The sequence below is a fragment of the Trachurus japonicus genome, chromosome 6, assembly GCF_045865225.1.
Source record: "Trachurus japonicus isolate A0001 chromosome 6, Traja_1.0".
In the NCBI taxonomy this organism is placed as follows: Eukaryota; Metazoa; Chordata; class Actinopteri; order Carangiformes; family Carangidae; genus Trachurus; species Trachurus japonicus.
The window spans coordinates 1,414,725-1,839,001 of NC_140912.1; the positions used below are offsets into that span (position 1 = coordinate 1,414,725).

Sequence of the window (424,277 nt, forward strand, 5' to 3'; positions counted from 1 at the left end):
ATAAAATGCGAAGGGTAAGACAAAAACATTCATAAAACTTGACAAAGAACAAAAAAGAGGTACGAGAAACATAGGCAGGAATGCTGCTTCTTGTGACGGTCTTAGCCTTAGCCCGGTGTTGTTGACTGTAGATCCATGTCTCTTGCCCAGCGCTCCCTGTCTTATATAGAGGGTTTGTGGTTCCTTACTATATATTCAGATGAAGTATATGGTAATTAGTAACTCTACACATATTAATACTGTAGAGGGAAAGGACATCTTGACACCTCACCACACACACACATGCTCTCTCTCTGTCATACACACACACACATAGTGCACAGTGATTACACAGTCAACACATCTACCTTCATGTGAGCAGTAATTACAGAGAACCTGAGACAAAGGTGGCTCCTGTCCTGCGCTCGTCTCTTCTGTCCTGTCCGCTCATTATCAACAATGTGACATCATTATGACATCATCTGACAGACAGCAGATAGAACAACCCTTTCATTGCACACATGTACAGGCAGACACAACGTGACACAATGTGACATATATTCAGGGTGAAGCCCACACTGGACCACCAGTATACAGTAATTATAGGCAGGAAGCAGTTCTATCTATATCAGAACATTAATTACATACTGACCGAGTCCACACACATACAGAACATTAATTATATACAGTTAATGCAGAAATGGGACAAGGTGACATCTTAACTTCTGTGGTTGTGTGTGTGTGTGTTCTTGTGTAAATGTGTGTTAGTGTGTGTAGCCTCAAATCCTAAGAGCTGAAATATAAGATCCCTATACATGTACATGCAATATCAATCTATGTACATAAGAAATAAAAGCACACATGTTTTGTACATCCAGCCCTGATATGTACTGTATGTCCAGCCATATTTGCACTGTAGTCATGTGTTTTATGCACACTGTTGCCCATCAAGTTGGAATAATTTTTCTTCACCTTTTCTCATGAAATGATTGTGACAATGTTTCAAAGGAGGTTAAATCGAAAGCAACTGGACTTAGTTATTTGTCTAGGAAGACGTTTCACCTCTCATCCAAGAGGTTTCATCAGTTCATGTACGCAACTGACCAGGCTGGGACTGGTCCAACTATCTGGTGTGGAGACTCACTATTTAACCTCTTGTGTGGGCGTTCACAAGGGTTGAAATACTGTGACCTGGGCAAATGAGAATATTCACTGGCTTATTGTGACAATGATTTATTCTTGATAGATAAAGTGTATATCTTCTCAAGCCTTTATTGGTCAACGAATCTCTCCCAAACATACATGTATCACTGTGAAAATGAAACCACAATCACAATTTATAGGAATAAAAAGAGGAATCTGCCTGAAAACAATATTATTCCAACATCATGGGCCGTGTACATAATGTGTGTGTGTGTGTGTGTGTGTGTGTGTGTGTGTGTGTGTGTGTGTGTGTGTGTGTGTGTGTGTGTGTGCTGTTTCAGAGAACACACATGAATCAAATGTATATCTAATTCAAGATGGTCAAAACATTTCAACCAATATGATAAATCATTGTATAGAAATGTTAATATATATGTGCACATTTTTGTATTTGTTATAAACGGGAATGTTGTTATAAGAATTTGGCAACAATAAAAAAATATATAACATACTATTTACAGTCGTGTGCCATCAGTACAAACAGGCAAACAGTGTTCAAAGATCAATTACAACAACACCAATGTGCAAGCCACATCTTCTGGGTCTCAGAGAAGTGATCTGATCCATGTTTGTATTTACTGTTATTTTACTGCCCCCTTGTGGCACCAACCTGCTACTGACTGACTGACCTCTCTTTCAGGGCTCTTCCTGTCTGTCTGAAGCCAAAGATAAAATATGAGAGTCCTCAATTACCTACGTACACACGTATTTAACTGAGTACTGTGCACATATCAACAACTTGACTTCAGTGGGATAAGAGGTTGATCCATGTGCACACATGGGAAGTTGATTGTAATTTATTTTAGCAGTCAGTTTTTTCTTTTTTTCACCCTTTGTGTGCACATATACTTTGAGTATGGGACCAATGCACCATTTTATAAATGAGGCTTCAGATTTGATTTGTATGCACCATAAATACCACAATTTATTATTCAAAATCCTCATTAATAGGGAGGACCACTTCTCATGTAACGTTGATTAATGTGGTTTCCAGTACATAAACCCAATCATGTAGTACAAGGTAAGACTTGACCTAGTCTAAGTCGTGCCATAGCTGGAGACCATGTAGCTGATGTTGCCAGTGGTAACCTTGTTGATGGGGTGGGTTTCTCTGAGCATCATCTGCTGCCAGGGATGACAGGCTCTGCTGATGGTTCTCAGCAGTGTTCAGCTTTGGTGAAGTCTGCCAGTGGACTTTCTGTCTTGATTTTTTTTCTCAACTTATCTGCAGGCAGTCATGGGCAGGCTGTGTGATCTGCTCAACTCTCCTGGAGGTTGATGTGAAATAAAACTAAAGTTTTGCTATAACTTCAAGAAGTCTGGCATTGACCAGAGGACTCCAAAGCTGTCAAGCATAATCAAAAAGGAAAGAGTGGTAATAATTTAACTTCTGCATTTTTTTTTGTTCAGTTTGGTTCAGTTTTCTTGAAATAAATATCAAAATAAAGATTGCATGTAGACAGGGAATGTTACTCAAAGAAAGGCTGAAAAACACGGACAAAACAATAGAAAGAGAATTTGAGTGTGAAATAAGTAATGGCCATACACACTGGCTATAACTGATGACTGAGGGCAATGTGTGAAAACAATAACAGTTTCATTTGCTGGGGCCTGGTGCATGTTTCACTCATCTTCTCCTTTGTTTCTTTGTCTCCTTAGCGAGGAAAGTCATTTTCCATGGAACTTTTGAGTTGTTTTGAGTTTTACCCGTGTGAACTCTGTCAAACAACATAATGAATCAAGAGTATAGCCTGCATAAATGTGGATTACACATCATTAAATTATGGAAGACAAATTTACTATCATACATTCAGTCATTCATTCATTACAGACATAATAAAAAAAAAAAATCCAAACTAAAAATTAAGATGAAAGGTGCAAATAGTACAGTCTTGTGCATGAAAGTCTCAGTACAGGATACATGTCTTGTGCTGGTGGATAGAGCTCAGTGCACAGGATGAGTGCATTGTGGTCCTTGGCTGCCATCTTCTGGCAGGTCAAGATAAGTATACTGTCGACTGTGTTGATCATGTAGTAACTCAAAGGAAAGAACTGGTCCAAATTACAGTAAATCACATCAGGAGACTAAATTATTACCTCATATGCAAAGGTTTATGGAAGAATTCAAACAATTTTCAAACCATAAATCAGATCATTTTAATTCAAAGGTGGAGGGTGTATCAAGTCAAGCTGTGACTTGAGAAACACTCACTTCAGTTAGTTAACATGACACTTTTTATTTGGGTGTTGTTTAATGTATGTTGTTATGTTGTTGGAATTTTGCAGCTCTGTATGAAAAATATTAATCAATGTAGTTCACCTTCGTAAATTAATTTTTCTGTCAGCTCATTTGCAGAATAAGTAAAAAGCCTGATGGCTGTAGGATCTTCTACCATGGCTGTTTTTTGATCCATCAAGGTTATGAAGTGGATGACCTGAGTTGTTCACAATGGCCCATAACATCTTCAGTGGGCATCTCTCCACCACCTCCCCCAGTGTGTCCAACCTGGCTCCAATCATAGAGCAAACTTCCCTAACTTTGTAAAATACAACTCTATCCTCATTACTACTTCATGTAACATATAGCTATAGAAAAATGTGCATCTTTACACTGAGAGTTATATTTAAAATTGTGTAGCACAGTTGCAGTAATGTGCAAATTCATTCATTCATTCATTTTCTATACCGCTTATCCTGCAGGTCAGCTAACTTTGGGCGAGAGGCGGGGTACGCGCTGGACAGGTCGCCAGTGTCAGGATTCAAGTCGCAGGGCAAATTCAAGTCAATTCAATTCAATTCAATTCAATTCAACTCAATTCAATTCAATGTTTATTGTCATTAAAAGTACAATGTAGCTACAGCTTGCAATGAAATGCAACATCTTCCCCCAGCCCTCATCCCACTTTACAGCCAACCTGCTACTAGCTACACCTGCTCATTTTGTCTTAAATCACAGTTAATTAATAACTCAAGACTGCCCCTCGGCTACAATAAATGATAATAAATAAATATGAGAATAATTCCCTTGTACAATTATCCTATGTGTAATAAATAAATAAATAAATCAAGTAAGTGAAATAAATAACTGTTGTAGTGCAAACATCTTCATACAAATACAACTCTCACATACAGCCACTAAGTGCTGCTGTTCAAAATAGGCCCCACAGTAAAAACTATTTGCTGGGTTCAGAGTTCTTGCACATTCTGTGTTTTGTAGTTCTATGGTGCTGTAAAGCTTAAAAACGTGCAATGTGAAAGATTTGCCAGAATTTAAAGTTTAAAATTTTGAAAAAAACGAATAAACACTATTTATAGCATGTGAAAGAGTTACAATGATTATGTCATGACCAAGACCTCCATCGTTCTAATGAAAGGAGCATGCTAACCAGCTAGCCCAACCTGTTCTGTGTTGTAGTACCACTCTGTGACACTGGATTCTTTGGGAGTCAATGTAGTCTGCCCCCAGGCTGGCAGTACCACAGTCTATGGGCAGTACATATAGCTACCTCCCTCCTATAAGCCCTAAGCCCTGAACCCTCACAGATTTAAGTGAATCCAGCTGGTAAGTGATTGAGTGTGAGAAGCTCCAAGGGCTTGAAATGGCACAAATAGGGTTAGGACAGCACTTTACTTGGTTACTTTGACGTCACAAAATACTGAGAATGATTGTAGGTTTGGGACTTTTCATTTCATATATCATATTGAATGAGTATTTTTTGAAATGGTTTATGATGAAAGTTGGTTTCTCTGATTTCATTATGCCAGGCTGAACATCTGGTCATTAGGGTGCTCTCAATGGTCTTTTGAATATTCCACACTAGGACAGGGATCATGGCTGAGGACATCACTTGGAGGCCCTTATATTATTTCTCTTTACTGTGTTAAGGCTCATAAGGTGTTATGCATCATTGCCTGTTTTTAGGGCTGTTCACAGGATTACTGGGGAGGTTTGCAAGATGCAAGTCCAAGGTCATCCGAGTCCCATCACTTCGGAGGAAGTTGGCCAAGTATGTGCACAGCTGGCATGAGGCCTTTAATAAAGCTGTGAGAGTGGTAGATGGATGTCACATGAGAATCAAACTCTCAATACAAGTTGGACAATTAACAGTATCACTCCACTTAACTGCAAGGTAAGGTAAACTGAGGTAAAACATTAAGGTATCTGTGTCTCTGTGAGATTTCTAGTCATTTTGGAGGTTCAGTAGGCCTACACAACACTTTCTTGGACTCAATGAACTAACTAGGCCCTATATTTTATTAGTCAAAGGTCAAGAGGATCAGCCATTATTATTAAGTCTTCATTAAATAATTTTGATTTCACTTAAAGGGAAACTAGGCAGGAATTTTCCCTATGCTACATTTTTACGTTAATTAAAAACCTCCCGAGTAGGTTGTGATAGTTAACTACATGACTTGTGACTTGTTACTAGTGAGAATGGAGGCTCTCTGCCTTCAGACATGACTGAAAACCAACCTTGCAACATGTAGCCTATTGTTGTAGTAGGGGAGAGTGGGGTCAAGTGTAACACTTTTGACTATTTTCTAAATTTCTCTGGGAATGATTCAACTAGATAAATCATTTTTTGCTATGTTGTAGTTACACAAGTCTACTACTGTCTCATAAATTTTTTCAGCCCCATATATTACACAAAGAGTACAATGTTGATTTATTTCAAGTCAAATGTTACTGTTGAGCCGCAGGGTGGGGTCAAGTGTAACACCATGGAGGGTCATGTGTAACACACTACAAAACAACCACAAATAAGAAAATAACTAAAGTTTTATTACATAAAGTATTAATTTAAAACATTTTCTTATCTTAAGTAATCATATTAGCTCATGTAAATTTGATAATATAACGGTGTAATGAATTCTAGCTAGTGAGTTCGAAAGCTAGCCATGAATTCTAGCTGACGTTAGCAGTGAAGCCCACTGTTGTTGTCCCTCAGGTAGCCTAAACCTCTGCTAGCTATTCCATAGAGTAGTATGTAGGCTACTAAAACACTGAGTAGGTTTGCTTCATTAAAAACAAGTAAAAACTGCATTGTGACGCAAATTGTCATTGCTGAAAACAGGGTTGTCAAGGTGTTACACTTGACCCCACCCTTGTCAGCTAGCATAAACCCCAATGTGCTAGCCAGTAGAAGGCAATGAATCAGATGGCACTCATTTAGGCTGTTAGCGAAGACATCATCAAAATGATATAACTTGAGGTTCATTGCCTGAAGAACTCAGGACACCAGTTAAAAATTACAGCGATTTTGAAAAATTACTTTCATACCCCAAAAACAGTGTTTTCCTGATAAAACCTGATGGGGATCAGAGAATGGGCTGATTTCTTCCAGGTAGGCAGAGGACCATAGTGAGCATGTGCAGAGTGAATATCATGACTCTAGCTTGTTTATGACTGGGTGAAAGTGAGGTGTTACCCTCCGTTACACTTGACCCCACTCTCCCCTACCTGGCCACCGCCCCGGTGTCCCAGCTGTTGTCTCTGCGGCACCACGACACAAACACGCTCTGTAACCAGCAATCTTTTGTTTATGACAGTTAAGACTACACAACATAGGCTAAATGTTGTAACATCATGTTATCCACCTCTTCATGTATTGATTTTTCGCTGGCTTCATTGTAAACAAATGCACATGGCCAGATGGAGGGTTAGCGGAAAAGCGACCGGACTTGCATAGTTCCTCTTTAAATGGTTCATACATAGGGTATTTTATATTTGGGGTGTAGCCTAACCTGAACAGCTAGGCTGCTTTGCACATGTGACCAGCTAATAGTTGGAAATTAAATTAACAGCTTTAAATCACATAAGAAAATAGACCCACCTCATCATAGCACTGGATTTTGGACTTAACAAATCACATTAAACCACTTGCCGAATGGTAAAGTGTGGTGTTTGCCGGATGTGAGCAGACTACCACAGTAAAACACCTCCGCCTGCTGTGTGCACGAGCGGTGTTTGACTTTGAAAGAGCCGACCGGAAGTGTTGACATAGCGGCGGCGCCATTGACGACGCTGGTGGTGGTGAAGTGAGCGATGCACTGCTGCTGGCTGCATGGAGGAGAGCTGCTCTCTGAACCAGCACACTGGACCTTATTTTATATTTTTTGTCAGCGGACAGGAGCCTGTTAACTGGGGCTTAATGGACTGAGAGAAGAGCCGGAGCGGGAGTCGTCTGCCCGTTTGTTCCTCTCCGGGTTTCTCATTTTGGATAAAGGAAGATTTGAGTGAGCTGTCTCGGGGAGACGAGCCAGGACACCGCAGCAAACATGTATGTTGAATGTTCCCTCCAATTGGTGTTTGTCTGTTTGTTTGTTTGCTTTATGCTTGTCGAAGTAGCGGGAGCTCTTGTCTCCGTTTGAGGGTCTGGCTGAGACATTAGTCTGGTGTGTCCGCCGTCCTCTGTGTCTCTGAACTAACTGCTGCAGTCTCAGACTCGTCCAGCTCTCACCTGCACGGTGAGACCGACCCGTGCCAAACGCTCTTTGCAAATCTCTTAATTCTGCAGAACTTCCCGGCTGAGCTCCAGCCTCAGCCAAGCGGCTTCAGTGGCACAGCACCCCCGATGCTGTTGTTGTTTTGCTCGTTGGCTGACGGAGGAGCAGAGCAGAGCAGAAACCCCCGCATAGTCTAGTCTCTATCTACACCGTTATCACGCTGTAATGGACCTTAAGTTTTCGACGGGTTTCACTTGAATGTGTCACTTCATGAATGTGTCGGTGCCTGTATGAGGGAGGTGAGGTAGAGGACATGATGAATTCAGCTGGGCCCAGTTTCCCCCTTTCAGTTTTATTCTGAGGGTGATGAAGTAGTGTCCTAAGAAGAGCAGCATTTAATTAGAGACTCTGACTCAACAAATCCCCACTGGTGAATAACATGAGGTGACTAATTTAATCTCTAATTGAAATGTGAAATGGTCAAATCTCCTCGTTCCAGCTGCTCAGACATAAACATTGGTCTGTAGCTACATCTCTTAGGCTTTCGTATCCCATGATAGATTTGTTTTATTTCTACTTTTTCAGACTTAATCTCAAATCTCTATGCAGCAAGGTGCTATATAACCAGCACCTGCTGTTTTGTGATGAAGGTAAAATGTGTCTCAACATTGTTGTGCATGACAAGAATTGTGGTGCTACAGAGACCCCCCCCCAAAAATACAAATCTTGTAAAGGAACATGCCCAATATCCAACAAAAATAGTGAAAAGGAACTGCAAATGACCATTCACAAGTGAAACTGTATTTGCGCACCGTCCAGCCCTAGAAGTGAATCATTTATTAATTATCTGGGAATGAAACAGACTCATTTGCAGCCCTTTTGCATCCCCCATCCCCAGTGGTATGACAACTGACAGGCTGTCTGTCTCCAGATGGAGTGACAACATTCCTGGCATAACTTTGAAACACACATACTGTAGTAGCTCTCTGCCTGCACACACACACACAGTCCCAAAGGAGGAAGGTCATGCAACCCAAATGTTGGTGTAATAGGTGACAGAATCAAACTCGGTCAGGCTGACTATGGGAATGCAGCTTGGAAACGACAAGCTCCCTCTGTGTGCCACTCTCCCAGAGCCAAGTGAACAGTGCAGCCATTGTGCCATGCCAGGTCTCACTGTTAGAAGACCTAATTCAGCTAATGATCAGGCCTGAGCTAACAAGTGGGTGAAACAGATACAGAGCAGAGGGCAGACACTGTGCTCACTCATTTGATTCTCATGTCATTCAACATTTATTGTGTTCAATGTACAAAGCAAGATGCGCCGTTGTCCTTGAACACATTTTACTTCCGGCTGATGTTGGTTGCGGTGCAATAAAAACTGGTTAAATCTGGAAACTGCTCTTCAAGGAAGACGAGCTGACAGGCATGTTTGCCATGCCTTTCCTCCGCTTACAGTGAAGGCACATTTCAGTCATAGCCGTGTTTCCACTGCAGGAGTTCCTGGTAAAGGGAGGGGGTAGGAACTTCTACAGGAACCGTCCTCTCACTCGGCCCTCTCAGTGGCCGTGTCTCCACTGTAGGACCCCGCGGCGACGTCATGAGTTTCGAGCCGCGTTTCTGGTTTGTGTGTTTGTGCACATTTTTTTTTACTTTTCAGGCATTGTTTTGCGGCGTGATGGATCCCCAGTGTGTCGAGATGCGCTGATATTTTCATTTCGAGTACCTACCTTGGAGTAGGTACTCCGTTGGCCCCCGTAAAAGTTCCTGTAAATGGCCCTGTGGGGGAGGTTCCTGCAGTGGAAACACGCACCAATGGGGCCGGCCCCGTAAAATTACCCCGAAGTTCCTGCAATGGAAACGCGCCTATACTGGCTCATGCCCACAGTTCCTGAAGCTCAGACAAGTCACTGCAAATTACAGCTTCATGTTGTTTTGGCCCAACGACTGAGTGAAAATGAAAAATAAGGATGGCAGGCATGCAGTCTCATGACTCATTTTCTAAAAACTCCTTCGGTTTCTACTGTAATGCATTAGGACTGCATGCAAACAAACAAAAACATTTTTCACAGATCTTGGAATTTCTGTAAATGATTTTTTTGAATTTAATTCTCTTCAAATCATCTTCAACCAAACAGATGTTCCTTTCACATCTGGAAAATATGATTTGTAGTCCAGGGTGTCTCTGAAGCACAAACAAAAACAGGGCCATTGGCATTTTTTCAGAAGATTCCTCTTCTGAAACAGTCTGGATGAGAGAAGACTGCAGAGCAAAAGAGATCAGTCACAAGCTGCAGGTTGCTTTGGGAAATAGTAAAACTGTCAGTGTTTCCCCCGCGGCCACACTGATGAGTTTGTCTGGTTTGTTTGGTTCATTGATGCTTGTGTCGAAGCTGCCGGTCTAGTGGACAACTGATTGCAACACACAGGATGATGCCAGTGTGCTTTTCCTTAATGTGGCGTTTCTATGTTGATGTTCTGTGTTTGTGTTGTTAGTTGTCTTTGATTATTTTTCTGCACGTACATGTGTTGGTGGGCAGTGAACTTGCTCTGAGGCAGTTTTTTTTTCCAGTGTCCTGGGTGTCTCAACCAAAGTCCTTTGTAGTTAATGACTTCCTGTGCTGGAGCAGACTTCCTCCAAAAACTGGACAAACAGCCAATTAACACACACGGACTCAAAAACATGGACATGCACACACACACTACATGCTCGCGCACACGCCTGCCAGCACTGACCATTAAATTCAGAAGGAGAGTGAATGTTTTCGACTCCTCAGACAGACGGTGGTGTGAAGCAGCAAGACTCTGCTGTATTTTGTTGAGGTTCAGTTCTTCAAAAATAAAAGTTGTATTTTCTGGCCTGGGACATGTTTGGACTCTTGGTGGTGGGTCTTGGAGCAGTCATGGTTCATTTAGGTTTCGGAAAAGATCCTGATATAATTAAAGCTCAAGGCCTTCGTTGTCGGAACAGTCTGTGGTCAAGGTTGATGAACGGATGCTAAACAATTAAAAAAATAAATGTGAGCAGTTGATCCACACAGAAATGAAGGACAATCTGACTCTCCTTTCTAACAGTTGTGTTCGGCTCATCCGCCCCACCTTGCTCTTAGCACTGATGTAACTAGCTGATCTGAATGGCAACATCAGTGAAAGTCTCTGCTGTAGCAGAACTAGTGTATGTAACAGCAGGTAGTGAGTCATTGTTTAGATTAAAGGAGCAACATTAAAGGAGACATATGATGCCCCCTTTCCACAAATCAAAATAGTTCCCGGGTGTGTAAAAGACATGTCTGTGACATGCTTTGGTCAAAATCCCCCAAGGATCAAACATCACAGCTCTTTTCATCCTCTCAAAACAGCCCTGTTCAGAACGGCTGGTTCCAGTGCCTGTCCCTTTAAATGCAAATGAACCACAGCTTGCCCTGCCCTACCCTTTCTACTGGTACCAGGTAGAGGTGGTATTATGCAATATCGAAACCTAGTTACGTCAATGGAAGACAACTAAGGGAGCAGCTCGTAAAACCACGTGGATTTCAACCTAGGGAACCTGTGTACATTAGATATTTTTTTGTCAATTCTCACATTTTGGGGGCCGGAAGGCAAGACAAACACCCAACTATATGTATCAAAAAGTGATATTTCCATAATATGTCCCCTTTAACTGTGGCAGGACAGAGCAGAAATATACTGTACCTCCAGAGTCTGGAGATGAGACACTATCACTGATCAGCATATTGACCAGTGTCAGTTTTAGACAGTTGTTGACTCAACTGATCATTGTGGATAATGTCGTTTTAGAGCTGTTGAACTTTATTACATTATATGTTTTGTTTTAGCCTGTGTTCATTTCTATCGGTGATGTGGACAAATCACCTGGACAGCAACAGTCCTCATAGTAGTTTTGTATTGGCGCACCAGTTTCAATTATTGACATTATTTTCTAGCAGCACAGAGGCCGAATGAGGTGAGATTAAGTCTGATTCATAAGCATTTCAGAAGGAGCTCTAAAGATTTTCCCAGGAAACTGTCAAACTGAAATGACGGAGAGAAGAATTTAGATCGATATTAGAGCTTTTAGTCAGTGGTCAACAACACTGGGTTTAGATGATTATAGTTTTGGGAGCAGTCATCAGTCATGAACACATGGGTGGAGCCCTAAAACAGCCAGACTGAAGCTGGATCACTGTTATTATCAAACCTCACAGCTCTACCTGGCATGACCTCTGACTCAGCCGAGTGTGTGTCCACGCAGCGTGGAGTCCTGCACACTCTGACTCCTGACTCACTCTAATAACAGAGCTGCTGCAGTAATCGTATATTGCACTGACTAGAACAGCTATTTAGCCCCTTGCTGACCTCCAGTCTGTGCCCTTATGGAGGGAGCTTTAATCGCTGGTCAGTCGGTCGCTGTTATTTTCAGCACTGGTCCTGGCCAAATGGCTTTTTGCATTAACTACAGGTTTACATCACACGATCTCTGCTTTTATGTCTTTCCCTGCTCAATCTCACGAAGCTCAAGCTCAAAATGCCCCAAACTGCAAAAGATGGAGGAGATGTAGCAAAGTGTGAGTGAAGACACACACTCTTAAAGGGATAGTTCAACATTTTGGCAAATTGGCCCATTGCCATAATCCCTATAGTCAAAGCAGTAGGTTTGTTACCTTTAATTGTGTCGGTGCAAGCTTTTTTTTAGAACGGCGGAGCAGAGCCACAAGCTGTTCAGAGCTACGCTACAGAGGCTAATGTGATTTCTTGGTTTCCCTCATCAAACTCATCAAATACACATTCCAACAACTCCAAACGCTCTGGTGGACAAGAGTGGTGGTGAGACAGAGTTGTTTTCGAGGTAAATTCATGCAAAACCACTGATGTGCGTTCCCGTCGGGGGCAGTTTTTCAGCAAGCAGTCTCTGAATTTGCCTCTAAAACAACTCCATCTTATAACATTCCATTATTATTTCATAGCGCAGGGCTTGACGCTAAGCTTTTTTCCAAGTAGCACTGTGCTACCATGCTGAAAAATTTACTAGCACACAACATTTTTTAGTAGCACAATAAAAATTTTGCAGTTTTGGTGAAAATATCATTTTCAAACAAATAAAGTAGATTTAGCCTATAATCCCAACCCTGTAGACTAATTTTTAATGTTTTAACTGGCTCTTTGCCTTAACAAAAATCAGGAAAGACAAACAATGCAAATATGTGTGAGAAAATAGAATATTTATTACAACCAATATTAGTTTTTAGTTTTGCGCTGTATGTGTGTGCATGTGGCCCGGGGGTGGGGGTATTGATGAGCAGTGAACCTATATTTCCCTCAGTATAAAAAGCTGAACATTACATACAGGGCTCTACACTAAGATTTTTTAGGAGCACAATGAAAAATGTTGTAGCAGGCTGTTTAAGCCTTAAATAATGCTGAGGGTCCAACATGACCCATTTTTACATTTGAGAACAGTAAAAACACCAAACATTTTTCCTCAACAACCTGTCACACAAGCAGCTCCATGTTGCCCCTGTGTGATGTTCACGGACAGGTCAGACAGGGAGCTTTGAGGTTGAAATTTATATGAATGTTGCACTGTGAGACTGTGACCACATGTCAGCTGTTCTCACCGCGACAAGCGTTTTTTTTTTTTTTTGATAGCTCCGCAGTAGCCTCGGAGGCCACGTACCACCTAAGGGCTTCCTTCACCTTTCAAACGGAAACGGTAGGAGAGACACAGCCTGAGACCGTGTACCGGAGGAAGAAGCAGGTCGAACGTGCACGGAAAAAAAGCGCGTCGCACCTGCTACGGTGTCGCCTTGGCGTGCATGACGCGCGTCTACCTTGAAAGTAATGTGCGGAAAAGACGTTACATCTGAACAGCCCCGTACACAAACTTTAATCAATGCGGCGGCCAAAATCACCAAACAGGCAGGGGGGGGGGGGGGGGGGGGGTACTGCTCACGTTAAACAGCATGCAAAGCGGTGCATGCAGTTTCTGTCCGAGTCGCACTGATGCGACTGAATGCAATATTTTATTCGCACAGGATATTATCAACTCGCAAATGCGAGCAAAACTGTCGCACTGTCGAGCCCTGTAGCGTGGTGAATGTGCAGGTCACAACTTGTCCACCAGAGTGTTTTGGAGTTGTTGGATTGTGTATTTAATGAGTTTGATGAGGGAAACCAAGAAATCCCATTAGCCTCCGTGTAGCTCTGAGCAGCTCGCGGCTCTGCTCCACCGTTCTAAAAATAGCTTGCACCGACAATTAAAGATAACAAACCTACTTCTAAAACTATAGGGATTATGGCAATGGGCTGATTTGCCAAAATGTTGAACTATCCCTTTAAGTTTGCTTACATTACATTCTAAACATTCCGAGTGAGTGATCACTGTGTAAACGAGGGAAAAGTTGCATCGTAAAAATAGTTGTAATCATTTTTCTAAAATAAGATTTGTGCAGACCTCTAAATCTGACCCTGTCGCCCCCAGTAGACCAGTAAATCTAGGTGAAATACTGATCCCCTTCATAAAAAGGGATTTATTACTGCACTGTTGTGTTACACTGTATTAATCTTAGCTGGGGTTCTTAATGGCTAACTGAGTGTATCATGATGATTGTCCCCCTCTCTCTTTGTCTCTGTCCTCCTCTCCACCTCTGGTGGTGTCTGCAGATGGTCCAGGTAAAAGAGATTATAAGAGGATTACCCATTAGGCCTTTTGCTTGTAAGACCAAAGCCATGGCAACAGATAGCGAGAGGAAAGATATTGAGCATATACGTACGTGCATCCGTGTGTGTGAGCACTGAAACAAGGAGATTAGTGGGGCACATGAATATGTTATGATTAGGTGAACTATATAACTGCAGTGATAATACAGCTGCAGTCATGTTGCCTTTTTGTCAGTGATTGTGATGTAATCAGTAAATATAAATATGTATGTGTTCTGGCTGATGTTCGTTGACCTAGATCATGCAGTAGTGTAGGCCTACTACTGTACTATCCACGACCATGTTTTGAGTCAGGGTCCACAATGGGTTTGCAGTGGTTTAGGCCCATACAGTAGAGGAGCCTGTCTGTCTTAAAGGTTCATAAATACTAAACAGAGATGTTTAGTAGTAGTTATCTCTGGAAAGCTCTGAAGTTGCTCATGTATGTGGATGTTTTCACAATAAGGCCAAAAACACTGAGGAGCGACGTTGCTCTGGCTCACATTATAAACACGGTGAAGGAACTTGACATTTCACACTGAGGTTTTCATGTGAGCCATTACTTTCTCTTCTGACTCTAATCCATAACAACTGACTGAATGTATCCAACTTATTAATAATAAATTTGTTGAAATATTCCTCTAAATCACTGACAATGAGATGTGGTAACATAATGACATTTGGGTTTATATTGCCCGTGAGTTTGATAAGAGCTGTTCGACTTCACTATAACAGACCATTTAGAGACACAGCTCACAGTTTTGTAGTTCTATCCATAAGAGGATTATTATAGCCTGTATAGTGTTCTCGTTATAACCCACAATGCATCATGAAAAGTGCACAATCAATAGTAACTAACCATATAACATCATGCTTTGCACACTGAAAGAAAGTAAGGCGGAAGGAGTGAAAGAGTGAGTGATTTCAGACACAACCTTAGTCTTATGAATCCTCAGTGGTGGTCTAAGATGTACTAATATTATGTGAACATAATATGGCACACAAAACAATGATCAATAAGTCTATAGAATTGCTCTTCTGAAAGTTGGATAGGAGGAAACTGTCACATCTGGGGCATTAGCAGCCTCAGTGAAAGAGATGACTTCAATCCTCCAGTCTATTTTAGCTAGAGTATTAATGTACGGGTTATTTTCAGGATGGTTATGTGTCACTCTGAACCATATTAGACTAGCTACAAACTAGTAATTAGCCTGCTGCACTCCAGTGACAGTTAAGCTGCTTATTGGCCAGCTGGAGATTAACCAGAAAGTCCCCACTTCACAGGGGTCCACACATACACACATGCACACACACGCGCGCACACACACGCGCACGCACACACACACAGCCAGTCATGCGGTGCTTAGTGAAGTAGGAACAGTCTGTCAGCTCATTACCAACCTCATTCTACTTCACCAGAATGAAACATGATTAAAATGATTTAGTTCAGGATCGTGCAGGTCTCGGTCCTACTGGACTAAATCCAAGCGGGGCCACTGAGACCACAGAGACTGGCAGAAAAACACATGAGGATGGAGTTACTGGAAAACACAACTAAGGAGGAGCTAACCTTTGACAATTTTAAGTATGCTCGTTAAAATAAAACCAACGCTTCCTGCTGCTACTTCACAATAAAAGCCTTTAAGGAAAGAAAACTTTGCTGACAGGTTTGGAGATATGAAATGATTTGTTATAGCTGGACAGAAGAACATGTTTGTGCTGAGCTGTGACTGTGGCACCATCTATAAAGGAATAACATGCCTGTGTGGCTGCTTACAGGAAAATTACACCTGCACAGTCATCACAGAGCAGTCAGGTTTTTTGGAAGAAAAGAAAGAAATACATTGAGAATGATAGCTTGGCATGTTTATTGGTTAACTATCTCAGGTGACTCTCCAAATCCAGTCAAGTAACAGGACAGAACCTCTAAAGAAGCCTTAGGTTATGTTGTAACTGTGGGTGATGAGCCTGACATGGTGACATCTTCTTTTAAATAAGGTAAATACACATCCCAGAGCCAAACAGTGGATTTGGTGAACTGTTCCTGTTACAAAGTGAGAGTGATTCTCTGGACGAGAGGTGACACACCTCCTGGTTGTGGTTGCTGTGCTCTAATCCTGTAGGAGGAAGGGTTTAGAAACTGGTCAGGTGACAGTGAATGAAATGCACGAGATACATGTGAGTAGGGATGTCACGATTGGTATGATTATTGTCAGAGAAATAATCGCGGTATTACGATTATTATGCATCAATACATTTCACAACACTATGAATGTGTAAAATCAAATGTAGTCGAAATATAATTACATTAGTAATCTCTCAATATATTAATCCCCCGGGGGAAGTGTTTGAAATATTTAAGTCATTAATTAATTGTCATCTATACCAAATGTTTAACCAAAAGTTAATTTTAATCATTTTTCTAAATTACAAATGACACACTAACATTTTAATTCCTACCAATTCAGCGCTATGTTAGATAAATGGACCAGTATAGTGCATTTTCCTTTACTTTGGTGCACATCTGTTGATACGGTTCCAACATAATCTTTTTCGTCACTGTGTTTAGGAATCTTTACAATCAATTAATTGTGGTGTTTAATACCGCGATTGATTGTGAAAACAAGTAATCGTACATGTGATGACTCCTGGTCAGACTTTCTGAATTTGTATTCTGATGTGTAGATTTGCACAGCTGCAAACTGGAATCAGCTGTGGAGAAAGGAGCAGGTGCAGGCTGGTGATCTGAACACAATTTCAAGTTATTTTACTTTACCCCTTGATTTTTCCTCACTCAACATGACAAGCTGTTACAGAGGAACATGCCCTCTGTAAATTGTAACTGCGTAGTAGGCCGGAGTCTCAAGCAGCGTCGTCCTAACCTCCAGGCAGACACTAGTTTGAGTTTATTTCTGTACAATATAAAAATCTTGCAGAGGCTTGAATGTCCCAGCAGATAGTAAATCCATTATGGTGAAATACTGCTGTAGCTACAGTACATTCTTGTCCAAGCGGAGAGCTTCATCCTGTGGTATCACACTGGTGAGTACAGACAGTTTTGAGGCCTCCCTCTGCTGGTGCATTCAAGGTCAATCCACTTCCTGAAACTCCAGCTGTTTTGAGGAAAACAACCAAAGGCACATTATAATGAGACTAATTAAGTGGCATCATTTTTAGTGCCTTGGACTTTTTAACCTTGGTAACATCATGTTTTTATAATACATGATGTTATGAATATATGATGAATGAAAATGAGTGTTTCAACAACAGTGAACCAATGACACAGCCTCACCCACCTGCTCCACCTGAAGGTGGGCGGGGCTCAGGGCCTTATCCAGATGATTCAGGAAGTAAAGGTAGATGAGCTTCAGACTCAGACCTCTAGTAGATCATTTTTACTTTCGCGCGACTTTGTATTACAACTCAGTCTACAGACATGTCTACTTTCTTGAAGTAAACAAACCCCTCGGTGTATGTTTGAATAGCCTGATGTTGTCTTTGGGAAAGAAATTGCGGTTTTGTGGGGTGTAAACAGCCTAAACAGCCTAGGATCTGTCAGCTCCCATTATACCCTGCTGTGGAGATGCGGGCACAGACAGAACTACTGCATAACAGGAGACATTAAAAGGAAAATCTTCAGATTCATCAGACCTAAAATATTAGGAGACTACAGCCCCAGGTTGAATTTGCCTGGAATTGTCCTTCAAGTTATTTCTACTAAAAAAAAGCTACATAGTAACCTAAGAATGCCAACATCTGTCACTGACTGACTGACGACTGAAGTTACACTAGCCGAAGCTGGATGATGCCTCCAGGGCATCCCCTGAGGGAGGTGTTCCTGGCACTTCCAGCTGGGAGGAGGCCACAGGGCAGACCAAGGACTAGGTGGAGAGATTATATCTCCAGCCGGGGCTGGAAACGCCTCAGGATCCCACAGCCAGAGCTGGCCAATGTAGCCAGGGAGAGGGAAGTCTGGGATCACTGGTGGATCTACTGCCCCTGTGACGGATAAACGGTAGAAGGTGAATGGATGGTATTAATGTGGTAACAGACAGTGCTCTCGACTTAGTGTCTTTCCTCTTAAAGGGACATTGTGTAACTTCTCCTGTTATCTATTCACGAAAATCGAAAAAGTATGTTTTTCATTAACCAGTAATCCCCCCCATCAACAAACTGAAGTGTTCCTTTCAGCTCTGAATTAGCCGTTCATATCGTTCATATCTCCATGGAGCGGGTAAGCTCGGTGCTGGTGCCATGTGGTGTCTCCATGTTTTTACGTTTGTGGCAGCGTGACGGTAGGAAACCACGGAAACTCAGCGGAGACACCGGAGCTGTCGGCTCAGGTCGAGGTGGCGTCTGTGAAAAGTCACCGCGGTAACGCAGTGAGGAGGAATGGAGCGTTACACTGATGCTGCATTCACCTGCAGTCGGGCAGACGGCCGTCGGTAACAAACCAGATGTCATTTTAGTCACAGAAGTCCAGAGAAAGACGGTAAAACGCGGGTCAGGTAAACAATACCACATCGCCATGACAACATATTGTCACGTGTATGGTTTTGCCTCGTGCTGACGGACCACTTGTTTACATAGAGGATATTGTTTATGCTGTTACGTGCAGCGGCTGTCGTCCGTCTGCCCAATTTCACGTGAATGCAGCATGAAAAATACAATTTAGTTGCTTGCGATATACAACCGCAACGCTAGATGGGAGTAATTCCTACACAATGTACCTTTAACATCAGCTGACTTTACTCATTTAGCTCAAATACACACCCTGTGACAGTTCTGGTTATTTTGCGCACAAACTGCAGATCCTCTTTATGGAAGAAAGTCTTCAGTACTGCCCAATCAATGGCCTGGATCTGACGGTTAACATGGAGTCTTACTAGGCTGTGTTTCACCATTTCATTTTGTGACAGTCAGACCATCCAAAGCTCGACCTCTGAACATATTCCATTAGTTTTTGTGCTGATGTTGCACTTAATTTCTAGGGGTGGGGGGTTATCTTTAAAACACTGACATAAGAAGAAAGCAGCAGTTTTTCATTGTGCTTTTGACAGTTCACAGATGTATGAAAACAGACCTGCAAAAACAATACAGTAAACATTTTCTTGACTTTACAATTTGAAACTAAAGGATTTTGATACCAGCATCAACATTATATACTGTGGCTGGTAAGAGAAAAAAAAAACTGAGAGAGTGAGAGAGAGGAAGATGCAGAGGGGAGGATTTCATAAAGAAAAAAAATCCCGAAAATGTCCAAGTGAGGAGTCATGGAGGCTGGCACAGCATGAGACTGAGATGAAACACAGACACACTGTCCATACCACAGCAGAGCCTTCCTGGCCTCACGTGTGGCCCACATTCTTTCAGCTGTGTGAACAGGGAGCAGTGAAGGGCGGCCTACTCTACTGACGTCTGACGACACAATGAGATTAGTCCAAACACAATTTATTGTTGTATTATTTCAAATGAGTTTAATCTTATTAGCTGGGTATTTATTCACTCAACCCCCCTCCCTCCTTGCATCTCTCTCTTTCTCTTTCTCTTTTTCTCACTTATTGGCTAAATACAACAACATAGGCTACTTGTTTGTGGAGACATGTTTTACAGCAGGTGTGGACAGGGGGTCTTGGAGCTGAACATGTTATTTGATCACTGTAGATGCATGATACTACCTGTCTGACCAGAGTCTGAGAACCCGAATCCTGCAAAGAGGGGGAAAGAGCGAGTCTGCCTCTGTTTGACGGTTTCAATCCACCTAGCAGAACCTCTAAAGCTCACTTCTGTGCAAAACCACACTGTAAAAGGGACAATTCACCTTTTTTCAGGAGCTACTGTGAAAAGCCATTTGTTTGCAAGGACCACCAGAGATTCCAGGAAGTCACTCATCTAATTTTAGTCAAAAAGGTCAAGTGACTTGAGAATAGTGGCAAAGCCAGTCTATCTGGAGTCCGTATGACCTGTTTTTCATTGTAGGGTTAAAAATACCCACTCTCTAGAGAATGTTAACAGAGCTTCACTATGACCTGCTTCATATAAATCAGAAGATCTTACTACCTACCTGTACAAGCACTGATGACTCTATTATTACCGTTATTATCATTATTATAACGTGCAATTTCTTGCTGGTAAAAAGCTACAAATTAGGATGTGACATCTGATTGTGAATCATCATCAGTGACTGTCTTCCATCCTATTTATATACTTTACTTTTTACTTGTTAACTTTTACTGCTTTAATCATTTAAACAATTGTTGGCTCATGAAGAAGAGTATGGTATTGGATATGATGACTTGTGTGTACTGATGTTATAATGTGTCTGGAGTGTGATAGTGTGATATAGTCTTGTCTATAGTTTATAGCAGTTCCAACAGTGATGCATCAAGGTCTGAACTAAGCAAGTTAACATGGATGTAAATACAAAGTTGTGAGTGTTTCTTTGAATTCTGAAACATTGAGGCATAAAGATCAACTGAGCAGGAAAAGAACAAGAAAAGGAGGCAGAGGAAAATGAGATGGTTGACAAGCATACCTGGTCAGCCAGGATATTAGAAATATGATGGGAATAAAAAGAATGTGGCTTCATTTCAGCACCGTGTGTGTGTGTGTGTGTGAGTGTGTGCGCGGATGATGATGCAGAAAATGTTTTTTGAGGGAGTGTAGACGCGTAACTGTAAATCTTTTAGAGCTGTTGGTGTGAGTTGACACGCTCAATGTGTTGGTGTGTGTGGTGGCTGTTGGTGCACACTGCACATGTCAACAGGTTATAGCTGACACACTGCCTTACTGAGGCGTGTGTTTCACGTTGCAGTTGAGAGATATAAGGATTTGACCTTTGACCTATTTTTTGCATGTGAGAAAAATAGACAGAGGAAACACCTGTTGATGTCATAATGACATCATAGCAGCAACATCGCATCAATGTGTATATATATGCAATAAATACACATATTTTAACCATTTTATCAGCTGCATTTGTAGATGGTGGTTCTTTGAGTAAAGCTGTAGTGAAGCTGGACTAAAATACAATACAAATACTGTACGATTTTAAACTGTGAACAAATAGCAAAACATGTCAGTTGTGCGACCATATAAGAGGAACTGAACTGCAGCGGTCTGTGTTGGTGTGGACGTCCTGTTTCCTGGAGGTCAAGTTTGAGTGATAGAATCATCGCACAGTGGGTTATAGCGGTTTAGGACAGGATTTCAGTGTGGCAGTGGTTTTAATGGTCTGCTTTGTTTTAGCAACCACAATGCCATGACTGGACATGGACTAGTGAGAACCAGTGTTGATGCACACTAGCATAGCTTTCATTAGAGGGCAAGCACTACAGTTACCCTGTTTGTTACATGCAAGTACCGGTAAGTAAACAGTGGTTAATAGGGCTCACTCACTATAAATGGAAACTTTAAGAGGAGGAAGGCACATTTTAAACTTTCATGTTTTGCTTACACATAAAAAATGGCAAAAAAAAAAATCAATCTTCTGTTTGGATGGTTTAATTAACAATGGTCAATGGTTTAGGTGTGGAGGTGGATGGCTTTTTATGAAATAATCTATTCACGTCCGTTGGTCTCAAATGGTTATTAGAATGAAACCATGTGAGAGGACATCTGAAGTGTGGAAAAGGCCCAAAGCAAACACTGTTTTGATTGATTGGTCTTAAACAATGTTGGATTTAAAATTTTTAAATCTGTGTGCCATCTGTGAAATATAACTATGTGGTAGATATTAAGGATGAAGTGAAGATGAAATACAAGCAGAAACACATTTCTCAAAAGTACTTGATGGCAGTAGTTAGTTACAGCAGCCAGCACAATAAAAGCCTGTAGTTTTTTGTTGCCTGAGCTTGTCACAGGCCATGGTTTCTGTGACTGACTGACTGACTGACTGCCTGAATTATAGTTATGTGAGGTGCTGCCAAGTGTTGGACTTTCCTATTGGAAGCTGCTTTTTCAGAATGAAAGCGGTGGGGGTAACGAGTCATTGTGTCTAATTCCTTCTGTGCGATATGTATCTCGTTTGGATCTGTTCCCGTTTGCCCTAGTTAAAGTTACTGTATTATGTACTAATACAAACTCAGCACTTCCTGTGATTGTTCAAATTAAAGGCTCTTTACTGTTTACCTGATTGAGTTTCCTTAAATCCCGTGAAACTGCCACTTGACCAAAACAGAGATTTATCTTGTTGTCAGGGGCAGGTGGTGTTTTCATAACTCTTTTTACAAATCCAGTATGTTATTATATTATCCATTTAGACGACTGTTTGGAAGCATGTGCATATTCATTTCATCATGTTTGGCATTTAAGTCTTGGGAAAAAAAAATCCCTGCAGTGATTCCTTACAATGAGTTATGTTTGAAAAAAAATACACATTGATTCAGCGATGGGAGGATGTTGGGTTAAGAATTATGTAGTGAGTGTGTGTGTGGTCAAAAACAATATGTTCAACAGGAAGAAGGAGGAGCAGGAAAACTGGTGATGTCAGCAGAAGAGATGGGAGCACTGCCTTTTCCTCCCCCCCGCCCTCTTCTTATCACCGTGGTAGAGCGAGAGCAAAAGAGGGGATCAGTAGCATTAACAACTGTGTCAGTGGAGATGGGGGGAGAGAGAAAGGGAAACAGGTCAGGAAAGAGAAAATAGAAGTAAAAGAAAAGAAGGACCCTGAGTTATCGGTACTGTCAGAGGAACAAATGCCACAAAGAGAAAGGAAAGCAAGAGATCAGAGAGTACAGCAACTCAGCACCAGTCCTCTTGGAGTGAGGACAGAGAACCTATTTCTGGAATCGATTGGACCCATCACAAGGAAGAGTCGACATCCACCACCACAGCTACCATGTACAGTGGATATGGAGGTATGAAGCAGAGCAGCTCAGTGAGGCGAACTCATCTCTAATCATTAACTCTGTGTTTATCTGGATGTTGCTGGTTAACGGGTTTGTAACTTATTATGTCCAGAGAGGAACCAACCAAACCTGAAACCTGTTTGGAGCTTTGTTGGTGGATGTTTATCTCTCTTTAAAGTGTCTAAAATGTTTTGCACAGAATGAGGAGAACAGGTGTCTGTTTGGATATCTAAACAAGGGCATTAGTGGGGTTGCTCCACCTTAAATGACCATGTGCCACTGCCACTTAGCCTACTGTATCAGCTACAGTATAGCCAGAGTTGTGTTTTAAAACTTCCATTTACCATTTGGTTTATTAATATTCCGATTTGATAAACTGAGGATGGGTTTTTAGTTTACTTTTCATTTCCCTTTCGCAAGAAAACCTATTTATACACTGACAGGATTTGATCACTGTAATAAATGGCTACCAATCGCCATTAAACTCCATTGTGACGATCCACTTATCTTTTGTTATGGAGGGGAAAAAAAAGTTTCCACTCTATTGTGACAAAGTGTTCACAGTTAGTTTCCGTTAACTAAATGAACACTGTTCAGAGTCCAGAAGATGGTGCCAGTATTTACATTGCTGACTGACAGATGAAGACATCACTTTACTACATAATACATGGCCATATGAAAAAGGTGGTCTGTGTATGAGAGGTTACCATGACAACAAGTACTAGGTGAGACCAGGGCATCTTGTCACAGGTTGTCAGTCACAAAGGAGGGAGTTATGTAGAAAATCCAGCAGTTCGATGTCACTCATTGTTTCAAGGTATTTAGCTCTTTACAAGTGGCATGAGTCACTGTTGTCTCAGGTGAAAACAATTTTCCAATCTCGAGCCTGAAAGTAACAAATTGCTCACATTGCTGTTTATGTAGGCTAACAAAACTTGTAACAATGTAAAGGTGTTATTTTGCACAGAATACAGGAGATTACAGGGGTATTTTTGATACGTAAACCCAAAGTCTTGTACTTAAACTAGCAATACCAAAAACGTCACACAATTATTTATTTGTTTATCATTATATTTATCCAACAGAAGGAAGGAAATAAAGAGGGAAAGAAAGTCAAAGTGAAGATTAAGTTTAAATGATTTGATGACTATAACAGAAGGACAGAAAAGGGCCTCACGCCATCTGACATATGAACGCACAGGTAAAACTTCACAATAAATCCACAAGGTGCACTGCAAAAGATACTTTTCATTTAATAATTAATTTTCATTGTGGTTGAAGTTTGATATTTCCAGGATGGCTGGCTCCTAAATAATGTGACAACTTACCCTGCATATTGTGACAGCTATTAAAGTAAGGAGCGAAAATAAATAAGTAATTCTACAATATAATATGGAAATTGAGTGACTGGAACCTGAAACCAAGAAGTTGAAGTGAAAGCAAGAAGTGTGACAAGATGCCCCAGTTTCCCCCCTACGCAGTAAATGAGCCCCAGAGATCTGGATTATGCAGCACCACCTGTTTTTACCCGTTCATTCAGTCAGTCAGTCCTGGCCGTCTCTCTGCTCACTGAATTAGTCCACGTCTGAATTTCTGTCCCATTCTGACCGTCTCCACAGCTAGCTCCTAATTTACCTTTACCTGCTCCTCATCCAACTCTATTGATATGAGTATGTTGTGGAATATTTTCTGCCACTGGAATGAATGACTTCCATGTCACTTCCCCTCCCCTCAGCCATGCTGTCAGGCAGCGACAGAAGGCCAGGCTGCTCATTCCTCCTGCTAATCCTCAAACTAACACTCTCTGTTAGCCTGTTAGCAAATACCATCACCACCTCCCCTCTTTTCTATTTCTTTGATGATTGGCTTGAATGAGCCACATTTTACATTTTACATTTACAGAACCAGGGTTGTGCAGGAACATAGTATTTTTTGCTGATAACGAGGAACTACGAACTGAATTTCATAGAATGTGAATTCAATTGCTCACTCGACCTTTAGGATTAGTATGATGGTTCATACAGTCAAGGTAGATGTCCATGTCCAGGTTTTATGTTGTGAAAGTATCACAGCTTCAGTCCTGTGTAGCCTGAGATTAGAGATGTAAAACTACACACAGATGGTTTCTTGTTCTCAAAACCACAGATATGGATCTCAAAACTTCAAAATATAGAAACAAAATACAGAAGTGACATAGCACCTTCTAATGGTATCATTACTCAGTGTGAGTTGTTAGCGGCTATAGTAAGAAAATCTGTGAATCAAGTTTCAAATCAGCTTCCCGTATTGGTTCCTTATGTTTGTGTGTGATCTCTATGTCACACATGGAACCACAGTGGACAAAATGTTCTGTCCTATTTTCACTAAGTGTTCAGTTTCATAGCAAACAAATATGTATTTTGAGTGAAGAGCTACAAACATTTTCACATGCACTCTCTCATTACCACTGGTCAGTGAGTTGGTTTGAGTTGGCGTGGCACTAGTTTTAACATATTAACCTTAAAGCTATCATAGCAGTGAATCAGAATATCATTGGCTGTAGATAGTAAAATACAGCAAAACCCCATTTACTTGGTTGTTGTTTGGTCATTTTCATAGCAGGATTTGATGATGGTGTTTTAGCTGTTCCTCAATTCCAATTCCTCAATTCTCCATCTAAATACTCACTATTCTGTTTTTGTGCAGATGAAATACACAGAATACAAAATGTTTGTTATTAAAGGGATAGTAGCATTTTTTTAAGTGGGGTTGTATGATCTACAAATAGCCCCTAAGTACTTTAATTGCAGTAGAAGACTCTCTGCACTCCTCCTGTGAGCAACGCCAGCCCATATCCCTTACAACATACAGTGTTGTGAACAGACCCAAAGAAACGGCCTATTTTCGTGGTCTAAAAGAGGTTTTATCTGAAAAAAAAACCACAGTTCCATTGTTCGCTATGATATAATTTTTTCCAGCCCCTCAAAGTGCAGGAAAAACGCGGTTTTTATTTGGACCTAACCAACTGCTGATCGGCGGGCGCTAAGCCTGGGCCGAGGGATACGTGAGTTGATTAGGTCCAAATAAAAACTGCGTTTTAGCGAACAATGGAACCGTGTATTTTTTTTTCAGGTAAAACCTCTTTTAGGCCACGAAAATAGGCTGTTTCTTTGGGTCCATTCACAACAATGTATGTTGTAAATCTCTGGGCAGGGCTATGGGCTGGTGTTGCTAACGGGAGGAGTGCAGAGAGTCTTCTACTGCAATTAAAGTACTTAGGGGCTATTTGTAGATCATACAACCCCACTTTAAAAAAATGCTACTATCCCTTGAAGATCAAGAGGCGTTTTTATATGTTGTATTTAACATTGGATAGAGCCAGGCCTGTTTCCTCCATCTTCTTTATGCTAAGCTAGGCTAACCACATCCTTACTCCAGGTCTGTGCAACAACAGAAATCACCTCATTTTTCTTTTTCCTTTGTGAAAACCTGACATCTACCCACAGACGGCCAGCTGTGTTTTGCTAAAAGAATGTGGTGTAGCCTTGAACTGCTAGTCTCGAGCAGAGTTGAGGAGCAGGCCTCAGACGCCTGGGAAGTCTTTCAGACATACAGTAATGTAGTAGTATTTCATTGATGTGTGAAATCACCACAGCACCTTTCATTCACAGAAATGAGACTTTCATCTCAGTCTTGTGAAGAAAACAATGACTCTTTTGGACAACAATGAAGATTTGTGGATATTTTCAAACAGTCCAGACTGACATTACTGCTTTGACCGATGTCAAAGTCGCATCATTTTTGCTTTGTAATGCAGCTGTGAGTTATCAGACTGTGCTTCTGCACAACAATAGCAACGTGTCTGCGACTAAAGATAGGCATTATGCTCTTTTAGCCTTTATAATAATTTTTCAGACACTTGTATCCTTTTCCTGGAAATGAGCAAGCATGGCTCTACAGTAAAGCTGGTGGGATATTCCTGTGACTCAGTATGGCCATAAACTGTGCGAGTCTCTTCCTGACCCTGCCCTCCGTGCAGGATGTTACTCCCTCCAGGGATTTTCTTTTCTTAAAGACAGTAGTATGAGGGAGGCAAGGCCCTGGAGTCATGAAATGAAACGCTATGTATGTGAGACAACAAGCAGTGTATGAAATAATGATGTTGTGAGGGGAGGAAGCTATTAACATCAAATGAAGCGTTAATGATCCCAAGAGGAATACTAAGGACTGACCCACTTTCTTACCTTGCTCTGTATATGATATCAGGGTATCCGCGAGGTCTTGACAAGTATTAAAAGGTGATAAATCAATTTTGGGAAAATTAAGACCCTTACAAAGTCTTTTCATGACTTTATAAAGTCTTAAATTTTGAAGGTATTTTTTCTGAATTAGCTATCCAAGAGTTTGAGTCCTAAAACACTGAAAACATTGTAAAAGTGTGTGAATTTATTAATTTATTAATTTTACTAAAAAACAAAGATGAACCGGTACATAAAAAAGAAAAGAAGATTGTTGTTTTTGTTTTTTGAGAGTGGAGCAATGTTTTGTTTTTGTTTTTTTGATAAGATTTGTCTTTGATTTATTATCCCAGCCTATTTTGAATTCTGTTGTATCATAGTGGTCTATAGTCTTTATCACAAATTAAAACTGTTAAGTTAAAAGTGTCACTGATGTAAATGGTTACAGCTCGAAGTGGCGGTGAGGTATTGAAAAATATTGAGAAGGTCTTGAAAAAGTCTTAAAAAGGTATTAAAATTAACTTCAAGATTCCTGTATATACCCTGGATATCATCAGTTCAGCATTTACTCACTTATTATGTCACTGACTGTAGTCGTCAAAAGAGACGGATCCTTCAGGTTCTTATCTTAAATATATAAACCCTTTCTGCTTTAAAAGGTCTAAAAACAACTTGACCTTCGCGATGGCGACAGTCGGGGCTGGAGGGCTGTACGCTCTGACTTTCTTTTGAACGCCTGTGGATAATAATATCTCAATAACACACTTCCACTTGAACTAATTAGATTTTTAACACAGCCCTAATTTTGTCATATTTTTATTTACTGCACTGCTGTAGGCAATAATAGGCGGTAATGGACAGAGTTGGAGGTAGTTGACTTTAAAACTTTTCCAACTACAGAACTGAAAGTACAGACACAAACTCCCCTGCTGTGATACTCACCTGACAAACTTGACCTGCTATAGGATTTATTTACTGAGCAGTTGACTCACAGTTAAATAGTTGAGGGTCAGTAAATGGTAAATGGTCTGTATTTATATAGCGCTTTACTATACCTGTAACGATACCCAAAGCGCTTTACAGTACATCGCATTCACCCATTCACACACACACAGTAGTATTATGGCCTGTTGTTTGTAATTATGCTATATTTTTTGGCAGTATCACAAAACATTATAAATAGCTCAGTATTTTATCCTCCATAGAACTTCATAAACGCAACATTTCACCCTCTGATGCATCGGTGCTTTGTGCGATATAAAGAGCTGTACTCAGCAAAAATAGACATGGAAATGTTTGTTGATATTTAACAACATAATGCTGTATACTGTATACCTCGAACAGAGAAACAGACTCTGTTGGCAGAGTGAATGAGTCAATCAATCACCCTCTTAGCAGACTTATGCAATTAAAAAAACACTTTGGCGTAAACAAGTTTTTAAAGGCTGTATCTCTTGAGCATCACTGTCACTGACCTCCGCCATGTTTTGACTGACACACAACAATCCCATGTTGAGAGGGGGCTGTAGCCAGATCAGTAACCACAGTCCCACTGGTTCCTACCACTAGGGGCGCTGAAGATGCTGGTCCTGACCAGTTTATGAGTGGTCTGTGGAATTCACCATTTCTCTTTTCTGGACATGTCGGCACCGTTAGCTAAATAAATATCAGAGATCATAATGCTATACTGATGAACTTTATAATTGATTAGGCTCAGCAGGAATTGTTATCTGGTTAGGGTCGTATTGCAGTTTTTATAATGTGTTTATAATGTGGTCCTGGCCAGTTGCCCATTGGTCCATTGTTGCCCCTATGTTACATTGAGAGTATGAGTGTTAACAAAGTGGCACTTTCAATACAGGCAACTTTAAACTTGTTCCCAAGTGAACACAATTTAAGCTTAAACTCCTACAATGTAAAAGCACAGAGCCAACCTCCTCTCCGATATTTAGTTGTATTTCCTGTCTTTGTTGGCCCACTTTTCTAAAGGTTCTTGAAGCAGCTTGTTCATCCACTGTGTCCAAAATCAGCTGTGAGTCTTTCTCACACCCAGCTCAGTGTACACATATTGGATTACAAGTAAACATATGAGTAGTCCTAGGAACCACGATTATACACATGATCTCTATCATAACTGGTTAGTAATTGTTGAGACAGCTCAGACATCTGGACGTAGAAATATCTCTGACATCACCATTCTAGATATCACCAGATTATAGTGAGAACATAGTATAATTATACATTCAGGTTTCTATTTGTTTTGTATTACAGCTTTTATACAACAGTAATTGGTGAACAGTAGCAACTAAAAGGAGATCATGAATTGTTTGTTTAAAATTACAACAGATACTGTAATGGACTGTTGCCAGTCTTTTCTTCATCCTCTCGTGACAACCATTGAATCAAATGTTAACTTTGCAGCATTTAAAGTAACATTGCAGAGTTTTTCGGCCTTAAAATAATGTTTCCAGACTCATTGCAGTGATAGAAAAATGGTTAATAGGATGAATGGTGCTGCCGCCGCAGCCTGAGCAGGGTTGCGTCGGCTGAAACTGCACTATGTAACTTCCCTGCATGGGTACGAAACACAGCCCCCCCTCCTCCCCCCCTCCCCTCTGCGTCGGAGAGAGACGTGGTGGGTAAAAGCGAAACTTACGGTTCTCCTCCGGTCGTCGCCGCCGCCGCCGCCCCCCCGCCACCCCACACACCCCCTCCCCCCCTCCCCCGACCACCCGCCACACAGTCTCCTTGCAAACATGTGGGAAATACTGTCGTTTATTAATGGGAATAGACGCTGGATGCGCTGGCTGATAAGTTTCGTTTTCGTTTTTCCCCCCAGACTATAGCGCTTCTCAACCAGATGGTGGGAGCACTGAGCTGAAACTCCGCAATGTTGCTTTAAGAGATAGGTAACCATTTTTAATGTAATACTAATTAATGGTTAATAAAGCCCCTGTAAAGCAGACTGGTACATGTAAAGTCAAAGTCTCAGTGCTGTTGTTCTCAGCTCTCATTGAATGACTCCTGTCCAATCAGATTACTTGGTCGGGATCAACTGTTGTGGGCTGTATAGTATAATCGGTAACACTTTACTTGAAGGTCTGATCATAAGAGTGACATGACACTGTCATAACAACATGTCATAAACATTATGTCAGTGTCATAACATTGTTATTAAGTGTCATTCAGTTAACCCTAACCCTACAAACCTGGGTGTTATGACATTGACAGAATGTTTATGACATGTTCATGACTGTGACTTATGACAGTGTCATGTCACTCTTATGATCAGACCTTCACGTAAAGTGTTACCATATAATCTTATCATTTTACTTCATGTTTATGATATTTTATATACAGTAAATGTTTCTGGTATAAGTGATGTTGCCACTTAACAGCAGTTCTATTTGGCAGATGCTAAGTTATAATATATAAGTAAAGCAGTGGAATGAGTATTTACCCAGCAGCCTGTAAAAAAAAAAACATTTTAATTATTTATTTTTATACAAAATTATTTTGTGTATAGCAGGAAATATTGTGACATTTTTTTTACTGATATATTTGCCCCTCACTCATCACACACAGCACAGTCCTGTTGTGTGTGTGTGTGTGTGTCTGGGTGCAGGCTGCATTTTTCCAGAACGGTCTGGTAGAGCAAGGCCAGAGAGCATCAGACAATAGGTGCGGTGTCACACGCTCTCTTTCCACTTCCACTGGAAGGCTGAGTGTGTGGCACAGAGCCACGGCCCCCAGTGTTTATACCAGAACATCAATAGCAGAGGAGATGGTGTGACTGGACTGTTATTATCACTGGGCAGGACTGCACCACTGTTTGGATCAGGTAGGGAACACACTGATCCACCTCTGGATGAACCAGCTCCAGTTTGAGCGGAGCTGATGGAGGTCTAATAATAATAATAATAAGGCCGGAGATTACAGAGGAGACAGGACAGTGGGGTGTGACAGGGAGAAATGTGCCGACTATCACTGCCCTGTCTGAACGGGAACTCTGACAGAGACACGGAGCCCGGTCAAGGTTGGTGTTTGGTTTTATTAGCTTGAAGTGGTTGTTAACAGTACTTCAGCTCCACTCCTTCCTTTTTTTGGTTTTATGGCTCAGTAAATTTGGCACAGGAAAACAGGAGAGGTACAGATGATGATGTCATTTGTTTTGAAACTGTAAGTCAAGTCATTTTTTTTAAATTTATATTGTGCCAATTCACAACAGAAGTTATCTGAGGGCAGTTTTACACTAGAGCAGGTCTAGACCTCTTTATAATATTACTGAGACTAATGCTGCGTTCAAGACAACTCGGAAGTCGGAAAAAAACGAGCTCCAAGTTGTAAAAAATGAATTGAACGGCGTCAAATTCGAAAATTACAGGTCGGAAACTCGGGTATCATATCAGAGCTCCGACTTTCCGACTTGAAAACTTCAAAACATGGCGGCCCTCGTCTTAAACGGTTAGAATTTAGACATTTTAATTTATTTGTTGAGGTTTGAATGCATATTTTTGTGTATAATTGCAGTAGCCTATATGAAATACGTTTATATTAAGCTGTGATTGTTGTATGGTGTGAAATTGCGGTCCTCGTATGTGACAGAAATAACGTTTAACTGTTATCAAGGCTATAACATTATATGTGCACTCATCTGCGGCGTCTCCTCTCCTCCAAAATAAACATCAGTTACTGCTGCATTTATTTTTCGTATTCAGCTATGAGCCACAACATGCCAAACATCCTTCAGGTATCCATGTTTTTTTTCTCCCGAGTTCCTGCAGCGTGAACGCAATGATGTCGGAAGTCGGAAATTTTCGAGTTGGGAATTCCGACCTCCAAGTTGTCTTGAACGCAGCATAACACAATAATTCCCACTTGGTGACAGTGGTGATGGGAAACTTCACAGCCTCAGTTGGTTAGTAGTAAACATTGAATGGAGGCTTACAACTCTTGGAAAGTTGAGTATCATGTTTCTCATACATTGGCTTATTGTAGATAATCAAATACTGAGGATGACACTCCATCCACCATCTGCTCTGTGGGTGTACATGTGAAGTGTGAACTGTCCATAACAATTAAAATCCACTGTATCAGCCCTGAGGATAGTCTCTGACAGCTGCACACACTATAACTAATGTGACAACCTGCTTTTTTGGTCATTGTTAGTTCGCTGCTTGTCTGATCATTGATAAGAGACCACAGAACAACAGGCCAATCATTAAAGGGATAGTTCACCCAAAATTGAAATTTCACCCATTATCTACTCACCCTCATGTGGACTAAGGGCTGGGAGAAGTTTCAGAGTCCTCCGTGGCTTCTCTGAGTTACAGGGGGTCTCGGTGTAGCAGTGCATGTCCATATATCGGTTGCAAATGGATACCAACTGTCTTCGTAACAAAAAGACACACCAAAAAACATCCAAATACCTCCATGCTGCTCGTATGTAATGTCCGTCTTGTATTGAAGCCCCGAAATGCGAAATTGTTCCGAAAAAAAATTAAATAAGTCTATATTTCAAGCTTGTTTTGTAGCGGAAGCTCCTCTTCCCGGTTTGTCAAATTTGGATGAACCATTGTCCGTCCTCTTCCCAGTTCGTCCAAATTGGACGAACCGGGAAGAGGAGCTTCGAGAAGCTTCCGCTACAAAACAAGCTTGAAATATAGACTTATTTAATTTTTTTCGGGACAATTTCGCATTTCAGGGCTTCAATACAAGACGGACATTATACGAGCAGCATGGAGGTATTTGGATGTTTTTAGGTTTTAGGTTATATGGACATGCACTGCTACGCCGAGACCCCCTGTAACTCAGAGAAGCCACGGAGGACTCTGAAACTTCTCCCAGCTCTTAGTCGACATGAGGGTGAGTATAATGAGTGAAATTTCAATTTTGGGTGAACTATCCCTTTAAAGAGCTGTGTGCAGATGATAACCGATAATTGTGGAGGTTTGTGGAGCTCAGAACGAAAACAATGCAGCAGGCCTCAGTCAGAGATGGATATTTCCACTTTGTCAGTGCATTATGAAATTGAAAACCACATTCAGTTTGCTGCTGACTGGACATGAAACAGTTACCAGATCTATGTTGTATCATGGTAGAAATAGCAGAAAGTTAATTGACATTTAAATTTTAATCATCCCCATAATGATGGTTGATTACAGTGGTTAATTACTGTGATTGAACTCATGTTAGGTTTTGCGCAGCAGCACCAACCAGCAACAGTTTCTCTGATGCATGCTCAGCCAACAGCGTGGGTTTGTTGTGTGTCAGTCAAAACACGGTGGAAGACAGTGAGTGATGCTCCAGAGATTTGTCAGCCTTCCCGTTTGTCACATGACCACAGAGCTCACTCACACACACACACACAGCAGGCAGTGTGAGCTGTAGTCACTGAGCCTCCATGTGAAACGTTCAGTTGCTGATTATGTGTTTTTGAACAGAGCTGCAGCTCAGTGTTTCATCATAAAGCAGTGTAGAGACTGTGTTTCTGGTTTAAAGAGGAACTATGCAAGATTTGCACCTTAATCAAACAGCTTCAGAGTAATTGTGATGATTAAATGACTTGTTACAGGAAGAATGGAGGCTCTCTTGGTGAGATCAGCACCTCCGACCTGGTGTCCCAGATCTAATCCGTTATCTCATTACCCACGGTTTGCCTTCTCGTCGGCTTTGTTGAAAACAAATGCACATGGCCAGGGTGGGAGGGAGGAGGGTTGGCAGTGAGTTTTTTTCATCACAGTGAAAATATGCACTCCGAAACTGCAGGGGGAGCTCTGTCGAGAAAAAAAGTGTGAAAAAGTGTAACCCATAACACTGGGCAGGTGAGAGGTGTGTCTACTGTCTGACATGAGAAACTGTGAATCTGCCATTCTCTTGTTTACAGAGTGATTATTCAAACCCAGTACTGCTACTGGTTCCCTACCAGAGATGTTTTGGACATGTTATAAATTACATTTTTAAAGGGATAGTTCACCCAAAATTGAAATTTCACTCATTATCTATTCACCCTCATATCGACTAAGGGCTGGGAGCGGAAGCTTCTCGAAGCTCCTCTTCCCGGTTCGTCAAATTTGGACGAACTGGGAAGAGGACGGACCCTGGTTCGTCCAAATTTGACGATCCGGGAAGAGGAGCTTCCACTACAAAACAAGCTTGAAATATAGACTTATTTAATATTTTTTCGGGACAATTTCGCATTTCGGGGCTTCAATACAAGACAGACATTACATACGAGCAGCATGGAGGTATTTGGATGTTTTTTGGAAAGTTGGTATCCATTTGCAACCATTATATTGACATGCACTGCTACGCCGAGACCCCCTGTAACCCAGAGAAGCCACGGATAACTCTGAAACTTCTCCCAGCCCTTAGTCGACATGAGGGTGAGTAGATGAGTGCAATTTGAATTTTGGGTGAACTATCCCTTTAAATGCAGACATTCACTTGGTTAAATGATTTCAGCTTGTATTTTATCACTTAATTGATAATTGTCTTCATTTTGGATCACTTGCTGCTGCTGATGTGATGGAGGTTTATCTGCTGTTATCAGCTGACGACGTCAGTGTAGATGCAGCTGCACCTCGCTCTGATTCTGTATGTGAGGGGGAGAGAATCTGATCCAAAATGAACTCATCATGTTCAAAGGGTTAATCACTGTTTCACTTTTCATCCATGTAAATGAAAGCAGCCTCACACCTGCTGTGGTTTGAGGAGTTAGTGTTTCTGTTTGTGACTCAGATGGCCGACAAGAGCACTGACCCTGAATACTTCAATTAGGAGAAAAGAGCTGTAAATTTACAATGTAACAGCAAAAACAAATGCAACAGAAAAAAACACTGCATAGAGAAAACACAACAGAAGTGCTCTAGGCCTCTAGGGGTTGGTTTTATCTCTGTATTCGCTGAGTGTTGGTTGTTTTTTGTTTTTATTTGCAGTATGTTTCCATGCTTCATTATCTGTTGGTGAATCTGTAGCATCTCTGAACTTGCAGCTGCCATTGTTGGCCACGATACTGATACATCAGAGGAGCTGACATCACTGGATTGAAAGTGTCTGATTGGCTCCAACTACATAGCTCATTTATGAACAATCAAAATGTTTCACAGAGGCCTGCGTGAAACTCTGTATAGATTCTTGATTAAAACTATGTGTTTGCATAGTATGCCATTTTTTCAGTAGAATCATTGTTGACATGGTTCAACTATATTTTCAACTTAGATAGTCAGAAATTAGTCAGAAAATGATGTAGACTCCCTTTCAATCAGGTCAATAAATAGCACAGTTTCCACAACTAATGATCAGACACAGTCAGAGGAGAAAGATGAGACATAAGAAGAATTTCACTGATGGTGAAACCAAGGTAAAACAAACTGTAGTCCAGTCACTGCAAATGTAAAGTCTTGTTTTACTATGAACTTCATTTATCAGGACTAGAAAGATATTAATTAGACTCAGATACTGTGGTGAGTAAATATTAAGATAGTGTGGAACACAGAATGATCAATAAGGACATTAATGATGATTAAGGAAACACTGAACATAAACACAGTTCATAAACAGAGATGGTTGTAAGATAGTCATGGTTTTTGACTGAGAGACTGAGTTATCACTTGTTAGCTCTCGTTCCAGAGCCGTAGAGACGGCGGACTGTTGTGACAACAACCTCCGATGATTTAACTGGAAATCAAAGAGGAAGGTGTCTGCGTGAGACAAAACCCAGCGTGACCTGACTTTTCCACTGGGCTCTGTTTGGCCACTCAGCACCTCCATGTCTGCCCCAAAACTGTTTTCTTCCTTTATCACTCACTCCCCTTCAGCTCCTCTGTCTGTGTGAATACTTTAACTCTGTAAAGTCAACAAATGGTTGAGCACAGAGCCCGCCCACCGCCACCACTACACACACACACCCACACACACCACTCGTAATGATTTTTGAGGGTAGGGAAGGGAAGTTAGAACTAATTGGATTAGCTCTGCTGTTTTTGCATTGTCAGCACTTGTTTTAGATCAAAAGTAAAATGAATCTTAAGAAGAAGATGTGAAGGTTGTACTATCACATTATCTCTACACTGTCTCTAAACTCCAGCAGAACTGACCTTTTCTGTGCTGCCCTCAGGACTATCTCCCTTTGTTCAATTTCCTGTCAGGAGAGGCAGTTGCATCTGACTTCCTGTAGGATTGTGACATTTCCTGTCCTGTGGGAGGGAGGGTGTGTGTGTGTGTGTGTGTTTGGCAGTCGTCTTGTAAAGGCTTTTCAGCTGTTTGAAGAAACAGGATACAGGACACTGAAAGGCCACAGTAGGAAAACACTGCTTTAGCTGAAATCCACGACCGACTTTCAGCCACAATAACAAAATGCCGCTGCAGGTCACAGACACAGATGTTAGGGAGAGGACAGACTATGAAAAAAAGATTAACTCTCAGAGACAGTTTACTTCAAAGTGCTGCAGGGATTTAAGATGAAGCAAAAATGAGTTTAAACTTCAGAACTGATTCACATTAAGAGTTTTAGAGTCAGAGGGCAGACTGTCAGACAGCATCACCACACACACAGCTGGCAGTGTCAGTGTGTGAGCCGTAGCTACGGAGTTAGGGGAATTAAAGGGATACGCCAACATTTTTTTTTCGTGTCTTGCCTCACTCCTGAGTCCATGACAAGCAGATAGACACCATCCTTTCGACTGTGCGTGCACTGCAGTAACAAGGGAGATAGAGCCGTATCGCCCGTAATTAGCTTAGCTCAAACGCTGGAAGTGTATAGGTAGTGTTAGCCTGCCTCCTACCCGAGCCGAAATCAACAGTCAGGAGCTGATTTCATTTTAGCTCTAAACTCTGTAAATATATGACTTTATCCACATTTCAAACATTTTTAGGCGAGAAAGTAGCCGTTTAGATCAGCAGTGTGTCGTTAATTTGTCTAAATACCAGCTGTTTACAATTTTGTTCGGACGAATTTGGCGCTACTCAAGCTAGCTGTTGTGACCAACTCACTTCCAGTTACTTTCACAAAATAAAACACCTGTTGCCCTTTACATACAGAAAACCATGACGATAGAAATTGTGCTTTTACTTTGAAATAGGAAGCTAACCTAGCCTCGATGTAGCTAGCTTGAACCAAAATAAACCGTCTTTACTTGAACCCCCCGTTTTGACCGATCTCGTCCTGTTACCGGCATTTGACCGCTCAAGATGCCTTACCGGAGAGTTTTGTCAGCTCTGAGACGAAGATTGGCCCGCCGGTTTCTGTTTAGAGTTGCTGAAGAGTTTCTCTGATGACTTTAGGTGGAGGCAGGCTAACACTACCTATACACTTCCAGTGTTTGAGCTAAGCTAATTACGGGCGATACGGCTCTATCTCCCTTGTTACTGCACGCACAGTCGAAATGATGGTGTCTATCTGCTGGTCATGGACTCAGGAGTGAGGCAAGACACGGAAAAAAAATGTTGTATCCCTTTAAAGACAAAAAACAACAACACAAACTCAGAACAGCAAGTCTCTGACTCTTAACTAACTTACTGGTATTCAGATGATGTTGGTGGTGAGATCATTTGCTTTATCATCATTCTTATTCTTATCATCATTTATCATCATCTAGTTTCTGCTCATTCTTGTAAACAGCCCTCACACTTCAAACATGGTCTAACTCTGTGTCATTTTATCTAAAAAACAAAAAAAGGCACAGAGTGAGTAAAAACAGGTGGGAATGGGTTGGAGTGAAAAGGATGACAGGCCACCATGGCTGCTCATGCTGTAGTATGAGCAGATGTTGATGTTTCTGTTCTTCTGCCCTCCACAGGGAGACCGTCCCGAACTCTCTCCACCATGTCGCTGTCCGTTCGCCCAGTCAGACGCCTCACCTCCAAATCCATCACTAGGAGCCAGAGTTTCACTGGAGTCAACACTTACGACAAGTCCTACAGGTATACACACACACACACACACACACACACACACACACACACACACACACACACACACACACACACAGACAGTAAAAACTTGACAGGACATCCTGACAGACAATTTGACTGTTCATACATTGTGGACATGGACTGATTGGTTTGTAATTTAAAATTCAGATAATCAGTACAGTTACTGCAATATATTTATTTTTTTATTATTTTGTATGAGACAATCAACACAGACAAGATGATTACTCTACATACCCTACACCAGTGGTTCCTAAACTTTTTTGTCTTGCGTACCCCCTGAGCCGTTTTGCCATACCACAAGTACCCCCTCCCTCATACGTGTTGATGATTCTCCAAAAGTGGTCATAACTTAACACAACTGATTAAGAAACGAAAATCATTTCAATTTCTCTCTTCAATTTGTACAAAGACATTTTACACTATTCTCCTGCATTTTAGTTGTTTCTGGCTGTTGTGGTGTTTGCTGCCTGCTCTCCTCTCCTCTCCTCTCCTCTCCTCTCCTCTGCTCTGCTCTGCCTGTCGAGTGCGCACGTCGGGCGCTGTGGGGGCGCGCTGTTAATATCGATACTTTTAGAAATCAGTCATGTATCCAGATGGGCCGTTTTGCATCGATACTTTTGACAACTATACAAAGCTGTGCTACAGGTTGTTGTCTTCTGGGGGGAACTAGTTGTGGCGCACGTACCATTTCAGTAATGGGTTTATGAAGTGACTTGGAATATCTTGGTAATAAATTAATTAATGTTTCTACGTACTCCCTGCAATGCGCTCACGTACCCCTAGGGGTACGCGTACCACACTTTGGGAACCACTGCCCTACACTATGATCACAGGAAACTACAAATTGGCTAAAATATTTACAATAGTTGCAAAATACATTAAATAGTAGAGCTTTTCAATCTCTAAGAGGAATGTAAGACTGTGTGGCTGGATCTGTATCTTTCTACTCTTGTAGATGAACTGTTCACTTCTGTGATGATGTTATGTTTGGATTATGAGACTCCAGGCTGGACGGGATCATGGGCTCAGCTCAGATGATCACAGCTGAGGGGAATGGTGGTTCAGCTCTTCAGCTCTTCTTTGTTAACTTGCCAGATAAGGCTGTGAAACCACTGACGCTCAGGCCTGTGTATTGTCTTGACGTCAGTGTTGTTTCAGTCTCGACCATGACCTCACTGACATTCCTGACTGACTGTGAAAAGCTGAGGCCTTTTGATTGACAGATGTGACCTTCTCTACCATTTAATTACAAAGGTACCGTGTTAGTTGATTTGCATGAGATAAGGTCACTCAGGTAAATGTTTGAGGAGATGTGCGTAGACTTGTAGGATAAAGCAAGGCTGCTTCCTGAACAGGCACGACACACACAATGTGTTATTAATTACACAACAAAGAGACATTATTACAAATGCACTACCATGCAACTACTTGATTTTTCACTGCTCTGTCCAGTGTGTGTGAGAACAGATTCGAGTCCAAGAGTCTGGACAATAAAAGTGGTTCTAAAAGCTGAATAGACAGATTTAATCAACAGTTTGTACTGGTGCCACATGTTTTTACCTTGACAATACAAAGGCTGAATAATGCCTTATCAAAACACTTATAACTTATAACACTTATAATTTAATGATAATGGTCAAACATTCAGTCCTGACCTAAAGTTTTTTTTTTCTTGTTGTTATGGATATCACTTGTTGATTTACCATCTGTCTCTCGACCCTATTTCCTTTGAACGCTTCCTGTTTCTAATCGGCTATTCCAGATTCTCTAGTTTTTACAATATTTGTGGTCTTTTAGTGCACAATCCCACTGAGATAGGAAACAAGATATGGTCTAATGACATAAAACTACATATCACAGTCATTAATAAGGCTTTAAAACAAATTAATTCAAAATTCAACAAAACAGGAATGCTTTGCAAATGATTTGCTAGCCAACTTGCAAAAGCATCATGGCCCTCAGGTTGCGAACCACTGGACATTACAGTATGTTTATTGAACAGTTTCTGCCCCTAAACTTCAGAATTGATGCCACTATTTTGCTTAGACTCTTTTTATGTAAACATGACGTCCTTCTGCTATAATGACATTATATTATGTTTTTGTTGTTGTACTCGTTCATCAAACTGTCTCCTCACTACACAACATTACTCTTAAATACGATATGATTAGTAATATAATCAAATTTTTGATGAATTGCCCTGTTGATTCCACTGACTCTGAACTGACGCAGCTGGATGTTGAGTGTGTTTTACACATTTTGTTCACTTACTTCATTGAAATTCTATTTGGGGTGCTACCGAGCAATTTTCCCTCATGCAGTCCTGAGACCCATGTCCCCTTCTCAACTACAACTTATAGTTTAATGACAAACCATCATCTGTCTCCAGGGCAACGCTGTTCATTGAAAAACTTCAAAATAAAGCCTAAGCGAAAAAAAGAGAAAAGCTATCCCTGTTGCCAGTAGGTAGCGCTATGACAGGATCAGACTTGTAAAGTATCGGGCAGGTATCATAAGGTATAACTGAATTACAACAGACTCCTGTTTTTAATTGCAAAACATGTATTAATCAGTCATATGATGGCTGAACCAAAAACGATGAATCAAGTGAGAGAACTGAGTCTGAGAATGAAACATTTTAAAAGCTGTAAAAACACTACCAAACATTAAAAAGTGAACGATAAAAGAAAATAATGAAATTAACATCCCCAGCACTATCTAAAACCACATTTAGTTGAAAGCCAGGCTGAAAAGGTTTTGAGTTTACATTTTATCATTTTAAAACGTCAGATTCCATCATATCACCAGTGAAACGCTGTTTAATGAATTCCCTGATAAACAAAGCCGTCTCATTAGGGTTCTCATTCAAGCTGGTGCTCAGTGGTATGCATGATGGAGGAGAGACAGACTGGGTCAAGGTCAGTGTGTCAGTCTGATGTGACTGGTTCAAGCTGCTCTGTTGGAGGATGACGTTGACCTTGTGTTGCTGTGTTGTTGCAGGAACCTCTCGGTGTTCAGCACTCCGGGTCTCAGCAGGAAGCCCAGCAGAGCCAGCAGGATGTTCACCAACCAGCCACCTAAAGTTCCTCAACCGGAGCGACTGGATCAGGTGTACGAGGCGCTGAAAAAAGGCCTCCAGTGAGTACACTCATTTACACAGATGGCAGCGGTACAGAGACAGTTGAATGAGAGCATCAGCAGATCAGCAGAGCAGACACGTCTAGAAACAGCCACTCAAACAATCCAACAATCCTTTCTACAGCTGTGGTTTAATATACTGCACCTGTGTGTAAGAATACACTAGTTTAGCAGTAAACCACTTCAAATATTCTACATGGAAATTTAGAAATTTACCAATTCTAGGACTAATAGAGGAATGTCTTATCTTACATGAAGGAAACATTTAAATTCATATAATGAATAGGCATTTTTTGGTGGTCTGATGCCGTATTAAAGTGAAACTAACTAATTTCATCTGTCTAATTCAAGTAAAATAGTTTTCATACACCAGTATTTATTAATTAGTTGTTCAAATTCACAAAGAAACAATAATTGCATTGATGCTAACATGAAACGTAAAGATCTCATGGAATTGACAATTGATCCTCTAGGAAAAATGAAAAGTGAAAACATGTCATCACCACATTCTCTCCAGAGGCAACAGACTAGTGGTTTATCCTGACCACTAGGAAACACACACTGACATTTAGGAAGATAATCTTAGTCACTCTCCTGCTAAGAGTTAGATGAGAAGGTCAGTATCAGCAGCCAACAGTCTGTTATCTTCACTTAGCAGCAACTAAGTGAGTCATTGTCTAAAGGCATTAACACATGTTTGTTTAACTACTGTACTGTTGTAACATCAGCTGCCAGTGGTAGAAAGACGCAGCCTTCATCAGCTCACCAAACCAACATCATGGGTACAATCTACAATGTGTGTGTGTGTGTGGTTTCTCAGGTCTTACCTCCAAGTTTATCAGATGGACTCGGACAGCCTGAGCCGACAGATGAAAGAATCCAAGAGGAACTCCAGACTGGTACGTCCTGACATGTTACTGTTTGATTTTACCCTCTACAACTCAATTTTACACTCATCAGACGGTATAGTTGTGTTTTCAAAAACCAAAAAAATCAGTGTAGTTTTTACATCTCCTCTCCCAGACTTCTCCTTGCAGCTCTAATAACAACAGATTGGGGAGCAAATCGGAAGAGATGAGACTCTCCTCTGATTGGTTGACTTGTTTTATGAGTGGTCAAATAAATAATTGAAATAAAAAAAAAAAAAGAAAAAAGATTTAAGGTGAGAGAAACCAAATCCTGCAAGGTTAGATGATGGGTCCAGGTGGGCGGGGCTTGGTTGTGACTGAGGGCAGTGACTGCTTTGCTGTTAAATGACAAAGTCACAAGTCCTGACATATAAACTATACTATGACTATAAATATGGCTAAATATTACAGATTGTAAAAATATCACTTAACATCAGAATTGTAACTCTCATTGTGATGTTCGTTCAATAAAATGTGAGGAACACTGACACCTCTGTTCTCCCTTTTCAGGGGTTCCTGTATGAACTAGACAAGGTGAGTTACTTTTCCTTTGTTTCAAACATGTGTAGGAAGTCTTGATGGCAGCTTAACCCAAGCAACTATTTGTGTGTTGTGTTGTATTTTGTTATGTGGATAAATGTCATTTTATCTGAGGTTATTTCACACAGCTCAGTATTTTTGGAGGCAGCAGCTTTTAATTGTTGTACTGCCCTGATTTCACACAACTTTCTGCTTGAATATGACACTTAAATTTAACTGAGGAAGTAAATTTTCTTCATTTATCACCATAAATTCATCAATGTTGCAGTTCAGAGTCAGAGTTAATTTGAAATAGTCTTCAGTGATTCCTCAAGTATATGATCATTATGAACACATAACTGTGTTGTTTGCAAGCTTTAAAGTTTCCTGGGGTTGATGTACTGTCTGTCAACATATTTCAGTCTGAACAGTAGGACTAAATGGGTCCTGTGCTTTACTCCAACAGCAAGTCAAAGTGACTGAGCGGTATATAAGACGACTGGAATTTCACCTGAGCAAGGTAAGACCATGATGGCACCTGTCAGACTACATTTATATTTAGACAAGATGTGTTTAGTAGCCTACTTTTAGTCATTTGTATTGTATCCATGTAATGTGTAGGGGTTACTCCATGAGAAACATCATACTGTAGTACATATTAGTCGTGAAATAAGACATTTCTGCTGTAGCTGCCAGATGTTCTTAGTCTGAATTTACTGACTGTCAATGTATAAGTCAACACAATGATGAACTTCACTTAATGATGAACTATGCAAGTCCAGTCATTTTCTGCTGTTTTACTAACCCTCCTCCTGGCCGTGTGCATTTGTTTACAACAAAGCCGGTGAGAAATCAATCAGTAGAGTGGTAGGCTACATAACATTGTATATACTGTATACTGTATGTATTATAATCGATCTTGCAAGGCTGGTTTTCAGCAATGAGATGCAATAAGTGAGACGCAGAGCCTCCATTTTCCCTTGTAACAAGTTAAGCCATTTATTAACACAAGTATGTGTGTGTATATGAATGTGAAACATTACTATAAAGTGCTTTGAACTGTGTGTCTGGCTGGCTATATAATGTATATGGCTATATAAATGCAGTACATTTACCATTTTTGCATTAGAATCAATAGAGGTCAAAATGACCTCTTGGCGGTTCTAGATAAAATCACTCTTTTTTTCGTTCTCTTTTATACTAGAATCGTGAAAACGCATAAGATGATGTAGAACACACTTTTAGGAAAAGTCATCAACTGGGAGACATAGGGTTTTTACGCAAACAGAGTTACATGCATTTTAAGAAGCGAGAGAGGTCAAAATGACCTCACGGCGGTTCTAGTGATAAACCATCACAATTATCACAATTACTCCAAAGCTGTTTAATTAAGGTAAAAATGTAGCATAATTAAGTTACAAATCCTGCATAGTTCTTCTTTAAGTATTTAGAGCTTTTCTTGTTTTATAATCCCAGACATACTGTTTTACATCACAAGCAACATTCAGTCACACACTCATACAGACCAAAGTGAGGTTCAGTGTCTCGACCCAGGATCAGGTATTTTTGTGGTCTGTTTACAGTGTTAATCAGCTCCTGGTGTAGTTCTCTAAATGCTTCAGAGAAGAGCTTCATGGCTTCCTATCTTTTCTCCACCAGCAGGGGAAACACTGGACCTTCCTCTACAAAATTCCTTTTGTCAGCAATATTTACAGACACGCACCATGAACATGCACAGAATGATCCCGCTGAGCTCCAAATCTATAAATATAGATTTTCTGTTCATTAAGATGGCACCACAAAGAACAAACATATTGAATTTCCAGTTTCTAGTTAATCATCATAACAATAAGTAAACCGCCTCCCCTTGTGTGAAACATTTAAAATCTGTTTCTCTACTTAACAAATGCATTTAATGTCCAAAGTGTCTATGCCATGGAACAATGCATTTAAAGCCGTAAATAGTTTCGTCAGATCTATTGTTCAATTCATTATTTCTTTTAAATTGTTATTTCTAATGACAACTTTCTTTTCTGTTATGTTATCTCATTACAACATTTTAATCGTTTTGTTTTTGTAGTTAGAAAAGGGGGATTTCTCATACAAGTCTTTTTTCCTTCCTCTACCTCATGATGTTTTCCATTGAGGATGAGGAAAGGATGTTCGAGATAAGATACTAACTTTTCCAGCACAGACCCTCTCTGACTATGTTTTTCGAGGGAAATCAGGGAGAAAGTGTTTGTGCTCAGCTGCTGGTAACTGCAGAGTCGCTGGGGTTATTCTGGGTCGCAAAGAGGATAAGCCTCAATTTTACATGCTAATACATATCTACTTAAGTGCATGGCCTCAGATTATGTACTTGTGTGGATTTAGAGACGCTATATGTGTAACATCACCAACTTTCTTGCATCTATAAGTAATATTTGACACATGACTCACCTGCTGAACAGGGAACTGTATGTCTTCTTGTCTCACACATGAGCACACTAAGTAGACATTAAAATAGAGAAATATACAACAAAGAACACATGAGTGGAAGACAAAGTGACACATTAAGAAGAAAGCATTAAAAACAAACAAAACCTGTAATAGTACAATGATTAAAATAGCAAAAATGGTAGAAATGGTATGTAAACTTATGTAATAAATAACAATAGACATAAATGACTGCATGACATACGTATAGCCCTAGTTTAAGAGAAACTGTCATATTTCCACAGTATAGTGTGCATATGTCCTATGTGATATTTGAACATGCGTAGATAGCAGCAGGGTCAATGTGGAGGAGGTCACTCCAGAGTTTGTGTGATCAGGGCATGATGAATGATGAAGTGTGAGTGTGTGATGGTACTAGCAGCCTGGCTCTAAAATGCAGATGGTGCTTTGTCCTCTTTACAGGATGAGATGTGTAATGTTTGGCCTCTTTTCCCAGATTGAGGAGCTGTATGAAGCCTACTGCCTGCAGAGGAGACTCAGGGATGGAGCCAACAAGATGGTGAAGGCGTACACTGCTTCTCCGGGCAGCAAGGAGGCCAGGGAGAGTTTAACAGAAGCCAATAAAGGATACAAAGAGTACACAGAGGTGAGACACTGAGGATAGGGGGTTGGAAGGTGGGGTGGAGAAAAATGACATAAGTGTACTGTTGCATTCCTTAAAGGAGAACTGGTCTGTTGCATAATAAGCATAATAGGATGTGCAGTAGGATGTTAGCACTATAGACCAGGAGCCCATTGGACAAAACACCTATGTTTTCTATTGAAATATGGCACTTAAGGTTTAATTTCTCCATCTATGAGGGAGTTGATTTCCTTAATTTGGTCACTAAGGTCTGGTTGAAATGACTCCTTAAATTTCCTTCTTGTAACGTTCTGTTATTATCTCATAGCGTGGTGAATGTGCAGGTCACAACTTGTCCACGAGAGCGTTTTGGAGTTGTTGGATTGTGTATTCAATGAGTTTGATGAGGGAAACCATCAAAGTTATCAAATACACAATCCAACAACTCCAAAACGCTCTGGTGGACAAGTTGTGACCTGCACAATCACCACACTATGAGATAATAAGGGAACGCTAGAGACAGAGTTGTTTTCAAGGTAAATTCATGCAAAACCGCTGATGCGTGTTCCCGTCAGGGGCCGTTTTTCAGGAAACAGTCTCTGAATTTACCTCAAAAACAACTCCGTCTCATAACGTTCCATTATTATCTCATAGTGTGGTGAATGTGCAGGTCACAAGTCAGTTTTAAGAAAACCTTAAGAAGAAGAATTACAAATGTTTTGTGAACCATTTTTATTTTTAAGAAAATCTTAACACAGATTTAAATGAAAATCTGAGCATGTCTAGCTAGCTCCTGCTCACTGAAGTCTCTCTCAATCTTCTCTATAGAACATGTGTGTGTTGGAGAACGAGCTGGAGAATCAGCTGGGGGAGTTTCACATTAAGATGAAAGGTAAGAATGACACATCGATCAACTTTAACAATATGTCTTTACTCTTTCCTCTCCCTGGTATGATTCCTCCTTCTCTCCTCTCTGTGTCTTCTTGCCATTCTCCCCCTGAAATCACACACTGGTATAAACACACACTCTCTTTTGGCTCTGCTCTGGATCAACAGGAAATGAAATATGCCAAAACTTCTAGTATTAGTGTGATACATTTTTAATGGGTTTGGCCCCCGACAGTCTATCTGATGCCTGAACAAACATGGCTGCTGCTAAATACTGTAGTATTAAGTCACTTTACTTGTTGCAACAAGAAGGTAGAGTTAGTCCATGCACTTTGATTTAGTAAAAAACCATCAAATGTACACAGAGCAGGGAGACGTTTCCAGCTCCTTCATGTGCTCATGATGTCATCATAGGTGATTAACATGTAATTAAGTGCTCTGCGGTATTTCCTGATACCTTTGATGCAGCTGGACCAGTTCAGCACATTCACAGTTTTCATCTGTTTCTGTTTGTCTTTCAGGTCTTGCTGGATTTGCTAGATTATGTGCTGGTGACCAGTATGAGGTTAGTTCTTTTCTCTCACTCTCTCTGGATTTTTCCATCCTTGATTGATCCTTGAGCCTAATTTATTTTTGCCGGAAAGCGTCGCTAAACAGTCACAGAGAAACTATAGAGGACATGAACACACTGGTTTTAGAGGAATGCAGAGGTTTTTAGAAAGTTTTCAGTAAACTTGGCAGGACAACATGAACTCTGCTGTACTAGAATTAGGTTTAATGGATTCTTTGAGATTGAGGCCGAGGCACTGGCGGGAGAACAGGGGCATAAAGGGACATGGCCTGAAATGAACTAAATGCTATGGACAAAAGTATTGGACCATTGACCGAAAGTACTGTATTAGGGGTTTCATTGAGTCCCGTGTATAAAATCAAGCACCTGTCTTTGCAGTCTGACTTAAAAACACCTGTGACAGAATGCATCATTCTAAAGAGTTGCTGGACTAAAATAATTACAACAACTTTTTTTGTGAAATTTGTTCCCTCTTGGATATTCCATGATGAACTGTGAGCGGTATTACTGTAAAGTGGAAGTGTTTAGGAACTACAGCAACTCAGCCCCAGAGTGGCCTGATCATGAGAGTTGCAGAGCAGGGTCACTGAGTACTGAGACGAAGAGTGCGTGAAAGTCACAAATGCTCTGCTGACTCAGTTACTGCAGAGTTACTGCAGCCTTTTTGATCCCGAGTGTGTTCAAGTATGTGTGTACGATCATACAAGTGTGTCTCTCTCTGTGATCTAGCACCGTACTACACCCATAGCTTGATGTTTAGGAAAGAAGAAAAGAAAAAATTAAAAAGGTATAAATGAGAAGAGACAGAAAAGAAAAGGTTTAGATTAGGGATGTCACAATTACTTGTTTTCACAATTAATTGCGGTATTAAACGCCACAATTAATTGACCGTAAAGATTTCTATATACCGTCACTTTCCGAAAAAGATTTATGTCGATACCATATCGGCAGATGTGTGCCAAAGTACATGCACAAATACTGGTCCATTTATCTAAAGTAACACTGAATTGGTAGGAATTTAAATGTTAGCCTGGAAATTATTAAAATAAACTTAAACATTTGGTATAGATGACAAATAATGACTTAAATATTTCAAACACTTCCCCCGGGAGATAAATAACTGGTCCTATATTAAGAGATTAGTAATGTAATTATATTGTGACTATATTTGATTTTACACATTCATAGTGTTGTGAAATGTATTGATGCATAATAATTGTGATAATTGTAATACCATGATTATTTCTGTGACAATAATCGTACCAAGAAAATCTATAATCGTGCCATCCCTACCTTAGATGGTTGTTGTGCCGCATATAATATAGACACAGCTCTGACTCAACATTGACGAAGTTTGTGTTTGTGTGTGTGTTCAGATCTTTATGAAGTACGGTCGTCAGCGATGGAAGCTGCGTGGCAGAATCGAGATCAATGCCAAACAAGTGTGGGACAGTGAGGACATGGTATTTCTGCCACTCATCCATGACTTCCTCTCTGTGAAGGTCAGTTCCTCCTGGTGTCTCTTTTAACATCTTTGAATTTATTTTCACTGCTGCCTTAGACCTATCTGGCATCTGAAATAGCTTATTCCTGCAAGATCGTCTCCTTTTGTCTTACTCTGGTCAGTACACCTCTGGTTCCAGGCTAGTTGATCCTGTCTCTCACTGTTTTTGTCTGAAATGTAATGGGACAATAAAGTTATTACTTCCTCTGATTAATATGACAGTGTGTGTGTGTCTGGTTGAGACACTCTGTCTGGAGAAGGCAGGAGACAATGGTTGCATGATCAAATTATTTTTCTTTGCGGTCTCCTAGGTGACAGAGCTGAAGAGCTTAGCCAATCACGTGGTCGTTGGAAGTGTTTCCTGTGAGACCAAGGACCTGTTTGCCGCGCTGCCCCAGACGGTTGCCGTGGATATTAATGACCTTGGGACTATTAAGCTGAGCCTCGAAGTCACCTGGAAGTGAGTTTTGCCAACCATCCACTCCTGAGCAATGTACTGTTTGTCCCTTTAATCAGCCAGGTGTTATTCAGTAACAGAATATCACTTAAATATTATATGGATTGGTTATTTATACACACTCATCCACTCTCCCTTCATCAGTCCATTTGACAAAGATGACCTGGGGTCAGTGGCCAGCACTGTCAACAAAGCCCCGACCGTCAGTAAGAGATTCTCAACAATCTTCAACCAGAGTCCACCCGACACGCCGTCTCTACGGGAACAAGCCTTCTATGTGAGTGTTGGACTAATGTTTTCTCAGAGCAGAGACACTCAAGTGTTTGTCTTCTAGTTGCTGACTGGTTGAACTTTGTGCTGATAGTCACAGTCACCTTCCTATTAATGTCTTATAAAACATGAGAGAGTGCAGTTGTGCCCAACCCGTGGGCTGCAGCCCCCCGATGGGCCATGTGGCAAGTGCGTCAATATATTTTTTGCAAAAGAATGCAGGTTTAGTGAATGGTTTTTTGTTTTTTTTGAAGTTATAAGAGCGTCCAGTGTTTAAAGGGATAGTTCAATATTTTGGCAAATTGGCCCATTGCCATAATCGCTATAGTCATAGCAGTAGGTTCGTTACCTTTAATTGTCGGTGCAAGCTATTTTTAGAACGGCGGAGCAGAGCGGCCAGCTGCTCAGAGCTAAACTACGGAGGCTCATGGAATTTCTTGGTTTCCCTCATCAAACTCATCAAACAAAACAATCCAACAACTCCAAAACGCTCTGGTGGACAAGTTGTGACCTGCACATTCACCACGCTATGAGATAATAATGGAATGTTACGAAACAGAGCCGTTTTCGAGGTAAATACAGAGTCTGCTTGCTGAAAAACATGCAAGGCAACATGCATCAGTGGTTTTGCATGAATTTACCTCTAAAACAACTCTGTCTCATAACGTTCCATTATTATCTCATAGCGTGGTGAATGTGCAGGTCACAACTTGTCCACCAGAGCGTTTTAGGGTTGTTGGATTGTGTATTTGATGAGTTTGATGAGGGAAACTAAGAAATCCCATTAGCCTCCGTAGTGTAGCTCTGAGCAGCTCACGGCTCTGCTCCGCCGTTCTAAAAATAGCTTACACGGACAAATAAAGGTAACGAACCTACTGCTATAACTATAGGGATTATGGCAATGGGCCAATTTACCAAAATGTTGAACTATCCCTTTAAAACCTCCTTTTATTGCACTGGTTATGACTGTACGCACCACCAGACCCAGATGAGGTGTCATGGTGTAGAAAACACTGCAGAGGGAGTTCAGGGAAACAGCCTCTAACTGCTCCCACTGCGCTTTGCTCCACCTGCTGCTCCTCCCACTTCAGTCTCTGCCTCGGAGTCTGACCAGGCGGCAGCACTGGCCACTGCTGGACATCTTCAGAGACACACTTAGCCACAGCTGTTCCTGTAGTGACACCTCGCCAACAAGACACGTCACATCTGTAAGTCATGTTGGAGACGTAGATCCCCTGCAGATTGTAGAAGAGAGCCCCCTTGGACATCGACTAGTAGCAGTGATGACGGTGTAGAACGTCACAAACCTAGAACTGTAGACTCCATTTGTGGAGCTATGATGTATGTAGATGATGTAGATGGTACTTTTAGCCCTTTTTAGTGAATTTATGATGATAGACTTGTATCATCCACCAGTAAATCAGTGAGTTTACCACCTAATTTAAAGGGATGGTTCAACATTTTGGGGAATTGCCATAATCCCTCCAGTCTTAGCAGTAGGTTCGTTACCTTTAATTGTCGGTGCAAGCTATTTTTAGAACCGCGGAGCAGAGCTGCAAGCTGCTTCAGATGTTTTCGAGGCAAATGCAGAGACTGCTTGCCAAAAAACTGCCCCTGACGGGAACATGCATAAGAGGTCAACAACTCTGTCTCGTAACGTTCTGTTATTATCTCATAGTGTGGTGAATGTGCAGGTCACAATTTGTTCACAAGAGCAGTTTTGAGTTGTTGGATTGTGTATTTGATGAGTTTGATGAGAGAAACCAAGAAATCCCATGAGCCTCCGTATCGTAGCTCTGCTCCGCCGCTCTAAAAATAGCTTTCACTGACAATTAAAGGTAACAAACCTACTCCTAAAACTATAGGGATTATGGCAATGGGCCAAAATGTTGAACTATCCCTTAAAGTTATGACAGTGCAAAAATATAAATACCTGTTCCACTCTTCTAAAAACAGCTTGCACTGACATTTAAAGGTAACGAACCTAGTCATAAGACTATAGGGATTATGGCAATGGGCCATAATGTTGAACTATTTAAGTTATGACAGCGCAAAAATATAAATACCATTAAGACAATAAAGGCACTGTAATTGTGTGTCTGTATTTGCCTGATTTTTTGCAATTGCTATTGACAAGAAAAGTGAAAGGATTCATCCACTGTCATGTACAGTGAAAAGTGTGTGAAGTGTGTCAGTCTGGAGTGTGCTGCTGATCTCTATCAGCCTGTACGCTGTTGGACTATTGAAGCTCATGGATGCAGAATTGACATGAGGCCTTCAGATGAATCTTTCTGGCAGCTAGTTTCCAGGATGTCCAGTTCTGGACGTGCAGTGTTCATGAAGGCAGCGGCAAAAACTCAACGATCACCTTCCAGCGTGTTGTAGCTCATGCACCTGCACCTCATCTTTGGTGTGTGTCAGACTTCACAAGATCTAGTCCGTGAGGAGAAACTGACCAGTCTCAATAGAGAGTCAATAGAGAGTTTCTATTGGCTGTTCTAAAACATATCTAATGTTTAATTAATTTGTGTAAAGTGAGTGTGTACAGCCTCCTGAGATGAGGCAACCAGGTTGGCTACCATGATCATGTCTGTACAGTGAGCAAGAGCAAAGCCTGTGGTCACAGTCTACATTTGCATAGACATTACTCAGCGGATAGAAAACCGTTGTTGGTCAAGCAAAGAATCAAACAGCCCTGTCTTGTGTGTATCCATGTGTCAGTGTGTTTGATCGGTGCTCTTCCCTTGCAGAACATGCTCCGTCGACATGAAGAGCTGGAGAACGGAACGGCTTGGTCCAACTCGTCTGAGTCCTCTGACGACTCCTACAGTCCTCAGCTGTCTACAGGAGGGCAACACAACTCCACACAACATACGGTAACACACATCGTATAATATGTATGTACGTATGTATACAAAGAATGAATTTACCGAAAGACCAAACTCTTCAACTGTCAATCATAAATCTGTTGTTTGAAAGGCTTTCTCAGTCATTTCCTGAGCAGTTGGCGTTTAATGTGCGTTTGGTTTTTGTGCTGTTCTGTTACACTCCGTCTGTTATTGTGAACCAGTATTTTTTATATCAAAAAGTAATGGCTTTTAGATGAGTCAGTCACCTCTGTCCTTCCTGTCCTGCCGCCTCAGGAGATAACCTCTCCTGAAATAAGAGTTGACCCTTTTATTTTGGAACAGTGGAAACTCCACTGACTTCAGGTTGATTTGAACCCGTGGGGGGGGGTTGGGTCTATTTCCTGGTTAGAGAGAATCAGCACACTGGAGATAAAGGTGCTTCCTACATTGCTGTATCCTTAATACAGATGCAGCCAAATCCTCTTCTGAATAACTGCCATTTGATATGCAAACTATTTGGCAGGGCAAATTTATGAACTGCAATTACCCGACCAAGGTGTTCAAGGAAGGCTCAGTCATAAGGTCGTACTCCTATTATGACAAATACAGTACATGAAGTATTGCTACACTTGCTGTCTTAAAGCAACATGGGCCAGACCAGAGGGGAACCAAAAGTTTCACTTTTACCCACCACGTCTCTCCCTCGACGCAGAGGGGAGGGGGGGATGAGGGGGGGGCGGTGTTTCGTACCCGTGCAGGGAAGTTACATAGTGCAGTTTCAGCCGACGCGACCCGGCTCAGGCTGCAGCGGCAGCACCATTCACCCTATTAACCATTTTTCTACCATTGCAATGAGTCTGGAAACATTATTTTAAGGCCGAAAAACTCCGCAATGTTACTTTAAAACGCTAGAAATGATTGATTGATGACTTTATGAACTCAATACCTCTAACACTTTTTAAAAATTGTTTAAAAAATCATGTGTAAAGCAAGTTGTAAAATAAGTAAATCAAAAACACAAACACATTAAAACACCTTAAAGGGATAGATCAACATTTTGGCAAATTGGCCCATTGCCATAATCGCTATAGTCATAGCAGTAGGTTCGTTACCTTTAATTGTCGGTGTAAGCTATTTTTAGAACGGTGGAGCGAAGCAGCAGGCTGCTCAGAGCTACACTACAGAGGCTAAGGGAATTTCTTGGTTTTCCTCATCAAACTCATCAAATACACAACCCAACAACTCCAAAAGGCTGCCGTGGACAAGTTGTGAGCTGCACAATCACCACGCTATGAGATAATAACGGAACATTACGAGACGGAGCTTTTTAGAGGTAAATTCATGCAAAACCGCTGATGCGCGTTGCGTACAGGGACAGTTTTTCAGCAAGCAGACTCTGTATTTACCTCGAAAACGGCTCCGTTTGGTAACGTTCCATTATGAATAAAACAGCAGCAGGGCCATTTATATGATCACAAATGTCACTGACTGACTGAATATATTTCCACCTCTGGTCAGGCTACTGAGCTCTGGTTTCCTGGCTTATTCCAGTCTTATTTCCATCACAGCAGATAAACTACTCTCATTAACACGTATTATTATCACTAAAGGAGGCAGAGAGAGAACTAAACATAAGTCGATCTGGAGGCAGCTGGGTCTGCTCCACTCTGCATCAAACTGACTCGGCTTTTTGGACTGTAGAAAATTGTGTGTTTAAACTACGTTGTATGTACAGTAAGTGTTTTGGGTGCAACCCTCCTGATCAATAAGCATGTTCATGTCTCTAGGCCGGGGTGACGACCCCAGAGATCCAGCCTGCTGTAAAAGGAAGTCCCTCCACACAACCTAACATCTCATTTAGTCCCAGAGACTCCTCCTCCTCCTCAACTCCGAAGCCCACACACAGAGTCAGCGCCATCAGCGAGGTTCCTGATACGCCCGGACACCAGGCAGAGAGCAACAGGTGCTGCTTCATTCGCTTTCTCTATTCTTTTTTCTTTTTTTTTTTTATCAGGGAGAAACATAGAAAGTCATTTCAGTACCATTACACCCATATAGAGCCAAACAAAAACATGTATTTGGACAATTGTGTTAACATATTCTCCAAGCTATTACTGTACTCTCCCTTTTATTTTACAATGTTTTAAATAGGAACATTTGAACAAAAGAACTCACATTTACTCATTTTTCCATCAAGATTAATAGACTGGTACTTCAAGCCATGTAATAGAGGTACTTAAAGCAGTTCAGGTCTCTGTGATTTTATATATCTGATCCACTTGGACTACCAACTCTTAAATTTCTCAGAATGCAGTTTTAGTCAGTCTCTCCATGATGTAGATTTGGTGAACAGTCCCTTGCCAGTCTTCCAGTGTCGGTGCGTTGGGTTGTAGCCATTTCCTTGTTATAGCTTTCTTTGCTCCAATCAATAATATCTTCATTAGATATTTGTCTGCTATTGATTGGATATGTAATGCCATGGTACAAAAATACATTGAGCTGACAGTCATTTGAAACACATACTCCAGACAATCAAGAATGTCATGCCAGAAAGATGAAAGTTTCGGACTCGGTTTCTCTATTCTATGTGCCGACCTTTTGACATTTGTTGACATTGCTTTTCTCTTTATTACGTTATGTGGTATACACAGATGATGATCTTATATGTTCATCAATAATTAAACTAACACATACATGAACTCATTTACAGGAAAGAGGAGAAGGTGACAAAACCTGACAGTGAGGAAGACAATGCAATGCAACAGTCTCCGATAGCAACAGCGGATGGCGCGGCCACCAACAGCCACGCTTCATGCAGTTACTTGCGCTCTCTGAGCCACATCAGTGAAAGCAGCGCCGACGGCGTCGTGTTGACAGACAAGTCAGCCGGCGAATCAGGGGAGGTGGTGTCTCTGGTTTCCCTCGTCTCCATCAACGATATAGAGATGGAGATGCCCAGCAGAACTCCTGAGCCACCCAGCCCTGCCGCCGCGGACGCATCGCCAAGGAGACAAGCTGTTGCCGAGGAAAACACACCGACCGACGCTGTCGTAGATCAACAGCCAACAGAGGTGCGACAGGACACGCCCAGCCCCGTCCTCACGCACTCCTCTGCCAACACCGAAGAGACGGACGCTCCATCAAACCTGGAGTTTGACATCCTCCCAGAAAGCGGAGACGTAACGTACGTGGCCCGGCGCGTGGCCGTGGACGAGGAGGGATCCGCTGCGGGCGCAGACTGTCTGTCCATGGCGGACGATCGTCCAGTGGACTGTGGGCTGGAGGACGCCCTGGGAGCTGTAGTGTCCTCTCTGGATGATTACAGAGGACAGTTCCCAGAGTTACAGCTGCTGGAACAAGAGCTGAAGCTGCTGCAGGTCACACTGAAGGTGAGGACACGTGTGTGTGTGTGAGAAACAAAGGTACTCAGAGCAAGGAATCGCATAAAACAGTAAAAGTTATGTTTTAGTATAAAAACAAGCTTGTGAGTCAAATGATTGTGTTAGTAAACAGATACACAAACACTACAAGGGCTAATAATATACTTTAATATATTTGTATGATGCATGATGCTTCCAAAAAGCCACATTTTTATTTCTCATCTCCTGACAAAAAACATCTTCTGATCCAGTTCTGGGTTATTTCTCAATGTACGTTACACTAGCAATTTACATAGGACAGAGACTGTCTTAATATAATCAAGAGACCTGTTATCTCCTGTAATTCTGCTGTCTGACACTCACATATCTTTAATTTATATCTGTAGAACTTCTTAAACTATACAGTCTTTTTGGTAATGGTTGCTTTACTATCAACCAGTCGATGATCATATTTTATACTGTATAATACATTGTTTTGAAATGTTTTTGCATTGAATTGTATTTAAAGTTCAACAAATTCCCCTGTTATGTGTGTTATGTATGTGTATTTTCAAAGTTAGTGAGTAATTATGTAAATTATTTGCAACCTCAGCGCATTCATGAAAAATTGCGAAATTGCAAAATTTAAAATCAATATCAACCACAGCCTCAAGCAATGTGAACATTGTTTGGATTAATGCAGCTCTATCATTCTACTAACACTCTAGAAAAAATTAAGAGACCACTCCCAAAATGATCAGTTTCTCTGGTTTTACTATTTATGTACAGTATGTGTAAAATTAACTTTTTTTTTGTTTTATTCTATCAACTACCGACAACATTTCTCCCAAAATCGAAAAAAAAATATTGTCATTTAGAGCTTTTATTGGCTGAAAATGACAACTGGTCTTTATAATCTTCCTATAAAATCAGATGTGGTTCAGGTGATGACCTGTGTCTCATTAAGTAGAATGAGTTGTGTTTGTGTTGGTATTTTTTTTTTAAAGGAAAAAGAAAGACTGTCATACATGTAGAGATTTAAGAAACATTTGTGAAAGTGGTCTCTTAAAACTATTTTATTCTGAGCTCAGAGAGAAGAGAAGGATGTACGTATATAGGGTGTGTATATACACACACACACACACACACACACACACACACACACACACACAAAACACAAAACACAAAACACAAAAAAACATTTTATTTACTGTTTGTTAACCTCTGTCACTGACAGCAGGTTACTTGAGTTATCAAGTGGAACCAGGTTTGACTGGTGTATGATTGTGTGTGTGTATGTTCATGCCCAGTGTGTTTCCTATTGTCTTTCCATTTTGTGTACAGAGATCTGCATATGCATGGACTATGAATCTAAAGAGTGTGTGCGTGTGTGTGTGTGGTGTGCGTGTGTGTGTGCAGGGTGGCAGGCACAGCCGTTCGCCCAGCATGGTCAGCCTCACTGTGGAAACGGCTCTGGGCAGCTTTGATTTCCTCAACACGTCTGACTGGGAGGAAGATGAGGAGGACAAGGGTGACAGTAGGAGCAGAAGTGTCCGGTCAGTGCTGAAACCCAAACAAACGTCACATAAACAAACAAACAAACATATACATATCCAATCATAAGATCAGCTTGAAAACACACTCTTTTGTCAAGTAAATAACCTTGGTGTCAGTGATCTGCAGACATGGAGAACAGTCTGATATTGCAGGATGTTGCTGACATCTAGTGGATGTGTGTTATATCATCGATGTGGCGCAGATCCGTAAACTCAGGCAAAGTGATAGTGGAAAAAACAATTTTATGGTATACATTTAAGCTTAGAATCTTTCATTTTTAGTGCTTTACACATTAATCATGTCTCGGCAGCAGTATTTTTTTATGATAATGTTATTGTTGACCATTAAAGGGAAATTGAAATTTCACTCATTATCTACTCACCCTCATGTTGACTAAGGGCTGGGAGAAGTTTCAGAGTCCTCCGTGGCTTCTCTGAGTTACAGGGGGTCTCGGCGTAGCAGTGCATGTCCATATAACGGTTGCAAATGGATACCAACTGTCTACGTAACAAAAAGACACACCAAAAAACATCCAAATACCTCCATGCTGCTCGTATGTAATGTCCGTCTTGTATTGAAGCCCCGAAATGCGAAATTGTCCCGAAAAAAATTAAATAAGTCTATATTTCAAGCTTGTTTTGTAGTGGAAGCTTCTCGAAGCTCCTCTTCCCGATTCGTCAAATTTGGACGAACTGGGAAGAAGACAGACCCTGGTTCGTCCAAATTTGACGAACCGGGAAGAGGAGCTCCCGCTACAAAACAAGCTTGAACTATCCCTTTAATTCACCCTGCATGTTCTTCATAATAACTCCAGAGTTGACAGATCTGACAGAAAACAATTCTGTATTCATAAATTTGGGCTTCAGGCAATCAAACAAGGTCTTCTATCAGTACTGGATAATGTCATAAGTCTATAGCTTTCTACAGGCAGACAGACAGGCAGATAGAGCTTCCTCTGTGATAGTTCCTGCTGCAGTAGGTCTCCATGACCACATTTGTATCATGATTAGACAAACAAACTCACAAGGTCAACTGGTCCAGATGAATGACCAGCTGACCAACAGACAGACAGATATTGCCACCTCTGCAGCCATGAGTGAAGCGAGAAAAAAATCAAGGTTTTGACATAGGCTGAGGTTAACTGCTTGTAATTCAACAAACATCATGAAGCAGCAGCTACAGATGCCAGCTGATGAAAGCAAAGAAAGCTCAGTAACTAATGACGCTGCACATGTCATCTAACATTTTATAACAGCTTATATATGTTAAGAAGCTAATTAAGTAGTTTCATAGGGGAGTTCTCATTGTAAAGTGGTACATAGATAAAATAATTACCAGTGATATTTCTCCCTCTTCAGAGAGAGTTGCATCTGACACCTCAATACTTTTCTTTATTTTATCCAATGATCTGTGCCGCTACTGTAACAATGTGACACATTTCACTTTTATGTGTTTCTCATTGATCGTGTATTGCGCGTTTCATACAGTCTGTTGACCCGTGTGTCTGTTCCTCTGGACACTCTTGTGTGTGTGTTTGTGTAGGTCTCTGCAGGACAGAGGCTGGCACGGGCCCTCCTCTCCCCCCTCCCCCCTCACCACAGGCTGCGGCACGCTGGACTGCTCCCTGGTGGTCCATCTGAAGAACTGCAGCACACAGTTATTGGTAACCAAGCCATGACTTCTACAGCATCTACAGTGTATCCCCCACTTGTCAAAAACAATTAAATAAAACATAAAATACACAAGAATGGCACAAGATGGAAGATAATAACAAATAGAAAACAATTAATATACAAAGAGTTCATTTGCAAAAGCAGTTAACTCAGTAACAAAACAGACGTTTCAAAATGGCATTTATCTGCTTTTGCAAATGAACTCTTTAAATATATTATTTATAGTGGAAAACCAGAAAACAAATGAATAAAAAGGAGAGGGAGTGATTTCCAGAAGAAGAATAAAAGTTTGTTATGTAGAATTTAATCAGATTATTTTATGATCTCATAATTTCATAATATGTAAATTTCTTAAAAAGCAGCATTAGCAAAGTTAAAGTAGTGACATCAAATCCATCCTGAACAGCTGCCAAAAAAAAAGCCTCTTTTGAAATTTGTTACCGTTTTTACATAATCAAATAGCCAAATGTTGTTTTATGCATTTCTGTCCAAAACATATAAATAAAGGTTAAATGGAATAAGAAAAAAAACCTTCCTGCCCATGAAGCTGTAGCAGCCTCATCAGTCAAAACTAAGTGTTCTGACCAGTCAGTTCTTGATTTGACATGATGTAATAATGAACTCTCTGTGGTTTGCCGTTGTGCGTGTAGCGTCTGGGTATGTTTGGTCCTCTGCGGTGTGGAGAGATGTACGCCTTAGACCGGCTCCTGAGGGAGGCCAGGGTGCTGGAAATCATCCGACGCATCACCAAAGACAACCCGAGACGCCTCAGACAGCCTGCTGAAGGTATGTCCATGTGTCTACACATGGCTCCACTTGTGAATATTACATGTTGCCATCACTGTTCCCCTGATAGCACATGAACATCTGCACCTCTTTTACACTGATTCCATGTTCTGTTAACTCAAGTTGAAAATATTTCAACTCATTCTCATTTACACTTTGTCTTCCATGATGACAAAGCCAAAACTGAATCTGTAATTGAGTTTCAGCTCAGTTTCTTGATCAGCTGTTTGATGTTTCTATTATTGATACAGTGAATGTGACACATTATGCATCATCTGGTACCAAAACACCAGTCTTCTTCACAGTCATACAAATACAGCTCTGGAAACAATTATGAGACCACTCCAATTTCTTCTTAAATAGCATCTCTACATGTTTGGCAGCCATTCCATTCAGGTGTCTATTGAATTCCAACATAAGCAAAGCTCATTCTACTTAAAGAGGCACTGATTAGCTCATCACCTGAACCAAATCATATTTAATGAGGATGTGAAAGGATTAGTGAGGTTATTCCACCAATGCTGATTTCACAACTCTTCCTAAGTTTAAAAAAAATGGACTACTTAAATGCTCTTACTGACAATATTTATATTTTGAATTTGGGAGAAATGCTTTCAGTAGTTTATAGAATAAAACAAAAGTGTTCATTTTACTCACATACATATCTATAAATAGTCAAACCAGAGAAACTGATCATTTCAACTTAATTTTTTCCAGAGCTGTAGATTTGAACCAAACCTGCTTCACTATGTGAAAGTGACAACAAGCTACATTATATCAGTACAGAACATTTTTTTCAGTTTTCATCTCATTTGACAGACAAACGTGGCTAGAAGGCAGAAGGCTGTGGTGGTGAGGTGCTGACACTGTGTCAGTGCAGTAGACTCAAGGTTTTTGTCACCACCAAGTCTCAAAATATGTGTTGATGTTCCTGTATGAATAATAACTAAAAACTCCAACTGCAGCTATGTCTCAATGCCCCAAGCTGGATATAAAGCTTAAACTTCAGAAGCCTGATTCTTAACCCTCCCACCCTCTTTCCATCACAGTGATACCTCAGCTGGGTTCGTGCCTTGGTGCTGAGTCACTATGGCAACAGTGTGTGGGGCAGGGGAGTGTCTACAGCATCTCTGCTGAGAGCTTCCTGGTTACGCTCTCCACGGCTTACACCAGATTACTGCCGGAGAAGGCCAGCGGCATGGCCGACACAGGTACATCAGCATCCATGAGTGTGCGTGTCTGTTTGTGTGTCGTTAAAGGGATAGTTCACCCAAAATTCAAATTTCACTCATTATCTACTCACCCTCATGTCAACTAAGAGCTGTGAGAATTTTCAGAGTCCTCCGTTCCTTCTCTGAGTTACGGGGGGGTCCGCGCAGCAGTATTTGTCCATATAATGGTTGTCAATGGATACCAACTTTCTTCGTCCAAAAAGACACACCAAAAAACATCCAAATACCTCCATACTGCTCATCTGTAATGTCCCTCTTGTATTGAAGCCCTGACATGAGAAATTGTTCATAAAAAAATTAAATAAGTCTATATTTGTTTGTAGCGGAAGCTCCCAGTGTCTCAGTTCACTGCTCTTCCTGTGTCCGTGCAAATCTCGCGTGATTTGCACTGACCGGCGGAACAATTTCTCATGTCGGGGCTTCAATACAAGAGGGACATTACAGACCAGCAGTATGGAGGTATTTGGATGTTTTTTGGTGTGTTTTTTGGACGAAGAAAGTTGGTATCCATTGACAACCATTATATGGACAAATACTGCTGCGCGGACCCCCCCGTAACTAAAGGCACGGAGGACTCTGAAACTTCTCCCAGTCCTTAGTCGACATGAGGATGAGTAGATAATGAGTGAAATTTCAATTTGGGGTGAACTATCCCTTTAAAGCAAGTGCCATGTTAACATGTGTATTGATTTGTGTGTATCTAGTGTTCGTGTCTCTGATTGAGCGAGTACTGGATCAGAGGTTACCACGGCGAGGCACCAACAGAGGCACAGTGACGGGGACACTGTTCCAGCTGTGGACTTACTTAGATGCCAACGACATCAGTGACATAGAAACACACATCACAGAGCTCGCAGAAGAGGGTATCTATCTCTCACACACACACACTCAAAGCGAAATGACTTTACTCCTGTCCTGTCTGTGGTAATAAACAGTGCTAACCTTCCTTCCACCAGTGTGGCTGATGCAGAGGCTGGCGTCCTGTGACCAGGATGTGATCGTCCAGACGCTGAAGCGGCCTGCAGAGTGCAGCCTGAGGAGAGCAGGACTTCATGCTGTAGCAAAACTACTGAGAGACCCACGAGGCAAAGTGTCAGCGTCTGCCAGCTCAGTGCTGAGGAGTCTGGCTGCTCAGCCCCGGCAGAGAGAGCAGGTCAGAGGCTCATTTCTTTTCTTAAAGGGACAACGAGGAGTTTTGGAAAGGCGAAGCGTTTTCACACTACATTTATGAGCCTCCGTGCGCACCATGAAATTATTTGACCGGCGCAAGACAGACTCATGTTTTCATTCATCAAGAATTAAAGTCAGAGGTTCAAAGACGATCAGATACCGTCGTAGTTCCGACCATAAACGGCGATTTGGCGACGTTATTCTCATGACTCGCTGCGAAACCGAAAGTAAAGGAACGCTGGTGGCTCACCCAGCATTTCCGCCACCACTAATAATAACAAAATAACGATAGAGACAAAACGATATATTTATCGAAAATGGGCCCATTAACAAGTGTGGGTAACGTAGATTCATCCACATTAATATGAGACTTTTTTATTGTCGCAGAATTTTTCGTTCTGCCGACAGAGAAACTCCTCGTTGTCCCTTTAACCCTCCTGTCCTTCTGAGTCAAATTGACCAATCTGTTCCCTTCCTCCATCCTTCCTTCTTTCCTTCCTTTCTCTCCTCCTTCTTTCCACAATCCCTTTCCCCTTCCTTCCTTCCTTCCTTCCTTGACCTAATCTGTTCCTTCCCTCCATTTTTCTTTCCTTCCTTTTCCCCTTCCTTCCTTTCTTCCTTCCTTCCTTCCTTCCTTCCTTCCTTCCTTCCTTCCTTCCTTCCTTCCTTCCTTCCTTCCGTCCTTCCTTCCTTCCCTTCTTCCTGACTTCTTCTTCCTTCCTCTTTTGATCCAATTGACCCAATCTGTTCCCTCCCTCCATATTTCTTTCCTTCCTTCTTTCCACAATCCTTTTCCCCTTCCTTCCTTCCCTTCGTCCTTACTTCTTCCTTCCTTTTTGACCCAATTGACCAAATCTGTTCAACTATCTTACCTTCCTTTTTTCCTCCCATCTCTCCCTTTGTCCGTCCTTCCTTCCTTCCTTCCTTCCTTCCTTCCTTCCTTCCTTCCTTCCTTCCTTCCTTCCTTCCTTCCTTCCTTCCTTCCTTCCTTCCCTGAGTGCAAACATAAGACACACCGGACAGAGAGTGAAAGAAGTCATCCATAATGAGGCTTCGTAATAACTATGTCCAAATCAAACAGAGGGAGTTACATAAGGACCTGCCTCTATTCAAAGTTTTTTATGTTCTGGAGTTGAGTAACTAATCAATAAACTCTCTTTATAATCATGAAGGCAAAAGCCTGAAAAGATCATTTATAAAGTCTGTCTCTTTTAACTTTTTAACTGTTGACCCACATCGTTCATGACTTTGTCTTTAAATGTGATCCTTTAGTCTGTTTAAAGTCTGCTGTAGCATATTTATGACACTACTTGAGTATTTTACTGTGAAGACATGTTTATTATTTTTTTATGGACAGTGTGAGACTGCGGCATGGTTTACTTATTATCTTCCTGCCTTTACTCAGTTTTTATTTTAAAATAAGATATAGAATAAAAGTTATTGGACTCTAATAATAAGGCTTCAATTACATAAACACATGACATGTTGTGTTCTCCTCAGGCTTTGGTCAGCTGTCTGGAGCTGCTGGAAGACCAGAGTGTGGACACCAGAGTCTGTGGCTGCAAAGCCTTGGCTTGTCTCAAGGTAGAAACACACATTTGAATGATCCAGTTGAAAGCGACACAGGCAGCAGCTCTGTGTGTCTGAGGGACAAAGAAGGGCTGAGTGAATCAATGTGCTTCACACAGCGACACTACAGATCACGTTAGACATTATTAACGTTTATTGTGTAGATAATGTTCTCTCATCCAAACCTCTTCCATTCTGTCAGAAAACATTTTAAGGGCAATGTTGGCTCGATAGATTATAGCACAAAGATGATCAAATGATATCACCGTCATACAATTACGTATGTTTGCATCTTGTTTGTTCTGCATGATACTCTTTGTCTTGGTGTTACTGACCACTGTCGTCCATCTGTTACCTCCCCAGGCCAAAGAAAGCATTGACCAGTTAGTGTATCTCTGCCGGACGGACAAGGAGGAGGTCCGCGATGCTGCCAAACAAGCTCTGCTCGTGCTCGGTAATAACAACCTTCATATTTGTCAGAGTGACAGAACAGGGCGTACAAAGAGAGTAAAATGAAAGTAAACGTATCACTAGAAAGCACTGCCTTCTTGACAGTAGTGAAGGGGCTGGTTTTTAAAGTTCAGGGGTTTACTGTATGACTTTGTTGTGACCTTTTAAATAATAAAAGATTTTTAAAGTAATTTCTTAAGCTGGAGCCAGTGTAATGAAGCTGACCCAAATCTGAGCATTAATGTCAGTTTGCATAACTTCACAATGTTGGCCTAAACCTATTAACTAAATAAGACCCATGTTAAGACATAATTAGCCTAAAATGGCATTTGTTGGGTGGGCTCACTTTGAATATGTTTTACATTTGCAGAAGATGCATTTGTTGCATATATTTGTGACTATGGTGACTGAAACTTGCTTTTTTTGTTATTTCATCCATTTATTTTTTATTCCATTTCTTTCATATGTTTGTGACATAAGGCCATAACTAGGCAGAAATAAGAAATGTACATCTTTCCTGTCATCTGCCTGATTTTTCTTTTTCCAACACATATGTCTATGGGGAGTGTCGACACATTCGTTCATTTTTTCATTCATTCCTTCATTCATTTTCTTTTTTTTTCCATTTTTGTTCTCTATTCATTGTGTGGCACAGGGGAGGAGGGGAAGATGGCCCACAGGCATGTGGAGACATCTCAGGACAGCATACCGAGACTCTTCGCTCCAGGAAGCATGGCCAGCACAGCTTTCTAACAACACACACATGCTCACATGCACACACACACACACAAATGGGAAGGTCAGTCGCACAATATGAATACTGTGTATTGTGCGGTGCTTTGACATTTCTCCCATCCCATCATGAACCAATGCTGAAACTTACAAAGACAAATATGATCTATAATACACATTATGTACACTGTCAGAGAGGTTACACTGACGTTCACATATAGGACAGTGCCTCTGCTTAACACTGGGCAAACATTTAAAGTCAGTAAGCTACAAATCCACCAGTTCATGTGATAACTACTCTGAGAACATCAGCTGGAAAAGATGCTGGGAAGAATGTATAATGTGAGCAGGCTGGAATGGAAAGATGGATGAACGGAGGAATTATAGGTAGATGGATACTGAAGGAAGAAGATGTGGAGGAGATGAGAGGACAGGGAGTGTCTATATGGACACAAAGCTGTTTAAAGGCACTTTTCATGGTATACTAAATGCCAAAAATGTACAAAATGTTATAGTTTCTTGTGATTGTTGCTATCAAAGCTTTTTTAAATTTCACATGTTGAGCCAGAAGACTCTCTACAGAATAATACATCTTCAAACTCCAGCTCCTTTTCTTAGTGGATACTGTTGGCTCTGGCTCAGGCTTAAAGGCTGTTTGAAAAATCCTGTTTCAGATGGACGGCTGATTCTGTGACATGTTGTCAAACTCAACAGTAAGAACACCAATTGGCTTCTCTCATACAGCTCTGCCTGCACTGTAGCCACTGGCTCACTTTACACCTGTTGATTGCAGTTTTTGCCAGATTACCTTTCTGTAGGAGTTGCGCCGAGGCTGTAGTCAAGATCACTGGTGCAGTCCACGTCTGACTGGTCCCCAGAAGTCAGGATAGTCCCTCTGAGACCAAATTTGGACAGAAAAACAACAACAATGTAAAACCAACAAAGCTACACTGCACAGCGACAGCACAAGACTGAAGCCAGACTCAGACCAGACTACAGCCCTGACCTGCAACGTTGTGAAATGCACTCACAAACTGAGACTGTAGAGGACGTTTCCATAGAGACGGTGACTGGTTCTCTGACCTGGGATAAGTATTGGTTTGTGCTCAGAAGAGGGATATTCAGAAAGGATTGATCTTGTTATGAATTTCTTTTTCACTGCAGGAACAAACAGCAGATTATTGAGACAGTAAACTCATAAAGATCTACAGAAACATAACAAAGATGTATTTTTGAGATTTTATTCTAATCTCTCTTATCTGACTTAAGTACGTGGTGGCTGTTTGTTGCTCCTGTGTGTTCCACCTCTGTTCCTTTGTAGCATGATTGCACTCACTTGTCAAAACAACAGCGCATCATCTGGCAATGTCAACAGCAAAAGTGTTACTACCTGTTCTGAATGGCCTCGCCAGAAGGAGAAAAGCCTGTTGTCATAGCAGCCTCCTCGCTACATCCCTCTGCCTCCCTGATCCCTCTACAGTACAAGAGCTCTGTGTGTTTTGTGTGTGACAGATAGAATATTTTAAACCCTGCCTAAGTACAGGAGGTGTGATGAGTCCTGATGCTGAGGGGATTTTTATAGAAGCCAAGAAAGAACATATTTGCAATTTTTTATCCCATAATTATAAAAATATTTTCAGTAGGAAACATTTTTTTATGTACGATGATGTATATCCTTAATAAACAGGGAAAAAAAAGATTTTTATCATCCTTCAGGAGGATTTTAGGCTTTTTTTTTAATAGTTATTCAAATGCTGTGAAAGGTATTGCCCTATGGAGGCACATCAGAGTGAGGTGTTTGTTCCTACATTGAAAAAGAAAGAACAAAATTGAAAACATCTTGAAGATCTTTATTTGGACTTATCAGCCTTGTGCATGCTGAATCACGTGTATGAGCTTAAAAAAATGTAGATGTAGAGTTTGGACTTTGGATTGTTATAGGAGAGCCGCAGCCTGGGAAGCGAAGAAATGAATGAGATTTTTTATTGGATTGTATTGGTGGATTTGATGAGAGAGGACAGGATATATGTTATGTTTTACGTTCTTCCTGGATCTTTCAGTGGAGCTGGAATCCTTTAGCCAAATGTATTTTAAAGCTGCTGGTGATGGGTGAGCAGGTAGGCCTTCACTGTATTACCCAGCGTGACATGTTGTTTATGCATGCAGTAGTAGACTCAATCAGCTGTAGTCAGGTAGCCACCGCTGCCACTGGTTTATCAACCATGAACCGTCTTCCACTTCAAAAGATGAAATCAAAAGCTTTCCAATCTCTGTCTTGTAGCCTTGATGTTTTATGTTGTCGACACACTGGCAACAGGTTGAAGAGACGAGAAGTCAAACTGTTGCTCTGCACAAAGACTGAGAGACTGGAGAAAATAGAGAATAGTTGAAGCAATTCAGTGCCATCACTCTTTATAATTATGACATATCTTATTCTTAATGGAAATACATATAATATGATTGTAAATTGTTTTTATCTAGCACAGTCTTTGTTTGTAAATGTATAATTTGTTTTATCAAATGCATTTTTACTGTAAAATTATTTTTCATTTATTCATTCAATCAACCAATCAGTTTCACAAATTGATTAATTGAATGAACACTAATTTCTGTACCACGGTCACTGCTGTAAATGGGAGTGGAGTCAATGAAAGGTTGTGTTGCTGTCACAGACTGCTGGGGAGGAGCAGACATGTGGATCTAGTACTGACAGACTGGTCCATGGAGGTCTGGGGTCAGATGGAGGTCTGGGGTCAAATCAAACTATATAACATCGCCTTTGAGGATTCCTGGCTTCTAGAAAGAATAAGAAGTTCTGTTTTTGTTGAACTATTTATATCCCTCAACATTTGATCAGGAATAACGAGAACAGAAGTGGGCTTCATTTCTGAGCCCAGACATGGGATCATGAATAATTAAAGGGCCATACCAGTGTTTCTGCAGGTTTATGCCATGGACTACAAAGCACCACTTAAATCTACTGATTATTTTGCAAAGAAAGCACAAGTACCGCACGCTGGATTCACCAAAGAAAAACACTGACAACCGTATTACTGACCTCACAGTAACTCAGTATTTCAAACTTACATAACTGACTATCTGTAAAAATTAGATGTTGTAAGATCTTGTAATGTTTTAGGTTAACTGACTTCCATTTATTTAAGCACTGTACTATCACAGTACACATACAGTATGTACAACAATAATGTAACAAAATTTAAACACAACTGTTCTGTGAGGGATTTACCAAACTCAAACAGCTGAAGCATGAAGTGAAGAATGCTTTTAGAAAATGGGTAACTAAATGTTGCAACAACACTGGTATCATTCTTTGAGCATTGGAAATATTATATAAAGATTTAACTAAAATCACACAATGTGTTGAAGCTTCATACATTTTTTTTTTTTTTTCATAGTTAAGCAAGTCCAGCCCCAGTGACTCCAGTCTTTCCTGCTTCAGGACTTTCACAGTGACTCTGCTGACAGTGACGCTGCCACTCTGCCTTTTTCCTTTCCTGAGCACTATGACTTGAGGGTCATCTCAGTCCGATGACTGATGAGAGTTTATCAGTAGCATATTTACAGTATGTAGATGGGTGGCAGGTTGACCCTTTTCTAGTTTCATGCTGTAAACGGGATGTATTGATTTTGACTGCGCTGTTCTGACAGTAAAAAACTACAACCACAATCTCGTGGTTGTTTGCCAACCAATCACACTGCAAGAAATATGGTTACAACCTCTTGTGGCAACAGGCATGTCACTCCTGGAGTGTTAGTGATGGCGCCCTACTTAAATCCTCCTGTTTGGTATGTAAGATCAACATCAATATCTGTAACTCCTCAAGGAAATCCCTTAAAATTTTGCACAAATGTCCACTTGGACTTGAGGACAATCTTATAAGATTTTGTTGGTCAACTCTCAAAAACACTTTCTAGTCATTTCTTTTCACACAGTAGGCTAATTTTGACAATATTTCAAATTGTTCATATTTCATATCACTGGAGAAATATGGATGTAACTTGGAACTATAGTTTGAGTGACGGAGGCAGACAACCACAAGGAAGTGATTCTAGTCTTTCAGTCTCTAGTCTGAGCTTTCATCCCACTGATCAGTGTCCATCAAAGTCACACCAACATGTTGCAGTTTTCGTTTTGACTGCTGACATAAACTTCACTGTATGATTCTTACCCAGCGTGTGAACTTCCTACATGCTCAGAACAGTAGTTTGAGTTCATGTAGAATTATGCAAATGTGACACAGGTATTGTCTTTAAGTGTAAGGGTTCAGGTTCTTAATGTACAATGTGCCAACCCTGTTTACTCTGATGTTATCAGCACCACTGAAGTGGGAAGAGAATCTACTTCCAAAGACTGTTATGAGAAACAAATCAGTGCTTGCTGTGCTTGGAAAGACAAAATAATCTTTACAGAGGACTATTCTTTAAAAAAGAAATCAAGTTATCACTTCTAAAATTAAATTAAATATCATTTAAATTATCTGAATTTGTCGGAAAGGTAAATTAAAACAAGAAATCACAGTTTTTTTTCTACGAATCTAAGATTAATCTCAGAAATGTTTTTCCTAATACCCCAAATCCTCTCTTTGTATCCCAAATGTACAATTATTGAAAGCAATAATGCATTTTTGATGTACTGTGGTGGTTCAGATATGATTTTCAGATGTTCAAGGAAGGTCTGATTGGACTACGAGCAGGTTGTGTGTTGTGTTCAGTTTGGATGTTTTCTTTGATAGAGCATATTATAAATGACAGGCTGCAGTGTCACTGGAGTCAAAATATAGGACTGATGTTGGGGGGGACTCACTGTTTGTAAATATGATGGCTATCACTGTATGCAATGTATTTAACACTATTAATTTCTATAGGACAGCAGCAATCTGCAGATATACTTCTGCATCCATAAAGCATCTCACAGTGTTAAAGTGCCTCAAGGTTGGATAGTAACCGAGATGCAAGAAGACATAGATGAGATACTTTATTAAGAATGAAGAGAGGGTGAAGCTGTGGAAATCCACTGCAGCACATTATATATTTTTTCCATAAGCTTGATAAATTGTGCAGCATTGGACACAAAATGTTTTATTCTTTTTCTTTCTTTCTTTTTTTTTCTAAAATACATTTCCAGGTATTCTGGTGTCAAATATATACAAACTATTAAAACTGTGTTTAAAAATCTCTTGTACCATTGTGTTTGTTAATTATATCATGACCTGCATACACACATGAAAGGAACTCATATTCTGGCCGAGATCTGTCTTGTCATAAGTTTATAGACAGGTTGTGAAGCGGCATTAGTAGACTGCGTCTCCTACAACAGTGAAGGACAGCTGCTGTAAACAGCTCACTGGCCTCAGCGAGTTAATATGTTTTGCTGACAATCACTTGTGCCGGTAGGATTTTGCCCAGGGAGCAGCAAATACTGAATGCTGCGTTCACTGCATTTGTGAAAGTTTGGATACCCAATTAAAACGGGATACCTCTTAGCTCAGCTCAGATATGAAGGTGAATCACACATGATCAAGGCTAAAGTGATTCAGTCACTGAATGTCTGTGTCTGTGAACTTCACTTTATGCTTGTCACGTTTTACACACACATGCACAAACTGACGTAACTGCAAGCAAAACTCAACAGTGCACACACCACAATTTGAGCAATCTTGCATGATATTGAACAGATTCACTGACGTCATTTGAGTACATCAACGTACGTTTTATTTCAAATTACCATAATCCCATACACAACTTTAACTGTTGTCCTTGCTCTCGTTGTACATGATGTTGCCCTTTCTAAATGTTTTTTTTTCCTCTGATAGTCATGGTAATCTCCGAGGTTCATGAAAGCAGCCCTATTCTCGCACATTGTGATAAATGGCCTTCAATGTATTCCAACGGGGCGCCCCTCCTGGCCAATCAGGGTGAGTGCAGCAGCTTCGACACCACCCCCCAGCGGCCGCACAGGCGCACTGAGCTCCCAACTGCCATTTTGTGGCAGAGGCTACTCTGCTAAAGCGGGAGAGGGATTAAAACAAACTGCGAAGAAGCCTGCATTTCTTTTAGGCCGCCAAACTTTGTAGCAGACACTCTGTGCTCTCGGTCGAGTTGAATAGGAGGGGAAACACACGAAAAAGAGGTAAAGTATCACTACTTTTCTGATAAGGGGGAGTTTGCAGGATCTTTAATCGGCCTCTAGGTGTCACGATGGGGCTCTGGGTCCGGGCAGCAGCTCGTCGAAGAGTGTTTGTCTCCCTCTATCGTTATTGAAAACCCCGTCAAAATACGTTTAAATAACCGAAGTTATCATAAATGTTCGCACAGCCTTCTGTATTTCACGCATATCTGTGAAAACGTCGTCGAGGATAAGTTACGAATACTTCGTCGATTTGGTTGGAGAGTTTAGGCCGAGGCGTCCATTTTCTCTCCTCTTTGTTTCTTTACAGGCTCGACGACATGGAAACTGGCGGGTTTAACTTATCGCCCACAGCTAACCTTAGCCTGGTAGTATTAGCATACGCAAAGTGTAGTCACAAACGAGCATTCATCACATCACTACATTATTATACACAGATGACTTGGTCACATCTCCCAACAGATGCTTCTTTATTTTTTAGCACGTTACACCACGTTAACGCATCTTTATTTGAAGAAAGTAACGATAACGGAGTTAGCTCAGATTTAAGGCCTACCCCACCCACTGCCTTCCGTAACGTTATCTGTCCGATTCCCTAACGATAACCTGTGCAATGAGTTGTTTTAGTGTGTCCTTTTGCAGACCCGGTGGTCATCGAGCTGTTGAATTGTAGCCGGTGTTAGATATTTTTCCTTGTAGAGAGGCGCGCACACGGAAATGGCACCGCGAAGGCCGACGCGGAAAAAGAGCATGACGCTGCATTCACAGCAAAACGATCCTCGGTGATCATCACTGCGGCCACTGATTCACTAAGATCAACCGCTTGATTTTGTGCTCCCCCAAACTCTGTCCTCCTCCGTAGAGTGTAAAACATCTCTTCCTTTCCCCCCGGTCACCTCGGCCGTGGTTGGATTTGGCAGTTGTTGTTGTTGCACCCGCCGCCCGCTTGTCTCTTATTCTAAGCCCACCTAGAGAGTCATAGCCACAGATATATATTACAGCAGAGAGCTCCCTCTACGACTCGGCTTGGAGAGCTACAAAAATACCGCTGGATAAATGCTGTGCATGGAGGCGACAGTTGCCCCACTGGACGCTGATTACCTTCACCGTGTTGTGACAATTTTGTTTAACCATATGTTTGTCTGCGAGGGCCTGTACCAGAGCCTCTTCATCTATTTAGCGACATTAAGATAAGCATATGTGAAAACCTACACACAATCAAGACGCTGGACATTGTTACAAACATGACAGTGCTGCTGTTAACTCCCCTTGCCAGTGTTTTTACACACTCAGTTTGCATTTTCCAACTTGATTGTATCCAGTCTGTTCAGGCCAGGATGCAATTCTGATGTTTATGAGTCAGCTGAGCAAATGCAACCACCATTTGATATGCTCACAAGTGTCCATCTTATTAGGTGCTACTGATAGTCAATATAAATAAACTTCTACTGCTAACTAATATTTTACTGGCACATGATGTATGGATGCTTTTTACTCAGTTATGTATACAGCTTTTAGATCTTAATGAAGACCAGTTTTTGGATAGTGGTGAATATGTCACAATTTAACATGAACTAAAATCTGGTTATTCAAATAAGTCTTTATATGTGAAGGTAAAATTACCCCTTAATTTTCAAATTCAAGTCTGAATAAAAATGATATATGTTTATCTCCTCTTGAGAGAATCCTTCTTACTTCTTCCAGATACAAAAGGACTTGGTCTTTCTGAATATAAACCTGTCTAGATCCACAGGGCTAAAACATAACTTGTTTGATCTGCTCACTCAAAAAAAAAAAATCATGATTGCAATAATTGTGGTTATTACACACAATTTCTTAACTTTGGACACATGTTGCATGTATTGAAGTTTAGAAAGAGGCAAAAAACAATAAATTACAGAAGAAAGATCATTGTGTCCATGAAGTTTTTCATGCACAATATAAGTATAAGTTATCTAAGTAGGATATTGGCCCAGTACGCAGCCTCTCCTGACTTTATATAGAAGAGCAAACCACTTAAATGTTGCACTTCTATTTGCAGAGATGTGTATTGTCAAGATTGTACTATTGATCTAGTACTAAGAGAGCTACTATTTGTTATTTTGCAAGTAGAAAAAGATATGACAACAATTCCCATGCTCCAAGTGATTACTTCTCTCCACCCACCCACCCCACCTACAGCAGGGTCACCCCATCTGACCACACTCGGTCAGAGAGGGAGTGAAAATGTATCACAGACATGTCATTCAAAAACAGTGTTGGTTTCATTTTGCAATAACAAACTCTTTCTTCAGCACTGAGAGTAGAACCGCTGACGTCTGGTGGAAAAGAAGGTGTGTCTCTGGGATGCATGGATAATGCATTAAGATGCAACAGAGACGTATGATGCATACCTAGCAAAATCGCTGCAGTGTATAAGTTTAGCTGTGTAACCCTGTGTATCCCTTTCCCCCCCTTCAGGTTGGCAGGGACAGTCAGGTTACAGACAGTTGACCCAGCAAAGCTCAGGGCCGTCAGCAGCAGAGCAAGCCTGCAGGCCCCAGTGTACAGAAATCATGAAAACAGTCAGTTTGTCCTTGCTAGTCCAGGTAACACCACCGTAGTAGTAAGTGCTCACAATTTTACAACAATGGGTTGTTTGAAGTATGTGACACTGGAGTCAGACATTTCCTTAACTTTTCACCCTTTCATCAAACGTGTGGCTCAGGCATCAGTAAAGGTCAGTCACTTGACCTGCACTCAGCCAACTCACAGCAGGGTGTCACCACGGGTGATTGGATCACTCAAGATGCACAAAAGGTCAGACTGTCTTGACAAGCTTAATCACAACACGAGGGATTTCACATTTCCTTGTAACTTCAGAACAAGCATTAGTTGGCAGATTACTCTTTTACAGGAAATCTGTGAAAAAACATTCAGCCCTGAACCAGGCCATGCAGGCTCTGCACTTGCCCCACTCACATAACGATGAATACCGCTGCTGTGGGTTTGCTGACAGCACTTAGGTCACTGCCGGTAATGTAACCCAAGCTTAATCATGATGCCAGCGATTTCATGTTTTATTGCAGGGATGCAAACAGCGCGCCGAAAAGCTAAACTCGCTTTTTTCATGACCAGTTAGGTGACTTGTGTGAATCGTTCAGATCCGAAGAGTTTTTGTTTTTGAGGGGAGGTGGGGGGGGTCTCAGCGTCTCAGCTGGGGTCAGTAAAATGTTTTTCTAACAGGTTGACAGTGACAATCACGTGAAACTGAGGCGAACTCATTCATGGTTGCCTCTGATTATACTGGTAACAGCCTACCTCCAATGTAGACGCGCGACGTGCGCGCTCGTTACCCAAAGCGGCGCGTATCCGCGTGCATTCGATGCGACGGCGACGCCGTTTTTCCCCCCTGTGCATGTCCGTGGAGCTGTGCGCCGCGGACATGCACGGTTCCCTACGTTGCTGTGTCAAGCAGGTGTCTCCCACGGAGCTCTGCCCCGTTTCAGAGGTGAAGGACGTTGCCTCCGCGATGTAGAATGTGTTCAATTCAAAAAGTGAAACTAACACATTATATAGGCCTATATGTCCATTACACACTGAATGAAACATCCCATGTCTTAAAATTTATTCAGTTTATTTTAATAGTAATAATTATGACTAACATTCAGTGAAGACCTAAAATTCAGTATCTCCAAAATTGAAATATTGCAAAGGATCTTTTTTAAGCATTTTTAATATAGAAATGTTGGCCTTCTGAACTATGTCCATCTATATGCACTCAATACTTCGTTGGGGTTGAACTACTGGAAATTGACTTTTCCATGATAATGTAATGTAATTATTTGTTAATGGTGAGCCCCCCCCCGGCCAGACAATTCCTCTCTTTTTTGGTCCTGACTCGTTTGCATCCCTGTATTGTAACCTTAGAATAAGTGTTTGTTAGCAGTTCATTTCCAGCGGTTAAGATAAGGTTCATTATTGAGCAGCTTATAGCTCGATTCACCAATACCCTCTTTGCCCCTCTCTCACACCAAGAGAGATCCCAGCACATCAGTGGGTTTTGAACTATTTAAATATTTGCAGTGGAGCAGCTTTTGTATAATATTTTTAGCATCCCCTGTTAGCTACCACCACAAGCTGGTTAGCTGTTTTCTTGTAAAGTTGCTGAGAAAATCTGCATATAGGCTTTATACACAGCTCTACTACTTCCTGAACTTAAACAAGCTCCTTTATTTCCTGTCTTTCCTTTTTGGACAAACCGATTAATCCAGGTGTGTCTGACCATTGTTGTGACTACTGAGGAGGCCAGAGTCAAACACACCTGGATTAATCAGTTTGTCCAATAATATAAGACAGGAAACAAAGGAGCTTGTTTAAGTTCAGGAAGTAGTAGAGCTGTGCATAAAGCCTATTCTCCTGCAGTGTAGGAATGAACACCACTGTCATAAAGATGACTGTGGATGGCTAAAAAACACCTGGGGGTGACTGACACTGCTACATAACATTTGTTATTCCCACTCTATGTTTCAGTTTCTACCCACCATGGACAGAGGGCCGACAGAGGGTGTAGGGGTGGTGGAGGTCCCTGCCAAAGACTACCCCTCCATCCAAGCTGTTCACAGCCAGGATGCCATGGTCGCCGACCTCCTCCAACAAGCCGCAGAGGCCGGAGGCGTTGTAGAGGGACAAGCTGGGGTCGTCCTTGAACAAGGTTTTTACTAACTGAACACAATGTTATCCCACAGTCGCAACTGTAAAAAGACCACAGTCTTATAATTTTCTATTGCACGTGTTGTGCAGATGATTAATCCACCAGCAATGTTGTGTGTCTCAGGTCACGGGGAAGGACTGGTGTCGGCCACCCAGGCCCAGCAGCAGCTGATGGAAGCCGCGGTTGGAGTAGAGGGCGGAGGAGGAGTTGAAATGATGGTTATGGACTCGCTGGACCCCACCCTGTTGCAGATGAAGACAGAGGTACAGTCGCTGTTAAGAGCCAGTCTTAGCTGCAGGTTGGAGCTCACAAGAATAAAAGAAATCAGGTGGAAGTGAGAACACCAAACCTTTCTTTGCGCCACTACTATTTAATTGAATGCAGTTTTCCATAACATGGTTTTGCAGGTGATAGATGCTGCAGTGGGGGGATCAACGACAACAGTGGGTGTCGTGGGAGGTGGCGCTCACCAAGCAACTGTAACAACAGTGGACCAGACCCAAATCATCACACTACAGGTCGGTGTCATTTTGAATTCTTGTGTTTGTTTCACAGAGGCCTTTTTTAAAAATGATTTCCCGGATGTGTACTCAACCATCAGCTTCTCTCTGTTTGCAGGTAGTAAACATGGAGGAGCAGGCGGCTCTGGGCCTCGGGGAGCTCCAGCTGGTCCAGGTACCTGTTTCCGCAACCACTGTGGAGGCTTTGCAGCAAGGCACTTTTGTGGACACCACTGCAATGCCAAAAGATGGAGACCCAGTCATCTGCCACACTCTGCCGCTGCCTGAGGGCTTTCAGGTAGACAACAGCCCAACATGTCTCATGCTTTATCTCATACGACACTATAATGCAAATCTGCTGTGGAATACCATGGACTGCATCGTCTGCTGTGTATTTCATTACACAAATCTACTTTTACTTTAAGACAAAAGTTTGACTGGAAATATTTTGATCTTTCAGTTCAAACCTAGAAACAGTTCTGTTGGTCAAACATCACAGACTTGATAATAATGTAATCAGGGGTGCAAACTTGTCACCTTTCGGCGAAATTCGCCGTTTTGGATCCCAAATTGGTCATTTGTGTGATTCGTGTAAATCCGCAATAAAAAAAATTTGAGGGGGGGGGGGGGGGGGGGAGTCCGGCGCGGCGACCCGAGCCGAGCCGAGCCGAGGCAATGCACCTGTCTCTTTAAGGCGCATGCAGCTTATCTGGATGACAACGAGTGGTGGCAGCGCTGCTCTTCTGTCCAGCAATACACACCTGAAGCTTCACTTTTAATACAGACTAACTAACGCGACTTTTTGAGCATGGCGAGTGAAAGAGTCGGAGCTAGAAGATGCGCCAGCAGCGTTGTATAGGTCTGCTCTGCTGTATGGGACCGCGTGTGTGTGATGATCGCGATCGCGGCCAATTAGCGACTAGCGCGTTTAGCTTTTATTAGCTCCAGTGTCTCCCTCTTCTCTGGAGGAGGGTCTTGCGAGCGAGACTAGCTCCAGTGCGACCTGTGCAGCAGCAGGAGGAGGAGGAGGAGGAGGAGGTTGACTGACTGTGGCAGGACACCTCTGCCTCTGTTTCACTTTATGTTGCTGGTAAATAATGTGGTTGTAAAAGTAGTAGGCTAAAGTTAAATTATTTAGTATGCACTAATTAAAGGGGCAGAGCTTTAAGAGACATTTTAGCTTTTATATTTTATAAGATACATTTTTTGTAAGAACCACAATTATATATTTCAGTGAATATCTAATTGTTCTTAGCATTTTAGATAACTTTATTTGCCCAATAAATTAAAACATGTTGGAACTATCGATGTCTCCTCCCTTGAGGCCAGAATCTCACCGACTTTTAACCTCAGACTGTCACTATGATGGATCAGATGTCAGACCGCCTCATTCTTTCAGTTTTAACCTGAATATACAAGACCTGATTGATTTTCCCAACGATCAAAGTATACCAAACCGAACCGAACCGAAAACCATGACCACAAAACCGTGAACCGAACCGTTTACTTGAACATCTTTTAAATACATATTGCCGCTTAATATGTTTTATGTAGCCTATGGCATTTTTAAGCTTCATGTGTGTTATTGGACAGAAAGAGCAGCGCTGCCTCGGAGCATAGCCTACGTAGCCTACAGAAAACACATTTACATCAATAAATAAATGTTTTACAATGAACCAATCAGTCTGTATTAAATTTTATTTAGTTTGAAGGCAAGGTTTGCAAGGTTCATCTGATGGACATCAAGGGACAAATTCTCTAAGTTTTGCACAGCTTTTGCTCATGCTAAACCTGCATAGGCTGAAGACCCCCTTCACATATTTCAAAACCAAACACAGAGAGACAGATTGTACAGGTTTAACAGGAGCAAAAGCTGTGCAAACCTGAGTAAATCTGGACCCTAGTCTCATGCTAAAATTGACTGTAAATTCACCTTTAAAGTTGGTTTTAAAAAAAATTTCCCCAGGGGACCATGCCCCCGGACCCCCCTAGGGGGTCGGTATCTTGTCACCTTTTTTACCCCTGATGAGTTTGCACCCCTGTGTAATACTTAGATATAGTCAAGTGTTACATATGTGCACAACTGGTTTTGTTGTGTCAACATTACATAAAAGGGCAAACTGCTGCTTTTAGCACATTGTTGATCTTTTACAGAAGAAAAGCCCAAGCTATTTGTCAGGAGTGATTAACTAAAGAAGCAATTATGGTATTCAATTTGTAGGTGGTCAAGGTTGGTGCTAATGGGGAGGTGGAGACAGTGGAGCAGGAAGATGGAGGAGAAGCCCACCATGAAGTGGAAGACGATGTGGGTAACCAGCTGCTGGTGGAGGGGGATGAACCCATGCAACCAGTGACTGATGACACGAACTGGAATAAAGACCCAGACTATCAGCCTCCATGTGGAATAATCAAGAAGAGCAAAAAGGTGAGAGTGTGAGCTATGAACGACCTTTGTTACTGGGGGTGTGTCCCTGTATTTGAACTGGACGTGTTCAACGTGTTGATGAGCGTATTTTAAGTTTCCGTCCATTAAAGATGAGGTCTAAACACGTGTTGTTTCTCCAGGGTAAGAAGAGTCGTCTACGTTACGCTGATGGAGACAAGGACATGGACGTCAGTGTGTATGACTTTGAAGAAGAACAGCAGGAGGGTCTTCTGTCTGAGGTCAATGCTGAGAAGGTGGTGGGCAACATGAAACCACCCAAACCCACAAAGATCAAGAAGAAAGGTGAGATGGTGCTGCATTTAGCTTTGAACATGCTTGATACACACACACTTGAACACTTACATTTTCTATTGAGATGATCTGATGTCATGTGAGTTCACCTGTTGCTAAAGTATTCAGGCCTATTTCCTTCACGTCAACTTCTGACAATCAGACATCATCAAGAGCTTTATCCTATCAGTGCTGATTGATAACGACCATTGTTTTCTGCTTAGACCGCGGCCGTGGGATTCTCATTCAAACCTTGTTGAACGTTGTGTTTCAGGAGTCAAGAAGACATTTCAATGTGAACTGTGCAGCTACACCTGCCCACGACGCTCCAACCTGGACAGACACATGAAGAGCCACACCGACGAGAGACCCCACAAGTGTCACTTGTGTGGAAGAGCCTTCAGGACGGTCACCTTGCTAAGAAACCATCTCAACACACACACCGGTATACACTATCCCAGATTCTTATAAAAGTATTAGACTGCAAAGAGACAAAAAAGATGAGTGAGGAATGTGAAGTTGGAAGAATTGAAAGACTGAGTGTGTTGTATACCATTTTGAAATTGAAGCTTACACAAGTTTTGCTTTGTATTAACGCAGGAACTCGTCCACACAAGTGCACAGACTGTGATATGGCCTTTGTGACCAGCGGAGAGCTGGTTCGTCATCGTCGCTACAAACACACACATGAAAAACCCTTTAAATGCTCCATGTGCGACTATGCTAGTGTGGAGGTAAGAGAAGCTCCTGTCTGCTTTATGTTTTTGATATTTTACTGAGATTAATGTCTAGTATTGTTGTTGACGTATTACAACTGCGGCACTTTCCTGCATCCACATCTGTTCATTCATGGCTGTAGAAGGGTCATTGTTTTCTTGCAGTGTTCTTTAATGTGACCATGTTTGTGTGTGGATTTTGTGTAGGTGAGCAAACTAAAGCGTCACATTCGTTCCCACACCGGCGAGCGTCCATTCCAGTGCAGTCTCTGCAGCTACGCCAGCAGAGACACGTATAAGCTAAAGAGACACATGAGGACACACTCGGGTAAATAAAACTGCTCTACATGCATGCAGCAGGATAGAGGACAAATGGATACCTCTCAACCTTATTTTGCCATTCAACTTGATTATATTAGAAACATGAATTCAGCAGTGATGAACCTGTGTGTATTAAACCCTTTTGCAGGAGAGAAGCCTTATGAGTGCTACATCTGCCACGCCCGGTTCACCCAGAGTGGAACCATGAAGATGCACATCCTGCAGAAACACACAGAAAACGTGGCCAAATTCCACTGTCCACACTGCGACACTGTCATTGCACGCAAGAGCGACTTGGGTAAAAACAGACACACATGGACACATCGTACTTAACTTTGTCATCTTGTTTCATTCTTGTAATTTGTTGTTGTTTTGTGCGCCTGCAGGTGTTCACCTTCGCAAACAGCACTCGTTTATTGAGACTGGAAAGAAGTGTCGTTACTGCGACGCCGTTTTCCATGAGCGCTACGCTCTGATCCAGCATCAGAAGTCCCATAAGAACGAGAAGAGGTTCAAATGTGACATGTGCGACTACTGCTGCCGCCAGGTCTGTACATTAAAGCAGATATCAGTGGAATGTTTTTGTTAATATAAGTCCTAAATAGTCCTATTTTCCGTCAGCAATCACTTACATGAAGTATTTCAGCCTAAACACGAGTCTCTCCGTCACTCTGCTCTGCTGTAACCCGAGGAGAAAATTTTCCTTGTGGGATACAAGTGTTATCCAATGAGGGGAGAGAACGGCATGAAGGGCTGTGTGTGCAGCCAAGGGATGCGCGTGAATGTGGTGACGTAGCACGAGGACCAATTGATGCCTGACAAGGGCGGGGGCTGCTAACTCATGGTGCGTTCAAGGAAACTCGTACTTTGTGTTTTTCCTTCCTGTGAAGTCATACCAGTTCGATCTGGTACGAGTTCACGGGTCGGAAGTTACGAGTGGCCGTTATAGGGAACTTTCACAGACAACAGGACGGTAAAAACACGAGCTACGGGTTACCTGGAACGCTACCAAGTCGTAGTTGTGACTTGAAGCTGTAACTTACGGTTTCAAAAGCCTGCCTTGAACACAGCATTAGCCGAAACGGCCGTGCCCCTGATATCTGCTTTAATATTCAGGTGGCAAGTTGTTGTTGCAGTTTCACCAAAGCCAGTGTCTGATCAATGAAAACGTGATTATCGGTCCACCATCAGTGGTAGATTTAAGTTAAGTCGAGGCTGAAAATGCCTTGAAACCGAACTCCATCAATCCGTGTTCATTTATTCACTGCTTCACTTATTACTGATCACCACCGTCAAATGATGCACTGTGGACACAAATTGCAAAATGGAGAAAAGGCTAGAAAATGGTGGGGGGTGAAGAGACGGATCAGAACAGAGACAAGTGTCCACAGTGTCCACAGTTGGGATCATTTCAAACTGGGGGGAGCTGCTAATTCACCCTCTGATGACAACATCCATCCAATACTTCTGTTTCAGCCAGGCCCAAAACACTGGGCAGGCAGATCTGACATCCACATGGCTTTGTTGCTAGCATAATAAATCTGTATTATGGTCTGTATACAGTCCTAATAACTGTGATATGTGCCGTGCTGCTTGTTCAGGAACGCCACATGGTGATGCACCGTAGAACTCACACCGGAGAGAAACCGTACGCCTGCAGCCAGTGTGAGAAGACCTTCAGACAGAAGCAGCTGCTGGACATGCACTTCAAACGCTACCACGACCCCAACTTTGTGCCCACCGCCTTCGTCTGCCCCAAGTGCAGCAAGACCTTCACCAGGAGGGTGAGGAGGCTACACTTGTCATACACCTCAGTTCATTCTTAGCAGGCTACAGTTGATAGGTTATAACCTTTCTAAATGTATCCTTGTAGAATACCATGGCACGCCATGCGGAGAACTGCAGCGGTGAGGTGGAGGACGCTGAGAACGGAACTCCAACCCCGAAGAAGGGAAGGAGAGGAAGGAAGAGGAAGATGAGGAGCAGGAGAGATGACGATGACAGCGGTGAGAACTTGTAGTTGTGTAGCCGATTTAATGCATTTGTTCAGCTTTGATTAGTGTGTCTGAACTCCGTCTTTGTTCCCTTCACAGAGGAGGATCACATGGAACCCGACGAGGAGGACGATGGCGAAGGCGAGGACGAAGCTTCGCTGCTACAAGAAGAAGAGGAGCCAGAAGGCATGGAACTGGATCAGGCCCCCGCCGCCATCCCTGTACCAGCCCCCGACGAGCCACCGGTCAAGAGGAAACGAGGCCGACCCCCGAAGAACGCCCCTAAGCCTCCTTCAGCCAGCAAGACGGTCAGGGTGGCTGCCAAGACGACCACTACAGGTGAGAACAACGACTGGGTTCAATAGATACAGCAGACATAAGGGGGTTACATGCTGAGGTTGCAGAGGAGGACTGACACTCGTCCGTCAGTTTTGAAGGAGAGGTTGATAAACATGCAGTCACAATCTGTTATCATCTTTTTATATTCATTTTCAATGATAATGAGACATTCCTAGTTCAATAGCATTTTATTTTCAAAAATAATTGGGATTATTTATTCATAAAGACATAATGAGAAACAGTGAGTTAGACAATTAAAATATACATTTTATTATAAAATTCATTTGAGCAGGATAAATGTCTGAGTTGTAACCAGACTGTCTTTGTCTTGTGCTGCACAGCTGCTGCCATCATCCAGGTGGAGGACGAGAGCACCGGAGCAGTGGAGAACATCATAGTGAAGAAGGAGGAGACCGACGTCTCCGCAGCAACGCCCCTGGAGGAAGGGGTTGCCCTGACTGTGGAGGGGGTGGGGCTGGACGGGGACGGGGTGGAGACTGTTGAGCTGGCTGTGAATGAGGAGACGGCAGCGGCCGCAAACGGAGACCTGACGCCGGAGATGATCCTCAGCATGATGGACCGGTGAACACACCACAGCCGCGCGCACGCAGACGGACTTTCTCTCCAAATCGGCGAATTTACAAATTACCTTTTCCACGTTTCCTCGGCCTTCACCTCCCGTTCCATCTGTGTGCACGCTTCAGCGGCAGCCACCTCCAGTGGCTGCAGAAAACGGCGACGGCAAAATCAACCATGCACAATAAAGGAAGCCACATGTAAATACTTAGGCAGCAACTTCACACCAATGTATGTCAACCCGCAGACTGACCTTTGTGGGTGTCATACACAAAATCCCCCCCTGCACATACCTGTGTCCTCTCCCACACCATATACAGATACTGTCCAAACTAATGACTGACTCTGCCCCGAATCGCTTTTTTCAGTCTGAATGTCTTCGAATGAATCATTGTGTGTTTTGGTACTTTTGACTACCCAAAGCCACATCCTGTGTCAGCCCCCACCCACACCCGCTGCAGTCAATGTCTCTCTATGTTGCTCTGCCACAAGGAGTCATTATTTCGCCCTCCCTCCGTCTACGCTTGAGGTTCTTGAGCTGTGCCGATTTAGCAGATTCCAAGCTTTTATTTGTGTACGTATAGATCTAAATGTAGTTATTTCCTAATGAAGACGTATTGTACGGTACTTTAGTTTGCCTCTGAGATATCACCTGCTCTCAGTCATATGATCTGAATATTTCTCTCCCAGAGGTATGACTTTATTCCTCGGCCCGCGGAAGGTAAACACTCTGTTTATTGGTCGGCTGTTTGTTCATTGCTACTGGGGCAGGCGCCGTCACGTGAACGGTGATACCGTCTCTCAGCTTCCACATTGATCAGCTAACCTTGTTCTGATGGAGACCTTCCCTCAGTGCGCTTGTGTACATTAAATGCGTAAGGTAGCTGCTACATTAGTTTCCCAGAGCCAACATAGTTTGAGATGAAGTTATTTTTTTGTTTCCTGTTTTCAAACCTGTCACTGGTAGATGATGCTCATCATGCACAGTATCCAGTGCCCCCCCCCCCCCCTGTTTGAAAGAGAGCGTATATAATTTGCCATCACATAAACTCACCGATCCCTGCTGGATGATGTAGAAGACACAGAGGATCCTGATGATAAACATGTTATGATTGTGAACATTCCAGATACTTCAGTCAATATTAAATTATGTCTGCATTACAGTCATCTCACCTGAAGAAGCAAAACTCAGCGTATTCACATCCCAGTTCACACTGTTATAAAAGACTCCCCCATCCCCACCACAACACATCCAAACACACAATACTCAATGATCACTAACTGTGGCAGGTGATTTGCATGTATATACATATTTTAAACCCTTTTGCTATTTGATTTCTTGTGAACCTTTTTAATGTGTTTAAATGGCTGTTGGAGATTTGTTGGTTAAAAGGACATTGAGGTTTCACTGCGTGGTGAACTTGTCAGCACCACACCGGGCCCTTGATGTCTTGAGCCTGTAAAGCTGGTCTCTCCATCATGTTTTTTTTCTTTCTCAGATGAACCCGTCTTAACCAAGCCGACTTGAACTAATCTGAATCACTATGCTTTTTCTGTCCGTCTTCTGTTGCTCATAGCCATTTTCTATCTGCTTTGATATTGTTTTTACAGTTTTCATTTGTAGCCATTTCTCTTGTAGTGTCACTGGGTTTCTCACCAGGCTGTTTGGTTTGGTTCAGTCCAATGACAGCAGCTTTGTCTCACTCTGTTCTCCTTAAGCCTTTGGCCCAAAGGTGTGAGGTTTTCATCCATGAAGGAAGGAGTGGCTTTTGAGCATCTGCCGAGAGACAAAACTGTCCGACTGAATGAAGTTCAGCTTGCAAATTGTTTGTAAATGACAACAGAGCAGCCTTCATTGTTCTCTGAGAGGTTTTAAAACTGTTTTTAGAAGGATGGCAGGCGACAGTGGAAGCTGTGTATTTCTTCTGTACTAAGTTTTAACTACGTAATCACGAGGGCTAATCCATACTGTTCTCAGCCTTGCCCTTGCAAGGCCTCGTTAGCCAAGGTCTTGCAGTTCCCCTGGCATTTTCAATCCATTTGGCAGAACTTTACATTAATGTGTGTCCTAATCCTGGCAGAGGCCAGTGGCTCCTGATCCCAGCTCCCCTAATATATATTTGATCAGAAACTGTTATTATCTCCCACTGTAATCCTCACAGTCCAGAGTTCACCAAATGGCGATTTGCAGACTCCAGCTAAACACTCTGCAGCTTGACCACTGTTTATGATGGTTGTTATGTGGCCTTCATTTCCTCCACCTGTTTTTGTTGTCATACGACACAGGTTAGATACCCAACATCGAATGGATAAATGAGGATGTAAAAGGACCACGGCCATAAGATGCCTGAGGGAGTCAATGTTCATTCATCAAACTGACACTGTACATCTAAGAATCATCCAGAAACATCAGCTGTGCGACTGTACCGCTGTGGTCCGATAACAGTCAATCATGTTATTGTTATGCAGGTGGACAGGTGATGCTCCACTGTTCTCATAGCAACAGCATTGTTTTTTTCTTCGCACACTGTTTGTTTGTTTGTTTGCTTTGGCAGAATTGAGAGAAGAGTTTTCGGATTTAAACATGTCCCTGTTTGAAGACGGAAGAACAACAGAAGAAACCTTTGTCATGTTATTTTGAAGCTGAGACACTGTACAGCTGATGAAAAATAAAATCATCCTAATGGGCCTATGACAGCTGCATGCTTTTCGATTCAAGTCTGTTTGTGTACTATCAAATTACAATGCACATTAAGTTTAGTGAGGAACCAACTGATCCAGCAAAACTATTTTTAATAGGAAACTCAAACAGAACCAGGCTTGATGGGTAATGATAATACTAGTAGTAGTAAAAGCACATCTGGATCTGCTGCTCCAAAACGTATATTTGTCTAATATTTTGTCAGCTAATGAAGGGAACAGATGTGTTATTTTGTTTGAAAAATCCACCTCCAATACCTGGGAACGTCTTAATCTGCCAAATGTCAAATGAACTCATCTCTTCCTTCCTTATCACCATGGAAAAATAGCTAAGTGCTGGACCATGATTGACATCACAAAACCCAGCCGGTAAACGTTAAACCGAGCTGCTTAATGTGAAAACAGTCATGTAGTGAAATGTACTATTGTTATTACATGTCAACAGTCCAAAGGATCACCTCAACGCCTCAGCCGTACAGTGAGATGAGACAACGCTGCTGCTTTAGCTGCTTCTCTGAGCTGCCACAGTGTTGTAGACATGGTGGTTGGTGCCGTCTAAAAGGTTTAGACAGCACCAACCACCATGTGAGATGCAGGGCATTTTAAAAACGTCCTGCATTTTACATTGCGTGTGTCTCTCAACAGCTGTGCTGAGCAAGGCCAGACAGACTCCTGCCTATCACGGTCCCAGCTTTTTCACCGGCGTATCCAGTCTCCTTATGAACCGGTACAGAACACATCTGCAGCAGATGACAACCTGACCTGAGAGAAAAAAGAGCCTGCTCTGTTCCTTCCAGTAGATGGCATCTGTGCTAAGGGACTTGTCTAGGAGCACCTCTAGGTATTCACTAACATACTCACACACACACACCCCAGATAGGTAAAAATAAAATCTAAGTGTTGAATGAAAAAGCTTGAATATCAGGTTTTTTGTCATAATCTTCCCATGATGTTAAATTTCACCCCAAATGAGGTGATCTTTAACATGTCATACCTTATGTTACAACATTTAGCAGCAGACATATGTAGTTATTTTGTGTTAGATTTCTAACACACTGGCCTCAAAGATACAGACAATAATGTTACAACCATCCCTGATCTACGGTAACGTTATATTGTGTTGCCATGAGTTGCCCCCAAAAAAGTATGAAATCTAAGTTGGAGTCATTTTGATGCTTGTTTTATTGCCCCCTGGTGGCGAGAGGATAAAGAAGCAGCCTGACCTGGCAGTGCATGTACAGCAGTATAAACACCAGCTGTCAGTCTTAAAGATCAGACCTTCTCACATGAAGGTCTACTACCTCAGTGTTTTTCTTTGCATTTCAGCTTGCCACCATTTCTTCCTCCTCTCCTCTGTCGTCCCTCAGCAGCCTGACACATCTTCGCAGGTTTCACACAGTTTGAACCTCGACTTAGTGAAACTGTGAGTTTCCTGGCTGTGGCTTTGGTGAGTTTGTGAGTGTGGGAGGTTATAGACCTGGGTTCCTGCCTGTTCACTCTCCTCTATCTTCACTATAACACTGACTCACAGCGTGGAACAGGATGTGTGTCGAAGTTCAGTAGCAGAAAATGTGCATGCATGCATGGGTGGAGAAAAGAAAGTGGGTTATATATGCAGACTGCATCTAAGAAAGAAATCTGATGGTGTGTATGTGTGTGTGTGTGTATATTCTGATTTGTGCTGCCATTTAGAGACACCTTCCTCCTCTGGTCTCTACTCTTCAGCTCTGGAAGATTTCTTCTTTTAATTGTTTTCCTCCAATAGGATTTATCTTTTGTTTTTTTTTTGTTTCTTGGACATATCAAACTCCATGTGTCCTTCCAGTGTTCATCCTGTTGTACTGACAGTGTCGTGTGAACCGCGTTTCAGTCGGTGTGGTTGATCATCAGGTGGGAAGTTTGAGGAACACTAGATGGTCACAGCTCCACCCTTTGTTCTCCTCTCCACCTACACTGACCTCAAGTCAATAGAGGATGGACTCGACCTCTCAGAACCTGCAAGGTAAGGCCAACCAACTTCAACATCAGTGCTCAAGACCAATGTCTTTCAAAAGACCCTGTTTGAGTATTTTACACAGATTTACACATTATTTATTATTTTGTAGGTTGTGATGTTTAGTTTGTGTTGACCCCGTTGTCGAGACGATATGACTTGTTGTGGTACGGAGTGCGGTCAAGTTGTTTTTTGTTTCGCCTTATAGCAACAGGTGTTCCTATTCTATATTATGCCATCCTATGTATATGATCGGTGCTAATATTAGAAGAATATGGTGTTTTGTAGTTTGTGGACTAAAACAAGTTGCAGGCTCATGTTAACGTTATTACCAAAAGGAAAGCGAAAGTTATCCAATATTTTCACCTGCAGTTCATTTGGATGTCCTCCGTTTGTCTCATTTAGTTGTTTTGCTATTTTGTGCTCAAATCAGTTTTTCCCCTCAACAATCTACCATCAAATCCTCCATTATGACAAAGTGAAAACAAGTTAATTTTTTTTCTTTCTTTTTTTTGGTAAATATCTTAAAAAGCTAAAACCGACACATCACATTGACAAAAGTATTCAGACGCTGAAGTCCAGGTTCCTCCATCTCTCTGGATCATCACTGAGATGTTCCTACATCTGGACTGAAGTCCACCGGTGGTAATCCCAGCTGATTGGACATGATGTAGAAAGACACACACCTGTCTGTGTAAAGTCTTGCAGCTGATCAGAGCAGAAACCGTGAGGAGGAAGAGGAGGCAGCTGCTGCAGAGCTCAGAGACAGGATTGTGTCCAGGCTCAAAAACTTTTCTGCTACATTGAAGATTCACAGAAGAACAGTGGTCTCTGTCTCCATCACTCTCACATGAGGGGATCTGGAACAACCAGGACTCCTCCTGAGATGAGATGGTCCTGGGCTAACTGAGACAAGAGAAGAGAGGAGACCAAGGTCCTGATGGTGGCCTGGCTCTGAGCTCCGGAGATCTGTCTGGAGATGGAGAAACCTCCATCACTGGAGCTGTCCACTGATCTGGGCGTCATGCAGAGCGTCCAGTCAAAACCTCTCCACAGTCAAAGTTTGTAAAGAAGCAGCTGAAGGAGTCTGAAACCAGAGACTGCTCATCAGCTACCAAACAGTGAAGCATGTTAGAGGCAGCATCGGGATGTGGGGGGGTCAGGGAGACTGGTTAGAATAATGGTCACAGCTCAGAGCCAAGCCCAAAACACTCTGTCAGTGTCCTCAAGTGGACCAGCCAGAGCCCTGATTAAAAGTCAATCTAACATCTGGAGAGACCTGAAAACATCTGTCCACTGATATCCCCATCCAACCTGACAGAGCCTGAGGGGATCTGCAGTGAAGAACAGTGTGAAAAGCTTGTTGGTCCTGTGGACGGTGTCTGAAATATCACTTTTTGAAGGCTCTTTAACATATTTGGGTGTTTGTCTTGCCTTCCGGCCTCCAAAATGCGAGAATTGACAAACAAATCTATAATTTCCAGGCTCCCTAGGTTGAAATCCATGTGGTTTTATGAGCTGTCCCTCAGATGTCTCTCCAGTAATGTAACTAGCTTTCAAATTTGCATAACCCCACCCCTACCTGGTACCAGTAGAAGGGGCGGGGGCGAGCAGTGGCTGATTTGCATTTAAAGGGACAGGCACTGAAACCAGCCGTCCTGAACAGGGATGTTTGGTATTTTGACCACAGCATTTCACAGGTATGTCTTTAAGACATCTGGGAGCTATTTTAATTTGTGGGAAAGGGGCATCATATGTCTCCTTTAAAGAGTGGGAGTGAATGGATATTTCTGAGCTCAGGTAGCAGTGAGTTCCAGAGCCAAGACTTCATACATTTGACAATCATTTTTCATATTTTCTATGACTCTGTTTATGACCTGACACAAATCTGTATGGAGGAAGCAGAAACATTTCTAAGATTCTTGTCGTCATTATATTGTGTAGTGTTGATAGTGAGTGCGATATAAACTGTGAATTGAAGGGGTCTGAAAACTTTCTGATCACTCTGCAAATGGAAACAATTTTGAAACAAAACAGTCAGAGTAGTTAGTCATCTGGAGAATAGATATGTAAATAAATCTAACTGCTTCACGTGTTGTAACAGAGAGACCACACACTTCCCTGCACTGGCGTCACAAACAGTAGTCGACTGTTACAGAGTTGCAGAGTTTACACTGCCACGCTCAGTTTTTGCCGTAATAAAGGTCAAATCTGACTGAATCAGCTTCGCAGAAGTCAGTTTGTGCGTGCAGCGTCGCCTCCCTGCCCTCGGCTAACAGCTGTGTTTCCACTGTGACAGTCAATGACTCTAAACTAACTGACAACATGAAGGAATCGTGACTCAGACTGTGCTTTGTCAAAATTGTCCGGGCAGACACCACCAGATTATTTGAAATTTCAGTTGCTGCTTCAGCGGATTCAGATTCAGTGTATATCTTTAAATCTGACCTTTGATACAGAGGTCGGCTGTGATTGAATTCTGACTATCACCATTTCCACACTCTGAGTGTCCCTGTTTACCATGTGTACAAACATTTATTAAATGATTTATGATTAAGCAAGCAAGCGATTACCACATGATAGGGAGTGATGTACTAGCACAGCTGTAAGTGGAGGCTGAGACTGACCAAAGACAGACAGTCTCAGTTGTGTTGACATTCAGTATTAATGTACAGGAACATCAGATTATGATTTTTTTTTGTTTGTTTTCTCATCATTTATTTGCTTACATTAACACAAATAGTTCTGCAACTGGAGCGAAACTGAACTGTTCTGCCCTACAATGGATGCGTTGTAGGGCACTGTTGCCAACAGCGACACAAACATTTCTAATGTTATTTCTGGGTGTTTTTTTTTTTTTTTATCCGGGTGAATTTTGTTATAATCAAAGACAGATACCAATGTAATGTAACACTGATAGACAGATAATAGAGCACCAGTAAAGCTGTGTGGTTGAAAGTGCTAGTGCTGTTGTTCTCTATATCAACAGTCACTGAATGACTCATCCAGTCAGATTACAGAGCTACATGTTGTGTAAGGTGCTCTGATGCACTTATAGCAAGTGTGAGGAGAGTGTTCATTAATCTAAAGTACCTGAAGACAGGTGACAAATGAAAATTTAAAGCTCTACGTTTACTCTCCCCTTGTGTTTTATCTGAAGTGGTGATCCATGAAAAATGATGAGAACCATGTCAGTGTAGTTTGACACCTCCTCTTCCAGGCTTCTCTCTGCAGCTCTAGTGACAAGAGGTCAGTGAACTAATCACAGACGAGACTCAGAACCAGGGACTGTATTGTTGTGACATCACAAAGTCACAGAAGTCCTGACATTGTGTTTCTCTGTGGACTGAGGCTTGATACTTTGACAGTGTTAATATGAATTTAAAATCTATACATAAGAGAAATAAACAGCATCTTAAGACACGGCATGAGTGCACCGAAAATGAAAAACAAAAACTTCATCATGAGGTCAAAAGTTCTATCTGTTATTTGTAATATTTATCTGTTCGATCTGTGTTTTCTATCAGCTCTGTGATCACACACGTTGTAACCAATCAGGAAGACATTACCTGCGGTTTAAAATTATTTATTCAGAGAGAAGAATGAAAACTGGGTAGTATGTAACTGACAAGGGTGTGGTTAATTTCAGTTTCCATCTACAGTTAGTATGGCCACAATAGCGTCTATGTCACCTGATGGCCAGAACTACAGAAACAGAAATCCTCATAGAGCAGGTGCTGGAGCGTAATCACATCAGATTAAACTAACACAACATCTCAAACTCTCTGTTCTGCATCAATTTACTCAGCTGAGGACATTTGAATCAGCTGATTCTTTTGATAACAATATTTGTTTGAACACGTCTGACAAACCAAGCTATATCTAGTCCATACAAGTTCAAAATACCCATGTCTTAACAGACACAACACAACTTCAGTCTAAATAAGTATTGATAAACAAAATGGTTGAATATGACACAAACACGTAAAATTTATTCCCAGTTGCTGTGTGTGTATAGCCAGGGTCGTTGCTAGGAATTCTGGGCCCCCTGAAAGAATACTAAAGTGGGCCCCTGCTCCCTGACTGTTCTCCTTCTATCTTGGAATGACCCCGATGCGAGGAAATGCAGAGATATAAGAGCTTTAGCCCTGGCAGGTATTAAATCAATAAAAGAAAAAAAGCGGTGCCAGACCATACTTGTCTTTCAAACGTACTAAATAAAGATGCAAAAACTTCCACCGCAATCTGTTTCAGGTTTGATAAATCATGCTGCGTGTGCTAAATAAATCTATTTGCATCTACTCCTCCCAATATTTTGCACGTTCTGGCCGAAACGCCCATATTTGCATATTCATCAAGGCAAACGCGCTTAATGCATCGTGCATGCTTTTTTGCCCGTTTGAGAGACGCAATCCTCAGTGCACCCGGTTAGTACATCAGCTTGCACATTTTTTTGCGGGTGACATCAAGTTTGCACACATTCTTATACAAGCAAACCTTTAGTAGATCAGGCCCTGTGAGTATTAGTCAGGGTCGTATGCAGAATAATTCAGTCATACAAAGATTAGACTACTGGGGTTTTTTGTGGGCCCTACTGGGCGCTGGGCCCCTAGAATTATCATCACCTTTCTCTCCTAACAGCCCTGGTCATAGCTAAAAAAAAGTGCTCTCCGATATCATCATGATCTTGACCTTTGATAACTTGACTAATCTTGAACCATTTGTGTGAAATTTGCCTTGTTTAATTACTGTGTAACTGTTGCTAAAAAATGTTTTCTGAGGCTACACTGACCCCGACCTTTTGCCTATTACCACTAAAATCTAAAAAAAAAACATAATTAATTCAGTTTACTTTTCCATTTAATTACTCAATGACAAACAATGTCTGGTATGAATGCAATAACTTATTGCATTCATACCAGACATTGTTTGTCATTAAGGTGGGTCACAGGATGATGATGAAGGTCCAGCTGGGTTCAGTCAGCCTCACGGTGACACTGCTGCTTCTTGTGTGTGTGAACAGATCAGATCTCGGAGCTGCTGAGGCCTCACAGAGTGTGTCTGGTGACCCCTGTGGTTCTCAACCACTCCAGTCAGCCATGTGGGCGGGCGGCCAACAGGTTTGTGGTGAGTGATGGACGATACAAACATGTTTACTGTGCTCACTGGCTGATTAGTTGTTTGATCGCAAATAAAATCTTGCTACGATAAATCCTGCTGCAGCCTTCTGTGTTACCAGTCTGAGCAGCTCCAGCAGGCACTGACAGCTGTCTGTGGTTAAAGTGATCACAGCTTTCAACCAGACTGTGACTTGTGTTATGAGGGGAGGAGAACCGAAACCTTGTGACATCATTAAAACATCATTAAAGATTGTGGTTTCTGATAAGCTCTGACATTATCGATTTTGCTCTCTGTCTGGCACATTTCATCTCACCAATACTTCTCTGATTAAGACATTTGTCTGGTGCATTTCCGCTGCAACCAACACAAGAGAGACCTCTCTCTCTCTCTCTCTCTCTCTCTCTCTCTCTCTCTCTCTCTCTCCTAATCATGTCTTTCTGTCTTAGGTTCTGAGTCTGTGGAGAGGTTACCTGGTTATAAACAAGCAACCTGTCAGGGTAAATCACACTCAAGTGTTAAAACATGTCATGAACCAAACTAATTCAACATAATGAAGCTTTGAAGTGCTTTTGTTCAACTGTTCAATCTGAGCTAATTATCAAATCCTTGAAGTTGTGATGATGTCTGGTCTGAAGTTTTTTCAAACTTATCCTTTTAATGTGAATTAAAGATCTTTAACTCTCACACATTATTCTAACAAATTAAGAAAAACTAATCTACATACTTTTTAAAGGGGCTGTTCAAACTTGCTACACGGCTAATGTTAGCTGTTTACTTACCATTAATTAGAAATGTTGAGGTTCAGCATCAAACTTCAGTTGTTTACTCAACTGCCTTCAGAGGTGGTGAACAACTCTGTGTAGCTTGTATTTCCATCACTCCTTTTCTACTGAAATGTGTTAGCTAGCCCTGGCTCATTTGACACATCTCTTAGTCTCTGATAATGAGTCATAGTATCTTATTTTATAGTAGCCTATCTTATATATAAATGTAATAGTGTATGAGTCTCTTGGCAAGACTCGTACAGTAAGTAAAAAACTTCTAATTTATGGTTAAGTGAAAAGCAATGGCTCCTTCAAAGCTGTGATTAGGTTTGTAGTCAGACACTGCTTCTTGTGTTGTATGTTTTATAGGAGTATTTTTAGTTTCACACCACGGCAGTGAAGATGTTCTGCCGTGTTCTCACTCACTATTTCAAAGGACTGTTTGAAGGTTTGAAGTTCCCGATTAACAATAAAACTTCCATATGTTCCTCCTCTCCTGTTTTTTTTAGTTGTTTTGATCCCTAAGAAAATATATCTGTGATTTTAGGAAACACTTTTTAAGAAAGTATCTCAGTATAGTTTTACTTCTCCTCTCTGGAGCCCTAGCAACAACAAGTCCATGAAGAACTCTGAGCTGGTTACTGCTTTGTTGTGACATCACAAAGTTACTGTCCTGAACCAGCTCAGTTTCTGAATACAGTCTATCATGTATATATACTGTATGGACTTTATGGTAAAGGTTAGAATTATATGTAGATTAGTGGACATGTGCATTCTGTGTTTTCACGTACATTTGTATGTCCGTGTGTGCAGGTGGAAAGCACATTCAGCTACCTGGAGATTTGTGCCATCAACATTTACAGCCTCACACAGGTACGGGAAAACTGAGGATTTAATGTGCCTCTTGTGTGCTTTTTAGATGGTGATAAAGTATGTATTATGTAATGTGTGTGTTGCAGATTGTGTTGGAGACAGACAGGCAAACGTTGTCTTTTAGTGTACTGCACGTTGAGGATCTTGAGGCCATGGTCAGTCACATGACCGCCTCATTGAAGAGGATCTTCCCTGATTCATCTCCAGGGTGAGTCTCACTCCACAAAGATGTCTGAATTCACAGCGATGAGTTCATGGTCTCCAAGTAGAGTTGGAAATATTTGCTGCTAAAGAAATGTAACCATCAGAGACATACTGGACATCAACTAGCCTACTGGATAGATTAACACCACATCTGCATACATCATTCCCCTTTGGATGAGTTGATTTTGATTTTGATTTGTCCAAAAATAATTAACACCAAATAGAGATAATGATAAATGTTAGCTACCATGCTAAACTACAATACTATATGCAATGCTAATCATCAGCATGTTAGCATTGCATAGACTTGTTAGACAGATGTTACTAGCTTTGCATCTCATAGAACTGCTATCATGGTCACTGCTGACTCCGTGTTTACAGTGTGTTCCCCCTTTGCTCCTCAGAAAGCTGCTCAAGACGGTTCCTCCAGATCTGCAGCAGAGACTCCTCACACTGACGGGAGTGATCGAGGAGCAGCTCAACAATCAGCCCAGCTCCTGTGGTACAACTGGATGTTTGTTCAGTGTTGACATCTGAGAAGCTATTTTGTTAATGTGCCACAATTCTCTTCAGAAAGTCCTATTTAAAGGGATAGTTCAACATTTTGGCAAATTGGCCCATTGCCATAATCCCTAAATATTTAGCAGTAGGTTTGTTACCTTTAATTATCGGTGCAAGCTGTTTTTAGAACGGTGGAACAGAGCTGCAAGCTGCTCAGAGCTACGCGGAGGCTAATGGGATTTCTTGGTTTCCCTCATCGAATACACAATCCAACAACTCCAAAACACTCTGCTGGACAAGTTGTGACCTGCAAATTCACCACGCTATGAGATAATAACAGAACGTTACGAGACAGAGTTGTTTTAGAGGTAAATGCAGAGACTGCTTGCCAAAAAACTGCCCCTGATAGGAACGAGCATCAGCTGTTTTGCATGAATTCTCAATTAATGTTTCTCAATGAAACTCTGTCTCATAACGTTCCATTACGCGGCTCTGCTCTGCCGTTCTAAAAATAGCTTGCACCGACAATTAAAGGTAACAAACCTACACCTAAAACTATAGGGATTATGGCAATGGGACAATTTGGCAAAATGTTGAACTATCCCTTGAACACAAAGTGTAAAGTGATGTTCACTAATGATTAGATCAATAGTAAAGTTAGTTGATAAGTTTGAAGTTGTAAATTAACTTTAATCTTTTTGACCCTAGTCTACACTGCTGGGCCAGTGAACGACATGCCATAGTCTGAGATGTTTACATTGTCAATGACCATGCAACAGAACAATACAGTTCAGGATTCTATTATTTTCTGCATGCACATAAACATTTAAAGTTTAAAGTGACGCAAGTATCTGGTGTCAGATAGAGGTAGACATACTGTATGTTTTGCTGTGTTTACCTGAGTGATACTGGTCCACTCCCTCTTGGGGCTCATGTATGTACAGACAGACAGCATGTGTGTGAATGTGTGTTCTTCAGGAGGATTCTCTGACACCTACGCTGCTTTGTGTGATTTCAATGAGATGCCATTCAGAGAGGAGATTCAGTGGGTAAGTCACTGCAACATAAACCACTGAATTTAAAACGTAAAGCTGCTTCTCCCCTTCTGTCACCAGCCTTACATTATTATATTATAACATTAATACTGGATTAGCAGGATTTCACTGCTATAGCTGCTCAAGGTGGAGCTGCTTTTAAATGTGAGATCAGGGAGAAAAGGGGGGAACTGCAGTAAATGAGTGTAAGCATCTGTGGATCCAAGTGAAGTATGGCTAACTGCTTTGGCAGGATGTCGATAACATCTACCACGTTCACAAATGGAGACAGTTCAACCTGCACGACTTCAGCCACTTAGACAGCAGGTGAGATTCTGCACACAGCTGCCTCAACCACTATTAGCTCTCTCACACACACATACATACACACACACACACACACACACACACACTCATCCTCCTTGTCTTCATCTCCTCTCCTCTCAGAGACTTGGCATTAGCAGTTGCGGCACTATCCTTCAACCAGTGGTTCACCAAGATCTGCTGCAAAGACCTCAAACTGGTAAAGTGTCTCTTTAAATAATCACTCACAGTCATGTGGCGAAGGTGACACAATGTGAAAATGAATATATGTCGAAAGATATACTGAATTGTATATTGAATAACAGCACATATTTAACAACATATTTATTAGAAATTGGAGCAATTTTATATTGAATTGTATCTTTTAGTCTTGCCTTTATCAACAAAGCCTGCCAGTTTATTATGTTTATATTAGGTACTTTATAGTAGAGTCCAAAAGACTGAGATCAAGTTCCCAAATATAGGAAGATAGAAGTGGACTATATGAAACATATTCATATATTTCTAATATTTGTATAGATTTTTTTTAAATATCACAAGAGAACTGGATCTTGTCTTTAGAGACAGTTTTATATCAGATGAGGAGTTAGTATGAATCTGTCAGAGACCAGCGCCATGGACAGCGTCATGGTTCTATCAATACACAGCACAGTTATGTTACGACTTCTTGTGCAGACAAATACAAACAAGTATCCTTAACCAATCTATTCATAATAAATAAAGCTACTGATGGTTTAACTGAATTTAATGTTGAAGAGCCACTTATCCTAACCCAAATCACAATAGTCTCCCAAACCTAACCAAGCCATGGCCCCTCTTATTGTAACCATGGTGACAAAGGTAGATGTGCCGCTGACAACCAAGGTCCACCAAATCTCTCAGGTGGGATGTGGACCAGGACCAGGATCCTGCAAAATCTCTCATATGGTCGTGATTCCTGCAGAATATATGGTTAACCATTGAGAGATGCATCACAACATTTCTCTGTCCGGAGCAGCTGAATCATAAAAAATAAACTAGACTTTTATTTTGGACCCTGTCTGTCTCCCTGTCCTTGTCCCTCCAGTCTGTAGATGTCCAGCAGCAGTTGACGTTCCTGTTGTCCAGGTCTCCTGGCCTGGAGGAGCTCTCCCTGGAGGCCAGTGGACTCAGACTGTGAGTGTGTGCAGATACATATTTGAGTAAATACTCTCTTTACTTTGGCTTTGCCATAAGTCCCTCAGCTATTGGGGCATATCTGGGCAAAAATTACCAGCTCTGTGCCAGCTGATGTTTGAATGTACACAATAACTGTAAATCTAAAGAGACAATATTTAATTGAGGTATTGATTGAGATTTGAAAGCTTTTACTTTTTTATTCTGCTTCAGGGACTTTGCAATAAAAATGGCGGCCGCCCTGCGAGAGCACACCTCCTCCACCCTGCACTCCATCAACCTCTCAGGAAATCCAATTGAAGACAAAGGTGGGTTTCAGAGTGGTGTCAGCATGGTGGCAGAATAGCGCAGCCGTTTCCTACATCTTGACCCGAGTTGCCAGTTTCATTGTTTATATCTCTGTCTTTTGTGAATTTTCTTCTGCTGTGTGTAACTTTGGTTTAGCCTTGGGTGTGCAGCACAGGGTCCGTTCATCCAAATTGCTTAACCATGTGAAAGTGGATCACCTGCTCATTGTCATCTGTCTCCTCCACTCAGACTAGTTTCCAGTTGCAGCTCTTTTCATTCAGAGTGAAGGAAAATATGAACCAATCAACCAATTATGTGAAAAGTTGTTGGGAGGGTTTTTGTGAAGTCAGTTGACCATCAAAATCTATACTGCTCATCCTCGTGTCCTTGTGTCCTTGTGTTTGTGCCAGATGTGAAGAAGTTCCTATGTTTCCCCAAAATAACATACCTCTGTGTCTCCACTGTCACCAGAGCAAAATCATAAACATCACCTTTGACAGGATCCAGTAATTAAGGGATAGTTCAACATTTTGGCAAATTGGCCCATTGCCATAATCCCTATAGTTTTAGCAGTAGGTTGGTTACCTTTAATTGTCGGTGCAAGCTATTTTTAGAACGGCGGAGCAGAGCCGCAAGCTGCTATTATCTCATAGTGTGGTGAATGTGCAGGTCACAACTTGTCCACCAGAGCGTTTTGGAGTTGTTGGATTGTGTATTTGATGAGTTTGATGAGGGAAACCAAGAAATCCCATGTGTAGCTCTGAGCAGCTCACGGCTCTGCTCCGCCGTTTTAAAAATAGCTTGCACCGACAATTAAAGGTAATGAACCTACTCCTAACTATTGGGATTATGGCAATGGGCCACTTTGCTAAAATGTTGAACTATCCCTTTAAGATGATACATTTCAAGGCCTCACATCCACATTTATAGATGCAAGCACAGACAGGCAAGATGAATCATGGTTGTCATGTTGTAACGTTGTGTGTGTATGGTGTTTTCATTCCTAGGTGTAATAGCACTTTGTCAGGAGCTGCCAAATCTATCTGAAGGTCTCAAGCACCTTTCTTTGTCAAGGGTATCAATGACTGCAAGAGGTACACACACACACACACACAACCAAGGGTCTCTAAAGAGGAGGTGGATGTCCAACACTGTCTAGTGAGCAGAGATGGCAAAAGTACCCAGATTCTTTACTCGAGTAGAAGTAAAAGTACCTGTGTAAAAAACGACTTAAGTAAAAGTGAAAGTACTGATCCAAATATCTACTCAAGTAAAAGTAAAAAGTACAGGCTCTGAAATTTACTCAAAAGTATTATTAAAAGTAAAAAGTATTTCCATTGCACGATTCACTGCAAAGCAAATAACCACACGATAATTCATCTTGAATCCATTTCATCAATGTTATTGTTCACATAGCCTAAGTTTACCTGCCGGACACAAAATGTATCCTAATGTACTTCACTATGGTGAATCGTAGGCATTTGTATTGTACACAGAGGTGGCAAAAGTACTCATATTCTGTACTTAAAGCAGAAGTAAGCGATCCGGTCGTTTTGGCTAATGCTGCGTTCCAGGCAGGCTTTTGAAACAACACTTACGACTTTGTAGCGTTCCAGGCAACCCACTCGTGTTTCTCCGACCTGTTTTACCTGTGAAAGTCACTATAACGGCCACTCGTAACTTCTGACCCGTGAACTCGTACCAGATCGAACTGGTACGACTTCACAGGTCGGAAAAACACGAGTTACGAGTTGCCTTGAACGCACCATAACGTCTTGTTAGCCATGGAGTTAGCAGCCCCCGCCCTCGTCATGGATCTATTGGTCCTCGTCCCTACGTCACCACATTCAGGCGCATCCCTTGGCTGCACACACAGAGAGGACTGCCCCTTTATGCCGTTCTCTCTCCTCATTGGATAAAACTTGTAGGATACGATAAATGTTTTCTCCTCGGCTCAGAGCAGAGCAGAGTGACTGAGAGACCCATGTTTCGATCCAAACACTCTATGTAAGTGATTGCTGTCGGAAGATACAACTATTTAAGACTTATATTAACACAAAAATATCGCTTACTTCTGCTTTAAGTAAAAGTAAGAAAGTACAGGCCGTTAATGAAACCTACATCATTTGATAATTTTGTTAAACAAAAAAAGTTCAGCCAGAATCAAGATTGAACTGACCAGAGGCAGTGTTTCCCAACGTTTGGGCCGCCACAGACTCTCACAAAATAATAACAATAAGAATTTTTAAACAGCGTTTCACCACCTCTCATCTCTGCCAGTCAGTCCACCTGCCGTCTCTCTCGCACCAAACGTAGGCTACACGTACGCGCACACACGCGCGCACACGTACACACAGACACGGGCGCATGGATATGGAGGTAGATTTGTGTCTTTATTATTCAATCAAAAAAAAGGTTGCTTCAATCAAAAAATATATTTTCAATCAAAAAAAACCGTTTCAATCAAAGAAAAAAAGTGTTTGAATGCAAAAATATATTTGAGACTCAAAAAAATGCATTTGAACACTATTTTTTTTTGCTTGAAAATGTTTGAAGCAACTTTTTTGATTGAAGTATTGTTGTTTTGTGTTTGGGCCATATTATGGGTAGGACATTTGTGTCTTTATAATTCAATCAAAAAAAGAAGTTGCTTCAAACAAACAAAAAATATTTTCAATAAAAAAATCACTTCAATCAAAAAATAAACCTTTTCAATCATAGAAAAAATGTTTTTGAATGCAAAAAAATATTTGAGACTCAAAAAATTGCACTTGAACACTTTTTTTTTGATTGAAAATGTTTTCTTTGATTGAAGTAATCTTTTTTGTGTTTGGACCATGTTATGGGTAGGACATTTGTGTCTTAATTATTCAATCCCAAAAAAGTTGCTTCAATCAAAAAAAAAACATTTTCAATCAAAAAAAAAAATATTTTCAATCAAAGAAAAAACTGTTTAAATGCAAAAAAAAAAAAAATCATTTGAAGTGTTTTTTTTTTTTGATTGAACTTTCTTTTTTTTTTGAATGAAGTGAAAAAAAGTTTTGAAGTCGTTTTTTTTTAAAAATCATTTTGACACAAACGTACCGCAGTGGGCGGGTGCTTCCCCATTGGTCAGACATGTTTGAGTGACAAGTGTCTACACCAACGACGTCTTTCTGACAAGCAAGTCATGGTCGCCACTCGCCAGCGAGCCAGGAAGCAGTGGTGGAGTTGTTGGTAAGTAGATAAAACCGTATTAAAATGATTGGTGTCACGTTATTAGCCTACTCTGTTTGATATTTCGATTAAACATACAGCTTGCTAACTTAGCTCACGTTGACTAATTTGTGTGATGGTGTTAGATATCTGACGCCTCATATTGTCAGGCAGTTAAAGCAGATATCAGTGGAATGTTTTTGTTAATATAGTCCTAAATAGTCCTATTTTCCGTCAGCAATCACTTACATGAAGTATTTCAGCCTAAACACGAGTCTCTCCGTCACTCTGCTCTGCTGTAACCCGAGGAGAAAATTTTCCTTGTGGGATACAAGTGTTATCCAATGAGGGGAGAGAACGGCATGAAGGGCTGTTTGTGCAGCCAAGGGATGCGCAGTGAATGTGGTGACGTTAGCACGAGGACCAATTGATGCCTGAACAAGGGCGGGGGCTGCTAACTCATGGTGCGTTCAAGGAAACTCGTACTTTGTGTTTTTTTTCCTTCCTGTGAAGTCATACCAGTTCGATCTGGTACGAGTTCACGGGTCGGAAGTTACGAGTGGCCGTTATAGGGAACTTTCACAGACAACAGGACGGTAAAAACACGAGCTACGGGTTACCTGGAACGCTACCAAGTCGTAGTTGTGACTTGAAGCTGTAACTTACGGTTTCAAAAGCCTGCCTTGAACACAGCATTAGCCGAAACGGCCGTGCCACTGATATCTGCTTTAAGTAAAGTTGGAAAGATATTCACAGATTCGGACTTCCGGGATCAATAACTTTGAGACGAAACGTTGTTCAAACACAAATGATGCCTCTTTCACATCATAATTCCTACAGACTACAACCTACAAGAATCAAAAAACCGATTTTTTTTTTACGAAAACGAGCCGTTCTCCGAGCTGGATGGAAAACATTGATCTCTATGCGCAGCCGGTAGCCGGGCGAGTGCGCAGGGACCGTCTGCAAATTGCAACACAAGAGCAAGACGCTCCGAACAAAAATCAATAGCTCCACTGTTATACAGTAGCCTACAGCGACTCCAAAATCACCACACACACCAAGGGACTCCTCGTGGTCATACTACAACAGCTGTTTTGGAGAAATGTGCCTTTTAATAATTTTGGTGATTTTTTTATTGGAATTAATCATTAAAAACCTCCAGTATTAATCAATAGCTCCACTGTTATACAGTAGGCTACAGCGACTCCAAAATCACCACACACACCAAGGGACTCCTCGTGGTCATACTACAACAGCTGTTTTGGAGAAATGTGCCTTGTAATAATTTTGGTGATTTTTTTTATTGGAATTAATCATTAAAAACCTCCAATATTAATCAATAGCTCCACTGTTATACAGTACAGAGACTCCAAAATCACCACACACACCAAGGGACTCCTCATGGTCATACTACAACAGCTGTTTTGGAAAAATGTGCCTTTTTGTAATTTTGGTGATTTTTTTTATTGGAATTAATCATTAAAAACCTCCAATATTTATCAATATCTCCACTGTGTTTGGCACATTTTTTCCAAAAACAGCTGTTGTAGTAATGACCATGAGGAGTCCCTTGGTGTGTGTGGTGATTTTGGAGTCTCTGTACTGTATAACAGTGCAGCTATTGATTAATATTGCAAGATATTAATGATCAATTCCAATAAAAAAAATCACCAAAATTATTAAAAGGCACATTTCTCCAAAACAGTTGTTGTAGTATGACCATGAGGAGTCCCTTGGTGTGTGTGGTGATTTTGGAGTCGCTGTACTGTATAACAGTGGAGCTATTGATTTTTGTTCGGAGCGTCTTGCTCTTGTATTGCAATTTGCAGACGGTCCCTGCGCACTCGCCCGGCTACCGGCTGCGCATAGAGATCAATGTTTTCCATCCAGCTCGGAAAACGGCTCGTTTTCGTAAAAAAAATCGGTTTTTGATTCTTGTAGGTAGTAGTCTGTAGGATTATGATGTGAAAGAGGCATCATTTGTGTTTGAACAACGTTTCGTCTCAAAGTTATTGATCCCGGAAGTCCGAATCTGTGAATATCTTTCCAACTTTACTTAACTGCCTGACAATATGAGGCGTCAGATATCTAACACCATCACACAAATTAGTCAACGTGAGCTAAGTTAGCAAGCTGTATGTTTAATCGAAATATCAAACAGAGTAGGCTAATAACGTGACACCAATCATTTTAATACGGTTTTATCTACTTACCAACAACTCCACCACTGCTTCCTGGCTCGCTGGCGAGTGGCGACCATGACTTGCTTGTCAGAAAGACGTCGTTGGTGTAGACACTTGTCACTCAACATGTCTGACCAATGGGGAAGCACCCGCCCACTGCGGTACGTTTGTGTCAAAATGATTCAAAAAAAAAACGACTTCAAAACTTTTTTCACTTCATTCAAAAAAAAAGAAAGTTCAATCAAAAAAAAAAAACACTTCAAATGATTTTTTTTTTTTTTGCATTTAAACAGTTTTTTCTTTGATTGAAAATATTTTTTTTTTGATTGAAAATGTTTTTTTTTTGATTGAAGCAACTTTTTTTGGGATTGAATAATTAAGACACAAATGTCCTACCCATAACATGGTCCAAACACAAAAAAGATTACTTCAATCAAAGAAAACATTTTCAATCAAAAAAAAAGTGTTCAAGTGCAATTTTTTGAGTCTCAAATATTTTTTTGCATTCAAAAACATTTTTTCTATGATTGAAAAGGTTTATTTTTTGATTGAAGTGATTTTTTTATTGAAAATATTTTTTGTTTGTTTGAAGCAACTTTTTTGATTGAATTATAAAGACACAAATGTCCTACCCATAATATGGCCCAAACACAAAACAACAATACTTCAATCAAAAAAGTTGCTTCAAACAAAAAAAACCTTCACTTCTATCAAAAAAAACATTTTCAAGCAAAAAAAAATAGTGTTCAAATGCATTTTTTTGAGTCTCAAATATATTTTTGCATTCAAACACTTTTTTTCTTTGATTGAAACGGGTTTTTTTGATTGAAAATATATTTTTTGATTGAAGCAACCTTTTTTTTGATTGAATAATAAAGACACAAATCTACCTCCATACATGGACAGGTTGCGCTTTGCCGCTCGTAAACGATAAATGCGCTATATTGCGCAGATTGTACAGTGTTCAACCCCCCCGTCGGATAGTCCGACCACCATCGCTCCTTCCTCCATGCTGCTGCCTCCATGTTGCTGCTACAGTACAAGTTGGTAACTCGGTTCTCTCTCTACCCCCCCCCCCCCCCCCTCCCTCCTCCCTCTTGTTCTCCCTCTTTCCCTCTCTAGTTCGTCACGTCTTTTACCGGTGCTTTTACGTCGTGTCAAAAAAAAAAAGTAATGAGCCTGTTTTTACAATGTAAGGAGTAGAAAGTACATATTTTTGCGTATAAATGTAGGGAGTAAAAGTAAAAAGTCGTCAGAAAAATAAATACTCAAGTAAAGTACAGATACCTGAAAAATCTACTTAGTAAGTACAGTAACGAAGTATTTGTACTTCGTTACTTGCCACCTCTGCTAGTGAGTTATATCCACCTCCATCCATTCATTTTCTATACAGCCTATCTGTGTAGGATCACGGGGGCCAGAGCCAATCCCAGGGTGAAGGTGTGGCACAAAACAGGACTAACCACTGTAGCGCTGTTCCACCCTCCACGTAGCTCCTCCTCCTCAAACCTTTCAGTCTTTACTCTCCATCCAGCTCCACCCTCTCAGAACTAGAGCACTGGAAAAGAGAGTAACGACCATGGTAACGACACGTATTGGTCCAATGGAAGCGCCTCCTGATGGAGGAATATGGGTATTGCAAAAGCGCCCAAGAACTGACATCTCTGCATTGTTGGTGAATGAGCAAGTGTGGTATTTTCAATAATTTAAGGACATTTATAGATCACCCATGTTAATAGCATCATTGAGGACCCCTTACAGATAAACATTAACACATAGGTGAGTAAAAAACAAAAAAACAAAAAAAATAGTTGTCTACATTAATGTTTCAATTTACATTTTGTAATAAACAAATTCTAAGTATAATTTGATATGACCAAGACACCTAAAAACAAAAACACGGCTGTTTTCATCAATTTACAAGCAAGTGGGCAACACACATACATTGGAGTGAATGAGTTTTCTGGGCACTTTTGCAATACCCATATCCTGCCACTCGGGGCGCAAAACCCTTCCAGTGCTCTACTCAGAACGAAGGGGCCTGTTGTTCGAAACCTTAAGCCGGGATATGTTGGTTATCCTGGCTTAATTTAGCCTTAAATCGGTTGTTCGAAAGCAGGTTAGATTTATCCTGGTCAAGTTACTATGGTGATTTATTCTCTGCAGCTATAGCCTGCTCCAGACCAGGCTAACAGCCAGGCTTAGTTGATTCTGTTGTCTTTCAGTCAGCAGTCACTCTGATCAGAAGTCAATGTGTTTCATACTCCATGTTCTTATGTACATATTGACCTGATTTCTGAACAAATAAAATGCATTAGCAATAATCAAAAAACATGAAACATTTACAATATTTATTATCCTTTTTTTCATAATTAGGCCTTCAAAATTATTTTTATAAAATATGTTACAAAATATATTGGTCTAAATATTGGTTGAGGTAAGAAAATAAGAATAAAATTGAGTGAGCGTGGCAGGCACCTTCCAAATAATTTATAGACCTCATCATTGTTATCGGCAATTTATTAAAGCACCAGACTGCATAATGTTCTAATATTTAATTAATTTTCACCTGTTGCACTTTTGGCCATGTGCTGTATAAACTTAACTTTAGATTTGTGCAATGAATCAATTTCTACTGCTCATCATTAAACCAGGATGAACTTATTGGCTTTTCCACTCATCCTGGATATGTTTATTCCACTTTCAAACAACAGGCCCCTGCTGTCTTTCCCTGTCAGCTTTAGGGAAGAAACAGAAATGGAAAAAAAACTTTAGCGTCCAGCCGAGGCAGGACATTTTTCTTTGGTCTCACCCAGTTACATACAAACAGGGTTTACACAAAACAAATGTGTCAACAAAGAGTACATCAAACAAAACACAGAAGTACGAGCATGTACACAGAGCATCTGCATGGGTTACATACAGACACACATCACGCCTAGGTTCCTCATGATCTTGATTTATTAATTACAGTAATTAATAAATATAATATACAGTATACAGTAATTTACTGTATGTTGATTATTAATCATTGTCATGGTAAACTAAATATGGTAACAGTTTACTTGACGCCTATCTCTATAATGCATTATAACCATATAATGCAGTTATAGCACTGTATAACTATAGTTATAAACACTCATAAATTATCATAATGCTTTATAACAATAATCATAACACACTATAAAGCATTTTATCATGACTTATAAGATCAGGTATTATAATACATTATTGTTGCCCACATCGATAATGCATTATTAATATAGTTATAATGTGTTATAATTGGCTCATTACAAACACTCATAAATTACCATAAGGCTTTATAACAATAAGCATAACACATTATAGAGCATTTTATAATGGCTTTAAGGTCAAGTATTATAATAGAGATATAATTGCTCTATGATGTGTTATGCTTATTGTTATAAAGCCTCATGGTGCATGATTTATGAGTGTTTATAATGATAGCGAGTTACGAGTTACTAACTATATAATTATAACATATACCTGACCATATAAGTCATTATAAAATGTTTTATAGTGTGTTATGATTATTGTTATAAAGCATTATGATCATTCATGAGTGTTTATAACTATAGTTATACAGTTCTATAACTGCATTATAACTCATAAGTATGGTTATAATGCGTTATAGAGATAGGTGTCAAGTAAAGTGTTGCCCTAAATACAATTTCTATCTAAACTGCCTTTTCATTCAGGTTTCCTTCTCCAACACTATTTGGTATCATGTGTCTGTTTCCAGGTCTTGGCTGTCTGAGTCAGCTGTTATCCTCCAGTCAGCTCTTCTCCGTCTCTCTCACCCACCTGGACCTGTCGGGTAACCCCAGCAGCCTGGTTACTGAAGAGGCCACGGTACGCTGTTCACATGATGCTGATTCATACAGACATATATATGTATAATACACAGGCGGTAACTGGGATTGGGAGAGATTCCAATGGGCCAATGCAGTTATGACCTAGTGACTGGGTTAACTCAGCTGCAGCCTCACTCACAGAGCTAGAGTACTGAAGACGATGACGGTGTAAAAAGCAGCAGGGACTGAGAATATTCTAACTATCCTGCAGGTGTGTGCAGTGCAAAACTGCACAATGCTACAAAATCTAAAAGTTGTCTCTCACTTTATATAAAATCTGATTTAATTAATGTGTTTTTGCAAATCTAAGGTTTTACTTTTGTACTGAACTGCAGCTTCTATACTTTTCCAAAAAACTGGATGTCATGACCCGCAGCTGTAATAATTGCACAGTATTTAAAGAGTCTCTAAATTATTCAGCTCCACAGCTGAAAGTTCTGCTGTAGCTATGGGATGTTGTGGAGATGGACGTCATTCATGTGTGTGTGTGTGTGTGTGTGTGTCTGTCTGTCTGTCTGTCTATCTTACAGTTTCTCTTCAAGTTCTTGTCCAGGACTAACTCTCTGTCTCATCTGGACCTCAGTGATACCAACTGTCCTCTGGACACGGTCAGTGAGAGTCCGTTCATATGATCCTTGTGCGTCCGGCACAGATTCAGGACATGTTAGCCTAGCTTAGCAGAGAGACTGAAAGTAGGGGTCAACAATAAAAGTGAAACAGCTTTCACCCTAAAAAAAAGGAATTTTATTGTTATATTGTATCATTTTACATAAGACAGGTGCAAAAACACCAATGAGACGCTGTGTTTCAGGTGAAGACCTGCAGCGACAGGAGCTCTCACTCCCTCATGTTTTCAGAACATGTGGAGGTGGTGATAAATGGATGAAAATAACTGATGGTGAAATACAGTTTTATTAGTCACGTTGATGCAACTCACACATCAGAAACATGATACACACAAGAACAGAAACACAGTAAAGCAGTGCTGAAACAGAATTTAGTTTCCAACATGTTACTGATATACAGTTTTCACTCTATATTGTTTACGAATACGAATACGAATACGAATACGAATACGAATACGAATACGAATACGAAAACTTTATTATCCACAGAGTGGAAATTCCTCTTTGGTTTCACCACCATATACATGTCTCACAACATCAGAACACATAATAACACAATAAAAAAACATGCATTTTTCTTTTTATGAAGTCATGTTTATAAATGTGTTTTAACAACTGTGAACAAAAAAACACACCTGTAAAATAATAATAATAATAATAATAAATTTTATTTATAAGCGCTTTTCCAAAAGCTCAAAGACACTTTACATACAATAAATGCAGTTAAGAACACAAGACATATAAATTCAGTTAAAAGCAGCAAAGACAGTATAAACAGGAAAGGAGTCCAGCCTCAGGTGTATGGTATGTCTGTGCTGCTCTGTCTATGTACTGTGTGTTAACACTGCCTGTTGTCATGCTTTGTCTTGCAGTTATTTGTGTCCCTGTCAGCTGGATGTTGTTATAAGATGATTTACTTGAACCTGGCCAGGAACCCATTCAGCCACAGGTCAGCCTCTCCGCTCCGCTGCTGCTCGTCATGTTAATGTGTGAACATACATCACCACAACACTTAGGTCACCCTGAGTGTTGGACCACAGTGCATGTACCTGTGCCATATATACACTAGCTTCTCAGTTACATTTCCTGTATGCCTTCTTTTTTATGTGTCCATTTATCTAGTTATTACAAAACAATGAACCTTAATCTGTCTGATTCGGTTAAAGACATGATTCACTTGTTCTGTATCTGACTTTATGTGATCAAATCACCAAATCATGATCCATTATTGACTCCCCTTGTGTGTGTGTGTGTGTGTGTGTGTGTGTGTGTAGGAAGGTGCAGAAGGTGACCCGAAGCATTCTAGAGTTTTTCAGTCAGAGCTATGAGCTGAAGTATGTCGGCCTGTCTGCAACCAAACTGCCTCCGCAAGCTCTCAGGTGTGTTTATCTCCAGGACATGCAAATCATTTAATATATACATTTTTATTCAGTGATTCATTTAAAAGAAAGCAAATAGAATTTGTGTTTTCTCCTATAGTTTTGGTGTTTAAGACACACCAGGTCATTCCATTCATTCATAATAAGCAAATTTTTAAGAGCGTCCAATGAAAAATCTACACATGTACCAATTATACATACATCAAACATATTAATGATTATCTTTATCATATCAAGTATTATCCCGAGGTATTCATAAGTCAGCTAGAGGTTTCTTCCTGTTTAAGGCCTGTCACCAAGTGCTGCTTCCTGTGAGAATTGTTGACTTCTCTGTCACTTCACCTTTCTCTGTGAAGAGCCTTGAGATAATACAATTGAGTTTAGCATAGCACTTCGCTACATATTTGCCAACTTAACTACCAGGGCAGCTATTAATAATAAACAACGCCACCAGACAGCATAAAAACAGTGCAGCTAATGTTAGTCTGCTCTGTGGTTTGTATAAACAGCAACCACAGTCACACATCAGTTTGGTGACTGGCTGACAAAGCACACTTCTCTTTAAACAACACATTTTTTTTTAATATCGTGCGATCACACCTCTGCAAACTCTCCTCACAGAACAGAACACACTTCAAACATGCAAGAAAAACCACCATCAGCTGTGTGGTTCATGAGTCTCTCATAACATGTGTCACAGGTTGTTGCTACAGGGTCTGGCAACCAACACTCGCCTCTTTGGGCTGGAGCTGGACCTGAGTAGCTGTGAGGTAAAGTACACACACACACACACACACACACACACACACACACACACACACACACACACACACACACACACACACACACACACACACACACACACGCTGGTTTACTTTGGCTGCTGCTATTCATATACAGGTGTACCTCAATAAATGAGAATATGATGGAGGTCAACAGTCTTCCTCATGATGTGTAGCTACTGAGCCAGACACTAATTAAAGGCTCAGAAACCTTTGCAGGTGTTTGGAGTTAATTCAATCAATCAATCAATCAATCAATCAATCAATCAATCAATCAATCAATCAATCAATCAATCAATCAATCAATCAATCAATCAATCAATCAATCAATCAGACTTTATTTATAGAGCACTTTTCATACAAATTAAATGTAGTACAAAGTGCTTTACACCATAAAAGCAGACAAAACAAAGCAAAAATAAAACCCAAAGTCACGCAACCACACACACACACACACACACACACACACACACACACACACACACACACACACACACACACAAAGAAGGCAACTGAAGCGCTATCTTACTCTCAACAGTTTGCTGTGAGGAAACACCAGGGACTGGATAAATCAAATAAATAAAATGAACTAAGAGTTAGCATAAGTGCAAGGACATAATAAAATAACTAAAATTATACAATAATTTAGACTAAAAATAATTAGCCAATTAGAGTGTGGCACTATTAGGTTACAGTTAACTTTTTCACTACATTCAAATGCTTTTATTTGCTGAATTTGGGTTTTTTGTTAAATATAGGCCGTAATCATTACTATTTTAAAAAATAAAGACATGAAATATTTCAGACGGTGTGCAATGAATCTAATAGAATATTTGAGTTCACTATTTGAGTTGAACTACTGAAATAAATGAACTTTTCCATCGTATTCTAATTTATTGAGATGTGCCTGTATCTATCTAAAAGTGAAGTGTGCTTTTGTGTCTGTGGTGTGTGTGTGTGTGTGTGTGTGTGTGTGTGTGTGTGTGTGTGTGTGTGTGTGTGTGTAGCTCCGTTCAGCAGGGGCCCAGGTGATACAGGAACACATCTCTGAAACTACAGCTGTCAAGAGTCTGGATATCTCTGACAACGGTATGGGATTCAAACCTCAACCTGCTCTTGATAAAACTATATAAAGCAGGTTACGTCACATGTTAATGTTACATCTCAATGTGTGATGTGGTATAATGAGACTGTTTCCTTTAGTGATGAAACAAACTCAACCAGGCAAGAAAGCGGTTTAATGAAATGTAGCCTCTTTAATTTACCTCAATAAACTTTTATGCTGCTCAGATACTGTCACAGACAGTTTACCTGAGGAAGTGAAATGGATCTGTGTAATATTTATTAAATGATTGTTAATATCCCTCCTCTCTGTCCTTCCTGCCCCCGCTGGGCTGCAGGTTTTGAGAATGACATGGTGACTCTGGTGTTGTCAGTCAGTCGATGTCACTCTCTACGACGCCTGGCACTGGGGAGGAACTTTGCCATGAAGTCCAGGTCTGTCAATCACACTGTCTTCTCCTGACTGCATTTCATGTATCTACTCCACACTCAGCTGGAGGAAGTAGTTCATCATTGTTGCTCTGTGAACTCTTGGGTGGTGACTAAAAAGGTGTTTTGTAGGGTCACACTGACCTTTGACCTTCGATCACAATAAATATCCTTGAGTTCAGGTGAAAGTTTGAATTTGAAGGAATTATGCGTTAGAGAATTATTGAGTTACACAAGAAGTTGCAGCCCGTCATGGTGCAGAGGAATAAAAATGACGAGAGTCTGACACCAGACGGAGCTCTGCATGGAACCAGGAGCATCGAGACCTTTCAAAGTTTCATTTTTTACAATTTAACTTTGAAAAATCAAAGTGGTTTGATTTAAAGGAGCGTCCTCTGACTGTCCAGCTGGCGGCTCGGAGGTGGTCTCAGTGTCCTTCAGACAAAGTACTTCAGTCTGAAGTCCCACTTGTGTGATTTATTACATGAAAACTGCTCAAGGCGCGGTCACAGTCAGACAGCACAGTCAGGAGCCAAAATGGAACATTTCTCAGTCAAACTTTGTAGATTTACCTATTCTTGTTTTTTGCTGAAATGTATCTCTCTTTTTTCTGTCCTTTTTTTCCCTTTATTCCATAATTTCATCCCATCTGTGTCATATTTCTTGATCTCTTTGATTGATTCGTCCTCTCTCTGTCTACCAGAGCTCTCACCGATGTTCTTCAACGTATAGCTCATCTGATTCAGGATGAAGAGTGTGTGAGTAGCAATTTATTTCATTTCAGTTCCTCTCAGGCAGATTAGCATCCTCATTTCAGTAAAGTATACAGTGCATGACAGCGCACGGATGCAGTGGTTTGCAGTGTCACTTCTTTCTGAACAACATTTACAGGCTACATTGACATCCATCTACTCAGAGTCAGTGCATTAGTTTAGTTTAGTTTATTAGTTAATATCCTGCTAATATTACTAATATCCTGCTGCAGTCCCAGATGACAATAGGCACCCTAAAAAGCAAAACAAAAAACAAAAACAATATATTACAGCACATTGATTAAAGGGACAACAAGGAATTTCTATTTGGTTATAAAAAAAGTCTCACGTTAATGTGGATGAATCTACGCTACCCACACTTGTTAATGGGCCCATTTTCGATAAATATATCGTTTTGTCTCTATCGTTATTTTGTTATTATTAGTGGTGGCGGAAATGCTGGTCGAGCTGACCAGCGTTTCTTTACTTTCGGTTTCGTGAGAATAACGCCGCCGAATCGCCATTTATGGTCGGAACTACGACGGTATGTGATCATCTTTGAACCTCTGACTTTAATTCTTGATGAATGAAAACATGAGTCCGTCTTGCGCCGGTCAAAGAATTTCACGGTGCGCGCGGAGGCTCATAAATGTAGTGTGAAAACGCTTCGCTTTTCCAAAACTCCTCGTTGTCCCTTTAAAAAGAGAGCCTTAGGACAGACAAGATAAATCAAAGAAGATAGGAGAGAACAGTGAAACATCAGTACAATCATGCAGAGACAACACATAATCAAAACATACAGAAGCAGCACATAAAACATAATCCAGTCACATTCAGGAGTGCAGACAGACATCACGTACTGTAGACAGGCAGCATCCATGATCATGACGTAAATAACACACAGTCATATGTTGCAGTCATATGCACAGTTCTGTGTGTGCAGGTGTAATTGTCGGCAAGCCATGTTTTTACCTTGGCTGTAAAAGTGGAGTATGTACTGTATGTGTATCTTTGATATGTGGGAAGTGAGTTCCAATTATGTATTGCTTTACTGTAACAGAGAATGATAACTGGCCAAATGTACTTTTCTTGAGTGGGACTGATAAGTCACCACGTGTGGTGCTTCTAGTGATCTGAACAGTGCTGCGTTGGTTTATGAGTGAGTTCAGTGGAGGGGGAGCTAAACCATGCAGGATTTTAAAGACCAGATAGATGTTCCTATATTTTATGACATCTTCCCAACTCAGAAGCTTGTGTTTGTGTAGGATGGTACAGTGATGTGAGCTGCTCGGTTTGTGGTGCTTGTACAGGATTTCCAATGGCTTCAATGTTGAGCCATTGGTTTGTCCCCAGCTTGTGAGGCAGTATGGTAGATGCGACATGACCATGGCATTCACATATAATTTGGCAGCATTAAAAGTCATTGTGTTTCTTATATATTTAAAGGGACAACGAGGAGTTGTTTTGGAAAAGCGAAGCGTTTTCACACTACATTTATGAGCCTCCGCGCGCACCGTGAAATTCTTTGACCGGCGCAAGACAGACTCATGTTTTCATTCATCAAGAATTAAAGTCAGAGGTTCGAAGACGATCAGATACTGTCGTAGTTCCGACCATAAACGGCGATTCGGCGGCGTTATTCCCATGACTCGCCGCAAAACCGAAAGTAAGGAAATGCTGGTCGGCTCACCCAACATTTCCGCCACCACTAATAATAACAAAATAACGATAGAGACAAAATGATATATTTATCGAAAATGGGCCCATTAACAAGTGTGGGTAACGTAGATTCATCCACATTAATATGAGACTTTTTTATTGTCGCAGGATTTTTCGTTCTGCCGATGGAGAAACTCCTCGTTGTCCCTTTAAAGTTTGCTAAACTGAACCTAACTCTTTGACTTACTTTTTTTTATGTGGTTTTTGAACGTTAGATTTGAGTCAATAACAATTCCCAGAAGAGAAAACTGCACTGTCTTATGTGTGTGTGTCTGTGTGTGTTTGTGTGTTTACAGCCATTGCAGTCTTTATCAGTGTGTGACTCTAAGCTGAAGACTGGGATGTACATCCTGCTGAGCGCTCTGGGCAGCCACGCTGCTCTGACTGAGCTGGACATCAGTGGAAACAACATCGGGGACACTGGAGCCAAAATGCTGGCTAAAGCACTGATAAACAACACCAGACTGAGGTACACACACACACACACACACACACACACACCAGCCCAGATGTTGAACACACAACAATCAGAGGTTCTAATATGATGTGAATTACAGAATAATGCCACAGGAACAGGACCATGGTCACACCCGACCTGTCACTGTAACGAAGCAGAAACCTTTGAGGCGTCATGCTCAACTGTTCACCACTAGATGTCACCATTTTATTATCTGGAACTAGCATTTGACTTTTGATTGGCTGCAGTAGAATGTGGTTTGGTATTGCCTGGTCGATACTACATCAACTGTGTGCACCCTGTGTGTGTGTGCGTGCGTGTGTGTGTGCGCGTGCGTGTGCGTGTGTGTGTGTGTCATCTTGTACCAGGTATAGCTTCACTAGACTTGACCTTTCTCCCTCTCTCAAGGACTCTAACATGGGACAGAAACAATGTGACTGCCAGAGGGTTCCAGGACGTGGCTGATGCCTTGGAAAGGTCAAAGACACACACACACACACACACACACACACACACATACACACACACACACAGTTATCAGAGCTGACTGAATTTGATAATAACATTTTTGCCAATATGCACCTTTTAAAAACTGCAGTGCTAATTATAGTCACCATTAAGCACTCAGTGAAGAGAAGTCCTCAGGTCCTAATAGATTTAATTTGTGCATTCAACATAAAAAGTTGTCTGCCAGGACTCTGGGGGTAGTGGAAACACAGTGGAAAATGTTCAAAGGAGCTCCAGCAACACTTGTGATACGGAAAAAAAAAAAACTTCATTTGACCAACGCATTTCGGCTTGTGGCCCTCATCAGGGCCATAGAGAAACACATTATACACATCATTTACTGTAAATAGACACAGCTGAGAAGAAGATTTTTTCATGTATTTGACCAATTCTCTGCATCCACATATACACTATATTACCAAAAGTATTCGCTCACCCATTCAAATGATCAGAATCAGGTGTCCTAATCACTTGGCCTTTGGTGGAGGAGGAATTATGGTATGGGGTTGTTTTTCAGGAGCTGGGCTTGGCCCCTTAGTTCCAGTGAAAGGAACTTTGAATGCTTCAGGATACCAAAACATTTTGGACAATTCCATGCTCCCAACCTTGTGGGAACAGTTTGGAGCGGGCCCCTTCCTCTTCCAACATGACTGTGCACCAGTGCACAAAGCAAGGTCCATAAAGACGTGGATGACAGAGTCTGGTGTGGATGAACTTGACTGGCCTGCACAGAGTCCTGACCTGAACCCGATAGAACACCTTTGGGATGAATTAGAGCGGAGACTGAGAGCCAGGCCTTCTCGACCAACATCAGTGTGTGACCTCACCAATGCGCTTTTGGAAGAATGGTCAAAAATTCCTATAAACACTCTCCTCAACCTTGTGGACAGTCTTCCCAGAAGAGTTGAAGCTGTAATAGCTGCAAAAGGTGGACCGACATCATATTGAATTCTATGAGTTAGGAATGGGATGGCACTTCAGTTCATAGAATGAGTAAAGGCAGGTGAGCGAATACTTTTGGTAATATAGTGTATGTCTCAACCAATGGGGAGTTGGTGCTGGTTAGTGAGTTGGAAGCACCTGTGAGACACATACACCAGCACTGGTATGACAAGCACCTTATTTGGTAATGGACCAGAGAGCAGTGAGGTGATCACATGAGGTGGCCCACAACACCACACACACAAAACCCATCAAATATATATAAACACATTCATGTATTAAAAGGGATCAGCAGAGAAACAACAAAGCATAAAATATTGAAAAAGGAAAACATTTTTTGAAAAAGTAGTGTCACACTAATTATTGTGAAAAATCCATTATACACGCATTAGATAATGCACAGAAAACCCACTATAGAAATTCACTAATTGAAAAATACTCATTCATACCCATTTCTACAGAGATGGACAGTAGTAGAGTTTACATTTACCTGCATATGCATGTTTGGACTCAGATTAAAGTCAGTGAATGACTGCTCGATGGGGTTCATCATGTGGGGACCATGTGTCCCCACATGTGATATTTTAAGACAACCAACTCGGTCCACCCAACAGACCAGTGGACTTTTATTGCCGTCCTCAGAGTTTGCTGTTATGACTAAAAGTCTGTAGGAAAGTGAACTTTGCTGCGTGGATCGATGTGAATTTTGATGGTGAGCTTCTTTCCTGTGCAGGAACTTTACTCTACAGCAGATGTCTCTGCCCATGGCTGACATCACGCAGAGTTACCGCAGCAACCCAGACAAGACAAAAGAAGCTCTGCACAAGGTCTGTGTTCACAACCTGGAGAAGATTTAAAACCCTCAATATATACTCAGTGTATTTGTCATCTCTCACGTCTTTCGCATGCTGTAAATGTCCACTTGAAATATAGCAGGGTTATGAAGATGCTTTTGTAATCTCACACTGGACTTTACAGTCAGTGTGTCTCTGTTTTTATTGTCAATGTGTCACTGTGTTCTGTTTTTGAAATGAGCTTTTTCTTCTTTCTGTGAACAGATTCAACAGTGCTTAGACAGAAACAACCAGAGACAGTCTGACAGAGTGGAACTTCAGCAAGTGTTTAGGACTCATCAATCTGAAAAGGTAAGAAATACCATAATGATAACAATAACAGCAACAACACAAATGATAATCAGAAAGTCAAAATCAGTTAAGAAGGGGGGCAACAAATTTGTATCAGTATAAATAAGTACATTTAGAGGGAGCAATATGTAGAAATACATAGATGTAGCATGTAGATGGAAAATAAAATTGGGCCTGGTAAATGAGCTTGTGGTACACCACAGGGAATGCAAGTTGTTGAATATGTATGATAACTTATGGTGACTGTATAGGGTCTATCGGAAAAGGAATAAAACCAAATTGCAGGATGGCAAATGACAAATCAGCTTCTCAGGCATCCACATGTCCACAAGAATAGGACAGATGGACATATTGAATATGGATTGAAGATGGAATACTAATTAAATATACTAATCTGGGAACCCTGCACACAAACATAGCATGACTACAGCAGGTACCAGCGGCAGCAATACCAATGACCAATAGCAAAGAGTGAAACATTCATTTCACGTTACTCATCCAATGATAAATACTGTATGTGATACATTAAATTGAATCTCGTCTTCAAAGATGAGTTCTTTCATTAAAGCTGGTTGTAGACCAGCGGCACCCACTTCTGTACCTTCAGGCTCTGTATGTCTCTGTTTGTCAGCTGGTCCAAGGAATGTGTCGGCAGCTGGAGAACAGCCTTCAGCGTTTAAGCCACTGCAGCAACCCGGACGTCCAAACTGACATCCTGACAGCACAGGACGTGTTGGACAATGCCAGAGAGTCCTTCAAGGTACAGACTGCTCCACCGGCTTCACCATGATATAAATAACTACACCCACACTCTGTTGAACTGAGGGACTGAGTTGCAGCTAGCTATTAGAAAAGTACATGAAAGTCAATTTGATATTGATGTGTAATATATAAAATCAGTGGTCACTTTATTTAATAACCATGTAAAACCTAATGCCAAACCCATAAATCCTGCTCAAGCTAATGCTGTCAGAGAGGCTCCTTTCAAAGTGTGATGTGTAAGATTGTGTTACTTGCTCCACATCCATAGGGGGCAGAAATTTCATCTCTTCACTCCCACTGAGTTACAGTAATCATGTTGTTGTTTTCCTAATAAGAAAATACAACAATATGATTAGGAACTTCTGAATTTCCCGCTCTCTCCATATCCCACATCCTTACTCTGTCTTTTTATGATTTCAATCTATGAATTTTTTGTACCTTATTTCTATTGTCTCTATTTGTTACTGATCACTTTGTTCTTTATCTCTTCATTTTTTCTAATTTTTGCTCATTTTGCTCATATAACGTTGATTATGTATGCACTTTATCTCCTTTTTTCTCTCTCTATGTTTATTTGTTAGCCATAGAAATTTGTTTTGTTGTAATTTGTGACAGGGGTGGAACTTATGTACAAGCCAATCGGCTTCGTTCCCTCCTTGCACCATTGAATATAAATGTGTGCTAAATAAATAAACCTAAACCTAAACCTAAACCACAAGGCCAGGAAGGCAACAGCATGTTTACTTATTAATATCAGTATTTAATTAATGTTTTTATTAGTTATCATTAAGTGTTACTGAGAGCTTTTACAAACTCAAGAGAGGAGAATATTACAGCACATTTCAATATATTGCAGCCACTAATGCTAATTAGAGGTTAGAGTCTCTGCCCGAGCCCAGACCTGGTCCGGGCTGCAGGCCGAGGTCAGATAAAGCTGGAATGAGCTGTTGTGTGATCATTTGAAAGGTCACATGTATTAACAGCGTAATTACAGATTACACAGTTTGACTAACTGTCTTATATTGTAGGAAATGAAGTGTCGAGGAGTGTAACTGAAGCCTCTCTTGTTTTGTTGCGTGTGCAGCTCCTTCCCTCTCTGTATGAGGCGGGCAGGAAGTGCGCCTCTGATGGAGTCTCAGTGAACTGCATCCTCACAGACGCTGCTACCGCACTCACCAACGAGTTCACTCGGAGTATTCAGGTAGGCTACACATTGAAACGCTGAGCTCAGCCACTGTCCTCATCACAGAAGGGCCGTTGCTAGGAATTCTGGGGCCCCTGAAAGAATACTAAAGTGGGCCCCTGACTTTTCCACTTTTTTTCTTAGACTACGTATGTATTATCATTTTTTATTTACTTTGTTTTGATGCTAATGCAGCATTACTATGAGTATTAGTCAGGGTCTTATGCAGAATAATTCAGTCATACAAAGATTAGACTACTGGGGTTTTTTGTGGCCCTACTGGTCGCTGGGCCCCTAGAATTATCATCACCTTTCTCCCCTATACAATGGCCCTGATACTGATAAATGTTTATGTGCCAGTTCAGCCTTTTTTTTTAGGAATTGCAGTTTGTTGAATGACGAGACATATTTAAGACTCTGACTGGAGTTCCTGTGTTTTCTGTTTTCCAAGCCCACTAATGACAGCTGTCAAATAAAGTGGACATCGTTCATCACTAGTTATGAATCAATGTATGAATCATGATGTACTAAAGCTTTGCAAATGTGTCAAAATGTACAGTAACATTTCAGCAATTAAATCTTAATAGTTTAGAATTGTGCAATAATCAGTGCATCTTTACTTCGCCATTAGGAGAAATTCACATCTAGCTACACATTTAAGGGATAGTTCACCCAAAATTCAAATTTCACTCATTATCTACTCACCCTCATGTCAACTAAGAGCTGTGAGAATTTCTCCGTGAGAGTCCTCCGTGCCTTCTCTGAGTTACGGGGGGTCCGCGCAGCAGTATTTATCCATATAATGGTTGTCAATGGATACCAACTTTCTTCGTCCAAAAAGACACACCAAAAAACATCCAAATACCTCCATACTGCTCGTCTTTAATGTCCCTCTTGTATTGAAGCCCTGACATGAGAAATTGTTCCGAAAAAAATTTAATAATTCTATATTTTAAGCTTGTTTGTAGAGGAAGCTCCCAGTGTCTCGGTTCACTGCTCTTCCTGTGTCAGTGCAAATCTCGCGTGATTTGCACTGACCAGCGGAACAATTTCTCATGTCGGGGCTTCAATACAAGAGGGACATTACAGACGAGCAGTATGGAGGTATTTGGATGTTTTTTGGTGTGTCTTTTTGGACAAAGAAAGTTGGTATCCATTGACAACCATTATATGGACAAATACTGCTGCGCTGACCCCCCCGTAACTCAGAGAAGGCACGGAGAACTCTGAAAATTCTCACAGCTCTTAGTCGACATGAGGGTGAGTAGATAATGAGTGAAATTTGAATTTTGGGTGAACTATCCCTTTAATAATAATAATCCTGCATCTTACACTACGTGTATCTCTTAACAACAGTCCTAAACAGACGGGGTCTAAGTTAATGGAAGCTGGGTAGAGCCCAGTTCAGGGGTCTTAGCAGTGGACTCTGTGTCTCAGTCTTGACTCAGACGTTTGGTTTTGTGTCACCCTGTGTGTTACAGGAGATGGCTCAAGGCCTGATGAGGAGCGCAGAGGCAGTGTGTCCGCGGCTGGTCCAGCGATCAAGTGTGTGCGAGTGTGTGTCAGAGTGTGTGTCCAAAAGAAGCAGACAGACACACACGTTCCTGAGAAGCAGTCTGGTGGAGAACACGGGGCAGATCATCAACGACAGACTGCGGTAATAACACTTACATAAGTCAGCGTCATTTCTGCCTTTTTAATGAACCTCATTTATTCTGTACAATCACCTTAGAGACTGTGTGAAGTAACAGATCACTGGGAAGAAGGAAGAAACTGCTTTTGTGAAAATATTTCTGCGGTAGAGGCACGAATTATGAAATAGTCATCAGCACTTCACGTAGGTCGATTCCCTTTCCAGCAACATCATTTTTCTGTACAGCAAAAATGTGGAAATAAATTAATTAATGCAGAAATAGATAAATATGTAAAAACAGAAAGAACATTTTTCATGACCAAAATTATTTTTCTGTGTATTTAGGCATTTATTTATAATTTAAGCAATTATTTATTTCTGTAGGCCTATTCATTTATTTATGAAATTATAGTGTGTATTCGTATTTTAGTGATTTTGGCAATTTGCTAGCTTTTCATATAGTGCCATTATCTTGTCAAAATGGTATGTATGTATGTAAATTTATGTCCAATACATTGATTTTTGATCAAGGGGCTTGAAAAAATGAATAACACTCCTGTCAGCATAAAGATGCAGTAACTAAGAGCCTGTCTGAGCTGATTCACTGTAGTTACATAAAGCTTAATACGTCATGGATGTGACAGACACATAGACATGTTTCTAAAATACTGGAGAATTAAACTATTTGGATATTGATAATGCAAAATATGATTTTATTACTGTTAATAACTGATTTATGATCACTTAAGCTTATGATTTCCACTTTTTATCCATCCAGTGAACTAAGACAAACACTGAGTGTCTCTTTGGCTGAAAGCATCATAGAACAAGTTCTTCAGGATCTGACAATGGCACAGGACAAACTGGTGAGTGAGTGAGTGAGTGAGTGAGTGAGTGAGTGAGTGAGTGAGTGAGTGAGTGAGTGAGTGAGTGAGTGAGTGAGTGAGTGAGTGAGTGAGTGAGTGAGTGAGTGAGTGAGTGAGTGAGTAAATGAATGAATGTTTTTTTTTTCGTGTCATGCCACCACTGTGACCCATCCCATATGAAATTACAAGACACATTTAATGACAAATACAAAAAAAGACTAGACAGTCCTTCCTGTTGGTGTTACATAAATAAACAATTTAAGATTACTTTCAGTACTCAACTATCGCTCTTCGTCTCATTGCACCAAGCGTTTTCAAGAAATAAAGAAAATGCACATATATTCAACTGAAAAAGATGTTTTAGCTTCTCAGCATCGTCTAACCACACAAATTAATTATTTGGATCTACCTTACTAAACATTTTTTGTCTTATAGAGTCATAGAAAGGACAATAGAACACAAAATGAATTTCATTCTCCACCTCTTGGATGTCACATAAGTTACAAATTCTATCGTCTTCTGCTGTGCCAACATATCTGCCTGTCTCGATATGAAGACCAAGAATACCAGCTCTCAATTGAGCACACAGGGATCTTTTCTTTTTAGACAAATTATACAAAACATAGTTTTCTGGGTCAAATACCTGTTTTATTTCACAGTAAGTACGCAGTTTTGGTTTACCCCAAGTATCTAATGCCCATCTATCTTTACTTTGTTGAAAAATAATTTCTTTTAATACGTTAATCTCCACTTTCTCTTTGTTATAATAATGGTCTTCATATCCAGCTCTCAGCAAGATGTCATATCCCATGCCCCATTGGTCAGAGTGTCCCACTCAAAGATTTTTCTTGCAGTCCTGTTACAATTTAATCCTAGTATCCTATTCCATAAACGCACCATATGTACACTCCACCGTACCTCACTGGGTTCCCACCCATATCTCCCATCACAGCTAGGGTCGGTGTGAATTTATGTACGCCAAGAAAATACCACATGGCTCTATTTTGCACCACATCATGTGTGTGTGTGTGTGTGTGTGTGTGTGTGTGTGTGTGTGTGTGTGTGTGTTTATAGTGGAAGAAGATGAACTACAGCAAAGCTAACCCAGGGAAGATAGTTAATCATAACTCCTCAGAGAATAGTTGACAGACATCACTGACAGTATGACACAATGAAAAACAAAAAAATCACACACTGGCCAAGAATGTTACTAATTTTAATGCAAAACGTTCAGGTTATCCATAAAACAAAGAATACAATACTCTACTGTTTAAAACATCAGTTTTGGTAATCATTTCTTTTGGTCAGGGTGATTCTTCCTCAGGCTCAGACAGGAGGTTTATCTGTGACGATGCTGTTGCTGTGTGAACACTGAGCAGCATGCCTTTGGCTTTTGAACATGCATAACACAAAGGTCAAGTGGTGGTGAGCTGCCTTGGTTTCAGGGCTTCACAGCAGTCTGGATGAAAGAAAAATGTTGTGAGGCTGAGGAGGTTCACATCCAGTAGTGGAGCAATGATAATGTAAAAAAAAAAAAAAAAAAAAGCTGTCCCTGCTAGTGTAACTAGTTGAATTATATGGTGCACTACTCCTTATAAGAACAACTGTGCTATGCTATGCTATGCTATGCTATGCTATGCTATGCTATGCTAGGCTTATTCATTGTTACTCTGTCAATGGTAAGACAGAGGTGTTTTCCAGTGAGCTGCTTTGTGATGCTTGTTAGCTTGATGCTAACTCTGCCTGATGTTTCCCTGTGGCTTGTAAACATCATTAGCTGGCTTACTGACTGCTTTAGTCACAGTTACTGTGTTGGTGACCCAGTATCCAGGCTGAAGCAGAGAGAGACAAAGGGGTCTCTAGTTGCCACACAGTGACCAGTAACAGCTGGGAACTGGTTCCATCAGGTTTCAGAACCAGGTATGAGAAGGTGATCAGATATCTGGGTCTCTTCTCTTCTTCTATGTAACCAAAGAGCTCTAATATCCATTTAGAGATTGTTGTGGCCCTTCAACATAACGTTTTTAAGTGGGTTTGGCAATTTATGAACACATCAGCTAAAAGTTCAGACTTGTTTGTTTTCCACACACAAAAATCTGATTTTTGCAGCACAGCTAACGTAGTCCCGCATAGTTTTTATGGTTCTCTCACTTTAGCTGATCTTGGTAAAGACCTCGGACGAATATAGAAGAAAGTTCACAGTTCAAAGAAGTGCTTTTGTTGCCTAAACCACGGACAGGAATGTGGATGTGAAGCCCACTCTCCGGTAACACCCACCACCACCATCCACCCCAAGCACCTCTTGAGAACTTTGCAGCCCTTATTAAATGTACTGCTTTAGTTTTTCAAAAAATATGCTGCCTAAATGTAAGCCAGCTGGTACTGTGTTTTCTTACACACAATCAGATTCATTTAAAAATGAATATTAGTTTTGTCTGTGGGTGTCCACCCCAGAGATGAGTTCAGGATGTGTTTAGCCTAGCTTAAGCTTGCAAATGTGGGGAAACTACTAACTCAATCAAAATCCTGTTGTTTAATTAGCCTAATCCACCAATTTGTGTCAGTGTGTAAGACAGTACACAAACATAGCTCATTAAATGTTGTCTGTTGTATAGAAAAAACACAAATGGCTATTATTATGCTAATTAAACAAAATTGTCACTGATTTATTATATATTTAGAAAATATGAAATGCACATATTGTGTGTGAAAATAGGTCAAGTATGTTGTACTGACTGGAGATGTCTTTGTGTTTTGTGTAGGACTGCGTTATAAAAGAAAATCCCTGCAGTGCTCTGAACATCCCAGAGCTCCGTGTGGCTGAGGGTGACTTCCCAACTGATGATGTAAGGAACATGCCATCTTTCTCCCTCTATGCATTCAGTTATTCATGCTTTCATCTATCTGTTTCTTACTTCTACTCACCAGTACAGTCCAGCATTTTGGAGAAACAGTTTCCACTGCAAGAGCCTGAGGCCGGCCCCTTCAATTAAGAGTAAGACACTGTTACTATTACCACCTCGATGTGTCTCTGACATATCTGAATTCAAAGTGTGATTGCTTTATTTGCAAGTTACATTCAGTTCAAGTTTGTGGTCAAAACTCAAAAGAATGGGGAATATAAATCTTGTTAATATGACAAATGTTCATCTTGTGCAGCTTTACAACAAACACAGTGCAACATTAATTTACAGTCATGTTTAGTGTGTCACCTTTTACCTCTGCTTTGGTCTCCACCAGCTTCTCAAATAATATATGTCTCTTCATCAGGCTATGTACATATGCCTATGTTGTAAATGTTGATATTATATACACAAGGGTACAAAATGCAGCAAATTAAGGGCACTTTTTTTAAACCCACAACATAATAGAATAATAGTGGTGTAATTACCATTTAGAAATAATAAACTGTTTAACAACAGTGTGTTCCCAACAAATAATTGTGATTTAATTCATTAATGTCATTGAATTACATGTTTATTTCTCTGCTGCTATGACATCGGCATGATTATTAGCACTACATAGGAATCATATTTTCATGTTGTGTGTTTCTGTGTATTTGTGTTAGCTAGATGAATGTCACAACATGTATTGCCTTGTTTTTTTAATTTTTTAATTTTTTCATAAAATGGAGGAGACCATGAAACTGAAATACTACTCATAATAATATCAGTGTAACCATGGGTTATGTGTGTATGAGTGAGTGTGTGACAGGCTGATGACTGTGTTTCTCCATGTAATGCACAGCGACTGCAGCATTCATCTGCTGCTCTGCCTCCTCTCCTCTCCGTTTCCTCTCTGCATGGCTATGCTTAACTGATTATTTCTCTCTCCTCTGCTCCGCTCTGCCATCCTTTGTTCCCCCCTTTTTATTGCTCAGTCTCTCCTTCCCCCCAAGTCTGACTTTCCTCACACCCCCTTCCTATCCGTTGTAACACTTTTCTTGTCTGTTCACTCCCCCATGCTTTTCCTTTTCTGCCTGCCCTAGATACACATACATATGGTGCATTCCTGCAAAAAGCATGCTTGCTGCATGGGCTGGATTCCCCATCTTTCCCTCCCTCCTTCCCTCCCTCCCTTCCTCTCCTCTCTCCGTCCTCCGCTCTTTCATTACCTCTCTTTGTGCCTCTCTCCTCATCATTCATTCTGCCTCTCTCTCAGGTCTCCTGGATGTAGACTGGGAGCAGGAAGGAGGAGGAGAGGGAAGATGTGGCCTCCCCCGGTTGCCATCAGCAACCCCTCTGTCAGTCATGGCCTCAAGCCCCTCCCCTTCCCCTACCACTTCCCCGTCCCCCTCCCCCCCGGGACAGAGGGGTAGGAGGTGGAGGGAGGGGGAGGTGGCAGTGGTGGATGCTGCAGCAGCGATATCAAGACCGAGAAGAGCATCGTTCATTCCTCCTCCCAGTCTCCCCCTCCTTTACTCCGTCTCTGCTCCGGTGTCAGTGGAAGAGGCTGCTGGCCACAGAGGCTTACCCAGACCAGAGGCTCCCTTCCCCGGCCGCGGCCCCAGCCAAGGCGCCCTCCCCGGCTCTGGATCCCCCGCTTCTCCCATGGAGCCTCTACCCAGCCAGGGACAGACTCTAAGGCACTACACCGCCTCTCGACCACGGCCACGACGCACACATACACAGCCCCCCTCCTCCAGGCCTCAGGTAGGAACACAGATTTACCCATAGATATTTACCGATGACCATACACACACACGCACATACACATATACATATACACATATACATGCACATAAACATACACAAATATGTCAGTGGGCATGCAGAAATTATAGTGCATTTGTATTAGCACAAACACATGCACACACGTATACAGCCGTGAAATTACACATCATTTGCATTTATACACACACACACACACACACAACATATGCATGCGCATATAAAATGTATTCAGTGAAATATAGCCATAGACAGGTAGACAGCAGGATGCAGGGACGGTTAGATGAAAGATAGCAGGAAAGGAGAGATGGACGAAGCACAGAGGGAAGGGTAGATGAAGTGGTAAGCTAATTGCATGACTACAGAGGGATCCCCGAGGAGAAAAGGATGGAAAACCAGAAAATGAAAACAACAAGATGGGGAAAAAAAGGGAAATACAGGAGGACAGGGGAGGAATGAAAGGAATGGAGGGCATATTGCTTATATGACAAGCATCCTTATGTTGATGCAACAAATATTTATCTATCTATCTATCTATCTATCTATCTATCTATCTATCTATCTATCTATCTATCTATCTATCTATCTATCTATCTATCTATCTATCTATCTATCTATCTATCTATCTATCTATCTATCTATCTATCTATCTATCTATCTATCTATCTATCTATCTATCTGTCTGTCTGTCTGTCTGTCTGTCCAGCTTTTTAGCTATCCAGCTATCTATCTTTTCTTCATTGCTGTCATTCTTATCATTCTGTGATGCTCTAGTAATAATGGTAGCCATCTTTTTCTTTGCATTTTCTTGCTCCATGTAGACGTGCTCAGTGTGTATGTGTGAGTGGGTGAGTGGGTGTGTGTGTGTGTGTGTGTGGGAGAGAGAGAAACAGAGAGAGAGAGAGAAGGCACATGCATTTTGGGAGTGGTGTTCCCTGGGTTGTTCCCAGTGCTGATTTCTCTCTCTCTCTCTCTCTCTCTCTCTCTCTCTCTCTCTCTCTCTCTCTCTCTCTCCTGGGAATGCTTTCACTAACTCAATTATTCATGTTTTCACATTAATGGGGGGTATGTGCTGTCACTGTGTTAATGGAAAAAACGTGGAATTCTCTTTATCTACGTTGACCTTGTGTGTGTAAATTGTGTCTTGTGTGTGATTTCTCTTTTAGAAAGAGACGCATTTGCTGTTTTGTCGGTGTCACTGTCACTGTGAGCTGCTGTTACTGTTAGAGACTAACAACACTGCACTAGGTGACGTGAACTCTCTGATTGAGATCGGTGGTGAAGTGTTGCTCTTCAGTGGTCAGACTTCATTTATGCGTTTAACAATTTATTGGCCAACAACAACAAATGCTGTGAGAAATAGCAGCCATTACCAACACTAGTAACCAGCAGGCTACATAAAGATGGTCACTAAATGATGTGAAGATTTTTCCTGTAGCAGACTAACGGTAAATAGTTTATTCAATTAGGATGTGTAGTTGATGGCTTCAGTGGAAAGTAAGAGTTAAAGGGATAGTTCACTCAAAATTGAAATTTCACTGATTATCTACTCACCCTCATGTCGACTAAGGGCTGGGAGAAGAAGAGTTCTCCGTGCCTTCTCTGAGTTACAGCAGGGCTCCGTGCAGCACTGCATGTCCATATGATGGTTGCAAATGGATACTACTTTTCTTCTTAACAAAAAGACACACCAAAAAACATCCAAATACCTCCATAGTGCTCGTATGTAATGTCAGTTACATTGAATTACAGGCAGTTCTTGTCAACATCCACATCGACGTTGCATCCGTTTGACAGCGATATAAAGTTCACCGCTGCTAAATAAAATGGATCTGTCTGAAAAATGAACTATGAATTACACGTTACCATAATGAAACTGTCATATTTGACATTAAATTTATTTAAGGAGGCTGTTTCTGTAAAACGATTATTTTTCCTGCAGAAATTCTGGTCATTCATTTACAGTTGTCATTATCAAAGAAATACAGTCATAGGCTAAATATACAATTTAAAAACAGACTGCCAATTTGTACTGTTTCACCTGGCTGGGTTGATGGTGATAGTTTCTGCTCCGTGTGCAAGATCCTGGATGTACAGAGAACAAACTGTCACTGGATACTGTCCATGGCTGACATCATTTTACAAATCAAATAACTTCACTAAACCACTGACTAGGACACATTAGATTTCCATTACTCTTTACCCATTCAACATTATAAACGTAACCAGAGAGATGAGGAAAAAAAAGGCAGAAGTCATTTTAAAGACAATGACAAACAACCTTCCTTAAAGATGTTGAGGTGTGAGTTTTATCTGTAGTGCAGATAAACCATGCTCTTTATCTGCAGCAGTAAGTGACATGTCACATATAAGTTAGCTTGCTCTGAGCTCTAAGCTATATTGCCTCTGGGAACTAAGACCTCTCCTGCAGAAAACAGTGTTTTTCATCATATTATTCACCAGATGAAACATCCTCCTCCCTGATGAAAAAGCAGCGGCACACGTTACATTTACTCAGCAAATGACACCAGAAGAAAATGGCTACAAAGCCGTTTATGCTCGGTTTGTGTTTTTAGACGTACTGCATGCATTAAACAATAATGTATTTTAAATGATTAAAACTAAAGCCAGCATGATGAACTGCTGTTAGTAAAAAAAAAAAAAAGATTTTCTGTGTATTTCTTTCCTTAGCAGAACCTCTTGAGCTGCTAAAAGCCCCACTTTTACAGAGGTTCTCTATAGCATCATGCTCAGATGGGTCTGCATAAAACATTTATGGTTCCATGAAGAACACAGTGACACAATTTTCAGGATGTTTTTTTGTTCCATGTAGCCAGTCTTAAAGACCACCCAAATCTGTTATTGACAGCATTATTCCTGCTTGCAGTTTAGATCTGTAGAAATGTCATATTCCACTGGGTTTCCTCTCATGGTCATAGGTAAACTCTAAAATACAAGAGCTGTCTCCAGTATCGCTGTGGTGGACTAGAGATCAATCACTGGTGTCTCCTTATATTCTACCCATGAACACTTGGAAGGACTCAGTTACAATTCCTTATCGCATAAGAGTGACACTAGTTCAACCAAGTAGCAGTCACTACGCGTCTGTCACAACAACAGTGTCAATTCAATGACAATAAGAATGATTTATTTGGTATTTTAACAACGGGGAACAGGCAGGCGAACAGGATCCAGAACGAGGAAACAGGGCGGGTGAGGTAACAGATGGCTAGAACACAAGGAGGCATAGGAGGATCTGGCAAATGTATCAGGAAACCTTCCACTGTGCTGTCAAGTAAAGGACCATAAACAAATGAGCAGCAGCCATGAGGGATGTCCTTGATCACAGGGCAGGCAGGTGATGCACAGAGGTGGGGAACATTGAGGGCATCTCATGGAGAGGAGGAGTACAACACAAGAAAGTCCTGTCTTTTATTCTGAAGTAGCTAGAGTCCCCTGTCATTACTGTGGCTTAAAGATCCCATATTATACTCTTTTTACTCAATTTCACTCGGCTGTCAGACGTCCAACTAAACTGTATTCGAAATTGCCCCAAACTGATCCGTGGTCCTGAATGTCGGCTGTCTAAAAGTCGCTCAAATGAGCTCTACTGAGAACAAGCTGTTTCTGTGCCTGCACCTTTAAGTAACATGGTTACTGTACACGGCAAAGATTATTACCACTTTATGACTTAAAATTGGTCGGTATTTCATCAATTTAGCTCAGGAGTTTCTTGCTGTGCACTGCAGCCATAGAAATAGACGTGGTAGGCGTTTTATCGCGCTGAGGGGCCGGCCTCACTCCCGTCGTGACATCACCACAGGAGCTGAGTCTGAACAGCCTGTATGAGCACCGTTTGACCAGTCGCTGGGCTGCAGAGTCGATGCAGGACCTGTTTGCTTTCCTCATTCTAGGAGTTGATAGGCTCAGGGAGGATCAGTTTATGTATGTAGATACCAGAAAAAAACAGTTTTTCATAATATGGGACCTTTAAGGATCCCCTGCTCGTGGTCGCCTTTTCGATAGCGGGCTAACTGTCAAGCTCAGTGTGACTGTTTCTAGACACAGAATCCAAAACAACACTTCAATCAAGTGTTTTTTTTGTTTTTAATGGGTTAGTGAGAGAGAGGATTTATGAGTAAACTGTAATGATATCAGGATGCTAAACTGTGTCTGCCTGTGTGTGCACATAATGACAGAGGAGGAAGATAATGCAGCTTGTTTGAAAGTCGATCTCCTCTGCAGCGTTGATGGAACACTGTCCTGGTGTCCAAAAGTCACACGAACAAGAAAAAAAAAAAAGGCACAGGACCGGGAAGGTCTGAGGAAGTTGTACTGGAGATGATCCCGAAAAATAAGACGCAAAAGTCAGTATGTTGCAATTTATTTCCATAACAAAATAGTTGTAATGAAGTCCTCTTACATAATTTCCTGCATCAGCAGCTTCTCCAGCCCCATCTGCTGCCTGGTAAAGCTTCATCTCCACCTGGTCTAGTCTGTCCAATCAGGCCCGTGCAGCCATGGGAAGCATCAGCATTTGCTCCCCTGCTTGCTGGGTAAGCAGAGAGCAGCACGGCGCAGAGCAGTAGATCTAGAGCCAATGTATCTGCATCAACATTTTGTTGTGGTAAAAACTGTGAAAACATTTGACAGGATGTCAAATGTTTGATGGACACAGATTAAAGTGAACGTAGTGGCTTGTGACTTCTAGAGCTGCTCTAATGTGCAGAGGCGGCTTTTATTTACTGACCTACTACGTCAACATCGTCAATATCATTGTGGCATTGTACAGACAGCACCAATTCCCCATGGTAACAAGTGTACGTTACTCGGTGCCAAGATGGCATGTAGCACACGGAGACAGGTGGTTGTAAAGGAGGTGGCAGAAAATGAGAGACAGGCACATTATTTTCATTGGACAATTAAAAGAGATAGAGGAGGAGAAGGAGAAATGCTGCATTTACAAACAGGGAAGTATCCCATTGAGATGACTTTTGAGCATTTGTTTTTGTTGTATTTTAGTCAGAGTTATTTTTAACAAAACAAGGATCTTTGTTTGTTTTTCATCTGTGAGATTTCTGTCCTTTGCATTTTTTATTTGCTGTTGTCAATATTCTGAGGCCACAGCCGCCCACACAGAACGTAATATATGACGTACCCTACTTTATGACACTATATCAGTGTAATGTTGTCATATGTCACCTATGACATATTTACATCCTCTATATGAATGTGTAGGTCTCTAAAATATTGAAGTACTCATTGTAAAATTTGTATATTAAAATGATCAATATGATAAATCTTTACATAGTCTAAGTTGCTGCCAAAATATTTTGATGATATAAATATTTATTTACATCGCTCATTAATTTTAAACATTTGCATTTAAGGTGATTTTGCCTTTTTTCACATGAACAGAAGCAGTAAATGATCATGTTTGAGAAGCAGAGACCAATACAATATTTGACATTTTCCTTGGAAAAGTGACCACACACTGCACACTACAGCTTCAGTAAGCTAATATGAGCAAGTTTCTGCAGACTGGGCTTGACCCAGTTAGAATAATGCTTACACATGACAGCTATCCTGTACTGGAGCTGCTTTTTGCTTCATCCACAACAGCTTGAGCCTGAGGTCCACTCCAAATTTTAACAGAACACCTTTAATCCATGTCCGCCATTGATGAAAATTGCTTGAATGGGGTAAAATCAAATGTAATAGTGTGTAATAAAATACAATTATTATGTATGTTTTATTCCAGTTATTTATTTTTTGTTTGTTTATTTTATATGTGTAATTTCTTATCATCTGAATAGTAACCCAGCACTAATATTAATCTTACAAATTGTTTCCACTCTGACATACAGTAATGGGGACTTGCTGTTTGTTGCCATAAGTTGTATTGTGTAAACACACACACACACACAGTCTCCCAGATGTCTCAGTAGAAATGAGATAAAACTGAGAAGAGCAGCATCACATTCCCAATTCTGGCCTCCATTCGCTGTTAAGATCCAGGCTGTTCTGCACCTTAAAACCACATTTTCATTACAGTTCTAGTTCTTCTGAGCTGCAGTGCAAACCATAAGCTAGACGTCATTTCATTGAGTGGCAGTGTTTCTGGTGCCTGGTGAACATACTTTGGGTGAAGAGGGTGACACCATTATTATATTCATCATATTTGCATGTTGTTAGTGACTGGACCAAGCTGAACTGTGCCAGTACAGGTCGAGTGCTGCTAAGATGTGTAAGATCATCTCAGACCTCTTCTATGTTCATTGATGGAATCAGCACTGTTGACATCAAAGACACTAAAAACAATGAAAAATGTGAAACTATCTCAGTGAGGTAGAATAATATCAATATTATAAGTATAATAAGTACATTCATGAACCGCTTTTGTCTTTGGTGTTGTGCAGTCTGATGGCAGTGGAGACAGAGGATCTCCTGAACCTCTCAGCCCTGCAGTGCAGTGAGATGAGATGTTGCTACTGCTTCTCTGACCTGCCAGACTGTGGGGAAATGTTGTTGGTGTTGTCTAAGAAGTCCTGAATTTTACATCTCACTCAACTTAGTGAGTCTAGACTCCTGTCAATCACAGTCCCGGGGTTTTTAACCAGCTTGTTCAGTCTCCTTGTGTTCAGGTCAGACATGATGCTGCTCCAGCAGACTGCAGCATGGAACAGTGCATTGGCCACTAGTGACTGATAAAACATGCAGCATTACACTGCAGACATCATGGAGCCCTAGTGCTGCTCAGCACTGAGACACACTAACCCAGCCTGACCTACTCCGGTCGTCTTGTCGGGTAATCCACAATCCAGGATGTGAAGCAGGGATCCACCCCCAACCCTTTGAGCTTGTCTTAAATAATACTTCAACATTTTGGAAAATTGGCTCATTGCCATAATCCCTATCATAGCAGTAGGTTCGTTACCTTTAATTGTTGTTGCAAGCAGAGCCGCAAGCTGCTCAGAGCTACGCTACAGAGGCTAATGGGATTTCTTGGTTTCCCTCATCAAACTCGTCAAAAACACAATCCAACAACTCCAAAACGCTCTGGTGGACAAGTTGTGGCCTGCACATTCACCACACTATGAGATAATAACAGAACGTTACCAGACAGAGTTGTTTGCCGAAAAAATGCCCTCAATGGGAACGTGCATCAGCGGTTTTGCATAACCTCTAAAGCTTGGTTTATGCTTCTGCGTCGCAGCGACGGCGGACCTACAGCGTAGACCCGACGCCGTCGTTGAGCATTTGAAGTTCTGCGTCGAGGGAACGCATTGCTTCCGGTCACAGTAAACAATGGCAACTGAAAATCAAACGCTTTTATTGCAAATGTTGAAGCGCAGGTGACGGAGAAGACGTTTGCGGAGGTGGTCTGTCCGACCAGTCGAGGCTGAACGGGTGAATTACCACACTGACGTTCTGAGCGGACCAATCACAGTCCTTGTGGTTCGTGTCGCGACGTGTCGAAGCGACATGTAGTCAGGATTTTTTGGAGGTGTACGTCAGGCTACGACGTAGGGTCTGCGTAGGGATCCGCGTCAACGGCGTAGCTACGCCATCGCCGCGACGCAGAAGCATAAACCAGGCTTAAGACAACTCTGTCTCATAACGTTCTGTTATTATCTCATAGTGTGGTGAATGTGCAGGTCACAACTTGTCCACCAGAGCGTTTCGGAGTTGTTGGATTGTGTTTTTGATGAGGTTGATGAGGGAAACCAAAAAATCCCATTAGCCTCCGTAGCGTAGCTCTGAGCAGCTCGCGGCTCTGCTCCGCCGTTCTAAAAATAGCTTGCACCAACAATTAAAAGTAACAAACCTACTCCTAAAACTATGGGGACTATGCCAATGGGCCAATTTGCCAAGATGTTGAACTAACCCTTTAAAGATTGGGCGTTGGATGGCAACGACCTGGCTCATCCCAGCAGGAATGGCCTGTTGGAGGATATAAAGGACAACATAATCCACTCCAACATGTTCCTTGTAGGCAAAATGCAGTGTAGAGGGTCTAGTGCAGGCATGGACACAAAGTTTGACCAATCAACTGTCTTAAGTCTGGTGTGCTGCTGCTTGGTTGGAAAGAAAACCTGCACTCTTTGTGGACCATGGTCTAGTAGTGCATGATCAACCTGTTGCTGCAGAAGATGGGGAAGAAGATTCTCCAGAAAACCTGCACTGGATCAGGTTGAAGTCTGAGGCCTCGTCCACATCACCTAATGTGATCTGGCTGTTCTTCTCTTTATAGCCGGTGATGGTTCTCATTTCCTTTCACCCCTCTCCGGTGTTTTTGTGCTGCAGTTTCCTCTCTACTTTTCTTTTGCTCAGACCTGAGCTTCTCCCTGTCTCCATCCCTGGAGACCTTCTGTTTCTGGTTGAGGAGGGTCTTGATGTTACTGCTGATCTGGGGTTTGATGTTAAGAAAGCAGAGTACAGTGTGTGCTGGTAATACAGTGTCCACACAGAAGTTACTGTAATCTGTAGTGCAATCAACCAACCTGTCAAGGTCGTAGAGTTATCATTTTCCTGTGACTTCAGCAGGATATTCCTATCTATGTCCTCAAAACTGTCCTTTAGAGACTCACTGGTCTCTCTGTCTGGGATCCAGTTTCTGAATGAGCTGATGGTTGCAGCCTGCCTCAGGACACAGGATTTATAGGAAGGCTGAAGAAAACCAGATAATGATCTGATCTGCCGAGTGATGATAGAGCTGAAGCAGTCTAAGCCTCCTTGACATTTATACAGATCAAGTGTCTTTTTTTCCTTTGTGGCAGAGTCGACATAATGAGTAAAGCAAGAAGTAAGAGGGTTAAAATCGCCTTGCAATGGATCAGGGTGTTTTAGCTGTACTCTTGCAACAGTCATTAATAACACACAACAACAGACTCCAGTCGTGATCAAATAGAAACAACAAGCGATGATGTGAAGGGACTCCCTTGAAACATGATTGACATTAAGGTGCCAACAGTTCAATATCCTCACAAAAGAGCTGTGATGTAAACAGGGTTGCTTTTTATATTGTTCTGTTGTTACTATGGCACCTGCCTCTAAATATATAATATTTTGCATTATGTTACCATAAAAAAAATCAAGATTACAGTCAATATTTCATTCTGTATTACAAGATTTTGCCATGATATTCAGTAACAATTCAAATTTGGAGCTATGGTTCTGTAGGCAACTAAACGCCACCTTAAGCCTGTCAGGGGCTGGCTCCTCAGATGTTGCAAAAACAAGGTCATGGCAGTAGCAGGGGAGACTGGTGTAGTTCTGGACACCAAAGATGGATGAAATCAGCGCCGTGAAATAGCCTGGATTGGTGCAGAGGCCCTGTGGCAGTCTGTTATACTCACAGAGGCCAACAAAGGTTGTGCACATGGTGAACATTTTCATTAAGTGGAACATTATATGAGCCAGAGGTCAGATCCATGGAGATAAAAAAAAAACAGCGAGGGCATCGTAGTGGTGAGGCGGAGGAAATGCATCCTTAAAGGGATAGTTCACCCAAAATTCAAATTGCACTTATTATCTACTCACCCTCATGTCGACTAAGAGCTGGGAGAAGTTTCAGAGTCCTCCGTGGCTTCTCTGAGTTACAGGAGGTCTCGGCGTAGCAGTGCATGTCCATATAACGGTTGCAAATGGATACCAACTGTCTTCGTAGCAAAAAGACACACCAAAAAACATCCAAATACCTCCATGCTGCTCTTATGTAATGTCCATCTTGTATTGAAATGCAAAATTGTTCCGAAAAAAATTAAATAAGTCTATATTTCAAGCTTGTTTGTAGCGGAAGCTCCTCTTCCCGGTTTGTCCAAATTGGACGGACCAGGAAGAGGACGGACCCAGTGAAATAAAGACCCTGGTCCAGGATCCGTCCTCTTCCTGGTCCGTCCAATTTCGGGGCTTCAATACAAGACGGACATTACATACGAGCAGCATGGAGGTATTTGGATGTTTTTTGGTGTGTCTTTTTGTTACAAAGACAGTTGGTATCCATTTGTAACCGTTATATGGACATGCACTGCTACGCCGAGACCCTCTGTAACTCAGAGAAGCCACAGATAACTCTGAAACTTCTCCCAGCCCTTAGTCAACATGAGGGTGAGTAGATAATGAGTGCAACTATGCAAGTGCAACTATCCCTTTAACGGTACACGTCTGTTTAGCTCCATAAAATGAGTGCACACTCGATTCTTCTTCCAGTCTAGCACCCGTCCACTGCAGGACTTCCCGGTAATACCCTTTTCCTCCATCTCATCGAGATCCACTCCTGTATTGGGGAGATGGAAGGACCACGACCACTCATCTTTGACTTCAAGTTATTTCCTGGAAAATAATCCATTGAACTTGTCTAACAGAGCTCTGACTCTCGCTCTCCATTACGCACTCGCATCACAGGAGCTGAGATCCAGCTCAGCACAGCACCACCATAAACCATCTGTTGGGTCTGTTTCCAGCACAAGTCAAGCTCTTCCAGGGTGATACAATGGGATCCATCAACCAAGTTTGAGTTACACTCATCCAAAGAGTGCAAGACTTTGATGTTCTTTCGGATGTTCCCAGTAAACATTGTCAGTTTTTATTCCAGTGACGAAGCGTATTGTGTTGTCTGCCATTGGCGCCGCCGGTGAAAGCATCAAATTGGCCCCTGCATCACAAGTACAGGAATTATCATCTGAATGCCATACACAGTCATTTTCAAGTCATAACAGCACTTGGATTTCACTCCCAACACCTCCACAGCCCATGACAATTGCATTTGTGCCTCTGCTGCTAGAAATGTCTAATGCATTGCACTCAGTGAGGATACATCTGTCTCTACATTTAGAGTGCAGGCCATGGAGCTGCAATCTAAAAGTCCACACAACTGTCTGCCTGCTGTCTCAACTGTTGTATAAAAAAGGACATGAGATGTACAGGTGGTCATTATTTTTGCACTATGACAACTTCTATCACACACGACACATGTTACAGGGTCTAATGTTATGTAGTCTAGGGTGCTGGGATGGACAGTTAAAGGAGGGTTTGTATCTGTTGCACTGAACCTGCTGATCATGGAAAAGTCTGTCAGATGAGACAGCGCTGTAGCATCTGGGTGGCTGGAGAGATGGACAGGTTGTGACATGAGATTCAACAGATTCAGGCTTGGTTTTGAGTCTTTGCATTCATGGGATACACTGGCTCTAACATGCAAAGCAGTGAGATTGTGTTTTCTTCCTTTTGCAGTTAGTTATGAAGGATGTGTCTCGGCGCTGACCAGAAACGAAATTAACTGCATTGATACTTTAAGGCCACTGAGCAACCCCATTATGTAAATGACTTCTAATACAAAGAAGGCCAGTGTTAGTTAATTTGAAAGTTGTTATGAACAAGAAAGTTGTTTAATTAAAAGTTGTTGAGGAGCCTTACACACAAAGTGCTTTACACCACAAAGTATTAAAGTGTTGATCCTCTGTGTGTTACACTGTGTGTTTCTGTTACAGGAGCCAGTATCAAAAGTAGAGAATGAGGCCGCTGAGGGGATGGGCCGAGTGGATGAAGGAGTAGAGGAGTTCTTCACCAAGAAAATCCTCCCTGACTATGCACTGTGAGTTGAATAATACACGCACATGGCTTGCTCTCATTCATATTCACACCTCAGGAAGCAGGACACTGGAAATTAAATCTCTAATACGTACAGTTCTTGTAATTACTTTAATATTGATATCAGTTTAATTTCATATATATTGATTCAAAGCCGTAGCTGAGTGACATTGCTGCTCTCTTCCTCTGCTCACCTGTGTCGAACAGTAATTGACAGAGGTGTGAAACGCACCTTTCTTGGAAAGATATTCTCTTTATTTCACTGGGACACTCCACTGAACTGTGTTCCTTTGTTCAGTGAGAAATGGGCTCTACAGCCTCAGAATATTCAATTTCAATATTTAGAATACTCTACTCTCACACCAAACTGATTTGATCCACAACACTAACCTGACAGAGGTGAGATCAAGTCAGGTCAACTCAAGCAGTCACAAAGGGCCTTAAAGGCATAGTTCAACATTTTGGCAAATTGGCCCATTTCCATAATGCCTATAGTTTTAGGAGTAGGTTTGTTACCTTCAATTGTCGGTGCAAGCTGTTTTTAGAACGGCCGAGCAGAGCTATGCTAGGAGGCAAATGGGATTTCTTGGTTTAACTCATCAAACTCAACAAATACACAATCCAACAACTCCAAAATGCTCTGATGGACAAGTTGTGACCTGCACATTCACCATGCTATGAGATAATAATGGAACGTTACAAGACAGAGTTGTTTTCGAGGTAAATGCAGAGACTGCTTGCTGAAAAACTGCCCCTGAAGGCAACATGCATCAGTGGTTTTGCATGAATTTACCTAAAACAACTCTGTCTGGTAACGTTATTATCTCATAGCGTGGTGTATGTGCAGGTCACAACTTGTCCATGAGAGCTTTTTGCAGTTGTTGGATTGTGTATTTGATGAGTTTGATGAGGGAAACCAAGAAATTCCATTTGCCTCCGTAGCGTAGCTCTGAGCAGCTCGCGGCTCTGCTCCGCTGTTCTAAAAATAGCTTGCACCAACAATTAAAGGTAACAAACCTACTCCTAAGACTATGGGCATTATGGCAACGGGCCAATTTGCCAAAATGTTGAACTATCCCTTTAAGGAACATGCGGAAAAATGAGGCACCAGTTCCACACATACAAAAAATGAAATGAATGCATCTGCATCTATCAGTCTGTGGCTGTGCACACACACAGTTTTAGTTGTTTTTAATGGATTTTGTGCATCTAGAAGTTATAAATAGTTGAGTGTCTCATGGTGTCACAGTTTTTTATTTCTCAGTCGGCACTACACAATGATGATACAGTATGATGACATTTAATATTTCTACATATATTAATACTATTCTATCTAAACCTAGAATTATTAAGAAGTCTGTTTCTTTTTTTTTGACATTCAATATTTTGACATTTACATCACACAGACTGACCAACAGATAAGTCAGGCTATGGGTGGTCACAAATATTTTTAATACACAGTTCAAACATACAAACTGTGGTGTATTCTGTACCCACCTTCTTCTTGTTATGGACACACACACGTTTTGCCAACCCTGGTCTGTCCATCTGTCAGAGAAGATTACACAGGACCGGTCTGGACTCTGTGGAGATCAAAGCCACAGTGTCATGGTCAACAAGCCAGGTTTGCTGTGTGACTACTGACCAGACCAGCTCTGATTTTATTTCTAGTATACTGCCACCTTTATAGTTATATACATGACATGTGAACATAAAAACAGGAGTTGGATCCCTGATAATGAACATGTCCACCAACTTCCATTCATTATAATGAGGAGTTGCTTTTTCTCTTAACTGCTGACTGAATAGAGAGTTTCTACTATCTTTTGTGCATTTTTAAGAAAGCAGAAGCTAAACCTCTCCTGAAAACCGATGATAACTGCTTAAACAAGACTGCGTTGTTATGTAATAGACGCATTTGTGATGTCAGTCTCGTAACTGTCTCTGTAGACTGCATGCTGGATGTTTTGTAGTGTTCAGTGGGGATAACACCACAGAAACACACTCTCCCTGTCTGTGTTTCCTCAGTTCACTGTGTCGGTTCATTGAACAAATGATTAGTGTGTTTGTATTTGTGCGTGAGCCGCATATTGTATTCATATGAGAGGCTGCTGGAGAGACAATGTGTGCTTTCTGTCATATGTATCATCACACTAACCATACTCTCACACATGGTATGGTAGCGTGTGTGTGTAGTGTGTGTGTGTGTGACATGACATGTGAAGTCATGTATGAATCACCTCTCTGAATTGTTGTTCTGGACTCCTTTGCTCTCTGATATCGGAGTCACTGATGCATCTGTCCTCTAGATGTCATGTCCAGTCAGCACCAAAGCTGCATTAGCTGCAGCTAACAGCAGTTCGCTTGCTGAGTGACAGAATAATCTTAATCCAAATGCTCCTTTACTGGTTTTTTCCAGGACTTTCCCACCAAATGTCATGATCCTCATCAGTGAATGTAACTTACAGTTTTTCTCACTCGTTTAGTCTCTTTTTGAGAAGCAGCCTTGACATCGTTTGCCAGTGCAGCGTCCAGTGGTGGCTTTGACATGCAGCTGTGTTGACGGGCTGCCAACTGCCACCAACGCTGCTTGCAGCTTTAAAGGGACATTGTGTAACTTCTCCTATTCACAAAAATTGATTATTTGGTTCAAATGTCTGTTTTTCATTCATCAGTAATGCCCCCATCAACAAACTGAAGTGTTCCTTTCAGCTCTGAATTAGCCGTTCATATCATTCATATCTACATGGAGCGGGTAAGCTCGGTGCTGCTGCCATGTGGTGTCTCCATGTTTTTACGTTCAGTGGCAGCGTGACGGTAGGAAACCACGGAAACTCAGCGGAGACACCGGAGCTGTCGGCTCAGGTCGAGGTGGCGTCTGTGAAAAGTCACCGTGGTAACGCAGTGAGGAGGAATGGAGCGTTACACTGATGCTGCATTCACCTGCAGTCAGGCAGACGGCCGTCGGTAACAAACCAGATGTCATTTTAGTCACAGAAGTCGAAGGAAAGCCGGTAAAACATACAACATCGCCATGACAACATATTGTCACGTGTATTGTTTTGCCTCGTGCTGACGGACCACTTGTTTACATAGAGGCTTGTTTATGCCGTTACGTGCAGCGGCTGTCGTCCGTCTGCCGTCTGCCCAATTTCACGTGAATGCAGCATGAAAAATATGATTGAGTTGCTTGTGGTATACAACCACAACGCTAGATGGGAGCAATTCCTACACAATGTACCTTTAATTGGCTGGTACCACCGTCAGTATGGGAGTCTGGGCATCGGTGGTCAAGATATCGCATGATGTACTGTAGGTTAAGTACAGACAAAACCCTGAAAACTCACATGACCATTGTTTCTTGTAGATGACTTCCTGGTGATAAAGAGGGATGTTATCATATTGCACGTAGAAGTCATTTGAAGTTTCTCACCTTATCTGTTTGTGAGTTTTTCTCATTCTCTGCAGCTGTATTTATGAGCGTTGCTAGTCTGCTCCTGGAAAAAGCAGCTGCAAACCCTCTGCTTTAAAAAATCATGTTACTAGTCTGCCCTCTCTCTCTCATCTCTCTCCCTCTCTTAGGTCAATCTAAGTTCACAGTAAAACAGCACATTCTTCTTCTAATGTGGTATAAAGCTAAGCCTCTGTTGTACAAGGAAATGTATCAGATGTGATGACAAAAATCTCTGGCCAGACCTAAAAAGTTGTTTTGTATTCGGTTATAATCATACTATAATTTCTGACCGTCATGGTGAAAAAGCATCTACATTCAAACGATAACAACTTTTCATTTTGGTGGCACTGGCCAATTAACTGACAAAAACAACAAACAAGATTTTGAAATGTAAATGAAATGGTTTGAGTGACTTATAACCTTTAGCAAAACATGCAATCGAGTTTTGGCGAACCATGAAACTGTTGTGGCAATTGCACACCGTGCTTCAACTGCTGCCTCCAGCAAGTGTCACGCTACGGCATGTCAAGAGAACAAGCGATTTGGGTGCTGAACGGGGGGCTAAAGGGAAAAAATATAGGGGCAGCGCGGCTGGAAATGGAACGATGACGTGGAGCGGCGCAGTGCAGCAACAAACACCAGTGTGCGTCAATGTGGGTTGCACTTGCACTGCAGGTCAGCGACTGTTTCCAAAAAATGAACCAAACGATTGAGAAAAACTGTAATGACTATGAATTGCACTATGGCTGCTCTGGAGACTCATGAAGGAACAACAGCTCACTGACACACATTATGATGAGGTTTCCCTTAATTTTTCATATATCTGTCCAGCAGTTCTTTAAAGGGATAGTTCACCCAAAATTCAAATTTCACTCATTATCTACTCACCCTCATGTCGACTAAGAGCTGTGAGAATTTTCAGAGTCCTCCGTGCCTTCTCTGAGTTACAGGGGGGTCCGTGCAGCAGTATTTGTCCATATAATGGTTGTGAATGGATACCAACTTTCTTCGTCCAAAAAGACACACCAAAAAGCATCCAAATACCTCCATACTGCTCGTCTGTAATGTCCCTCTTGTATTGAAGCCCCGACATGAGAAATTGTTCCGCCGGTCAGTGCAAATCACGCGAGATTTGCACTGACACAGGAAGAGCAGTGAACCGAGACACTGGGAGCTTCCGCTACAAACAAGCTTAAAATATAGACTTATTTCATTTTTTTTCGGAACAATTTCTCATGTCGGGGCTTCAATACAAGAGGGACATTACAGGTATTTGGATGTTTTTTGGTGTGTCTTTTTGAACGAAGAAAGTTGGTATCCATTCACAACAATTATATGGACATATATTGCTGCACGGACCCCCCCGTAACTCAGAGAAGGCGTGGAGGACTCTGAAAATTCTCACAGCTCTTAGTTGACATGAGGGTGAGTAGATAATGAGTGAAATTTGAATTTTGGGTGAACTATCCCTTTAAAGCTCAGACTAAATGGGCAGCAGACAAATACAAGGCATCAGTTACTGACAGAAAACAACCCGTGCATGATGCATACACAGCTATGTAGCTGTGAACACACTTCCTGTCTGCAGCACACTAAGCTCACATCTCTCATGGTCGTTAATGCAGGTTGACCTGACCTGGCAGAGAAGTGTGACAGCTTAGTTCAAATGGAATTCCATGTAGTATGAAGAGAATCACTATCCGCTGATGTTAGCTTCCATTTTACATTTTCATCCTCACCCCTTGTCTTCCCCAGACACAAACCAAAAGCAGTTGGCAGCTCAATACATGATCCCATAGCACCGACCAGTGCAGGCAGCAGCTGTGTTCATGGATAGAGAAACTGTGTTGCTACTTTTGGTTCATTTGAGCCAAAATTGCATCACGTCCCAGAGCAATTTTAATGTGTTTTGGTTCATTGAGACAGACAACACGGCTGGTCTGGGCGCTGAGAAGTCAGTACAGGTCACTGCTTTTTCAAATTACTGAAATCCAGCGAGTTGGGTCAGTTTAAAGCAGTGTTTTCAACCTTGGGGTCAGGACCCCACGGGAGGTCGCCTGGAATTCAAATGAGGTCGCCTGAAATTACTTGTAATTGAAAAAAACCATCACTGATAAAAATATTTTTTTAAAGGGACAACGAGGAGTTTCTATTTGGTTATAAAAAAGTATCACGTTAATGTGGATGAATCTACGTTACCCACACTTGTTAATGGGCCCATTTTAGATAAATATATCGTTTTGTCTCTATTGTTATTTTGTTATTATTAGTGGTGGCGGAAATGCTGGTCGAGCCGACCAGCATTTCTTAACTTTCGGTTTCGTGGCGAGTCATGAGAATAACGCAGCTGAATCGCCGTTTATGGTCGGAACTACGACGGTATGTGATCGTCTTCAAACCACTGACTTAAATTCTTGATGAATGAAAACATGAGTCTGTCTTGCGCCGGTCAAAGAATTTCACGGTGCGCGCGGAGGCTCATAAATGTAGTGTGAAAACGCTTCGCTTTTCCAAAACTCCTCGTTGTCCCTTTAACTAATTATTATTCTTTTTTAAATTATGATTAAAAACACCACGCACAATCTTAAACAACTGTATACTATAGGCTACTTTGAATATAAATCGAGTTCAAATAAAAATGCAGCATATAAAAGCTGGCTCATCTTGATTGACGGCCGTGATCGCGGGGTCACCAGAAATTTGTGATGGGTCAAAATGGGGTCAGGAGCCAAAAAAGTTTGGGAACCACTGGTTTAAAGTGTGAATAAACTCAACAAATACCACAGACGTTTGGATTTATAGATGCCATGTGGGCAGAGTTCATATTTCTGCCTAATTCTGGATGAACCAAAATGTTTGACCTGACGGTGCCTGAGGTAATCCAAATGATTATTCAACATCCAGAACAAATGTGTAGGTTGACACACTGACAGACTGACCAGGCCTCTAGTGGGAGCCAGTGAGAGATGTCTGCTGTCTGTGGGCTGTTTGCATGACCTCTGTCGTTGTGTACCTGAACTGAGCATGTGTCTTGAGTCCTGTAGCAGTAGCTGTAGTACTGAGTGTCTCTTCTTGTCTGTTGCTCTTTCTGCTGTCTCCCTGCTGCAGAAAAGGCCGGTGGGAGGAGTCAAACCCTGCCCAAGCCACTCCCTCAGAGTCAAGCTCCACCCCCTCTGCCTCAACCCCATTTTCCTCCTCGTCTGAGAATATCACCTCCTCTACCACCACCACCACTGTCACCTCTTCCTCTGTCCCATCTACTGACACATCCCTCACATCCACTGATCCACCTCTCTCCACATCCTCCACTCCCCCCGCCCCTTCCTCTGTCACCACCACCACCACCACCACCACCACCACCACACTTCCCACCAAAAACATCAAGAAAAAGTTTGGCGACTTCTTTGCCTTCAAGAGGGCTCGCGCCGGCCGAGCCACCAAGGCCGGAGGGGGAGAGGGAGGAGGAGGAGGAGGAGGAGGAGGAGGAGAGGGGGTGAAGGTCAAAAGGACCTCCATTGCAGACCTTATCCGACCCCTCCGGGAGGCCAAAGAAAGGGAGAGAGAGAGGGAGAGGGACAAGGAGAGAGAGAAGGAGAGAGGGGCAAGGTCAGTGGAGGATGCTAACGTTTCTAATGATGCCGCCACCACAGAAGGAACCGTTGCCACCAACGACCACCTTGCAGCCCATGCAAGGGAAGCGATGGCGCCCGCCAATGCATTAACCATGACAACAACACCTCCCAGTGAGACCACACCCCCCTGCCCCACCGTCACCACAAGCCCCGACTCCGTTACCGCCACGCTCTCCAACCTGGAGGAAGAGGCGGCTCCGGCGCTGCCGGGTCGCAGCCCCAGCCCGGTGGTGGTCACCTCCCCCCTAACGGAGCCGGAGTGGAGCGGAGCGCCCATGAAGCTGGGAGGGACTCCCTATGGTGAGAGGAGACTGAATGTGACTAAACGGTCTCTGAGGGAGGGCAAGAGTCAGAGTCTCATACTGCTGACCGGCCCAGAGTCTGAAGACAAGGATAACGCACACAGTAAGGTCAGTCTGACGCCACAATGAACACACACTCACACACAGTTACACACAGAGGGTTAGGGGAGAGAGAGAGAGAGAGAGAGAGAACCACTAAGTACCAGGCTTTCAGCATCATATCATTCACATCTGTCTAATTAGTTAAGATGTATTTATTTATTTATTTAAAAGGATCCCCATTAGCTGATGCCAATGGCACAAGCTAGTCTTCCTGGGGTCCGAAGAATCTTACATCGAAAAGAGAGAGAAAAAAAAACAGATCATATTTTCAATATCACGTCAGTCAAATAGACATCTTAAAGGGACAACGAGTTTTGGAAAGCGAAGTGTTTTCACACTACATTTACCATGAGCCTCCGAAATTCTTGGACCGGCGCAAGACGGACGTTTTGCCAAGAATGTTTTCATTCATCAAGAATGAAAGTCGGAGGTTTGAAGACGATCAGATGCCGTCGTAGTTCCGTCCATAAACGGCGTTATTCTCATGACCCACCAGGCAGCGTCCACGAAACCGAAATAATATAATAATAATAACAAAATAACAATAAAGACAAAACGATATATTTATCTAAAATGGAGCCATTAACAAGTGTGGGTAACGTAGATTCATCCACATTGATATGAGACTTTTATATAACCAAATACAAACTCCTTGTTGTCCCTTTAATATGTCATGTTTGCAGTAATACTAACAACTGCACATTGGTACTGTGAAATCATACATTTTACGCCTTACATTTGATTGCATTTAAACAAGTTGGTAGAAGTCTTAATATCAGTCATTCATTTAACAGGAACAAAACAGACAGGGACGAAACAGGAATAAGATGTTATACTTGCCAGACTGGATTATTGCTCAGCTGTTAAATAGTGCTTTCTTAGATGGTATTTGAATGAAGACTTCCTGTTAGATTGTTGTATATGGATCTCCAGAGACCTTTCTCATGTTCCAGCAAAGTTGTGTCCACCATCAACCTGAGCAGAGGTCTGATCAGCCAAAATGAGTAAAAACACATGTGGAGGGAGAGCTCGCCCTCTAACTCAGCAACAGAGGTTTAAAAAGACTTTTGTTGTGACAGCTTTCACGCTGTGGGAGTGTGTCTGATGCAGATTACATAATGTGAGACATTATAATCCAGGCACCATGATAAACATCAACACAATCAAACTAACAGCCTAATAACAGACGCTGTTATTTGGTAATTGGTTGGTATTAGCCCATCACAGGTGTTGAGTTTAACTTCAGCAATTGAAAATGATTTTCTCTAAAGAAAATGCTGCTTTGTTCAGCTGACAAGTCAATGGACACAGTGTAAGACTGTACCAGCACCATGTTGGCTCCCAGTCTGGTTATCCTCCTCCTTTTACGTCCGTGAAGGTTCTCAGTCATCCAGGTCATCTTATTCTTGTGGAGTTGTAGTAAAAAAGCAACTGGACACCTGGAGTTGCTTTTTTACTACTCCACTCCTCCTTTTACGTCTTTTCCTGTTTTTGGACAAATGAAGACGCACTAAAGCAAAGAACTGTCAAGTCATATTAAACTCAGAATCATGAAGTCAATATAACGTTAAACAGTAAGTTTAAGTTTAAATGTGTTATATTGAAAGGCCTCCGGTGATTCCTCTATGTGAATGACAACCGCTCAACTACACTATTATTAGGTACAGATCTCCAATTAAAGGGATAGTTCACCCAAAATTGAAATTTCACTCATTATCTACTCACCCTCATGTCGACTAAGGGCTGGGAGAAGTTTCAGAGTCCTCCGTGGCTTCTCTGAGTTACAGGGGGTCTCGGCGTAGCAGTGCATGTCCGTATAACGGTTGCAAGTGGATACCAACTGTCTTCGTAACAAAAATACACACCAAAAAACATCCAAATACCTCCATGCTGCTCGTATGTAATATCCATCAATACAAGACGCCGAGACCCCCTGTAACTCAGAGAAGCCACGGATAACTCTGAAACTTCTCTGAAATTTCAATTTTGGGTGAACTATCCCTTCAATTAATAATTCTTAATAATAGTAATAATAACTTTAATTTTTATAGCACCTTTCATGAGACCCAACCCAAGGTCTCTTTACAACAACAACAAAAGAAAAACAACAGACAAACTGAGACTCATCAGACCAGGCAGCGTTTCTCCTTCCTCTGCTGTCTAGTGTCGGTGCTCGTGTGAATCGTAGCCTCAGTTTCCTGTTGTTAGCTGACAGGACTGACACCTGCTGCGATGGTCTGCTGCTGCAGCCCATCTGCTACAAGGTTCACCGTGTTGTGCCTTCAGAGATGTTCCTCTGCAGACCTGTAGTTGTAATGTGTGGATTACTGTTGCCTCTCTATCAGCTCCATCCAGTCTGACTATTCTCCTCTAACAGAGACAACAGGGAGGGTAACCTCCTGCCAGGCTCTGAACACACACACACACACACACACTGTCTCTACTCACCTCTATGTTTGCATAAACAGGCTGCTTACTGAGGTCCCATGAGAGCACAGCAGCCGGGGGGGTTAGGTGGTCTGGTCTGGGCTGGTCCAAAATAACTCAATAGGACTGATATACTGTATATTTCTAAATGCAGCTTCCTTCGCCTGTCACACCCACCAGACCACAAATTGTCATTTAATTGAAAATCATTTTGTCACCGTGTCTTTATTTTAGTTTAGTGTTTGGATATTATATGATTTATTCTTTTCTCCATACTTTAATTATTGATGAATCTGTGTTGCCCCAGTCCTGTTGTAGTCACGTAGCTGCTCTGAGGCAAGAAAGAGACACATTCAGAAATCTGGAGTGTTGTTGTTAATGTTATTAATACAGTTAAATAGTAATAAAAAGGTACAACATGAAAAGCACAGAAACTGTCCTTGAAGTCTAGACTGAGGATTGAACAGGATCCAAATCAGGAAAGAGTGAGAGATGAGAGTTTACAAAGTCTGTATCTGTAAATGTGTGAGTGCAGCAGCTCAGGCCTTGGCTGCTGGATGGAGAGTTTGATGATGTAATCTTAACCTGATGATGGTCACCGTATTTTTTTTTTTTACACTTTTATGCCATGTCTGTGTGTGTGTTTGTGTGTTACACACTGTCTTCCAGAAACATGTGTCTGAGAGCACATCCAGCTTCGAACAGAGGCTTCAGGTGATGCTGCACAGGATGGGCGTGGCCAAGACTCCACCTGCTGAGACCAAGGCCAGCCAGGTAGGATGAGCGTGCATGTGTGTGAGTGAACACATACACTTCACACAGGTTGTCAGGTTAATGTTGGTCCGGGCGCATGACGACTGTCCCACTACCTATTTCTCCGACATGACTTCCAATTTCTCCGGCCATATATTTCTTTATTTTTGCGTCCATTAGTCCGACCTCCCATTTCTCCGATTTAAGTAAATCTAACCCTAAACCTAACCATAACACTGTAGAATAACTTGGATTAATGGGTAGTCAGAGAAATGAGCGGTCGGACGTTTGAACGGTCAGAATGACGTATGCTCCCCTGTTGGTCCAGCCTGGGCTTCGACATCAACACAGAGAAGAGATTGTAATAAAGGACTACAGGTGTAATAAAGAAGAACTATCCTCAACATGTTGTCCTCCTGTAATTACTCCTGTGTTACTACTTTAAAGCCCCAGTATGTAACTTATTTGGCTTTTTATTAGCAAAAATCAAATATTGCTTTCATAAATACGTATTTCACTTAAGTGGAATCACACCCGCATACAAATGAAAGCTTTCTGGTACCTTAGAATGAGTTGTTACAAGTCATTACAAATACATAAGGAGCGACGCACCGAACCGAGGCGGCCATGTTGCATCGCCATGGCAGCGTGACCGTAGGTAACCATAGAAACTCAGCGGCGCTGTCGGCTCGGCCTGTTAAAACTGTCACCACTGTGTAGTGTGAGGAAGGACGGAGGCAATGGTGTTGCATTCAGGTGCAGTCAGGCAGACGGCCGTCGGCAAACCAACCGGATGTCATTTTGCTGGACGAGAGAAAGACGGTAAAACGTGGGTCAGGTAAACAATACGACTCACGCCTGTATTGTTTTGCCTCGTGCTGGCGGACCACTTGTTTACATAGACGCTTGTTTATCCTGTTACATGCAGCGTCTGTTGTCTGTCTGACGTCTGCCCCATTTCACGTGAATGCAACATCAAGAATACGTTCCGATATGCAACCGCACAGCTAGATGGGGGGAATTCCTACATATTATACCTTTAAGATCAGTGTTTATTCATGGTGGAAAATGTATAATCCGTTAATGCTCTGAGTCAAGAGGTGTGATGTGGTATTTTCTTCAGACGTCAGTACATGAGTGCACCAGCGTCACATTACACATGTTTTGCTTGTGAGTGCGTCATTAGGTAGTGAAGAGCTTTCTGTGCTTTTGTTGCTTTTGTGTGTTGTGTTAGTTTAACATTGGCCAATGTGTTTGTTGTAGAATAAAGACGAGGAGCTGAGAAAGGCCAATTCTGAAGGTGAGTGTGTGTGTGTGTGTGTGTGTGCGCTAGCAACTCACAAACATATATTTCAAATTTAAAACAATTTTCAAATATACAAACAAATTCCACAAATAAAAATGTATCTTATATATTTGTTTCAGATCAATGGTTACACAACAGACACAGAATCAATTTCTTATTTGTGAATCAAAAATGTGTGTATATCTGTTCTACATGTTGATTTGTATTTAACACACAGACACATTAACACAAATAAACAGTGTGAAAATGCATAAAATATCAATAACTGTGTGTTTAAAAGAGGTTGTTCAAAAGCGTTATGAAATGACAGGTCACTTTAAGCCTGCTCATCATGTCCAGTTTCTACTGTGTCTGACTTTGACGCTGCAGTGATAGACAACAAATTCCTTCAGTTGTGCCTACATCACCAACATTTGCTCAGATACTGTCACACACTAACAGCTGTGTGACAGTCCTCACATTGTTGTCATTATGTGAAGCTTGAATTTAAGCTGTACCTCTGTCTCTGTCCCTCAGGTGCTATCCTGGACAAACCTGAACCACCTCCCACTTACATGAAGCCCAGAACCATGTCCACTTCATCAGGTAGCAGCATTAGCAACCACGTTCATATTTACTATAACAACCCTCTTCGGTAACACTTTTTATGAGCGCACTCATAGTGAATTATAATGCTCATCATAATCAATCATAATGCACTATGACTACATTCATAAACACACGTAAAACACTCTATCAACTGTTATGAATAACTATAAATCTAGCTTATAATGATTTATAAATCCAAGTGTCTTATGAGTGCTCTTGACCGGTTATAAACTACAGGCTGACTGATGGGGCTTATAATCCATTGTGACTACTTATACCCCTCTACACACACACCTAACAATCAACTGTTATAAGGACTCATAAGATGCTATAATACTCCATGAAGGATCATAAGTTATCAATGTATGCTTTAAGTAAAGTGAAGTTCATATGGATGCATCTATAATGCAGCATACCTCACCATAATGTTTCATTGTGGGTGTTAAGCAACACATTTGCATACATTTAAAAGAATCTATGATGCATCATAAGTCATTATGTCAGATACCAAAATATAATTATATTAAGATTTGTCTGCTTAGGAATATGACATTAAAGACAGGTTTCAACCTCCTTGAAATGACAATAACTCATCGAGAGATGAATATCAAAGCTTGTGCACTCTGAGATTACCTGAAATCATAGATTCTTTTAAATGCATGCAAATGTGTTATAACAGTTGATTGTTAGGTATGTGTATAGAGGGGTATAAGTAGTCATAATGTATTATAAGCCCCATCAGTCAGCCTGTAGATTATAACCAGTCAAGAGCACTCATAAGACACTTGTCAGTCATTATAAACTAGATTTATAGTTATTCATAACAGTTGATATAGTGTTTTTTTTTTAGAACAAAATTCTTATTTTCAAGTGCAGTGTGTGTTTATGAATGTAGTCATAGTGCATTATGATTGATTATGATGAGCATTATAATTCACTATGAATGCGCTCATAATGCACTATAGATGTGGTCTTCATAGAAAGTGTTACCCTGCCATTTACAACACACTGTCGTCCTGTGCACCGGTCGCTTAAACCGTCCTTGTCACCCTCTCCTCTCAGCAGACCCAAGGCATCCCATCAGAGCCCTGGACCCCTTCCGACCGGACCCTCCCCTCTACCCGAAGCCCACGCTCCCCGACCGCCCCGTTGGCCCCCTGCCGCCCAAACCTGCTATCGCCGCCAAGCCTCCTCTCCCCACACCAGCTGCTCCTGCAGGGGGAGGAGCTCGCCCGTCCTCTGCTCCTCCTGCCAGCAGCTCAGCAGAGAGAGTCCAGCTCAGAGCACACACACATGACGGCCGGCCGGGGGAGACTCCAGCACAGGTACTGTAACCCAGGACCACAGAAAGAAATAAAGAAGAATTTCTAATGAAATATACTCTGCTGCCATTTTATTACTTCAGTCTTGATTCTAATATTTTCCCATCACAGAGCAGAGTAAACATTAGAAACTGTTCAATGCAACTCAACAGCAAATAAACTAATTCTGCCCTACAAAGGCAAAGTACAGTATCTGCATTTTTTCAATTTGTTTTTGACCAATCAAAAGTGTGGCATATTCTCTTCAATCTGGTAGAATTTGATATTGCTACTGCTAAAATTTAGAGTTATTGGGCTTTTTATTTTGCTGTCCATCCAAAAAAGCACTGTGAAACCAAGGCAAAGCGCAGTATCTGCAAAGAACTGTACTCCCTACATTCTATCATTACTCTATAATTCCATTGGAGTAAAAACCAAGGCAAAGTGCCGTATCTGTAGCTAATACCAAGCCAAGGTGCAGTATCTGCCATAAAACGGTCAAAATTGGTCAGAAAGACAAACTACAAAATACACTTAATTCAGTCCACCTTTATCTAATCAATTATAGACTTAGTTAGTTGGCATTTTTACAGATACTGCACTTTGCCTTTGTAGGGCAGAATAGCTCTAACACATCTAATAATTCTCACTAACTTCATTAAGTGGTTTGTTTTCATTAAATATGAATAGGAGTTTGTTAAGGTTGTGAGATTTCCACAGGACACAACTGATTGAATGAATTATCCTGAAAAGTTGTCACAGACTGATTAAATGTTTATACTTTCATAAGGTAATTAGAACAGTGCCATTATATAGTAATTCATTAAATAATTCATAATCAATAAGTAATCTGTTTGAGTGTTGGCCAATGTGTGTGTGTGATTACTGTGTTTGTTGTATTTAGTTACTGCTGCCGTGTGAACATGTTACATTTCAAAAGAAACTTTCCCAAAACCGGTCATGACACAGCGGAAACTTCTGATCTGCATCCACAGAATGGAAGCCAGGAGGCTTCTCAGAGCGCCGCCTCAGCTCTGTCCCCCAGGAGAGAGCTGGTTCCTCCGGTCCCGTCTCCACGGAGGGGTCCCAGTGCACCGGACCGCTCTGAGAAAGCACAATCAGTGACAGACGGTACGGCACACTCACCCCGTCTTAATCACAGAATTGATCCAGGATAGGACTGGCTGATAGATTATCAGAGTTTATGTGACATCAGGTGTTGGTCTGTGTGATGCGTTTAAAAGGAGTGGGGGGGGGGGGGGGTTTAGCAGCAGATGTTGATTGGTGGTAATCCGCCCCTCCGTGTGCTAACGAACCCACTCACTTAACGTCTCTGTGGCTTTATCACCCACATGTAACATGAGTCATCAAAGTCACATATGAGTCACAAAAATACAGTCTGTCATTTCAGGTCTGTTTTCTTCTGTCTGTCTTAATCACACCTTATTAATTGATACATTCATTAGTATTAAAAGTTAGTAGATTTATCAAGTCACACGTTTGCATTTACAAAAAAAATTCAAGTCAGTGCATCTAAGATTTAAACTTTTTGGTAACACTTTATTTGACGCCTATCTCTATAACACATTATAACCATACTTATAATGAGTTATAATGCAGTTATAGAACTGTATAACTATAGCTATAAACAACATTGCTTTATAACAATAATCATAACACACTATAAAATATTTTATCATGACTTATAAGGTCAGTTATTATAATACGTTATAATTGTTAGTGTTTCGCTGTGTTTCGCATTGTCAATGCCCACATTGACAATGCATTATAAGTATAGTTGTGTATAAATGTGTTATAATTGGCTTATAAACGTCTATAATTATAAACACATAAACATCATAAGGCTTTACAGGCTTACATTATAACTATATTTATAATGCATCATCGATGTGGGCATTGTCAGAGAGTTACTAACAATTATAACGTATTATAATATCTGACCTTATAAGTCATGATAAAATGCTTTATAGTGTGTTATGGCTTATAAATGTGTATAACTCTCATTACAACAATAACCATAACACATTATAGAACATTATAACTCTTTTATAATACTTGACCTTGTAAGCCATTATAAAATGTGCTATGATGCGTTGTGAATTAAAGCCTTATGATCATTTATGAGTGTTTATAATGATAGTTATACACGATTATAAGACAATTATAACACATTATAACTATATTTATAATGCATTATCGATGTGGGGTTAGGGTTATTTATGAACGTTTATAATTGTAGTTATACAGTGCTATAACTGCATTATAACTCATTATAAGTATGGTTGTAATGTGTTATAGAGATAAGCATCAAATTAAGTGTTAACACATTTTTTTTATTAATTTAAAACCCTGTGTGTGAATATGTGTGTGTGTTTCAGAGAGTCTTCCTCAGCCACGACATCACATGAAGCCCCCTCCACAGCGCAGAGCCGTGTCTGTGCATGAAGACACTCTGGCCATGACGCAGGGTGAGGCTTCCACATGAAGTAACCGCATCCTGCAGACGCTGAAGATGAAATATAAAAACAAAGTTAGAATGCATGTATTAAATCTGAACCCTGTCTTTGTCTGTCTCCGCCCCTCTCAGAGCTGAAGGCGGTGCTACAGAGGTCACCCATCCGTTTCAGGGGCAACAGAGGAGACCTGCCCACCTGCACTGAAGACCCATGCAGTGGGGAGGAAGCACAAAGAGCTCAGGGGGGTGAGGTCTTCATCGCCTCATGTTCACAACGTCCCTCCTGTCTTTCTTTCACTTTGTTCTTGTTGTCTTTTGGCAATCCAACACACTAGGGATGCACATGATTAACCGTTTAACCGTTAACCAATAACAAGAACTTTGACCGATTAATACTATCGGTTATTTATTTTTTTATTAGCTCCCTATGTCATCAACTCATGGGGGCGTGTCGACACGTGCAGACTTCCATGACTGAAGGCACGTGGAAGTCTGCACGGAAGTATTTCGCAGCAAAAAGTTACACAGGAGGACTGTGCAGCAGCCTCCGTGAAGGAAGGTCAGACAATAAATGTAGCCTACACAGACATAGATGTGAATCACCTGTAACAACGGCGCTGAAAATAAATAAATAAATAAAAGAGGACGTCCCTGCTCTCCAGCCTGTTCACCTGCAGCTCTGTCTCCTGCAGGTCCACAGAGGAGCTGTCAGAGGAGCTCTGCTGTTCCTCAGTCTGGTGTTTGGCTGCACCTTGTATAAAAATAGTTCTACATTGGACGATCTAACCTCCATATGAGCGCTGAGACAGAGCACACTGATCAGCTGTCGCAGTGCACGTGTGTATTTAACTGCAAAAAAAAAAATTGGAGCGATCAATTTTTTATTTTTTATTTTTTTTGCCCTTAAATACACACATGCAGCACCAGCGTCGTAATCATATTGGTTAACGGTTAATCATCGGTTAACGAGCGTCGGTTATCGGTCAGAAAAAAAATTCAAAATGTGCATCCCTACAACACACTCATCCACCTTTCTGCATGTCCCTCATCCACCCAGCCAGTGACACAGGGAGACAGACGGCTGGAGACAAGAGGGAGTCTGTCCACAGGGAGGAGCTGAAGGATACAAAGCGCCCTGCTCCAGGAGAAGAGGGAGGCCCAGGCTCAGGCTGTCCCTCCTCCACAGCTCAGGCTCATCAAACAGCATCAGCACCCCGACTCTTCAGTCCGGTCGCAGCCCTCAGTAAAGCTCTGGAGACCAGGCCTCCTGTAACCCCCACGGCTCAGAAGAAGAGCGCCAGCACAGCCCAAACTCTAGAAAAACTGCTGGTGTCCCCACCGCCCCAAGACAAGACCCCCAGCACAATCCTGGCTGCGTCAGAATCTCCAGAAAAAAACCTCCAAGTGAGCCCTGCGTCCCACAAGAAGAAGAGCCCAGGCGCAGTGGATCTAAGAGTGAGCACACAGGAGAGGAGAGAGGCGGCGTCTCAACAGCACACGGCGAAGGCAGAGCCAGTAGACCAAAGAACTGAGCCTCCTCTGTCTGAATAACACACACACACACACACTGACTTACACTGAGGAGAAAAGACACACCTGGGAGGGAGAGAAGGGAGGGCTCTGTGACATCATTGAGATCAGGAACTGGAGGTCTGAAAGTGGCCTCCTGTGGAAAACGTCTCTATCAGAGTCTGCAAGAGGAATAATATTAACACACACGGCTGGTGCTTATTTCTATGGGTAGCTAACAGCTGACAGACTGCACAGACACCCAGTGGTCCAACAACAACAACAACATCTTGATCTGCCGACCTTCACTTATTTGAAAATAAGTCTGAATTTATTTGTGACTTCCTGAGTTCAGTTAATGCAGTGTTTTTCAATCTTGGGGTCGGGATCCCACGTGGGGTCGCCTGAAATTCAAGAGGGGTCACCTGAAATGTCTAGTAATTGATAGAAAAAACTTTTTTTTTAAACTAATTATTATTCTTTTTAAAATTATGATTAAAAACACCACACACAATCTTAAAGCCCCAGTATGTAACTTATTTGGCTTTTTATTAGCAAAAATCAAATATTGCTTTCATAAATACGTATTTCACTGAAGTCGAATCACACCCGCATACAAATGAAAGCTTTCTCGTACCTTAGAATGAGTTGTTACAAGTTGTTACAAATACATAAGTGGGCGACGCACCGAACCGAGGCGGCCATGTTGCATCGCCATTTTTTACGTTGAGTGGCAGCGTGACCGTAGGTAACCATAGAAACTCAGCGGAGCTGTCGGCTCGGGGAGAAAGTTTTCCAGGTAGCGCCTGTTAGAACTGTCACCACTGTGTAGTGTGAGGAAGGACGGAGGCACTGGTGTTGCATTCAGGTGCAGTCAGGCAGACGGCCGTCGCCGGTAAATGTCATTTTACTCAACGAGAGAAAGACGGTAAAAACGTGAGTCAGTTAAACAATACGACATCACCATGACAACATATTGTCACGCCTGTATTGTTTTGCCTCGTTCTGGCGGACCACTTGTTTACATAGAGGCTTGTTTATCCTGTTACATGCAGTGTCTGTTGTCTGTCTGACGTCTGCCCGATTTCACGTGAATGCAACATCAAGAATACGTTCCGATATGCAACCGCACAGCTAGATGGGGGGAATTCCTACATAATATACCTTTAAACAACTGTATTCTATACTTTCACTTCCTCAAATATAAATCGAGTTCAAACAAAAGGCAGCATATAAAAATCACAAATTTGTCACATGATCGTGGGGTCGCCAGGAATTTGTGATGTCAAAATGGGGTCATGAGCCAAAAAAGGTTGGGGACCACTGGGTTAATGTGAGTCTCTGACAGCTGGGTGGTTTACCCTGATCAGTAAATACACAGACATTAGCTGTAGCTAGTTAGCAACATACACACCAACCGTGCATCTTCAGAGTGTGTCTGTCTGTGTGTGTGTGTGTGTGTGTGTGTGTTGACAGTTCATCCTCTGTCTGATCTCAGTTAAGGGACTTCATCCTGTCACTTTGCTCCAGGCGTGTTTTTTTTTCTCATCTGAAGATAAACCAATACAGAAAACTGCTGGGGAAGCAGGGTTATACTTTCTTTTTTCTTTTTTTTGGAAACATTGAACGTGTTAAACTCTCAGCTCGATCCCACAGGGTGAAGCTGCATCCATTTAAATGCAACTGTGCCACCTCTAAAAGTCACTTTGTTTTCTGTCTGGATGCACCTTTAAGATTTGGTGCAGCAGCGTCAGGCAGGTGAGTGAACGGATGAGAGATTGGGCAGGCGGATGTGAAGTCCTCATTGTGTTTGCTCCACATTTAACAACACTTTAGTTTGTGTCACTCATGGACGTGTTAGCTTTCAGCACATTATATCGAATCCACATTTTCATCACCTGCTGCCGGGCGTACGAACATTATCAATTATCATCATGTAGTTTCTGTCTTTTCACTTTTCCTTCCTAAGTGATTTATATTCCTCAATATAACCAGGTTTCGACTACACCAACACACATAGTTAAGTGATCAATCTCCATTAAGACACAGCAAGCGCATTTTTAATTGGGGATTTTTTTGTACATTTTTGAATTTAAAACCTTTATTGCATGATGATTTAAATCCTACTTTAATGCCTTCCTAATTTAGCCTGATATTCAGACTGAATTGCTTATTTCTGTTTTGTTTTTTGTTTGTTTTTAAAGCTGTTTGGAGACAATTTCTTTTTCTTGTCCCAAACATCCATCCACTCACAGAGGCTGTTTATTATATGATTATGATTTTTGGAGAATATCTGTTTTGCAACATATCAGTGTCAGGGATGTTCCTTGAACTACTCACTGTAACTACTAATGTTCTACAGTTCAGGAGTACGTTTCATGAAGACAGATACACACTGTATGAACCAGGTCTGAATCTAGACATGAGCACAGGGACCACGCACCTCATTTTCAATGATCTGATCATGACCATTTACAAACTGGATACATTGGGGACGGCAGCTACTTTAACATCACTTTGATTCAGATTCCTCACCCAGTTGCACACCCCCACTTTTAAATTCTGACATTGCCAATTCAATTGTAGCCTCTCATTTAAACAGAAAATATTAAGGCAGATATCTTACTTTTGATACACTAGTCCATGCAAATAAATAAAGTTGTCCGCCTATGACAGGGTTGGAGGTGGATTTAAAACGAAAAACATTATGTGCTCATGTGTTACAGATTCTATGGCTTTAGGTTTAGATAACCTTCAACATGTTTTAGTTTACAGTCCTAAAGAATACTCCCCACATAAAGAGTTGTTTGGAACGGGACCTGGTGAATGTATCGAAGCACAGCAACAAACTTTGTATTTCATTTTCATCTCACGAAACATCAGTGAGAGTTCTGGATAGTGGGCATAAAGCCGAGAGCCGGCAGAATCCATCTTTTATACACACTGGGTTTTTAATGCCCCAGTATTATTATACTGTAAACTAAAGCCTGTGTGGGATGAACCTAAAGTCATATATGAATAGCAAGCACATCAGCCCCTTCTCATTTATTTCATGATGCAGTTTTTGTTGGGGTTTTTTTTTTCATACATTACTTTGGCACCAACCTCTGAGCAGTGATTCCCTTTCATCCCTCTCACTCTCTCTCACCCCCCGGTTGTGTGGAGCTCAGGTGAGATGCAGTAGAAATACACATTATGAATTATTGGTGTTTATGGACCCACTGCTTTGCTGCAGCCCCTGAATGCAGCACACTATGCTAGACGGTTGCAGCACTGCAGGACCTCAGTCGTGCCCAGTGACAATCTCCTGAACACAAACCTCTGTCTCTTCGACTTCATCCTCCAATCCAGTCATTTCTACCATGAATTCCTTATGTATCAGAGCAGCAAAAAAAACCAACTAAATTTAAAGGGATACGCCAACATTTTTTTCGTGTTTTGTCTCACTCCCGAGTCCATGACAAGCAGATAGACACCATCCTTTTGACTGTGCGTGCAGTAACAAGGGAGATAGAGCCCGTATCGCCCGTAATTAGCAGGCTAACATTACCTATATACACTTCCAGCGTTTGAGCTAAGCTAATTACGAGCGATACAGGCTCTATCTCCCTTGTTACTGCACGCACAGTCGAAAGGATGGTGGCTATCTGCTTGTCATGGACTCGGGAGTGAGGCAAGACTGTCAAAAAAATAAAGTTGGTGTATCCCTTTAAGGTTCTTCAAAATGAGCGGATAAATGTATCTTGTTTTTAAGGAAAAGGCCAATCCACTCACAGCAGCTTCAGCCTCTGTGTCCGTTTGGATTCTGCCTCTGCCTCGAACGTCTCATTAGAAGCACCAGACCCCTGAATCTCTCTGTAACATTAAGTTTGGAGCCAAGGAAACATTAACAAGGTTTAATCTTAATTGGATGTTTATGAACTTTTTCGTCTGCTTCCACCACAGAGCTGCAAAAACATTTATGAGTCAAGAAGTAGAAGTAGTTTCACGTTCTGGTTATTTTATCATGAAATAATTTCCCATCATGCCATCCCTGTGGGAAAACTACCCACTTTTTATTGTTATTGCCTCGTTAACATGAATTCAGATTCAGTCATTCCGTTCATCATAATCACTATGTCCGTCATATCACAGGAGGACCAGATAGGAGACCAATGTATGATCAGATATTATATGAGATAACAACATGAGTGTATCCAGTCAAACTCTCAGGGTGGTGGTGAAGAGTGGTGTGTGTTTTGCGAGAACAAACCTCAGTTCAGCTCCCTCTGCTGTCGGTGACCTGAGCCTCTGTCTCACCCTGAGGTAGAGTTTATTTTATACTGTCATGTTTATCTTTGCCTTGCACGCACAGAATATGTACAAAACTACATAAAGCAAACAAAAACAAAGTTATGAACAGAGTCTAAATCCATACCTATACTTGTTAATAATTATTAAAAAGTTGATTGAGTTGTGTCATAAATTTGTACTCTCTCGTTTTTATTCTGGTTCAGTTGTTTAATGTTGGCGGTACGGTGGCCCTGAGGACTCCACACACTGCAACTGGAGAAAACATGCAAACAATGAAAAAAACAAAACACACGAGCTGCAAAGATTCACAACACGTCCCAAGTGTTTTCAGAGGAGTAATGGCTGAAAAGTGTCATGTGAGGTCATCATGATCTTGACCTATGACCTCTGACTGTTGACTGCCAGAGGCAAATCACTTTTCTTTTTTTTTTAGTCCCATTGGATTTTGTGTCAAATGTGAAGGGATTCCCATAAAATACAAAGGATACAATGTGTGAAACAAATAAGAACGTTTAAAATTATAATGTTGATTGCTATTTAACCCTCCTGGAAGGAAGGAAGGAAGGAAGGAAGGAAGGAAGGAAGGAAGGAAGGAAGGAAGGCAGGAAGGACAACAGGAAAGAAGGAAGGAGGGAAGGAAGGAAGGACAAAGGGAAAGAAGGAAGGGGAAAAAGGAAGGAAAGAGATGGAGGGAGGGAACAGATTGGGTCAAAAGGAAGGAAGGAAGGGAAAAAGGATTGTGGAAAAAGGAAGGACAGAAAGATGAGGGAGGGAACAGATTCGTTCTAGGAAGAAAGAAGGGAGGAAAGAGAGATGGAGGGTCAATTGGATCAAAAGAGGAAGGAAGGGAAAAAGGATTGTGGAAAGAAGGAAGAGAGAAAGAAGGAAGGATGGAGGTCAGTTTGACCCAGAAGGACGACAGGATGATTAAATATACCAGCAGATGACTAATGACAACTAAACATACCTTCAGCTGATGAAGACAGTAAAATGTGAGTGAAAGCTCTGAAAAGCTACTGAGTGGATCTTCAGTCAAGATTATGTCAAACCACTACAGATCCATGAACACCCATTTCAACAACACAATGACATGATGTTTCACAACAACTACTACTTGATGTTGAAATATTAACGAGATGTCAAACTGTTTGCTAGAGATGAAATAGCTGAAGAAGCTGGAGATATGAGACTGAGCTGAAACAGGAGGAGTTGGTGATGAAGAACAGGAGAGGTAATCACAGCTTCTTCTCATCCTTTCTCCGTATACCCCTAGAGTTGTTATTCATTTTCCCCGGCTCTGAATACTTTGTTTTTATTCATGTTGTTAGAGTTAGTCACAGGATGCTCCACATCTCCTCAGTGCCACCACATAATGATCTCCTTTGTTTTATTCTTAGTTAAGCTTCATTCCTTCCCTCATTTCTCCCACCGGGAGTTTTTGTGTCAAGGAGCAGTCAGGCAGCTCCCAGCTGGAGAATCACAGCTGTTAAATACACTGGGATCACAGTGGAAGACAAAGTCTGCAGGTGTGGGATACACATGTACTATGTAGTTGCATGTGCAACTCAGAAGTGCACTCTGCTCCCATATGGATAAATAAACACTTGCATTTACAGAAGAAAAAAAACATCCACAAGTCTGAACCTTTGTTGTTCAGTTAGTAAGTTGATGCATTGCTGCACTTGTGTTTCACTGATAGATTACTGTTGTGTTTTCTGTTTTTTCTTATCGGTTGGTCTGCAGATTTGAGCCCAGAGGAAAACCACTACACAACATCAATATGAGCCATCAGACAGTTCACATTTAAAACTGTAATACCCACCTCAAATCATCATGGGAAAGTGAAATTCAGTGGATTCAATGTGGGTAACGTAGCAACAGAGTTAAAAATGAAAAAGTTAAGTTTCATAGGGACCAAAGTCCTTAATGTGGAGGCTGGTTTGCGTTCTGAGTGCAGCATGTTCATTTTAAGGCAGATGTGTTTGGATTCTGCCTCTGCCTCACACGTCTCATTAGAAGCACCAGACCTCTGAATCTCTCTGTCACATTTTAAGTTTGGAGCCAAGGAAACATTAACAAGGTTTAATCTTAATTGGATGTTTATGAACTTTTTCAGTGACACGTCCCATTTTTTTCTTACCAATGCTGCTTCTACCACAGAGCTGCAAAAACATTTATGAGTCAAGAAGTAGAAGTAGTTTCACGTTCTGGTTATTTAACATGAAATAATTTCCCATCATGCCATCCCCGTGGGAAAACTACCCACTTTTTATTGTTATTGCCTCGTTAACATGAATTCAGTCATTCTGTACATCAAACATCACTATGTCCATCATATCACAGGAGGACCAGATAGGAGACCGATGTATGATCAGATATTATAGATAACAACATGAGTGTATAAACCTCAGTTCAGCTCCCTCTGCTGTCGGTGACCTGAGTCTCTGTCTCACCCTGAGGTAGAGTTTATTTTATACTGTCATGTTTATCTTTGCCTTGCACACACTGAATAGAAGGATTCACTGTCAGTAACATGGCTACAGAGTATCTCAAATTAGGAAGACCCGTTTCGGTAACACTTTACTTGATGCCTATCTCTATAACGCATTATAACGGATACTTATAATGAGTTATTATGCAGTTATATCACTGTATAACTATAGTTAAAAACACTCATAAAGCAATATATAATAATCATAACACACTATAAAGCATTTATCATGACTTATAAGGTCAGGTATTATAATACGTTATAATTGTTAGTAACTCACTGACAATGGCCACATCGATAATGCATTATAGTTATAATGTGTTGTAATTGGCTTATGAACGTGTATAACTATCATTATAAACACTCATAGATTATCATAAGACATTATAACAATAAGCATAACACATTATAGAGCATTAAAGTATGCCTTTACCATCCCACGACGGGGAAATTCGCAAGTTACAGCAGTACATACAAACACACTCACACGTGCCATGCACACTGTGGTGGACTGGTAAAAAAATATATAAATATAGACATTTATAAATATAGGGCAACTCTATTATAATACTTGACCTTATAAGCCATTATAAAATGCTCTATAATGTGTTATGCTTATTGTTATAAAGCCTTATGGTAATCTATAAGTGTTTATAATTATAGTTATACAGTGCTATAACTGCATTATAACTCATTATAAGTATGGTTATAATGTGTTATAGAGAAGATAAAATAAAGTGTTACCCAAGTGTCAAAGGGACCAATGATGATGATGGGGCAACACTTTCCCATTTTTGAAAATCAACACTTAACACTGCATCAATAATGAGACAAGACAACTCCGTCATTCAAACACATTTAATGTATATTAAGTCCATGCTAGTTGGCAGCTATACAATAACAATATAAACACATTCAATATGGAATGTCTGTCAGATTATAGACTCTCTCTTTGCACAAGAATATTTCATCTAACTCACCTCTCTGCAGTTTCACGTTTCACATCTAAAAATAGAGCATCTGCAGAGCTTCATGAAAAACAGCAGGCATCTAAAATTCCTCTTGTTTAAGTCTTTTCAAAAAATACAGCTGGATCTATTGTTGCAAACTGATCAACATCTCTTTGGCTAGCTTTCATAATTCTCCTCCTGTTCTCATGACAAGTAGAAATGACACATTGTCTGATCACGAAGCGCTCAAACACAGACAAGACCCTCTTCCCTGCTGTAGTAGCTCTAAATGCAAACTGTGGTCAGGAGGCCGGTGGAGTGTCCTGTTTGTTGAGAAGACTGTGACTGACCGTTGACATGCTCGTAATAAGGACCTAGTGACGTGAGCTGCCCTGAACCACACGGAGGTTCAGGTTCTGACAGAAAGAACACGCAGAGCTCAGCCACACACACACACACACAAACACACACACACCAGAGCAGAAATGTTCAACTTTAACATCAGCAGATCACATCACATGATTGTCAACCACCTCCTAAAGCCGACCTGACTGATTCTCCAACCATTAGGTTTAAGTCCGTCATAATATAGAGGAAAAACTGGCTGCAAACTAGTTTTTCACTTTAGTTTGTCAGAAGTAATGTGTTGACATGTAGTCATGGAGCTGTAAGCAGACTTTTCCCCTTGTGGTGCATTCAGGGGCACTCTGAAATTGGGGATTTGGGAGTTTCACAGTCTGAACATTTTTCATACAATAAATGACAAAACTGATGTTGTGTATTAATGTGTGTGTGATTTGAGCGCCAAAACATATTTTTTGGAATCTGAGCAATTAGCCAAGCTAAGGCCATGTACAATTTTCAAGATCTATAAGCATTTTAAGTCAAAGGGGCCAGAATTTCACTTCACCACCATGAATTCAGCAGCTGTCAATCAAAAGAAAGAGCATCTTGATTAAATAAGTTGACTGAAAAACAACTTTGCATCTTGACCGTTCAAACCTACATGAAAACATCTTCTTTATGCAGCTCTGATGCTCTGCCACTGGAAGATGTTTCATATTTCAGTCCAATTATCATTTTAATATTTTCCTTTACACTGTCTCCATACAGTCCTGAAATGGACTGAAACTAATGAGTGGAAGGAAATAGATTAGTGCTAAACCTTGGAAAACAGTAAAACAGTGGTGTTTTGGTACACATAAAAAACAGTGATATGATCCTTCAAACTGCCTAAACTAATCCCACCTGTTCACACTTCACACCCCCATCAGAACATCAAACAAACAGGAAGAGGCTGGACCCTGTGGCATGTGAATATTGTAGATAACAAGTTGTGACTGTTACAGGGTTTAAATCTGTCTCTGCATTTCAAACTTCTGTTTTTAACCCTCATTTTCACTGTCTGAGTTCCTTGGTTCCTCTTGCTGGAACAAAGGATTGTGGGCCAGTTTACACATGTCCTCTGCAGTCATCTCTCGCATCTTCCCGTCCATACCAAGCTGCATGGGCTGGATCAAGTTGGTCCTGCAGAGAAAGATGGTTCAAATCCAGTGAGTGCAGGTTTGAAGGAGCCTGAAGCACTGAGAGCTAAAAGCTGTGGAGGAATAACTCCTGAAAACACAATCCTGTTTAAAACACTGACAAATACACAAAATACTAATGTATATAATGAATCAGAACCAAACAACACAGTGTCTGCACTGTGTTAGCCCTGGCCTTAATCACTGCAACATGACAGTAAATTACAAAAAAACACTGTTGTCTTTTGATGAATGATATGATAGCATTAATAAGCTGCACTCACTGACAAACACATTGCATTTCCTCTGATTTCATCATAAAAAATAGCCTTTCAGGAACGACATCACACTCTCAGCCCATAATACCATAAATTCATCATAAATATAGAAATATTTTTTAATGCAATAGATACTGAATTAACATTTTTTCAGTGAAAGCATTTCAGTGCCATAGGGGCAGTATTGATTGCTGTATATTTTAGTGTTATACTCGGCTTTCTACTGTGAGCAACAATTCTGAAATGACATCCAAAACATGAAGTTGGTTTGTGTCTCTCGTTCCCGGTTGAGTTTTATTTTGAAGTTTCTGTCTTGTCTTCCTGTCCTTTCCCTCCAGTGATCACCTCATGCGTCTCACCTGTGTCTGATTGCACCACCTGTGTCTCTAGTTTCTCCCTTGTGTATTTCACCTGAGTGTTTTCCTGTTGCCCTTTGTTGGATCGTCTACATTCGTCCCTTGTGTTGGTGCTCAGTTGGTGCTTTTCCCCATGAGTTTAATGTTCAGAAGAAGCTCCCGCACACTGTCTCACTCTCAATTAATTTATTAAAGCAACGTTTCGGTCACAACTGTGACCTTCATCAGGCATATGAAAAACATTTCAAACATGATTCATATATATACAGATATTCCCGGTGGGACTGACCAATCAGCTCTGGATATCCCTTTTCTTTGTATATATAGAATGTTGGCTATTTATTGTGATATTATAGCCCCTATATCTGTTGTTTTTTATAAAAAACTAACAAATAGAACTTCTTAACAATTGGCACAGCTGCCCCTATTTATATACATTGTATTGTGTTGTGTATTATATCGTGTTTATATATAGTATATATATACTTTTACATTTTCTTACTCATCATGTTATACTTTATGATGTGTCTATGTGTTAATTGAATGTTGTCGCCCCCCAACAGGTGAAGCTCATCACAAGTTGAGCCCCCCAGTCCCCTGATTGGTCAGTCCCACCGGGAATATCTGTATATATATGAATCATGTTTGAAATGTTTTTCATATGCCTGATGAAGGTCACAGTTGTGACCGAAACGTTGCTTTAATAAATTAATTGAGAGTGAGACAGTGTGCGGGAGCTTCTTCTGAACTCAGTACTTTGGGTTATGCCCTCCTCCTACGCACCTGCATCTTCAGGTGTGCTGAGACCCTTCACTTGTTTTTGGAACCCCCCATGAGTTTAATAAATTACCTTGCCATACCAGTTTCTGTGTTGGTGTCTGCGTCTCGGTCCAGTTATTCCAAACTCTGACAAATGTGGGAGTTTAAACCAGTCCATGTGTCCTGTACTGTGTGTTTGTGTTTGTGTTTGTGTGTGTTGTGCTGTGTTCATTAACCTGGACAGTTTGTCAAACATCTGGACCAACTTCATGGCTTCATATTCCTTCTGCTCCTCTGTCATTCCCTCCATGGGATTAGGTTGATCCTCTTGCACGACTCCTGTTATTGGGTTTATACTGGAGACAAAAGACAAACAGAAAACGGCAACGTTTTACAAAAACTAGATCAAAAATCATCTTTAGTTCCAAAGGTAATTCATTTAATGTCGTCTCTGCTCTCAACCCAGCTGTGTTGTCACAGGCGCCCCATGTGTTGAGGCTATAGTCCTCGTGCAGGCGGCCCCGGTTCGAGTCCCGCATCGGACGGCCCTTTCCTGCGTGTCATTCCCCCTCTCTCTGCCTCCCCATTTCCTGTCACTCTCGACTGTACTGTCAAATAAAGGCATGAAAAAGCCAAAAAAAAAAAAAAAGATCCAAACTCTATTGGATGTGAGGGTATAGACAGTTCTGTGATGCACATAATGACTTCACGTGATGTATTATGTTGGAACAGAGGCATCTACTTGAGAGGAGAACAATGACTGGTGACTGGAACTGGAACAGTTCAGGGTTTCTGGTCTCTGGAGAAGATGGGACTCCTTCGAGCAGACTGTCCACTAATCAAATGGTCAGTGCACATTTGAATGTGTGTGTATGATTTTTTTTTTCCATTGTAAAGCACATTTAGTGGTTGATAAGACTAAGAAAAGCTCCATATAGTCTATTTACCATACAGGCATCAATAGAGGAACCTGCAATGTAAGGAACAACGTCATTGGACCGATAAACAATAAAGGCTATCTTCAAGTTGGTAAGTATACCTGGTCTCCTTAACTGATAATTCCTTAACTGATGACTTTGCTGTTGCAAACCTCATGTCTTGGAGACTCGGGTAAGGAGCAAATGGAAGCTGTCAGCTGGCAGTGAATTGAATCAGGGGTTGGAGGGCTGATAGTAAATCCAATCATGAGGTTCTGTTTACACTATCTGCAGCTCACACCTCCCCACGATGTTCTCCTGAATCCTCAGGAAGCTTGAGCTCAAAAACTCTGATTGGACCACTCTCTAGTGCCTCAGAGGGTCCTACTGTAGCTGCTGTGGAAGCAAGTGTGAAGAGGTGATAAAATCTTGGGGCTTCGTTGGTTCAGGTGTGTCTTGAAATTGCAGACAGGTATTAGGAGGTCAGACAGACTGTGGCTAGTGTGGTCACAGTTATCCAATTACCAAGATGTTTAAGTGCTTAGTTCCCTGGGAGAGCTCTCAGACAGATTCCTGTGAAACCTCTCACTCTGGAACAACAGCTCTTCACCCAGTCTACGTGTGTGTGTGTGTGTGTGTGTGTGCGTGTGTGTGTGTGTGTGTGTGTGTGGTGGACGGTCATGTCTGTTTTCTCCATGGAGGAAAGCCTGAAGAGAAAGCTCTACATTTACCTTTTAGTTCATGTCCAAACTCTTACTTATGATCATCATCTTTGATTAGTGGTACAATTTCAGTTTCAAGAGGCCAAAATGATGAGCTCAGAGTGTACGCAACGCTCTGGTGTAGGCGTACCAGTCAATATGTTACCTGAATACCTTGGCACTAATTTACTAGGGTACAGACTGCACGGGAACTGGAAAACAGGCGGGGCGGGACGGGGCGGGACGGGGCGGGGCAAGCAGTGGTTCATTTGCATTTAAAGGGACAGGGACTGAAACCAGCCGTTCTGAACAGGGCTATTTTGAGCGGATGAAAAGAGCTGTGATGTTTGATCCTTGGGGTATTTTGACCAAAGCAAGTCACAGACATGTCTTTAAGACACCTGGAAACTATTTCAATTTGTGGAAAAGGGGCATAATATGTCTCCTTTAAGGACTGTGACTGACTGTGAGGTCTGCCTCTATCCACCTTGATTCATAGTGCATATCCATAGAATACATAGATGATATAAAATGTATTAAAAGTTTAAATGAAAATAAGTATGAGTCTGTGGGAGTCTACAGGTGTCCATGTGTTAGTTAACCAAAGCTTTAGAGATGAGGTAAGAAGCTGAGAGGAGAGCAGCTGCTCCTTAGTGTTAAAAGGAGGCAGGTGAGCTCTTTCAGGCCTTTCATCATGATGCTTCCCAAGCTCATTTAGAAACTACCAAATGTTGTTTTTGGAAAAGGTGCAATTAAATGCAACATATCAGACAGTGAGTTAGTGTGACACAGAGTTGAGGTGGTACTGACTGGTCCTTGGCTTCTCTGTACTCCTCAGTCTCAGAGTCTTCATCTTCAGAGTAGACTCCAGAGTCTCTGCCTCCCCTCAGCAGTCCTCTAGCAGCCAGCAGACCTGCAGCGTTACCGTACCCAGTGTACTTAATAAACCTTGAAACTGGATAGAAAACATATTGGTATTACTGTTAATATAGCAGCGGCATTTGGACACATTAAGAGACACAACTTAATCCAGTGCAGGCTGGTGTAAAGGTCTGAATATTAAAGTGAAAGCTGTACCAAACTGTATCAAGATTTGGGTTTAGGACAAAGGTTTTATTATCCACACGATCAAAGTCAAATCTTTTGAATAGTTTGGACAAGATTTATTTCTCTAAAGGAGGGGCAATCATTTTAACATATGCACTGGTGAGTGATTTTAAACATGGTGAGGGTTTCAAATCACAACATGTTTGTTTAATCATAGCTAATGGGCTCTATGCACCGCTCCACCACTTCCTGAATTTAAGGCAGGTCCTTCATTTCCTGTCCAAACTGATTAATCCAGGTGTGTCTGACCATTGTGACTACTCAGACACACCTGGATTAATCAGTTTGTCCAATAATGTAAGACAGGAAATGAAGGACCTGCCTTAAATTCAGGAAGTGGTGGAGCTGTGCATAGAGCCCACCTACATTTGATCAGTTGTGATGGTCAATGTCTTAAAGTCAGTCACACAGAAATCAACATGATTTGTCAACATATATATTTTCCTCACCACTTTCTTTGCACAGAACAAAGAGGAATTCTGCAGCACAGTCCTTGACGTCAGTGTCGATGCTTGTCATGAGGCGGACTAGTTTGTTCCTCAGGGCGTTGCCCACCTCTGGTTTGTTCTTCACATCTCGCAGTGGGGGCAGCACCTGAACACAAACATCCACACATGGGGTACATGAGCCATCAAAAAGCAAGGAGCATTGATAATTAATCTCTTGATGATGGATTTTATTTGCCTCAGCCTGGCACTGACCTTTGTCCTCAGGAACTTCCTGGTCTCGCGGTGGATGCGGCAGCTCTCAGTCAGTAAGTTTAGTGATGGGAGAAGGGTCTCCTTCAGCTTATGTCCCTTTTGAAATGACCAGCAAACTTTTACATTCAAACAATTTCACAACAAATGCGAGCAGTCAACTGGACTACAACAGCAAGCCGAGCTCCGGCATCTTGGTTTGAAGCTAGATTCCAGTTTGAATCTGCTGATTCCTGCATTAGCTGAGACAGTGTACAGGAAGAGGACATGGATGTAGAGCTGGGCGGAGCGCCACTGCAGTTTTGTTTCCAGTCTCACACCTAAAATCTTTCCAAGAATATTTGTCTTATTTCTTGTCAAAATGTCTAATTTCTAGTCAAAACTAATCTCTTTCCACTTTAAATAAGACTCATCACCTAAAAATGTACTTGTTTTTAGATAATTTTTACTTGTTTCAAACTAATTTTCACTTGAAATAAGTGAGTTGAAATAAATTACATTTTGCGTAGAAATAGGACAAATATTCTTGGTCAGATTTGGAGTTTTCGCAGTGCACGCTAGCGTTGGCTTAACCAAAATTATATATGACCTTATTTATAATAAACCAGAATTTTTCTTATCAATGTGAATGTAATTTTTTACATGCTCCATTGAATCTTAGTGTGGAGCCACTGATTACAGTGAATTAGTTCACCAATCTCGTTTTACATGTGGACTTTTCACAGAGGATATAGTGTCTTTGCTGCTTTTACATGAGTTTTTCATCCAGCAGTTAGCACACACCTCCACCTAGTGGTGAAACGTGGTGTGGTCAATTTTAACAATTTTACATCCATTAAAATGTAGGCAAACAACAGAGGTCATGGTGGAGGACTTGTCTTACCCGGTCAAGTTTTTTCTCCATGAACTCCAGCAGCATGTTGACAGCATCCATGTTGACCCCCATGTACTCGATGGAGCCTTGTTGCACCTTGGGCATCAACAGTACATCCAAACAGGGCAGAGGGAGGTTACCCAGCAAATTAACAGTATGGCTGAGAAAAAGAGGTGGGGGGGTGGGAGTGGGGGGAGGGGCAATGACTGTATCATTCATGTAATCAATGAGCAGAGAAAACAGGCAACAGAAGCAAAGTGCATGTTGTCCTACCTGTGGAACTCCTCGGTGCGCTCGTCTCCGTCTGCGCTGCTCATCAGACAGTGTCTCAGGATGGCTACCAGACGTCTGTACTCTGCTGCCTCTTCCTTCACATACACATGTTACAGTACCATGCATGTTAAGGTGTTCTCTAAATATTTTATGTATGTCCCTAATCTGTATTGCAAGTTTTCCTGTTGCTATAGCTGTGACCATTTGATCTTCTCCTGTCAGTGCGTCAATAACGATTTGAACCTGACTGATGGTCTCAAGAAAGAAAGTCACCTCAGGTATGACATTTTTGGCAGACTTTTCCTTCAGCTTAATTATCTGGCCAAAGTTATATTTTTTCAAATATTTTGATTAAATTAGACAGTGTTGTATCGTTATAAACAGAAAGTGTTTTTTAAACATACATTATTATTAGAATTAAGGACTTTTGACAATGTAATTCACAATGATCAGTGTAGCATTGATAACAACATGCCTGAAATGATTAGATTATCTTTGGTACCTCGTCAATCTTACGCCTCGCTGTGTCGAACGTGACATTGAACAATATTTTCAGTATCTCCATAGCTAGTTCTGTCTGCTGCCGACTCAGTGGGGGAAGCTCTTCAGGTGGGACGTCCTCTAATCCTGCCCGCGCAGTCTCCAACGTGTCTGGCCAAGACAGACCCAGCGTGGCATCCAGCTGGTTGCCTAGGATACACAGGACAGGAGGTACCGACTGATTCTTTGTCCCGTTTGTCTACAAAATCCTTTACTTCTTATAAAAGATTGTCAAGTGATGTTTGATCATTGTATTGTTTTACATTTATGTGTTGCTGAATTTAGAGTCTTGTAACAGAGAACTGATGTTAGTTAACCAGGTCACTATGGTAACAGACAGTTAGTAGTTACCTAGCAGATTGACGCCGTGGAGCTGCCGGGCCAGCTCTGCCCTGACGTCCACTCTCAGGGCAGTCAGCAGGAAGGTGAGACGCAAGTCAAAGAAACGCACCTGGACAGAGACAGCAGAGACACAGACAGTCCATCTTCAGAGTGGGGCTAAATATAGAACTGACTACTTCCTGTTTTACAGTTGTTGACTCATTCAGGGCCAAATCATGCACCATTCAGCTGCTTTGGTCTGAGACATGTATGAATGTATTGAGAAGTTTAGTGTGATGTTGTTGCTCCTCCACAGTTACTGTAGAAGTCTCCCCCTGACTAATTGAAATTGTAACAAAATGTTTTGTTAGGTCACTTTAAAGGTACATTGTGTAGGAATTACTCCCATCTAGCGTTGCGGTTGTATATCGCAAGCAACTCAATCGTATTTTTCATGCTGCATTCACGTGAAATTGGGCAGACGGCAGACGGACGACAGCCGCTGCACGTAACGGCATAAACAAGCCTCTATGTAAACAAGTGGTCCGTCAGCACGAGGCAAAACAATACACGTGACGATATGTTGTCATGACGATGTCGTATTGTTTACCTGACCCACGTTTTACCAGCTTTCTCTGGACTTCTGTGACTAAAATGACATCTGGTTTGTTACCGACGGCCGTCTGCCCGACTGCAGGTGAATGCAGCATCAGTGTAACGCTCCATTCCTCCTCACTGCGTTACCGCGGTGACTTTTCACAGACGCCACCTCCACCTGAGCCGACAGCTCCGGTGTCTCCACTGAGTTTCCGTGGTTTCCTACCGTCACGCTGCCACTGAACGTAAAAACATGGAGACACCACATGGCAGCAGCACCGAGCTTACCCGCTCCACGTAGATATGAATGATATGAACGGCTAATTCAGAGCTGAAAGGAACACTTCAGTTTGTTGATGTGGGGGATTACTGATTAATGAAAAACATACTTTTGAACTAAATAATCGATTTTGTGAATAGATAACAGGAGAAGTTACACAATGTCCCTTTAACCTTTGACCAACACAGTCTCATCAGTTCACCCTTGAGTCCAAGTGAACCTGTCAAATTTAAAATTTGCTCAGAGCCTTCCTGGGGTGCTGAGTTCATGAAAATGGGACAGATGGACAATCCAGTGACATGTTTCCTGCCATAACAGCCATCAGTGTGGATGTATAAAAACATTTGTACCTGGGTTAAAAATTGGACCCATGATCGTACAGCTCAAGAAAACTAAGGACAATAGTGGGAAAACATGCAAACACACTAAAATACATCGAACAAACAACACACTGCCATGGATGATTCTCTTGCTTTGAGGCAACAATGTCCATACCTCATGGTTCCAGGTGGGATCATGACACTGCTTCAGCCTCTCTGCCACGCCCTTTATCAACTGGAGATCTGCAGCTACTACCTGTCATCCATCCATCAGAGGTAGATATCATAGATGAGCATCAACACAGGCTGAGGATTTAAAAATGTATGTAATAGGTAGAAAGAGACACAGAGCAGAGAGAGACTGACCTGTCCCGTCTGATTGTGTAGCAGGATGTTACAAATGGACTTGAGAGCCTCGACAATCACTTCCTGGTCAGGGTTTTCTGAAGGTGGGGAGGCTTCTTTCACCTCACTGGATTCATCAGCTGCCTCCCCCTCTTCTCCCTCCTCCCCCTCCACTAGGAAGAGAAATCCAGCGAAAGTCAAGTTCAACTTATATTTAGACTGCTTTTAGGATAAAGGTCTCATGAGAAGAAGAGACAGGCGATAAACATAGCTGCTGGTAGAAGAGTGGGTAGACACTAAAATGAGCAGTTGGGTTTTGTGCATGAACTGTGAGCAACATATAAAACAGAAATCCAAACACAGAATTCAGCTGCAAATACTCACAATACAATTGAAAGGGACACACAAATTGATGACCTTGGCTTTGTAACTTCTAAATGTAAAACACAAGTGCATCTCTGCTAGGTTCATCACTAACTTCTTTAAAGCTATTTTCTGCCTTTATTCCAACAGCAACCGAGAGGATGACATGCAGGACCCTGATCAGACTCTCCTGGAAACACTTCTGTTGTGAGTATTTCTAGCTCATGTGTAGTTACACTGATGTTTTCTGATATTTTGTTGGCGTCTGTTCACATGTGTTTTCTCTCGGGGCTACTGTATAAAAGACTGAATTAAATATTACAGTTGCAAATTAGAAATGTCAATTTTAAAACTATATTACAAGCCAACCAGCTTACAAATATACAGTATATTCAATTTCAACAACATTTAATTAGGATTATATATTTTTTGGTAACAAATTTTATTTGACGCTAACACATTATAACCATACTTATAATGAGTTATAATGCAGTTATAGCACTGTATAACTATAGTTATAAACACTCATAAATGATCATAATGCTTTATAACAATAATCATAACACACTATAAAGCATTTTATCATGACTTATAAGGTCAGGTATTATAATACATTATAACTGTTAGTAACGTGCTGACAATGCCCACATCGATAATGCATTATAAATATAGTTATAATGTGTTATTGTCTTATAATCGTGTATAACTATCATTATAAACACATAAATTATCATAAGACTTTATAACATTAAGCATAACACATCATAGAGTATTATAACTCTATTATAATACTTGACCTTATAAGCCATTATAAAATGCTCTATGATGTGTTATGCTTAATATTATAAAGTCTTATGATAATTTATGGGTGTTTATAATAGTTTTACACATTTATAAGCCAATTATAACACATAACTATATTTATTATGCATTATCGATGTGGGCATTGTCAGCGAGTTACTAACATATTATAATACCTGACCTTATAAGTAATGATAATGCTTTATAGTGTGTTATGATTATTGTTATAAAGCATTATGATCATTTATGACTGTTTATAACTATAGTTATACAGTGCTGTAACTGCATTATAACTCAATATAAGTATGGTTTTAATGCGTTACAGATAGACGTCAAATAAAGTGTTACCTTTGAACCACCTCTAAATGCAATCTCTGCATGCAGCATGCACCTGAACACTGACTAAACTAATGGGATTTGTTTATTTCTTCAAGTGTCAGGGGACTTGGGGAGTTTCGTAAGAGACACAACACAAGAGAAACACCAGGATGGCAAAATGAAAATGTTTGACAGGAATTACCTTGGCACTCCTCCGGCTTGTTGTGGGTGGGAGTGGAGGGGCCAGCCACAGCGATGCCAGCGTAGCGGGCGAGAGTCGACATGGCGGAGCGGTTGATGAAGGGGTCCAGGCAGTGTTTGTCTCTGGACAGGATACGAACTGTTTCTAGACATGCCAGCAGACAGGAAGGCTGCAACTCCCTATTCAGGAAACCCAGCACCAACTCACCCAGATGCTGTCACACAACAGATGTGTCAGTGGTGGAGAGGTTAGTACTGATTCTTCTAAGGTTCACACATTCAGAAAGTAAAAGAAGTGTCCAGCTCAGCTTAACATGTATGGCTGTATAGGTGTAATTCATGATGTGACGTATACAAATCACAAATGAACCAGGTTACAGCTTTGATTGCTCAGTAAATCTGAACGGTGACGTTTTTAGTGAACCTGACAGCAGAATATTTCAACTACTGCCAAATCTGTGAGAGGGAATGGGATTTTTAATGCATGTGATATATTAGACGTCTGGATCTATGCTGCTGCTGCCTTGCTGTTTAATGTATGCTGAACTGAGATATTTCTGTTCTGACAGTTCTTCAGAAACATAGCCTATGTCGTCCGGCTGACGAAGCGGCCCAATGCAGGCAGCTAATACTGGCTCTGATAAATGCGTCTGCTAAGCTGTCTTGCATAATATCTTTGTGCATTTTTAGTGAAGGTGAATGCTCAAAGCGTGCACGTGTCAGTTGGATAACGAAGGCATGTGAAAGCATGTAAGCTGCACCTGAACCTGAACACTGAACTAACTCGACTTTCTTTTCCCCCCCTCATTGTTTCATCCTCTAGTGTCTGGGTAAACTAACACTGAACAATAATTTAACACACATTGTCAGTTTGTTAAGTTCTGCTCTGAAGGTGGCAAAAAACATCACATAGCATGTATATGATAAAAAATAAATAAAAGATATTCTTCTCAGAGATTTATACAAGATTTGAAAGCAGTAACAAATCTCTGAATGAGTATTTGGACACTTCTAAAACACTCTTCTAATGCTCATTGCTCTAGACTACCAGTGACTCACTTTCATCAGTTCAGAGATCAAATTTCATCAAAACTTAATATAGCCTATACACTGTGTCTCAGGGCTGTATCTTACACTCTGTTTAAAGTGATATCAAGAGAATAATATGCACCTACATAAGTAGGTGTAAGGTGCTGAGAATGCATTTAGATCAGGTGGAACATGATACAGCCTCAGAAGATCAGAGCAAACCATTTGTTAGCACCAGGTCAGTATAAGTTCTGCATTGTGCTGTGTTGCAATTTTTTCTTTTCTTTTTTTTTTTAAATGAACCTCTGAACTGATTAAGAGGGAAGCAAACTAATCCAGCATGTCTACTCACAAACACTCACATCTTATCTTGGATCAATCTCTCACTGAGAGATAAAACACCCACTGTCAGTTCAAAACCAGTGACATCTAAAAATTTCCTTCCATGATTTAACTTCTGCAATTAATTCCTTTCATTAGGACCAATTCACCTCCTCATTTTTTGGTTGTATAGGGACTTTAAAAAGGTTGGAGTTAACTGTGGGCTCTGTTTCTCTAAGGGAGAGGTGTAACGTTGATTTCTTATTCATACCTTTTGTAACTTTTCTTCCTAGACAACAGACATTCACACACAGGGAGAGACAGCATGTTAGAAAAGGTGTCAGTGTAAATGTGTATCTGCACCGATGTAAAGGAAAGTGCAGTTGCAAGTTATGACATTTTTCTTACATATTTTTAGGTTTTTAGATAAATATTTTATGAACTTTAAAACCTAAAATACTGTAAAACCTAAAATAAATACAGTGCATGTCGAAGCTAAGGAATCTTTCCCTTGGATCTTCTTTGTGTGACAAAACTAGAATGAGTGGTAATGTTTGTGAAACCATTAAGAGAGTTGTGATTATTTTTCCATTCACTAGCAGTGAGTACATGTACGTATATGCACAGAGTCGGTGTTGGGTGGGGAGTGTCAGTACCTCTCGTTCCTGCTCTTCTTCTCTGCTGAATGTAAAGCACTGGTTCATCTGAAGAACACAAAGACAGGAGGAATAAAGAAATAGGTAGGATCATGAGAGATAGAAAGGAGGAAGAGGCAAGAAAACAGATGAAGAGGATAAAAAGGAAGAGAAGGAAAGAGAGGAGAAGAAACAGAAAACATAACACGATGAATCTTAAAGCTCTGATAACAATTAAAGATATAAGAAGTAACTGCAAGATCTTCATTTATAAATCCTTTGCTGGCATCTGTCAGATTTATATTTTAGTACAAACTCTCATTTTGGACTGCTCCTGTTTGTTGTGCTAAAGTTACTTTATTTCACATTGATACAAACTTTGAACCTCTAACCATTTCAAATTAAAAGCCCTATAGTTCCAAGAGAGAGAAATACTTTATTTCTTATCAGAGACTTTTTTTTTTTTTGCTGTGCCTGCTGCTACTGTCTCTCATCTGTCTGGTTACTGGCTACTTTTTTCTTTCTACAACAATGGGTTGAACATAGCATGAACATATTGCTAAATTAAAGCAGAAGTAAGCGATCCGGTCGTTTTGGCTAACTTCTTGTCAGCCGATGGAGTTAGCAATCCCCGCCCTCGTCCCTACGTCACCACATTCAGGCGCATCCCTTGGCTGCACACACAGAGAGGACCGCCCCTTTATGCCGTTCTCTCTCCTCATTGGATAAAGGTTGTAGGATACAAGGAAAGTTTTCTCCTCGGCTTACAGCAGAGCAGAGTGACTGACAGACCCGTGTTTCAGACCAAACACCTGTGTAAGTGATTGCTGTCGGAAGATATAACTATTTAAGACTTAGGCCTATATTAACACAAACATTCCGCTTACTTCTGCTTTAAAGCAGTAAACATGATGCATAACAGGCGTGCACATTATATGACCAGTGGTTTCTCCTTGGTTTGTGTTGAAGGTCAATTTCACATATGCTTCTACTGAATATTCAAATGTATAATTTACATTTGAATATTCAGAGAGAACAGGATGAGGAGAGAACAAGGCACATGGTTGGACAAGGACATGAAGTCTGCCGAGGACCGATATGGTCAACCATGGTTTATACTCTTGTTTTACCATTTTGTTCATACAAGATCTTTGTTTAAAAGTTGACATGGTCTCACACCTGAGGTTGACACCTATGTCTTAATCTGATACTGGCGACTGAATCTGAATCTGACAGCCTATCTCCTTTTATAGATTTTCTCAGTCACTTTGATGCCATTCACACTTCAGAAATATCTTTTTCACAACTCTCAGAAGAATTCATGCATAACATCTAAATCAATAGTGTCAAATGCCAAACACAAGTAGAGGGAGGCTAACTACTCATAAGTGGAAGGCTAAAGTCCTTAAGAAGAAGCCAACCAGCAAAAACAGGCATCTCTAAGTCAATATCCACTCTGCAGAACAATCTGACCAACCCCTGGGATTATAATGAGGGTGAAGCTGCTGACAGCATGTCAATGTGAGCAATACTGACAAGGCTTCAGGGTATGAATGTGGTCATTTGATATGATTATTTGATAAGTCAGATGGATGGATGGATGGATGGATGGATGGATAGGTGGATAGATAGATACTATTAGACACTGGTTGCTTCATAATATTCATTTTTCATGAATTATCACCCAACACACACATTTGTACACATGAGCATGAATTCTATTGAATGTTTAATTTGAAAAAAGGCCATGCATTTAATTTGCCAAATTATTCTACAGTGTAACAGAAAGCTTTATTTCTGTAACAAATTTAATTTTCTCAACTCTCCACTTCATAAAGTATTGGAAAAACGGGTTCATCTTCTCCCCTAGCCAATCAGAATCAATAATTCTCAACTATGGAATGAAAAAATATTATAATAATAATAAAGGAAGTAAAACAATTCTCTGTTGTGCATGTGATACCTCCCCTCTGGTGTTAGGACTGTGTAGTCACAGCTAAGAAATGATCCTGAAGCATCTGGCTAACAGCACAGAAGTGAACTGAAGAAAGTACAGCGAATCAAGCAGCTTATATGGCAGAGTCTGTCGCCTGCAGCACTAAGCTCCTCTTCTCTGAGAGCGCTTTAGTAGAGTAGGATCTGACCGGGCTGGAGGAATCCCTATTTGTGTATCAGAGAATCTAATCCTATTGCCTTTGAGATCAACTCCCACATGGTTAAAGGCTCTGTGACTGAGAGAAGCATGCAGCGCTGCTAACCCCACAGGTAAGCAGCGCTGCATGTCCTTAATAAAGCTCAAGTGCACTGAAAGCCTGTGACACAGCTGCTCTTTAGCATACTCGGGGAAGTTAAAGGCAAGTGTGTCAGTCAAATCAACCACTCCTTGAATCTTCTCTTCCTGTGAAAATGAAAAACACTGTTTGGAAATACAAATAAGTGATAACTGATCAAGCGTAAATCATTTGTGTACGGTGTCAAGGTCTGTTTTTGTAAGGTCATGTTTCCCACTGTGGCCTCCTCGTCATTACTGCCCCCTGAGGCTGGAGGCACAAAAACATCCAGTGGTGCATAACAGCTGAAGAGAACAGCAGATGTAGTCACTGTTTTTTTCGCCCACGGTCATAGGCTGTGATGATGAACCAGTTTGACACAATAAACTTTAACGAGACACAAAGGAGATGTAGTTGTTATTGTGAAGTGTTTCAAAGGGTATAGGGGAAAATGACAGAAATGCTGGTCAGAGTGGGCATTTTCTCTCAGTGAATGAGTTTAGTGTTGAGTGGTAGCCTACAGGAAGTGGTATTTTAAATTATATACTGCCGATGGAGGATATTATCAGGTTACAGAGTGTGTATGGGATATAAGGTCCCTTCAGAGGCCAACTGGGAGCTAAGATGTTTTAAACTTTGCCATCCAGTCACTTTTAAGAGCAGAAGTTGAACTTTGGGATTTTTCCTATTTTGGAACAGTCAGCTGTAGCCTAATGACAAAATCCACTGTCCACTCAGTAAACAGTAGCCTATCCACCACACACACAGTCAGAGAGCAGCTGGTGAGCAAATTGAGGTATTAGCAGCTAAAGAGACATTTTCTCACAAATTGATGAAAACCAATCTGCACTTGTTTGTTTTTATACGGTTCAGAGTTTTGTCGGCTGCCCCCTAGCGGCCACAAACATGAATCAATTAAGCCTTAACTGGTTTAGTGTCTCTTACAGGAGACAATAAAGCTTGATTTGTATTTCAGTGGTGGAAACACAAAAGCAAACTGTGTCGCTCATGTTGTCACTGCGTTTAACACGTCTTAAAGAGCGTTTGATCAAAGATGGTGCAATAAGCTTTCCAGGGATGATGATGGTGATGATGATGATAACATCGTAGTGTTAAAACCCCTACAGTCATCCCATGTCTCCTGCGATCGAGCTATCATCTGGTAGCTGACATAAAGTTTGAACGTGTGTTAGGTGTTGTCCTTTGACTGTCGTGCTCATGTTTACCTCCTTGTTGTAGCTCTGTAGAGCCAGCAGCGCAGCGTCCTGCTCCCCCGTCTCCATCTGCTCTATGATGCTACTCAAATCCATTTTCGTCGCCATCGGGACTAGCTGGAGATTCCTCCTGGATCCACCGTCAGAGAGGGACTGTGTGTGTGTGTCTGTGTCGGTGTCTGTATCTTTGTTTCTCAGATTAAACACGCTATGGTCTGTCACCGCCCACAGATGACTGCATGATGTCTCTTCGCTGACTCCCTGACAGCCGGCGAGAGGCGATTAAGAGAGAGGATTTGTGCAGGATAAATGCTGCGTTTAGTGTCCCCACAAATAAGACGGAACGAATTTGCTGAGTTCATGAAGGGCTATTATTATTTTTATTAGGCTATTCTTATTATTGCCATTATGGTTCTAGATAATGTTTGATCACACAGTCTGATCAGGCTATGTTTCAAACTGCCTTTAGGTGTGAAAGTGAGCGTGATTGTGTCTGTGCGTGGATGGATGGATTAACATTGTGTCATTTGTATTCCCTTTTATTTATTAAGTTATAATGGAGTGTAAATGTGGTGAGGATTCTTAAAGTTGGCCTATTCTTTATGGCATAACTGCTGTACAAATAAGCCTGATTGATTTAGTAGGCTATTTATGTCTGATCTCCATCACTATTTTCTCCCCTGGTCTGGGCTTTATGGCAATGTGTCTGGAGGAAGTTTCTCCATCTCCATCTCCACACTGCTGTCCAATCAACTGAGTAGACCCTGGTCAAGGTATAGAAATGAAGAGAATGAGGAACCTGAGCCAATCCTCAAGAGTCTCGATATGATAGCTCTTTCTTGTTTGAACAAATTTGTTTTGGCTTTCATATTGAGTTTATTTTGGGCCTTGGTGTGAATGCGTTGCAGCAGCCTACAGTCATCTGAAGAAGATGAAGAAGATGAAGAAGAAGAAGAAGAAGAAGAAGAAGAAGACATTTCCTGCTAGAGGCAACGTGTTTGTCTTGACATTTCCTAAATGTTCATGAGTCAATACAGATTTTATGAATAAAGTTTAAATCTTTTGTTTACACTGTGGATATCTTTGTTACATTCATTATAGTGAACTTATAGGCTACTGTACATTCTATATACTGATGAGCATGGAAGTGTGTGCATGTATGACAAGAGTGTCAACACATTTTACAGTTATCATCAGCAAATAGACCAAAATTATTTTTGTTGTATGCCTTGTTTATTGTTTAATTTGTTTATTGTTCAGCATTGAATCATATAGCCTACAGTTATATCATTATAAAGACAACCTTCGTTTAACATTAATTAGTTAACATCAGTGAAAAAAAGACAGTGTGACCATTCAATCTGCCCTATCCTCTATGGGACATGCATAGGCTTACACATATTACGAATAGGCTTCAGCTGTTAATTTTAATTATGATTTTGAGTATTGATCAGGGCAAGAAAAAAATATCCATGTTCACTTGGTGACTTGCCTTTTCATATATCTAGCAAAGGTGAAAATCGTTTGATTCACCACCACTCTCAGTTGGGCGTTTCTCAACGAACTAAGGGCGTGCACGAACTGTGCGAGTATGTTCGATTTACAATTCAGAGAAAACGTGCGGGTGGGACTAATGTTGAACTTTCCCCCGATTTCACCCAAATAGGATTTAACAACAAATGAAGATACTGAACGGGATTCTTAACTTCTCACATTACCGCATTTTATTATTAGAGAAATACAGTAAACGAAACATTATAAACTCCGCTCTTCCGGTACACACGGCATTCGAGCTTCACTAAAATGACATCTTGAACTGACACACTCTGTAACCAATGAAAGTTCGAGAATTGGTTTGAGCGATAGGCTCGCAGCCAATCGCTGAGCAGCGACTGTTTGAGTGACAGACGCTGCAGTTGTGGTGGGGGAAGGGGTCGCTGAAGTTGACGGAACCGCCATCTTGAAAAGTGCCCTCCGATGATCTACCTTTTCGCGCCTGTCACAATCCGTTTTAAACGTACTATTTCCCCCACCGGGTTTTCGTGTTATCTCCGCGTTCGTTTTGTCAAGGCCCAGGGCTGATGGCAAGTTAAGGTACATGCTGGAGACTCGCCGTTTACCGTTGTATATCGGTAAGTACACTTGGCAGCCCCATGCACTTGGTTGGTGCTGAAGAGACGATTAGCCAGCAGTCTCTTCTGGTAGCCGGCTAACGTTAGCTGGTTAGCGAGAAGCAGACTTGGCCATCTTAACACTGCTGTCAGACACTCTTGGTGAACCTCTAGCAAGAATATGGGTGACGTTAACGTTACATTGCAGCTCTATTAGGTATCATGAAGCCGAAGAGTTATTTAGCTAGCCAACGTGCCAGCCAGTTAACGTTAGCCTTTAAACTCACCGATACCGTTTTACCAGACGTCGCCTCCGACGTTAGTTTGATCCCGACTTTAGGTGGCCAGGTTAGCTAACAATAGCTAACGGTGGCTAGTGACGTTAGCTTGTTTGCCTGAGCCGGTGTGTCTCTGTTGCGTTAGCGGTAACTGTTAGTGTGTTTTGGGCCCTGGTGTATGTAAATGGACTGACGTTGCTGCAAACGTAGCACTTTAGCCAGCTAAACGCAAGAAACATTAGCCAGTCGCACCTTATGTAAGGGAGAGAGCAGCTCAATTATCCACTGCTCGCCTGGCCTTTCAGCCCACGTACATCTGGGATAAATATACGAAAGAAAGCAACACTATATAGCAGGGCCATCGTGTGTTTTTCATGAATGCTGACTTTGCGTGCGGTTGTGGGATAGCAGGAAAATGATCTAACTATTGGTCATGACTTAAGGTGACTACTGTATGCTGGGAGAAAGCTGTGCCGTAGCGTGGCCTAGTCTGCTGGTTTGAGGCTGTTACCTGAAAATGGACGTATATTAACGCACATTTTGGTGTCAGTGTTTAGGCAACAGTTGATTTGGTAAGGAAACGTTGTTGTCTGTCCTTTAGGGCATGCGCACACTGCGTACTTTGGGAACTTAACACGAGTCAAGTTTGACTTATCTGTCAGTGGCTGCTCGGAGCGATGTTGTTTGGCTCTCACAGCGGCGGCATCAGGCAGTCAAGGTTTGTTTTCTTGAGGTTGTACTTGGTTGCTGAGGGTATTTTATTATTTCTGGCCTTTAGTACACGTGTCACTGTTATTCTGTTGCGTTTTGGGGCTAATTAAGGTTTAAACATTATAAGGGGAAAGTAGCTAGAGTTTTCTTACTTAGAGTACCCAGACTTTGTACAATTCTCGGGGTATTTTATTGTTGTGAAACGCAGCTACAGTTACATAGTGGTAGTAGAAGTAGTAATAACATTGATAATATATGAATAATAGGCATTTAACAATAACTTATAACATTTACAATAGTTTATAATGAATAAAAATTGGCTGTTTGTTAAGCATGATTGCTGCAGGCTCTTAGTTGATATACCTTCTATTTTTTCTTCAGTGTAAGTGAAGAGTTATGCTAATGCAGCTGTGCACACAAACCCCATATTTTTATATTTTCCAAGCAAGAAAATAATGTATCTGTTCAGCAGATTAAAGAACACTATGATATCATGGTTGGTATAAAAGCCGTGGCAGCTGGTCAGTCGTCAGAATTTCATTTTCATTATCCAGTTTCTAAATTACAACTGTGATAACTGATGAATGAAGTTGCAGAGATTTATTTTGAAAATTCCAGTGCAGTCCTCGAACTGGTGGCATAGTGAAAGTGAATGTGTCTCCCACACAAATACTTTATTACAAAGCAACACCAAATTATAATTAGACTTATTTATCTGAATTTAATTTTGAGTTTGGGTTGTAATAATTACATGATTCATTTGCTGGTAACAATGTGTCTCTCCTATAGCATTGCCTTCACTGTACTGTTTTCTTTTTTATGCTATTTTAAAGAATATCCTATAAGAAAATTACTTGAATTGGAAGGGTTAATCCCCTCTAAAGTAAGGAACATTTGTGATGTGCAAGGACACTGTCCAATATTGTTCAGATAAAGAAGACATGCATTTGAAAAACAAACCAAAACAAATATTGAGGTGTGTAAATACAGTAAAGCTGAACGAAGAACACAGACAAAGGTCACTGTCTGCCATTTCTATCCTTTTCTGCTGTCTCAGGCTGTAGTTATAATTTTACAGATGTTTGGCAAATGAAACTGAAGTCTACACAGAGATAATTTTCTTTTTAACACATCTTTATACTGCATTGACAGTAAAAATGCAATTTATCGGTCTGCACCACTCGGCATGTACATGGCCAAGGAATCCAGAAGAATCAATTAGTTGTGTTAACTAGGATAAAGGATAATGCTTTAAGGAATCCATGCTTGGTTTTGAAGTGTTGACCCCTTTTATACACATGTCCCCCTACACACTAACCAATGCAAGATGGCATGTTGCCACCCCAATATGTTAATATGTTTTTAAGTAGCCTGCAGGTGGTCTGGAATCAGGCCTTTCATAAGTAAATGAGGTAAATTCGTTTATTTACGTGTGTTGAGCAAATGAGGCCACAGTTGGAGGTAAAGAGGATAGGTTGCAGTGGTGTTAGAGGTCAGGTGGAGCTACAGAAAATGTAGCTAAGCCAGCTTTCATATCCAGCAGCACACAGTATGTCCAACTTCAACAGACGGACTTTTCCATGCATCTCACTCATTAATGATTTAATCACAGTGCAGCTCAGAGGCTACCAGCAGCATGTACGGTTGCCATTTGGAAATCAATCAATACACCTTAAATGTCAATATTTTAACTTTTAGCAGCTCTCTACACAACATGTTTTACAGGTGATCAGACCTGTGTCCCAGACTTAGTTCAGTTTATTTGCAAATCATTTAAAATATACAATTCATGATCTCCAGCAAGATAAAGACTGTGAGTCAACAGTGCATAAAGATAACGTAGGTCATAAAGAGCTGCTCCTCAAGGTAATTATATCTTAAATATGACCAAACACTCCTTTCAGTGAAACAAGAACAGGTTGAATTACTTTTTTCTGTGCTGTTTTAGGACCAAATTACATGTTAGTTTAACACAACACTCTCGTCTCACTGTGCGAGTTCTCTCTTTTTTTTGACACTTGAATTTTTATTGAAATTTTGTTTACAGTGTGTCTTTTTTTTAAAGCATTGATCTGGATTTGTGACTAAGTTGTCAGTGGAGGCACTGACAACTTAAATGCCCCAACAATTCCCCAGTTTTCCGTATTTGTACTTTTTTTTTTTTTCACAGTATGGCAAGCCAGAAAAAGACTGCAACATTCACACCTTGAGCAGGCTATATAAAGGTGCTATAGTCTCAACTAATGCTTCACTGTGACATCATTTCAGAAGTCATGCATTTATTGTTGTATCTCGTATAGCACTGACCAAAATCATATTTTCATCATCATTATGGTAATACAAACATGTCCAATAAAAACATAAAAAGAGGACTGGCAGAAATGCGATAAATTAGAAGAAAAAAAATCTATTTACACAAAATAAAGGGGCAGCACGAGAGCCTAATGAACCAGAAAAAAACAACCACATTTTAGTGTCTCCTTAGTCCTTACTAACACATATACTGTATATACACGGTGGACAGCACAGAGGAGGTGACAGCCACAATGACCATAGCTCTGGTCGTGTTATCATGACCTAAAACAAGCAATTAACAGTGAGCTGATATGAACAAGCTAAAAGGACATTTGTAACTCATAACTACAGGCTGAGACTGCAGCGCCCCCTCTTGTGGATTGAGATGACCAGTAGTGACCTTTGACTGTGTTCCTCTTTGAGCAAAGCAATATACACAAATTTATTTGTTTATTGCAAGTCATATCATCACAACACTGAACAGTGTTAATGCTCATTGCAAATTTTCCTCATTTTGTGCTGTCAAGTCTTTTGTACAAACATGTGAAGGAGCTATGTCTTGTAGTACTGTGTCTTGTAGGGCTATAGACACACATTTGTGCCTATTTTGTTATTACATGTAGATGTCAGAATTGCTGTAATGTCCAAATGTGAAGTATTTTTTTTTAAACTTGTCTAATTGTGTTTCTGTTTCTCTGCCCCACAGGTGTGTGCTGTTGAACTGCTGTATGCGTGCTCTCTGTCACTCTGTCCATAACCGCTGTCTGCCTGTCTGTCCATTTGGCTAGCCTGGAATGGGCCACAACTCCCAAAGACTAGAACACACCTCTTTTTAACCTGAGCTCTGCCGTCTGGACTCCAACATAATCACAGGTAAACAGAAAAGACAGCTCCTTCACGGTCCATCAGATAATCGCTGTATTACATTCCAGACCTCTCTGATGGAAGGATCCCATCTGCAGTTTAATTTAAATTTGTGACATTTGCACACAATTCATGTTATTGGCTATGTGATCTTTTCAGAGCCAACATGTTCTGGAAATTTGACCTCCACACCACATCCCACATTGACACGCTGCTAGAGAAGGAGGATGTGACGCTGACGGAGGTGATGGATGAGGATGACGTCCTGCAGGAGTGCAAGGCCCAGAACCATAAACTGGTTGACTTCCTGTTGAGACCACAGTGCATGGAGGACCTGGTCACCTTCATCACTCAGGAACCCAATACTGATGTTGAGGAGAAGGTTAAATACAAGTAAGAGACAATGATGCAAAGAGGAAGGTGGCGCAATATGAATGGCAATTTCACAAACACATGTAAACACCGTTCTCAGGCCCTCCTCTCCTGCTGTTATTGCAATAGAGCACAGGAATGTTTGTTCAAGCCTTTTGACTATAAAAGATCATAAAATCATCTCATCTGATCTGAATGAGACGTGTGCATGTTCACAAACACAGGATGTCACCAGTGAGTTTTATCAGAGTAATGAGCAAATATGATGGGCCACTCCCACTTGAAACAATCATTGATCATGGCAGTTGGCATATTGGTAGACCCAGAGCGTGCATACAGAAACGGGTGAAATTCTGTCAGCTAAAATTGGAAGTACTTGTTTATGGTGTTTGGGGGGGGGCTACCATCCTTTTCCCTGATTGAATGAATAATTGATCCATAGTTTATTATCTTGAAAACTAAGTAGGATATCAATAAGCGTAATACAGCTTTTGATTCACAGGCCAGGATCAGTTAGATCTAGGTTCAGGAGATGTCAGAAAAAATATCAAGGAAGGCTTAATGGTCCAGGAGGTTTTTTGTGAGTAAATGTGAGTCATTTGCCAAGTCCATGGGATTTACAGTGTGACCTTTTTAAAGACAAACTTAGTTTACAATAGTTAAATGCAGTTTACTCTTTAGGCATCCAAACTAATCAGGCCCCATTATTCTTTCTAAAAATGAACTTGCTGACTATCTATTACAACACCGTATTCAACATTAACAATCACATTTTGTTTTTTCCAGGTATCCCAACATATCATGTGAGCTGCTTACATCAGATGTGAGCCAGATAAACGAGAGACTGGGAGAAGATGAAAAACTGCTGATGAAACTTTATGGCTTCCTCCAGAGCGAGCCGCCTCTCAACCCGCTCCTGGCCAGCTTCTTCTCCAAGGTCCTGTCAATTCTTATAGGACGCAAGCCAGAACAGGTAGGTTTGTCATTAACAGCGTCTCGTATTTGAGAATGGGATGCTCGTTGTTACCATATATGATCTTTCCAGAAAATAATCAAACAATTATCAAGAGTGATCAGTTGAAATGATTGTCACTGTTAAAATTCAGCCAAGGACATAATAACATACGGCTTGTGTGCTTTGCATGTGTTTACAGATTGTGGAATTTCTGCGGAAGCGGGATGACTTTGTAGACTTGATGATCAAACACATTGGGACATCTGCCATCATGGACCTGCTTCTCAGAATGCTCACCTGCATTGAACCACAACAGCTACGACAGGATGTTCTCAATGTGGGTAGCACTCACTTATTTGCGCCAAGAATGATCTCCAACATCTGTTTTCACTCATCAAATCATTTAAATTGGACCACAACAAAACACACAAACAGCTTAACATATTTTGCTCACTGTGAAGTTGTATGGCTCAGTAATCATTTGTTTATGATTACTGTGTTGGTGTCAGTCATTTGCAATACAAACAGTATTTTCTACTTGAACAATCCTGACAGGTCTTGAGATGCCATTAGTCCTTGTGATGTAAAATAATTAAACTGAAATTGTTGCCAAATAAATTTCAAGGCTTAAATGAAGATGAAGGTTTAGATTTAGAGAGTGTTGTATTGGTTGGATCTGTCATTGTGTCTGCTCTAGTTACAGCCATGTCCTTTGTGTCTCATTATACGTTTAGAACGACATCGATTACCAGCAGTTGTTGTTGAATGTCTTATTTGATTCACATGCTCCATCTGTCTGTCTCCGTCTTCTAGTGGCTAAATGAGGAGAAGGTAATTCAGAGGCTGGTGGACATGGTGCAGCCTTCTCAAGACGAGGATGTGAGTTTCTTCCTTTGGTCATCACAATATTGTCATCCTCTGTGGGCTATTAGTGAAACTGGGAACAGTTTACATTACGCATCAAAATTGATGAGAGAGACAATTTGCATGCACTTTGCATCCGGTGTGAACGCACTGTAAGGATTAGTTCGCTTAAATTAGGAAAACATGATATAGCTACTGAATCCTGCAGATAAATTCCATTTTATTGTGTTTGCTCAGGAAATATTCAGACTTTGATTTGGGTATTAGAGCTACTTAGTTCCAATTGAGTAACACTTGAGCTCATAGATTTACAGTTCATTTTCTCACTTCTTTTTGTCTTGACACAGAGACACTCCAATGCCTCCCAGTCGCTGTGCGAGATCATCAGACTGAGCAGAGATCAGATGTTCCAGGTTCAAGGCTGCTCAGAGCCTGACCCACTTCTGGCCACACTTGAAAAGTATGTACCGTTTAACCACAACAACTCTTATTGTCATGATGGTTTTCTCTAGTGTGTTGGACTGTGATCCCCGCTAAGGTACTGAGGCTGGTTAATTGAAAAACAGGGCTCGACATCAACACCCAGTTGCCCACACTCCTGTTTCCAAAGGGCAATAAACTCTGTTTGGGCGAGTAAAATGTGAAATGTAGTAAAAAAAAAAAAAATTGAAACAATTAAGACTGCCTCTTACAGTGCAGCTTTCTACAGCTTAGCATAGTCATGGTCTTCAACAGGAGACAGCTGGGGACAAAATGGGTTATTATGATTAAAAACGTGTTGCGTCACTCGCATGCTGGCTTACTGCACCGACTCTCACCAAGCTGCAAAGTTCCTCCAGCACGACTGCAGCCAAAGAGATTGTACATGCGAGTGTGTGAATTGCACATGTTGCATTTATGGTCTGATCCCTGCACTTTTTTTTTTTTTTTTTTTTTTTTTTACATTCCTTGTGTTTATCAGTGTGAGTGGTGTTAGCAGTGGCCTGTAAATTGCAGACAACTCTAAACTTATTACCAAGTTAACTCAATTTCAGCTTTAACTCCGACAATTTAAGCACTAACCTCGGCTCCCCTCGGGGGAGCATCACTGGCAGACTTAGACCCTCAACACTTCAGGGGGAGAATGAAATGGTCAGATTCAACAGAGCCAGGGGTTTCATTTGGCTAGGGCCCATCAGAGCTGAGCTCCAACTCCTCCTTTTTTTAGGCCTCCCAATAAATCTAATTGCACGGAGTGCAAGTAACACTGTTTGACAGAGTTCAATCCCCCTGTTCTGTGTAAGTGTGAGGTCGCAGTGTGATCAGATGTTCACAGCACCAGGACAGAGTAACAGTGAGTTCCTGGAGCGTGAGTGAGAAATCTCCGTAAATTTGTTATTGCCACTTATTCCCATTCTGCTGCTCTTCAGCCGTGTGCAGGCATGCTGCAGGTGTCTTGAGTGTGTCAACGTGGTTGCTCTATTTCTGTTTTCTGCAACAAAAACAGGTTTTTACCTTTGAATATCATGGATGCTGGATTAAATCGGTTGGCACAATTTTACATTTCCGTTTAACATGATCAAGAAGGAAGCCTCAGAGCATCTGTCTACTATAGCCCTTTAAAAAACCAGGCGCAAACAAATTATGTGCTGGTGCAACAAACTGAGAAAGTTGTCAGTAGCATTGCAAATAACAAAAAAGTGAGCTTGTCCAGCCTCCTAAAACAGGCCACGGGCCAGGCAAAAGTAATAAAACTAAAAGGAAGATACCTGAGAGCTTTTCCCTGTGTAACTGTTATAGCCACTGACTTTTCGTCTGCCTTCCTTCATCTTTGTGACTGTTTTTTTTCTTCTCAGACAAGAAACGGTGGAGCAACTGCTGTCAAATATCTTCGATAAGGAGAAAAGTGAATCTGCAATTGTCAGTGTTATCCAGATCCTCCTCACGTTGTTTGAGACACGGAGACCAGCGTATGTCATGTTAACTATCTCAAATATTTTATTTTGCCTTCAGTTCATCGTGTTCATTCATGCAGAGTACAGTCCAGTAATGTAACTGGCAGATATTAGTTTACATAAGATGATTTTGGTTTAATACAGTTAGTATTTTATTTTATTTTTTTATCAGCAATGATAACTACTCACCAAACCTATGGATACTAATCAACAGTTAAATCAAGTTAAAATTCAAAGCACTGCGTTCATAGCACCACCAAACACAATTACAGTTACATGGACCATATATTACTATACAACGAACTAATAACACCAGTCTAAGTCTACCTCCATCATTACCAGTGTGTAAACATTACTGTGTCGGTGGAGGAAGTGTGTTGTTATACTTCAGTATCAGATTTTTAACTCAAAATGATTTCTTAATTCTGTGACCGTAGTGTTTGAGCTGTGTCATAAGATGTTGGCTTTCCATGTTGTAGGTTTGAGGGCCATATGGAGTGTCCCCCAGGGATGTCCCATCCTTCATTCTCAGTCAACCACAGCATCCTGGAGGCTGTGAGACCCCGACTTAAAGACTTTCATCAGCTGCTACTGGAACCCCCAAAGGTTAGGGTGAACTTGACCAATGACTGTATAGTTGTAAAATAAGTTTGCAGCATGTATATTAAATCCCTATAGTTCTATCCATTGTCAGCTCTGTCTAGTTTAGTTTTAAATGGGTACATTTAATCCAACATTTGTAAAGACACTGATGTTCCTAAAAGTGCAGAATTGTAATTGATAGCAGAGCGAAAACTTTTCATGAATCAGATGAAACATGGGCTAGTCACAGAGGTGGTACAGTATTTTCAGAGTTTTCTACGTCAAGTGCATAAGTATGAATGTATCCAAGTCAGATGTGTATATTGAGCAGTGGTCTCCTCTTCCAACAGAAGAATGTGATGAAGACAACGTGGGGAGTGCTGGACCCCCCAGTGGGCAACACCAGGCTTAATGTGGTCAGACTGGTGGCCAGTCTTTTGCAGAGCAACACACACAGCATCAACACAGAACTTATTAACCTCAACACGCTGGAAGTCATACTAGTGAGTACTGTTTCTGTCTGCAACATTTCACAATGTTTTTTGTTTTCTCATTGTCTTATTATCAGGACTATCATTGTTCTGGCACCTGAGCGCGTAGCGTTGCACACATCACCAGACAGCTAAACATTCTTTAACTCGACTGAAGTAGCTAGGTATCTTCAATGATGAGTAGGCAAGACGTGCTGTCGAGATGAACTCCGTTTTATTGAAGGTACAGCGTTTTTATGACGAGTTGTTTTAATCATGTGAAACTGTAAATAAACCAACACAAAAATAGCAATGAAATAATGTAAATACATCTTATGAAATACAACAAAATATGAGCAGAAATATTTTTTATGCACACAGATTAATCATTCTACTCACACACAAAGCTGCTCCAAGCTCTGCACAATCAGATGAGACCGAGTAAAAAAGGAGAAGATTTCAACCCATGCGGCCCTCTAGTTTTTTCTTACTTCCTACCACTGATCATGTGACCTGGTTAATCATGTGACCTGAACAACCAATAAAAATGCAAACATCTAAAACACTGAGAAAAGAGCTGCATTCCTCTTAATGACCCATAGGAGGTGCTATAACATTTTACATAATAAAACACATGGAACATCACACTCCCCGCCTGGTATTGAACGCAATACCACTATGAAAGACAAACACTTAGGGAGTTAAGTAAAAGTCTATGTCATCCTAGGGAGACATTAGCACCACCACCTCCGTGATGGGCCGAAGGAAGGTCTTAGAGGTCTCTCCTCTGACAACCTTGAGCTCCACTTTCCTGACCTTCCCGTCGCTCGAAGGGAAGGTTTTTGTGACTAGCGCCATGGGCCACTGGTTCCTCTCCACTTGGGTATCACGAAGAAGCACTATGTCTCCTTCCTTGATGTTGGGGCGGCTCCTCTGCCACTTCGACCGACTCTGGAGCATAGGGAGATACTCGCGTCTCCACCTCTCCCAAAAGGTGTTGGCCAAGTGCTGGACTTTCCTCCACTGCTGGCGATGTAGATCTGCGTCGACGAAGCAGCCTGGAGGAGGAGGACTGCAAACTTTCTGGGTAAGGATCATGGCTGGAGTAAGGAGCGATGGAGCACTCACATCTGTAGAGATGGTCGTCAGAGGTCTGGCATTAATTATGGCGGACACCTCTGCCATGACTGTAGACAGAACCTCGTGAGAGAGGTTGGATGGCTGAATCTGGGACAACATGGAATCCAGAATCCTCCTGGAGACCCCAATCATCCTCTCCCACACGCCGCCCATGTGGGAGGAATGAGGTGGATTAAAGATCCATGTACAGCCTTCTTTGCTGAGGAACCGGAAGACGTTAGGCTCCTTGTCGTCCTGAAGGAGTATTTTCAGCTCCCTGCATGCCCCTTTGAAATTTGTGCCACAATCGGAGCGTATCAGCTTCACGGGACCCCGAATGGCGAAAAATCGACGAAGGGCGTTTATGAAGCTTGATGTGTCCATGGCCTCGATCAGCTCTATATGAACAGCGCGCACACTGAGACAGGTAAAGATCACTGCCCACCTCTTGCTGTTAGCGGCACCTCCACGTGTGCGTCGAGTAGAGATACTCCAAGGCCCAAATACATCAATGCCTACGTTGGTGAATGGTGGCTCTTCGCTTAACCGATCTGAAGGGAGGTCAGCCATCTTTTGCTCGGCTGTCCTTCCTCTGAGCTTATTACACGTCACACACTTGTACAGATGTCTCGCAACGCATCTCCTGACACCAACCATCCAAATGCCATCGGCGTGTATCGCTCCCTCTGTAAAGATCCGGCCTTGGTGCTTAACTCTCTCGTGATAGTAGTTGATGAGTAGACCACCGACATGGCTTCGACCAGGGACAATGAGAGGGTGCATTTCTTCTGCCTTGAGAGTCGAGTGACGAAGTCGGCCCCCAGTTCTCAAGAGTCCATCACTATCGAGCATAGGATCCAATTTCCTCAATGGGCTGCTCTTCGGGATGTCCATCCCTTGCTTCAGACAAGACATCTCAGTCTGATATGCTTCACTCTGTATACATCTGATGAGGACCTGTCTCGCTTTGAGCAGATTGTCAGACGTGTGGACTTTTGAACATTGATGCCAACCTTTACATTCTGTTTTTCCTCTTGTACTCTTGGCTCTCATGGTCTCCGCGATGTGGATCAGAGTGGCTATGGCTCTGATGAGAGATTGCCAGGTTGAGAACCTTTCAAATCGTTGAGAGCCCAGGTTTGTGTCGGTGCATGCCGTGAGGTGAGAACGCACTTCTGCATCCGAGTCTGGGTTCACAAGGTCGTAAGATGTCTCCACAGGTGCATCTTCTTTCATGGGTAGCAGCAGGAACTTGGGCCCGGTGAGCCAGCTGGTGGTTGAGAGAAGTTCCGCAGGTACTGACCTAGTCGCTACATCTGCTGGATTCTGACTGGTGGGTACGTAGTGCCACTGTTCAGGGCTTGAGAACTTCCTGATGCGCTCTACCCTATTACTGACATACACGTAAAATCTGCGGGTAACGTTGTAGATATAACCCAGCACGACTTTGCTGTCAGTGTAAAACTTCATGTCATCAATCTTGACATCCAATTCTCTTGACACCAGCTCTGCAATCTCAACAGCGAGGACCGCAGCTCCCAGCTCAAGACGTGGGACCGTATGGACTGTCAAAGGAGCTAATTTAGCCTTCCCAATCACAAATCCTACATGGTCTGTGCCGTTGCTATCCAACACCTTCAAGTAGACCACTGCAGCGATGGCTTTTACAGACGCATCCGAGAAGATGTGCAGCTCAACACGCTGGGCGTTGGAGATAGATGCACTAGTGTAACAACGTGGAGTCTCAAAGTGTTCAAGAGCTTGTAATGAATCTCTCCAAGCGATCCACTCTCCTTCCTGCTCTGCTGGGAGAGGCTCATCCCAGTCGATGGTGTCTTGGGTTAGTTCTCTCAGCAGAAACTTTCCTTGAATGGAGATCGGTGCTACTAGGCCGAGCGGATCGAATAAACTGTTTACAGTAGCAAGGACACCTCTCCTTGTGTAAGGCCTTTCGGTGCTGGAGACCCGGAAGGTGAATGTGTCTTTGCACAGGTCCCAGTTCAGTCCTAAGCTACACTGCATTGGAAGAGAATCACTATCAGGATCGAGTTCCTTCAAGTTCTTGGCGTACTCGGAGGCCGGAAATGCTTGCATGACTGCGGGACAGTTGGATGCAATCTTGTGGAGGCGTAGGTTAGACATACCCAGCATACCTCGTGCTGCTTTGAGTAAGCTGACAGCTTCATTTTCTGATGGCAGAGATGTGAGGCCATCATCTACATAGAACTCTCTATGTATGAACTCCTTTGCTGCAGAGCCAAACACCGGTTCTCCGTACAGCGCAGCTCTTCTGAGGCCATAGGTCGCCACCGCTGGAGAGGGGCTGTTGCCGAATACGTGAACCCGCATCCGGTATTCGACAACCTCATCTGTAGGGTCATTGTTCTTGAACCACATGAACCGAAGAAAGTTCCTGTGATCTTCCCTCACGAGAAAACTATGAAACATTTGTTCGATGTCTGTGGTGACAGCAATCTGTTCACGTCGAAAACGCATCAGAACCCCCAATAATCTATTGGTCAGGTCTGGCCCGGTCAACAGCACATCATTTAGAGACACCCCGAGATGTTTGGCGCTGGAGTCAAACACGACTCTGATGTCACCAGGCTTGCGCGGGTGGTACACTCCAAACGTAGGGAGGTACCAGGACTCTTCTCCCTCCACTAATGGTGGAGCCAGTTCTGCATGATTCTGATCGAAGATCCGTTGCATGAAGGTGACAAACTGTTGCTTCATCTCTGCTTTCCTATCAAGAGTGCGGCAGAGAGATTTAAAGCGACTCAGAGCTTGCTCCCTGTTGTTCGGTAGACGTACTCTTGAAGGGCGGAATGGGAGTGGGGCTACCCAGTTATTTCCTTCGTCAATGAACATCTCTTTGTCCATTAGCTCGATGAACTGTTTGTCTTCAATAGAGGGGGCAATCTCGTTGTCCTCCTCTGTGCGCTGGAAGATCTTACTTCCCAAAGAGTCACCTTCAGTGTGTTGGACTGTCAAAAGAGAAAGTGGTGCGCCTTTGAGACTATGAGGACCGTGAGACTTCTGACTGTTCACAGTGGGCTTCTCCTTAAGAGTGAGATGGTTTGGACAGGGTGTGAAGTGAGAATGACGTCCATTCTCAAGAATGTGAGTATGGAACACGTTAGCATCTTTGGGTTTGTGAGCTGTGCCTAAACAGGCTTCCCCGATGATGACCCAACCGAGGTCCAAGCGCTGGGCGTATGGTGCGCTGTTAGGTCCGTTGCGGTGTTCTCTCACCTTGTGGACCTGCAGAACATCACGACCAAGGAGAAGGAGGATCTGAGCCTCTGGATCAAGGGGAGGAATGTGCTCAGCCAAAGAGTTAAGGTGAGTGTGATACTTGGCGATTTCAGGAGTAGGAATCTCTGACCTATCCTCTGGGATGTAGTTACACTCTATGAGAGTCGGGAGATTTATGCTGAAGCTTCCATCCAAAGTTTTTGCAATGAAGTTTGTGGCTCTCCTCCCAGACATCTCAGTAAGACCAGCACATGTCCTAAGAGTATAGAGTGACTCTGTGCCCTCCAGTCCAAAGAGGTCAAAGAACTCTGATCTAGCAAGCGATCTGTTGCTCTGATCATCAAGAATGGTGTAAAGTTTCACTGACCTGTCTGGTTGACCCTTAGGATGAACTGTGATAAGGCAAATTTTTGAGCAGGAGCGTGGGGCGTTACCCTCTCCGCAAACCTCCGTGCACTTTGAGTTCACAGTAGGAGACTGATCACCCTTCTCCTCCCCGCCGTTCTCTGACTCAGGGGTCTGGCTAAGCCACGGAGCTGGTCCAGGATGAAGAGCCGCTACGTGCTTGTCGCTGCTGCACTCTTTGCACTGTACTGCGATTTTGCAATCTTTGGCATAATGTTTGCTTGAAGAACAACATCTAAAACATATGCCAGCTTCTTTGAGATAAGCCTTGCGTTCCTCGATTGCTTTGGCTCTAAAGCCTCTACAGTGTTTAAGGGGGTGAGGCTTTTTGTGAATAGGACATTGCCTACTAACATCTGGCCTAGCACTAGGCGTCCCTGTGTCGTCGGGGTCAAGCATAGAAGAGACCTCTGTTTTGTGTGAGGAGACGAAGTTCCTAGAGCTACTCATCTTTTTTACTGTGTTGTTCGGCTTCATTATTGTGTCTGCAGAAGAGAACAGAGAGAAACTTGGGTCGTTCCGGATGTAGGCCTCTCTACAGACAAACTCGACAAAGTAGGCAAATGGTGGGAAATGTACCTGATAATTAGCTTTGTAATTACTCCCATGAGAGATCCATTTTTCCTGGAGATTGAATGGCAGTTTCTCTACTATGGGTATCAGGCCTCTCGCAGTATCCAGGCAAGCCAGTCCAGGTAGGTTCCCCTCACGCTGTGCTGATGCTAACTCTTGTAGCAGGTCGCCGAGCTCTCGGAGCTTTTGAGGATCCTTATTGGTGACCTTGGGAAATTTCTCCAGTCTGTCAAAGAGCGCTTTCTCTATCATCTCTGGAGATCCATAACACTCATTAAGACGAGACCACACCGTTCTCAGACCTTGAGCTGGGTTGCTGATGTGTACTGCTCTGATCCTCTTCACATGTGCTGAAGACTGTGGACCCAGCCACTTGGATAGCAGGTCGAGCTCTTCACTTGGGGTTAGTTCTGTTCCTTCAATGGAGTTTAGGAAGCTCGACCTCCATGCCCAGTAGCTTTCAGGACGATCGTCAAATCTGGTGAGACTGGAGCTGAGCAGTTCCCGACGGACGAGGAATCTGGCAATATCACCAAAGCCTGTACGGTCAGCAAAGGGAGTGTGAGGAGCTTGGTTGCTGAGAGTGGGTGTGAATGGTTGTTGTGGCCTCGTGGGGTAGAAGGTATGAGGGTTAGCATCAGGATCTGGCTTCAATAGGAGAGTAGTTGGAATACGTGGTCTAACATCCGCAGGACCATCGAAGAGGTTTGGAGTGGCACTGCTCAAGATGGCGGGATTGTATAGTTGAGGTTGACTCTGTGGTGGTTCAGTGAGTGGAGGCTTAGAGTCTTCCTGTGAATGACGCTCAACATAATCGTTGGTCCTTTCTTGGGGGGATTGAGGAGGAAGGAGGAAGATGTTGGAAGCTCTGGAGCCTCTGGAGCCTTTCTCTATATCTGCTGCTGTAGACTCGAGAGCTTTGGCTTCTGCTTCTGCAGCTGCAATCTTTTTGTCTAGCTTTAATGTAGCGAGAGCAGCCTCCATTTTAGCCTTTTCTACCAGCAGTTCATTTTCTTTCGGAACAAAAGTTGCACAGGCACGTGCAGCTAAGACCTTAGCCCTAGCCTTAGCAGCAGCTAAGCTAGCAGATGAACTTTTTGAACTTGAGCTGGATCCGCTAGAAACTGACTTGGCAGTAGCTCCCTCTTTAGCTGATGAGCCTGCCTGCTGTCCTTCTGTAGGCGACGTGGCATCCATCTTAAAACGTATAGGGAGATCAGGCTAGCACTGCTGAAGCCGCTAATGAGTTGTACTTCTCTTTTCACTAGCGTGTTGTTGTGTAGAACCCGCTAAATAGCTGTGTTTTCACTGTTCTGGCACCTGAGCGCGTAGCGTTGCACACATCACCAGACAGCTAAACATTCTTTAACTCGACTGAAGTAGCTAGGTATCTTCAATGATGAGTAGGCAAGACGTGCTGTCGAGATGAACTCCGTTTTATTGAAGGTACAGCGTTTTTATGACGAGTTGTTTTAATCATGTGAAACTGTAAATAAACCAACACAAAAATAGCAATGAAATAATGTAAATACATCTTATGAAATACAACAAAATATGAGCAGAAATATTTTTTATGCACACAGATTAATCATTCTACTCACACACAAAGCTGCTCCAAGCTCTGCACAATCAGATGAGACCGAGTAAAAAAGGAGAAGATTTCAACCCATGCGGCCCTCTAGTTTTTTCTTACTTCCTACCACTGATCATGTGACCTGGTTAATCATGTGACCTGAACAACCAATAAAAATGCAAACATCTAAAACACTGAGAAAAGAGCTGCATTCCTCTTAATGACCCATAGGAGGTGCTATAACATTTTACATAATAAAACACATGGAACATCACAATCATAGTTAATGTGTTAATCGTGATGCGATTAATAAAAATAAAAAAATGTGTTAATTTCTTTTAATCGCAGCCCATTTTGTCCTCTACTGTCCCACACTCCAGTCCAGTAGGTGGCAGTAAGGCACCTTCAAGTTGGTTGCCAACCACCAATAAATTCCATAGAAAAAGAAGCAAAATGTAAAGTATCCATAGATCTGTTATTGTCATTTAGTCCCATTCTGCTGTTGCTGCTCCTCGTGTTCCTACACTAGAGAACTTGTTCTTTTTGTCACCAAACGCAGCTGCTCCCTCTCTGACAACCTCACTCCGGCTGATTTTTAGATACCACCGGTATTCTGGATGTTACTTATGCTTTCCATTCATATTGCTGTTATTTCAAGCTAAAACATTTTTTTTTAGATTAATCGCGATTAAAAAATGTAATCTTTTAACCTGTAACCCACAACAGAACTGACATGTTAGAGGATATTGATTGATCCAAGACTGTACATATATATAATCTGTAATATTTTTGTGGTGTTCATGGATGGACAGCCTTTGTTTATCACCTTTTGAGTAATAATAAAGAACAATAATAATTCAGCAAGTCCAATGGGCTGAGGTGTCAGTCAAACAACAGCTATGTCATCCAAGTATTTCTGGATGTGGCAAGGCTTCGAGAGAGTTGTTTGAAAAGTCCTCTGTATACAGAGTGAACAGGAACAATGCCAGAACAGTCACCTGTGGAGCCCCAGTGCTGCTCATCACTGTCCCCCGAGACACAGAAACCCAGCCTAGGTCTAAGGTCAGAGACCGACTGCCAACAGCTCAGTATCCTGAAGGCAGATCCTCTCTGTCACCGCGATATGACTGGGACAACACCATCTGTCACTGAAGTCTGAGGGGAAAAACAAGGCAACGTTTTAACTGATTTTTCTGTTTTGTTTTGCTCTACAGGACATGTATTTCAAATACATCTGGAACAACTTCCTCCACATTCAAGTGGAGATCTGCACAGCCATGATTCTGGCTATGCCCCCCGCCCCCACTGACATCCAGCCAGACACAGAGCAGGAACATGCCAGAGAGAGCATCCTTATCAAACATGTAAGATCAGAAAAGAAGAGATAAAGACATTTTTGTCAGAGTATGAACTTTGTTGCAAAATTGTAAAAGTTGACTTTCAGTTCAGCTGTATCGTTAACATGTTCCGAAATGTTGCTGTTTATTCAGTTTGAGTTGTAGGCCAACATAATGCAACTATTGGTACCATGTACCAAATATCAGGTGTTGTGACATTTACAATTAATATTAAATTAGATTAATACTTACAGTTGTACAAATGATAGAAGATGGTTGATGGTTGACAAGTAAATACTACATAACTGTACACTTCAATTTGTGTGTGACAGGTTGTGTATGTCAACATGTGCATGGCAGCAGTATGCGTTTTATTGTAGGTGTACTAAAGGAGTGTTTCATTTCCTTTTTTCCTCTACCAGCTGTTTCAAAAGTGCCAGTTTATACAGAGAATTGTAGAAGCCTGGGGCTCCAATGAGAAAGAACAGTGAGTATCCTACTTTGCTGCAACTGACACCATATTTAACCTTGTAAATATGTTTTTGTTGTGCTAGAATAATACACAACACACTGTCTGCAAACCCACCTGTGCTCTGTCCTTTACCATGAAGTGTAACAATAAAGAGAGTGACAGTTGGTTTCTGTGGTCAAAGTAAAATCAAGTGACAATGGGATGTTTTCTTGTGTGTTTCTTAGGGCGGAAGGTGGTCGGCGGCGAGGCTACATGGGTCACCTCACCAGAATAGCCAACTCTATAGTTCATAACTGTGACAAAGGCCCTAATGGACCGCAGATACAACAGCTCATCTCAGGTAAGGGCTTGTATCCTTCTAACGTCATCTGTCCTGCCGATAACCTTTATTCTCAGCCCTCAAACATTGTACTACAGTATATTTTGTGTTGTGTAAAGTCCTCATTTTGCTGTAGGTGGATGGAGGTTCTCCTTTCATGTCACTTGAGCAGTATTTAGGCTGTTTATCTGAAAAGAAGCACCCTTTAACAGTTTTGTTTAACATGGAGTGTATAAGGACGGAGTATGTATATGCTGTGTGTGTGTGTGTTGACACAGAGCTACCAGCAGAGGACAGAGACAAATGGGAGGCCTTTATTTCTGGGCAGCTGGCTGACACAAACAAGAGAAACACTGTCGACCTGGTGAGTAACTACGAGATGAACTCTCGATGTCAACCTTTCATTCCACTACAAGCTGGCTGTACAATACAGTTATTCAGACAGTGAGAGTTTTTCTTATTGTGTTGGCTGTTTAGATCAACACATACATTTAAAATGAAACAGTGAGTAATCCACCTCAACACTTGTCCGAGCTTTATTAGCACAGCACGGTAGATTTAGAAGAAAGGCTTAGACCAGAGTGGACTGCAGCACAGCAGCAGTTATTCTATTACAGCATGCATGGACAACCAGCTGTTGGACAAATTTCTTCACTTTAAGCTAAAATGAAATTCTCTTTAGGTGAACACACACCACATCCATTCTTCCAGTGATGATGAAGTGGACTTTAAAGACAGTGGCTTTCACCAGGACTCCTCTTTACAACAAGTAAGACACACATACACGCATACGAACATACACACATATATACAAAGCAGACCCATAGCCACGCAGACTTAAATAGATGAATTTGGATATTTTTTAGCCTTTCTGTGTTAGTCTTACACAACACCTCTGTTCAATAGATGCAGACATCATCTACTTCTAATGCATGGAAGCATCTAGGAATCAGTCTGATGTTTTACAAAGTCACTTTTAACTCAGTTTGCATAGGAAGGAAAAAGCTCACAATTTAATTTGATTTAGATTCTTATATGATTCGATTGAAAAATTCAATTCTCGCCTCACAACAATTGTCAGTTAGTATATGACATAATATACCTCATATATGTAATTTGGTCAGATGTGCAGTGCTCCTTGTTTCAGTACTGGAGCGCACCAATGATGTGCACATTAGAAGGCTTTATGCTGTGACTTGTTTCCAAGGTTATGTATCTCTATGGTGACAAGTTTACATGTATCAGTCAACTAGCAAAATGTAGCTGTAATGAAAAGATCCATTCAGAAGAGAAGCTGCAGTGCAGGCCGACGACAAGAGAAGCTAACAGGCTACACTGTGAAAATGTAGCATGCATTTCCAGCAGCACAGTATGTCCAAGTTTGTTTATCAGGCCGACTTTTAAGGTAGAAGTTTAGAAATCAATACACCTTGAATGCCAAAATGAAAACTTTGAGCATTTCATGTGTTTGTCCGCTGACATACACTTAATAGATGATCAGGTCTCTCCCCAAGGTTGGGAATGAAATGTGCCCGAACACTGCCTTTAATGAAGTGAGAGCGAGTTCAATTACTTTTTCCTTTATGTTTTCCATTACTCATACTGTGCTCAGGCCACGGAGGAATACCTGGGCAGAAAACCAATGCGACACCATCTCACAGGCTGGCGAGTTTAACTCTAATCAGGAAAAAATGTAAAGAAGTGCCATCACAAGATAGAAAAATGTGTATCATCATGCCTTTATTTTATAACTTCACAATTTAAAAAAAAATCATGATCATACATAGATGCCCTGGTTTTGTTAGTCTACTTCCCATTCCCACAGTTAGAGAGTGACTGCCACTGATACATGATATTAACTATAGCAATCCTGAACAGCAGCCTGAAGGAAATTCTGCATGGGAATCGCCTTATAAATTGTAGCCCCTCCTGATAGTCTGCATGTGAGGCGTTTAAGGGACTTCTGGCCTCAAGCTTTGTGACTATGGGTCATGCACAGTAACAAGCTACAAAAACATCTCTCTACCCAGTTTTCAATTAATCCACTTAACTACTAATGTGATTTAGGAAAGTTCAGATTAATGGTGAATTGAATAGAATTCACCTTTTTCCTCAAGTAATGATAAAGTTTTTTGGCATCTGACTGTAAATGCATGTTTGTGCTTTTTAACCTGTGTAGCATACATGTTATACATTCTTTGTTGGTGTATATATTTGCTATGTATCTGTACTGAAAGTAATGACCAGCTTTGTATAGAGCCAAGACTATATCATTATCGTTGGTCTTGGGTTTTGCCAGGCCTTTTCTGATTATCAGATGCAACAAATGACGTCCAATTTTATTGAGCAGTTCGGCTTCAATGATGAAGAGTTTGCTGATCAGGACGATGTTGTGGAGTGAGTACTCATCCTGCATGACTAGACTTCCTGTTATAATATTACTGTGTAACACTAAAGGGACAGGACATTCACAACATTAAAAAGCTGGCAGCGTGGATTTATTTAATTGCATATCACTTCAAAAAGAAAGAAAAAAAATTCTTTGACCCATTATTGTCGCACAAATTGCATTTGATGCCATACTTGTTGGCATTAAAATCTAAATACCATTGCCACTGATTTAAATTAAAGCTTAATTAAAAGAGAAAATCATATTCAGCTTTTTTGTTGTTGTGTGCTGTCCCTTTCTACCTTCTTCAGGGCAAGCTGGTTGTGGGGGTGTAATCTTCTGCAAAGGTTATGGGTTGCTGGAGAGATGGTAGCTGCTCAATGATTTGAAATGTCTGGGTTCACTAGAAACAAACAGCTTGTGGGATGAAATAGAGCATTTTTCTCTTGACAAATTTTGGGTTTTACATCAAAGAGTCCAATTTCTTTCTCTGTCACAAAAAGAAAGTTGTTTGACAAAATCAGTTAAAAATACCAGTTCTAATTGTGTCAGCAGTGCAAACAATTGTCTAATATATTTATCAATTGAAACTTCAAATAAAACTTTCTCAGCACGTTGACAATTATCCGTTCTCAGTGAGAGAATAATGTTGCCACAACTGGCAGATTAACACACATCAACATTTCTACCTACCTTCAATTCAGTTCTAGATGGTAATGAAGGCCAGAAAATGATGTCGAATAAATTGATTCATTTTGAAATTGATAATTAAATACACAATTAAATGCAAACTAATGTCGTTTTGGTTATGACATTTGTTTTTATATTTATTTCTACATGAATTTATGCATTTCAAAATTAATTAATCAATTAATGCTTAATTTATTGAGTTTCCACTCAGATTTTATTCTATCTAATCCAGACATTGTTGTTCACTCGATACAACTCTGCCATTTAACAAACTGTCACAACCAGTCCCACTTTTTGGTCAGTCCCCAAGACGTCCTGCAGCAGGTCTCTAACCCCATGGACTGTACACCCAGATGTCTTGGGCTGCAGCTACTGATGGTTCTGCTTCTGCTCAGGTTTAGATGAGTCCATGTCTGACCTTGAAGGCTAGTTGTTAAACAGTTAAGTCTCTGCTGACCAGCCTGCTAAATGTTAAAGTTCTTCACATAGCACCTTTTAGTGATGTGACCTGTTGGTTGTCACCAAGTTGGCAGCACCAAAAAGACAAAGCTCCTGGTATCCAGTCAAGGTAGTGGTACTACATCAATCCACTCCATCAGACTGCTATAACCAATCCAGTTTAAGACTGAAGTAGGACTGCCTACTTACATAGATGAACAAATGCATACATTAATGAATAATACAACATAGAAATAAGTAAATGCATACATTTCTGAATGCATAAATAAACATAAACATATAGAAAGGGCACAAATGTTTCATTTTGCATTTATTTATGTATTTATACCTACTTCTGTCATTTTTTGTCCTTCAAAAATGTTACCATGTGATGCCACTTTAGGATAAAAAAAATGCATGAGTGATTAAATCTCTGTTGAGAAAATGTAACATGTAAAACTTGTGAATAATTGACAGAACTGCTCTATTGGTGCTACGCTCCCATTCCAGTTTAAGTGTAAGGTCTGTCTGGTGTTCCTCCCACCTGTGCAGTCTTGATACCTGGAAAGTATCTGACATTATTGTGGAATGTACTCTGGACATCTTTTGCAACCCTGCTGTGCCTAAAAAGAATGACAAAAAAACAAAAAAAAAAACAAACATGTTGTGTACTGGTCAGATACCCACCAGTTGTCACGAATGCACAAGTTGGAAGGCAAAGTGGGATTAGGTGACATGCCATTTGGGAAATGATGATTGTCCTGACTGTACTAAATGCTGATATTAAATTGCAAGTGGTGGGTAAAAGTAATGAGTGGTTAGATGAATGAATTCCAGAGTGTGAGGTTTGTAGGCTGGTAAAAGCTTTTGTCCACTTACTGTCGTTGTGTTGTTTGGTGGAAAGTATAATAGCTGAGATTAAAAAGGAAGGAGATATTTAAGTATAAGTATTTTAGTAGAGTTGGTTAACAAGCTGAAGATTAGTTTAGTCAAATAGTTTCCAGCATTGAAAGAGTCCCAGGTGTGTTTAGCTCCCAGTCCAAAAACCTGAAGCAAAGAGGGAAACTGTTAGTCTGCCTTAGTTAAACGTGAGTAACACAGATTGTTCAATTATATTGTTTTCCATCAATCTTGTCACATAGAAAATATCGGATATAACAGAAACTGATTTTACAAAAATATATTTGCACCTGTTCTGTTATAAGACTTAGTGTATATGACAGGCACTGTTGGAACGTGCGTTACTCACCCCTGACTGGGTGAAGATAACTGTTTCCTTCTGTACCCAGTCTGTGCTGAGCAATACTAAGATCTGATCTCATATTAATGCCATGGGACTCTGTTTAAGATGGCAAACAGCTCCGCCTCATCCAGATGACTGACCCCTCCTCAAACCATTTATATAATTTCTCCAATTTTGGATACAGAAATATATTTTAAGAAACCATGTAACATTTGAAGTGAACTATTTATTTATTGGCTTGCACTGTGTCTTCTACTATTGCTTCCCTATGTACGACTGTGCTTTTCCTAGTTTGATTGGTTCACAATCCAAAACATGCATGTAAAGAACAAAAGTGTCTATCAGGTTGTTCCCTCAGCAGTGTCTTAACATCACCATGAATCTGGCATGGGACAAGAAAAGTTGAAGTTCTTGTTGCAGTAATGAATATGAAGTATTAGAGCTGTGTGCTAGAGCCTGTCTGCCTGTGTGTAGCCATATATGTGGATGTCTAACGACCCTAACTAAACTAAACTCTGTTCTCTTTAACATTGCAGTATTCCCTTTGATAGAATATCAGACATCAATTTTTCACTGAATACAAATGAAAGTGTAAGTACTTTGATTATTAATCTTGAATTCATACACAGTCATTGAATGAGAAGAGAACGTGAAATTCCCAACAAATAAAAGTGCTGTTGTTTATATTTTGTGATACCGCTGTTAACATTCATAAGCAGATACCACAGAATGAGATAAGGAATTCAGAAATGTATTGGCAACTGTATAAAGTGTGAGGATCCATCTTGATAGGGATGAAATTGAACAAAAAGCTTGGAGCAACAGTGTGAATACAGACATGGATGTACTGTAATTTATCTCCAGGGAGAAGTGAACACATTAATGTCTGCTTCACGGCTGATTGGCTTTTGTTCTGTACCATCTAACTGTGATCTACATATATATGTGATATGAACTGCTTTTCTGAGTATGTGTCCCTTGTGTGTTTCTCCAGGCGAACATAGCTTTGTTTGAGGCTCGCTGCAAGGAGAAAATCCAGCAGTTTGAGGATGCTGGTTCAGATGACGAAGATATCTGGGATGAAAAAGATGTCACCTTCGCACCGGAGGCCCAGAGACGCCCCAGGTCAGTTAAAAACGCACAGATGTTTTTCTTTATAATGTCACAATGAATGAGCTTCTGTTGTGACTTTTACAGCTTCGAGGCCAGCATCCCTCCGGTTAGAATTGTCTGTGCAACCAAATATACAGGACTTATAATAGTGTAAACATCTGCAGCCATTTTGCTGTAAAGCATCACACTAGTAAACATGGGCATTGTTCTTTAGTCCTTCTGGGTTTTTAAGTGGGGGCTTTTCTCTGTTGGATATTCATGTAAATCAAGTCTTCTACTATTCTAGTGGAAGAAAACTCAGAAACGAGTGAGTGAGGAGAAATTGGGTAGATAAAACACTCACACTGACCAACTTTCTGTTGATTATTTGATGAACAACTGTCGACAACACTACATACTTTTTGTCATTTTTATTGTATGTTGTGATTTTAGGGTTTTTGTTGCTTTTATTGCCACTCAGTCTGATTGTGGAGTTTATAGCACGTCTGAGTATAAAGAAAGGAGGAACTTAAATAGGGATGAGGTCTGTAAATAACCGCCCGTCTGTGTGTCCATGTCAGGAGTTCAGGCAGCACAGACAGTGAGGAGAGCACAGACTCGGAGGACGAGGATGGGAAGAGAGATCCATTTGAAGCCTCCAATCCCAGCACCGATGACCGAATGGAAGTTGACACAGGTTAGTGTACTTTTGATAAGGACACATCAACCTAACGACATGACCATATCAAATAGGTCCAAACAAGGAAAGTGTAACCAGTTGAACTGGTTCTAGGATTTAAGTTGTGCTCAGATGCAGCCAGTTCAAGATTGTTTGTGATAAATTCCACTTAATACTTTAAGGTAGATCAGCCGGGCTCATGTAAGAAACATAACTAGATTTGTTTTGAGATGTTTGCATACATTTCTAATGGTGAGGCTGTTACATGACTGTTTTCATGTGTTTTAACATAATTACATTGCAGGGCCAGTGTGGACAGCCAACTTTGATGACATCCCAATGGACACAGGGACATCCACAGCTTCTGCCGCCAGCCCCAACAACCCCGCTGCCTCCTCCCCTCTTTCGTCCTCCCCCTCTTCAACAGACGCTATCCCTGACGCAGCGTGGAGCGCCTCTCCTCCTGCCAACACCAACTCTGAAACCGGCTGGGCTGACTTCTCCAACTTCACCCCCGTTAGGTAGGACATCCTGACAGGATTTGCTACATTTTCTCCGTTAGTGTTGGCAGAGCTGCATGAACAGCAGAACACTGCTGGCTTCTGGCTGTCATAGTCTTCATAATAAAATAGGAATTGCTCTTTTTCAGCCCTAAAGACCCACTGAGGTGCAACTCTCCAGTTGCTATGGAGACCAGCATAGAGACAGTGGACCCTCTTGGGGTCAATGCACCGATGCAGCCTGAAGGTGAGATGTGTTTGCATGCATTTTATTCCACAGTGTGACTTGTATAGATATAATAGGATTTTGGAACAAACACTAAACCTGGACACACTGAATATTTAGTTGCGTTTCCACTACACAGTACCGGCTCGACTTGGCCTTTTTGTGTTTCCATTATGTAAAAGTACCTGGAATCTGATACCCGGTACTGTTTTTTAGTACCTGCTCGGCCGAGGTTCCAGAATGGTTGAAGAGGTACTAAAATGTGACATGTAAACACTGCAGACCACTGATTGGTCAGGCTGATAAAGTTACCTTCAGCTCTCTGCAGATTTACCGCTAGCTGATATAATTCCTTCTGGCAGATAAATGTTAGTTTTCTACAACTGTATCATCCACATTAGTTTGTAAAGTGAAGCTTCAGATTTGAACTGGACAGAAGAGCAGCGCTGCCTCAGGGCTCCATGTACAGATATCACCACATTTCAACAGATAAATGTTTTAAAATGAACAGATAAGTCTATATTAAATTTCACCTTACTTTATTAAGCGCCGTCGCTATGACGACCGGCTACTCTAAAGGCGGTACTATCCTGTAATGGAAACGCTCTCTTAGAATAATACCTGGTACCAGAGTTGAGTCGAGCCGGTACCACGTAGTGGAAACACGGCTTTTGACACTTCACAATGTGTGTAATTTCACATTAAACTGTTTACATTCAGTCACCAGTTGACAAAGTCAGACTTCATGTTTTGAATGACATTTTGATGAAAATGTTTTCTATCACGGTCACAGTGAGTTCTCAAGTGTTAAAGAAGCTTAAATGACAAAATTGTATTGTCACCTCTCTTAACACCCCTCAGAGTGTGACGGCTGGTTGGGAAACAATGCGGCTTGTCCCTCCCCCACCTCACCTAAGGATTGTGGGAGATCCAAAGCAGAGGAGGAAACGGCTTGTTGTGAGCAGCGCAGCATCACAGAGACGGTCATCAACGGCTCTATGAAAGAAACCGTGAGCCTCACTGTTGATGCGAAGACCGAGACCGCCGTCTTCAAGAGGTTCGCCAAACGCATCCACACAAAAACACACACAGCCGTGCTAAAAGACGAAATGCCATCAGTAATAATTCGAGTGCTAAGGTTGTGACTGGCATGCTCTTTGATGATGGTGTCGTTGCCAGAATGGAACCCTCACACCATCACTTGGTCACAGTTTCTGTTGTTGCAGCGTTGAATTTACCATTTTGGCACAGTCCTCTATGAAGTTCCCAAAAAACTACAATCTTATTAACAAGTTAATTTGTTGCTCCAAGAGTGACTGAGCAAGAGAGAGCAGTAGATAGAGAAGCAGAGAGACAAGCTCAAGTAATTGTTGGATCTAAAGATAAAAAACAAAACTAGAAAGTCACTAAAAAAACAAAGCAGAGAACTCTGCCCTCTGGAGCAGCAGGGTATGTTAAAATGTGCAGTTTTAATCGATCACTGTAATGAGGAAAAAAACAAATAAGGGTGAGAGAAAGCAGCAAAAAATCTCAGTAACATAAAATCATTATTTCAGTGCACACTTTTCCCAGGTGAGAACATCACTAAATATACACTTCATTTGTACAATACACACTACAGTTGTATTTGTGTTAATAGTAAACACGACGAGTCCCTTGCCAATGTGTTGGTGTGTAAGATAGAGAGACAGAGAGGAAATGTAATATAGAGTGGTTTAGAAATCATTGCTCTGCTCACAGCTTTATGATGTATTATCCAATTCAAATAATGAAATATTTAGTTTAATTATAAACTGTGAACTAGGACTGAAGGGACTTTGTCTGAGGACATCAGTGTAGATGTCATCACACTGCCAAAAAGAAGTACCCACATGTGGGGCTGGACCAACTCTGAATGTGTACACTATATATAGCTCAGCTTGTTACGACCATATAGACTTAAAAGGTACATTCAAGTATGAGACACATGTCGACATTTCAGTCCTGTTTCAACCATCAAAAGGTTTAAAATCCATTCTCCATGGTCAGATCTACAGTGGGTGATGTTTCATATTCAAGCGTCTGTGTCTCCACAGTTGAATACTTACCTGCCTGATATCCACAGGTCCTACAGTTGGTTGTCCTCTGTCCTTCTGTCCCCTTGTTGATGTTGCATTATACTGTCTGTCTGTCTGGATTAATAACAACTGTCTGATGAACTGAGCGACACTTACAACCTGAGCTTCCCCTCTCTCTCTTGCTGTGCGTTGTGGGTGTGGTCTTCTTCAGAGTGTTGAAATCTTATCGGTATGTACAGCCAATCAGAGATCAGCCTGCAGCCGTGATGTAGTCTTGTTGTCACGTCAACCACCAACTTTTCTTTCCCAGTTTTGATCTTCTTTGGTTTCAGCTCCTTGTTTGTTTATTTCATTATCTCCATTCTGCATGTGTTTCTACCAAAGGTGTTGTCCAAGTGCAGTTTAGTTTTAGACGCCTCGTGTCATAATCCAATTTAAAACCAAATTAGAATTTCAAAATTTATATCACAGGAAGCGAGATTTACCTGAAATGTTTTCATATTTTCCACAATTGGATTTTATTATTCATATAATTTATTTCATTGTCATGGTTCAGCCATTAAAACTAAAGTTAAAAGTGCACAATCTCTAATGTGCGACCAGTCAAATGCTGGACATTGATGTGCAGTGTGCACCTAGATGTTAAATCATACATTAATCATCCGTTCACAGCAGGACCAGTTGAAAAAGAAAGCTTGTCATTAAGGCTCTGACATAACTTATTACGACATAGATGATTCAAAGGTTAATGGTGCAATGTGTTGGAGCCACACGTTGCATAATAGTGAAAAATGTCAAACGTTCTCCATCAATCTTTTGTTATTTGTGGAAACAGTCCATTCACTACTGTTCTTCACAGGCACAGTAGAACAGATAATACACCCAGAGTGGCCTGTGGTACACAATACATCCTATAAAACAACACAGTAATCTTAAACTAGAAGGATGGATGTACATTTACATTTCAATTGGTACGAAATTGAATCAATTTACAAAAGTGAAATGCTCCATTAACACAACCTCAGAAATAAGAGTTGCTCATAGGTGCTACAGATGCAGGAAGGAGGAAGATTTTACTTTAATCCTGACTTTGTCATATCTAAGAAATATTGATTTTCTTTCCCCTATTTCTATTTCCCTCACTTCTCTGCACGGCACAAACTGGAGATGTTGTTTCTTAATTCCCTCAGTCTGTATGTGCCCATACTGATTTACTTTCATCCATGAGAAGCTAGTACACGCCAATATTGTTGTCCTTCTGATTTATCCACTGGGCTCTGGCTGACATGAAATATTATTACTTTAGGATCTGTGTGGAAAAATGTTTAGGAAAAATTAAAAAAACAAACAAACTTGGGGACACAAACATAAAACTCAATGTTTTATGCAGGACGGATAAGACTTTTCTCTTAGTATTGAAATTTTTAATGAAGACTTGTTTCCTTTTTGAACATCAACTTACACTAAGGATGAAAATTATTTTTGTTGCTCTGCAGCTTATTAAACACGAAGATAATTGTGTGGATGTTTCCACAAATGTTGCAATAACTCACACAGTCTTCACACAGCTTGTTGTCTGAAATAACACCATGATAATAATTCATATATAAAATAGGTAATAATTGCTATGCGTCTCCTCAAATGTTGGATTATATTTGAATGTTTCTGGGTGTTTTGCTTTGAGGCCTCATTGAGATTATTGGTGGTTCTCTGAGACAAAGCAAGACTGACGGCTGGCACAATTTTGGTCTAATCAGTGTCCAAATCCGTTTGTAGGCCTGCCTACTATTCGCTGGCTCTGTAGCTACAAAGTAAGCAGTATTGTAGCTCAACACTCAAAACAGACGACTTTCTCCATTTGCTGTACATTTTGATGCTTTTCCTTCATACTATTCAGTTTCCCCCATTTCAACACCTCCATCCTTTGTTTTACTGTGTGCTGTCAGTCAGTTCAGCATGCATCACTGTTCACATCTCAATGTGCTCTGTGTGTTTGTGCGGGGAAAGTCGGCGCCTCTTTGTATTGATGTATATTTGTGTGTGTTTTACATGTGTGTTCCAGTGATGAAGAGAAGAGTGCGTCTTCGGAGAAATACTCAGTAGGGGAGGGTGTGGATTTGGAGAGAACAGATGTCAACAGCTCAGCCACAGCCTGCTGTCCCAAAACAGGGTCAGACACAACACACACCACTTACCTGAAGGCAGACAAAATGTGTCCACACCTCTGCACCATTCAGCACTTTGAACACATTAGCACAATTTAGTGCATTTGTTTATTACCGTTGAGACTATGCACAGGCTTTATTACCGTTACAACGCGACCTGTGCATGTGATTGTGTGTGTGTATGTGTGTGTGTGTGTGTGTGTGTAAGTGCGTGCACCAGAGAGAGAGAGAGAGAGTGTGGCAGGCCGCAATAAATGGGAAACGCTGGATGTGTTGGTTGATAAGTTTCATTTTTATACGAAACAGTACCCATCCTTAGACATGAAGAAGTACAGACTGCATCTCTGTTCAGACAACCATTTTAGCGAGGTGTTGGAGATAATCTCACACATACCACATGACTATTCTCATATACACTGGCCTTGCACTTGCTGGTGCAAACAGGAAGTAGATGATTTACATTTACCATTGTCAGGACTGGTGTGACCCATTCAGACTGGTGTGGACACCAGGTGTAAACATTTTTGTGTAGATGTTGAATGAGCATTCAGTGACGTTTTCTTCCTCTCTCCTGTGTCTCCTGTGAGCAGTGAGAAGTGCCGGTCCAATGTGGAGCTTCCCAACGGTCCTCTAGAGGAAATGTCCGCTGTAGAGGAGGCCAAGTAAGTCTCTGCTTCTTGAGTCTTTCTAGGCTGCGCTGCTTAAAGGGATAGTTCACCCAAAATTCAAATTTCACTCATTATCTACTCACCCTCATATCAACTAAGAGCTGTGAGAATTTTCAGAGTCTCCGTGCCTTCTCTGAGTTACAGCGGGGCTGCGTGCAGCACTGCATGTCCATATGACGGTTGCAAATGGATACCACTTCGTAACAAAAAGACACCAAAAAACATCCGAATACCTCCGTAGTGCTTGTATGTAATGTCCATCTTGTATTGAGGCCCCGAAATGCGAAATTGTTCCGAAAAAAATTAAATAAGTCTATATTTCAAGCTTGTTTGTAGCGGAAGCTCCTCTTCCTGGTCCGTCCAAATCTCGCGAGATTCAATTCGATTCGGAACAATTTCGCATTTCGGGGGCCTCAATACAAGAGGGACATTACATACGAGCAGCATGGAGGTATTTGGATGTTTTTTGGTGTGTCTTTTTGTTACGAAGAAAAGTGGTATCCATTTGCAACCGTCATATGGATATGGACATGCACTGCTATGCCAAGACTATGGAAGTTTTTCTGTGCCATCTGAGTTTGAATATGAATTTCTAAGACTGAATTTTTTTAGCATCAAAATCAGACTTTGAATTTTAAAAACCATAAAATTTCTCGCACTGATTTTTTTTTTGCCTCTTGATTTTTTTTAAATGTTGAAATAAATTCAGTGTAAAGAAAATCAATGTCTCAAAATATTCTGTTTTTCAAAATTCGACATGTAAAAAAATTCAACATAAAAAAATCTGTATAAAAAAAAAATCTGTATAAAAAAAATTCAACATCTCGAAAAATTCAGTGTCCAAAAATTCAACTGCAAAAATTCAGTGTCAAAAGAGTCAACATCCGGGTCACCAGGGAGAAGCAATCGATCCCTGTCTCAATAAGGACTGCTTCTGTGTGACACAGGTCACACACACACACAGGTAGGCCAGACCGGTCCCGGCCATGGCCACAAACTTAGGCGACGGTGCTTCGGTGAGTCTGTTTACTTTATTTTCCATTTGTGTTTGTTAAATTGAGTATTAGATATTAGCCGGATTTATTTAACAATATCTACAATTAACTTTTAATGAGGTGGCGTTCGTGCTAAACTACGTTAGTAACTAGCTAACGGTATGTGAGCATAGGTTGAGGCTAACTTACTTTCGGTTCTGAGGCAGCGAGTATGACGACTGACAGTAACTTACAGTACTAAGTTACATTAAACAGTGATAGTGTTAACTGGTGACACAGGATGTTGGGGGGGGGGGGTAAGTAGCGGCCAAGCGCGACCTGCCCGTGCGTGCGTGTGTGTCTGTGTGCGCGCAAATGGAAATTCTGGGACGCAGCTGGCCACAGTGGTCTATAACAGTTATTTAAGGAGCGCAGTCCGAGGAATAAATTCTCAGAAATTAACTACGTTTCATTTTAGTAAGGAGTATGGAAAAATATGGGAAATGGGATCGTTCAGTCAAAGAGGAGCTGATGAATGCAGCTTCTGGTGAGCAGGCTGGGCCAAATACAGGTAAAGCAAGGAGAGTAGTCCAGCTAATGGGAGGACTGGTGGGTATAGACTGGTTTGTTGTTTGTAGCCGTTTGTCAACAGCTGCCATCACTAACTTAGCGCAACCACGATATGCTGTCACCCAGTGTTTCAGAAAAAAAAAGCGTTTCACCATCGTACACGCACACACAGACACACACGCACGCACGGGCAGGTCGCGCTTGGCCGCTAATTAGCCCCCCCCCCCCCCCCCCCCCCCCCCAACATCCTGTGTCACCAGTTAACACTATCACTGTTTAATGTAACTTAGTACTGTAAGTTACTGTCAGTCGTCATACTCGCTGCCTCAGAACCGAAAGTAAGTTAGCCTCAACCTATGCTCACATACCGTTAGCTAGTTACTAACGTAGTTTAGCACGAACGCCACCTCATTAAAAGTTAATTGTAGATATTGTTAAATAAATCCGGCTAATATCTAATACTCAATTTAACAAACACAAATGGAAAATAAAGTAAACAGACTCACCGAAGCACCGTCGCCTAAGTTTGTGGCCATGGCCGGGACCGGTCTGGCCTACCTGTGTGTGTGTGTGTGTGTGTGACCTGTGTCACACAGAAGCAGTCCTTATTGAGACGGGGATCGATTGCTTCTCCCTGGTGACCCGGATGTTGACTCTTTTGACACTGAATTTTTGCAGTTGAATTTTTGGACACTGAATTTTTTGAGATGTTGAATTTTTGTAGTTGAATTTTTGGACACTGAATTTTTTGAGATGTTGAATTTTTTTTAGAAACTGATTTTTTTTTATACAGATTTTTTTACGTTGAATTTTTTTTACATGTCGAATTTTGAAAAACAGAATATTTTGAGACATTGATTTTCTTTACACTGAATTTATTTCAACATTTAAAAAAAAATCAAGAGGCAAAAAAAATTTCAGTGCTAGAAATTTGATGGTTTTTAAAATTCAAAGTCTGATTTTGATGCTAAAAAAATTCAGTCTTAGAAATTCATATTCAAACTCAGATGGCACAGAAAAACTTCCATACAAGACCCCCTGTAACTCAGAGAAGCCATGGATAACTCTGAAACTTCTCCCAGCCCTTAGTCGACATGAGGGTGAGTAGATAATGAGTGCAATTTGAATTTTGGGTGAACTATTCTTTTAACCAAGAAACCCTTAAATGTAGTAGTTGTGCATACTTGGCTCTCACTCCAGCAAGCCAAGTGCCAGTTCTACTCACAGTATAGATTCAGTGGTGAAAGCTAATTGTTTTGAAACATATTAAAGGGACAATGAGGAGTTTGTATTTGGTTATAAAAAAGTATCATATTAATGTGGATGAATCTACGTTACCCAATTGTTAATGGTTCCATTTTCGATAAATATATTGTTTGTCTTTATCGTTATTTTGTTATTATTATTAGTGGTCGGCTCGCCCAGCATTTCCTACTTTCAGTTTTGCGGATGTTGTCCGGTGGGTCATGGGAATAACGCCGCCGAATCGCTGTTAATGGTCGGAACTACGACGGTATCTGATCGCCTTCCAACCTCCGACTTTCATTCTTGATTTGAAAACATTCTTTTCGCATTCGTCCATCTTGTGTCAGTCCAAGACTTTCACCGTGCGTGCGGAGGCTCATGGGAAATGTAGTGTGAAAACACTTTGCTTTCCAAAACTCCTCGTTGTCCCTTTAAATATTAAATGATTTCCACCTTTTTCCAAAAAAGGTCCATAACCATCTCTCTTCCTTTGTCCTCAGACTGGACCAGAGTGCCGTCTCCACAGAGCCAGCTGTGAATGGGCCGGCGTGAAGGTTCTCTAACGCCAGCCAATGGCCAGCCTGTTCTGCCACGCAGGGCCCTCCTCCTGGCTAGCCAGCCTAGGCCACTGCTCAGAGCTGTACCAATCACACGCCCCCAACAGGACCAGCAATACTCCCATCGGCTCATCACTGACAGTCAGACAGACAGGTGTACAGACACAGGATGAACTGAAAAGCAAAATAAGAGACGTACTCAAATGGATACAGAATAGTTTTTTTCTGCATTTGTTTATATACTATTGTTCTTATGAGGTGATGTGCGACTGATATCTTGCCACTCAAAATTAAATAGTAATGTTGCTATAGTTAAAGAAATGATTGTATGAATAAAATATTTTATAAAAAGAAAAATGTATACAGAAACATAAGATGAATGACCACAGAAACAGGAAAAGCTGATTGGTGAGCCAGCCAATCATTAAGCTGTTGTTACTAGCTGGATCCTGCGTAGCAGTCTGACACTTAATAACAGTTGCTATATTTAAAATTCTCACCCACTATTGGTCTGTGTCTCTGAGCAGAGCTGCTCCTGCCAATTGAAACACGTTTTAAAAAACACACTTAAAAGTTTTATTTTGCTGCAGGTATTCTTTGTAAATGTTTTTCTCTTCTTCTGCATTGAGTCAGATTTGACAAGCTTCTTGGTATAATTTTTTTAATTTATTATGAAAGTAAAAATGATAGTCATGTTACTTAAGAGCCATACAAACACACTCTCTCCCCTTCTGGCGGGCTGCATTCATGCTAACTGGGTTCCTACCTCGCAGCTGGAAGGCTAAACAGGAGAGGTACAGTCTGTTGTCACCGCAGCCTAAACTGGGAGCTGTTTATGCATTAGCTCCAGCTAAACTTCTTCTGAACCACTGTCCCTCTTCTTTGGCCCAACACTGCTATTTTTTTAAGTCTCAAATGCTTTTCAGACCACCGGTTCTCAACCAAGTGGTCTTTCTTTTTATTGCTTTTTTACATTCAACAAGCTGCATCAAATGAGAACTTTGACTTTGCAGCATTTTAGTGAAATTGGGGGAATGAATGTGCTTTTAAAGACAAACTACTGGAAGGAATATGAAACGAAAAGAAAATGCTGTGATTCACTTAGTTCACCAGTTTATTTTTGAAGACAATGATTTGAAATTGTAAATTTGGTCTTTTCAGTTCCAACTGCAGGTGTCTACTCTTGGACTGTGTTCAGACTGGCGACAGCGCTGTTGGCTAAGTGTACTGTGAACGGTGAAATTCAGCCGGTTACCTGCCAAGTGTTGAGGTGGAGGATAAGATGACTGCCACCGTGGTGACTTCCCACAGTTGTGAAGTCTTTCCTCATAGCGTGCTGTGCAGTGTTTCTAGTGTCTGAAACGCCTTCACGTGTGAATCTATTACTCAAGCTTCTATCTCCCCACCTGAGTTGTATTTTACCCCTCAGCAGCAACCAAAGTAACACGCCGCCTCCAACGCAGCCTTGTCTTGGAGTGATCTTTAAACCAGTTTGAGTAAAGCCTCTTCTGAGTGGGCGCTGTCTTCAGTCTGAACGCACCATTGTTCCACCTAGATTTTTATTTTTCGATTTCAAAAGTCACTTAGACACCCCATGAAGGTGGATTATTTATTTATGTTTTTAAAAGTTGGGTTCAAACCTGCCATGGTTGTGTTCACACACTGTAGTTGCCTCTGTATATATATATGGCCTTTTAGCTTTGGTTTGCTCCACCAACACCAACCAATGGCTTTTGAGGTGCCTGGTGCATCATAGATGATGACCAACTTTTGCATTGGGCCTGTTGCCAGCCTAGTGAGCAAAATGACAAAGATGGACACCAGGTAATACTGAAATGTGTTGCAGCGTTTCTACTGAGTATACAGTATATGTCCACTGAGCCTGACATAGACCAATCACCGATGCATCTGCCTGAAGCCAGGATGAAATGATATATATTTTGCTAGAGATCACACTCTTCTGCTGCCTTCCTTCTTTCCCTGAAAACCCAGTCCTCTCCACACCAAACGGGACGGTTTTCAGTCGTCTTGGCAACACATGATTCACTGTTTGGCATTTGGTTCCAAAAGAAAATGGATTTGTAACTCAGTTTTCTGTACCAGCATTGGAAAGGGAATAAGCTATTTACAGATGATAGTACAACTTAACCCCCACTTTTTTGTCTGATAATTAATTAAATTTCATCTTAATTTCTGAAGCTATGTGTTTGCAGATGGTTTATTGGTTTGTCTAACATGGCTGAGTGATATTAGGTCTGTTGTCTTTTTAACACTTTGAACTCTCACTTTTTTTTCACAAGGAGTTTTTTGATTGGATTTCATCTTTCACCGGAATCTAAAGTTGTATTGAATGTGACACCGTGCATCAGATGGTGGTTATCAGTGGATGTCCTGGGGTGTTTAACCTCGGTTTGAAGATTGTAGCAAGATCTTCTTTGGTTTTGGTAGTGGGAAGAGGAAAAAACTAGGATATGGAGAAGTGGTGGATTTTGAAAATTGGCCACACTTCAGGAGCGCTGATGTCCTGGAGCTACAGAACAAGCTACTGGACAAGGTAAGTACTTGATTTTTTTTATTGTCGAACATTGGAAGGGGTGGTCGTGTACAGAAACAACACAGTTGCTGGAAAGGCATTGTTAAACATCAAAATTTGTTAGAACAGTTGTCTAAGTTGCAATTCATTGGAGTAAAATGTCATACTTAAAACATTGCCTTTATGTTATTTCTAGTACCACTTTGGAAGAGATCTGTGGTAACATGGTATAAAGTTTACATTTTGCTAATTTGTGCAGCAGCTATCCAATACACTGAATTTATTATCAGAACCCAAAGCAGTCTCCAATAGACCCAAGAGAAACTACACCGGAAGTGTTAAAATACCAAGGTGGCATTCAACATGACATCTTTTTTCTGATGCAACCACAGACTGTGTCCACTTTTACACAAAGATCCATAATTATTCCACTCTTATTTTCTATGATTAATCGATAGCGGCATAGGCTATGCCACCCAGGTTGTGACCTTCAACTCTCACCAGATGGGGATCACCAGCTGCTATCTGAACTATAAGGATGTTTGTTTGCATGATTTGGAAGAGCTCACCGCAACATCAAGTTACAATGGCCCGTGAATCAAGACTGTTGAAATGAAATTTAATGTCACTTCTAGTTGTTTTCTTTTCTTTCTTTTTTTTTTTAAAGTTAAACAATTAGTTTGCCTAATCTGTCAATAGATTAAGGGATACAATCTCGACATGTTACTGTATCATTGTCCTTAGGAGACTTTCAGAAACTGATATTAAATCGCCCTCAGACCATAAGGACAGGATTAGATAGGTGGTCTGAATGAGAGAACCCTTTAACTCTCTCATCCTCTTAAGGACATTAGGGTAAGATGAGGAGCTCTGCCTGTGATGAGAAAAGAAAATGTGACAAACTTTGCCCCCGACACTTAAGTGTGGTTTTGTAAATCCATTGGTAATTTATCTTGCTGTTTATTTTAAATCAATCAGCCTTAATGTCCATTAATGAACTGGAGAAGTAACTGCAGACTCACCTCCCCAAACACAGTCTTTGTCTCCCTCAGGTGATCAAATCGTATATTGACACAAAAATCTTGGCATTTCTTACAAACCAGAAGCTCTTACAGGGCTGTCATTGGGGCCAAAGTAACCAATAACTGATAACTGGCCATTAAGACCCTCTGGACAAACTGGTCTTTATACACTGACCAGTTTTTGGAACTACCAACTCAAAACAAATGTTTTTCTGATTTGGTTTTGAAACTGAAAAATCAAAGAAAGAACCATATTCAGATCGTTTAGATTGCCTAATTTAAAGGGATAGTTTGGCTGGGTTTTTTTTTCAAGAATTTCTCAGTACATAGCCTAGCATCATTCATTGTACCTTCAATAACTTGTCTTTCACTAGCTCAAGGTCAACAGAAACAGCCCTGCATATGATTCTTTCACCTAGAAACATCTCTGTAGGTTTTAGCATCAGATGCAGAGCATTTCCTCCTCCAAACTTGGTTTTTCTTTCATCTGACCAGAAAACATTCTCCTGGTTATCCACAGGCTTCTCCAAATGGTCTGGTGCAGGCTTTGAATCTTGTCATGCCTTGTCTTCAGTAATGAAGTCTTCCAGGGTTGATCATGAATGGAGACCATGGTGGTGGAGTGCAATGCTTATTGTTTTCTTTAGCCTATGACACCTGTACCTGCTCCTTCCAGGTCTTTCTGGAATTTGGTTCTGGAGCTCTTGGCTTTTGGGCTGCTCTTTTGATGAACTGTGAGGAGCTGCTGTGTGTGACTGGTTGTATCATGTTCTCTCCAAGCCCATTAGATTTAACAGGAACATTTAGAAGCTTAGAAACCTGTCAGTAACCAGCCCCATCATTATTCTGCTAATAATTTTCTTGCCTCTTTCCATGATGCAGTGTTTCTTGCATTAAAACTTGGTGTTGTAATTGCTATTTATTTATTTTCAATTTAATTTATTTTCAATATACTGTATGCTATCTGTTCATTTATGTATTTCCACATTTCTGCTTTCATTTATTTGTGTCCATATGGTAATCATATAGGCGGTCCGACCATCAGTCTAAAGCCGGATTGGTTAGGTGGGCGAACCAGAACCAGGCCACATGAACATCCCAAATAAAGAAATGCAGAAATCAATTAATAAGAAACCGCATTTTTCAGTACCAAAAGAACAGCTATTACGGTAGTTCAATTCTGCATTTATTTTTACTAATGTCATTTTTTGCCCTTTAAGAGAGCAAAACATGACTGTGGAGTTTGTCCACAGGAGACATAGACACGGGGACTGACAGCCTATGGGCAGGAGAGATCAATAGTGATCAGGCTGTAAATGTGCACGTGTGCGTGATTTTGCGACTTAGACGTTGAAAAAAAAGTGAAGCATAAGGAGGGAGGGAGGTAGGGGGGGTGTGGGGTGGGGGCAGACAGAGGGAGGAGGAGGCAGCGTGGTAACAGAGACCTGCACCCTCCTCGTGTCATGTCGCCCACCGCTCCAGCTCCAGCTCCAGCCGCCTGTTGATGTGGATGTGACGGCGCCGCGCGTCATCTTTGTCTCAGACACTCGTTTCGTCGAGGCTTTATTTGGATCAGGACCGTCTCTCCTCCGCAGCGTCATGTCTTCTTCCTCCTCCTCCTCCCTCCTGAGTGGACCACAAACAGGCGCAGGTTGGTGCTCGCCCTCACCGTGGAGGAACACAGCAGCAACAGCAGCCTCAGCAGCCTCTGCATCAGCACCATGTCTCCATCACCACAGCCGGCCTGCCGCCTCCTGCTGACGGCTCCAACACACCACAGAGGTAACCATGCTCACCGTCCGAGACCGCGGGGCCGGGCAACGCGTTTAGTGTTCGCTGCGTCTGGGAGGTGTGTGTGTGTGTGTGTGTGTGTGGGGGGGGGGGGTGGGTGAAGGGACCGACGGTCGGTGGAGCTGGAGGAGAGCCAGCCCTCAGTAATTATCGGGGGCGATGAAAATCTATGAAAGATAACGGTGCATGCATCATAACAGGAACATATGAAGGCTGGGTTAGCCCGGGAGGTGCCATACTGACTAGACTGTTATCAGATAGATAGATAGATAGATAGATAGATAGATAGATAGATAGATAGATAGATAGAAGCCAGGACCAGTGGCACAGACAGTGCTTCTGTTCAGATGGGTGGGGGTCAGGGGAGAAGTGTTATTTCAAACTGAGACCATTTCAGATTCAGACAACTTAATTCATTCGCAGATACAGCTCATGCAGTCAGTCATTTATGAAGCATTAAACCTATGCTGATACTGATCAATTTATTATGCATAAACACATTTATCAATGTTTAATGTGATTGACAGGCTCAGTCCATACACATGTAAAAAAAAAAAAAAAAAAAACCTCACAGGCAAAGTCCATGTCAGAGGCAACACATCAACATATATCGGCCTATAGAGTAAACAAGTAAAATCAATTAAAAAAGGAACAGTTCGTAGAACTATGAGTAACAAAATGACTAATCAAATTAGAAATGAAAGGCAACAGTCATTTAAAATGAGTTTTCAGGTGGACCTCACTGTACTGGGATAACTAATTGTTTTAATTCAAGTGGGGGGGAAAAGGACATTTCCATAGTGAAACACATTATCTTAGAGCAGTACTGTGTTTATAAAGTAGAGAGAACACTACCAATGCATTAAAGCCTTAAAAAACAAAAGTAATGCCTACAGGGTGAACACAGATTCTGTTGCCAGGATTTTATTTACACTTAATTGTCATGAGAGTAAAAAGTCTGACACCTAGACATACACCTATAGTCTGTTTACCAGTTAGTGGCTTGAGTGTGGGACATCTGAGTGACCAGTGTCTTAACAGTGCTATAGTGGATGTGACTTTCCACAGTGTTTGTGTCATAATTATGTTAATTGCATCTGCATCACATTTAACCCAGATGAATATTAATGTGGCCAATGTGTTAAAGTCATTTGTTTTGCAGGTCAAGCAATGGTCAACAGTGACTGTCTGTGCACACAAAGAGACATGCACTGTGCCCCTACACACACACACACACACACTCTGCTCTGTGATGAGCTGTCACAACACAAATAGCTACAAATAACCCAAATCCAGCCAGCCTTCGGCTATGTTCCTTTAATCACTTCTTTTCTCATACACACACACATTTATGTTAGAGTGCGAGTGTAACCTAGATATTAAGAAACCGAAAACTTAACCATCGTCTTCTCAGCGTGGGTTAATACTCAACCCTTCTATTCACAAACTCCTCAGAGAAATACAGACAATGTTCACCAGACTGGTCTCTAATGTGGTCTGTCTGCTGTTTGGTGCTGGGCAGATCATCTAGTAAACATATACAGTAAAAAGAATAACAAGATCTAAAATGTGTATAATATAAATGTGGGTTAAAACTGGATAAAAAGACAGTTGTGATGCTTCTGGCAGACTGTGACAACAGGATGTTGCACCGGTGCCTGATAATCGAATGACACAGCCCATTACCATGATTAAAACGCTGACTGATTTCTCTGGTTTAAGGCATTTTCATTCATTCCCGGAATGAACTTTAGACTTTTAGACTTTAGACTTTATTATCCCTTATTAGGGAAATTATTTTTTCACATAACCTCTTTATTCCACCACGAGGACAAAGCAAGCTGCTAACATTGAGGCAGGACACACATAGTACAGCATATAGACATGAGTGAACTGCAGCTCACTGGGTATTTTCTCTTTTTCTGATCGGTCTCTGTTCAACCCTTCAGAATCACTTTTGTCTTTTTTTTATCCACACTCTGATGCTCAGTTTGAACTTCATCAGATGGTCTTGCCCTTGTCTGTATGCCTATTAGGTATTATGATTGTGTATATACTATACTAAATGATTAGTAATCTATTTAGAAGTGCATGTATAAATGTACATGTACTAATGGTTGGTGAGAGCATCAACTGATGCTTAAAAACACTTATTGACGCTTATTGAATTCATCATTAATTCATGCAGTCATTACTTGTTAGTTAAGCACTCAATGTTGGAAAAATGCTTTATGAATAATGATTGTGTGGTGTATTTTCTACCTCCTAAGTTGTTAAGCACTTACCGAAGCATTTAATAATGCTTGGCTAACCCTTAATGAATTAGAACATTTAATATATTTGTTTTCTGCCCTCCACATGTCTCTCTGTCCCATTGTCTGGCAGACAGCGCTGCGGCTCCCTGATCCAGCTGTTCAGCCACCATGCAGTGTTCCTGGAAATCCATGGTGCTGCTGGCGTTAGCCTCCATAGCCATCCAGTACACGGCCATCCGCACTTTCTCCACCAAGCCCTTGAGCCTGCTGTGCTCTGTGGGCCTGGCACCCACCAGTCACGCTGTCAACTGCAGTCTCAAAGATCTGACACGTTTGGGACAGGAAGCGCCGGAGGCCTCCGACCAAAAATGCGACGAGGCCCCCTCCCATACCCCATCCAACCCCTCCTCCCCCCTCTCGCCCTCCCGTAACGCCAGCAGAAGGACACACATCCTCATTCTCGCCACCACCCGGAGCGGATCTTCTTTTGTGGGCCAGCTGTTCAACCAGCATCCAGAGGTTAGAATGTAATAAACTGTGGTCTGTCTCATATCAAATTATCATCAACCATCAAAATATACACGCACGACTGAAAAATATCAGCTGGGAGGTCAGATGATTCACAGAAATGCAGTTAAGAATATTAAAGGGATAGTTCACCCAAAATTCAAATTTCACTCATTATCTACTCACCCTCATGTCGACTAAGAGCTGTGAGAATTTTCAGAGTCCTCCGTCCCTTCTCTGAGTTACGGGGGGGTCCGCGCAGCAGTATTTGTCCATATAATGGTTGTCAATGGATACCAACTGTCTTCGTAACAAAAAGACACACCAAAAAACATCCAAATACCTCCATACTGCTCGTCTGTAATGTCCCTCTTGTATTGAAGCCCCGACATGAGAAATTGTTCCGCCGGTCAGTGCAAATCACGAGAGATTTGCACTGACACAGGAAGAGCAGTGAACCGAGACACTGGGAGCTTCCGCTACAAACAAGCTTAAAATATAGACTTATTTAATTTTTTTCGGAACAATTTCTCATGTCGGGGCTTCAATACAAGAGGGACATTACAGACTAGCAGTATGGAGGTATTTGGATGTTTTTTGGTGTGTCTTTTGGACGAAGAAAGTTAGTATCCATTGACAACCATTATATGGACAAATACTGCTGCGCGGACCCCCCCTTAACTCAGAGAAGGAACGGAGAACTCTGAAAATTCTCACAGCTCTTAGTTGACATGAGGGTGAGTAGATAATGAGTGAAATTTGAATTTTGGGTGAACTATCCCTTTAAGTGAATGTGAAGCCCTTTAAAAGCCACATATCAAAGCCACACCTGCTTCCAGAACAGTGTTACTGTGTGGTGAGTCCAGACTCCTGCCAGTCACAGTCTCAGCCTTTTAACCAGCTTGTCCAGTCTCCTTGTGTTCAGGTCAGACATGCTGCTGCTCCGGCAGGCAGACTGCAGCATGAAACACTTGACTGACCACCGCTGACTGATAAAACATGAGGTGCATTTCACTGCAGACGTCAAAGGACCTGAGCCTCCTGAGGAAAAAAACAAACAAACAGTCGGCTCTGCCTCTTCCAGTAGATGGCATCTGTGCTCAGAGACCAGTCCAGTTGACTTTGTCCAGGTGCTTCATAACTGATGTCACGTGACTATAGGCTCTGCTCGTTGTTGAATGTAGGATAAACAACTGTGGCAATGATGTGACCATGTGAGAGCGTGATGATCATGATGACTTTCTGTCCATGTCCAGAGGGGACACCTTGTGGTGTTTGACACCGGTCACCATTTTTCTCCTTTTTTTTTGTCATTAATTTACTCTAATGTGTCCCAAAGCTCTGTGTGAAAGTGTCCCTGAAGTGAAGATGGTAAATGGACTTGCACTTAGCTATATAGCGCTTTTCTAGTCACTGGGAACAGCCTTTAACACTGTTTTTTTTGTCACATTCACCCTTTTCACAGACGCATTCATACAGCTCTGTTCACAGACAAGCTTTTTAGAGGCTAATCATTCACACATTCATACATCCCATGATGCATCGGAGGGCAAGTACGAGCTCAGTGTCTTGCACAAGGACACTTTGACATAGAGACTTGAGGAGCCGGGAATCGAATCTTGTGGTTAATGAGCGACCCCCTCTCCCTCCTGAGCCTCCTGAGCCACGGCCAACATCTTCCTTTTGTGGTGTTCTGAAGTTGGTGTTGTAGTGTATTATCCACCTGAGCTTTTTTGCTTTAATATCTTGAATTATCTTATGTTCTTCATGGTGTTTTCTTAGCCTAAAAGTTAAGGGATATGTCAGAGGTCAGTCACTATTTGGATAGGAACTGTTTAGATTAGGTGTCTAGTAGTAGTGTGGAATGTACCCTGAGAAATGTCATCTACCCATCTCTGTGGGTCATAGTTTTTGGGGATACTTGACACTGCATCTATGTTTAAGTTAGCTTGGTCAAGAGGTTAAATGTCAGAAGGCATGAGTTAGGTTTTGTTTTTAGATCCTGTCTTTGTCTGACCATCCTGGTCAGTTATATCCTTCTGTGGGAGAAGGTGGAGAATTAGAAAATGTATATAAGGTTTGGGGTTTAGGCCAAGAGAGAGAGATCTCATATTGGCACCAGAGATGCTCCACGATTCGGCATTTTTAGACACTGTTCTTTTTGAATGCAAGTGAAGACGTGTCAGTGGTGATCCCTTCTTTTCATCAACACATCAATATACCACAGTGCTTTCTCTTTGTATGTGTAAAAGTAAAATTGCAACTTTTTTCTCTTATCCCAGGTCTTCTACCTGTTTGAGCCTCTGTACCACGTCCAGTTGGCTCTGCTCCCTCGGCTGGCACAGAGTCGGAACCTGGCTGAGAGGAGGGTGATGCTGGGCGCCGCCAGAGACCTGCTCAAATCCCTGTTCCACTGTCACCTCAGCAGCCTGGAGAGCTACATACGACCTCGTCCAACCAACCACTCCACTGACAAGCTGTTCAGAAGAGGAGCCAGTAAGGGACATGGGACTTTTTTTTTCCATGCTGTTTTTGCCATGTGTTACCTTCTGTTCCTTTATCCTACGTGTCCTGTCTTTAGGTCGGTGTCTGTGCTCCCCTCCTGTGTGTGAGGCCCCTCTGGGACCGGAGGAACAGAACCTGGTGCTGACTGATGAAGGCGAGTGTGCGAGGAGATGCGGGCCGCTTAATGTGACGCTGGCTGCTAATGCCTGCAGAGCAAAGCGCCATGCAGCGTTCAAGACGGTCCGGATTCCCCAAATCAGTGACCTTAGAGCGCTGATTGAGGACCCACGACTCAACCTGAAGGTAAAGGATCAGTTGCAACAATTGTTTTTATTCACTTTTATTTTACCATAAAGAACCGTTGAGATTAAAAACACATATTTTGTCCAAGTTAACAGTGCAAATCTGCAAATCTGTGAAAACCTGTGGTACATAAACAAACAAGAAGAGGCTAGTTTGCCCAGCATCAGCCTCACTTTGTAGATAAAAATATACTAGTGTTGTTGTCTAAGACTGGCAAGACTGCAGTGGTGAGACTTCGCATTTGTGATAAAAACATGTTGATGCATGGTACACTGAATCAAGGCTCTGTGTCACAGAGGAGGCTGCAGGAAGATACACAAGGTTTTTCACAAGGTTTTTCTGAATGTTAAATTTAAAACCAGGCTTATTTCTGAAGCAAAAACCTTCACCTTGAGCTTCCTCACTAGATTATCAATTTGTCGACTGAAAAAAGTATTTGTACCAAGTAAAATTTTCGGTGGATTTGCCTTCAGGTGTAGAGGTGTTAAAATGTTTAAGAAGAACAACAACTGTAATACAGCCCAAAGCTGTTTTATTGCTTTTCCGCATTACTTATAAATGACAGTGTCATGAGCATATAGGTGGATTTTGGTTAAAAGTCCTTACTCAAGTCAAAATAGAGGATAAAATAGGCCCTGTGGTCGATCCCTGAACGCCTTCAGTTGTTTCAAGAAAATCTCATTTATAACCTTCTGCATTAACACACCGGATTCAATCAATAAAAGGCTTTGTGAACCAATTAGCAGCCTTTGGACTGAGGCCAGCATTTCTAAGTTTGTTCAGCAGCACTTCATAATCAACTCAATCGAATGACAGGCAGCCCAGTCTGCCCAATGTACGGTGGCCCTGATGGCCCAACACACTGCAACTTAAAAAAATATACCCACACACACAAATGTATGAAATATTCAGAAAAGAGCTTCAATTGACAACACTGCTGCACAACACGAGTGTTTCTAGGGACACAAAAAGTCTTTTTTTCTTTTGGTGCAAACACAAATTCTCTTTTTATACAATAAACTGACAGTGTAGGTTTACTACACAATCTCTTAGCAACAGTAGCATAACATTTTACAAGTGATTTCTTGACAGCAGGCATTTTATGTTTAAGTTGCAACACATCCACCTCTACTGTATCTATAGAAACGTCTCCATGTACACATTATAAAAGAATCATCCAGTGTCACACAAGAAGCAGGTAGTGGGTGTGATATTTGATGGACAGGGACATTCTGCTGTGATAGGTTTTGTACAGTTTTTAGAAATGTACTTTAAGGAATTGTTTAGAACAATATGAAAAATCAATGAAAAACAAATCACTGTTCAGCCTGGTCACAGACCACCAGCAATGAAAACTGACTTGTATTTTCTCCCTCTGTGTGTTAGTACTTCTCAGTCAGGCGGTTGCATTTAACAGTCCCTCAGCAGCTGAGACTATGGTGGACTGGATGATGGGAGGTTAGATGATCAATCAATGCGGCTCTAAATTGGTATTGATTGAACATGTGGGGACAACAGCTGCAGCCCCTCAGAGACACATGTTCAACACAGACGTCCAGAGCAGTGGGAGTGTTTGGCCAGTAGCCTCTGTCACACTCACTCTGATGTGATAGCCTGGATTATATAATGAGTGTGACTGCACTGGCCTACCTTCCTGCCTGTGCAGCGCTCCATCGTTGGACTTTATTTCTCTAAACAAGCTGACACAGACATCCTGCTAGAACACTCACTGTTACTGTTTTTGCTCATTCTTGACACTTAGGCAACAACAGTGGCCAATATATAGTCAGTAGCAAAAAACAGACATTGCATTAGATAATATCCTGCAATTAGCCAAAAATATACAGGTTATAGTTGTGGTTCGCAGACAGATCTCAGGTCAGAGGGTAAGGGATGACTGGGAGCAGGAATGTATTTCCTGTCAAAGATCCTTTATTATAACAAAAGATGCTTCCAAGCAGTGCCACTGGGTTTTTTAAAATCTGATTTTGCAGCTTCTTTTTTATCTGCTTGCTTATATCCAATAATATCTTATTATAAAACTCAAGTTTTATTGTTTCAACAATAATGGGTGGAAAGTAGCCTTGTGCTAAATCTGGCATTTCTCTGTTTATTTAGACAGGACAGAGCAAATTTATGAACACGTTGACCATGGTTACATGACAAACTCAATTTCAACTTTTATTTGATGGTCCCTGTACGTTTCTGTATTTGGTAATAGACCAAAATCTCTGCGGGAAAAGAGCAACAAGATCTCACAACATCAACACAGAGACAAGCCTCAAATGAAATTTGATTCTGATCTCTGGATCTGTCTGAAAAATGCTATTTTAATGTTCAGATGATCTGATGTGGCTGGTGAAAAGTTGATCTAGTTTTTTTTTTTATTATGGGCTGTCTGATCCAAATTAAGGAAAGGGGTGAGAAAAACAGTGCAAAGTACTGTTTGATTAGCATGAGTTAATTTGAATGAAATTGAATGTAGTTTAATTAAATTTAATGAAGATACACCTGATGCAGGATATAAATCCTCTACATCAAACTCAAAATAATGACAATATACAAAAAATAAACACAAATATACCATTAAAAACTTCAATAACCCATACATAATATCACTTAAATACATATAACAGAATAATCCCAAAATAATCTCCCACATTACCTCAAAGAAAAACAACAACAAATAATAAATAATCATAATAAAGTTTTTGGTAAAAAAGTAAAAACTGGTGGGAAGCATCCGTGGCTCCCACAGTAAGGCAGACTCCATTCACAAAATCTACTCTGTCCTCTAAGTAAAAAACAGCAATGGAAACATGAAAATGTATGATTCCATAGCACACGAAAAACTCATTCTGCTGGATGGGACGATCAAAAGCTCCAGTTACTAATGGACCATGTAGAGAAATTATGAGGTTGAAAGACCCAGGCATTAATAAACTGTAAATGAATTGTACGCTTCCTATTACTCCCACTATCCCACCGCTGTAGTAGGCCTACTACTACACTGGACGACATTCAGAGACATTTGTCCTGACATTCTGATCTCGGTGTGTTCCCGCTGAATGCTTCATCATTATTCATCATCATCAGGTGGTCCAGCTTGTTCGAGATCCACGCGGCATCCTGGCGTCTCGTATTGAGACATTTCGAGACACTTACCGGCTGTGGCGTCTGTGGAGAGCAACCGGGCGTCGACCCCACAACCTGGACCTGGGACAGATTAACACAGTATGTGAGGACTTTCTCAGGTCTGTGTCCGTGGGCCTGGCCAGACCCGCCTGGCTTAGAGGGAGGTACATGCTGCTCAGGTGAGAAGGACATGGATAATATTTGGACATACAGTCTGAACTAGCCCAATCCAGTCATCTTCACCAGTAGGGTTGTTTTGTAAGGTCAGACAGGGATGACTCGTCAGTTTTGAGCACATCTGATTCTCCTTAGGTCAGTGTATCTTTTGGTCATTGGGTTTTCTTTTGATGAATTGGAATTAAAAAACAAAAGATCATTGGTTTATTCTGTTTTAATTTTGAAATACAAAAAGTAAAATTGAAACACAAAGCGTTCTTGTTTTTGAGAGTCAAAGAACAATTAACTACAATTGAAAAACAGTTTGATTTTCATGCAAAAAATAAAATCACCAGTCAACAGAAACAAATAAACAGACCTTTCCTCCATATTTTGACACCGGATGTTGTCTTTTCAAGGCAAAAGTGCCAATGAGGTTCTGTAGGCCAAAATGTCTTTGGAGCCCTACTCGGATATGATTTCAGACATAGCAAAACAAGGCCTAACATCTACAGAAATCTGTGCGCATATCACCTGTAAAGTGGGGCAGAAGAGGATTTTCTGCAACAAGTTTGAGGAGATTTTGAGCTGAAAATGGCACAAACTTGAGAACCCAATGTACACAATTGTTCTTTGACACTCAAAAAGAAGAATTCTTTGTGTTTCAATAAAAATTTTGTATTTCAAAATGAAAATCCAACAAACCAACCAGTTTTTGTTTTTTATTTCCCATTCATCAAAAAAGAATCCAATGACCAAAAGATACACTGACCTTCCTTACACAGTTATTAAGAACCTCACATGACACAACGAAGGGGCTCAAAGGAAGTTTGTTTTTGAACTGATTCAAACTACTATAATCAATGCAGGAGTGGAGAGTTTAGCCTTTCCTACATAGAAAAGCACTGATGCCACAGGGGATGAAAATGGGCAGATGACTCCCGCAGCAGGGAATCAGTATGTTGTTCCATCGCTTCTTTTTCTGGGCATGATGGGATGTACAGGTGGCCTCACCATGACAGTGATCTACAGCCCAGTCATGAGGTCAGTGTTGTGGCCGGCCTGGAGCTTCTCCTAGGTGACGGTCGTCAGATGGAACTAACGTGGGAACAGGAGGTTCAGGTTGTGGTGTAGTGTAGCAGTGGAGGTTAGAGTGGATTGGACACAGTCTGGATTTGCTGTCACTAATCAGTTCTGGCCACAGTAAATAATAGGCCAGCTTTAACACAGTGCTGGTGTTAAGCTGAGATGCAGTCTACAGTACAAGTTCCTCACTATTAAAGGGAGAGGGTGACCTGAATGGATGATTAAAGGGGACATATTATGGAAATAAAACTTTTTGAAGGCTTTATATTTGGGTGTTTGTCTTGCCTTCCAGCCCCCAAAATGTGAGAATTGACAAAAAAAATTGTAATGTGCAGACTCCCTAGGTTGAAATAGATATTAGACAGCTATCCAACTCTGTGGACAGAAGTGATGAGGCCTCAACATTCCTGTGTTCCCACAGCCTTATGTTCCCACATTTCTAACTTTTGCACTGAAAATTAGGCCCAATGTTCCCACAGCCCTTTGGTCCCACCATTGGTTGGGTTTAGGCAATGAAGAAAAGAGTTGGTTAAGTTTAGTAAAAAGACCCGGTAGAGGCTAGACAGGCCAGATAGATAGAGTCCAGATAGGTAGAGAGAGTCCATGGGAACATAGGGCCTAATTTTGAGAAAAATCTTAGAACTGTGGGAACATAGGGCTGTGGGAACATAGGCATGGACCCGTTAGAGACGGCGGAGAGTGGGTTAAAGAGTGAGAGGCACCTGAAGGAAGAGGGACTTCTGTTGAGGTGATGTGGAAAACCAGAACTGGTCCAAGAGATATAAGAAAAAAAGAGAGAGAAAAAGTGGGATTCAATAGATTAAACTGCAGACTTGATGAAGAGATGTATTACAGGTGTAGATATGAGCCAGGTGCCAGGAGAGGGAAGCCACGCCCACACACACACACACACACACACACACACACACACACAGTAGACACAACAGAGTAGGAGGAAAACCACAAGAGAGAAAGAAAACAATCCTAGAGCCCCAGCAGGGCCTTGAATTGTAGCCTGCAGACATAATGTGTAGTCTAGTTGTTGTTTTTTTGACAGTTTTTTGTGGAAAGGTCCCAGATTATAACAGACAGATTATCATAAAGACCATTAGCTACACACTTTGACACACTCCAGTCTGTGATGTGCTGTGGAAATTGACAGCAGGCCTCACTGTGTCCCACTTCAGGAGCCGCATCCTTCAGAAGACATCACAGGCCTCTGAGGATAAAATGAAATGAGACGGTCTGGTCTGATTTACCCTGTGCCCCTGTTGCCTAGCAACCATGACAACACACTGTTTTAATGCTGCATTCAATACAACTTAGAGGTGGTAATTCCCAACTCGGAAATTTCCGACTTCCGACATCATTGCGTTCACGCTGCAGGAACTCGGAAGAAAAAAAACATGGATATCTGAAGGAAGTTTGGCATATTGTGGCTCATAGCGGAATACACTACAAAAAATAAATGCAGCAGTAAATTATGTTTATTTTGGAGGAGAGGAGACACCGCAGATGAGTGCACATATAATGTTATAGCCTTGATAACAGTTAAACGTTATTTTCGTCACATACAAGGACCACAATTTCACACCATACAACAATCACAGCTAAATATAAATGTATTTCATATAGGCTACTGCAATAATACACAAAAATATGCATTAAAACCTCAACAAAGAACTTAAAATATCTAAATTCTAACAGTTTAAGACGAGGGCTGCCATGTTTTGATGTTGTCGTGACGTCAAGTCGGAAAGTCGGAGCTCTGATATGATACCCGAGTTTCCGACCTGTAATTTCTGAGTTCAACGCTGTTCAATTCATTTTTTTCCGACTTCCGAGTTGTCTTGAACGCAGCAGGCCCCTGGTTTTATCACTTGTACCCTTACTGTTGAATTAAAGCACAATCCCTGCAAATTAAGTAAAGACGAAAGTAAGAGGAAAAAAGTAGTTGGCTCCCTCAAATGTGTAATTTTAGTTGCCTTAGCCCAAATTTAACTCATGTTTGTGATGGCAGCAGATTACTGACAAACTCTTCTTTCTGACTGAATGATTCTCTCTCCCCTGCTCCTTCTTCCCGCTCAGGTATGAAGATCTAGCCAGGTTTCCTCTCCAGAAGGCCAGGGAGCTCTACAGTTTCCTGGGCCTGACGCTGGATCACAGCGTGGTGGACTGGATCATCAACAACACCCGCGGCGGCAGCGATCAGTCATCCCGGCAGAAGTTTGCCACGGCTCGAGACTCTGCTGCTAACGCAGAGAACTGGAGGGTGAAGCTGTCCTTTGACATGGTGGTTTACACCCAGACTGTCTGCCAGCCACTTCTGCAGCTGCTGGGATACAAGACAGTCTTCCACCCGAAAGAACTGAGGAACCTCTCCCACTCTTTGGTGGAGGACAGGACGTTTCTGCCATTTCTTTAAACGGGTGATAACATACGGAGTGTGTTAGGATTTAAGAAACAATCACGACAGGAGAGAACTGCAGTTAATGGAGCAGGGATTATTCAGAGGAAGCTGTTTGGTCAAGGACGTCCTCAATGTGTCTCTGATGGAGGAAGGTCTACATCATTTTCCAATAGTATCCATTTTCCCTGGGAGTGTCAGATAACCTTGTGTTATTTATTTATTCATTCATTTATTTATCCCTTCAGCAATCGACTACCTCAGTTCCAGCCCTCTTTCCCCTTAGGTACGACTCATCATATTCAAGACACTTCATGGTTATTCAAACTTTACAGTTAATCACATTTCAATTTTTGAGTGTAGATTTACAGATGAGCCACAGCATAACCACTCACAGATGAAGAGAATAACACTGTTTATCTTGTAACAACAGTAGATGTCACAGTCTGGGATTATTATTTCATTGTTTTATATTAGGCTATTATTAGCAGGTAAGTAAACATTGTGTTGGATTTAGGTGAAAATGACAGTAAGGACTGAGCAACTCTCAAGGTCATCCTGACAAGTCTAAGCCACCAGAGAGGCAGCAAGTGCAGACAGCAGTGAGCAGTGCAGTGATATTGCAAATGTGCATAATAAGCATCAAACTGATATGTGTATCCTGTGGAGGTCATTGATATGAAACAACTCCTTAGCCATTTGAAATGTCAGAACATACTGTACACATACATATGATTTCTATTTAAACGGAACATCCTCCAGTGGTTTTTTCCAATGTAATCTTATGTGTTAGACTATGAGGATGTCAAATTCACAATGGATTAATTTCCTCAGCTTTGTACAATTTCTAATACAGAATTTGAAAAATGATGCCAAAAACACAAGACATTTGCAAACCATTTATGATGAACAATTTCTCAGTCTACTTGTTTATCATCTTTGCATTAGCTTGCTTAGCCAACTTGCAAGTGTCAGGCTAGTTAGTGAGCTTTTTTAATAGTATTTTTTGTGAGTAATATGAAATATACTTTGTGTCATTTTTTACAGTGTGCATTTCCACCTTCTCCATTCTCCACCTTGGCCGTCGTTCATGGCCACCTTTCCATTTTCAGTTGCCCAACATGTTTTATGAAAAGAGCAAGGCCCAAGAAGCGATTTATGACAAGGTTAGCACCACAGTTGAGAGAGTTCCTAGGAAAAAATGCAGATTATTTGCTGCACTTAATATTGAGACACGTGGCAGAACATTTTAATGAAGGTTATGGGAGATTTGCAACATAGAGGGATTCACTCCACTGCAGCTGCAGACCAGTCAAACTGCTCAGACTGGTCATAATGCTTGTTCTTCTCATTCTAGTCTAGATCATTGGAGTGACAGTGTGTTGGTGCCATCACAACAAAACTATTCCTTCAGTTTGTCATTTTAACAAAACATTCTCATCATAAGATTTTATCATGATAGCAAGACATTTTCAAGTAGTGACATTTTTATTCATGACGTATGGACAACATATCACTATCATTATCAAGAAATATCCTCATACAAAGCTGAATTCATCAAAACAAGATTTATTTGAACTTTTTTTATTGCAAATTGCTACACATAGAAATGTAACTGTAATGTTTCACTGTACCTGTCACTTGGCCCTCACTGTAGACTAAAATGCTGTTTCCCCATTTGATTGTTGATCATTTCATTTTAGAAATGGCACTGAACTGACTGTTGTCATTATAGCTATATTACATCATTTCTTAGTTTTTTGTTGTCTAATTGAAATGTGTTTTGAGTTTCTCTGGTACACAGATCAGTCTCACACAGAACAGTAGAGAACAACATGTAGGCCTACAGTACATTATTAATTCAGGTTCAAAGTTAGACCAGAAAATTATTAAAGGTTTTCTTCATTCAGACATAGAAATAACAACATTTCAGCCACCGCCTACATTTTTCAATAACAGCACGTTTTACTTAGTAAATACAGAGTGATGGTGATTATTAATATGTTTTTGTACATATTAAAAAGATGTGAAACTAATCGTTTGCAGGATGGAGTTGTCAAGGCAATCTGACGACCTTATTATCAGCATATTTCAAGTCATGGTTCATTTCCTTAATATCCATGCATTTTGACAACTCCACCCAGACTCACCCAAAGACAGAAATAAAACTTCAAAACAGTTCAAACTATAACTACTCATTGTCTGTTTTTCTAGCTGATATACCGTCTTGTTTTGACAACATACTGAAGATTCAGCCAGGTGAAAGAAGCAGAAAAAAAAAGAAAAAACAGAGTAATTTTGTTATCACATCCAATCTTAGGTCACTGTGTGTGAAGTAAGGAGGGTAGCTGAATAAATTCACAATCAATAAGTGAAAAGACAACTAAGGGCGGTGAACAGGGCAAAGTGGATACTGCTCAAATCAAGAAACAGAATAAAATCAAAAGAGGTCTCTACCTCACAGGCAGTTAATTCATCAGGGATGCAAACAGCGCGCTGAAAAGCGAAACTCGCTTCCTAACTCTGGGGGGTGACTATGAATTTCATAGTCACCCCCCAGAGTTAGGATCAACAGTATTAAAGGTTCGTCCAATTTGGATGAACCAGGGTCCGTCCTCTTCCCGGTTCGTCCAAATTTGACGAACCAGGAAGAGGAGCTTCCGCTACAAACAAGCTTGAATTATAGACTTATTTAATTTTTTTCTGGACAATTTCGCATTTCGGGGCTTCAATACAAGACGGACATTACATACGAGCAGCATGGAGGTATTTGGATGTTTTTTGGTGTGTCTTTTTGTTACCAAGACAGTTGGTATCCATTTGCAACCATTATATGGACATGCACTGCTACGCCGAGACCCCCTGTAACTCAGAGAAGCCACGGAGGACTCTGAAACTTCTCCCAGGCCTTAGTCGACATGAGGGTGAGTAGATAATGAGTGAAATTTCAATTTTGGGAGAACTATCCCTTTAACTCCTTGCCCACCATCACTGACCAAATTCTAAGATTTAATGAAAACTATAAGATTATGGAGAGTTTTTAATCAGGAAGTTGAGGAGCCTTAGTGTCAGTGGAGACAGTGTACAGATGCCAGACAGAGTGTCCACATGTTGTCTTGTGGTATAATGTCGTCATGTATCATGGATGTCTTTAGCATGTAGCTGCAGAGAAGCGTTGTCTCACCAGGTAAATCCTCTATTCCTCGTTCATCAGCTACCTTTATCACCGCAGTCTGATAACAAACTGAAGATCTGATTACACGTTTTTACATTTACACAGAAACTGCTCTATGTCTGCCTCCTTTTTGGTCAACAGTTACAACAGCAATATGTTTGAGCAGAAATTAAGTGACACATTTCTATAAATAAAACTTAAAAAAAATATATAATAGAATTAAAACACTGGGTCTGGAAACTGTCAGATCTGAGTCCGGCTCACTCTATACTCAGCTGGGTTCAGACTCTACCTTGGTAACACTAAGGAATTACAATGAGCTCAATACAATTACTAAAGGAGAATGACAACCCCTAACTCTGGTAGACAATCTACACCTCTGCAAAAACTGTACAGAAATGTCCTAATCTAGTTCCACACTATGGAAATCTATAGGGGACTATATTCAAATGATAGTGTAACTCTGATGGTAGAACAATAGGGAACATGTCATTCAGAGGAAAAGGACCTGTCAAAGTAATTAAGCTAATTTCAATTAACCAACCTGTGTCTGTGTCGTCATGAAGAGAGCTACATACACTATACAGTGGACTCAAAGTATCCCACAATGCATCATGATAAAATGTACAATGAATGGTCACTTGCCAACTATACCATCATGCATTGTGCTTGCACTGAAATACAGAAAAATGCTGTAGAGAATAACCCAAAATAGATTTTTCCTATTTTACAGATGAGCTTACTGTCCAGTCCTCTACAGAGGACACACTGAAGGACACTGTTCAGTCCCCGGCCCCTCCAGCAGCCCACATGTCCAAGTGTCCATGGGCGAGGTATACAGTAGTGAATCCCAAATCGTCCCCGGTCACTGGTGTGTGGATGTGTGTGTAATTGCTAGGAAAGTGCTATTATGATTGTGTGTGTGTGTGTGTGTGTGTGTGTGTGTGTGTGTAAATGAGTGGGTGTAACTAATGGTGTTGTAGTGGTTGTTAAGACTAGAAAAGTGGCATAAAAACTGCTTAGAGTCTGGGAGGAGTGAATGAAGGAGTGGTTTCACACACACACACACACACATCCTTGTAAATATATCTTTGTGAGGACATGTCATTGACATAATGTATTCCCTAGCCCCTTACCCTAACCTTAACCATCCAAAACGAAATTCCTAACCATTACTCTTAACCTAATTTAAACCTAATTATAATCTAACGTCTTAACCCAAGTCTTAACCCTCAAAAAGCCCTTTGAAAAAGTGAGGACCGGCCAAAATGTCTTCACTTCCCAAAAATGTCCTCAGTCTGTTGGTTAAAAACTCGTTCCGGTCCTCACAATGTAGCATGTACAAGAACACACACACACACAGTTTCTGGATTCATCTTTTCACCACAGCCTCCACAGGAACCTCTGTATCAGAACGACTCGTCACATGATACTGCTGACAGTATTCCCACATCAAATTGTCTTTCTTGAAGCATGTGCTTTCAATATCAACCACTGCTCTGTAAACTTGTTCAGCTCATTCCTATCAGATCCCAATTTCAGCAATGAAGGATTTATCAGATTCAACAAAAAGTCTTTAAATAAATACATAAATAAATAAATACAAATTTGCTCATATTCTGTCAACACTTTCAAAAGGTTTTTTCTGTTCAGACTAGCATCAGGAAGAAACACTCCCAAACACTCAGCAGGTCTGATCAGCAGCTAGTGGAAGAGGAGGTTTCAGGTTTTGTTGTCAGAGGATGTTCGAGCAGTTACTGAACCCGCGGGTTCTGTGAGTGTTTAACAAAGAGTAACAAATCAATTGTGTAATCTAATCGTACAGACACTGTTTTTCAATGACTCTTTCTTAATCACCGTATGATAGAAATCCATTCAAAGCTTTTGAGGTATTTTTGCTCTGTTTCATTTCACACAAACACACTCACATCTTTTCAGTCCCATCAGTCAGCTTTGTCCTTCTTCCTTGGTGTGACTTTACTTGCCACTACGTATCCCACTGCACTGACACTTCCTGTAACCATGGAGACGCTCCCTTTAACCAGCTCCACACTGGCTGCCGGCACGTTGGTCACAGCTGACTTGGTGAGCTCGAAACTCTTCGTTCCTACCCACGCAACGCTCCCAAGGGTCGCACCCACCACGTTTCGTGTCATGCTGAACAGGCCGCCGCCCACTTTCCACATGACTCCACTCTCTGGTCTGGGGTGGTCCTTATCTGTGTCTGAGACAGAGACACAGAGATCGACATTTAACATTGAGAGGCACTGAGAAAAAGACAGGTGAATTTAGTTGAAAACTAGAATTCCTGCCTCATGGTTTTATTCATGAGCCAAACCGCCAGGTCACAGGTCAAGAGGTCACAGTGTCTCTTTCCTGAGGGTGCAAGTGTTTTTGCAGAACATCACAGGGAAGTTGACCTGTGACCTTTTGGATATTAAGGAACTATACTTTGGCTCAAATGTGGAGCACTATTATGGTGGGCAGCCATTGTTTATCAATGTATTGGCTGTCTTAAAGCAGAAGTAAGCGATCCGGTCGTTTTGGCTAACTTCCTGTCAGCCGATGGAGTTAGCAGTCCCCGCCCTCGTCCCTACGTCACCACATTCACGCGCATCCATTGGCTGCACACACAGAGAGGACCGCCCCTTTATGCCGTTCTCTCTCCTCATTGGATAAAGGTTGTAGGATACAAGGAAAGTTTTCTCCTCGGCTTACAGCAGAGCAGAGAGACTGACAGACCCGTGTTTCAGACCAAACACTCTATGTAAGTGATTGCTGTCGGAAGATAGAACTATTTAAGATTTATTATATTAACACAAACATTCCGCTTACTTCTGCTTTAAGTTCATGACATATTAGAAAATATTCTATAAAATAATGACAAGAAAAACAATGAATGTTCCTCAGGGGGATTAGCCTGAAATATGTGAGGATAGCCAATGTTTGAGTCTCAAATTATTAAAAATAAATTTGGAACTTAATAGTTGAAGGGATAGTTCAATATTTTGGCATATTGGCCCATTGCCATAATCCGTATAGTCATAGCAGTTCATTACCTTTAATTGTCGGTGCAAGCTATTTTTAGAATGGCAGAGCAGAGCCGTGAGCTGCTCAGAGCTACGCTATGGAGGCTAATGGGATTTCTTGGTTTCCCTCATCAAACTCATCAAATACACCAGAGCGTTTTGGAGTTGTTGAATTGTGTATTTGATGAGTTTGATGAGGGAAACCAAGAAATCCCAATAGCATCCGTAGCGTAGCTCTGAGCAGCTCACGGCTCTGCTCCGCCGTTCTAAAAATAGCTTGCACCGACAATTAAAGGTTAATTAAACCTACTGCTAAGACTATAGGGATTATGGCAATAGGCCAATTTGCCAAAATGTTGAACTATCCCTTTAACTTAACTATAAACAAAATGACCAAACCAGCAGGACAACCTGTTTCGAAAAAAAAAAGTTGGGACACTGCGTAAATATAAACAGAATGAGAAGATCTGAAATAAAAAATAAAACAAAATAAATAGACAAATGTTGAAATTGAGAAATTCCATTGTTTTCTCCTTTTTGTCATTGATAGACTCACTGATCTAAGATATCTTTAAGAAACCAGCCACAGTAATCACTGGTGTGAGCAGATGTGTGAAGATGTGACCCCTCACCAGGTGAGTCTTCCTCTTGGGGGTCTGGGGGAACTTCCTCCTGGTCTCTGTCCTCACAGCTGCTCTGGATGTTTGAGTCCACAGGAGACGAGTGTTTCTCCTCCACCACCTCCTGCTGCAAAGTTGGCACCTGAAATACAACATGAGCTATTAATATTACAAGTAGTTCTGAATTATTTAAAGTGCCACTGAAAGAGAAGCTGGCGTTCCACAAACTCTGGTATGTTTTCACATATTATAACACTTGAATCTGAAACTTAATTTAGTCCTTCAAATGCAATCAGCAATCAGTGTTTCTTTTCAGACTGATGACTGTCCTGAGAGCAACAGAAAGGAGAAAGTTAACAGAGAGAGTGGAGGAAGTGGTGTTGGAGAAGGAGGTTGTGCTGTGGAGGGCAAATAAGACAGTGAGTAGACACTGACTCCAACTGTGACTCTGTATGTAGGATGATATTAATCTGTTCTTTAATTAAGACTTGTCTGCCATGCAAGATGGATCAGATTTTGTTGTGATCATCCTCATCATGAAACTCAAGCCGGAGTCTGTCTGTTAAACTTCCTCAAATGGTGGTTTGAAATGAGATTAGTTTAAATTTGAGTTTTAAAACTTTGGTGCAACAGAATTCAATTTAATCTTGGAGTTTAAAGAGAGATTTAAATTGATTTTTTCGAAATTCAAAACATTTGGTGAAACAGAATTTAAATCTTATTGGTTCAATCCAGCTTTAATAGTTGCACCTTTTGTCTCTTTATTCCTTTATTGTAAATCTGTATCATTTCTTTTTTTTAATTCCATTGCTCTGTAAAGTGTGAGCTTAGAATTATAAGGTTCCATCTCCATTTTTTTCAAAATTGAGTTTTTTGCATAATATCATCCATTAGTGGTCTGTTAATGCCTGTGCGGTGTTATTTTTAGATTTTCAACATGTTTTGATTAGTTATTCATAAAATACAAAGGTTCTATCAACCAAAACACAAGCCGAGTTGGAACTTTGATGCTCAATATCTCGGAACTACCCTAAACGGAGATAGAACCTTATTCTAAGCTCACGAAGATCACTTCAATTTGATGAACTGCCTTGCCTATCAGAGAAGTTAGTACATGTTAGACAGCAATCATGTTACATCCATATAGGCCTACATCTACTGATTTCTTTTCTTTCCTTTTTTGGGGGTATTAGATCTGTTCTCTGTGGCCTGATTAATACTTGAGTCCAGAGGAAACAGGATAGTACATTTGATACTGAACATTACCATGGTTTCTGATCATGGTTATCATGGTTGCATGGTTAGCCTACTGATGAGTAACATTTGACCAGAGTTACATTTTTAAATGTATGTTTACTGTAGTATTGTATTCACTATTTCACTCCAAAACACTAGAGCTAAAATAATAATAATAGGTAATAGCCTAATAATAAGTACTATTTTTCTCAGGGGTGTCCAACCATTGTTAAATTGTCACCCACCTGAACTGTGTGGAAATAGTGAATCCTTTGAAATTACTAAACTAAAAAAAAAAATCTTCACATAAAATATCAATGAAAGGAACATACGAATTAAACAGCAGACATGATTCGATTTGCTTATAGATATTATAGGAGTTGCATCTAACGTCTGCTGCCTATATCTGTGACTGTGCTGTAGCCGCACCATGTTTCTGCTCAGCAGGGTTGTTTTTACCAAACAGCATCACTTTCCCCAGCCTCTCTGCAGCCACTCAGAGCTCGGTGGGAGTTTGATTTTGCTAAAATAACCAGAAATGATTACAGAGGAGAGAACAGAGGGTGAAAAACATTTGTGTTCACGAAGCTTGGATGTGTAACACATAGAAAAAAAACTTAACAAAACCAGAAAGAAGCAAATAATAAATAAAAAAAATCGATATCAATAACACACAGCGACATCTGTGACTTTTGTTGTGACGGGCTGTATCGTTGGTGAATGTGAGTGCGGAGCAGCAACATCTGTCAGGTGTCATGACCAGAGCAGGAGACATGTCTGTCCCCCTGTCTGTGCCCCTGTCTGTGCCCCTGCTGTCTCTTACCTTCATCCTCAGACTGGACTGTTTGACTGATGCTCCTCCGCTGGATGTTTTTTTTTATTCCTCTTTCTTCTCCTGTTTTGCTGTCAACCTGAAAGCGGAAGTGACGTCGACTTGTTTATTATGAGCTGCTGCTGGTCGCTGTAATGGCAGCGCGCGGCCGCAGACTGTCAGTAAAGACACGCGCTTCATCAGCCTCCTCGTCACAGACGCGGATTTATCAATGTAACAACATCCCAACAGTTTTGAAAACAGTGTTTTGTGTTTTCATGAAAGAACTGGAGGTGTATTTCAAGTCAATATTCTCTGCTAATAACAAGAAAGCTATCAAAACTATAAATATGTGCTCCCACTTTAATATCTTTAATTCAATTTAATTTAATGTCCCCTGGTGTAGGCTACCTTACTTTTTTTATTATTATTATTGTAGGCCTCACTGCATGCAGGTGTGGGCTTCCTGTTCCAGGTTGATGTGAAATTATCATCTGCATAACTTTGGAGGGCATAGGCAATAGTTTGGTGATTCTAATATTTAATAAAAAAAATCTACAAAAAACAAAGTGTGATAGTCATTAAAAGTTTACGCTAATGCACTTCTTCTGTTTGATTCAGTTAACTTCTGACAGTGTATAAAACAAAAGATTGTGCCTGTTACAATTACATAAAGCATGTGGCAAAGAAAGAACAAAAAAACATGGATATGGATATGATCATGTACAAACATGGCCAGTAAAGCAAGATGTCAAAAGCTTGAGCGTGGCCAAGAACAGAGAGATTAGAGCACTGCTGAGAGCCTTGGCGAGGAAAAAGTCTTGATAATAGCATCGCCAAGCACTTTGGCTAAGAAGCGTATAGTGTTAGATGATCACAACAGTTTTATTCTCCGGGGGCTGCGCACAATATTTCAGGGTTATGTCCGTGTTCTCCTTTGTTTCAACTAAAGAGAGTAATTTTCCATGGAACTAATTTAGATTTCTACTTATAAAACTGGCTCAGGAAAAACACAGAAAGCCAGCACTCATAATACTCTTAATATCTCTTTAATCCAGGCAGCAGGGGCCCACAACGTACGTTTCAGCAACACAGCTTTCTTCAGCGTACTTATAAAACTGGCACATCTGTCTTCAGATATGAAATGAAATAACATAAACCTAATGGCAGTAATAATGACAGAAAGGAACAATATATATGTTCCAGATGTTTCAGTGTGTGTTCGGTGTTTTCTTGAGGATAGAAATCTGGCTTCAGAGAAACAACAGATAAATTGAGTGCTCTGCTGGTCACCACTCAGGAATGGGATGTAGGCCATAGTTTATGACACTGTTATCTAAAGAGGGAGAAGGGGAGAGTAAATTATGTTTGTAGGACAGGATTCACACCTTAATCAGAATCAAAGTCCATTTGGATGTTATATTTATTATCTATGCGCACTTTTGCCCAAGACAAATTTCCCCTGTTGGGGACAATAAAGTTTATCTAATCTAATCTAATATCAATATATAAAGTCCTGTTGCTACAAAATTTTGATTTCGTTTGTTTTCTCCAATTTGCCTGGTGTCCGTTGGTTAATCTTTCTGGAGCTGACCAGTTGACCCATTATCTGGTTGTACATCTCTCTGACGTGATGAAAATCCGGTCTGTTTGTGAGAGGAGGGACCTTCAGTCTCTATCTCCTGAAAAATGTAATAGTTTGATGGTGGGAAGAGCAACAAAGTGTCAGTGTTGGCTCCATAACTCTGCATGTACTCAGGATGAACTTCTTTAATGGTTTGTGGCTGATGCCAGACCGCCTCTCAGTGTGCTCTGACCCAGTTTATTTGCTATTATGTAGGCTACTACACTGTCTCAGGGGCATCTTTACATAGTCTGCATCTATGATTTGTCTGCTTGTCTGCTGGATTGCGGCCGTTTTTCTTTTCTTGCTCATCATCAGGGTGCTGAACTGCGTGGAAAGGTGACAGGAGACTGTTCTTATTACAGAGTCATCATGTCACCCATTGATATGATTGTAAAATATAAGGTCGGCTGGTCTCAAACAGATTAAGTGCATTTGTATTTGAGTGATGTCTGTCACTCACTGAGACACCTTTCTTTTTGTTGTATTTTCGTTCAGGTTCAATCAAAATCTGGAACCCTCTGATCCAGAGAGTGTCAGTCTCTATTAACCCCTAAAATAAGATCCTTTAAATCTCCATAAAATCAAAAATAACACTGAGGCAGTCAAAGGAAAGCACTGTGCTCCACCAGGCCAGATGAAGTGGTTCTAAAGCTTGGAGACAAATACACAAAGCTGCTCTCCATCACAACTGTAAATGGTTTTAAAGATTTTTCTTAATGGTCTTTGTTTGTTGATTTAGAGTTATCTATGAACTCATCCCTTAACAAATCATCAATGCACAGTAACATCTCCCCTTCTGTTCTCTTACAGCCCATCATCATTTCCTGTACAGTCCTCATTGTCTACTCATCAATAAGCAGAGTTAATTATCCGGCTCCTCAAGTAGCAGCTCCATATTTTTTTGTGTGCCAAACTGTGAAGTGGTGCATAGTTGTTTTTGTAATCAGCCTTGTTGAGAGCCTCTTCTGCGAGCCCCCCCCTGAGTAAACACTCAACCACTGAAGAGCTGTCCAAAGATCACAATCAGTCAGAGCTTTATTTGATTGATCTAACATAAAGTTTAGGCCGTTTTATTGAGCAGCTGAGTTACAGTATGTGAACACAAACACCACTTCCTTCTATTTCCTGTGAGAACTGACCTTTGACCAAAACATCTTGCTCCCAGCATCGAGTCAGACACATGATCTCCCCCGGGAGCCCGTGCTCTACAAGGTCCCTGCTTTCCTTTGCTCGATTCTCTGTATATTTTTTAACTCTTAAAATCTAAAAATACACTTGAGTGCGGATGTTGCCGCTGTGTTACATAAGCTTGTGGGATTGAAGTGTCAGGAATGAGAGGTTGTACAGAAAGTTTCTGGATCTTAGCTCTCAAAAAGTAAACAATCGTGGAAGAAAGAACAGTTTCCTGGAAGGGCTTCACACAGGAAAGTCGACACAGAATTCACTTGGAGCCTCGTGTTTTGGCCAATTTTTATTATGCTTGAGGAAAAATGTCACAGGTTTTCTGAACTCCACTTTAAAAGCCAACACTAACAGCAACGAAGTCAATTACCGAAACTGTATTTACTCTACATCCCAGAGTGTTATCTACGAAAGCAATGTGACGTGTTCCCTCAGTAAAGAAGAATGTGTCTTAGATAATGACTCTGTACATTCACTATGTAACTGATAATACAGATAATAGAGCATTTTTCTGGTAAAAGAAAACAGTTCAAGAATTTCATATCGATTTAGGGTCAGGGTTCTCCATGCCAGTTGTTCTACCAAGACCTACTCAGATTGTTTTGTTCCGGTTCCTAAAACAGTGCACACACATTGCTGCATGCTAATTTCCTTTTATGAATTACAGTAAACAACCCAACGTGCAGACAAGCCACGTACATGCCACTAATACACTCCCACAGTTAAAAATAAATGGTCAGTCCAAAGCTATTCATGAATATTGGCAAACATGTTGTTCCTGGAGAGAAAGACAGTGTCATGGAGAAGACTGCATGAAACATACAGGACCAGTTTCAAAGTTTAACATAGCGGTCAGATACAGAGGTGAATACCCTCATGAACACACCACCACCACTGCAGTTAAAGACGGATAGCTGAATATGCACAGAAGTGTATATGCAGAGGCAAGAAAGCTGCTGGACCACTTCATGTTTGATTGGTCAGGGACTGTGGTGACCAGCTGGAAGTCATCTTCACAGACTTCTTCAAACTTCAAAAGAAAAAGCCCATAGTTTGTCTTTGCATCAGTTTATTATGACCTATAGTTTTAACATTTAGAAGGATATCACAGTAATTATGGCAGGATCAAAGATGAAAGCAGAACTGTGTCATCTTCAGGTGAAGCCTGATGACACATTTGTATGTGTTAACAGAAATGTTATCAATGCAAGGCAAGGGAATTTTATTTGTATAGCCCTTTTTTTTTTACAAACAGTTTGTCTCAAAGGGCTTTACATGGCATCACAACAACATCCTCTGCCCTTAGACCCTCACATCCACTGAGGAAAAACTCCATAGAAAACCCTTTTAACAGGGAAAAATTGGAGAAACCTCAGGGTGAGCAACAGAGGAGGGATCCCTCACCCAGGACGGACAGACGTGCAGTAGATGTTGTTACATACATGCATAAATGTAATGCAATATTATTCATGCATTAGTTCTGCACTTTATAGACATGTCTTTTTCTTTTTATTCTCTATATTATATTAGTCATATTACATAGACAAGGTGACATTTGTTGTAGAAAATGATCTAATTTGGGCTGCAGCCGGCCCTGTATCGAATCCTGACTCAGGTGGCCCCTTGCTGCGTGTCATCTCTCGACTATACTATCCATTATGGGTGAAAAAGCCTAAAAACAGAAAAAAAAGAAAGAAAATGATCTAATTTGGGGTAAAACCAAAAAAGTTCCATACATTTTTGCATGTATGTGTTTTACATTATATAAAAACATTTTCACACCTCATGTAGCTATGGTAAACTCATTAATTTTGGTATTAATCAATATGGTTATCAAAAATATACACAGCAGTTTGAGAAAGAGCGTCCTGCTCGAATCGTCACTTCGCAAATAAGGTGTGTGGACTAACATTCATCTTCTTTAGTGTTCCTTCTCTTTGATCCAGCACCCATCCCAACTGGGCCTATTTGATGTGCGTGTTTTTCCTCACAGTTTATCAAAAATATTAACACATGTGTCATGGTGGCAAAAATAAGCAGACTGTACCGACAGGGTGGGCTATCTACCTTTGTTACAGTGGTTACTAACGATAATGGCTTGGTGAGGTCAAGGTTCATTTCAAGTATTTCCTCACCATTGGGCAATTTCTGTCGTCATAGCTACATTAATAACAATGTATGGGCAGAGATAATTGAACCAATATGTACTGCTACTTACACATGGGAATAAAACATGTAACATAGGCACTTATCAACCTGATAAGGACTTTGTCTTTATACTACAACATTGTGCTTTCCATGATTCTATCATAGTTGCTTCAACCACTAGATGTCGCCTACCAACAAATCGTACTATAGACCATAATAACTTATGAGCTTGTTTTTATAGGACAGTCAGAGTGGAGAGAGAGTCACAGGTCAGTTGACCAGTGGCTGCTGGAGGTCCAGCAAAAGTAGCTCTGTCCTGACTCTGGGCTGGTCCAGGTGTGATGTGGTCTACAAGGAGTCCACAGCAGCAGGACTAGCCTACTTCCTGTTGGCTACTAGCACTGCTATTGTCTGTCATTAACTTTTTATCAATATTCATGATATTTAATCAAATTTTGCTGTTTCCATAAGGCATTTTTAATTCCATATTGCTTAATGCGAATAAAAACGTGTGGATGGAAACATGGTTACTGAGGCACCGGGAGCTCAGAGCTGACCGTTAATTCATTCACTTTGAAGCTTGATATCATGTAACACTGACCTGTGATTGGTTTGTTTAGGCATGTCTTCATGCTGTGACTTCTCCTCCATGTCATGCATCACATCTGACCTTGCAGCGATCACCAGCCACTGGCAAAGTGTGAGAAAGACTGAGGGAGGGGGGGAGAGAGATGTTGGGTGTGTATGGGGTGGTTGATCTTGTGGTGATTACAACTGAGCAGAGGCAGACTGAGGGAGGGCACCTTGTGTTTATCAGAGTTATATCGTTGTCTAAGTTTAGATCTTGGCGCACGGACCGCTTCTCAAGTAACAGGACTGCTGCAGTCTGATTCCAGCCGCTCCACACTCAGACAGAAAGAGAGCTTCACTTCACTCAACTTTAAAGGCAGACAAGAGAAGAGTGGCAAGTCAGAGGGAAATAAAGTGGCGAGGCAGGGGAGGAGTTTCTTCAAACCAAACTCTGTGATATAAGGAGACGTTTCAAAGAGGAGACACAGATGTAGAGAGAGAGGAAGAGGCACAAACTGGACTATTCTGCTCCCAACTCCTCGCCACATCACTCCTATCTCTGCTCCCAAACCGCTGCAGCCGGACAATGACAGAGGAAGCAGAGGTGGAAGCCGACCTGCCTCCAGCCTCCAGGTCGACACAGCAGACGCCACATTTTCTGCGAGATGTGATCTTTCACGGCAAGTTAAAGGTGAGAGTCTCCAGCGACACTGAAATAACTGACAGAGCTATGAATGACTTCAGTCACAGTGAGGACCGTCCACACAAACCTGTTGCAGGAACTGTTTTGTGAATTGGTATAGTTGTATAGTTGTAAACCAAAAATAACAATGTGCAAAATCTGTAGCTCATTTTTAAGATAAGATTTAATTTCTTGTCACGTTTGAACCTCTTTAAACTCACTGACGTGTCACAGTGAAAACAAATTATGATACACACTGAACTTTATTTAGAAAGTTCCAAAAATAACAAACATGACAGTGATATTTTGGGGAAATGATCAATAATATGATTCATAAGACGTGAGTTAGATATTTCCATTAGATGGCTAAACCAGCTGATACCAACAAAAACAAAACATGGAGTTTTCTGTCTGTGACTGGTGTGATAAACACAGAGCGTACAGTACAATCAAACAGAACAAAGTGACAGAAACATGAGTAAGGACAAACTTTCTCAACACAGCATCTGGTTTTGCAGACAGTTCTTCTTCTGAAACATCTGCACACACAGATTTGATCCTAATGTGTGCAGAGCTTCATAAATGTTTTTTAGTTTTTAAACTTTTAGTTTTATCACATGATCATCCTCGGCTATAGGAGAGCTGCCCAGCTGTTGGTAGATGTTGACTGTTACAGAACATTTATCAGAGTATTTCCTGAGCTCACAAACAGCTGTCCTGGAGATTTATGAACAGAGAATTCCATCTTGTGGTGGATGTGTTTTACTGTAATACAAAAACTGGCTCCTGTTGACCGCCTTGACATTAGATGCCAGTGCAGTGCAAAAAGAAGTCACTATTTTTGGCGCACATGCATGAATACACAGATATCATTGGAGTTGCTAAATATCTGACTGTGGTCTCTGCTATTTGCACTCTCTCCAGTGCTGCAGGTGATCAGTGTCCTGTTCCTCTGACCTGAGCACTGTCTGACTGCTCAGCCATGTTTTTTTTGTTTTTTTTTGATTTTGAAATTCTTTATTCAGTCACATCACACAGTAGCAAACATTACCGACAAAATAGTGACTGAAAAGGCACAGGCAGGAGCATAATGCTTATATTAATGCCTGTCCTACATACCAAATTAAGCTACCCAGCATTCTTACAATATAAAAAAACAAACAAACTCACAATAAGACATAAGACAACAACTAACAAACAAGCAAACGAACAAACTAAACTAAACCAGAGGAAAAAAAAAAAAACTGAACCAATAAGGTTACCAGTATTTAAATATATTGTAAATAGCAGAGAGAGAAAAAAAAAAGTTTCTGTCACATGTGGACTTGATTTAACAGGTTATCTGGTTTGGGGTTATTTAAACCATATTCTTACACTTTGATGAAATGTTTACTGTATACTATACACTGTTAGCATTTGTGTTCACACACTCTACTGGCTTTGACTTCCTTTGTTAGATAAAGAAAACATTCTATAGTAAAATGTATATCCCATGGGTATAATAAAATACAGTAGTAATACTTATTCAGTGAGTCAGCAGAGCAGCAGAGGCTGCCGTACTCTATGGAAAGTGAGGAAGGACATGCTCACAAATTTTCTTTTTTGTCCCATTTAAGATATCAAAGCTTTTACCCTCAGATAACACAATAATATGAGGAAAGTTTTTTGTACTTTTGTACTGAAAATGTTCATGTAATGTATCAAAAAAACACAGCGTGATTTCTGCTCTTCTTTGAAATTTTCTCTGGTGTTTTGATCAATCTGTCATCATTCTGGCATGTCTGAACTCAAAGTAATTATAGTGAGAAGCTTTGTTATCTAGAGATGACAGAACAAAATCATTTCTCCTGATAATATCTATTCATCTCCGGATATTGAGCTTTATTATCACGAGATAAAAACCTAAAAAAGTATTTTTGAGTAGTACTTTTAGTCATTGTATGTGTCACTTCTAAATGTTGTTTACTTCATAGATTTCTGTTTCCCATCGATCTCCCCTCCTCCTTCCCCGCCTCCTCCTCTGCTTGGAACAAAATCAGCGGTCATGTTTCAGCAGCGGCATTCAGGGGAATCCCTGCAACCAATGACACTTCTTTCAGACGCTCCCTTCAATATACATTTCTGTGATTACACACACACAAATTATTTCTCAGGTGACAATGATGTTATTTTTAGTGTGGCCTTGTTAATGTTTACAACCTTTAGCTCCAAACTGAAACTGAGACAAGGACCAGAATATTTAAAATCAAGTACCTCTGGCACACACAAAGAACAGCTGGAGCCTGACCTTTACATAATATTTTACACACGCACACGCACATCCAGAATTCACAGAACTCCCCACCGAGGAGTAAGACCCGGAAAAATAGGGCACTGTGCCAAACATGAACTGCTTTCACACACAACACGCCAGCCAACAACTGACAGACGGCTGCATCGCTGCATCTGGAGCCAGAGCTCTGTTTGTTTAAACTTCAGCTTGACCAAGTCAGGGATGAGTGTCACTTACTCTACTGCGCTAAACTGGCTTCCCCAGTTCTACTCATTAAAATAATAAAGGTGCAATCTGTAGATGAGAATTTAGCAGTCGGTTCACAAGCATTTAAAGATCCAGCATTTTTTAAAAGTGGGGTTGTATGATCTACAAGAGATTTACAACATACAGTGTTGTGAACAGACCCAAAGAAACAGCCTATTTTCGCGGCCTAAAAGTGGTTTTACCTGGGAAAAAAATACAGAGTTCCATTATTCGCTATAATATTTTTTTTCCCAGCCCTTCGAAGTGCAGGAAAAACGTTATGTTGTAAATCTCTGGGCAGGGCTATGGGCTGGCGTTGCTAACGGGAGGAGTGCAGAGAGTCTTCTACTGCAATTAAAGTACTTAGGGGCTATTTGTAGATCATACAACCCCCCCCCAAAAATGCTACTATCCCTTTAATACAATTCACACTTAATCTTCAGTCCAGTCCACCAGGTGCATGAGGGGCCTCGGGCCCTTGTGCTGGAGGTCTGGTCCTACCTTTCATAGCTACTCCCTTACCGCCATCCCATGATGACTGTCACAATGTTTTAAAGTATACACTACAAATACACAACTAATTAGAGATAAAAGTGATCTAATACGGGTTTCATGCTACATCATGATAGACATGCCTGACAATTTACATTTTTTTCTTTACTAAATATTTTTTCCACTAAAATAAATGGATACAAATACAGCAGATGTTTTAAAGCAGAAGTAAGCGATCCGGTCGTTTTGGCTAACTTCCTGTCTTCCTAGCAGTCCCCGCCCTCGTCATGGATCTATTGGTCCTCGTCCCTACGTCACAACATTCACGCGCATCCCTTGGCTGCACACACAGAGAGGACCGCCCCTTTATGCCGTTCTCTCTCCTCATTGGATAAAGGTTGTAGGATACAAGGAAAGTTTTCTCCTCGGCTTACAGCAGAGCAGAGTGACTGACAGACCCGTGTTTCAGACCAAACACTCTATATAAGTGATTGCTGTCGGAAGATATAACTATTTAAGACTTATATTAACACAAATATTCCGCTTACTTCTGCTTTAAGTGAATAAGGTGATTGACTCCTTTTACATTACCAGACAAGTTTGCCTTTCAGTTCAAAGAGATGTCACACACAGGGAAGAGAGGAAAAGTGCACTGTAATTGCTCAGCCTCTGTGTGTGATCTGGCTGGGAGATGTGGTTTTAAAACTGTTTTCTCTGAAAGCAATGTAGTGGTCTAACAGCCCCGTGCAGGTCTGCTGTGACTGTGGCATGCAGCAGGCTTTATTGCTTTTTTTTTTTAAATGATATTTTTTCTGTTGCAGTTTTGTGCAATAATGTTCTTAAAATATTTCTCCATTATGTGAAATATGTCAATGTGACATAAACTGTTACCGCTTTGTTTCAAATTATACCATGACAAATTTTGGACACCATTTATAAAATAGGCATTGGATGAGTTAAAGGTTATCATGGTCATATTCTATTAAAAAGGGCAAATGCTTTAATAAGAACTGACTTTATTCATTTTTTATTTAATTCCTACTGTTGCCAGGATTATCAGTGATCTACAATGTGGCCCTGATAACTGATCGACCAGCATGCAGTTGATTCTCTTTGTCTCTGCCCAACTCACCTGGGGGAAAACTGCAGATCCTTTGATTTGGAATAACTCATTCCAAAGAAAACCTCACTCTTGTGATTATTTTTGACTGGTTTATACTGGCCGACCGTTCAGTGACGGGTGTAACAGGTGGACTTCACGAAGACTACTGGTAGTGCTGCAGCAGGAGCCAGGGGAACTCTCAGAAAAGGTAAGCTACATCTGGTAAAACACTGTAACACTTAAAAGAGAATGATTTATGTTGCTTCCGATCCTTTTTGATAAATATGGTCTGCATATGTGGCAAACAGTAAAGTTAGCAAGCCTGCAGCCTAGACCACAGCCTGGTGGCTGTAAACTAATGTTATATATAGTGCAGAAAGGGGAGCGGAGCCCACTACACCCTCTAAAAGACCAGTTGACCTCATAAATTCCTCCAGCGTTCTCTGGCTCAGTTTTGAACCTAGAGTGAAAATAGAGTGTAAACTAGAAGATCTAAGGTACAAAAAATGTAAAACCTGGTATGGCCTTTGCAGCCACACCCACTTTACACCAACATGCATTTTTGGTGTATAATATGAACATGGTTTTCCAATGTTATCATATATATCAGACTATTCCTGAATACTGGGCGGGACAAGGAAAATATCAGCAAGTTTTTATATCCTCATCAAATTCACCTTCAATTCACACCACCTTTTTATCGTCTTTTATTGAAATCATCAGATGTCATTCAGTGTTAACAAAGCTTGGAAGCCAGTTTGAAATCTTATCAAAAGTTAGACATCTTGTTGTTTAATTTGGTGAAATGTTTTCAGTTTGTGTCATGGCTAGAGCTATGGTAACCCTGTAGCACAACCATTAAATCATCTTCTCTGGGGATATAAGGTCAGGGGTTAGAAATCTCCAGCTTCAGCAAGAATTTAATAGTAGTTTATACATGGACCCTGACAGCTGCAATATTATTGCACATTATTAATATTTTATGCATTTTTTAAAGTTGTATTATTGATTTTTATGCGTGCCTCGGACAGACATCGTTTTACAAAGCACAAAACAGAATAATATATGACCAGAAGTTAAGGTGAATAACTTAAGCAAGGATACGAGAAACATATTTATTTATGCTTATAATGGTAAAATCAAAGTGTGGACCACTACACTGAACTACAATTTTGCTGCTGTTCCGAAGCTGATTCCTATATTGTGACATTTTATTTTCCCAAAGGTTATTTGAAATGAACAGGAGCAATTGGCTGATAAAGGGCGAAGGCTGGGTGATCTGGACAAGTCACCATATAAAGACAAACAATCACACACTCGCATTCATTCCCACGGACAATTTAGAGTCACCAATCAACCTTGTGTGCATGTGTTTGGACTGTGTGGAGGAAGCTGCAGAAATCTGAGAGAACCCACACAGGCCTCAGGCCAATAAATAAAATAAACAAAATAATAACATGCCCAACACATTCATATTGTAAGTGACCAGTACTCAGGTTTATTTATTATAACCTTATCCTTGGTACATTTTGCCTGTAAGGATGTGAAACAAATCCTAAACTACATTCATGATGAAAAGTCTATTCTTGAAAAGTCTAAACTTTGCTAACCTAGAAAGGTAAACTGAGCACAGTGTACAGACTGAACATGTAAAAAAAAAAAAAAAAAGGGTGTAATGCTGTTACTGTAATATGTGCTTCCTTTTCTTCTTGCAGCTTATCTCTGTGAACACTGGATGGATCGACAACAGTTGAGAAAATTAAGGTCATTGCATCACTCACTACAAGCCTTAGGACGGCTCGCACCAGAATGTGTCTGTTAAAGCAATCTACAATCATTGATTTTTGGAGAAATCACCATTGTCAGAGTTATTGTCAAGCTCACAAACCCATTACCATTCTGTTCAAAATGAATGTATTTTATTAAGTGTCACTGTATATTGCACAAACTTTTAATAAATTTCATTTATAACATAGTGTCCTTGTTTTGATTTTTCTAATTTATTTTCTCATTGACATTAGATACACAGGTAATTTGTTTGAGAGTTGTTGGTTTATTTTATTGGTCATTGTTAAGGTCATTGTAATTGTGGACATTTCAAGTGTACAAACCTAATTCATATAAATGATAACACTTCGTTTGTTTACACTTTATTAGGTTGTTAGAAAATATAGGGGTCTTAACAGCAAAAGCCCTGTCTCCTTAGTTTTTTTTTGTTTTTTTCTTAAAGCAGAAGTAAGTGATATATTTGTGTTAATATAAGTCTTAAATAGTTATATCTTCCGACAGCAATCACTTACATAGAGTGTTTGGACCGAAACACGGGTCTCTCAGTCCCTCTGCTCTGCTCTGAGCAGAGGAGAAAACATTTATCGTATCCTACAGTTTTTATCCAATGAGGAGAGAGAACGGCATGCAGGGCTGTGTGTGCAGCCAAGGGACGCCGTGAATGTGGCGACGTAGGGACGAGGACTGTTATGGTGCGTTCAAGGAAACTCGTATTTTTCCGACCGTGAAGTGGTACCAGTTCGATCTGGTACGAGTTCACCGGTTGGAAGTTACGAGTGGCCGTTATAGTGACTTTCACCGGTAAAACAGGTCGGAAAAACACGAGTGGGTTGCCTGGAACGCTACAAAGTCGTAAGTTGTGACTTGAAGCTGTAACTTACGATTTCAAAAGCCTGCCTGGAACGCAGCATTAGCGAAAACGACCGGACCACTTACTTCTGCTTTAACTAAAACCTTGTAATAACTTTTTCTCAGGGAGAGATCAGCCTGGCCTTTAAAGTTATTACAATAATTTTAAAATCAATCCTAAAATAACTGGGCAGGCAGCATAGAACAGGGTGATGTGAAAACATTTATCGTATTGATTATATTGTTGGCTTCAAAACACAAATACTGATCAAAGATTAATCAAAGACTTTTGAACTTGATGTAGTTTGTCAAACCAATGATTTCCATGATTTGTCTTTTCATGTGGGGTCCAAGTACAGTGACCTCAGATGGTCTGAAGTGTTTTATTTGAGTCAGATTGTCATTGAGGCCTGCTACTTTTCTTTAGGTCTGATAAGTAGATAGGGTTGTGTGTCATCAGCGTAGCAGTGAAACTGTACATTGTATTTGCAAAGGATGTCACAGAGAGTGAGTATATTATGAAAAATAGGATTGAGTCTTGAGGGACACCATAGAGGGGGAAAGCAGTGGATGAGACTAGGCCAGCCATTCGGCACAGATAAACATTAGATAAATAGAAAAAAATGTTTTCAGTTCTAGAGCAGCTGATGTGACACAGTTCAATCAACAGTATGTTCACATTTAACTGCATACATTATAGGAATATACAAAAATATAGATCAGCCAGAAATTTATGACAGCAACCTCAGATTCTGACCAAGAAACAGCTTTAATTAGAGCTTTGGTTCGAGCAGTTTCAGATGATGTGCAGCTTATATTCAAATACTCACTTTTTTGTTCTACATTCAGTTGTTGAATATTCAAGTATTTTCAGCTGCACTACTGTCCTCTTCACTAAGAAACATCACATTATCAACAGCACAGTTTGACAGCCATGATAAGACTTCACATTCAATGATAGTCCTCAGACTAATTGAGACGTAATGGTCATGAAGACAGGCCTCGGCTCACAAAATTATTTTATTTATTATTTTATTTCATAGGGACAGTGCACCACTAATCAACAGAGTTAAAAGAAAAACTGTAAGTGGGCCAGAAACTTGAGTTAGCCAACAAGGCTAATTTTCGTCCGTTGTCCCTGGCCAGATGTTAAAGGCAACCTGGAAGGAGGTCTTCAGAATTGTAATCTTTTCTCAATGTAACTTTATGAAATAAAAAACCACTCAGTTCATTGAAGAAAACCTTCCAGCAAGCAGGTTTTCACAGAGAAGGTTACCTCAGCAACTGCTGGTTGAGAAACTCAGAGTTTTCCCTAAACCAGCACCCAACCCAGAAGAGAAAACAGTTACATGGATCAACATTTAAAAAAACAAAACAAAAAAACAACAACAACAAACTTGTATTTGAATGCAACTTTTACTCAGCCTGACAAGCCAGACTATATCATTAAAATGTATAAATATATTTGCTGCCGCTATAGGGTGCGTCGAGATTTCTAGGCTAACTTTTACTCAGATTTTAGATATAAACTGAAGTTTAGAGACCAGTCTCTCATCAGTAACTCTTGGACATACTGTAAGAAAAGAACAATGAGATGCAGAGAAAAGTCAGTGTTGTTGTGTCCGTTCAGTGGATAACTGTCCAGTCACAGCAGATTATCTAATCTACTGTACATGCTGGCACAACCTCAACAAAAACCCCTCAAACATGAGGAATAGAGAGCATCTGAAATCAACAAATACTTCTTCCTCTTGTGAGTGACTAAACCCTAAACCCTTTCTCCCCCTTTGTCTGTCCCCATGTACACACCATCAGCTACTGAAGGCTCTGAGCCCAGAGGAAAACACCCGCTGCCGCCACGGCCTCTATTTCCAGGACGGCCAGCGGCGTGTGGACTACGTCCTCACCTACCACATGAAGAAGCCAGGAGGGAGCCGCTCCTGTCGACAGTCAACACACCTGCTGATGGACAATGCTTTAGCCCGCAGCCTACGGCGCGTCCCCCACAACATGGCACGCGGGCCGAGACATTCTTTGCCCCAGCCATCGTCACCGGTGGTTGACATGGAGCTGGGATCTATGGGGGAACATTTCAATGGCCAGGAGGATCACAAGGCGTTCAGGAGGGAGGAGTTTGAGGGGAAACTGAGGGACATGGGGCTGGAGCTCGAGAAGGATGAAGACGTGAGTTTACATCCATTTATGTGGTCACACAGAGCTATAAACTCTCTATGCAGTTGTTTAGGGCAACAGTCACATGATCAGAAAGGTCCCAACCAGGGTTCAGTTCAATCCATTTAAAGAGAACTATGCAGGATTTGTAGCTTAAAGGGATAGTTCACCCAAAATTCAAATTTCACTCATTATCTACTCACCCTCATGTTGACTAAGAGCTGTGAGAATTTTCAGAGTCCTCCGTGCCTTCTCTGAGTTACGGGGGGTCCGTGCAGCAGTATTTGTCCATATAATGGTTGTCAATGGATACCAACTTTCTTCGTCCAAAAAGACACACCAAAAAACATCCAAATACCTCCATACTGCTCGTCTGCAATGTCCCTCTTGTATTGAAGCCCCGACATGAGAAATTGTTCCGCCGGTCAGTGCAAATCACACGAGATTTGCACTGACACAGGAAGAGCAGTGAACCGAGACACTGGGAGCTTCTGCTACAAACAAGCTTAAAATATAGACTTATTTAATTTTTTTCAGAACAATTTCTCATGTCGGGGCTTCAATACAAGAGGGACATTACAGACGAGCAGTATGGAGGTATTTGGATGTTTTTTGGTGTGTCTCTTTGGACGAAGAAAGTTGGTATCCATTGACAACCATTATATGGACAAATACTGCTGCACGGACCCCCCCATAACTCAGAGAAAGCACGGAGGACTCTGAAAATTCTCACAGCTCTTAGTTGACATGAGGGTGAGTAGATAATGAGTGAAATTTGAATTTTGGGTGAACTATCACTTTAACTATGCTACATTTTGAAATGAATTAAACAGGACAGGAGTAATTGTGATGGTTTAATAAATGGCAAAGGGAGAATGGAGGCTCTCTGCCTTCCACTTGTCACTTACTGTGTCTCTTGACTGAAAAACAACTTTGCAAGATCGGGGCTGCCCCGGTGTCCCAGCTCTTGTCTCTGCACATGGCGACACAAGCCGTAATCTTTTGTTTATGACAGGTAAGACTAGCTCCACAAATATACACGTTGTAATGTTATGTATCCTCTATTAATTGATTTCTGGCTGGCTTCCTTGTAAACAAATGCACATGGCCGAGAGGGTTAGCCTAACAGTGGAAAAGCGACCAGATTTGCATAGTTTCTCTTTAACACATTTGTGTGTGTGTGTGTGTCTGTTTCAGTTTTAAGCAGTGTGTGTGATTTGGTGTTGGCACTTGGAACAAAATCTTGTTTAGGGCCACCAAGATCATAGGGCCGGCCCTGCTGTCTATTCTGTTTGAAAACGTGACACAGTATACTGTACACGTCAGTGTAATGAAGTAGGAAACACTCTCTTGAAGAGCCAGAGGATGCTTTTTTTTTTTTTTTTTTACTCACACACCCATTTCCCCAGGAGTAAGAAGCAATATGACACTCAGGTGCACTGAAAAGGTGGATTAATGCAAGGGTAATACTTTATGTGATGCTTATAACGCATTATAACCATACTTATAATGAGTTATAATGAAGTTATAGCACTGTAACTATAGTTATAAACACTCATAAATGATCATGATGCTTTATAACAATAATCATGAACGTGTATAACTATCATTATAAACACTCATAAAATATAATATGGCTTTATAACAATAAGCATAATACATTTTAGAGCTTGACCTTGATCTTATAAGCCATTATAAAATTCTCTATAATGTGTTATGCTTATTATTATAAAGCATTATGATAATTTATGAGTGTTTATAATGATAGTTATACACATTTATAAACCAATTATAACACATTATAACTATATTTATAATGCATTATCAATGTGGGCATTGTTAGTGAGTTACTAACAATTATAACGTATTATAATACCTGACCTTGTATGTCATGATAAAATGCTTTATAGTGTGTTGTGATTATTGTTATAAAGCATTATGATCATTTATGAGTGTTTATAACTATAGTTATATAATGCTATAACTCCATTATAACTCATTAAAAGTAATACGTTATAGAGATAGGCGTCAAATAAAGTGTTACCCAAAAAGATATATATGCAATCTGCCTCAACCACTAATTTTAGATTACAAAAGTGTTTTGTGTGGTCACTGTGACCTTGACCTCTCACCACCAAAATATACTCAGTTTGTCTTTCGAGTCCTAGTGAATATTTGGGCCAATTTGATGTGATTCCCTTGAGGTGAATATGAATATTGGTGCCTAACTTTCTCTAAATTGAGATGTGCCCATGAGACTGGGACAGACAACCAGAAAACAATCTGGCTCTGGCTCAAGTTGGACAGCAACAGTGTAAAACTTCCTGTCAGTGCCTGGCGTGGCACGTGACATATGTCAACTCAATCTTACATGCACATTGATATGCCCATAGTGCTCTCATTCAATGCCCTGCTATGCTGACCAAGCTATGCTTATGAAAGCAATTTCTAATGAGTTAGTTGATCATTCACATAAACATCAAGGACTCTGCTTGATATTATTTTGAATTGAATGTCTTTGGTTTTGGACTGCTGGTCTAAGGTTTTATATTTCTTCTGGACCCACAGACTAGGTTGATGATCCTGTAGTTAGGCTTCAGGGCTGTACAGTAGCTCACTCTTTTATTCCTAAACTTAAGCTCTAGTGTGTCTGATTTAACAGAGCTGTTCTGGACAGGTCTGTGGGGCATTTGTGGCTATGACAGCCCTGCTACCACACCATAATGACCTTTGCTTTATTTGACTTGCTTTAAAAAGTAAACAGCTGGATCTGTTGGAATTTCACTAAAGGAAATTAGGAGGTGTCCACTTTCTCCAGGGTTGCACCTAAGATATATCTGTGCATCAGTCATGTAAAAATGAAAACTGATATTCTGTCAATGTACATGTCCCGATGCCGACATATAAATAGAAAATATGACTCTCTACAGCAGTGACTTGAAATGATTGACCTGCACTATCACATACAAGGCTCTACTGAAACAGGATGCAAAGGCAAATGTGAACTCCCACTATGTGAACAAGTTTTATATATACGTACGTGTATAATGACACAATTGGTCAATTGTGGCCACAAGCTTTGATGCATCCTAGGCAGAGCTAGGTGCAGCATGGACATTAGGTTGTCTGGAGGATATCAGTGGTGAAAAAAGACTTTACACATTAAAATTCTATTAAACTGAGGTCATGCTATTTGTAGCTAAGATGGCTTGTGGAGGGACAGTCTGCACAGCTCATTCATTTTTATTAGTCCTTTCACTCTTGTAACTGCTAGTGCTGAACATGCTGCAGCAGGAGTTTCTGCCACACACAGAGTGGCAGCAGTGTAATGATGTAAGGGATATTTTCTTGGCACACTTTGGGCTCCTTAGTACCAACTGATCATCGCTGAAATGCCACCACTTAGTAGAGGGTTTTGCTGACCATGTCCATATCTTTATGACTGCAGTGTGCAGTGTGCCATCCTCTCACAGCACTCCAACTGGTTCCTGGAACATGACAATGAGTTCACTCACTGGACTGAAAGCAGTCACTGGATCTCGGTCCAGTAGACCACCTGTTGGATGTGGTGCAATAGGGAATTTGTATCATGGATGTGCAGCAACAGTTTGACATATCATGTCAATTTGGACAAAACCATTTGAGAAATGTTTCCAGCATCTTGTCAAATCCAAACTAGGAGGCAGTTCTGAAGCTCAAAGGGTTTACTCTGCAAGGAAGATGTACCTGATAAAGCCAGTGAGGGTGGCTCTCTGACAGCACCAAAAGAAACATTGTTACTTCAGCATTTATACAAAAACTATTCACCATAAAAGGTTGTACATGTAAGTGAAGTCTCATATTAAATTATACTTAAAGGGATAGTTCACCCAAAATTCAAATTGCACTCCAAGTGTCACGTGTGATTTACTAATTTTACGACATGGAGACACGGAAGACGGCCAAGAAGAGGGACTTTACTGACATTACCGCGTTGAACAGGGAGAGGGCGGCAACATTAAATATCTGGACATTGATAGATTGATAGATTTTGGGATTGATAAGCGTCATCCTGGTGGATGGAGGCTGCAGACGCACATATCACCGACCACGTCAGGAAACCCAGCGATCTCATGAAATGCTCCTGCAGTTTACTAAACGACTGAGGAGAAATCATAGGCATATTACTGCTGCGAACGCGACTTTATGACCATCAGCACCGCTGGCATGGTTCGGCTGATGGAGGGATGTGAAACACCGGCCCGATCTCCCGCTGACAGGTCCCGGTGACGGAAAAAAAAAAACACTCCGCCGCGGAGATCAGCTGGACCTGGACAGGTAGCGGAGCCCCCCCCAACCGGGGCTCCGGTGTCCGGCAGAGAGAGACTGAGGAGCCGTCCGGTCATGCTCTGGTGCAGGAGATGTTGGAAGTTTGTGTGTGTGATCTACAATAACAGGTCTGTCTGTCATTGACTGTTTCTGTTTACACAGCTGATTAACGAGCATCTGTCACGTCGTGGTTTTTAATTCATCTCAGTTGCTCAAAATAAAAGTCGAGTTAAATTTTCAACACGGACTTGGATGTAGCGTTTCTCTTTTTTGGCTACTTTTTAACTTTTTATCAATATAAACAACAACAACATGTGGTCCACATCGCTGCGTTATTAGACTATGGTTTAATAATCATTCTGACACAGCAGCACTCGTTCCTGCATGTTCTACGCTGGTTCCAAATGTGCGTACACCTGGTCAGAGCTGGCGTGAGATTTGTGTGTACCGTACGCTCACGCTCAGATTAATAAATGCCGATCCTTGCGGTGAATTTGGTGTACACCCATTTTTTTGGTGTACGCAAGTTTCATAAATGAGGGCCATTATCTACTCACCCTCATGTCGACTAAGGGCTGGGAAAAGTTTCAGAGTCCTCCGTGGCTTCTCTGAGTTACAGGGGGTCTCGGCGTAGCAGTGCATGTCCATATAACGGTTGCAAATGGATGCCAACTGTCTTGGTAACAAAAAGACACACCAAAAAACATCCAAATACCTCCATGCTGCTCGTATGTAATGTCCGTCTTGTATTGAAGCCCCGAAATGCGAAATTGTCCCGAAAAAAATTTAATAAGTCTATATTTCAAGCTTGTTTGTAGCGGAAGCTTCTCTTCTCGGTTCGTCAAATTTGGACGAACCAGGGTTCGTCTCTTCCCAGTTCGTCCAAATTTGACGAACCAGGAAGAGGAGCTTCGAGAAGCTTCCGCTACAAACAAGCATGAAAATAGACTTATTTAATTTTTTTCGGGACAATTTTGCATTTCAGGGCTTCAATACAAGAGGGACATTACATACGAGCAGCATGGAGGTATTTGGATGTTTTTTGGTGTGTCTTTTTGTTACGAAGACAGTTGGTATCCATTTGCAACCGTTATATTGACATTCAGTGCTACGCCGAGACCCCCTGTAACTCAGAGAAGCCACAGAGGACTCTGAAACTTCTCCCAGCCCTTAGTCCACATGAGGGTGAGTAGATAATGAGTGAAATTTCAATTTTGGGTGAACTATCTCTTTAATGTCATGGTGAGATATTTTAGTTTATTGTAATGTGTTAGTAATAATGATTGTGCAACAACATTTAGTAAGGCAACTCTACGTCATGTTGTCCACACATTCATATTTGTTTTACTTGATTATAACACCTTTTTTTTTCTTTTCTTTTTTTTTGTTGTTTTCTGTTTTGTGTGTCTTAGGCCAAGATTCCTGGGTTGGGCTTTGTGAAGATTCATGCTCCTTGGGGCGTTCTCTGTCGAGAGGCTGAATTCATGAAGTTAAAGATGCCTACCAAGAAGGTGAGAACAATGTATCAGTCCAACATCTGACTTTGTTATATGTATGTAGGTATGATGTGTTTGTCCAAAACACTCTTCAGTGGAGATAAACTGCTGCAGAGTGGCGGCCCTGATCATGATTTAAAAAGAAGCTTGAGTGAGCACCACAGGGAAATGTATTCAAAGTCACTAGAATGAGTAAACATTACTTCTCCCCACCTGGACGCATGATTTTATAGCACTGCCCTACTACCTCATGATGGACTGACTGACCTGTGTACAGGTGTTCTTAATACAGTGTTGGGTTAATATATAAAGTAACCTTGATTTATGTGTGTGTGTGTGTGTTTTGTGGGGACTTGTAGGTGTATGAAGTGAAGAAGTTGAGCGGTGTTGTGGGAAAGATCAGTTCTCTGGTCAGTAAAGTTCTGGAGCCTCTCCACCCTCATGTTGAGGAACATCAACCAAAGAACATCAAACATTTGTCACACACTTTCTCCAGGGAAAAACAACACCTGTAAGTAAAACCTTTCCTCTTTGACTGACAAAAGGTGGTAAAATGGTTGTTAAGTTAGCAGATCCCAGCTGACATAGAGCGAGGGCAGGGTTCACCCTGGACTGCATCTACCAGTTACAGAATTTATCTGGAATAAGCGCCCACCCAGGCTACAGAGGGTTTTCTTTTCAGTGCCCTAAGTCACTGGTTGGTATGGCGTTACCTAATTTCCAGTCTTACTACTGGATGTCTAATTTAAGAGCCTTACAGTATTGGATCAATCCCACCATCATGCACCCCTCTCCTGAACAGCTTAATTTGGAAAGTGTGACTTGTCAGCCAACTTCACTAGCCGCTCCCTCACATTCCCCCCCTCCCCTGTCCAATTCCGGGCCACATAGACAAAAACCACAGTCACGTCTTCTCTGAAAATTTGGAAACAGTTTAGGAAACATTTTAACATTTTAAGTTTATATTCCTCCCTATATCAGTCCATGCCAGTCATCTTCTTCAACCATGGACATTGGATTTAACGCCTTCTCAAAACCTGGTGTGAAAACACAAAGAGACTTGTTCCAAATTAACCAGAATTCCCGACTAGACTTTTTCAATTCTTTTACAAAAATCTGTGTCATCAATCATAGACTATCATATACTGTATATATGACAGTAAGGGGTCTGAACAGTGGCAACAAACATTACCTAATGTGTGTGCTTTTGTGTTTTTGTGAATGAACAGATTTGACCTCTCAGACAAAGATAACTTCTTTGACAGTAAAACCAGGAGTTCAATAGTAAGTCTGCTGAAGCTTCAGCACCAACATACACAATGAGCCCTGTTATAGAGCACTGGCAACATTCACTTCATTTCAGTCATCCAACAAATACTATTGTAACAATGGATAGTATGATGTTGTGCAGGTATTGTATATCGAGAATTTGCTTTTTTGACAATTTTATTTATGTAAAAAAAATTCAACAACCAGGTGAATTAAAATCAATTCTTGTGTGTTTCATCCCCTTCAGGTTTTTGAAGTCCTAAAAAGAACAAAATGCAAGGCCAAGTTTAGCATGGGTGAGTGAGCTTACAGGCTGGGTGCAGGTTTACTTTCTTTAATCTTATGACTTAATTTTTTTAGTCAGGGTTGTACTCATCTCATAGGAAAACATTGTGTATGAATCTGTAGCAGAATAAATCACATTAACTGCAGAACCTATATTAACACTAGAATCTCATTTTTTTCTGGGCAGGTATTACAAGTCTCCTTGGTAGTGGCGTCTACACAGCAGCTTACCCTCTTCATGACGTGAGTAGTATCAAATACCGTTATGATAGGGGATACTAACAGAACGTTCATAGACTTAAGTTGTGAACCTGGCATCAATCAGGTAAACTGGTGCCAGGACAAAACCTTGATGACCTTGATCCTTTTCAAAATGGGGAAACCTGACCTGCAGTCTCCAGCCGTGGTGTGTAGTGACTACTGTTGTCTCTCTAATTACAGGGAGATATCAATGAAAGAGCGGAGCCCAATGATAGAAAGGTAAGACAGTTGCTGTATGTTCATGTTTTGCATTCATACAGTTTTACAACTGTGCTCATGTGGAGCCCACACAAGGACCACAAAATAATCTGCCACCACTCCAGCTTTAACGTTGGAACAAAAGCAGCTTGAGTCTGCTAATTATGTCTGTTTATTTAACGTCTTTTTTTTTGATTATCAGATGCTGTAGGTGCCCTATAAATGTTTTCTTTTTCGGCATGAGTGGAATCCTCCATGAGCACAGCTCCACACTGTCTCTTTTTCAATTCTGTTTGTTTTGTCTAATCATATAGGTTATTGTTAAGAAAACAGGAAAAGGAACTCTGCTCAATGAGAAATATGTCAATAGAAAGGCATGATGCATCTAGTTATAGTAATGACACTAAATATTATTGATTATATTCTTCAGCTTCTGTATGAGGAGTGGGCAAACTATAGTGTCTTCTACAAGTACCAGCCCATCGGGCTTGTGCGGTAAGTTTTTTTTTTTTCCTTCTTCAGTGTGTCTGTGTCCTTGGTGATTTGAAAGTAATGGTCTGAAGAAGCAGATAACCTGAGATTTATAAAACTCTTATTATGACCATTACAAAACGTGCAGTAATTGTCTAAACAGTGTCTAAAACAACATGGCCACACCCCTGGACTGTTTTCATTCAAGAATCCACCTCACCTTTCCTGTGGTATTTTAATAAACCTCTGCAAGTAAATTAGTACAACTCAAAAGTCCTGAGAGCAAGTTGTTAGATTTATGTGAAACATCAGAATGATTTTTTGTGTGTATCGTTCAGGAAGTATTTTGGGGAGAAGATCGGTCTGTACTTCGCCTGGTTGGGCCTTTATACCCAGATGCTGATTCCTGCCTCTCTGGTCGGGGTGATTGTCTTTCTGTATGGATGTGCAACAGTCGATGACAACATACCAAGGTAAACACACACATGCATGCATATGCATATGATGTTTTATTTGTTCTTTATTTTGCCATTTTTTGGCCACGACAACACTTTTTTTAAAATTTGGATTTCTTTGGTTCTTTTCTCTTAGCCCATTTCTGCTGGAGTGTAGTAATATTACAGTTAGTGATCGTTACAGATCGTTACACTTAAACATCAGTAGCCAGTCTATTGTTTTTCTACAAGTGACATTATTTCTTAAAGGTTAGATTACTCTTATAATAAAGTTAAATATTAGGAGTCCATAATGGAAAAAAATTAAGTCATCTAAACAATTTGTTAAATTAAACATACAATGAGATTTGAATATTATCAAACTATCAAAGTGGATAAAGAAATGAAAAAAGATAGAGGGAAGCAGGGAAGAACAAACTCCAGAGGGAGAAACACAGGAAAGGTTTGATGAATGAGTTGAGAAAGGAGGGCCTCCTCTTCTTCCTCTACCTGCTTCTCATCACCCACAGGATATTATGACACCAGCTGTCGGCACATAACCCAATCCACCCCCTCACCCCCACCCCCACTGCAGACACACACCACACACACTCAGTCCAAGTGTTAATATGAGAGTGTCACCGCGATGAACACAACCACACAGTAAGACAGAGCAGACTTGTGTGTCCATGAGTGTGTGCACACTGGCAGGAAGTCGACTGTCTGATGGAAAACATTCCAGGGAAATTAACATCTCAGGAGGATGATCAGCCAATATAAGTCATGCAGTATCTTCAAATCTGGAAGACACCAATTTAAGAGCTGTTACCAACATTACAGTATAATAAAACCTTGATGTTTATTATGATTTACACTGAGAGACATTAGTTGGAGTAAAGAGATGATGTGACATACAACATTATGGGTCTGGGCTTAAGTGCAATCCAGCCACCTGGCACAGATAGACTGTCATCCTCCTTTAACCTGCTTTAGACTCCTCTTCAGCTCCTGCACACACACCTGAGTGTCTCCTAATAAAAAACATGAACATGGCACAAAAACTTAATATCTTGAATGTTTATGATATCAATGTGTATCAGATCTGTTTATTTGTGTTTCAGCATAGAATGAATTTTTTACCTCGTAGTTTCTCAATAACCAAGTCCATAGCTACCAGACACGAAACTCTTCCAATCTCCACACTGCCTTCTTTAGAACTGCTCTTGGGCAATTTACAATTCGTTATCATGGTCCACGTCTCTGGAATCAGCTGACTATCTGAAAAAAAAACATAATTTAAAAAGGCTCTTAAAAAGTACCTTATCAGTCAAACCATGTACCATCAAACAGGATAAGACATTTATTGTCATGTTTTTCTTTTCTTTTCTTTTTTCTCTCTCTCTCTTCTTCTTCTTTTTCCCATCATCTCATTCATTATTATTGTTTTGTATTATTCATTCATGTAGGTATTTTTCCTTACTTCCTTATATTTACTGTTCAATCACTTAGTTTTCGTTATTGTTTAATTATTCTCTATGTTCTTGTTTTTAACCTGTAACAAATTTGGTTTTTGAATATGTGGGTGAAGTTTTTATATAAGCCCTTTTGGGTTTCATACCTCCCCTTTGCACATCCCAGTCATGATGATTGTCCATGCTGTTTTAAATGACATGTTTGTGCAAAATAAAATTAAAAAAAACACTTCCGTTCTGTCATGTTACATTTGAAACAGCCTATTTCTTCAGCAGAATCCAGCAATATATGTAATATGTAGTGTGTATGTGTGTCTTGTTTTCCAGCATGGAGATCTGCCACCCAAAGAACAACATCACCATGTGTCCTCTGTGTGACAGAGTGTGCAGCTACTGGAAACTTAGCACAGCCTGTGGAACTGCTCGGGCCAGTCACCTGTTCGACAACCCTGCCACTGTGTTCTTCTCTATATTCATGGCTCTGTGGGGTAAGTCAACATGTCACTGTTCACTTTATGACGGTTGGCTTTGTGGTTGTTTTGAGGTCAGCTGACTGATCATTAATGCATGTCCATCTCTTGTCAACTGTTAACCTTTGTCTTGTGTTAGCTTTTTACTGCCATAGTGTTTCGGGTCAGTTTTGACCCGTATTTTAAATCAGCTGTAAAATACAGTAAATACATTTTTTTTCATCCAATTTGTTTTTCTTCTCTTGGTTACATTGTTAGGCTTCCTTATCCATGAAAATATTGGTTTTAATATTTTTGGGTGTGGGCCCCTGGGCCTTTTTTTGTCAGTATGACCCTTGGCTTCAATGTAACCTTCCTCTTGTCAGCTTTCTGCTATACTATCTATCGTGTTCGGGTCAGTTTTGACCCGAGTCTTCAATCAGCTGTAAAACACACTAAAAACAATTATTTATCATCCCATTTGTTTCTCATCTCTTGGTTATGTTGTTAGGCTTCCTTATCCATGAAAAGGTTTGTTTTGCACCTATGATTTCAGTTTTAACTGTAATTATTGTTTTTATCGTTATAACCGGGTCAAAATTGACCCGAACACCACAAATGTAACAATTTTCACCAGAGCATTTTAGAACTTTGCGAGAAAAAAAAAAGTTTTTGTTTTATTTTGTTTAAATATAGGTTCCAGACAAAGTCAAAAAGTCTTGATTCTATAAACAAATTTATGTGGTACTTCTATGCATATAAAACTTGAAAACGGGTCACTGGTGACCTGAACACCAGAGGAAGGTTAATTGATTCAGAGCCACATATTGATTTGTTGATCCGTATTTGTATTCTGATTTGTTGCTTTGTTGTGATATAATTTTTCTATTTGTTGCTTTGATTTATTGATTTGTAGTTGTATTCTGATTGATTGAGTCATTGCTGTGTTATATTTGGTTGATTTTCATTTCAAAGGCCAGATTGTCTGTTGGCACAACCTCGTCCTCTTCCACACATGCCATGCACCAGTAAGATAAGAAAGATCAGGGAGAATAGTCAACAGAAAAACTTGCATTGTTCTCCAAATGAAGAAACTGTGTCAGCTCAAATTAGAAGTGTATATCTAAAAACTGACCTATTGCTTTTATGATTCCTCCCACCTGCTCCTGTTGACTTCTCCCGCTCCATCCCAGTCACACAGAAGCTGCTGATAATGTTTTAAATGTCATCACAGTCAGCATGAAAGTTAAAGTGTCTTATTTAGGCTGTAACACAATGTCACAAACATTTTCAAAGGAAAAGCTTTTGTTGACAAGTCGGAGCTAAATCAAAATGCAAGGTGTAGTTTAGTGGTGTTTTTGGCCAAACGTTAGTTTACTATTAGCAATTAAATTTGGATTTCAGATATCACAAAAGTGTTCATCAGTCAACATTAATGGCTTTTTATTGAAGGAGCCATAGTAACAGAAACATCCAGGTGGGCCTACAAAATAAAACATCCCTGCGGCACTCAGCTGTTCTCCTGTCAGTCTCCGATATCCAATTGCACCTGGCCATTACATATAGTTCAGTTCAGTATAGTTCAGTTTGAATGTTTCTGTGTATTTGATGCATTTGTCTCTCTCGTTATAAGCTGCCATGTTCATGGAGCATTGGAAGAGAAGGCAGATGAGACTGAACTATGAATGGGATCTGACAGGGTTTGAAGATGAGGAGGTAAGTGGTGCTGAAATCAGCAGGACAGAACCTATCAGTTCTACTGAAGATATTACTGAAGCAGCTGTGGCTCAGGCACAGAGCAGGTTGACTACCTGTGACAGGATGAATGTGACGAGTTGCATAAAGCACTTAGAGTGGTCGATAAGACTAGAAAAGTGATGTATAAATGCAATCCATTTATCTATATCAAACTATAAGCTATATAATATATTTCTGTAAGTATGTCAAAGACAATGAAGGGGAGCTCTCATATTCATCACCATCAGTAACATAATCTGTATATATAAGTCAGATAAATAAATACACCAACCAAACCTTCTGTCACTGTTACAGCTGCTGGTACCAGGAATTTGATCAGTGCTATGGCTCTTTTAAACTCATGCTAATGCTATTAGTGACATATTCAAATGTAGTCATCAAGTCATTACTTTGTGGGGAGGTTAACATTTGTAAATCTTATGAATCTTATTCAAGCTAGCGCTTATACTGTATATTCTATATAAGTCCAGGTGAACATTTTTCTAGGTGTTCAAGCCTAATTCATTCAAGTATATTCCAAACAGTTGTCAACTCCTGTTTAACATGAGAAAAATAATGTATTAATCCCCTCCTTTTTTTTGTCTGTCTGGATTTATTATTCACAGGAAGCTCTTAAGGTTTGGATAAAATCTACTAAATTTGTTTCCCTCTGTATCCAACCTTTCTGCTGCTGCTGCTGCTGCTGCTGCTGCTGCCAACCTATGTAGGAATTAAACATCACCTAGAAAGAAATAGGAATGCTTTTAGTCCTGTTTAGACTGGGCTAGTGGTGCACTTTAGCGTTTTATGGCTGAAAGAAGTGTTCAAATGTATGGATGGACTTGATTTCTCTTCCCACAGTTTAGCATACACATAAAGGACACAGACATGAATGAATGAATTTATTTATTTTGAACATAAAAAAAATAAAATTTAAAAACAAAAAAAAGGTGTTGATTAATCTACTCATCCACAAAAAAACACCTAAATCATCCAAATAGATGCATAAAACAACAATAATAATTATCGAACCTTAAATTAAACTATTAGTGTTGTAATCAAATGCAGAATATGCACACATAAACTATGCATACACATAAGCACATGAATGTCAGATGGGAAGGATATATAGGGTTTCATTACACTGCAGCCACTGTGACTGCCATCAGCTTGTGTCATGATAATGTGCACACTGGTGCTCTGACTATTTCCTGACCTTTCATTTCCGACACAAATGTGTCTTGCAGCTTCTCTTTGCATCCTCTACAACTTCACTTTTCAGCAGCCTCTAGCTCACATCACGTCTCTCTATACTGAATATACAGTATACTGTATAATTGAATTGACACATCTTTCTTGTTATTCCACTTAAATGGAGCTGCTTTTCCATGTGTTACATCGTCATCTATCTATTTGTGTTTGTGTCTCCTTTTCAGGACCACCCCAGGGCCGAATATGAATTCAGGGTCCTGCAGAAGTCAATGTCCAAAGATCACAAATCACAGACGAAGGTAATTACATAGGTACATCTCAAGTTCATTCATATTAAACTGCATACATACATCATTTTATCATGTGCTTCCAATCCTTAAGTCTGTGATCAAGGAATGTCTCTGTCACATGTCTAAAACCTAATTTCCTATATTGACAACGTCTCAAATGACATGTTTCATCATCCTCACTCTGTTCAACATGTCACAGAAGACACTTGCTGTGTCTCAGTGTCATGACATCTACATTTACACCCGTACAATTTTGATGTTGTTTTCTTCTATGTTCTTTAGGTGGAGAAGCTCACCTTTCGCGACCGCTTCCCTGCCTATATGACTAACATTGTCATGATGCTGTTAATGGTAAATATAATTACATCACTGGTGATTTGGAGTGAATATATCATTACCCTCACAGTCTTCATCTTCTCCTTGTGATCCTGCACACCTCTTCATTGTCAGATTGGTGTTACATTTGCCATTGTGTTTGGTGTGATCCTCTACCGAATCTCCACTAAAGCCGCTCTGCATATGAGCTCCAATCCCACCACACGAAACCATGTGCAGCTGACGGTTAAAACCACTGCAGCTATCATCAACCTGGTGGTCATCCTCATTCTGGATGAGGTGTATGGAGCTGTGGCACGGTGGCTCACTGTGTTAGGTAAGGCCCATGGTCTTATATCTAATGGGTGACCCTGTTACCCTTTTATTCAATGTGTTTTGTTGTCCATATTTTGTTGTTTTACATTATTCGGAATTGCAGTGCTTTATGACTTGGACAGTTATATTTTTAACTCTTTAAACCTTTCAAGGCAAAATAAGTACCACTTACTCTTGTACGGTCAGAGGCGTTACAACAGGGCAGGCAGCCCAGGCAATAGCCTAGGGCCCTGAGCTGGAAGGGGCCCCCAGGGACGGCTGACATTGGTCCATATCAGTGACAACCTGTTGCCACTGGCTGTGTACATTAACCCAGTATCATATATAAAAATGTAACCACCCATAGCGACAGCTGACAGCAGAAAACGTAGCAGTTTCAAATTATTCTGGCAAGATCTGAAAAATCTTCACAACAGAAGCAAGCGAGTGATTATGTACATTCACTGAGCGAATATTATGAAAATAAAATATATATTTCTTGTAGAAATGTAATCAAAAGGCATTTTTATGCAGAAACTACCTCAAAATACCTCAAAATATAGATTTTTCTACCAAAACTTATAGAAATATTTGCTATGTTTTTTGTTCTCACGGCCGGAAACATGAGAGTCACGTGACTTGGACGCAAAACAATCGGGAAAAAAATTGTAAAATGTAACTCAGAAATTTAAGAAGCCGTTATTGTAAACCCTCTATGTTTTTGCAATTTGACCAATGTAGCCAAGGTACGTTTTATGGATAACCATGAGACTGGATTGGCATAATATGCAGAATTGAATCATCACTGGTTTGGGATTTTTGGATTCATTAACAGTTAATGTTTGTGGTGGGGTTGGGGGGCCTCCAAGTTACCTCTTGCCTGGGGCCTCCAGAGTGTCTAGAAACGCCCCTGTGTATGGTCACGAGAGGCTGCAGCCAATCCCAGTTGACGGGGGAACATGCATAGTTGACTCAGGACAGGGCACCAGTCTCTCACTGGGCTCCGATGCAAAGTTATTGCTGCTGAAAGCAGTTTGTTTGAGCATTTGAAGCAGTTTTATGGACCAAGTTAAGACTTCAATAAAATAGAAAAAACACAATTTTATGCAAATTGTGCCAACTGGTCTAATAAACAACAACCTGGACATCAGCCACATCTGCATCAATTTCACCATTGTTTTGTCTTTATTAGAAGACTTTAAACTGAGTTCAGAATTTGAAAAACTGAATTATAAACATTTAATTCAATTAATTTTCATTCATATGAACTGAACTTTGGATAAGTGTGAACCTGTTTTTTACAGTCTATGGTGTGAACTGGCACAGCACTAAATGTTTTACCCCTTGTGTATGCTATTTGTGTTAACATGCTAGTAGCATGCCATGTCATGTATATTATCCATTTATCCAAGCTATTTGCCTCCAACATGAACTTTTGACCCTGTTGATATCTAGTTGTGTAAGATCTTTTATCCAGATGATTCGACTTATCAAAGGTGGATAACTAACAGATAACTTGACTAAACTGACCTGGATTTGTGACAAAGTGAGTTGTCTGTTGACTTTCAGAGGTCCCTAAAACAGACAAGAGTTTTGAGGAACGCCTCATCTTCAAGACCTTCATCCTAAAGTTCTTCAACGCTTTCACCCCCATCATCTACATAGCTTTCTTCAGGGGAAGGTTGGTAATTCATTATATGAATGACTGTCTGTCAGTCTAATACACATAAAAACTTTCATAGATGAAAAAAAATGTCCAAAAGATAGAGACTTCATATCTATTCTTAACCCTGTCTTTTGTGTTTCACTGAAGACTCGTGGGCAGACCTGGCAGCTACCTGTATGTGTTTGAATCCTACAGAATGGAAGAGGTGAGATTTACACTTCTATCTGCAAGTCAGGGCTTTGACAACAACACCATGGGATAAGAGATGAGATGCCTTTTACATGCTTTAACTTTTTTATAGCTTACTTTCTGTTTTATAATAAGATAAGAATTACTTTATTAATGTTGTGTAAAGTAAAAATTCAAAACATAAACCTAATGCTCACACAAAAGAAAACAAACACTTATCACAACCAACCATGGTAGAATAACAAATAAAAAATAGATATGACATTTTCTTAAGATTTAAAATGCAGACAGGCGGGGCGGTGCGTGGCGCAGTGGTTAAAGTGGCCGCCCCATGTAGAGGCTACAGTCCTCAACGCAGGCGTCCCCGGTTCGAATCCCGTGTCGGACAGACCTTTCCTGCATGTCATTCCCCCTCTCTCTGCCTCCCCCTTTCCTGTCTATCTCACTATGTACTATCAAATTAAGGCAAAAAATATATACTTAAAAAAAAATGCAGACAGGCACACAGACCTTTTCAGTTTGGCACAAGTGACTATATTGTTGAGAACAAAATTCTCATCAAAGCAAAAAAGTCTTACTGTTGAAGTACTGACAACTGACAGAGAGCTTGCAGCAGTGCCCTGGTGCATAGAGACTGCAGCGTTTTCTCCTATTGTTCAACAATGGTTTTAAACAGAACATACATATTGTAGTTAGGGTTACTCATTAAAAGTATTTTAATCTGTTTCACAGTGTGCTCATGGAGGCTGTCTGATGGAGCTGTGCATCCAGCTGAGTATCACCATGTTGGGAAAGCAGCTTATTCAGAACAACCTATTTGAGATTGGAGTACCGTGAGTATGCCTTAAATCAATTCATTCATTGACTGTTTATGGTTTCTTCACACAAGCATGAACAGAAGAGTCTTTTACTCAAACTGTTCTTCCTTTTTAATTTAGGAGGAAAAGATTACTTATGTTAATGCTTTCCCCATCAGGTCTGTGGGAACATGTGTTATGTTGGTTGAGAGGTAACTGGGAGATCATTGCCCCCTGGTGTCTTAGTTCAACTGGTAAAACAGAAACCACCATGTCAGCTCTGTAGAAACTGAGGAGAAACATTTTCTGCGTTAAATGAAAGAGAGAAAACATGTGCATGCTAATGTGTTAATGCTTCTTTCTGACTGTGTGTTCCTTTGAGACAAACTGTTTGTAAAAACAGGCTATACAAATAAAACTGCCTTGCCTTGCCTTCTTCAGCAAACTCAAGAAGCTGATTCGCTACATTCGGTCTAAACGAGGTGCTTTTCAAGAAGAGGAGAGAAAGAAGAAACTGCAGAGATATGCAACTGACCACTTTCTGGAGCCCTTCGCTGGGTTAACACCTGAATATATGGAGATGAGTAAGTACAGCACATGATATCCCTCCACACATGTTCAACAGATCATATTAACTACAACATTTGCACCCCAGTGTCATGGTGCAGCCTGCTGATTAGACCTCCCCTGCATTACTTATATTACAAAGTGAATTGAAGAGTGTAACTGCAGTTACAGAGGGATAAAAAAATGTATCAAGACCAGCTCATGTGCTCAGAGCTGGCTCAAGGCATATGCGAACTAAACACCTGCTTGGGGCCCCGTGACCATTGAGGGGCCCCCAAAGGGCAAGTAATTTTTTTTAAATTGTAGTGCGTAACTTCTGTCGACCCTTGGAGAAACTCTGCATAATTACAATAAACTTTAATTGTTGTTACATTTCAAATTGTTGTTGCACTTTGCTGTTACAAAACCAAAAATGTTAAAGAGCAAATTATGTGTTTACAGTAAATGCATTGTCTGTTGGTTTATTTTGTTATTTTTAGTCTACCTTTAGGTGACATTCAGTATCCCAGTAGGCTACTATACTAATTTAAATACTAAATGTAAATCAACCGCAGGCTGCACTTTTAGCTGAATTTGGTGCCATTTTAGAATAAAACCCATAGATGGGTAAAAACCTGCCAGGATGATTCATAATGACAGATTAGAAAAATGAAATAGTATTATTGGCAGTAATAGAGGGCACCAAAATAAAGATTTTGCTTATGGCCCCATGGAGGCTAGTTAGCACATGAACTGGTCATTCTGCATCAAGTATAAAACCAGGTGAAGGCCTTTGCTGAGATGCACTTCCATTCTTACAGTGTTGCTTGAATGTATTTCCTTTGAGCATCAGTGCTTTAAAAAATCAAGGTTCAAAAGCGCATTGCAATTTTATTTCATACTCCTTATTTGTTCAGTTGTATTCTCTTCCAGTGATTCCCTTTTTATTGCCAACAAATTGCCTGATGTTAGCAGGTCCTAGCAGGTCTTATGACCAGTGGAAAAGATGTTATTTTATAATATTCTGTAAATGTAGCTGTATTTAACATGGGGCTGACATATACTGAGTATTCAATGTCCATTTGATATCTTTCTAATACATCCTTCTGTCTTCATCTGTGTCCAGTCATCCAGTTTGGTTTTGTGACACTGTTTGTGGCGTCCTTCCCCTTGGCTCCGCTCTTTGCTCTGCTCAACAATATAATTGAAATACGACTTGATGCCAAGAAATTTGTGACTGAGTTGCGAAGACCAGTGGCAGCGAGAGCCAAAGACATCGGTGGGTTACACTCCCCATACTGTAGTTCTTATAAAGAGGTACATGAATGTGATCTTGTGGTAAAATTGTGTTCCTTAAAACAAACAAGGAAAAAGAAAAAAGAAACATAAACTTTTATTTTGAAATCCAGTAGTTGATACATATTGTTATGTCTACAGGTATATGGTACAACATACTAAGAGGGGTAGCAAAAGTGGCTGTCATCATTAATGTAAGTAACACATGAGTGTATTGATTTATGCTAATACCTGTGTGTCAGTATTCCCATCGGGAAGCCCATTGAAATTCCACTGTGAAACCTTTGGGATTACATTTGAGACTCATGTACATAGTTTGTCTGCATGTTTGTCATTGTCCACGTTACTGCACCTGCAAATGTTATGATGACATTTTGACAATCTGCAGAATTTTGTTACATGTTACAACCTGCAATAACATGTTTTTCACATGTGCTGCCATGCCTGTAGATCACATGTGACCGATTGTAAGCACATGTTGGTCTCCTACTATTTTTCACCATTAGAATGTGACAAAAATAATTATATGTCATGTCATATGCTCCAGACAATGAGCTTTGTTAAAATAAAGCCCAGGTCTCACACATGCTTCATAATTGCACTGTTTCCATAGCAGATTTCTGTCCTAAAGCAGTAGTGTCCAGCTGATGTTGGGGTAACAGCTATGTGCATGTCCTGAGGCCCTATACATTTGCATCAGGAATAGCACAGATGTAGAATGAGAGCATAATTATATGAAACAGGCCTACTCCAAGACAGTATGGTGCTTATAAATATAATGTGCAAATGTCTGCTATAACAGAAAACTGCATCTGCCTTAAGAGCATCGTCTTCTGGATGTGGATATTGACACAATGCTTGAAGCAGCACCAGAGGTGAAGGTGGATCAGTCACCACAGATAATGTGAATCCTGAAAATCAGCATTGGTGCTAATTGATGAAAATTAAAGGGTTAGTTCACCCAAAATTCAAATTTCACTCATTATCTACTCACCCTCATGTCGACTAAGAGCTGTGAGAATTTTCAGAGTCCTCCGTGCCTTCTCTGAGTTACGGGGGGTCCGCGCAGCAGTATTTGTCCATATAATGGTTGTCAATGGATACCAACTTTCTTCGTCCAGAAAGACACACCAAAAAACATACTGCTCGTCTGTAATGTCCCTCTTGTATTGAAGCCCCGACATGAGAAGTTGTTCCGAAAAAATTAAATAAGTCTATATTTTAAGCTTGTTTGTAGCGGAAGCTCCCAGTGTCTTGGTTCACTGCTCTTCCTGTGTCAGTGCAAATCTCGCGTGATTTGCACTGACCGGCGGAACAATTTCTCATGTGGGCTTCAATACAAGAGGGACATTGCAGACGAGCAGTATGGAGGTATTTGGATGTTTTTTGGTGTGTCTTTTTGGACGAAGAAAGTTGGTATCCATTGACAATCATTATATGGACAAATAGCCTACTGCTGCACGGACCCCCCCGTAACTCAGAGAAGACACGGAGGACTCTGAAAATTCTCACAGCTCTTAGTCGACATGAGGGTGAGTAGATAATGAGTGAAATTTGAATTTTGGGTGAACTATCCCTTTAAACAACCAAATGTACATAACAACACAGTCACTGTGAGTTGAGGAGAAGTCCGGTACATTGTTAAACAGAGGCCCATCTCCCTGTCCTGCTCCGCCTCCCTCTGAGTGACACAGGAGAAGTGGCAAAGAGAGGGCCTCTGTAGAATATAAAGATGAATGTTTTATTCATAAATGTCTAACTCCCATTTCTGTCCATCATCCCTGGTCCCCTGCCCTACAATCACCTCCCCTAGGCATTCGTCATCTCCTTCACTTCAGACTTCATACCTCGGATGGTCTACCAGTACATGTACAGCCCAGATGGATCCATGCATGGATTTGTCAATCACACGCTGTCCTACTTCAATGTCAGCCACTTCCAGGCTGGTAAAGAACCCATGGATCCACTGCACCTCAACTACCCTGTGGAGATTTGCAGGTGGGAAATCATGCTCAGTTCACGGATGTCAGTTTGATGTTTATTCCATGCGGAAGAGGAAGTTTGGCTCTGACTGTACTGATATTTTAAATTTTAAATTTTAACTAACAATAGCAGCAGGGACAAAATGAATAGCATGCTTATACTTATAAAATAAGGTTATATTACATAATAGAACAACTTATTGGTTAAAGCAGAAGTAAGCGATCCGGTGGTTTTGGCTAACTTCTTGTCAGCTGATGGAGTTAGCAGTCCCTGCCCTCGTCCCTACGTCACCACATTCACGCGCATCCCTTGGCTGCACACACAGAGAGGGCCGCCCCTTTATGCCATTCTCTCTCCTCATTGGATAAAGGTTGTAGGATACAAGGAAAGTTTTCTCCTCGGGTTACAGCAGAGCAGAGTGACTGACAGACCCGTGTTTCAGACCAAACACTCTATAGAAGTGATTGCTGTCGGAAGATAGAACTATTTAAGACTTATAGTAACACAAACATTCCGCTTACTTCTGCTTTAAGATGTTTATAGAACAATAATGACTTGGACAAAATATTTGGACCAAAATTCTGTTGTGGCTCTTATGAGACTTGGTCGCATGCAGAGCTCCATCTCTTTCCATATGTGTCTAAAGGATTAAAATCAACATGAGAACCACATGAATTTCATATTGGCAAAATCTGAATGTGTAGAAGTATCAACATGTAAATATTATAAATGTAAAAATGTGAAATGTGTGAAACACCTGGCACCTGGGACATGTGGTCTCAGAACGTGATGTAGCCTACAGATTTTTGCCACAACAGCAAGAACGCATCAGTCAGTTTTTACATCAGTTGCAGGTTTATCAGTGAATGTCTCTCTGACTCTGAAGGTATAAAGACTACAGAGAACCTCCATGGTCAATCACTCCGTATGAGATCTCCAAGGAGTTTTGGGCAGTGCTGGCTGTCCGACTGGCCTTCGTCATTGTTTTTCAGGTAAAGTGAACCATGAAAATGCAAGGAATCATATAGATTTATTAGAAGTTCTATTGAATTATTTAATAACTCACTTAAGAACTGAATTGCCCAGTGCAGCTGCAAATGGATGAAATATTAATGATCTGACTTAGTTTTTCTTAATTTTATTTAGGGCACATTCAGAGAAGATAAACCGTCTATTGCAGTACAACACTAATCACATTCACACAGCTTTACACATTTTGAACATGATATAGGCCTATCTTCACATTTTTCACAGAACTTTAATGTGGCTCATGTTGTAATTTATTTCATAAAACCAAGAGAAAAACATAATTGTCTTCCGTTTATGTCTACCAGAATGTCGTGATGCTGATGAACGACATTGTGGACTGGCTAATACCAGACATACCTAAAGACATCAGCCTTCAGATCCATAAGGAGAAGATTCTGTTGGTGGACGTCTTCATGAAAGAAGAGCAAAGCAAGGTCTACATCCTGGAGAGCAAGGCCCCTGTGGGGGAGAGGGACAACTGCAGCAGGAGCAACAACAACAACAGCACGACGGCTCAGCCACGCTCTGGACTACACAGCAACAGCACCAAGAACCTCTAGTGACAGTTACTGTGATGGTCATGTCTTAGTTCAGTTTTAGTCACGAGTCAAAGCCTGCTGGCAGCCTGCTCCTCAGGACAAACCAAACTCTGTGCTTTCGTTCTTGTTCAGAACATTCCAACCACCAGGAGAACAGCAGGAGGGACGGGAGTCACTGTGTGAGGTCCCATGTGTGCAAAAACATGTCTATGTCTGTCTGTCTGTCTGTCTGTCTGTGTCCACTGAGTCCATGTCCAGGTCTGATCAACTCTCCACTGGCACTTCAGTAAGGTCATTTGGTTGAAACATTACACTCCTCACCTGCAGGCTAACTCAAACCTAGTGTTGCTATTGTATCCATCAACAACCCCCTAAAAGAATGGGAAAACACAATATAAGCAAAAACAACACACCTCTTTTAGAGCCCAGATCAGGTTTTTCTTTTTATCATTTTTCTCTTCAATTCATTTAACCCAAGTAAATTTGTCCTTGTAGCTGTTGGATTTGTCCAGGAGACAAACATCTTCTGCCTGGGTGAATGCAGCTGAGAAATAGTATGCAGTTTCTCAATCACCAATTTCTTAATTTACCCAGAATTCCACAGTCCAGTTTAAGACAACCTCAAAAGGTTATTTGTGCAACAGAGGAATTCAGACATTGTCAATCTAAAGTCTATTTGTTCTGTCTATCTCTTTGCTCTAGCCACAGTCATTCTGTCTTTGTGAAGTTGTTTGACTGCTTTGTTGTGTGCGTTGTCCTGATGTACAGTTTGAACAACACAATCAGATGAAACATCGCAACAACACACAATGGTGGAGAGAAACTAGATGACAAAAGGTTCAGTTGAACGTTAAATGCACACATGCTCAGTTGACATGTTCAGATCACATAGCCTACTTTAGTGGTATTTTTGACAAATTGAATCTCATACAACAATATGTTGTGAATGTGTGTGAAGAATAGTGAAACTGTATCCCAGTCAATGTGTGTGTACATGTTTGTAAATGTATACAACTATCTCTAAATGTACACTCAAACTTGTGAATCTGTACAGGAGTCTTTGAATGTGTATTCAGCTTTGTCTAGTGACATTTGAGAGCGTGTACATACATTTTTAGATGCACACAGAACTGCTCCGATTTGTCAAGGCTACACAAATCTATAAATGTTATATTTGATTAGCATTTTCTATGAAGCATACTCAAAAAACATGTACAGTACAGTGGCCCCGAGACCTGAAAACACAAACTCAGAAAACATCTTCACCGGTTTGACAACACATGATCTGAATAGGAAACACTATGACTATGACAGTATTTCCAAGGGACATAAAAAATGTCCACCTTGAATATTTCCATTGTGTTTCAAGTGTTTGCAATGCATGGGTTGTCAATTCAATGAAGATGCTTTCTGAAATTGTTTGTGTTATGTCTATTTGTATTTGATTTGTTAAGCGACACCGCCTTGAGCTCTCAGGGCTGCTGCACTGAATGGCCTTTTATTAATGGTGAAAAGAGGGATATTCATAAGCCTGTTACAAAGGGCTAAGAATACGACCACTACAATTTAGATGCTTTTGGAACAGATCTATAGAGAGTCATCATGGTCAGGCCTGCCTCTTTTCCACAGACCTATCCAATCTTTCATTTAACATCTCTTCTAGTTACAAATTCTGAGATAAATCACCCTCCAGCTATTAGATATTGTTGCCTATGTGAGGACAGCAAATACTGACAGGGTCAGGGTTAGGGTTCGTACATGATAGTAACCATAGTTTCATCATAATCATAAATCTCTCCAGTTTTCTCTGTCCACTCAAGGACTCACCTTCTGTTGAACCATGATGTTTAGCCCATATAGGCTCATCTACATTTTGTGAATGAAAGAGCTATGCAAGAACAAGGTGCTACATGCATCTTTTACGACTACTTAAGACTTTACTGCATGTTGTAGCAGTAAATCTTTATTGTGAGTGAACACTGCAGCACTGTGCAAATTCTGGAGAATCAGTAAAACCTTTTATTAAATTTAGGCGGCTCTGGGTCAAAAATTATTATTTGAGAACCAAAATGCCGACCAAAATGACAGTGATACACTGTGAATTATTTGGTTTTTACCCAGACAAAAAAACTTAGATTTAGAAGTGTTAGATAATTTGTCTTGTTTTAAGAGTTAATTTCTTATTTTAAGTGTTCAATAGAAACTCTCTGACATTAGCTTCAAAAATATCACATTAAAAAAATCTAAATGATTAAAAAAAAGCAACTTAAAAGCTCAACAAACCTGATTTGGCTGTATGTATCAATCATGTAGCTACTTACCACATGATCCATCCCAGCATGTTTGACTGCAGCACTGTCTACCAGCTCCCCAATACATTTCTTTGCTTTACTCTCCAGAATGTTTCAGACTATTTTTAATTCTTTGATTTACTTCAAATGCATCCTCTTGTATTATGAGCAAAGCAACAATGTTGTCTCCTGCCTAATAAAGTATTTAAATGAGTTGTTGCTTGTTACTTATTGAATTTCTATAACATCTTCTTTCAGGATAGTATGATTCCCTGCTTCAGATGTATGCATGCCTGTCGTAAATGTGCTTATGCAAACACAATAAGGAACCACAATTTCACACACAAAATGCATTAATTCAACAACATTCATTTTCAGTAGACAAAAACAGCAGTCTAATATACCATTTAATGGTAAATGACAAAATATTTCTGATCAGGAACCAAGTTTCATCTTGGACCAGCTCTGCTGCCGAAAATTACAATGACTTTTATCTGTGGTAAAAACAAAACTAGGTCAAAACCCAGTATGAGTCTGGGCCACCTATGGTTGAATCCTAATTTTACCAACACAACAACATCTGACAAAGTCATAGAACAAAGAAACATGAAGACTGTATCACTATAGGCCTAAGCATCAGAGAAAAAGTAAACGGAGACAGGCCATCTTTATTTTTATTTAAGTTATTGTATATTTGTCAGGCATTTTCTTTTATCTCAGTGACATAGTCAGAGAGAGAGAGACAGAGACAGAGACAGAGAGGATGACATGATGTTACTCATGCTCAGCTAATAGCACCTGCTCCACAGGTGGACCACTGGGATGCCCCAAGATCTTTCTTGTTTTGTCTCACACAGGGTTAGGGCATTCCTCTTTCTTCCACATGGGGTGGGGTCACATGGCAGCAGGTTAAACAGGGAGCTCCAGATATCCCTCTCCGGCCCGGGCAGTGCTGCACAACTCCTCCTGAAGGATCCTGTGGCCTTCCACAAAGTCCACAAAGTCCACATCTAGACTGACCGGTCAACTCCCATGCCTCCCTCAGCAGCCTCAGAGCTGGTCCACTGTTTCACGTCAACATGCTTCAGTGTTAATGACAGAGAATGAAAGTAGTTTTGCTTTAAGGGAGGGAAGGCCTTTTCCTTCAGTTCCCAAGCACCTGGGAAACCAGAGGGGCTTGGTAGACTGCAGATTGACACTTGACATTAGCAGCCGACATGAGAGAGTGCATGTGCTTGTGTTTAGCTGCTGTTTACTTAACTTTAGTTGTCATTGCCTTCAAAACCAGAGTGTTTCCAGCATAAAGCTTAACACTGCCTACCTCTGGTTATTGATTCAAAATACACATCAGACTTTGGTTTTCATACACTAGGGGGCGATGTTGATTTATGTTTTGAGGAGAAGATAAATGGGCAAAATCAATGCTGACAGGCATCAAATCATCAAAGGACTTTTCTTTCCACACCTCTTTTTTTTGTTTCTTTATTTTTCCCATTATAGCCATTTTTACTATGTAACTTCATCAAAAAGGGGGCATGTCTGTGACTAAGAAAAGTCAAAGATCATTTGGTGAGTGTTCTCTCTCTCTCTCTCTCTCTCTCTCTCTCTCTCTTTTAAATATATTTCATTTAAAATGCAGGTGAATTGATGATATCTGTGCATCTTAATTATTGTAACTCAAAAGCCACCGTCATAAAAGTATCTATAGAGGCTATACACATTTTCCTGACGATTTTACTGAGATGCTTTTTAATTTAATCATAGCCTACTTGAGTTCATTTTTGAGCCACCTCCTTTTCTGAGATGTTGTTGTACAGTCAGTAAGGACAAAGGATCTCTTGAACCTCTCAGTCCTCCTACGTTGCTGCTGCTTGCTGAGGAGGGTGGTTGGTGTTGTCTGTCATCTTACATTTCATATATCATGACAGTCCTAGTGAGTCCAGACTCCTATACAGACTCAGCTTTTTAAAGCAGCCTGTTCAGTCTCCTTGTGTTCAGATCAGACATGCTGCTGCCCCAGTGTGAAACAGTTCATTTTCTGTCTGTCTGTCTATTATTACAATGCTGTTATCTATCTATCTATCTATCTATCTATCTATCTATCTATCTATCTATCTATCTATCTATCTATCTATCTATCTATCTATCTATCTATCTATCTATCTATCTATCTATCTATCTATCTATCGATGAATAATCCTGGGGGACTGTTTCAAAAATCTCAACTATGTCAAGTGTCAACGTGCTATTGTTTTGCTGCAGCCATTAACGCCAACTCCCCGCTGTAGCTGATTGGTTGATATTACTGTCAACGTCTTACGTCGACGCCTATCATTGGTTCCGGACAGACTGCTTGCCGCACAATACACCACGCTGATTGGTCAAAGCAAATGTCTGTCACAGTCAAAGTTGCGGCTCCTCTCGCTCCTATTGGCCGACGGCTCCTTCAGCGTCAGGCTCCGGCTGAGGATTGGTCCGACAGATTTCAGTCACACCGCGGTCAGACGCCATTGGCTGATTGAGCCTGTTCAGTTTCCAGGGGTTTCTTCCAAACAGTACTGAGAGAGAGAGCGACCAGGGACGACCAGACTCAGCTATTGTCACAGGGTTATGATGGTGTTGGCCCCGGAGCCGAGGCTGCGCGCTCCTCGGATCTAACTATACACCTGGGTGAGTAAAACATCATTTCTCCGGTACCTCTCCGTCCTGTGGTCGGTCGGTTGGTCTAAAACTGAGCTTGTGTGTTTGTTCTGGCGGGCGACTATTGTTTAAACCGACGTGCCATTACTCAGTGAGTGGACTGTGGAGACTGTGGACCGCAGTGTGCGCGGTGTGTGTGGCTCCGGCTGCGGGACCAGTTTTAGTTCATGTGAGCTCCTACTGCACTCTGACTGAAGTTGGAGCTAGCCCTGTCCCGCTGCCCTGACGTTAACTTACCGACCACCGCAGCTCCACTCGGTCAGTTGATAACACGGACACGTCTCTCGGGAAAACACCGTCTGTGGTATAGACTACATTTTACAGACAGCCACAGTGAGCCACACAGTCGGAGTTTGTCCCGGGACAAGGTCTAGGACCCGCCGGGGTCCAGGTCGAGTTGTTAGCCTGCGAGCTAACCGCTGCTAAGTGTTTTCTATTGGTTGTCTCCAGTCTGCACCGACATGTCCGATGGAAACCTGTTCACGGTGAAACGAAGTCTGCTGTGTGTCAGTCGTAGCGGCTCTCAATTGTTTTTCACTTCATTTTACTCGAGGTTTCAATGTCTTTGTCAAGTTGTTGTCTTGTTGTGCAGTGTTGGTGCTTTCGTTACTTCCTCGGGTCAAAACCCTCCTGCTGTGTCGTTTTATTGTAAGTCGATTTTTGTTTAATCAGCTCAATCACCCGTCCACATTTTTGAATACATCACATCACATGAACATAATAGTAACAGTTTGTCCATGTATTTGCTTGTGGCATCATAGTTGTGTGGCATTTATTTGTTGTAATTACATGTGGTCCAGTGGGCAACTACCACTGTGATGGACTGTGTCAGTGTAGTCGGGGTCTTCTTGCTGTTTGTTGGAGCTCACTCCTATTTTCAGTGTCTTTGTTGCCACACTCAGCCCTCTCTCTGAGGAAACACTGCTGTGTGTAGTTACTCTTTCCCCGCCAGCCTGTGTTGACAGCCTCTGTGCCCTACCACCACTTGAATCGGTTTGTGGGGTGCCAGGTTGTGGGCTCAGATGGATTGAAATCCTATGAGGTGTGTGGATATTGCATCTAGATGGTGTTTCATACACTTTTGTGCATCGTGGAAAACATTGGATAAACATTACAAACTCATGGATCCATGCATGATTTATTGTTTATAACCGATATATATATATATTTGGTCGTAAAATGAGATGCCTCTGAGCAATCCTGACTCACAGGAGAGCTCAGATATTGCAGGACAGACACACCTAGTTTAAATTACATCCAGTGATGATATCTGTACCAAAGCCTCACGTGCACCAATGACAAATGATACAGATTACAGGTTTACAGATGTCCTAAAATATCATCTGTAACGTGTTCTGTTGGATTATCTGATCTGAGCAATGCACACACACACATTCTGAGATACTTCAGCACTGACTTACATTTAATGCAACAGAATGAAGGTGTTTTTTCTCACAGTATTACTGTATACTGTTTGTTGGTCCAGATGTTTTCTTCAACTGTCTCAGTAGTATTAGTATAACTACGGTCTTGTACAGGATGTTGCAGTGTGAGTTGTTTGTAGCCTTGTTGATTGACCAGCCAGTGTTTTCAAGTAGTGAATATTTTAATGTTAATCAGCTGTGTGAATTTTTTCATCTAGTTAATTTGTAGGATTGTGACATGGACAGACATACCAGACATGGGCCTGTTGTCAAGTCACCGTCAGTGCACGCTTCTGTGCGTGCGCACGCACACACACACACACACACACACACACAGATTATCCTGTCTTGCAGTAGCACAGCTCACCAGTGGAATATCAACACAGCGTTTAAATAGACTGGAGCCTTGTAAAGAAGTGGCAGTCACTAGGCCTGAGCTTGTTTACCCGCAGCTAGCATAGTTGCAGCACTTAACTTGTTTCCCAGGGTCACTCTGTGTGTGTGTGTGTGTGTGTGTGTGTGTGTGTGTGTGTGTGTGTGTGTGTGTGTGTGTGTGTGTGTGTGTGTGTGTGTGTGTTAGGAGGAGGTGGTGAGGTACTGTAAGAGCAAGGCTGTGAAAAAGAAGCAGATGAACACTGGGCTCAGGTTTCCGTGAAGCAGCATCATCGTATAAAAAACATGTGTTGTTTGTTAATGCCTCTTGTTGTGTCATTGTATCACTGTATTCCGTGATGTGAACATGTTGACTTCAAGCTGACAGAAATGCGTAGGGAAACTCAGCCAGGATAGGTCACGCTTCAGGAAAAATCTGTGTGCAGTGAAAATACTAAAGAAAAACTAATATTGTTTTTTACAGAAACACAATGATCAGTCTTTTCAAGTCATCTGTTCACTTCATCAATGTAGTCAACTATGCACTGTTTACTGGCAAATATTTGATCATTATTGTGAACTCTGAGAAGCTCCTGTTCTAGCGTTTCCTGTAAAGAACATGATGCCTCTCCGATGGTCAAACCATAGCTAGATACTCAAGATACTCAAGCACTTAGCAGCAGTTTAATGTAGCTTCAGATCACTTTTGCCTAATAAACTAGAAACAGAAACAACAGTGTTTGAACCTGCTTAGTTTTGAGCACATGAATCAGAGTAGGCCTTCTGCCAGACCAACGCTAGCAAACATGGGCTTTGATTCACTGGCTAACCTTTGGCCACTCCCAACCAGGATGAACTTTGGACAGAAACACAGCACGAACTGAGTGTTTACAGTTTCTGGGTCAGTGTTTCTCTAAATGTCGTTTTTTTTTCTGTTGTTGTTGTTTTTTTTGCCAGTAATAGAAATTCTATACACTCACCAGTCACTTTATTTCCAAGTTTACATTAGTTATAAACAACTGGGTTAAATTATTTGGTGTAATCTTCCAATGGCTGCAGTTAATTTAGTTAAATGAACTCTAAAACATGAAAGACCAGAATGGTGTTTATACTGGAAGTATCAGATCCACAGCAGGTGTTCCCCCTATTGTGCTTATTGTCAAATACAGATGACATTTGGTCTATGAGGATGTGTATGTATAAAATAATTTATAATGTTCATCATTCTCCACATACACAAGTTAGTACATCCTCAAACGTTGATGTTTCAAATATACATACAATATTTTAAGTATGTGTGTACAACATAGGATAAAGAATAAGAGTTATCACAGTCATACGTGCCCTTTGCTGTAATAAGAACATTCCTGCCCATTCCTACTAACACAAAAGGGAAGGAAGAACTGGCCAATACCCAGGCCGAACCTCAACCCCCCTCCTCTCTGCCTCAACGGCAAAAAGACCAAGAGGGTGATTGAACAGGAAAAGGTCACATCACAGGTCTTTAAAGCTGAAAAGAAAACTAGGCACCTGTCACCGTCATGGCAAGAAATGGATGTTTTGGATCAGTGAGCAAGACCCTCAGCTCCCTGACTGAGTTCACAGATGCACCGTCTGGGGCAGAATACGACAGTGTGTTGTTGTACCTCAAACCTGTGTTCCCTGTTCTCCATATTGCTGCTCTGAGTCCACCTCAAGGTGACACAGTTCCGATAAAAGACCTGAGGAGGTTCATCCTACAGAATTTAAATGAGAAATACTCTGTCCCTGCAACAGATGACCTGCCAGATACGGCCTCCTGCCTAGATCCATGTGTCAAAGCAACGTACAGCACAGACGACAGGAAAGAACACATCAGAACCAGAGCTGAACCAAACCAGAGAGTCAGTCACTGCAGGAGATAAAGAGCTGCAGCTGAAAGACTCTGGCTAAAATTAACATCTGAGAAGCATACTGTTATTATTTAATGACATATGTAAATGTAATAATGGTCAGACATGTCTGATCTCCTCCCAGCTTGGTTGTTCCTGCTTCTTAGACAGGACACCTAGTGCAAGCAACGTGTCCACAAGTCCACCTCCTGCACCACTGGTGTTTCTCTGTGAATGGTCCATCATGCTAGCCTAGAAATCTAGCTGCACCCTAGCGGCAGCAAATATATTTGCTCCATAGGTGGGTCTAGAAACGAGCCATAGGAACTTTTTGAGTCTCGAACACCGTTTGTGTTCACCAATCACAGCGCTCTATCTGTTTAGAGAGTCGTTGGGCGGGCTTAACGCGATGACGACATACATTTTAATTGGCTTGTCAGGCTAACGTCATCCTGCTCTTTGCTCTGATTGGTCGTAGCGCTACCCTATTGCGTGCAGAGGCAGTTTGAAAGACAGCCTTCATCCCGCCCCCTGGATTGAGCCGAGGTCTACCAGTCGTTGCCAGACTAGACATGTTGATGAATCAATGATATAGTCTGGCTTGTCAGGCTACCATCATGCATGTTACACACGTGGATATTATAGTGTTTCTGTGAGACCCACATTTTCTGACATCAGTGGTAATATGAAGGTTTTAAAAGGTTAAACGGATAGTTCAACATTTTGGCAAATTGGCCCATTGCCATAATCCCTATAGTCATAGCAGTAGGTTCGTTACCTTTAATTGACAGAGTCGTTTTAGACGTAAATTCATGCAAAACCGCTGATGCGCGTACCCGTCGGAGGCAGTTTTTCAGCAAGCAGTCTCTGCATTTGCCTCGAAAACAACTCTGTCTCGTAATGTCCTGTTATTATCTCATAGCGTGGTGAATGTGCAGGTCACAACTTGTCCACCAGAGCGTTTTGGAGTTGTTGGATTGTGTATTTGATGAGTTTGATGAGAACCAAGAAATCCCCTCCTCTGTAGCGTAGCTCTGAGCAGCTCGCGGCTCTGCTCCGCCATTCTAAAAATAGCTTGCACCGACAATTAAAGGTAACAAACCTACTGCTATGACTATAGGGATTATGGCAATGGGCCAATTTGCCCAAATGAACTATCCGTTTATCTTTAATTGTCAGTTCATGTTGTTTTGAGATCTGTGGCGCAGAGAGACAATAGAGGTGAATGGTACCTGTACCGTTCACTGAGCAGCTGGCGTCTCTGCGCCGCAGATCTCAAAATAACATGCACCATACAATTAAAGGTAATGAACCTACTCCTATGACTACGCCGAAATGTACTTGAACTACCCTTTTAAGTCATCAAAGATAAAGGAATAAATGTGTCTGTACACGTGCACATCCACTCATGCACATGCTGGTGCTTCTCATCTTTTGTTTTTCGTTCACAACACAACCCAACCACACACACAGTAAACACCGAACACCCTGTAACTGATCTGCTGTGGCACTGCTCCAAAACTGCATGTCATCAAGTGTGTGTATGTGTGTGTGCACCTATCGTCTCAAACACACACACACACAGACATTGACACAAACAAAAGCAGTGTTGCTGCTGAAACTGCATGTCCTCTGTTGTGTGCTGTCCATTCATTTCCCTGTTTGTCTAATGTCTAACATGTCCCAGTAACATCATCATCACATGGTCCTGTGTCTTCTTAGTGCTTCTTACCATGAGTGTGGCTTCACGCTGCCTTGACTTCACATTTCACATTAAAAGTCACAATGAAACAAAAACAGTGCAGCTGACTGGGAGGACCTGACCAAACAAACAAATATACCCATGCAGGCTGTGAGTCTGTGCAGCAGATTTAATGAAAAGGTAGACAGTCGAGACAAGCAAACAAACAAGCCCAGCCTAGATTGTTTGTGCATTTTCACCATTAATACACAATATTCAATCCTGTCCATATATTATGTATTATTATGCATACAAAAGTATTCCATAAATTGCTGCTTGTTACTGTCACTTATCTCAATTGCTGATTTACACAACAGACCCACATTTTTATGTTTTCATGTGTGATAGAGCATCAGATGTCTGAAATGTAACTCAAGTCCAGCAGCAGTGAAGTAGTTGACCTTTTTGTTACCACCTGTCTGATATAAAAGTGTGTAAAAGCGGTGTCTCACTTCGTAGGGGAATAATTCTACCTCATGCAGCGAGTGGTCAGGATACATGGAGGTGTATGAATGAGAAATGGGATTGCACCAAAGTCCACGTCAAGAGGAGGCTGTGGATGATGATATGACTCACGCAGGGCAGGAGATCAGTATTTGATTCAATGGAAAAGGAGCCGTTTAAGCTGTTTGTATAATTCATGAACATTTAAAAACAAAGTTGTTAAATGTGCGAGCAGCGGCTATGTGAGTGCTAGGGCAGAAATCAATATATCATGCCCTCAAACTGATAAAACCACGCTCTTGAATTAATATAATTAAGTCTGGAAAAACTTCCATATCAAACCAGCTTGCGGCTGCTCGCAGCATTAAAGGGTTTAAACCCACAGCCAGTGCTTCTGCCTGTGTCATTGCATTACGTCGTCTAAATTAATCTGGCGTATTTGACCTTGTCTAAAGTGATTCATAACAGCATGTACTGTATATTACTTCATATTGACTCTGTGGTTTATTTCCCTTTCCCTCTCCCTCCCATTGAACAGTACAGACGGATTATCGCAGCCGACTCCCTGGAGGCGCCGGACGAAGCCACCATGTCAGTGACCGTTCATGAGAATCGTAAATCCCGCACCAGCACGGGATCCATGAACATCTCACTGTTCCACAAGCCGTCGCATCCTGACAGCGTCCTGACGCACCTGAACACCATGAGGAAACAGTGCATGTTCACTGATGTCACGCTGTGGGCGGGGGATCGCTCTTTCCCATGTCACAGGTAAAATCCTCCTAGCACTTGTTCCTTCTACTGGATTCCCACAACCATCACCTTAACTTGATTAAAGACGCTCCTTGTTGTGTGTGTTGTGTTGTGTTGCAGGGCAGTCTTGGCAGCATGCAGTCGTTACTTTGAGGCCATGTTCAGCGGTGGACTACGAGAAAGTCTGGACAGCGACGTGAACTTCAGAGACAGCATACATCCTGAGGTACTACTGCTGCTGCTGCTGCTGCTCAACACAATCCAGCACAACACTCACTTATACCTTTCCTTCTGGACACTAAATCTTCTGAGGGATTGCTGTGATGGCAAATTAGTCTATGTCCACTTCCCCAGCAGCTTCTATAGAAGCCGCAAAGTCTGGTGTTGTCAGCACACTCACACTTTGTGTCGACAGCACTCTAGTGCACTAGTAAGAAAGGAGACCGACACTTTATGGCTTTATTAAACACTTGAGAGTAGAGGCGGGAAAGGAAGTGATGAAAATGGGAAAACGACATGACTCAAGGTTATGTTGACTTCAAAAATGCTGGTTTTGGCCATGTGAACGCAGTATCTCTAACTCTAACTTCTCCTTCAGAATTTGCACAGATGTCCCTTTAGACTCAAGGATGAACTGATTTAGACTGTGGTGGTGAAAGGTCAATGTTTCTTCACTGATCTCACAAAACACTTTGTAGCCTTTACACAAGAGTTCATACAGGCAAAACACAAAACACATCATAAATGGTTAATACTTTCGATGACTCTGGATGTAACCTGAAACCAGTCTGAGTGGTGGAGGCTGACCATGAGTCAGTAATTGTAGTTTAATAATGCATGAAGTAACTTAGCCAGGTGATGCGGCCAGGCGCCTGAGGATTAGACTGTGTCCTCCAGTCGTCCATTATGTAATGCTGTTACTTCTCTCCTCTCCCAGGTCCTGGAGCTTCTGCTGGACTTTGCCTATTCCTCTCGAGTCATTATCAACGAGGAGAATGCCGAGTCGCTGTTGGAGGCGGGCGACATGTTGCAGTTTCATGACATCCGGGATGCAGCTGCTGAGTTTCTAGAAAAAAACCTGCACTCTTCCAACTGCCTGGGGATGATGCTGCTATCAGACGCCCATCAGTGTAAAAGACTGTACGAGCTGTCCTGGAGGATGTGTCTGTTGCATTACGAGACGGTAAAGATTACATCTTTTCTCAATATTTTTGGTTTCCATCAGTGTCTATCTGCTTAATGTCTAAGTTCCTGTAGCTGCATCAGCCACATCGATGCAGTTTATTATTGGACAACAACAGCTGATAGAAGAGAACAAATCCTAAAATAGACCAAACTTCACAAAAGACCGGATGAGAAGTGTTTAGTTAAAAATGTTAACTTGATTTGATGTGTAATATGTAATTTCAGAGATTTGCATGAACTGTGGGAAATTAAAACCACAGCAGGTAACAGGTCTAAACTAATCACAGTATAAGTTAGATCAGCAATACCCATAAAGATAAAATGTGTCACAATGTTGTTGTGGATTGTTAGCACCATAAGTGTTGTGTAACAGAGACATAAAGAGACATGTTTGTTTGGTGTGATTTTTCTTGGGTCTTGTACCAATTTAATTGGTTTAATTAAATGTATTTATTATTTAATTTAATAATTATAAATATTTTAGAGTGAAAAAGAGGCAAAAATGACCATTCAAATCAAATACAGAGGTTCAAAGAGGTTCACATACCGTCGTAGTTCTGACCATAAACGGCGATTTGACTGCGTTATTCTCATGACTCGCCACGAAGGAAACACTGGTCGGCTCGACCAGCATTTCCGCCACCACTAATAATAACAAAATAACGATAGAGACAGAACGATATATTTATCGAAAATTAGCCCATTAACAAGTGTGGGTAGCGGAGATTCATCCACATTAACGTGAGACTTTTTTATAACCGAATAGAAACTCCTCGTTGTCCCTTTAATGAGTTAAAATACAAGTTAACATTAATATTGATAAAACAGTTAATATGTTTAATATGTGGTTAAAAAAGAGACTGCATTTCATTGATTTGTAGTTACATCTAAAATGGACTTCATTTCCCATGATGCTCTAGGAGCAAGAAGGTAACGTAACGTGATTACGTCACTGTTGTTGTTGCGTAGTCAGCCATGTTGAACCCTGAAAACTCGAACACGCTGTATGTTTTTCTCTTTTCTTTTTTTACTATTATCAACTAAAGTACTTTTGAATGGAAGAAAACGCCTCGCTTCGTCATTTTTTAGTTTGAAGTTAAATCTACAACACTCTCCTGCAGGTCAGAGAGTCGGAGGATTTCTACAGTCTGTCTAAAGACAAGCTGCTGGAGCTGATTCTGAGTGATGAACTGGAGATAGAAGATGAACAGGTGATGAATCCTCTCCTTCCATTTTTACTATTTATTTCCTGTCTCTTTATCCACTCTCTTATTTAATGAAATTTCAAATTTTCAGACTATCCGCCTGGTTAACCCCTCTGCAGATAAAGCATCAGTTTCTTTAATCTAGTATTCCTTATTTTGACCCCAGATGCATTTTATTACATCTGTTGTAACTGTGGTGTGTTGAGCAGACCAGATGAGTGCTTCTTTTTAATTAGATGATGACGATTGTAAATGCGATTGTAAAATTGGCAGGTTGTGTTCAACTCTGTGATGCGGTGGGTCCGGTTCGATTTGGAGCGTCGGCGTCATCACCTGCCTGAGCTGCTGAGGGGCATCCGGCTGGCTCTGCTGCCCTCTGAATGTCTGCTGGAGGCCGTGGCCTGTGAGGAGCTGGTTATGGCAGACAAGAGGAGCAGGTAAACTGTGACAGGGACCTTTAAAGGGATAGTTCAACATTTTGGCAAATTGGCCCATTGCCATAATCGCTATAGTTATAGCAGTAGGTTCGTTACCTTTAATTGTCGGTGCAAGCTATTTTTAGAACGGCGGAGCGGAGCAGCAGCTGCTCAGGGCTATGCTATGGAGGCTAAGGGAATTTCTTGGTTTCCCTCATCAAATACACAATCCAACAACTCCAAAACGCTCTGGTGGACAAGTTGTGAGCTGCACAATCACCACACTATGAGATAATAACGGAACGTTACGAGGCAGAGTTGTTTTAGAGGTAAATTCATGCAAAGCCGCTGATGCGCGTTGCGTTCAAGGACAGTTTTTCAGCAAGCAGACTCTGTATTTACCTCGAAAACGGCTCCGTTTCGTAACGTTCCGTTATTATCTCATAGCGTGGTGAATGTGCTGGTCACAAGTTGTCCACGGAAGCGTTTTGGAGTTTTGGGATTTTGTATTTGATGAGTTTGATGAGGGAAACCAAGAAATTCCTTTAGCCTCCATAGTGTAGCTCTGAGCAGCCTGCTGCTCCGCTCCACCGTTCTAAAAATAGCTTACACCGACAAATAATGGTAACGAACCTACTGCTATGGCTATAGCGATTATGGCAATGGATCAATTTGCCAAAATGTTGAACTATCCCTTTAATGAACTGTTTTCTCACACTCCCAGTCCTGAGTCTAACTCATGTAGTGTACAGCAGGAGATCTGTGTAGACAATGGCACTAGGTTAGGTTGTGCAGAAGAAACTTCATTAAGAGTCGTTGTCATTTTTAGACAAGGAGTTGCTCTATTCACACATGGGCTCAATCAGACATACAGTCAGACATTCAATTTCTACATTTCACAGCGAGGTGTCAGGGGGAGCAGAAATCTCCAAATGTGTTTGATAGAGGACCTTCAGAGAGCCACCCTGCACTTCTTCCATTATGGCCACCACTGCACCCCCCTTCCTGCCTGTGGCTGGAGGAAGGCAAGGGCTGATTGGCACAAATTCAAAAAAACTTTTTTTTTGGACTTTGGACTGCGTAAAGGCTGCTGTACAATTGTTGTGAAAACTGGTTAGATCTTGTCTGTTGCGGAGGAGAGCAGGATGTTTGTGCTTTGGTATACAGCTCTATCCTGCTCCAAACTGCAGACCTTCCTGCACCGACATCTTTTTATAGCTCTGTATTTACAGGCATGGTAGATTTTTAAAATTGCACAGGACACTTTTAAGAGCCCAGGTAGGGAGCTGCTTGAGGACGTTTTGTTCTTTAACAGCCTCATAAGGACCTAAACGCTGCAGTCTGTGAACCAGTCGGGTGGGTTGGTTGGGTGCACTAAACTGGGGCTGATAATTAATGTGGTGAAGGAAGTCTGTGCTGCTCCACCACAATCGCTTAAAAGCTTTTGCAGACAAGTGTCCTGTGACCAGTGGGGCAAAGGGTGTGAGTAGCGCCTCCCCTCTCCGTCTACAAGCCCGGCTGAGGGGGAATGGCAGGAGGCCGGAGGTCAGATGGCGTCTTTCACAACCCCCCCACCCCCCTGAAACTGGGCACAACTGTTTTTTCTGTGGCCAGACTGAGACCCTTGAACATTTATTCGTCTGACCACTCTGTTGACCTTTTATTTCTTAGGGTTTGTTTTTTTTTAACCATAGCACTGTGCTAAAAAAGACGACTGTATACACACTGGTGAACTTTTTACCTGGTTTTTGCCAAGACGACCATCTGGCTGACAAACAGAAAGCAGGCTCAAAATACTGGCATCGTACCAGATTGGAGGATCCACAGAGAGCTCGTCTGAGAGAGGAACACACTTCTTAGCAGACGATGGACAGAATGCAGGCTTTCAGTAACATGTGGTCTGTGGAGAAAGATGGAGAGTTTATTGTACATTTCTGATGAGAGAAACACATTTCTGGCTGTTTTTACAGGATTGTTGACTCTTAGGAATGTTTTTTGCCCTGTGGTGATGAAGTGAGTCTTCTCCTGACAATGGGACATTGAAAACCAAAACCTTCTCCTCTCTCCTTTCCTCCGCTCTCCTCTCTTCTCTTCCTGAAAAACATCCAAATCCTCTATTCAATTGTTTGTGCTGAGGCTGCTCAAACCTGTGGTGAGGACATAACACAAACATGTCCCTGTCATGCGTCTCCACAGGTCAATAGTAGAAGAAGCCATGCAGTGTAAGAAGAAAATCCTTCAGAATGACGGAGTGGTGACGAGTCCCTGCGCGCGGCCTCGTAAGGCGGGACACACGCTGCTTATTCTGGGAGGCCAGACCTTCATGTGTGACAAGATATACCAGGTAAAAAAGCTTTATGAATGAATGAATAAATGAATGTTTTATTTTCGTGTAATGCCACCACTGTGGCCCATCCCATATGAGATTACAAGACACAATAACAAATACAAAAACAAAAATTAGACAGTCCTTCCTGTTGGTGTTACCTGCCACACAGGTGTGACATAAACAACTTAAGATCACTTTCAGTACTCAACTATATATCGCTCTTCGTCTCATTGCCCAAGCCTTTTCAAGAAAAAAAGAAAATGCATATTTAACTGAAAAAGATGTTTTAGCTTCTCAGCATCGTCTAACCACACAAATTCCTTATTTGGATCTACTTTACTAAACAATTTTTGTCTTATAGAGTCATAGAAAGGACAATAGAACACAAAATGAATTTCATTCTCCACCTCTTGGATGTCACATAAATTACAAATTCTATCATCTTCTGCTTTGCCAACATATCTGCCTGTCTCGATATGAAGACCAAGAATACCAGCTCTCAATTGAGCATACAGGGATCTTTTCTTTTTAGACAAATTATACAAAACATAGTTTTCTGGGCCAAATACCTGTTTTATTTCACAGTAAGTACGCAGTTTTGGTTTACCCCAAATATCTAATGCCCATCTATCTTTACTTTGTTGAAAAATAATTTCTTTTAATACGTTAATCTCCACTTTCTCTTTGTTATAATAATGGTCTTCATATCCAGCTCTCAGCAAGATGTCATATATTTCCCTATCCATGCCCCATTGGTCAGAATGTCCCACTCAAAGATTTTTCTTGCAGTCCTGTTACGATTTAATCCTAGTATCCTATTCCATAAACACACCATATACAGTATACACTCCACCGTACCTCACTGGGTTCCCAGCCCATATCTCCCATCACAGCTAGGGTCGGTGTGAATTTATGTACGCCAAGAAAATACCGCATGGCTCTATTTTGCACAGCCTCACATTTAGGGTATACTTTGCCTGACAAGTTGCCCTATGTGAAGTATATATTGTTCCACTGACTTAAAAGGTATTAAGTGGGAGGAATTAGCTCACACAGTAGAGTACACTCCTCCATTGATTAAAGATTATCCAGTCCAGTTCCTGCCTGTGACTGCACACAGCAGCTGAACCATCCATCCATTAGCCTGACACTTATTGATGAGGGCTCAGAGGGGGCTGGAGCGTATCCCAGCAAACTCTGGACACCAGCCAATCACAGGGCCAACATTCATAGTTTGTTTACGTGCACTTCAGTGACCAAGTTGCTCAGACAAATCAGGTTAGGTAATCAGCGAACATGAGTGCATATATACATTCATTTGAAAACAATATGATGATTTTAACATACATTTCTGGCGATGTATTGATAGTGAAGTCACTGAGAGGAGCATCAACACAAGGTGAGCAGCTGATGTTGCTTCCACCTGCCCCCTAGAGGCTGTGACTGAAGCCCAGAGCTGTTGTTGTATGACTCATGTGCCTTTGAACAAACAACTGAAAAGACCAGACCAGTCCGCCCTGGATAAAAAAGCCTCACTGCTCTCACTGTGTTGTCTACTGTTAGAGCAGAGGACGATTTTCTGCTTCAGTATTTGATTTAAAGATTGGAGAAATAGTTGATTTACTGTAACTATTACAAAGTATAAATATCATCCTATTCTTAACTCATTGGGTGCCGCGCTCCTTTCCAAAGTTTTAGTCAAGTGTACCGGCAATTTAGACCATTTTTGACGATTTTTGTTGAGCCACAGTGTATTCTATATTATTGCCACCAACACATACTGTGGCTCATTTGAAAGGTGAAACTTTCTGCTTCAAATGGCCACAACCCGTTTGTTTCTACGTGCCTCTGTTCCTGAGAAAACTCAAGCTAAACATGGCTGGGTTTCACCAAAATCCCTCCTTTTTTTCTAGAAAAGGAGATAGAGCGTCTTTTATGAAAGGTGTTCTGTTTGTGCCTGCCGCTCTTCTGACACTCGCATTTCTGGATCAAAGGGCTCGTGTAAGATAAATATATACAACAATTGTTGTTCTATTCACAAAACCACCATCAGGGGCGGGGGGGGCGCCATTAAACAGCAATAACACAGACGCACCGTGCCGTGGCACAGCCTCTCGCCGCGGAATGTGATGGTCTCTCGGCCACAGCAGGTCGGGAACACCGGCCCCACCGGTGGTCGCGGTCCTTCTGTGGTACGGGTCGGTGGTGCCGGTCTGCTTTCGCCCAGAGACCATCACATTTTACCGCGGGAGGACCTTGGGGAGGACACGGTGTTGCTCCAGATGAAGACGGGGCGGGACTGTCGGTTGAGAGCTTCCTGTTCGGCTCCGAGCTGCTGGAGCCTCGCGGGTGAGAGCGGAGCAGCTGCGCTGCATCCACATGCAGAACTCTGTTTGCAAAAGCGGAGTTATGATAAAAACTTCCAGATCGTGAGCTGTCATGAGTTTTTGATCGTCATTTATTTCAGTTCTGCTCGTCGTAGAGTCCCCAAATTTACACATAAAGGTGTGTTAAAGTGTCTAGTTTCATAATTTAAAAAATTACGTTTTTGGCACTCAACGCATGGGAACGAAAAACGAGAAATTACGTGGTTGGCACTCAATGATTTAATAACTGAATCGTATAAAATGACTTAAGAGCAGATGTCACATCATTATATAAACAGACATGTAATGAAATAACTCAGAGGGAGAGACGCACTCCTAAACACATCTATAATGATCCAACCTCGAGTGATTTGTTTCAAATAATTGTAAGGATTTATACTCAAACAGAAAATGCTGTTGCACCATATTGTTCAGTGATTTGCCATGATGACATTCGAAGCAGTGACAGTTTTATGGTATTCGGGTGGTTGCAATCTGCAGTCATCCTTCAGTGTGTATCCAAGTGTCTGTTTCCTGCCTTTAACTCGTATTCCCTCGTCAAAATGAATGACCCCCTGTGGTTGATCTGTTTTTAGGTGGACCATAAAGCCAAGGAGATTATACCCAAGGCCGACCTCCCAAGCCCCAGGAAGGAATTCAGCGCCTGTGCCATTGGTTGCAAGGTTTACGTGACGGGAGGCAGAGGATCAGAGAACGGTGTGTCTAAAGACGTTTGGATCTACGACACTGTCCATGAGGAGTGGTCTAAAGGAGCACCCATGCTGATAGCCAGGTGAATTACATAGTTTACAAACAGTACAGTCATTTATACATGTCCATGCAGTTCAGTTTTAATAAGTCATCTGTGTATTTCAGCCTTTCTGGATATTTAGTGTGACGTGCTACATTCAAAATGCATGAAGGACTTACTTTCATTACAGTCATTCATTCTTTCTTTACCAAGTTTATATCAGTGCTGTTTGATTAATCACATTGCAGGCGCAGTTACAATGTCAATATGACAAACCAATTTTATTTGTTTTTATTAGCTCGCTCCATGACAACATGATATAGTGATTCATGAGCCACTTCCTCTGACTAAGGTGTGGTACAGTGGAGACAAAGGATCCCGCTGAACCTCTCAGTCCTGCAGAGCAGTAAGATGAGACGGGACGGTTGGTCTCATCTATGAAATCCTGCATCTGACATCTTACTCCTGCCGTCCACAGTCACAGTATTTTTACCCACTGTGTCCAGCCTCCTTGTGTTGAGACATGCTGCTGCTCCGGCAGACTGCAGCATAGAACAGTTCACTGGTCACAAGTGACTGATCAAACATGACCAGCATTTTTTATTTCACTGCAGACGTCAAAGGACCCGACTCTGCCTCTCCATGTCGACAGAAACCGTGTTCAGGGACCAGTTTAGTGAGCAGATGCACACCTAGGTGCAGTCATGGGGATGAGCTATTACACATTACATTAAACTGTGGCAGGGCTTCTACATTACTGGACAAAGAGGTCAAGTATCTCCTGGACAAATGCAAAGGCATGGACAATCTGTAATCGACCTGATCATCATCAATTACCAATATCATCGTACTCAACGCAACCTTAGCTGTAACATGACAAGTATGATTATTGCAGGAAGTGTCCTGACTGATAAAGAAACAGCTGGAGCAGACAAAAACAAAGCTAACTACTGACAACTAACAGAAGTGGTTTGCAATAGGACAGGTCCTCACAGAGATACAAAGAAATCACTGGCCTGCTGCCAGGGCAAATGAATAGATTGTAGAGGAAACACTGCACATTATAGAGTGTTAAATGGAAAGGCCATTGTGTAAAGTAAATACACAGGCACATAATGTGGTTGTTCTGTCCGCAGGTTTGGCCATGGCTCAGCTGAGCTGGAGAACAGTCTGTACGTGGTCGGAGGTCATACAGCCATCGCTGGAGTTTTTCCTGCCTCTCCATCTGTCTCCCTCAAACAGGTCAGAGACACATCTATGATTTCATTAGTGTAGTCTCATTATCTACAGTTTTTATCTCAGTTTTAACAGTGAATGGATAATGATGTGGACATGCACATCAGTACAGACAGCTTGTAATCTGATTATTAGCGGGTGAAATCTCTGCTGCTGCTCTCACTCCGACTCAGATCAGGCAAATTATAATATTAGCACTGTTCCTTAGTTTAGGATGAGCAGTGATTCAGCCGCAGCCTCTGAGTGTCACGTTTCACTTGTTCCCAGGTTGAGCGCTACGACCCTCTCAGTAATAAATGGACCATGATGGCTCCTCTGCGAGATGGAGTCAGTAACGCTGCTGTGGTCAGCGCTAAACTCAAACTCTTTGTTTTTGGTGGGACTACCATACACAGAGACAAGGCCTCCAAGGTTTGTGGATTTATATATTTACCTATCTTGCATGACATCTTTCCATATTTCATTCTTCATTCATCTTCACACGTCTGATTGTTTGTCCAGTCCACAGACAGTGTTAACCTGGGGAAGGGTCCAATCTGCATTTACACCCTGATCAAAGTATTCTGAATTAGGGATGATCAGGCCACATGATCATTATCAGTATATTATCATTTGAATTCATGATCTGAGGTTAGGAATTAAAGGAATAGTTCAACATTTTGGCAAATTCACCTACTGCCATAATCCCTATAGTCACAGAAGTAGGTTCAATACATGATTGTTTCATAGCGTGGGGAATGTGCAGGTCACAACTTCTCCACGAGAGCGTGGTGGAGTTGTTGGATTGTGTATTTGATGAGTTTTGAGGGAGAAGGGACCTGTACCGTTCACCTCCATTGTGTTAGCCGAGCAGCTCGCGTCTCTGCCCCGCAGAACTCAAAACAACATGCACCGATAATTAAAGGTAATGGGGCGGCAGTGGCTCAGGTGGTAGAGCGGGTCGTCCAATGATCAGAGGGTTGGCGGTTCGAATCCCTTTCTGTCCCGGTTGCTGCTGTAGTGTCCTTGGGCAAGACACCTTACCCACCGCCATCAGTGTGTGGTTGCGTGTGTGAATGGGTGAATGTGATGTACTGTAAGGTAGAAAAGCGCTATATAAAATACAGACCATTTACCATTTAATGAAATTACCCCTGTGACTATAGGGATTATGGCAATGGGCAAATTTGCCAAAATGTTGAACTATCCTTTTAACATTTCTAGTCACCGATGGCCTTGAAACTGATCATCTGTGGCGTCTGTGGCTGAGAGAAGCTGTATGTGTTGTACAGTGTGGGCTGGCCTGGTACATGACAGACTACCAAAATGTGTGTTGAGAGAGTGATTGTAATGTACACCATCTGGAATGCATGGCCAAAATGATCAGTATATCAGCCAGCCATGGACCAGTCAATCATACTCAGAATTGAAAGCACTGTTGGCAAAAAGATTGTGATTGGGCCACTAAAAACTGCTGAATTTGCAGGTATGAATCAAGTCTGGAAAAGGGGTCACTGGGCTTTTAACAGCATATTGAAACAACCTGCTGATTTCTTTGTGCATGAACAGCAGCAGCTCAGCCGAACAGTCTAACTTCCTGTGCCCTCTGTATCCAGGTCCAGTACTACGACCCTGTGGGAAACCGCTGGAACATTGCGGCCGAATGCCCCCAGCCGTGGCGCTACACAGCGGCCGCCGTCTTAGGGAGCCAGATCTTCATCATGGGTGGCGACACGGAATTCACCGCTGCCTCTGCTTATCGCTTTGACTGTGAAACCAATCTGTGGACTCGAGTGGGCGACATGACGTCCAAGCGGATGAGCTGCCACGCCGTGGCCTCAGGAAATAAGCTGTATGTGGTGGGAGGATATTTCGGGACGCAGCGATGTAAAACGTTGGACTGTTACGACCCCACATCAGATAGTTGGAACTCCATCACCACTGTGCCTTATTCTCTGATCCCCACTGCCTTCGTGAGCACCTGGAAACACCTGCCGGCCTAAAGCGGAGACGCCAGGTGCCAGGAACTCCATGTACACTGTAAGTGACTGACATTAATACATCTCTGAAGGTCTTTGCATTATTTGACATTAGCCCATGTTTTGACCTCTCAAAGCCAATGTACAAAGCATGTTGCCCTCTATAGGCAGAGAGATCGACAGTTGCTGGAGCTCAAAAAGTGCACATATTGCCCAACCAAGCCTCTGCAAAATCATTAACCAACATTTTTCTTTTTTTTCATCATCTTTTAATTTCAACTGCATTATTATTAGCAGGGTTTGAAGGAAGTGAAGCTAGATTAACCACAGCATCATGTCCCAGTCACTGGACAAATAATACTGTCTACAAAAGTGGCTAGCTTTAGCAGCAGTTTAGCTGTCGCCTTATGTCATTTACAGATATTAGATATCTATACATAGATATTTATAACTATGGGAAATATAACATGTTAAGCTCAGCTTACAACAACTACAACTAAACTAGTTTGAGTTAAGGTTAGCCAAAGCTGTGTGACAGCTAGCTAACAGGTGACTGTCAATGGAGTTAGAAAAAGAAACAAAACCAACACAAAAAATAATAATTTTAAGATTTTAGTCTCTGCCAACCAGATCATGTAAACTGTTAAAATGGCAGTTTTTTGACGTGTGTCATATATCTAGCTTTGGCATCTTCGTTGTCCGCAGGCCAAGGAGGTGTTGTGTGTCTGTAAACGGTGCAGAGAAAAAATCATAAGTCATTTTAAATTACAGCTTACTTTTAATAAAACAATCTCATACATGAAATATCGGGACTAATAAGATAGGGCATTTTATGTCACTGTGCTTTTTAGTATCAGTAAATTAAGCAACACTCCTCCAGCACTTTGAGCTGTGCTGGATAATGAGGCGTGAGGTTGGGAGGAGATTCCCCTCCTAAGCACTTGATGGATGTGTGGTGAATGTCAGCCAGACGCCCTCTGCTCCTGAGGTCCTTCTTACCATACTAAAGTCAAACTGACAGCTGGTGTCAGCAGGTGCTGGAGTCCTATTGGAGAGACAGGTTCAGAGAGAGAGAGAGAACCAAAACCCCCACAAATGATGCACAACAGAAAAGCAAAACCTTGTATAACAATAATAAACTGCATTATGTTTTCAGAAGACATGTATTCTACTTTTACTCGTCAGTAGCATCAGCATAAACTATATTTGAGTCTATACAGTAGACAATCTTTGCACTACTGATACTGTATTTGAAAGTGTAGACTGTGTCTGAGTCTACAGAGGCTGTAAATGACTACAAATGTCAGAAACTATGAACAACATTCAGACTATTTGTATAGACTATAAACTATATTTGAGACTATATTGATGAGGGTTCAGGCTATATTTTTGAATCAGAATCAGCTTTATTGCCCAAGTATATATGCACATACAGATCATTTAGTATTGCTCTCAAGTAATACAATAGAAAGTGGCATTAAAATGAACACTAAGTTAATAAAATAAAAACTGAAGTGAATATACTTGTAAAATTGCGCCCTTGTTTTTTACCCAGAAATTACAGGTTATAACAAGTAAGTCAGGGATGGTCAGTTAATTCTCAGTATATTCACACATAAAAAAAAGAAGAAAAAAAGCAGAAAGTCAAAAGTAATGGTTCTGAATTTATTTGTTTGTATATGGATAATAATCATTTACAGTATCAGCCAAAACCTATTTAAGAAACTAATAACAGGGTGAATAACAGAGCATGATCAGGAGCATGAGTGTATTTATATTTCATAAGCAGAATGTTTGAAGTCTGATCTTCAGTAACTTGAAGGAAGTTTTATTGCCTCACGTTGACCTTGTCTAACTCCTGGAAGTGAGAGTTTCTGCTTGAGGAGCCATGTAAAGGTCGAACGATGAGCAGACTGTGCTGCAGTAAAAGGCTCTTTCTTCCTCTGCCCCCTGTTACTGCAGGGAGAAGCCATGCGGTGGAACAGCAGCATATAAATATCCTTCATCCATATCCACACAGTGCTGCATCATTACCCTCCCTTTTTTCTTTGCTCCTACCCCCACCCTTCAGAGATTTATGTTATGAAACAGGGTTCACGTCCCTCTCCTCTGTTTATCTCTCTCATTCATTCACCTCCTGTTTCCACTACTTACTGTCTACCTACACGTCCGTTACCTAAGAGACTTTTTCTTTTGAAGCCTCAGATCATTTTTTGAAGTGTCTCTGCTATCTGCTGTCTCCCATGCAGGACAGGTAATCCTACAGCTCCACAGCTTATGAGACAGAGTGACATTTTTCCAGGGAGTAGTCTTCTCCCACGGCATCACAAACAGCTTGTGATTAAAATTCAGTAAAGAGTGGAAAAGTTTCAGCTAAAGAAGAACAGAGCACGAAAGACAGTAGTGGAGTGAAAACATTAAGACTTCTCATCTTCTCCTCATCATCTTCTACAGATAATGAAGGAGGGCTGCGTTGGTTAAAGGGGTAGTTCAACATTTTGGCAAAATAATCCCTATAGTTTTAGGAGTAGGTTCGTTACCTTTAATTGTCGGTGCAACGGCGGAGCAGAGCCGTGAGCTGCTCAGAGCTACGCTACGGAGGCTAATGGGATTTCTAGGTTTCCCTCATCAAACTCATCAAATACACAATCCAACTACAACAACTCCAAAACACTCTTGTGGACAAGTTGTGACCTGCACATTCACCACGCTATGAGATAATGAGTTGTTGTTTTTGAGGCAAATGCAGAGACTGCTTGCCGAAAAACTGCCCCTGAAGGCAACGCGCATCAGCGGTTTTGAATGAATGAATTTACCTTGAAAACAACTGTCTCGTAACGTTCCGTTATTATCTCATAGGCAAGGCAAGGCAATTTTATTTGTATAGCCCGTTTTTACAAACAGTGTGTACAATAGCGTGGTGAATGTGCAGGTTACAACTTGTCCACCAGAGTGTTTTGGAGTTGTTGGATTGTGTATTTGATGAGTTTGATGAGGGAAACCAAGAAATCCCATTAGCCTCTGTAGCGTAGCTCTGAACAGCTCACGGCTCTGCTCCACCGTTCTAAAAATAGCTTGCACCGACAATTAAAGGTAACAAACCTACTGCTATGACTATAGGGATTATGGCAATAGGCCAATTTGTCAATCAAGCCTTTAAGACTTCTCATCTTCTCCTCATCATGTTCTACAAATAATGACAGAGGGCTGCGTTGGTTCAGGATGAACCGCCTGTGATGTGGACGCTCAACCTGTTCTAACCTTTGTCTTTGTCTCTGTCCTTTTGTCGTCTTCAGGAGGTGATGGCAGCTGGAGGAGAATCTGAGACTCAGCACAGGACCAATCCTTTACAAAGACAAGCTGCACCTCACTAACTGTCAGTCAGTGTTGAGAGGTGCAGCTGACGAGTTAACAGTTTACCACCCAGGTCTTAACACAGAGGATCTCTCTGAACGCCATGCTTCCTAAACAATGTGACGCTTCTCAAACACTTCGATGAAGCTGACTGGCTGATGGATGGAGCACTCATAGAAACCAATGAGTGTGTGTGCGTGTGTGTGTAAGTGTGAGTGTGTGCCACTGCCTGCACATACGTGTGCATGTAACCATTACATAACCATTCCAGTGTAAAGACAGAAGCTGCCAGATGACAAGAAAAACACAAGAGCACTGCACCAGGACCAGCCTCCTGTGTACTGCACACACACACACACACACACTGTACCAGTACTGCTGCTTACAGCATTGGATTGAAAGTGTGAACATGTCGGTGCATCAAGTAACTGTCAGAACGTTTGGCATCATCAACATTTGAAAGCAAACTTTTATTGTTTAAGTGTAAGGATTTGAACAGTGTTTTCTTGGTGCTGCATGGAAAGAATTGTCGTTATCGGTGTGTGTTTGGAGACATGTTGTCGACACGACGACAAAACTTAATCCTCCAGGTCTTTTATGAAAATATACAGGTGCTTGTGGAGCATTGAAAACAAACTGACAATGGGATCATCAAACTCAAACTAAATCCTCAGCAGAGTGATTCAACACGAGCAGCAGGTCACAGACGTTTCACCAGTCGCTCATCACACATTCAGACAAACAGTCAAACAGACTGCAGACACACACTCTGTGACTAGTGTTGTGTTGACAACCAGAGATGCAGAAAATCAAGGACACAATGAAAATCTCCAAACATTGGACAGTTCTTCCTTGTAGATTCAGCTCAACGCGCGACACTGACCAGAGTTCCCAGTGTCACCAGGGTTACTGTTGGATCCTCACCACATCGTTCTCCAACCACAGTGACAACACAGTATTTGAAGTCCATGTTGTCCTGTTGGCGAGGAGGCTGTATCCAGAGTGACAGCTGCCTCGCCTGAGCCTCAGTACAAACATTTGATGTGACAGTGTTTGCTTTTTTTTTTTTTTTTTTACTAGATGCCTCGATTGATTGGCAGCCAAAAATTACTGGCTGATTTTCATTAGAAATCAGTGAGCAGTGGATGGGATGATGATTAATGCTTCTAGTCACCCATCACCTGTGGTTAACACTCTGGGGTCTGCGGCTTGGAGCACTTCCACCCCCCACCTCGTCCACTGCGTCGGGACATGACGGGCCACAACGAGTCAATGTGAGCTGTGCAGGGATGTCACAATTACTTGTTTTCACAATTAATCACGGTATTAAACGCCACAATTATTTAATCCTGAGCCTAAAGGTTCCTAAATACCGTCACTTCCCAAAAAATATTATGTCGGAACCATGTCGGCAGATCAGCGCAACACACACGGAATGAAAACAAAGTTATACTGAGTTACTGGGTTAAATTACGTTAATGTCAATTTACCTAATGTAACACTGAAATGGTAGGAATTTAAATGTTAGTGCCTCATTTGTAAGAAAAAAAAGATTTAAAAAAATACTTCAAACATTTCCTCTGAAGGATTAATAATTGGTCCTATCTTAATGGATACTTAAAATAATTTGTTTATATAATTAGTAATGCAATTGACTATATTTGATGTTACACATTCATAGTGTTGTAAAATTATTGAATATAATAATCGTGATTATTTCTCTGACAATAATCGTACCAAGAAAATCTATAATCGTGACATCCCTCGAGCTGTGTATAACTTTCACAAACTGTGTGAAACTGAAAGTATGCCTTCTGCAGTGCATGCCACCACCTCACTCATGGATGATATCAGTGTGTTGGTATCAGGTAACATGATTGAGGTTTCCCTACTTTTACTTTTGCCTCTCCTGAGTGATAAAGTGTTAAGACCTTTGCCAAGCTCTGAATTTAATTTAATCCGTGATATGAAAACAAAGGAGGACATTTAGGAGCGCCGTCACTGGGTTTGATACAGATGCACAAGAAGCAGTTCAACGGCTCCACTTGACCTCCTTTGTGTTTGAGTGTTGGAGGAGGGAGCAGCAAACACAAACTGAAAACTAACACGGTGCAACAAGAAGACCAGGGTTGTGGCACAAGGCCCAAGTCACAAAGTCTTATATCAGACAACGTGTTTGTTGTCATTTCTTTTATAGGATCCATATGAGAAGCACACAACAGCCTTGTGGACAGTGTCCTGCAGAAACCATCACTGTCCTGCTGATTCCTTATTGTTTCTTCTGTAACACTTCTGATCACTTGATATTGATCAGCGCATTCATTAACAGTGTTTTTTAATTCCCCGCGATTACGATTTCAAAAATGATAAAGTAAAATAAGATATGGGATTGTGTCAATACAAAGTGGCACTGAGGTGATGAAGGTTTGTGCAGGACACAGATGCATCATGGCTGATAAGTTTTATTGTCTCTGTGATAATGTACAGTATTTGCTGATGTTTAAGTCCTTTTGCACTTGTCCCTCGTCCAGCTGTTCACAGCTGCTGCGAGGTGTGGTGTATAAATCTTGTGTTGATTCACTTTGTGTATTTGGATTTCAGCTTCTGCACACAACAGGAGAAATACTCTTCAGCTGTTTTTTAGTGGAGGATGGTGTTTTTTGAAATTATTTGGAAAATCTACAGGAATTTCTTTGAGGAACATGTTAGATACTGTCTGTTTGTATTGGTGAAAATAAAAAGTGACTTACTTTTTCAACTTTTTACAATAATGTCCTTTTTGTATATCCAGCTTCAGCTTCAGGAAACCCAAGTGTCTTTTTTAAAGCATGTCACGTCACAGAAGAACAAAGTGATTGCTTGTTACTGCTCTCATATTTATTTGTGGTACAGTCTTGTGTGATGCACGGCTGCGAAATCCAAGACCATCAGGGACAGTGGTGACGTCATGGCACCGTAGGGGAAATAATGACAGAAATATGCTTTGCCTGGGCAGCAGCTTTGGAGACAGATACATCAAGCAGCTCATCCTGCTCTCAGAGATCTGACTGCAGGCGCAGGATTTCACCCCCTCACTATGAGAGAGCAAGATAAGTCCACACACAAACACTACAATAAACAAAAGCAGAGTGTTTTGTTGTTGTGACATTCATTTTCAGAAGTCCTTGTTGGCCTGTATGTTTCTGAACATGAGCATGTCTCTGTGGACATGCTTTTATCATTTATGGACCTTTAATATACAAGTATTGTATGAATTTTATTGCACTGTAAGGCCACGACCATAGAACAGAGTTTTTCAGTGGAATAACTCAAACTGAGTGACTTTGCCACATTGTGTGACAGAGCAGGATCTATGGCAAGGCAAGGCAATTTTATTTGTATAGACAAACAGTTTGTCTCAAAGGGCTTTACATGGCATCACAACAACATCCTCTGCCCTTAGACCCTCACATCGACTGAGGAAAAACTCCATGGAAAACCCTTTTAACAGGGAAAAATTGGAGAAACTTCAGGGTGTTCTATGCATGGTGACAGGGGGCTGAAGCCAATCCCAGGTGACTAGGGATGTCACAATAACTTGTTTTCACAATTAACCGCGGTATTCAACGCCACAATTAATTAATCGTCATGATTCCTAAATACCATCACTTTCCAAAAAAGATTATGTCGGAACCATATAGGCAAATACGCACCAAAATAAAAGTAAATGCACAGATACTGGTTTAAATTAAGTTAATTTTCCTAATGTAACATTGAATTGGTAGGACTTTAAATGTTAGTGTGTCATTTGTAATAAAATAAAAAAAACTATTAAAATAAACTTCAACATTTGGTATAGATGACAATTAATGACTTGAATATTAACTAAATTATTTTGTGTAAATAATTAGTAATGTAATTATATTTTTTGACTATTTTGATTTAATTTTACACATTCATGAAATTAATTAATGTATAATAATAGTGATAATCATAATACCGTGATTATCTCTCTGACAATAATCGTACCAATAACATTTATAATGGTGACATCACTACAGGTGACACAGGCGGAGGACGGGGACGGGGTACACCATGGATACTGTAGGTCACCAGACACAAAGCACGCGCACACCTGGGCAATTTAGAGACACACCTGTCATGACAAACTCCATCCAGCCTCAGGCTCAGGAATTCAACCCAGACTTCCTGCTGAGAGACGTGAGTGCTAACCACCATACTGCCCATAAATATTTCAATATTTTGGAAAATGATCAGACAGAATGCCCAGTTTATCCCTATCAAGCTGCAGAGACTCTGGCCATTAAGTGGTTGCTAAAAAAAAAAGTGAAAAGAAAAGTAGAAAAAAGAGAAAGCATTCTGTGGCTGAGGCAGGAACATATAGCGGTGACTGCTGCACAGCGATCCTCTGGGGACCATGACCGTCTGTGGCAAACCATCAGCGCTGTAAAAGCACTTTATTTTTAGTTGGAGTAAAGTGGAGGACTGTCAAACATCCCCAGAGCCACGGCATCTCCAAGGTGCCGGTTCAGGCTTCAAGTCCACGCTGCAGCCTCGGTTACGTAACAGCAAAGGTCCATGGGTACACAAGTGAGACAGCAAAGACTGGCTCTGTTTCTGTGTCCAGATTCTGCACCTTCACAATTAAATTTGTTAAATTTTTCCAATTTACTGGACACAATATCTCAGTAAGTCACTGATGAAAACTTTGACGACTAAAGGTCAAAGGTCAAGGTGACAGTGGCCTCACTTTTAATTTAATTCACTTTTATTTTTAGAGCAGTTGGGTTCCCAGTTCCTGTCAGTACTCACACAGGAGCAGATGAAGCTGTTGGGACATCCTGGTGATAAGGAATTACAGAGGTCCAGTCTTTGGGTAACATATGCATGGACTAGGTTTTCATTATGGTCTTTATTTCTATTTTTCCTAATGTCACTTGGGTGTCTGTCCCAGAGACTTTGTTCATGTGTCAGGTAAAGTTCATATCCCAGTTAAAAATGGCCTCATGAACACAATATGTTATGTATAGAGAATAATAGAGTATTAATTTAGCTTAAAGGACAAACTGATTAGAGTTTGGAGGTCAAAGGTTACTGTTACTACACACGAAACACTTTTTAAACTTTAGAGATTTCACAATGAGTATGACATGATCTTAGACAAATAGTTCAAATTTATATAACCTAGATAATTCTAGTTTACCTGCTGTCGTCAGTCAGGAGCAGACCTTTGGCTAACACTGAACTTTGGACTGAAACAGCAGCACTGGTCTGATCACTACATTACTAACACTAACACAGACATCCAACTTGAGAGCAGATGCACCACTTCATTTCCCTATTTATAAACTGTACTGAGACTTCTGAACCACACTGTAAATGCAGTGAAGCCCTTTAATCTGCCTTCTACAAAGCTTCCTAAATATTTATCTGTTTCACCAGAGATACATCCATGACCTTTAAAGGGCAGGAAACTCTGAACTTTATATTCACATCCACTTTAAGTGCACACACCACCACACATCTCATTTTCTCTTTACGTTATCACAGACGCACACTTCCTGTGCATTATTCATGGTTGTCCCTGTCTAAAAATATCTCCAGGCAGTCATGGAGGAGTTTCACAGTATATTTTCTGTGTGGCTGACTAATGTGGCGAAACGCACTGCAGCCTCGGGAGCAAACAACCGCTGTTTCATATAACATACTGCATGAACTCACAAAGCACTGAAAGAAATCATGAAGTGATGATGAAGAATCATGAGGCTGTGTGTGATTGTTACCTACTGTACCAGAGAAAAACCTGGGAGGCAACCGCCATTCCGACATCCCACCAGTCTGACATAGGCCTCTAATTGTCTAAAGGGCAACACTTAATTTTCTATCAAACGTCCCATCATTCCGACAATTTTTGCCTCCTATGGTCAGAATGACGGTATTTTTTTATTTTTATATCCTGCCTTTCCGACAATTCCTTTAATAGCGTATTTTTTCCCAAAAAAGATTTTGCACTGGTTGGGCTTAGGCAGTTGGTTAAAGGCGTTCAGAAATCCAATATCAGTGGCTGATGAATCGTGAGCAGGCTGACATATAATCTGTGCGCCTGCATTATCCAATGCGAAAAAAAAAATCACACTTTCATCCCGGATTTACTTGAGAATAGAATTTTTCACAAAGTTTGGGCTACATTGTCTGATAGATGAGTTATTAAACTAACGTTAAGACCCACAGTGGGCTCAAATTCAATTTTCTTTTCTGAATACCTTTAAGTTTAGTAAAAAAGAGCAGGTAGAGGCTAGACAGGCAGACTAGTCCCTGTCTGCACTCTGCTGCGCACTTACCCACAACCATGTGGGTATTCCTCTATCTGCATGTCTTAAAGAAGGGAGTCACCTGTTGAGTAACACACATTTTCTTATATTGAAAGCTTTGTCTGAATGGTGGGACATTTGCATGTCGGAATAGTGGTATGTCGGAATGGTGGGATGTCGGAATGACAGCATGTAACCGAGGAACGTGATGGGAAACAGCGGTGAACAATGATGATCAACCCTGATGGTGCAAACTTCATAGCAGGAGACTTTAGGATGTTGTGAAACTGTTCTTCCAGCCTCCTACCACAGGCTACAAGGGGAAAAGTACATGAGATCAAGTTTATTCGAACAACAACACAACTGTGACTCCCACTCACCTTGGCCAGTCAGACCATCTCTCACTGCTTCTGTTCCTCAGAAGACCAACAAAGCCAAACAACAAAACAACAACAAAACCTGAGCCAGCTTTGAACAGCCTGATTGGAATTCATTTGATCATACAGAGATGTTGTTAGAGCGAACAAAGGGGCAGCTTGTTAGGCAGTCTCTGCTCCCCGACACTCAAAGTTATAAATTCATTCAAAGTAGAGGCTCACAGTTGATTAAGATTGACCTCCAGTTTGAAGAGAAAACGTTGTTATTGTTTTAGGACATTTAAACAATTAAAAGCAGCAGGGGGTGGGGGTTGAAGTCTGAGGACAGACACAGGATCAACACAGTTATAAAAAAGGCAGGTTCTATCATTGGTTTGCCTCCTGGTGGTCATGGAGAAGAGGGTGGGGAGGAAACTCTGCTGCATTCTGCACAATAAGGACCACCCACTCTATGTTCTTTTAGCAACAGACTGGTGATGCCAAGATGTTCCTCAGAAAGATTCAGGAGGTCTTTTGTCCCTGGTGCAGTGAAGTTTTTAATGAACATTGTTGTTGATTGTTGTTGATTTCTGTTGTGTGCTATGCTAAGTAATGCATTGCATTGCACTTATTGTATTGCCTGAGTTGTCAATGCTTGTCATGTTGTAGTATTGTGTGTTGGATGTTTGTACGTACAGGGTGACGATTAAAGCAGAAGTAAGCGATCCGGTGGTTTTGGCTAACTTCTTGTCGGCTTACAGCAGAGCAGAGTGACTGACAGACCCGTGTTTCGGACCAAACACTCTATATAAGTGATTGCTGTCGGAACTTCGGAAGATATAACTATTTAAGACTTATATTAACACAAACATTCCGCTTACTTCTGCTTTAATTTCCCTTCAAGGATTAATAAAGTAAACCAACCAACCAACCAACACGTCGAAGGGGCCGAGGCCGAAACAAACATTGAGCGCCTAGAGGAGCGACACACTGACCAAGACAAGAAAGATGTGGCTCCACAAACCATGGAGCATCTCAACACAAGTAATGTGAGGCTGAGAGGCCTGGAGGAGAGGTTTGGGTTCAGAAGATTCTCACAGATGGACTGGGATTTCAGTCTAGTGCTGAATTTGAAATGGAGAGAGCACATCGGTGGACCCAGAACGGCCCCTGAGACCGGTGCTCACACACTTCCTGAGACAGTCAGCGAGGGATAAGGTGATCACTGAGCTTAGGTTTCAGGTCTGTGAAGCTGCAGCTGTGTACTGGAAGTTTATAGACTCGAGGACCAGTGTAAAAGAGTGGACTTGTTGTTGAAAAAAATCTCAGAGAGCCACATTTGATGTCACAATATTTTCTTCTGAAATGTAGTTCAAGTTGTTCCAGTCCATCTCCACCCTGAGCAGCAGAGACACATACGGATATAGATAATTCATAAGGAACAGGATCTCTGGAAACCTCCAGTGAAGGAGGACTGTGAGGTGAACAATATAAAACTCCATGTAACAACAATGTAATAATGCAACATATTGTAACAATTTTATTGATAGGCTAATAATACATGACTGGTTACAATATATTACTGACTGAGTAACCATGCAACAACCTTACGTATCTTCTCTGTGACAACCTGTCTCTAGTTGTACATGGAATTAAATTGCTGGAATAAAGAGTAAAAGGCTACAACATGGTAAAAATGTATGTTAGTGATATCTGTGCTTCGGTAGACTAGAAGTACCGTATCTCCTTTGTAGCAGAGCCTTTTCTTTTGTTTTGAAAATGTGACGCATATCGTGTGTTTATCAGAGGAGAAAACCCAATGGCAGCCAACACCTCACCGTCAGTCCTGTTTGCACCTGTCAGTGTGCTCACGATGCTCTGTTAGATAAGGATGAGGCACTTGTACTGCATTGTTGCATAGCAACCAAAGTAAGCTGAGCCGAAGATTACTCTCCGCTGGGGCAGCAGCTCTCTCAGTGAACAGCTTTGCTGAATGTGTCCTGGGTTTAAGGCACCAAATGTCACAGGATTCAGTCGGCTCCTAAATATACAGTTTCCAACGCCCCATTAAATCTCCTTTCCTCATAACAGATTGTGTATAGGATGATGTTGGAGTGAGGGCTGGCAGTAGGCTGCTTGACTCCAACACAGACACAGACAATTCTCCATTTGTTGACTTTTTATTTGCCCAGAAGGAATTCAGGATGTGTTGGATATAAACCTGCTCTCAACAATTCGTTGTCATCACTTTGTCTCTCAGATTAGATACTTTAATATTATAATATTTACAGCCTCACACTCACATGGGGGTTACAAGCTTGGCCTGACTTGTTTTCCCGGTAGGCCTAATGGTCTTATGTATGTTAGGGTATACATATGTATATATAGCTGTGTTGTTGCCTTGGTAACCTAGCCTTGAATGTGAAAATATAAAAACAACATCAAGGAATACATATAGCCTAATAATTACACGTGTGTATGTGCACTTAACATCAAAGAAATAAAGATACATTTCCTGTGCAAATTTAATTTTATGTCACAAGTTATTACTATGAGATACAACAATTAAACATTACGTGTGTTTAATGTAACATTCTGGAGACCCATGTTACAAGGCATACTGTATGATAACACTGAAAACACAGGATGATACTGACTACACTGGGTGCTTCTTCCTCTAAATCAGGAAAAAAACAGGAAGTATCTGGAAGAATTTCAAATGGATTATAGAACGAGTCTATTCATATGAAAACTGTTTTGTTAGGAGTAAGACAGAGCAACTAACAGGCTGCTATTTGATTTCTAGCTTCAGACTCAATGTGATATACATGTACCTCTCAACTCTGTAATAACCCTTGGGTCCTTAATTTGGTGAGATTATGATCTATTACTGCCTGCACACTTGCACACAGACCACTCAAATCTATTGGTTGAGTGGAGTGCAACATACCACCAATACTGATCAGCAACTACTCAGTCCTTAACTGAAAATGGACATGCTGCCACTCACTCATCTGTCTATTTTCAGTAGCACATTTAACCTGTTTTCCTTTTTTGGTTTTATCATTATTTCATATTTGGTTGGTTGTGGTGTTATTTAGGTGAACAATCTGCCCTTTGAGACCCATGCGGACTTCCATGTTGCTAACTGTTCTGCTAACTGGGCTGGGGAGTGCTGCCATGACTTTAGTGATGCTATCCTAATGTCTCCACAGCATTGACCCGTCACCCAGTCAACCAGTCACAACCAAAGACATTTTTTTGGGCCGCAGACGCACCTAAAGGTCTGACAGCATACAGCAGCATACACCATCACTTTATCAAAAGAACCTCACAACACACGTCATATGACAAACAGCACATTATTTATTTCCAAAATGGGTTGAGAACAGATAAATAAAACTTAATTATTCATTAAAAACAAATCAATCATCCATCTAAATAAAATCCACAGTCATCAATACTTTGGAAGTTCAAATTTGTACATAAAACATATTTACAGCATTTGTTGGTTTCCCCTTTTTTTCTTTGTACATAAAAAGAGAAAAAAAAAACTTTGTACCTTCTGGTTTTAGTACAAATACAAGAAGCGCTGACATACAGTGCAAAAACTGTAAGGTCCTATGTAACTGTAAGGGTTGGTTTAGTAAAACTAGTGCATAGTGAAGGGAAATAGTATGGAAGAGGAGAGACAGACCAACTTTCTTTCTTTTTTTTCTTTCAAACCATGAACCAATGATCAAATGTCACTTCTGTGATTTAGCCTACTTAGCTTCAGGGATCAGAGCTGTTGCAGACTGAAGAGACTGTGGGTGTACTTAGACATATGGACATACTTAAAGCTGATCACTAAAGATGCATGGTAATACCAGTCTGGACAGGGCCTGAGTGGGACAAACCACCGCTGCCAATCACACACCAGCAGAGTGAGAGCAGGGAGGAGCTGCAGGGAATTAAGAGACGGCTGCTGTGCTTTCACTTTCAGTCCAAATGTGCTACTGTCAGCAGAGAGGGAGGAAATGATATAGACCTCAGCCCCTGCCTCTCTGGAGAGGAGAGAGAAAATCAATGTGGTGTAAATCTGACTTATGACTGTGGCTGGATGAGAGGGAGGATAAAAAGCCTCGAGGCCCCTCTGTGTGTTGGTGTGTTGTGTTCATATCTGCAGAGCTGCAGAGAACCGTGCAACAAAAGACCCAGGATCTGGTTTAAGGGAGGACACTGAACAGGGGTGGGTATTATTATACTCTCAGTATAATAGGGTTATCTACAGAAAACAGAAGCTCAGGGGATTTTAAGAGAGCCCTCCTCATGTTACTTAGGATTCAATACAATCTGAAGATGCTGCTTAACATCAATTAACACTTCAGCTCAACACTGATTCAGTTAATTAAAGGGACAACGAGGAGTTTTAGAAAAGTGAAGCGTTTTCACACTACATTTATGAGCCTCCACGCGCACCGTGACAGACTCATGTTTTCATTCATCAAGAATTAAAGTCAGAGGTTAGAAGACGATCACATACCGTCGTAGTTCCGACCATAAACGGCGATTCGGCGGCTTTATTCTCATGACTCACCACGAAACCGAAAGTAAGGAAACGCTGGTCGGCTCGCCCAGCATTTCCACCACCACTAATAATAACAAAATAACGATAGAGACAAAACGATATATTTATCGAAAATGGGCCCATTAACAAGTGTGGGTAACGTAGATTCATCCACATTAACGTGAGACTTTTTTATAACCAAATAGAAACTCCTCGTTGTCCCTTTAAGGATTGTCCTTCAAAGCATGATCAGTCTGAGTCTAAATGACAGGTGCCTAAAGCCACAAGAGTAAAAGTAATAGTAACTAAAGAGACAGACATGGTCAATTCACACACAACATGTGTTCCCTCAGTATGTTAAACAGCAGTGCTGTAATGTAATGTGAAAGAAATACAGAAAGTGTTGAGCCAAAGAAAACTCAGGTAACAGGGGTCCAAGTTCAGAAGAACAAGATAAGTAAAGTCCTGAATCTGAGCTACATGATGTCTCCCAAGCTACATCTGATTCTTTACAGTATTAATGTTGTACTGAATCTGAAAGGACGTAGACATACAGATAGAAAATCTGTTAAAAATTACTTAAAAATTCTAGTCTGCACATCTGCGGTTTGTGACTGATGGAGACTGCATGATGTGGTTGATGGCTACTGAATGGATCCAATGGTGGCTGAGATGGTTTTGTGCTGAGCTCAGTATGTTCTGACCCAGCTCTGCTGCAGCAGCTTCATCCCTCTGTCATCTACTGAGGCTGCATAAGAACATAATAAAAAATATAATTTAAAAACACGTCTGCATAATCTGACACCGATGACTGGGAACAGCTGCTGACAGGCGGCTCACTTCATTCATTGTATTAAGATTGTGAAAGCTGTTGAAGTATAGAAGCAGGCTTCACACAGACTTGTGACACAAATGAACGTTTACTTGAATTTAAACAGGACGTTCATATTTTTGGTTTCATTAGAACCAAAGTTCAACTGATGGATCATGTCAGACCACCTCAACATCTAACAACAGTCAGTTTAAATCTGCTCTGAGCACCACAGTCCTAGTCTGGATCCTCAGCACTCTGTGGACCAGTCTGGATCCTCAGCACTCTGTGGACCAGTCTGGATCCTCAGTACTCTGTGGACCAGTCTGGATCCTCAGCACTCTGTGGACCAGTCTGGATCCTCAGCACTCTGTGGACCAGTCTGGATCCTGAACACTCTGTGGACCAGTCTGGATCCTCAGTACTCTGTGGACCAGTCTGGGTCCTGAGCAGTCTCTGGACCAGTCTGGGTCCTGAGCAGTCTCTGGACTCTCTGTGGACCAGTCTGGATCCTGAGCAGTCTCTGGACCAGTCTGGATCCTGAGCACTCTGTGGACCAGTCTGGATCCTGAGCACTCTGTGGACCAGTCTGGATCCTCAGTACTCTGTGGACCAGTCTGGGTCCTGAGCAGTCTCTGGACTCTCTGTGGACCAGAGGTAAGCCTGTCTTACAGACTCCTCCATCTCTCTGGTGACTGACAAGTCACTGACGGCTATGTGGTCTCACAAATTGACCTCGGCACAGTGTGGACAGTGAGAAGTGGTGGATTTGTTTAGGACTCTAACTGATACTGACACCATGTCCAGGTTTTCCGCCTTGTTAGTCAGGTTGACTGATTAAAGTCAGAGCAGATGTTTAAGGTTCTTCCAGATACTGACCCTGGAAAATGAGTAGGAACTCGGGACTGATTCATGGTTCATGTAAAAGAGTCTTGATGAGATCTGACTTCACAGTGGAGTCCTGGGGTGGTGGACTGCTGAGGTCCTGGGGAATCATTGGCATGTTTTCTGATTGAGATCCTCCTGACTGAGTCATCAGTTCATTGTTACTGACAATCCAAATCAGCGAGTCTGTCATCCTGACAGTCTGTCTGGCTCCTCATCCACATGGTCTGGTCCGAATCCACTCTAGCTCCTGTTTTCTGTGCGGTCCAGCAGCGGTCTGGTTACTCAGGAGGGTCAGAAGTTCAAATGTGCTTTGTCCTGGTCCTCAGCAGAAGAAGATGTCTCCATCTTTCTGAGAATCCGACATCATTGTCATTTTGTTCTCTATGGAGACAGAAACACAAAGAGTGAAAACTGCTGTCTGGACCAACAGACCTGCTGCAGTGGATCTGGTTTGCTTTGGTCAGATCCTCACTCAAAGGACTCCATCTCACTAATATGTAGTGTTGTAGAAATATTCAACTGGGGGTTAGAGCCTTGGTCATGAGCCCACAACTCCACAGTCATTGTTTCACAACACAATACATGACACTGCACTAAAGTTATTAATTATTTAAATGGACTTAGAGCCTTTTTTTTGCTCTTACCGACCACTCAAAGAGCTTTACACTAAAAACCACATTCATCCCTTTACTCACACATTCACACTCCGGTGATACAGTGGGGAGGACCTGGGAATCAAACCACTGACCTTTTGATTTGTGGATATGCTCCTGAGCCACATAATAATCCATCCACCCCACAGCAGTTGTCCATAGACTATGGTCTACGCTCCAGTTAAGGGGATACTTCACCCAAAATTGATAATTCACCAATTTTCTACTCACCGTCATGCCAAGGAAGGGTTTGGAGAACTTTCAGAGTTATCAAAACGCTTTAGGAGTTCTGCTCGTCAGTCCTGAAGCTGCCACATGAAAAAGTTGTTGATAACGTCGTTGTAAATCATTGGATGTATGATGTAAACACGGAACTCCAAAAGCGTTTTGATGACTCCAATAGTTCTCCGAACCCTTCCTTGGCATGACGGTGAGTAGAAAATTGGTGAATTATCGATTTTGGGTGAAGTATCCCTTTAAGTGTTTATTAAATTGGCCCAATCACCTACTGTTTTATTTTCCTCTGATGTTAGGCCAGGTTGGTTTATCAGTAAACTGTGGTGGTCTTATTCCACATTAACTCTGTTTTGAAGGAGCAGAATACCCTATTGGGTAACACTTTACTTGAATAGGTATTCATAAGATTAACATAAAACTGTCATAACCATGACATAACAGCTGTCATAAACATCAATGAATACTTATGACAGCTGTCGTTAAGTGTCATTCGGTAAGTTATGTCACTTTTGATGCAAAGTTGACATTATTTGAGATGTCCTTGTTATGAGAACTTGACATCATTTTTAAAGTTTGGCAATTAGGTCTGCTATGACAGTTTAAATTGTCTTTATGTCAAGTTGTCAGAACAAAAACATCTCAAACAATGTCAACTTTGCATTAAGAGTGACATAACTTACCGAATGACACTTAACGACAGCTGTCATAAGTATTCATTGATGTTTATGACAGCTGTTATGTCATGGTTATGACAGTGTTATGTCAATCTTATGAATACCTATTCAAGTAAAGTGTTACCTCATATTGCATTATTTTCTTCTTATCTTTTTTATTATTAGACAGCACCACCCACCCTCTCTACAACACTGTGGCATGTCAGAGAAGCAGCGACAGCAGCTGCTATGTCTCATGTCACTGTTCTGCAGGACTGAGAGGTTCAGGGAGATGCTTGTCTCCACGGTCATCAGACTGTACAACACCTCAGTATAAGTGGCTCATGAACTGGACTGAGCTGTTGTAGTCCATACCTGTCTGGGTCTGCTCCCCTCCCTTTCCCTTCTTCTTCTTGTCTTTCTTCTCTTTGGGTTTCGCCAGCTGCAGCAGTCTGGTGGGGATCTGGGACTCCTTCTCTGCTCCCTGAGGCTTCGAGGAGGACGAGGACGAGGAGGAAGAGGAGGAGGAGAAAGGGTTGAAGTTTTTGCCCATCCTCTTAGACCCGATGCGGAGGAAAGGCTCTTTGGTCGGAGCTGAGGATGAGAGCTCCACCTGTCGAACATCCAGAAAGAAAGAGGCCTCATCATCAAACGCCCTCTCTGCCGTCCTGCTGGCTGTTTTCTGAGGGAGACTTGATTTTACCTCTTTTGGCTGCTCTGCTGTTTCCCTCAAATCCAGATCAGACCCAGAGACCCGGAGTGGATGGTGTATGGAGTCTTCAGAGGTGGTGGAGGGAGTGCGCTGGTACATCTGATCCTGTAAGAGAAAACACTCCCAGACATGAAACCAGTCTGACTGGTAACTACATCATCCACCTGCCACCTGAGTCTGACTTTTTCAGATGAGTTTGTTCTCATTACTGATGAAGTCATCATAGTGGCTGATGTAGAGGTTGACAGTGATGCTCTCACTACATACTGGATAAATTAAGCCAGTCAAGGTTTGAATGACAACCTGGATCTTATGGCATGGAAACAGAACATTTTACAATATTTCCCATAACCTGCATCTAACATCTACGTATCTTTTATCTTTGAGGGCACAGTAATGGACGATACAGCCTTTGGGGAAAACTCCATTATAGCAGGTGTTAATCTGACAATAACTGTGAGGGAATCTGAAGAAAGAATAGCATTGGTGCTTTGTTCCTCCACCCTGTGTCAATACAGCGAGCTATCACACAGCTTTCTCAACTTAAGTCTGGTTCAACTGAGTTCATCCCTTAGTCATGCTGCTTTAGACCTAGACTGCTGCAGGATTCCCATGATGCACTGAGCACACACACACTCTATCCATATTGTTCTATTTCATGTCACTGACTTTGTATTTTTCTTCGCTGTGTTTCTCTCTGTCTTCATTCTGCAAGTTTCTGTTGTGGAACTAGAGGATTATGATAATTGTTATTGCTCTTGTGTTATCATAATCATTTCTACTGTTTCTCTATCTTTCTATGTGAACTGTGATCATTTTCACTGTTAAAGGGATAGTTCAACATTTTGGCAAATTGGCAAATTGCCATAACCCCTATAGTCATGGCAGTAGGTTCGTTACCTTTAATTGTCGGTGCAAGCTATTTTTAGAACGGCGGAGCAGAGCCGCGAGCTGCTCAGAGCTACACTACGCTTCACCACGCTATGAGGTAATAACGGAACGTTACCAGACAGAGTTGTTTTAGAGGTAAATTCATGCAAAACCGCTGATGCGCGTTCCCGTTGGGAGAACCGTTGGGTTCTGTTATTATCTCATAGCGTGGTGAATGTGCAGGTCACAACTTGTTGAGTTGAGTTGTTGGATTGTGTATTTGATGAGGGAAACCAAGAAATTCCATTAGCCTCCGTAGCGTAGCTCTGAGCAGCTCGCGGCTCTGCTCCACCGTTCTAAAAATATCTTGCACCGACAATTAAAGGTAACGAACCTACTGCCATGACTATAGGGATTATGGCAATGGGGCAATTTGCCAAAATGTTGAACTATCCCTTTAAAGTTAACAATCATGTCCATGGTCTCTCTCTCTTTCTCTCTCTACTCTCAAACCCAGCTGGTTGAGGCAGACCCTCTCTATCATCTGAAGCTATTACAGATACACACTTAGGACTGATCTGAGTGCAGCCAGTGGTCCACTGACAGCTGAGGTCTGAAACATCACTAGAAACTGTATCTGGATACACATCAGTGACTACAGCAGGTCAAGGGTGAAGCAGGAAGTGGCTCTGCGGACTCTGACCTTTGTTTCCCCTTGATGATTCTGATTGCGGACTCTCTACGTCCGGCCTGTCTGATGGACTGACTGTGTTTGGACGTGTTTCCGTGTCTCAGAGGTGAACTCAGCTGACCCAGCTGGTCCAGAGAGATTAAACTGGGCTGAGGAGTCACTATTGCTTCTAATGAAGTGTGTCAGTGACGATGACACCATGATCTTGATGGTTGTGGGGACGGGGGGCCGGAAGTGAATGTTTCCGTATTAAGCAGCAGGTCATCTTTTCTTTATACAAAGTTGACCTGTTGGGCCTGGACACCTGACAGCTGTTATGGCTGATTAGACCTCCTCTAAGAAGAGGGAGGTCCATGGGGTGAGAGGAGCTGGACCTCAGCCCTCACTGAGCTGACGACACAAGAATAAACACCAGCTAACATTTATTTTGAGCCTGGCTTATAGTCAAAGCTTCCTCAGACTGCTTATGTCTGTACATGGGGGAAAAGTCCAAAGGAGCCTGACCTGGTCTGTCCTCATGGCCTCCAGTCTCTCAGAGTCTCTCCTCAGGGCCTCTGTGTCCCGCTCCAGCCTCCTCTGAGTCTCCCTCAGCCTCTCCAGCTCTTTCTGGTACTCGTCCTTCTTCTTCTGCAGCGTCTCTCTCTCCCTCTGCAGGCCGTGGTTCCTCCTTTTGGTCTCCTCCTCCACCTCCCTCAGTTTCTCCTCCCGCTCTGCCAGAAACCTCTCCTTCAGCTCCCACTCCTTCTCTCTCTTCCTCTTCTCCTCCTGATATGCAGCCTGTTGTTTCTGAAAGCAACCAGAGGAGATGTTACACTGACTGACACCGCGTTAAACACATACAGTTTCAGGGTTCCTACAGCTTAAGCCAAGTTAAATTTAAGACTTTTTAAGACTTTTTTAAAGCCACTTGAAATGAAATTTAAGACCGACTTCACAATAAACACAAATGCAGAACCCCCCCCCCCCCAAAAAAAAAAAAAACCCACCACATCAATTACATAGGGTTAGGGACAATTTTACCCACTTCCAAGGTAAAGTGACTGCTACATGAACATTGGATTGTGTCTCTTTCCAGCTGTCCTTTCAAAATAAATGCATAAAAAGTCCGAAAAAAAAAAAAACACTGACTCGGGAGCTGGTGAGAAATTTAGCGTTGGCGGCCGCCACTACAGTAACTTCTCTCTGTCGGAATGTTACCAATTATTTTGAGATTTGAAACTAATTACAATCATAAAATACCACTTACCATGTGTTAACATTTTTAAGACCTTTGAAAAATTGATTCAAGACATATTAATGCCAATTAAGGTCTTTAAGGTTTTTAGATTAATGAATTCATTCATTTTTAAGACTTTTTAAGGATCCGTAAGAACTAGGGGTGTAACGGTACACAAAAGTCACGGTTTGGTACGTACCTTGGTTCAGGGGTCACGGTTCGGTACGGTTTCGGTACAACAGACACTATTGAATGTAAAACTGAAATCTGTCTAGTGTTATGAAAGTACAAAAAAAACTATTATTTAAAAAAACAAACAAGAAACTAACATCAATGTTGGTTTATACAGTTAATTTAGACTAGATGCCAGTTGCTTTGGTGATGTTTCTGGTGTCTGTGTTCATGTCAAGAGGCTTATAAGCAGCGGGATAAGTTGATACACACAAGTTGTTTTTTTCCTTGCACCAGTGATTGACATGTGGGAAATAGCGCCGACGGACTTTATCTGGTCGACCTGTCGCGAGCTGCTACCAAAGTCCTTCATTCCTCAATATTAGAACGTCTCTGCTGCTACACAGTCTATGGTCGCGAGCCGCCGCTGTTGTGTTTGATTGAGAAGCCACACGGTGACATAACTGAAGCAGACAGCTCTCCTCCTCTAACTTCACACCAAGGGGGCAGTTGTCGGTCTGAGAAGTGAAGCTCACTTCCGCGTTCAAAAAACTGCAATCCCCTCGGATTCCTCTGGGGGCTGGTGTCAGAAGGGAGCATTCTCCATAGACCCCCATGTTAAAATCGCCGACTTTACATCCTCAGTAAACATGTTAAAAGCCTGGTGTCAGAACGTTTTTTCGTCTCAATCGATAGTTTCTACCCCCGCACACACTCTGAGGGGGGTGAATTTTTTTTTAACTCTACCGTTTTACTGTTATTAGGTTAAAATTCTGGCCAATTAGGGCGCGGAAACGTTGAGTGACAGGTCCGAGCAGCTCCGTGGACAGCTGCTTCGAGGCCAGTGGGCGGGTTCTCGGCCGGCCAATCCAACATGGCGCTGTCCAGGCCGCCATATTTGAGTCACAAAAACGACTCCACAAAACCAATGGGTGACGTCACGGACGCTACGTCCATTCTTTTTACAGTCTATGCTTCACACTCATCACTTCACTTCTTCGTCTGATATGACAGTTGCAGGCAGCTTCGAGGCTCATTACCGCCACCTGGATTGGAGTGAGGACTCAACTTTTTTTTTTATATTCACTCAGACGTATTCGTCGTGTGACTGTGTGCACCGAACCGTGACCCCCGTACCGTGACGGCACGGGACAAATACATATACTGTTACACCCCTAGTAAGAACCCTGAGTTTGATGATGGACGCAGTCTGCGAACCTGCAGGCTGGCCGCCTCCTGTCGCTGCCTCTCCAGACTCCTGTGTTTCTCCTGCTCCACGAGGGAGGAGGGGCGGGAGGAGGATGAGGAAGAGAGCGAGGAAGAGGACGAGTGTCTGGAGGAGTTGGCGGTAAGCCGGTCGTTCAGGGCCTGTCGCTGGTCCTCCACAAAGGAGTCCTGCTGCACCACAACGGCCTGGAGGAGGAAGAGGAGGAGGAGGAGACGGGAGAAGTGAGGGACTGTAAGTGTGTTTCCTGTTAGTGTGCTTTTCTTTGTGTGTGCCAATAGGTGTGTTCCTGTACCTGCAGTGAGATCAGCAGGTCATGGAGATGTATCACGCTGTGCTGGACCTGCTGGAGAGACACAAGCATCCTGTCACTGGCACAGACAGCTGGTTCATCCCCACCACCTCATACAACTTTAATGAGCATCTGTCAGCTCACTGCCTATGCAACGCATAATAGTTCATATTTCATCTCAGTATCCACAGTGTTTCATGTGCTAGAATATTGTTCTGAAAGGAAATCAGGCAGATTTTGTCATTGAACTCCGACTCACAACCAGTAAGTCTGAGCTGTAAGCACCTTATTAGTGAAAAAGAAGAAGGGCAGTTTGCTAGCCTAAAGTAAATAACCAATACACCGCATACTTACATTACAACGTATATTTAAATTACATCAATACAGCTGTATTGCTTTATAGAAATAAAGCTCACACACTTACTTCATTGTTTCTCTTCAATAACATCTGCAGACTGGCAGTGGCTCCCTGTGCACACACACACACGTAAAAATATTAGACACACATGAAACACAGGACTTAACCTCTGACTCTCATCAGCTGCAGTCAGTCAGTCAGTCAGTCAGTCAGTCAGTCAGTGACTTTATTAGGACCAACACAGACATACACACACACACACCTTCTTTAACACACTGTCGGACTCAGTCCTGCGGAGGTCCAGTGACTCCTCCCCTTCTTCCTTGTCTCCATCTGAGGAGAAATGGAGGAGAGAGAGGAGAGGAGAGGAGAGGAGAGGAGAGGAGAGGAGAGGAGAGGAGAGGAGAGGAGGAGTTCAGATGTGTCAGTATTTGACCTGCTGATCAGTCTGGTGGATTCTGCTCTTCTTCTCCTCCTTTGTTTCATCAACTACATATTGAGTGTGTGACTCTTACTCTTGCTGCTGTTCATCTGATGGCTGTCGAAGCCTCCGAACGTCTCTGCTCGGCGGGGCAGGCAGACCGGTCCCACGCTGCCCCCTGTCAGGCCAGCGGGGGCACTGCAGCCGGCTCCACCCACTCCACTGCTGACTAACGTGTGCAGAGTCTCCACTGGAGACAGATGGACACGGTTACACACGGTGTGAACGTCTCATCTCTCACACTCACACAATACCATAAAAAGCTCCTGCTCACCTTCCTTCAGGGCGTCCTGTATGATTGGCTCTCCCTTTGTGACATCATCAGCTGTGGCCCTGAACAGCATGCGCTCCCTGACAGGTGGGGTCGTGTCCTCAGGAGCGTGACTACCGTCTCCCAGCTCTCTGAAGATGTGGATCTTCTCCTCCAGTAAACAGATGATCTGCTCGTCTTTCTTCTGGAGAAGCTCTGGAGAATAAAACACACAAACACAAACACAGGGATTCATGACTCATACAGTAAAACACAACACAATACGACACAACACGACACAACACAGTCTGTTTACCTCTGATCTCCTTTGCTCTGCTCTCCTGCTGCCTCCTGTCCTCTTCTGTCTCGCTGGGGACTCCTTCATCCTCGTCTTTCTCCCTGTCAACACACAAACACACTGTGATGTTCATCTTGCTGACAATCAAAATCTTTAACAGTCAGAAACATGTTGCGATTGCTTTTTAGTTTATGGTCAATAAAGAATCTACAAGCTGTTTCAGTCCAGATCTATGGATGTTTAATTTTTCATGAATTTTAATCACTGGTAAGATTTCCTAAAAAAAATGTATTTATTTTATTGTTTTAGATTTGTTTGGGGCCTTTTTGCCTTAAAGTGACAGGATAGATTATTTTGTTCTCCGGCACAAAAGACCAACTATTCAAATCAGACCTGTGGAAACACAGCAAATCATTTTCATATTTTTTGGAGCTGTTCCTCTGTGGCTCCATTTTCCTGGAGGCTGTTTTTAAATTTCAAAGTCATGTACCTGTATGATCTGGACTTGAATATACAAAGCGGGACAAATACCTTTTGAGTGTGTTGTTAGTGGGATGTAAAAAGGCTTTGACCGGAAAATGGCTTAAGGAAGAGAAACCAACAATAAATGAGTGGATTGATATAATTTATAATATATATTATGGAGACAATTACATTCAACCTAAGGAACCAAAGTGATATTTCTGAAGACAACTGGTCAAAATGCCTCAGCTATGTGTCAACTGTAAGACCTGATTTCATATCGATGGCAAAGATAAGGTCAAACCCTTTAATAGGAAATGTTTTTCCCTATTTCCAAGCAGCATCTTTATATTTTTATGTATGATGTGCTTATGTTGACTCTGCTGTTTTACTTAAAGACCCCCTCCCATGAAAATCGTGTTTTTCGTTCTTTTCATTCCTGTGGCATTTTTCTGATGTTGGAGGACATATCAGCAGAAAATGAAGTGCAAAATTGCATTTCTGAGTTTTTCTGCCTTCAAATTGCTGTGAACCAATGGCAGACGCAAACTGGCAGTTTCAGGGAGACTGGGGTTGACGTGTCACAACCCCAGGGGAGGGCACTACTGCTACAAGCTCCCGCCCCGCTCTGCATCTGGCTCAGAGGTGAAAGGCTTGACAGCTTGGTGAAAGGCGGCCGCAACAGTCTGTATGGGTCCGCAACAGTTTCTCACCGAGAAAAAACAAACAAACGTTTTTTTTTAACAGCGTTTCACCGTCTTTCATCTCTGTCAGTCAGCCCCTAGTTCAGCTGGACCCGGTCTCTCTCTTGCGGGCACACACACACACGCACACACAGGGACACAGACACACACACAGCTGAGGGGCAGAAGCGCTTGTCGACCGGCGCAGAGCAGCGGTGGTGATAATGAAGCACCGTTGATCACCGTCACTGAAACGCTCAGTGGAACCGAGACGTGCTGCGGTGCGCCCAGTGGAAATGATTTTGGCTAAAAACTTCATAATCACAATTTAAGACCACACAGAGAATGCTTTAAAGGGACAACAAGGAGTTTCTCCATCGGCAGAACGAAAAATTCCGCGACAATAAAAAAGTCTCATATTAATGTGGATGAATCTACGCTACCCACACTTGTTAATGGGCCCATTTTCGATAAATACATCGTTTTGTCTCTATCGTTATTTTGTTATTATTAGTGGTGGCGGAAATGCTGGGCGAGCTGACCAGAGTTTCCTTACTTTCGGTTTCGCGGCGAGTTATGAGAATAAGGCCGCCGAATCGCCGTTTATGGTCGGAACTACGACGGTATCTGATCGTCTTCCAACCTCTGACTTTAATTCTTGATGAATGAAAACATGAGTCTGTCTTGCGCCGGTCAAAGAATTTCACTTTGCTTTTCCAAAACTCCTCGTTGTCCCTTTAAAATAACCAAAAAGGGTTGTTGGAGGGGGACTTTAATGCCAAAATCCTTCCCTCGTCATGCTATGTTATGTTGTATGTTTTGTGCCCAGCTGACACATATGTGTATGTTACTAAAAGAAAACAAATAAAAAGTAAATTAAAAAAAAACACGACACGCAGAACAGATCAGCACAGTCAGGAATCGATCCGGCGATCACTGCATTGGGCATTGCCAACATGGGACGTGCTCTTAACCACCCGACCACTGAAGTCACTGAATGCGTGTGTGAACTCACATGCAGTGCATGGCGTCCTGTATAATGGCTCTCCACGTGTTGCGCTCCTCCTTGCTGCTGGCCAACACCTCCACCATCTCTGGTCTCTCTGTCCCAGCCGTGATCAGGAAGAGACCTGGAGAGGGACAGAACCTGAGTCAGTCACAGTCGGCGTGTCAAACTTCACACATGATGCCATAGAAGAAAAAAACCGAAGGAGAGCTGACCCCGCTCCTCGTTAGCCACTTCTCTAACGATCAGGTTCTGAAGAGAGATGACTGTGGAGCGCTGGTCCTGAGGGGCAAAAAGGTTCAGATCAAACTCAGGACTCAAGACAAAGTTCACTGAGCACAAAGACAGTGTACGTTTGTCACACAGTGTGAATTTTTTTTTTTTCGAGAGTACATTTACGTCATGTTGAGATGAGCTACTTACCAAAGAGGCAAACACATACTTCTGATCCTTTTCCTGAAGAAAAACCAACACGTCAGACAGGAGCAGGGCGCGGACGTCTGCAAAACACCAGGACACAGAAATGAGGACAAGTCCAGGAAAACAGAGGGACATCCTCTAGAGAGGTGGACAGACTGAAAAACCTTTGAGTCGTCCTGCAGAGTTCTTCAGCTGCAGCGCTCCGTCGTGCAGCAGCTTCCTCCCTCGGATCAGGTCCTCCTTAGCAAACATCTGGCCGCTCTTCATCCTCATGATGGACTTACTGTCGGTGCGACTGGAGACCACACAAAGCTCAGGTTACACATCAAGGTACAGAGAGGTGCAAACGCAAAAGACAAACTCCAAATGTGTACGTATTTAGGAGTGGAACAGTTCACAAAATCAATGGTTCGATTCCTATCACAGTTTTGGGGTTACATTTTTTAGTTTGTTGTATATTCTTGTGTTTTTGTTATTTTTTTTCTCTTTTTTTTATCATTCCAGAAATACCAAACATCAGCATAAGATAATATATATTGTAAAGTAAGACATGAAAATAATTTCAGAGAAATGTATACCTTTCAAGCAAATTAATATTAGAACGGTCTGTAGTGTCAAACTCACAGAAAAAATGTACAAAACAAAATTTTAATATTATAAAAACAACATGAAATGTTCTGTGTCCTGTTCTGAGTCAAGCTGTTCTTCACAGACCTTACTGTACTGAGAGCAGTTATGATGTTGCACAATTACACTGATCTATCTTCTCTGTACGTCTACATGTTATTCTACCTGTGTTGAATGAGTTGAGTCCTGTCTCTTGGTGCGGTGTATTGGACAATGTGATTGGTTTGTATAATCTATGTAATGTACAGTATGCTGTTTTAATTGCTTTTATTTATTGAATTATTATCAACATGTCTATTACCATCTGGTGAAGGGACTGTCGATGAAAACCAGGCCTCAGCTAATTCGGGCACATTTACTTTCTGTTCAGAAATGTGGATCAATGTGCACTGTCCCTTTTTAAAAATAAAGAATTTGAACATAATATAACTGGTATAATTATGCACTAAATGCTCCTCTGGACATTAATGTAATGTAATATGCACTTTTTGCACTAGTTCTGTGTCAGTGTTAAGCTGCTCTAAATGATACCTCGTTGTTATTTATAATTGTGTTATTATGACAATGACAATAAAGTATCTAAAAGTAAAGTAAGTATCTGGTAACAGCAGTTTTCTAACACTAGAAAGATTAGACTTGTGTGTCCTGACCCCAAAGACCAGCACAGAGCTCGTCCTGTCTGTTACTGTAGCAGTGAGAGAGTGAGAGATGCAAGTGACACTATCACCCTTTAGGTTTACAGCACAGTGCATGCCGACAACCAGTCCAAGCTGCACAGAAACAGTCAGAGCCTTAAAGGGATAGTTCACCCAAAATTCAAATTTCACTCAGAGCACATCCGTGCCTTTTTGGAGTTACAGCGGGGCTCCGTGCAGCACTGCATTGCCTATGATGGTGGCGAACGGGGCTCACTTTTCTTCGTCCAAAAAGACACACCAAAAAACATCCAAATACCTCCATACCTGTGGCGCGATTGGCACTGACACAGGCAAAGCAGTGAGCTGAGACACTGGGAGCTTCCACTACAAACAAGCTTAAAATATAGACTTATTTAATTTTTTTCGGAACAATTTCTCATGTTGGGGCTTCAATACAAGAGGGACATTACAGACGAGCAGTATGAAGGTATTTGGATGTTTTTTTGGTGGGTCTTTTTGGACGAAGAAAAGTGAGGCCCATTCACAACCGTCATAGACATGCAGTGCTGCACGGAGCCCCGCTGTAACTCCAAAAAGGCACGGATAACTCTGAAACTTCTCCCAGCCCTTAGTCGACATGAGGGTGAGTAGAAAATTAGTGAAATTTGAATTTTGGGTGAACTATCCCTTTAAAAGAATAGTTCACCCAAAATTCAAATTGCACTCATTTGGACGGACCAGGAAGAGGAGCTTCCGTTACAAACAAGCTTGAAATATAGACTTATTTAATTTTTTTCGGAACAATTTCGCATTTTGGGGCTTCAATACAAGACGAACATTACATACGAGCAGCATGGAGGTATTTGGATGTTTTTTGGTGTGTCTTTTTGTTACGAAGACAGTTTGCAGGTATCCATTTGCAACCGTTATATGGACATGCACTGCTACGCCGAGACCCCCTGTAACTCAGAGAAGCTACGGAGGACTCTGAAACTTCTCCCAGCCCTTAGTCCACATGAGGGTGAGTAGATAATGAGTGAAATTTCAATTTTGGGTGAACTATCCCAGTCATGTAGATTTTCTGCTAACGATCTGATTCAGGATCTGACACTGGTCTAGATTCCAGTGCCCCGGTACAGGTAGGATGAGGGTCAGTGTGTGGGTGTGTGTGTGTACCTGTGGACCTCCCTCAGCCTGTGTTTCTTCTCCTGCTCGTTGACCTTACTGTCCACCGCTGCGATCAGAACCTTCACACAGCGCAGAGATTCACAGACATTGCCGTGGTCTCCGTCCGAGTCTGTCGGAGCACAGAGGAACACGGTTACACACTCACACACTCGGAGGTCTCAGAGCGTTTCAGCCTCTCTGGATGTTTCCAGGTCCTTGAACTCACCTTTGGTGTGTTGCAGGATCCTCTGGATCAGAACAGGGTATTTGGTAATCCTCTGGGTCACCAACAAAATGCACTCTGGGATGCTGAGCCTCCGCACGATGCTGCTGCTCATTGTCCTCTGAACAGACACACAGAGACACACAGGTTACCTCAGGTTAAAACAGAGACAGAGACAGCAGCAGCAGCAGCTCCCTGACATCACCCAGCTCACCTTGATGAAAGCCTGGAAGCGTTTGTCTTTGGCCTGCAGGTCTTTGTAGAGATTTACAGCTTCGTTGTGACGACTGCAGAACTTCCCATAAATCTTCTTCATGCGTTCAGCGCTGCAGTCTGAGAACTGAAGAGAAGGAAAGCACATTCAGTATCTCCTGTGGGTAGAATTCCTATACTGTATCACCAACAATCAAATGATCATGAAGTCTTTTGAGTTGAGTTGTGCTCCCCAGAGGAGGAACCCTTCCTCTGTCATCATTGCCAGTAATCATCTAGCATCATGACTGTTTTGTCCTACCTGCTGGACGAGGATGTCCCCGATGCGACAGATGAGGAAGTTGCTGTTGTTTTGTCCTGAAATTGTTGAAGCTCTCTTAGTCTCCAGGAGCCGGTTGAGGAAGTCTGTGTGTGTGTGCAGCAAGTCGTCCAGGACGGGGAAGATCTACAGGAAAAAAGAAATCATTAGACTTTAATGAAGATCATTGTTCTTATTCATATTTCCCTGAGTGAGTGACAGCCTCTCAGCTCATTGATAACTTTGTTTAAAATTATATTTTCATTATTGCAACAGACAAATGAACATCAAACAAAACTAGTAATAATAGTAAAAAAATAATAATAATAAATAAAATGAAAAATCTGAAAATAAATTAAAAATAAGACAGGCAGTTAAGTAAGTAGGCAAGGCAAGGCAGGAAAATTAACACATCTGTCTACCAAAACTATCCCATTTTTCTTTTATCATATCATTTTCACGATTTAATCTCCCCAACATCTTCTCACACGCCACAGTCCCCATCATCTGTGTTTTCCACATACTCAGTGTGGGAGCTTGGGGTTCCTTCCAACACCTCAGAATAGTCTCTGCACATGTTATTAGGCCAGTTTTTAATATTCTGAAACTATATTTGTTCAACAGGAGTACCACAGTTCTGTCTCCAAGGAGACATACAGTAGTCTTGGTGACCTGGGAAGTTCACAATTTAATGATTGTGCTCATATAATCTATAACTTTTTCCCACAAGGGGAGGATCTTAGAACATTCCCATAATGCATGGATAAATGTGCCACTTTCTGCCTCACACTTCCAACATAGATCATTATTAATTAAACCCATTCTGTTAAGTCTTGATGGTGTAAAATAATATCTATGAATAGCTCATTGATACCTTGTCTAGAATGTCTGTCTCCAGCTGGACCTCCCTCTGAAGGCCTTTGTAGTACACCTCAGACATGATCTTCAGTGTCCTCACATGGTGGATCTCAGTCTGGTACAACTCTGAGGAGAGAGAGAGAGACCCTTGGTCAGGGATGTGATGGAGCTTTCACACCTACTGCCGATCTTCCAAAATGAATCGTATAGGTGTTTTTACCATAGATGACGTCCTGTCTCTTGATTTCCTCTTTCTTCTGTGCTTTCAGGAACTTCTTATCCACCGAGCTGCTCCAAGAGTCAGCCTCCAGGTCTTTGATGTCGCACTCAAACTCTCCCATCAGCTGATTGTCCATCATCTCAGTGCCTGCGCACACACAGACACACACGCTTATCAACAGTTTCATTACACAAATGCAAATAAACTGGGAGGTTATGGGAGAGAGAGATGGAGTATATATTTGATTCTGTGAGTTGTATTTGTTTTGTTTCATTGATGCTTTGGCAACATAGTTCTCGTAAAATTCATGCCAATAAAGCGAATTTGAATTTGAGAGAGAGAGAGATTATTGATTCTTATTGATTATTTATGTCATTTAATATTGTTGTTGTTTTTTATTATCATTTGTTACTGTCTTTATTTAAGAACAATATGTTTTATATATAACAACTTGCAACAGTCTAATGATGCCCAATCTTACCACACACACACACACATATTATTTATTTTTTAAGTTTCATGTCATTTAGACTATGTATAAGAGAGAGAGAGAACTTGATCAGCACACACGTGCAAGCTCACACACACACACACATAGGGTAAATAATTTTATGTATACTTTTTATTTATTTGTATATTGTTGTATACTGTATATTTGGTTTCATGAGTTGTATTGTTTCATTGATTCCTAATGCTTTGGCAACATAGCTCTTGTAACTGTCATGCCAATAAAGCAAATTTGAATTGAATTGAATTGAATTTAGAGAGAGTCTGTTGGTACCTTCATCAGTCAGAGACTCAGTTGAAGCGTTGACTTTGCTCCCCTGATGGAGAGAGTCTGTGGACTGAGACAGAAACTTGAGGCCTCTCAGTGGAACATCGTCTAATCTAGAAAGGAATAAAAACCAAGAACAAGTTTTATACAGGTTCAATCTCTAAATGAGCAGAACATCAACAACGCAGTTTGGTCTACAGCTGTGACCATGAGCAAGACATTTTCAAGAGGAAGACTGAACGTGTCTGAGGTGACACCACTGGTGCTGCTGGATGTTCCAGCTGCTGAGGGTGAATCATTAATATTAAACTAATTCATTGTATTGACAACCTGAAAACAGACCTCAAACATGGCAATAATTACGGGATTGTAATAGAGGAAAAAACAAGCCATTGTTGTTTTTCTACTTCTTTTAGTCAGGGATGAAGTTTGGTTGTGCTAAACAAAGCAAACATTTACAACTTAATGAATCTTTAATTCAAAATCTTCCAACACTGACTTCAGATCAGATCATGGTCTCTGGTGAAGAACAATCTGCCTTATCTTTATCTAATGCTGCATCATTGGGACGCTGGCACTTCAAACATGGCTGACAGAAGAGGAGCTGTGGTCTGTCACATTTTCAAAATAAAAGAAAGAAAATCAATTCCACTGACTAAAAGCTCTATTTCATCAGAGAGGGGCAGGTACTATAAGTTTTCTTCATCCTGCTCCTTTTCATTCATGGTGACAATGTGTACATTATGTAAATATGTGCAACCATGTGTAGAATGTATACCATGAATGGAATAAATCAAAATGAAATGAAAAGTAAAAGTCCTTCCTAGAAATGAAGTGGAGTCTAAAGTACACTATTTGTCTTATATGTAACACAGTAAAAGTGTCTCTCCTCACCCTGCTATGTTGCTGGTGGAGATGCTCTTGGCCAGGTTACTGTGTGGATTGAAGATGCTGGGGTGTCTCCGTGGAAACATCACAGTAAGCTGGTCGTCAGGCACTGTCACCGCAGACCAGCGTTCCCGTGACAATGAGGAAGATGTGGATGATGTGGATGATGCTGAGGATGTAGCTGAACAGAAACATCAAGGTGCACGTTTAGGACTTTTAGGACAGCTGTTGACAGATGTTTGATCATGTGTGATACTGTGAGATGTTTGTTATAAGGATATGTGTTCTTACATTTAGTCCTCGTGGTAAGAGCTGACCCAGGAGCAGCTTCTGGCCCCAGCTGCTGCTGAAGGTAAACACAGAGTCATTACTTAGCAGGATGTGGACAGTGAGGTCTGAGCTCTTGTTAATCACCAGTTACACACATTGATCACTGCTGTCAGTGTGAGTCTCTACAAGCTGCTGACACACTCAGCAGCCTGGACAGCACCGGCCTCTGCTGTCACACACACATCGGAGCGGAGTCAGGGTCACACAGTAACAGCAGGTGAGACTGATTCATGAGTCACCTCTGCTGTCCCAGTGATCTGATCAGTGGTCAGCTTTAAGTTCAGGTGTGAACGAACCCAACGCACACTGAGGATACTGTGAAAGTGCAACTCCCTCTGTGAAATGCTGGTGGGCCAACAAATTATTTGTTGTATGAATGAATACTGCTTTCTGTAAAGCGCTTTGGGTATCGTGAAATATATTATATATACAGTAAATGTAAGCCATTACTATTATTATTTGCAGAATAACTGTTCTGCAAATAATAATAATTAGTTACTGAAAAAACACCTTATGTCATAACCTTCAGTGTTATTTTCCTGTTAATGTTAATTATGCATCCTTCTTCCTTTCTTTTGTTGTTTATGTTTTATAGTTTTTCTATGTTGCACTGTACATTTTATTGTTTATTTCGAATCTTTGGTTTATCTTGAGTTTCATGTAATTCTTAGATGATGGGAGTGGAACTTTGTATATGCCTTCCAGGCTTCGTTCCCTCCTTTTTTTAACTTGTGCTAAATAAAAAAATCTAAATCTAAATAATGGCTAACATTTATATAGCACTTTTCATGACTGTTATCATGAAAAGTGCTATATAAATGTAAGCAAATAAATAAGTGCAAATAATAATAATAATAGCTAACATTTATATAGAGCTTTTCATATACTATCATGAAAAGCGCTATATACTGTAAATGGAAGCCATTATTATTATTATTTGCAGTATGAATTTACAATTCAAAGTTGTAATTATGAAAGAAAGGAAAAAGTACAATACTTTCAACATGTTTAAAAAATATCTTTCAAAACACTGAAAATGTCTATTGAGGCGATGATAGCTAATGACAGAAACTTTAATAATTGTTTCCTCTGGATACCTTGTCTCACTACTGTATAAGGAGAATCAAGAGAAAAGAGTCAAGAGACAGAAGGTGAATTGACAAGTGATATCAAACAAAAATAAAAATTGAGCCCTCCTTGTTTTCAGTTCAGTCAGCTCCATATTTGACTTTTGTCATTAAAAAAGGACATTTTAAATATGATTAGCTATGTATACATTAGAAGTATTAGGAATATTGTTAAGGAGTCAGATGTGAGCTGTCAACATTTTGTGAGTCATGAGTTAAAACAAGTTGTGAACCACTGCTGTAGGAAACTGTGACCTGTAGGTGTGTGATCAGACCTACCTTTACTTTGCTTTTAGTGCAAACAGACACACTCTCCCTGCAGCTCTTATGGATGTAAACTCCACAGTCTGTAAACAACACAACAACAACAACCATTACAAACGTGTTCATCTCAAGTGTAAACCAATTCCTCATTGCCGGAGTGAAATAGATTACAAAGCAGTGATAAACACACAAATACACAAATACACTCATATGCGAACGTCATTCTCCTCAAATTCCTGTTGGTTTCATCTAAAGCTCAGTGTGACACAGGCTCCCTGACAGAAATGAAATGTCTACTTTTTGCAGATGATCCAATATCACTTCCTCCATCTACTGAAGTAGAGAAACATATAACTAAACATATCTGGGACTAAATATTAACCTCTACAGGAAATGTATGATCTCAGAGCCAAGTGAAGAAGAAAAGGCCTCAAAAATGGCTCAAACACCCAGGGACAACCCTGATACTTCAACATGAAAGAGAGAGAGAGAGTCCTTTAACCACATTCTGGGCAAAATTCCCACAATACAGAAAAGAGCGACCTTTATCAGTCAGTCAGCTGAGGAGCAGTGATGTTTAGGTGAACATAGACCAGTGGACAAAGTACAAACAAAGACTTTCAAAGCAGTGAAGAGATCAGCCATCAACAGGTGAGACGTGTTGACTTGTACTGCCACACTGAGCACAGACTGTCCCATCTAATTAATCATTAATAATAATCCTAGAACCAGGAGAGGAGATGGATTCATTGAGCAGCAGCAGAAGCAGATTATGAGTTTATTTCTTCAATAATTGCTCCAATAAGTAAATAAATGTGTTAAACTGAGCATCATTATAAACTGTAATGAGACAAATACATCACAGGGAAACTACTTCAGACTTCAGGAGGAAGAAAGGAAGGAAGGAAAGAAGGAAGGAAGGAAGGAAAAAAAGAATGGACAGACAAAAGAAAGATGGAGAAGAGGTGGAGGTGTGAGTGAGTCTTACTGTTGCAGAGCAGAGTGTCCTTGTTGTGCAGAGTTCTTGTGCAGTGCTGACAGGAGGTGGGTGGAGACTGACTGACCAGGATGAAGACATGACTGTTTGCACTCTTCTTTTCTCTGTCTTTACTCTCTCGTTCCTTCTCTCCTCTTCGGTCCTTCTCCTGAAAAACATATTGATGTTAGTATTAGAGAACTCAGAGACATCGAGTGCCACTCCTGTCAGCTAACAGGAACCAGATGCTGCAGACAGACAGGGGCCTCCCCCAGATGTTCCCTCTGGGTTTATTAGATCTGTCTTCCCCATCACCTGATCCAACTCAGTTGACACCTGTGCCCCCACTTGACCTGAGGGTCCAAAGCGTAAATCCACAGGTTCGATGATGCAACCACAAAGTCTATGATGCTGTGGTACCAACTACACTTATGAGCTACTTCAAACATTGTGTTTGTTATGGTCAAACTACAACCATCACATAAGTCCAGTAGTGAAGAACCACTCAGGTTCGGATCACAGAGACTGTTCCTCTCAACCATGACCCTCCAGATTTCTCCACATAGGTGTTTAAAGGGATAGTTCACCCAAAATTTAAATTGACATTTCTGCTGGGAGAAGTTTCAGAGTCCTCCGTGGCTTCTCTGAGTTACAGGGGCTCTCGGCATAGCAGTGCATGTCCATATAACGGTTGCAAATGGATACCAACTGTCTTCATAACAAAAGGACACACCAAAAAACATCCAAATACCTCCATGCTGCTCGTATGTAATGTCCGTCTTGTATTGAAGCCCCGAAATGCGAAATTGTCCCGAAAAAAAATTAACTATATTTCAAGCTTGTTTTGTAGCGGAAGCTTCTCAAAGCTCCTCTTCCCGGTTCGTCAAATTTGGACGAACTGGGAAGAGGACAGACCCTGGTTCGTCCAAATTTGATGAACTGGGAAGAGGAGCTTCCACTACAAACAAGCTTGAAATATAGACGTTCAGAGAAACCTGCTTCAACCTGTCACAGCGTCTTGTGGACGAAACATCGACAGAGACAGAGAAAACTTCTTCTTTGACTGTATTTGACATAACTGTATGGTTTCCCCTGTCTATCTGTTATATCTGTATGAGCCCTGGTCACACATGAGGACCAATCACAGCCAAGTGTGCTGCCATGTCATAGAGACTCCCTAAGACAGAGACATTATTTCAGTATGTTACTTCCGGGGTCACTGTGGATTATCTGCTTCAAACTGAAGGTTTGTAGTTTCTCACCTTGCCTTTCTTGCTCATCTTACTGCGGAGGTAGCTGAATGTCCGGCTGATCTTGGCTCCTCCTTTCACCTCAGCTTCACTCCGCAGGGGGCTGGGATCCTCCTCTGAAATACTGACACACACACACACACATCCATCTCATCTCATCTGATCTGAACTCAGTGCCTTCTAAAACCAATACACTGCACTGTATTGAAACTAAAATCCATGCATTAGATCACAGCTTGTCTACACCGTGATCCACAGATGGATTGTAAACCAATAGCTAATATTATAGTGAATGATCTTGATCAGTTTCTCTTCTTACCTGTATTCCAGTGAGCCAGAGTTACTGGAGAATGAGCTGCCCCCTACAGGAAGCAGAGAGGACACTGTTATCTGATCAGCAGCTGCTACGCTGCAGGTCAGAGTCTCTAAGGACACGGCGCTGAAAACTACGTCAGGATCCGAGATGACAAGACATGACTAAACAGCACAGAGAGGACTCAGGTCACAGGGACACTGCTGGGTTATCACCAGCTGTCACAACAGTGCAGCAGACATCAGTACAAGAGACAACTCTAATCCTGACTGAGTACAAAACATTCACATAATTAAAGCAGCACTGATGTACACTTCAGCAGTACAAGTAGTAAGACAGTTAAAGCAGCCATGTTGTCCGTCCACCACTTCCTGGTACAAAACAGTTTCAATTGTTTTAAAACTCAGCTACAACCTTCAATGAGAATTTCTGACCACCTTTGATGAGGGTCTGGTTTATCTGCTAATAGTAGAGTATGGAATTGTTAAACATTATAGTTCCTATTAGGTGATATACAGACTATTGCTAAATATGATTACATAGATGTGTTTATGCAGAGATTCTGATAAAATATATAAAGTTTGGACGATGTGTCTCAGAGTTAAAGCATTTGTAATTTTTCACTGCCCACAACACTATGGCCAGGTTCTACAATGAAAACTTCAAAAGTTAAAGGGACAACGAGGTAGTTTGGAAAAGCGAAGCGTTTTCACACTACATTTATGAGCCTCCGCGCACCGTGAAATTCTTTGACCGGCGCAAGACAGACTCATGTTTTCATTCATCAAGAATTAAAGTCAGAGGTTCGAAGACGATCAGATACCGTTGTAGTTCTGACCATAAACGGCGATTCGGCGGCTTAATTCTCATGACTCGCCACGAAACCAAAAGTAAGGAAACGCTGGTCGGCTCGACCAGCATCTCCACCACCACTAATAATAGCAAAATAACGATAGAGACAAAACTATATATTTATCGAAAATGGGCCCATTAACAAGTGTTGGTAGCGTAGATTCATCCACATTAATATGATACTTTTAAATAACCAAATAGAAACTCCTCGTTGTCCCTTTAATTGTTGTATGATGTCCTTGATTCACAAAATAGCAAATTAAATCCCAAATGGTGACAAACTACTACTACTGGATGGTCTTTTGCAAATCATGGCAAGTGCCTGAAGATTTTTGTGCATGTAGGTCAAACCAAGGGGGGAGGAAATGTTCTATGTGATGCTATACAGCCATCCTGCCTTGCAAAATGTGGGACCATATAAAATATTCACCAGTGTACAACGTTTTACAGAGTTGTTAAGCATCACAGAGCCGCCAAAAAGGCTATTTGTCTTACATACAGAAGGATAAGGGAAACAAAGGAGCGATAGGATTTCAACAGAACTTAAACTAATCAACTGGTTCAGTGAACAGATGCATTAATCTTCATCCTGGAGGTTTGTGCCAGTGTAACGGCAGAGATGAATTTACTTCCTTCAAGGCAATAAACTTGATGAAGCCCATGACATACAGGTGAAAGCAAGTTTAAAAAAAGAAAGCAAGTAAGCAGAAACTACTGTTTACGAGATCAAGAACAGAACCTGCTTTCTTTGTGGGGCGAGACCAAAGTTTGCTGAACAAGACTGGACACTGGACACTCAGACTGGAATCAACAGACAAGTTTTCACCATTGTCCAATAATGTGGTCTATGACAACAGCAGAAACACTGTGTTCATGCATGTTGTGAGCTTGCTTGTATGTGATTGGTTTATTTAGCGTCCTACTGGATGACATCACATGGTGTTGCAGTCCTGATCAATGAGCCCGTCATCTCTCATAGTCTAGCAGCAAGTACTCAAAAAAGGCTTTAGTGACCATTCTTAACTTATAGGCTATTATAACACCCATCACTCACTCGGAATGACCTAATTTGGCTGTTTTTAGAGAAGAGGTTGGTCAAAAGAAATCTTATTTACAATAAAACTGTACTAGATATCTCCATACAACCACTGGGTATTGTTCAACAACATCTTAGGGAATACAATAATTGTGTATTTGAAAGGAATTTATGATTTTCTGTTAAATAAGAAAAAAGTTAAGGGTCCCCCTTTCCCATTATCACAAAAATGCAATTTCCGCCTAAATTACAACTATGTTTTCAGGTTCATTTTTCATGATTTTTTAAAAGTGAATTCATTTCTGACTGACTGGTGATGTAGGACAGATACCTGGTTCATAGCTCAGCAAATATGAATGGGAAAAGAGTGAGCATTCTCAAGTGATGGGCTTTTTTGTCATCTTTCCATTAGGCGGACTGGCCTAATTTGTCTGTTTTACAGAGATTGGGGTAGTTCTAAATAATACCCCCCAAAACAAATTTTGCCCCAAAATAAAAGTTCACAACATCCATTTCATGAATAGGAGACCCTTCCTGCTAGTCTATCAGTTAAGTGAGCTGTATTATGAGTCAGCAACATGAAGCAGAGGCACAGGTCAGAGGTGGCCACAGTGTTTTTAAGGCTGGACACAGATCAGTTACTGTAGCAGCAGGTTAGTCCAGCATCAGTGAACAGCTGACGTCTCCTCTCTTCCTGGTTCTGCTGCTCTATGTCAGTTTTAGTCAACGTGTGGTGCTTGTAGGGCGGTGTTACAGGATCCACGCCGACAGGGGCAAACACTCATCATACTTACTCTCTCCCTCCTCTTCCTCACCACTGGAGGTTGAGTCGAGAGAAAAGCAGCGTCTATTTTTGGGCTGGAGCGAAGAGATACTGAGGGAGAAGCTGATTCGCGGCTTTGACGGAGGAAATCCTCTCACTAACATGAGTGGACGTGGTGAGGATGGACAGATGGACAGGTAGAAGAAGAAATTCAACAACTTCAAAAGAATACATGACAGGATGAAGAGAAGCAAAAAAAAAAAATCAAACACACAAACTCACCATCTACATCACGGTGGCTGATGGCGACCATGGAGATGGATTTGGTGAGGGTTTGGTGATGGAACATGACGGGACAGCTGGTTGTCATGGACAGTACCTGATGTGATGTCTACAAACACATGGAGGGAGTAGAACCAATCAATAATGGAAGATGATCAGATGTTTGGAAGTTTAACAGAACCAGGATGTGCTTGTTTCCTTTCAGAATAAAATGTGTTTGTGTCTGTGTGGCTTTTTGCTACAGTTTCCAGTTCAAAAACATGCAAGGTGAGGATGTGAGTGTGGCTGGTTGTTTGTCATTGGGCTACAGAGCCTCAGTCTAACGCTGCTCTGTCTGTTGTGAAATAACTATATACAATGTGTACATGTGTAATGTATGATGTAGCATTTAGACTCAATGACAGACTCTGTCATCTCATCCCAATTTATTTACCCACTCACCAATACAACACGAGGGGGAAACAACTTATAAAGGGAAAGAAACGGAAACTGAAATGTACCGTTAAAGGACCACAGACTTGGAATGAGGTTGAGAGCACGATAAAAGAGTCTGCATCTCTGTCTACTTTTAAAAAGAGATTAAAACAAAAACTGCTGTTGAAATATGTTTAATTCAAGCTTACAGTACAGTAGGTCGCTGCATTTTGCTTCATGTACCTGAGCCTGATGTGTTGTTATTGTGTTGCCATTGTGTTAAACTTTATACTCTCTGTACTGGAATGGAATGGAATTACCTCAGGTGGTTAGGGTTAGGTTAGATTTCAGGTAGAAATAGGAATTGTTTTCATAATGTATTTTATTGTTGTTTTGATGTTTTGGGCCCCTGTTCATAAGCTACAGATAGCTTATGGGGTTTCCCTTTTTACAAGATCATGTCTGCTGTATATTATGAATTGAATTTGGATTTTAAAATGATTTGTAAACAAAATGAAACAAAACAAAACAAAACACTATAACTTTAGTTTCTTTTCCAGTCATCTTGTTTTTTGTTGTTAGAAGCCAAAATATAAGAACAATTTTATTTGATTAACCACCTAGCTCTACAGCAGCCTTTGTCAAAGATACAAATTAGCACAGTGTTTTTCAACCTTTAGATCGGGACCCCATGTGGGGTCGCCTGAAATTCAAATGGGGTCGCCTGAAATGTCTAGTAATTGATAATAAAATTACTGATACAAATATTTTTTTAACTAATTATTATTCTTTGTAAAATTATAATTATAAACACCACACAATTATGTGGAAATAATATATATATATATATATATATATTTTTTTTTTTTTACACGCTGGAAGGTCAAACGGGAGACAAAGGTGGACATCTTTTGCTCCCATTGTAAACACAAACAGGTGTTTGTATGTAGGTACGAATGTGGATGAGTTTGTATTGTTGAATTTGTATTGTTGTATTGTTGTGGATAAGCTTGTATTATTCTTGGTGGACTGCCGAACAGAATTGCCCTCTGGGATTAATAAAGTTGATCAAATCAAATCAAATCAAATCAAATCAATCTTAAACAACTGTATTCTATACTTTCACTTTCTCGAATATAAATCGTGTTCAAATAAAATGCACTAAAAAAAATATCTGAGCTGGCGCATCTTAATTGACGGGGTCGCCAGAGATTTGTGATGTCAAAATGAGCCAAAAAAAGATTGGGAAACACTGAATTAGCAGACTGTTAACATGAACCTCCACAAACACACACACACACACACCTGGCTGTCGATGCTGCTGCCGTCTCCTTCCTGCTCCTCCTCAGTCAGGGAGACCAGCGACCCCCTCTCCTGGTCCCCCAGACGGAAACCTCGGCTTTCGGTCCCCTCCTCCTGGTCCCCCAGACGGGGACACGGGGTCTGGACCCCTCCCTGCTCCACCTCCAGACCCTCCAGGCTGTAGCTGGGTTTCAAACACACAAACACAGAGCTGAATTCCTCATGTTGTGATGCCGAGACCAGACCCAGGCCTTTTTACCCTCCAACAAGACCAGACCGCCCCCCACCTCTTTACCTTCTGTTGTCTATTTGCTGCTGATGAGGACGATGAAGGTTGGATGGACACCAGCTCATACTGGAGAGATGAAGAATGGATGATAGAAGACAGAGAGAAGAGAAGAGTGATGGGTTAATGATCATGATGATGTGATGGTGGTGAGCCGCGTTATGGAGGGAGGAGTGCGTTCTGATTTGACACCAAACTTCACCGGTGAGTGATTCATGGGCAGATGAAATGGATGATGGGAAAGACGGAGGAGGACACTGGTGTGATACTCCTGTCAGCAGACTGAGGCTGAGCTGATGATGATGTCTACTATACAGCTGCAGAAACCACCACACAAAGCTACAGACTCTATTTATAGTGTTTCACTTTGATTAATAGTTGCCCTGTCAAACTAAATACAACAGAAGACACAGCTAAAAAAAAATAAATAGGCAAGCTATTTATCTGATCTTCATATAAACACATATCACAGAGGTGTGTGTGTGTGTGTGTGTGGCCTCACTCCAGCTGGTTTATAAAGGAGGACGAGGAGGAATGTGGTTCTCTCCTGTTCTCATTCAGATTTGTACTGGACCAATCGGTGTTGAGAGAGAGACGTCCACACCGGAGCTCAGAGATGAGACGGTCCACAGCTGGACACATGTTTGTCTCCAGCTGCTGATCAGCTCAACACATCACTGAACCGCATTAGAATGAATCAGAGGAGTTTCCATCTCCACCCTCTCTCCGGCCAGACTTTCATTGCATTAATGACTTTTCCATTGGACACCATATGTATGTGTCTGTGTCTCTTTGTGTGTCTCCGTCTGTGTCCGTGTGTGTGTGTACTTGTACAGCTATACTGTACATGTGAGGACCAGTCGGTGTATTAAACCATCATTGTGAGGACATTTTGGGAAAGTGAGGACATTTTGGCCAGTCCTCACTTTCTCAGATTCCTTCCAAGGGCTGTTTGAGGGTTAAAGGGATACACCAAAAAAATTGTTTTCGTGTCTTGCCTCACTCCCGAGTCCATGATAAGCAGATAGACACCATCCTTTCGACTGTGCGTGTAGTAACAAGGGAGATACAGGCAGAGCTGGCGCACCGCTAATTAGCTTAGCTCAAGTGCTGGAAGTGCATAGGTAGTGTTAGCCTGCCTCCTACCCCAGTCGAAATCAGCAGTCAGAAGCTGATTTCATTTTAGCTCTAAACTCTGTAAATATATCACTTTATCGACATTTCAAACATTTTTAGGCGAGAAAGTAGCCGTTTAGATCAGCAGTGTGTCGTTAATTTGTCTAAATACCAGCTGTTTACAATTTTGTTCGGACGAACAACGCACTTCCGGTTACTTTCACAGAATAAAACACCCGTTGCCCTTTACATACAGAAAACCATGACGATAGAATTTGTGCTTTTACTTTGAAATAGGAAGCTAACCTACCCTCGATGTAGCTAGCTTGAACCAAAATAAACCGTCTTTGCTTGAACCCTCTGTTTTGACCGATCTCGTCCCGTTACCGGCATTTGACCGCTCAAGATGCCTTACCGGAGAGTTTTGTCAGCTCTGAGACGAAGATCGGCCCGCCGGTTTCCGTTTAGAGTTGCTGAAGAGTTTCTCTGATGACTTTAGGTGGAGTCAGGCCAACACTACACTACTACTACACTTCCAGCGTGTGAGCTAAGCTAATTACGGGTGATATGGGCTCTATCTCCCTTGTTACTGCACGCACAGTCGAAAGGATGGTGTCTATCTGCTTGTCATGGACTCGGGAGTGAGGCAAGACATGAAAAAAAAATGTTGGTGTATCCCTTTAAGACTTTATGATAACTAGGTTATTATAAATTAGGTTTAAGTTAGGTTAAGAGTATAGTAAAGGGGGCGGTGTTTAGCTCAGTTGGTAGAGCACCCGCCCCATGTGTTGAGGCTATAGTCCTCGCTGCAGGCGGCCCCGGTTCGAGTCCCGCGTCGGACGGCCCTATCCTGCATGTCATTCCCCCCATCTCTGCCTCCCATTTCCTGTCACACTCTCAACTGTCCTATCGAATAAAGGCATGAAAAGCCAAAAAATATACTTTAAAAAGAAAAAAAAAAAAAAAGAGTATAGTAAAGGTTAGGAATTTTTTTGGATGGTTAAGGTTAGGGTTAGGGGCTAGGGAAAACATTATGTCAATGAGTGTCCTCACAAAGATAGCCATACAAACGTGTCTGTCTGTGCGTGTGTGTGTATGGACAGTCATGTGAGCAGACTGAGGCCTCAGACATGACAACATCACTCCAATAAGAACCCAGTAATGACAAACCACTCCCGGACTCTGGTGTGATGCTGTGAACAGTAAAGAGTGAGAGTGTGACCTCACACTCTTAACCTCACACTGTCTCATCCTCGTCCTGTCTGCAGGACAGACGGGATGAGTGGCTCCAACTCACAGCAGTCGGAGAAGAAGAGTGTGTATTAAAGGTGTACCTTCTTCTGTGGAGGAGGGGCTTGGCTCTCTTCATCTCTCCTGATAGGCTCTTCATTGAGCTGGAGGAAGAGATGGACGGATAGTTAGTGGAGCGGGACAGAGGGACAGACAAGGGATCGATGAAAAAGATTAATGGGACAGATGTGAGGTTCTGACTATGTCACTGTCACTTTCACTGTATAGTTAGTTTAAATTTTACTCATTAAAAGAACATTTTTATTCAAAGTGAGTTAACCATGCAGAAGGAATCCTAGGGCAAATATTAAGTGCTACATCTATTCAATTGTGCAAAGAGATGACATGAGGGAAGTGGTAGTAAAACATGTAAAAGGAGAGGAGGTGTTCTTGGAAGAGATCAGTCCCTGAACAAAGAGAGGGACAGCCCTGCTGGATGTCCCTGACAGGATTCAGTAGTTTGTTCCACTATCAGAGAACAACGGTCTGGAATGAGAGTGACTTGTGAGAGTGTCACTGTATTCCTAAACATCTGTCCACAGCTGTTCACCAAGCAGGCTCAGAGGTCATGAAATAGTTTCCACACCGTATTAAAGCAGCATGCCCAGTTTGGTTATCCACCTTTTTCCAAACGTCAAAATGAAGCTGGTTTTACTCTGGAATTGTATGTTTACGTTTCCATGGTTTCAGTAGTCGCATGAAACGCATGAATCTTTTTTTTTTTTCATTGAAAATCTGTAAAACGCATGGATCATCACACCAGCTTTTAACAATGGATATGACACATATGGACCTCCATTGTTAAAAACCAGTGTTAGATCCATGCGTTCACCGCAACTATGACAACTAGTGAAACCATGGAAACGTAAACATACAATTCCACCGGAAGAGCGAAACCGGCTTACGTTTTTGATGTTTGGAAACTTGTGGATAGTGTGACATGCTCTCGGTTGTCATGACGACCAGTTATTTTCTAAGCCTCGCTCAGAGACTACTGTATAATGATGCTGATACCTGCGCTGTGTGACGTCCACATCAGCAGCGGCGTTGTTCCTGCCCGGCTCCCAGCTGTGACGACGAAACGGGGACAAGGATCGGATGGAGGCTCGAAGGATGGCAGAGGATACCGGATTCTCTGGGAGCTGGTCTTTCTTCTCTTCTTCTTCTCCTCCTCCCTCCGTCTCTCCTCCACCTGGGATTTACAGAACAGAGCATGATGGTCTTACAACCCACAGTTTTTAGAGCCAGTGAAAGAGGAATGATGTGTAGATGTGTACTGAAAGATGCACATAGATCTTGATCCTGATTCAGTTTTTTATCATGTGTTTTCATGTTTTCTTGTTACTATTAAAATCAGAGGAATAACTATAATGGAAGAGAAACAGAAGCAGCTCCTCCTAGAGTCCTTAAGATAAAAGTACATATGTGACACACATTACACACACAGTACAACAAAACTGCACCAGAGTCACTGAAACACAAAGATTCAGGTTAGGCCAGAGAAAAATGCATGACTGCCTAAAACAACCATGTCAAATTACTCCAACATGGGATTGATGACTTTTTGATTAGGGACAAGGCTCTACTGTCAGAGGTAATGTCAAGGGCCCAGAGGATAAAATAGAATAGAAGAGAATATACTTAAATTGTCCTCGTAGGGAAATTTGTCTTGGACTTCAGTGCCTAATATATAAACAAATGCACAGCAGGTTTCTAGCAGCGCCTAGACGCAGTAAACAAGTCACAGTGTTAACAATTTTAATGACACGCAGGTTTAAAAACAAGTTGAAAATAACGTTAACACTTTACTTGAATAGGTATTCATAAGATTGACATAACACTGTCATAACCATGACATAACAGCTGTCATAAACATCAATGAATACTTATGACAGCTGTCATTAAGTGTCATTCGGTAAGTTATGTCACTTTTAATGCAAAGTTGACATTGTTTGAGATGTTTTTGTTCTGACAACTTGACATAAAGACAATTTAAACTGTCATAGCAGACCTAATTGCCAAACTTTAAAAATTATGTCAAATTGTCATAACAAGGACATCTCAAATAATGTCAACTTTGCAACAAAAGTGACATAACTTACCGAATGACACTTAACGACAGCTGTCATAAGTATTCATTGATATTTATGACAGCTGTTATGTCATGGTTATGACAGTGTTATGTCAATCTTATGAATACCTATTCAAGTAAAGTGTTACCAAAATAACTATAATTAGTAATTTGTAAACCATGTGCTGTACCTCTGTCCTCGGTTTCTGACTTCCACGACAGCCTGGAGCTCTGGGGGGCCACTGCATCAGGGGCCCCCCCACTGAGGCCGAGGGCTCCTTCCATCAACGCAGGATCTGAGGAAGAACGGGAGACACAGACCCCTCGGCCCCTGGGTCCAGCGCAGGGAGGAGGGTCCGGCTGGAGAGACAGGAAAGGAAGACATTGATGAGGGTGTGAATGAAAACGGGCAACAGGACAGCACAGGTACAAATGGACAGTTAGGGACATGTTGCTATCCATACTGGGATGACAGAATTGCCCCCGCCAATAGTAAGGAGAACTTATTTTGTGCTATGTTTGCAGTGAAGTCATATTAAATATTTTCTTAAAGAGCAGAGACTGCAGGCTGAGGTCATGTACAAACAGCCACTGACTGAGCGGCGTGTTATCAGCCTCCTCTGTCAAACGTCAAGCGCTGGGCAAAAAGTCAGTGTTTGAGATGGCTCCCTCTCTGTTGCCTGAACTGCATAACTTCAGTTTGTTCAGGTCAACTCGTTTTGTACTCTGTAGATATCATGGCAACCAAAGAGAAGGGACATCAGGAGCTTTTTCACTACTCAGAGCCTCAGTAACAGGCTCTAAACCAGTCGTCGCAAACCCGTCGATCACGATCGACTGGTCGATCTGGGAGACTGTCCCTGACGCTCTCAAAAAAATCACAGAAAAATAAGCTGCTCTTTCACACTGACCTGAGTAACATAACTGCAACAGTTTTGCCTTCTGATGACATTGTGATGCTGCATGAGACACAGAGCTACAGTGGCATTTTGTCAGCAGCACACATTACAGTTCTTTCTGAAAAACTAGTGATAAATGTTGTAACTTGCATGAAGCTTCACTTGAGAAACATAAGACATGGTAGTTTGTATTTGTATGATCTGCTCAATGCAAGTGTTTTTTTTCTCCTTCATTGTTTACTATTAACAAATATTTTCCTTGTAGAGATGGGAAATAGGCCACATGCCTTTATTTTTTGTGATGCACTTAAAGTTATTAAGTTAAGTTATTAACAAGACAGGGGCCATACAGTTATAGCAGTTCTTGGTGATATCAATTTGAAAGCTGGACCAAACTGTTTGATGTAATTCATTTACAATTAGGCTTGATAAAATGCCTTGATAAAATGCCTCAAATTTAGTTGGAAACTAAACCAACAGCAGCCACAATGATTTACAATGAAACCTGCAGCTATACTTAGCATCAACTATGTTTTTTTACTGTGCTAGCTAGCGTTAAGCTAACCCTAGCTTCTTTCATCTGTTGACCAGTAGGTTGCAGGAGTAAACTGTGAACTGTGAGGATATCAGAGCATGAGTCAAATTTATTTCCAAAAATCCCTTAAAAAAGTTGTTGTCGTTAAACAATTATTTTGTATCCTGGAAACACAGCAGCAGAACAGAGAAGCAGAGCAGGCTTAACTGCTTAACTATCAGCATGTGAACCATATCAACTTCATAAGTAATGATGATGTAAATGTTATGCAAACATCTGCCCAGAGGTGGCCAGAATAAAGTAACAGTTATTGCAGGTTCGAGCGAGGACATGAAATCTTAAAGGGATAGTTCGAGGACATGAAATCTTAAAGGGATAGTTCACCCAAAATTCAAATTTCACTCATTATCCACTCACCCTCATGTCAACTAAGAGCTGTGAGAATTTTCAGAGTCCTCCGTGTCTTCTCTGAGTTACTGCTCGTCTGTAATGTCCCTCTTGTATTGAAGCCCCGACATGAGAAATTGTTCCGAAAAAAATTAAATAAGTCTATATTTTAAGCTTGTTTGTAGCGGAAGCTGCAGGTCACTGCTCTCGGCGGAACAATTTCTCATGTCGGGGCTTCAATACAAGAGGGACATTACAGACGAGCAGTATTGGAGGTATTTGGATGTTTTTTGGTGTGTCTTTTTGGACGAAGAAGAGTGGTATCCATTCACAACCATTATATGGACAAATACTGCTGTGCGGACCCCCCCGTAACTCAGAAAAGGCACGGAGGACTCTGAAACTTCTCCCAGCCCTTAGTCGACATGAGGGTGAGTAGATAATGAGTGAAATTTCAATTTTGGGTGAACTATCCCTTTAATAAAGATTAGGAACCCCTCTGTTGTTTTGGGTGTGGGGGGGTGGGGAGCTCAAACCTACGGCCTTGGACTGAGGCTCATTTCACTGTCCTTGTGGGCTCACAATAACACACAGCCACCTCCACACTCTATTGTTGTCCAACAGTTTGTTTCTGAATCCAAGTCCTGGACTCAGACTGGGAGACTGGAGAAACAACAGCCTGATGTAGTCACATGTGGTCTCTGGAGTTACTCAGTGGAAACCAATGAGTCACACTGAATGCTCTGTACCACAGAGGAACCTTCACAGCTCTGTGAACAGCTCTCCGCAGGGCTGCACCCACACAGAACACATGAAGAAGCTTTTATAAACATGCGTCTTGCTGATCCTGAATCTGGACTCGGGGGCTGTATACGGATCCCGTCTCTCTCTGTGTGTGGGGACTGTGTGGTCCTCGGCTGCGCATACCCCTCCCTGTTATTCAGAGTTTATGATGCAGTGTCCACGCACAGAGTGGAACAGCCAGTCAACTGGTTTTCCTCTGCTCTCTGCCAAACTGCAGAGTTTCCCAGTCTGTTATGTAACAGTCCCTCCAGAGGTTTTCCCCCTGGTTAAATTTAGAAAAGTGGCAGAACAGTACACCGTGTGTGTGTGTGTGTGTGTGTGTGTGTGGGTTTAGTACCTTCTTAAAGACGCCCTCATCCAGCTCAGCGTTGACCGTCAGAGCGTCAGTGTCTCTGTGCGACACACACACAGACACACACTCCTCCGTGTCTGTGTGGACGCCTGAAAGAAAAAGAGATGGCATAGTGATCAGAAAGTGTAAAGAATTCTTGTTGTTGCTGAATGATGAAACATCTTGTTCTACGACACAGCTATGTCTGAGAACGTGGCCGATTGCAGCGCTGGTTGCAATCCACCGAGGCAGGAAGCTGAGCTCATACCAACCAGACCACAGAGAGCTGGCTGACTGGGAGTCAGCGAGCAGGCTGACTGAACACTATGTCACCTGTTACTTCACTGCCGTGGAGCTGGAATGATGTCACCATTAAACAAAATGAAAAAACCAGGGGTCATCATTTTATCTTTTTTTTTTTTAAAATATAGACCTTTTTTTTGTGTGTGTGTGTGTGTATGCATACCAAGTATACTGACAACTGGTTCCTGAATTTGATTGTGCTGTGTCAGACTGACCAGCACACACTCTAAGGCTGTAGTCTAATTCACGCTGATTTAATGTACAGTTGAGGATGAAATTATTAGATTTCTTATTAAATGTAACTTTTTTGTAAGTATTTCCCCAGTGCTGTTAAACAGAGCAAAGATTTTTTGAACACAGCATTTTCAAACATCATAGTTTTACTTGGGATGCTTACATTCATTTACTTTGCACACAAATTATTTCACAAAAACCAAAAACTACCAGGTACCCAGGGGGCAAAGCAAAAAAACGGACACGGAGCGTTGTAAAAGGTTTGACACCAGAAATGATATCTAGGAACTTCAAGGATTAAAACCTGGGTGGACAACCCGGTCAACTAGCTGCTGGAAAGCTACAGGGGGCCAAAACCCCTTTCTTGGGTCATTTTGCTGGCAAAATGATGTAAATGCAAATATTTAGGTACTACAATGGCATAAATAGTCATACAACTATAAAATTTGGCAGAGAGTATCTTGACACATAGGGGGAGGCATGAAAAAAAGATTCTGGGGTTTGTTGCAACTCGATTTTAAAATATCACCCTCAACATCCCAAAAAAGACCAAAAAAAGTACTGTTCGCCTGACAAATTCTCATGAAAATTCTTATTTTTCAGCACTTTATGGAGAAGATCTATGCTTAACATGTATATAGAAAATTTCCTTAATTCATAAACTTCCATTTGAGTCCAAGATAGCCTTTCTACTAGCTACTGGAAAGCTACAGGCTGTCTCCAAACAATGCAACACCTATTGTGAAAAACTACATGCTAACTGGCATGATCAGAAACCATTCTATTTCTGGTCTCCCCAAAGTGAACAGATAGATAGAAAAGACCGTTGGCCACAGCAAGTGGGGCTTTTGAGATAGAAAGGCTATCTTGGACTCAAATGGAAGCTTATGAATTAAGGAAATTTTCTATATACATGTTAAGCATAGATATTCTCCATAAAGTGCTGAAAAATAAGAATTTTTATGAGAATTTGTCAGGCGAACAGTACTTTTTTTGGTCTTTTTTGGGATGTTGAGGGTGATATCTTAAAATCGAGTTGCAACAAACCCCAGAATCTTTTTTTCATGCCTCCCCCTATGTGTCAAGATACTCTCTGCCAAATTTTATAGTTGTATGACTATTTATGCCATTGTAGTACCTAAATATTTGCATTTACATCATTTCGCCAGCAAAATGACCCAAGAAAGGGGTTTTGGCCCCCTGTAGCTTTCCAGCAGCTAGTTGACCGGGTTGTCCACCCAGGTTTTAATCCTTGAAGTTCCTAGATATCATTTCTGGTGTCAAACCTTTTACAACGCTCCGTGTCCGTTTTTCAAAAAACTGGGATTTTGCCCCCTGAGTAAGGGTCAAAATTATGACTGTGACTGTTCTTCTTTCAGAAATGTCTCATATATGCGCATATATCCTCATGAGGATATATGTGCATATATGCACCATATATATATAGCATATATGCGTATATGAAAACTGCTAATTTTATGTATGTTATATATATTCAAACCTATATTAAAACCTAGAGGTTCTTTCCATGTGGGATTTGATGGCCTGGCCGAACAGATTTCTATGGGATTCAAGTCAGGGCTTTGTGCAGGCCATTCAACATTCACTTTTTTCATAGGGGTTAGGGCTAATAATTTCGTCCTCAACTGTAAATGTCTCTTTTTGATCAATGAGAGTTGTAGGCGTCATGCTAACAAGCTATCAGGATAAAATATTACACACTTTGAGGTGAAGATAAATACAAATGTATCATTTTCAGGTCACTGAAGCCAGATATGAGCCTGTTGCTGCTCCCTGCAGCAGCAGAACAGACTGCCACCATGAGGACGACTGAGGTCTGTGTCTGAGATGACAGGAAGACAGAGACAATGCTGGTCCTGTATAATATGACCTTTACTGGAAGACCACCATGTTTCAGCATCAGAATGAAGCCACAGAGTCACACTGAGCCTGTTTCAGACAGACAGCCCATAAATCCAGCCCCACCCAAGCCAATGTACACTGTCTCGGGTTTATGTAGTGAAGCTACTGTAACTTCCAGCCTGTTTGCTTGTTAAACAACATTTGACTTTCTCCAATATCTTTACTAATTGACAGTCAATATAAACTCATGTAGTGCACAAACTGCCGTTGTTCACATTGAAAACACTGAATGAGGGAATATGGATCCAACAATACAACACATGAGACTAACTATGGCAAATGTTACTCAGGTAACTGTAGAAAACATTGAAATGAACATCCTGACCACCTGATCCCAGTCTGCCCCTGTGCTTCCAAGTTCTCCTAGTTTTCCTCTCACCTGGTGGGTTAACTGTGTGATCCGTGGTCTTACCTGCGCACGTGGTTTCCGGGCTGGGCTGAAGATGAGACTGGACAGGGCAGAACACATCGCCCTCTCTCTGGATCTAAGAGGAGGAGAGAGAGGAACACAGACTGTGAATTCAGTCACATGTGCTTCAAGGCCACGTCATAACAATATTAGATTCTTTATCCAACAACAAAGTTTCTGTGTCTGAAGAACTGGTAGAGTTCTCACATCTGTATCAAAACATGACATCATGCACCGGGGCTCACATGTGACTGTGAAACACACTCCAACTCCCACACACACACACACACACACAGTGGGTGTGTGTATCTTATGTGTCCAAGGCATACTGTGAACATATCAACATGTACGACAGGATTCCCCACACACACACACACACACACACACACACACACACACACACAGATGGACAGAGTACTCGACCCCAGTACTTGAGTAAGAGTACAAATACTACTGGTCAAAATGTACTCCGTTACAAGTAAAAGTAGCTCAATCGACATGTTACTCGAGTAAGAGTAAAAAAGTACTTGCTTTTAAAGGTACTTAAGTATCCAAAAGTACATGCTTTTAAATTTACTTCAAGTAAAAGTAAGAGTAAGAGTAAATTTCTTATTTTTCACATCAATTAATTACTATAATTTTTTCTAAATGAATTTAAGAACCTTTTAACTCTTGTTTTTGAGAATTAACTCTTTGTTCAATAGTATTTTAGAAAAAGAAAAGAAAAGAAAAAAAGAGTAGACCTGAAAGTAACCAGTACTTCTGAGCCTTCCTAGAAATGAACTCGAGTAAAAGTAAAAATATTTGTCTTGGAAATGTATTCAAGTAAGAGTAATAAGTACCAAAGAAATCTAATACTCAAGTAAAGTACAAATCCTCTGGATATGTACTTAAGTACAGTACTCAAGTAAATTTACTCCATTACTGTCCACCACTGCGCGCGCACACACACACACACACACACACACACACAGGTCACAAGCGTACGATTGTTCCGCCCCTGCAGGCAGACACAGCAGGAGCAGTGAGAAGTGAGGGAGGTGTAGGAGGCTTCTCTACAAAACACCTCTCTCTCTCTCACACCTACACAGATGCACACACTATTTACCACATAGAAGCCTCAAATGTGTGTGTGTAAAGTGTGTAATTAAAACGGCTCCACCATGCATGTGTGTGATAATGTTTAATGTGGTGGTGTCAGGACTGAGTGATGAGTGAGGATGGTTCTGTTCTCAGCAGCAGCCAGCGGACCATCACACCAGCGGATAAAATCATCCGGGACCAGCGGTGGATGATTTTATCCGCTGGTGTGATGATTCCTTTTTAATCTTAAATGTGACAAAAACTAAAGACATATGCATAGATTTTAGAAGAAAATCTAACCCTCCACTCCCAACAGTAATGAAGGGGGAGACTGTGGAGCGCGTCACAACTTTTAAGTACCTTGGTGTGGTCGTTGACAACAAGCTGTCTTTTAATGAAAACACAGACATCGTGTATAAAAAATTGCAGCAGCGACTGCATTTCCTCCGGATGCTTAACCGGTTTGGGGTGTGCAGTAAATTGATGACAATTTTTTATCACTCTATGGTCAAATCGGTCCTGACCTTTGCCATCATCTCTTGGTTTGGCAGTCTCAAACTTTGAGACAAAAAGAGGCTTGAACATATTGTCAAAGTAGCCAGTAAAATCATCGGGGTCACATTACCCGATCTGTCCATAATCTCTCACAGGAGGATCATTTCCAAGGCTCAGGACATTATTCAGTGTCCTGACCATCCACTCCACTCTGAGTTCGAGCTCCTTCCCTCCGGCAGGAGACTTAGATTGCCAAAAGCCAAATCAAATAGACTGAAAAACTCATTCATAACACAAGCCATTATACAACTTAATTCAAATAGTAAACAGTTATGATACACTCTTATTTATTTATTTATTTTTTACCTCGATTGTATGGAACAGCTCCCAGTTTGCCCTCTGGGGTACTTCCATTCAATGTTGTTCAATGTTATGTAGAGTTTGTGTGGATGTGCTCTATATGTTCTGTGTGTTTTTTGCCCTTCTGCAACATGAATTTCCCTTTGGGGACAATAAAGTTTAAAGTAAAAGTAAAGTAAAGCAGCTTCAGACAGCATCTTCAGCTCATTATTTAACCTTATTAATAGCAAGCTGTTCTCTCCTTCCCCTTTTCAAAACTGAACAAGTCTATTTTTAACTGACTTGCATTGTACTTTTATCTTTTACACAGTGGTTCTACTTGTAGGCCTGGAGCCTTTCTGGGTGGGGTCTGCATACTCCTCCTGTGTTTGTGTGGGTTTTTCTACTCACACCAGCTCAGCTCCAGCACTCACAGCTCTCTGTCACTGATTCAGCTGTTTAAATACTGTTGCTGTAGCTTAGCAGTTAGCACTAGCCTGCCTCTGTCTTTTTCTCTTTACCTCTCGACTCTGTCTGAGAGAGAGAGAGGAGCACAGTGTCGTGCCAAGGCAGAAAGCGACCCATGCCCAGTTCAGCGGAGGGTGGAGCTTCAGTAAAACAATTTCAGCTGGAAAAAGAACATGTGGACTCCAACACATCGTGCATCGTGCTTATTGTTTTGGCAGTGACATTTCCAAACCAGCACAGCTCATTTGTATGAAACACCTGTTTGTTCTTCTGCAGTCTTCCTGTTTTCCGTCATTGTTCACTGCACGGTTGTTTACTGCAAAGCCAGATCAGTCGGATCACTTCCCTTCATTTCAGCGTCTTATGGACTGTAATTCAAAGATTTGGTCTGACTTGGTCTTTAAAAACACACTTATTGTAAAATCATGTTCAGCTGCCATTTTTAACTGTCCTTTGTACATCTTATGTTCACTGGACTGGAATTGAAAATCTGGGAATTCTGTGTAATGATTGTAGCATTATAGGCAGTAAGTGAAAAATAAGTGTGACAATCCTTAGAAAAGATGATTACAGTCATAACAGTTTTCATGATTATTCATTGAACTTATCATTTATAAAATGCTGGTCTTTACCAAGATGATAATAAACCTGTCATACCAGACTCCAATCACTGACTCTTTCATGTTGTAAATACTTCAGACCATGAAGAGTAAGAGTGAGCTTCTCCTTCCTTTTCCAAAGTAACAGAAGATACACATTTATTTCAGGCTGGATTGATTTTCCTCAGAAAGGATCTTCTCGTACTGTTTTTAATCTGAACCTGTCAGTGACAAACACTGAAGCATTTTAGTCAACGAGCACTAACAACGGTCCAATGTATGCACATGCATGCATGTTGCAGAATGCACACAAAGACTGGCAGACACACACAGGCACATGTATTAGGACTCACACGTGCACACACACGTGTGCATTGTGCTAATCAAGAACAGACATGCAGACATACACACATTAATTCTCCTTACTTGACATTGTGACTGCTGCATATCAGTGTCTGTGCTATAATCATGCATCAGTCACTAATGTCCATAAATAATGATGTATCAGGCAGCTCTAAGCCTTAAAGGGATAGTTCACCCAAAATTCAAATTTCACTCATTATCTACTCACCCTCATGTGGACTAAGGGCTGGGAGAAGTTTCAGAGTCCTCCGTGCCTTCTCTGAGTTACAGCATATGACGGTTGCGAACGAAGCTCACTTTTCTTCGTCCAAAAAGACACACCAAAAACCATCCAAATACCTCCATAGTGCTTGTCTGTAATGTCCCTCTTGTATTGAAGCCCCGACATGAGAAATTGTTCCAAAAAAAATTAAATAAGTCTATATTTTAAGCTTGTTTGCAGCGGAAGCTCCCAGTGTTGCTCTGCCGGAATCTTGCGCGATTTGCGGAGCCGTGAACTGGGTGTCAATGCAAATCGCGCGAGATTTGGATGGACCAGGAAGAGCAGTGCTGGGAGCTTCTGCTACAAACAAGCTTAAAACATAGACTTATTTAATTTTTTTCGGAACAATTTCTCATGTTGGGGCTTCAATACAAGAGGGACATTACAGATGAGCAGTATGGAGGTATTTGGATGTTTTTTGGTGTGTCTTTTTGGACAAAGAAAAGTGAGGCCCATTCGCAACCGTCATATGGACATGCAGTGCTGCACGGAGCCCCACTGTAACTCAGAGAAGGCTCTGAAGACTCTGAAACTTCGCCCAGCCCTTAGTCCACATGAGGGTGAGTAGATAATGAGAAATTTGAATTTTGGGTGAACTATCCCTTTAAGGCTGTCTCACTGAGGAAGGATCAACAGTCTCACCACAGGTTTACAGGTTTACTCCAGTGGGACTCTCTGAGTGCAACTACATTTTGCAAACACAGTTTTTATGTGCAAATGATAATTAAGCTGATCAAATATACTGTAAATTCATTCTGCGCTCAATGTGTTTCCCACATAGACGCAAGATGCAATCCACAAAAGGCACAGTCCGCAGGAGGAACAACAGGAACTCTGATCCTGATTATAAATGAATAGAAAACAGCTGATGTGAAGATGTGCGTGTTAGATCTTAGCAGCTTGACCCCACTGGTCTTCTGTGTAGCTCCTGTAGGTTGAGCCATCAGAGTGACCTCATATCTAATAGTGTGATTGTTAATCAGTGGAGACAACATCTTCTTTGTCCACTCGTCCACTTGTCTCAATGGATCTGTTGTCCTGGCCCCATGTTCCTGCTCTGTCTATTATCAACATCCTGCAGACAAGAGAGCTGTGCACAAAGAGCGACTCTCCAACAGGCAGCGGACAACAGGCGGCATTTTTCAGTCTGCAGGCGGGCAGCACATGCTGGACAAGCACAAGCTGTGTGGACATGTGGCCATGTCGCATTTAAATCCTCCATATGGGCATCAATGGGAAATGCTTCTGTTCTTATCTGGATATCCAGCTCATCAGATCATGTGCTGTGTTTATTGCATCAAGCATTTCAGAGGATGTTGGTGGTTAGCTTAGATGAAGCTATGACTTCTGAACACAGAACTACACATCTGTCTCAGGACCCAGCTGAAATGTCCAGGGTGTTTCCTGGCTGATGCTCAATGGCTCTTAACTGAACATGACAGACGGATGTGAAGTACAAGGGTTCCACCATTTTCTGGCTAGTGTGTACAGAGGCGGATACAGACTGGAGCAGAGCTGTCAAAGGATCTGACATCGGCCTTCAGTGAATGGAGCAACAAGGAGTGCCTCCTTCTGAACACCTCCAAGACCAAGGAGATGGTCATTAACCTTCAAAGGTCCAGGCTGGCCCACTGTTCAGCCAACCAACATATGAGGGAAGTTCAGTGAGGTCGTGTACACTTATAAATACCAAAGTGTGCAACAGTAAACTGGACAAACTCGAGGCTAATCTCTTCCACATGTTAATGTCTGTACAAGTGCACATTTTGAAAACATGGAGGTGTTCAATCTCGTCATTTTATCTGCATGAGAAACATTGTGGAGGTACTGTATCCATGAAGACCATAATGTTTACATATGTTAATCAAAACAACTAATATAAAGATATTGGAATTTTGTTCAATCCATATTCAATCCTGTGTTAGCATCCCTGTGGGGGTCATTCCTATGTTCCCACAGCCCTATGTTCCCTCAGCCCTATGTTCCCACATTTCTAACTTTTGTTGTCACTGAAAATGAGGCCCTATGTTCCCACAGCCCTTTGGTCCCACTATTGGTTGGGTTTAGGCAATGAAGAAAGGAGTTGGTTAAGTTTAGTAAAAAGACCAGAGGCTAGACAGGCCAGATAGATAGAGTCCAGATAGGTAGAGAGAGTCCAGTGGGACCTGTGTTAGCACCTAGCATCCTGTGTTAGCACCTAGACATATTCTGGTCAGAGATGATAAGACTGGGGCCTTGGCTCTCGATTCCCTGTTTTGACATCCTTGCAAGCAATAGAGCAGAAATGTGCAACTTGGGTATGATAAGATAAGATAAGAAGATAAGAATGTCTTTATTAATCCCCAAGGGAAACTCATTTGTCTGTCAGCTCATCTACCATGTACAGAAGAATTAAAAAGCCTGATGGCTGTACTGTAGGTATGAAGGATTTTCTGTATCTCATCCACCACTAATGTTTTTTTGTTTTTGTTTTGATCCATCACGGTCTTATGAAGTGGATGATTTGAGTTGTTCACAGTGGCCTCTAACATCTTCAGTGTGCATGTCTCCATCACCTCCCCCAGTGTGTTCAACCTGGTGGGGGGCTCCTGCTCTTTCACCTTCCCACTGAGTCCACCGTCTTTATCCCTGTTGTCCCGAGGTTGAAAGTTCATCAGCATACAGTGCAGCTGGCTTCATATTCATGCTCATGAATACTCATTTTCAAGCTATTGCTCATTAGACTTACATTTCCCCCACTTAAATGAAGCATATCAACCACTTTAGCTTGTCATGCCTTTGTTTGACGCACTGACTAAGCCAGAAACAGTGTCACAGTGGATAATACAGTTGTAATGGGAGGGTCATCATTACAACTGTGTCTGGTTTCAGCCTGCCCTCAGTGGTTAGTAGGATATGGTTACATAATAAATTAACGCTCACATGATTAAAGAGCTTCTAAGTTAGAATTGAAAGCAATCCTGTTCAGGGCCTTTTATCAGTTAATGTGTATTGAAGACATTTGAATTTTACTGACCGAGGCCCTGACTGACCAACTAACTGACTGAACATTTCGCATCATTGGTCAGTGGAACGCCATGTGACTTACAGTATATTAGTTGGAGTTTCCACATTGGTCGCTGCTCTTTAATAATGAATCAGTTTCTACTTGCAGGAACTTAACATCTGCAGTTATGAAACTTAGAGACTTTGTCTATAGATTTTGCGACTGTTTTATTTTTCATAAAAATCACATTGTAACAGATCTAGAGACGTCCTGGACAAACCTCAGTTACTCTTCATAGGAGCTTCATCATCAGAGGCAGAAGTTGGAAAAGTTATCCAATCTACACCTGAGCCACAACGACAGCTGAAAACCCTCCTCTGATGACAAGACACATGACACCTGAGTCCAAATGTGCACCTTTGATTTTACACTGTGTTCCAGTAATATTATGTAACGACCGACTTTACTGCAGCCATGTTTGCTTGTCAAAACCAAATTCAGGGACTGTATTTCCCATGATGCTCTTCGGTGCATGTCTGTACTGGTATTCAGCTGTGCAGAGAAGAGACTAAATGTGCAGAGTGAGTAAGAGAAAAGATGTTGCAACAAGTCATGAAGCTGAACTGCATTCTCTTTTATCCTCTTGTCTTTCTCAAATGATTCCTGAAGTTTGTTTTAAACTGGAGCCTCACTGTGTTAGGGACTATAATGGACTGACATTTACTTATCTGAGTTCAAACTTAGATACCAACCTGACCATGAAGATGGCATTTGAGTTTAAACCTGCATAGTTGGAAACGATAAGTCCTCACAATGAGACCAGCAAGACGCCTCAGCACGGAGACACAGACACGGGGGATTACACCATTACAAAGAATAAAATACTGAGATGTCAACATCATGTATCTAATCTTACTGAAATATATACTTGTAAAAGTCTTTACTTCAGTCATGAGTCATGAGCTTCACAGTTCAGATTCATTATTACAGGTGGAGACATGTACGCTACGCCGCTGCCCAAACGCTCTCATCTAAAGTCTGACATAAGAGACCTCAGATAACCTGGTGTATGTATGCATATGTGTATATATGTGCATATGTGAGTGTGGGGAAGTGTGTATGAGTGTGTCACTAAGTCTCAAACAAGCTTTTTACTTCCACAGTTATACAATCCTGACATGAATCCTCCCAAAAAAAAACGTCTGATGTGAGTTAATGAGAAAGGAAACTGAGAAGTTAAAGTTGTGAACCTGCAGCCTCCAAGTAACAACCTATAGATGATAATTACTGATGTCTACTCTGCGTTAGTGTTTTTCATTACATTTGTTTTATTCTATGACAATGCGATTGCGACCAATAATCAGTGACGTTACATCAGCTGAGAGGCTGAGGGACGTTTCGTCTTCCCTGCTGGGAGGAGCTGACAGTGGCTGAGGGACGTGTTTGCCACATAGAAAAAAAAAACCCAAAGCAGGCCTCAATGTCTCCATGGTAACAGTGCAGTTGCTATTTGCATGACCCAAAGCATGAGGAAGATGGTTGTTGCAAAATTCAGAAAATACTACAAGTGCATCTTCTGCAATTCACAGATACTTGTTGTGTCGGTGGTGACCTGGAGACATCGAGGCTCCTCCCACGTCTGTCTGACACCAGACAGTTAGACTGCAGAAGGCCACGACCACGGCTGAGACTCACCATGTCCACTTAAAAACAAACCCCTAACCACTTCATGTTTTATCAAATGTGTTTTTCATAAACTGCAACTGCTGCAGCTCATCAGTTCCCCTGAAAAACTGATCAAGTCTGTTCAAAGTCCAAAAGCCAAATGGTTGCCTTCAAAAGTATCATCATTAAATCATTAGTTTCAAACAGCAACAGGCTCAAAAACACTGTAGACTCACTGGCAACACTTTCCTGATCAATATTACACACACACACACACACACACACACAACACACACACACTCCTACCTTGAGCAACACCACATCCACTGTGGTTTCTCTTTTGGCACAGAAGCTGTACCTGCGCCTGTGTCTCTCATACATGCTGTATCGATGCGCTACAACAAACACTGTCTATGAACCATGGTGCAGGTTAAAGTCTCTCCACCATCCTCTCTCTCTCTCTCTTCACAGAGATTGTCAAAAAAGCAGCATGAATGGACGAGGGTGGGGTTTCCAGAGGAAGAAAGCTCCAGCAGCAGTTAGCTGCAGGCTGCTGATTTTCTCGCCACCAAAAAGGGAAAAAAAAATGCCCCAAATCAGATGAACCTTAACGTTTTTGACTCTGTTGCTCCCCCGAGAGAACAGAAAAAGAGAGAAAGGTGACGAAACGACGCTTCCATTAGTGCTCCAGAGTGCGAACCAAACTCGAGCGCGGATTGTTCCTCAAGAGTAAAAGCAGTCCTGATGTGTAATCCAGTCAGTCTACAATCTGGTGCTCCTTCTCTGTGCAGTTTGAGCTGGAAAATGAGCCTCACTGCCCACATCTGTTCAGAGCAGGAGCCCCTCCCTCCATCCTTCCTTTCCACTCTCTCTTCCTTTTTTCCCTTCAGGCCCTCCTTCCCTCCCTCCTTCCTTCTTTCTCTCTGTCTCTCTCACTCCACTTGAGACAAAATCCCTCTCATCCATTTGCTCCTCAGCTCAGGAACAATGGAGCTCTATCTGATGAATAACAGACTTTCTATCGGCCGGAGCAGAACAAGAAGAAGTTGCTGCAGCTTCATCTTCACACAGTAACAGTTAGCTGTAATTATATATGTTATAATATACTGTTACACTCCCACAGCAAATGTAGCTCTCTGATTCATCTGTTCCTGCTCCGGTCACATAACAGGAGCAGAGGAGGTGTTTTCATCTGTGTGTGTGTGTGTGTGTGTGTGTGTGTGTGAGAGTGTGTGTGTGTGTGTGTGTGTGTGTGTGTGTGTGTGTGTGTGTGTGTGTGTGTGTGTGTGTGTGTGTGTGTGTGTGTGTGTGTGTGTGTGTGTGTGTGTGTGTGTGTGGTGGTGATGTGACCTGCCGAAATGTAAATTACACTGAAAAATAAAACACAGGCATTGATAATAATAGTCTGATTTTGATATTTTTCAGTGTCTTTTTCCTGTTTTTTTTTTATTCTGTCAGTGTTTTTCATCGTCAATGGTTTTAAGTTTACAGTTCACAGTTTACAGTTTAACTGTAGAAAGAATGTAAAAAAAAAAAAGTCTAGCATTGAAAAGAATCTCATAATTCAAGAAAGTATGGTTAGCTGTCCTAAAGGACTGAAAACATCCAGTTGTGCAGGGTGTTTTAACAAGCTGCTCAGCCTAAACACATCACAACAGTCAGAATGCTCCTTACATAGTGGTACAGTACATTTGACTATTTCAGTCTTTTCAAGAATTCAGCCAAGCCCACAGGGAACTGCTGCTCTAGAGGCAGAAATGCATTAATGCATAACGATACAGCTAACAGCATCTGATCAGGACTCGTCTTTTCTTCTAGTGACTTTCTCCTCTCTGCTTATAGCTTCACCCACCTGTGTGTAATGGCCAGGAGTCATAACACACTGATGTGTCAACCACAACTACTCCACAGAAGCAGTAATGACCTATTTTAAATTCATATGAATGCACTGTATAAATAGTGTTATGGTTAGGGTTAGGGGTTAAAGGGATAGTTCACCCAAAATTGAAATTTCACTCATTATCTACTCACCCTCATGTCAACTAAGGGCTGGGAGAAGTTTCAGAGTTATCTGTGGCTTCTCTGAGTTACAGGGGGTCTCGGCATAGCAGTGCATGTCCATATAACGGTTGCAAATGGATTTGTTTGTAGCGGAAACTCCTCTTCCTGGTTCGTCCAAGTCTGTCCTCTTCCCGGTTCGTCCAAATTTGACGAACCGGGAAGAGGAGCTTCGAGAAGCTTCCGTTACAAAACAAGCTTGAAATATAGACTTATTTAATTTATTTCGGGACAATTTCGCATTTCGGGGCTTCAATACAAGACGGACATTACATACGAGCAGCATGGAGGTATTTGGATGTTTTTTGGTGTGTCTTTTTGTTACGAAGACAGTTGGTATCCATTTGCAACCGTTATATGGACATGCACTGCTACGCCGAGACCCCCTGTAACTCAGAGAAGCCACGGAGGACTCTGAAACTTCTCCCAGCCCTTAGTCGACATGAGGGTGAGTAGATAATGATCATTTTATTTTGGGTGAATTATCCCTTTAACAGCCTGTGGGTCGTATCATTTAGATTTATATATTGCTTTTTTATCGTTACCCGATACAGAAACCACTGATGGTGGTAAGCTATGTGTGAAGCCACAGCTGCCCTGACTCACCACCATGATCATTCAGACGCATTCACACGAGGCAAGGTGGGTAAGGTGTCAGAGCGGGATTCGAACCGCCACTTCTATCCAATAAGACTTAAATTTAAAATTATCTAAGTGAACCTTACAAAAAGACCTTCAAATGTCATCAGGTCCAGAGTTTGTCTTCACTTGAAGTTTCACTTTTAAACTTGTTGGTCCCTATCTGACTTGATTTGCAATCATGTATCACTCCCAAAACAAACAACTTTTAGTGAAGTTCCCTGGATTTCAATCCACTGTTGATTTAAATCATGACTTAATAATTATCGCCTGCAGTAAATGTAATATAGTACATGCTGATGACACCTCGATTGTTCATACGTGTTTTGATTTTAAGCAGCCTGTTTGTGGACAAACTCATAACCATAGTCATACTTTATGACATTATGCTCGATAGATCGACTGGATATGTCTATATCTGACTATAAATGAAGACTTACTGTTAATACTTTTTTTACCTTGTTCCCCATGCACTCACATTCTTGAATGAATGAATTTATTTATTTCGGTATATCAAGCTTATATAACCGAAAGGGTGTAGGTTGAAGCCAAAGCTTATATACCCCTACCCCTTTTACCTTAAAAAATAAAAATAAAAATAATAATTATATATATATATATATATATATATATATATATATATATATATATATATATATATACACATTAATACAATAGGATCAGATCACAGACATTTGAAATTAATCAGTACACTTACATTTCTGATCACAACAAAATAAAGAATTGTACACAGTGCATAACCCAAAATAGTACAAAATCATTGAACTTAATTTTCCATACTGTAACGAGAAATTATGTTGTTCTTATAAAGTTGTTTTTTTTTTCCTTAATGAGCAAAGTTCCTCCCTCAGTTCTGCACGCTATTTGATAGTCAAACTACACACTTGTCTGAATGTTTCCAAACCAACGATTAAGCCAACTATTTCTATTCCATCTGCTTGTACTCAATAGGTTTTATTGCACTTGTTAAGGTAAAGTCCAAGTTCTCAGTTAAAAAGCAGCCCTTGATAAATATATTCACACCTGTAAAAAGGAATGCAGGAAACCAGAGCGCAAATGGAAACAAAATCTAGTCTCCAAGGTCACTGCAACATTGTCAAAGAACTATTACTTCAACATTGTGGTCAAGGATTTTGCGACTGTTTTTAACCTAGATTTTTATGTAAGTCAGTGATCTTTTAATTTCAGCTCCTCCCTGTGTATAAATGTAATACTGATTGCGAAATGTTTTTGCCTTATTTTTCTTAAGTGGAGTCAACCAGAGCCTTAATAATGATGACTATTGCCTCCTACACTGATTCTCTCCACAAACACAAAGCCTGAAACAGTTTTGTTCTACGTGTGGTTTTTACTTTTAGTTATGGAAACCGTCAGGTCTATTTTGATTTATGTTTTTAACAGCTCTGCATCTAATGGTTGGTGTTACTATTTATTTTAAAACTGGTCATGTGGTTTGTGGCTAAAAAAAAAAAAAGCAGCTCATTCTCCTACATCAAGATTTCACACCAATGCATATTAAGTTTTGAAAAAAACAGTTCTAGCAACTTCTCTCTGTGTTGAAAAGCTGCAGAACTGAGAACTTAAACTTCTTGTCAAGTCAAGTCAATGTTATTTATAAAGCATCAATTCACAACACGTTATCTCAGGGCATTTTATAAAAAGAGAGGGTGTAGCCCTTCTCCTCATAATAGTATTTACAGAGACCCAACAGACCCCAGAAGTCACAGTAGTGACAGTCGCCATGACTTTACTGGATGCTGAGGGAAACATTTTGAACAAATCTTGGTATCCAGTTTGACAGTAATCTAAGTTTTGACCAGCAGACCTCTAAATAGACATTTAACTTAACTTTAAAAAAAAAAAAAAAAAAACATTTAAAGACACAGAGACCCTTTTACACACATTTATCTCATCATGTCTGGATCACTGCAACATTGTTTTACTTGTCTTACCCAAAAATCCATTGATTGTCTCCAGACTGTGCAGATCTCTGCTTTCAGACTTAACTGGAGCCAAGAGACGTGACCACATCACTCCTGTTATAGCCCCTGTACACTGGGTCTCAGTGCGTTTTAGAAACAGATTTTAACATTAAATCTAAAGCTCTCCATGCCATCTATGACCTCTTAGTCCCCTACATACAAGTAGAGAGCTGCCTTTTGCAGAGGCCCGGCTGAAAACGAAAGACGACAGCGTGTTTATCTAGAATGATCTGTGTGTGAAAATCTATTTCAGTCTGGAGACCTCAGTGGCTCATTTGGTAACACGTGTCACACATAGGCTTAGTTCTAACCGCAGCGACCATTTCAATCTGACTTGTGAGCCTGTGTGGTCTAAATGTCACTGTCATAGGTAATAAAGGCAAAGATGCCCCAACAAATAACTTTAAGATGACTCAGTACTAGCTCTGGTATCTGTTCTCAGTTATTTACAATGTATTGATTTTATTGAGTCTATTGCATTTCTGCTATTGTTGAACACTTTATAAGAAAGTTTTTATAAAGTCATTAAAATGGTTAAATTGTTTCTTCTTTCCACCTGTGCTTTACTTTTCAATTGTTAACACAGCCTTGTTTCAAAGTCAGTGTTTCCTGGTGTTTTTTTAATCTGTTAAAGGGATAATTCAACATTTTGGCAAATTGGCCCATTGCCATAATCGCTACAGTCATAGCAGTAGGTTCGTTACCTTTATTTGTCGGTGCAAGCTATTTTTAGAGCGGCGGAGCAGAGCAGCAGGCTGCTCAGGGCTATGCTATGGAGGCTAAAGGAATTTCTTGGTTTCCCTCATCAAACTCATCAAATACACAACCCAACAACTCCAAAAAGTTGTAAGCTGCACAATCACCACGCTATGAGATAATAACGGAACGTTACGAGACGGAGCTGCTTTAGAGGTAAATAGGTAAAGGTAAATACAGAGTCTGCTTGCTGAAAAACTGTCCCTGAACGCAACGTGCATCAGCGGTTTTGCATGAATTTACCTCTAAAACAACTCTGTCTCGTAACGTTCCGTTATTATCTCATAGCGTGGTGATTGTGCAGCTTACAACTTGTCCACGACAGCGTTTTGGAGTTGTTGGGTTGTGTAGCCTATTTGATGAGTTTGATGAGGGAAACCAAGAAATTCCCTTAGCCTCCATAGCATAGCCCTGAGCAGACTGCTGCTCCGCTCCGCCGTTCTAAAAATAGCTTGCACTGACAATTAAAGGTAACGAACCTACTGCTATGACTATAGCGATTATGGCAATGGGCCAATTTGCCAAAATGTTGAACTATCCCTTTAAATGTCTCCATTTGGCTCCACATACATGTATTAAATAGACTATGTGGTCACTGGATGCATTTTGTGTCCGAGCAGTGATAGCGTCTGTCTGCTGCCGAGCTAACTGTGTGAAGAGTTAGCTGTTAGTTAGCTGAGCATTAGCCAAACGTTAGCTGAAAGTTAGCTGGAAGTTTGTTTGCAAGTTAACTTGAAGTTTTTGACTGAGTTTGTTACGTCTGTAATAGCGGTCAGTTAATTTAATGTCATTTCTTTTGCTTCATTAGCATATGTAAATATAATTGCCGCTCGACAGCCTGCTCATAGTAAACTGTCTCACATTCAGCACAGTACACTGTGTGTGTGTAGGTGCTGTCAGTCAGTCTCCATATGTAACCAATCAGCACCACACAAACACTGCAGTAACCATGGCAGTAACAGCTGTACGCCGTCCAGCTGTGACGCACAGACAGAGAGAGAGAGAAAGAAAAGTCACACATCTGGTCATAGTTAGAGCTGCTGTGACCACAAGGGGGCAGCAGAGGACACATGAAGACAAAGACAACAAGCAGGTGAGTGCTCAGACAACATTCACCTCTCACTGGAGGAGACAAGTCCTACACATCACACATGATCCACTGAAGAATCATCTACAGTCACCACAACAACCAGCAGGTGACAGATGTGACACACAGCAATGATCGGAGTGGAGCAGCTCTGAAGGATCTAGATCTTTGTTTCCTCAGAGCAGGCGACTGTTCGTGTGTTTGAGTTTGACTTCACAGACGAGAGCTGCCGGTGACTTCAGAGGCGTAGTATTAAACAACTGGAGTCAAGACAGCAGGCTACTTCACTGTGGAAAAACTGAAGAGCTCCTCTGTGAGTGTGTGTGTGAGTGTGTGTGTGTGTCTACTGTAGCTCTCAATATCTGACAAATATGACTGTTTCGCAAAACCTATTCACGCAGTTTAATCACCTGCACATATGAACTTAAATCTCAGTAATGTTTTATGAAAACATCGAGGGTGATGGCTAGAGCAACACTTAGACACTAGAGATATAACACGTATTTATAAAATAATGAAAAACAAGAGCCACCATGTTGTCAGGAAATGAAAGGAAATCTAGAGAATAAAAAAAAGACCCATGAGGATGTTACTGAGCTAAACTGTTAACAGCTTTGAACTGGAAATGAAAACCACAGTGTTGCTGACCATTTATTAAAAAAAGAGCTGTTGGAAGGAGAAATTCAAATAAATATCATCTCCTTTGATAATAAAAGAGCAGGAACGGACAGCAACTAAGAACATTTACTTCAGTCCTGTGCTTCTTTCAAGTACTTTTAGATGACTATTAGTCTTTTTGGAAACTAACTTCTGACTCATGAATACACTACACTTCAAAAGACAAAATGTACTGTGACTGTGGTTATCAAAGTCAACTTATATTTTAAGAGAAGTTAAAAAGTTTCACTTTCATTTTCACATGTAGCAGAGGACAGTGTTGTGCATGAACAGCATTTACTGAATACGTTCACATCAGAGGCGTAGCAACAGGACAGGCAGCCCAGGCAACTGCCTCGGGCCCTGAGCTGGAAGGGGCCCCCAGGGAAGGCTGACATTGGTCGGTGACAACCTGATGTTGTCACTGGCTGCTGTGTACATCGAATGTTGTGCATAGTCAACTCAGTATCATAAAAATGTAACCACCTAGCAACAGCAGAAAACATTGCTCTTTCGAATTATTCTGGCTAGATCTGAAAAAACAACAAGCAAGCGAATGATTATGTACATTCACTGAGCGAATATTATGAAAATATATATTTCTCGCTAGAAATGTATTATGCAGAATCTCAAAATATTGATTTTTCCACTAAAACTTATAGAAATATTTGCTATGTTTTTTGTTCTCACGGCCGGAAACTTGAGAGTCACGTGATTTGGACGCAAAACAATAGGAAAAAAAATTGTCAGAAAAAATGTAACAGTCATACAATTTAAGAGCCGTTATTGTAAACCCTCTATGTTTTTGCACTTTGGACCAACGTAGCCAAGGTAAGTTTTATAGATAACCATGAGACTGGGTTGGCATAGTAGAACTGAATCATTAATAGTTTGGGATTTTTGGATTCATTAACAGTTAATGTTTGTGGTCCTGGTTGGGGCTGGGGGCCCTCCAAGTTACCTCTTGCCTGGGGCCTCCAGAGTGTCTAGAAACGCCCCTGGTTCATATTTTTAGTGAACTAGAACTGAGTGTTGTCAAGTGATGAACATGAGCATCAGTGCCTCTCATGCTTTATGTCATTTTTACAGAAAGCCACATAACCTCTCTATAGACACAGTCCAGCATCAGTAGTATGTTGCTGCAGTGTAGATGGTACAGACACATCTACTGCAGCTGAAGACCGTTTCTTTGAGCATTTGAAGCAGTTTGACGACCAAGCAAGTGAAGAAAGACACAAAAGACACGGTTTTATGCATATTGTGCCAACACGTATTTCCACATACAGTATCGTTTTTCCTCTCTCAGCAGAACATGAGTGAGTTTAAGTGGTAAAATATTTTTTGTGTGTTAAATGTAACTCATGTCTGTGATTTTCAGTGGTTCAATAATTCATTTAGTTTGGGAGTGACATTGATTAGTGGCTGGTGATGGATGGTAGAAGGAGGTTCTACTGGAAAAGATTAGTGGCCTAGTCATTAAAAAACGGCACAAACAGACATGATTCTGTTCATTTTTGGAGCTGTGAACTCAATTTTAAAAAATGAACTATGAATATAAATTAGTTCCTTTTCTTTTCTGTGAACTGAACTTTATTTTTAGATGTAAACCGGCACATGACTGGCTGTGGACTCTGTGACCAGAGTTAGGACTCACCTTCACCTGCACAGGAAATGTGCTGTCCGAGTGTGTCGTGGTCTGCTCAGACTGGTGTTGGACTGGTTCAGGTTCAGGTTCTGTAGAGAACAGAGAACATCAGCAGGTTAGAGACGAGGAGCGGAGGAGATCAAATATTCTCATTACTACTGATGTATAATACATCATGGCACACACACACACACCACAACCATTTCTCAGTCCAACTCTAGTTTCACTGTCCACTGTTAAGTCTTGATGACATCATTACGTTGCCTGGATACAGTGCTCCATACAAACAAGAGGAGCTGGATCAACAACTGTTACACACACACACACACACACAGTCCCTGCCCTGTTCCCTCCATTCTCTGTGAAGACAAAACAGCTGAAAGATCCTGGTGGCTGTCGCACAAGGCATCTTAAGTTAAGATTTTCCCTAAATCCAATTTAAGATTTACTTAAAATGAAAACTGTTGCACAAAACACACTCAAGTCTTCTCCTTAAGGTTTCCTTAAAAGTTAACTGAAGTGTTCAAGGTTTCCCCTTATTTTTGTCTTGCACTTATGAAATCACTTAAAGTTAGTTTGGGTGTTTCACAGGAGACCAAACTAAAGGTGCAACCAAACTAAAAAAAAACACTCAGTCGCAACATGGCTGTGTTTACGGTGATACATATCATGAAAGGAGTTTTCTGCCTGATCGACCATTAATGATGAGGAATTGATTTTATTCTAAAGATTTGATTGTCGCTACATGATTTGTCCGACTGCATGGAACTGGATCACTCTACTTACTGCAGCTTCTCCAGATCATTTGTAGTTAACGTTTGCTCTGTGGTTTTATGCTGCAGGATCTTTCCAGTCATTTACTGGTGAAGGAGGCAATTTCATGTCCATCGATCAACTGTGTGCTGTGTTATTTACAGAGTGTCAAACGCTGTGACCTTTCTGCTGAATACTGTGAAGTTCCAAAACAAGAGAAAGATAAGACAGCAGCAAAAAGTCTTTAATGTTATTTTTAAGATGTTTTTTTCTTTGTGGGAGTAGCAGCTTATTGTCTGCACTCCCACAGCTTTTTATCATTTCAGTCTGTATTTCATAGAAAGTGCAGCCAAAGTGAGCGGTTATCTCAGTCTAGAGGTTTTGAGAATCCTGGCACTCAGTAAAAGCTCAAACTTATTGCCAAATCCACTTAGTCAGGAGAAATTCAGTCACCCCAGAGCAGCCAAGTTAACATGGCGGACAGCACGGCACCACTTCTAGGTCAAGTAGACAGCGGCAGCTCGGTGGAAAGAATAACTGTTGAAGTGCTCAAAGGTGTGGAAGCTTCCTCTGACAAAAATATTTATCCAGTCCTGAAAAAAAAAAAACTTGAACACTAGATTCACAGAGGACAGTAACTGCATCTCAAACTGTGAGGAGGTTGCAGCAGTTCACATCACTAAGCTCTCTGAAGTTGAGAGTGGGCTGGATGCAGCTATAGATGAGATCCACCATTCAGGAGTCGGCGGTGCAATATACGTGTCGTGGAGCTTCCTGAAGGTAGCACGGGCTCTGGCCCTCTTACTTTCTTCAAAGCCCCACTCTCCTCAATACAGTTTTCAGGATAAAGTCTGGATCAGGCAGGCAGCGGTGCCCCAGTCATGATATTCAAGGATTTCTCTGCATGTTCTAAGGAAACAAATCCTTAAGGAATTTCACCCGGTGAAACAACAGCTCAAGGACAGAGGGATCGCCTTCACTGTATGAAGCCGTCTTCAGGATTAAATAGGAGACTTTTTTTTTTTTTTTTTTTTTAAATATCCTAAAGATGTTGCTGCCATCTTGTATAAAATGTCACAGCCTGGAGGATCTCCTGTCATGATCCTTGTTGACTGAGGGATTCCCCCTCCATTCCATCAACATCCCATAAGCCCATGGTCATCTACTGAACTTGGTTTGGTTATTAAAGGAACTGGTGAGCATAAAAATTAATATTCTATCATTGGCTTAGCAAGTACCTTATGTTCTTTGTTTCTGGATTTGTCAGGTGATTTATTTATGTAAATATACTTTGGCTAGACAGTCCATAATGTAATGGTATTATCCAAGGGAGTTGTTTTAGAGGCAAATCGCCTCTAAAACAACTCTGTCTGGTAACGTTCTGTTATTATCTCATAGCGTGGTGAATGTGCAGGTCACAACTTGTCCACCAGAGCATTTTGGAGTTGTTGGATTGTGTATTTGATGAGTTTGATGAGAGAAAACAAGATTAGCCTCTGTAGCGTAGCTCTGAGCAGCTCGCAGCTCGGCTCGGCTGTTCTAAAAAATAGCTTACACCGACTATTTAAGGTAACGAACCTACTGCTATGATAGGGCCAATTTGCCAAAATGTTGAACTATCCCTTTAAAGGGCCTCTCCATGGCCAGCTGGTGGCACTTCTGAATAATTACTTTTCACCGATACAGCCAAAGCTCTATTATATCATTAATGTAGGTTAAGCTGCAGCATCATTGTACCTGTGGGCTGCACAGTTCTCATTTATTTGGAAATGGTTCATAGATGAGTCCAACTCCTCATATCTCCTGGGAAAGCAGCAACACCAATAAAAGACAAAGTGGTTTTATAGAATGTGTTGAACATCTGGTGTAAAGTCAGGAAATTGGAAGGATATAGTAATTGTTTTTCTTTGTTAACCCCTATTCCTGAAGACCCTGACTTACCTGGCCTTTGAGCCAGTCTCACTGATTGAAGCCACAACGGTATCAAAGCAGTTAGATCATGACTAAGGGAGTGAAAAGCAAGTATGGTGTCATACTGACGGTTTGGTCTGCTTTAACCTCCTGTATTTTATACATCTATCAATGCTGTGAAATAAATATAGATATTTTTTCTTTGACAGAAAGAAGAAGCAAGATATTATCAAGCACGAACAGTCTCCAGGGACACTGCACAATTTTACCACTGTAATCGCTTTCATCACCGCAAATGCCTCATTGTTTTTCTTTCATAGAAAACTAACATTGTTTTTCTTTCATAGAAAACTAAAAGTGTTTTGTGCAACTGACTCATGCACTGGTAAAAATAGAAGTACTGGATTAATTTATCACAGTGAAGCGATCCTACATGGACTAAAGTTTTACAGTGCTACACCAAGAGAAGACTTGACTGTGACCCGCAATAGGATAAAGAATCAAACTTCAGATAGACGACGACTGTATTCATCTGTTGCACAAAGCAGTGTAGTTCTTAACATGGACAGTGGTAGAATGAATTCCGGGTAAATTAAAACTTTTTTTATGATAAAAAAAAAAAGTGGCAGACGGAGGAACCACATCCGCCAAAACAGCTACATTTACCACAGAAGACAATGATGGTCTTTTATAAGAATAGAACAGTGAAGAGTACGATAATAAAAATGGCACTGAAGATCCAACTTCCTTTCTTCTTGCTGTCTCCATAACAACACTATAACAAACATCAGGTCATGGTTTCCTGTGTTTTGTTTCTGCTCATTGCAGGTATCAGAGATGGTAACGTTGGTGTTAGTGTGAGTCAGTCTGGGGGAAAGGTGTCAGAACGCTTTCGTCTTGAAATGAGTCAGTCTTTATTTTTGTGGACGAGTCTGACTAATGTTAAACTCCTTTATGGGCACAGACACAAATAAACCTTCGGCTGTTAAACACAACAACAGACAGACAGACAAGTATTTACCTGTGTGGGACATGTCCTCTGCTGGGACCACTTGTTTCCTCGTCTCCTCTTCTCTCTCCATCTGCTCTCTCTCTCTGTGTCTCCATCCATCCACTGTATCCACTGAGTGCTGCTCTTCGTTACAACATACAACATCCTCATCTTCCTCGTCAACCTCGGCCCCGGACCCGGGACCTTTGCCGTTGTCCGCCGGTGACTGGGTTGACTGGGATGCACCTGTTTCCACAGCAACGGGTGCAGTAGGTTCATCTGGAACGGGATCGGCCACAGGAGCCGAGTCACGGGGAAGTGTGTCACTGGGCCCCTTCTCCTCACACGGTGGGTTAAGACTGTCAGAGCTTTCAGCCTGACGGTCTGTTTGCACCGTCTGACCCTCCATGTCTGAGTCTCCTGGATGGTCCTGCTCCTGGACCGGCCCCCCTACCTCATCCTCAGCAGCTGGAGCCTCATCAGGGAGACCCCCATCTCTATCCTGCATCTCTGTGCTCTGACACTCTTGTTCTCGGGGATTAACCCTAGACTTGGACTCGGGACACGGTGTGTGAGGGGACTCTGGATCTTGTCCTGAGGACAGCTGGGGTCCTGTCTGCAGGTGAGCTTGGCTGTCCTCCTCAGGTGTTATTGTTTCATCCGGTGTGGGTTTGTTCTGTGTAGTTTCTGGTTGCTCTTCCTCTCTGTGATGTAACTCTGCTGCCTCACCGTCTGACTCCTCTGCGTCTTCAGGAGGACCAGGGTGTGAACGGTGGACATCCTGGTCCTCGGTCCCAGCAGCCTGCTGACCGTCTGACTGACCGCCGGCCGTCCGCTGGCTCAGCTCCACGCTCACCACCGCCGACGCTATCGCTACGGTCACTACGGCTACGGCGGTGGCCAGCAGGTCGTCATCATAGTTCTGCTGCGTTTCCACCATCCTACCGTCCTCTCCGTCTCTCCTCTCCTCGCCCTGTCCCTCATCGCCCGCCCAGACCACGCGTCTCCTCTCCTCGCCGAGCGGCCGATCTCTCAGCGTTTCAGAGTCCGAACAATGCGCTAAATATTCCCTCTCAGTTGCCTCAGCGTTTCCTTCCCGTATCTGAGACGCTGAACAATTTGCTGTACCTTGGCATGGCGGAGCCGCGGCCTCCGCAGAGCACACTGATTGTACATGTTGTTGTGTATTCTGTTCAGGAAATTCCACCGGAGAGCGCTCCTCTGCGAGTCCCGTCGGATCTGAATGTCGGACAGGAAGTTCCTCTGGACACTCGGATTCCAACAGACCTGTCAGGTCCACACATTCTGCATCTTCTCCAGCAGCTGCCAGCTCCTTTGTCTCTTTATCACCAGCTGCTTGTTGGACCGGACTGGAGGAGGATTCCACTGTTTCCTTCCCTCCTTGCGGCCCAGCCGTAGTTTCTGTCTCCATGAAGACTGTTTGACTTAGATCTGAAGCAGAATCCAGATTTAAGACTTGGCTCAGGTCCTCTGATGATTCCTTTGTCTCCGACGCCTCAGTCAGGTCCGTCCTCCCGTGGTCTGTAGTCCCAGCGTAACCAGACTCTGAGGCTGTAACGTCACAGACCGGTCCATGAGTGTCCCTGTTGTGAGTCTCTGTCTGGCTTGGTAGATGCATGGCCTCCTCCTCAGCTTCCTCTCTGCAGGCCGGTTCAGACTCGAGCGGCTCCCTTTTTGTCGTATCCTGGGCCTCCGGTTCTGTCGGTGACTGAGGGCCCAGGCCAGTTGCTGCTGGTTCTCTGTGAACCAGGGTCTCACTCTGACTCTGAGACTCCACACTGGAGCTGGAGCTCAGTTTGTGCTCTGCGCCTCCTCCTCTCCTCCCCTTCTTCTTCCTCCTCTTTTTCCTGCCCTTTGCTCCTCTCTCCTCACCCGCCGGCTTCTCCTCTCCGGTCTCTTCGATGTCCGCCGCTTCACAGTTCTGTCTGCTGTAAGTGGTCTCCACCTCCTCCTCTCTGCCTCCCCTCACTCCTCCTTCCTTCCAATCTGGCCCAACTTCCTCCTCTCGCTGTGAGCTGTGCACTTCCTGTCTTTGTGCAGCAGCAGGCCCATGTGACAGTGTTGGCAGCGCTCCAGCAGCATGTGGCTGACTCACTGCGCCGCACTGTTGACGAGGACTAAGACCCCGTTCTAACAGCTGTGGAGGACTAAGACCAGGAGTTTGGGCTGAGCTCAGATCACAGTCGGCCTGCTCCACTTGTTCGTGTTTCCCCTCGTACATTATGTCACTATCATACCAGACCGACTGGGAGTTCACCTGCTGTATCTGGGAGGCTTCGCTGGAAGAGTTTTCACCCTGATACCAGACTGTTTTCGACACCGTTTCGGGTCCACATGGGGGTGAACCCATCGCATTTCCCACCCAGCCTCCATCCCGCCACAGCAGTCTCCGGGGTTTTTGTTCTGCATCTGGGGACCCGGGACCGGTCCTGCTCTCAGACTGAGGACTCTTGTTGGTGGAGTCGGGAGTCTGTCTTGGCTCCTCTTGGTCTGACTCGGTTTCCTGGGGATCCTGGGAGTGTTCCTGGCCCATGGTCACTGAAAAAAGACAGGAATAGATTAAGACCCGCAGAGGAAATCTGCTGTTTTCTTTTACACACTTTGCCCCAACATGGCGGGTTAATCACCAAGTTCATTACTTAAGAGGACAACCAAGCCAACACCTGACTAATCATAACTCACTGCTCAGGAAAGTGAGAGAAACCAGATACAATCAGATCAAAGAGATCAGTCACATCTAGACGCTCATTCCAAAGAGCAGCTGGTCAACACAGTGGCAGCTGGAGGAGACCAAACACAGAGCTAGAAGAGAGGGAACACTGAATCTAGGTCAGCTGAACTTGGTTGTAGATCCTTAAAGGGATAGTTCACCCAAAATTCAAATTTTCAGAGTCCTCCTTGTCTTCTCTGAGTTACAGGGGGGTCGGCGCAGCAGTATTTGTCCATATAATGGTTGTGAATGGATACCAACTTTCTTCATCCAAAAAGACACACCAAAAAACATCCAAATACCTCCATACTGCTCCTCTGTAATGTCCCTCTTGTATTGAAGCCCCATCATAAGAAATTGTTCTGCCGGTCAGTGAAAATCACGCGAGATTTGCACTGACACAGGAAGAGCAGTGAACCGAGACACTGGGAGCTTCCGCTACAAACAAGTTTAAAACATAGACTTATTACATTTTTTTCAGAACAATTTCTCATGTCGGGGCTTCAATACAAGAGGGACATTACAGATGAGCAGTATGGAGGTATTTGGATGTTTTTTTGGTGTGTTTTTTTGGACGAAGAAAGTTTGTATCCATTCACAACCATTATATGGATAAATACTGCTGCACGGACCCCCCCCCCGTAACTCAGAGAAGGCACGGAGGACTTCTCACAGCTCTTAGTTGACATGAGGGTGAGTAGATAATGAGTGAAATTTGAATTTTGGGTGAACTATCCCTTTAAAGATGTTTTTTTTCTTTCTTTTTTTTGATTTATCCTTTTTTATTTTCCAGCATTCTCATTCATGACAGTACATGTAACAAAAAAACATCCACACACAGATGTTTCGCTTCTCATCCAAGAGGCTCAGGCTTCAGTTCAAAACAGAAGAATATGAGAAGAAGAATGAGGAATACTATGACCTGAATGAACACTGATTCAGGAAATCTGATCTAATATTCATAATCATGTTTTTATTAGCAGGTGCGTATATCAGGCCCGGTTCTGGCTGCTTTGATTGTGGGTTATCAAGAGATGCTGACTGGTCACTGACTACCAGACCTCAAGACTCACGGCTGGGTTAGGATAAGTGTTTTTAGGAACTGGTAACTAAAACATGGCTTCAAAGGAGGCCAGCTTTATTTATACCCAATAATCTACTCTCACATGACTGTTATGTTATGTTGCATTTGCTTTAATCCAGTATATTTCTAGAGTCTGCCAAAGTGTTTCCTATTTAAATGGCTGCTGCAATGTAATTAGGAACGAGGGATTTGCATGTTCAGCTGATTCATTATGTGACAGTTTAAATCAACAAAAGAAACTTTTCACTGGATGAAGAATATCGTGTTCGCTGAGCGAGAACTCACCTGTGTTGTGAGCGGCTGGTCCCAGAGCTGCGCCTGTCACCTGGATTTGTCTTTCAAGGGGAATTCCTGTCCCTGTCTTCGTCTCAGTCGCTGGTTCACATATCAGCATGTCCACTTCCCACACCTCTCCTTCCTGTTTTTCGACCACAGTGGTGGTAGGCAAGGCAACTGCTTTCCTGACAGCACATGTCCCATCACCACCTAGTCCGGACTGGACAGTTGGCTCTCTGGGTAATGGAGTCTCTGGTGCTCCAGGACTATGCAGAGTTTCTGTAGCTTCTCCGTCAACGAGGACAGATGCCACCGCTGAAACGGTTCCCTCTTTCTCCGCTCCACTTCCTGTCGTCTCGGCGGACCCCCGTGCAGTTCCTCTACCTGCCGCCGGGGTATTTCTGTTTTCTGCAAGCTGTGCTCCACGTCTTGTGGTTTTTGTAGTTCTCTTTTTGTTTTTCCTGTTCCGGCCAGCAGGAGAGTTGTTGGCAGCCGGTGCGGCCCTCGGTCCTTCCCCGGCTTCCTGGCTCTGACAACGATGTCCTCTGCTACAGGATGTATGAGTGACAACGGCAGGCCACTCCTTTTCTCTCCTCTCATCCAATGATGAAGGACTTCCCTGTTCCTCCGTTGCCGTGCTACAGTTCTCGGTGGTTACCGCAGCCGGGCCTGCATCCTGCCTGCTCTCTGGTCGGCCGGAGCACAGCTGCTCCTCACAGGAAGGGCTGACCAGGGTCGCTGCGGCGCTTCCAGCAGAATCACACTCCTGCTGTGACGAGGAGGACAAACCCAGAGTCAGCATCGTAACACAAACTCCTTCAGAAACACTTTGACAAAGAATACTTAAAGGTATCTTAGTGTGTGTGAGAGCTGTCAGTCTAACTCTGACCCTGACTGAGATCTGATGAGAAGGTGCAGCCACAGACTGTGAGTGTTTCAGCTCCTCCTCATCTCTCTTATGCACTGCTTTTACTTGAGCACTGTAGCACTTTATTACATTGTATGTTGTTGTTGTTGTTGTTTGTGTTTCTTATTCCATTATTCTTAGCACAACTCCAACAAAAAACCCTGCCCTGGTTCTTGCATTGCTGCACCACCATTTCATCTATCCATCCCTGACAGTTTTTTTGCGCTGTAGCACTTTATCACACTGTATTATATTTGGTTTCGTTGTGTTCTCAACCCATCCTAGCACAACTCCATTAAGAAACCCTGTCCTGGTCTTGCATTGTTGCATCTTCATCCATTTTATCCACCCATAAATAGTCTTTTTTTGTTTTTTTCTTTTTTCATAGTAGCGTCATGTTAATTGTCTCTCTTTGTAGTTTTTTTGTCTGTTGGTTTCTGTTGGATACATGTGTGTTTTTCCTGTTTTATGAATTGTCGGAAACTAGCTGTTGGCTAACACTGGCACTTTTACATTTTATTATGTTCATTAATGTGCATTGTCCTCCTTAAATAAATAAATAAATTAAAAATTAAAAAAAACAATGAGAACGCATGGTGAGCTCATAGCACCATGTGAACATACAGTTACCATGGCAGCAGTCTCACATCAACCTCCAGCTGGAGGTGCAGTAAACACAAAATAAAGTTTGCAACATGCACAGGCGGAGCCACTAGAAGAGTTGAAATAATCACTTCCTTGTTGCACTGTAGTGTCACAGTGCTGTGTGTGTGTGTGTGTGTGTGTGTGTGTGTGTGTGTGTGTGTGTGTGTGTGTGTGTGTGTGTGTGTGTGTGTGTGTGTGTGTGTGTTTGTTAACATAACCAAGCAAACTGCTGCTGAACCGAGACTTCATAACAATCTGTTTCCTGATTGTGCACATGACATGCAGCCTACATGTTGCAACACAAAGACCTGACAGCAGCTACAGCAACAGGCCGTGCAGCCTACGTGCGTTTCTCAACCACAGCTTCAATACAGACCTGAACACCACGACCAGATAAAGGAGCTACAGGAAATCAGTCATCTGTCTCTCACCTTTGAGTCTCTGTGGGTCTGGATCAGTCTCCTCAGCTCCTTCACATCCTCCTGCAGAGCATCATCAGGCTCTGAGTCCCTTTGCCCTGGCCGACAGCCAGAGGAAGTCAGGGTGTAGGTATCCAGGTTGGCATGGTGCTGTAACACTCGGCCAAAAAAGTGCAGCTCCTCCTTTGGTTTCACCTGAATACCTGAAGACGCCTCATACCTGCAACAAGAACAACACAACACATGACACATCAAACACCTCCATACAACTCAGCCCCAGTCCTGTGAAGAAACACACTGTCATCTGAAGATAAATGATCAACACTGACTGAACTCAGAAACAGAGCTCAACTAATGCATATACTGTACATATCTGCATGTATATATACATTAAGTTAAGTTAAGATTCCTTTATTTGTCCCGCAATGGGGAAATTTACATTTGTGCAGCAGCAAATAGAAACAGTGTAAAAAAGTGAGACAGGGTGAGACAAGAGGAATACAAACATACATTACACACACATACATGATATATTCAATAATCACTGAGTGTCACAGTGCTGTGTTTGTATCTGCAAGTGCGGTTGGAATTGTGGAATTGTGAACTCAACAAAACAAACTGCTTCTGACCCACAACTGACTAACCACTAACCCCTGATTGTGCACGTGCACACGCACACATGTACATGTACGTGACCTGACAACAGTAAAAAGAGCAGCAGCCTGTGTTTGTCTGTCAATTACAACACCACTACCAATGTAGACTTAAAGGGATAGTAGCATTTTTTAAAGTGGGGTTGCATGATCTACAAATAGCCCCTAAGTACTTTAATTGCAGTAGAAGACTCTCTACACTCCTCCCGTTAGCAACGCCAGCCCATAGCCCTGCCCAGAGATTTACAACATACAGTGTTGTGAACAGACCCAAAGAAACGGCCTATTTTCGTGGCCTAAAAGAGGTTTTATCTGAAAAAAAAATACACAGTTCCATTGTTTGCTATAATATAGAGTGTGTGTGTGTGTGTGTGTGTGTGTGTCTATGTGTGCTTGTATTGAAATGTTCATGTCCGACAATTACAACTATCAGTGGCCAATACTTCATATTCAGTACTTATACTGAATAATACTTAAACAATAGCGACAGTGAGTTGAATTATTCATGTGTGACAGTTACGGCTGTCAGTGTCTCATACTAATGGGTCATTGTGTGGGAACAACACAAAACCTGTTGAGCAGCTGGTGCACAGAGAGAAACTCATGAATTTCAATCACAGGAGACTTCCTGCTCTCTGCCCTCCCAGTCTGTCAGCGAGCACCGATTCAGCTCTCTGACTTGGAGGTTGAGAAGATTTAAACTGTGTGAAATAAGCCCAAGTATCTGAGCAGTGGCCGTGAAAAGAGCTTATCCAGTTCTCTCAATGATAAGGAGAGTAGCACCACTGCTTCCCATCTTATCTCCTTAAAGCCTGGAAAACACTGGGCCTTCCTCTATGAAAGGAAACCAGATAATGTCGCCCGAAAATGTATTTTCCATGGGAACATTTAAAGCAAAGCACAATTGTAGTTTCACCTCAGGAGATACTCATAAATGTAGAAACAACAAAGCAACTATTCTACTATGTTTGTGATACGATCCAAATATCTTTATCTGATTGGCTGAAGCTCAAATCCATGAATACAGATTTCTCTTTCAATTTTTCTACTCAAGTGTCATCATAAGGAACAAAAAGATTGAATCATCACCATATCAGTATAATAGTATTCACATCTCTTGCTTTCTTCAATCTATTTTAATTGTTATTTTAATGGTTCAATTTATTTGTATTTCTCTTTCATATTATTTTAACATTTCCATCTGTTTGCTTTGTGTTTGTGCCAGGTTAGAAAAGAAGTATTTATTGTCCATGCGTTATAAATCAAGTTATAACAAAAAAAAGAAAACAAAGCTTAGTGTAAGTGCAGTCGGACTCTTTTCCTAAGTCCTTATGAATCCCCATTCACATCTTTCCTTGCTCTCATTATGTTTTCCACTGAGCTTGAGGAGAAGTGGTTGGAGGAAGTTTGTTGGCGTCTCTTACTTCGCTCATGAGGGAAAGTCCGATTCCAGGTCACTGCTTGTGTGTTTGACTTGTAGGTTTGTGTAATTCCTCATTCAATTCAAAATGAGCACAGTCAGTTATTTATTTACTTTCTTTTTTGTTAATGTGTCCAGTTGTCTCACACTACTGTAGTTGTTTTTGTAGTGTTTTTCTGGCGTTTATTTCATGGCTGCCCTATGTGCCTTTTAAATAAAGTTTATTGAATTGACTGTTGGTACATTACCACCACCAGCTGTTGACCAGTGGAGCAGCAGGATGAGCTCCTGTGTACACATGATACAAATGAATAGAAAACTTCCCTCCAGAAAACTGACTGGGGTCAAACGAGGTCCCACAAGGTCCCTATAGGTTTACCAAGAAAACTTCATACATGAAACACAAATGATCATTAGAGAAAAGCACTGACGGACAAGAAGAGAAACACTGGTGCTTTTGTGATTAACTTCTGTCACATGTTGATTCATCTCAAGTTTTCCATTTGAGAATGAGGAAGCATCATAGAGAGTCTGATTGAACTAGAGGTAAAACCTCTTCACTGCAACCTGAGGACAAACTCTCTGTCACTCTGTGAATCTACATGTATAGGTATGGTCCACTTCACAGGTAAACTAATGTTGGTCCACTTCACAGGTAAACTAATGTTGCAAAAAAAACTGAAATCAGATCAGCTGATTTTGAAAATTGGGTGCTGGTCAGTAGCCTACTGTTGCCTCTGAACGCTCTGGGTTCAATCCCCAGTACCAGGATGGAATTTGTATGTTCTCCCTGTGCCGGTGTGGGTTCTCTCGTCAGGTTCTCCTCCCGCTTCCTTCACAGTTCAAAGACGTGCACACTAATTTGATCTCTGCATTTGCCTCGAAAACAACTCTGTCTCGTAACGTTCCGTTCTTATTATCTCATATTGTGGTGAATGTGCAGGTCACAACTTGTCCACCAGAGCGTTTCGGAGTTGATGGATTGTGTATTTGATGAGTTTGATGAGGGAAACCAAGAAATTCAATTAGCCTCTGTAGCATAGCTCTGAGCAGCTCGCAACTCTGTTCCGCCGTTCTAAAAATAGCTTGCACCGATAAGTAAGGGATAATGTATAGTTCAGAGGTTGTTATGGAGAAATAAACCCCGACAGGTTGTATGGAACCCCGGAGGGGTTTCATTCAACATGAAGGGGTTTATTTCTTCATAACAACCGACCAACTATACATTATCCCGCTTATTACACCGTTTACGAGTGAAATAATTAATTTGAAACATAATGTTGAACAAAATACGACTTGTATCGATTAAAACTGCATCATTTAGCGAATCTGCAAGACTGGTCACGTGCGCTGTTTTGCTGAGCCTCCTCCCGGTCGTGCATTTGAAGCCTTTGATAATCAATCAGTGGATCGATGGATTACCATACACGTGTTACAATGTGTTTATTGTGTGTAGTCGTATCTGTCATAAACAAGAGATTAACTTTACTGTTTACGGGGTGCGTTTGTGTCGCGGAGTCGCAGTGCCACCGAGACGAGAGGAGAGCTGACACCGGGTCAGAGGCTCTGATCGCAGGTTTGGTTTCCAGCAGCAATGTGGAAGGAGCCTCCACTCTCCTTGTAACAAGTTACAAGTCGTTTATCTAACATCGCTATTAGTCCAAAGCTGTTTAATGACGGTAAAAATGAAACACAAGGTAAATATCCTGCATAGTCTCTTTTTTCTGTGCTGCGCTGATCAGAGCGGCGTCCCTAGCAACGGTCTGTTATACTTGACGACGGTCTGTTATTCAGAAATAACGGACCGCAGAACGCAGCGCTGGAGCAATCAGAGAGCAGCATTCGATAGAGCCGTGTAATAAATAAAGGTAACAAACCTACTGCTATGACTATAGGGATTATGGCAATGGGCCAATTTGCCAAAATGTTGAACTATCCCTTTAATGTGAGTGTGTGTTGTTTGTCTCTATATGTTGGCCCTGTGATAGACTGGTGTCACCAGCTGGGACTGGCTCCAGCCTGGACAAGCGGTTCAGACAGTGAATGGATGGATGAATAATGATGTTGCAGGACAGGTTCCCTCCTGTGATATCATGCTCATGAGGACGATACCACCTGAACACCTAAAAAAAAGCCACCTAAAGACATGCAAACGGCCTCTCTCGCTTGTCAAACTGTGAGACACTCACTCAGTGAAGAGCTCCACCAGCTGCTGATGTCCTCTGCTCTCTGCCACACACGCTGCGGTGCGTCCTTTGGCGTCGGTCTTCTTCAGGGCCTCCTGGGCTCCCGGCTGCTGCAGGAGGAATGAAGCCACCCTCCTGAGGCCGTGGCTGGCAGCGAGGTGCAGCAGGCGGGAGAGCTGCTGGCTGTGAGAGGCCGCTGGAGAGGAAGCAGCGACAGAGGGGGGAGGGGTCAGAAAACCAAGAGTGTGGTGACATTAAAACTTTCCACAAGTGTTTCACGACATATTTGTGGAAACAGCATCTGAAAGGATCAAGCCTCTGAGTGGGTGTGTCCATGGCGACACCTGAGTGCTGACTGAGAGTTGTCCTTACCAGGACATACCATCAACTTCCAGTGCTACAAATTCCCAGTTAAGTGGCCTATCCTCTTTAAAGGTATAATATGTAGGAATTCCCCCCATCTAGCGGTGCGGTTGCATATCTGAACGTATTCTTGATGTTGCATTCACGTTAAATCTGGCAGACGTCAGACAGACAACAAGTGGTCCGCCAGCATGAGGCAAAACAATACAGGCGTGACAATATGTTGTCATGGTGATGTCGTATTGTTTACCTGACCCACGTTTTACCGTCTTTCTCTCGTAGAGTAAAATGACATCCGGTTGGTTTGCCGACGGCCGTCTGCCTGACTGCACCTGAATGCAACATCAGTGCCTCCGTCCTTCCTCACACTACACAGTGGTGACAGTTTTAACAGGCGCTACCTGGAAAACTTTCTCCCCAAGTCGACAGCTCTGCTGAGTTTCCGTGGTTACCTACGGTCAGGCTGCCACTCAACGTAAAAAATGGCGATGCAACATGGCCGCCTCGGTTCGGTGCGTCGCCCACTTATGTATTTGTAACGACTTGTAACAACTCATTCTAAGGTACCAGAAAGCTTTCATTTGTATGCGGGTGTGATTCCACTTAAAGCAGTAAGTAGCCTAAGTGATATATTTGTGTTAATATAAGTCTTAAATAGTTATATCTTCCTACAGCAATCACTTACATAGAGTGTTTGGACCGAAACACGGGTCTGTCAGTCACTCTGCTCTGCTCTGAGCCGAGGAGAAAACATTTACCGTATCCTACAGTTTTTATCCAATGAGGAGAGAGAACGGCATGCTGGGCTGTGTGTGCAGCCAAGGGACGCCGTGAATGTGGCGACGTAGGGACGAGGACTGTTATGGTGCGTTCAAGGAAACTCGTATTTTTCCGACCGTGAAGTCATACCAGTTCGATCTGGTACGAGTTCACCGGTCGGAAGTTACGAGTGGCCGTTATAGTGACTTTCACCGGTAAAACAGGTCGGAAAAACACAAGTGGGTTGCCTGGAACGCTACAAAGTCGTAAGTTGTGACTTGAAGCTGTAATTTACGATTTCAAAAGCCTGCCTGGAACGCAGCATTAGCGAAAACGACCGGACCACTTACTTCTGCTTTAAGTGAAATACGTATTTATGAAAGCAATATTAGATTTTTGCTAATAAAAAGCCAAATAATAGTAATAATAGTAATAGTAATAATAATAGTTACATACTGGGGCCTTAAGACAATCAAACAGCCTGCTGCTGCTGAGTTTGCCCTTCATTCGTTAGCCTGGCAGGCTAATGCTAATGCTCATGCTAATGTCAACTGATGCTAAGACAGCCTAATACCAAACAATGACTTGACTGATAGTAAAATAAAAGCATGCTAACTCACCGCTGCAGCTGTCCAGCAGGGTGGATGCATCCATCCAGTTCTCCTTGTGTGTCTCTGTGTTGCCTGTGTCACTGTGTGTGTCTGTTGCTGTGATAGTGTGTGTCTGGTGACACTTCTGCCTGTGTGTGTCTGTATGTGAGCATATGTGTGCAGTTCTGTGGTGTGGCGTGCTGAGATGTTTCAGGGCCAGAGCCAGGCTCTCATCCAACCTCTCACACTCTCTCAGATGGATCTGACACACACACACACACACACACACAAAATAACATTAATATACACAGGTCAAAGGTTACACTTGTCTCATGTCTTTCCTTCAGCCACATGTAAACAATTTTAAATGCAACATGATGTTCCATGCCTTCTCCCAGCTCATTACCTGCTCATCGTCCAATAGCAATGCTTCCTGAGGAGCTGTGTTGTCAAGCAGGAAGCAGGCCATGTCGAGGGCCAAGTCCTACACACCAAACACACATAGATCAGTCATCATTACTTCATATGAGCACACAGAGCAAAGCTGAGACCACCACTGATTAACCAGGTTATGACCCTGTATCTGTTGTGGAGCCACTGTAAATAGCAGATATCCTCATTCTGTATCATTATTGCCATGTTTTTCCTTTTTCTTGTAAATGATTGTGTACAAGTTGACCAATGATTAGAGAAAAAACTACAAGACTGATGATGAGAGAAGTGTTGAGTGTACCAGCTGGTGCCAGCAGATGTTAATACATGGTGTGGGTCCATTCTTAATTTGAGTATTAGTGTTTTTAATAATGCACCAGGTTACATCAGCACTAGTTATCTGAGAATCCTATTCAAATCCAAAATATTGATACTGTAACTGAAAATACCTGAATCTATATTAAGTCAGGGTCTTGTCAATCAGAGCTGAAATGACTCAGGAAATCAGGGCCAACCCAAACTTAAAGGGATAATTCAACATTTTGGCAAATTGGCCCATAGCCATGATTGCTGTAGTCATAGCAGTAGGTTCGTTACCTTTATTTGTCGGTGTAAGCTATTTTTAGAACGGCGGAGCGGAGCAGCAGGCTGCTCAGGGCTATGCTATGGAGGCTAAAGGAATTTCTTGGTTTCCCTCATCAAACTCATCAAATACACAACCCAACAACTCCAAAACGCTGTCGTGGACAAGTTGTGACCTGCACATTCACCACACTATGAGATAATAACGGAACGTTACGAGACGGAGCTGTTTTAGAGGTAAATTCATGCAAAATCGCTGATGCGCGTTGCGTTCAGGAACAGTTTTTCAGCAAGCAGACTCTGTATTCCCCTCGAAAACGGCTCAGTTTCGTAACGTTCCATCATTATCTCATAGCGTGGTGAATGTGCAGGTCACAACTTGTCCACGAAAGCATTTTGGAGTTTTGTATTTGATGAGTTTGATGAGGGAAACCAAGAAATTCCTTTAGCCTCAATAGTGTAGCTCTGAGCAGCCTGCTGCTCCACTCCGCCGTTCTAAAAATAGCTTACACCGACAAATAAAGGTAACGAACCTACTGCTAGGACTATAGGGATTATGGCAATGGGCCAATTTACCAAAATGTTGAACTATCCCTTTAAAGCTAACAGCGGCTAACAGTGACTGCAGGATGTCTGGCTCCTTTCCATATAACATGTTGGTGTAAATCAGCTCAGAATCTAGTCATCTGCTCAGCTCTGAAAACTAGACATGGTGCAAACAGATCTGCACCAGAGAATCCACCTTAAAGCTGGTACCTGAACAAAGCAGAAGGTCTCCTGGGAGTGTGACTTCACTGGTCCACCGGGCCGAGCCCAGTAAAGCGTCACCAGGACCTGCTCACACACATCATGAGCTAGACACACACACACACAAAGAGAGAGAGAGAAATTAGTTATGTTCTTTACAACACAGTCAAAACAACTTTACACACACTCAGAGCTTGAGGAGCAGCAGATGTGTTCAGTCAGTATTATCGTCACAATCACACAACAGGCTCTACTGGTTCACTAAGAACACAAACGCTGATGTTCTTACAGTCCACAATAAGACATCACTTTCACTTTTCTAACAGGTCCCAGACAGGAAACAGCCCTGATCCTAGAAAATACTAAAGCTTTACATTTACTGAACAGGCATGACTGGACCTGGACCGGATCATGTCATTAAGAGAGGAAGATGATTCACCTACATGTCAAACCACTCCTTTAGCTCACCATGTTTACTTGAACAGGTGTGTCTATTTCGGTTGTTCACTGACTATCCCTAGATCTTAGAGAGGAGGGCTGCAACTACGATTGGACAAAGAGTGTAAAAATCTGCCTCAGGGTGCCACACCATCTTGTCTTATTGTCTAGTGACTACAAACTGGTGGTCCTCACATCACATATCATGAAGACAGCAGGTCAGGCTATTTCTCCATCCTCTATGGACACAGGCTGAACTGGACTGTGACATACTGGAGGGGATGATGTCTTACTCTCTATACCCACACGTAAAGAACCTATAGGTTTGAATATATGTGACATACATAAAATTGTCCGTTTTCATATGTACGCATATATCCTATGCGCATATGAAACCCATATGCAGTTTATCTGTGCATATATGCACCATATATTTTAGCATATACGTATGCGTATATATGAAAACGGCCAAATTTATGTATGTCACATATATTCAAACCTATATCAAAACCTATAGGTTCTTTCCGTGTGGGTACAAAGACTTGAAATACAACTATCTTCTTCCACAGGAGTACCTGGCACAGCTTTTGTGACCTGAAACAGGTAGGAAGAGGAGTACAGGGATCTCACCCCACCCTCAGTGAAGGGAGCAATAAGACCTGAACACCTCCAGGACCGAGGAGATGTTCATCAACTTTCAGAGGTCTAGGTCTACTGTTCAGACAGTCAACATAGCTGAGAATATTACTGTCAGATATTCCCCCCCTCCTCCTCTATTAAATATGAAAGGAGGTAATCACAGGGCATGAGTTTTGCACTGACCTGTATCATCAGAACTGACATGTCATGTGATTTTCAGCCCCCTTTAATATCTATAGAGGAGGGACAATACCTGTAGCTTTTAAAAAACTTCACAGTATCATAATACTGAGTCAAACAACGTAATGTCTCTTGTGAGAATCTGATTAATCTTTATTGAAATCTCTCTTTTCCTCTCCCTATAATTGACTTCTGTTTACAACACTGCACCTCTACATTTGTGAATTTGCATATCTCAGTGGTGCAGCTGTGAGGGCTAGTCAGACAAACTGTCACCCAACTTCAAAGATTTTCACTCTTCTTGATGTCAATACTGCCTTCATACACCACATGGTCAATAGAGAAACAAGCACACATTTGTTTTGTGTGTGTGTGTGTGTGTGTGTGTGTGTGTGTGTGTGTAGTACCTGGACACACAGCCTGCAAAGTGATGTGACTGACTCTCAGGGTGCTGCTCACATGTCTCTGGGTGGATCCTGAGAATAAAAGATAAAACTCCACCTCCTCCTCCTCCTCAGCAGGACAGACATCATCATCGTCCAGCTGAACAGTCAACACACACTCCCCCTGAGATGAGACACAGATTCACATGTGGAAATACAGTTACAAACATACCTTTCTCACTTATGAAGACTGAATACTGGTCATAGACTCACTAGACCATGAACTTTTAATCTAGCAGCACCAAACCACCAATTGGTTGTGGTTGACATTAAAACTTGGTTTCCACAACACAAACATTTGAAGTGGAAACCAGGTGTTAATGTCAACCACTGTTTTGTGGACTGGCTTTTTAAAGCAGAAGTAAGCGATATATTTGTGTTAATATAAGTCTTAAATAGTTATATCTTCCGACAGCAATCACTTACATAGAGTGTTTGGACCGAAACACGGGTCTGTCAGTCACTCTGCTCTGCTCTGAGCCGAGGAGAAAACTTTTCTCGTATCCTACAGTTTTTATCCAATGAGGAGAGAGAATGGCATGCAGGGCTGTGTGTGCAGCCAAGGGATGCGCGTGAATGTGGTGACGTAGGGACGAGGACTGTTATGGTGCGTTCAAGGCAGCCCGTAACTCGTGTTTTTCCGACCTGTGAAGTCATACCAGTTCGATCTGGTGCGAGTTCACGGGTCGGAAGTTACGAGTGGCTGTTATAGTGACTTTCACAGGTAAAACAGGTCGGAAAAACACGAGTGGGTTGCCTGGAACGCTACAGAATTGTAAGTTGTGACTTGAAGCTGTAATTTACGGTTTCAAAAGCCTGCCTGGAACGCAGCATTAGCCAAAACGACCGGATCGCTTACTTCTGCTTTAAGCAAGGAGTTTTTATTTTGGCTGCTGCTATGTTCACTTATTTGAAAGCTGAGGGAATAGTGTAGGCCTATATAATTGTGTGATTATCTTATCAGAGGCTGTTTCTGTTTTCTCTATAACACAATGTATCTCCATCCAGCCATGGTCTTGATCTCTGAGGACTTCTTCCACCTGCATCACCCAGAGATGTGGGACCATGACAGTGGCAACCTAAGGATGATTAACAGAGCTCACAGGTTTATGTATATCTATGTAAATCACCCTCACATTCAATCCACCATCCAACCAGCTTTACCAGTGGTGAAATGTTTAAAAAAAAACATCCAGACTCAACTTCAACAGGGACAAAATACTGCCCACAGTGTTCAATGGGATAATATTGTATTTTTAATAATTGGCCATAACGTTGTTGAGTCTTACCACTTGTTCTTTCTTGTTAAAGCCACCAACCATTGTTTATCTGAATGTTGTCAGCAGTGGAAAGTGGAAAGTGAGCAATGAAGAGTGAACAGTGAGCAGTCAACAGTGAAGACTGAGCAGCGAAGAGTGAAGGCTGAGCAGTGAGCAGTGAACAGGGAAATTAAGATGTGCCAAACGAACAGATAAGACAATGTCATTATCACTGAATAATTTGTATTACTGATGATACTGGTGACTGTACTGATGAGTTTAGTTTATTATCTCTGTCGTGTAGGTAGGTGCTACACAACAGACTGTTGTGTTCACACCTCTAAATGCTATCTTTCCATCATTACTCAGAAAGTAGAGAACAAAAGAGGAGATGCAGCTGTTACACTGCACAACAACCACAGAGGCTAACTGTGGCTAACGGAGGATTTGGTTATCTTTGAAATAGTCAAAACCAACCTGCACCAGCCCAACACCTGAGATGACGAGACAGCAGCGCAGGTCTGTGTGGCCTTGTTCAGACCTGGTAGTACTACTGTTCACATGGATCCTCACTGATCTGCCTCCTCCAAATGTGGTCTGAGTGATCAGATTCTTGCGTGCGTTCACAACTGTAGGCTACTTTGAGTTTACCACTTGAGATGGGATCAGCTGAGACAGATGTTTGTACCAGATGTGAACAGGGCCTATCATGACCTACAGCTGCACTGAAGTAACAGCATGCTGCAGTGTTGGGTACTCACATAGAGAGGAGCCTGTTTGGGGTTCAGTTTCATGGCGCTGGACTCTAGAAAAAAAACACAGGAGACAGAAACGTGAGCATCGACTGCCAGAAACACAAACTCATGACATTAAAGGGATAGTTCACCAAAAATTCAAATTTCACTCATTATCTACTCACCTCAGCTGTGAGAATTTTCAGAGTCCTCCGTGCCTTCTCTGAGTTACGGGGGGGTCCGCGCAGCAGTATTTGTCCATATAATGGTTGTGAATGGATACCAACTTTCTTCGTCCAAAAAGACACACCAAAAAACATCCAAATACCTCCATGCTGCTCGTCTGTAATGTCCCTCTTGTATTGAAGCCCCGACATGAGAAATTGTTCCGAAAAAAATTAAATAAGTCTATATTTTAAGCTTGTTTGTAGCGGAAGCTCCCAGTGTCTCGGTTCACTGCTCTTCCTGTGTCAGTGCAAATCACGCCGCCGGAACAATTTCTCATGTTGGGGCTTCAATACAAGAGGGACATTACAGACAAGCAGTATGGAGGTATTTGGATGTTTTTTGGTGTGTCTTTTTGGACAAAAAAAAGTTGGTATCCATTGACAACCATTATATGGACAAATACAGCTGCGACCCCCCCGTAACTCAGATAAGGCACGGAGGACTCTGGAAATTCTCACAGCTCTTAGTCAACATGAGGGTGAGTAGAAAATAAGTGAAATTTGAATTTTGGGTGAACTATCCCTTTAAACAAGATGAGGCAGGAGGACACTGAACTGAGGCTCATCAGTTTACACAGACAATTTGATACAAAGAAATAAGACAGTTTGAAACTTGTAGCAACATCTGACAGGTGAAAGGATCCGGGTGAAAGGATCCCTGAGAGTGCGACACTCCTGTTTCTGCGCACACTCAGAACACCTGAAACCATCACAGAGAGCCTGTAACACTGGTTCCTAATGCAAGGGATATTCAGCTGCCAGATATATCGGCATGTTTATTGGTGTCAGAGCTGGGCGTGTTCTGTGCTATTCATATCTGATTGGACTGACAGGTTCCCAGACACTCTGTCTTTGTCTACAGTAAGTCTACAGCCAGACTTTCCAGGCTGTTTTCATGAGGTTTCTGTCCACAGATGCAGAGCAACAGGTGGTGAGGTCGGTTACACCTGTGATCCGCCTTTCCTATGAATCACAACACAGCTCATCTGGGACGTACGCAGCAGTCATTGCTAACAGCTGTCCTGACCAGTGCAGCTTAAGTCGTTATCCTGAAACACATGATTCTATATCTTGTCACTCACTCAACAAAGTATTTCTTAACTTGTATTATCATTATTTTTTATTCCTGGACCTGTGTTGTAACAATAAAAGTACATAATAACACATAATATAATGGTACATAATAACACCATTACCATTGTGTTATTATTTTCAGTGGTACAATTAACAGTTGTCGGTACACTGTCGCAGGTTTATTTGTGTCAGGGAGTTTTTCCTCCTTTCAGTCGCCAAGTGTTCATGTAATTATCCAATCAGTCAATCATGAGGCAGCGCTGTATAAACTGTGTATACAACTCCTGTAGCTCCAGGTCAGGAAATGTGACATGTTTGTGTCATGGTCTGTGGTGTCTCTTTTTATCTTGTTTTCTCTGTCAGCGGCGTTAAAGGGATACGCCAACATTTTTTTTCGTGTCTTGCCTCACTCTCCGAGTCCATGACAAGCAGATAGACACCATCCTTTCAACTGTGCATGCAGTAACAAAGGAGATAGAGCCCATATCGCCCGTAATTAGCTTAGCTCAAATGCTGGAAGTGTATAGGTAGTGTTAGCCTGCCTCCACCTAAAGTCATCAGAGACACTCTTCAGCAACTCTAAACGGAAACCGGCGGGCCGATCTTCGTCTCAGAGCTGACAAAACTCTCCGGTAAGGCATCTTGAGCGGTCAAATGCCGGTAACGGGACCAGATCGGTCAAAACAGAGGGTTCAAGCAAAGATGGTTTATTTTGGTTCAAGCTAGCTACATCGAGGGTAGGTTATTTCAAAGTAAAAGCTCAAATTCTATCGTCATGGTTTTCTGTATGTAAAAGGCAACGGGTGTTTTATTTTGTGAAAGTAACCGGAAGTGCATTGGTCACAACGGCTAGCTTGAGTAGCGCCAAATTCGTCCAAACAAAATTGCAAACAGCTGGTATTTAGACAAATTAACGACACACTGCTGATCTAAACGGCTACTTTCTCGCCTAAAAATGTTTGAAATGTCGATAAAGTGATATATTTACAGAGTTTAGAGATAAAATGAAATCAGCTTCTGACTGCTGATTTCGGCTCGGGTAGAAGGCAGGCTAACACTACCTATACACTTCCAGCGTTTGAGCTAAGCTAATTACGGGCGATACGGCTCCATCTCCCTTGTTACTGCACGCACAGTCGAAAGGATGGGGTCTATCTGCTGGTCATGGAGTCGGGGAGTGAGGCAAGACACACAAAAAAATGTTGGCGTATCCCTTTAAGATAGTGTGAACTCTTGTTTCTCCTCTGATGCTGTACTTTCTGTGGAAGAGCAAGGAGTGGTAGCCACACAGCACATTTCTGGGTTCCCCTGGACCAGGAGCAAAACAAAGGTCATTAGTGGTCTGATACAGATCTTCATATGTCTTAAGTGAGCCTGGCTCAGGTGAGGTCAGGAGACTGAAGCCAGCAGAAGCAAAGATCATGGTGACAGACATAGTGACAGACACTGACTTGGGGTCAGCACCAAACATCTGCACTGATGTATTTGCTCCATTCATGACCAGGAAACAGAGGACCCTCACAAGTTGTTCTCACACACTCTCACAGATGATGATATCATCACCCCACCCACACACACACACACACATGCACGCACACACACATGCACACTGTCTGATTGTTCCTGACAGAAACACGGCTGTTCATGCTGCTCATACATGAGTGTGAGGGCGGCTCACGTGATCTGAATGATGGAAAAAGAGATGTCATTCTGTCTGATGACAGTCGTATACTCAGACGCAGAGGTCCACAAAAAAAACCCCAACTGTAAATCTCTTGTAACCCATGCTTTAACACAACTGTAAACTTCCTGGAAACAACCTATAAATTTCCTGGGAATGCTCTGGAAACTTCCTGGAACCAACTACAAACTTCCTGGAAGTAACACCAAAATCACCTTTAAACCAGCACCTGTAGACTTCCTGTAACCACCTGTAAACTTCCTGGAAGCAACCAATACCTTCCTGGAAGTAACTTAAAAACTTCCTGGAGTCAACCTATTCTTCCTGTAACCACCTGTTACACACCTACAAACTACACAAACCACCTGTAGCAAACTTGTAAGGAAACAGCTGCATCTCAAATCTCTGGGAAGACTTTGTTGGAAACATTAAATAAGAAAAAGGAGGAGTCAATGAACCCACTGTCACTGAGCTCCATCCTCTAGGGAGCATGACTGTACTGCATCAATGTCCTCTCAGACTGTGGCCTGACTGAGTCTGACAGAGACAGGGTAGAACTGTACACAACAGAAATCACAACATCTTCATTTGATATTTTGGTCTCCATTGCTGATGTGATCAGTGACACCAAACAGGGTCAACTAATACTTCTGTCTTCTTCACTTCTGTCTCTATGTAGAAAAAACCGCTGATAAATCAATGGCCAAACAAATGTACGGATGCTCAGCCATCTAGTCCTGCCATTGTCTTGGAGGTTGTTCTAGGCAAACTCAGCAGCTGATTGGTTCACCTACGAGGGTTGTCAGCTGATGCTGCTCACCGGTATAAAAGCTAGACCATTTGTTCATTTGATCTCTCCTACTTCCATCTGCTGACATCCGTTTTGTTTTTTTAATTTTATACCACTTATCCATTCACTGCCTCCACGACTAAACTTGTAGGCTTCCACATCTCAGTGTGTGTTTGTCTTATGTTTTAGATCTTGGTTTGACTTTGTGTGATCTCCTTTCTCCTCTCACATTCACGGAGCCAGTTTGTGACACAGAGGATCAGACTGGTGCTGAGGCCTTCACAGTCTCAAGAAGCAGAGACAGCTTCATCACCTCTGCCTTCACATCCAGAGCTGCAGTGAAGAGCCGCTGAGATACTTCAAGTCTCTATATAAATCAGCTGTAGCTGGTCTAATTATAGGAGATTCACTCAGAGAGGTGGAAACTACAGCAGAGGCATATTATCACACTGCAGTCACCTCATCATTCCAGACCTACAGGCCGACAGCTCATTTTAAAACATTTACACAGACTCTGATTGGTTTTCTGCTCTGTTGTCACCTACAGATCCGGATCAGCACGAGCTATGGGATGAGGATTCACCCTCTTCCTCTGAAGACCTCTGTTGAAACACTTACACTTTCATTCATCACCACACACTGCAGTTATTTCAAACACTCCAAAACTGCTCCATAATTTCAGCTTGAACCAGCTGAACTCTGCGTCATCACACGTTTGATTGTTTTGGCTCTTTAGAGCCACAGCTTCACTCGGTGACCTCTAATCAGCATCACCTCCAGCAGTTGACAACAACAGCTGTTGTCAGAGACACAGCTGTTTTCAGCCTCTGTCCTCTACCTGCTGTCACACTCAGAGAGCAGCTGGTTCAGCAAGCCAGCTTTATTTAGCACATTTCAGCATGTGGAAGCACAATGTGCTTTACAGAGCATTCCACAAGGCAGTTAATAAAAAGAGTAATGGGTCACCAAAAATTAAGATTAATACAAATAAATAAAATAAAATAAAAACACAGTTAAAACAATAAAACACGATTATAACAATAAACATGAATAAATACATAATTAAATAAAAGTAAAAATACAATTAAACTGTGGAAAATTTGGTCACAAAATTATACAGGTTATTCATACAGAATAAATATAAAATCTACATTAACATTGGGTTCAGGCAAAGTGGAACATAAAAAATCAACACTTGCTCCCGCACTCACTTGAAGCTCTTTTATTTAGTCAACGTTTCGGTCTACTGACATTCAGGCAAAGTACTGTAGAAACACCACAGAAAGGATGATCAATCTATGAGAATGTGTCTTGAAGCAGTATCCTGTTTAATGAGTCCAGTGAAAGTGAGTCCTGGAGCCTGCTTCACTTATCAGGACCACACAGGGAGAAAGCAGTCTTCCCTTACTCTCTGTTCACACACGGATTAAATAATCTGATGTTAGTGAAGATGTCTGATAATAAATTTAACCTTAAATTAAACCTATTTAAAAACCTTAAAATTAAACCCTAAAAGTTAGGACAGATCATACAGATGAAGATGCCACGGAGTGCTTTGTACATACACAAGAGGCAGCCATGCTCTCTGTGAATAGAAAGAGAGGGCCATCCCACTATTTTGTATAAAGTGCAATGCAATTACAGAGCACAGTGAAACATCACGTGGCTTCAACATGGCATGAATGTTTAACATACAGTAGGACAGGTGTCATTAGAGATTGTAAGTACAAGACTTATTCCATACTGAAAGCCATTTTTTGGGAAGGTGATCCACATGGGTGGATGCAGCTTACCAACTGCACAGGTATCTATAGGTGACGATTTCAATTTGTTCACTGTGTTCTACCAAGACAATGATGGGAACTAGGAGAACAGCTTCCATTCAGTCTTATTGGAATTCAAGACACGGGAATGCAGTGGCCAAAGCTGTGGGGTCTGAATAGAAATCATGTTTAGGCCCTAAAAAAGGCCATTCGTTTTGTACATACAAGTTTCAATACAGAAGAGAAGACTAGTCTTCACACATAAGTAACCGTGTTTTACTGTGTAGAGGAAGGTTTCAAAATATTTGTTGCTGATGCCAGTGTCAGCGGTAAAGATGCACTGATATGGACTGTAAACACACATAGTGCAGGAATGTGGCGGAGATGAGATTTATAAAACATCTGTGTGCACACAGCTTTTTACTGTGTTATCTAGTGGGCATGGTTTCATTGATCGGAAATAAAAGTAGTAAACACATAAGTGTTGTGTGTAGATGGGGCTTAAGATACAGTACATACTGCTGCACAACTGAGGACGCACAACGCCACTCTGAGGCAGCCATAAAGAGTGCTGAGCCACACACACACACACACACAGTTGTGGTGAGAGGAGCAGAGAGCCTGTGCCTCCACAACTTGTTGTAATTATGTGTTATACAAGCGATGTTGACTCTGAACACAGAGACTAACTCAGCTGGTCAGATGGTATGTCTGGTATGGAAGGAATGAGACAGAGAGGGAGACAGGGGGAGGAGGGGGACGGGAGGGAGGGAGCAGTGGAGCAGCAGCTGCTAATCCTGCCTTCAGCCACTGTCCTCTGCTCCTCACAGAGCTACAGAGCTGTTCCTCACAGAGCTGTTCCTCACAGAGCTGTTCCTCACAGAGCTGCCACACACATAGCTGTTCCTCACAGAGCTGTTCCTCACAGAGCTGCTGCACACAGAGCTGTTCCTCATAGAGCTGTTCCTCATAGAGCTGTTCCTCACAGAGCTGTTCCTCACAGAGCTGTTCCTCACAGAGCTGCTCCTCACAGAGCTGCTCCTCACAGAGCTGCTCCTCACAGAGCTGCTCCTCACAGAGCTGCTCCTCACAGAGCTGTTCCTCATAGAGCTGTTCCTCACAGAGCTGTTCCTCACAGAGCTGTTCCTCACAGAGCTGTTCCTCACAGAGCTGCTGCACACAGAGCTGCTCCTCACAGAGCTGCTCCTCACAGAGCTGTTCCTCACAGAGCTGCTGCACAGAGCTGTTCCTCACAGAGCTGCTGCACAGAGCTGTTCCTCACAGAGCTGCTGCACACAGAGCTGCTCCTCACAGAGCTGTTCCTCACAGAGCTGCTGCAAATATAGAGCTGTTCCTCATAGAGCTGCTGCACACAGTGTTGCAGAGTCACACTCCTCCAGCTGCTCTGGCCTAATTATAACACACCTCTGCAGCTCCAGATGCTGCTGCTGCTGCTGCTGCTGCTCTGCATCAGTGCAGACTCCTAACTCCTACAACCCTGACCCTCACAGACGCCTGGGTCTCTGCTGTTGCAGCTGTGGAGACGGGAGCCTGAATATAGACGGTCAAACACAGCTCCACTTCCTGTTCAACCAAAGAATAAGTGTAAGCTATGCTATTTAAAGTATCACAAAGGCTTGGGTTTGCCAGTTATGGATGCCACAGAAACAACCAGAGAGAATCCCATCACCTGTAACTCCACCACATACATTAACAACAATGACATCACTTGCTGTCTGTGATGAGAGCACTGCAAGCTCAAGATATCAAACTCCAGTGTTGTTCTTACACAGTGCAGTAAACTGCAGATTCAGACTTTGTTTATAAGTTATCATACTGTTCTCTATAGTGATAATTCATTCTGACCGAGCTGAGGCTATCCAGTTAGCATGCTAACTTAAGTAGAAGAAAAGTCGGTTAACACTGATGTTTCTCTGCACCTCTGGACACAGCTGTTGAGTAGGGGATGGTGTTTGATGCTTCTAAAACTGCTGAGTAAATGCTTATGTTAGCTAGATTACAATAGCAACACTTCTTGCATGCAGCTCCGGTAACAATCACTTCCATTCTGCACCGTCACCATGACTCACTCCGTCACCATCAGAGGACATCAGCTGTCAGTCAGGATTCATCATGTCCCAGTGCAACAACAGATCTGACTGAGTCTTATACATTATGTGGTGAATCAGTCAGCAGCTAACAACGCCTCTTCATTACATAATAATTACTGAGTCACAACACACAGATCCTCTGTTCAGCCTCATCAGGATCAGCTCCTGACGGATGATGATGCTAAACACACATCCCATGGTCTGGGCTCTGTGGGCGTTCATTAATGGACTTTGTTTCCAGTGTGTGAATGATTCAAAGACTCAGTCTGACAGAATTTGAAAAATGATGCACAATGAGGAAGCTCCACAAAGACTCTGTGTTGCACAGTCAATTAATCACTCTGCTTTAAGATTTATTACCGGAGGTAGTTCAGGGTTTTTTTTTTCACTTAGACCTCAATGCCAAGGCTGGTACGTCCGCTCTTTAAGTAAGGCCTGAAAGCAGTGGGTTCTAGCCACTGATGAAGCTCCTATTGATATTTTACCCTGTTATATAACTTCACTGCTTCCTTCTAATGTGGGCTCTTATCAAACAGTCAGGGGATTCAATGACTGTGCAGGTGCTGGCAGTTAACTTGGAGGATCCACTTTTTCTTATAGTGAACCAGCAACATGGAACAACTGAAGCAGAATACTCTCAGACTGTCTTCACTTTCATCCTAAGGGCACTTTAAATCACACTTCCACATGTTCTTGTTTTAGCTGATCTGCACTCCATTATTTTAATATTTTAATAATTGTTGAGGTTTTTATTCATTCGAAATGTTTTTGTGGCTTTTATTGTGTTTGTGTCTCCTGACACTTTTATGTATGAGCTGCTTAACATCGTTGTTTCTCATGTCTACGACATCTTAATTTATCCCTTGCGCTGTAAATGAGTCCCTACCCCAATGAAGTCCCCAGTTAAAATAAAGGTAGAATGAATGAATGAATGAACATAGCATCACAACCACTACTGTTGCCAACGAGACCCCATTCTAAATGACATTCTGCATCACCCCTCTGTCATGCAACCAAGAAGGCTGACTCAGTTCACACCGACTCAGTTATTGTGTTGAACTAGTTGACTTCCTGTTTCTGATTGACCTTCTGAGCTGCTTTTTTCCAGTGCGATCAAAATGAAACTTAAACTATACTCTTGTGTGTGCTGTGAAAATCTCATCTGGAACTAAATTACACTGTGCTGTTGACCGGTTGAGCCGCAGTATAGAGAGAGTGTGGCGCAGAGTAAGAGCCAGCGGCAGCCTCTGATTTTACAGCTGTCAGACTGGGTTATCTATCAGACAAAGGAGACATAATCTCTCTCTGTCTGCCTCTGTCCCTCACTGGACCACATTGTCCAACACCTCAGTGGACTACAGTCACAGTGGGCAGGAACTGATCACACAGGGCCATCATTGATTCTGTTAGTTCACCCGTCACCAGTCGACTTTAGTGGACGAGCCTCGTGCAAGAGCAGCATGTCCTCTCTTTAGCTGATTATGTTAGTCATTCTGATAAAGGGATACTTCACCCAAAATCAATAATTCACCAATTTTCTACTCACCGTCATGCCAAGGAAGGGTTTGGAGAACTTTCGGAGTCAACAAAACGCTTTATGAGTTCCAGGGGGGGGTCCGGCTGGGAACGGATTTTCATATAATGGCGGCAGATAGAGCTCACTTTTGAATCGTCCAAAACACACACTATGAAACATCCAAATACCTCCATACTGCTCGTCCGTACTGACTAAGGATGTGCACAGTTACCCGAGTACCCGGGTACCCGAGTAGGCAATCTGCTATCCGGTTATGAATTTATTATCCGGTTAACCTAGGATTAAAAAAACGGCACGTTAGAGCGCAGTCTAGTGTCGGATCAAACTACATTATCATGTCATGGCTTTTTGTAGTGCTAAACAGTTTCGGATCAAGCAACGTGATTTTCTGCTGTGTAAAAGCGTTTTTGCCCCATATGTGCATCTTAGAACTCCAGTCTCTACTCTTATTATCCACCTGATATTTTGTTTGACGACGCTGTGTGTCAGTAATGCGGACTGTCTGACGGACAGAGCGCATTTATGTACCAGCTGCGCTCTGTCCGTCAGACATGATGTCATTTTATTTTTTATTATAGTATTCGGTTACCCGGTTAGAACAAGGTTAGGATACTCAGTTAGAAAATTATTCGAAATGCCCATCCCTAGTACTGACCCAAGTGTCCTGAAGCCGCGACAAGTTGTTCGGAATTTTTTTTTCTCCAAACCCTTCCTTGGTATGACGGTGAGTAGAAAATTGGTGAATTATCGATTTTTGGTGAAGTATCCCTTTAAATGACCTGGTGTTACAGGTACCAGCCGTTCATGGTCCTCAATCACCTTACGTCCTTATTATGGGTTCCTAAATGTTGAGGTTCACTCCTCTCTTGCTGGATATATTGTGGAACAAATCATAGAGACTTTGTTTATTATCAGGTTCAGGACTGAAGACACAGACAAGTCCAACTGTACAAGGCCCTGCTCCATTTGAAATATTTAACAATTTTAAACACCCTTCATTAGCAGGAGGATATTGTATATAACCTCTGGCTGGACCTGGATCAGGTGAGTCATACCAGAGAGCTGAACTACCACAGATATGTCTGACATCATCATAATGCTAAGAGTTTTAGAGTCTGTCCACTGACAGGTTTGTCGTCGTCTTTCCACTGCAAACTGCATCAGTCGCTGTTGTTCAATAGTATATATTTTCACAAACTACAGGATCCTCATGAAAAAAAACTGTGACGTGTGCATGCAGCGCATACTGTCAAGATGAAGATGTTTCCTGAATTTGCAGGGTGTTTGGAAACCATAGGGTGTTGAGCTTTCCTCCACCTTAAACACCAGCAGGTGTTAGAACTGGACGTGTGAACTCTTCCATGATGTCAGTATCAGCCTCAGACAGCCTTTATCAGTGCAGTGGTGGACACTTCAACAGTCCTCTGGTGTGAGGGTGACACAGCAGGTTGATGGAAGTGTAGCAGAGGTGTTGAGCTGGTTGACGTCTCGAAGGCCTCGGAGTCTGATTCACATCATGTTCACCCACCTACCAGCTGAAGGGCTGGCCTGGGAACAAACTGAAACATCAGAGTCCACAGCATCATCTGTATTCATTTAGCTCCTTGTGTTCAAGTATTTCACGGTCCACCCACCTGACTGAGACGGAACTAATTTTCCAAAGCACCTGCTCCAACCTGAAGCAAGTGTATAACTGGAGTACATTAACCTGCCTGAAAAGGTTTAGAACGGGGGTCCTGGTATAGAACCGGAGCAGCAGTGCGTTGATCGGCAAGATGCTGATGTACACCTACCGCAATTCCATTCTGGAGCCGACCAAAGGCTCTCGGATCAAAGTCAACTGTGTTGTGTGGTGGTGAACGGCATCTTAGCCAGTGGTTGTAATTTACTGTACATAGGGTTGCAAAATTCCGGGAATTGGAAACTTTCCATGGGAATCAACGGGAATATATGGGAATAAATCCAAAATTTACTAAATTGAAGGTTGGCCCTTAATAAGTGGTAATATTTTACTCAACATTCATGTTTTTGTTGTTCAGTAAAATAATTGATTGCTCATACAAGAATTAAAACTTGATAAAGTTCTACTCACAAATAAATCTGTTGAAATGTCATGTTTTTTAATTGTATTATTTTGCATGAATGTCTGCTTATAACAAAACAAAATTTACATTTATGTTTGGATATGATACAGTTTGTTTAAAGTGCCCCCAATTTCCAGTTAATTCCCATACATTCCCAATAATTCCTATAAATTCCCATAATTCCAATGGAAAGTTTCCAATTTGGAATATTTCCAAAATTCCCCAGCTTAACTTCCCATGGAAAGTTTCTGAAAATTTACCGGAAATTTTCCGCCGCTTTGCAACCCTAACTGTACATGACGCATGTCCTTATGTTGACTGACAAACTACACTGAGATGAGACACAGAGGTTGTCACGGATACTAAACCTCATCAGTCACCAATCCCACACCAATTACTGTTACACTATTAACTCTGTAAGAGGAAACACCTTTAGAGGTTAGAGGTAGTTTAGCATGGTGGTGACATTGGGGTCAGTGAAGCAGCTACTTCTGCTGATGGTTATGTCAGTGATGGGAGAACGGGGAAATCCTATTGTTTATTGTTAGTTGTTTGTGGGGGGAACCAGGGTGAAGGTAACTCTAGGTTATCTATGCCACAGTCTGATATCATCAAGACAAAACAATTAAATAATCAATTAATGCAGACATTGTAAAATAAATGGCAACACAAAGTAAAAATCAGAACCCTGGTGTGTTCAGGAGATTCTTGAGGGCAAGACACAGTCACTTCCTGTCACATCTGGAGACTGTGATTGGTGCTGCCTCACTCTGTACCAGAACATTTTCCAATGGACCACATGACTGTGAGCGAGCCTGATGGAGCTCAGCTAACCGCTGACACTGAACAGCTGATTACCTCATCACCCACCCATCCCTCTGGAACCTCTGGGTCTAGGAAGTCACCATGTGATCACCACCTCGGGCCGAAGCTTTCCTCGTCACAAACCTTTGACTGTCACACCAGCTATACCATCATACTCTGTTCAACCTATCAGAAGCCAGACACAAACTCCAGTGACTCTGTCCCAGGTTTGGACGGAGTGCTTTTGCCCTTTGGCTAAACAAGATTATTTGATACTGTAAATCCTACTGTGTCAGTTCAATACTGGATCAATGACGTCATGTGTATCATAAGGTGTGTGTGTTCACCTCTGACAGAGTGAAGAGTGTGTGAACCGAACGGCAGCTGGTGGGCTGGGCCGTCATGTGACCTCCACAGTCTGTTGCTGCCACTCAGCCGTAGCCGCCTCTACACTGACTGTTTACAGATGCACTGATGAGTCAGACACACACACATGCATGTGCGCGTACACACACACACACACACACACACACACACACACACACACACACACACACACAATGGGATGTAATTAACATTACTGTAGGGTCTGACACATCTCCAAGCAGCCTCCCTGTGGGCTCGGTATCAGATGAAAGAAGGCTGCAGAGCCAACGAGCCTCTTCTCCTTAACACAGATATCTGTCAGGGAAATCCTTCAACACACATTTGATAAGGCTTAGTCAGGCTCAGATGAGTCCATGCCTTATATGTTTATGTCTCTCTGTCTCTCTCTCTCAAGCCCTGTCACTGCTGCTCTCTGTGGGAATTGTGATACTGTGTATTATGATTTTGTGCTACACAAATAAATTAAATTTAAATTTAATTAACATGGAGACAGACTTTACAAACACGGTTACTGATTTATGCACTCTGCTAACGTCATGGAGCCGAAGCTTTTGTCAGACTGAATGAAACATGAGCAGCAAACTGGGATCAACTTTTTACCATCTAATAATTATCATTCCACATTTCCTGCACTGTGGATCCGTCCATGACGTGTTCATCCTCACTTTATTTTCCCTTTCTCTCCATCTGTGAGTGTGAAGCCTCAGACAGACCAACCTAGTAATCCAGCTCCCTCTTTAGTTCAGCCTGTTCTGTCTCATTATTTTGTACCATCGTGTTTTTTTCCAGCCTCACGGTCGTTTGTCTTCGATGTCTTCAATGTTGTATGTGGACTGGTATGTTGGAAGAGAAACTTTCAAAAGTCAAACACCTAGTTCATTATTGGTCTCAGAGTGATTTGAATACAGCTCTGTATTCACTCTGTATCTATTTTCTTTTCTTTTACTTTTTTATTCTTCTTTGCTCCTGCTTTTAACTCTGTGTTTTTATGCTGTTTTTTTTTATGTTTTGTCTTTATGTAAAGCACATTGAGTTGCCTTGGTATGAAACGCGCTATATAAATAAAGATGCCTTGCCTTGCCTGTGTTTTTTTAGCTTACTGATTTACTCAATCTCTAAAACTGAGTGATGGGGCACAGAATTAAACGTCATTAGTGGCAAAATACATCCGACCAATTTTACTTATTTGTCCATTTTTTCCCTTTTGTTAGGATGTAGTTACTAATGTTATTATTGTATTATTTGTTCAATAATTTAAATGAATTAATTGAATTTAATTAATTATCATTCCTTTATTCTATCTCCTTCATTCTTACTTATTATGTGCAAAAAGTGTAGAAAAAATACAAATAAATGACACCAGGACTTGTGGGGTCAAAGCTTCTTTAGAAAGACTGAAAAAGAGTCTGGACTGTATTAAATCAGTTGTTGTGATGAGTCAGAGATCAGAGCTAGTGCATTTATATTCCAGCCCACTCCTGCCTGTGCAGAGCAAAGACACATTATACAGCTGGAAATGCCACCGTTAGGCCTGTCACGAGAACTACTTCATGACCAAGTCGCCGTTGAAATTTGAAGTACTACTTGATTTTGAATAGAACTTTAGGTACTGGAAGTAGTGGAGATGGCTATGGTAGGGAGATGTGATGCCTCCAGGGCGGTCTTGGGCGTGAATAATAACTCTCCAACTGTTCTAGCCTGACATCAAACTGGAAGAGAGGAAGAGAAAAGAAAAAGAAGAAAGTATGGAAAACTAAAGCAACATGTGGAACAACCAGACAGCAGGGAGTGCAGGTGTAGCAACAGGTCCAACACAACCAGTGGGGGGGGGGGGGAATCACTCTGAAACTGACGTGAATCATCAGTGACAAGCTGCAGATGAGCAGAAAACAGTATGTAAACACTGCTGCCACGGGAGGAAGCAGCAGCTCAGACACAAACATCAGATCTGAGCACAGTTACAGCTGAGTATAGTTTCAGTCTTTCACTTTACATCAACATGTCGTCGTCATTTTCGCGTCCTCGTGCATGCAGGCAAACTTACTAAAGTTATAAAACCCTACAAAGTGGAGTAAATCGACAGGCGGCGAGAAGGAAACACACAGAGCTGAGGACAGAGCGGCAGAGTGAGAGAGAGGGAGCATGACTCAACAGTAAAACATCCAACACTGGTTAGCCCCCACATACCACAGCTTACTGCTCACACAGCAGTGGCAGAGACTCAGTGAGAGGCAGACGGGTGTATTTTTTGCCTTTTAAAGAGCCTGAGAGATATGATAACACAGAGCTATAAATACAGGAGTGTTTGACAGTCAACATGTCCTCAGTGTTTTATCACTTCTCCAAGGCTGAGCAGAAACATCTTCCATTATTGTTGAGAGTGCTGTGAACAGGAAATGTCTTCTGTCCTCACCATAGTGCGAGTCTCTCTCTCTCTCTCTCTCTCTCTACAGACTGCCTCGGTCTCACATTCCCAGATTTCCACACTTGATCTGAAACAGTCAGAGAATCCAGTCTCTAAAAAACTGTGTGTGTCAGCAGAGTGAAGGCTGAACTATGTACAAGCCATGAACACAGACGCTGTCCTCCTGCAGATGGGACTGACTGACAACATCAGGTTCTGGTCTTCCTCTCTGTGCTCAGAACCCAGAACTACATGCACCACCGCTGACTGAGTTCTTTGGACCCTGACAGGGATGTGGAGTTTGCATGCAGAGCCTTGTTCTGTTCCACTTCCTGTTCACTGCTGATGCAAAGGTCCATTTTCCAACCATCATAAGAAACAATCAACAACATCCAACCAGCTTTATCCAATTTACCACATCACAGTGTTCCACCAACACAGAAACACCTGTCTTAGAAGAATAGTTCACCCAAAATTCAAATTGCACTCATTATCTACTCACCCTCATGTGGACTAAGGGCTGGGAGAAGTTTCAGAGTCCTCCGTGGCTTTTCTGAGTTACAGGGGGGCTCGGCGTAGCAGTGCATGTCAATATAACGGTTGCAAATGGATACCACTTTTCTTCGTAACAAAAAGACACACCAAAAAGCATCCAAATACCTCCATGCTGCTCGTATGTAATGTCTGTCTTGTATTGAAGCCCCGAAATGTGAAATTGTTCTGAAAAAAATGAAATAAGTCTATATTTCAAGCTTGTTTGTAACGGAAGCTCCTTTCCTGGTCCGTCCAAATCTCGCCTTTCGGGGCTTCAATACAAGACGGACATTACATACGAGCAGCATGGAGGTATTTGGATGTTTTTTGGTGTGTCTTTTTGTTACGAAGACAGTTGGTATCCATTTGCAACCGTTTTTTTTTTGTTTTTTTTTATTTGCACCATAAAAAACGACAATTACAAAAAACAGAAATGAAAGAAGAATAGTAAGTGTAGGAGAGGTTAAAAAACCCTACATGGGCTTATAAGAAGCACCTCCCCAAGAAATATACACATTCAGAGGATAAATCAACAACAGCAATATGAGAAAGCAACAACAAATAACAACAAAAAAGGAAGCAATACAAGTGCCATTTTAAAGCACACACTCAAAGAAGTCAGAAATAAAAACATGGGTATATAACCGTTATATGGACATGCACTGCTACATGCACTGCTACGCTGAGACCCCCTGTAACTCAGAGAAGCCACAGATAACTCTGAAACTTCTCCCAGCCCTTAGTCGACATGAGGGTGAGTAGATAATGAGTGAAATTTCAATTTTGAGTGAACTATTCCTTTAAAGTTTCCCTATCTGGAACAATTTCAAAAGACTTGGAAAGAGACTATCACAGTGATTTTCAACCTTGGGGTCGCCTGAAATGTCTAGTAACACCACACACAATCTTAAAGGGATATTGTGTAACTTCTCCTGTTATCTATTCACGAAAATCGATTATTTCGTTCAGTGGCAGCGTGACGGTAGGAAAACCACGGAAACTCAGCGGAGACACCGGAGCTGTCGGCTCAGGTCGAGGTGGCGTCTGTGAAAAGTCACCGCGGTAACGCAGTGAGGAGGAATGTAGCGTTACACTGATGCTGCATTCACCTGCAGTCGGGCAGACGGCCGTCGGTAACAAACCAGATGTCATTTTAGTCACAGAAGTCCAGAGATAAGACGTGGGTCAGGTGAACAATACGACATCGTCATGACAACGTATTGTCATGTGTATTGTTTTGCCTCGTGCTGACGGACCACTTGTTTACATAGAGGCTTGTTTATGCCGTTACGTGCAGCAGCTGTCGTCCGTCTGCCATCTGCCCAATTTCACGTGAATGCAGCATGAAAAATACAATTGAGTTGCTTGCGATATACAACCGCAACGCTAGATGGGAGTAATTCCTACACAATGTACCTTTAAACAACAGTTTTATACTTTCACTATCTCTAATATAAATAGAGTTCAAATAAAATGCAGCATATAAAAATATCTAACCTGGCGCATCTTGATTGACGGCCGCGCCATGTCAGTCACCAGAAATTTGTGATGTCAAAATGGGGTCACGAGCCAAAAAAGGTTGGGAACCACTGCTCTGTCAACATACAAAACAATTGCTGTAAAGTCATTACTTATTTGTCACTAACAGGTTTCTATTCAGCTCCTAGCTCTCTTAGTACAGACTCGTCTTAACACTGTGTTTGATCCAACTGACCACATGATCTTTCTGCAGACACTAGCAGACGTCTGTGGCATTAAAGGAACTGGACTAGGCTGGTTTTACTAGATTCCAGTGCTTTCACGTTAATAATGACTCTTCTATACACATAACCATTAATCATGGAGTTCCCCAAGGTTCTGTGCTTGACCCGATACTTTTCACCTTAGACATGCTTCCTTAATGCAATATAAGGAAGCACAAGATAAACTTCTACTGTTACGCAGGCAACACCCAGCAATGGTAAGACTACCAGGTAAGACTAACCAGTTGGTCAAAGCTCAGGCCTGCCTTTAAGACAAAGACCTCAGTAATTTCCTTACTTCTTAACTAAGATAAATCTGCATTTGTATTGTGCATTTCTAATCTTAAAGGATAATTCCGGGCAAATTCAACTCAGGGGTGTATTTTCCTAACATTTTAGGTCTAAAAGAAGGAATCTGAAGATTTTCAGTTTAATTGCTCCTGTTTTGCACTAGTTGTGTCTGTCCCCGCGTCGCCACGGCAGCAATGAATGGGAGCGGATGCAAGTTCCGCTGCTTAGGCTCAAAGCCGCAATTTTATTCCACAGACAGCGTCAGATGTCTACTCAAACATGCACCGAGAAGTTTATTTACTTCAAGCAAGCCGACATGTTTGTAAAACTAGATCTAATTCAAAGTCTCCCAGAGTCTCGCGCGAGACCCAAGTTGCAGTGCACGGTGTGTTCACGTGCAGTGGGAGCTACCGTTTGTGTCATAAACACAGGAATATCAACTCTTGACTTGCTTCAAGTAAAAAAAACTTCTCGGCGCATGTTTGAGTAGCCATCTGACGCTGTCTGTGGAAAAAAATTGCGGCTTTGAGGGATGTAAACAGCCTAAGCAGCGGAACTTGCATCCGCTCCCATCCATTGCTGCCGTGGCGACGCGAGGACAGACACAACTAGCGCAAAACAGGAGCAATTAAACTGAAAATCTTCAGATTCCTTCTTTTAGACCTAAAATGTTAGGAAAATACACCCCCGAGTTGAATTTGCCCAGAATTGTCCTTTAACAATGACTCAAGAGTGATAGACTTACTCTAACTGACATTACCCCCTTACAGTGCTACGGTACAAACGCTTGGGGTCATCTTTGACCAGAACGTGACCTTTATCTCACACATAGACTAAAACAGAACCCTCTTCCAGCTGCACAACAAAATTAGAAACACCCAGTCTAAAGAGGATGCTGAAAAACTAGTGCATACAGTTGCTACACTGCACGACTGTAATTGTTTATTATCAGGATGTTCCAATAAATCAAGGAACGCCTCCAGCTGATTCAACATGCTGCAGCATCAGCACTGACAGGAACCTGGAAAAGAGGTCACTGGCTCTCAGGAAGATCCAGAAGAAAATTCAATGTCCCCCTACTCACCTTTAAGGTCATTAATGGTCAGACACCATCATATCTCAGAGTTCATAGTTCCCTACCATCCCAACAGAGCACTCTGCTCTCCAAATGCAGCTCTACTTGTTGTTTCTAGTGTTTCTGTGAGTATAACTGGAGGCAGAGCCGTCAGCTGTCAGACTCCTTTCTCCTGAGGAACCAGCTCACAGACACCCTCTCTACATCCAAGATCACCAGTCAAACTGTCCTCTTTGATAAGGGTTATAGCCAGTAGGTCTGTGTATTGGCAAGAATCTGGAGATACAATGCATATCCCAAAGGAGGGTGACAATATCGGACGAGTAACATACTTGTAAGCAATTAATTTTCTTTTTTTTAATGTAAAATCTACTTAAACTTAAAAACGTTCATGCATTCAGACTCAGAACAGTTTGACCTGCATTTGTATCTCACAGTTCTGATAACATGCCAGTGTCACATCATAGCAAATACTTGAGGCTAAAATACAACACAAAACCACTCACACCATGTAAACTATTGATAAAGTGAATACACCTATGGGTATACATTTCTCAGTTAATTAACAATTACTCTCTCTCTCTCTCTCTCTCTCTCTCTCTCTCTCTCTCTCTCTCTCTCTCTCTCTCTCTCTCTCTCTCTCTCTCTCTCTCTCTCTCTCTCTCTCTCTTCCTTTCCCTTGTGAAATGCCTTGGGATAATGTGTCATTTGGCACTAAATATAAAATTGAACTGAATAATGTCATTCAAAATAAGTCATACTATATGACATACGGTATAGTACTATATGTATTATAGTATAAGTAGCCTAAGTATATTAGGATATTTTAGTATATTAACAATCAATGCAAACGTAAAAACAACATATGAATGGGGTGAAGAGGTGAAATGCTGCCCCCCATGAATGTGGAGAAGGCAGCAGTGCAGAAATGTGTAAATGCAGAAATAAATAAATGCAGAAAAGTGGAAATATATAAACAAATAGCATTTTTCATCACTAAGATGAATGTATTTATTTGTGCAAACTTCATTCAGGTCCTTTCTTTCTTTCTTTTTTTGCACTAGCCTACAACTTTTCTTCTCTGAGTGGATGCTTCCAGTGTGTTTCCTGTTGAGTTCATATCTCCTGAGGGAAACACTGCTACTTTGAGTTATGAGGCAGTCAGCTCAGCACTGACCCAGCTCAGACCGTCAGTGATGAGTCTGTTGTGTGGATGATGTCCTCTGTCCTCTGCTCCACCACGGGCCTGTCCTGTCCTGAACTGAGTGAGGAGGACAAACTCACAGAAACGGGTACACCTCAAACCCGTGACACCATGGGGCGGGCGGTGCACTGAGTGTGTTTGTTAGCCGATGTCACTAAAATCACAACTCCGCGCAGCCCCAGACACACGCACACACATACACATACACACAAACTACACACTACACACTCTAACTTCCTGTGTACTTTCTCCAGCAGACTGAGCCAGAACCCTGACACACTGAGCCAGAACTTCTCCAGGGTTCGTGTGTCCAACATGAACTTTACACAACAGTACAAACAGCTTCCATCCAGTGGCCTGGACCGAGTGAGGCTGCAGCTGCACGGAGCTGCAGCGACCACAGAGCAGAGCAGCAGCACACATAGTTGGGTCGTTGAGCAAACGTCCGGAACAGAAACACAGGCAGCTAGTTACCATCAGTGCAGACAGAGTTTGTCCCAGCTCTCTGGGCCAGGATCGTCTTCTTACCTAGTTACAGTCGGATCTGTCCCTCCTCTTCTCGGGTCACTGTGCAGATCTTCACCGGGAACCGCTCGGCATCTCCGCCGTCCTCACTGCGACACGACAATGGACCGGGATCCCATTTCTGTCCCGTACGATCCGTGGAGCAGACGGACTTTGGTGGGGTCCATGCTGAGAGTCAGGCAGCCTGCGACGTCAATCTCCACGAACAACTGGGGGAAGATGCCATTTCCGGTGATACTTTTCAAAACAAAGGTCTGTGTGGTGACAGGATGAGTGGCAGACTTCCTGGAATATCACTGTAAAACACGCTCAATTCACTTCCATTAAAGAGCCTTAAACGACAGTGTTCAGAAAACCTTTTCATTCTGTCTGGTTTACGGTTTTCATTTGACACGAACACAGAGGGAAAAAAACTAATTAGTTATTTCTGTATTAAATAAAGATCCGACGTTAGGCCTACAATAAAGTTCCTAAATAAATGCAAAATAAATCCATTTTGATAGCCTAATGAAAAATTATATTTCCCCATTCATTTATTCATGTATTTATTTCCATATTTCTGCTATTATTCATTTCTGTATCCATATGCTTATTTGGTAGGTGGTGAATATATAAATAGATAGATAAATAGATGAACAGAAATTGCACTTTCCATTACAAAAATAAATTAAATAAATTATTTTTAAAAATAAATACATTTTTGCATGTATTTTTTCATTTTGTACTTGTTTTTTGTCCCTCATATCTCAAACCTACCATCAGGGGGCAACTCCATCACTTGCAATAATAAGTCTTCATTAGAAAGACTTTTTTCTTTCTGATCTGTTACCCTTTGCAATAGCACCGGTGGTTTGAGGGACACCAGCAGCGCTCCTGTGATCCTGTTGTTTTTAATAAGTCCTTATTGTATTGAAGTCCATGGTTAAATGGTCCTACTTCTTACATGATTTATTAGGCTACCTCAGTAACACTTCAATAATAGGTTGATGGTCTCCATCGTTTGAAGTCTTCTTCAATATAACATGATATTTACATTTCAAATTATGGTACCATTTAAAAGAAAATGTTCAAAAAAGAAAAGAAAAAATGTTCAATAAGCTGTGAAGGGCTGTGATGATAATGATGAAGATGGCAGAAAGTCACTCCCATTTCAGCTTCCAAGAGGACAGAAGTTAGTAAACTATTCTCTGTCTCTGATATTGATAGGTTCAGTGTTTTACCCTTGGCTTCATATCTGCTGTTGATGGTTAGAACATTAATATTAGTAATTACTGTAGGGTGTATTAGCACAGCCTCTACATCCACAGTAGAAAGTATTTATCTGTTCATTGACCCTGCATTGTCCATGTTCTTGGACAGAAACTTTTAATCACATAGGCTATTGTTGTTTAGCTTAACATATCCACACAACACTATAAGTATTAGTCTTTTTTAGAATTCACACCAAATATGATTGTAAATAACAAAGTATCAACAAAGTATCTCAAAGGAGTTTTAAGTCGAAAAGCAACTGGACTTGGTTTCACCTCTCATCCAAGAGGCTTCATCAGTTCATGCTCGCATCCCAGCCTGGTCAGATGCGAGCATGAATGAGCATAAACTGATGAAGCCTCTTGGATGAGAGGTGAAACCAAGTCCAGTTGCTTTTCGACTTAAAACTCCTTTGAGATACTATGACCTGGATAAATGAGAATATGCACAGGCCTATCAACAAAGTAAAAGCAAGAGCAAGGAAGAGACACTTTACAGCCAAGTTCACTGCTTCAGCACTGAAAGAGGCTGTAGTCCACAGACATCCATCAAGACCATGGCTGCATGGAAACCACTGTAACATAGAGAATGTAACTTATTGTACACACATTTCTCCTGACTGGATTCAGTAGTTAGACAGGAAAGAGTGACCTCTGTTGGCCAATGAAGAGACACTCATGTCAAAGCAGAGTGGTGCTGGAACAACTGGTGGTATTCACCAGACTGAGTCTTCTTTAAGGCACCAACAACCTTCCTGAGAGTCATATTCAGAGCTTACATCCTGATCAGCTGTGTGGTAGCAGCAGGTTTATTGCTCATCGTCAATCATCTGCATTTATGACAAAACAATAGAGATTAGATTAGATAATACTTTTTTATTAATAGAGTAGATCATCTCTTTGTGGACACAGTGCACACTGGCTGATAAGATAGAGCCATTACAAATACTGTACAGTAGCTGCTGCACACACCGTCTGTCATATTGCTTTGAACCTGGAGAAGAACAAAGACAAGTTTCATGAAGTTTACACTTCATCTTGTAGTAAGTATTGACGCAGTGGACATACTGGTGATGCGGGAAGGGCCCCCATTATTTTGTAGTGTGCATATTGGGCAAACCGGTAGGCTACTGAATAAATGCCAATAAGATGTTGATCTGCTGAGAAAACTGGAGGTTTTACGGTCTCTGGCCCTATGCTCAGGTACCTCTCATTCAGGTCATGGAAGAGGCCTGTGACCAAATCGACAATTCTTCCTATTGTCTTGCCAAGGAGGATATCACCTGTGATGTTGATAAAAAAAAGTTCTCTGGCTACATCCAGCTACGAAGAGATAATGTCTAGATTTTTTTTTTTTTTTTACTATAATTGTTACCTTAACTGGATATAGTATTTTATGTTTGATATGTTGCTGAACTCACAGTGTTGTAGTAGCATGAAAACTGGGACATGATTTGTTGACATGTTGACCGATTTGGGTATATGGAGAGAAATAAATGATATTTTCAAAACCCTTAACACAGTCTGCATAACCAACATGTATCTCAGCTGAACAGTTCATTTCACTACCCAAAACTCGTCGTTCTCACTGACAAGACACTTCACAGGTTTCATTTATCCACAACACAGGAAACAAGTCTCACTTGGGGAGAAAACACTGACACTCTTAACACAGTAAACTACAAAAATACTAACAGAGAGCATGACAGAAATTACATTTAATCTTCTAAGTTTGAATATTTTTATTTTTCAGATAAATCAGAAAAAAACAAAGATCTCAGCATTTTATTAACTGCACTAAATTATTGTATATTGAAACAAGAATAGATCAGCAACGCAGCATTTTTCTTCAATTCCATGTACTGTATTGTGCATAGTAAGTCACAGTTCTTACGAAAAATAAACTTTTCGGTAAATAAAGAAAGAAGCAGAATCACAAAATTCCTTATATTTAAATTCCAAAGAAAAATCTACACAAAAACATTTTCCACCTCCTCTCTTGTGCATTAGGCCACATGTTCTCATCAACATCACCAACCAGTGGTAGAACGCCACATTATCACACACAACAATGTTGTGTTTCTTGACCATTGACCTCTCTCCTGCTGGCACAAGTGGATCATGGAGGTCATCTATGAAGAAATTAGCCTCTCTGTGTTGTAGGGTTCAATAAGAGGTTTGTACAACAGCAAACCATCATGGCAGGAGGTGGCTCACATTGTAATGTTTGCTCCTCTCTTGCCTGTGACGCTTCTTCCTCTCCCAGGTCACATGGTCCCAGGTTTTTAGCTAAAAACTGCAGCTGTGTTTGGAAATATTCTTATTGTTTCATTTTAATGTCAATATGTTAATATGATTTTCTGTAGATTTCAATGTGGCTGCAGCAGAAATGCACAATGGTTTTCTTTCCATTATTCTCTTTTAGTTGTGTCTTTAAAGCAGAAGTAAGCGGAATGTTTGTGTTAATATAAGTCTTAAATAGTTCTATCTTCCGACAGCAATCACTTATATAGAGTGTTTGGTCTGAAACACGGGTCTGTCAGTCACTCTGCTCTGCTGTAAGCCGAGGAGAAAACTTTCCTTGTATCCTACAACCTTTATCCAATGAGGAGAGAGAACGGCATAAAGGGGCGGTCCTCTCTGTGTGTGCAGCCAAGGGATGCGCGTGAATGTGGTGACGTAGGGACAAGGGCGGGGACTGCTAACTCCATCTGCTGACAGGAAGTTAGCCAAAACCACCGGATCGCTTACTTCTGCTTTAACAGTTTTGAACACTAAGCATTTGAAAATGTGCTACGTGTGTAGTGTTTTGCAGGTGGTGGGCTAGTAACTGCAATAAGGGTTGATGAATTTTGGAAACTGTGGTCACTTAAAGGGACAACGAGGAGTTTCTCCATCGGCAGAACGAAAAATTCGCGACAATAAAAAAGTCTCATATTAAAGTGGATGAATCTACGTTACCCACACTTGTTAATGGGCCCATTTTCGATAAATATATCGTTTTGTTATTATTAGTGGTGGTGGAAATGCTGGTCGAGCCGAACAGCGTTTCTTTACTTTCGGTTTTGCGGCGAGTCATGAGAATAACGCAGCAGAATCGCCTTTATGGTCGGAACTACAACGGTATCTGATCATCTTCCAACCTCTGACTTTAATTCTTGATGAATGAAAACATGAGTCTGTCTTGCGCTGGTCAAAGAATTTCACGGTACGCTTCACGGTACGCTTCGCTTTTCCAAAACTCCTCGTTGTCCCTTTAACGCATTTTGTATGAAAGCAATTAAAAGCGATTCACGGTTTACTCCAATTTTGCTTGTGATTACTTGATTAATTGATGAAAAAATCGATAAAATACTCAATTACATAAATGATCGATAGCTGCAACCGTACTCCAGAGTCTCCAGTCTACAATGTGGACTGTTCAGAAAACCACAGAGATACTCCACTCCTGAATCCTGCAGCTTGTTCAAACTCAGGTTCAGGTGTCTCAGGTGGGAGGGGTTGGACTGCTGCTCCCCAATCTGAATAAAGAATAAAAGAAGTAAATTGAGGAAAAAGTTTAGTGAAGTCTTACAGTGTTCAACATTACAACACATTACACTCATAGCACCATTTCCAAGACAATAATACATTACCTAGGTCCGGTATATAATAGCACTATGTCATAAGAGTACAGTAGTAAAGCAACAACCGTGTCGGCCTCAGTCTGATTTCTGCTTTCAGGGCTCTTCACTGAGGAAAAGCAACACTAATGTAAATGTGCGTTTGTCTTCTCCATTAGTCACTTTCTTTCTTAGATTGTATTTCTTCTGCTGAGCAACCAGGCTTTTTTCTTTGTATTAAAATCCACCTCTGAACCATGTCTGGAGCGTTTGTTTCTACCTGTGGCTCCATCATCATCATCATCCATACATTTATCAGAAATTCACTGACTCAAGTTTTCAAAGAAAACAAATGCGTAAGGCTGAACAACTGTATAGAAAAACATGTTCAGTGAAGCAGCTGATGAAGCACAGAGACATAAAACCTGCTGACTGACATAATATATTTAACCTGCTCAGATATCTTCAGCGTGCTGAAACCAGCAACACAACTGCTTATTAAGACAAGTCGGCTTTCAGTGTTTCACTACAAACATCACAGAGCATCAGGGAAGAGGTGGAGCCTCCAGCTATTGACTATAAATCGGTTATTGTCTGACAAATGAAATGTGTTTCTGTAGTTGAGGTGAGCACTGAAGAGAAATAGTGACTGGACTAAAATCAGAGAAGAAGAAAACAGATGTCACCATGACGACACTTTGTGTGGATTAGTGTAATATCAGCCTCATGTCTGCAGGTCAATGTCAACACAACTTTCACATCACATTCTCTCAGTACAGAAACAAAACAGAGTCTGACCCCAGAGTCTCCAGTTGACAGTATGGACTCCCCAGAAAACCACTCAGATGCTCCACTCCTGAATCCTGCAGCTTGTTTCCTCTCAGGTCCAGGAGTCTCAGGTGGGAGGGGTTGGACTTCAGAGCTGAGGCCAGAATAAAACAGCTGGAATCTGACAACCTGCAGTCCCTCAATCTGAATAAAGAATAAAAGAAGTCGATAAATTCATTGACAGTTGATCAGGCGTGTCCTGATCAATGTTCTGTGTCTAAAGTGAGTAGTAGGGACTTTGTCCCTCTGTATTGTGAATCATCATAATGTCTGTGACACACATCATCCACATGAAGAAGATATTCATTGATAATGTAGCTGATGTTTCAGATGTTCAGATGTCTAAAATGAGTATAAGGACTTTGTCCTTCTGTTATTGTGGATATTATGATGTGGCCTTCTACACACATCATTCACATGTTAGCACAGATTCATCAGCTGCTGTTGACTTTACGAATACAAAAACAAAAACTTTATTATCCACAGAGTGGAAATTCCTCTTTGGTTTCACCACCATAGACATGTCTCACAGCAACAGAACACATAATGACACAATAAAAACATTTCAAGGATAGAAAAATATATAAAATAGCCTACGGCAATCTTTAGGGCAATCTGTCAATATACAATTGATATCTGATCAGATGTGTTGGACTAAACACTGACTACAACTCTCTGATTCAGGACTGAACTGGATCAGGTCTGATGCTGGTCTCAAGAAACCAAAACGAAACACAGCCTACAACCAACATACAAGGTTGAAGTAAAGTGATCATACCATTAATTATTGACGAGTGAAACAAGCAGTAAGTGAGGAATCAGACTCAATCTGAGAGAAGGACTACTAGAAAAACTATTTAAAATGTCCTTTATCAAAGTCTGCACTAAAGTTCTGAGTGAAGATCAATCAGGTTCAGTTGTGGGACAAAGATCTTAGATCTAAAACAGAAACAGTCAGTGAACTGACCCCAGAGTCTCCAGTTTACAGTCTGGACTCCCCAGAAAACCACTCAGATGCTCCACTCCTAAATCCTGCAGCTTGTTTCCACTCAGGTCCAGGAGTCTCAGGTGGGAGGGGTTGGACTTCAGAGCTGAGGCCAGAATATAACAGTTGAAATCCGACAAACTGCAGTCCCCCAATCTGAATAAAGAAGAAAAGAAGTGAGATGAGGAGAAAGCTTTTTGTTGACAGTATCCATTGTTTCATGTTGGCTTTGAATATTTCACTACAAAAATCACAGAACATCAAGAAACAGGTAGAAACACCAGCTGTTGTTTATAGATTGTCTGGCAAATTAAAAGTGTTTCTGTGGTTGAAGTTAAAGGAGAATTCGGTCATTTTCTAAGTAATTCTCTACAGCTCTAGGTCCCTGAGTGCGACCAAAGGTAAGAAATTTGAATCCGAGAAATATATGTGCAGACCGGACCTAGCTCTCCTCCTGCTAGCTGCGCTACACTGCAGTTAAACAATGAAGTAATGGGAGCAGATCTTCTAACCGCGACTTTGGCCTCTATTATGCTCAAAATATCACTACAGATGCTTTGCAACATCCACCAGTTCCTTACCACACAACATTGAGTGTGCATAATTCTGTTAATATGAGAGAGCAGTGTTAAATTAACTGTGTGTTTTTATCACGTAGCTCTGTTTACTCTAGCTTCGAGGGTAGACCTTACTAGTCGACTGTCGAGCTCCGGACTTTTTCCATAACAACAAAGACAAAAATGTGAGGAAAACATGGATTTAGGGGGGAGAAAAAGATTTTGGATGGATCATATTGATGCTTTACTTCATTGTTTAACTGCAGTGTAGTGCAGCTAGCAGGAGGAGAGCTAGGTCCCGTCTGCACATATTTTTCTCAGATTTTTTCCTATGGTCGCACTCTGGGACCTAGAGCTTAGAAAATGACCAGAATTCTCCTTTAAGACTGAAGAGAAATAGTGACTGGACCAAAACTAGAGGAGAAGAAAACAGACATCACCATGACAACCCTCATATGATTGCAGGTCAGTATCAACACAACTTTTACATCACATTCATCTCAGCACAGAAACAAAACAGAGTCTGACCCCAGAGTCTCCAGTTTACAGTATGGACTCCCCAGAAAACCACTCAGATGCTCCACTCCTAAATCCTGCAGCTTGTTTCCTCTCAGGTCCAGGAGTCTCAGGTGGGAGGGGTTGGACTTCAGAGCTGAGGCCAGAATAAAACAGTTTAAACCTGACAAACTGCAGCCCCTCAATCTGAATAGAAAAGAAAAGAAGTCGATAAATTCATTGACAGTTGATCAGGCGTGTCCTGATCAATGTTCTGTGTCTAAAGTGAGTAGTAGGGACTTTGTCCCTCTGTATTGTGAATCATCATAATGTCTGTGACACACATCATCCACATGAAGAAGATAAATTCATTGATAATGTAGCTGATGTTTCAGATGTTCAGATGTCTAAAATGAGTATAAGGACTTTGTCCTTCTGTTATTGTGGATATTATGATGTGGCCTTCTACACACATCATTCACATGTTAGCACAGATTCATCAGCTGCTGTTGACTTTAGGACAATCTGTCAATATACAATTGATATTTGATCAGATGTGTTGGACTAAACACTGACTACAACACTCTGATTCAGGTCTGATGCTGGTCTCAAGAAACCAAAACGAAACACAGCCTACAACCAACATACAAGGTTGAAGTAAAGTGATCAGACCATTCATTATTGACGAGTGAAACAAGCAGTAAGTGAAGAATCAGACTCAGTCTGAGAGAAGGACTACTGAAAAAACTATTTAAAATGTCCATTATCAAAGTCTGCACTAAAGTTCTGAGTGAAGATCAATCAGGTTCAGTTATGGGACAAAGATCTAAAACAGAAACACTCAGTGATCTGACCCCAGAGTCTCCAGTTTACAGTCTGGACTCCCCAGAAAACCACTCAGATGCTCCACTCCTAAATCCTGCAGCTTGTTTCCACTCAGGTCCAGGAGTCTCAGGTGGGAGGGGTTGGACTTCAGAGCTGAGGCCAGAATAAAACAGTTGAAATCTGACAAACTGCAGTCCCTCAATCTGAATAAAGAATAAAAGAAGTGAGATGAGGACAAAGCTTTTTGTTGACAGTATCCATTGTTTCATGTTGGCTTTGAATATTTCACTACAAAAATCACAGAACATCAAGAAACAGGTAGAAACACCAGCTATTGGTTATAGATTGTCTGGCAAATTAAAAGTGTTTCTGTGGTTGAAGTTAAAGGAGAATTCGGTCATTTTCTAAGTAATTCTCTACAGCTCTAGGTCCCTGAGTGCGACCAAAGGTAAGAAATTTGAATCCGAGAAATATATGTGCAGACCGGACCTAGCTCTCCTCCTGCTAGCTGCGCTACACTGCAGTTAAACAATGAAGTAATGGGAGCAGATCTTCTAACCGCGACTTTGGCCTCTATTATGCTCAAAATATCACTACAGATGCTTTGCAACATCCACCAGTTCCTTACCACACAACATTGAGTGTGCATAATTCTGTTAATATGAGAGAGCAGTGTTAAATTAACTGTGTGTTTTTATCACGTAGCTCTGTTTACTCTAGCTTCGAGGGTAGACCTTACTAGTCGACTGTCGAGCTCCGGACTTTTTCCATAACAACAAAGACAAAAATGTGAGGAAAACATGGATTTAGGGGGGAGAAAAAGATTTTGGATGGATCATATTGATGCTTTACTTCATTGTTTAACTGCAGTGTAGTGCAGCTAGCAGGAGGAGAGCTAGGTCCCGTCTGCACATATTTTTCTCGGATTTTTTCCTATGGTCACACTCAGGGACCTAGAGCTTAGAAAATGACCAGAATTCTCCTTTAAGACTGAAGAGAAATAGTGACTGGACCAAAACTAGAGAAGAGAAAACAGACGTCACCATGACAACCCTCATATGATTGCAGGTCAGTATCAACACAAGTTTTACATCACATTCATCTCAGCACAGAAACAAAACAGAGTCTGACCCCAGAGTCTCCAGTTGACAGTATGGACTCCCCAGAAAACCACTCAGATGCTTCACTCCTAAATCCTGCAGCTTGTTTCCTCTCAGGTCCAGGAGTCTCAGGTGGGAGGGGTTGGACTTCAGAGC

General features: G+C 41.5%; 10 protein-coding genes across 27 annotated transcripts; 7 read left to right on the forward strand and 3 right to left on the reverse strand.

The window, feature by feature from the left end:
* Window positions 1–7,177: 7,177 nt before the first annotated feature.
* On the forward strand, window positions 7,178–67,176 carry ripor1 (RHO family interacting cell polarization regulator 1). 4 transcript variants are annotated; one of them, XM_085778222.1, is made up of 25 exons: window positions 22,911–23,183; window positions 38,191–38,314; window positions 41,327–41,464; window positions 42,285–42,363; window positions 42,883–42,906; window positions 43,358–43,411; window positions 45,824–45,973; window positions 46,778–46,841; window positions 47,359–47,402; window positions 48,785–48,910; window positions 49,224–49,372; window positions 49,514–49,646; window positions 50,731–50,847; window positions 52,390–52,515; window positions 54,276–54,451; window positions 55,199–55,877; window positions 57,267–57,403; window positions 58,947–59,067; window positions 59,728–59,863; window positions 60,913–61,074; window positions 61,800–61,958; window positions 62,052–62,248; window positions 63,766–63,849; window positions 64,198–64,288; window positions 64,940–67,176. In XM_085778222.1, the coding sequence occupies exons 1-25, from the start codon at window positions 23,165–23,167 to the stop codon at window positions 65,035–65,037; spliced, it is 3,387 nt and encodes a 1,128-aa protein (XP_085634348.1). In that variant the 5' UTR covers window positions 22,911–23,164; the 3' UTR covers window positions 65,038–67,176. The 4 variants fall into 4 exon arrangements, with proteins under 4 accessions (XP_085634345.1, XP_085634348.1, XP_085634344.1 ...); XM_085778219.1 differs by lacking the exons at window positions 22,911–23,183; window positions 50,731–50,847 and adding an exon at window positions 7,178–7,463; XM_085778218.1 differs by lacking the exon at window positions 50,731–50,847.
* A 3,826-nt stretch (window positions 67,177–71,002) lies between these two features.
* On the forward strand, window positions 71,003–85,714 carry ctcf (CCCTC-binding factor (zinc finger protein)). 2 transcript variants are annotated; one of them, XM_085778226.1, is made up of 17 exons: window positions 71,003–71,167; window positions 73,625–73,752; window positions 75,677–75,857; window positions 75,981–76,120; window positions 76,265–76,375; window positions 76,476–76,655; window positions 78,579–78,782; window positions 78,923–79,085; window positions 79,348–79,518; window positions 79,674–79,807; window positions 79,997–80,117; window positions 80,259–80,408; window positions 80,497–80,657; window positions 81,712–81,894; window positions 81,984–82,116; window positions 82,204–82,443; window positions 82,785–85,714. In XM_085778226.1, exons 2-17 carry the CDS (start codon window positions 73,720–73,722, stop codon window positions 83,027–83,029), a joined length of 2,550 nt encoding a protein of 849 aa, XP_085634352.1. In that variant the 5' UTR covers window positions 71,003–71,167; window positions 73,625–73,719; the 3' UTR covers window positions 83,030–85,714. The 2 variants fall into 2 exon arrangements, with proteins under 2 accessions (XP_085634352.1, XP_085634353.1); XM_085778227.1 differs by lacking the exon at window positions 73,625–73,752.
* A 1,543-nt stretch (window positions 85,715–87,257) lies between these two features.
* On the forward strand, window positions 87,258–155,899 carry carmil2 (capping protein regulator and myosin 1 linker 2). Of its 3 annotated transcripts, none has more exons than XM_085778244.1 (41): window positions 87,258–87,721; window positions 92,736–92,839; window positions 93,280–93,330; window positions 94,411–94,470; window positions 94,557–94,678; window positions 95,079–95,176; window positions 96,154–96,224; window positions 96,463–96,536; window positions 96,657–96,732; window positions 97,600–97,688; window positions 97,902–97,996; window positions 98,984–99,070; window positions 107,121–107,230; window positions 107,763–107,840; window positions 108,731–108,807; window positions 109,133–109,237; window positions 109,938–110,007; window positions 111,027–111,108; window positions 111,420–111,516; window positions 112,214–112,268; window positions 114,278–114,450; window positions 114,847–114,915; window positions 116,621–116,714; window positions 116,946–117,032; window positions 117,664–117,792; window positions 118,879–118,995; window positions 120,459–120,634; window positions 121,389–121,476; window positions 124,239–124,322; window positions 124,405–124,471; window positions 125,638–126,128; window positions 137,639–137,742; window positions 144,301–145,234; window positions 148,325–148,429; window positions 149,672–149,708; window positions 150,231–150,299; window positions 151,368–151,627; window positions 152,599–152,734; window positions 154,003–154,092; window positions 154,212–154,325; window positions 155,137–155,899. In XM_085778244.1, the coding sequence occupies exons 1-41, from the start codon at window positions 87,694–87,696 to the stop codon at window positions 155,628–155,630; spliced, it is 5,547 nt and encodes a 1,848-aa protein (XP_085634370.1). In that variant the 5' UTR covers window positions 87,258–87,693; the 3' UTR covers window positions 155,631–155,899. The 3 variants fall into 3 exon arrangements, with proteins under 3 accessions (XP_085634370.1, XP_085634369.1, XP_085634371.1); XM_085778243.1 differs by having other exon boundaries at window positions 87,263–87,721; window positions 151,365–151,627; window positions 155,137–155,890; XM_085778245.1 differs by having other exon boundaries at window positions 87,266–87,721; window positions 151,365–151,627; window positions 155,167–155,889.
* Window positions 155,900–163,216: 7,317 nt separating this feature from the next.
* On the reverse strand, window positions 163,217–180,609 carry ric8a (RIC8 guanine nucleotide exchange factor A). Of its 2 annotated transcripts, none has more exons than XM_085778228.1 (14): window positions 180,376–180,609; window positions 176,901–176,948; window positions 174,896–175,109; window positions 173,233–173,384; window positions 173,042–173,122; window positions 171,700–171,799; window positions 171,311–171,498; window positions 170,809–170,903; window positions 170,545–170,695; window positions 169,665–169,760; window positions 169,413–169,557; window positions 168,667–168,811; window positions 166,475–166,594; window positions 163,217–164,849 (listed from the first exon to the last, which is right to left on the reverse strand). In XM_085778228.1, exons 1-14 carry the CDS (start codon window positions 180,469–180,471, stop codon window positions 164,708–164,710), a joined length of 1,773 nt encoding a protein of 590 aa, XP_085634354.1. In that variant the 5' UTR covers window positions 180,472–180,609; the 3' UTR covers window positions 163,217–164,707. The 2 variants fall into 2 exon arrangements, with proteins under 2 accessions (XP_085634354.1, XP_085634356.1); XM_085778230.1 differs by having other exon boundaries at window positions 164,474–164,849; window positions 173,233–173,334; window positions 174,945–175,109.
* Window positions 180,610–182,311: 1,702 nt separating this feature from the next.
* ppp6r3 (protein phosphatase 6, regulatory subunit 3) lies at window positions 182,312–218,546 on the forward strand. 6 transcript variants are annotated; one of them, XM_085778231.1, is made up of 25 exons: window positions 182,312–182,495; window positions 186,465–186,631; window positions 186,782–187,015; window positions 187,781–187,967; window positions 188,149–188,286; window positions 188,763–188,828; window positions 189,161–189,273; window positions 190,649–190,762; window positions 191,227–191,353; window positions 191,680–191,832; window positions 199,942–200,091; window positions 200,487–200,551; window positions 200,761–200,876; window positions 201,134–201,219; window positions 201,538–201,624; window positions 203,155–203,252; window positions 206,152–206,206; window positions 206,610–206,740; window positions 207,289–207,404; window positions 207,691–207,907; window positions 208,036–208,133; window positions 208,974–209,169; window positions 212,232–212,339; window positions 212,922–212,996; window positions 216,292–218,546. In XM_085778231.1, exons 3-25 carry the CDS (start codon window positions 186,789–186,791, stop codon window positions 216,341–216,343), a joined length of 2,775 nt encoding a protein of 924 aa, XP_085634357.1. In that variant the 5' UTR covers window positions 182,312–182,495; window positions 186,465–186,631; window positions 186,782–186,788; the 3' UTR covers window positions 216,344–218,546. The 6 variants fall into 6 exon arrangements, with proteins under 6 accessions (XP_085634357.1, XP_085634358.1, XP_085634359.1 ...); XM_085778232.1 differs by having other exon boundaries at window positions 212,925–212,996; XM_085778233.1 differs by having other exon boundaries at window positions 203,206–203,252.
* A 2,830-nt stretch (window positions 218,547–221,376) lies between these two features.
* On the forward strand, window positions 221,377–234,761 carry LOC146985324 (carbohydrate sulfotransferase 1-like). The gene is made up of 6 exons (XM_085778237.1): window positions 221,377–221,685; window positions 224,080–224,468; window positions 226,739–226,952; window positions 227,038–227,264; window positions 230,361–230,578; window positions 233,730–234,761. The coding sequence occupies exons 2-6, from the start codon at window positions 224,118–224,120 to the stop codon at window positions 234,064–234,066; spliced, it is 1,347 nt and encodes a 448-aa protein (XP_085634363.1). The 5' UTR covers window positions 221,377–221,685; window positions 224,080–224,117; the 3' UTR covers window positions 234,067–234,761.
* A 3,616-nt stretch (window positions 234,762–238,377) lies between these two features.
* LOC146985325 (transmembrane protein 263) lies at window positions 238,378–243,063 on the reverse strand. The gene is made up of 3 exons (XM_085778238.1): window positions 242,932–243,063; window positions 240,885–241,014; window positions 238,378–239,447 (listed from the first exon to the last, which is right to left on the reverse strand). The coding sequence occupies exons 1-3, from the start codon at window positions 242,935–242,937 to the stop codon at window positions 239,167–239,169; spliced, it is 417 nt and encodes a 138-aa protein (XP_085634364.1). The 5' UTR covers window positions 242,938–243,063; the 3' UTR covers window positions 238,378–239,166.
* A 5,568-nt stretch (window positions 243,064–248,631) lies between these two features.
* LOC146985326 (anoctamin-1-like) lies at window positions 248,632–282,627 on the forward strand. Of its 2 annotated transcripts, XM_085778241.1 has the most exons (25): window positions 248,632–249,137; window positions 257,693–258,061; window positions 263,770–263,868; window positions 264,213–264,364; window positions 265,083–265,137; window positions 265,370–265,418; window positions 265,595–265,650; window positions 265,849–265,887; window positions 266,297–266,361; window positions 266,676–266,810; window positions 268,571–268,731; window positions 270,326–270,408; window positions 271,056–271,067; window positions 271,866–271,940; window positions 272,214–272,282; window positions 272,382–272,583; window positions 274,131–274,242; window positions 274,375–274,432; window positions 275,149–275,249; window positions 275,655–275,797; window positions 276,886–277,038; window positions 277,197–277,249; window positions 278,869–279,053; window positions 279,925–280,030; window positions 280,373–282,627. In XM_085778241.1, exons 1-25 carry the CDS (start codon window positions 249,033–249,035, stop codon window positions 280,625–280,627), a joined length of 2,892 nt encoding a protein of 963 aa, XP_085634367.1. In that variant the 5' UTR covers window positions 248,632–249,032; the 3' UTR covers window positions 280,628–282,627. The 2 variants fall into 2 exon arrangements, with proteins under 2 accessions (XP_085634367.1, XP_085634368.1); XM_085778242.1 differs by lacking the exon at window positions 271,056–271,067.
* A 2,832-nt stretch (window positions 282,628–285,459) lies between these two features.
* klhl25 (kelch like family member 25) lies at window positions 285,460–309,760 on the forward strand. Of its 4 annotated transcripts, XM_085778250.1 has the most exons (13): window positions 285,460–285,567; window positions 289,170–289,301; window positions 291,995–292,220; window positions 292,323–292,428; window positions 293,140–293,385; window positions 294,509–294,598; window positions 294,866–295,029; window positions 297,205–297,352; window positions 300,300–300,496; window positions 301,591–301,696; window positions 301,958–302,101; window positions 303,286–303,709; window positions 306,945–309,760. In XM_085778250.1, the coding sequence occupies exons 3-12, from the start codon at window positions 292,039–292,041 to the stop codon at window positions 303,670–303,672; spliced, it is 1,770 nt and encodes a 589-aa protein (XP_085634376.1). In that variant the 5' UTR covers window positions 285,460–285,567; window positions 289,170–289,301; window positions 291,995–292,038; the 3' UTR covers window positions 303,673–303,709; window positions 306,945–309,760. The 4 variants fall into 4 exon arrangements, with proteins under 4 accessions (XP_085634376.1, XP_085634373.1, XP_085634372.1 ...); XM_085778247.1 differs by lacking the exon at window positions 289,170–289,301 and having other exon boundaries at window positions 285,460–285,571; window positions 291,993–292,220; XM_085778246.1 differs by lacking the exon at window positions 289,170–289,301 and having other exon boundaries at window positions 291,988–292,220.
* Window positions 309,761–317,017: 7,257 nt separating this feature from the next.
* Window positions 317,018–414,699, reverse strand: LOC146985328 (uncharacterized). 2 transcript variants are annotated; one of them, XM_085778251.1, is made up of 48 exons: window positions 414,483–414,699; window positions 394,274–394,317; window positions 392,218–392,377; window positions 390,563–390,660; window positions 389,199–389,276; window positions 388,823–389,054; window positions 387,084–387,276; window positions 382,834–383,041; window positions 380,860–381,619; window positions 376,790–379,318; window positions 373,114–373,193; window positions 356,003–356,075; window positions 353,137–353,240; window positions 350,366–350,534; window positions 349,118–349,295; window positions 348,148–348,207; window positions 345,707–345,766; window positions 345,415–345,595; window positions 343,696–343,804; window positions 343,445–343,570; window positions 340,769–340,811; window positions 340,462–340,573; window positions 339,212–339,368; window positions 338,239–338,306; window positions 336,794–336,848; window positions 336,509–336,683; window positions 335,621–335,727; window positions 334,840–334,986; window positions 334,636–334,745; window positions 333,765–333,908; window positions 333,465–333,590; window positions 333,254–333,371; window positions 333,037–333,157; window positions 330,760–330,890; window positions 330,599–330,675; window positions 330,391–330,457; window positions 330,185–330,299; window positions 328,043–328,125; window positions 327,751–327,942; window positions 327,511–327,666; window positions 327,258–327,328; window positions 327,062–327,106; window positions 326,641–326,688; window positions 326,339–326,533; window positions 324,238–324,519; window positions 322,164–322,277; window positions 321,836–322,073; window positions 317,018–320,298 (listed from the first exon to the last, which is right to left on the reverse strand). In XM_085778251.1, exons 2-48 carry the CDS (start codon window positions 394,304–394,306, stop codon window positions 320,240–320,242), a joined length of 8,787 nt encoding a protein of 2,928 aa, XP_085634377.1. In that variant the 5' UTR covers window positions 394,307–394,317; window positions 414,483–414,699; the 3' UTR covers window positions 317,018–320,239. The 2 variants fall into 2 exon arrangements, with proteins under 2 accessions (XP_085634377.1, XP_085634378.1); XM_085778252.1 differs by lacking the exon at window positions 343,445–343,570 and having other exon boundaries at window positions 326,641–326,691.
* Between the last annotated feature and the right edge of the window lie 9,578 nt (window positions 414,700–424,277).

What these genes read in the sequence shown, in the direction of transcription:
- ripor1 (XM_085778222.1), top strand. An exon ending in ACAACTCCACACAACATACG is followed by an intron (nt 52,516 to 54,275) that starts GTAACACACATC and finishes TCATGTCTCTAG; the next exon opens with GCCGGGGTGACGACCCCAGA. An exon ending in CACAGAGCTCGCAGAAGAGG is followed by an intron (nt 61,959 to 62,051) that starts GTATCTATCTCT and finishes TCCTTCCACCAG; the next exon opens with TGTGGCTGATGCAGAGGCTG.
- ctcf (XM_085778226.1), top strand. Translation starts at nt 73,720, where the DNA reads ATGAAAACAGTCAGTTTGTCCTTGCTAGTCCAG. An exon ending in CCCAAATCATCACACTACAG is followed by an intron (nt 76,376 to 76,475) that starts GTCGGTGTCATT and finishes CTCTGTTTGCAG; the next exon opens with GTAGTAAACATGGAGGAGCA. An exon ending in CGCTGCCTGAGGGCTTTCAG is followed by an intron (nt 76,656 to 78,578) that starts GTAGACAACAGC and finishes TTCAATTTGTAG; the next exon opens with GTGGTCAAGGTTGGTGCTAA.
- carmil2 (XM_085778243.1), top strand. Translation starts at nt 87,694, where the DNA reads ATGGACTCGACCTCTCAGAACCTGCAAG. An exon ending in TGGTTACTGAAGAGGCCACG is followed by an intron (nt 107,231 to 107,762) that starts GTACGCTGTTCA and finishes TCTATCTTACAG; the next exon opens with TTTCTCTTCAAGTTCTTGTC. An exon ending in AGCACAATCAGTGACAGACG is followed by an intron (nt 152,735 to 154,002) that starts GTACGGCACACT and finishes TGTGTGTTTCAG; the next exon opens with AGAGTCTTCCTCAGCCACGA.
- ric8a (XM_085778228.1), bottom strand. Translation starts at nt 180,471, where the DNA reads ATGGCGACGAAAATGGATTTGAGTAGCATCATAGAGCAGATGGAGACG. An exon ending in TACACAATCAGACGGGACAG is followed by an intron (nt 173,123 to 173,232) that starts GTCAGTCTCTCT and finishes GATGGATGACAG; the next exon opens with GTAGTAGCTGCAGATCTCCA. An exon ending in CCACGGCGTCAATCTGCTAG is followed by an intron (nt 171,499 to 171,699) that starts GTAACTACTAAC and finishes TGTGTATCCTAG; the next exon opens with GCAACCAGCTGGATGCCACG.
- ppp6r3 (XM_085778231.1), top strand. Translation starts at nt 186,789, where the DNA reads ATGTTCTGGAAATTTGACCTCCACACCACATCCCACATTGACACGCTG. An exon ending in AGAGCATCCTTATCAAACAT is followed by an intron (nt 200,092 to 200,486) that starts GTAAGATCAGAA and finishes TTCCTCTACCAG; the next exon opens with CTGTTTCAAAAGTGCCAGTT. An exon ending in GATACAACAGCTCATCTCAG is followed by an intron (nt 200,877 to 201,133) that starts GTAAGGGCTTGT and finishes GTGTTGACACAG; the next exon opens with AGCTACCAGCAGAGGACAGA.
- LOC146985324 (XM_085778237.1), top strand. Translation starts at nt 224,118, where the DNA reads ATGCAGTGTTCCTGGAAATCCATGGTGCTGCTGGCGTTAGCCTCCATA. An exon ending in TGTTCAACCAGCATCCAGAG is followed by an intron (nt 224,469 to 226,738) that starts GTTAGAATGTAA and finishes CTCTTATCCCAG; the next exon opens with GTCTTCTACCTGTTTGAGCC. An exon ending in GCTGTTCAGAAGAGGAGCCA is followed by an intron (nt 226,953 to 227,037) that starts GTAAGGGACATG and finishes TCCTGTCTTTAG; the next exon opens with GTCGGTGTCTGTGCTCCCCT.
- LOC146985325 (XM_085778238.1), bottom strand. An exon ending in CCAAGAGGAAGACTCACCTG is followed by an intron (nt 239,448 to 240,884) that starts GTGAGGGGTCAC and finishes TCTCTGTCTCAG; the next exon opens with ACACAGATAAGGACCACCCC.
- LOC146985326 (XM_085778241.1), top strand. Translation starts at nt 249,033, where the DNA reads ATGACAGAGGAAGCAGAGGTGGAAGCCGACCTGCCTCCAGCCTCCAGG. An exon ending in ATCACAAATCACAGACGAAG is followed by an intron (nt 271,941 to 272,213) that starts GTAATTACATAG and finishes TATGTTCTTTAG; the next exon opens with GTGGAGAAGCTCACCTTTCG. An exon ending in AGCGAGAGCCAAAGACATCG is followed by an intron (nt 277,039 to 277,196) that starts GTGGGTTACACT and finishes TTATGTCTACAG; the next exon opens with GTATATGGTACAACATACTA.
- klhl25 (XM_085778247.1), top strand. Translation starts at nt 292,039, where the DNA reads ATGTCAGTGACCGTTCATGAGAATCGTAAATCCCGCACCAGCACGGGA. An exon ending in CGCTCTTTCCCATGTCACAG is followed by an intron (nt 292,221 to 292,322) that starts GTAAAATCCTCC and finishes GTTGTGTTGCAG; the next exon opens with GGCAGTCTTGGCAGCATGCA. An exon ending in ATGGCAGACAAGAGGAGCAG is followed by an intron (nt 295,030 to 297,204) that starts GTAAACTGTGAC and finishes GCGTCTCCACAG; the next exon opens with GTCAATAGTAGAAGAAGCCA.
- LOC146985328 (XM_085778251.1), bottom strand. Translation starts at nt 394,306, where the DNA reads ATGAAACTGAACCCCAAACAGGCTCCTCTCTAT. An exon ending in AGATGAGCAAGAAAGGCAAG is followed by an intron (nt 339,369 to 340,461) that starts GTGAGAAACTAC and finishes TATGTTTTTCAG; the next exon opens with GAGAAGGACCGAAGAGGAGA. An exon ending in CTCTGCAGGACGACTCAAAG is followed by an intron (nt 330,676 to 330,759) that starts GTTTTTCAGTCT and finishes GGTGTTTTGCAG; the next exon opens with ACGTCCGCGCCCTGCTCCTG.